Genomic DNA, 534,312 nt, shown 5'->3' on the forward strand with positions numbered 1-534,312 from the left:
ATATGTTTTGTAAATAAAAAGCTTTAAATAAATAAATAAAAAGGGGGAAAAATCAAAATCAAAATAAAAGAGAATGAACTAATCTTGTCTTGATCAGAAGTGACAAAACACCATTCTTAAGATAGAGCTGTCCAGTCTTGGAGGTGACCTTATGAGTTTGAGAGGTTCAGACTTTCAAAATCCTTAGTCTCTGCTGGTTGTACTTAGGAGTCCCTGATAGCTACTCCCCAATCCCTGAGCTAGCTTGTCAGAAAGAATACTTTAGACCATGCAGAGTCAATCAAAATGAAACAAAAAACCTTTTGTGTTTAGCATTTCTACATGTAGAAAAAGTACTTGTCCTATACCTGATTTACATTGTACCTCTAAACCAGCATATTCTCAGGAATTGCTAAAAAAAACCAACAAAACAAAACAAAACAAAAAAACAAAAAAACCCGAGCCCATTCTGTTCCTATTATTAATCATTATCAGGTTGGTTTCCCAACTGTCTTGTTGCCATAGTTGAGACAATCTTTATGGGTTATCCCAGTTAACCCAGACTGTTTCAGCATCTCAATCTACATTCTTGTCATTCCCTAGATCCTGCCTTTGTTTTCCCCTTCTCCCTTTGAACTATAAAAAGTTGTGTTCCCTCAAAAGCAAGTTGCCTTATTTAATCATGGTTAAATTCATGAGCTATTTCACATACATAAATGGCAAATCTTTGTAACCTGTGATGGACGTTGGTCATAGTTGTACCATGTTGCTAAACAGTTTGCTCTCCCAAATCTCTTTCATAAATCTATTTCATATTATCACTTCTGATGCCTTTATTTTCACTTCATTTTAACATTTCTACACCCCCTCCCACTTTGTAAAGATCCTAGAGGTTAGTCCAAACAGTTTTAAGTAAATCTTCCTATAGACTTCATATTGGGATGCAATGAGTCAAAGACTTTGAGAAAAGGAATCTGTCCTTATTTTTTAATTGATCAAACTCCCCTATGACTAAACCAGGTTCCCCTCACACAATTTCCAGGACAAATAATTTTCTCAGTGGAAAAAGAAAGTGTAGTGCAGTAGCCCTGTAGCCTATCAGGTTTAAACTATTATAAAAAATAGACCCAGAAGAGAAAAATAACCATCTCTTCCTAAGCAAGAGAAAGGTCAACACAAAGCCTCTTAAAGCAATGGTATATTATCTGTAAAAGTAATTTTAATCATATCTGCAGAGAGATGTGTGTTCTTATATATTATATTAGACAGAGCTCTCTTAACTTGTTTCCCTATGTCTGGCTTTACCCCTTTTCAATCCATTCTTCATATAGATATTAAACAAAGGTCTCACCATGTCACTTCCCTGCTTAAGCAGGTTTTGCTGTTTCCTATTGCCTTTACTCAAGACAATTAGATGGTACAATGGATAGACTATTGAGCCTGGAAAGAGAAAAATTTAATTTCCTGAGTTCAAATCTGGTCTCAGTTCCTAGTTGTGTGACTCTGAGCAAATCACTTAATCCTGTTTGCTTCAGTTTCTTCATTTGTGAAATGAATTGAAAAAGGAAATGACCAACTGTACCAGTATCTTTGCCAAAAACAAAAACAAAAAACAAAAAACTTAAATGTGATCACAGAGTAATAAATGACCAACATGACTAAACAACAAAAAATTACTGAAGCAATTGGGTTAAGTGACTTGTCCAAGGATCACACAGCTAGGAAGTGTCTGAAACCAAATTTGAACTCAGATGCTCTTGACTTCAGGGCTGGTGCTCTATCTACTGAGCCACCTACCTGCCCCTATTTTATGCATTTTAAAATATTATTCTGCAAAAAGGTCCCATAGGTTTCACCAGAATGCCAAAAAGGTCCATGGTAAAAGAGGAAAGGTTAAAAAGCACTGCTCCCTTTTCTAAAGTGCAAATTTTCAATTTCTTTCCATTATACTATGAGATCATTAAATTCACAACTCTCTTCTCCATGATCTTAGAGAACAACTTGGGATAAGGTAGACAAGTGGCCCTTATAAGTAACTGCTTGTACCAAGTACACTTCATAATAAGTTCAGGGTTTGTTTTTATTCATTTCAAATCTGGTTGATGTCACTGCTCTGACATAAGCAATTAGGTCAAAGCATTATGATATATAAGTGATGGAATAATAACCTTTACAAACTGATCTACCCTTCATCTCCTGATAATAGTTAATAAACCTGTCTTATGGATGTGAACAGATCACACTAAGAAAATGAGGAAAGAGTTAAAACATATTTGAAAATTAATTGACCTGCCAATAGAAGTCTAGAAGGATCCAATCTAATTCCCTATGTGAGTGATACTTCTAGATAGACTAACCTTGGTATGAACCTTTTTTGGGGGGATCATAGATTTAAGACTGGAAGAAAATTTTTTTTGCTTAACTTAGTTCTGATAATTCACAGGCTAATTATTTATTTTCTTAACTTTCATTTCAGATACACAAGAACAAATAGATATAGGGAGAGAAGAAGGAATGAATTCTGTTTGTCAGTTGTTAGCAGATTTAGTAAAAGATTTAATACATGGAAGCTTAAGGCTAAAGGGGGTATTGGGGATCATTTATGGAATTAACTGATTTAAGCTCTTTCTATAGTGTGTGCTATATATAGGATATATATATATATATATATATATGTATATATATATATATATATATATATATATAATTAAGAACTGGTTTATAAAGAGATTTTTTTTCTAAAAGATTAAAGAAGGCATGTGAAAAATTAAATATACTATCTTTCTTTTCTTAAATTTTATGATGCCTTTTGGTCATTTCTGGATATATTGCCCCAGACTTAGAATAATTTGATATTTGTCAAATTTGACAAAGAATGCAGCCTTTGTTCCTCATAGTCCCCTTCCTGTCTGCCAAGAGAAAAAAAAGGTAAGTTTCCTTATCTTTTCCCTAGGCCATGACTGTTAAATTCAACTTTTTCATTTACATGGTTATAATAGTCACTGTATCAGTTAATACAAATCTTTCCATGTTTCTCTGAATTAGTCATATTTACCATTTTTTACTGCATAATATTCCACTTCATTACATATCACATTTTATTTAGTCATTCCTTTAAGTGAAGTCCATGTACTATGTGCCTGTTATAAGTTGGTCTTTCCAATACTTAAAGGTCTTCAACTTGTACTGGTGGCTTCAAAAGTAAAATAGCAATGACTCCACCTCAGAAGTAGAGCTACAAACAAAAGTCTAGAGTAAGGACAATTCAGCTTCTCTCTTTTTAAAATGTAATACTTATAAAATGTCCTAATATTCTTAGAGAAAAGATTGCATACAACCTCTTTCAAAATGTTCTAATATATTATATATATATATATATATATATATATATATATATATATATATATATATATATATATACATGCATATATATATATACATGTATATATATATATGTTCAAAATATTATAGTATTAACAATGACTAGAATTAATATTATTAGATATACAGAGAATTCTCATTACAATATAGACTAAAACTTAAAGCTACCATATGAATGGAGTCTAGATAACACATTTGCTCCTCACAATTTCAAAACACCACCTTTCCACAGAGTGTAAGTTCACTATACCCACAGTGGTCTCAACCTTGAGTTGTATCCTTAATCCAAGCAATATTAGAAATATTACAAAATTCTAATGACATGTGAGGAAGCAAAACTTGAAGATCCTATTCTATACCTTTCTGTGTAAAACATATTACTATATCATGTTTGGTTTGATCAGAAAGAATAATTTTCTTTCTCTTTTTAAAGACCTACCATGAATATCATATATATATATATATATATATATATATATGTATGTATATATATATATATATATATATAACATATATAGTTATATTATATTATATCCAGTGACTCTACTATGAAGCTCTCTACCATGTTTTTCTTCATTTAAAGTAAACAAAAAAAAAAAAAAAAAGACTAAGAAAAGGAAAATTGGAGGAAGGGAAATCTTTGTATTTGTCTTTTAAAAGAAATGGACTAATTAATTTTGTTTTAACTTCAAAAAAGGGAAACAATAACACTCTTGACTCTGTCAAGACAGATATAAATAACTATCATTATATACAGATTTTAAATTATCTCATTTGAACCTCACAACAACGGGTTAAGAGATAGATCCTATTGTTATTCCCATTAACAGATTAGGAAACTGAGGCTTAAAGGTTAAATGATTTGTCCAGTATGAAGAAGAATTTGAACTGAGTTCTAAATTAATTTTTACTTTTCCTAAATTAATTTCTAAACAAAGGAGAGAAGGAAATAAGCACTTAAACTAAAAGCAGAAAACACTACCTATATTAAATGTGAAAAGAAATTATATTTGATATTAAACTAAATACCAAGAAGTTCCTTTGTTCTAAAAATGCACTGTAAATAATGTTATTTTGGCATATTTATGGGAAAATATAAACTGTGATAAAAATATAGATAAACATTATAACAAAAGGTTCCCTTCCACTTGCCTTTTTTTTTTTGGTTTTGCTATGGTAATTGGGGTTAAGTGACTTGCCCCAGGGTCACACAGCTAGGAAGTATTAAGTGTCTGAGATCAGGTTTGAACTCAGGTCCTCCTGACTTCAGGATTGTTGCTCTACTCACTGCACCACCTAGCTGCCCCTCTTCTACTTCCTTTTAACAGTCACTCTCCATATTATAATATCTCATTGTGAGTTATTTATGAAATATCTTTTTTCTTGCCAATTTACTTGGAAAGATAGTTAACAATTCAGCTGTCCTTAATCCCAACGTGACTCCAGAGAAAGCTAACGTCAAAAATGTTTTTTTCCTCCAACACCTCAAACATACCAAATATACTCCACTTAACAGAGATATCCAGTGAATTTTGAAAGGCAGAGGTATATTAAAAGTGGGTTGGACTGAAGAGTGCAGAGATATCTGGTTTATTATATATACCTCCAACCCATTCAAACCCTTAGTAATTCCATGATCAAACATGGCAAATCATCTAACCTCTCTTAAGGTTCAACCTTACAGGATTGTCTTTAGAATGAAAAGGGACAGTGTATATAAATGAACACTATTAAAATGCCAACTACTATTATAGAGAGCTATAGCATCATGTAATAAATAGAACCACTCTGAGTATGGTTCAAGAGTCTCACCTCTTTCATATTGATTGTGTGCACCAGGACAATTTAATCTCCTGACTTTCAAGGACTATAGATTGTAGAGAACATGCTGACTTATATCGAAGAAATTTCTTCACTTGAGAGTTCTCTAAACCAGTGAAATCACAAGCCTAATCCTGATTATTATTATTACCAGAAAAACTCCCCAAATATGAAACAAAACAAGCCCCACACAGAGAAAGGGGTTATGTATATGATAATGTTCATCTTTATCCTATTTATTCTTGAGCATTTATTGCTCTCTGTTATTTGATACTTGATGTAAAGTTACTTATTATTAACTATTTTATCTCCAGCTCCGTTGGGTTAAAAATCCTTGGGATTTCTGGCAATATACAGTCAAATTTCATTCAAAACAAAAATGAAGTGTAAGTCTCTATATTGTTTCTCTTCCTTATACTTTTTTACTATTGCCCAATTTGCCTCCCAGCCCCCAGGGAAAAAAAAAAACAAAAAAGTTTTATGGTAGAGCAAAAGTAAACACCCATTATAAGCATGAGAATACTAAATAATATAGTGAATAGGACACCATATCTGAAGTCAGATCTTTCTGACTGATCCAAATGTATTGGATTTTATAAAGAAATTAGCAGTAACCAAGAAGGAACACTATCCAGGAGGCTCTGTAGAGTTTAGCTTCAATGTAGCTGCCGGATTATATGTACGATTTCTGTGTACTGGAATGATAATCAGATTCAAAATGAAAATTGGCTCCAACAATCATTCATTGGATCAAGGTATATGCATTCTAGAGCAAGTTCAGTTATCTCTCTCATAAAATTTTAACCAGATCCTTTCTAATAAAGGTGTTCTAATTCTCAAATTTTCCTCACTTTGTCTGAATCTATTCTTTCCTATCCTAGATATACTGTAACATATCCTCCTTTAGAATCCCAGAGGACAGAAACTATCATAATTCTCTACCGTATCCATCTCTAATTCCTCAAGCACATTGGGTAATTCCTCTGAAGTTGTATTTATAGAAAAATAGAGAATTTCACAAAACAGAGAAGCATGGATAAGTTGCACTCTGTACCAATAGAAATACATTGATGAGATCATAAATCAACTGAAGTTTAGAGGAAAAAATTCTGGATTCAATTCTCAGGTCTACCACTGTATAATCTTGGACAAGCCCTTTCATCTCTACCGCCTCTGTTTTTATGATCCAATAAGCCCCACTACCTGTAGTAGATGCAGGGTTCACAAAATAGATATTAATATCTTTTGAATTGAATTGCTATACCATTTGTTAAAAGCTGGAATTACCAGCTATGTTTAGCTAGAAGAGTTAATCCTTCAACTAAACAAAATGTCAATAAAGTATTGTTTAATGTTGTTGTCCAATATTTGTCACTATCTTCTTCATCTCATTCCTTTTATATCTTCATATTTTTCTCACTAAAGATTTTATCATGAAGTAATGAAGTCCAAAACATAGTAAGATTATGTGACATACTTTACAACCCTGTGATACGCTTGAGGCTATAGGAGAGGCAAACACTTATAATAGCATATATAGATATCAACATACAAAGGTTTTGATATATAGATATCAACACAACTATTATTATTATTATTGCTTTAGGCCAGACCTAACAGAAGATATAAAAGGTCAACAAATTGGGCATACAACTTAAAAAAACTTGAAATAAAATGCATTTTAATCTCCAATTAAACATCAAAATAAAAATACTGAAATAGTATAGATTTAGAAAAGTTAACAATTCATTCTAATACTACAAAAACTATAGGGAAAAAATAGGGAAAATATGTCCTATAGAAGGAAATAGCAATAATAACTGTGAAGAAAAAAAAAAATTTGAAGCAAGTTTCTCTGACAGAGGCCTTATTTTTCAAATGTAGAGAACTGAGTCAAATTGATAAAAATAAAAGCCATTCTCCCAACTGACAAATGATCAATTGATAAAATGATCAAAAATAAATGCTAAACAGCGTAGATTAAGGCAATTCTAAGCTACTATTGCATACCTATTAATAGAAGAATAATAGAACAAAAAAGGAAAATAATAAATGGTGGAGTGGATATGGGGAAAAAAAGAGACATTAATGCATTGTTGATGAAGTTGTGAACTGATTCAATCATTCTATACAGCAAATTGGAACTATGCCCAAAGGGCTATATAGAGCTATAAAGGGCTATAAAACCATGTATACCTTTTGACCTAGCAATCCCACTACTAAATCTATATTCCAAGACTAATTAATCCAAGAGATTAAAAAACAAAAAGTAAAGGTCCTATAGATACAAAAATACTTATAACAGCTCTTTTCTGGGGGCAAAGAATTATAAATTGAAAGGATATCTATTAATTGGGGAATGATTCAATAAATTGTGGGATGTGATTTTGATGGAATACTATTGTGCTACATGAAATAATGAGCATTATGCTCTCAGAAAAACTTGGAAAGACTTAACATGAACTGATGAAAGTGATATTTACTGTATACAAAGTAATAGCAATTTTGGAAAATGATTAGCTGTGAATGATTAGGCTATTCTCAGCAATACAATGATGCAAGACAACTCTGAAGGACTTATGAAGAAAAATGCTATCCACACCCAGAGAAAGAACTGATGGTATCTAACAGTGGTCCTCAAACTTTTTAAATAGGGGGCTAGTTCACTGTCCCTCAGACTGTTGGAGGGCCAGACTATAGTAAAAAATAAAAACTCACACTCTGTCTCCACCCCTCAGCCCATTTGCCATAACGCTGCAACCGCATAAACGTCCTCAATGGGCCTTATCTGGCCTGTGGGCTGTAGTTTAAGAACCCCTGATACAGACTGAAGCATATTTTTTTAAACTTAATTTTTTTGATCTATGTTTGCTTTCACAACATATTATATATAATCTATATAAAATTGCTTGCCATCTCAGTGGGGAGCAGGAAGGTAGGCAGGAGTAAGGGAATTTAGAACTTCAAAGTTTTAAAAATGAATGCTAAAAATTGTTTTTACATTTAACTGGGAAAAATAAAATACTAAAAAAAAATAAAGGGGAAAAAAAGAAGGGATCCTACTAAATTCCTTCTTTGACACAAATATGGTTCAAATACCTAAACCAGGAATATTCAAAACAGAGGAAGAAAACGATAGATCAATTTCCCTAATAAATGAAAGTTGATATAAAAAAAATTTTTTTTGGAGGCAATTGGGGTTAGGTGCCTTGCCCAGGGTCACACAGCTAGGGAAGTGTTAAGTGTCTGAGACCAGATTTGAACTTGGGTCCTCCTGAATTCAGGGCTGGTGCTCTATCCACTGCGCCACCTAGCTGCCCCTGATATAAAAATTTTAAATATTAAAAAGAAATCCACAATAAAATGCCACAATATTATACACTATAACCAGGCTGGCTTTGTGTCTAGAATCCAAGGCTGATTCAATATTAGAAAAACTAGAATCATAATAGACCATATCAATAAAAAACAAATAAAAATGATATGATTATTTCAATAGATGCTAGTTTTTGACAAAATATAACACCCATTATTATACACCCATAATTTAAAAAAAAAAAAAAAAACACTAGAAGGCATAGAAATAGGTGGAACATTCTTTAAAATAATAAGTAGTACCTATTTAAAACCAAAAGCCAGCATTATCTATTAAAGAGAGGCTAGAGGCTTTTCCAATATGATTGGGGTTAAACAAGGATACTATTCAATGCTAGAAATGCTAGCTATAGCAATAATACAAAAGAAAAAAACATTGAAGGAATAAGCATAGGCAAAGAGGAAATACAAATATCTTTTTTGACCAAAATATGATAATTTAAAGAAAACTAAAGAATTAAATAAAAATTATTGTAAAAACTTTAACAAAGTTTCAGGATAAAAAAAAAAAAAATTTGTTCAATTAATTTTCAATCATGTCTGTCTCTTCATGACCCCCTTTGGAGTTTTCTTGGCAGACACTGGAGTGATTTGCCATTTCCTTCTTGATTTTTACAGATAAGGAACTAAAGCAAAGAGGGTTAAGTGATTTGCCCAGAGTCATACAATTAGCAAGTGTCTGTGTCTTCCTCATTTCAGGCCAGGCATTCTGTCCAGTGCACCACTTAGCTATCAGAATATAAAATAAACCCACACAAATGATCTGCATTTCTGTATATTGCTACAAAATTTCAGCAGGAAGAAATAAAAAGAGAAACTCAAATTAAAATAACTGCAAACAGTACAAAATACTTGGGAATCTATCTGCTAAGAAACTCACAGGAGAACGATATGATCTATGAAACTCTCATTATACAAAGAAAGGCACATTGAAATAGCTAGAGAAATAGTAATTTGTTCATGGGTAGGCCAATCCTACATGATAAAAATAGCAATACTACATTGGAATCCCTTGGCATACTGAAATTGATGATGACTTTTGTTGACTCAAATTTCTCAATTACTTTATTTGGTCCTCTTCTTTGCACTTTTGGATCATATTTGTTTGGTTATGTATCTCATGTTCCTTTTGTTGTCTTATTAAATTGTGAATTCCTTAAAGGGAAAATGTCATTTTTGTAGTATTCTACTAACTGAAGTGAAACAAAATAAGTTGAACTGAACTGCTTAATTTTAAATGAAAAATCATTTTTCTGCTATTGTGATCATTTGTTTTATTTTATTAGGCATCATGAAGAAAACCAATTCTTTATGGAACAGCGAGAGTGGTTCGGTTTCCATAGAAAGAAGCTCCAATAAGGGAAATCTTCAAACTATGTTGGATGAAGGGGAATATGCTCCTTTTACATCTGTTCCTATGTTAGAAAGCAATTTTATTCAGGTAAATCATACTTTAGGTTACAATTTAACTTCAACAACTTTTATAATAAATTTTTAGTCTATTATTCATTTTCTAACATATTTCTAATTTATTTTTTTTTAATATCATTTATAAGTGAGTTCTGTTATTTGTACAGGTGAAGGTGGACAGGAAGTCCCATAAAACCCATTTTCTGATACTACTACTATTACTTTTAAAATCTGGTCCAAAAAATTGAAAGAAAAAAAAAAATCCTACTCAGCATGATCTCCCTAATGACGTCTGGGTATTAAATCTTCCACAATCCTAACACATATACAGAGAGTTTGTTTAACCTGTTCTCCTATTCTGAAGTGCTCATCCTCAGAAAAATGAGTGTTAATTGTCTGAGACCAGATTTGAAATCAGGTCTTCCTGACTTCCAGGCCTCTGCCCTATGCACTGTGCCATCTAGCTGCCCTGACTATAAATTGTTTTGATGTCTTCATTGGAAAATTGCCTGTTCATATCCTTTGACCATTTGTGAAATGGAGAATGACTCGAATTCTTAAAAATTTGACGAAGTTCTTTAAATATTTAAGATATCAGACTTTTACCTGAGAAACTGTCTATTACATTCCTTCTATCCCCAGTTTTCTTCTTTCCTTCTCATCTTGGCTACATTGATTTTATTTGTACAAAATCTTTTTGATTTAATAAGGTTTTCCAAGGGTGAACGCCAAAAACTATCTTATGGATGTATTTTGAAAAATAAAAAGCTATTATTGGAAAAAAAAAAAGGGGGGGGGGCAGCAAGGTGGCGCAGTGGATAGAGCACCAGCCCTGAATTCAGGAGGACCCGATTTCAAATCTGGTCTCAGACACTTAACACTTCCTAGCTGTGTGACCCTGGGCAAGTCACTTAACCCCAGCCTCAGAAAAAAAAAAAAAAAAGGCAGAGCAGCACAAAAATAATAACAAAAACAACACCAGATCTTAAATTATATTACCAAATATAGTCCTAGATATTTTATATAGTGTATAGTTATTTTAAATGGGGTATCTCTTATTATTTCTTTTTGCAGGGTGATAGAATTGCTGATTTTAGGTAGCTTTATTTTATATCCTATTACTTTGTTCAAATTACTAATTGTCTCAACTTTTTAGTTGAATCTCTAGGATCTTCCAAGCATAACACCATATTGTCTACAAAAAGGGATGTTTTTATAATTTCATTGCCCATTCAGATTTCTTCAATTTTGTTTTCTTTGCTTATTGTTCTAATTAATATTTCTAGTACAATATTGAATAATTGGTAATAAAGGGCATCATTGCTTCCTCATCTTATTGAAAAGATGTCTGACTAGCTTATCTCCATTACCAATAATACTTGCAAATGGTTTTAAATAGATGCTTCTTATCATTTTAAAGAAAATTTACATTTATACCTGTCCTTTTAAATGTTTTTCATAGGAATAAATGGTTTTCAGAAGCTTTTTCTTTTTCTAATTTTTTTTAAATGAAATTTTTATTTCTTGTTTTACAAAGCAAGTGGGGATAAGTGAATTGCCCAGGGTCCGACAACTGGTAAATGTTAAGTTTCTGCTGCCCCTGTCAAAAGCTTTTTCTATATCTATTGATATAATCATATGATTTTGATACTTATTTATATAATCAATTATATTAATAGTTTTCCTTCTGTGAAATCATCCTTGCATTTCTGGTCTAAATTCCACTTGGTCACCATATAAATTCTTCTTAATCTGCAATCTATTTTCAAATAATCTTCCTGTCTCTAAATCCTCTCCCATCATGGTGCTTTTCCTTCACCTGGGATACAAAATACTAGAAATCTGGAGACTATAAGATACTTTATGGAACAGAAAGGGAAGGAAATAAATATTTATATAGTCCCTACTAAATGTGAGACAGTTTACAAATATCCCATTTGATCCTCCCAACAGCCCTACAAAGTAGGTGCTGTTATTATCCCTAATTTGCAGTTGAAGAAAATGAAGCAAGCAGAGCTAAATGATTTGCCAGAGTCACAACTGGTTATTGTCTGAATCTTCCTGACTTCAGATCAGGGATACATCTATTGAACCATGTAGCCTGCCTAAAAAGATAATGGAAACACTACTATATCATGATTTTTTTTAAACATTGGATATTCAAGTTTATAGAATTAAATTCCCTGTACCCATTCAATTAAAGCAATTAAGGCTGATCTGAATGCTTTCCAATCTCTTGCTATAACAAACTTTCTTCTTTCCCTTCCCATATTCATAGCTAATCTCCCCTTTCTTTATTTTCACACCTCTGCACACACATATTTTCAATGTTAACTGTAGCTAGTTTTGGAATTATAAGTCAAATTCCCACACATATTTTCTGCATACAGGTCAATAGGAGAGGAGAATCTGTATATCTTCATAACCGAGCCAACTGGGTGACTGTAGGCATCTGTGCTTCCAGCCCCAATCTCAGTTTTCCCAATGTGATGTTACTGGCACATCTTGAATCTAACAGCAAGAAGGAGGATGAGTCAACATTTGATGATTTCTTGAGCCCCACCTCTGAAGTTCAACTGGTGCTCAGCAGGTAAGTTTGCAAAGGAAAAAAAAAAAAAAAATCAAAACACCTCTTCTACATGGAATTAGAGGAACAACTTGTTTAATACACTAGGCATACATTATCTTCTATATAATGAAATTTAAAAAAAAAAAAAAAAGGTTGACATGCCTAAAATAATTATTAAGATGTTAGTTGAAGCCAACTATCAGTAATTCTTATGGAAAATTAACCGACTGTAAAAACACCTCAACAAATCAGTGATTTTTCATTCATTTTTTTTTTACAAATGGGTGGAAATAATCTCTGATTCATTATATAGATTTTTTTTCTCCTCTCAAAGTAATTTCTAGCCCTCTGAGAGGGCTTTGTAAAGGTTGGCTATTACTCCCTTTCACTTCCATCCAAGTAAGCCAAAAGATCCTCTTCCTTCAAGAACAACTCCCTTTGATTATGGTTGTAAATATAATTTTACCACTTCCCCATCTACCATCTTTGAAAAGCAAAGCCTCTCCTGATAATTTCACCCCTTGGGTCCCCTAAATATTTTACGGAAGATATCTGTCTGAATCATCTCATATGAAAGGATTCTTACCAATGGAGGAGAAGTAACTAAACCATTTCTTTAAGTTTTATAAAAACTTCTGAGGGAGCAAAAATCACAGGGTCCAGGGGATTCTGCACAAAAGATGGAATAAGAAAGGGTTAAAGCTGGTCAACTTTTGAGGGTTTTATATACCTCTTGAAAGTTGGACCCAAGAAACAGCTGGGAAATGAAAATCCTCAGGCTCTTCTTGAGATAATATTGAATATAAACATGGTCTTTGGGATGAGAGGAATGATAGGTGGTGGTGGTGATGATGGTGATGATGATGAAAATGATGATGTTCAATGAAGGACAGAACCAGCTACACCCAGAGAAAGAACACTGGGAAATGAGTGTGGACTGCTTGCATTTTTGTTTTTCTTCCCAGGTTATTTTTACCTTTCTGAACCCGATTTTTCTTGTGCAACAAGAGAAATGTATGGTTCTGCACACATATATTGTATCTAAGATATACTTTAACATGTTTAATATGTTTGAGACTGCCTGCCATGTAGGGGAGGGATTGGAGGGAGAGAAGGGAAAAATTGGAACAGAAGTGAGTGCAAGGGACAGTGTTAAAAAATTATCTATGCATATGTTCTATCAATAAAAATCTATTAAAAAAAAGAAAGAAAAAGAAAATGATGATGTTTTAAAAGTTCCAGCACTTGTGTGAAACCAGGTGTCTGGGGATGGTATGGAAGATAGAAAACCTGGTAAAGATGGCAATGGGCCCAATTCAGGACCTTCTTCCAAATAAAATAGGGACCTCTGGTCAAAGGCAATGAATGATTCAATAGCAAAGAAAAATCTGTTTCACCAAGACTTTGATAATGGCTGCCAAAGTAGTAGACTTGCAGTAATAAATTTTGAATAGCTATCAACTGCAATGAGGACAAATTTCTTCCTCTCTTAAAGAGTAGAGCAGATCAAAACCCATTATAGGATCTAACTATGCTGAAACTTCAAAGACATGTTCTAATTGACATGAAAAAAATTATCAGGCAAAGTAGCTGAATCATTCTTGGTTAAGGAATATCCTAAATGAAGATGGACTTGCTCTCTTATTTTTTGGGGAGCATAACCTGATTTGAGTGGAGAGTATATAATGCTTCCAATGTGCACTTGCATGCTCCACAAATAATCTTTAATTATGCATTGTTATTCAGATCACTTACACAAACCCATTGTCACCACTCAAAAATTAGGATGAATTAAAGCTCACTCACAGATCAGCCAGATACCTCATAGCTCAACCCACCGGAAGTTCTAAAAAGACCTTTATCCTTAGGGCATTCCCAGTTACTGGTTAATACCTATCAAAGTCCAACTGTGAAAACCTTTCTTATAATATACAGATATATTAATTAGCAAATCAAGCAACATCACAAGAACTAAGTTCTCATAGTGTTTACTTAACTAGAGAAAGCACTGCACCTGAATTACTAAAAACATCATACTTTGAACAAGTATGTTCAAAGGCCACCAACACATAAGGAATCTGGGCTGGCATGATTTTAGATGTACCATTTTCATTTAACATTTAGGCAATTTTCTTATCCTATATAACATGTATTTTCAATTAAAGATAACTTCAGACAAAGGGTCATACAGGATTTGACCCTGTATATTTGATCCAGTAGCAACCCAAGTCCAATGACATGAGAGTATTTGTTTCCTAAACAATGATATAAATGGCCTTTTCAAATAACCTCTAGTTTAAGAAGTCCAATAAGTATTTGAGCTAGCCAACTTCTTATTATTAAGTTGGTCAGTCATGACTGATTCTTTGTGACCCCTCAGACCATATTAGTGCTGTCCATGGGATTTTCTTGAAATTTCTTATTCAGCTCCATTTAATCTATTGGTAATCACAGTGTAATAACTATCTTCACTGGAACATATGGTCATTATAAGGGAAGTTTGTGTAACTTAAGTACTCTCCAACATTTCCATTCAAGGAGGAAATATCTGTCATTCCCCTGAAATCCAGTATTATTTAAAATCAATGACAGAGAATAGTTCAAGCAATTCTATAAACTTTTATTTAGCTCTGTACACAAAAATCAGCACGGATACTACTGACTTCCAAGAACTCACAACCTCCATGATCACATTATTTCCTTCTGGTCAACAATAATTGAGAGCCATCTCTACAAAAGAAGAGTGATAGACTTTCCCTTAATAGTTTGTGCCCCCAAATTCCCAAAAGAAATTGCAGGTACTCTATGACACCATTGAGGTTCTGTTGATATAATAATAACCTGGTCTCCAGAATCTAGCAGCACCTTATATGCTTGATAGTCTCCCCTTGGAAAGGGGCAATAACTTTTGCATATGCTTTCAGTCCCCTATAGTCTCATAATTAAAATATCCTGAGACTTGGCATATCCTTAGCCCTCACTACAAGGAGATTTAGTCCAATGATTTCTCAAATCTGGTAAATACTTGGGTGACTGAACAACCAGGTGGGACGGAAAAATGACTATATACAATAGGGAATGTTTTGGGGATATTCTAAGTTTTGGTGGGCCACAGGGACACCTATTATACTGATCCCTGATATCTCTCTACAATTATACTAACACCACCATGTATTAACCATCAATCATCTCGTTTTCTACCCCCATGTTTTAAAGACTTAATTAGAAAAAGTATTACTCTGTGCTCAACTAACTTGGCCTCTTTCTGTCGGCCCCAGAGTATTTATTTTTATGGATAACTCTATGTGTCTGAGCAGCAGTTGGACTGCCCCAATTCTTCACTCAAATTGTAATGACTGATTGCACAAGCCTGAGTTGTGGTAAAACAATGAAGTCTTACAGTTAAGTCCTAATGCCATCTAGGTGGGGTGTCATACAAAAAGAAGAATAACTATCTGAAGCAGGTTGGTCATAAATTCATCTGGAAGGGGGCATAAATCCAATTCCAATTTTTAAAACATTTTACTCCCTCTTTTGCTTTTACCAAGCTAAGTATACAGAATTTGCCATTTTATCTGCCTGAAAAGGAAAAGGGGACAATCTGAGATCTCCAATTGATCCAACTGATTTTGCAAGAACAAATCGTTCATAAATTCTCCTAGGTGAGGGAGTGTCCTGCAAAAGACAGTCTTTAAATAGTCTCCTGTAGAACCATAACAGTAGCAATTGTTCTAAAGATTCACCAGCTTGTTTACATTTCTTTTGAAACCACCCAAGTTATTAAATGTTAAAAATTCAACCTCCCTCTGACTCACTCTTATTGCAAGTCACTCTCCTAAGTATGAATATAAAATCTGCTCTAATTCCTACTCAAAAATCACTCCCTTTTCTAAAGGACTCAAGGTATTCAAAGGAAAAACTTCTGGGTCAGAGAATATGCTTTCCACCACTAGTCCATTAGTCACTAACTAAATGCAGAATTCTTTACCAGGGTAATAACATATGTATTAAATGGTTCTCTGCTTCAAAGCAGGGCTTTTAAAAATCAAAAGCTATTTAGATCTTCTAATTACTTAATGTGCAAGGATAATCTAACTTTCTCCTACTTATCAGCACAACTTCCATAGACCTAGATTATATTTGCAAAGTCCTATATTTGCTATAACCTCTCAGGATTAAGAAATTCTTCCTTCCAAAAGGCTTTCCCATTTATTTTTAAATAAGGCTTATGCCTCTAGGAAGAAGAGAGAGGGGGATAGATGGGAAGAAGAGAGTGGGGATAGATGGGAATCTTTTGCTAACCAATCCATTATCCTTTTCTCCTACAATATTCTTTGCCCACTTAAAAAAACTGAATTTAACTATGAGATCCATTGAGGGTGAAAAAGTAAACTCCAAAAACTTCAAGATTTAAAATGCAACAAACACTAATAGAACAAAAAGCAACTCAAGAATTAAACTTAACCAAGCAAAAATTAAAATATCAATGAAAAGAATGCCAGGTATTTAGCTTCTTCAGAATAATCCAGGTTTCATGGAACCAGGAAGCATTTTCCTTTGGGGAGCTAGATAAACTTTTTATACCTGGTGATTGGGGTTGAGGTGAGGGACAAGAAAATAATATGGCCTCCCTGTTGCCTTAAAGGACCAGCCCATCCTACATAAAGCATAAAACCAACCATAATCAGGAAAGGCTTTCAGTAGAAGGTGGTGCTTGAGCTTTTTATAGGAAACTAGTAATTCTAAGAGGTAGAGGTAAGTAGAGATTTTATTCCAGCTATAGAAGTTAACTTATGCAAAAGCATAAGCCAAAAGATGAAGTGTTTTGTGGGAGAAACTGCAAGAAAGTGACTTTGATTCAGTCAGTCAATAAGCATTTATTTAACTCTAGCTGGCAGATCAGGTACTAAGTACTTGGGAATATAAAGCAAGACAAAAGATGTCTCTTACAAAGTTCACAATTTAAGGTAACATGCAAAACAATCCATATACATGAGAAATAATATAGGGCAGGTGCTAGAATTGAGAAGGTAAAGCTTCTAGAAGACTGAATTTTTGCTGGGACTTTAAGTGTGTGGTATGGAAATGGTGAAGGGGTCACCATTTAATAAAAAAGCTGGAGATATCTCTAGAAAAAAGCAAAGTTTATAGTACATTCTCCTGAGAAGCGCCTCCTGTGGGCAGGACAGCACCTTTAATCCCTAATGCATAACACCCCCTCCCACCACTGACTCTCATCCTCATTGGCTGAGAGTCTTACATTCTAAACTCGAGATCTACCCACAAAATTGAACTTGACCAATAAGTACATAGTTGACCATATATGACTGAAATAGGGAGAAAATTGTGTCATGGGAGGATAACAGGAAGGGGACCCGATTATGCCCTTGAATCAATGCTCAAAGTCCTTCAGGCCTACTCAAACCCTGAAGTAGATGAAGCCTTACTCGATTTTCACAACTGTCTGGAAAGATCTCACCTCATCTCATTCAGAAGCAAGGAAAGCCAGAAGGTAGAAAATGAGAAAGGAGAGCACTCCAAGCCTCACTAGTGAGAATGCCCAGAGTAAGAGTAAAGTGTCCTATCCAAGAAATAGCAGAGACCAGTGTCACTGAATCTGAGAATAAGTGGAGAGTTTAAGATGTAAAACCAGAAAGATGGGAAACTAAGTTATATAAAAAGCTTTAAATGCTAGAGGGTTATCCTACAGTTGAGAGGAATCCACTGGAGTTTTTAAGTAGTGGGTGATATGGTTGTGTGTGGTACGGAAATGGCGAGGGGTCACCATTTAATAAAAAAGCTGGAGAGAGCTCTAGAGAAAAGCAAAGTTTATTGTACATTCTCTAGAGAAGGGCATCCCACCCTTCCGAGCAGACAGCCTCCTGTGGGCAGGACAGCACCTTTAATCCCTAATGCAAAACACCCCCTCCCACCACTGACCCTCATCCTCATTGGCTGAGAGTCTTACATTCTACACGGGAGATCTGCCCATGAAATTGAACTTGACATAGTTCCCATATTTGCCTGAAATATTTGCCCATATTTGGCTGAAATAGGGAGGAGATATCATGAGAGGGGAACGCAATTATGCCCTTTACTCCATGTTTAAAGTTCTTCAGGCCTACTCAAACTCTGAAGTAGATGAAGCCTTACTCGATTTTCACAACTGTCTTGAAAGACCTCACCTCATCTCATTCAGTTGGAACTGCATGCATTTCAGGAAAAACACTGGAGTGTGGGGAAGAGACTTATAGGAGGCAGATATACCAGGAGGCATAAGGCAGGAGGGAGAAGATCATAATTTCAATTTTGGACATAGGTTTAAACTGTGTACTGGACATTCAATCTGAGATGTATTTAATAAGCGGTTGGACATATAAAAGTGGAAGTCAGCAGAGAGCTTAGGACTGGAGAAGTAGATTTTAGCACAGAGATAATCAATGAATTCATAGAAATTGTTGAGATCACCAAATGAAATAGTATAGAGCAAGAGGGGAGCCCTGTGCTATGTAACCTGAATGAGGATCCAGCAAAGGAGACTGAGAAAGAGGGATCAGATACATAAGTAGAAGAATAGAAGACCTACAAAAGAGAGTGTAAGAAACAGAACATTTCACCAAGAACTCCACTGACTCACAGATGAATGTAGGAAAGATTTATTTTACATTCTTGCAAGAGTAAGACGCCAAGGTTAGTTGATACACCTTTGAAACTCCAAAGGCAGTATTTTATTTCCTATCCTGAAGACAAGTTTCTCATTAATTGGACAAATATTACACCACATGAATCTCCACCCCTCATTACATAGTCAATCCCTGCCCCAAAGGAGCTTCCTTTCTAGAAGAGGGAAAGTAACAGAGGAAGACTTGAGGCAAAGAACAAGATTGCTTTCAAATCTCAGGCCCCCACCCCTGAACACAAAAGCCAGTCCCTGCCCCCAAAGAGCTTACATTCTTTTGGTAGAAGATAACCTCCACCTTTGATTATTCTTTGAAGATCTTGTGGGTTTTCTCATTTAAGTTTCATATTTTTCCAATTTGTTTTTCATAATTGTGGAAACCAAAATGGCCATCCATTTCTCACAAGAATATTGACAAGAAAGTTTTGATACTTCGACAGTATCAAAGACATGCAGAAAGATTAAGAAGGATTGAGAAAATACCATAGGATTTGGCAACCAACAGATCATTATTAATTTTGGAGAGTATAGTTTCAGTGGAATGAAAAGAATTAAGATAATGAAATGATAGGAAGTAAACATCTTATCAAATTTAGTCATAAAATTATTGATCTAATATTATCATGCCTTTTATGTCACATGACCTTTAGGACAAGCATCTGCATTCATATTAATTATCCTTGGATGATGATAATATGATGTGAAATCCTAGTGGGCTGATGATGCTCCTGTGTGAGATAAGACCACTGGCTCAAATAAATCAAATAAATTAATGAGATTTCTCAAGGCAAAAGCAGAAAGGAATTTTATTACATTCTCTCGAAAAAGGGTGTCCCCCTCCCCACAAGCAGTTTGGCAAGGAAAGTTGAGGCCCAGTTAACAGACCAGGATTATATAGGGATCCTAGGGTAACACTCCCTGTAGGTTGGATCTTTGCCCTGATTAGCCAGGAAAAATGACCTCACATTCTAAGTAATAAATGAGGAAAAATTTTCAACCTAACCACATCTTTAGGATTACTAAGTTATCTTATATGACAGTTTCAGTGCCAAGATAGCCCCAGCTTAGTCTCACAAAGAAAAGGTCCCACTCCTAATAAACCTTGTGATTTCTGGAGAAAGAAACCTGGCCCCAGGGCACAGCCAAATTCACTCAATTTTTACACTGTCTCCATCTTATGACATAGCTTTCACAATTCATTTCATTTACTACTCACCTCTATTAATCAGTATCCAATTAAACAATCATCAGAATGTTAGTGAATTGTTATCAATTAACATTTACAATTTTGTCCATAACATGTGATAAAATAATAGAATATTTAAACTGCCTAACATGTTAGGCATTTGTGGTTCAGAAGAACTTTCAATCCAGAGTATCATTTGGAGTTATCCCAATCTTGCAGAAGGTAGATTTGAGTCTTGTATTTGTGAGAGTTTTATTTATTTTTTTAAATTATAGTTTTTTATTTATAAAACATATGCATGGGTAAGTTTTTAGACACTAACCCTTGCAAAACCTTTAGTTCCAAATTTTCCCCTTCTTTCCCCCTATCTGCCATCTGGCAGGTAATCAAATACATGTTAAATATGTTAAAATATATGTTAAATCCAACATATGTATACATAATTTTACAGTTATCTTGCTGCACAAGAAAAATAGATCTAGAAAGGAAAAAAAAAACTGAGAAGGAAAACAAAAATGCAAGCAAACAATAATAGAAAGAGTGAAAATGCTATGTTATAGTCCACACTTGTTTCCTATAGACCTAGCCTCTCATAGTGGCTCTCTTCATTACTGAACAATTGGAACTGGTTTGAATCATCTCATTGTTGAAGAGAACCACGTCCATCAGAATTGATCATCATATAATCTTGTTGTTGCCGTGTATAATCATCCCCTGGTTCTGCTCATTTCACTCAGCTTCAGTTCATGTATGTCTCTCCAAGCCTCTCTGTATTCCTCCTGCTGGTCATTTCTTACAGAACAATAATATTCCATAACCTTCATATACCACAATTTACTCAGCCATTCTGCAATTGATGGGCATCCATTCAATTTCTAGTTTCTAGTCACTACAAAAAGGGCTGCCACAAACATTTTTGCTCATGTGGGTCCCTTTCCCTCCTTTAAGATCTCTTTGGGATCTAGGCCCAGTAGAAACACTGCTGGATCAAAGGGTATACACAGTTTGTTAAGTTTTTGAGCATAGTTGCAAATTGCTCTCTAGAATGGTTGGATTCGTTCACAGTTCCACCAACAATGTATCAGTGTCCCAATTTTCCCACATCCCCTCCACCATTCTTCATTATCTTCTCCTGTCATTTTAACCAATCTGACAAGTATGTAGTGGTATCTCAGAATTGTCTTAATTTGCATTTCTCTGATCAATAGTGATTTGGAGCACCTTTTTAGATGACAAAGAAATAGTTTCAATTTCTTCATCTGAAAATTGTTCATATCCTTTGACCATTTATCGATTGGAGAATGGCTTGATTTCTTATACATTTGAGTCAATTCTCTATATATTTTGGAAATGAGGCCTTTATCAGAACATTTGAATGTAAAAATGTTTTCCCAGTTTATTGCTTCCCTCTAATCTTGTTTGCATTAGTTTTGTTTGTACAAAAGCTTTTTAACTTTATATAATCAAAATTATCTATTTTCTGATCAGTAATGATCTCTAGTTCTAGATCTCTAGAAGCTGAATGAAATGAGCAGAACCAGGAGATGATTATACACGGCAACAACAAGATTATATGCTGATCAATTCTGATGGATGTGTCTCTCTTCAACAATGAGATGATTCAAACCAGTTCCAATTGTTCAGTAATGAAGAGAGCCACTATGAGAGGCTAGGTCTATAGGAAACAAGTGTGGACTATAACATAGCATTTTCACTCTTTGGTCACAAATTCCTTCCTCTTCCACAAATCTCAGAGGTTAACTATCCTATGTTCTTCTAATTTATTTATAATATTGTTATTTTTGTCTAGATCATGAATCCATTTTGACCTTACCTTGGTATACAAAGTTAGGTCAATGCCTAGTTTCTGCCATACTAGTTTCCAATTTTCCCAGCAGTTTTCATCAAATATTGAATTCTTATGCCAAAAGCTGGGACCTTTAGGTTTGTTAAACATTAGATTGCTGTAGTTAATTGATTATTTTGTCCTATGAACTTAATCTATTGCACTGATCAACTACTCTGTTTCTTAGTACAAAATGGATTTGATGATCATTGCTTTATAATATAGTTTTAGATCTGGTACAGGTAGGCCATCTTCATTTGCTTTTTTTTTTTTTTTCATTAATTCCCTTGAAATTCCTGACCTTTTGTTCTTCCAGATGAATTTTGTTATTTTTTTCTAGTTAGTAAAATAGTTTATTGGGAGTTTGATTGGTAGAGCACTAAATAAATAGATTAGTTTAGGGATGGTATTGTTACCTTTATTATATTTGCTCAATCTATCCAGGAGCACTTGATATTTTTCCAATTGTTAGATCTAACTTTATTTGTGTGGAAAGTGTTTTGTAGTTTTCTTCATATAGTTCCTGACTTTCCCTTGGCAGATAGATTCCCAAATATTTTATACTATCGACAATTATTTTAAATGGAATTTTTCTTTGTATCTTTTGCTGTTGGATTTTGTTAGTGATATATAAAAATGTTGATAATTTATGTGGATTTATTTTTTATCCTGCAAATTTGCTCAAGTTGTGGATTATTTCTAATAGTTTTTTAGTTGATTTTCTAGGGTTCTCTACATATGCCATCATATCCTCTGCAAAGAGTGATAATTCATTACTTTAATTCCTTTTTTTTTCTTCTCTTATTGCCAAAGCTAACATTTCTAATACAATATTGAATAGTAATGGTGATAATGGGTAATCTTATTTCAGCCCTGATCTTATTGGGAATGGTTCCAGTTACATATGGTTCCTTACATATGATGCTTACTGATGGTTTTAAATAGATGCTACTTTTTAAAGCAAAAGTCCATTTATTCCTATAATCTCTAGTGTTTTTAGTAGGAATGGGTGTTGGATTTTATCAAATGCTTTTTCTGCATCTATTGAGATCATATGGTTTTTTTAATTTGGATATTGATATAGTCAATTATGCCCTGCATTGCTGGTATAAATCCTACTTGGTCATGGTATATTATCTGGGGGAGAGAGTTCTTAAAAAGATACCTACATACAGTCTGCAAGACATAGACTAAGAGGAAGGAGTAAAGATTTCAAAAGTAGAGGAAAAAGAGCATCTCTTGCCCTTCCCAGAACTTAATGATCTGAGCCAGAATCTGTGATAAAAGGATAATGGACAAATGGAAAAACCAAAGGGAGAAGGTGAAAGGAGGGCTGAGCTATGGTTGAAAAGGGAGAAATTAAAGTGGGCTTTCCCATACTAAATGGCATTTCAGCAAAAGACAGGGACCAAAGCTACAGCTTGTATTCAACTCTTCAAAGATTGAGGAAAAGTCTTTTTTTTTTTTTTTCCCCCAAGTGTATGAACAGTAACACACTGTAATTTATTCTGCTCATTTCTTTTTTACCTAAACATTTCTAACTAGGGATAAACATAAATTTAAACTAGGGCAGAAAGCTAAATCTCATCATAAATGTTAGGACTTATTGGGAAGAGTAGGGTTCTTGTGATTGTTTTCTTGTGTAGTTTTTCATCTGATATAAACTACCTAAAACAGCGGAGAAGAAGATTCCATGAATCTAAAGGTCATCAGTTTGCCTGTAAGCTATAAAAAAGTGAGTTAATTGTCCACAACTGGATGTGGTTGAATAAATCTCCAGATAAAAATGGGGTACAGAGAGGGTGATAATTGAAAACAATGATAACAATAAATAATTGATAGCACCCTAAAACCTTAAACTGGACATGTTCAAAACAAAATTCATTATCTTTTCCCCTAAAATTTTATACTCTTCTATCTTCCCTATTTCTGTAGAGGGCAACAACATCCTTCCATCTCTCAAACTTCCAACCTGGAAGTCAATGCTCAACGCCTTTCTCTGTCTCCCCTTTGCACCCCTACTCTATTCTAATCAGTATTGATCCATGTGATAGAATTATGACAAAGTTCTGTATATAAGATCCCAGAGCTGTGAGCTGCAGAGTCTCTAAATTCACTTGCTTAATTATAGGAAGTTAGCTAAAGGCCTCCACCCTTATTTTTCCATGTCATATTGACCAAACCCAGGATGGCAGAAGTGACAACTATATTGGAAGTCCCCCAAAAGTCTCTTTGGACCAATCTCTAGTCCAGTAGAAGCAGGTGACCATTTTATGATCATTTAGGTCACTGACTGTGATATCATTTCCCATTTCCTCCTGCCTAACTTAAGAAGCAGCTTTTCATCTTATGTGTAGGTATTTCTTGCTTCACCCAACTTGTGATCCTGATGACATAATGTTTTGCTTATTTTAGCTTATGCATTGTATGTAAATCTATGAAGTTATTCTCTATTTGGTATAGCTATTTTTAAATATTTGGACATCTAGCCTTACAAAATATGGGCCTGGAAGGAGGAGGCATCTCATATTGGGAGAAACATATGGAGTCCACTTTATTAGAAGAAACCATGGACCCTTTAAGAAAGTGCCATTGGCTCAGTCTCATTTAATGTAAGCAGGCTAGTTTTAATTCCCACAGAGTAAAAAACAAAATAAATCTAAAGGAACAAAAAAATCAAGAATGTCAAGAGAACAAATGAAAACAGCAACAAAAAGAAGAGGCCTTAGTAGTACCATATCTCAAAATATACTACAATTTGGTGCTGGATAAGAAATAGATTGATCATTGGAATAGGTTAGATATGCAATATGCAGAATCAAATAGAACACAGTGTTTTATTGTTTGCTAAATCCAAAGATCCTAACTATTGTGGCATCTGACAAAAACTGCTGGGAAAACTGGAAAGGCAGAAAGTACATATCGATTGATATATCTCACACCATATATAAAAATAAGCTCCAAATGTATACATGATTAAGACATAACAAGTGATATAAACAAATTAATGGAATGTGGAAGAAATACCCTATGAAATTTGTGGAGAGGGCTGAAATTCATGGTCAAACAGGAGATAAAGTTATAAGAGGTGAAATGTATAATTATTATCATTAAATAAAATAAAAGGATTTGGTACAAACAAAACCAATGTAGCTAACATTAGAAGAGAAGCAGGAAATTGAGGGGAAATCTTTGCAGCAAGTTTCTTTGAAAAAGATCTCATTTCCAACATGTATAGGGAAATAAGTCAAATTTGTAAGACTAAGGGCCATTTCTAAATTGACAAATAGTTAAAAGATATGAATAGGTATTTTTTTAGAGAAAGAAATTTAAATAAAATGAAAAAATTATCTAAATCATTATTAGAGAAATACAAATTAAGACAATTTTGAGCTACTAACATACTCATTGACTAAGTTCAAAAAAAGGAAAATTGACAAATGCTGTGAGAAAATATGTACTTTAATGTACTTTTAGTGGAGTGCTGAATTGGTCTAACTATTCTGGAAAGCAATTCTGGAACTATGCCAGATAAGCTATTAAACTATGCATTTCCTTTGACCATTACCATAACCATATCATATCTCCAGAGAGATAAAAGGAAAAGGAAAAGGAGGACCCACATGTATGAAGAAATATTTATTGTAGTTCTTTGTGATGGCAAAAAATTGGAAAATATATCAATTGTGGAGAATAGATGAACAAGTCATACTTATATGCACAAGTTTTGATATGTGATAGAATGCTAAGAAATGAAGAAGAAAAAACTGAATAGACAAAGACTCCAACTTCTGGAATAAGAACTTACTATTTGACAAAAACTGCTGAGAAAGTTGGAAACTAGTATGGCAGAAACTAGGCATTGACCAACACCTAAATAGCCTATACCAAGATAAGATCAAAATAGGTTCATGATTTAGACATAAAGGATGACACTATAAGAAAATTAGGAGAACAAGGGATAGTCTAAAGGAATTTATTGCCAAAAAAGAACTACAAAACACTATGAAATGCAAAATGGATACTTTGGATTATGTTAGGTTTAAAAGGCTTTGTACAAACAAAATCAATGTAGCCAAAATTATAAGGGAACTAGAAAACCAGGGAAAACATTTTACATCCAAGGTTTCTGATAAAGGCCTCATTTCTAAAATATATAAAGAATTGACTCAAATTTATGAGTATACAAACCATTCTCCAATTTTTGAATAAACAATTTTCAGATGAAGAAATTAAAGCCATTTCTAGTCATATGAAAAAATGCTCTAAATCACCAATATTGGTCAGAGAAATGCAAATTAGGACAATTCTGAGACACCACCACACACCATTACATGCCTCTCAGATTGGCTAAGATAACAGGAAAAGATAATGAGGAATAGTGGAGGGGATGTGGGAAAACTGGTACACATACATTATTAGTGAAAATGTGAACAAATCCAACCATTCTGGAGAGCAATTTAGAACTGTGCTCAAAAAGTTATCAAACTGTGCATACCCTTTGATCCAGCAGTGTTTCTACTGAGCTTACATCCCAAAGAGATCTTAAAGGAAGGAAAGGGACCCACATGTGCAAAAATATTTGTGGCAGCCCTTTTTGTAGCGTCAAGAAACTGGAAACTGAGTGGATGCCCATCAGTTGGAGAATGACGGAATAAGTTACAGTTTATGAATGTTATGGAATATTATTATCCCGTAAGAAATGACCAACAAGGTGATTTCAGTGAGGCCTAGAGAGATTTACATGAAGTAATGCTAAATGAAATAAGCAGAACCAGGAGACCATTGTACACGGCACTAACAATATTATAAGAAGATCAAGTCTGATGGACATAAATGTTTCCAACAATGAGATTACTGATGCCATTTTCAATGATCTTGTGACAAAGAGAGCGATCTACACTCAGAAAGAGGACTATGGGAAATGAATGTGGATCACAACATAACATTCTCACTCTTTTTGTTGTTTGTTTTCATTTTATTTCTTTACTCATTTACTTTTTTTTTTGACATGATTTTTTCTTATTTAGCAAGAGAATTATATAAATATGTTTATACATATTGGATGCAACATATTTTAACATGTTTAACATATATTGGATTGCTTGCCATCTAGGGAAAGAGAAAATCTAAAACACAAGGTTATGCAAGGGTTAATGTTGTTAAATTATCTGTGCATATGTTTTGAAAATTAAAAAAGAGAGAAATGCAAATTAAGACAACTCTAAGGTACGACTACACACCTCTCAGATTGGCTAAAATAACAAGAAAAGATAATGACAATGTTGGGAGGGGATGTGGGAAAACTGGGACATTAACATATTGCTGGTGAAATTGTGAAATAATCCAACCATTCTGGAGAGCAATTTGGAACTGTGCCCAAAGAATTATCAAACTGTGCATACCCTTTGATTCAGCAGCATCTCTACTGAGCCTGCAAGAGACCATAAAAAAGGGAAAAGGGTCTATATGTGCAAAAATGTTTGTAGCAGTCCTTTTTATAGTGCCAAGGAACTATAAACTGAATGGATGCCCATCAGCTGGAGAATGGGTGAATAAGTTATGATATGTGAATATTATGGAATATTATTGTTCTGTAGGAAATGATCAAGAGGATGATTTTAGAGAGACTTGGAGAGACTGACATGAATTGATACTAAGTGAAGTGAGTAGAACTAAAAGAACATTGTACATAGCAACAACAAGATTATGTGATGATCAGTTCTGATGGATGTGGTTCTTTTCAACAATGAGGTGATTCAGACCAATTTCGATAGATCTGTGATGGAGAGACACCCATCTGTATCCAGAGAGAGGACTATTGGGACTGAATATGGATCAAAATGTAGCATTTTTACCATTTTTGTTGATTTTTGCTTGCTTGTTTTTTTCTTTCTCATTTTTCCCCCTTTTGAACTGGTTTTTCTTTTTTATTTTATTTTATTTAGATTTTTTTTTCCACAGTATATATGCATGAGTAATTTTTTAAAAATAATATTATCCCTTGTATTCATTTTTCCATATTATCCCTCCACACCCTCCCCCCGATGACAGGCAATCCCATATATTTTACATATGTTACAATATAACCCAGATACAATATATGTGTGTAAATACCATTTTCTTATTGCACATTATTAGATTCCGAAGGTATAAGTAACCTGGGTAGATAGACAGTAGTGCTAACAATTTACATTCACTTCCCAGTGTTCCTTCTCTGGGTGTAGTTATTTCTGTCCATCATTGATCAACTGGAAGTGAGTTGGATCTTCTTTATGTTGAAGATATCCACTTCCATCAGAATATATCCTCATACAGTATTATTGTTGAAGTGTACAGTGATCTTCTGGTTCTATTCATTTCACTCAGCATCACTTGATGTAAGTCTCTCCAGGCCTCTCTGTATTCCTCCTGCTGGTCATTTCTTACAGAGCAATAATATTCCATAACCTTCATATACCATAATTTACCCAACCATTCTCCAATTGATGGACATCCATTCATCTTCCAGTTTCTAGCTACTACAAAAAGAGCTGCCACAAACATTTTGGCACATACAGGTCCCTTTCCGCTCTTTAGTATTTCTTTGGGATATAAGCCCAATAACAGCAATGCTGGGTCAAAGGGTATGCACAGTTTGATAACTTTTGGGGCATCATTCCAGATTGCTCTCCAGAATGGCTGGATTCTTTCACAACTCCACCAACAATGCATCAGTGTCCCAGTTTTCCCACATCCCCTCCAACAGTCATCATTATTTGTTCCTGTCATCTTAACCAATCTGACAGGTGTATAGTGGTATTTAAGAGTTGTCTTAATTTGCATTTCTCTGATCAGTAGTGATTTGGAACACTTTTTCATATGAGTGGATATAGTTTCAATTTCATCATCTGAGAATTGTCTATTCATATCCTTTGACCATTTATCAATTGGAGAATGGTTTGATTTCTTATAAATTAGGGTCATGAACTGATTTTTCTTGTGAAGCATGATAAAAATGGAAATATTTAGAAGAATTGCACATATTTTACCTATATTGGATTATTTGCTGTCTAGAGGAAGCTGAAGTCTTTGTCTACCCAGTTTTTTCTAAGACTATTCTCTTCTTCATTTCTTAGACCACAATAATAATCCATCACATACCATAACTTGTGCATATAGTATGATTTGTTCATCTATTCCCCTCAATTGATAGATATCTCTTCAGTTTCTAATTCTTTACCACCATAAAAAGAGCTGCAATAAATATTTTTGTACATGTGGGAATTCCTTTTCCTCTTTCTTTGATCTTTCTGGAGACCAAATTTGGAAAACAAGGTTTTACAAAGGTGAATGTTGAAAATTATCTTTACATGTATTATTAAAAATAAAAAGCTGTTATAAAAAAACAGCTATGAAAAAGGGGGAAAAGAGAAAAAGAAAAACCTGGGTAGATTTATAATGAATTTTTTTTGGTATTCCTAATTAATTGGGGAAAGAAGAGGTGGGGAGAGGGAAAATTTTGAAACCTAAAACTGAATTTTAAAAAAATGAGAAAAGTTATTCACATCTATCCATCTCCTGAGAACTCTGTAAATTTTGAAATAACTTCACATTGTTTGTACTTTTTGCTTCAAAGTCTCTTTAATCTTCATATTCATAAGTGAAATAATTCAATCATTTAGCAATGGTTGCAAAAATATTTCACTTTCAATAATAGGTTTCCACCTTTTTTGAAGGGAGTGTTTATACTTCATTGAGATATGACCTACATACTTAACAGAGGCTTTACAAAACTGGTACTTGGCAGTGGAAAGCTTTAGACCAGTTTTTTCTGGTTGATTCAACACTTTCATCAGTCCTTCCTCATATCCTCCCATGGTCTTCCCAAAGAAAATAATTTACTCTTTAAACTAAAAGAAACAAACAAAAAAAAAAAAACCCAAAAAATCTAATCAGCTCACCAAGATACAAAGTTTCTTCAAAACTGATCTCCTCTGATTTTCCTTCTTAAAACAGATGTGGCTGCAAAAAGCAACAGGCATAATGATAAGAGAGGTAATTTCCAACTACTTGTTTTTTAATCAGTCATTAGAAAAAGCAGATACCTCCATGATGTCTTACAGCAATCGCTGAAACTGGGAAAATCCAGCTGAGCAGCCAAAAGTATCTTTTCCTTTTCTTCAACACTGGAATCAAGGGAGAGCATCCACTTACATAAGTATAATACTTAGGCCTCTTGAGGGGTTAACTTTATTCCAGGAAACACTGAAATCCTGGTATAGTATACTGGTCCACTTTGGTTCTTTCATTCAGAATGTAGTATTCTATATACATTGATACATTCTTTTTTAGGATTGTTGCTACAGACAATCAGGCTGTAGGATCATGATTTTTTCCTGAGATTTCTTGTTACAGATAAACATTTCCTAATTATTTTGACCCTGCTCTAAGTTACTCGATTTTGATGTGGTAGTAGTTATTTTGCATTCTCCCAAGTCTTGTGAAGTTGGTTGACATTATATTCATTTATACTTGTGTAATAGCAATGGCATGGTCACTACTTTCACAATATGAGACAGTAACATGGGGTGGTTCAGGTGTGGCCTTTTTACAGACCCTAACAATATCCATCCTCCATCTCATGAGGTATGTGAACATCTTTTTCTCTCTCTTTTTCTTTCTTTTTTTTTTTTATTTTCAAGATATATGCATGGATAATTTTTCAATATTGACTCTTATAAAACCTTATGTTCTAAATTTTCCCCCACTCTCTCCCTTAGATGACAAATAATCCAATATATGTTAAACATGGTAAAAATATATGTTGAATCCAATATATGTATATATTTTTATACAATTATCATGTTGCACAAGAAAAATCCAACCAAAAAGGAAAAAAAAATGAGAAAGAAAACAAAATGCAAGTAAGCAACAACAAAAAAAGTGAAAATACTATATTGTGATCCACACTCAGTTCCCACGGTCCTCTCTCTGGGTGTAGATGGCTCTCATCATCACAAGATCATTGGAACTGGCTCTTTGAAAAGAGCCACATTCATCTGAATTGATCATCGTATAATCTTGTTGTTGCAGTGTATAATGATGTCCTGGTTCTGCTCACTTCACTTAGCATCAATTCATGCAAATCTCCCCAGGCCTCTCTGAAATAATCCTGTTGGTTGTTTCTTATAGAACAATACTATTCCATAGTATTCATATGCCATAACTTATTCAGCTATTCTCCAAATGATGGGTAAACATTCAGTTTCCAGTTTCTAGCCACTATGAAAAGGGCTGGCACATGTGAGTCCCTTTCCCTCCTTTACGATCTCTTTGGGATACAAAGCCTTCTCTCTCTCTTTCTCTCTCTCTCTCTCAATTGGTTCATTCACTCTAACTTGATATGGCTGATCTAGGTAGAAACAAATCATTGCTACATAGTAACATTCAAATTTTCTTGGTCTCAAGGGTTAACCCTACTGTGATTATTCACTCTTCTTGCCTTCTTACTCAACAATCTAGCTCTTCAGCACCCACCATTAAATTTCTATTTACATTTCCAGCTACTTATAATTATCATACAACTTTTGCTCTTAAAATATGCATTTATTTAGGAATAAGGGTTTTTTTTTAACAAGAAAAACAAAATGCTTTTATTCTAGGTTTCCTTTCAGTCTTCCCCACAGTTCTATAGGTATTTGCCTGTTTTATTTCTTCCTTTTCTTTTTTTTTTTTTATTTAGAATTTTTTCCCCACAGTATATATGCATGAGTAATTCCTTCTTTATAATATTATCCCTTGTATTCATTCCTCCAAACTATCCCCCCCTCCCTCCACACCCCCCCCCCACCAATGACCGGCAATCCCATACACCCCACATATGTTACAATACAACCCAGACACAATATATGTGTGTAAATACCATTTTCTTGTTGCACATCAAATATTAGATTCCGAAGGTACAAGCAACCTGCTGGTCATTTCTTACAGAGCAATAATATTCCATAACCTTCATATACCATAATTTACCCAACCATTCTCCAATTGATGGACATCCATTCATCTTCCAGTTTCTAGCCTCTACGAAAAGAGCTGCTACAAACATTTTGGCACATACAGGTCCCTAAAAGAGATTAGTGTAAGCCTCTCTAATGGTGGGATGTGCGGATACTACCTCTAACTTCACTTCAGCTGTCCCCTGTGACCTGCAGTCTGGGAGGTGAAAGTTTCTGTGTGGTTCCTGCTGAGGATCCAGCCAAATCTTGCTATAGCCCCAGGGTCCCTACTTGGTGTTTCTAGATTGCTAATCCAGAGGTGTTTACACTGTACTGGGGCTCATCCTCAGTCTGGGGTCTTTCTTCAGATCTTAGGTTTGTACAGGGAGGACCTGTTTGGCCCCAAGTCTTCTTGATTTTCCCCAGTCTATGTTCACCTTGAGGTACAAATTTGTTCTGTTTATGGGGGAATTATGGGGGAAATCTGGAGAGCTTGAAATTTACTGACCTACTCCACCATCTTCCCATAAACTTCCAATTAAATATTTCTTAAATTATCCCTTCTTAAACTATTCTCAATATAATTTTTTTATATCAAATATCTTACACTTCTATTTTTCCTATTCACCTTTCTTGCCTCTCAGAATAGTGTAAGGGACCTTATAATCCTTGAGCCTGGGTTTGTTTTTGTTTTTTTTTGGTTTAAGTATTATGATACTACACAGGTAAACTCAATGCTGGTTATTATCTGCTTCTACTTCCTGAGATTTTCAAGCCCACCCCACCTGGCTTTCTGATTTAATTTTGGTCAAACTTTTCAATCTTGTTAACCACTGGACATATAATGCCTTGAAGGCTACATATATTCTATCTCTGGTTATTCTGAGTTTTACTTTGCTGGAGAAGACAAAAATTGTTTACAGGTAAATTCATGACACCTACAGACTTTCTACTATCTTAGAGCTTAGATAACAAACTCTGTTGATCAGCAAAAATAAGGAGGCTACAGAAACACAAAAGGCATATCAGGATATGGGACGTCACTGTAGGTTGCTCACTTATTTTCTTGATCATTATTTGGCCCAATTTGAACTTCAGGGTTTTGTTCCAATAGTAGTTTTGGTTTGTTTGTTTGTTTGTTTTAATATACCTAAGTTTTGCCTCAGACACTTCTAGCTATATGACCTTGAGCAAATCATTTAACCTTCAGTTCCCTCATTTAACCTTCAGTTCCCTCAACTGTAAATTGAGAGTAATTATAACATCTACTTCATAAAGTGGTTGGGAATGATGTAAATTTGACACAGAATCTAGCAAATAGTAGGTGTTATATAAATGCTAGCTATTGTTTTGTTATCTTCAAACATTTCTATGATTTTTCTTCCCCTTCCAGACTGAAGGCAAATAAAGCTATCTTTGCCACTATTCTTATCTAGTCTTTCATTACTTAATGAGCATTTCATCACACAAACTGAGATGTGAGAAAGACCTTACTTTAAAAAAGGCCAAGGTTCCCACTATGTCTGAAGCTATGGACTTGGATGACTCAACTTAGTGCTATTTTATTTAAATCTAATTCACCTGCAAGTCAATATATCACTCTTCTGATGTCATTGGCCCCCTCTTTCCAGAATGACAAATAACAACTATACAATAACAATAAAAGTTCTCCATGAATGTTGAAATCTCACTTAAACTAGTAAAATTTCTGAGGACAAGATGAAATCCATATTCTTTTTTCCTTCTTTTCTCCCCGTATCTTGCCATTGGACACAGATGGCTCAGGAGGGAAAAGTGAGCCTGGTGATTTTGCACAGCCTCTCTCACTTAAATCCAATTCACTTAGGTGTCATGGAATCACCTCCCTGATGTCATGGTTCTTTGTGAACAAAGGACAAACAACAATCACTAAGTCATTTATTTATTTATATCACTGAGTCATTTATTTGTTTATTTTTCAAATTAATTAATTAATTGAATTAATTTTTACAACAATTTTATGCATAGGTAATTTTCCAGCATTGACAATTGCAAAACCTTTTGTTTCAACTTTTCCCCTCCTTCCCCCCACCCCTTCCCCCAGATGGCAGGTTGACCAATACATGTTAAATATGTTAAAGTATAAGTTAAATACACTATATGTATATATGTCCAAACAGTTATTTTGCTATACAAAGAGAATCTGACTTTGAAATAGTGTACAATTAGCCTGTGAAGGAAATCAAAAATGTAGGCGGACAAAAATATAGGGATTGGGAATTCTATGTAGTGGTTCATAGTCAACTCCCAGGGTTCTTTTGCTGGGTGTAGCTGGTTCAGTTCACTACTGCTCTAATGGAATTGATTTGGTTCATCTCATTGTTGGAGAGGGCCATGTCCATCAGAATTGATCATCACATATTATTGTTGTTGAAGTATATAATGATCTCCTGGTTCTGCTCATTTCACTCAGCATCAGTTCATATAGGTCTCTCCAGGCCTTTCTGAAATCATCCTGTTGGTCATTTCTTACAGAACAATAATATTCCATAACATTCATATACCACACTTTATTCAGCCAATCCCCAATTGATGGGCATCCATGTAGTTTCCAGTTTCTGGCCACCACAAAGAGGGCTGGCACAAACATTCTTGCACATACAGGTCCCTTTCCCTTTAAGATCTCTTTGGGATATAAGCCCAGCAGTAACACTGCTGGGTCAAAGGGCATGCATAGTTTGATAACTCTTTGAGCATAGTTCCAAATCATTCTCCAGAATGGCTGGATAGGTTCACAATTCCACCAACAATGTATTAGTGTCCTAGTTTTCCCACATCCTCTCCAATATTCTGCATTATCTTTCCCTGTCATTCTATCCAATCTGACAGGTGTGTAGTGGTATCTCAGAGTTGTCTTAATTTTCATTTCTCTGATTAATAATGTAAGTCATTTATTTAGCATCTACTATGTGGATATTGAGCTATTAGAAATACAAACACAATAAAATTAGTCCCTGCCCTCATGGAACTTTCATTCTAACAGTAGAAATATTATATGTATTTGGATACACACACACACATATATATACTTTTGTATGTTTAAATAAGACATACAAAGTAGATCCCAAGATAATTTTGGATGGGAAGGCAGAAGTGATGGGAAAGTTTTTGGTGGAAGTAGCAATTAAGCAGATCCTTAAAGAAAACCAAGAATTCCAAGAACCAGAGATACAGAGGGAGGGGATTGAAAAGCCAGTGCAAAAGCAAAGAGACAAGAGAATTTAGCAATTAGTAGACATTTAGATTTAGTTAAATGTTGAGGATCCAAAATAAAAATATATACACATTTTAATATACAATATTTCCTCCAGTAGGCAAGCAAAGTCTATGCACAAAATCTAGTGGAAAAAAGAGCAGAAAAAGTAGAAAAATGCTACTTTTACTGGATCAATAATATGTGACCTTAGTCAATTTCAATATGCTTTCATTTTCTCACTTATTACAATGGGATAATAATATCATCAGTTCTACTTTCCTCAAAGGATTGTAATAGAGATAAAATAAGATCCTAAAACATGAAAGCACTTTATAAAGAGTCAAGTCCCAGAGAAAAGTTGTGAGAAAATGTACTTCTTTCCCCTCTTTGCAGAGATATGGGGTATTATGTGAGTTATATATACTATTAGCCATTATTGATATGTTGTTAATTGGTTTGGCTGAATGTTTTTTTTCCTAATCTTTGTTATTAGGCTTAGCTCTTTGGCTATGGGACAGAGAAGGACATATCCTGGATTTAAAGTGATGTAGAAAAAAAATCAACAAAAAAAATTTTGAAAATAAAAAGTATAAAAGATTATACAAATGTAAAGTATTATTTGCTTTCCAGATTATGTCACTTTTGAGTTTGTTTACAGGGTTCTCCCCTTGCAGTTTGTGACAATTTCTGTTCATGATGCTCCGAAAATGTGCCTCAAAGTAAAGTTGGTGAGTGGACGAGCCTACTATCTTCAGCTCTGCGCCCCCTCACATAAACAAGATGTTCTATTCCAACAATGGATTGAGCTCATCTCTCTCTTAAAGTCTACTATAAAATCACAGAAGGCCACTGCTTTTACAGTAGACCGAAAAGTTTCAAAAGTCCATGAGAACATTGACAAAATGACCAATGCTGAGGATGATATTCAAGTAAGTCATTAAATATTTAATATCAAAGATTAATATGCAACTAATACTATGCATTCTAGTTTAATTTAAAGTAGTTTGATAGGAATTATTATCAACAAGCTAAGAATATGTTCTTGGTAATTCAATTTTAATATTGTTTATGACTGTGGAACAAAATGGTTGGCAAGAAACTCATAACAATCCTAGAGATGGCTGATCATTTACTGAAATCAAATAACCTTCACTATCATCTAACATGTACTGATACCCATAAAGTATATAGTATTATAGTAGTTTCTAAATAAGAGGTTTAAGATGAAAGGATATTTGTGAATTCATGGAGCATTTCAAAGGACAAACTTGTCGGTGATGGCAAGACCCTAGAAATTATATCTGTGTCCAGGTGTGGGGGAGTAGAAGAGGAAGTCATGAGAAATCAGTAAGTGAGGAACCTGGAGATTAAACTTTCAATACTTATGTTGAAACCTCTTGGGTAGGAGTTGTGGAAGAGAGATAGGTACTGAACACATTGAGGAAGGAAGAATATCTTGGAAGTCTTTAAATAACTGTTACTATCAACAGAAATAGAAAAGTTAGAGGAAGGGGGGAAGTTTTCAAGGAAAAACCAAGAGTTAAATGTTATATGTATTGCGTTTTAAGTATTAGTACTATACTGAAGTGGAGGTATTTAATAGAAAATCAGACATACCTAATGTGAGGTTGGGGGATAGAATTCTAGACTTTTATTTACATAAAGACATTAAAGGGTTTACAGCAAGATTTCAGAAAAAGCCTAAAAAGACTTATATAAACTGATAGTGAATGAAGTAAGAACCAGAACATTGTACATAGTAATGGCAAGATTATGTGATGACCAATCATGATAAACTGAGCTCTCTTCTCAGCAATACAATGATCCAAGACAATTTCAGTAAACTTGGGAATAGAAAATGTCATTTTGTGAATTGAAGCATACTATTTTCACCTTTTTTCCCCCTCATGGTTTTTCCCTTTTGTTTTGATTTTTCTTCCACAACATGACTAATATGGAAATATGTTTGAGATTGTACATATATATAACATGTAACAGATTGCTTGCTGTGTTGGGGAGAGGAGAACTAAGGGAGTGAAGGGAGAAAGAAAATTTGGAACTCAAAATCTTATAAAAATGAATGTTGAAAACTATCCTTACGTGTAATTGAAAAAATAAAATACTATTGAAAATTAAAAAAAAAAAAAAGTTAACAGCAAGAGAGGAGAGAAACTGTATGATCCATGAACACACACATACAAAAACCTACTCCTTTGCTTGACATTTACACTCCAAGGTTGGATTTCCAGAATACAGCTGCTGTCTTGGATTAGAGGAATGTCTATGAGGATCTATTTCTAACACTTAAATTCCTAAACTCCCAAAGGTGTTCTTCCCATGGATCATCTAGTAGACTAAATTATTTTTTATCAAAGGCATTTGCATGAATACATAGCAAGAATGAAATTCTTGAAATTTGGAAAATAATTGAAAAATATTTTCCCCTCATATAGAGTATATTTTCCCACAAATACATAATACATCTGTGGGAAGAGTGAGCACAAACCTAAAGTGCAATTGTGGTAAAGTATACATACAGGGAATACATGTGGTGAAAGGGTAACTAACAAGTCCTGATACTAGAAAACTCTCTTTAATCTACAGCCTGAAGGGTCAAATACCTCGAAGTTGCCTCTTTTGACTGATTAACTCTATCTACCCTCAGTATGTGTCTATGCTCCTCTTGGTCTAATGTCTAGGATTACATGATCAAATCAATGGTGGGAAGGAGAGAACAATATCCTTATATCCAGCTAGAGAACCCCTTAATTTTTTTTTAAAAATGTATTTCTTTAAATATTTTCCAATTACATTTTTAAACATTTATTTTAAAAAATTTTTGAGTTCCCACTTCCAGTTGATCAATGATGGACAGAAACAACTACACCCAGAGAAGGAACACTGGGAAGTGAATGTAAATTGTTAGCACTACTGTCTATCTACCCAGGTTACTTATACTTTCTGAATCTAAATCTAATACTTAACGTGCAACAAGAAAATTGGATTTACACACATATATTATATCTAGGTTATATTGTAACACATGTAAAATGTATGGGATTGCCTGTCATCTAGGGGAGGGAATAGAGGGAAGGAGGGGATAATTTGGAAAAATGATTACAAGGGATAGGGATAATTTGGAAAAATGATTACAAATGATTATTTTAAAAAATTACTCATGCATATATACTGTCAAAAAATTTTTATAATAAAGTGACTTTTTTTTAAAACAAAGTAAATCAGAAAGCAATGATTAATTACAAAATTACTTTACACTCCAGCAAATAAATAAATAACAATGAGAAAGAAAAAAAATAAACTTTTGACTTCCAAATCCTCTCCCTCTTTCCTATTATTCCTATTCTCTTTTGAGAGGGCAAGCAATATAATATTACTTATACATATGAGGTTATGCAAAACATATTTCTATATTAAGTCATGTTACAAAAGAAAACACATACACACAAGAAAAAATAAAGTGAAAAAAGTATGCTTCAATCAGTTCTCTCTGCATATGGATGGCATTTTTTTTTTAAATCATGGATCCTTTGAAATTGAAGTGACTCTCTTTTGAAGACTTGGTTCTCCCACTTCTGTTTAATTCTCAAAATGGTGTACTATTGAACAAAAAAATTGTTTAAATTACTCTAGCTAATTTAAGTCCACAGAAGTGTGATTGATTTGTTTAGTAAGTCAGACATGACTATTCCTTTCTTGATCCATTTGTCAGTGAAGTTCATACTTCATAAAGGGATCACACTTGTAGTATGACATGGCACACTTCTTGCCTGTGACTACCTTTACATTAAACACTTTGTGATTACAGTCTGAGCCTGCATTGTTACATTAATTGAAGAGGGAAGTAAAAAATCCTTCTCTTATATTCTGCTCCCAATTAAATGTTTGTTATTTACAGCAAATCAACCAATGTGTTTTCAACAATATCCTTAATACCAAACTTTAGATAGTACTTGGAACTTCCTAGTTCTTTCCACATCCCATAATAATAAAAGAAAACTCTGAAAATAGTCTATATAATAATTTAGTATCAGGAAATTAACATTACTTCCAAATGTATGGTGCTTCAATTTAACAGGATTTGTTGCTTGATAAATTCTCATAGATTCCCTCCTAATAAAGCCTTCCCTACTCAAAAACAATAAGCAAAAGGAAAAGATAATCAAGTTTCCCATCTCAGAGGGAAAACTTAGTCCCTAAAAGACATAAATTAAGGACCTCTGGGATCAAATGGAAATCTCCTCATTCTTCAGGTGAGCTTACACTGGCTTGGTGCTGACTCATCAACATCCATTAGGTACAAGGCTCTCTCAAGAGTCTTTTCCCTCCTCATCTCCAACGAAGGGCCTTTGAGTTCAGTCAGGTACCAAGGAATATGATAAACTAGTGCTGCATCCAGGGAGGCTGAGGAGCTCACTCTTTTCTAAGGGTCTCTTCTATTAGACTCCATATACAATCAAGTTTAATCCTAGAAAATTTCTCCTGCATTCCAGCAACATATGGATTCTTGAAATAAATAGAAAAATCCAACTATGAGTCCAAACAAAATATTTCTATCAAGCTCAAGGTGTGTTCCCTAAAATGTCTCTAGGAATCCTTTCACCTCCTGTAGTTTTAGTCCAAAGTAAATGTTCTCTAGGTCCTTACATTATAATATCCCAATTTTCTCCAGGTTTTCCTAAAATATATAGAGAATACAACTACAAAAATTCAGACTCACCCCTCAAGACAAATAGATTAATTTCAAAAGAAAACAAACTCAGAAATTCCCCCAAAGAGGAGTGAGGATCCTTCAAATGAATTGAGCTCTTGGAGCTGTTTAATCGGGAGTTTGTAGAACAGCAAACAAACATTATTCTATGGACCTGCAGTACATGATGATCTCAGAAATTCTGTCTTATCATAATAAAGTGAATAATCTAGATCGGAGGTATTAAATGTGAAACCCACAATACTCGGAATGTGATCTGAACTAGATTAACATGTAATTGGAAAATACATAACAAAATAAATAGAAACATAATAAAACATATATAATGTTAATATGTGGTTTTCTAAGTCAATATATGGCCCAGAGGCATCCTTTTTTGATCCAATTGTCAGTGAAGTTCATATAGTTTAGTAATTCATATTCTAGTGTTAAGTTTTCTTAAAAAAGAAAAAAATGGATAACCTCCCATAATATTTTCTAGGTGAATTTCTAGCCACCTGTACTTTAAGGATGCTATCAATACTGTTGATATTAACTACAATATTCATAAAAAATACAATGATAAAACAAATAGTACTTAAGCATTAAAACAAACAAAAGTTAACTCAAAGTTATCAAATTGTAATTTTTGAAGGAGACATGTTAGAAAATAGAATGACCAATTATAGGCTAAAACTAAAAAAAAAAAAAAAAAAGAGAGAGAAAAAATGGTCATTTTTTTTTCAATAGATCCTGAAAAATAGAGTATCCAAGAAAGAAAATCTCAGATGAGGAATGTCTCTAGGGGTGTCTGAGCATAATACTCCCTCTGGAATACTCTTCCCAACTTGCACTCACAGTCAAAGAGTTGGATCCTTATAGGATGACAACTACAATAACTACTACTTCTATTACTACTCTACCAAGATCACCATCTGTTAATGAGTTGATTGAGTTCTACCATCTACTACTGTTACCATTACTATTACTACTATTACCACCACTACCACTACCATTGCTATCACTATTCTAGGGATTACTGGATGGGGTTATATTTCTAATCCTGTAGCTCCTGCGCCTTCACCATTAACAATCAAACAGTAGATTCAATGGGGCAGCTAAGTGGCATGGTAGATAAGAGTACCGGACCTGAAATTAAGAATTATCTTCCTGAGTTCAAATCTAGCCTCAGACACTTAATAACTGTGTGGCCCTGGGCCAGTTACTTAACCCTGTTTGCCTCAGTTTCCTTATTTGTAAAATGAGCTGGAGAGGCAATGGCAAACTACTGCAGTGTCTTTGCCAAGAAAACCCCAAATGGGCTCAGGAAAAGTCTGACTTTCTTGAAATGACTGAACAACAAAAAAATAAGTACACTCAAATAGCTCTTAGCAAAGATATTTGCTCAAATGATGCAGAAAAAATAGATTTTTTTAAAATCCCTCATAAAATAGAGTACACTTTACACAAGCACAATTCTTACAGGCCTGATTCTTCTATTTTTGATTCCAACTTTTTAACTGGTGAATTTGTAAACAAGCAAATTGGTAAAAATTCTTCTAGCTATTTAATATTCCCAGAGGCATGATTGACTAATCACACTGTTTGTTTCTTGAATCAAAGGAGTTGCATACTTTATAAAGGGATCACAGACCATTCATGACTATCCTGTACTTAATGTTTTATGATGACATTCAGGGCTTTTTGCATTATATTAACTGAGATGCATATGGGAAGGTGAAACCTGTAAAAACTTTCCCTTTCTCTTTTTTTCATATCATAAATATTTAATCATTTTAATTGCTTTTACTTTTCTAGTTTATATTTGATTCATTCATAACACAAATACTTACTGAGAGATTGATTATTATGTGCAAATATAATGTAGTGGTATGAAGATCACAAAGATCAATAATACATAGTCTTTGTCCTAAAGGAATTTACAATCTTATTTTACATCTTGAGTACATGAGCAGCATGCTTCATCATCTGAAACATGATTGCTCATTGCATTTATCTGAGTTCCCATGTCTTTCAAAGTTGTCTTTTTTTAAAGTGATAATCTTGAATTATTCTCAAGGTTCCACACACTTCATTCTGAATTAGTTTAGACAAGTCTTCTTATATTTTCCTGAAATTATCATTTCTTCTTTCTTAATGGCACAGTAACATTAGATCGTATTCATCTGCCCTAATTTGTTTAACCATTGCCCAGTAAATATATCTTCACTTAGTTTCCAATTTTTTGCACTACCAAAAAAGTTACTATAAATATTTTTTTGTAAATATGTGTAATAGAGATATATGGCAGGAGCAATATCCTAAGGCCCTGTGCTATATATGTTAAGCTAGTTTTTATTTTAAAAGATTGATATTGTACCAGAGGTTAATTGACTCAGGGGACTGAGGGTTAGGCCATTGATATGCCTTCCTCAGTATCTGAGTATAAAAGAAAAAAAGAAAAGGAAGAGATTCAGTTGTTCCAATATTTGACTAGCAGGCTTCTATGAACAAAACTTAAAACTGCACTAAGACTTTTAGGACATTCTATATGTATATATATATATATATATATATAATAAAATGTATATGCATATGTATACATTTGTATAAAGGAATGTATGGGAGATAGATACACACACACATAGAGAGAGACAAAGACAGGAGAAATAAAGATGTATATATGCATATGTTTATGTATGTATGTGTGTGTGTAAGTATATACACAAAAGAAATAAGGATACAAGTACATAAAATTTTTTGTTTCTTCTATTTGAATATAAGGTCCTTGAGAGTTGGGATTGTTTAATTTTTTGCATTTGTATCCCCAATACTTAGCACAGTGCTTAGTCCATAATAGACACTTCATAAATACTTGTTGGTTAGTTGATTGATTTTGAAAAGCAAGCAAATATCCAAGTAATGTAATGTACTATAAATTCTTAGTGGATGAAATAAGTCTGAGTTCCTGCCATTCTTTTGTCATTGAGCAGTCTAAAAATAGAAATGCAAAAACCCAATGCCAACTTTGCCCAAAGATGAAAACTAGCAAGTCAGGAAAACTAGAAAGTCAGGAGAAAAGAGATTCTATAGTCATGGTTAAACACTAAAGTGACACTCCCAGGATCCAGCTATGGTATGGAGGTAAGTGAAACTAATGTGGGAAAGAAAACAGAATAGAGAAAGGTCAAAGGGACTGGTAGTTAAAATGAGGGTGAATAATAGGATAAGTATAAATGAAAATATCTATTTAGTATCAGTACAGGAATTAGAGAAATAAAAAAAAAAATGAGGAGTTGTGACTGAAGAGTGAAATTTCAATGTTTACCACCTTGAAAGTAGAAAATATGGAAAGATAGTGAGGACTAATGTATAGTTATCCTGATAGGTGACTTGAAGTAAAATGAAAAAGACAATTATTGGAGTTGAACTTGTTAAGGAATTATATAGTCAAAAAGTTAGAGGAATATAAATACTGAAGTTCCCAATACTCTTAACAGGAGATGACAGGGAGAGAAAAACTGAGTGACTTGAGATCACTAGATGACTGATAATAAGAATAGAAGAAGGATGGTATAAATGGATTTTTAGTCAGTGATTAAAAGGCCCCATGTAGGCTCTACCAGTGTTCTTTCCCAACCTTTTATGTCCACTCTGAATAGGAATTCATTTTCCTAACTAAGTCCTTTTTCTTTATCTAAGAGAACCTCTAAACCATGTGGGTACTCAATAAATGATAAAACTATCCATGCAGTCAAGAAGACTTGACTTTCAAACTCTAAATCAGATACATACTCAAGTCATTTAACCAAACAATTCTGTAATATAGAGAAATTTGGCAATCTGCCTCAATAAAAGAAGCTTCCAAGCTAGAAATTCCTTCTTCAAAAAAAAAATCACAGGTTTCGACTTCCTTCCTCCCCCAAAAAAATTATCATTAAATGTTCTTACTATGTCTTTTTTCTATTTATTATTTTTCCAAAGATAAATAATGAAATAAGTGAGCAGCTTGTGTATTTACAAGATCCAGAAAATGATACTGTCCTTGAGAATAAGCCATCTAATAATATCACAATCTCTGAAGTAGCTTTTGAAGAATGTGAGAGTAAATCAGAAGTGAATAATCAAACCAACTTGAAAGAAAGTGAAACTATTATACAAAAAGAGATAAATGATCCTAACCACGATGAAAAGAAGATTGTAGTTTCAGAGCCAGCTACTAAAGCAGAAGGGTTCAGGTGAGTACATGATTCTTGGTAATAAGGAACGATATCTGTTTATTCACATACATGCAAATGTGCACACACACTTTTAAAGTTCCAGCATTGGTTCAAACATTGGTCAATGAAGGTTTATCAGAGATACATAACTTTATAAATGAAGGCTAGTCAACTCTCAATCAAATTTGTTTTATAATAATACCTTACAATTCTATAGATTCTAACACTCAGTGACTATGGGGTAATTCTTTCATTATGCTATTAGAATGTTATATCTCATCTCCATTGTGTTTTAATTTGGAATTTGACTCTAAAGAGTTAAGAATGATAACAGTTACTTATTAAGAATTAGAATGGATCCAACGAGGGGCAAGTTTTAAAAGTTCAGATAAGAGGTTAAGTAGTGACAATTAATTGCCTTAATTTACATCAGTATTTTTATGAGGAAGATGCCAATGCTTGTTGTTAAAACATGGATTAAACAAAAGAGATTTTAGTTAAACATTTGAGTACAGTGCCAGTAATAATAGATGCTTAATAAATAATGCTAATTGATTGATCCAGGATAATAGAAAACTGAAATGGATTAATAGATGTTATATGGAGGTCCTGACCCTAAAATTATTTTTTAAAAGAAATTAGATAACCTTATGTCTTAGATTTTTAAGGCATACTTTTGCTTAAAGAAAATTCTCAGGATCTTTTCCTTGTCTATAATTTTACAATGAGAAAGGTACATTATTTGAAGAATTAGATAATATCAACCCCAAATATGTTTTTTAATTTTAAAAATTATCCAATTTTTGAATTAACTGTGACTTATTTTTCTCATTTTTATTAATGTATATAATAGAATATTGATTATGTAGAAAGAAAAGTCAATACAGTGGAGTCTCAGTTTGAATGAAGAATGAAAAATCTAAGATGCTACTCAATATTTCAAAATCTTGGTTAACCAATATTTGATGCAAATCTGGCTTTCTTCTTTAGCTACTTTCACAGCTAAATAGACATAAGCTGTATAAATGCAAACAGTTCTAGAGCTTTGCAAAGAAACCCTGAAGGTTTCAAACCACATTCAAACTATAAAGGTTATGATCAGCTCCAAGAAAGGCTATGTGCTCAAAGCTAGGTATAACCCAGCTTCCAAGGAATTTTTCTTTAGAACTGAATTCCCTTGAATAAGAATTACAAATGGAAATTGAAGTTACTTCCCATAGAAATTTTCCTGCTCCCAATAGAGATAAAAAATATAGAAGTAACAAGAATAGGAAAATTTCTCCATTAATTTTGATTTAGTTCTCTTCAGAGAAAGATTCAGCAACATCTTAAGTAAAGGGTAAGGCTAAATAATGCCCATGGTTGCAACTGATTAGAGGTAATTTGTATAATGGATAAAGTAGTAGACAATATGATTAAAATTATTAAGCATTTGATCTTGAGCAACCTGCCTCAGTTTCCTTCTCATCTACAGAAAGAGGTAATAACTTAATATAGTACTATTTTCATAAGGTTTTTGTGATACTCAAACGAAAATATATTAGTAAAGTACCTTGTAAACTATAAATCAATATGCCAATAATCAATGATTATTACTAGTCAAAGGTACATGAGGAAGAGATGTAAGATCAGGATAACCATGGCTTGAATCCTATGTAAATCCTACTGGATGTGTGACCTGGGGCTAACCATATAAGCTTTCAGTGCCCCCAAACAACTCTCTAAGACAGTTACTTGCAAAACAGGTGCTGATCTATATTGATGGGAGGGAGTTTTCTCATGTGGGAGTTCTATAAGCCATTTACTGACCAACACAAGTAAGGACAAAAAAAAAAAAAAAAAAAAAAAAAAAAATCCTGACATAGGAGAGAAGAAAAAAAGGGGTAAAGAAAGCAAGAGGAGGGAAATAGCTAACATTTATATATTCAAAAGATTCATTCATGTTCTTTCCATTTGCCTTTCTCCTTCTCATATTCTGGATAGCTGAGCTGGATTGTACAGCTATTCCTGGTTATCTTCCAGGTGCCTTTAGGGCCTCTGAGCTCCTGACATCACAAAAAGGAAAGGGGACAACCTATATATTTTATCTTTATATATAAATATATATTATATTATTATATAATTTCTAAATTGCAAGCTTAAGAGAATATATAGATATACATATACATATATGTAAATATACAGTTATGTATTTTCACTTATTTTATTTATATTCACATTTCAGAAGTAAGATCTTAAGCCAGATAAATGTTTCAGTTACTATCACAAAGCATTTAGAGAATGACTGATTACATACTGTCTAATAATACTTTTGCAAATGTTTGTGGTTGAATTGGCAAAGTTTTGATCTGAAATATTTGTTTTACAGGGATTCCAGAAATGATTTACTCATTTCAGGTATGAAATAAATTCTTTTACATGCTTCATTGTGATCCCTGGTATCCAGGATCATCCACTCACTTATAATAGAGTAGAAATAACCAACATATTTAACAAATGGCCTCCTTTGCATGCCATCCTCTTTAAGCATCACTTCTTTTTTTTTTTCTACCTGAATTGGCAGATCTCCTGTGTTCCTTAGACTAATTAATATAATATAAATAATAAATAAATATAAATAAAAATAATATAAACTACAGAGTACCAAGACAATTTCTGTAGGCAGAACCCATAGCAATTGATTCAACAGAGGCACTCTCCCTGGTTAAGACAGAAGGGGCAGAGCTCATATTCAAGTTCTCAGTAAATTTTCCATGGTCAATTTTTTCCCCCCTTGTCTCCTGTTTTGGTTTCTGTACCACTATTAAGTGGCAACACTTGGTGTCAGCAGTTATTTGTTTCTTAAATTGTACACTGAACTGTACACACTGTACACAGTGTACATATATATGTATATACAGCTATATATAGCTGACTTTTGCTACTAAAGTTTTGTAGTGGTGGAGGTATTGATATGTTTGTCTTTATAAGCCCCATGGCTGAATTCCCTAATCAATTTTTCTTTTCTTTTTTTTTTTTTTCCTTTTTAATTGGATCTAATATCATTTAGTTCATAGACATACAAGTAAATGAGAATTATGGAAGGGATTTATGTAAGATTGCTTCTGCAAAACTTTATAACTTATATCACTTTCTTGTTTTTTAATAAAGAGGACAATGCAATCTGGGGCTCAGAGAAAATAAAAAACATTTTGCAGAATAAGAGATAAGATAATTTCCTAAAACTTACATGTGAACTTATATCACTTTCTTGTTTTTTAATAAAGAGGACAATGCAATCTGGGGCTCAGAGAAAATAAAAAACATTTTGCAGAATAAGAGATAAGATAATTTCCTAAAACTTACATGTGTTAAGGCATTTAAAATACATTCACTACAGCCCTACCATATAAGAATTCATCAGAACAAAGAATTTGGTATCATTTGGGTCTGCTGCTATATTTTTCAAGGAGGAATTGATTGTAAGAATTAAGGATTTGATTATAACATATTTATCTGTAGTGTGGGCTTCAACATCAAACTTGAAAATAACATCATAAAGGAGGTACCATTGAAATTCATGTAACAATTTAAAATTCCTAAACCTGATCTTATTAAGTGCCAGAAGCCACCAATTCACTGAATTTTTCCTCACTTAAAGTTGTAAATCTAACATCAATATTAATAGTAATAATACCATGTATTTAGTATTCAAATAGTGCCCTCTTCCAAGGAATTCAAAACTTTTCCACCAAAGAAAACTAAAATTAAAACAATTAACTAAGAACTTTTTATAGCTAACTGATATAAGAATCTCTGCCTTCCCAAATAAACACTAAGAATTTCATTCCTAGAACTCTTAAGACAATACTAATATATTATATATAGCCTAACAATTTGATTTTTGGTTTTTCATAAAGTAATAATTGCTTCCCTTGTTTGTTTTCTTTTATTCATTTTCTAACTCTTCCTATATTTCTTTCCTATATGTTTATTTTACTTCAGGCTTGTATAGCTTTTCAATTTTCCCTCTGATTAGCCTTTCTTTTCCCTTTTCTACATTTCTCTAAATCATTTCATGTGCTTCTACATTTTCTCATATTCATACTGTATTACTCCTGCACTCCAACAAAAGATAACAGTGAGTAAAATGAATTTTTAACCTCTCATTCTATCAAATTCAGATTTATTTTAGCCTAAAATATGAATAATCTTTTGATGCTCATAAAGAAGAATCCAAAGTATTAGCTGCTTTCCACTATTAGCAAAGAACACAACTATCACTACTAGTTCATATCTGATACATATTAGTTATATCCACCAGGAAAGTCTTTAGCTGGCTCATCTCACATCTTTCAGTTATTTAATGAGTTAATTTTCACTCAGGAGAGGACTGAAAAGCTATTTATAATACAAGTGGTACTTTACATACTCTGTTTTTATGAGGAAGAAATTAGGCATAGTCCAGTATGATTATCTTCCTAAATCTCTCATTCTTACTCTTCTGATTTCCTAGTCTTCTCTTCTTTATTTTCCTTTATTTATTCACAGTGGAATGTAAAGGGCAAAATTATCAGGTGTAATTGATATTTCTCAACAAGACGGATTGAAATGGAGCCGGCAACCAGAGACAATTAGAAGAGGGAGGAAATGACTTAAAAATTCTGGCAGTGTACCCATTCTCTCTTCCCTCTTCACTTTTCTTAAATATTAAAAAATTTAAAAACTTGAAATTCTGAGAAGCAATGTCTATTTTCTGAAAATGAAATGAGTTTTAAAGAAGAAATGAAGAGGCCATTTTTCAGAATTAAAAATATTTTAGAGTACTTTTAAAAATTTCCCTTCTTTTTCTCCATTTCTCTTTCCCTTTCTTTTGCCTTTACTTTGTCACATTTTCCTTGACTTTTCTTTTGTTTTTTTAATCCTTTTACAACAACACTTAAAGATCTTTCGTTCCTCCTTTTCTCTGGAGAAATGAAAGTAGAAAAAAAAAAAGTAATGCAGGAGAAAAAATGGTGAATATGTACTCAGAGGACCAGAGTCTAAATAATAGCTGTCCTTATTACCTGTATGACCTTGGTTAAATGACTTAAGCTCTGAACCTCAATTTCTACATCTATAAAGTAAACAGATTGAATTCATGGTGAGCTCTAATTCTCTTCCAACTCTAAATCCTATGCTACTGGGAAACTAATTCTTCACTGTAGCCATCATTTGATTTGATCAGAGTCTCTTTCAAATGTTTGAAGACTATTATGTTGATTCTAAATCTCTTTAAGATAAGCATTCCTAGTGATTCCATTTCCTCCAGTGTTATAGTGGCAAAAGAAACTACACTACAGTTATAGAAAAGAGTGTCAATAAGAAAGGATTCATGTTATAGCCATTTGTTTGTAAAAAGTGGTTTTTAAGTCAGGGGTTTGTAGCTCAGAGACTACCTATACTAAGATTTTCGTTACAGAAAATTTTTGTATTAATGGAACTATCCAGTAAAGGTAAAAAGTTGGAACAGGATCTACTATGCTTCAGGTGAAATAAAAAAGCAGGGGGTAGTCATCCTCATCTCAGATCAAGCAAAAGCAAAAATTGATCTAATTGAAAGGAAGGGCACTATATCTTGCTAAAGGGTAGCAGAGATAATGAAGCAATATCAATATTAAACATATATGTACCAAGTGGTATAGCATTTAAATTCTTAAAAGAGAAATCAAGAGAGCTGCAAGAAGAAATAGACAGCAAAACTATAATAGTGGGAGATCTCAACCTTACACTTACATTTACTTACTAGATAAATCAAACCACAAAATAAATAAGAAAAGTCAAAGAGGTAAATGGAATACTAGAAAAGTTAGATATGATAGATCTGTGGAGAAAACTAAATGGAGACAGAAAAGAATACACTTTCTTCTCAGCGGTTCATGGAACCTATACAAAAATTGACCATATATTAGGAAACAAAAACCTCAAACTCAAATGCAGTAAAGCAGAAATAGTAAATGCATCCTTTTCAGACCACTATGAAATGAAAATTGCATTCAATAAAAAGCCAGGGGAAAATAGAACAAAAAATAATTGGACTAAATAATCTCATACTAAAGAAAGATTAGGTAAAACAGCAAATCATAGAAATAATAACTTCACCCAAGAAACTGACAATAATGAGATGTCATATCAAAATATGTGGGATGCAGCCAAAGTGGCAATAAGGAGAAATTTCATATCTCTAGAGGCCTATTTGCATAAAATAGAGAAAGAGAAGGTCAATGAATTGGGCTTTCAACTGAAAATGCTAGAAAAAGAACAAATTTTAAAAACCCAGTCAAACTCTAAATTTGAAATTCTAAAAATAAAAGGAGAGATCAATAAAATTGAAAGTAAAAAAAAAAAAAACTATTGAATTAATAAAACTAAGAGTTGGTTCTATGAAAAAGCCAACAAAATAGACAAACCCTTAGTAAATCTGATTAAAAAAAGGAAAGAGGAAAATCAAATTATTAGTCTTAAAAATGAAAAGGGAGAACTCACCACTAATGAAGAAGAAATTAGAGCAATAATTAGGAGTTACTTTGCCCAACTTTATGCCAATAAATTCAATAACTTAAATGAAATGGAAGAATACTTTCAAAAATATAGCTTGCCCAGATTAACAGAGGAAGAAATAAGTAGCCTAAATAGTCCCATTTTAGAAAAAGAAATAAGAACAAGCTATTAACCAACTCCCTAAGAAAAAATGCTCAGGACCAGATGGATTTACAAGTGAATTCTATCAAACATTTAAAAAACAATTAAGTCCAATGCTATATAAACTATTTGAAAAAAATAGGGATTGAAAGAGTCCACCAAATTCCTTTTATGACACAGACATGGTACTGATACCTAGATCAGGTAGGCTGAAAACAGAGAAAGAAAATTATAAACCAATCTCCTAATGAATATTGATGCTAAAATCTTAAATAAAATATTAGCAAAAAGATTACAGAAAATCATCCCCAGGATAATACACCATGACCAAGTAGGATTTATACCAGGAATGCAGAACTGGTTCAGGATTTGGAAACCTATTAGCATAATTGACTATATCAATAATCAAATTAATAAAAAAAACTCAATAGATGCAGAAAAAGCATTTGATAAAATCCAACATCCATTCCTAATAAAAACACTTGAGAGAATAGGAATAAATGGACTTTTCCTTAAAATAGTTAGGAGCATATATTTAAAACTGTCAATAAGCATCATATGTAATGGGGGAAAACCGGAACTTTCCCAGTAAGATCAGGAGTGAAACAAGGTTGCCTACTATCATCATTATTATTCAATATTGTATTACAAATGCTAGCCTCGGCAATAAGAATCAAGAAAGAGATTAAAGGAATTAGAGAGGCTAATGAGGAAACCAAACTCTCACTCTCTGCAGATGATATGATGATATACTTAGAGAACTCCAGAGATTCTACTAAAAAGCTATTAGAAATAATTCAGAACTGTTGCAAAATACAAAATAAATCCACATAAATCCTCAGCATTTTTATACATTACCAACACAATCCAACAGCAAGAAATACAGAGAGAAGTTCCATTCAAAATAACTGTTGATAGCATAAAATATTTGGGAATCTATCTACCAAAGGAAAGTCAGGAACTATATGAGCAAAATTATAACACACTTTCCACACAAATAGATTTAAATAACTGGAAAAATAATAAGTGTTCTTGGATAGGCCAAGCAAATATAATAAAGATGACAATTCTCCCTGAACTAATCTATTTATTTAGTGCTACACCAACTAGACTCCCAAGAAACTATTTTAATGACCTAGAAAAAATAACAAAATTCATATGGAAGAACAAAAAGTCGAGAATTTCAAGGGAATTAATGAAAAAAAAAATCAAATAAAGGTGGCCTAGCTGTACCTGATCTAAAACTATATTATAAAGTAGCAGTCACCAAAACCATTTGGTATTGGCTAAAAAATAGATTAGTTGATCAGTGGAATAGGTTAGGTTCACAAGACTAAATAATCAATAACTATAGCAATCTAGTGTTTGACAAACCCAAAGATCCCAACTTTGGGGATAAGAATTCATTATTTGACAAAAACTGCTGGGAAAACTGGAAATTAATATGACAGAAATTAGGCATGCACCCACACTTAACACCATATACCAAGATAAGCTCAAAATGGGTCCATGAGTTAGGCATAAAGAATGAGATCATAAATAGATTAGAGGAACATAGGATAGTTTACCTCTCAGACTTGTGGAAGAGGAAGGAATTTGTGACCAAAGAAGAATTAGAAATCATTATTGATCACAAAATAGAAAATTTTGGTTACATCAAATTAAAAAGCCTTTGTTACAAGCAAAACTAATGCAAACAAAATTAGAAGGGAAGCAACAGGCTGGGAAAACATTTTTACAGTTAAAGGTTCTGATAAAGGCCTCATTTCCAAAATATATAGAGAATTGACTCAAATTTATAAGAAATCAAGCCATTCTCCAGTTGATAAATGGTCAAAGGATATGAACAATTTTCAGATGATGAAATTGAAACTATTTCCACTTATATGAAAAAGTGTTCCAACTATTGATCAGAGAAATGCAAATTAAGACAACTCTGAGATACCACTACATGCCTGTCAGATTGGCTAAGATGACAGGAAAAAATAATGATGAATGTTGGAGGGGATGTGGGAAAAGTTGGACACTAATACATTGTTGATGGAGTTTAAACAAATTCAATCATTCTAGAGAGCAATCTGGAATTATGCCCCAAAACATCAAATTGCATACCCTTTGATCCAGCAGTGTCACTACTAGGCTTAAATCCCAAAGAGATACTAAAGAAGGGAAAGGAACCTGTATGGGCCAAAATGTTTGTGGCAGCCCTTTTTATAGTGGCTAGAAACTGGAAAATGAATCAATTCCCATCAATTGGAGAATAGTTGGGTAAATTGTGGTATATGAATGTTATGGAATAATATTGTTCTGTAAGAAATGACCAACAGGAGGAATACAGAGAGGCTTGGAGAGACTTACATGAACTGATGCTAAGTGAAATGAGCAGAACCAGGAGATCATTATACACTTCAACAACGATACTGTAGGAGGATGTATTCTGATGGAAGTGGATATCTTCTAATTCAGTTCCAACTGATCAATGATGGACAGAATCAGCTACACCCAGAGAAGGAACATTGGGAAATGAGTGTAAACTGTTTGCATTTCTGTTTTTCTTCCCGGTTATTTTTACCTTCTGAATCCAATTCCCCCTATGCAACAAGAGAAATGTTTGGTTCTGCATACATATATTGTATCTAGGATATACTATAACATGTTTAACACATGTAAGACTGATTGCCATCTGGGGAGGGGTGGAGGGAGGGAAGGGAAAAGTCAGAACAGAAGTGAGTGCAAGGGGATAATGTTGTAAAAAATTATTCAGGCATATGTTAATAAAAAGTTATTTTTTAAAAAAAGGGAACTATCCAAGAAAAAAAAATTCATCTAGGTATTAGTATTATGTGACAAGATTTCCCCAAATATAGTAAAGAAACTTCTGGGAGAATACCATAAACATGAGTAAATTCTGCATAAAGCTGAAATTTGAACTGGGCTTGAAAAAAATTCTGAGTGTTTTTAAACTTACTGAGATCTTTTTCCAAAACAGTTATCACTAAGTAAAGTTCTCAGATATCAGAAAGTGGAGCCATTTCATTTTTCCCAATATTTAATACTCCAGTAGCTATTGGAAACCATTTGTCTCTACTTAAGCTTCTTCAATCTAAATGCAATGAACATTTGTTAAGCAAGGAACTTGGATCATTAAACCAGTTCATCTTTATATATTTATATTTTATTTACATACAAATGATTATTATATGTTTATATATATAATCATTTATATATCATTGTGTTGAACATGATTCACTAACTAAATATATCAATCCCTTAGAAAATAGTACTTTACCTGCCATCCAGAAGTGCAGAAATTCTTTGTTACAATTCAATTTGCTGAATTTAAAAATTTTGTAGATAAAATTATTCCACATATGGGTTGGACAGATGGATATAGCATATATAGAAATTGAATTCTAGATAATGGTTAAATTAACTTTCAAAATTAGATGGAAGTATGGGAAATACCAATTAGCTGAAGGAAATTCAAATGCAAGTGAACACAAACATTGTCTTTTAAGTTAAAGCCCTTCTTAATGCTTCCAGAGAACTTTAGTCTCTTTTTTTTTTTTTCCCTCTTTGAAATATAGGGTGATTGGTCTCACAGATTCACTTTTGTTCCCTAGCTCTTTCCTTTCACTTTCTTACCGACTCCTGGATAGCAAACACTGAGCAAACAAGCTTTTAAAAAAACAACAAAAAACAAGCAAAACATGAAACTCCAAAAGGGAAAAAGAATGCCGGTTCAACCCAGCAGGAGGCAGGACAATAAGACAGGAAGAGAAGGCAGGAGACATAGTCAACCTCCTAACTTCATAGATGAGGGGAAAATATTGGAAAATTATTAAATTCACCAGATCCTATGGGAGGGGAAGGTACATTAAAGCAACTTCTGAACAAGTACATGGCTCCTCAAAAGTGGATCAATAAACCAGACAGAAGCTCCACTGTTCAAGATTACATGTAATTTTATCATCCATTACGATAGCAATTCCCTTCCTTGTGAAATTAGTTCCAACATCAAAGGGTCCTAGACCTGTTTGTAGAGTTCTAAAATTCTCTAGCTTTATTGTGCTACCTATAGTTTTCACACCTCAACATTTTTCAGTCTCTCCATCCAGTTAGAAAAGATTATACTTACCAGTAGCTTCTGTTGCTGACACTGGCTATACAGTAAAGACGTATACATTTTTTAAAAAATTAGTAGCTGACTTCATGTAATCAATTTATATGACTTGCTCCAACATCTGAATACAGGGAGTCTTCCAAATATTAATACCCAACTTACAAATGTTTTAACACTTAGGAGGAATCCCAACTCCCACTGCAGCTACTGCCACAAAGCTACATTGTATGATCCCCTTCCTCTACTCTCGTTCAGTCTTCAAACCAGAATACCTACCAAGAATACCTACTATAGACTTGCTGTCACGGGAAATTAGATGGGAATACAGCATTCATGAGGGTGGAAAAGGATGTTCAGGAAAGTAAGTAGTATTTGAGTTGAGCTTTGAAGAAAATGCTCTTTCTCACCCCAGCGAGAGTCCAGGAAAAACTGAAGGTCAGCCCAGGCTAAAAGACAAGGAATGTAAAGGGGAAAGCACCCAAATTCAAAATAGACGTTCTTTACCTTAAAAAGGGTGGGAGCTTTGGATATGATAGGTAGAGTGCAATAGCAGCAAGACAAAGAACTAGTCTCCAGGGAACACACTACTTTAATAATTTCAACCTAAGCCACTATTTGTCCTCATCAACAAAGGAATAAGCTGTAAAATAAATTGAAATTAATTATCTTAAGATAACTATGTAGTGGCTTACTGAGGGAAGGGGCAATATATAGGCAAGGCAAACCCATTCTCTGGGAGTAAAGATTGGAAAGCATTTAAAGGAAAAAGCTGCTGGTGGTCTGGCTGAAAAAACATGGTTGATAAACATTTATTAAGCACCTATTATGTGTTACTGTGCTAAATATTGGAGATATAAAGGGAAAAAAGTCTGTACCCCGTCAAGAAGCTCCTAATTTATTGGGGGAAGACAATAGGGAAAAGAGGACAACCCTGGATGGAACATAAGAAAATCCAAAGGAACATAGGTGGGAAATAAAAAGATGGCTATTCTGGATGCCATCTTTAAATGGATGATCTGAGAGGAGCTCTCCACTGTCTCACCTCCATGTTCTCCAGCCTACAGAGAAGAATGCTAGATGATGAGATTCCTTACAGGTATGCTGAGGTTCAAAGAAGTTGTCCAGTGGGAAATGAAGAAATGGCTGGTCTGGGCACCATGGAAGATCTAAGCAGAGTTCTTCCATGTATGTGAATACTCCAACTTCAGAGAGCTCAGTATTACCCAATCAATTAAACAAAACATTAAGTATCTACTATGTGCCAGACTTAAGTGCTGAGGACACAAAAAGAGGCAAAAGACAGTCCCATCCTTAAAAGAGTGTGAGATAATACTATGTGAGATAATACTAGTGTGAGATAATACGCACACACACATTTATAAATACCTATATAACTATATATAAAACATGCTATATACAAAGATAACTGAAAAGAAGTATTAGAATTAGGAGGAGTTTAGAGAAGGATTCTAGTAAAAAACATGGAGTTTTAGTTGGGACTTAAAGGGATATCCAGAGTGAAGAAGGGAGAAAGTGCCAGGCATGGGGGACAACCAGAGAAAATATCCAGAGCCAAGAGATGAAGTGTGTCTAGTACATGGAACAGGTCAGTGTCATTGGAATGAAGATCATATGTGGGAAATTGATAGGTAAGAATACCAGGAAGGTAGGAGGGGGGGACTAGGTTATGAAGAGGGCAGGTAGGTGACATAGTGACTAGAGATCAAACCTGGAGTCAGGAAGGCCTGAGTTTAAATCTGTCCTTATACACTTACTAGCTTTGTGACCCTAAGTGAATTAAAACCCTGTTTGCTTCCATTTTTTTATCTGTAAAATGAACTGGAAAAGGAAAAAGCAAACTGAAAACATACCCCTATCTTTGTCAAGAAAATCCCAAATGGTATCATAAAGAATCAGAAATTACTAAAAAACAAATGTTATGAAGGGCTTTGAATGTCAAAACATTTTGGTTTTGATTCTGGAAGCAACAGGGAACCACTGAAGTTTTATTGAGTAAAGACAGAGGTGTGCTTTAGGAAAACCACTGTAATGGCTGAAGGGAGACTAGATTAAAGTAAGGAGAAATGAGAGAAGGCAGACTGATCTACAATGTAAGGTGATGAGGGCCTGTACTAGAGTGGTAGCAATATCAGAAGAGAAGAGGATCTATTCAAAAGTGAAAATTGGCAGACCTGAGTAACAGATTGGATATGTGTTAGGGGTTGAGGAGAGACTGTGAGAGGTTGAGAATGACTCCTAAATTGTAAGCCTGAGGAACTGGAAGTGTGGTGTTGCCTTCTATAAGAAAGATAGGAGGGGAGAAATTGGGTTTTTGGGGAAAGATAGTTTCATTTTGGATATATTGAGTTTAAGATGTCTGAAAGGCAACTGAAGGTTTGAAATTGAGAGTTGGAAACAGAATAGATAAGTTTCAGAATTATCAGCATAGAAATTATAATTAAATCCATGGGAGCTAACTGGATTGCCAAATAAAGTAGTATAGAAAAAGAACAGTACCCAGGATATAATCCAGTAGGACATCTATGGTTTGTGTGATCTGGAAGAAGATCCAATAAAGGATACAGAGAAGAAAGAGAAAAAGAGTAGCATTCTGAAAATTTAGAAGAGTGTCAAGGAGAAGAAAGGTGAAAGACTGTGAAGAGATTAAGGAGAATGAGAAAAGACCATTGGATTTGGCCACTAAGAAATCATTTTTTGCTGAGATAATTAGGGTTTTGTGACTTGCCCAGGATCACACAGCTAGGAAGTAGGCCAAATTTGAACTCAAGTCCTCCTGACTTCAGGGCTGGTTCTCTATCCACTGCACCACCTAGCTACATCTGAAAGAAGTTTATTTGTGAGTGATGGTAAGATCAAGAGTATGATCATCTTTGTGTGTAGATGAAGTAGGATTTAGTCTTCCATGGGTTGCCATACCAGAATAAGGTAGGCTAAATTTTGAGGACACAAAAAGAGGCAAAGGCAGTCCCAGCCCTAAAGGAGTTTACAATATAGTAATAGGTTCTAGAAAACTTTTATGAAGTTTATGAAAACAATTCAAGCCATCCTGGGTTGATAAGAGAGAACATTCCTGCAGATAAAACAAACAAATCTAGATGGCTGTAGCATAGGAAGTGGAAAATAAGGAATAGATTGAGTTCTTTGAATAAAGGAATTAGCAGTCATTGCTGTAGCAAAAGTTCAAAATAGTTTTGAGTTAAGAAACTCAAAAGGAGGATTCAAGGTTCTAGTCACTGCTTGCTCAGTAATAGGTAGAATAGAAACCATTTATGAAGGATATGATTTTTTTGTTTTAGATGTTCAAAAATATTTTTATTATAGCTTTTTATTGACAAAACATATGCATGGGTAATTTTTCAACATTGACCCTTGCAAAAACTTTTGTTCCAACTTTTGCCCTCCTTTCCTCCACCCCCTCCCCTAGATGGCAGGTAGTCCCATACATGTTAAATATGCTAAAGTATATGTTTAATACAATATATGTATACCTATTTATACAGTTGTCTTGTTATACAAGAAAAATCGGATTTAGAAAGAAGGTAAAAAAATAACCTGGGAAGAAAAACAAAAATGCAAGCAAATAACAGAAAGAGTGTAAATGTTATGTTGTGGTCCACACTCATCACCCAGTGTTCTTTCCCTGGGTGTATCTGGTTCTGTTCATTACTGATCAATTGGAACTGATTTGGATCCTCTCATTTTTGAAGAGAGCCACGTCCATCAGAATTGATCCTCATACAGTATTGTTGTTGAAGTATATAATGATCTCCTGGTTCTGCTCATTTCACTCAGCATCAGTTGATGTAAGTCTCTCCAAGCCTCTCTGTATTCCTCCTGTTGGTCATTTCTTACAGAACAATAATATTCCATAACATTCATATACCACAATTTACTCAGCCACTCTGCAATTGATGGACATCCATTCAATTTCCAGTTTCTAGTATGTGGCTCAAATTGGTGAGTGGTCACCATTTAATAAAAAAGCTGGAGAGATCTTTAGGAGCAAAGCAAAATTTTATTGTATGTTCTCTCAAGAATTGGGCATCCCATCCACCCAGCAGGCAATCAAAAGGAGGAAGCACCTTCTGGGACAGGTTTTACACTTTAAATAATCCCTAACACAAACACCCCTCCTACCTCTGATCATCATCCTCCTTGGCTGAGGGTCTTACATTCTAAACTAGGGAACTACCCAAGAAATTGAACTTGGCCAATAGATACATAGTTGCCCATAGTTGATTGAAGTAGGGAGAAAACGATGTCATGGGAGGATAGCAGGAAGGGGACATAGGTATGCCCTTGAGTCAATATGCTCAAGGACCTTCAGGCCTACTCAAACACTGAATGATGAAGCTTTACTTGATTTTCACAACTGTCTTGAAAGATCTCACCTCATCTCATTCAGTCCCTCTTATTTGTACACTGAGATCTTTTCAAATTTTTATAACATAATTTCACATTCCCTATCTAATTCCTCATCCCCTTCTGGCTCCTGTCAGTCTTCTTGGGGCACTGGCTCCCACCATTTTAACACCATCAATCTAACAGACCCTTCAACTTTCCCTTCCAACCTAATCATTCTGATTAAGGAGTTTTGGACTATTCTACTTATCAATCAGATCTAGTGCCTTAGCTGTCTGATTGGTGATAATCTCTACAACTGCTTGAAGTCTAATTATCCTGTTCAACATATATATTGGGATTCTAGATTCTATATCCCCAATTTCCATCTTGAGCCCAGGTGACTGGCCCATACTCTTTAACTATTCTTTCTGGGGGCCAGGTGTCACCCCAACCATTTGCATCTCCAGTTTAGGTAATGGAGATATCTAAACTCCGCATCCCTCTTCCCAAATCATCAAACTGAATCCCTAAAGATTTGTCTGCCTGTTCAGGAAGCAAGAAAAAAAAAATTGACCTTATTAATCCAATATAACAGATTCCTGGACAGTTAAGGCGTAGGTGAGTACACTGTGAGGTCAAGGTGAAATTCTTAAGGGAAAAGATATCAACTCCCAAATAGGTAAAGAGGCCCAAAATAATAAGAGTGATACATAAACAATTACAATGCACTGGGTTCAGAGATTGTGTTCCCATTCAGTGGAGCCCTCCACAAATGTAATTTAAAGTGTCCCATATCTTCAACTATCCACTCCGATAAAGGTGGCCCCTCAGGTCCTTTTGTTCTGGTGTGGTGTGTCCAGCCTCATTCCTGGGTGCGTCCCAGCACAGAGTCAGCTTCTCATCTTTCCAGGAACGGATCAAAACCCAATTCCAATCTGAATTCTATGAACAGGGAAACCTAGAGGAGGAGTCTGAGCTATTAACTCTTTTGTTGTAGTTCTTGTAAATGTTGTATCAATGATTTAATATATTTCTTAATACATCCTTTGTCCCTAAAATAGGGTCCCAGTTTCCAATATAAGCCTGGAAAAGATGACCGTACAATAATTCACAAGGTGAAATATCTCTACATGGCTTGGTTCTGATTCTGACCAGAGCGAGAGGAAGGCAATTAGTCCAAGGTAGTTGGGTCTCTAAAGATAATTTAGTCAGCTGCCGTTTTATTTCTTGGTTCATCCTTTCTACTTTCCCAGAAAAGGGAGGATGCCAAGAGCTATGGAGATCCCAAGTGATTTCTACAGCCCTAATCAGATTCTGCAATACTTGAGCAAAAAAATGTGTTCCCTGATCCAAGTCTATCCTCTCCACTACTCCATGTCTGGGAATAATTTGTTCTAATAAGACCTTCCTTATTGTCGAGTCAGTTGCTCAAGCTGAGAGGAATGCCTCCACTCATGAGGTCAGAAGATTCACTATGACAGCAAGTATTTGAGGCAACCCCCTGGTGGCAGCTTATTGAGGTCCACCTGGATGCTTTGGACTGGTCTGATTTTCTGGAGCTCGTCCCCTTTTTGGGACATTGAGCAACCTAGTTAGTCCTTTGACAAAGGAGGCAGCTGTCCACCAGTTGTTGGGCCATAGTATATAGGCTGGGGGAAGCATGCCTTGTCAGCACAGCATCACCCAGGTTTTGGACAAGCCAGGGACTGCCCTGGTGAAGTTGCTGAAGGATCTGCCTCATACTTGCTTTGGTCAGTACCTCTCTGCCATCAGGTAAGAGCCATCGTCCTTCCAAGTTCTCAGCTGCTCCCAGAATTGAGGCCTTCTCTTTTTCCTTCTGGATAAAACTGGGAGAGGGCAGATAAGGGGGAAGTACGGTATCAAGACCATTATAGGAGTAATTTCCTGGTCTTCAGCTCCCTTGGCCTCCTCATCTGCTAATTGGTTTCCCCTTGCCTCAAAACAATTTCCCATCTGATGTCCCTTTACATGTATTAGTGCTACATTCCTAGGAGCCAGAATACTTTCAAGTACCTCTCTGGTGTATGGAGAACCAGTTCTTTACCCTTACTATTTACAAACCCTCTTTCTTCCCAGATTTTCCAAATACATATACCACACCCCAGGCATATTTCAAATTCGTGTATATAGTCCCATCTTGGTCCCTCAATAACTTCAACTCTTGATTTAAGGCATACAATTCACAAGTTTGAGTTGTCCAATGGGCAAATAGACTGCCCTTGGTAACAGTAGAAGTTTCATCTCCATCCACAATAGCAAATCCATTTTTCCTTTTCCCATCTACCATGCTAGAAGAGCAATTTATAAACCAATTTACACCCCCAAGTACTGGGGATTCTCTTAAATCCTCACTTTTGTTTGAAAATCAATTAACTCTAAGCAATTGTAAGGATTCTTTAAATGGGCTGCCATAGTGCAACAGGAGTTTTGAGGGCCTGGAAGTAATTTTCTGTGGCTAGGGACTGCCCCATGGGTGGGATCCTGGCCATATCAAGATAGCTTCTTAACAGGAGAAGCTCCTTCATTGATTGGCTGTGTGTGTGTGACCTCACAGACCCTTTTAAAGCCTACTGCAAACAGCAGGTCGCTCTCTTTATCCTGGGGTAGCTGAGCCGAGAGGATGGATAGCCAAGAGAGGTTAGAAGCTTGATAGTAAACACATGGGTCTTCAGACCAAGTGTTTACTAGGGAGTTAACAAATCAGGGCATTATGTGAGCAAGTAATAAGTTTGCATATGGCTGTTCTTGAGCGCATTATCGGTTATTAAACTAATGATTCAAGAAATCATAGCCAGAAATCTCTGAAGGCCTCAGAAGAGGCGAGCTGGGTAGAATTAGTTGACACTTCAAAGGTCAGTAGCCAGAGATACCCTGATGCCCTGGGAATTAGGAGAGACTGGTGGCAATGTGAAATATTGGGTAAGTAATAAAATGATACTTTACAAGCAACAATGTTCCTCTCTGGGGGATGGTTCTGTTCCAGGGGACAAAAAGGAGGCAGGATTAAGATTAAAGGTCTTCTCTGCCTCCCTCTTATTTGAGCAAGAACTCCCTGAGCCACCCCTCTCTCAACATTGACAAATAGGTGGAAAGGTTTTTCCAAGGGGGGGAAAGCCAATACGGTTGGTAAAATTAACAAACGCCTTAAGTCCTTAAACTTCTGATCACTCTCCAGATCCCAATTTGGGCTTTCCTCCAGCAGGTGCTTATACAAAACTTTAGTGATAGCAGCAAAAGAATCTATCCATGCCCAACAATATCCTACTAACCCCAGAAATTTGTAGCTCTTTCTTTGTCTTAGGTTTGGGTATATTCCCTCAGTTCTGGCAGGGTCCAATCTCTTATTGCCTTCACTAATCAAACGCCCTAAATATTTCACCTCCCTCTCCACAAACTGCAATTTCTCTTTTGATAGTCTTAAATCCCACTCCTAGGAAATTTAATAGATCAATGGTACAACTATTGGTGTGTTACCTTGTATCCTCCACTACTAAGTAGATTATCTACATACTTTAACACCCAATTTTCCATTACAGGTTGGAAATCTCCCATGCAATTTTCAAGGATTCAACCAAACAAATTCGGGGACTCAGTATAGCCTTGAGGCAAAAGGCACCACTTCATTTGCTGCTTCCTTCCAGTCTCTGGATCTTCCCATTAGAAGCAAATAAGTTCTACTACTCTCCTCTAAAGGGCAGCTTCAGAATGCATCCTTCAGATCCAATACATTGAACCATTCTGCAGAATTAGGAATCCAACCCAGAATGGTGTTTGGGTCTGGAACCAGAGAGTGGGAAGCTAACACAATTTTGTTAATCTCCTTTAGATCCTAAACGAACCTGTATTTCCCCAATTCCCATCCTCCTTGAATGGAAGTATGGGTGTGTTGAAGGGTGATATGCAGGGTTCTATTAGTCCATTTCTCAACATGCCTTGTATCACAGGCTGCAAACCTCTCCTTCCTTCTAGTGAAATTGGGTATTGTTTGACTCTTACCACCTTCCTAGGATCTTTCAATGTGATTTTTATCTGGACGATGTCTGCTCTGCCTGAATTGTCAGGTCCTGTCCAAACCTCAGAGTTTATCCTAGTCTGCTCTTCTTCATTAGTGCCATTCTATTGGGGTATATGTTGGGTCCATGTGGAATCAACACAATTTCTAGTTTAGTAATTAAATCTCTCCCCAGAAAGTTTACTCCTGCTTCTGAGATGAGCAGAAATCTGACCAATGTTTCCCTTTTTCCCATATGTAAGAAAATTTTCTCCTTTAATCCCAGAAATCACCGGGGTCTCCTTAGATAATTTAACCCCCTCAGGCAAACAGGTCACTGAAGATCTCAATGCTCTGGTGTCTAAGAGCACAAGAATCTCCTGGTGGGGTCCACCTTAAATTTACCAAGGGTTCCAGGTGGGAGCCTTACAAGAACCTCTGACTCCTCTAATCTTCATCAAGCTTAACAAGGGAACATATCTGCTATTCTATCCTCTGCTGGGGGCAGTCTTTTTGTATATGCCCTACTTTTTGACATCCCCAACATCTCAAAGGCTTTCTACTGCTATCTGGCAATGCATTGGTCATAACGTGCAATTTCAGGGTATAGTCTACTATTGGGTCATTAGGATCAAATCCAGAGTACCTCCTCATGCTAACTGTAGTCTACTCAGATATTCAGCTGATGACTCATCCTTCCCCTTTGAGGTGCCAAAGGCCTTTTTTATGTTTTGTTATGCCACAGTTCTCTTTTATTGTCCTGACTCAGTTTCCCTAATTGTCCTTGAAGAAGGGACCCTGAAACTCTAAAAATCCTTGAAGGAGAAAATCTCTTTCAACTTTGCTTCAGTGAGGGACCCTGCTGGAGGGAAAGCAAACAAGACAGTTTCATTCTGTTATCTAGTAAAAGCAATTCTACTGAATTGAAGAAACTCATTGAATTCCAGGTCAAGCTGAAACCCAGCCAGTAGATGAGCCAACTTGGGACTCTACCCATGAGTTCCCTTCAGCTTGTAGCCAAAGCTCCTATTATAAAAGACCCAAACTAAAATCCTCTCTTTGAGAGGCTCCAAAGATGCCATGCTATGCCAAAGAGCCTTTGCCTGCTGGAATAATATTCTTTTCCAGTGTTATCCTCTCTTTATCCTCACCTATTTCCCTAATGAGAATTTATGCCTCTCTGTCAGGATTTCTAGCCTTACTTCCCAATCCCTATAATAAACCTCTTTTATCAATGTAGGTTTTCAGGTCTATAAATTCCTTCACAGAGAATTTCTGTGCCGCCAGAAGGGAGTTCCCCAAAATTCTCTACCCTTGTGCCAAATCCCAAGGGGGTGCAGGGGAGCCAAACCTCTACATTTGGTTCCCTGAAATCTGAACCTGCCACTAGAGCTTATCATTTAACTCCCTGACCACCAGAAACCCTAATCTCATTTTGGTTCCTTAAATCTAGACCTTATCAATTTGGTTCCCTACTAAAGGGAACCCCAAAACCTAAACCTCATCATCCTGACTCAGTCTTCCTAAATTGTCCTACCTCAGTTTCTAATTGTTTTATTCAATCCTGCAAACCACTCCTCCCTCTTAATCATTAGAATATTTGATGAGGATAAACAATCTTATATTTTAGAATATCAAATACCATCTTATCAAGATGCCTCTCCCCATCTCCAGGGTGCCTCCCCCTATTATGTCATATCCATTTCTAGTGGCTCACCCAACCCTGTCAGAGTCCTGTTCTGCTCTCAGAACCCTGACTCTTCCCCTGCCTCAGTCTACTCCCTGTGTCTGTGCCATGTGTATATATGTCATTGAGAACTCACACTGTTTGCTGGATTCCTGGAGAGGATAGCCTCATTCAGCCCTGGGATCAAACCATGGACCCATTTGGTCCCAGTAAGTCTCTTCCTTTTAAATAAAATATTAAATACTCTCTAATCTCTATCTTGCCTCAGTTTCTCTGGCATTACAGTTCTGTGCATTTGGCACTGCATTTTGAATTCCCGTAATTATCAGTTCTCTAAGATCCCTCATACTTCCCTGATATATGGAGTTATTGTGATCCCAATTCAGATCTACTAAAGGGTATTTCTGGTCATCTGGGAGGACTACTGCTGCTGGAGGGTGTCTCCTGTTCTACTCTTTCATAGCTGCTCCTCTAAATTAATCCCCTCTCCTCTTGTTGAGAAGAGAGAATTCAAAATAAATTCTCCCCAAGTAAAAAGATTAGGACCCAGGAATTGATCAAATTGTTCTGCTAGCCCGATGGGATCTTCTATTAAGGGCCTCATTTCCTTCTTAAAAGTCCTGACTTCTGATTGGCTAGAATGACAGGGAAAGATAATGCAGAATGTTGGAGGGGATGTGGGAAAACAAGGGACACTGATAGTGACAATTGGTAGAGTTGTGAATACATCCAGCCATTCTGGAGAGCAATTTGGAACTATGCTCAAAAAGTTATCAAACTGTGCATACCCTTTGACCCAGTAGTGTTACTACTGGGCTTATATCTTAAAGATATAAGAGATCTTAAAGAAGGGAAAGGGACCTGTATGTGCAAGAACGTTTGTGCCAGCCCTCTTTGTGGTGGCCAGAAACTGGAAACTACGTGGATGCCCATCAGTTGGAGATTGGCTGAATAAATTGTGGTATATGAATATTATGGAATATTATTGTTCTGTAAGAAATGACCAACAGGATGATTTCAGAAAGGCCTGGAGAGATCTGATGCTGAGTGAAATGAGCAGGACCAGGAGATCATTATATACCTCAACAACAGTACTATATGATGATCAATTCTAATGGATGTGGCCATTTTCAACAATGAGATGAACCAAATCAGTTCCAATAGAGCAGTAATGAACTGAACCAGCTACACCCAGCGAAAGAACTCTAGGAGATGACTATGAACCACTACATTGAATTTCCAATCCCTCTAATTTTGTCTGCCCTGCATTTTGGATTTCCTTCACAGGCTAATTGTACACTATTTCAAAGTCAGATTCTTTTTGTACAGCAAAACAACTATTTGGACATGTATACATACAGTGTGTTTAATTTATACTTTAACATATTTAACATGTATTGGTCAACCTGCCATCTGGGGGGGGAAGGAGGGGAAAAATTAGAACAAAAGGTTTGGCAATTGTCAATGTTGTAAAATTACCCATGCATATATCTGGTAAATAAAAACTATTAAAAAAAAAAAAAAAAAAGTCCTGACTTCTGTGGTGCTCAGGGGAGCATTCACATATCCTATATCTCCCTGAGCCAAGGGAACTTCTCTTAAGGAATCCAATTTAGGGCTTGGGGTTTGGGGCTCTGAAAGAGGGTAATTTTGGATATCCCTTGGAATTTGCTCTAATTCCTTCCTTAGTAAAGCAAATGGCCCTTGGAGGGGCCTGGGTGGAGTTAATTTCAGATCTGGAGGCCATGGCTTCCTAAGGTGGGGCTAAGTATAGAGGAGGGAGAGATAACAATGGGTCCCTTTGTTGTGTCTTTAAAGTCTCCTCCTTTAAGCCCTTTTCACTTTGATTCTTACTCAACATTATTGAGGCCCCAGAAAGCCAGTCCAGCCTATACAGCCTCTTCTGGATTAATAGATTCTTTACTATTAACATACAAATTTAGTTTTTGGCACACCCAGCCTTCAAGGGAGCCATACTTAGGCCAAATGGTGCCTCCACTAATATCTTGTTACCTCAGACAAAACAACAATACCTTATCATCTTTTTTTTTTCTTTTTTCTTTTATATTTTGGCAGTTTGTTCCAATTACTTAATTTATTTCCCAAGGGACTATCTACATGTATTCTGATCTTTTTTTTTTTTTTTTTTTCTCTTTTCTCTCCACTAGAGATGGCTGGGACTGGGCCACATCCATTGAATTTGGATGAAATCTAAATTCCAAGACGCTCAAACACCTCAATTGTCCCCAGTTGACCTCAGTTTATGGGGGTTGAGGTCCCTTTAAGAACCCCCCCCACCATGGCTGACCTTTGATTTACAAATCCTGGTCATTGGACCCCCACCGGACCTGAGCCAACTTGGGACACCTCCCACAAGCCTCTTTATGTATAAAAGAGCCAAACTGGAGTTCTCTCTTTGCAGGAGCCCTTCCCCCCAAACATGGTATCCTTCTGGCCATGGAAGGGTTCCTGTCCACCCAGAGACCACCTCTGGTCTTGGCGTCTTTCTACCTTTGCCCTTCTAAACCCCTACAATAAACTTTTTTATCAATTTAGGTTTTCGGGCCTGTAAGTGAATTTACAGGGGACTCTGTGCCATCATGGGACTATCCTTGCGCCGATCCAGAAGGGGTTCCCCTTCCCTAACTCTCATCATAGTCACCAAAGAAGGCCTGTCTTATCCCAATCAGAGCATCCTTCCAGAATCTGTAACTTGACTCAAGGGGCTCATAGGGGGCTTACCTCTGGGTTGCTGCACAGCAAATTGCTTGACTGATCTGTCCTCACAATAAGCTGGTCAGAATTTTTACCACGGAGTTTCTCCCTTTTGTTTTGCCCTGAGTTTCTCCACTTCAGGCCCACTTTGCCTTGGGGAGCAAGGAGAAGACCCTGGATGCTGGCAGGCTGCTAAATCAGGGCAGGGCACCTCTACCACCCAAGAGTTCACCTACTCACCAAGTCATGTGATCTGGATTAGCCCCCAAAACTGTTTGGATCAAATTGGTGAGTGGTTATCATTTAATAAAAAGCTGGAGAGATCTTTAAGAGCAAAGCAAAAGTTTATTGTATATTCTCCCAAGAATTGAGCATCCCATCCACCCAGCAGGCAATCAAAAAGAGGAAGCACCTTCTGGGACAGGTTTTACACTTTAAATAATCCCTAACACAAACACCCCTCCTACCTCTGATCATCATCCTTATTGGCTGAGGGTCTTACATTCTTTTTTTTTTTTTTTTTTTTAATAATTTTTTATTATATATATATTTTTTATAATATTATCCCTTGTATTCATTTTTCCAAATTATCCCCCCCTCCCTCTATTCCCTCCCCCCGATGACAGGCAATCCCATACATTTTACATGTGTTACAATATAGTCTAGATACAATACATGTGTGTGAATATCATTTTCTTGTTGCACAATAAACATTAGATTCCGAAGGTACATGCAACCTGGGCAGACAGATATTAGTGCTAACAATTTACATTCACTTCCCAGTGTTTCTTCTCTGGGTGTAGCTACCTCTGTCCATCATTGATCAACTGGAAGTGAGTTGGATCTTCTTTATGTTGAAGATTTCCACTTCCATCAGAATACATCCTCATACAGTATTGTTGTTGAAGTATACAGTGATCTTCTGGTTCTGCTCATTTCACTCAGCATCAGTTGATTTAAGTCTCTCCAGGCCTCTCTGTATTCCTCCTGCTGGTCATTTCTTACAGAGCAATAATATTCCATAACCTTCATATACCATAATTTACCCAACCATTCTCCAACTGATGGACATCCATTCATCTTCCAGTTTCTAGCTACTACAAAAAGAGCTGCCACAAACATTTTGGCACATATATGTCTCTTTCCGCTCTTTAGTATTTCTTTGGGATATAAGCCCAGTAGTAGCGCTGCTGGGTCAAAGGGTATGCACAGTTTGATAACTTTTTGGACAAAATTCCAGATTGTTCTCCAGAATGGTGGGATCTGTTCACAACTCCACCAACAATGTATCAGTATCCCAGTTTCCCCACATCCCCTCCAACATTTGTCACTATCTTTTTCTATCATTTTAGCCAATCTGAGAGGTGTGTAGTGGTATTTCAGAGCTGTCTTAATTTGCATTTCTCTGATCAATAATGATTTGGAATACTTTTTCATATAGGTAGAAATAGTTTCAATTTCATCATCTGAAAATTCTGTTCATATCCTTTGACCATTTATCAGTTGGAGAATGGCTTGATTTCTTTTAATTTGATTCAATTCTCTATATATTTTGGAAATGAGGCCTTTATCAGAGCTTAATTGGGTGTTTTCCCAGTTTATTGCTTCCTCAAGAGTATGATTTTTATGAAAATAGACTGTTTACTCATCCCGTCTCATACAATTGTCCGCTCTTTGGTGCAGTCCTGTAGTTCTTTAGAGCTCTCTCTTTTTAGGAATACTGGAATAAATGGGGCATCAGAGCAGCTTCTAGTGGATCTGCTTCTCCAGTTCAGGTCACTTGCAGAGATTCCCTTCCCTGTTAAAAATCTGTAACAAAATAGATCTTACTGCTTTTCTTGTTCTGTTCCAGTCGGTATCAATTCATATTAGTTTTTCTGTGTATCTCTGAATTCATCACAATCATCATGTTACAAATTAGTAATAATCATCCTATCTTGTAATCTTATTGCTTGGGACAAAAAATCCTACCCAAATTACTACAGAGATCACTCATAGAAAGCAGAATTATTTATTAGAATCTCAAGAAGCAGACCCCATCCTGGTTTGTGAGCCAAATTCACAGCAAGAGAGAGCCACTCCCTTGAAAATGTTCACAGCTTTTATACATTTCAGACAAAGAACCTCCAAAATCCCGCCCTCTATATGTAGTGATTGGTCATATAAGTCTGTATTTCCCTACCTGGTCAATGGAATGTAGTAGACAAGGTGATATACAGCTTTTTCGGCCTCATATATATTTTTAATCCATTCTTTGGACAATGGAATTTAGTCCAGGTCTTATCTAAAATCACATGACTCTGGAGAAGCTGAAACCAAGGCCTATAAGCTTGATTTACTTTAGCTAACGGTCTCTGATCAATATGTGCTTAATCTGTAAGTTCTTCACCTTTCCACATATTATCAATTATCTTATCATGTAAAGAAAATCAATAAAACATTTTATAATAAACTTAGAAATTCTGTTTGTAGAAAAAACTATACTATACTATACTAGCATATAAAACTTAGTCAATATTTACCAACAGAGTTCATCTTCTTTTATACTTGCCTTTATCAATGGAATTTTCTCTGAGGAAAAATGCACGGACATGGTACCATTACTTTTGTTTGATTTCATATATGAGTCATAGACAGACAATTATATGACAGGATATCATAGCTAATCTCAGAATTAACTAGATGGGAAGATGTCTTATTTGCTTACTTAGGGAGGTCAAGGGAATCCTATCTTCACCTTTTCAAGGTTATTCTCTCAACTTTCCCAGAGATAGATATCTATCTGTAGCAATCCATAAACTGCAAGGTCATATGACATTTCACTTAAATGATGAATAAGCAGCTTTATGAAGGGTCAGACACATATCTGTATTTAAGACTTAAAATAGCAACAAGCTAAAGTTCCCAGAAACTCTTCCTCAAACAACAAAATTTCACTAATAATAGCTTAGAGCTAGATAATTATTATTTTTTTATGTATTAGCTTCACATTTTCATTTATTCATAAATTCCATATATTTACAACCATCATTCACAATTTTATCTATTCAACAATAATCATTCTCCTGCTTGGGAAAACACTAGGCCATTTCTACAATACAATCAGATGAGAAGAAGATAAGATAAGATCCTTCAGTAGAGTCCAAGTAAGCAAGTGGGTCATATCTGGGCACAATTTCCTTGGTGAAAAGTATGGTGTCAGAGATATTAGAGGGAGTCAGGGCTTTAAAACCTCGGTCAAAGACTGAGTTGGGTACAATAATAATCTTTTCCTAAAGTATTCAAAGAATATGCAGGCTATCAGTTGGTCAATGTGACTTGAAATGCAAACTGATTAAAAGCTATACAAGTGGAATAAATGATTGTTATGCTGTTGCTATTGGAGTGGTATCTAGAGTAATTCACCCTTGCTTGATCAAATTGATTATCCTTTGTGTTCCTCAGAGATACCATTCCTCCACCCTCTTTATGATCTGAAAAAGTCTGTCTGGAGCAGATTGTATTACCTTCCTTAGTTCTGATTAGGATTGCATTGTTGTTTCCACTTCTTGACCACAAGTTTATATACAATGAATACTTGGTTCAACATCATAGCATTAAAAGATAAAATATCCAAATGCTCTAAAAGACACCCACTTATTATTAAAAGTTTCATTTTATTTGAATATGGAAGGAAAGTATTAAAAGTGAGATCTTGATCATGGCTTTGGTAATGTTGCATCCATGGAGTGTTAGAAAACTCTTACTATGTTGGGTAGAGCCTCTATGAACAATTTGGGGAGTGTGTTAGTACACAGGATATGAAAATACCAGTAGATTACAATCTGTCCTGGGAAAAGAAATAAAACATTGATGAAATTGCAGATTCGTCAAAGTACTAAATAATCAAAAATTCACTCTTTCAAGTTTAAATTATTATATTCTTCCAGTTTCTTTTTAGCATTGAGAGAAATCAAGAGCAGCAGAACTTAGTAAAAAAAAAAAAAAAAAAAAAAAGCTCTGCAATTGGAATCAGGAGGGTTCCAAATTTGAATCTTACTCTGACATACATTGGGTAAAGACAAGCAAATCATATAATATTTCTGAGCTTGCTACCCAAGTCACAGGGTTGTTATATGGATCAAATGATTTGCAGAGCACTTTGAGAATTTTAAAGCCCTAATATGAATGCTACACGCTATTACTAGTTGTGAAACCTTAAAGTCTTTATGGAGTGTTTTTTATACAACATCTGTCCCCATTAGGAACTAAGAAAATTTAGCAGAGAAGACATATCATACACTATATAAAAAATATAATACAAAAAATATGATAAATGTACAATAAAGTCATAAAGTTTAAAGTCATAAGTTTGGAGTAGCTAAGTGGCTCAGCAAATATAGAGCACCAGGTCTGGAGTCAAGGAAGACTTATATTGAAATACAGCCTCTGACACTAGCTATATTACCTTAGGCAAATCACTTGTCCCTGTTTGTCTCAGCTTCCTCATCTTTAAAATGACCTGGAAAAGGAAATAGCAAACCATTCCAGTATCTTTGCCAAGAAAACTCGAAATGGAGTCACAGAAGGTTGGACACAACTGAAATGACTCAACAACTACATTATAGAAGTTTAGAAAGATTTTTACAGTAGTGGAGGTAGCTTTGAATTACTATTTTTGAACCTGATATCAAGATGAACATATTGTCTTATCACTTTTTCCTTTTTAAAAAATCATTGCTAGGTCTTTAGGATTATATTTAAGCAAGGGAATTTGACATTTTGAGGCAGATCCTGGCCCTAGTCTAAGCTAACCAGCCACTCAGACTAAAAGCCTTCAGGCTCCTTTGTCTCTGGGAAACATTTCAAACAAGCAGGGAAGCAGAACAACAAAAATCAAAAGATTCTCCTAAACTTTGGATGACTGGAGACTGGAGAACCATTTGGCAAAAGGACAAAAGATGCATGAATGCCTTTTGGTTGCTGCTGTTGTAAAGTTGAAGAATAAATGCCAGAGACCAATACAACCACAAAGTATGAAAAGAATTAACTGATTGAAAACTGAGGAGGAAAAAATGGGGCTATTTTTGGTCATTATGGAAATAAATACTAGCATATTTTAAAGAAAATAGACTTGATGGTCAATAATAATAATACTTAATATTTATATTTGCCTACTATGAGCCAGGCACCTTACAAATATTTCATTTGATTTTCCCAACAACCTTAGGAAGTAGATTCTATTGTTATCTCTTTTTTATAGATAAAGAAACTGTGGTTAAGTGATTTTTCAGGGATCACACAGACAGTAGAATTATCTGAGGCCAGATTTGAAGTGTTTTCTTCCTGACTCCAAGGCCAGAGATTTATCCACTACACCCCCTAGCTGGCTCCCTATCAGACTTCATTTCTATAATTCTCTCCAGCTTCCTAACTTATATGAAGTATAACCAGGAAAACCACAAGGTTCTATAAAAATATTAAGATGAAAACAAATTTTTGCTAATTCTAATATATAACATTACTTCTCCCAACTCCAAGTCTGGAATACCTTCCCTTCTCATTTCCAGGTTTGAGAATCTCCAACTTCTTTCAAAAGTGAGCTCAAACACATCATCCAGCAGGAGGCCTTTCCTTATCCTCTCTAGCTGCTAGTGCCAAATATTTGTACGCATTTGGCCTATAGTTACCTAATTTATATGTTTTGTACATGTACATTTTTATCTCTGGATCCAGACCTCTGATCATGGTTCAAACCTGACTTCTGACATACTGGTCATATAACCCTAAGCAATCACTTAAGTCCCAGTGCCACAAACAATTCTGTAAGGCTTTTGTCAATTTGGTCTATAGAAGTTTGGCAAATGGAGGTCTCTACACTGGTAAAATCAGAAGGTTGGTAAAAAAATAACTTCCTTACTTTGTATGTACTTTTATGTGTACATATTTTCCTCCCAGAGAATATAAGCTACTTAAGGTAGAGACTATTTCATTTTTTGTCCTTATATATACACCCAGGGATTGTAAAATTGAGTTGATCTCTATTAGCACTTGCCTCTGGGGATATTAAAATCTCATCTGTCCTTTAGACTTTCTCTGCCAATTCTACCTAGTTACTTGGGATCTCATCAATAGGATCTTTTGAGCTTTGAAGGGTGGGAAAAGATTGTGGATTGCTCATCTTCCTTAAGAAGTTTGAGTCTTTCATTGGAATATATCAGCCACTGGTGGCATCCTCTGTATATGAAGCCAAGAACAGAATGGATACAAAAGGGAATGGCAGATTTGAGAAGCCCAACAAAAGCTATATTCTACATAAGATGAACTTCATGAGTACTACACAAAGGGACTTGTGATACTTTAACAATGTGCTCTAATCTTGTGTCCACTTTCCTTTGGATTCTGTATGCAGTTGGGCAACTATGTTACAGACTGATAGGGCTTGAGGTTAGGGAAGATGTTTTGTACCAAATCCATCAACTATGCTGCTAGATATTGGTTCTCAGCAGCTAATTAAGTCTGGCTAGTTAATAGATATTAACTGATAATCATGGTAATAACACTGAAAGGTCACTGAGAGCTAAGATATTAGAAAAAACGTACTTTAACCCTCAGAACTTCTCTGGGGAGAGGAGGGGGATGTAACAGTGCTCCCAGGGTTAAGATGTATCTGTGCTAGTAAGGGTGGGAAAGTAGCTCTTGAGCTAAATGAAGAGATGAAGAGAGCTGAGGACTGTTTAGATAGGAAGCAGAATTAGGAAAAATGATAGAGAAGGAGTGGCTTTATTATTCTATATATTATACTATAATATGTGAAATTGTCATTAATGTAATTGATTAAAATAAATAAATATATACTATATAATAAAAAAGCTAATAACTTTTGAAGCATAATTCTATTATTTGCTAGCAGAATAGGTTTTTCATAAATTTTTTTGTTCTAAATAGTTTAACTTTTGCTTTTAAATATAAACGTGATGACCCTAATTTACATTCTCTGTATGTCTGGATTACACTAGTTTTGAAGTAGCCAGGCTGCCCAATCACAATGAACTCAACAGGCCCTTGGCCACACCAGAAAAAACTGAAAGCAAAGGAATATGTCAATATTTTTAGACTTATAACGGTTAAGGCAGGAATAATCAACCACAAAACACTAATAAGGAATACAAAAGATGTTATATGTGGAATAGATAAGTAGAGTACCAAAAAAAAAAAAAAAATGAGCTGCTTAAAATTATTTTTTGGAAGATATGCATACAGTGAGATCAATAGTACTTGGCCAAATCAGTTTACATTTTACCTGGCAAATTGTATGAAATTTGAGTCCACAAAAATATTTCAATCTTGGTGGCTATGAGAAATTTATTGAATAAGGTTTTTTTTGGTCATGAACAGTTTGTAATGTTTTCACTGGGTCTTTTACAGGGATTATAAAGTGAAATCTAAGCAGTAATTTGTTAGAAGTCCTATGCCCTTGATCCACCTTGACATTGGACAAATTCCTTATGCTTTTGACGTAAATGCCCTTTTGGTATTTACTTTTTTGAAAGATGATTAAATGTCAGTGAAATGTTTTTAGAAAGGTTCTAAGGCATTGGAAAGTTGGAAAGTCTGTGTTCAAAGTGCTGCCTCTGGCACAAAGGGACGATGTGAGCCAAAGTTGGTTGTTTCCCCAGGCAATTCTTTTTTTTTTTTTTTTCCTGAGGCTGGGGTTAAGTGACTTGCCCAGGGTCACACAGCTAGGAAGTGTTAAGTGTCTGAGACCAGATTTGAACTGGGGTCCTCCTGAATTTAGGGCTGGTGCTCTATCCACTGCGCCACCTAGCTGCCCCACCAGGCAATTCTCGAAGACAGTAGCCGGTTCGTTTTGGTAGACATTTTTCTCACAGAAAATTTTCCACAGCAGTGTAAGCAACTCTGGACCAAAAAACAAAATACATTTTAAGAAAGGATCGTGGCAAGTTAAAAACTTAGCACATGTAGTATTTATGTATGTTGTTTCAAATGTCTTTGTGCAATCTTAATCCTTTAATACTGCACTAAGACTTAGGACGCCCGGTGTATGTATAAAATCGATGAAAAAATACATATATGCCATAAATGATATACATCTACAGCATCTATATTATATGTATATTAGTAACATATATAAAAACGTAGGTATAGACTATAACCGTATCCATCGATGGTTACCAATGACCACTCAGTACTGATGCAGACGCTCTTGCTTCGTTGATTTGCTTGATGATTTTAACCACGGAGCTGTAACTTATATCAATGAAAGATGGGTTTGATTTCAGAGGAGAAATAAATAATGAATCCTGCTTCATTAGAAGCTCTCTGACCCTCGCCAGCCAGTTAACTTGTTTTAGCCTCAGTTTCCTGTAAATGAGGATAATAAGGACTACTTTCCAATGTGTGAATCTGATGAGATAAGTCGTAAACAGCTTTTCAAAATCTTAAAATGTTAGCGGCTCTTATTGTCATTATCAGGGCAAGATCGGTCCCTCTCAGAAAAATGTTAAGATTTGGTGTCAAGAAACAGCCAATAAGCGTTTTAAACATTAGCCTATTAAATCTCGCCCCGGAAACTGAACAGCTGCGCTTAACCTCTCTTTTTTGTTCCGTCACCTGTAAAATGGAGATAATAACAGCACCGAGATTGCTGGGAGGATTAGATAATATTTGCAAAGCGCTCTATAAATATCTTGATTATTAAAAACAAAATGGCAGAGAATGAATGATAAAGAAAAACGGGAAAGCTAATACCAGTAGTTTTGGCATTCGATTAAAGGGAAGTCCCCGGAACGTGGGCGGCCCCGGAGCTGCCTTCCCGGGTTCGTCTCCACGGAGTGCAGAGCACCTCGGCCTCAGCATTCAGGGGCTCCCGGGCTGCGGCCCTAACGGGCGGGAATGCTGATGAAGGAGGAATTCCAGTGAAGGAGAGGAAGAAAGGGTACCCTCCAGCAGTCCCGCACTTCTTTATTTTGTTTCTCCACTGTTCCCGGAGGAGCACAATCATTGGGTAGAAGGTGGTCTTTGACGCATTTCCAGCGCCTCCAATCACATGTGGCAGTTTCCGGACAGAATAAGAAGAGAGGGAGCGCTACCTGTTCACTCCCTCCCCGCCCCTCCTAATTAAAAAACGGGCCAATAGCGGGCACTACTTCTTGCAGTCCATGGGAGTCCTATCAGGAGCCAAGATTCCTCAACTTCCCCCACCCCCGTCCCGCTCCTCCCACCGCCGCCCCCTAGCGACATCGCCGCTACGCAGCCGCATCCCGGAGAGTTAGCGCGAGCTCCTAGGAAAGGGCTGGGGAACTGAGGAATGTGCGCTCGCGCTCCGCCCGGGCTCTGGTGGCGCGCGTGCGTGCGCGCGCCCTGCAGGACGTCGGGAGGCGGGCGTGGAGGGGGGGGTTGGTCTCGCGCGGTCTTAGGGTGGAGTTCCTGGCGGCTGCGACGGCGAGCGACGGGAGTAGGCTGGCGTTCTTCGGTCAGCGCCGGCGGAGGAGGCGGAGACGCGGTGAAGGGGTCGGTAGTTTCTAGTTCTGAATTCGGTATCTTAAGGGTCGCCCAAACTTGCGCCGTGTCGGAGTCGGCGGCCTTTGGGGGGAGGTGGCGGGAGGTAAGAGGCGGGGCCGGGGGGGTGTGTGTCTTTAGGAGAGCTCCCTCAACAGGTTACCGGAGGGCGGGTGCGCGAGGCGCGATCCGGCGGCCCGCGGGGGTGGGTGGGTTAAGGGGGTCCCGACTCTTTCCCTCTCTCCAGGCCCCTGTCTCCTCCTTGACCCTGCTGTTATCCGGGCCGGACCTAGCAGCATCAGGAAAAACCCAGCGCTCGGGGCTTCCAGCCTTTGTCCCTCTGGGCGATTGTTCCCAAGCTGCAAGTTGTCCCTCCGCTGGGATCTATTTAGGCAGGGGACTACCTCTTCCTGCCCCCACTGCCCCCAGCTCGGGTCTCGGTGACTCCCCCGCCTGCCCCTGCCACTCCTCGGTCCTACCGGAGGAAAAGTGGGAACCCGCTCCCAATGTCCTCTCCTCTGAGAAAGTTAATTTGAGGGGTACTTCGCCTGTAAAAGTCGGGGGTGAGCCCCTCCTTCACCTGACCGTAGTCTTTGCTTCTGCTTGGCTTTTGGACACTTGGGTTTTATTTACCTCCATTGCTTTAGAAGTCTTAGCTCAATCAGGGATTGCAGGATGGACTTTGAATTCTACAAGTTTTCTTGTGCCTAATCCTGATCTAAAAGAATAATGATTGTGGGGGAAGGAAGAAAAAGTCCTCCTTAATACTCTTATCAGCCTTAACATTTAAGAGAACTAAGTTGGTGGTGCTTGGTCGTCACCAAGTGTAGTAGTATGTGGAAGTGTGGGTTGAGTGGAGACTTTAGGCTTTGTATTTCTGGCTCCTAGCAACAGTACCTTGAACGTAGTAGGTCTAGTCTGATATTTAGTGAATGAAATTTGCTTTTCAGGCAGCCATGAAGGTGATTGATAACTGAACAGTAGTACCATTTGTGTGTATATGCACGTGTACATCTTTTCTATGTGTTCTGGGATGATGTATGCCCCCTTGATGTTTTGATTTTGAAAGGTTACTGTAGAAAAACAAGTAGTATGATGTACATTGTAGGTGTACCTATTCCAGGGTTTAATAATATTCTCCTTTTGAATAATGTTAATTGTACATGTAATTATTCCAAAATTTATTAACCTATTAAATTTTGCCTCCGAAGCAAACGACAGGTTTGGGTATTGGTGTCTTTGAACTATACTGATGTCAATGAAACTTTATTAAGCAAGCTTTCTTAGGTTATAAACTATGTGAAATGTTTATTAGGTCTTAGGCTGCAAAGTGAAATGGACCTGTGACCTCAGTCCCACTCTTCTCCTCTATAAAATGGAAATATTTTCACAGCTTCTAGAATTCTTAATGCTTTTTATGCAAATCTAAATTATTATTGCTAATTTAATTTGTTTCAAGCAAAGCCAGCAGTGAGATGTTAGAAGTGCTTCAACCTATTAAAAGGTTTCAACCTATTAACTTTGCTGGAGCTTTGACCCTTACTGGGCCACTAGTTAATCAAGTGGATAGTTCCCCAGACATGGAGTCAGAAAGGTCCAAATTCACTTGTGGCTTACGACACTGTGACTGGCAAATCACTTTTCTGTGCCTCAGTTTCCTTATCTGTAAAATGGGACTAATAATAGTGTCTGCTTTCTGGGGTGGTGAGAGTAAAATGAACTGATACTGCTAAAGTACTTTACCAATCTTAAATAAAGTGCTATATAAATTCCAATTTAGGAGAGGTCTTTGATTAGAAGAGTTTAAGTTTTTTCTATTTCTAATATGTTAAAGGGCTGCTTCATTTACTAACAATAGAAATCAGTTAATTATAAGTTCTTTTAAAAGGAAAGAAATAGGCAAGGCATAGAATTTTTAAAAATGAATCTTATATTCCATTCCCTTTGCTGTTGAGTAGTTTGTCCAATATTCTAGGGTCTTACTGTGGTTTGTATAGAATTTCAACTTTGAAATTGAGTTCAAAACATGGCTGTGTGTGAGTGTGGAACATTGATGGTTTGACTTTAGTTATAAAAATGCAAGTATGCTGTCATAAATAAATCCTTAAGTATTTTTAAGTACCTACTTTGTGTCTGGGAGTTGTATTGAGATACAACGTAAACGGAAACACATCTCTTCTTCCCCAATATATGTTCCATTAGGAGATGTAACTTGTTTACAGATGAGTAAACATAGGATACAAAGAAAATCTAATGGAATGGGGTTTCTGTTCTGTTCCGATGCTGTTTCTGGAAAACAGCAAATGCGGCTGGGTGATGGAGCAGGGGAGAGTAATGTAAAATCAGGCTGGAAAAGTAGCCTGAAGTTATTGTGAAAATCTGTGGTATTTATATTTTGTGCTATATTCTGTGGGATGGTCACTTTGAGTGGGAGAATTAACTATCAGATTTGCCCTTTAGGAATATAAATTTGAAACCTGTGTGGAGGATTGATTAGAGTGGACAGAATGGGTGCAGGATATCCATCAGGAGGCTCTTGTAATAATTTAGGACTGTGAGAGATGTTGAAAGCCTAAAATGAGGGTCCTTATGGTTGGTTGTAAGTAGAGAGAAGTCAGATTCCGGAGATAGACATTTCATAAGCTGGAGGACATCTTAAGGAGATAATGAATCTTCAGAAATGGATGTAAATGAGGAATTAATGATCTAGAACTAGATAAAATACCTTTTCCAGTACTTAAAATAAATTTTATCAATCTCCGCAAGATACTTTGCAGGTCTTGGAGTGAGGAAAACCTAAGTTCAAATCAGACTCTAGGTGTTTGACCTTGAGTAAATTACTTTTTTGGAGGGTGGGGTGGGGAAGGCACTTAGGGTTGAGGGTTAAGCCCAGGATCACATAGCTAATAAGTGTGTAAAGCAAGATTTGAGCTCAGGTTCTCTTCACTCCAGAGCTCTGGTGCTCTATCTACCTAATCATCTAGCTGCCCCCATATTACTCTTCAGTCATTTAAACTTACATTTATGACTACTGAAGGTCAAATGGACTAATAACTATAAAGTGCTTAGCATAATGCCTTGTACATGCCGTAGGCCATATATAGATGTGTGTGTGCATATATATATGCACACACACATTTTAGCTATTTATATTACTAGCTGCTAAAATTATGTGGACTGGGCTGGATGGTCTCTGTTAGTGTTACATATGAAATCTCGTTTGATTCTCACAGCAACTTTGTGAGATAAGGGCTATTTTATCTCTATTTTACAGATGAGGAAACTGAGGCTGAAATAGGATATGGATGCAGGTCCTCTTGGCCTGTGTGACATGATTTGACTTTGAGTTGTGCTTGTAATAGTAATGCTATTGTAATAATGATAATAAATGGGATAATGCATATGAAAGACATTAGATCATAAAATTATATTAGCAGTCATTCTGTGTTCCTCATCAGAAGTATATATATCTCAGTCTTTCCATTAACTTTGGTTGTTTTGTCTGTCCATACGGTTTTGAAGGCCTGGAAAGAAAAATAGCATATGCTGTTAATTACATACTGCATTTTTAAAGAGATCAAGCAGTCAACCATTAAAAACCATAAATGTGCAGTTGTTCGTTACTGTAAAGTTGCTTGATTTCTTGTCAGTCACTATAGCACATTCCTGTTCTCTCTCTCAATCCAAGTAAAGTCACTTGCTAGGATCAAACAGCTAATAATAAGTGTCTAAAACACAGCACCAGGGAAGCTCTATCCTCTTAGTTGTCTCATACCGAACATTAATATACCAAGCACTGTGGTAAATACTAGGGTTACAAAAAGAGACAAAACACAATTTCTGCCTTCAGTTAAATGTTAATTTCAAATAGAAAATGTTCTGGATTTAATTCTTTTATGCATTGTGTTAAAAAGATAGGTAAACAACTTCAATGACTCTTGATTGAGCCTGAAAAAGTTTGTATAACTTTATATAAACATTTTATAAAAGCTATGACAATGTTTACTATATTTAGCTAGGACTTTGAGATGATAAAAAGGTTTATGTTAAGATAAGAAAACTATTTTATTTGGACATCTTACATGGAAAAAAAATGGAAATAACTTTTACTTACCTAAATAACCTTCTAGATCCTTAATTTAATTAGTAAAGTGTTAATTTAATGTATTTGTAATGTAATGTTGTTCAGTGAATGCAATTTTTTCTAAAGTCACTTTTTTTATTTTTGTAAATATGTTGCTGAGTTCTTTTGATTCAACTTTTTAATCTTTTCATTTAGTCATTTCAAAGGTTCCACCAGATATAATCCAATATCGGTTGCTTTCTTTTATACATTCAAAGATCGTTTTCAGCATTTACCCTTGCAAAACCTTGTGTTTATATTTTTCTCCCTCCCTCTCTACTGCCCCCCCTCCTCTAGACAGCAAGTAATCCAATATAAGTTAAATATATGCAATTCTTCTAAATATATTTCCACATTTATTATGCAGTACAAGAAAAATCAGATTTAAAAAAAAAGAGAAAAAACAAACAAGCAAACAACAAAAGTGAAAATACTTTGTTGTGATCCACATTCCTGTATAAGTCCTTTATAAGATGTAGATGGCTCTTTTCCATCATAAGTCTATTGGAATTGGTCCAAATCAACTTATTGTTGAAAAGAACCAAGTCCATCACAGTTGATCATCACATAATCTTATTGCAGTGTACAATGTTCTTATAGTTCTGCTCACTTCATTTAGCATCAGTTCATTTGAGTCTCTTTGAGGAATCAACCAGATTCAATTTTGGAAATCATCCTGTTGATCCTTTCTTATAGAGCAATAATATTCTATTACATTCATATACCATAACTTATTCAACCATTCCCTATTGGTTGGGCATCCACTTAGTTTCCATTCAGTGAATGCAATTTAAAAATAAGTGCTGAAGTAAAGAAGTACACCTTTAAAAAAAGGTTACACAATCATAGTCTGTCATCTAAGTCAGAATTTCTTGAAAAAATGCTGGTATTCATAAAAAGCACTTAACTTCATTGTTTTGCTTCTAAATTGTGAGGAGATAATTTTTCTAATATGTACTGTAAGAAATCAAGCCATGAAAAACACTTAGCTATTTAGTACTAGTGACTAATAATCCTTTTATTCCTAATCAAATAGTTCATTTTGTTATCATTTAGACTTAATTTTTCTTATATGTTGAATGAGCTTACTGTAGTAAGTCTAGGTAGTGGGAATAGCCAGCTAGAAAAATTAGAATTTGAGTTTTTTTAAAACAATATTTTTGTTGCTTGTTTCAAAATTTCACAGGTCATTAGATAATTTAGTGATGTGAGGTATAAAAATGGAATACTTAAATTTTAAAGTATATTTAGTGCAATTTAGCACATTTCTTAATCTTAAATAATACAGGTCATTTTCAAAAATAAAAAGATGTTAGTCTGTCTTTACTACTCTCAATGAAAATAGAATACTTAAGTCTTTTATATGGACAATACAAGTGTAAGTCACTCCTAAGAATGAGTTGATGATTTAGGTTTCAGGTAGGATTTTTTTTGTATTTTTAGCTATAAGTTTACCATGTAATTTGATTGGTATTTACTTCATGAACTACTGATAAAGTTGTTTTTAAATATTTTTCACTGGTGGCCAGTCTTATTGGAGATTCTAAGTATGCTTAACTATGGTTTAAGAATATGTGCATGTTTTCTGCATCACAAAACACAGGTACTTACCCAATTGCTGAAAAACAACCAGATCATTCAAAACAATTTACTCAAAATGGTAGAATCACAAAAAGGAGACCTGAAACAAAATGGAATCAGTTATGCTAAGTTGACAAATTTAACTCCTTTTATCTCATTGATGTGTTAAAACTTATTCTCTCTGCAGATGATTACTAAATTCTTGCTGATTAAAACATTTAAAATATGTTTTAGTTCTACATTTTTTAAGGGAGAAGCCTATACTTTTCTAGGGGCAAATTAAAATGGTAACTTTTGAGATCTTAAAACAATAGAAAGCTAAAAGCTAAGAATTTGTATATTATAATCTTCTGAGAATGTTATGAAAATTTGATATGAATTATTTTGTTTTATCACATTTTTAAAAACTTTGCATATTTAGATACACTTTCAGCTTTTACATTTAGATGTTTTTCTTTTTCAGAAATGCCTATTAAGATTTCATTTAAACAATGCCGATTTGAAGCTGTTAATTTTATGTTGAAGAAATACAAATGCAGCCTGATGATCTTCCCTTTGCACTTATCTTTTACTGATTTTTTTTTTTTTTTAGTCAGTTTCAATTCAGCAAACATTTATTTAGCACATAGTTCAAGGAATAGACTAATCCCTACCCTCAAAGAGCTCAAATTTTACTGTTCAAATCATTTTACTGTATAAGTAAATACTAATTAATTTCAAGAAGAAAAGGAGAGAGGGGCTAGTCTTTGGTGGTGGTGGCAGGGATGGGGTTGTGAACAATATATGCAGTCAGAGAAGTGGGAAAGAGGTAGGAATTAATTTTGACTGGAATAGGGTATGTGTGTTTGGACATAATATGAAATAAAGTTAGCAAGTTAAATGGAAGCCAGGTTGTGGGGTACATTATATATCAGTCTGAGGAGATAGAGTGAGCTATATCAAGTGGAGTGGGCGATTTTTAGACAAAAGATGAGTGACTACTTGACTAGTGGGAATTCCTTGTTATGTAGAGGATGTAGATGGATCACCTGAAGTCTCTTCCAGCTCTCAAATTGTATATTTATGTATTTATCCTTAGATGCAGTATATGGAACAAAGACTTTTGGAGAATAGAGTGTGGTCAGAAAAGATCTCAATCAGTTTGGCAAGTGTATGAAGGATAGTTTGGAAAGGGGAGAGACAGAAGGCAAGGGAGGCCAACTAGGACCTTATCATCCAGTCTAAAAATGATTAAGACTCCTACAATTGGAAGGAAAACATTGAATGGTAAAGATGTTTTGGACATAAGTTTGTTAGGCCTTGGTTACTTAAAGGGGATTTGAAACAAGACCCCTGTTTTGGACAAGGCATTCATATAGAATGTGATTCTTTTTCAAAGGGCAGTGATTATTTAGGCTATATTCCACTTTATAAATATTTATGTTCTTTAAATGTTTTGAAAGTGCTATAATATTTTTTATCTTCATAAAAAACAATTTTTAAGATTAGAGTTTTTTTTAAACAAAAATGCTATAGATTACAAAATGAAAAAGTGACATACTATTATTTGAAATAACCTCCTTTGCATAACTTTTTTTATGGAAAGGTACTATTTTGAGGAATGATAATTGGGAAATAAGATGTCAATTGAATGTATCAATAAAAAGTATCTTGTTTTATCAAAAGCGAAAATGGAGGCACAAAAAACTTGATTTGTCTTAGGTAACAGAGTTGGTTAATGGTGAAACTAGGGTTAAAATCCAAATATTTTATTCAGTCTAGTATTGTGACTTAATTTAAACTAGGCAAAGGATGAAAACAGAAAAGAACTTCCTTTCATGAATACTTTTATCAGTCCACAACAATTATTTATTAAAAGTCGTATGCTATGGAGATTGATCTCTCTCTCTCTCTCTCTCTCTCTCTCTCTCTCTCTCTCTCTCTCTTTCCTTATATGTATGTATATGTACATGTGTGGTTTATTCCCCCCTCTCCCTATCTAGTTTAGTATAGCTAATAAAAACTTGTTATTTGATTGCCAAAGACAGAAAAGAAACAAAAATAGTCCCAACTCTTAAAGAGCTGCACAAAAATAAATGTATGCAAAATAAATACAAGGTAGTTAGTATGTGAAGGCACTAACAGTTGTAGTCTTTTAGAAGTTGGTAATAATAGAAATTTTTTTTTCTATGTCATGGGTAATTTTAACGTGTTGTAGATGTGATGGGATGACAGGGATTGAGTTCCAATGTAAGGCTCGGGTTCTGGTTCTCTCAGAGGGAAGAGGAAGCAGAGCATATACTGGAATATACTGGAAGAGGCAACTAGTTGTATTTACAATCTTTCCTTTCAAGTCCATTTTAACAAATTTTCCTATTCTTAATTGACTCCTGAGTAGTTCATAACAGTTTTTACCCCACACATTTTTTAAAGCCCAACTTTTTGGAGTTAACATTTTGTTAACTCCCTCCAGGAAATTCCCCTTCTTGTTCTGTGCTTCTTTAATGCACTTGGTTTGTTCTTATAGTTGCTACTAGACAATATACTTCCTGAAAGTAGAGGTCTTAAATTATGTATGCTTGTACTTAACAAACAAGTGCTTAACAAAGTTCTCTCTCTCTTAAGAGTAACTACTTAATAAAATGTTTATTGAATTAATTTCCACTTGTAAATTTCTTTAGTGATTTTAATATCTGATTCTATGTCCTTTTAATTCCAGTCTTTTGTAGTCATACTTGGGGATGTTAGTTGGGAATGGGGCTGGAAAGAGTAATAATGTAAATCAGGCTGGAGAGAGAGGCTGAAATCTTTGTGAAAGGCTGTCTGTATTTTGTTCTTTATTCTGTGAGGGTGTGAGGGAGCCACTGAAACTTCTTTAGTGAGAAAATTAGCAATCAGGTTTGCCCTTTAGGAATATAAATTTGGAACCTGTGTGGAAGATTGATTGGAGTGGATAGAGAAATTTATTGTAAACACCTCCTTTTCCGTTGATTTTTTTTTTTTTTTTTCCCCTCACACCAATAATATAGCTTTCGCCATCTCAATTCTACTAGCTCCATGATTTTAAACATCAAAATTCTTCTTGGTTATAATATTCTATTCATAGACTTGTCACACTAAACTTATCTTTTTCTTTTAACCTGGCATCCCTTAAATCCCTTTCCATTCTCTCAAGTATATCTCCCTTACTTTGTTTTTATTTGTTTCCATATCTAATCTTGATTCTGTGATTTGTCATTTTCACTAACCACTATACCAGAATCTCACATCGTATTAGTCTTTCTTCATTTCTGATTTAATAATCCTTAACTTTAGATAATTCTTGGACGGAAAAAAAAAAAGTCATAAAAACAAGTTAATTCCACATGTTAAAAAGTTAAAATAGATAAATAAAGTAGTCTTCTCACTACCACTCTGTACCCCCTCTCTATTCATATTGACTACATGTCTTATAAGCCACACTTTTCAAGACATCTGTGTTTAAGCTATAGTCCCGAGATCACATACATGATTTGGTCTCCCACTTTTCTAAAAACATTTAGACCACCTCCCCTCTAGTTTCATAACTGTATTGCCAACTTTATCTTTTTTCCCCTTGATATAGAAAAGAGGCACATTTACTTGAGCAACATAAATATTAAAGGATTCTTGGACAGGGTCAAACTTTTTTTTTTTTTTTTTTTTTTAAGGTGCTTAGGTTTTATTGATTTTTATCCTGCTTTCATTTTTTTTTCTTAAATGTTAGCTTTTTATTTTCCAAATACCTGCTAAGATAGTTTTCAACATTTCACCCTTGCAAAACTTTGTGTTCCAAATTTTTCTACCTTCCCTGCATCCCTCCTCCCCTAGACAGCAAGTAATCCAATTTAGGTTAAACAAGTACAGTTCTTCTAAACATATTCCCGCATTTATCATGCTGCATAAAAAAAATCAGATCAAAAAAGAAAGAAAATGAGAAAGAAAAAAAGCAAACAACAATAAAAAAGTTAAATACTATGTCAAGATCCGTATTCAGTCAGGGTAAAACCTTTTGAGGGGCAAAGAGGAGGTATAAGGGAAAGGATGCTGAATATACAATAGGAGGACTTGGATTCCTATCTTAGTGCTAGTACTAATTGTTCTCTGAATCTATTTCCTCATCAGTAAAATGGAAAGAATATTTGCACCTTATAAGATGATTGTGAGGAAAGTATTTTTAAAATACAAAATAAATGCTAGATTTGCTTTGTTATTGTGTTGTCTGTAATTGGATTCTCAGAAATCTTAATTGTTTGTGCCAAGTGCTTCTCATAACTTCTTCCTATTTTCCATATGAGGTCTTGCGGCTGAGTCTAATCATTGTATGATGACTAGTCTCATCTGCTGAAAAGCACTGTTGAAAAATATAACTGCATACATTACAAGTTGCTCTTTGCTGCTAAACCTGAGAGATTTCACAAACCAAGTAACTTATAGAAAATGGCCAGATACATATTATAAACACTGCTTTTACATTATTGTTTAGATTTATGTGTGGTATTCAAGAATCTAGTCGATGTGGCACTATCCTGCTACTTTATGCATTCTATTCTCTAGCAAAACTGACCTTTGTTTCCTGGAAATACTTTATACTTTAACTTTTTTTGATTATGTTAGCATAATTAATCCTGTTCCTCTTCTATTCTTCTCTGCCTGCTGAATCCCAGTTCTTTTAATGCCAATTGTTTGAAGAATCTCAGAATTGGAAGTAAAGTAAGAGGCATCTGAACAAAAAATTCTGCTCCATAACATACATATATCTCTCCAACCTTGCTAATTGAGGCTGCCCATTCCACTTTTGGATAACAAAGGCAGCCATGTTATAGTGCATAGAATGCTATCAGAATCTGGAAGATCTGGGTCCAGCTGGCTCTTTTGCCTTGGACAAGTTACTTACTCACTCAGTGCCCCTAGGCAATTCTCTAAAACCAAGTTGCCAATTTTTTAGCCAAACTGGTTTGTTGTTTGTCATAGTGACACCTCATCTCCTATCCCAGTACTGTTGCACAGGCTATATTCTACATGCTGTGATGCATTGTTTCCTCCTTTAGGACTCATCTGGACCACTACCTTTTGTATGAGCTCTTTCCTGATCCTTACAGCTGCTTGGGTTTCTCTTTACTCCATAACTTTCTGTATATGTGTGTTGCCCTCCCTTGTTATAAAAAACTTCTTTTTAAAATGATTTAATTTTTGAAATTTAATTTTTAGCTAACAAAAATTTATTTATTTATTTATTTTTATTTTTACCTTCCTCCATCCTCCTTCTGTCAAGGGGAAAAAAACAAAAACATTCCCACATTGGCCATATCCAAAACAATATTTCTCATTTTGCATCTTGAGTCCATCTGTTGTCAGTGGACGGATAGTATACTTAGCTGTTTTCTGGAACCTAAGTTGGTCATTACATTGATCAGTGTTTTAAAGTTGTCTTTACGATATTGTTATTGTATAAATTGTGTATTGTTTTGGTTTTATTCATTTTATTCTTTATTGTGTCTTGTAAATCTCGGGTTTCTCTGAAACTACTTTTTTCATCTTCCAGTATATTTTTATATTACAGTTTGCTCAGCTGTTCCTCAGTTGATGTAAATGTAGACTTTAGGACCAGCAGTTTTACTTTTGTGCTTGTATCATATTGTAGTATATAGGACTTCATAAATCCCTTTTTGTCTTTTTTTGGTGGGGGCAGAGGTGTTAGGAATTTTTTTGTTATTGGTTTCCCCCCCCCCCCACTAGAATTTCCCTTCACTGATTAAATTATAGATGTGGGCCAAAGGGAAAAAAAAAGTTAAGAAATTTCTTAAATCAAGCCTGTGAAACTTCTGTACGTTGTTTCTGTCTGTCTTCTAAAGTCAGCCAGAGTGTGACATCTCTTCAGAGTTTTGAGGAAAAATTTGTTCACTTAAATGTTCCTCTTCTGTTAATCCTGTTGTGTCTTGATCTTGAAGTTTTTCACTATGCTGGTTGCCTTCCTCTGTTTGCTTCTTAATTATCTTTTTAAAAATACAGTTCTTTAGATGTGGTCTGATGAGTGCAGAGTACTGTAAGCTTATCAGTCTCCTTTTACTTTACTACGCATCTTAATTAGGCAACACAATATGTAGATCACTGACCCTGGCTTCAGAGAATCTTAAGTTCAAATCCTGTACCCTGTTTGCCTCAGTTTATAGTCTGTAAAATGAACTGGAGAATAAAATGACAAACCACTCTTAATTCCTTTGCCAAGAACTCTCCTTCCCCAAAAAGGGTCACAAAGAGTTGGACATAACTGAAGAAATAGTGATATGATTTTCAGAGTACCATTGAGCTTATAGTTCACTTTCCCCTCTCCCTTGGCACTTTGCCCTATCCTTTTCTTTCCTTTTCTTTTCTTTTCTTTTCTTTTCTTTTCTTTTCTTTTCTTTTCTTTTCTTTTCTTTTCTTTTCTTTTCTTTTCTTTTCTTTTCTTTTCTTTTCCTTTCTTTTCCTTTCTTTTCCTTTCTTTCCCTTTCTTTCCCTTCCTTCCTTCCTTCCTTCCTTCCTTCCTTCCTTCCTTCCTTCCTTCCTTCCTTCCTTCCTTCCTTCCTTCCTTCCTTCCTTCCTTCCTTCCTTCCTTCCTCCCTCCCTTCCTCCCTTCCTCCCTTCCTCCCTTCCTCCCTTCCTCCCTTCCTCCCTTCCTCCCTTCCTCCCTTCCTCCCTTCCTCCCTTCCTCCCTTCCTCCCTTCCTCCCTTCCTCCCTTCCTCCCTTCCTCCCTTCCTCCCTCCCTCCCTCCCTCCCTCCCTCCCTCCCTCTTTCTTTCACAATTGGGATTAAGTGACTTGCCTAGGGTCACAGAGCTAGGAAGTGTTAAGTGTCTGAGGTCACTTTTGAACTCAAGTTCTCCTGACTTCATGGAGTCTATCCATGAAGTCTATCCACATGCTCTATCCACTGTGTCACCTAGTTGCCCCACCAATTTTTTTTTTTCTAGATATCCCCTCTCCTTTTTATATTTATGAAGTCTTTTGAATCCAAATATAAAATCTGACTTTATTGTCATTTTTATGGTAAACCACTCTGGTGTCTTTTTCAGGAAGACCTTAAATGAGATCAGGAAGGTCAGATACAACTGAAATAACTGAACAACAAAATAAAATGTAATATTTTTCAATTAAATAATTTATTAAATGCTTACTATGTACTAGTGCTAAGCTCTAGAGAGTTAAACGCAAATAAGCAAAACATGTCCTGCCCAAAAGTTTTCCTTTTAAGAGGAAAAAAACACATGAAAGGAAATTAAGATGTTGGAATTTGGGGTTGGGGTGGGGTTTTCTTCTTGGTTTGGAAATGGTCTGGAAGTGATGTGATTCCAGGTAAGATGAGCCCTAAGCTTAGCTGCAAGAATTGAACCCATAGTTTTGATAAGAGAGGAATGAGGTGAGAAGAATGCATGATATAGAAATGGCTTGAAGTTTTTTACTACTGATTTTTGTCTTATAAAATTTAACCCAATATTCTAGGTTGGGAGTTGACAAACCATAGCCTTCATTTTGGCCCATAATACGTTTTTGCCATCTAGGAGATTTTTTTTTTTCTTAAGTAAAAAGTTTTATTTAAAAAGAGAAAAACCATTCTTAGTTGTGGGGCCATACAGAAACAGACGGAGGGCAAGGCATAGTTTGCCAACTCCTATTCTAGATTATCAAGGAATTTCTGGAAACTATTGTTATTAGTATTACTACTAATTAATAAACTTTTTTTCTTGTTTTGGTTGATGTTGGAACAACCTTCAGATATGTGTCCACTGTCTCCTAGGAGCTGTGTATACACTTCTTTAAGTCATAACTCAGTTATACCATCTCTATGAGATTTTATGTAGATTATTTTTCAAAATACATGCAAAGATAGTTTTTAGCATTTACCCCTGCAAAACTGTTACAAATTTTTTTCCTTCCCCCTTCCCTTAGATAGCAAGTAATCCAATATAAGTTAAATATCAACATTCATTTTTGAAAGATTTTGATTTCCAAATTGTTTTCTCTTTTCCTCCTCATTCCCTAAGACAGCAAAACAATCTGATACAGGTTATATATGTACAGTTATTTCAAATGTATTTCCACATTAGTTATGTTGTGAAAGAAAAATCAGAATAAAATTTTTGAAAAAAACATGAGAAAAAAAGGAGAAAATATTAGGCTCTTTATGTGGGTGACTTTTTTTTTTTTTTTAATCCCAGGTCTATTGGAATTGTCTCAGATTACTGTATTGCTGAAAAAAACTAAGTCTATCATAGTTGATCATCACATAATGCAGGAGATTCTTTAGAGGATAAATTGAGGAGGGATTGCATTCCAGGCATGGGAGAAACTGTGTAGAAACAGATGTGTGTAGAACTAGCAAGAAGGCCGGATGACAGTGTCCACATAGAGTGACAAATTCATATTTCTGAAGCACAATTTAAACCATTTTATCTCCCAGTTTTCATCTTGCCTCCAATCTAAAGGACAGAGTAGTGTTTAAAACTGGTCATAATCTGGATATAGCCTACTTTTTCAATATAATTTATATCTCATTTCCATTGTTCATTTTGTGGCCCAGTCAAACTAGCCTGCTTTGTTCTTTCCCCAAACAGTATGACATTCCATTTTCTCCATAAACTTTTGCACAGGCTGTAATGGCTCATGGCACAGGTTTTTGGCAGTAATACATTGTGTCATCACTTCTGACTTTTTATCTCTTGACTTCCCTTAGAGCTTTGCCACAGGATGCCTATCCTCATTCCCTCCCAGTTGCTAGTGTCCTTCCCTTTCATGTGTTTGTATTGCTAGAATCTAGGTGTTATGTTTGTTGAATTGAAATAGATGGAATCTATATCCATTTATTTTCTCTCCTAAAATTGTCAATATAATAGGAATGAAGAGTAGATTTTGTTTGCTGCATGCCCATTTATAGGATCTTCTAATAGTGTATTTTCTTGTGGAACATTCATGTTTAGTTTCATTTATGTATCACATTAGCTATTTTTCAGTTACTAGACATACAGGTTGCTGTTACAAACAGATTTTTTACAGATTTTTTTTTTTTGTTTCTTTGGATTCTGTCAAGAGCATTTTCAGGCAAGATTGCTAGTGTGGGATCATTGGATCAAAGGGTGTGAAGTTTTATAGTTCTTATCTTATAATTCCATATAGCTTTCCAAAAAGACTGAACCAATTCACAGCTGTGCTGGCAATGTAATAATAGCATATCTGTTTTCCCAGAATAGTATTGTACCAGCACTGAATTTTATTGCCCTTTACTATTTTTATCTCATAGTTTCATGTTTAATTTATTTTTTTGGAAAATTTTAAATTTTATTTTAAACTTAAATACAAAATGAGAAAAAAAAAACATTGCCATTTACTCAGCAGAACATGAGGATTCAACATAAATACAAATCTCCATTTCAAGAACACTTAATAATATAATAAATACTACATATTGTTTTCAAAGCCACCCAGCTTTTTTTTTTTTTTTTTGCTTTCTTATAAGTTTTTTTTGGTTATCTTCTGTACATTTTTTACTTTATTTTTTTTTTCCTTTCCTTTCTCTCTCCCTAAAGAAGGCCGCTATTAAGTGCAGATATATTATGTGTATACATAGATATGTACAACCATGTTATGCTTATTTCCCCTTGTCATCTGTTTCTCTAATGGTATCTAGCATCTTTTTTTTCATAAGTCTTAAGTCTTTCCATGTTTTCTAAACCAACTGGCTCATTATTCTGGCTCATTATTTTCTATGCCACACATCCAATCATAGAATCCTATTTTATTGTCCATAAATGTTTTCTTCCAATTTTTTTGCATTCCTCCTTTTCTTAGCTATATAGGATTTACTTATACAAGAATATTTTAATTTAAAATAATCAAAATTGTCCATTTTATACTTGAACTTTGCTCTCACTTTATAACATAGTAATAAGTTTGATACAGGTGAATCTGTTTTCTTTACATCTTTTTTCCCCTGGTTTCTTTGAAGTTTCTGACCTTTGTTCTTCCAGATGAACTTTGTTATTATTTAACTCCAATAATCTTTATTATTTGTTATTATATATTATGTTACATATAATACATATTTACATATGTTATATATATTTATGTTATTTAACTCATAATTTTTCAGTAATTTAATTGGAATGGCGTTGAATATTGCTTAGATAAGTTTGTCATTTTTTTATTATATTGGTTTTACTCATCCATAAACAATAATTACTACTAACTTATTTTGATGAGATTTTATTTGTGTAAACATTTTTTGTTCATATAGTTCCTGTGTCTTGACAGGAATATTTTCAGGTATTTTATACTATCTAGTTATTTTAAATGGTCTAAAACAATATAGAATAATAATAGCTGATACATAGTATTTTTTCCCAGATTTTCTCTTTTTAATTAAAACTTTTAGCTTTAACTTTGAGACTGATTACTATCCCTGTTATTTTTACATAATAAATTCTACTTCTGCTCTTTATCTTTGTGTATAGCTTATTTTTATAGTGTTTCTGAAAGCAACATATTGTCGAGTTCAAATTTTTAATCTGCTATCAGTTTCTATTTTATGGATAAATTCATTGCCTTCATATTCTAAGCCATTATAATTACCAGTGTTTTTTCCTCCTTCCTACTTATCCTCACCATCCTTTTCACTCTGTTTACCTTGTCTTCACTCCTTGCCCTGTTATTCTTTAACCATTCCTTTAAGAGTCCTTTCTTTCTTTCTTTTTTTTTTTTAATGAAGCTACTAATTTATTTTATTTTGTTTTAATTTATTTATTTTATTATAGCTTATATATTATTTGCAAAACATATGCATGGGTAATTTTTCAACACTGATCCTTGCAAAACCTTCTGTTCCAAATTTTCCCCTCCTTCCCTCCAGTCCCTCCCCTAGATGGCAGATATTCCAAAACATGTTAAAATATATGTTAAATCCAATATATGTATACATATTCATATAGTTACCTTGCTGTACAAGAAAAATCGGATCTTAAAAAAAACAAACAAAAAAAAACCTGAAAAGGGGAAAAAAAAATGCAAGTAAACAGCAGAAAGAGTGAAAATGCTATGTTGTGGTCCATACACAGTTCCCACAGTCCTCTCTCTTGGTATAGATGGCTCTCTTCATTACTGAACAATTGGAACTGGTCTGAATCAATTAAGGGTCCTTTTCTTTTATCATCTCTTCCACTCTTATACTCTTGCCCTCATTTCTTTTTGAATTTAGAAGATTTTTATGCCCATTTGGATATGTGTTATTCCCATTTTTCCTCTTTTTACTTTGCCTTCTAAAACTTTAGGCAATTTTTCTTGATAACTTCCTTGAAAATATTAATCAAAATTTTTTAAAATTGTAATTTCTTGGTAGTCTAGCTGATCTTAGAAGATTTATGTTTAATTTCTAATGATTATGGTATCTGAACACTTATTGTCTTTATTTGTATTTCTTTTGAGAGGTTAATATCTTTTAGTCACTTATTTATTGGAAAATAACTGATATTAGATTTGTAGTGTTATATATTTGGATGATGCAGGTTTTTATTTTTGACTAAAGTTAAGTTTAGTTTAAAATAATAAATTTAAATTATTTGTATCTTATACCAATTATATTTCCCAATGTCCTTGCCACTATCAAGTCCTCTTTTATAATCAACAAGTTAAGCAAAACTGAACCTATTAGCAAATATTTATTAAATACCAATATGTGTCAGATGTTCTGCTATGTTATTATATCACATGACAAAATTAAAAAAAATTTTAGATCTTTTCAGCATATTCACAGAGTAGTACATACAGAACAAGTACAAAATAAATATGTGGTGATGGGAGAAGGCAAATATATGTATGGTGTGGTAAGGAATGTCAGTTGGGGATTGAAACAAAAAATTTAGAGCAATCAGGAAAGGCTTTTTTTTTTTTTTTTTTTTTTTTTTTTTTTTTTGCATTTTGAGGGGAAGCAATGGGATTAAGTGATTTGCACCAGGATCACACAGCTAGTTAGATAATTTGAGGCCAGATTTGAATTTAGGTCCTCCTGATTTAAGGGCTGGTGCTCTATCCACTTTGCCACCTAATTGCTCCATGGAAAGGCCTTTTGAAGAAGATACTTGATCTAAGTCCTAAAGGGGAAGGATTCTAAGAAGCAGAGGTAAGGAAGAACATTCCAGGAATAAGGCTAAGCTAGGAGATGGAATTTTATATTTGGAGATGACAGATCAGTTACGATGGACTGTGCATCAGCTGTGCCTCAGTTGATGGGCTTCCACTCAATTTCCATTTCCTTGCCACTACAAAAAGAGGTACTACAAACATTTTGCCCTTGTGGGTCCTTTTCTCTTTTTTATTATGTATGCTGGATCAGAATGTATGCACAATTTATAGCCCTTTGGGCATGGCTCCAAATTGTTCTCCAGAATAGCTGGATCAGTTCACAGTGTATTATTAGTGTCACAGTTTCCCTGCATCCTCTCCTAAGTTTATTATCTTTTCCTGTCATCTTAGCCTATCTGATAGGTGTGAGGTGGTATGAAAGAGTTGCTTTTATTTGCATTTCTCTAATCAATAGTATTTTAATGTTTTTTAAAAAATATGATTATAGATGGCTTTAATTTTTTCACCTGAAAATTGTCTGTACATAACCTATTCCACTGATGTAGCACTTTATTTCTTAGTCTGTATCAAATGGTTTTGATGGCTGTCACTTTATAATATATAGTTTTAGGTCTGGTATAGCTAGGCCACCTTCCTTTGCATTAAAAAAAAAAATTTCTTTGATATTCTTGACCTTTTGCTCTTCCATACTAATTTTATTATTTCTTCTAGCTCTATAAAACAATTTTTTGGCAGTGTGATTGATATGACACTGAATAAGTATATTAATTTAGGTAGAATTATCATCTTTATCAATATTAGTTTGTCCTACCCATGAGCAATTGATGTTCTTCCAATTGTTGAGATATGACTTTGTGTGAAGTGTTTTGTAATTGTATTCATGTAAGTCCTGGGTTTGTCTTGGCAGGTAGACTCTCAAATATTTTATATTGTCTATAATTCTTTTAAATGGGACTTCCCATTTTACTTTTTGCTTCTGTAATGTGACAGTCCTGATTTTTTGCCCATAATAAAAGAATATTAAGATAATATTGATGGAATATTAAAGTTGAGAGGGAAAATTATTTAAATAATCAGAGTGCTAGAGTTAATCATTAAGACTCAGATTTAAATTCTCCTCTGACATTATATGACCCTAAAAAAATTACTTTACCTCTTTATATATATCTCAGAAAACTTCCTAAGATTTATCTTAGTCTTATATCTACTGTAAGGTGCTTTGGTGGAAGGAATTCCTGTACCTGAAGTTCCAGGAAACCCTCTCCCACCACCACCATCATATTAGTTTCTTATTTTTTTGTGAATTTGAACTCAAATTGAGTCAAATGCACATTTTGAAGTTACCTACTATGGATAAGACAGTGCACTGGGCATTAGGATATGAAAATTTCTGATTCACTAGCTAGAAATGCTGCAAAAAATAGTCCTTTTTAAAGTTTTTTTTACTTGGTTAAATATTTTGCAATTAAGGAGTTGGAAATTGAGTAGATGCCCATATTTGGAGAATGGCCAAATAAGTTTATGGTATATAACAATAGTATACATTCATATAAGAAATGACAAGCAAGCTGATTTCAGAGAAGCAGGAAAGACATGAATTAATGTTGAATAAAGTGAGTAGAATTCAGAAAACATTGTATATAGTAACAGCAAGATTATATGATGATCATCTATGATCATCTCAGTAATACATTGATCCAAGACAACTTTAATAAATTTGGGATGGAAAATGTCATTCACATCCAGAAAGAATCATGAAAAATGTATGTCAATTGCAGCATACTATTTTCACTTGTTTGTTTTTCCTTTCTTGGGTTTTTTTTTTCCTTTTGTTCTGAATTTTCTTTTTTCTTTTTCTTTTTTTATACGTTACATTTTTTTTTTATTATAGCTTTTTATATACAAAATATATACATGGGTAGTTTTTCACCATTGACACTTGCAAAAACATTTTTTCAACATTTCCCCTCATTTCCTTCACCCCTTCCCCTAGATGGCAGGTAGTCCCATACATGTTAAATATGTTAAAGTATATATTAAATACATTTTTTGTATACATATTTATGCAGTTATCTTGCTGCGCAAGAAAAATCAGATTTAGAAAGAAGGTAAAAATAACCTGAGAAGAAAAAACAAAAATGCAAACAAAAAAGAGTAGAAATGCTATGTTGTGGTCCATACTCATTTCCCAGTGTTCTTTCTCTGGGTGTAGCTGGTTCTGTTCTGAGTTTTCTTTTACAATATATCTAATATAGAAATATGTTTAAACATAAGATTGCTTGGTAGGGAAAGAAGGAGAAAAACACTTTGGAACTCAAAAGCTTACAAAAATAAATGTTAAAAACTATCTTTATATGTAATTGAAAAAATAAAATAATATTGTACATATTTTGCAATTACATGAAAAAAAATTTAACCGTTTTTAAAACTTTGAATTTTAAAGGCAAGCACTATTGTACATGTACAAAACATTAGCTATGTTGTTTAAAAAAAAAAAAAAAAAGGAAAATATAGAATGGGGGGGGGAGCATGCTTCAATTTGTATCCAGAATTCATCAGTTCTCTCTATGGAGGGAAAAATGGCATGGTGTCATTTTTTATCATGGATCTTTTGGAATTGGCTTATTATTAAATCTTTGTCTTGATCAGACTAGCCAAGTCTTTCTAAGTTGATCATCTTTATCAAATTATTATCACTGTGTAGAATGTTCTCTTGGTTTTGCTTACTTCACTTTTCATGAAATTAGAAATCTTCCCAGATTTTTCTAAAACCATCCTGTTTATCATTTTTTTTAATTGCATAGTAATATTCCATTAGTCATATAACACAGCTTATTTAGAGATTCCTCGATTGATGGGCATCCCCTCAATTTCCAATCATTTGCCAACTCAAGAAGAGCTGCTAAAAATAGTTTTGTACACATAAGTCATCTTCTCCTTTAATCTCTTTGGGATACAGACAGTGGTATTGGTAGACAAAATGAAGGCACAATTTTATAGTCTTTTGGACTTAGGGCCAAATTGCTCTTTAGAATGGCTGGATTAGTTCACAGTGTTAGAATTTTCCCACATCCCCTCTCACATTTTTCTTTTCTGTCATCTGTCACAATCTAACAAGGTACGATGTTATTTTAATTTGCATTTTTCGAATTATTAGTGATTTGGGGCATTGTTGAATGTGATTATTGATACCTTTTATTTCTTCATCTGAAAATTGCCTATTCATACCCATTTATCAAATGAGGACTGGCTCTTGTCAACTTAGTTTAGTTTTCAATACATTTGAGAAATGAAGTCTTTATCAGAAAACTTGCTGTAAAAAGTTTTCCTGCCATTTCCTGTTTTCCTTCTTATTTTGTTTGCATTAGTTTTATTTGTGCACAAACTTTTTAATTTCATGTAACAAAAACTATTTTTACTTTCTATGATTTTTTTTTCTTTTTCTTGTTATAAAATCTCCTATGCATAGATCTGACAGGTACATATCCCAGGGTCCCCATTTTATTTAGGATATCACTCATGTCAGAATCATTTATTCATTTTTGACCTTCTCTTGGCATATGGTGTGAAATGTTGGTCTGAGTCTAATTTCTGACAAACTGCTTTCCATTTTTCCCAGCAATTTTTATCAAATGGTGAGTTTTTACCCCTAAAGCTTGCATCTTTGGGTTTATCTAACACTAAATTGTTATGATCATTTACTACCATGTGTTATGTGCCTGATTTATTCTATTAATCCACCACTCTTTTTCTTAGCCAGTGGCAGTTTGTTAAGTGATTTGCCCATGGTCACACAGCTAATAAATAACTGAGACTGAGTTTGAAAATCGGAGAGATGAATCTTCCTAACTCCAGGCCCTGCACTATATATTTATATCTATAGCTGCATGCGCACGCACGCGCGCACACACACACATATTTATATATATATATATATAATCCCCAGCTGTGCCATTAAGCTGTTTTTGACAAATTCATCTTGGGGAAGGGGGAAAGGGAGAGGGAACTTTGCTTGTAGCTGTTTTTGATTTCATTATCTTCAGAGTTTCTTGATCTTCTTTGTCACTATAATATCTATGGTTAGATTCTATTGTTGTTTCCCCATTTTTCCACCATATTTATTAATTTGGAACTTTATGTCAGTACTGTGCTCTGTTCTTGCTAGGAGGCTGGGGCTGGGTGACTGTCTAATGTTTCAGACTTTTTTTTTTGCTGTGTTGTTTTTAGAGTTAGTTCTGGGGTTTGGAAGATATTTGGTGTTTCCAAAAAAAAAAAAAAAAAATTGGTTACTGTTCTCCTGGTTTTTACTTTGGACCTTAGGCCCGATATTTTCTTCTGATACCTTTCTTCCTTGACACTGGAATTGATGCCATTCTCCAGATTATTTGATCTCTTGGTACTAGAAGTGATACTGCCTCTCAGGGTTTCTGCTCCCTACTAATTGAAAGTGTTCTTTTCCTCCCTTCAACTATAGCTCAAAAGTGGGTATAGGAAATTGTAATGACCACATTAGTACCCTGGATATCTTAGAATCAGCAGGAGTCAGGATTAGCAAGGTCTTTTGGGTCCTTGTCAGGGGATTAGATATAGGAATCTCCACACCTCCTTTCTCTCCACCGCCAAAGAATGATCCCCCTAGTCCTACTCCACCCTCTCAACTCTCTCATACTTCTCTGTCTACACCCATAGATCAAATCTGCACAGAATAATTGGGCAGGGTCATCCTCCAAGCATATGTTTATAATAGAGTATTGTCCAATTGGTAATTAGCCTCAAGTGCTTGGACTCAGATTTTCAGCCCTTTACAGGAAATGAGTTGCCAAATTATATCTGTTCCTGTGTGCAGTGCTAGTACATAGGATCTTGTAATCTCTGACCACCTACCCCTTCATTGTCTTGAACATTCTACATGTGGGTGCTTCATCCATGTGAACACTATGTCAAGGTCTTTATTTCTAGCCTTAGTTATCTTGGGCAGGAAGGGTGTCTTATTCTGACATTTTGTTGGGCTCTGCCAATCCAGAATTCAATTTGAGGTTTTATTTTAAAATTGTTTGGAAGTAAATGCAGTAGGGAGACCTCAATTGAGTACTGTCTCTATTCTGCTATCTTGGCTTTGTCCCTAGACAATTTTTTTTTGATTAAATTTATTAATGGTCATGAGAAAATCGGAAACATTTTATTTTCGTTTTACACTTTTTACACTCACATTTTAGGGTAGTATATTTTCTTCTGCCTGGTAAGTTGCAAAAGAAGTGGAACTTGATAATGTGCTTATTATATGCCTACTTTTTTGTTTATTATAAAAACTTATAATTATCCCTTTCGTATTATGGACAATCTGGAAGATCCACATAAATTTTTTTTGTCCCTCTCTTACCAGAGAAGAAGTCTGAATTATTGCATTAAAAGAGAAAATTTATGTTGAGCTGAACTATAATATATACATATTTTATACATTTCTGAGTTTCTAAACTTTTTTTGTGTCATCTGCTGGCCTTTGAGAGTTCTTTGTGACTACTGCAAAACTCCATAAAGTCCCATTTAATTTCTTTGACTGGTCCATGATATATTGAAACCAAGATAGGGAAAGTCACAGTGTGTAAGAGGGATAACTGAATGTAGTCCTAGTAGTATCCACGCTCAGGTGTGCAGTGAATATTTCCTTAGGCTTTTGACCAGTTGAGTGAGGATAAGGAACCATATGAAAATGTCCAAGTTAGACAAGTTGCAGATGAGAGATACCTATCCCTAAAATGCCTGAGATGTCAACATCCATCACAGTACATCCTCATACAGTATTGTTGTTGAAGTGTATATATATTGTATCTGGGTTATATTGTAACACATGTAAAATGTATGAGATTGCCTGTCATGGGGGGAGGGAGTGAAGGGAGGGGAGGATAATTTGGAAAACTGAATAAAGGGATAATATAAAAAAATTACTCATGCATATATACTGTGGGGAAAAATATTCTAAATTAAAAAAAAAAAAAAGAAAATTGCCTGTTCATATCCTTTGACCATTTATCATTTGGAGAATGGCTTGATTTATAAATGAGAGTCAATTCTCTATACATTTTGGAGATGAGGCCTTTATCAGAACCTTTAACTGTGAAAATGTTTTCCCAATTTATTACTTCTCTTCTAATCTTGTTTGCATTAGTTTTGTTTGTACAAAAGCTTTTTAATTTGATGTAATCAAATTTTTCTATTTTGTGTTCAATAATGATCTCTAGTTCTCCTTTAGTCACAAATTCCTTCCTCCTCCACAAGTCTGAGAGGTAAACTATGTTCTTCTAATTTATTTATGATCTCGTTCTTTATGGCTAATTCATGGACCCATTTTGATCTTATCTTAGTATGTGGTGTTAAGTGTGGGTCCATGCCTAGTTTCTGCTATACTAATTTCCAGTTTTCCCAGCAGTTTTTGTCAAATAATGAATTCTTATCCCAAAAGTTGGGATCTTTGGGTTTGTCAAACACTAGATTGCTATTTTTATTCACTATCTTGTCCTTTGAATCTAACCTATTCCACTGATCAACTAATCTATTTCTTAGCCAATACCAAATGGTTTTGGTGACTGTTGCTTTGTAATATAGTTTTAGATCAGGTACAGCTAGGCCACCTTCATTTGATTTTTTTTTTTTTTTTCATTAATTCCCTTGAAATTCTCAACCTTTTGTTCTTCCATATGAATTTTTTTTTTCTAGGTCTTTCAGAGCTAAAAATGTTACTATAATATATAACATTGTATATGTGCATGTGTAGTATATTTACAATGTATAACATGATATATATGAAAGAATGGAATTAAGTGTCTTGACAGGCTAAAAACTCTGGTCTGAAATTAAGAAAATTAATTTTAATATAGATAAATGAAAGACAACTGATTTTAAAAGAATCAATTTCACAATGGAAGTTGACTAGTTACTGCTTTATCTGGAAAAGATCTGGAAGTTATAGTGGACTGCACTGTTATTGAGTCAGTAGTATAGTATGAGAGCCATGAAAAGTAATGTAAAATTTGGCATAGTGGAAAGCATAGTATACAGGACTGCAGAAGTGATTGTTTTGTTATATCCTGCTCTGGTCAGAGTACCCACATTTTAGAAAGGATATTGATGAGCTGCATAGAATTTAGAGAGAGCAAAGAAAAAAGGATGACAAGCCTCAAGATCAGTTCTGCTTGGCCTCAGAAGTTCAATTCTAAGCTAAAGATCAAAGCTATAGTGAAGCAAATTTAAACTAAACTTTCAAATGATTAGAATTATCCAAAACAGAAATGGGTTGTCTGGGCAATTGGTGAGTTCCATGTCATTGAACATTTTAAAAGCAAAAATTGAACATAATCTTCTATATGCTAACTTGATCTGTTATAATTGTCTATGATATAATTTCTTTATGGACTACATTACTGTATAGCATTTCTTTTAATCATCCCCTTTGACTCTTTTCAAACCTTTTTTCTCCATTCCTTTTCTACCAATCCCTATCAGCAAAAAAATTTCATCTTGTATTTTACCTGTATATATGTAGGTATGAAGAATTTGAAATGTCAAAGGACTTTATATTTGATATTGGAGATAAGAGAGAGCCAAAAAAAGGTGATCCATGCTTTAGGAAAATCATTTTGTGTTGTGGAGAGAATGAAAGTTGAGGCTAGGGAACCATTTAGAGTGCTAATATAATTATTTAGGCAATGAGAGCCTGAACTAGTTTAGTATCTTGTGTGACTAGAGAAAAGGGGAGAATATATGTGAGAGACATTGAACCAGATATATTCACTTAACCCTATTTGTCTGTTTCCTCATCAAAATGAGCTGGAAAAGAAAATGACACACTCCAGTGTCTACCAAGAAAACTTTACAGGGGTCACAAAAGAATCAGACATGATTGAACAACAAAAATCTCTTGGTTTTTTCCCTGTTGTGAAAGCATGTTAAAAATCTTTCAGTTTTTCTAGAAATTGAGTAACACTAGTGAATGATAGCCAATAATAGTAGAAGTTCAGAAGAGGATTTTGGGGAAAAGATGAATTCTGTTTTGGACATTTTGAGATGTATGTAGGACATCCAGTTTGAAATGTCCAGTAGGGACTTGATGTTTTATTGGGTCTTAGAAGAGAGACTGAATTGGGATAAGTAGATCTGTATCTCCTTTGAGAGGATAATTGAACCTATGGAAGCTGATGAGCTTTGATGAGCTGATGAGCAGAGTGAGAGTATATAAGTAGAGGAGAGCTAAGAATAAAACCTGAAAACAGTTTTTAATGGTCATGTCCAAAAAATGATGTGAAATTTAGTTATGTTAAACTTTGTGTAATTTTTCCATAGCAGTGAATCAAAGTCATTTATGCTCCAAGAATTAAAAACTAAGGAAGTCTAAAACTAATTACACTCTTTTTAGGTAAACAATCTTCTATTTCAGATTTTTTTTTTTTTAATTAGTGGTTTTCTTTTTATGTGTTTGGAATCTTTCTTTTTGTTGATAATACTCTTGGTTTATGTGCCTAGTCATGAAGTTTCTGGGTAAGAACATTTTAGTCAATTATTTGTATAATTCCAAGTTCTTCCTAGAGTGATTACACCATATAGTTCTACCAAAAGTGCATTACTATGTTTCTCTCTTTCCATAGTACCTTCAGTATTTCATTATTGTCTTTACTATTTTGCTAGATGTGAGATGAAACCTCAGGGTTGTTTGGACAGGGTGTTTTTTGTGAATTGGGTTTTTTCTTTTTCTTTTTTTTTTTTTTTTTTGTTTAGGAATTTGGATCATTTTTTTTATAGTTTGTAATGTTTCTCCTGAGAACTGTTCATTTATATGCATTGACCACTTTACTCTAGGATAACTTTTAGTCATCTTTATAGTCTTAGATTTCTTCTAGTTACCAATATTTTCATCGATATACAATATAAATTTTTTTCAATTAACCAATTTCCTTGTCCCAACGTGTTAATTTTGTTTGTGCAAAAGCCTTTCAATTTAATGTAATCAATATGATCAATTTCATTTTTATAATGCCTTCTATAACTTAACTGGTTAAGAAATCACCCCTTGATAAATCAGTTGTGAATGACTTCTCAGCAATATAATGATCTAAGACTGCCCTGAAAGACTTATGATGAAAAATGCTATCCATATGCAGAGAAAGCACTGATTGTTTCTGAATATGTATTAGAGCATACTTTAAAACCCCCACTATTTTTCTTGAGTTTTTTTTTGGGGGGGGGGATAGAGGTGATGTTGATCTGTTTTTTCTCGAATCATGACTTATGAAAATGTTTTGCACGACTTCACATGTGCCTTAAAGGGGGAGAAAAGAGAGAATCTGGAACTCAAAAGTTAAAAGTTTAAAAACATGTTTAAAATTATTTTATATGTAACTAGGGAAAAATAAAACATTAAATTTAAAATTTTTGAAAATTCACCCCCTACTCCTAACTCTGGATTATATATGATGAAAGAATGAATAAAAATGCCATGTTTAGCATTGGGAATGCAGATATAAAAACAAGATCATCTCTACTCTAAAAGGAATTCCCATTGGAGTGGGGGAAGATAACAATCAGGATGTCTCAGCTGCATATCAGATGGAAAGATCCCAGTGGACCTTAGGGTTTAGTGACAAAAATATCATTTCTCTTGATAAAATTTTATTTGTTTCTTATGTTGAACTATTTGACAGTGCCAAGGATTTTGGAGTCATGATTACTTTTTTCTGTCTTCAATAATTGTGGCTCCTGAGGAACCAGTAGAGGTAATGACTAGTTTGCCTCTCTTCAAAGGTTGAATTTTACTGATGGCTATGTGGGTGGTCTGGAGAAGTACTTTTTGTTATTTCTGGGGAACTTGGACCTTTACCTCCCCTGCAACTAGAGCTGAAGGGCATTCATGTTGAAGATAGGCACATGTTGGCATATGCTGTTTTCTGTCTTTTCTTCAGGATACTTTCTTTAGCCAGACTTTCTGGCTTGTTTTGTTGGTGACATTCTAGTCTGCTCTTGGTGCAAGGGTGGAGGGGAGATAATAGTCCTTTTTTCACATAGTTTGTTTCCTTGGATGATGGCTATAGAAATTGGGAGCCAGGTTTGAAGCAGAATTAGTGGCAGTTGAAGGGAAGGAAAAAGCTCTTAGATTCCAGGTCACAAGATGTTTTTCACAGAGATCCAAAGGAAGATGTTGGACATGCACATGTGGTTTGATATATGTGCCATATATGCTGCTTCTTACCTCTTTCATGAAGATTAGCTTCTAGTTTTGCGGCTTTTAAAAAAATATCTGTAATATTCAGGTCACATATCCATATTGAATTTAAGTTGTTGACTTAAATTGGATTATTACCAATATGTTTTCCACTTCATCCAGTAGTTCTTTTAAAGTATTCTGCCAAAAAAAAAAAAAAAAAATCTTCATTTTGGAATAGAGATAGTAGTAGTAGTCTTAGGTTTTTGAGGGCCATACTAGTTGGGTGAAAGCACTAGAAGATTTAGTCAGATCCTGCAAGTATTCTATCTGATCCCCCCCTTTTTTATTATAGCTTTTTATTTACAAGATATATACATGGATAATTTTTCAACATTGAAGATTGCAAAACCTTTTGTTCCAATTTTTCCCCTCCCTCCCCCAGATGGCAGGTAGACCAATACATGTTAAATATGTTAAAGTATATGTTAAATACAATATATGTATACATGTCCATACAGTTATTTTGCTGCACAAGAAGAATCAGACTTTGAAATAGTGTACAATTGATCTGTGAAGGAAATAAAAAATATAGCCAGATTAGAAAATTGGGAATTTTATGTAATGGTTCACCCTCATTTCCCAGAGTTTTTTCACTGAGTATAGCTGGTTTAATTCATTACTGCTCTATTGGAGCTGATTTGGTTCATCTCATTGTTGAAAATGGCCACATCCATCTGAATTGATCATCATATAGTATTGTTGTTGAAGTATATAATGATCTCCTGGTCCTGCTCATTTCACTCAGCATCTATTCATGTAAGTCTCTCCAGGCCTTTCTGAAATCATCCTGCTGTCATTTCTTACAGAACAATAATATTCCATAACATTCATATACCACAATTTATTCAGCCATTCTGCAATTGATGGGCATCCACTCAGTTTCCAGTATCTGGCCACTATAAAAAGGTGATGCCCCCTTTTCAGTTACAAAGCTGTCCTCTCTAAAACTACCTTTCATTTCCTTTGTATGTATCTTTTTATATCCTGATTTAGCATTTATATTTTTTCCCTCATTAGAATGAAAAGTTCTTGGCCAGAGATTGTAATTGTTTTTTAATTATTTGTACTTTTTTTTTTTTTTTCTTAATAGCTTTGGCAAGGTGATATGTATGCTGTACACTGTACAGATTTGCCACAGCTTTTCTTCCAAGGAGTCAACATGTTATAATTTCGTGGCTGCAGTTGCCATCCACTATAATCTTTGAGCCCAAGAATATAAAATCTGATACTTCTTCCATTTCTTCTCCTTTTTGCCAGGAAGTGATGGGAGCAGATTTTTTTTTTTTTTTTAATGTTAAGCCTGAAGCCAGCTTTTATATCTTCCTCTTTCTCCTTCATCAAGAAACTTACATTTTCTACACTTTTTTCCATCTTAGTGGCATCATTTAGCATATCTGAGATTGTTATGTTTTCTCCAACAATCTTAATTCTAACTTTTGATTCATCTAGCCTGGCATTTTACAGAATATGTTCTTCATATTAGTTAAGTAAAGAAGGTGAGAATATACAAACTTGTGTACATCTTTCTCAGTTTGAACCTGGTCAGTTGTTTGGTTATCTATCTGTTGCTTTTTGACCTGCATACAAGTACCTCACAAGATTAAAATGATCTAATAGTCTCATCTCTTTGAGGATTTGCCATAATTTCTTGTGATCCACATAAAGATCAGAATACTCAAAGTGTAATCTCCCCCCCTCCCTCCCAAATTCTCTTGCTTTTTCATAATCCAATAAATTGTTGGCAACATTAAAGCCCACTTGACTTCATTCTCCCCCGGATGTCTGGCTTTAGATCAGTAACTACACCATGGTTATCAATGATGTCAAACTTTTTTTTATAGTTCTTCTGTCTATGCTTACCACTTCTTTTTAGTCTCATCTGCTTCTGTTGAACCGGTGATAATAGTGGAATAAATTGGCACTAGATAGAGATAAACATAACCTAGTCCAAAGTGTTCAGTAAGACCAAAGAGCCTTACTCAGTATTTGACCAAAATTATTGGGAAAATGAACAGTGGCCTATTAGAAATTTTTCGAATTCAAAAAATTCAGTAGAATTTCTGCTAATTGAAAAAACCACATTCTTTTGCCAATTTCTGTTCTTTGTGAAAGAGTTTGTTATTAAAGATTAAATAAAGGGGAACATTAAAGATACAGCTATAGAGCAATAAACCTCCAAAGAAAATACAACTCTTTGTCTTTAATGATCTTATCTTCTGTTAAGAACATTCCCTATTACTGTCTCATTAATGGCCACTAACCCACTGGGCTTGGAGTGTAGACTACAGACCCATTATATTCTGTCACCTTTCTCTGAAATTAGGGCTGATATACCATTTGACTTTAATTTTTGTGTTTTGAGACTATTCCCAGGAAAATCACAGCTCAGTACTCCTGTGTATCTTATCTGTTGTTCTGTATGAGTTTTGAGGAGGAGGTGGTGTTGGAAATCAGTCATGCTGCACCTGTCCAAACTTCAGATATATCAATAGATCAGCTTTGCCACTTGGAGGGACCTGATAGAGGTTATATTCTACCACAAATTGAGATTGCTTCCATCCCTTTATGAAACACAGTGGAAGCACTCCTTATCTTTTTTCAGTAGATTCATATTCATTTTCTGCTTTAGAAACTGACATTCTTTCTCTTCTCCTTTCCTTCTTCAAGGGAAAATGATTTGTTAACAGGCAATCAGTAACACAATTGGGGAGAATACAGGCCTTTTAAACCTGAGATAGGCAGGAGGGTAGGCCTTTTTTTTTTTTTTTTTTTTTTAATTTGGAGAACAGTAATCCTTATTTGCTGCTTTCTTCTATAGCTTGAAAATAATTTTCTATCCTCCCTTCCATTTCACAAACTCCTGATCTATTGTGATCATCTAATGTGAGCTTTTCAGCACTTAACATCTAATTCTCTCCAACATTAATATCTAACCGTTTAATATGAGCTCTCCAGCACATTTTTTTTTTTAAATAAAAACATGTTAACATATTCTTAGGTTATGTAAATAGTGACTTGTTTTTTCAGTAGCCTATTTTAGCCCAAATAAAATCTGGGGTTTCTTGGAGGTGATATTCATTCTTTTTCCCTCATGTTTCTCTAAATCTTAAGGTTCTGATTAGTGTTCAATTATTTTAGTAAATAAAGGATCATTAAATTTAAACTTGAAAAGATCTTAGAGGCTATCTAATATAAACCTAGGGCAGCTAGGTAGCCCAGTAGATAGGACATGGAAACAGGAGACAGGAAACCCTGAGTTCAAATTTGGGCTCACATGCCTATTGTGTGACCTTTGTGTGACTTTGTGTGAGCAAATCATTTAACCCTGTTTGCCTTTTTTTTTTTTTTTTTTTTAATCTGTAAAATGAGTAGGAAAAGGAAATGGTAAACTACTATCTTTGCTACAAAAACCCTAAATGGGATCATAAAGAGTCAACACGACTGAGAAATAGCAAATTCAAATCCCTTTATTCTACACATGAGGAAACTGAGGCCCAGAGCATTTTAAGTGACTTGGCTGGGTGATAATGCTATGCTATGACTTGGTCTTCATAGGTACTTTGAAGAGGAAGGGACTTTAGAGGCCAATATCTACTTTCAGGGTTTAGTGAGTCAAATATCATGACTATTCTTGGATTGTTAGATTTATAATTGGTTATAAACATAACTGTCCATCAAAAATTTTGGTATATGCATTTTGTACCAAGTTAAATATAGAATAGTAAGGGAAGAGTATAGTTTCAGTTTTGTTAGGCAGCAGAATGATATCTTTCTTACATGCAAAAAAAAATAGAACAATTAACATTTACTAGAAGCCAGCTGTAACAATAGGTATCCACTGGTTGGGGGCTTCCTTTTTTTTTTTTTTTTTTTTTCTCCTCTTATTATTATTATTATAGCTTTTTATTTACAAGATATATGCATAGATAATTTTTCAGCATATTGCAAAACCTTTTATTCCAACTTTTCCCCTTCTTCCCCCCACCCCTTCCCCCAGATGGCAGGTTGACCAATACATGTTAAATATGTTAAAGTGTAAGTTAAATACAATATATGTATACATGTCCAAACTGTTATTTTGCTGTACAAAAAGAATCAGACTTTGAAATAGTGTACAATTAGCCTGTGAAGGAAATAAAAAATGCAGGCGGACAAAAATAGAGGGATTGGGAATTCCATGTAGTGGTTCATAGTCATCTCCCAGAGTTCTTTCACTGGGTGTAATTGGTTCAGTTTGAAGAGGAAACCCCAAAACTCTGAAAAATCCTTTAAGGAGAAAACCTCCTTCTGCCTCAGGGAGGGGACTCTACCCCAAGCACAAACAGTTTCATCTTTGTTATCTAGGTGAGGTCGGCTCAGCCCCAAAACCATTCAATTCAATTCAAATTCTAACCCTGGCAGAAACCCAGCCTAGAACCAATATGGGACTCCACCCACAAGTCCCCTATTATAAAAGAACCAGACTGGAGCCCTCTCTTTGCAGAGGTCCCAAACATGGCAGCCTTACACCGGGCACCAAAGATCTCTTCCCACTGGAACACTGGTTCCAGTACCCTCTTATTTCTACCTTCAACATTACTTCCAAACCCCATAATAAACCTCTTTTATCAATCTAGGTTTTTGGGTCTGTAAATTCCTTTACAGGGGACTCTTGCGCAGTCACTAGATTTCATTTAACTCTGTATTTTTGCACTGATTCCTAAGGGGTTGCAGGGGAATTCCATGACTCCCTGTACCCCAAACCTGTCACTAGACCTCAATTAAACCCTAATTTAATTTAGGTATCCCAATTCTCGACCTTATCAAGTTCATTACTACTCTATAGGAACTGATTTGGTTCATCTCATTGTTGAAAATGGCCACATCCATCAGAATTGATCATCATATAGTATTGCTGTTGAAGTATATAATGATCTTCTGATCCTGCTCATTTCACTCAGCATCAGTTCATGTAAGTCGATAGGGGGCTTTCTTGAGATGAGAGAGTAACATTACTTGATTTTTTTTTTTTTTTTTTTTTTTTTAGTTAATATATTTTCTTTACTCATATTTTGCTATGTGTTGTGTGCTGTGTTAGGGAAAAGAGCCTGGTGTTAATTCAAATGAAATTAATACTTATACCTGAAGCATGTATTTGTTGCAAATTGCAATGATTTAATTCTCCATGTACCATGAAATGTACCACAATCAACTTGGGGAGCACATGACCTTACTCATGAGACAGATTCTCTGTGATGAAAAATACTGTAATGATATGTGAATTTTATTCCTCCTACATAATAAAGATCTAATTCTAGCCAGTTCTAATGCTCACTTCTCTTAGCAAAGACCTCAATGGTACCTTTTAATCTTTTATAACTAAGGGAGTTGAAGGTGATAATGGGACAGTTCAAGTAACCTTCAAACATTTGATCTCTTTGATACTTTTCTTCTCTGGCTCTTAACCAGTTACTATCTTGGAGTCCTGTTCTTTTGTATATCTAAAGGCCTTTACCTATTTAACCTTGGGCAACTAGAGGGGTTTTTCCCCCTATTTTTTTTTTTTTAATGTTATTTACTATAGTAAGTATTAAATAGACTGTTTAGCTGAGCTATTTCCTTCTCCAACTCATTTCATAGATGAGGAAACTGAGGCAAATGGGGTTGTGATTTTCCCAGGATTACATAACTAGTAAGCATCTGACCCTACATCTGAATTCACATCTTGATTGTAGACTTAGTGCTCTGAGAACTATATCACTTAGTTGCTCAGTTGTACTATGTGGAATACTCAATTCTTTGACTTCTGAAAAAGGATTCAAATTTCTTATTACTTTACCTTGTAATTTCTCTAACATTTTATTCCTTCTCAGTTCTTCCTTTACTGCACATTAACAAGTCTCTGGTTAAATACTGAGAATATAACAAAGGATAGAAACATAGTTCTCTCCTAGGAGCTCAAAATCTAATGGGGGAGGGGAGGATAGTGTGTGGAGAAAAATGCAGAAAATTGTACAAACAAAATATATAGTGTAAATAAATGGCAGGTAATCTGGGGGGGCATCTAAATGTGATTCACTGAAAATTTTATGGTAAGAGCATTTGAAAGTATGTTCCTAGTCTTCTAAAATTATATTTACTGGCCTTCTTTAATCTAAATCCAAATTATCTGCCATGTGGTTCCAGACTTAAAAGAGCAGTGAGTGTGGCATTAGTCAGTCTAACAAACCTGACTGTAGCTGAGCTCAACATAATATCTGAGTTAGGGTAGAAGGAAATCTTAGGAATGCACCTTCCTAAACTCTAAATAAAGCATAAGTAGAGCTATGTGAGTACAGCTTTAGATGCTGGTTTGCTGTATCTAGCTGTCCTTTACAATTTGACTTTTACCAAATTTGGTTTTACCAAACCAAATACAAATATAGTGGCAGAATGCAAAGCAAAATGGGATTATCATTGTTCATTCCTTTCTGTCTTGTCCTACTGTTTATGATCCTCTTAGGGTTTGTTTGTTTTTTGACAAAGCTATTACAGTTGTTTGCCATTTCCTTTTCTAGCTCATCTAGATGAGGAAAACTGAGTAAGTCACTTGCCTGCATCACTTAATTAAGTAGTGTTTGAGGCTGGATTTTAATTCAAATCTTCTTGACTCAAGTCATGGCACTGCATCACTTGACTGGTGGCAAAAGAGGATAGGTGTGACTAAACAAAATGGAAAAATAATTTGTAATTTTTATTGAACTGCAAGTGCAAAAGTGAATCAAATGTATGACATAGACAAAAAGAAATTTAGTCTCAACCTGCATTGAGAGGTTTGATGTCTAGAATACTTGAAATGATAGTTGCTGTGTATTTTGCCCAGGCCAGACTATGTCTAGAGTATTGTAGAGTAGGATGGTGAAAGACTTAAACTGTGTCATGATATTGAGGAAATAACTGACTTGAGTTGGCAAGATAGCTATCTTTTATGGTTTTGAAGGACTCTCATGGGAAGAAGGGTCTCATTTGTCTTCAGAAAGCAAAATAAAACCATGAAAGTTGCAAAGTCAAATTTTGATTGACAACATCAAATCCATAAAAAAGATTTGCTAATTTCTTACTGTTTGTCTTGTAATTTAGGCAATGAAACCACAGTAGTTCTTGCCTTCCAAGAATGTTGCTCACTCGGGAGTGCGCTTAATAAATGTTCCATTTTCACACACCCACACATATACATATGTAGATACAAATCATATAAAAGCTAATTTGGGGAGGCAGGAAAAGGGATTGAAGACTTTTTGTTTCAGCTAAGCTTTAGTAAGGCTCAGAATTATTTATTATTATTATTATTATTTTTTTTTTTTGCTAAGGCAATTGGGGTTAAGCAACTTGTCCAGGGTCACACAGCTAGGAAGTGTTAAGTATCTGAGGCCAAATTAGAACTGAGGTCCTCTTGACTTCAGAGCTGATCCTCTATCCACTGTGCCACCTAGCTGCCCCCAAGGCTCAGAATTTTATTTTTTTTTTATTTTTTATTTTCTTTTGAGGCTGGGGTTAAGTGACTTGCCCAGGGTCACACAGCTAGGAAGTGTTAAGAGACCAGATTTGAACTGGTCCTCCTGAATTCAAGGCTGGTGCTCTATCCACTGCACCACCTAGTTGCCCCAAGGCTCAGAATTTTAAAAGCAAAAGAAAGGAATGATTAGCTCTCAAAGGGAATTTAAGTTTCCTTTAGAGGTTATGACATTCTCCTTCACTGGAGGGGTGCTGCATAATAAATTGGGGCATCACAGTAGAGATTTCTCTATGGAATTAAGACTGAGAGTTCTTAAACTATGTACTGTGAACTTAAAGTATTTTTAAAAATTTGATAGCTAGATGTCATTATTATTGATTTCCTTTGTAAATTTTGTTTTATTTTGGCTATTTAAAAGTATTCTGAGAAGTTTTCACTAGGTTGTTAAAGAGATTTATGACACACAAAAATTAGAAACCCCTGCACTAGATAGCCCCTGAGGTCCTTGCCAAATTGTGATCATAGAGGGCAGTGGTAAGGTACATCATGCTAGTTGTGAACAGTCTGTATCATGTAATAAATAAACCAGAAACTATGAAGAACAGAAGTAATCATGGAAATAGTTCATTGGAAAAATTTTGATTTGCTATATATATGGCAAGAATTTGAGAGAACTGGTAGACCTCTTCAGTATTCTTTTGATATCCTTGTGATTTCAAAAGAAATAAGGAAGGCAACTAGAATGTCAGGTAGAATTCCCAGAATGAAGTTACAGATCCAGGTGGCTCGATTGACTTAAGAGCAGAGATTTTTTACCATTTTTGTGGCATGCTCCCTTTGGCAATCTGGTGAAGCTTTCATTTTTTACTTCAGAATGTTTTTAAATGAATAAAATAAAATATATATAGAGTTACAAAGGAAGCCACTTATTGGAATACAATTAAAATTTTTTTTTAGATGTCCACAAACTTTTAAATTTTACTCCCTTCTCTGGATGGTTACACACACACACTCTCTCTCTCTCTCTCTCTCTCTCTCTCTCTCTCTCTCTCTCTCTCTCTCTCTCTCTCTCTTTCTCTCTTTCTCTCTCTCTCTCTCTCTCTCTCTCCCTCCCTCCCTCCCTCCCTCTCTCCCTCCCTCGTGTTGAAAGTTCCCTGAAGTCTCCAGCTTATTTTACCAGCCTTCTTTTAATATTATGCCACTTCACATACACTCCATTCCCGCAAAATTGGCCTCTTAAGCTCTTTGAATTCCCCTGACTCTGTGCCATCCTTTATCAGCAGTACACTCACTTCTCATTTCTACCTTTCACATTTCTTATCTTACTTCAAGGTTTAACTTAGGTACCATCTTCTTTATGATGTTTTCCCTGGAACTCTCCAACTTTTACCCCTCAAGATAACCTTACAAATAACATTTGTACATGCTATTTCCCTCCAGTACATTATAAGTTTTTTTTGTGGTATAGAACTCTGGGTACTTAATAAATTGCTGCATTGAATCAAAAATGAAGCTTCATCTTTCACACATATCTTGCCAGAAATGATAAACTTATAGACATTGATACTGATGAAGCCCTTACCTAGAGACAAATGGTAAAATCAGTTGATCTCAGTAATTCAGTAACAGCTTTCAAATCTGATTCCATGTAGGTAGCAAGTCATAGAAAAGTGAGAAAGGGAAAAATTGGATTTTTCTTTTCGTTTTCCTAACATTTTCTTAGGGTTTTTTTGTTTGCTTGTTTTTAAAGAAATCTTTTGTTGTAGAGGTTCCTATTATTTACTCTGCCACAGGTATTTTTGATAAATTCTTGATTATCATATAGCCTCAGTTTTAGGCATATAAGCTTATGTTGAATTATGGAAGAACCAAAGTGGTAAGAAGACCAGCTGTTCTATTAATCTAAACATTGAAATAACCTAGACCCAATTATTTTCCTTATTCTGTCAGTTTGATGAATTTCTGGTATGATTTTAGCTGTGTGCCATGGGCATTTCTTTGAACCTTAATTTCCTTTTCAGAGTCAAATAAGATTCAGTGCCTGTTACATATAGAACACTGAGCTTGTCACTTGAGCTAAAAGGAAAATAAAACATATTCCTTGTCCTTAGAAAGCTTACAACCTATTGGGGTTTGACATACATTATAACTATAAAACTTTGGAAAGGTATAGAACATGAGCTTTTTAAGGGCAGTACTGGGATCTTTATTGACTAGAGGGATCTGGAACTGCTTCATGGAGGAGGTAGCATTTGAACTAGGTTTAAAGGTAGGATTTCAACAGATGGAAATGGAGGATGGGAGTAAAATGAGATAGGAATAGATAATCTCTAAAGTCCTATCTAGTTCTAATACACAGCAACTCAATATGGAGACATTTGCTATCTTGAGTGATATCTGTAAATTACCTTTTGCCTGATAAGTTAAAGAGTATTTTTCTCTACTGCCTAGGAACAGACTCTTTAAATATTGTTAGGACAGGTAACAAGTTTAATAAGATCACTCTATTTGTAATTTTGTAGTAACAGTAGGATTTAAAGAAAACTTAGAGCAGATGTAAAAAATATGCTGGTCCTTCACAAAAATGACCCCTAAATCATTTGATAAGTTACTACTCTCTTCTCAACTATCTCTTCATTTTTTCTTTTTAAAAAATTTACATTGATACTATTATATTATTTGATCCTTTTTTACATCCCTGATAACTCCTTTTCTATCTCTTTTGCCATTTCTTTCTTTGCCTGTCCCCTAATTGTACTTCAAGGTTCAGTAATTGGCCTACCACCTAGCTATCTTAAGTGGGTAATGACCCACATGGGGTTGCATAACTGAATGTGGGGGTCGCAAAATTATGATTTCTTTCAGTAAATGATTGATTTGCATACATTTATATATTGTATATATAAATATGTATATATTTATATATACCTAGACTTCCTTAAAAACTTGTTGGGCAAAAAAGGGGCCACAAATGGAAAAAGTTTAAGAAGTCCTTATCTACTAGTCTTCCTTATAGGTTTTCCTTTGGAGAGCTCATTCACTTTCACATTTCTAGTTATATATCCAAAGTAGGCTATTATATCTTCAGACTATTCATTTGATTGATTTCATAAATGGGCTGACTCCTTTATACAATGGATTGTGTTATATGGCTCTAGGGATACAAAAAGTCTTTGCCTTAAAGGATTTTATGATCTAATCTCCAATGAAACTGACATCTTCTGATCCACTGATCTCTATTGAGCATTCTTCCCTTTCTTCTTTTATGACAAAAAAAAATTAAATAAAAAGATAACAATGAGTTTTTGCTCGTTTTTTTAGGCATTGTGATACATTGGAGAGAACACTGAACTTGGATTCAGAAGACCTGAATTTGAATCCCAGTTTTAGGTGCCTTTGGACAAGTCTCATGGTTTTTTGGGGTCTTGATTTGATGGCTAATAAGCAGTGGCCTCTAAAATAGGGTGCACAAGGTTACCCATCGTACTGCCAGAAGAAACTATTAGAAATTCTATTTATATTTTTTCTGGGGAAAAGCTGTATTAATATACATACTAATATTGGTACCCTCATTTGTTCTGTATGTGCTATATGATAAATATCACCTTCTATATGATATATCTTAAAAGAATGAGAGTTCCACAATATGGAAATGTTGCCGGTGTTTTTCTCTCTCCCGCCTCCCTCTCTTCCCCCCCATTCTTTTCATTTAAGTGTTTTGATATGTTGAAATTTGTTTATTAATCAATAAACTTTTAAGTACTTACTATGTCCCAGACATTATATTAGATGCTGAGGTTACAAATATAATCAAAGGAAACCATCCCTATCTTTATGGGAATTTATACATTATAAAACCATATAGAATAAGTTCATATATATATATATATATATATGTATATATACACAATAAATACAAAAGTAATATATAAGGTAATACAAATGAATATTAGTAGTCAACAGGGGTCAAGGATTGTATAGATTAAGAAAGTAGAAGGTAGTTTTTGAGCTATGCATTGAAAAAAGAGAGGAATTCTATAAGATGAAAATGAGAAGAGGAAAGGAATGTTTGCCAGGCATGGTGAACAGCCAGTAAAAAGTTGGATACTTGAGAAATAGATCAGTTTGGCTGTATCTCAAGAGTGCAAAAATAAAGGGAGTAATGGATAATGAGACTAGAGTTGGGGCCAGTGAAAGACTTTAAAAACTAATATTTTATCCTGGAAGCAGTAGGTAGCTACTGCGTTTTGATAGATCTATGCTTAATGAAAATCTCTTTAGTAGCTCTGCAGGTGAACTGCAGTGAGGAAGAGATAGGAAGTTAGGCAAGGAGAAGTGAAGTTAAGATGGCAGACTAGCTGGAAGAAATTACAGCAAACTATCCCTCGCCACAATTCCAAACATCTAGAAAGTGCACTGAATCAAATCCTGGTAGGGAAATCCAAGGGGGGGAAAAAAATACAAAAAGTAATTTTTCCAGTCCAGGTCAACAAAGGAAGATAAGAAGATACTTGGGACAAGATTGTCTAGGGAGGGAGCATTTCAAACTTCGGGAATATCTGTACACCAAATCAATAAGAAAGAGGTACCAGAAGTATCATAGAAGGGGCTTAGGAACAGTTGACAACTGGCAGCTTTTTAAAAATAGCTTTTTATTTACAAAGCATGCATGGGTAATTTTTTCAACATTGACCCTTGCAAAACCTTCTGATTCATATTTTCCCCTTCTTACCCCCACCCCCTTCCCTAGATGGCAGGTAGTCTAATACATGTTAAATATGTTAAAATATATGTTAAATCCATTGTATACATATTTATACAGTTCTCTTGCTGCATAAGAAAAATCGGATCTAGAAAGAAAAGAAAAAAAAACCTGAGAAGGAAAAAAAAATGCAAGCAAACAACAGAAAGAGTGAAAATGCTATGTCCTCTCTGGGTGTAGGTGGCTCTTTTCATTATTGAAGAATTGGAATTGGTTTGAATCATCTCATTGTTGAAGAGAGCCATGTCCATCAGAATTGATCATCATAGATATAGTCTTCTTGTTGTCTTGTATAATGATCTCCTGGTTCTGCTCATTTCCTTAGCCTCAGTTCATGTAAGTCTCTCCAGGCTTCTCTGAAATCACCCTCCTGGTCATTTCTTATAGAACAATAATATTCCATAACATTCATATACCATAATTTATTCAGCCATTGTCCAATTTATGGGCATCCATTCAGTTTCCAGTTTCTAGCCACTACAAAAAGGGCTGCCGCAGACATTTTTGCACATCTGGGTCACTTGCCTTCCTTTAAGATTACTTTGGGATATAAGCCTAGTAGTAACATTGCTGGGTCAAAGGGTATGCACAGTTTGATAACTTTTTGAGCATAGTTTCAAATTGCTTTCCAGGATGGTTGGATTTGTTCACAGTTCCACCAGTAATCACAACATAGTTTCTTGATATATATCCTTTACAAAGGTTATCTCAGCCTTTCAGAATGTATAATCCAACTCATTCTTGAGTAGGAATCCTGTGGATTGAGCAAAGAAAATCAGAAACAAGCAGCAGTTATATGGCTTAACAGAAATGGAATGAGTTCTCAATTTCAGCTTGCTGACTGAAGTCTACATTAGAATATTCAAGGCTTGAATATTGTGGGAAACTTGTGATACAAATTATATTCCAATCATCTAACTGAATTGAGGCATGCTTACATATAATGAGGCACATCATAGTTTTCTGGAAGATGAAGAACTGTTTGTTCACGCCTCATAATTGAAGGGGATGCTTCTGGGATGTGAAGAATCCTTATTTTTTTGTGGAGGACACCAGCATCCTTCCAGTATAACCAAAGTTTGGAATTTCAATTATCCTTGCCTTTTCTCTCTCTCTCCCCTTCCCTCCCATTTATGCTTAATCACTCAAGTTTTTAAATTGTATGGCTACCACATCTGTCATTTGATATTATCATTTCTTGCAAGGTTACTAGTGATTATTATAATTCTCTCCTGGCTTACTTCTCTCGCCTCTCCAATCTGTGGCCCACAGAGTTGCCAAAAGTGATATTTCTAGAGTACAAATGGATTTTTCTTTAATATTTTTCTTTAAAATTTTGAGTTCCAAATTCTCTCCCTTCCTTATCACTCTCCTCAAGATAGTACGCAATCAGATACAGTTGTTACATGAACAATTATTTAAAACATTTCCATATTTATCATTTTGTACATTTCCTTCAAATAAAAGGAAAAAATAAGAGAAAGAAAGTGAGAAATAGTATGCTTCAGTTTGTATTCGGTTGATACCAGTTCTTAGGAGATGGATAGAATGCTTCACCATTAGTCCTTTGGAATTATTTTGGATCATTGTATTGCTGAGATTAGCTAAACAATTTACTGTTCTTAATTGAACAATACTGCTGTTACTGTATATATCCTTCTGGTTCTGTTCCCTTCACTATGCATTAAAGGCGCAAATCTGCTTGAGAAGAGCTCCACTAGCTACCCACTATTTCTAGTTTAAGCTAATCTCCCTTGAATATTTTTTATAGCAGAAGTGTCAAATGTGCTCTTTGTGAGTCTAAACCAGATTAAAATTTAACAAAATAAAAACATAATAAGATATTTTAAAACTAAATCATTATGTGATCCTCAGAGATTCTGATGTACAACTTAGGGGTCCATTTCTATTTCATACTATTGCTTAGCAGAGCTGATCCAGGCAGCCTTTCCTCTACTAAGTGTGCATTTCTCCTATCATGGATTCTTGTGTTCTGACCAATTTTAACTCTCCTTAAGAACCTTTGTATAAGCTGCTTTTCTCCATGCTGAGAATGAACTCTCTTCAATATTCAGATTAAATGCTACCTACCTTCCGCCTTGATACTCACTCTTAGTGCTATATTCCCATTGAAAGTACACCTAAGGGGCAGCTAGGTGGCACAGTGGATAAAGCATCAGCCCTGAACTCAGCAAGACCTGAGTTCAAATTTGGCCTCAGACACTTAATAGTTCCCAGAAGAGTCACTTAACCCCAGTTGCCTCAGCTTGGGGGAGGGGGGGAGAAAAGAAAAGAAAGTATACCTAATTTGTATGTTTTGTACTTATCTATGTTATCCAAAAACTACAATGCTCAGTACATACTTGTTGGATGAATATATAAAAGATTACATGGAGAATTGGGGGTGGGTAAGGAATAGGAAAGAAGCCTGCAGACCATTGGTGTCTCCAAGAGAACATTGGACTGAGCCCCAGGAGAGATTTAAGTTCCAGTAGTGGCTCAAATACTAACTACTTCACTACTTTGAACTTCATTTTCCTCTTTGTAAACAAAGAGTTTTGATTTCTCAGGTCACTTCCAAATCAAAAAATTTGATTGTAATATCCAGGATTGTTTGTGATCTATGTGTTACCACAAACTTAAAAATTCTGCTACTGACTGGTAGAAGAGCAGTTCCTTTTGTGTACCCCTTGAGGGAGTAGTAGCTTAACCCACCCACATTTTATAGGAACAGGAAAATCTTATTTCTCTATTTCAGGCAAAAGGTAGAGTGCCAGTAATTCCATATGATATAGTTTAGTGGTAAAGCAAAATTATTTTTACCAAATGACCTTCCTCAAATTTAACAATTTTAGAATATCCTTCTGGTGTACTAATAAGTATTATTAGAATATGGATTAAAGGTAAGAGAAAATTTGCATAGATAGCTTTTTGGTCCTAGATATGTTTGTTTTTTTAATTTGTCACAAGAATCACTAGGTTTGGAGAAGAGAGATTTATATTTGGAAATCAGAGTGTTATAATAAGACCTTCCTAATACACCTAGAAAAGATTTCCTCTTTTTTTTTTTTTTTTTTTTTTGTCCATTTTTATTTAATAGATGTCCTCAAACTTAAAACAGATGGCAGCAAAGACTTGCTTGAATTATCAATAACTATATTTAGAACTTTATTTAGAGAGTTATACTAAATCTCAGATCTTAGTAAGAACATTTCTTTTTTAGGCTGCTTATCAGAGTGTCATTATTCTCTTATTGTCACCTAGTCACCTAGTCATAGTCACCAAAAGATGGATTTTTATCTTTCCCCAACCATTTATTAACTTTAAAATGATCAATAAAAATGAACATTTAGTATACGAGATACAAAAAAGATTGTATATGGAACCATGAATTCCTGTTATTCCCAATTTTTTTTCTGACTCCTTGGACTTCTTTTCAGTGGCTCAACAAAAGTAACAACTAATAATACGTTTTAGACTGAAAAATATCTATAGCCTGACCTTTGATAGTTTATAAGAGTAAAATATACTCTTAATCTTTTTTTTTTTTTTTTTTTTTTTTTTTTTGAGGCAATTGGGGTAAAGTGACTTGCCAAGGGTCACACACTAGGAAGTGTTAAGTGTCAGAGAATAGATTTGAACTCAGGTCCTTCTGGCTTCAGGGCTGGTATGTTATTCACTGTGCTACCTAGCTGTCCTCTCTCAATCTTAATATAGGTGTGCTGTGTGGTCAGTAGCATATTGGTGGTAATGACAATTTGTATTTAAAATTGCAGAGAGCTTTAAAATAACAGTATCTTAAACCAAGATCTAGCAGTGTCGTGTGGAATGTAGACATCTTATGGAGTACAAATTTGGTCTCATACACTTATTAGCTCTGGGCAAGTCACTTAATCCTGTTTGCCTCATTTTTCATCTATAAAATAAGCTAGAGAAAGAAATAGCAAGTGACTCCAGTGTCTTTGCCAAGAGAGCTCCAAATAGCATCGTGAAGACTTGGATATGGCTGAAATGACTGAACAACAAAATCATTTGCTGTGTAGAAATTGTAGATGCCATTCCATCAGAAGTAAAGAAAGTATGTACATTATTACCATTATAATATGATTACAATTCTGTAAATACTATTTATAACAATAAAATAAATAAACAGAAATTGAGGTAGAAAATGAATACAATTCTAAAATCAGATAGGAAGTAAATTTTAATCTGATTTAGGCTGTCATTTGGGAATATCTTACTAGCAGTGTTGGATACCTCTATTCTAGAAGTTCAGCTAAAAAATCCAAAGAAAAATTGTTTCAATAAAGTAACAGGACCAGTAAAATCTTCAGCTTTTCTATTACTTACAAAATTCAGGGGAAAATATAAATATATGCAAATATATAAGAAAATGTACATGTAAGATATTAAAATTTTTTCCTTTTCAAATAATTGCAGAATGTATAAAACAGTACAGCAACAAAAGCACAGAAATCATGATCAGTACAAAGCTCTATAGAAAAACAGAAGACAAACAATTAGAGTGACTAATTGTTCTTATCTGGGATGTGCTTATGTAAACATGCCAGTAGTTCCTAAGCTAATTAAATTTAAGGTCATTCTTAAATAACAAAATTCTTCAGGAAGCGCAAAAATTAAGTCTCAAAGAAAATAATGAAAAAAGGTTGGGAGGGGATAGCACTGTGCTAAAACTTAATAATCATAACTATTAAAACATAATAAATGTATAAATATATAAATTAACATATCTATTAAAATACAAAAATAGTTCTTTTGAATAGATTAGGAATATAATTCAGACATAGTAGCATAATGCTTGATAAATATAATTACAATTAATTGGTTAAGAACTCAGAGTTTGGCCAAAATTGATAGAAAAAAATGGAAAGAAGACTGGTATGAATTGGTTCCAGGTGACTACGTTATTTAAGTTTACAAGGACATGGAAATTAGAGTAGGAATATATTTTTAGTTAGGTAGAAATAAAGATCTTTATCTTTAACATGATGGACAGAAAATTTTTGATCAAACAATGGTCATTCATAATAAAAGAGAAAAGGGACAGTTTTGAATTTACATAAAATTGAACAAGGTTTCACAGAATCATTGCAGTTAGAAATAGAAAGGAATAAATCTTTACAATTAATTTCCCTAATTAAATCTGATATTCAAGATAAAAGAAGATTAAATGATCAAAGTGTGTGAATGATTGAAAAATTGTTTATTAGGTTACCATATACTATACATGCTAAGTTCTAGGGACAAAAAGATAAAAAAGCAAGAAGGATGTGTATGTGTGAGAATTTACAAGTATTTTCTTTCTTGCTCACCTCTCCTTTCTCACTGAGAAATAACAATAGCAAAAGAAAATCTTTTAAACAAATATGGGTAGTCAAAACAAAACACATAGTTACACCAACTGTATCCAGAAATACATGTATCATTCTGCATCCTCATTCCCCCATTCATATTATGTTCAGGCAGTAAGTAGCATTCTTCATTATCAGTTCCCTGGAGTGTTGATTGGACATTATATTGATCTGTTTTCTTAAGTCTTAAAAAGTTTGTTTGCAGTGCCTCAGTTTATACCTATCTTCCCAATGTTTCTCTGAAACCCAACTTTTTTGTCATTTCTTACAACACAGCATTCCATTACAATCAATCACCATAATTTGTTTAGCTGTTCTCCAACTTTATAGGCATCTCCTTAGTTTCTAATTCTTTGACACCACCATAGTACAAGCCACTATAGCTTTAAAAACAAAACACACACACACACACACACACACACACACGGATCTGTTTCTTTGATTCTCTTTGCATGTACATTTTAACATTAGTATGACTTAGTCATTGGGCATACACAATTTAGTAACTTTTAGAACGTTTTTTTCAACTCCTCTGTTTTTAAAATCTAGTTTTGTTTCATTTTCATGTCCCCTGTTCCAATGAGAAAGCAAAAAAAAAACCAAACATTTGAACCTATGGTCAAGCAAAGCAAATTTTCATGTTGAGCATAATGAAAATAAAATAAAATTTCCATTTGCATTTTAAGTTACTCAACTTCTCTAATCAGAGGTAAGTAGCACATTTCATCGTGAGTCCTGGAATTGTGGTTGGTCATTGTATGATGAGAGTTTCTAACTTTTTTGAAGTTATTGGCCTCAATAATATTTTTGTTATAAATTGTTCTTGGTACTTTTCATTTCACTTTGCATCATTTATATAACTATTCCCAGGTTTCTCTAAATTCACTTCCTTTTTCATTTTTAAAAAGTTGTTGACTCTCTCCTTAAATCTTTATTTTAAGCATTCTTTTTTTTTTTTAGATTTTAGGTCTCAAATTCTTATCCTCCCAACCCTTCCTTCATACAGAATATATTTTCATATTGTATGTATTGAAAAAAAGTGAAAAAATTATATTTCAGTTTACAGAGTTTATCAATTCTCTTTTGTGTAGGTAGATATCATTTTTTTTTTTCATTATGAGTTCTCTGGAATTGCTTTGAATCATTGTATAGTCAAGTCTTTCACAGTTAATCATCATTACAACATTGGTTTTTCTATACACAATGATATCCCAGATTTTCTCACTTCACTTTATATCAGTTCATAAAAGTCTTGCCATGTTTTTCTGGAGACTTATCTTCAATTTCTGGCAGCACAGTGGCACCTCAAATCACAGTCATGATGCAGTTTGTTCAGGTATTTTGAGTAGCACCTCAATTTCCAGTTCTTTACCATAATTAATAAAAGCTGCTAAACATATAAATCCTTTTTCTTTTTCTTACTGCTGTTGTACAGACCGACTGCTCAGTTGGACAGAGTTTCAAATATTCCTCCCAAATGGTTGGATTAGTTCAAAATTCCAACAGTTTATTAGTGTACCTATTTTCCCTCATCACCTTCAGCATTTATTATTTCTGATAAGTGGGAGGTGGTAATTCAGAGTTCTTTTAATTGGCATTTCTCTAATCACTAATGACTTAGAAAATAGCTAGTGCCAGTTATACCTAATGCCAGAAAAGAGTTTGCTATAATCTCTTTCTGACCTCTGTTTAATTCTCTTAACATCTCTAGTCTGAGCATTCTGAATAATTGCTGTTGGTGCCACATCTTTCTCCTAAGCCCAGTGCTTCTTCTGCTGACTTTGTGCTTTTTCCATACCCTTGGTATCATAGTTTACTCCTATGTATCTCCTGTTGTTCTCTGTGTTGATTTGGCTACTCCAAATTTTATTTAGGAGTTATTTTAAAGTTTGGAAAGGAATGTTGGAAGAGTTCAGCTGGGTTACTGCTTGTACACTGCCATATTGGCTTTACCTCTGGCATAAAGAAATGCCAATCTCATTTTCTTTCCTGATAGCCAGTCCACATCACTAGTTTCCTGTGGGATATTTCTAACTGGATGTTCCATTAATATATTAAACTCAATTATGCCCAAACAACTCCTTATTCTCTTCCCTACCCATCCACCCTTATCCAAACCATCTTTCTTCTGTTTTAATATTTGTTTCCTTGTTTCCTGAACAGTATCTTTCTGGACTCTCAGGTTTGCAGCTTTTATCCTAGACTCTCCTCTCCTTTACTAAGTACTAAAATGAATATGAATTTTTTCATTGACATCAAATGACTACAATAAATAGTTTTAATCAACATAGAACTTGAGTTAGAGGGAATTGTAAAGGTCTTTTTTTAACCCTCCCTTTTACAGTTAAGGAAAGTGCCATCCATAGAGGTTGCCCAAAGCTTGCAGGTAATAGATAGTAGAGATCTTCTGACTCCAAATTCAGTAGAGATTTTCTTGGTTTCATTATATTGTTCTAGTAGACAGTTATGGTCTGCCAATTGAACTGTGCAAACTTTTAAATACTTTTTTCCATTTACTGTTTTACACTTGAACAGTCATCTGAGTTTGCAATTTTAAAAATTTAGAGGATTTAGCTAAATATTGTAGGAAAACTAGAGATTGATAAACAACATAGAAAGGACTTTTCTGATTTGTGTAAAGTAAGTTCTTTTCGCCATTCTTTTTCTGAGTTAGTTAACAAAGCTGTTGCTGACCACAAATTATCTTGCTTCACAGAATACCAGTAGAACCTTATTAATAAATGAAAATTCTTCACCTTTGCCTAATGCTGGGGGGAAAGGATTTTAAATATTTGAATATTTTGGGCAGCCAACTCAATCATATTTGTATATATGTGTAGGTGTATATTTATATAGATGAGTTATGTATTAGTTTTGTGTTTCTTTGATTTTTAATGTACCCAATACTCAGGGCATGTACTGTAAGCGAAATTTCGTACATATAGCATTCTTACACTTTTACAGCTTTTCCTATACTAGTGTTTCAATGATTAGTTTTCAGGGAATTTGGCATTCTTATGCTTCTGTAGCAGCTTATGAGATATTTCAGACAATCTGGTTTATTCTTTTTTTTTTTTTTTTAAACATATATGTAAACGATTAGTTTAAATGCCTTGTTCAACAAGTATTGTTAGTGACTGGTCCTTGTTTTGGAATCCTGGTATTCTGCTTCCAAATCAGATTTTCTTTCTGTTCTACCCTGGTTTAAAAATGTCCACTTCCATCTGATTCCAAACCTGTTCTCTTTGTTATAGGGAAATAATTTTGAAAACTCATTTTGGGTCCTCTTTCTATTTCTTGCCTTGGATCATTTCTGGGAGAAGGAATGCTATAGGGATTTCCTGTTTTGTTTCTAAAGAACTTTGATGACTAAATTAAACACGGAGGATTTACAAAGCTGAATTACACTTTGTTTTTTTACCTGCATTATGAGCTGCTTGCTTTAATTTTCATTCCTATTCTTTTCTTTCACTCTAGCTTGATATACTTCTTCTCTTTGCTCTCCTAATTTAACATTTTCTAGTATATGGGTATCTTTTCTTGCTTTTTTCTTTGATTTCTTCATTTTTCTTCCTAAATTTTTATTGTACTTCCTGTTGTCCTTAGAAATACTGATTCTGATAACTTTAGCAAATTTTTCTAGCTCAATGCAATTTTATACATTTGCGAGTCATAGAAATCTGGGATCCACCAACACCTAATTACATAGTAGTGATAATGATTTCTGAATTTACATCTATTGCAAATCCATGGTGTCTCTTGGGGTTCCATGCTGGCCTTAGCTGGCCATGTCTATAGGGTTTTTCCAGAGCCTTTCGTCTATCCTGACTTCCACTATAGTGTTAGCTTCCTTTTTTCTCTTTTAAGTTAGTATTGAAGAAGTCTTTCTATGACTCCCAATTTCTTAATATCTAAATATTTCAAAATTTGGTTGTTTTCCCTATGGAACTGATAGCTGATTTTATATCTCATGTCATAATTGTTTGTTATATTGACATTTAATAGTTCAGTAGCACTATAGATTTGAAGCTAGAAGTGGCCTAGTGATTTAGAGCTAGGTCAGCTAGTTCAACCCATTTATACAAATAAAGCATCTAAGACCCAGAAATGGTAAATACCTTATCTTAAGCTCCCAGAAATAGCAAAGTGGCAAATTTTCCCTTAACTCCAAATGCAGAATATTTCCAAACATTTAAAATGTCTAATTTTAAAGGCAAAAGCTTAGTTTTATATCTTAAAAATCATCTAGTCCTGCTTCTTCCTGTGAATTTCCAGTTCAAAATCACTTGCAGATGACTGGACTAATCCACTCAAATCAAAATATTCTAGTTGACCAGAACCTCTAGATTTCTCTTGTTAGACAATTTAATGGTTAAGAGTCTCTTCCTTATTGTGAATTTGTTTGTTTCTTGTAACCACACAAATTCATTCTTTTTTAAAATAGTTTTTATTTACCAGATATATGCATGGGTAATTTTACAACATTGACAATTGCCATACCTTTTGTTCTAATTTTTCCCCTCCTTTCCCCCCAGATGGCAGGTTGACCAATACATGTTAAATATGTTAAAGACAAATTTATTCCTTAGAAAACAATGTTTTACTGTTTGCATTATTGACTTTCTACCCATGTTACTTATACCTTTGGAATCCAATTCTTATCATGCAACAAGAAATTTGGTTTTACACAAATATATTGTATCTAGGATATCCTGATATGTATGGGATTGCCTGTCGAGGGAGGGGAAAATTTGGAAAAGTGAATATAAGGGGTAATGTTAAAAAAAAAAATTAACCATGCATATGTACTGTCAAAAAAATTATAATTATAAAATTAATTTAAAAAACCCCAATGTTTTAAATGTCAGGTGGGCTTTCAAGGTTGCCCACAAAAGCCTGTTTTAACTCTTGTGGAAAGGTTTAACTTGACCATGGATATATTCTTACCTCTTACAAGCAGCAGCAGTGGGAATGATTAAATAAGGAAGGTGAAGTAGATGATATGGAGCTTATAATAATCAAGAGGTACTTCTCTTGAGAAGAGGACGGAGTAATACTTTAATTTAAATAGATTGTGTCATTTGTCCTCATTTTTTGGATAAGATGAGGGAGGGGAGAACAAAGGAGAGCTGGGTGATCTGGATTTAAATTTATTTTAAATAGTAGATGGGTTGTTTTCAAGTCAAGTATACTTGATCTGGTAATTTTAAAAGAATTTTAGGGTAATCCTAAAACTATTGAATATAACATTTCTTAGGTATTTAAGGAAATATTTCTGCATTTCTTAAGTATACATCTTATTATGAATATTTACTTATGAGATTCTAGATAAATAATAGCTTTAGTTAAATTTGCAATATTTAACCTGCTTTTATTATAGTAGAAGCTCAAACCAATATGAGATTGGGACTGAATTTGCTTTATGTTTCCTACATTTTAGGTTTTGCCTTATTTAAAATAAGTTTAAATTTGATTTTTGAGAATTCTAGGAAAGTGTCAAAACAACAAAATATCCTTGGTCTGTGTTGCAGAAACAAATTTAGAAGTTGACAGTAATTTTCTAGGTGTATATATGTCATGCATTCCCTTGATTTCTTCCCCAGACTTCAGCATAAAACTCAAACCTGAATTACTAGAACTCCTACACAAATTTGTGCTGACTTGGGAGTTGTAGTTATTTAAGTGCTGGTTTTTGCTTAGTAATATATAAAGCTCCAAGATCCTCTTTCCATAAATCTGATAGCAGTTTATTTGAAAGAAAATGAAACAAAACACTATCTTAGGATTTATATAAATAGTTTTATTGGAGTTCTATTACTGAAACGTATAGCTAAATTTGTATAGAAATTGAATGAACTAGAATATATTATTACTTGACATCAAGCAGTACTTCTGAATTGTTTTGTCCAGTAGTTGGGATGAATTATGTTAAGCCTATGTTCTTTAGCTCAGTTCCTATTGTGACTAAACACATACATTTTTTACAGGATGCTGATTAGAATTAGGAATAGTGTAACACCTTGCTTTCCTGGGAATAATTCTGTTTTAATTTTTAGTTTTGCTTCATTAGTGCAATTTTATTCAGATGTCAGTATGCATCTGCTAAGATGATGTCTAAAATTTAAAAAGTTTGTGGCTTAGTAGATTTTTCCTCAACAGCTATGAAAGAATGGTCTATTTAAGCCTACCATTGAAAAAATGCTTATTTTATACAATATCATGTATAATATCTAAGGTATCTTCAGGTTTTTTCAGAGAAGACTTTCTCCTTGATTAAAAAAAAAGACTTAAAATATAATTTATATTAGGGATATTTATATTAAAACATTTGTCTCAAATGAATTTAGTTTTTTCCTCAGTATTGGAGAAGAAAACATTTAAGGGCTTTTTATTTTTTCTTTGGGCTTCTAAAACTTTTTTTGAGGCACCTCAATATCACAACGAATAGTGTTTGGCTGAAGTCAGGAAGAACTGACTTCAAATGTTCCTAAGACATTTACTATCTCTATGGATGTGGACAGGTAAGGTTCTGACAGGGTTACCTCTGGCAGATTAAGCTCTGTCATCCTAAATTTGTTAATAATAGCACCTGCCTCACTAAGTTATTGAAGATCAAATGCAACGATAAAGTGCTTTGCAAATCTTTAAATGTTACTTTATTATTGTGTTCTTTCCCTTCTTTCCAATTGTTTCTAGCCTAGCAATATCTGTATGGACATCTTTGGATGCTCCTTCTAATTAGTACCTAAATATACTGCATTCGGTATATTAGGGCACTCAATTTTACTAGTACTCAGGTGAGATTTTTTTCCCAAACAAGCTTCCAAGTGTTTCAAAGGGTCAAGCCTTGCCTTCTCTCTTATGTCCCTTGAATCAAGATTCTTCTTCTTTTTGGTAATGCCACATATCCTAAGTGATTGGAATAGTTTTCATAGATCCAATTAAATGGTATAGTTTATGGATCAGCAAACTGCTAAGAGCCAGCAAACTTGGACTGCTATTTGCTGTATTACTAGTAAAGATCGTTTTATATCTTTAAACACAATACTTAATTTTTTAAAATATCAAAAACCATTTCTGGATTTGGAGAGCAATGGAGGGGGAATTCTTAATTTGGCTTTTTAAGCTTTAGTTTCCCCACCCCTAATATAATGATTGTCTTGATAAAAACAAGGGTTAAAGAAATGTATTTGAATTTTAAGGATTTAGTGACCAAAAGACAGGCAAGTTTCAATTGAGTGCCACAACTTCCCCTTATCCATGCCGAAAAGCTCAAATAATAACTTTAGGTTTGGTGGGGGTGAAGGGAGAGGTGCATTTTATGTGATAATGAGGATTCCCTGCCTACCTTACCTAAGGAAAGCTAGTCTCTTATTATACATGAAACAAAGAAATCTCTATTTTCTACCTGCCTTCTGTTATAGGGTACACTGCAGCAGTATACCAAGTTCATATTTGGGTTGAATTTCTAGTTGTACCACAGCCCAGGGACTTCATTCCATTTCCGAAGTTCCTTTTCATCATAGGGACTTTTCCCTTCTATCTGATGCCTGCTTTACATATAGGTGTGGCCCAGCTCAGGAAGAAATGATGAATTTGTGGAATTCAAAGAACTATAAGAGCCTTTTAAAATGAATTGAAGCAAAATAAAGTAAGCATATTGATCAAAATATAAATACAATGACAATTGTAACAAATGGGGGAGGGAAATGAATGCATTGATTGTATATTGCTAATGACATTCCAGACCCTAGAGAAGAGTTGAGAGTGTACTGCCTTCTTCTTGAAAGAGGATAGATCGGGGAGTCTCTCTTTGTATATGAAATAATGGCATATTGTTGGAGGCCCATGTTTTAATTGGTGTTTTTTTAATTGTTTTTTTGAAATCTTTGTAGGGAAGTTTTGATAGTTGAGGAATGAGGACGGGAGTATATTTGTTTCTGAATGTTAAAAGAATGTTTTATAAAATTAATAATATAGGTGAATTTTAAAAATCTTCATATACTTAGTTTCTGTAAGATGAATTTTACATTGTAGATCCCATGACATAGTAATACTTATATTTTTAAGGTAAATAATTTCAGTCTCTGTCTCTTTCTCTGTCTCTGTCTCTCTCTCTCACACACAGACACACACAAACTTCCCCTTTTTTACTCTTCACTTGGTGATGGGTCAGATTTTTTTTGGGTTATTTTAAACTCTTGAAAAAGACTATCTTAATTAGAATAGGTTTTACATATCATAATTTGTAAATCTGAAGTAAATTTTTTTTGCTTTTAAAATAGATTTGTATTTTATTTGTACTCCATCTCTCCATCTCCATATTTGAGAATAATTTGATTCTTTGCCCTTTTTTGCTCCTGAGACAATTGGGGTTAAGTGATTTGCCTAGGGTCACACAGCTAGGAAGTGTTAAGTGTCTGAGGTCAAATTTGAACCCAGATCCTTCTGACTACAGGGCCTAGTGTTTTGTCCACTGTGCCACCTAGCTGCCCCTTGAGAATAATTTTGAAAAAAAATTCACGCTGCAGTACTGTGTAAAACACAATATTGTATATTATATGGTGTGTGCATGTATGTGTGATATTGGTAAATGGAATTTTAAATGATCAAACTAGATATACCTTATAGAAGCCCAGGCCTTTTGCATTGATTTCAAAGAATCATAGATTCAAGGCTAGATTGAAGGATAGAGAGAATATACAGGGTCATGTATCCTGCTTCCCAATGACCTGAATTACACAAATTGTAACCTCTCCATGACAGCAACTGCTCATCTTCCCCTCTTTTCTAGTTCTTCAAATTTGAGATTAGCCTAAGACTGGAGATACTAAGTCAAGTTCTTTCTTGATTTTAGAAATGTGGGCTGATTGGTATTTAGAGAAAAGTAATTAACTTCTTGTTTAAAATAACTGCTTTTGAATACATATAATTTTATAGTGAACTGTTTTTGATTGTCACAATTGTTCCATTCCAGATGAAAAAAGTAGACAAAAGTTGATAAAGTATGATTGAATTGTCTTCCTAGAGCTGGCAACTTAAAGATGTTACCATGCTCAAAAAGAGAAGGCTGCAATGAAATATACTTTGAGTCACAAATGATTCAACTATAACAATCAAATTCAGTTTTTTTTTTTTTTTTTTTTTAAATTTTCATTGGTGGAAGTAGACTTTAATAATAGTAAGGAAAAAATCATTTTCAATTAAGGGCTGTATATTTAGCCACAGAAAAAAGTCATTTAAAATATTTACTATTTGATGGTGATTTCCCAAATGAGATAAATGCAGTTGAACAGGTATCGGTGCCCATTGCCTTAGCATGATATTTAATTTCTGAAGGAAAAGATTCTGGGCAATTGTAAATTACTGTGAAGACTGGTAGATTCAACAATATATAAAATTTACTTTTGTATTGCAATTCTAATTCATAGTTTTTCTCTTTTCTTAGATTTCCTTCATGGAGAGAGTATCATAATATGATCATGAAGTTTCTGTTTCAAGAAGTTTCTTCCGGAATTAAAATGTATTTCAGATGGCAGAATCAAGATAATTGGTTTGGTATATAAAAAAAAAAAAAGTGGTGCTTATTTTTAGTAAATAACCATGACAACTTCCCATATGAATGGGCATGTTACAGATGAATCAGACATTGAAGTAAAGAATGTTGATCTGACACCTCAAGAAGAACCTCAGAAGCATCGAGAGATGGCGGTTGATTGTCCTGGAGATTTGGGAACAAGAATGATGCCAGTACGACGAAGTACACAGCTTGAGCGAATTCGTCAACAACAGGAGGACATGAGACGTAGGAGAGAGGAAGAAGGAAAAAAACAGGAACTAGACCTTAATTCTTCCATGAGACTTAAGAAACTAGCACAAATTCCTCCTAAAATTGGAATAGATAATCCTATATTTGATACTGAGGAAGGAGTTGTCTTAGAGAGTCCTCATTATGCTGTGAAAGTACTAGGTAAGTAGAAAATATAAAGTAATAAAATGTTTTAATATACATGTTATTGGTCTACCTGCCATCTAGGGGAGGGGGTGGGGGGGAAGGAGGGGAAAAGTTGGAACAGAAGGTTTTACAAGGCTCAATGCTGAAAAATTACCCATGCATATATTTTGTAAATAAAAAGCTATAATAAATAAATAATAATAAGAAGCTATAATTATATATACATATACACTAAAAAGCTATAATAAGAAATTAAATTAAAATATATATACACACGTAATTTTATATCATACAATTTCAAAGGTTAGGAGATTTGTAAAAAAAGGAGTAAAATGCTTAATCTTGTTAGAATTTTATAGAAACTCTAGTTTTAAAAAAAAAACCTCTGAAATCATATAGGTATTTAGGTTTGTGAACCTTCTACCTAAAGAAGAATCCTTTCCAAAGTATACCCCAGTAAATGGGTAAGTTTTTTCTTTAAAATCTTATATAGAAGTGAGTGGGAATGCTATCTTTTTTTTTTTTTTTTTTTTTTTTTTTTTTTTTTTTTTTTTTAACCAGAACAAAATAATGTTCATGATTACTATTTTGAAACTCAGTACCACTGGACACAGTTATGCGTGTCTCCCCCTCTCCTCCATCCCTCCATAATTTCCCTTGAGATTACTGAACTTTTGTTCTTCCAGATCAGTATATTTATATAAAGAAATTCTTAGGTAGTTGACCATTTATAGATTAAATCTACAAATTTTGGTGGTATTGTCACCTTTCAAACAGTGAGCAGTTTTTTACTTCTTTATTTAGTGCTGTAGTTGTTGCTGTATATGTCTTTTTTTTTTTTTTCCCTGAGGCAATTCTGGTTAAGTGACTTGCCCAGGGTTACACAGCTAGGAAGTGTTAAGTGTCTGAAGTCAAATTTGAATTCAGATCCTCCTGACTTCAAGGTTGGTACTCTATTCAGTGCGCCACCTAGCAGCCCCTGTATATATCTTAATAGGTGGACTCCCAGATATTTTATATATTTTGTAATTATTTAGAATGAACTTTTTTTCCATCTCCTAGTACTGGATTACTTGGATTCTCCAAGAAAATAATCATGGCATCTGAAGAAAGTAATGATTATTTTTGTTCTTTGGTTGTGTTTTCCCCCTGAATTTCTATTTCTTTTATGATTTCACATGGGAAAAGCAGATGGATTGAGGTTATGAGCGCTTGAGGAGTAGAAGTGAAACTGGAATAGAAAACTTTTTTAAAGAGTTTGATTGAGAATGTGAGGAAGAATACAGTGTGGTAATTATCTGGGATAATGGAATCTAGGGAGTCTTTTCTTATGTTAATAGGTAGCAAGTAAATAGAAAACAATAGGGAAAGATTGATTGTTGGAATAAAAGACAGGGAATGGGACCAAGGGTAAAAAACTAGAAGGATGGTGATTTTGGTGAGGAAGACTTGAGAATTAGAGGACAGTGATGGAGATAAGTCAAGATGCTATGAGAAGAGGAAAGAGGGAATTGGCAAATAAGAGGTAACTCCCAGCAAATAATATTTAAATTTTGGGAGTGTGTGAGGAGGAGTGGCAGAGAAAATACTGAAGGAAGGTTTGAGGAGAAAAGAGATTGGCAATAATTGATCTATATGGAGTGGAGCTGATTCATTAATTAGAGAGAAGGCTTCTCTTGTTTGTCGTAGGAACTCAGTTAAGATGGTCACTATTTCAGAAAATTCTTCGTCTCTATTAATCTGCATATGAACATTAGGGAAGGAAGCAGGTGGTGTGGAGTAGTCCAAGGTGTGAGCAGTGCTAAAGCCAAGATGCTAGGGAATAAGATTTAGGTGGTTCACCTGGGTTCAGAGATTAGGATAGAAGGAAGTTCTGATAAAAACTGATAATAGCTTAAAACATTTTGGGGATAAGAGATTGTGAGTGTGGAGGAGAAGGAAAATAATTTTGAGAGGAGTATTTCATAAGGAGAGATGATGAAATGATGGAATATCAATGTTGATTATTCAAATGGACCCCTCCTCTACTTTGTGAATAGGTAGTTATTTAATTTTTTGTGTCCCTCAAAGTAGTTAGGCCCTCTTCTTTCTGTATTTTTGCAAATAGTTTCTGTAATATTGGAATTAATTGTTCTTTAAATTTTACTTAGATTCATATAGAATTTACTTGTAAAACTGATGAAATGCAAGAATTGGGGTAAGAGATTCCCCTCTGGTCAAAGTCACAGTGAAAGAATACCAGAAGTCTGTGTGGCAAAAAGGAATTTTTTTCACTAAGAAGAAAGCTTTCTTAGTAGGCAAAATTCCTGATTAGGAATTTGGCAAAAGTGGGTTAACAGATCCTTGATTATATAGGGTAAATCTTGTCCTGGGGGTTGAGGAGCAGTTTGAGCCACTCTCTAGAGGACTATTGATTGTGCCTCAGGCCAAGATCTCCAATTGAATGAGACCACTTAACTTGGGAAGAGCATTGTCAGGGAAAGGTGTGCTTTTCCCAGGATTTGAATGTCTCCCCAAAAGGAACACAGTTTATATCCGCTCCTCTACTCCTCCAAAAAAAAGGTTCAAGGGGACACAATTTACATCATTTTTCTCCAAAAAGATCTAAGTTTATATCAAAACTATATGAACTGAAGTTTTCCCCCCCCAGTGGGGGAGAGTATTTTCGTTAATACAATTTCTTTTTCTGAAATTGGGTTATTGGTGTTTTATATTTTTGTAATTATAATAGTAATAATAATAGATGGTGGTGTAAAGTTTAGAAAGAGCTTTACAAATATAATCTAATTTTTAAATCACAACAACACATGAACTTAGGTACTATTTATTATCCTCATTTTAGAAATGAAGAAACAGAGCTACATAGAGGATAAATACCTTCTCCAAGAACATAGAACTAATAAGTGGCTGTTCTATGTTTTGTTAGCATATAATTGGACAATATGATTTCTCATGTTTTCTTTCCCAGTCCTTTTATCTTCTGGCTCTTTGACCATCCTTTCCAGTACTAGTTTTCACTGTTAACTCATTTCTTTACTTTTCCTCCTTACCTCCATCATTCAGTAATTTCTTTTACTTTTGTAGTTGCAGATATGCAACATACATCTGCTGCCCACTCAGAATTCTGTAATTTTATTCTGAATTCCAGTTTTACTTCCCTTCTTTCCTCAATGAGTTTAATGCTTGCTTCTTCAATTTGTCTCTCAGTCCTTTCCTACCCTCACTCTCAGGGACTTTGGCTGATTATTGTTTCTTGAAATTTAGTATCCATATTTTTTTCCCTAGTTATTTATTTTAATTCTTGTCTTTTTCCTCTTAATATTTCTTGTTTTATAGAATTGAGTTCTGATTGCTCCAATCTTTTCCAGGAAGATGTACTTTTTGGATAAAGCATTTCAATATTCTAAACTATTCTTTCAATTTTTTTCTCACTAACTTTTATCTTAATTTATTTCTAATTTTGTTATTTTAATCTCTTTTCTTCCAGACACTCTTGTAGTTCTTATGGATAAACTTTTTTTTTTTTCCCCCTGGGACTCTGCTTGTAGGTATGGCACTACATTCTTCTTATTTGGAGTGTTTTCTGTGCTCAGATCTCCTGATAGACCCTTATGGAATATTAGAAATCACTTTGTCCTTGGCCCCAGGGCACCTGCATAATGACCTCCTCCTTACTGAATTGTTCCTATCTCCTACTACAATTCTGGATATATCTTTTCTCACCTTACCTGGCTTCATGGTGTTTCATTGGTATAGCTTCTTTAACAACTTCTCACCATTTTTAAAAAAAATAAGTTGTTATTGCTATTTTCTGGTTGTTAAATCATTGTAGTTATTTATCCCAAGTATTCCCTCCCCTCTCAGAGAGTGAACCCATATAACATAATATTTTTAAAGAGGGGGGCAGGGAATCATCACTACCGAAATTTTAAAAGTCTGAAAATATGCAGTGTGTAACATTAGTGGACCTCCTAGTTCCATGAAGGAATAGGTTGGGTTGGGGTGATAGCTGCTCTAGTTCTTCATATAAATCCATACTGATCTTGATAATTTTTTACATATTTTTTGTTGTTGTTGTTGTCTAGTGGTTCATTCCATTTACATTGTTGTAGTTACTATCTTCATCCTACTTTAAGCTCTTCTTTTTCTGAGAGTACAAGACTCACTTTCCTTTCATTAGTAGGACCTTCATTTGCTCTTCCAGATTATATTTCTCTGTCTTCCCTATCTCTTCCCTCCTCCACTTATTTTATATATCCTCTCATGTTATAATATTATCCAACACTTAAAAAAATTCATCCTCAAGCAAGTTCTATCCATGATGTCCCATATTCACCTCTTACTGTTTCCCCTTTGTGTGCATTTAGAAAAAATTCTCTTATTGTTCTCTGTCACTGTTCCATTTTTTCCCCTTAAATGATGAGTATGTTTATTCACTCATGCATTTCTACTATTCAGAGTGTTCAAGAATAAATCTCTTCATTTCTAGTTTCTTTCTAAAATTGTTTCAATCTCTAGAATTGAAGACACATCTCTTTTCACAAGAAGTTAAGCTCAGTTTTTCAGGGTAGGGCACACTGGCCTGCATTCTGAACTCCTTTGCTCTTCAGAACAACAGTATTCCATTCCCTCTTGTGTTTTCTAATGGGTGCAGAATAGTCCTGTATTATTTGAATGTTCTTTCATTTGCCTTTATTTCTGATCACTTGTCCAAAAAGTCCCTGAATTCTGTCCCTGATTCTCCGTCCCTGGATTTCCTGTCTCTGATAAATAAGAAGATTCACCTTATTTTGCTCTAACCAGGCTAATGTACCATTCCTAAATTATTGCCATATTTTATATATTGTTTATGCATTTATTATGCATTTATATTATTATGTATTGTTTTCCCCCATTAGGACACACCTTCTTTGAAGTACAGAGACTATCTTGTATTTATATCCCCAGAATTTAGTAGTGTCTGGCACAGAAAATGTTCCTAATAGTTTCCTTTATTCCTTATTCAACTTATGTGTGTGTGTGTGTGTGTGTGTTCCTTCAAAATGCCACAATAAAGAAAAAGTTCTAATGAGTTATGAGTATCATTCTATGTAAGAATGTAAACAGGTAAACTTTATTAGGTCCCTTATGGTATCACTTTCCTGATTACTCCTTATACTTCTACTGAGTCCTGTATTTAAAAATAAAATTTTCCATTTAGCTCTGGTCTTTTCATCCTGAATGTATGAAAATCCTTTTTTTTTTTTAATTTTAGTTTTTTGAATGTCTACCTTTTTCTCTGAAGGATTATTCACTGTTTTGCTGGGAGGTGTTCTTGGTTATAATCATAACTTCATTATTCTCTGGAATATCATATTCCAAGCCCTCCAGTCCTTTAACATAGATGCTGCTAAATCTTGTGTTATCCTAACTATTAAATGAAGTGAACTCTGAAAGCTATCTCACAAAATGGAGGCAATGTTCTAAAAATTGAGTGAAGGAGAAAGTAACAGAAAGTTACTAGGTTGACAAGAAACACACTCAGAAGAATATAACAAAGTCAAGGTTCCTACATCCAAAGCCTCCAAGAAAAATAAGAATTGGGCTTAGACGATTTATTTAAAGGAATTTTGAGCAGTTTGGGGAAGAGGTTGGATGTATTTACTACCATCTTGGCTGTGCCTCCTGACATTCTTAATATACAAGGTTTTTTAAATTAAAGAAAAAAATTCCACACTTAACATTAAACAAAATATCTTTTTTTTTTTTTTTTTTTTGTCAACTACTCTCATTACTTTTTTGATCTTCAATAACTATCAGCTTCTTTGGAGGCTTCTCTTGCATCTTCCAGAAGAGTCCCATTGTAAATTCTTCTTATCCTGGCCCCTTCTATCTTTTGAGTCACCAAGTCTAGAAGATCTGAAAGAAGGAAGCAGTGTCCTTTTATTTTAAATGATTTATTGACTTATTTTTTTAAAACATTCTCACTAGTCCTCTTCAACCCTAAATCCCCACTTTTCCACTTTATTAAAAAATGAAATGAGACTTTTGAAATATGCCCATAGTTTTCTAAAAATTTGTTTTCTGCTTTTGAGTCCCATTTCTGCTGTCAGGATGAAGCATCCTGACATTCAATGATGCTTCATCATTGCTTGATCAGAGTTCTTAAGATTTTTCTAATTAAAATTATTTTTCTTTAAAATGTATACATTTGTTTGCTTACTTGTTTCATTCTGCATCAGAAACTTCATTTTCACTATTTCTTTTTGTCTGATTTGTGAGATATGATAGAGGTATTTAATTTGAAATAGAGAGGATATGATTGGATCTCTGCTTTCCAAATCTAAGCTATGTTGTAACTTGGTCCAAGTCAGATTCCAAGGTTTTCCCAGCTTGACTTTATCTACTGAGAAGCTTCCTTTGAGCTCTCCTCCTGGGTGAGGCTTCCTTCCCTTGTTGGGGGGGAATATAGTATAGAACTATTCTCTTGGTATTATCTTGAATTGCCACTATTGTGCATGCCAAAAGATTTCTGGAAGCCTGATTCCCTGAAAGGGCGTTTCTGACTCAATCCTTGAGGCTTCTGTATATCTTTTTGTGTGCTTCTTTTTTCCTTCTTCATATCAGAAATTTAGGGATAATTATTACTGCCCTGCTGGTCTGCTCCTGCTCATTCACTTTTTCTAGTTTAGTTTCATGCCTTATTTCCTTTAAAAATTGCTAATAAGAAAAAAATAATGCCATGTATGCCACTGTTTGGGTAGTATTAAAATTTTCACCCATTTAAAAATATTTGCATATTCTAAGAGTAAATAGTCCTAATGGTTTAAATGCCTTTGGTTAAAGGAGGAAATTATTAGGAATTTATTTGAATATTCTTTGTGTAAAGAAAAGAGTTGGAAAAAATTATCTCTGAGGTTTGTTATAAGTTTATGATTACACATTATTCAACTCAAAATAAGTTGACCTGGAAATTAGTTCTCTCAGTTGCCCTCTTAAGGATATATATCATTTTCTTATAAATTGCTTTGTGGTTATGGTAAATGGATTCACTTAACCTTTATCAAACTTAAATGTTCTCTTCTATGCTGTCAGTCAGTAAACAATTAAGTGCTTACTTTGTACTGGGAATAAAAAGAAAGGCATAATATAGTCTCTAACCACAAGGAGCTCACAGTCTATTGGGGGAAGACAACACATAAAAAGTTGAAAAGTGGAATGGAACTTCATTTCACTGAGCACTGGGGCATGATGATAAAGTATCCCTTATCTTAAAAGGAAGATCTGGGGGGAACTCTGAGTTAGGGGGTCCAGAGGGAGACAGTACTGATGAATCTACAAATTATGTAGAGTTGATATGATTTTGCAAGAATATGAATTCTGGAGAAAATTATGAAATCCCTGAAAGCAATCAGGTGGGAAATCACTGCTCTGTGCTCCTTAAAGAGATATATTTGTCTCCTTAAGTACAAACATGTGAAGCTTTAAATAAAGAGAAGTATAATGTTTAGTCAAATCTATCTAATGAAGTATGAGATGATTTCTCCTAAGTACAGAAAAATAGAATTCAATGTTATTAAATATTTTATCTTATTTCTAACTTGCTGTGTTTGTATTAGACTTGAATGAAATCCTAAGGATCATTCTTCTATGGGAACAAAACATTAAATTCTCCCATACTTCCCATCATTTTACTTTGTCTTTACCTATCTATAATCTTGTTTTAATTCCTGTGCTATATTAAAAAAAAACAAAAAAAAAACTCTTTAGAGTGACCTTTGAAGGAATTAGGAATGTTTTTCTTACATTGTTTGAGCAGTTTAAATTTAGTTTAAAAAACTATTTATTTTGAAGTGGCAGATAAGGAATTTTTCGAACCTATTCAATACAGTGAATCTTACAGTGAAGATAAGTTTCTGAAATTTGTTGTTGTCATTTGTATTTCCTCTAATTTTGATGTATACTGTTTTATGTTCTTATAGAAAAATGAAGTGTTACAGCTTTTTCCTTAAATTATTCTTCTTTCCCCCTCTTCACAATTTGCTACTACATTAAATTATATCAGCGACACTCCTCTGCAATCTAGTGTAGGTTGATTAAATTACCCATTGCATTCCTGGTAGTGCTTAGAAGTGAAACAGCCAAAGTCTTATAAATGAGGGCAGGATGGAGGGAACTATTTGATTGGGAAGGAGCTTTCCGTTTCCATGAGACAAAACTTCCAACCTGTTGTAAGTAGACATGTAATTTTTTTTTTATTTTTGTTATGTTAACTGAGTGAGTAGTGGTTAAGAAAATCTTTTATGAATTTTCAATATAAGGAAAATAACTATTAATAGAATATTTTAAAGGTATAATGAACTGAATTTTCTATTTAGAATGTCAGGATTTTATAAATAAATATTAGTATGAGGAAAATTGGGCTTCGTTTATTTGTGTATATATAATTCCAAAATTTTATTAAATGAACATTTTGAGAGCTATTTCATTGATATGTCATCAATGTTATTTAAAATATAAGTTAGAAGTGAGAATTATGCTATTCTTTACAACCTCAGATGACTACAGAAATTATTTGGGAGTTAATGGTATAGAATGAGCTATGGAAACAAGCAACTAATGAAAAAAGCAGGATAGATGACTGATTTGACATTCAAGCCTATAAAGTAATATTTAAAATAAATCCTTTATATCATGGGTTAATCACTTTGTGCACATACCTTTTTGGGATAATATAAGACATGATTTTACTTCAATTGATTTTGGAAGATTAAGAAAGTCTTCTTCTCTTACTTTGTTTATAGAGTCTAGAATCTAAGGAGTGCATAAAAGAATATCCCCAGGAAAGCAATAGGCAAAAAAAGCACATCAAGAAGAAGGGCAAAAAAGGAACTTTAAAAATAAAAGTACAGGGTATATTTTAAATGAACTTAATTCTTGTGTATGGTCTACATGTTAAATTGAAATAAATATTCCTCCATGTAACTAAATTTTTTTCTTAGCATTTGGTTTATATTATTGCATAGTAATGTAGTGCTATTCAGTGAACATTTCTATAAATTTATCTGGCACCCATAGATTTGCTTTTAAATGTTTTAAAAGACAATTATTATTTTTCCTGTTTTTTAAAAAAATTATTTTGTTGATTATTTCCCAGTTACATATAAAAATATTATTGAGTTCTAAATTCTCATGCCTCTCTTTGAGAAGGCAAACAATTTGATAAAAAAAAAAGTTCTATGTGAAGTTATGCAGAAGATATTACCATATTAATCACATTACAAAAGAAAATTAAATAGTTTTGCTTTTTTTAAAAGGAGAGACTTCTCTCTGCTTTCATAGCTTATCAGTTCTCTCTCTGCAGATGGATAGCATTTTTCATCATGGTTTAGAATTGTCTTGGATCAATGTCCTGATCTAAGCTAAGTCTTTCACAATTTCACAGTGATCATTGCTGTTACTGTGGACAGTGTTCTCTTGATTCTGCTTATTTTACTTTGCACAAAATAAATTATATAAGTCTCAGGTTTTTCTGAAACCATCCTGCTCAACAGTATTCCATCACAATCATATACTTCAACTTATTCAGCCATTCCCCAGTTGATGGGCGTCCCTTCGATTTCCAATTCTTTGCCGCCACCCCCCCCCCCCAAAAAAAAACCCCTGCTATTTTTCTCCTCTTTTTGATTTCTTTGGAATATGAACCTAGTAGTGGTATTTGAGTCAAAAGAATATGTGCAGTTTTATTGTCATTTGGGAGTAGTTCCAATTTGTTCTTCAGAAGAGTTGGACTATTTTACAGCTTCACCAACAGTGCATTAGTACACAGTTTTCCCACATACCCTCCAGCATTCATCATTTTCCTTTTCTGTCATCTGTCATTTCCACTTCTTTTTAAAAATATTATTTTTCCTACAATTATATGTAAAGACAATTTTTAGCATTCATTTTTGTGAAATTTTGAGTTCCTGATTTTTTTCCTCTTTCCCCCTTTTAAAATAGTAGGCAATTTGATACAGATTATGTATATACAATTATGCAAAACATTTCTATATTAGTTGCAGTTTTGAAAGAAGAAACATAAAAAAGAAAAAACCATGGAAAAATTATACTTTGATCTGCATTCAGTCAGTTCTTTATCTAGTTATCTAGTATTTTTCATCATAAGTTCTTTGTACTTATCTAGGATCTTTATGTTGCTTAGAGGAGCAAAGTCATTCATAGTTGATCATTGTACAGTGTTGCTGATACTGTACAGTGGTTTCCTGTTAATGTTCATTTCACTTTTTTTTTTTTTTGAAATCTGTAACATAAGTTAGGAGATTAAATTATTCTAACATAATCTGTGTTATTCATTAATATGACTTATGAATCTTTCATTGCTACTACCTATTATTTCAGCCTGAATTTTTTATTTAGAAGGCACATCAATATTTGGACAATATTGTCAAAATTAATATGGATCATTTTGGAATTTTGAAGACTTAAATGAACTATTAATTTAGCCTATTGGTCCAGTAAATGCAAAATCTTAGCACAAGAGGAAGTGAGGCTTCTTAGAGTTAGGAAACTTTTCTTATGAGGTACACCAGTATGGGAGATCATCTGTCTCCAAATGAATCATTGGTGTATCCTATCTGAATTCTTTCTGGGTTGTTGCTGTTTTGTTAATTTCTCATTTTGTTCAAATCTTGAACCTGAAATACAGGAGCAGCCTGGAACTCATATATTATTTAAATTGTAAGTATTTTTATGCATTTGTTTATCTATTCTCATAGAAGGCACCTAGCCTAGTGTTTAATAAGTGTTTTAAGAGATTGTGACTGATAATTCCCTCTGAAGCATATTATTTAATACTAATGTTTATATCCTAGCTCTAACAACTTTCATACCTTCAAGATTAAAAAAAAAATCAATACCCCAATTAGATCCTTTAAAAAATATCTAATCTAAATTTAGCATTGCTCAAAATTGTTTTTTTCCTTTTCAAGCAATCATGAATGTGTTTTTCAGACTAGATGTTCTTTTTTTTTTTTTTTTTTTTTTTTAAATCTCTTTTCATTGATGTAGGAAAAAAATTTTAATTCCTCAATAGAGGGTAGAAACACTGCCTGTTAATACAGAATTTGCATTTGCTCTATAAGTAAAGAGCATTAAAGAGTTCTCTGGAGCAGGTTAAGTGACTTGCCTAGGATCATTCAAACAGTTTGGTTCAGATGTGAATTTTGAATGATGATATGCCTGACTAATCATTATGCTATACTTACATTTTCATTTATTATGTTATAATTCAGAATTTTTGAAAAGAGCAATTAAGAGAAGGTTATTATTGATACTTTATTTATAGTGGAGACTGTGGTTCAGAAAAAAGTCCTTTGAATTTGGAGTTGGAGGATTTGTTCAGGTTTTGCCTCTGTTTCTGAATGATTTTACCTCTAAAGTTGTAAAATGAGGGGATTAGATAAGATTGCTTTTACAACCTTTATCCACTTACAATCCATCATACATTTATAATAATCTCCAAAATTGATACTTTCTCTGCATCTCCCCCTCCCTTTTTAATCACGGAAAGGGAAGCTAATGTCCAAGAGCACATGGACAGTAATTAAACAGGATAAAAGTGTATGGATATGGTCTGTCTATATGGTTAGAAGTATTCACATAAATGAAATTACAGGTCTCTCTAAGCAGAATTTTATGTGTACTTGTCTCTTGCACTAGAATATCAGCTTCTTGGCAAATAGGAATTGTTTATTCTTTGAATCTTTATCTTTGTTTTAATAGAACACTTGTTTCCTTTCTCTAGGAAATGGTATATGAAATGGGGGTGGGGAATAACAAATGAATGAAAATACTACCTGTGGTATAGAGAATGGATTGTCGTGTTGTTTGACAGAAGTCACTTATTAACTATAATAATAAAAAAGTTTTTGTTTCACATAAATTGTATAAGGATACAGAACTGCATACAAAACAAAAAACTCTGAATGAATTACAGGACCTGGGTTCAAATTTTGCCGAACATTACCACTTGGAACCTTGACAATTTTCTTAAAATCCGTAGAACCCCATCTTCCTAATCTGTAAAATAAATTCGTTGGTTGGTGTTTTCTGGGGTCTCTTCCAACTTAGATCTATGTTACTATGAGCTAAAACTCAATGAATGACCTTAAAATAAGTTAAATTTTTCAAAATCATAAGCTACATATAATTAGCCTGAGGATTAAATTTGTAAATTTAGTATTGAGTCCTTTCAGATTTTATTCTGTAACAAATGAATCAGATAAGTAGTTTTTTTTTTGTTTGTTTGTTTGTTTTGTTTTGTTTTTTAACTTGGAGGGCTTTTGAGAAAGCTATGACATTAACTTGATAAAAATATACAGAAATTAGATCCAAAATTTTGATTTGTGGCTTGATCTTAGTCTGGATAAGATATTTTTAAAAAGAAAATATTTTGGTTCTGAGACTAAAATCATTTTTCATCCATAATATAGATGTCAATAAATAAAAATTAAGGCTAGAATTCAAAATAACCATTAAAAAGTATCAAAATAAGGTACTTTTAAAGTAAGCTGTATAGTAAGAACATTTGGTTTGGGATGAAAGATATAGCTCTAGCAAAATTAACTTTGAAATCCTAAAAAGTTATCTTGGAGTCACTGAACTGGATCATCAAAATGGATGTTTTATTTTCATTCTTTAGACAAGGTTAATGTTGACATTTATGGATTGATTTGAGTTTCACAAGCAAAAAGATATTAACATAATGATGTAACTTGTTGAGTATTGTTAAGATCCTTACTAGAGTACTGAGGTTTCTGAAAAGTCACATAGATTAGAAAGGAAAATAGGATCTCTGAGGAAAAGCTAAAAGAATTATTTTATTTGGTCTACATAATCAGTCTTTGTACTGAGAAAGACGTAAGGTCCATCTACTCTTAAGTAGGTCAAGTAAAAATAATGATAAATAAGTAAACAAAATTAATTCAAGGCAGTTTGTGTAAAGATCTTATAAAGATAAGAAATTCTAAAGACTTCATTAATAGCTTATTTCTGTGCTGACATACTGCACTCTCTTGATGTAGGCTAAAATTTAGAGAAGATTTAGGGAGGAGAACAACATATTTAGCTCTATCAACTAACACTGTTTTGCTGTATATGTTAGAGCTTCTCTGTAGTTATATCTATTTTCTTGCCACGCCAAATCTCAGACTGCCAATTATTAAATATGCTTTTAACTCAAAGTCAAATGTAAATTGTATTCTTAGTTTATATGTCTAGTCCCCTGCCTTTCTATAAATTCAAAATTTATAGGAATAATTTTATACAGAATGATAATTAACTTTTTGTTATCAGTATTAAGAATAGAGTTAAGAAGAAATATGATAAACTGTAGAATTGAGGATTTCTGTTGGATATAAAATTTTTCAGAGGATGAAATTGTTTTAGCATTTGGTAGTTTTGCTAGCAGAAAACTTTATTTTTTTTATTTTTATTTTTTTTGAAATTAAAAATGCCAAACAGACTTAAAATTGTCTGCCCTTGAATTACTGGTCCCCTAATCCTACCTCTCACAAGGTCATACCTTGCCAGATCTCAGTCCTGAATTAAGTCCTATCTGTTTGCTTCATTCATATTAGGCATAGAGGATAAAATGCTGAATCTGAAGTCAGAAAGACTGTTTAGATTTTGCCTCAAATGCTTAGTAATTAGTAATGACACAATGACTGTCTGCCAGAGTTTCTTCATTGCTGAAATGGGAATAATAATAGATTATTGTGAGGATCAAATGAAACACTTAGCACAATGCCTAGCACATGGTAGGTGCTTAATAAATTATAAATGTTTATGCCTTTTCTCTTACCTATACCTGCTGGATAGAGTTGGAATGAATAAAAATCAAGGTGATTGAGTAATCTATATGTTTATGTAAACTCTTTTCAACCTACACTCACTGCATTCTTCATAGCACTTCCAAACTTTCTTCTTTCTCCTTATCAAGGCGATCAGAGCAGTAAGTCAGTTATGATTCCAGAAGACTGTTGATGAATCATGTTCTTCTCTCCCCGCTCTTTCCTCTTCCATGTTCATCTACTTCTTTTGTTTTCATCTCTTTCTCTCCCTTTCCCTCTTCATATATAACTGATCTGTTTTATTGCTCTGTTTTGCTATTTTTTAATGTATTTTGAGGATTGCTGTTTTGTAGTGTAGTTTTGACTGATAAAATTTCTTGTCCTTCCCTGAGATTTTTTTCATCTTCAATATGGTAGTTTTTATTTTTATCTATACCATGATCATTCTGTGGTTAACTATATCAGAATTTGTTCCATCAGACATTCTGTATATAATCAAATCATACAGTGTGGGGTGGGTGTTTTTTTTGACTAACCCCAGATTGACTAATCAGAGAAATCTTCAGATACAAAGAAAAAGCATTTATTTAGTCCCTGCAGGGAGAGGCCCAAGCAAGCCCAGGAGATAGAGACCTCTAGGCCTGGAGATCATGTGACTTCCTGTAACTTGGGCTCAGGGCCCATTCTTCAGGCTCTTCAGACCTCTAGGAATAGGTGTAATGTTCTCTTCTTTAAATTATAATCATTCTCTTGGAGCAGGTTCCTTGGGGAGCTTCTGGAGGCAGCCTTAGTTTCAGTTCAGTTCAGTAAACCTAAATGCAGCCAGGAGTTAAAGTCCAGATCCTTTATTGTGTCTTTCAAAGTCCTGAATCTTTTCCTGGTCCCGGTTAGCTTTAATAGAGGGCTATCTCTCTCCTTGGTTCCAAGAGCTCTCCAAATCTCTCCAGCCAGCTTGAGCCTCATGTCCTCCTAATGTCTCCAGCCAGCACAAAGGTGGAAGTTGGAAGGAATCTTGACTCTGAATCTCCCGAACTCCTCCTTGGCTCTGAGAGCTTCTTTGCTTATATGCTGCCCAATGAGTACACACCAATCATTTCATCACTAGGAAACCATTATTTGTTGTAGGATTAAATCAATGCTAAATTAGATTTAACCATCATCTCCTCAATTCCACTCAGTACCTTGTTTCAAGTTCTGGCCCATAACATCTCCTTGTAGGATCAGATCAACCATGCTAAATTAGATAATTATTGTCTCTATCCATTCCAGTGACTTAGCACCTTGTAAGAATCCTAACAAATAGGAATCACTAATTTAGGCCTAGTCTGACCTACTCTATCTCATAAATTTTTTGAGAACACTTCACCTGGTCTCACTCAATACTTTCAAAGTTTGTCAAACTACTAAGTACTCAAAGCATAAGATACTTGAATTGGTGTATTATTCGGATTTGGTGAGGGAGGAGGAAGAGGGAAGCATAGCATCTGCCTCAGAGTAAAGAATGTTTTCCAATTTCTTTTCCTGAAGCCTCCAAATTGTATATAAGCCCTGATATAATACTTGGATATTAGATAGATCTTTATAAGTTAGATAAAATGAATTTTTAAAAATATTCTTTTTAAAATTATAAACAAACAAAATAATATAAACAAATTGCATTTGAAACTTATTTATCCTTATTTTTAAGGTATGTGTTCTTTTTAATATGATATTAATAACAATAATGATGGTAGTAATGTTATCACAAGTAATAATCTTCATATTATTTGATTCCCCAACAACTTTGTAGAGAGAGATATTATTATTAACTCTATTTTAGGTGGGGAAACTGAAGTTATAGGAGATTTGAAACTGAGACTTATTTTCCTTTTAGGTTCATGAATTTCAATCAATGCTGGTAGCTCTTGTTTACAATACCCAAGTCACTCTCCTTCATTTAAATATGGCATGAACATATGAATCTCAATTTTTCTTTTCTTCCTCTCTTCTTCCCTCATTTTAGATTTCAACATATAGACTCTTTGAAGTACTCATACTACTCAGTTTCTCACCCTATTAAAACTACTTTTACTTCACCTCAGCCACACACAAAAAGTCATGCTCCTGATCATGACTCCACCCAAAAATATAATAATAATAATAATAATTCTTCAAGAGTTCCAAAGTCCACTTCTCTGAAGATAATCTATTCACTTTCCCCCTCACTGTGATCTGCAATCCCATGACCTTTCAATACTCTCCCAGGCAATCTTCCCTTCATTAGCCATTCTCTCCTTTCTGAATCTTGACCTCTTGTTAAACTAATTTTATTATTCGCTGCCCTCCTCTCTTGAATTTATACCATTCTTAATCAAATTGCTGATTAAATGCTGCAAAACCTCAACCTTGGGTCTTTCCTTCCATTTTCCATCTTTGCGTCTATTAACATAGTATTGAGCAAACTCGAGGGGAAAAGTCAGCATTAATTCTGACCAGTTCCACTACACGATAATACACAACCTTAATTGGGTCTTAATTGCTGTTATGCAATCTCCTGTTCTTCCCTTTTCAACTCACAGCAATTTTTCAAACCTATTCGTCCCTCTTCAAATCTCTCATACATTCGGGTTCCTCTCACTCACTCATCTAAGATCTTTAGATTATACTTTACTGGAAAAAGAATTTAGGCCATTTGCTGAGAGCTCCTTCTCCTTTTTCTTCTATCACATAGCTGTCTTATGACTCTTATCTTCTCCCCCTTGTAAAATGAAGTGACTTCTTCCCCCAAAAAGCTGCTTTTTAAATTGTTCCATTCTATTCCATTCCATCTCCCACCCTTTGTCCCCTTTCTCATCCCCATCCTATCACTTACTTTTAATCTCTCCCTCTCTGCTGACTCATTCCCCAAAGTCCAGGAAGAAACCCTTTCTAGAGCCTCTATTGTCCCCATATCTTTTGTGCCTATTGAGGCCTATTGATAAACTCCCTGAGAAGGCCATCTACAATATGTGCTTCCACCTTCTTTTCCTCCCATTTTTTTTCTTTAAAACTACCCTCTCCAAATGTTCTCTAGTCCTCGTTCTCCTTGACCTTTCTGTAGCCTTTCACACTATTCTCTCTTCCTTGACACTCTCTTTCTAAATATTCAGGACAAGAATTTCTCCTGGTTCTACTGCTTATCTGTCTCTGTCTTCTTTGCTGAATCATCTTCTATAAATGTCCTACTAGATTCTGTCCTTGACCTTCTCCTGATTCTGTTTTACTTGGCTATTTAATCAACTCCCATGAATTTAATTACCATCCTGCCCTACCTAATCTCTTTGCTGACCTCCTGTCTTCCATTCACATCTGCTTTTATGATCTCTAATTGGATGATGAGTCTTAAGCTTAGTATTTTCAAAACAAAATGGCACTTAATAAAAATTGATAGCTTCAAGTTAAATAATTTGCTCCTGGTCCCATAGTTATTAGTCTTCCAGATGCCAGGTCTAGCACTCTATTCACTTTGCCACCTATTTCTAATATGATAATGATTCTGAACTTCACAAGTCAGTTAAGAACTACTCAACCAGTTTCTGTTTCTTATTTGACATAAGCCTGTAGCTCAATTCCTTTGGTAGAGAGATGACTGATTTACTTGGAAATAAATATGCTTTCCCCTGACTATTACTAGCCTTTCTTATTTCTCTAGATTTTCTTTAATGACATTCATCTAAACTAAGGAAAAGGCAGAAATCTTTTTTCAGTCTTAAAATTGCCTAAGTAGACATGAAAACTACAGTCTTTATTCAACTGAAATTTATCTTTATGTAATATTTTCCTCAGTAGATGACAGTTTTTAGAGTGAGGATGAAAGAAAAACTAAAAAGTAACATAATTAGGTCAGCTAAGTAGCACAATATAGAGCACTGGTCCTGGATTCAGAAGGAATTAAATTTAGATTCAGCTACACATTTTCTAGCTTTCTATCCTGGGCAAATCACTTAGTCCTGCTTGCCTCCTTTACCTCCCCCCCCCCCCTTTTTTTTTTTTTCTCCCCCTGAGACTGAGGTTAAGTGACTTGCCCAGGGTCACACAGCTAGGAAGTGTTAAGTGTCTGAAACCAGATTTGAACTCGGGTCCTCCTGAATTCAGGACTAGTGCTCTATCCACTGCGCCACCTAGCTGCCCCCTACCTCCACATCCCAAAATTCTACTAGCACAATCCCATGAAAACAAACTCATATAGAGGGACTTTGTTTAGTGGATGATCTCTTGAGGAACACCTCATTATGTCTCAGTAACATTTGAATGCATCAATTGTGCTATAACACAGTTCAGTATTTAATATTTATAATTATAACCCTAAACAGTCAAGATTTGAAAATGTTTTATGTATTATATTCAAGAAAGCATGGACGTTTTAGTTTAAATCTCTTCATTTAATAATCAAAGATGACCAATAATAATTCAAATCAACAGTTATGGCAACTAAAAACGTAAACATCTATTAACTGGAAAATTTATTTTTCTAGAAGCTTTCTTTTTTCCAGAATAATGAAAAAATTTAGAATGCTGTTAGTAATCCCAATATTTTGCCTGCTGAAGTAGAATATTTTAGAACATATTTTGCAAATATAAGCTAAATGATTAATATTGAACAACTTTCTCTCCCCCCCTCCCCCCCCACACAGAAGTGGAAGATCTGTTCTCTTCACTCAAGCATATTCAACATACTTTGGTTGATTCCCAAAGCCAGGATGACATTGCTCTGCTTTTACAACTTGTTCAAAATACTGATTTCCAGAATGCATTTAAGATACACAATGCTGTCACAGTGCATATGAATAAAGCCAGCCCTCCATTTCCTCTTATTTCCAATGCACAAGACCTTGCACAGGAGGTATGTATTCTGTGTGTGTTTTTGACATTCTTACTACCTTATTTTCCTTCTGGGGCCAGCATTTTTAGGTGTATAAGATTAAATCCGATCATATGTTAATACAATAAAGTCTCTCTTTAGATAAAGTTGAATATAGTTATTTTCTATGCTGTGTTATATGAGAAATTTCATTGCCATTTGTTTAATCATCAGTAGACCTATCTTATTAGGTTGTAATAATCTTATTAATAATAATATTGTGTATAAGAAAGATAAAATACAAAGGAAAAAAGTCAATTTTCTCATATTCACTCCTATAACATCTTTATTTACTTCTATTTATCCTAAGTTCACTGTAAATAGCCTTGAAGTTCCTTGAATAGTTCCTTGAAGGAACCTTAGAGAGACATCAAGAGAAAGATCCAACCTTCTTGTTTTATAGATGAAGAAAAAGGCACAAAGAAGATTTTGTTATATAGGAAAGCTAGATTCAAACTTGAATCTTTTGAATTAATTTCTAGCCCTCTTGGCCCTCTACCACATTAGTTAGGTGGCATGTTTAGAACTGTAGCATTTTAAATCTAGAAAGCTTCTTGAAATAGTCTCATTTCAACCCCATGATGTTACAGATGCAAAAAATAAGAAGTATCCCATATCCAGCCATCTTAGTAATCAGAGCTTACATTGGAAAGATTTCATTCAAGAATGATCTTTTGTGGTCTGTTTTATAAGGAATATTGCTGTTAAACTAGCACAGATTTTGCCTCAATTATGAGCCTTGTTTTTGCTTCCTTCCTATCTTGATCTTCGATTACGTTCTAGTACACATAGTGATAGTACTAGTGATAGCAGTAGTAGTATTTGGGGTTTTTTACATTTACTATCTTCTGTCACTAGCCTTCTTAAGTATTACTTAATATGTATTAAAATTTTTCTTTTTCCTTGTAGGTACAAGCTGTTTTGAGACCAAGCCATCAGAAGGAAGGACAGGAGTTAAATGCTTTGCTAAATGCTCCTCATATTCAGGTAGAAACTAGACAGATTGACAGTGTACTGGTGAATCAAATATATTTTATTATATATGTAGCTTTTACTATATGCTTTTCTTAATGTATTTTTGAAGTGAAAACTACCCAATTACTTTTTTCTTTTTCTCTACTATATGCACTTTTTTTAAAACTTGTTTTAAGCCAATATACATTCAGAGTTCATCATCTCATCCACACACGGGAACTACCTACTTAACTATACCTCACCTTCACCAATCCAATTTTTAAAACTTGAATCCAATACCAAAAAGAAAACAGTCTGCCAAACTCATCTTATTTGGGGGGGAGTTAACACATCATACCCTTTGACAAAAACAAGTTATCAATAACAACAACAATTATTTTAGGAGTATTTGCTATGCACATATTGCTGTGCACCATATAGAAGAATCCGTATTGCTGATATCTTCCAGTCCAGACAGAATACTTGAGCTTAATTGGGGCAGTTCTTTTGATTTTCTTTGTGCTGATGCTATAATACTTTTATGTATTCTGTCATCTGTGTCTTAGTTATATGGTGGTACCTCAAAGCATGCTTATGCAATGCAATATTGCTTTATTTTCTCCCTAAACAATACCCTTTATTGTGGTGGTGGGGCCTGGGATAAAGCTTCAAGGAAGGAGGAGTCACGGTCTTCTGGAAAGTTTGTAGTGTTATAGTGATTGTTCAGTGACATCCCTGCTAGAAAAATTCTCATTCTATATAGTCTTTGGCCATGGAGCTAGAAAGCCAATCCATCTTGTGTCAGGAACTCCATAGTGAGTGTGGCAGAGTCCAACTCTAGCCCTGGAGGCAACTGTAGATCATTTTCTCATCCTTGATAACCGAGTTTCACAGCTTTCTCTGACTGGCATGGTAATTTTCCACATGGACATAGATCTCCATGTGCCAGCATAGGTAGGCCTATTAGAGACATCATACTTCATGATTGGGTTGCAGCTAATATCATATATTTATATACAGGATTCCATGCCTAAAAATAATTTTTGGAAGAGGGTTTCTTATTGCCAATTTTGGTGATAACCTTAGGGAGCTGACATCTTTTTTTCCAGACGAGAGCTAGATATAGCTAGATGCAGTTTATTTTCTAGAGGCAGCACAACATAGCTTCTCATTGATGTCACACACAATTTCCTTCTAAGCTGAGATAGTGAGAGTAGGTAGCTGAGATATTAGCTTCTGCTGTTCATGATTTTCATGAAGTAGTTTGTTAGGTCATAGCCAGCCAGATCTTGATAGAGGGTAATATGAAGGATCTTCATCATCATCAGAAATAATGACACAAGCATAAAGAGACAACACAGCATAGATGGCAGTATACATGGCTGTTATCTTGAATGTTTTAAACATGATTTGGGATACCACGTCTCATTTGCCCTTGGGATCCAGAGAACTTTCTGTAAATAGCACAGTGTGTTCTTTAGAAGCTATATGGAGCGCATTGTAGAAAATGTTTCTAGATTTCTTACTTATTGGTGACAGTATCTTGTCACTTGAGGTACTTAATGTTTAGAACATCTCTTTCTCTGAACCTCACTTCCACTAGGGTAGGGGAAGGTTATTGATTTTCCCAAACATTTTCTCTTTTAAAAAGGAAATTTCAAATTCTTTTAGTTTAATTTTTCATTTTCTATGAGTTTTTTATTATTCATAGGGTTAAGAGTTAAACCTTTTTTAATTGAACTTTAAGAAAATATAGTGGACACTTGAGATTTCAGTATGCTAGGATGTAATGTTCTCTTTGGGTTTTCTTGGGGTCTCTGGGAGCAGTCTTCCTTTCAGAGTAATCACCACACTTACAATCAGGTGTTAAAGTCCAAATCCTTTACTATCTCTATCTAGGTCGTCTCCTTTCCTGGGGCCCGATTAGCTTTCTTAGAGGCCTCTCTCTCCTTAATTCCGAGAGCTTGAGCTCTTGCCTGTCTTCTTTGCTCTCTATGAGCTTATATGCTCCACACTGAGTATAAACCAATCATTCATATCACTGGAAACCATTATTTGTTAATAGGATTAAATCAATCATAGTGAACCATGCTAAATTAGATAACCATTGTCTCTATCAATTCCACTGACTTAGTACCTTGTAAGAATCCTTTGTTTCAAATTCAGAGTTCTGGCTCATAACACCATTAGTTCTGACATATTTGACATCATGACATATAACACAAATATATGATTGCAGGCATTTAAGTTTAAGGATTGTATATGAATTTATGTAGAAAGATTTGGAGAAAAAAGTCAGAACCTATTGATCCTCTATTGACAGTGTTACATCACTGTAACAGTTATGATTAGTTTGGCATTATGTGTAGTAATCAGTTAGAAAAATATTGTGTAGAAGTAAATTTTTTTCTCAAAACCCTACAGGCACTGTTATTGGCTCATGATAAGGTTGCTGAGCAGGAAATGCAGCCAGAGTCCATCACAGATGAGAGAGTTTATGAGAGCATTGGCCATTATGGAGGGGAAACTGTAAAAATAGTTCGTATTGAAAAGGCTCGAGATATTCCATTGGTAAGTATACCCTTCTTGTTTCACTACATATTTGGGTTTAATTTCAAGAATAGTTCATTGGGAAAAGGTGTGGCCTGAGTTTTATAGTTCTGACCCTGTTAGATAATTTTTCGATCATCCGAGATTCATATCTGGCCTACTTGACAAATTGGAGGTCACTGTTTTTTCCCCTACAAAATAAGTAGAATAGATTAGATGGCTTTTAAGGTTCCTTTTTGCAGTAAATTTATGATCCTATGATGACTGGTAGAGGTCTTTGACTTACAATGTTTTCTTCTATCTTATTTCAGTTGTATTACCATAATATTGTGCTGTTTATTTTCTATTTTCCCATTATATTTTGATCATAGTGTTTTCTAAGTGTTTTTTGGTGCATACACATGCATGCATGAACTCCTTCATAAAATAAAAAATACAACTAAAAATATAGTGTCTGATATTACTTCATAATATGATAGATGAATAAGGAAAGGAATTAGGTAGTTTTAAGCATTTTTCCTAGCTAAAATAACTCTTTAAAATAGCAAGTTTTTATTATTTTTCAGAGAAATTTAACAAACTTAATAAAGTAATCATTTCTGTGTTTGAAATTTTCTCTGAAAGCCATGTTCTCAATGCAATATGGAACATTTTGTGTTTTTTTATTATATTTCTATGTTTGCCCCAAATGAAGCTAATCTTAGTTCATCATCTTTTGTTTTTCTGTCTACATAAATGAAACTGGAAAAGATTTTCATTGTTTTGAAATGAAAAATTTTGGTGGTGGAAGAAATAATTTGAAAACTTTTTGGCTTGATTTATGTAATATAATTATCTTTTTTCTGTTTAGAGCAGAAAAATATCTAGAAATTAAATATTTTATACAGTATTTTAATTGCCTTTATTTCCTATGATCATTTTTAAACCAACATCAGATATAATAGATGACTGCCAATATTTTTGTCTTTAAGTATGTAGCTACTTATTATATTATGTATCCTGTACATATACGTTGAAAATTCAGAAGTGATTTTGTTTTTCCCTTCTCAAGTCATTAATTCTCCTAGAATTTAGATTTAGCTGTGAAAATACAAATTACATTATAGAATCAGTTCAAAACAATTCTTTTGATCTTCTTTCATTTTTACATGTATTTTATTTTTCCAAACTTAATCCACTTAACAATCAAAATTCTTTTAAATGAATATATTGATAGCTGACAGTATATTCTGTTTATGAAATCTCTCAGCTGTTTTAAGTCCTTTTAATAGCTTTTCTCAAGTAAAGTTTTCTTTAATCTGATTTCTATTTTTGTTAATTACTTATTCTACTGGAGTTAACAGATTCATAGAATTACAGAATTGTAGAGAAGAAAAAATAATTGAAAACTGAAGGCATATTTGACAGATTACTGGATTCATACAAATTATATTTTGGGATTATTTAGGGCGCTACAGTTCGTAATGAAATGGATTCTGTCATCATTAGTCGGATTGTAAAAGGAGGAGCTGCAGAAAAAAGTGGACTATTGCATGAAGGAGATGAAGTTTTGGAGATTAATGGCATTGAAATTAGGGGGAAGGATGTCAATGAGGTTTTTGACTTACTGGTAAGTTTACTCATCTAAAGGATGTTTACTTATTTTTGTATTTGTTAGGGTAATCCAAAATAAAATGAATAATTTTGATGTCATCATAAAGAATACTAAGCACTCCTAAACTTTATATTGTAAATATGATTTTATTGTTGGAGGCAGGTAGCCAATACTGCTTTACTTTAGGGAGGAATATTTTTAAAAATCTTTTGCTTATGAGGAAAGGTGTATAGAAAGCTATCCTTCAAGCCAAGAAAATCTAGGTTGAAGTCTGGCTGGCCTCCAACATTATGTCAGGCTTTATTAACATGAAGCAAATCATTCAAGTTTTCAATGCTTTAAGCTAGAGATTTGCTGATTTGGTATAAGAAATTTCTTCATCTGGGAGTTCTCTACCAATGAAATTTAAGTGTCAGTTATCAGCATCATTCTTTCTTAGCTATTTTCATTTGTATCTGAAAACAGCAAGAGTGCTGTTCCTCATTAATTAATTGTTACAGTATCAGTTCTGAATACTATTACATTATCATATGAGAACAGTGATGAGGATAATTCAGAATAGCCTATCATTAAATTCAACTTTAGACTTCTATATAGATTTAGGAAGGGATGAAATTGGATCGGTATTTCTGTGAAATTTGTCATCATTCATATATTTGACTTAAGTTAATGTAGTAGGAGTCCATCTCTTTATCCTTTAAACTCTTGTTTATCTTGATAAGGGTTATTAAGGTTTTTCAGTTCTGCCACTTTTGCTACTATAACTTCCTAAAGTACAATCCTACTTATTACTTTGACCTTTGTTAAATTCCTTATTTGGGGTTTTATTGGTCTTCTCTTCTAGCCTGTGTACTCTAAATGACTCAGGTAATAACAGTAATTATTTGGGCTGAAAATAACATAGTGATCAATGTGTGTGAAATGACTAGTAAACCCAGGAGGATGGAAGTTTATGGCTGGAGAAATAGATTCCCTCCACTCTCTTTTTAAAAAAATATTTTATTTTTCCAAATATATACAATAGTTTTTTTCAAGATTCACCTTTGCAAAAATCTTATGTTCCAAAGTTTTCTAACTCTTCTTCCCCTTCCACAAGACAACAAGCAATTTTATACAGGTTAAATATGAGCAGTTGTTTTGAACATATTTTCATATTTATCATGCTGTGCAAAAAAAAAAAAAAAATCAGATCAAAAGGGGAAAGCAATGCAAAGAGAAATCAAACACCAAATAGGTGAAAATACTATCCTTCGATCAACATTCAGTCTTCACAGTTCTTTCTCTGGATGTGGATGGCACTTTCCATCATAAGTTTATTGAAATTGCCTTGTTTCACCTCATTGTTGAAAAGAGCTGAGTTGGAAATAGATTTTCACATTAAGCTTCTTATGCCAAGCTGTGTATTAAAATCTAATGTATTAAAATTAATTTGAGTCCTTCAATCACATAAGCTCTGAATAGGAGTTGTTTGAGAAATATGTCAGTTATGTAGCTCTTCTGTGTCTATCCGGTATGACAAATCAAACCTGTTACATTGAGCCAAGAGGATTGAACTAATTCATAATTTACCCATTGAACAAGGCACAAAAAACTCGCTTCATTGTAGCTATGATCATTTGAGGGTTTTTTGGTGGTTCAGTTATTTTTAGTCATATGACTCTTTGTGGAACCCAATTTGGGGTTTTCTTGGTAAAGATACTATAGTGGTTTGCTATTTTCCTCTCTGGAAAAGAAAACTGAGGTAAATTAGGGTTAAATGACTTGCCCAGAATCAAAGCTAATAATCATCTGAGGCTCCATTTGAATTCAGCTGCCTGCAATTGAGGTGGGTAGTAGTAGTTTGTTATGTAATGTTATGTAATTTATGTTATGTTTATTGAGCAGATAAAATTCACTTCTTTTAATTGAAAACTGAAGGCAGGGATCCTTTCTCACTCTTTATAGAATTTGGCATAGTATATGAGTAATGCACTCTCAAAATAAGCTTTTAGGTGATGATGTGGTTATTGAGTAGGTTTCATATGAAAACTTGGTATGCCTTGATATCTAAACTTCATTTTTGTTTCTTTATAGTCTGATATGCATGGCACACTCACATTTGTGCTGATTCCTAACCAGCAGAACAAGCCCCCTCCTGCCAAAGAAACAGTAGTAAGTGATTTATATATTTATTAAATTTTAAATTGTTGTTCCCCTGCCATTATTTACCTAGAAATATTATATATATCTTAACATTTCTTGCTCTGAAATAAAATGTTTTAAAAAACTAAAAATTTTGACTTTTAAAAAAAGAATTGCTGGAAATTATTTCTCTAATTTTACCTGTACTCAAAAACAATATGCTCTAAAGCTTCTAATTCAGTGTTAGAGCTATTTTGAAGGCAAATTGTTTACCTGTGTTAAGAATTAATATATTTTCCCCATCAGTTAGTAATTATTTTTGAAGAGCAAACTAAGGACAACACTTAAACATCCTTATACATAAACTGAAAATGAAAAATCCAAACTATATTTTTCTTTTTCCAGTACTTAAAAGTTTGATGTAATTTTAGCATAGAAAGTAACTAAACATTAGCTTTCTTTTTCTTTTTAAAAAATGTGAAAATTCCTGTTAGTACAATTCCTTTTTTTTTAAAATAATAATAGATTTTTATTTTTCAAAATATATGCAAAGATAGTTTTCAACATTGCAAAATCTTTTATTCCAAAATTTTCTCCCTGTCCTATACAGCAGGTGATTCGGTATAAGTTAAAGATGTACAAATCTTCTAAATATATTTCCACATTTATCATGCTGCATAAGAAAAATCAGATCAAAAAGGAGGGAAAAAAAAACGGGGGTGGGGGGAACCAAGCAAATAACAACAAAAAAAGTGAAAATACTATGTTATAATCCACATTCATTCCCCATTGTCCTCTCTGGATACAGATGGCTCTCTCCATCACAAATCTTTTGGAATTGGTCGAAATTACCTCACAATTCCTTTTTTTAATATTTCGGTCAAGCACTCAAGCTGGGCAAAATGTATTGTTAGTTCACTTGTATTCTAACCCTAGGAAAAAATGACATTAGAGAGACATTAGAGAGTAAATAAAGAAATTTAAGTGCAAGAATGGTATTTAGGTTTCTATCTTAATGAAATTATTTTGGGAATTCTGTAAAAAGTTGGGAGGAAGAATGACTTAAAGCAGCTTCTTAAAGAGAAGTGAAGAAAGGAATTGGATTTCATCATAACCTCAAAAGTTACAATAAAGGGGCAGCTAGGTGGCACAGTGGATAGAGCACCAGCCTTGAATTCAGGAGGACCTGAGTTCAAATCTGGTCTCGACACTTAACATTTCCTAGCTGTGTGACCCTGGGCAAGTCACTTAACCCCAGCCTCAGAAAGGGGGGGGGGATTACAATAAAAATTATTTCCTCAGACATTTTTGGCCATCTTGGTAAGATCACCATGAAAACCTTATGCAGTCACATTTAATTTATCATAAACAATTAGAAAATATTAATGAGAAAAGTATGGTACACAATATTTACCCTGAATTAAACAATTGGACAAAATGGGAAATGCACCACAGAAATTGCAACAATTTCTTCTAGATGTTAAATCAGTATTAATTTATTACATCGAGGAGATTAAAATAATCCAGAAAGTATCTATTCAGCAAGTATTTGCTTATTTGACAATGAATCAATCAATGAATGTTTTATAAAAATCTTATGAAGAATGTTGATGAAATTGATTAAAAGTGATTTCATAAAGCAGAGAAAAAGTGGAAATTTAAAAAGGTTTAAAGAAAACTTGGCAAGATATATGGCATGGCATGGCCATTCAAGTATTTTTTGAAAAGGAAAAATGTGAACAATAGAGAGTTGCCAAAATTATGTCACACTTTTTTTTTCCCCATCAAACTACCAAAGTACTTACATAGAGGATATAAAATGACATTACAGGAAACAAATATGAAAAAGGTAGCTAAGTTAAATCAAATACTTCTAGAGATTAGGGCTGTAGGTCATGGACTTTTAAGGCCTGGAGAGACTAAATTCATTCATTTATTTATTTATTTTAAATTTTATTTGTAATTTTTTTTTTTGACAGTATATATGCATGAGTAATTTTTTTTTTTATAACATTATCCCTTGTAATCATTTTTCCACATCATCCCTTCCCTCCCTCTATCCCTCCCCTTGATGACAGATGACAGGCAATCCCATACATTTTACATGTGTTACAATATAACCTAGATACAATATATGTGTGTAAATACCATTTTCTTGTTGCACATTAAGTATTAGATTCCAAAGGGTAGATAGACCGTAGTGCTAACAATTTACATTCACTTCCCAGTGTTCCTTCTCTGGGTGTAGTTGTTTCTGTCCATCATTGATCAACTGGAAGTGAGTTGGATCTTCTTTATGTTGAAGATATTCAATTCCATCAGAATACATCTTCATATAACATTGAAGTATACAGTGATCTTCTGGTTCTATTCATTTCACTCAGCATCAGTTCATGCAAGTCTCTCCAAGCCTCTCTGTATTCCTCCTGCTGGTCATTTCTTACAGAGCAATAATATTCCATAACCTTCATATACCATAATTTACCCAACCATTCTCCAATTGATGGACATCCATTCATCTTCCAGTTTCTAGCCACTACGAAAAGAGCTGCCACAAACATTTTGGCACATACAGCTCCCTTTCTCCTCCTCAGTATTTCTTTGGGATATTAGCCCAATAGCAGCAATGCTGGATCAAAGGGTATGCACAGTTTGATAACTTTTTGGGCATAGTTCCAAATTGGAGAGACTAAATTTATAAGATAATCTGAAAAACAAGATAAAAAATATTGGAAAAAAAACTTAGAACTTATGAATTTCCAAAAAATTGACTGGAAAAAAAATGGTCCGTAAACACCAGTTTATGTGCCTTCTCTCCCATCTATATGAAATCTTCATCCATACTTAAGTTATAGATATCTTTGATCAGGGAACTGTCAAGCTTCCCCAAATGATAATCCAAAAAAGCATCTTTACCAAATTACTGAAAGATATAGATCATTAAAGATACCAGGTTACTTACCATATGTTGTAAAAAAGCACGGTATTTTTGAAACAAAGTTTCCATATCATCTATATATCAAAATCATTTAAGATTTTCTGGAAAACATTTTGAAAGAAATGACCCATTTCATTCAGCTTCTTATAATAAGCATCAAGCATAACACACAAGATGGAACAAAAAGATATGTTTCCCAAAAGCCATGAAGTATGAGATACAGCATAGAATCTAGATTGAGAAGGGAATTCCATGTGGTGTGTGAAGTTCCCCCACATATTCTGGTTCAAGAGTAACAAGTGTTTGTTGTTTAATCCCTTGTGTGCAGAATCTCTTGAATGAGGTCTAGAATCATTCAGAGAAGTTTAGCTTGTCCATATATAGAAAAAGGAAAAAGCAAATGAATAAAGAATGTCTGTTATTCATATTTCAAATATTGTAAAGTCTGTCTAACACAACAGTATGTATATTTAGGACAGAAAATTACATAGGAGCTGAGTGAGGAAGTCAAGGAGGGGAAGAGAAGGCTGAATTCCTTTAAGGAAATTGCATAACTGATCCCCAAGCTTCTTTCAACAAGAGTGGTCCATCTTTTCAATCCAAACACTTCACCAGTGTTTCTGTATAGCAGTAAGACTTCAAATGATACTTCCATCAAAGAACTGAAGGTGAGCATTTACTATGGGTTAATTATGAGTAGAAAGCAACTTAGAACCAGTGAGAAACTGAAGATAAAGGAGGGAGCAAATTAGGATGTCACCAAAAAAAAAAAGTTTAACAGAGAAGATTATCTGGCCATGTGATGAGAGGTGACAGGTGTACTATCGGAATTTCCATTCCATTCTTTTTACCTCTTTTTTGTCTTCTAGATCCATGTTAAAGCTCATTTTGACTATGATCCTTCTGATGACCCTTACGTTCCTTGCCGAGAATTAGGTCTGTCTTTTCAAAAAGGAGATATACTTCATATCATCAGTCAAGAAGATCCTAACTGGTGGCAGGCCTATCGAGAAGGAGATGAAGATAATCAACCTCTGGCAGGACTCGTTCCAGGTAAGAGATGTAGTGAAGGAGACATTTAAAAAATGTCTAGTTTAATCTCCTAAACTACTCCTAGAGTCATATTTTCATGCTGTTAAGTCCATTTACTTGGCATGTTATTCTTGAGCTTTGAGGATACTGAAAAAAAAATGGTATGATTTTAGTCATTTTACTCTAGAGGCATAATTATGAGTGACATTCAGTTCTGTTTAGCTTATGCTGTCAGAGAACCATTAATCATTGTATGATTACAACAAAGTATTTAAATCTCTCACTGATCTCAGATCAGATCTGTGTTGGGCAATTTTTAAAAATAGAGTAAAATGTATTTTTAATAGTCTTTAGCTAAGGTATTTTTGAAAAAAAATTAATAGGCCAAATATGATTGAATTTTCATCCTTGACACACATACTAGGATCAAAATGTAGGACTTAAAATGTACTTTTCTTTAAATGGAGGTGATTTTGATTTCTCAGACTATTATTAACATTTCAATTAAGAATTGGAATTTGAGAATACCTTGTCATTTGATGCAATGTATAAAAGTCTATTATAAAATTAGAGAATAAGATGTATTGACTAAATTATTTCATTATTTCTGTTCTTGAGGAAAAAAAAAACAGGGATTACCATAGAGCCAGGGAGTAGACACAAGAATAAGATAAATTATTAAAATGTGATAGTGTTTAGAGATGCTTCTATAAATTTAATCCTCTGAAGCTTTTGTGCAGATTCTTCCTCAGCTTTTTTTAGTTGCATCCTTCTTAGTTCTTCTGTGATCTCAAGTGGACAAAGACAAGATTCATGAATAGGTATATAGAAAAAATGTTTTACAACCTCCCATTCCCTAAACTCTTAATAGTGATTTGTATTTTTCTTTACAGTTAACACGTGCTATTTTGTATTGTAATTTGTAATTTATATATATGAAATCTATATATTCTGTCATATGCATCCACCTCAATTCCTGCCATTCCTGGAAGTCTTATTCCAGATCTGTCTCCCACATGTATTTTGCCTTGTTCAGTTGTTAAGTCATGTACAACTCTTCATGACCCCATAAACTAAAGCAAGTAGAACTTTATATCCTTCACTATCTTCTAAAGTCTGTCCAAATTCATGTTTATTGCCTCTATGCCATCTTTGCATATGCAAAATATACATATGCATTATACAGTCTTTCCCAGTATTAGGGCTTTTTCCAATGACTTTTGTCTTTTCATTATGTGGGCAAAGTATTTAAACATCAACTTCAGTATTTGTTCTTCCAGTGAATAATCAGAATTAACTTCTTTTAAGTATTGATTGATTTGATCTACTTGTTCCAAGGGATTTTCAAAAATCTTCTTCAGCACACCTCAATTCAAATGTGCTCAAATTTTCTTACAGTCTTATTCTCATAGCCATACATTACCATTGAAAAAAAACATAGCTTTGACTATTTATAGACTATTGTTGGCAAGAGGATATCTTTGCTTTTTAGTATGTTGTTTTTAATTTCATGGCTGCAATTGCCATCTGCAATGATCTTTGAGGCAAGAATATGAAATCTGACTTCCATTTCTTCTCCCTCCATTTACCAGGAAGAAATGGGATCAGTTGCCATGATTAGTTGTTATTTTACATGTCAAGCTTCAAACCATCTTTTACATTCTCTTTCTTTCACCCTCATCAAAGTTATTAATTCTTAACTTTCTGCCATCAAAGTGGCATCATCTGCATATTTCAGATTGTTGATATTTGTCATGACAATCTTGATTTCAGCTTTTTATTTGTCTAGTCGGGCATTTCACGTGATATACTTTGCATATAAATTAAATAAATAAGGTGACAGTATACAGCCTTGTCTTGAACCAGTCATTTCAATGTTTCATTCTAATTGTTGTTTTGGGAGGAGGAAAGCTAGGCAGTCAAGGTTAAGTGATTTGCCTAGGGTTACACAGTTACACAGACACTTGTCTGTGGTCGGATTTGAACTGAGGTCCTCCTGACTTTAGGGCCAATATTCTATGCATTGCACCATCTAGCTGTCCCTAATTGTTGCTTCTTGACGTGCATACAGGTACATTAGGAAACTATTAAGATCTGATATTCCTATCTCTTTGAGGACTTAGTTAAGGCTTGCTACTTACTACTACGCAAAGGCTTTTAGTATAATTAATGAAGCAGAAATAGATGTTTTTTCTGGAATTCCATTGTTTTCCCCATAATCCAGCAACTATGACAATTTGGTCTCTTGTTCTTCTGCTACTTCGAAAACCAGCCCACACTTCTGGTAATTTTATGTTCACCTATTGCTGAAACCTAGCTTTCAGAATCTTAAGCATAATCTTGTTGGTGTACAAATGATCACAGTTTGATAGTTTGAGCATTCTTTAGCATTGGAACATAATCTGATCTCTTTTTCCATCCAGTAGCCACTGTTGAGGTTTCCAAATTGGGTGGCATATTGAGTGCAACCCTTAAGCTGGAATTCCCTCACTTCCACTAGCCTTATTATTCACAATGCTTCCTAAGGCCCACTTGATGAACCATTCCATCATTCTTATCAGTGATGTTACTATCTTCTTTTTGTTTTCTTGTCTCTTTTTCTATCTTTTATTTAAATCCTACCCTCTCTGTATTGTATTATGTCCATTTTTTCTTCAAATTTGAACTTTCCTTGGTATCACAAATTTTCCTGAAGGAGGCCTTTTATTTTTACCATTCTACTGTTTTTCTTCTAATTTTTTTGCCGCTTATTTAAGAAAAACTTATCTTTCCTTGGTATTCTCTAGAATTTTGCATTCATTTAGATATATCTTTCCCTTTTTTTGCTTCTCACTTTTTTTCCTCCCCTATTTGTTTTCTTACTCTTCTTATTCTCTGGAATATTTTTTTTAATGGGCTTTTTAAAAAAAATCATGATACATTTGCACACTTTACTGCTAATCAAAGTGAAAGGCATTTCTTTTACTGAAAACTCACTTTTTAAAACTGCTCTGTACCTTTTGATTGAGAAAGAGCCTATATGAATTCAGGAGGACCCAAGTTCACATCTGGTCTCAGCCACTTAACACTTCCTAGCTGTGTGACCCTGGGCAAATAACTTAACCCCCGCCTCAAAAAAAAAAAAAAAGAGAGAGAGAGAGAGAGAGAAAGACACCACAGATAACCTTTGACTTTTTTCTTTTTCTTTTCCCCAACTACATATAAAACAACATTTTGGGGGGGAGGGTTTAATACATGTACATTTATGTGTTTCCATATAAACATATTGGAAGAAAAAAAAAATCAGAATATAGGGGGGAAAGTGAACACAGCATGTATTGATTTACCTAGATGCAGATGGTGTTTTCCATCCAAAGTTTTTACTTGCATGTACCATAATTTATTCAGCCATTTTCCAATTCTCTGCCACCACAAAAAGAACTGCTGCAAATATTTTGCATTTGAGTCTTTTTCCCCTCTTTCATCATTTCTTTGGGTTACAGACCCAGTAGAAACTCGGCTGGATTAAAGGGTATGAAAAATTTTATAGTCCTTTGGCCATAATTCCAAATTGGTCTACAGAATGGTTGGATCATTTCACAGCTTCACCAGCAGTTCATTAGTGTCTTAGTTTTCCCACATCCCCTCCAAAAAATCATTATCTTTTCCTATCATCTTAGCCAATCTGAGAGATGTAAGGTAGTACCTCAAAATTGTATTATCATTTCTCTGATCACTTGTAACTTAGAGCATTTTTCATATGATTATAGATGGCTTTAATTTCGATCATCTGAAAATGTTTATATCTTATATTTTTTGACGATTTATTAATTGGGTAATGATAAAGCTCTTTATATTTTAGAAATGAGACCCTTATCAGAAACACTGGCTGTAAAAAATTTTTCCCAGCTTTGTACTTTCCTTTTCCTTAAATTAAAAACACAAACAAGATGTTTTTAATGTTGTTTATGCAAAAACTTTTAAATTTAATATGATTAAAATTGTCCATTTTGCATTTCGTAATATTCTCTAGTTCTTTGGTAATAAATTTCTTCACTTCTCCAAAGATCTGATTGATAATCTATCTTGTTCTTCTAATTTGTTTATGGTTCATTCTTTACACCCAAATTGCGTACCCATTTTACAATTTGTGAGATGTAGATCTCTACCAAGTTTCTGACATATTTTACAATTTTCCTGACAATTTTTGTCAAATAGTGAGTTCTTATCAAACAAGCTAGAGTGTTTGAGTTTGTCAAACAATAGATTACTTAGTCATTGATTATTGTGTCATGTGTATTTAGTTTATTCTACTGATCCACCCATTGTTTCTTAGCTAGTACCAATACCAGATGGTTTTGATGATTGTTACTTTATAACAGAGTTTTAGAACTGGTAGTTCACTATCCTTTGCATTTTTTTCCCTTTAATTCCCTGGATATTTTTGATTTTTTTTTTTTCTTTTTTCAGATGAATATTTTATTTTTTATTTTTTATTTATTTATTTATTTATTTATTTTTGCCAATTTGATTTGTATGGCATTTAACAAGTAGACTAATTCAGGTAGAATTGCCATTTTTATTATATTAGCTCAACCTGGCCATGAACAATTGATATTTTTGTAGTTGTTTAGGTCTGACTTCATTTCTGTGAGAAGTGTTTTGTAATTGTGTTCATATCGACATATTATCTCTGGACCCCTTCCCTGTAGTTGCTTCCTATTACTCATTATAAATTGGTCCTTTTCTACTTTTCTATGTTTGTTGCAAATCCTTCTCTCCCTAGTTCCTGCCCTGGCAATTATCCAGCCATATTTCTTGTTCCTAATATATAACATTTCATCTCCCATCTCCATGCCTTTGAATTGATTGCCTTATAGATGTCTACAGTATTGCCTTTCCAAGAGGGCTTGTTTGCTTGTATTTCAGTCAGAGTCTCTGTTTTATGTAAGATATAAATTCCTTTTCTTAGGCACCAATTCCTTTCCCCCCCAGGTTGTCTTGTTGCTTTATGTTTTATACATGTGTTTGTGTTTGTCTCCCCCTGTAAGAATATTAATTTTTGAAGGGGCAGGGACTTAATACTTTGTATACTTATATCCTCAGTGCCTGGCATAATAGGTACTTAATAAAAGTTTGTCATTTGTTTGGGTTATGAAGTCATTTAATCAGTTTCTAGGTAATGTTTAGGTCCCCATCACCCAGTTCTATCATTCTATGAAACCCTGTGTGTCTAAAAGTTTTACCTTACGCTAGTGGTTTTCAGTTAGGCATGATGAAAAAGACCAGAGGTGATTAGGTTTTTTGCCTGCTTCAGAATTTTCTATAGAATCTTTTAACAAAAATAATATCAACAATAATGATGAAAGAAATTTACTTGTGATGTTATTGATTAAAGGGAATTCCCAGGTGATGAAATTTCAGTTATGTATACAAAAAGAAAACTAATAAATTAAGTACTGAAAGGTTAACTCTCAAATCCCATAGCTGGTATGTGTCCAAGATGGTGCTAGAACTTGGGCCCTTCTGCCTTTGAGACCAGCTTTCTATCATTTATATTGCACTACTTTCCAATAATAAAAATAATAGTTAACAGCTGTTTTAAGGGATGAAGTATAGTTTATAAATATTTCATTTCATTCTTCAATAAGCCATTAGATTATAGGTAACTGTCTACACTTAGTCCCTAATATCTACCCAACAGTATATTAGCTTTCCAGACTTTCTAGAAATCTGGCATCTTTACCAATTTTTTTTTTTTTTTTTTTTTTTTTTTGGTAAAAGCAAAAGGTAGGGAAAGCAGCTAATTAATTTGATTTGATTTAATTACTAGATTTGAATTTATCATTGTAGAGCATATTTCTATCAAGGCAACTTTTGAGCTTTTAAATTACCTTAGTTTTAGTTGTTTACTTAAATCTCAGAATCTTTTTATTTGCTTAGTGCAAAATTTTATTTTTTTTTAGTGCAAAATATTGAAATGTCCGTACATTCCTTTAATAGCACACTGTTTTTTTCCTGTTTTATACTAGTATATATACCCATTTGCTTTTAGATTTTAAGTACACTCTAGTAGTCTACCTTGGATTTTACACTACTTTTAATATCTCTTTGTGAAAGATATAATTAATATTGCTGCACATTTTTTTGTAATGGCATTCTTATGAAATAGGACAAGTATAAGTGACTCAGAACTCAGTATATATTACAGTTATTTTAATATTTTAAACAAAATTTCAGAATTCATTGAAGTTGATTAGATGTGTGAATGGCTGAAAGGATAAAACTTCAAAAATTTCTAATAATTTTTAAAAATATTTTAATGTAAACTTAATTTTCTGAGGAATACAGTAATGGATCAGATACTTTGAATGACTCTGATATTGGTTCAGCCTTTATTCAAATACTGCATAGGACATGCAAATGTAATTGCCAGACAAACTCAGGAATTTGTTTTAGACAAAAAGACGAGTTTTAGAGTATTTGCCATTTTTGTGAAATTTGGGAAATACAGTTTTTTTTTCTGACATAATAAAAAAAGTTAACCTCTTCAAATTGGAAAGCTCCATGTGCCACTGAAATAATTGGCAAAATGTTACTTATATTTCAGTATTATCTATATATACACTCAGTTAAAAATCAACCATGAAATATATATGTCTGAAACTGAGATAGAATAGACATACTCAAATAATTGATGTTCATGATAGTAGAGGGCTTTTTCTTTCAATAGGATATAGTTTGGAAAAGTTATTTGAATCTTCCATTTTCATTTTATCCATTTTGTTTTACTTCTTCTTCTCTCTCCTCTCTTCTCTCCCCCCCACCCCCCTTTTTTTTTTATTTTGGTGATTAAGGGAAAAGCTTTCAGCAGCAAAGAGAAGCCATGAAGCAAACCATAGAAGAAGACAAGGAACCAGAAAAATCAGGTAGAAAACCTAAATTTGATACCAGTGGAAGAGAGCAATCTATAGTTAAAATTCCATGAAAGTATATTTCTTAATATGTGGCCCTATATGAACTTGTATTGTTAATGTTGTCTAGAAAGGTTATCTATAAAAAGGAAACAAGATTTGCAATGCCTTTATCCAACTTAAGAAACATGAATATAAGAGATAAAGCTCTGAATTGTCTTTTAAAAAGCTATAAGGTAGAACAGCCAGATTGTACTTGAATTCAAATTTGACCTCAGACACTTAACATTTACTAGTTTTGTGACTCCAGGCAAATCCCTGGAGCGCCCTGCACAGGTGCATGTATGTGTGCGTGCACACACACACACTCACTCACACAAAAAAAGAGAAAGAATCTACAATATTAAAATATCCCTCCTTGGAATGTGTAAATCCAAGTTTGTCAGAAGACTTAAAACTTCTCTGAAAATTGTTTTTTCCATAAAATAATTCAACAAATGCAAAAAACTTGAAATAAAAATCATCTCAGTTGACTTTTGGTTGATGTTGCTACTGTTTGTGATATTTTTCTTTGTTCTTCAATAGGAAAACTATGGTGTGCTAAGAAGAATAAGAAGAAAAGAAAAAAAGTTTTGTATAATGCCAATAAAAATGATGGTAAGTCTTTACCCTATACTGTAGCTCGAGTTTTGTTGTCTGAAAGGGGCCTGCAATTTTTTCTAGAATGAACATTTAAATGTGACATTAGAGAGCTAGCCTGTGAGCCACAGGATCCTTTATTTAAATCATTAAGAAGAAGAATGTCTAATAATTTTTGGAGGATAACAGTATATCATTGATAGACAAAATTGAATTTGAAAAAATTTGACTATCTTATAGCATATAGCATAGGTGAAGATCTCTTTATAAATCTAAAAATCCAACGCTAGTTGACTTAAGATGCTTCTACTTCATTTCTGGGAAATGTGGGCAGAATCCTTTTCCTATTCCTTTAAGATAGTGTTTTGATAATTTGTTCGAATGAAGAACAACAATCAGCTACTCCTTAGCTCTCTGCCTTTGTTGCTATTTCCTGAAGGCTTGGGTCTATTTTGGAATATAGTCTTTGTAATATTCCATTTGTTGTCTTATATCATCAGCAGTAATAACATGCTTTGATTAGTCATAGTAAATGCTTAGATACTAACAACTAGAAGGAATCTTTTTTTTTTTTTTTTTTTTTTTTTTTTTTTTTCTTTTTCCTGAGGGTGGGGTTAAGTGACTTGCCCAGGGGCATACAGCTAGGAAATATAAACTGTCTGAGACCAGATTTGAACTCAGGTCCTCCTGAATTCAAGGATGGTGCTCTATCCACTGAGCCACCTAACTGCCCCCTGGAAGGAACCTTAACAGTCATTTACACCATGCATGAGTGCTTAACTTGAGATACATGAATTTGTTATTTTAAAAAAATATTTTGTTAACTATATTTCAAAATAATCTGCATGCTTTAAAAAAAAATTCCTGTTTTTAACATGCATTTAAAACTATCAAAATGATCTGTTATGCAAAAAAGGTTAAGAATACCTGGTAGAGCAGCCCATATCTGAAGTGTTCATTTCTTCTATTCTTCCGCTTCTGTGACATGTAGTCATCTAGACCAGAAACATCAAATACCAGGCAGGCAGTCCTCAGGGTCCAGTAGAATGATCAAATTCAGCCAGAGCCCAGATTGAAATATTTAGGAAAAGAAATGAAAAGACAATATAATATAGACAATATTAATTTGCAGTTTTTTTTAAGTCAATATGTGGGGTCCATTTGTATTTGATGTCACTAACCTACACTCTAGTAGAAAGCTCTTAGTAGGAATAATGCAACTATAATCTGTATACAAATTTATAAAGAATTATAAACTGTAATCCACTTAGGAGACAGTTACTTTTTCCTTCGGCCTGTTCACTTATATCTATCTAGCCCTTGAGTTTTCTGTGCTAATCTTCATTCTAAGATTACTTTTTTCTTTATCTTCTTTTCTTAGTCTGATTTAAGCTCATTCTTTCTTTGTCAGCACAAAAAAAAAGGACTTTTTTCCCCCAAAGTTTTTATTAGAAGGAAAAACTTTCATTAGTGATTCTCCTTGTTCTCTATCCAATACTAATTTCTTCTATTTAATTCTTTGTTTTTCCTGGATGAAGAAAAAGATTGTGTATCCTGTTATAGTAGATAGAAATGATATAAAATTGTAATCAAGAAGATTTTGGTTCATATTTCACTTTTGGTATTTTGGTACTTTTCTACCTCAAGGCTCTTATTAAGCTCCCTTTAGATAAAAAGCACATAGCAAAACTAAGTAATCCTTAAATGTGAAACATAAACTTTGGACCAAGATCTTGTCCCCTGTTGCCCTTAATCTTCTAGGTGTTAAATCCTTCAGTCCTTGATTATGGGTTTAGAGCTGGAAGGAACTTTAGAGAAAATTTAGTCAAATCCCTTCATTTTACAGATGAGGAAATTTAAGGCTATGGAAGTTGTGATTTACTCTAAGCTGAAGAGGTGGGGTTTGACTTAAAGGTCCTCTGACTCTAGAGATAATCTATGAGGACCTTGATGTGGTTATGCAGAAGATAGTCCTTTTTTTTTTTTTTTTTTTTTGAAAATGCATTTTTAAATGTATACCTGTGCAGATTTTTGAGAATGAAGGAAGCTAAGGAAATAGAAAATTTTCATAAAAAAAAAATCAAAATATTGCTACACAATACCAGTGAGACTAACATATTCTTGTTGGTTTTCTGTATCCTTATAACATAATGTAGGTGAAAAGTTCTTCCAATTCTTTAATGGAGGCACACACAATATAATGGCTACATAGAAGATTTGTAATCAGATAGTTGGTTTTAATCTCAATTCTACTAGTCACCACCTATGTTATCTAAAAAAGCTTTAAAACTTGAAGGAGTTTTAATAGATAATCTTAAAAGTTCCTCTCAGTTCTAAATCCTGTGAACTTAAGAAGATCAACTTTATGAATATGAGTTTTTTACCCCTCACACAATCCAATGATAGTAATAAAATGAAGAGAAAAAGAAAGTATGCTTCTTTTAGAGTTCTTGCCCATTTATAGATGTGTATTATCTTTATCTTCCCAAAGATTATGACAATGAGGAGATACTAACTTATGAGGAAATGTCACTCTATCACCAGCCAGCAAATAGGAAAAGGCCTATTATCTTGATTGGCCCACAGAATTGTGGCCAGAATGAACTTCGTCAGAGGCTTATGAATAATGAAGCAGATAGATTTGCAGCTGCAGTTCCTCGTAAGTTTCACATTTTTCTTTATTTTGTAATTTTGTCCCATGATCTATTTATTGTTTTCACCAAGAATGGAAGTGCTCTATTTAAAGGTGTTTCAGGAGTAATGTTAACTAACCAAGTCAGTTGAAAAATGTTGCTCCAAGAGGTAATGGAATGTGCTTTGGTGTATTCTAGTTATTGAATTCCATGTTTTGCATCCTTAAATTTTCTCCTTAGTGTAAGCTATATGTCCCATGTAAAGTCTTTTAAAAGTTTTGATAATTGTTCCATTTTAAAAAACTGCTTTTGGTTTCTTAGGATTGGGCCAATAAATTCTGTTCAAAATACAGGTTAAAATGTCATTTCTGTCCATGTAAGTTTAGGGTGGGGCAACAAATAAACTCAAGAAAAGAGGCTTTAGGGAAAGACAATGACTATTTTAAAGGAAAATATTAGGAAAGTATAAAATAACTCAGTTTTATGTATGAAATGAATTTAATAAGAATTTTATTACCTTATTCTTCTCAAAATATTAACAATTTATGTTAAGATTTGAGTGTTTACATATTAACTTTTTATTCCTATATTAATTTTTTTTTTTTTTTTAATGTTACTAACATTGATTTTATTACTTAGATACAACTCGGAGTAGAAGAGACAATGAAGTAGCTGGCAGAGATTACCACTTTGTTTCACGACAAGCTTTTGAGGCAGATGTAGCTACTGGAAAGTTTATCGAACATGGTGAATTTGAGAAAAATTTATATGGTACCAGTATAGATTCTGTGAGACAAGTAATCAATTCAGGAAAGATATGCCTTTTAAATCTTCGTACACAGGTAAAATTAAATTTTTAACCTTTCCCTGTGCTGACATGTTAATTTTTTTCTCCCTCAAGTTCATAGGGTGTCTTTTATTAGACAAAAAAATTTAATTAGAACTCCAATAGTCACCTTATATAGGAAGCCTTTCTTTATACACCTCTCCACAACTGCCAGTGCCTTTTCTCCCTAACTACCTATGTTTGTTTTTTCTCTATATATATATTGTGAGTCTATTTGTGTAAGCTTCTTAAGGCCTGTCACAGTGCTGATTTAGTTCATGCTTGCTGGTTACTAAGAAAAGGTAACAGGATAACAAGTTTACTGAAAGGTCATGGTCTCCATAATGTTTCTCAGGTCATATCCCCAGCCAAAATTTATAATAAATTTCTAGGTGATAACAAATTACAGTTGTATCAAGCTTTAATGAGAAAACTGAGAATCAGAGCAATTAATTGCCTTGTCTATATACACAGTGAAATATAAAACTAGGTTATCTTCATTTTCAACACTGTATTGCTTTAAGATTCTTCACAAAAATCCACTCAAGTCCTATTTTCAAGCAGTTTTGTGGAAATGGTGTCTTGGAGTCAGAAAGACCTAGGTTCAGCTGTCACTTCAGACCCTTTTTATGTGTTCCTGGGTAAGTCCACACTTTCTGTACCTTAGTCTCCTCATCGTAAAAGGAAAGGGTTAGACTTGATAGCCTCCATTTAAGTGAAAGTGTGTGTGTGTGTGTGTGTGTGTGTGTGTGTACATATATCTATAGATTTATAGATAGACAATATATATCTCTATACCTATATCTATAAATATATGTACATACCTTCACTAATGGATTTGATATCATAAAAAACATGTCACTCATCATGATGCTATATCATATTTTTAATGCTTGACAGTCAGTTTTCAGATGATGAAATTTAAAAATATATATATATATATAATAGTTGACACTAGGTAAACACTTTAAGATTTACAGAACATAAGTCAGCTCATTTATTCTGTATGACACGCCTATAAAATAGGTCATTTATTATTCATTTTATAGATGAGGAAACTCAGTCTGCATGACTTGCCCAAGGTCAAAAGGAAGTAAGCCTCAAAAATGGGATTTAAACCCAAATCTATACTGACTCCAAATTAAGTGAATTTCCCCAAGGGAAATTTAGCTAAAATGGAACTATTGGCTTTTTTTCTTTACTGCTATTTGTAAAGCATTGGCTTATATAATAAGACTTATTAAGCTACATTTGTGTTATTGATGCTAATTCCAAAATATTAAACTTCCAGATTTCTGACACATTGTGCACTTAAAGATTTTAAAACTGTCTCCTCTCAAGATGGAATCTTTTTAATGTTTCAGTGATTCTCTTCCTGCCGCCCTTTAAAGATAAAGATCATTTCCAATAACTTTTTTAATAGTGCTTTGCCCCACTCCAACATTCTGACAGTAACATATGCACTCAAATCGGGAAAAGTATGCTACTTCTATTTATATATTCTTTCACCAAGATTGACCAGTCATTGCAATTAATCTGAATTTGATTGCTTTTCAGTGTTTTCATTTACATTTTTGTAGTTGAATTTATTTGTTCTTTATTCATTCTATTGAGTTATGCAAGTCTTGTGTTTCTTTGAATTAATTTCTTATTATATAGTAGTTTTTTTCCAAATCATGCATACCCTTCCTTCTTCCCTCCCTCCCCATTGAAGAGCTGATAAGAATGTGTCTATATTACATATATGTGTGTCTGTATGTACACATGTGTAACTTTATGGGATCTTTCTTTGGCCTTCTGACTATATCTATTCAAAATATTGAATCATTGAATCAAAGACAAGGGTCACATTTTTTTTATCTCTGCTTAAACATTTTGCCTTTGATTGAGAGAACTCAAAATGTCTTATTGTGTTTCCAGTATCCTTATAATAACCTTTTGGAGTAAGAAAAGCCACATGTTGTTTTCATTGTCGGGGAAAAACACATTTAAATTAACTTTGTATAATTATTGACAAAACTAGAATTAAGAACTAAATCTCTTAATTAACAATACATTATATTTTTTGTTAAAGTTGATTAGTTTCTACTTTCCTCTGTCTTCCTTTTAGAATGTAGTTTTAGTTTTCTTTTAGTTACTCAGTATGTCCAGTATATGAAGATTAGTAAGCCAATTTTTTGATGTACAGAAGCTAACAAAAAATGGATTTTAATTATAGTTAAATGATGTATATGTTGTAATTACAAAAATATCAGCATCTTGCCCAGATTTTGTCAACTATTGTCATTGACTTAGTTCATTTCAATAAAATAGTAACCTCACCTAACAAGTGGATATTTTTAGCATTCTCCCCCATCCTGTCTGCTGATTTCTATGATTTCTAACATTGAATCTTAAGAATTTTTAGTGTAGGGAAAACCCTCCACTTTAAAGGTGGTTGGAGAAGAAAAAAAAATTTTGAAAAATGTATTTGAAGAAGACAACTGGGTAAACAGTAAAAAATGAGCTAAAAAATGTTTTGTATGCAATTATAGTAAATATATAAACGTATGTGTGCATATATATATATATATATATATATATATATATATATATATATGCTATTTTACTTTTATAGTCATTGAAGAGCCTTCGGAATTCAGACTTGAAGCCATATATCATCTTCATTGCACCTCCTTCGCAAGAAAGACTTCGTGCATTATTGGCCAAAGAGGGAAAAAATCCAAAGGTATGTTGTTATTGTGTATCTCTTCCAAGTAGGAAATAAAGTTTAGGGTTACTTCCAGTTGTATGTATTTAAACAAACTAAAAAAACTGACAATTCATTTGCCATAGTACAACCCTGAATTTCTAGGCTGTAATATACTAAGTACTTTCTCTTTTAATGCAATTGTTCTTTTTCTTTTTACCCCAAATTAATAAACATTAATTATTTTTTGACTCTTACCTCCTATAAATACCCTTTTCCCTCATTGAGAAAATAAAAGAATAAATCAACATTGAAAAAAAGTGCACAAACAAGTTTTAATTATTTGTATTTAAACAAAATAAAATTCCTTACTAGTCAAATTTTTTAAAAAATTCATTCTTTATCTTGATTCTTTCGCTTCTTTTTCATTAGGCTTCATCATATCCCTTTTGGAATCATGTTACTTTATTATTTTTTGACTTTTTTTTATTTTTATTGATCAGTGTTCTTATTCACAGTACTTTTTGTTTACAGTATTAATCTATAAATTGTCCTCTAGTTGCTACTTGCTTCACTGCACAAATTGTACAAGATTATGTAGGCTTCTTTGAAATTATTCCTTTCAATTACATTCCTAGTACATAATTTTTACATTTTAAAAAAGGTATTTTTTTTCCTTTTTTTTTTTTTTTTTTTTTTTTTTTGGCTGAGGCAATTGGGGTTAAGTGACTTGCCCAGGGTCACCCAGCTAGGAAGTATTAAGTTTCTGAGACCAGATTATTTTATTTGGGGAAAAAAAAAATGATTAAGAAAAGGAAATGACAAAGGAAAAAGCTATGGGAAAATGAAAATATGACAGCTGTTGATGGTACTGATAAGAAGACCGGAAAGGTAGGAAGTGGCTAGGTTATGAAGAGCTCTGAATGCCAGATAGCATTTTGTATTTGATCCTTCAGGCAGTAGATTGACACTAAGGTAAATGCATTGAGTACAAATATGATGTACTTGAACCTGAGCTTTAAAAAATCATTTTGTTGCCTTAATGGAGGCTGAATTGGAGTGGGGAATTGGGAAAGACTTGAGGTAGGCATCCTCAATAACCAATTTTTTAATAGTCTAGTTATGAGTTGTGGAGTATCTGTACTAGATTTGTTTGAGGAGAGAAAGTAGCATATTTGAGAGATGTTATGAAGGTGAAATCAACAGGCTTTGATAAGATTTGGGGGAATGACTCCAGATAATTCCTAGGTTATTGAGCCTGAGGGACTGGGAAGATGGTCTAGCCCTCTATAAATAAGAGGTAATAGGAGCAGGGAGATCCATTTTGGACATACTGAGCTTATAATAACTGCTGGACATACAGATTGAGATGTCTAAAGGCAATTGGAGACAGGATATTGGAAATCAGCAAACAGTTAAGGGAAAATATGCAAATAGGCAGATTTGCAAATCATCTGGATAAAGTTATAATTAAATCCTTGGAGCTGATAAGATCAAGTGAAATATTATAATGGGAGGAGAGAAAAAGGCCCAGGAAAGAACCTTGTCTCAAAGTATCCTGCAGTTTTGTCCTACTTAATTTTTGATAGTGCTAAATGATGTTTTTTAAGCCATCTCAAGACATTAGACAACATACTACACTTGTGTTTCTAAATCACAGGAAATTTTGTGATTACAATAGAGAGAACACAGGATTTTTAGAAAGAGAAAAGACCTGGGTTTAAATCCTCTCCCCTTCCACTTTCCTGGTTACTTTTGAGCCTTAGACATATCACTTAACCTCTCTGCTTATTTTTCTCTATATATACAATTTTGCACTTTTAACTTTGAGTTCTAATTTAATCTCTACATTTCTATGTGTAATATTGAATAGATATTTTTACAAGTAAGTCAATTTATTAAACATATCTTACATGGACTTAGGTGATAGTCTTTATGACTACATTGCCCAACATTCTATTCACTACTCTATGCTGCTTCTTCAGATAGCTCAGATGCTGGAAGATCCTTGTCTAAAATTGTTCAAGCCTAGATATAGGACTTAACTGCAAGAGAATTTTTTTTTCCCCTTTATTTTGGATGATTTTAGAAACTTAAGTTGGTCTATGAATAAACTTCTTGGAACTCTTCTTTGTATATGTTTTATTAAATTTTAATCCCACTGTTGAAGTACTCATAATTCAAGTGATTAAGAGAAATGGCAGGGTGGAAAAAATAGAGATTACAAATGCAATTCCCACTAAGAAGGAATGAAAGTAAAATCCTTGATCCTTTTACTTTTCTTTTTCATTCAGCTGCTTTGATGCTGCTTCAAGGTACATTAATATTTAACCTTTTTTTTATATTTTGACTTGCTTTTCTTATTACTTTTCTTAAATTACCAATTGAATCTGTTCTGAGTCATAATTTCTAAATTACATGGTTAACATGACAATAGAAACACTAAATATTGCAAGATAAGATGATTTTAAAGTAGTCAACAGGATGGCTGCTGCTATCCAAATCCCTGTACTTATTATGTTGATCCTGAGCACAAAGAAGCCTTGAGTTATGTCAGTTTGCTTCACTATTCACTTTAATGTGTATAATAAGCAGGTCATTCTTTGAAGATTCATATACATTTGTAAGGTTAAGATGAGTCATTTAAGAACAAAGTGCTGGATGACTTTAAAATGTGTTCTTCCTTTCGAAAGATATAAATGTTCCTATATGGATGGACCAGAGATTTATTGATCTGCTTATGGGGACTATGTTAATATTTGCTTCTTTAAGACTGTCAACCATTAACAATCTTGCATAAATATAAAAGATTTTTCCAAAAAATGAAAATGAGATATCATTATCTTCCTTTGCATAAGTTTCTTTATAGCCAGCTACGACTATTGAGTCTTATCATTGTTTGTAAAAATACAGTATATTTTGAATCCCGAGCACCTACTTTATTAAGCATTTAATTGCTTGGTTTTTTTTGTGTGTTTTTTTTTTTTTTTTTTTTTTAATCTTGTGGCGTATCTCCCATTGGAGATTAGATACATAGAACATAGCTTTCTTAGTTGAAAGGGGAAGCAATTCTGAAACTCATAGGACGTGAAATATCATGTACTCAGTTCTTTATGAAGATGTCATTTGGTAGTCATGAAATCACCACAGTAATGCTCATCCAGTTTTTTAGAGTTTGCAAGTAAAAGCACAACATTCTAATCATAAAATTTTCATTTTACTTATGTAGCATTACTAGTATATTTTCTTAACAGTTATTCTTGGATTATTCATGAGAATTTCATTAAGACATTAAATAAACCAAATTATTTTTCTGTTAACTATTTTATAGTATATGTTAAACAAGTAAAAAAATCAGAAAAGCATAAAATTTAGAAATGTAAATTAAGGGTTTTTATTTTGCTGCTGTCTATTATTCTGACTTAAAATCAACTGATTCATTCTTATGTCATTTTTACTTGCGTATTTAGTCTTAGATTGTCTAAATAAAATGAGTGTGGTAAGAATAATAAAAGCAAAACAACAGGGAATTTTTTAATGGAATGAAAAGTTTCTACCCTTCAGAGTAAATTAACTAGATTTAAAGTTTTTATTACAATAACTTACTAAGTACAGTTATAAAGATGTACATATTGAGATTGCTTATTCCATAGTTACATATGATATGATATGTAATAAGTATAGGACATCTGTCCTATGTATGAGTCCAGTAATAACCACATCTCTGACTAATCACTCACCCCTCTCCCCCATAAGTCTTGTGTAATCACAACTGTACCAAAATTACTATGCTTCCATAGAAAGTTTTATTATCTCCATATTGGTTATGTTACGATAACAGATCACTTTTTATATTTGCTTACTTTTAAATATTAAAAAGTACAAAAGCCATATTAAAATTCAGATTGAAGTAATTTAAACCTGGGGCAGTTAGGTGGCACACAGTGGATAGAGCACCAGCCCTGAAGTCAGGGGGACCTGAGTTTAAATGTGGTCTCAGACACTTAACACTCCTACCTGTGTGATCCTGGGCAAGTCACTTATTATCCTCAATTGCCTCAGCCAAAAAAAAAAAAAAAAATTAGTAGTATTAACGTAAACCTGTCCTAAGTCAAAAATTATTTGTGGGACTTCAAACAGTCTGTTTACATTTTAGAATAATGTAGACAAAGTTGGTCTACTTTTTAATTCTCGCATTCTGCTTCAGCTTCATCTATTTAGATGCCTAACAGCCTCAATTTCAAGTTGTCCATTGGTCTTTTTAAGTTTAATCTTTGTAAAAGTGCTCTGCAAAGGAAAATTTTTTCTAGAGAATTCTGGTTCACATAACGGAATACAAAGTTCAAGACCAGACTTAATCTTTATAGGATGTGGTTTTTGCCATCCCCTTTACTGATTTCAGATACTTCTTGACATGCTTGCTGTGAGTGATCCACAGTGATTCATTTCTTATCAGCAACAGGAACTTCAGCCAAATAATAGTGGTACTTTCTTTTAATTTTGAAATAGAAAATTTTGCTTTCTGTTTATGAAGTATTAGGAATCAACCTTTCCAACAAAGATAGTTTGCAAATATTGCAGTTTTCTCTGAGCTTGGTCTCAATTTTCTCATATTCTTAGATCAATTGTTATTTTTTTCTTAGTGCCTTCTGTTTTTTGCTCAGTGCTTGAATTGATCCATTAGTTAGACCTTTGGACTTGTATCACCTATTTTGAAAGAAGTAGAAAAAAGATTCCATTCCTCATAGAGTAATTCAGCTCCTTGCAGTCAAAAAAGCTGTCAGTAAGCAAATTTATTAAATACTACATGTGATAAGTAAAGTGCTCAGTGCCGGGAATGCTAATATAAATTAAGAAAAAGATTGTCTTTACCATTCAGGACCTTACATGCTAAAGAGAGAATACAGTAAACAAATTAATGAAAAGGAAAGAGAAAGAGAGAGAGAGAGAGAGACAGAGACAGAGAGAGACAGAAGTACCATGCATAGAATTGTGATAGAGAAAGTCTGGAATACAATCTTTAGAAAAAATAGACATGGCTGGCCTGACACTCCACTTTAAATGGGTGTTTTGAGCAATGTCATCTAATCAAAGCAAGAGTTCTCAAGATGAGAGGATACTCAGTAAAAATTCTAGGCTTAGAATAACTGGGGCATGGTAGAAGAAGTCTGAACTGTATTGTTTAATTAAGCATGTTTATGTAGGCTGCTATGTCATATCTCTCAGCCTGCTCAACTGCTTTGTCCTTCTTTCACCAGCTCATTTTTACCCACAACTGAGTTTTCTGATCTTGGTATAAGTTGTTGTTATTAATAAGTGTGCTGAGGCTAAGACAGTAAAAGTGTAGTTGAGACTGTCCCTATGTCTCACAGAATCAAGCCCCCATCCCCATCTTAACAGACTGACAGCAGGACTTCTCTAACTCACTGAGGAAGTGAAAAGCCCACCTAGTTCCAGGATCATCATGGAACATCTAACTGGCAACATTGACCCAAAGAATCTTGATTTCTCATAACCATATAAACCTGACCAGGGAGAGCCTTGAAAGAACTTTTAAAAATGTGTCTATAAGCTAAACTTGAGTTCAACTGTATGATAACTTGGAAGGTAATAGGATCTCATTCATTGGATTTCTCACTGTAAAAATTCTATCATTCTGTCATTTACAACATACTTGAGGGTTTCTAGAGACAGAGCCAAAATGATAAGAGTTAGAAAAACATTTAGATAACTTCTCCCAACATCCTCCTGTGGACAACTTTAAAAGAATGCCTTAAATCAAAATTTGCAATGACAGTCAATAAACGTTTGAGAAATTCTTTCAGCCCAAAATAACTAAGGAAGTTGAAAAGAGTTTTCTGTGGTAGAATGGCTCTAAGTCTTCATGGATTAAACACCAGGGATAGTATTGGGTAATAACAGAAGTAGCAGTAATTTTGAAAATTTTCAAGGCAGAGACAATATGGGAAAATGGTAGCTGGTCAAAGAGAAATTAGAGAGGATCCCTGTGCCAGCACTGGACATAGGACGAAACATTACTTGTCAAATCTATTGCCAATACCCACTTACAATTCAGAGGCAGAATAGGTTAGGTTCACAGGGCAAGATAGTGAATAAAAATAGCAATCTAATCTTTGACAAACCCAAAGATCCCAAATTTTGGGATAAGAATTCATTATTTGACAAAAACTGCTGGGAAAACTGGAAATTAGTATGGCAGAAACTAGGCATGGACCCACATTTAACACCACATACTAAGATTAGATCAAAATGGGTCCAAGATTTAGGCATAAAGAACGAAATCATAAATAAATTGGAGGAACAGGGGATGGTTTACCTCTCAGACTTGTGGAGGAGGAAGGAGTTTGTGTCCAAGGGAGAACTAGAGACCATTATTGATCACAAAATAGAACATTTTGATTACACCAAATTAAAAAGTTTCTGCACAAACAAAACTAATGCAAACAAGATTAGAAGGGAAGTAACCAATTGGGAAAACATTTTCACAGTTAAAGGTTCTGATAAAGGCCTCATCTCCAAAATATACAGAGAATTGACTTTAATTTATAAGAAATCAAGCCATTCTCCAATTGATAAATGGTCAAAGGATATGAACAGACAATTTTCAGATGATGAAATTAAAACTATTTCCACTCATATGAAAGAGTGTTCCAAATCACTATTGATCAGAGAAATGCAAATTAAGACAACTCTGAGGTATCATTACACACCTGTCAGATTGGCTAAGATGACAGGAACAAATAACGATGAATGTTGGAGGGGCTGTGGGAAAAGTGGGACACTGATGCATTGTTGGTGGAGTTGTGAAAGAATCCAACCACTCTGGAGAGCAATCTGGAATCATGCCCAAAAAGTTATCAAAATGTGCATACCCTTTGACCCAGCCATACTACTACTGGGCTTATACCCCAAGGAACTACTAGAGAAGGGAAAGGGTCCTGTATGTGCCAAAATGTTTGTGGCAGCCCTTTTCATAGTGGCTAGAAGCTGGAAGATGAATGGATGTCCATCAATTGGAGAATGGTTGGGTAAACTATGGTATATGAATGTTATGGAATATTATTGTTCTATAAGAAATGACCAACAGGAGAAATACAGAGAGGCTTGGAGAGACTTACATCAACTGATGCTGAGTGAAACGAGCAGAACCAGAAGATCATTATACACTTCAACAATGATACTGTACGAGGATGTATGCTGATGGAAGTGGATTTCTTCAACATAGAGAAGAGCTAATCCAATTCCAATTGATTAATGATGGACAGAACCAGCTACATCCAGAAAAGGAACACTGGGAAATGAATGTAAACTGTTATTTTTACCTTCTGAATCCAATTCTTCCTGTGCAACAAAAAATTCAGTTCTACACACATATATTGTATCTAAATTATACTGTAATATATTTAACATATATAAGACTGCTTGCCATCTGGGGGAGGGGATTGGGGGAGGAAGGGAAAAAATCTGAATAGAAGTAAGTGCAAGGGATAATGTTGTAAAAAAAAATTAAAAAAAAAAATAAAATAAATAAAATAAAATTTAAAGAAAAAAAAAAAAACAATTCAGAGGCAGAAAGGAGGAGCCCTTTTACCTAACAAGGAACAGATAAAGAATCAAGGACTAAAGAAACCCTGAGGAACAGTATTGTTTCTAGGTTTGGGATCCTTTCTGATAAAGACTACAGTGTAGACCAGGAGAGCAGGGATCACATTAGAAGTACCCAAAACTTTAAAACCTAAGATTTAATTCTGAAAATATCAGTGAAAAATTCTGAAGTTTGAAACAGCTTTAGCTGACATTTTCCAGTTTTCCCAGCAATTTTTGTGAAATAATGCTTATCCCAGAAGCTAGTTTTAAGATTTATTAAATAGTAATTGATTCATATCACTCTATTTCTTAGCCAGGACCAGATGGTTTTGATGATTGCTTGTTTTAGTTCAGTTTCTGGTACTGCTAGCCCATCATCTTTAATATTTTTATTATTAACTCCTGTGATATTATTGCTCTTCCAGATGAATTGGTTTTTTTTTTTTTTTTGGCAGTTTGATTGGTATGACACTGAACAAGTAGATCAATTTAAGTAGAATTGTCATTTTTGTTATATTAATTCAACCTACCCACGAGTAATTTATATTTTGCTAGTTGTTTAGATCTGACTTTGTGTAAGAAGTGTTTTATAATTGTGTTTATATAGTTCTAATGGAATTTTTCTATCTCTTGGCGCTGGGCTTTATTAATAATATAAAGAAATGCCTATGATTTATGTGGGTTTATTTTCTATATCCTGCAACTTTGCTAAGCTGTTGTTTCAAGTAGGTTTTTGGATGCTTCTCTAGGACTCTCTAAGCATACTGTCATACCATCTGCAAAGTGACAGTTTTATCTCTTTATTCTAATTCCTTTCTTTGTCTAAAAAATGTCTTCATATCCTTAGACTACTTATCAATTGAGTGATGACTTGTATTCTTATAAATTTGACTCATTTTTCTGTACATTTAGAAATGAGGCCTTTATCAGAAACACTAGCTTTAAAAATTGTTTACCAGCTTTATGCTGCTTTTATAACCTTGGCTGCCTTAGTTTTGTTTATGCAAAACTCCTTTGATTTAATGTAATCAGAATTATCCATTTCATAATGATCTCTAATATATGTATTTGGTCATAAATTCCTCCTCCTAAGATTTGATAAACTATCTCTTGATTTCCTAATTTGCTTATAGTATCATTCTTTACATCTAAATCATGGGCCCATTTTGACCTTATCTTTGTGTATAGAGTCACAGGCATATCTTAAAAGAATATGTGGTATTCAAAGAGAGTGAATTGGGGTGAGCAGACTAAACGGGAAATCCTGAATAAAGATGGTAGCAGTGAAAGTGAAAAGTGGCATAGATTTTTTTTTTTATTTTGTAATTATACATTTTTTGACAGTACATATGCATGAGTAATTTTTTTTATAACATTATCCCTTGTATTCATTTTTCTAGATTTTTCCCCTCCCTCCCTCTACTCGCTCCCCTAGAAGATAGGCAATCTCATACATTTTACATGTGTTACAGTATAATCTAGATATAATATATGTGTGTAAACCCAATTTTCTTGTTGCACATTAAGTATTAGATTCCGAAGGCATAAGTAACCTGGGTAGATAGACAGTAGTGCTAATATTTTACATTCACTTCCCAGTGTTCCTTCTCTGGGTGTAGTTGTTTCTGTCCATCATTGATCAGCTGGAAGTGAGTTGGATCTTCTTTATGTTGAAGATATCCACTTCCATCAGAATACATCTTCATACAGTATTGTTGTTGAAGTGTACAGTGTTCTCCTGGTTCTGCTCATTTCACTCAGCATCAGTTCATGCAAGTCTCTCCAAGCCTTTCTGAATTCATCCTGCTGGTCATTTCTTACAGAGCAATAATATTCCATAGCTTTTATATACCATAATTTACCCTACCATCCTCCAATTGATGGACATCCATCTTCCAGTTTCTAGGAAAAGTGGCATAGATTTCTGAGATACTAGAAAGGCATATGTAAGATTGAAGAGGAGGAATCAAGGATGATTCTGAGATTGACTGAGAAAAAACCATGTATGCTAATCACAGAAAGTTTTAAGTTACTCTGGAATATTCTTTTATAGGAGACAGGGACATACAGATTAATTTTTGCTTATGCTGTTTGTAAGTGGTTATAACCAGGACAGCTTATAGTCAGTCACTCAACTGTGAGAGAAGTAGATTTGGAAATTTGGTGTTTAAATGTTATGTGGAAGTTATGAAAGTAAATGATTTTTCTGAGGGGAAATAATGTACATTCAAAGCCACAAAGAGCTCACTTGGCCCTAGGAAGTGGAAGCATTCAGACTCTGAACTCTGGTGGCTGAAGCTAATCCCTGTCTTATCCAAAAGTTATCAGCCCAGACCTTTGTCTGCAGGACAAATATGTTTACCACTTGCCCTGCTGCTGGCCCCTCCAATTTCATGGGCATTAGATTCTACACTTCTGCCCAATACCTCATAACCACTGATATTTTTTATCTAACCACCTCTGTACACCTTAGTGTGGGTCATCAGGTCCTTCTACCAAGTCCTTCACTTGAACTCTCCTGTTTTCTTCAGTTGAACACTCATGAGCTTTTTTAACTGTCTCATTTTTCTCTTTATTTCCAGACCTTAACACAGTGTTTGGCAGGTAATAATGCATTTAATAAATGCTTTTCCACAAAAATTGACAACTGAACTTTGGGGGAATATTTGTTAGTAATAGTTGGGGTGAGGGAAAAAAAGAATATGAACAGAGAGTATGAGATAAAGGACAAAAAGGGCTTGAGAAAATAATTTAAATGTATTAAGAGGTTGTCATAGGCATTTTTTAACATTGCTCCTGTGCTTAGGTAGAATAACATCTTTTACTGTAATATGCATTCCATTTTTTAGAATTTTAATGGATAAAATCTCAATATTTTTATTTTCCCCTTTCAGCCAGAAGAATTGAGAGACATCATTGAGAAGACTAGAGAGATGGAGCAGAACAATGGTCACTACTTTGACACTGCAATTGTGAATTCAGATCTTGATAAGGCTTATCAGGAATTGCTTAGATTAATTAACAAACTTGATACAGAACCTCAGTGGGTACCATCCACCTGGCTAAGATGAAAAAAAAAAAATCATTCCATAGCATGATTGTACTTTTCTTTGGCAAACTGCCAACAAGGAAAATCGCCTCCATACTTCAATGAGACTTGAGTATTAGGTGGCCAACAGTATCTTTATACCTCTGTTTTTATATCACTTATATTAATATGATTGGGAGGTGTTCTGGCTGTTTGTAAACAGCTATATTGTTCTAAGGATTCCTTAATCAGTTTTGGATTATAAACATTAAGCATCAAACAAAGCATCCCATTTTAATCACAAATCTTTGAATCCTGTTTTTACTGAACAACTAATTTTCTATCCAGTCACATTTCCATAAAATTTAATACATGTGCATATATGTGTGTGTGTATATTAGATACCATCCATATCACAGAGTTAGAAATATTGATGTTATTTAACACTTAAGAACTTGCCTTATGGAATCTTTGGTCTTTTCAGAATATGCCTCTTAACTACAGAGCAGGACATCATTTGTGCACCCTCTCCCCGCCAAAATTCGTCTTAATCTTCAAAAGTGTTATCTTTTTAAAATATATATATACATATATATATATATATATATATATATATATATATATATATATATATATATATATATATATATACATACACACACACACACACACACACACACACACATATATATATATATACACACACAGACTTAATTTTATTTTTTTAAATAAAAAGATATGCTACTTTGGTCTGGTTCAACCTTGTTAGGCTTGAATTCATTCTTAAGCGTATTATATTTTATAATAAACTAAATTCCAATTGGACAGCACTGTAATTTGGCTAATATTTATAATGTAAATATTTCAAATTTCCATCTTTTTAGAACAAACTTTATACATTAAACTTCACATTCAACAACCTTGGGTCCAGTGAAAGACACCATGTGGTTGGTCTTTTTAAGTATAAATATTTTATGTACCTCTCTTTAACCTTAAAATTATATACCAATTGATTTGAGAACTTCCTTTCTCTGATCTATAGTACAACAGAAAAAAATAAGTTACATTATTATGGAAGATGTTCAAATGAAATGTGATTTTAAAAAATTAACAAAATGGGTCTCTTCCTCATAATGCAAGTAACTTTTTTAAAAACTGAGTACTAGATGATGTTTTATATTTTAATATATGAGCATAGCATTTCTTGTGACTGTAATGGGTAATAAACTGGAATTCTGATTGCTGAATATAGCTGCTATAAGTTAATATTTAATAGATCAATGATTTTCATTCACTTTATTGGAGTAAAATTAGATAAATCCTGGTGAAATACTGTAAAATTGACTTTGAGATCAGAAGGAATGGAAGACCTGAAAGTCATTTGATAGCACTTTAGGAAAATGGCATTGGAATAGTTACTACATGTATAGAAATATGAATTGTTTCCTAGCAGGGTCTGCTTCTTAAGACCAAAATGCTACATCTGGAGTTGGTATGATTTAGATTTGCTCTGTAGCTGTCCATCTTTACAACACAGAAAGGTAGTTTTTAGTCTCTTTATCCTTTAGGAGGTAATATATCATTCAAGTGAAGTAGTAAAGGAGAGAGGGGACAAAACAAAATGTGAATGTTAATTTACTTTTTTAGTAACTTTAATTGCAATATTTCCTCATTCGTTCCCCAAACTGAACACTGGAATGAAGTTGACTTAATTTAACATAAGCTGTTAAGATTTTAATGTATTGTCACATTGTCTTCTGTATACACTATGTTTTTCTATTGCTATACATTATCTGTAATAGAAAACGCTAGGTAGTCTACATTGCTTTATTTTGTTGTTGTTGTTGTTCAAATTTGAAGAGGCCCTAAGTTGATATAGTGCATGAAAATAATTTCTAAGATTTTTTCCTTGGTATGAAATTAACATTTCTTTAATGGGAAAGGGAAGTGATAATGTATTATCTCATCTAGTCTGAGACACTCCATAGGAGACACATCTTGCCTATGGAGTCGGAATGACAAAGGAAGCAACAATGAATTTGAGGGTACATATTAAGAATTTTTTACTTTGCAGTTAGCTTTCCAAGTCCCTACAATTTTTAACTTGTTCTCAGGAATAAAAGGTAGAGATTATGTGGTCTGCTTTAATATGACAACTCTTTGTTAAGCCTGCATTATAACTGAATTCATACCATGCATTCAAGTTAGATTTTGGTGCTGTGCAGCTTCATTCATATATGTAGAGGAAACCTCTGTATTGCAGCTGTACTGCAGCTGAATGAAAAAATCTTTGCATAAGGCTACCCCTGCCTTCTACCTTTCCTAGGGATTCCTAATCCATTTTTGGATTACAAATGTTAAGCATTAAACAAAGCAGTCCCGTTTTAGAAATACCTAATAACACATTTCTGTCTCACTAAAGTCCTCATCTTTCCATATTCCATCAATTTGTTTTCAGGACACAAAGGACACATTGTTGGTAAAACATTTGTTCTTGATTTTCTCATTCTTAGGCAATTGATGAGAGAGAATTCACACTACACATCAGAATAAAATGCACATTTGATTATGCATTTACCTGTCCAAATTTCATTTCCAGTCTTCTTTATGTTGTATTCTGATTTGAATTCCCATATCTGGGAGTTGAAAACCCCCTATTTTTTAAAGAGAAAAATGGATCCCAGTTATATACATTATTGTAAGAAATGTTTCCTATACAGAATTTTTAATAGGTAATAATAACTAATCTCAAACTGAAGTAGGAGGGAAACTTGATATTTTTATCAATCCAGGTTTGCTTTCCATGAAAATTTAATACCTGGATTTCTTCCCTCCCTAATGATAGCATTAACAAGTATTAATATGAATGTAACTGTTTTTAAAATATGAACCCCAGGGAATTAACCTTAACAAAGGTAATTTTCTGGAGACCTATGGTTAACCCCCACTTTCTATTTTCTACCTTGTACCTGCACTGTGTATTTTATGAAATGTCATAAATTGCACAACACTATTATGTAAAAAAAATGTAAAATTATATTTCTAGATTTCAAATTAAAAAAAATCACTGTATAATAATGTTCTCAAGTTTTTGATTTTGTGTCCTTTGTTTAAATTCACTCATTAGTTCTAAATGGTACACACTTCTGAAGGCTACCTAACTTTATATATTCGTTCATATTTCCATGAGAGGCCAGGAATTGGACAATTAATTAAAGGCTTATTTATTCTTAGGAATAAAATTGTTTTTTCTCCTCCAAATTGAAGGTAACATCCTTTGTTTTAACCCTACTTCAAAAAGCTCATCCTTCCTTCTGTAATGCTTTTCAGTGTAATACCTCTTCTCAGGAAAAAGTTTAAGACTATTTCCCCAAATCAGGTTTTCAGCTATGCTGTGTTTCCCATAATTAAGGATCATAGCAACATATAAAATACATCATAAATTCAGCAATTGTGTTAAGGATCTCGTGTACTACAAAAGCTACTTCAGCGACTTCAATCAGTGATATATGAATTTGCAATCTAACAAGTAGTAATAAACAAAATCAAGCTACATTTGAGAATATGGAAAGTCTAGGTACTATTCAAAACCTTTATATAGCAGGGCTATTTTTAGACAAAGTTGGGTTGCAGGTAGTATTCTAGAGATGAAGACTTTATGTCCAATAGCTACTCCTAAATATTAAGAAACAACTCTGGAGTTAGTTAGGAAGACCCTAGTTAAGTTAATGTCTGTGTGACTGGGCAAGTCTGTTTGTTTGCCTAATACACTTAAGAGAGTAAATGGCAAATCATTCCAGTATCTTTACAAAGAGTCTTTGCCCTCAAGGAATTTCATACTAAAGGTATTTCATACTAAAGGTAAACTTTAAGCAGAGAAAAAAATTAAATTTTGAGGAAAAGATGACATGTAAGAGTAGAGTAAACTTTAAGAAAACTGAAGTTTCAAATAGGCAGGATGCATTTTAAAAATGTGTAAAGAAGCTAGGATTGATTGATTGATAGACCAGAGCTAGAGCATGAAGACTTTTAAATGCTTCACAGGTAATGGATTATTATAGAAAGGGAGAAACTGACATTGGGAGTTCAGTGAGGAAGTTGTTGAGATCCCAAAAAGGACACCCAAAATACTGTGAATGTGTAAATAAAAACATGGCAACTGATTTGGTGGGGAAAGGTAGAAAGAGAACTTGGGTGACTGGAAGGAGAAATTTAGAGGAGGGTCAAAGAAAATGACATAGTCCTTTTAGACACATTGAATCTAAGACATTATTCGGAGATATACAATAGCAGTTGGTGATGTGAAACTAGAATTCAGAATATCAGTATATATTTTGCACAATATTTTTATAGAAAGAAATTAACTCAGGGGAACAATCCCAAACTGCCAAGAAAGAACACATAGAACCAAAAGCTTAGAACTTAGAACACAGTTGGTTATCTAACAAATAAAAAAGCATGATGAGCAGTAACTGGAGAATCTTGAGAGATTATAAGTCTAGGAAAATTTGAAAGAACCTACAAATTGTAATCATGGAGTCCATATACCTAGAAATTTATGGCTAACAAAACAGTGGCAGATACTAGAAATATCAAGGATGAAAACTGAAAAACACCGACTGCCTTGGAGGATATAAGTAAATAAGAAATAGGGTGGAGGATTCTGGGAAGATAGTGGAGTAAATATCAAGCTCTCCTGATTTCCACAAATAATAGAAAAAAATTGTGGTTCAGGTCGAACAGAGACTGATGAAAAATCTTAGAGCAGAACAGAGCTCTTCCTGATACAACCCAAGAGCTGAAATAAGATCCTGGACTAGGGATTCACCTGTCTGAAGTGCAAACAAAAACACTTTAGGGTTAGCTCAGCAGAAACATCAAGTGGGGACCTTTGAGCTAATTGCATGTGGCTGGAGCCCAGATGGTTTGTGAATTGGGGTCTGAGTATGTGAGGATTCACTAACAGTGAATCTTGACTGATTAGGAATACCAAGCCCTGCTGTGCTGCAGAGATGTGGCCCTGAGTGAGGAGCCAGCATCTGATGAGTGAATATAGGAAAAGTAAGGCAGGGACACTGCTGCTGTCTGCAGGCAGTTGCTGGAGTGGGGAGCATTGGTTTGGGGTGCTATGGGAACTGGGAACAGGGAAGACGGGTTCATCTTAAGAGGAGGACACACTTTTACCCCAGAGCATAAAATGAAATGGCTCCCTGCCCAAAGAGAATGAAGAGAATTCAAAAAATAATTTAAAAATCAAACGAGACACCAAGGAGAAATTAAAAAAAAAAAAATCGTCCAAAAAAAGATCATGAAAAAAAGTTAACTCAAAAAGGAGATAGACTTTTGAAAAAGAGAATTGAGCTAGTGAAACTATGAGACCAAGAAATAACAAAACAGATGATAAAGAATGAGAAAATAGAACAGAATGTGAAACAAGAAAAATGACAGATCTGGAGACCTGATTAAAAAGAGAAAATATAAGAATAATTGGACTGCCTGAAAAATTGTGACCAAAAAGAAAACCTTGACAAAATAATACAGGCAATAATAAGAAAATTGTCCTGGAGTAATAGAACATGAGAAAACAGAAATTGAAAAAATCCACTGATCACTACCTCAAAGAGATCCATTGAGGAAAACAGGAATATTATTGCCAAATTTTGAAATCACAACCCTCCCCCCCTTCCCCAGATCAAAGAGAAAAATTTGCAAGAAACAAGAAAAAAAAACAATTCAAATATGCTGGAGCTATAATTTGAATTGTAAAAGACCTATCAATAACTACAATAAAAGACTGCAGGTCCTGGAATCATATCTACCAACAATTCTAGGCCTGCAGCCAAAAATCCAACAAAATTATTTCTGAATGAGCATTAAATGGACATTCAACAAACTTGCAGATTTTCAGAACTTCTATCAACAAAACCAGAATTTAATAGAGAGTTTAACATAAAAGAGCCAATATGAGGCATTAGAAGAATTATAAGGAGGGCTTATAGTTCTGAAAACCTACACACATCTGGAATGGGTTCACAATAGGCAACATTCACTTTTATACCATGAAGGGTACAGCACCCTCAAAAAAGAAATAATGGAGAGGAGGTTTGGATGGAGAGAGAAGCTTAGAGTGGGAGAAAAAGGAGTCATTCTTGGGTGGGGAGAGGTAAGTTATGGAGCAGAATTTAAAGAGGAAAGACATGTATATGTGGGGGGGATATGTATGCATGTGTGTGTATATGTAGATATCTTAACTAGCTTGCTTGGGGATGGTGGAGGGGATGAAAGGGGGTAAAAAGGATAAAATAAATAAGGTGCAGCAGACAACCCAAGAACAATTTTTAAAGAAGTAAAGAAAAAATGGATACTAATGAATATAATTTCTTCTACTAATATATATATATATATATATGTATATATATATATATATACTTTCTTGACCTGGTAAATTTGTTACATATTTTGAATCCTCTATGATGTTCTGCTAGGCACCTGTTAATGTTCTCTTTTGTTTTGTATTTCTTCTGTTTTTATTTTTTTTTCCTCAAATAAAATACACTTAATTTCTACTTAAAATTTTGTTATTTCAAATCCTAGTTGTAGAATATCTTTTATTCAAAAAACATTTTAACTATGAGTCCATTTTGAAAACTTATGTTTGATAGTCTCAGTTTATCACTGTCATCTCATCAAATCTAAAATGACTTTCCAATTAACCTAAAGTGAATGTTTTCTCACTGGACTTAGTAATGACAATTCAAAAAAGTGAAGGTAAGGATAAACTAATAATCTATTCTCTGTAAAAAGCTTATCTTTCTAGTTCATTCCCCCAATTCTCTTTAAGGTTATGCCCATTTTTCCCTAGTAAATTTCAACTTAGACATTACCAGGAAATACTCACTTTGGCTCTATAGATGTCTTTTTTTAAAATACTCTTTCCAAAAAAATGCAAAAAATAAAAATTACTATCCTGTTTCATTGAAAAAGTAAATTATCATTTACAATTGCAATATTGAGCTTAAAAGTGGTTGCTAAATTCCACATTCTGCCAATAAGATTGATAAAAATTAATCTGATAAAGGTAGGAGCCTGCCACATTCCAGAATAAGCTACAGATTCAGGGCATAGTTGTAGTTATCATACCACCTAGAAAGCCACAAGAAAGTGCTTGCTACAATCCAATGGGACTATGGTAAATACAGCTAGAAGGGGAAAGTGTCAAGACCAGGCTTTGTGGCAAGCAAAGTGGTACAATCCTAAATAGGGCAAGACAAATTTGTTGGTTTTTCTAGTTTTTAGGTACATGACCAGTTTACTGTTCTTGCCTTTTTATGTTAGTGAAAAAGTTTAGACATTTAGATTTTCCCTTCAGTTCTGCTTTGACTGCATTCTCAAAGTTTTGGTATATTTTTTTCCATGACAATGATTTCTGTTCCATATCCCCAAAATTCCTGGGATTAAATTATTTAGAATCAATTAATTTTTAATCTTCAAAAACCCTTTTTGATTAATCATGTTTAATGTTTTTCTAAATTTATTTTATGCCATAGTCCCTTATCCTTTTATAATTTTCTCATTCTTTACAATCTGATGTTGAGGGAAGCATGCTCTAAATATAAACATATAAATACATGATATAATGTAGTCTGTTCCCACCACTCTTCCTTTATCCAGTCTATGTTCAGAGCCTGACACTGCTTTTATATACAACTGTTTTCAATTCTTTTTGACCAATTCTGATAGGTGAGATTCATATGTAATCCACTTCCCCTTCCATTCCTTACCCATATTACTAAATTCTAACTTCTTCCACTTTCCTTTTTACTTATTTCCTTTTTTTATTTTATTCCTTTGGACCACCTAAATATATTGCACCCATGCTTATAGCCTTATTTGCATCTTGTTACCTATGAAGATATTTCCCTTTATTATATTTCATATAATCCCTTCCAATTCCATTTATCTTTCATCTTTTGGAATACCAAGTTCCAAGTTCTCCTGTCCTTTACAGTGGAACTCTTGAATTCGATCCTGTGGTTTTTGGATATCTGAACTAATTTTTTTTCTGGCTTCTTGTAGTTCAGTACTAGATCTGGAACAAGGAAGAGTTCAAATTTGCTCTTTACTAGTTGCTCTGGGCAAGTTGCTTAACTTCTATTTGCCTCCATTTCTTAATCTACAGAATGGTAAGTAGCAGGAGTTGTAAGGAGAAATAGGAGATTTGTAAAATCAAAGAATTTCAAAAGTAAAGTTGTTTTGCAAATTTTAAAAGTACTTCACCAACTTTTTACCTGGAAGCTCTTGATTTCAGAGAATTGGGAATTTTCATTTTAAGATTTCTTGCAGGTGGTAAACTGTGGATACTTTCTATTTTTTTTTTTATCCATGATTTCTTAAAATATAGTACCTAGACTTTTAATCATTAAAATTTATAGTCTGATGATTCTTTACCACCTGTTTTTAGTCAGCTATTTTTGGCAAGAGATACCTTACATTTCTGAAATTTCCCCCCCTCTGTCTTTTAATTGTTCTTGTATTTCTTGTCATCTCTTAGAATCATTTCTCTTTATTTCAATCTAATTTTCAAGGACTCTGTTGCAACTTCTGTCCTAAACTTTTTTTCAATTACTTTTCTCTAAGATGCTAAATGTATATTATCACTTAAAAATTCTCCCAGAATTCCAGTAGTGCCTTTGGAAGTCTATGATTTTCTTTAAGGCTTTACTTACAGATGATGAAAATTCTTTTCTTTCTGGTTTTGTCTTAAGTGTCTTTGTCTATTTCTTATGCTTATTCATTTTTCCAAGCTGAGAAATCTTTATTGGGAGTAGTTTTAAGATGGCTAGATATTCTGCTTCCATTCATTCTGCCATCTTGAATATCTAGCCATCTTAAAACTACTCAGTCAAATATTTCTTACAAATACTGAGACATTATCTTTAATTCTCCAAAGAAAGGAATGTCACTTTCAATAAATTAGGAAAGGAGGATGAAATTATTTTGAAACTCTTATAATTTGCTGTTTAGTATTCAAGGAAAGACAAATTACACACACGCCTTGCTAAGGTGAAGAACTGAAGAGCACCTATACCTTCTACTTTAAACAGGTACTCTCATAAATAAGAAATATAAAATACAACACATTAGAGTTTTCAACTCCCCTTTCTTTTCAAAATGGAAATCGTTAAAGTTACCTTTTGTGTAAACCTAGGAAGGTCACTTAACCTAAGTGTCCTTAGGTCCTTTTCAATCTCCAACTGCAGTTCTGTACCATTAAAGGAATTTTCTATATCCTGGAGTTTCCTTTGACCCATGAAATCATGGGTCTTTGATCCACGCAAAAAAAAAAAAAAAAAAGGGTGGGGGGGGGGGTATATAAATGTAACAGAATATCACATAGGACAGTGGGAAAAGAGTTTAGCTTAGAGTCACAGGACCTGTGTTCAAACGTTAGCTCCACTACTTACCAGTCTCTCATATATAAAAGAAGAGAATTGAACTAGATAGCCTCTTAGGTCCCTTCCAACTCTATGATTCTAAGAAATGGCATACAAGACAAATTCTGAAGAATATGACAACTTAAATTACGTGATGCAGAAGTTTTTAAAACAAAACAACAATCATAACAATGAAAAGGCAGATGACCTAAATCAACTGTAATGACCAATTTTTGCCCCATATAACAAACAGATCCTTAAATGATGAAATACTTTCCTCTTAGAGGTAGAGAAGACTATTGCTTCATACTGGGCCATACACTATCAGAAAGAGATACTGTATTAGTTAATTATTTTTGTAATAATGGAAGATTTAAAGGGAAATCAAGGATTATGTACATATCAAAAAACAATTGGCATAAAAACATCAATAAAACACTTTTTAAGAGGTAGGCTTTGGTTAATATTATTATGCCATAGTCCAAGTGGAACAAAGCATCAGAATAACAGCAAATAAAACAAGTCATTTTAAATTTTTTTTTTACTCTGCTTATACTATAGTTACACAGGAATTGGCAGAATTTCTTCCATAATGGAGGGGAAAGTCTTCTTCCATAGGACTGAGACTAGCCATGCAAGGAAAAATATGTGATGCTATTCACATGATACTAAATTGAAGCACCATGGTGACAAAAGCAGAGGTTGAAAGATCAAAACAATGGCTGTGTATGGAGGAGTCAGGCTACATATCAGCATGAATCACTTCTATTTTTAAAGGAATGTTTTTCAAATATGATTAGAGCATTAAACACCACAACTCTGATTACATATACAGACCAAAAAGGGGAAAAATATCAATAGGTCATAGTTCTACAGGTTCCTGGGCCAGTCAATTACCACTAAAGTAGTGATATGTCCTACAAATGACTGATATAATCATGATCTCTCCAAATAATCCCAATAACTTAATATCAACTAGTGGAACTCTTGGGCTAAAACAAATAGCCCCATTACAAAAAGAACCTGGATGCCATGTATTATAAGAAAACTACAAGACCAAGGTCTCAAAGAAGACTATAGAATCACAAAGGACTATTCAAACAGAAGATCTTCATCTTTCTCTTCAGCCAACAAATTAGCAGGCTCCAACACTTCTCCAGCTGCTTTCCGTAACTCCAATTCTTTTTCTGTTTTCTCTTTAAGAACCTTCTTTTTCTCCTGTATTTTCTTTAACCTGGAGAGGAAGAAGAATTTTTCTAGAAGCTACTCAACACCAAACATTATTTCTGCCAACAACCTGCCTTCTACTACTCCCTTCCCCTCATTTTCTAACAAGAATGATAAACACATACTGAAATAATTCTAGAATACTCTTTTAATTCTGTAAAAAGTAATTTCAGCAGAAGTTGAAGCTTCTAACATTCACATATGAAATTATATCTTAAACATATTAACTAGAGATCTCTTGTAAGTCATCTAAATTTAAATTTAAAATTTCAGATCACATGAGTCTAAATATTCTTTTTGTGTGTGTGTTAAAACCCTTTTAGCAACATGGAGAAACCAATAGACTCCTCCTCTTCATAAAATTTTAAAATAAACACAACAAAGCAAATTTAGTAAATACACTGAAGTAAAAATGTATTTCTTCCATCTAAGTTCATGGTTAAGAATATTCTCCCTAAATATTATAGTTCTAAAAGCATCCAATAATGGCAACGATCCACTACAAATACATCTACATTGTCAAAGAAAAACTCAGTATTCTCAAAGCCCCTCCTCCATCAACAAGGCTTCCTTGAGTACTCCAGCACTCCCTGTCTTCTCCTCAAATGTCCTATAGAACCGACATCTCATTATATATACTATACTGTTCAAGAATTGCTTTAGGTATCTTATCTTCCTTCTCTGTTCCCAGTAACACATAGAACTTTCCCCAGGATCCAGATGATGATAACATGCCCTTCATTTCAGTGATTTAAAGTGACAGGTACTTGTGAGAAAGCATTTTCAACTTCTTACCAATGACAAAACCATAGGTTAAAGCTGTAAGGGCCTCCAGAGGTCTTTTTTTTTTTTTTCCCCAACTACCTAATTTTCCAATTGGGCTAAGAGAAGTTCAATGACTAGCTCAAGGCCATATATACAACAAATGCAAAAACCAGGATATGAAGATGGAGCTGCAGTTCCAAATCTATACCTACCTCTCCCACTCAGGTTACAAGAAGAGACTATGTCTAAGGAAGCATATCAACCTTCAAAGTAAAAGTTCTTGTTTTTCAACAGTACCCTTATGCTTCCTATTTAGAAAATCAAAAACTGAACTGAAAGGGCTAAAAGGCAGCAAATGTATCTTGTTAATAGTAGTTATGTCCCCAATTCATTGAGTGCCAAGCCCAACAAACCTATAAAACTCTTCACGTTCTCTTTCGTCCAGTTCTGTGATGATGTAAGTAAGTGTACGTTCAATCCGGGGAATGATCACTAGAGTAATAAAAGACATAACAAGACATAAAAAGGCATAATCTCCACATGTTCTCTCAATAAAATGTTGGTGTTATAATAATTCATATAAAAAAAGTTTAAAAATATAAAATCCATTACAACACTAAGGTTCATGGAAATCACTTTTCTTTTGAGGGTATCAGTTCACTCATTTGAAGATATGAATATTTGCTCTTTCCCTACCTAGAAAAGACCTAGTAAAATTTGAGAAAAATTAAAGCTTTGAATTCCTTAAACAAAAGGCCATGTAAAGACCAAGCAATCAAACAAGAAAAGTTGAAATTTAATTCTAGAAAACAAAATGACTTCAGTGTCCATATCCATTGATTCCATGGCACACACCTTAAAGTCAATGACAAAAAATTTTTTCCCCAAAAATACTTACAGCAGCACAAGTAGATGCTTATTGACTGAAAATAGTTTTTAAAAAGGGAATATTACTGTGATATAAATGAGTATCATGAAAATAAATATCACACACACAGAATAATATGTGAAGAGTGATATGAAGAATCAGGATATGTATATTGTAAAGAATTAAAGAAACACAGAACACCTTAGAAACTCTTCCTGCATATAGAATGGGTTCCAATACTGTTTCTTTTCCAATACTACTTTTTCTATAGCTGCTCATACTCACCATGTTCAATGGCATTCACCCGTCTGTTTGTTATTTTAATGGCCTCATCCAGTGTAACAAATGATGTCTAAGACAAGGAAACAAATTAAAAATAGGTAAATTTTTTCTCATAACCAGTATAATCAATTCATCTGGCTCAATCTCCAAATGCTGGAACAAATTTTTTGAAAACAAATCTTTTTCTTGAGATGTTCTTAAAGTGTGAATTTCTAATAGAAATTGGGATTCTATTGAATTAACATTATTCCACTTTTACTTTGAATAATTTACCTCTAAAATTAGATCATTTCAAGTAGGTCAATTAAGCATGTTAAGAAAAGATACAGACAACTAAGAGGAATAATGGTAAAGGGATATGTACACATATTAGTTAAAAAAAAAAAAAAAAAAAGTCTTTTTGGAATTAAAAAAAATTATTGTGGTCTTTTAGATGCCACTTTCCTATGTTTAACATGAAGCCTTATCAATTATATCAGTAAAATACCTTTATAATAAAAAATATTAGAGAGTTCAGCTGACAAGTCATTTCATCTTAAATTAGCAAATCTTAAGATTTGTTTCCTATTTACTCAGGTTCTCAAAACGTTAAAGTACCATATCTTTGATGGTATTTTGGTTCAAGATTCAACAACTAGAAACTGAACTTGTCTTCCTAACACTTATACTGACCTGCAGGGATGCTAGTTCCACCAGCAGCTCCACTGCTTTAGCATAATTTCTCTTCAGTTTGGCCAGCTGTTCCCCACCTCTGGCCAAACCAGTCAATTCATAACCTGAAATAATGAGTGAAAAAGCATTACTATAAAAATGTAAAATCAATACTTTTCTTCTTATTTCTGTCCTAAGAACAGTAAATATCATAACTATCAAGAGGCTGAAACAGCATTCAACCATTTAGCAAACTACAATGTGACCAAATCAAAAAGCATGTACTGAAGAGAGAAATGGGGTTTTCTTTCAATTCCAAGAAATGTAACAGAATTAAGAGGGCTGATGTCTTAGCTTTTTGTAAATTACCTTGTCCATGTTTTACATAATAGGTACTTATAATTTGATGAAGTACACATTTAAGTTTTCTCTCCCCCTAATGTATACAACACAAAGTGATGGCTCAATAACACTTAAAATTTTCTGTGTCAGGAACCATTATAAAAATAAAGATAGAATGGTTATCTCCAAGGAGTTCCATCCTACAATTTGCTCGTTAACTACATTTATTTTGGAAGAATCAGAATTATCCAACTGTACAGTATACAGGCAACAAAAGACAAATAATTTACTACTTACTGTCAGCCCCTTCTTGATAATGTTCAAATACTGGCAAGGTGACACCTATAAATATAAGTTTGTTAACATTTGTAAAAATAATATAGGAAAAAATAATGTAATTATCTTCACTTGGAATCTTTTTCATTTTTGCCAAATTCTCAAAAATCACATAAGTGGGTTTTTGAACTAGCCAGCTACTGAAGTTTTCCCCTTTCATAAATATTCATAGGACTTTCACCTTCCAAACTCTTCTGGTTCCTAATTGAATGGCCATATCAGTTAAAGTAGACAAGGCATTGTCTTTTACTTTATTGAATGCTGGTGGAAATTAATCTAATTCTGAGTAAAACTGAAGTCTGGTTGGCAAACAGTTCAATTGAGTAATTTTTATCATGTCTTTAGAGATTTCTAAGAAGTCTTACCTGCTACATTATCTTTCTTTGCTCTAATCTTCACTTGGGCTTTGTTCACATTCTGAATAACAGTGGTACTACAGAACGACAACAAAAAGATATTAAATGAAAAAAAATTTTTTTGCTATGTTTTAATGAGAAAATTAACCTAAAGGAACCCATTAGTTCTAATTCTTACACTATATGAAACTATGAATGAGAGAAGGAAGAGTACAGATTGGGGCTTAACATTAATTACTGAATAACAATAGTCAGAAGAATGAGGCCAAATTTCTCCTTCTGCCAGGGGATAGCTTCCAAGAATAGATAATGAACATTATTATTTTTTAATAAAAAACAACCCTCCCCCAAAACCCCCAAAACTAAAACAAATAGTAATTTTGGAAATAAAATGAATATTATGTCTATAATTATGTACAGAACTTAAAAATTTTCTCACAAGATTTGGTCATTAACAAACCAATTAAAAAATGCCTTACAGTTCTATCCTGAATCTTATCTAAATGAAATGCTATAAATTTTGTTAAGACAGGAAAATAGCAATTAGTAAAATTCCCAAATTTCCTTATAAAATATATAAATTGTTATAATAAACCCTTATCCCTTTACCATTCTATACTTCTATTCAATCTTATTTATTCAATTCTCAGGATACCATCTGTTCTAAAGGTCAGTTATTGGGTAGCTATCCTGTTAGAATTATTCACTAAATTAAAAAATATAAATAATAGTTTACTAAAGGCTTTTAAGATTACACGTGACTGTTCTTGAGCGAGCTATATCACTTATTAAACTATAGATTCAAGAAATCGTGGCCAGAGACCTTTGAAGGCCTCAGAGGAGGTGAGCCAGGTAGAGTTGACACTGCAAAGGTCAGTGGTCAAAGGTACTCTGTTGGGCCTAGGACAGACTGGTAATAGTAACTGCAAGGAGGGTATGTAACTATTTAATGAATTACAAAAATTAAATTACAGAGTATTATTTGGCATGATAGTTTGTGAACACCAAAAGAAATTTAGTTATTTTTTAGGCCAAAGTGCCTAGATGAGAAAACAGGCTTGTCACCAGTCAATTAAAGGCAAAGCCAGGTTGCAAACATAAGCCTCTGTCTTAATAGAGTCTCATAGTTCTACCTTTAGAATACCAGTCTATTCACAAAATCCAGGTTTATTCCAAATTACTATCAGACGGTGGTTCCAGAGAACCTCACACTACTTATGTTTAACTTAATATCTTCTGTAGATTTTCTCACCTAAAGTCACCAGCAGTGAATTTGGCTTCAGCAAGTGAGAAAGCAGCTTCTCGCATCACTTCACCCATCAGCATTTTGGTCTGTCAAAAATACAAATCAAACATGGATAAAAATAAGTTGCTTATAGGAAAGATTTAGTCTGTGATAAAATCAGAGCAAAAAGGGACTTTAAGGGTCCTTTAGTTCAGATTGAGGCCAGGAGCTGGTAATTTGTTTAGGTACCGCACTGGTAGTGATCAAAGTGACACAGTAAAGAATTTAACCAAAGTCTGCCTGAACACTGAGTCACTGGTTTTTTTTTACACTGTACCATGCTACCAGCTTGGTTCTCTATAATGCTATGCATTCTGTGTCATATAATAACATCAGGGCCAAAATATTTATTCTCATTTTAGTTTCAAGTGCTTGATTTATAAAAAATAGAAATAAAAATATCAGCAAAAAATAAAAAAATGTAAAAATTGTTTTACTGTTGCATTTTTATATCATAGTAATTTCCTATTAAAGCTCTCCATGTTAAAAGCAATTATCATGCCAGCTAACACAGAATTATATTTGATACTGTATACTAAATTCTATATCCACAGTCCCTATTGCTTTACTGCAACAAGGTAGAAGCATAAATTTTATGAAGAACCAATTTTCAAATTTAACCATATGCATGGAAAATGGGAATACATAATGATAAATAATTTCCACAGATGCTTTTGAAATTTGACATTTCAATACTCCTTTCTCAAACCATTCCCCAATAAATAAAAAGCAAAAATTCATCTTTCATGTTCTTTCCCTTTACTCTTATGAAAAGTAAGATGTTCAAGTCACGAAATAATATTAAAGATAAATTAAAGTATACTGAATCTTCATAATCTTCTAAAAACAAACTCCTGATCAAAAACAAAACCCATCCTACCTCAATGATCTTCCTTAAGATCTGCCTAAATCGAAGAGTCAAAGCATCAGATTTTTTCTTTAGGAGGTTTCGTCCTGTTTGTGCTCCTTTTAATCGAGCTTTCATAATGGTCTGTGCCCTAATTTCAGTAGAAAGTAAATTAAAGAACATTTTTAATATTATTTAAGAGAACAAGATCAGGCACAAATATTTCTCATATAAACTGGCAAAATTACATTCTAGTCCACTTTGATGCTATGGTATCTATTTTTTTTTTTTTTTAAATAACATTATCCCTTGTATTCATTTTTCCAAATTATCCCCTCCCTCCCTCTACTCCCTCCCCTCGATGACAGGCAATCCCATACATTTTATATGTGTTACAATATAACCTAGATACAATATATGTGTGTAAATACCATTTTCTTGTTGCACATTAAGTATTAGATTCCGAAGGTATAAGTAACCTGGGTAGATAGACAGTAGTGCTAACAATTTACATTCACTTCCCAGTGTTCCTTCTCTGAGTGTAGCTGTTTCTGTCCATCATTGATCAACTGGAAGTGAGTTGGATCTTCTTTATGTTGAAGATGTCCACTTCCATCAGAATACATCTTCATACAACAATGAAGTATACAGCGATCTTCTGGTTCTATTCATTTCACTCAGCATCAGTTGATGTAAGTCTCTCCAAGCCTCTCTGTATTCCTCCTGCTGGTCATTTCTTACAGAGCAATAATATTCCATAACCTTCATATACCATAATTTACCCAACCATTCTCCAATTGATGGACATCCATTCATCTTCCAGTTTCTAGCTACTATAAAAAGAGCTGCCACAAACATTTTGGCACATACAGCTAAGCTCCCTTTCCCCTCCTCAGTATTTCTTTGGGATATAAGCCCAATGATGCTATGATATCTAAATAAAGTTGCTTGTGTGTGCAAGTTTAATTGACTTTTCTAATTCTGTAAGTCCATATTTCTTATAAGATGCTAAGAATGCTATGCAGCCAGCCTGTAAACATGCCATATTTAAAATGGGAAAAAGACTAAATTTGAATTGAAAATACTTGAGCTCTTGCATCTGCAATTAGTTCTGCATAGCTGTGATAGAATGTAAATAAGAGTCTTGTTTTTTAATGCCAGCCTAGTTTAAACGAAATCATTCTGTTTAATAAATTATGTTTTCTGTGCAAAAATTTTCAACTGCAAAAGGGTATTTTTAAAATCACTATAGAATGCTTGAAGATTTTTGGTTAGGACTCTGAATATCAAACATAATATATTTAATTTTTAAGATTCTAAAGAAACGTATTGTAAGTACTAATAGATGTTTAATATGAAGATGTCTAATTAAAAAGTTAAAATTATATGGCATTTTCCATCCCATTCTTCTCAAAACTAAATATTAATTTAAAAGAAAATAATACTAAAAATTATTTTAATTCTATCATTTGAATGAGAAATTTTTATTATTAAAATCATTAACATGCAAGATCAGTAATCAATTATACAACCTAAGGACTCAAATTGTTTCATGTGAGAAATTATACATGTTTAGCAAGTCATTTCCCTTCTCCAGCCTCAGTTTCCTCATCTGTAAAGTTAGGGCACTGTATAAGATGACCTCATTTATAAAGTAAGGGAGTTGGATTAGATGACCTTTAAGGTCCCTTCTAGCTTTAAATGAATGATCCTAAGCTGTCGCATGTGACATAAATATTGAAATCCAAAATATCTTAGTTTTTTTCTTCTACTGCTTTTCAAAAAACAAACAGAAATACTATTGGAATCATTATTAGCTTTAATGAGAACAGTAACCAGTATAACCAGTGATACTAAAAGGAAAATGTCATAGACTAAGTTCTTGAATAAATAAGAAAAATGTGAATCTTATAAACAGAGGTGAGAAGCACCCAGGAGATTGACTTCTTTATATCATAAAGAGAATAATTCAAGGTGTCTTTAAAGTTTGTTTCTTTTAACGGAATTAATTATCATTTCCAACTTTATAAAATGGACTAGCTCAACACTAGGTCCTGCCAGCCAGGACTGGTTCAGTTTCTTGCCAGAGCAGGAGTTAATCATCTGTGTGTGTACAATTCACTAACCACCCTGTTTATATTCACAATCAAAACTATTCCAAACATGATTTCACCTTTTGATACAAGAAACTACAAAGCTGCCTTATAATCTTTGTTGAAAGAAACATCTTAACATAGATAGTCTAGCAAAATTCTTTTTTCTCCAAACTCTAAAGTAGTTTGTTTACTGGAGGCTTACCCAGATAGACAAGAAATTCAAGGAGAAATTAGTCAGATGTCATAAAGGGCAAAGATAAAGAAAAGCAATTTTAAGCACTACAAGAGACAAAAATCTGACTTCAGGGGAATTATGAGGTAATGGAAGAAGGAAGAGTTTGTAATTTAAAGGAAAGAGAGAAATGAAAGTGAGATAGCACTAGAAAACTTTTTTTGCTTTCCAAAGTCCCAAATTCTAGGAATTTCTCTAGTCAACATTTTAAAAGTACAAAACATAAGATTGTTGTAGTTGTATACTGAATCAATATATAGCTATCCAGTTATCAAGAGAAGTGGAGATACTCAGAAGAAACTTCTATTAAAACTTCTTAAAAGCAAAAGGTAGTTTTGCCAAAAGCCTAAAAAAAATTTCAAAACACATAAGTTTTTACTATTTCTCTTCAAACAAACTCTTTAAGCACAGGACCTTACTTTGAACTGAATTCCTTCTTTACTGGTGTGTACAGTTATTTTCACTAGTGAAAATAACACAAGATCTGAGTTTCTGGGTTGAACTCTAGACTTTACCAATAAATGGCTGAGTATGTAGTCTTAGGAAAGTCATTAAACTCTTTAAGGGGATAATATTAAATATCAACTTCCCAGGATTGTTGTGAAGATCAAATGTGTTGATATTTGTTAAAAATAATTTTTAAAAACACAACACTCCACACAATACCTGAACACATAACTGGCACTAATAAATGCTAGTTATGATTATTTTTATCTGCAAAATGGATGGACCTAACGTCCACTCTAACTCTTAAATATCATTCATAGATGCTTTACTTAAAATAAAATACTAAGACTATCACAAAACTTTAACATTTTAACAGATTATTTTTATTTTTCTGTCAAGAGTGGGTGAAGGTACTAACAGCAGCATTTCACAACACAATGCAATGATTAAGAATAGCTAATATCTATTTATATGTAATCTCATAAGAAATCTGTGAAGAAGGTATCAGAGGTATTCCCTAAGTTGCAGATGGAGAAATTGAGGCTCAGAAAAATATGACCTTATCCATTTTATCTACTAATTTAAGTGGAATTTGAATTCAGATCTCTATGGACTGTAACTTCAGCAACTTTCCCATTACTTTCAGTTACAAATGTGTATATTGTTCTTTATTTTGAGCAGCTCGGATTTTCAAAATGAAATCTCTCAATTTCACAGCAATTTACACCCACTTTTAACTGTGGCCTTCAGCTCATATAATGATGGCTTTATTTCCAGTTGAATCAAAGACATCTGACTCTGACAAAATGTCTGCTGCTAGTCCATGGAAAAATTAATGTGCTAATAGATTACTGTGTTTTTCTCATCAGCAATTCCATATGCATACCCATCATGCAGAAATGTCCACAACCACACCACTAGCTAGTCTAAAACTGAAGAAGCCTACTTTCATGCCACAACCCCCCCTCTTTTCCTTAATAGTATTTTATTTTTCCAAATATAACATTCATTTTTGTAAGACTTTGTGTTCCCAATTTTTCTCCTTCCTTCCCTTCCTTATGCCCTTCCCAGGATAGCCAGTAATCTGATATAGGTTAAACATGTGCAATTCTTTTAAACATATTTTCATATTTGTCATGTTGTACAAGAAAAATCAGATCAAGAAAAAAGCAAACAAACGAAAAAAAGTGAAAATACTTATGCTTTGACCCACATTCAGTCTCTGTATTTCTTTTTCTGGACATGGATAGCATTTTCTATCCCACATTTATTGGAACTGTCTTGAATCATCATATTTCATGCTACTAATTTAAAAAATGTAGATACCTTGGAAACTAAAGAAGAAACAACTACAATTCAATCTAGTTCTAACTACAAAGAGAAGGGTGATCAAAGGTATAATTTTCTCTAACAAAAAACTGCACATTTAAAAAGTGCAGTGTATTATTCTGGCCTTTTAGGGGACTTCATTTTCTGACTTTTAAAACTTGCTTAAGAAGAACTTTCTAAAATTACTATTTTTCTTTTTTTCATATACACTTAAGTATTGATCAAACGTCATCTTACCCCCCCAAAAAAAGGCAGAAAATTATATTACAGTTGTAAGATCACTTGTCTCCGAATGAAAAATCCTGTTTACCTTAGAATACATGATATTGAGTAAGTCACTACTCTGATCTTTCATCTTCTAATCTATAAAATGAACTTGACTATTAATACTTTCCAGTATTAATATTCTGTGAAATTAAGCAAATACTTCACCATGGTATAGAAAGGGATAAGTAGGATACTCACCAGAAAATACTAGTAATAATAAATGATAATGATAAGAGCTAACATCTACATAATGCTTATGATATGCCAGGCACCATGCTAGAGGCTTTACAATTATTATTTCATGTGAGCCTCACAACATATCCCGTTGAGACACCTGCTGTTATTTTAAAGTTGAAGAAACTGAGGTAAACAGAGATAAAGTGAGTCCAAAATTTGAGCTCAAGTCTTCCTGACACCAAGCTTAGTGTTCTAGTTGTCCCAAATTCTAGCTTGGATTCTCTGCAGTAGAGGCCAATATCATAGAGGTGGAAGACCTAGTAGGTTTTATGAATAAGTTAACTCTCATAGTTCCAAAACAAACTTAAAGCCATTTACAAATTGACTTCAACCTGTTCCCTAGTAAGCACTCTAAAATGGCCTCACACAAAACATTCTTCTGTTCATGCTAATTTCCCATGCCTAGAACACATTCCCTGATTATCTCAGGCACTTAAAAATCTTAGAAGAAAAAGTTTTTCCTAATTCTCCCTGAAGTAGCCTGTATTTATTTTTCTTATATCCAAAGAAGGACAGCTAAGCATTTTGGATATATTGTGAATTAACCTCAAATAATAACAATAACAACTAACATTTATACAGTATCTATTTATGTGCCGAAAATAGTGATAAACCCTTAACAAATATTATCTCATACTGATCCTCACTACAATCTTGGAAAATGTTCCCACTTAAGAGATAAGGAAACTGAAGCAAACTAAACTTAAATATAGGGTCATAAAGCTAAGTGAGTGTCTAAGACTAGATTTGTACTCAATACTTTTTGGGGGGAGGGGATAAGAAGGGGAGATGTCCCAGCTAGTAGTCATCTATCCTCTTGGCCCCGATAAATCTTAACAGCTTAGCAGTAATTCAATGAGTGAAATGAAGTCTTGTATGAAACACTAACTGTGTGGACCTGGAAAAGTGTGTAGGTACTCAGATACCTTCTGGTACTCACTCCAAACAGCAATCTGTGACTGTAAATTGTACTTTAAGTCAGTCCAAACTTCCCACTATCAATAAAATAATTTACACTTTCTCCGTCTGTTTCATGTTGTTCTATGTTTAATGCATATTTATGCACTTGCAGTTATTCCCCAATAGAATACAAGCCCCATCCCACATTTTTTTTTTGATTGGCCTATAATTTTATCGGAATAGAAACTTCTAACGAAGAAACTCAGAAAAAATAGCAGAAACTCTTCAAGTTAATAATCTTAATGCCTTCCCCACATATAGTAAAAACTTAATATAAGTAGATTGAGGCTCAGAGAGGTAAGTGACCTATGCAAGACCACAAAATTAGTAAGCAGCTGAATTAGGGTTTGAACTCCAAATCCCGAACTCTTTCCACTACACCACTCTATACTTTTCCTTTTTTTTTCCTTGACCCTTTGTAAGAACCAGAAAGGGGCGGAAAAAATTACCTTATCCTTATGGCCTGCCAAGTTAATGGCAAGTTAATGAAAATAAAGTTTAAGTGATTTATAGAATGACCCATTGTTCCTCCCGCTGATTTACAAGACTTCGAGAGGTCGGCCTCGGGATTGGCACAGATGGGGGGAACTGTGGTTTCGAAAACAAGCCTTCTGTCCCACAAAGTACGTAGGGGGCCCAGAACTGGGGCGTCTTTCTCCCTCCCTCGATCACATAAGGGGAATGGTATAAAGAGAATCAATGCATCTTGATCCTAGGTTTCAAGGAGAGGACCTTGAGAGCGCCCTGAGAAATAAGTAATCAGGCACTGAGATGAGGAGGTGCTGCTGAGGTATTGGGGAAAGCAGTCTATGAGGGAAACAGGCGGGGGAGGGGGGGAGGAAGGGGGGGAGGAGGGCACGAGGACGCTCAGAACGAGAAGCCCCTTAGCTCATCAATGTCACTCACATTCGCGAAGGGAAGATATCGATGCGGTCTTTGCCAGACATCTTGACAATCGTTGTCCGGTGGCGGGAGCTCGGTCCTTAGGCCTATCACTTCAAAGCCGCCAGGCGCTACAGCTAGCCTCCACCACCTTCTTTCTACTCCTCATACAGTCAGCTGGAAAAGGTCACCTGATCACCTTCCCCCCCCCCCGCCCCCTCAGGCTAAGCGGAAGCAGCCTCGGGTAACTCCTTTCCGGTTCCGTCCGCTACTGCCAGGGAGAGGGGGGAAAGGGGAAAAAGGAGAAAAGGGGGAAGAGAGAATATTCCCGGATGTTAGTTATCAGTTCGGACACCTCAAAAACAAGAAACTTCAAACGCCTTTGACCCCTCCCTTCTAATTCTCCCCCTCCTCCCGCGGCGAGTGTACTAGGGACAACCTGTGTGATGAAAAGGCGGGACCAAGAGAGAAAAAAAAAAGATAACATCTGCTTCCGCTCCGACTTTCCCCACAGCGCTACCTTACAGTCGGGAAGATTTTGGTAGCAGTTTATTAATACAAGAAAGGGAGTCGGGTTTTGACACCCGTTCTGAGCGATTTCCTTGGTAAAAAATAAGAAGGAGCGAGGAAATGTGTATTTTCCCCTTTCCTCATGGTCAGCACTCTAACCACTTCCCCAGCGCCCCCTCCTTCCCGGGAAGACTAAGACTCTATGGTTAAATAAAGGGGAAAAAAAAAAAAAAGGGTCTCGCCGACGTCCACGCCTGCGTAAAGGGTGAGGGGTGACCGCGCAGGCGCAGAAGGCCCGGCGTCAACGCACGCTGAGGGGAAGCGGCGGCGGCGGCAGGTTCTGGTGCGGCCCGACTTCTGGGCATCTCCTGGAGTGTAGAGATCGGCGCGGGGACCTGTTTCGGGACCCTCACACATATATTTCAGGTAACTCCTTCCTCTCTTTATTTCCTTCCCATTCACTTGGGCGAGGAGAGGCAAGAGAGTGGAAGCCCCGGGACGGCCACCCCCAGCCATCCTCTCTGGTTGGGCCCTTGCTCGCGCGGGAAGCAGTCGCCCCGTCCCGCCCGGCACCAGCAGTCGCGTTGGCCTCGTGGCGTGGCAAAGGCTGCTGCGTGGGGAGGGGAGAGGCGCTCACGTTGAGGTGGGTCTGGGAGGGAGACGGTTCGGCTGCGGCCGCCCGGGCCTCGTGGGCTCCAGGGAAGGGCCCCGCGGGGGGTGTGGTCGCTGCGTCTGGGGAGCTCTGTGACACCCCCCACTCCCTCCACACGGAGGCCTCTCGGAATGATGACCCAGCACCCGGGTCTGCTGGGCCGGCCGGCTTCCGGGCTTTGTGTGCCAGGGCCATCCTCTCTTACTTTTCCCGGGTTCTTCCTTTTTCCGCCCGCCCTGAAGACCACGCCAAACCATGGGCGGTGCATCGAGGCCGCTATCCCATGCTGCTGCAACCATCGAGGACTGAGCAGTCCCACATCTGAAAGTACGGAGGGGCTGGGAGAAAAGCACTTTCAGATCTAGAGAGAGACGTTCATTGACCAGGTTTCCGGTGTCTGGAAATGCCATAAAGCAAATTTGTTTTATTTTAAAGCACACTTAATTTGTAGAGTTAAGGAGAAATATGGGAAGGAATAAGTTACCCTTTTTCATTAGAATCAGAAATCTCATGGGAAAAATACCTCAGGGATTTTGTTCATCTAATTTTACAAATGAAAAACAGGCTCCAGGAGGTGATCAAGTTGATCTAAAGTTGATTGTGCTTTGATTTTTGAATTCTAGAATTTTACATTTTCAGTTTTGTATTTAAACACAACATAGGGTTTCCAATATGCGATCGCTTAAAAATTTTTTCCAGAGAAAATCTTCCTTCAAAATGGGCTGGGAATTACTTGAAATTTATTTTGTCTTATGTGTAGTACAATGGGTAGAAAATTGGCCTTTGATCCAAGGAACCTGGATTCAAGTGTCACCTTTTTGCTCATACTGGCTGTGACTGAGCAAGCCACTTAAATTCTTTGTGTTCTGAGCAACTCTCAAACTCAATTGCAGACAAAGTTCAGGATTTCATATCAGTAAAATCATGAGTCCAGTCCCTAACTCTGATATATTTTGCACATAGACCCACATTCTCTCTCCCTTACTTTTCCTTTGGTAGGACATACATAGTCTCCTTTGGGATGGAACTTTTCCTTTTTACAAATTTTTTCATATATCAGACCTTAATGTTGAGTGAGGTTTTGTAGTGTAAGAAATAGTTTCATTTTTAAGTTTGATGGAATGTCTAATATGATTTTTTCTCCCTTGAAACTTTTTGAAGTTTCACAAATGGAACTATCTTAATTTCAACCATTTGAGAATTGTTTTTTCTTAATCTATTTTAAAGTGGGTTAATTCATTGTATAGGGGACATAACTTTAAAAAGTCTACTCCAAGCAATATAGCAAATACATAGGTAATTTGTGTGCAAGGTACAGTGTGATTGGGACAGAGGAAAGATCCAACAGAATACTCAGAAAATTTGAGGGAGAAAACATTTCAAGTTGGGAAGAAAAGGATTTTAACAGAGATGAAGAGGAAGTGGATTCTAGGTGTGGTTTACATGAATTCTTCAGGGATACCTGGTAATCTAGTTTGTCCAGGGCTCAGAAATGAATAAAAAATAAGATTTGAAAGTAGTGTGAAGTCAAATTTTGAAGGTCTAACAGCCAATATATTGTAGAGATAATAGAGATCCATTTAAAATTTTTGAATGAGAAAGTACATATATAAATGTTAAGAAAACTGGGATTATTTGTGAAAAATGATTAGACACACTTAGGTTATGAAGGCCTATCACCATTGAAATAGCACAAAAGATTCAGTATTCCCTCTAATGTCCCCAAGTAATCCTAATGATGGAGTAATGTGGGAAATATGACCAGGAAAGTAATGGTTCTAGAGATACTCAACTATTTCAGATGTATTGCAGTAAGAACCAAAGGATATTCAGAAAGGGAAATTGGCTAATTCTTGGGAGCAAGAAGCAAGATGGAAAAATAAAAAGCCATAAAAATTGGGAAAATATTATTACAAATGTCAGAATGAACAGATACAAGAAAACAGGTAGCCAAAGAAGATTTTGTAAATAATATGGAAGGGACTTTCACTGTATTGAGTGGAATGTGTTGTTTGGTTAGGTGATTTTAGTCCCAACTCTTGCCAGCTGAACAAAGATTAGCATGTGATTTAGTTCTTATCTTCCTCAAGTTCACCCAAGAGAAGTAGCCTGAATAAAACAGTATCTTAATTTTATTCAATAAAGCTGTTTACAAAACTGGATTAGTTATGTTGGGAGGGTAGGAAGGGGTGGATCACAGATAGTTGTGTTTACAATTGAGGGGTAATGAGAAAAGTGGAAGTCAAGGTGGTATTCAAAATTTAAAAATTGAGAGAATAGGCTTGAATCTGTGGTATTGAGTATAGAAAAATTACAGGAGGCTATAGGATCACAATATGGATGCATAAGCAAATTCAAGTGGCAAAATAGAACTTAATAGAAAAAATAACAATCATTCAAGGGATTTGGGGGTTTTTGGGGGGGTGGTACTTAATTTAACTAGCTCTTTTATATGTCTAAAATTTTCATTACTTCTTATAATGTTAACACAGCTTTCTTCCCCTCCTCTTAATACACATAGTTACACTTGTTTTCAGAAAAAAATAAGCCTCAAGTGAGGGAGTTTTCTTTGGTTAAATTTTAAAAATATATATCCTTTAAAAAAAAAAAAAAGGAAATATGAGTTTTGTTTGTATCTCTGAAGGAAGAGTACTTCTAGTTTTACTGACTTGAAAGATGGGAGAATATTTATAACAACGATGCTGCCCTACCCATCGTTTGATATTGTTTAAAGTGGAGTATTATTATAGTACTTTACTCCTGTCTAGTACCTTTCATCCTTAGTTCTCAGTGTTTTACAGATACTAATTATTTTTTACAATATTTCCTTGAAACTACTGGTAAAGACACACCCATGCTCCACAAAAATCTTTAGCAAAACTAGAAGTGAAATTTGTTCTTGACAGTGCTACTCAAAATGGTTAAAATTGAAAGTAAAAAAGGAAACACATTTTTCTTTTCAGTGGCAAGATAAAATCATTTCACCATCTTTTCTTAAATTTCTAAAATTTATGTTGGCTTCCATTTTAGCACTAAGTTGATTCTTTTGTTCAAATTGCAGAATGCCAGGACTAAGTTGTAGATTCTACCAGCACAAATTTCCTGAAGTAGAAGATGTGGTAATGGTCAATGTGCGGTCCATTGCTGAAATGGGAGCTTATGTCAGCCTATTGGAATACAACAATATTGAGGGCATGATTCTTCTTAGTGAGCTGTCTAGAAGACGTATCCGCTCCATTAATAAACTCATCAGAATTGGCAGAAATGAATGTGTGGTTGTTATTAGAGTAGACAAAGAAAAAGGTAAGTTAAAAATAAACTTGTGGGAAATTGTTCTTGTTTCGCAGTTGTGGGTTTTTTAATAGTCTTAATAATTCCCTTCCATTAAGGAGATTCTAATTAAAGAATAGCCATCCTGAATGATAGATTCTATTATCACAACTTGCCTTCTAACTCATTTCTTTATGCCTGCTTTTTCACCCTTCCCTGCCATTTTTGCTCTTTAAAAAAAAAAAAAAAAAAAAATCTCATCTTTCCTCAAGGCCCATATTAGTTGGCATTAAATCCATGATGTTTTCCATAATTACTTCAACTAAAAAATTATTTCTCTGTACTCATATTTTTTTAGAAAACTATCTGCATCTTTTCTCTGCAGTCATCACAAGTCCATCTTTATACTTACACAGGTCTTACACAGATTTCATACAGTTCCCAAGCCCTTGTATGAAACTATATCTTGATTTTTCACTTGTGTATTCCTATTATCTTGCAGCTGGTACATAATTGGTAAATATTGGTTCGGTGGGACATTTATTAAGCATATGCTTATATTCTAAGCAAGAGGATATAAGCTGTACACGTCACTATAAAATATAATAAAACAGTGATTTGGGGGGAAAGTGCTAATATGCATATATAGGGAGATGAAGACTTTATGTAGAAAAGAATGCTTTAATGAGAGAAGTAAGGAGTGAGAGCATTCAACTTCTCAACAGGCATAAAGCCCAGGAACTGTGGAAATGGAGCACCATAAATGAGAAATCACTTGTGTGTGTAAGGAAATAATGTCTAATCAGACCAAAAGATTAGGATGGGAGCCAGTTTGTGAAGGTGGTCGGGAGGCGAATTTAATGTTAGAGTCGGTGTGACAAGTTTCTGTTTTGTCCAATAAGTAATAAGGAACCACTGAAGTTTTTTTTGAGTAGAAAAGTAACAGGATGAAAACTGCTTTAGGAAAATCATTTTGACATCTCTGTAGAAGATGGTTTGGAAAAGAGAAAAACGAGGCTAGGAGACCAATTTGGAGGCTATTGCAATAAGTGAGATAAGGGCCTGAGCTATGTGGTGTTCAGTTTGTGTCCAACTCCTTGTGACCTCATTTGAGATTTTCTTGGCAAAAATCCCAGATTGGTTTGTCGCTTCCTTCTCTAGATCATTTTACAGATGAGGAACCTGAAGCAAACTGAGTGAACTGACTTGCCTAGCATCACACAGCTAGTAAGTGTTTGAGATTGGATTTTAATTCAGGGCTTTATCACTCTAGGGCCAGCATTTTATCCACTGCACCACCCAGTTGCCTCACTGTGTGATGTGAAGAGAAAGGAGGAGACTGGTACAAGAAATGTAGAAGTAGAAACAGCACAATTTAGCAACTTATTTAGCAAGTATGTGAGGGGAAAAGGAAGTAGAAAGTTGCCATCTTCTACTTGATTGGATAAATGGAAGAATACTGGTGTTCTGCATAGAAGTAGGAAAATCCAAAAGAAGTCTGGGTTTGAGAATAAATTCATTTTTAAATGTGTTATTTAAGTTGACAAGCCTTCTAGTTCAAGATGTCAAGTAGATATGGAATAGTGAAGTCAGTCCTGGAACCTAGTAAAGAAATGGAATACATACAATTCTGAGAGTTGTCTGCATAGCAGTGATAATTAACCGAGGGAAATCTGATCACCTAGTATAAGACAACAGAAAAATGGGAGAATAGGGCCCAAGACAAAGCTTTGGAATTTATCAACAGTTAGGGGTTATGAAATTAGCCAGTAAAGGAGACGAGTAAGTGTTCATAATAAAGAATCTAGGCAGAAAGCATTGTTATTAGCACTTATAAAACACTGCAGAGGGAGCAAGGAAAATGAAGATTTGGACAGGACCATTAGATTTGGCTATCATTGGTGACTTTGTAATCTGTTATAAGATTGAAAGTCTGATTGTAGAGGGTTGAGCTAGATAACTTATAAAAAGTACTTTCTGAGAGGGAATGTTAGATGAGTTTTTTGCAGGGTGGGAGAGACTTTGACATGTTTGTAAGTATAAGTTATAGATTGAGAAGGGAAAATATATGATCAAGGATTTACAGATAGAAAGCTTGGTCTTGAATAAGTAGAAAGGTTGTTTATGCCAGAAGCTGGAGTAAAAGAAAAGAAGTCATGTTTAAAGGGTTATATGATAAACAAGTAAGTGTGAAGCAGTCTCTCTTTTCAGGAAAGTGTGAGACTTAATCTTTTTTTCCTCAGCAAATTAAAAAAAAAAATCAACAAACATACATTTCCATATGCAAAGAAAATGGAGATTGTATATAAAACCATAGATTGACTATATCTGGCTTATTCTTATTAACATACATTAAATCCAGCAGTAGGAGCCAGATAATGGGAGTATTCCAGAGTTAGAGGTTGGCACAGAGTGAGTGATGATTAGAAATAAGTGATTTGACCTTAGAAAGTAGTTTAGAGTTGAATTAGCTAAATAAGAAATTAAGAGAGGAGAGAACCAATACAGAATTGAAAGCTTGTTGAATTTATTCTGTTTCACATGTTTAACTTCAACTGAGATTATAAGCTTCTTTAGAATAGGGACTCAATCTTAAATTTCTCTTTCTCCTTTATGGAACTTCCCATAATGCTGGCTACCTACCTAGGTAATCAATAATTAGTGATTGCTTGATACTATAAAATAAGCCTCTGTCTTTTCCTTTTTCAATTTAAAAATCTAGATGATAATTTATATTACATCCTTTGAGGAAAGAATGCAGGCTTGCACTTTTTATTCCTTGTATTATACACTTCCTAATGTTTAAAAGGATAGGTTGGTCACTATTTCGTTGATCTTTTTTTCTCACTAAGGCAAAAACTAACAACAGAATATAGCTTTTTCTTTGTAACTCCTCTTATGTGACTACCACTGTCTTTGATTACTTGGACAGCTTTTTATTTTTATTACTTTCATATGTGTATACTGGATGACAAATCAGGGTAAGCATTTCCATTTACCAATTCTGCATTGTTGACCTAGTCACTAACACAGCCTCAGCTTCTTCAGATGTCTCAATTTTCAGAAGAGCAGATAAATTTTAAAAATTACAAATCAGCTTGATATATACATCTGAATAAAATGAAGTGGATTATGTTATTACATAACACTTTAAATGGGTAGTTTTTTTGTTTTGTTTTTAGCACTTAGAAAGGAAAGCAGTAATCACTGAATTAATATTGGTTCACTGAGAAAAAATTATGCAATATCAATACTACTTCCTTTGAGTTCAATCCACCAAAAATCTAAGTGCCTATTTTATGCAGAACACTAAGCAACAGAGGAACATAAGACGTTTCTGATCTAAAAAATTGGGAATTGGGTATATACATAAATAATACAAGAAAAAGCTCATTACTAACACAGAAGGCTTTCTGTAGAAGGTGGTACTTTCATTGGCTTTAAAGGATAAATAGAAATTTAAAATTAATTCGAGGGAAGAGGACATTCTAACTTGAGTAAAGGTAAAAGTACAAGAACAAAGTTTAGAACATACTGGAAGCATAATGGCTTGGCTAGATTATAAATAATACACAGGTAGGCAATAATGAGAGAGTGCTTAAGGACCTTGAACTCCTAACAAATTATAGTTCTGCCATAGCATTTGTTTCAAAAAGGTGAATTTGTTCTAATGTGAGTGACATATTGAAATATTTTTAGTTAAAACACAAATTTTGAGCTTGCTTTTATACCTCTACATGCAAACTTCAGGTGTTTGTCAAAGTAAAGGACCGTATTTATTGTATATCTTCTGGTGGTAGTAGAAACTGAGTGGAAAAGAATTGAGACTGGTGCACATCAATTCCATCCCCTTCTCTTGTGGTACAGACTAAGCAGCAGTTTGGGGCATTTATTTTATTTAGGTATTTATTAACTACTGAAATATAATGTGTCACTGACAAGTTTTGGAATGTTATTCTCTATAACCATTTTTCTTTAAGATTTCTTATTACATAATTTTGCACAGCATATATTGAGCTGTAGCAGAATTACCTATAATTTGACCATTACTCTGTAAACAGGTAACCACTGGTAATTTTTTGATAAATCATAATAAAAAACAACTTAGAAGATGGAGAAAATATGAGAGGGATAAATAGATTTATAGGGTCAACAACTATTCCTCTAGATTGTTAATTAATGTATGGCCTACATATCTTTTTTGTTGTTACTGTTCTGATCTTTTCTTCATCCTTCTCAACATTTTTTCTCCAGTGATTTACATGAATACATGTATATCAAGCTTTCAGATAGGCCCAAAACAAGGAGTGATCAGTGTGAATCTAGTTTATGACAAAGTATTCAAGATACAGCAAAGCTTCACCCAGTAATTAATACTGCTCTGAAGCTAACAAGCTGAAATATGCATGGGAGGAGTAAATAAAGTATCAATTTCAATTTGAGTTGAGGCAGACTTGGATTAACAATATATTCATAGGTTTATAGGTTTTAGAGTATCCAAAAAAACTTTAAACTTAGATATTTTTTTAATCTGTTTCAGAAGCAAGTAGAAGACCTAGGAATTGAACTAAAAAGTCCTCAGACTCCAAATTCTAAATATTTATCTTGAGAGTGAAAGTTAATAATTCCATTGTTTGGAAATCCTAATTTTTTTTTAATTTCCTCATATCAGGGTATATCGATTTGTCAAAAAGAAGAGTTTCTCCAGAAGAAGCAATCAAATGTGAAGACAAATTCACCAAATCTAAAACTGTAAGTTTAGTATTAGGAGACAAATATTTAAATTGTGTGCTGTGCAACCAAATTGCCTTCTCATAGTTCAAGGGAACATACTTGATTGATGGCATGTTTTATTTTAAAATAATATGAATTCAAGACTAATTTCAAGAAAATATTCATTGCTTAGATTGAGGACAGACTAGTGGCTCTAATAGATATCCCTAGGTTTGCTGTTGACTTAAAAATTATCAAAGTATCCTCTTGGAGCAATAGAGGATTTACGCTATGAGACTCTTAGAGATTATGTACTCTTTAACAATTTTATATCCAGCATAAGGAAGTGTAATAACTCCCAAATGTTAGTGTTGAAAGTTATTCTAAAATAGTTTTTAGCCAATTTGACTACAAGTAATTTCTAATTTTGTTAATTAGGTAGCCTTTTTCTCTGTAAGTTATAGAATTTTAGATGTGTTTATGTTCTTTTTAGCTCTTTTTTTGGGGGGGGGATAAGGATCATAGATACATCCTTGCTTTTTGTTTTAAGGAGGAGTAGGACTTGGGTAACAGCTTACAAGATCTCTGAGCTTGGAAGGACAGCAATGGATCTGTAGACTGGTTTGTTGTAATTGCTGTTTTGCTTTTCTGGTTTTTTTTTTGTTTTTTTTTTTTTCCCCTTCCCTTTAATCTTTTCTGGAAGTGTCCCTGCATATTAGTCATGGGCCTTGAGGTAGATTAAAAGCACTGACTTTGGAGTCAGAAAACCTGAGATTGGTTCCTGGCTCTACTACATTGTATGTAAGTGCTTTGTCAACTATGCAGTGCTATATAAATGCCAATTATTACTATTCATTTCACTAAAATTCTAATTCAGAGGCCTCAGTATGGTATGTAGGTTACTCTGGGTTCATTAGAGCAACTCATAAAACCGTCTACTAAAAAGTAGAGATGTAATGCCATCTGTTTTGAGGAATACTCACGTGGATTTTTGAAGTCTTATTCTCTTACATTGATGCATGCTTCATCATTTCCATATTTTAGTTTTAACATTTGCCAACTGCAATCCAAATTTCTCTACCCATGTTTGTACTATTTGTTCTATCCCCCTGCCATTTTCCTAGGATCTTTCTTTATCTTTTGTACTTGCTAATTGGTTTTTTTTGTTTGTTTGTTTGTTTGTTTTTGTTATTCTCATTTCAGAGGTAAATTCCTCCTTTGTCCCATGCCCTCTCTAAAATAATGTTAAAATCCTAATAAATTAGTGGTGAAAAAATTTCTAGTTTATTACATAATACTGCTTTTGTGATACTGGGCAAGTGATTGAATTTCATTGAGCTTCTTTATTTATTAAACTAAAGATATACTAGATAGTTTATAAAATCCTTTCCATCCCTAAATCCTATTAGTCTCAATGTGAAGAATTAATCTCTCTTACAGTAACAATAACCATTGGAGCTTATTTTCTTTCTCATGAAGAAAATGAATGTTCCAAATAATACTCCTTTTGATATCAACCTTTTAGTACGGGCAGAGATAGACTTAATACATGGACTTAAATTGCTATGTAATCAAATGAAAACAAAATATTGAGTTGTGCATTTAAAAAGTCAAAAATTATATTCATAGGATATTTTTCTTCAGTAGGCTACACCAGAGTTTTCTGGCAAAAACTGCCTCCAAGATCCTTTTTTGTTCGTCTTGTTTTTTGAGTTTGACACTATTCTACACTAATGAAATCACAGGTCTAGAATCTTTTTTTCCCCCTTGCCTAAAAACAAAACAAAAAAGTTTTACTTGGTTTTTCTTTATTTTTTCTGGGGGAGAGTGGAGATTAAGGGGAAGAGAAACAGGAATTGTAGTGATATGCTAGTTGATATATACATATTCTATTTATACATATTTTCACTCTCTCTCTTTCTCAGTTTTAATTGAATTTCATTTATAAATTAAACAAGGCAAGGGAGTGAAGAATGTGGAGCAATATCACCAGGAAATTAACAGTCTAAAAAACAAAGTAATAGTAATACAGATAAGCATTTTTCAAATTGTTAAACCTATCTTTTTGATTCCAGGTTTATAGCATCCTTCGCCATGTTGCTGAGGTATTAGAGTACAGTAAGGATGAGCAGCTGGAGAGCCTATTCCAGAGAACTGCCTGGGTCTTTGATGACAAGTACAAGAGACCAGGATATGGTGCCTATGATGCATTTAAGCATGCAGTCTCGTAAGAATCTTTTTTAAGAAATTGCATTTCTACTTTAGTTAGAAGGGGGATGTGCAGTGTCTTAATGCACCTGTTAACCAACATTCAATAGTTTTAAAATATAGTAAAATCTTGTTCTTTCCATTGATGCAAATCAACAAGTATTTTATAATTTATAATCTTAGGCAGTTGTATACAGCATTAAGAAGTTAAGTGATGGGGGCAGCTAGGTGGCGCAGTGGATAGAGCACCAGCCCTCAATTCAGGAGGACTCTGAGTTCAAATTTGACATCAGACACTTAACACTTCCTAGCTGTGTGACCCTGGACAAGTCACTTAACCCAAGCTCAGGGGGGGGGGAAGTTAAGTGATTTCATCACATTATTATTTACTCAAGTAAGAACTTGAATCCCAGGGCTTCCTTATTTCAAGGCTAATAATCCTTTTATGTTCTATGTCTCACTATATGTGACCACATAAATAGTGCTTATTACATATCACATATTGCTGAGAGAGATTGCCTTTGTCTTTAAAGCACAAACAACATACATAAATAATAGACACAATGGGGCGGAGAGGAGCACTTTTAGCAGCTGGAGTGAGCAAGAAAAGGACTACTGCAAAAAGAGATACATGTAGAAGAAGATTGATAAGATAGAAAAGGCGTAGGAAGGGGAAAGGATTCTAAGTATCAAGTAGAGAAGTTTTAACCTGATCCTAGAGGCGGTAGAGGCCACTAAAGTTTGTTGAGTTGGGGAGCTAATGTGATCATTTAAGTCCAAGTCACTATGCTTGGACTAATTGTTCTATACAACAATTAGAAAATTCCTAATGAAATTAACCCAATTTCCTCAGACCCCTAGAAATTTTGTTTCTAATAGTTTGTATGTAATAACACAAATTAATATTGGCGCATTCTATTTTTAAAATTTACTTCAGAGACCCTTCAATCCTGGATGGACTGGATTTGAATGAAGATGAAAGACGAGTACTGATTGATAACATAAATAGGCGCTTGACACCACAAGCTGTCAAAATTCGAGCTGGTAAATAATAAGGTTTTTTTTGTTTTGTTTTGTTTTTTTTGTTTTGTTTTTTTTTAAGATTTTGCATTTAGTAAGAAAGCTGTTATTCATCATTATGAATTTTATAGAACTTTGTGCCAGGCATTGTTGGAACCATGGAATTACTATTTTATTTGATCCTAACCACTTTGCAAGATAGGTACTAATGTAAGGAAATTGAGGCAAAGTATTTGAGTGATTTCTCTAGAGTCACACAGTTATTAAGAGTCTGAGGCTAGGTTTGAACTCTTGTCTTTCTGGCTCCAGAATCAATGCTCTATTGTGCCACTTAACTGCCTCATATAATAATGTATAGTGAAAAAGTATTTGCAAACATACCAGTCTTTTGATCATTTCCAGGAAAGAATACTTAGAATATACTATTTTTTCTGATATTGAATTTTCACAAAGTTATTTTATACCGAAGTTATATTATACCAATTAAGTCTATTATGAGTATTAATTCAGCAAACTCAAAGTGGTATCTTAAATTTACATTTTTAGTAGTTTAATTATTGGAAGAATTTGTGCGAGAAGAATAATAGAGATTACAAAACAGTGTAGCTTCCATTTTGTTGTATAGTTGAAGTAAATGAGGTATGATGAAGGTTCACACACAGAAAATCCGTTAGGTCAGATTTTAAAAATCTTACAGTGAACATTCTGTTCATGTTCTGTTATCTGTTTCTTAGATATTGAAGTAGCTTGTTATGGTTATGAAGGTATTGATGCTGTAAAAGAAGCTCTGAGAGCAGGTTTGAATTGTTCCACAGAAAACATGCCTATCAAGGTGAGTAACACCCAACCCATATATAAAGTCTGATCTTATCCTTCTTTTCTCTTTATAAGAAAGCAGTTTCTTTGCTTTATGTATATTTCTTATAGTAGATTAGTTTGTGATTGACTGTCGCAATTTTTTTTTTTCCTTTGTTTAGAGGTAAGATTGGGTGAAAAGAGATGTTCATCATGTAGGTTCTAATGTTTCTAAACAAACTGTATTTTAAAATAAAAATCTAGAACTAATAATCTACTTAATATAATTATGCTATGAAGAGTTTTGCTTTCATTGTATTCAGCATTTAGTAAAATTATTGCTTCCATTCTCTTGTAGATTAATCTGATAGCACCTCCTCGGTATGTAATGACCACTACAACCCTAGAGAGAACAGAGGGCCTTTCTGTTCTCAATCAGGCTATGGCTGTCATCAAAGAAAAGATTGAGGAGAAGAGGGGTGTCTTCAATGTTCAAATGGAGGTAAGAGAAGTGTTATGCATAAGGCTCTTAATTAGTACCTTAGTTTATTTATATGTCATTATGCTTTTAATTTTTTTGGTGGTAAATTAAGCATTTTGGCTATTCTTATTAATAAAATTAACTTATACCTGACTTAGCAAAATTAAAAAAATTAAAATCAAATGCTACAAGTATTTGGACTTTGGATTAAGAAAAATTACCTTTAGAGCACCTCTTAATTAGTATGTTTTGTTTTTGACAGAGAAATAGCCCTTTAGGAGGGAAAATGATAACTATTGCCAGAGTTTGTTATTAAGTGATGGATTTTTTTTTTCTTTAATTTGAAAAATATTCAAGAATTTCTTGTATTTGTAACATTAGCATTGATTTTGAAATTGTCAAGTACTTTGTAAGGCAATTATTATGACAGTTTCCATTTTGAAGAATTTGGTACTAGACATTAACTTGAATCTTAAATTTTGTGTAATATATTGATCCTCCTTCCACAGCCCAAAGTGGTCACAGACACAGATGAAACTGAGCTTGCAAGACAACTGGAGAGGCTTGAAAGGGAAAATGCTGAGGTGGATGGAGATGATGATGCTGAAGAAATGGAAGCCAAAGCTGAAGATTAACTTTTTGGGAAAAGGTGTCCTACTGGAGGAACACAGACCAGCCCTTCCTGGCCTTAGACACCCTAGACTTCAGAGTTTTCCAGTATTGAAAACTTCAAAGCTGAATATTTTGTATTTCAAAGTATTTAAATGTTTCAACAGACCAGCATGTGAAATGCCCTCCCAAATGCTGGCTACCTTCACACATTGAGCTCTTTTGAAGGGAGTGGCCTAATTTCACTAGAGACTAAAACCTCACAAACTGAGATCCACATAATTGGGCCTGAGGTTTTCCATTTCTACTTCTGATTGGCAGCCCCTCCCATTTAGTGCCTCTTTGAAATTTACCAGGAGCACCAAAAGCAAACAATTCCAATCTTTCTACATTCATTGTATTCAAACGAACATTCAATAAATTTCTGGGATATTTAATTAGGCTTCTTCCTTCTTCACTCCAGTTGAAAACATTCCTTTTGAAAATATAATGGGAATAGGAAGTTAATAATCTAGTTAAGATCTGGGTAGGTGAGCAACTGGCTTTTTCATAGACTGCTGTAGTTTGTATACCAGGCTTGAAAAGGTTTAGGCATTTGAGACCCTTTAGGATGATGGTTCTTAAAATGCAAATAAGTGATTGTACTGTACCTTTTGACTGCCTAAAAATAATGATCGTAAAGTGGTGTGATTTATCATCATCTACATTTTGTATTTTTACTTGATATTAGCCTGTAAGTTTTAGCTAGTAGAATGTGAGCTGTTCCTTTAAAATATTTTTGATTGGAACTTCAAATGAATGTTGAATTCAACCTTTACAATATTTAAAATTGGGATGACTTTTTAATGGGGAAAAATAATTAGAGATGCGTCATAAAGGGATGCAACTCCCCAAAAAGGAATAATTTGTATATTACAAATTTTGATGACGATATATTTGTTTTTTTTTTCCCCCTTTGAGGTCAAGCTAATTGAAATTAATAGAATTTGGACTATTGTATTGCATTTTGCCTACTTTTAAAGGTACTTAGGAAAAAAGTGGCATTGTCACTTGGATATTTTTGTATGATCTCTTTGATCATAGATTCAGTCTCTGTTATCAGACTATTGGAGCATGTAGACCTTTTAGAAGGTAACTGTTGAAGCACATGCATAAAATTCATTCAAGTCAATCTATTTGTATTTCAATTAAATAAATATGTACTGAGTGCCTAATAAAAGGCACTTTTCTGGTGCTGTTTCAAGGTCAGATTTATTTCAGTTTGGGGGGCTGGAATCACTATAGCTAATGAGAATATGGAATAAAAGTGAGGAAGACTATTTGAGAGAGAAGATAACTACCGCTCTATTCTGTAATCACCTTAAAAAAAAAGAACCCTTATAATTGTTTAGGATATTCTAAAAGGAGCAGGAGATGGTATTTTCTTCCCTCTCTGATATCTATAAGCTGTTTCTCTACCTTAGGTCTGTAAAAATTACCCCTTCGATAATCTTTCCTTTACTTTGCTTCTGAAAACAAGTATTCCTCAAAAAAAAATCAAAAATTAATTAGGGTAGGGTACTCCCAAATATACCTTGGAATGGAAAATTGAAATGTAATCAAATTTTCTGTAGATTTTTTTTTAAGAGTTTGAAAGTCTAGAGTGGGGTAATGCAAGGAGTACACAGAAGATGATAAACATTGAATTTTCCACTGTGAACTCCAGTGGAATTTATACAATTGAGACTATTGTCCTCTCCTAAGTGAATATGGAATGTTTTAGTTCCAACATTCAAGGAATAGATCTATACAGATAATGTAAACATGATGGAAAAAAATAAACATGCTAGACCTTAGGGTATGTTCTGGTAAGTGGCTTAATGTGGCATCTTTACGTATGATATGCAAAATTTGTATGTGTGTAACTCAAAGGAAATGAGTTGGCACTTCAGAAAGCTACCATGGGTTTCACCTATGGACTAAAATGTTTTTGGAAATGATGCTAACAAGATTAACTAGCAGGTGTCACAGTGGACTTGGTTGGGGTTCATTTAGGGAGGTCAGGGTTCAGATCCTGCTTAACATTTGTGACAAGCTTTGGGCAACTCAACAGCTGCCTCAGTTTCCTCACCTGAAAAATAAGGAAAATAATACCAATCTCCCAGGATGGTTTCAAGATCAAATGAGATAACATAAAGTACTTGGTAAACATTAAGGCCTGCATAAATTGCTAGCTACCATCTGTATGTTTTTATGTATGGAGTTTCTAAATGTAAAGACCAGTGTTTTCATCAGTTAAGGGAGTTCCCCACTCAGGAAATGCTGTATACCAGGGCACATAAGTACCTATTATGCAATTTAACTGTTTTAGGGATTTGGTCAGGGCACTAAAAAGTAATTTGCATTGGCCTCCTATCCTGGGCCAGTATGTCTGAGGCAGAGCCTGATCTCTGATTATGCAGACTCTAAAAATCAGCTCTATCCATTGTAACATGTTGCTGTTTAAAAAAAAAAAAAAATATATATATATATATATATATATATGAAAACAAATGCAGGAAGAAAATGAAGTTATGTTTTCATTTTTTGTTTTGGCCAACTGGTCAGGTAGGAAAAAAAGGCCAATATAACAAATTACCTATTAAGTTTCATTATAAACATAAAACTTTTTTTTACTATATTTCCAATTTTTCTAGGTTTCAGCCTATGCAATTAGGATTGCATGTGGCTTTTTTTTTTTCTACTTGTTGCCACTAGATTCCTAGTCTTTACATTTAGTCCCATAAAATTTTCTTAAAGATTAAACTTTGGGGACATGGGCAAAAGTGAAACCATTGCTTCAGAGCTATTAGGAGATGTAAATATTTAAGCTTAAAATCGAATAAGATAATTTTGAGATGATGGGGTATCAGCAGCAGACAGATCAAGAAATGCCTCTTCTAGAAAGGTACCTAAAGAAAAGCATTTTGAGAGGTGTAGAGAGGTAAGGATAGAAAGCAATGCAGGCTTAGAATGTGTTTTTTTCCATGGCCAATGTAAAGGCACAGAGATTAGGGGGAGGGAGTGTCGTGTAAGGGAGGACCAATTTGACAGCAACTTGAATGCAGAAGTGATGATGTAGAAAGCTGGAAATAGGTCACAATTGTACTGCCTTCGTCAGACCAAATGGTGTCAAATGAATTTGTGTTGAGTATTTTTAAAAGATTTCATCATACTTCTTCTGTTTTTGAGAAGCCACAAACTATATCCTAATTCAATTGAAATTTAGATTTTATTCTGAAGAAAAAGTAAGATTCAGTTTGGGTTTCCTGATTATTCAGGACAAGCTATAATAGAATTTAAAAGAGAGTAAATTATATTCAACCCTTTGGATATATCTATTGGCAAATTACACCATATTTTATTTATTCAAGTAACTATTAGAACTTAAGTTTCATAAAACCAGATACTTTTATTAGCTTATTCAAGTCGAAGTAACAGGTAACTTAATAGATGCCAAGAATTGTAACTAATTTAAATTAATTCTTAACAAAAATTCAAGACATTTATCTGATTCTTTTTGTCCTTCAGATTTTTTCCTCATTGTATTTTAATCTAATTTTAGCAACTTATCTAGCCATACTGACAGACCACTTCCCATTGTGCTGCATCTCACTGCACAGCCATTCTTAGAATCTGAGTACTTCAAGTCCACCAGTCTGACTTGACTTACTGCTTGTTTCTACAAAACTACAGTCTTTCATCACCCAAGATTTAGGGGAAAAGTCAAAATAGTATTCAACTTAAGATGTATGTCACCATTCTTCTAGGATGGGGTACATTTAGTTAATAATTGAGGTTACTTCCAACCTACGAGTCAAAAGTACTTTCATATAGTCAGTCTCATTTCATCTTAATTGTGATCCTATGAGATCAGGGGTTCTTCATTCATTCATGAGTCTAGGACTCCGAAGTGATCAACATCAAGTTAAATGCTGAAGGCAGACTGAGTCCCAGCTCAGGGTTCTTCTCCATTAAACCACTGTTTTTGTTGATAGGCACTTTGAGAGCTGTCTCATTTATTCAACAAATATTTATTAAGCACCTGTGTCTAAAATACTTATAAAACATCAGGAATTCACAATGCTAAAAATAGGCTGCCATTTCCATTTGTAATCAGAAGGTCTTTTCTCAGTATCTGTGAAGATTGGTGTGAGGAAGAATGATCTTTTAAGTCTCCATAAAAAAACAGCTCCTGGTCTGGGACCAAAATGAAGACGCTAGAATAGTGACCATCAATGAGACTGATTTGTCTCTAACTAGGATGTTCCTAGGAAGTCTTCAGCTCTAGTCTCACGTCAAAAGCAGTACCAGATGTATATTAAAAGTCATCAAAATGTTCAAGACCTTGACAAAAGTCCTGATTCTCCCTTTTACATAGAAGTCCTGAAGATGCCGTTAGAGTTAAATATGAGCCCGGTGACTGCTCATGTTAATCGCTTGATAGCTTCAATCCACTCAGCTCTCTCTGCTTTGCTGCTGGCCTGGATGTAGTAGTGGATGTCATCCTTAGTGATCACTTTGAAGAGGTTTCCCTGCACATTGCCTTTAACACCTAAAGGGAAAAGCCACCTACTGAAATGAGTTGCTTTTAAAACTGAAGCTTTGAGCTTCCATGTAACAAACTTGCTCTTGCCCACCAGGTAAGAAAGTTTTAATAAGCTACATACAGCAAGCCTTGTCCTATTGAAGCTTGGCCTGTTAAGAAAATACACTTGTACTTGTGATGCTTAACAAAGCAGTGCCAAACAATGCTAGGTGAGGTTGGAGAGAGAAGTAGTTAGAAGCCAGCAGAAGCTTGCCAAAGTTAATGGAAATGGAGAAATGCCCTCACAATGCATATTGTTTGTTTTATCGTGCATATGAATTAAAGGGTCCTTCACAGTATTTATTAAAATTAAGTGCCTCTAGACAGTTCTCAAAAGAGTAATCATAAGTGGCAAATCTAGATTGGGAAGAACTGAAATACTGCAAGTTCCATTGCCAATGGAATCACAGGTCTGAGCTAAATAAAATAAAATGACTCTCAGTAAGTCAGAGATAGGGAAGGCATCTATGTAATGCAGTTCATCTTAATGTGGGTTAAGATTCTGATTCCCAACCCCCCATGAATTCCAATGGGAGATATCAGGGTTCTCCCAGCCCCCCCCCCCCATCTGAGCCAACTTGGGCTGTCCCAGTCCCCACTGTAATGATCTGCTCAGGTTTCCCTACCCCCACCTCAAGCACAAACAGTTCCTTATCTAAATACCCATTGAATTTTATTCAAATTCTAACCCTGGCTGAAACCCAGCCAGGAGCCAACCTGGGACTCCACCCATGAGCCCCTTCAAAATTACCAATAGCCCCCATTATAAAAGGGGGAAACTGGAGTCCACTCTTTGCAGAAGTCCCAAACATGGCATCCTTGAGCCGGCCATGTCGGGTTTCTGCCCACCGGTGCCAGCCCTGGTCCTGGCGTCTTTACCTTTCAACCTTACTTCCAAACCCCATAATAAAGCTCTTTCATCAATCTAGGTTTTCGGGTCTGTAAATTCCCTTACAGAGGATTCTTGCGCAGCTACTAGACCTCATTTAACTCTGTAATCTTGAGCTGAATCCAAAGAGGTTACAGGGGAGCTCTATTTGACTCCCTGTACCCTGAACCTGCTACTAGACCTCAATTAACCCTAATTTCATTTAGGTACCCCTTATCTAATTCTCATCAATTTCACTGTTTTTCTTTATCTCCTAACTGTGCTTTGGACTTGACCAGTGGAACACACAAACATTGTGCAGTCTAACATTATCCCAGTGGTACCTTATCCCTGTGCCAGAGGCACAAAAATTTCATTTTCTGGGGTCAGAATAAAACATGATTATTTAGAAAAATATTGAAATCAAAGATGGATTGCCACATTACTCCTCAACTACCTGTCATTTTTTTCTACCAGTTCTGAAAGTGACAAGATCTTTTCTATTGCATTTCCAAGAGACTATTTTTTTCTTATATCAAACCTATGCAATCTCCCTTTTTTTTCCCATCAGTGCAGTGTTCTTGAGACACTGAATGAATGAATGCTTATCACCCCTGCTGCGGTTGGTATGCAGAAGCTGCCTCTTACCAGTGGGAACTCCATTATCCTCCAAAGCTGAAACAAGGGAACCACGGAGAGAAAATCCACCAACTGGCCTGTTTTCTTCCTGTAGACATAGAAAAGAAACCCAAATGAGAATCATGATTGCACTAATGCAAAAAGAAGTAAGTTCCCTTCATCTATAGAAATAACATTTTCTTGGTCTTGGACAAATTATTGGCAACAGAAGCTGCAGCTAGTATAAACAATCACATGGTCCTGTGCACAAGTATCTGGGATACTTACAGAATCATCCAAGGAAACTTGGACTTTTCCAGTCAGTATCAATTCTGTAATGTTGGCTTTAACTCATTCTTGCTGATTTAGGATGTCTACTAGCTACATTTTCATGAATAAAGCCTGTAATTACTTCTGGCCTGACTCTTTTTCCTTGACAAAAAAACAAAACAAAACAGTTCTACACAATTAAAATTTTCTTAAAGCGGAATTTCTATCAAAATGACATCTAACCTATCCTGTTCATTCAAAACCACTTTTTTCTCTATTTCTAACAATTTTATACAAATTGGCATATTAATCAAGGATATCCAAAGAAGTACATCATCCATTGCTAAATTAATGTCACGTGGTAAATATGAATTAGGAAGAAAAAGATGACTATAGGCTTTATGTCTCCAAGGGCTTCATGGAAGATATTCATAGATATTGCTTTAGCTGGGCCTTAAATGATAAGTAGTATTTGAATAGGTACAGAAGAAGGAGTGAATATCATTAACAAAAACAGGACAGGGCAAGAAAATATTTTCAAGAAATCTGTTTGGCTGAGTCAGAGGGTTAGTGTCGAAAAATGAAAAATAAGACTAGAAAGGTAGGATTGAGGTTCGATTATGGAAGATTGGAATATAAGGGGGAGACTGAAATGTTATTGCCACAGGTGAGGCCTTCCAACAAGTAATCACAAGGAATAATCTTGAAGAAAGATCTATGGAGAAGCATAATGAAAATGATCTTTAAGAAAAACCTGGTATACTTTGGAAGGGGAGGAAACTGAAAGCAAGAAACAGAAAATTCTGTGAGGAGGGTTCTGCTGTGGTAATCAGAGAGAAAAAGTCAAAACTGGTATCACTACAGTTCACTGAAACAGAAATAAAGTACAATAATAAATCTATTTAGGATATATGGGAAAAGAAATGAGAAAGAAGGTGTCTGGGAAGGGTAATAAACATCACACCTCACATTTCATCATGAGGTTTTCCCTGAAATCAATACTTTAGAGCAGGTATGGCTAGCAGTTATTAACCTTCACTCCCCCAGGGCTGATGGTGAAGTGGGCTATTGCTCACCTTGGAGGGGTTGTAATAGTGTAGGAAAGCAGGGTCACTCCTCAGAACAAAGCGCCTCACCTTCCAGTTTTTTCTCTTGTGTCCCTAGAACAGAGACAACTCATTATTCCTCACAATCCTTGCACATCTTTAAACAGGTTTGAGCAGAACCTGCAAACCAAAATGCTGCCACACTGTTCTAGGGCCTTCCCTGAAGTCAGCCTCTGATCACTTGAATCTTCTGAGAAAAGGAGTTCCATTATATAGAATGGATAGGACCAAGAATGGAGTGTTTTGTCCTAATCCACACAAAATTTAGGGGGGAGGAAGAGAAGCTGGGAAGCAAGTTAGGCAAAGGGAGTTTGCTTTTTGAGCAAACTTCACATTGATATTTTTTATGTTCATCTCATCATTTCTGATTCTTCGTGACTCCATTTGGGGTTTTCTTGGCAAAGACCCTGGCCATTTCTCTAACTCATTGGAAACTGAGGTAAACAGGGCTAGTACTCACCCAAGATCACACAGTTAAGGAGTATCTGAGACCAGAGTTAAATTCAGGAAGATGAGTCTTCCTAACTTCAGACCCAGCACTCTATCCATTGCCCCACCTAGCTACCCTTCACAATGATTACAGATCTCTCTCTCTCTCTCTCTCTCCTCTCTCTCTCCTCTCTCTCTCTCCTCTCTCTCTCTCTCTCTCTCTCTCTCTCTCTCTCTCTCTCTCTCTCTCTCTCTCTCTGTATATATATATATATATATATATATATATATATATATAATTTTTTTTCTATATATATATATAGCCATATAGCCTTGGCTCTGGCAAATGCTGATGGTGTGGCTTCAATGTCCCAGACAACTATAAGACTATGTCACAGATCCAAATGGGTGGAAGAGAGAATTTCCATAAATCAATAACATTCTACATCCAGATCTCCCCCCAATAATAACAAATAAGTGCAAATATATTTTTGAACTTGCTTCCTGTTGCTAATCTTTGTGCAATCCAAATTACACCACAGGATTCTTATAGATGTCTTGCCTCTATTTTCTGTTGTTTCCTTACTTCCTGCTACTTTACTATATTCTTCTGCCCAGTTGCAATGCTCACTTAGCTATTACCTGTTTGGCTAAATATCCTTGTTTAATCACTGTGCCACTCAGTTCAGCAGCGCTAAAGTTGAATTCTTCTTTTGAATTTGTCTTCTTCTTACAGCTTTCATTCTATAAAAGATAAAAGAGCAATAATTGGACTTCTAAGAAAATTAAATTCCTTGATTCATCAATTCCTTGGTCCAGATCAGAACTACTTAATTCCACCTCTTCCCTAGTTGTGTAGCACATACTGCACAATTATTTCTAACCTCCTCTATGCAGGTTTCTCTCCAGCAGCAGGCAGTGGAAAGGAAGGAGCTATAAATGGATGTCCTGCTACCACTTACAAAAATGTAGAGAGCTGTGGAATCATCTAGGAATTGCTCTGCTAAATCCCCAGAGCGAATGGCCTCAGTGCTCCGGTTTCCAATGGGCTTAAGGAAGTTCTCCTCCATCAGCATGGAAGCAAGAGTGACAGCTTCAATCCGACTAGCAGCAAAGTGATTGGAGATCAGCCAGTCCACCAGAGAAGAACCTGGGGAAAGGAGAGGACAGGTCACATCTCACTAGGGCTTAAGGTACTGCCTCCTTCACAACTACATTGGCCCCGTGAAATAGCCAGCCTCATCCCAAAGGAAAACAGACTGCACAACCTCAGAGCAGGCTGAAAGACTGCCAGTGTGCCCCACTATAATGGCAAAGAACACTGATGGCACTTCTCACTGCCCAGCAGCTTGCCAGCAAATTCTATAGTAGAAAGCCCCAGGGACAACAAGGCTCTGAGCTCAACTCAGGCAAGTCCAGGCACATTATCTCTATAATCCCTAAAGCAAAATTCCACATTCCCATCTACCAGTGTATTTTCCATCGTGGAGTCCAATGCACCCCCCCCCTGCCAGCCTACAAGTGGCTGGCTTCTTGGACATACCTATGAAGGTCTTTTTATAGGTGCTTCCCTGTTTCATGTTAGGAGATGGGCGAATTCCACAGCTACTGTCATGCATCTTGTAAATTATATCACTATGTAATGCAAGAGAAAGAATTAGTATCTTATTCAATGTTTTTCCAAACGTACAATTCAGCCAAGGTATGTGAGGACCCCCTTGGCTGAAGGGGGTCTGCAGTAGGAAGTAGACTACTAATATATAGATTAGCAGCAATGCATCAGGATGGCTTGGAGGACTAGGTGGTAGATCTCAATCTAACAATGGACAAGGACTAGCAGAATTTGAGATCAAATATAACATCCTTCCTAATCTGGCCTACCCCTAATTTTCCAGCCTTCTGTCTTACTCCTCCCAATGCACTTTACCATAGCAATGATACTGGCATCCTTGTTCCTTACAAAAAATACAATCTCCCAATTCCAGACACTTTCTCCCTCGGAATTCTCTCCTTCCTCATCTCCATATCCTGACCTCTATGGATTTTTTCAAATTCCAGCTAATCCCTCTCTATTGGGTTTGTATGTTGTCTCTCTGATTGAAAGCAGGGATTGGAACACAGTATGTACTTAATAAATGCTTCTTGATTGACTGAGATACTTCAAAGAACCATTTGTAGGTTGAAACAAACAAACAAAAAAAAAAGAGATGGAAAGGTTAGTAGGAATGATAGATTAAGTGTGTGACATTACTGGGTGGGGAACACTGGATAGGGCATTGGACTTGGAGTCAGAAAGATCTGAGTTCAAACACCAACCTGAAATACTAGCTGTGTGACTCTGGATGAGTCAATTCACTCTATTTGCCTCAGTTTCCTCATCTGGCGCCACAAAATGACCAAAATGTGTTATTCTTAATCACTGGCCCTTAAAAGCTCTGAAGATGGTGATAAACTCAGGACAGGACATGCAAAAAGACAGTCACACTCACTGAAGGCTGATGTGAGAGGGAAGCTGGAAGGAGTTTTTCATGAGATGGAGCTGCTGGACTTTTCCAGGTTGTCCAGCATGAATCGCACCCGTTATCTCAAAGGCCCAAGCATCCCGATCTTCTCTGGAACAGGCCTCCAAGAAGTAGTCTGTGGATGTTCTGGTCCTTAGCTTAATGAGGAGCTGTGGCAGGAAACAGAGTCGGTCAAACCCAGTGGAACCTGCAAGGAACATGCAGAGCGGCGGAAGGGTTGGGACGCCCTCTGGGACCCACTCAGGATGGCCCAAAGGATCCCATGTAGCCAAAAAGCCTCATGGACCAAAGAGACTGAGTCCTAGACACTTAACATAGCTTGGCATCTCAGGTCCTATGGGAGCATGACTTTCTAAAAATCTAAAATACTCATTATCCATCAATTGTCACCCTGTTTCCCAAGCTTGCTTAGCCTTTGAACAGTACACATAGACAGACTCATGACTTCAAATGAAATGTTTAGAGGAGCTGTGGAGAAAATGGAGTAAAATGGCAAGAGGACCCTTTGTCACCCATTGCCTATGGAACTTTGAATAGGACATTGAACTTCTGTTTCTATCAGAAAAAACAAGGAGGTTGGATTGGATGGTCTCTCTGGTTCCTTCTGGCCCTAAATCTGTGCTGATGACCTTGTCCCTTCTCTTGCTCATCAACTTTGGGTGCTAATAGCAAAAGGCTTCTTCCAGGTAAGACAATCTGACAACATTTAGAGGATGTATTGAGGTCAGTGAAAAATAAGCTTCTGCTGTATTCAGAGACCCCTCCCTTAATGAGAGCATATCGGCAAGGTCAAGTCTCATCCTTTTACCCTTGATCCAAATTTTATCACCTGTCAGTCTCCCAAATTTTACTCTCCAGGGCAGATTCCACTGCCACTCTCTACTCCCCAGTTCCCTCCTGTGCTTCCATTTGTCTGTTTTAACATTTTAGTTTCATATTAACTTTATAGCCTATAACTATAAAGGACAGCTTTATAATTAGGTACAGTAAATAAATGCTACATGTGGAGTCAGGAAGGACCTAGTTCAAAATCGGTCTCAGAAGTGACTGTGACTCTAGGAAAGTCACTGAATCTAACCTTTACCTGTCTTGGTTTTCTCAACTTTAAAAGGGGGAAACATAATAACACTTACCTCCCAGGGTTGTTGTGAAGATAATATATTTACAAAGTGCTTAAGCACAGTAACTGGCTTTTTTTTTATTAAGCAGATTTAATTTATTATACAATTTATTAAGTACACACTTAGAAATGCTTTTTTCCCTTCCTTCTATAAAAGGAAAGAGTATGTCATACTTGATAGCCCTAGTACTTAGTATATTCCATTATATAACGATTAAATATTAATTGATTTATTGATTCAATTGCTTTATTTGACACATATACTTTTAAAATCTTTTTAAATTATATTTTAACCTTAAATATAAAATGGGAAAAGTAATTTTTAAAAACATTGCCATGTGCACACAGAATATAAGAGAGGATTCAAAATATAAAGTAATACATTTCCATTTCAAGAAAAAAAAAAAAAAGGAAGAAAGCCTATATAACAGTTCTGAACATTGTGTTCAGAAGTATTCATCTTCTCTTTGCTTCCTTGTAGGTTTTCTTTTGTTCTTTGCCATATACTTTGTACTTTATTCTTTTTTTTTTCTCCCTCTTCTCCCATTTCCCAAAAGACTACAATTAAGTGAGGGTTTTTAAAAATATATTTTTAATATATTTTATTTAAATAAATATATATGCACACATATGTATACACATGCATTTACAGATACATATATACATAGATGTCTATAATCATATATACACCCATATACCCATATACATTCACATCTATCCATATAAAACTGTACTACTATGCTTTGTCCTATTTTTCTGAAGGTAACAGTAACATCTTCATAAGTTCAAGTCTTTGCATACTTTTCTAATTCTACCAATTCATCATTTCCTATACCACAGCAATATTCCAATCTTATTGTCTAGTTATGTTAGCCTAAAACAATATTGACACACAGTATCCTTATTTCTCTCTTTTTATTAAATCAACTTTTTTTTTCAACTTTTTCTGAAATCATGATTACTACCTCTACTTTTTTTACATAATAGATTCTACTCTTGGTCTTTATATTTGTGTGTATGTTTTACTTCCTATCCCTCCTGATCCCTCTACCTTACTCTACTATTACTTACTTGAAGGATCCTTAACTTATCTTCTTCCCTGATCCTTATGCTCTCTTGTTTTTAACTGAATTTGGAAGACTTTTTGTAGCCTTTCAAATGTTATTCTCTCTCTATCCCAATCCCCTCAATCTGCACACTTTATCCTATTACTCTTAACCTATGTAGTCTTCTATACTCTCTCATCCTGTTCCCTCACTCTCTTATTTGTTATAAATTTAAAGGACTTTTGTTCTCTAATTCAGATTTGATATAGAGTGTTCCCTCTACAAAATCTCTCTTATCTTCCCCCTCCCCATCCCCTTACCCTCTCCCATTCCCAATGAGAGAATAGTTCTAGAAATATCACCCCCCCCCCGTTTAATTCCTCTGCTTCATTTCTTCTCACATTTCATTTTTACAAGATAATTACTTTTTATCTTTTCCTTTATCTTCTTAGAATCAAATCATACTCAGCTCTACCTCAATCTTTCTTTCAAACTACCCAATTACGAATGATCATCTTAATTTTTAAAAATTTTATTTAAAGCTTTTTATTTTCAAAACACGAATGCACAAATAATTTTTCAACATTGACATAGCCTTGTGTTTTAGATTTTCCCCTCCTTCCCCCCACCCCATTCCCCAGATGGCAAGCAATCCAATACATGTTATACATGTTAAAATATATGTTAAATCCAATTATGTGTAAACATTTATACAATTCACTTGCTGCACAAGAAAAATCAGATCAAAAAGGAAAGTAAATGAGTAAGAAAACAAAATGCAAGTGAACAACAACAAAAAGAGTGAGAATGTTATGATCCACATTCAGCTAATGATAATCTTAAATATGAGGTTTTCATTTATAAAAAATAAAGTTTGTCCATATTGACAGCCTTTTTGATATATGCCTTATATTTCTCTTCAATCTTGTATGTCAAATTTTCTATTAAGTTCAAGTATTTTTGCAACAAAATCCTGAAAGTCTGGCAATTATTGAATATCTTTTTTTTTTTCATTCAGTGCTTAACTTTGTTGGATATATTTTTGGCTATTATTCCAGTTTTTTTGCTCTTTGATATATAATGTTTCAAGACCTGCAGTCTTTTAATATAGTTGCTACTAGGGCTTCTGTGATTCTAATAGTGGTACTTCCCTGTTTAAAAATCTTTTTCTTGCTGCATTTAATCTTTTCTCCTTGATCTGAGGGTTTTGGAATTTGGCTATGATATTCCTATAGGTTTTCCTCATAAGATCTCTTTTAGGTGATAGTTAGTGGATTTTTTTTCTATTTCTACTTTCCCCTCTTGTTGTAATATGTCAGGCAATTTTCTTTAATTATTTCATTTATTATTGTATCAAGATTCTTTTATAATTTTTTAATATTTTATAATTATGTATTTATATAATTTTATATTTTTTACATTTTATTATTATTATTATAATATAATCATTATAACTTTGTTAACTGTCCCTTGCCCAATCCCAATTTTCAACGAATCATTTTTTTTCCTTAAGATTCTGGATTCCTTCTTCCAGTTGGTTGATTTTCTTTTAGTAATCTCACTTTTCTTGGATTTAAATTTTTTTTCCCTCAATCTCTCTTATTTGATTTTTAAAGTCTTTTTTTGAGTTCTTCCATGAATTTTTTTTTTCAGCAGGTAACCATTTGAGTTCTTTGGCATAGGAAAAAAAAAAGGCTTTTTTGCTTCAGTATTCTCCTCTGAAGATGAACCCAATCATCTCTATTCCCATAGTAATGGGAGTAATGGTTGGGTTCTTTCTTCTTTGCCTGCCCTTTTTTTTTTTTTTTTTTTTTTTAATTGATAGCAGCTTGCTCTTGTAATAATCTCCAGTCCTGGAGTGTGGGGATGGTGCCTCTGGCTCCAGGACCTCCTTCAGTTCTCCCCTCTGGCCTGAAACAGAAAGCCCTGGCTTCCAATATGGTAAGTGCCCATAGCCAGAGCATCCCTGTCCCACTGCTTCTGCACTGCAGGTAAGTCCTGGTTCCTTCTTGCCACAGCTGGACCTGGTATTCCCTCAATCTTCTTTGCCTACGACCCTTGACTCCCCACATTGCCTGAGAGGCAAAAATTCTAGGGCTGGGGCTGAGGCTACCTCTCAACCCAGCTAGCCCCAAGCTTGCTGTTTCTGGGAAGCTAGCCTGGAGGTGTTTCCACTCCACAAGGGTCAAATCTCCATCCTGTTGTCCGTCTTTAGATTTTTATTAAGTGTCCCAGGAGCATCAATGTTCTGCTCCAACTCTAGTTTATTTTTACCCTTCTATGTTAGTTCTGAGGTGCTATTTTGTCTTGTTTGTGGAGAAAATCAGAAAACCTCAGAAATTTCAGAGCTGCTCTGCCTTCTTCCGAAAATCCTCTCGATTCACTTGCATTATAAGTATGAGGTAGGCTTGCCTCTAATTTTAAGAGGAACAAATCTTAGCACAAATCAAGGGCCAATCACCAAACTAGTAGAAGACAATGAGGTTAGAGAGCTCAACTTACAATCCTGAATATCGGATTTTAATTGTGTAATGATCATGAGTACCACTTCTCAGTGCCTGACTTCCTCATCTACAATGGGAATAATAGCAATTGTGTTACTTACCTCAAAAGGTTTTTGTGAGGAAAGTATTCTAGAAACAAAGCATTACATAAATGTGAATTATCATCATCATTATTATTCCTAAAACTATAATATAAGGTAGTAAAAACATTCCATAACAGAAACAAACCAAAGTGGACAAATGATGGTCTGGGGATGAGTAGAGAAGAGAAAGAGCTAAAAGGAAGGGCCTTTCATCCCTCTATTTTTCTTTTCTTTCCTTTTTTCAAATAAAAAAAAAAGAACTTTTTTCACATACCGGTCTAGTCTCATACTCCAGGCAAGGGCAGGTGATGGTACAACCATCCAGGAGAATTTGGCCTTTAGGAGAGGTACCTTTCCTGCCTCCCTCAAGCTTGTAATACAGCAGTGTGTTCTGTCTCAATACAAACCATCTCACCTTCCAGTTGTGGACAATGTGGCCCTGTAGGCAAATGGAAATTCCACATCAAAACCCATGCATGCAGTGCACCAGCCTGGAAAGGCACCCATCCTTCCCCCTCAAGTATCAGCCAAGCTGAGTTCAGTCAGATGTGGTCCATGGCCCAGTAGTAACTGGCATGGACCTCTCCTAAATAAAAAGGGCTGTGTTGTAGTCCTAAATTCTTATTCCAACATGAATACAACAGTTTGCTGGATCACTCTTTCTGTTGTACATGTGACAGCAACTCAGTTAGCTTAGGTCTCATTTTCCTCATCTGTCAAATGAAGGTTTGGAACTAAATACTTTCCACGGTCCCTTCCAGCTCTAAGTCCTCTTATCCTATAATTCCTGCCTTGACATCAAGTCCTTGGTCTTGAGGTTTTTGACTCCCTCCTATCTGTGTCTTTGAAAAGACCATTCTCCATTCCTGGACTTTCCTCTTCAAATCTCTACTTTCCTACAAGGCTCCTCTCATTCTATAGGAAGATGTTCCTGATACCATTAGTAATCAGTGCTTTGAATCTCCTCAAACCAAAATCTTGAACATTTTTAAATTCTGAGTTTCTTAAAAGACAAACCTAGCAAAATGTGTACATCTTAATCTCTGACCAGTCTTCCTTTATTTTGTGAGTAGAGCCAGTAGAAGAAGGCATGCAAGCCAAATATCCAAATATTCAAACTTGCACTAAACAAAGAAAAGGGGGAGTTCTTGGCTTGAAATAGGCCAATGGAAAGAGGGAGTGTCTTTTCAAAGGAAAAAAAAAAAAAAAAAGCATTTGGTTTTCAGCCAACCCGCAAGGTATATCAGAAAGCAAGGTCTGGGCTTGTTTCCCACAACCTTTTGGTTAGATTCCAGTTTGGGGAAGGCCTGTTCCTGTTGGAGTCAAAGGCCCCATGGGCACTCACAAACTCATTCTTTCACTCATTCATTCAATAAGCATTCATTTGTGCAGAGAGCAAAAGCTTTGAGCTTAAGCACTCTATTAAATTATTGAGGGATACAAAAGAAATAGGAGATACGGTCCCTGCCAAAGCTATTTTAATTATGAGTAGAAGATCATATTGCATAACAAGTTTTGAAGGCCAAGAATACAGTCACAGAAGTGAATGTTGCTATCAAATAAAACTTCCAACAAAGTTCATCTAAAACATAATGGAATACATAAGAAAAATAACACTGCAAGGTGATCAGACCAAATGGTAAGTAGTTAATTTAAATCTCTATAAAGAATTGTGTGTATATGTGTCTATGCTTTTTTGCTTATGTTTCCTTTCTTATAAGTTCTCAAGTCTATTGGAATTGCCTTGAATCTATCATAGTTATCATATAATCTTCTTGTTACTGTGACAATATTCTCTTGGTTCTGCTCACTTCACTCAGCTTCAGTTCATGTCAGTCTCTCCAGGATTTTCTGAAATCATCCAGTTGTGGACAAAAAAATAGAAAAGGAAGGAGAGAATGCAGCGAAAAGAGGCCCTTCTTGAAACCTTCAGATCTGGTCATCTTGGGAGGAAGAGACAGGGACAAATAGATTTTGGGGAATATCAGATTGTGTTAATTATATTTTGAGATGATGAGGAAAATTTGTATTGACTGTTCTTTTTCTCCCCTCCCCAATTTGAGTGGAAGATCTAGTGATTATGGGTGAAGGCCCCCGATTGACTCAGAAGTGTGCCTGAAATTTTAGAATTAGTGAATGAGTTGAGGGAGGCAAATCCCAAAGCCTGGAGGGTACTGTTCTTTTTGTAGGTTATAAGAGGACCTGGTCCAGAGAATTTATGCCCTAGAAAGGAGGAGGCAGCTACCATATATAGAATTAAAAGATCTGTGTTTGAATCCTGCCTCTGAATATGACTGATCTTGGGCATATTATTTAATCTCTTTAAACCTCTGAAAAATGCCTGGGTTGGAATAGATAAGTAGCCAAACACCATAAATGGTTTTGAAAAGAAGAATTGCAAATTATTAACAATTACATAAGAATTTTCTCAATCATTAAATTAAAAAAAATTAAATTTCTCTTATTAAAAGAAAACTCTGAAAACCCTGGTCAAATCACTTAACCCTGTTTGCCTTATTTTCTCATCTATAAAATGAGCTGAAGAAGGAAATAGAGTGATGAGGAGTCAGCTACAAGGAAACAACAATATGTATGTATACACACATAAACATGCCCATAATGCACACATGTACATACATATTAGTAACCTAAAAATATTAGTGCAGCTTCAAGTTATTAAAGCTTAAAACTGTACCAAGAGGTTTGGGACATCCTGCATGTACCACGTATACTTTACCTTGGCCAAGTATTTTAAATGTGTACTTCATTTTCTCATAAATGCAAGAAAGTGCATTTTTATGGGCTGAAATGTACAGGCATCGGAAGAAGGAAAGGGACAGATGGCAGATGAAGAATCCAAAGGAGGAATAGGAAATCCAAAAGGAAAATCCAAAAGAGGATAGGAAATGTAAATTAGGAACACAATTGTCCTTTTACTCCAGGGATCCAAGCAGGCTCAGGTCAAAAAGCCCAACATTTAAGACTAGAGTTTACCAATCAAGAGACATGTTAAAAAAAAAAAAAAAAATGAAAGCTTGGAGTTTTCTGTGCAAACCCCATTTGAATCTTAAAACAAAGTGAATGATTCATTCCCAAATATCTACTGAATGAATTTGATAGGGGTTGAGGTCCCTTTAATAATTGTCCATCCCAGGCTGACCTTGATTCACAAATCCTGGTCAAAGGCACCCTTTGAATATCTGGGCCCAGCCCCACTCTCAGCTCAGCTTCCCCCAACCCTCACCTGATCTGAGCTAACTGAAAAGCCTGCCCAGAACTTAGGGGAACCGCCCATCTCCTCTTAGGTATAAAAAGGGCCACACCAGAGCGTTCACTTTGCAGTAGCCCTCCCGCCAACACATGGTATCCTTCCAGCCATGTAAGGGTCCCTGCCCGCCCAGCGGCCACCTCTGGCCCTGGGGTCTTTCTACTGAGCTTTACTTCCAAATTCCTACAATAAACCTTTTATTTATTAATCTAGGTTTTCGGGCTTGTAAATTCATTTACAGGGGACACTGCACCTCATGGGATTATCTATGCGCCGACAAACGGGGTTCCCCCTTTCCTTTCCCTCATTAAATTTATTCATTCAACAAACATAAGACTAGCTTACTTTCTTTTCAGTACACTGCTCCCCCACTCCACCCCATCCCCCTTCTCCATTAGGATCATTTTATGGGGGGACATAGGTAAAGGTGCTAGAGGGGATTTCCGGGAGCCCCTTCAGCCACAGCAGACAACTTTATCTACAGTCACCGGGCTGATAGCAAGAAGCCAATTTTTAATGCTGGGTTTAAGGGTCATGACATTTTTAGTGCCAGACGGAGCAGTATAATTCTTTCATTTTGTGGATAAGAAAACTAAGTCCCACAGCTATGGATCCAAAAACGATTTACCAGGATCACAAGAGTCAGCCAGGTCCAGAACTCGGGTTTTCTGAATTCTCTTTCCAGAACACAGATGCTTTCGTTTTCAAATCTTATCTACCACAGGTCCTTACCCATTCAGTCCTGGCAAAAATCACTGGTGAGGAGGCCCAGCTTTATAGCCTACAGCAGTGATTACTAGTCTGTTCTGGGTTGGGCTGACTTCTCATGCCCCAGCCTGTTTTCATTCTTTCCTCCTCGCCTCTGGCACAGATGGCTCTGCTTTGGCTACTGCAACTCCCAGGTAGGGAGCAAACCTTTGGAATGTCCTTCTTGAAGATGCCAAGGTCAGAATCACAATAAGCTTTGTCAAAGGACTTCAGCAGACTGCTCTTCCCAGTTTGAGGAGAAAGGGAGGTGGGGGAGGGAAGAGAAAGAAAAGAGAAGGAGAGAGAGAAAGGAGAGAAAGTGTGTGTGTGTGTGTGTGTGTGTGTGTGTGTAGAAAGCAAGCAAAATAGGTCACCTTTACTTTGCCCAGTGGCACCCTACCTAGGGCATGCTTCCCTGGAAGTTTCGCTCTACAGCACAAGTGGGGAACATTAGGCTTTGGGCTATATAAGGCCCACAAAATTATTTGCTAAGGCAACCACAGGTTCAGCTTTGAGCTGAAAGCTAAGTACAACAATCTCCCACTTTTTGACTTCAGTTGATAATTTTGTATAGCCCGTGAATGAATGATGCTATAAATATCCAAATGGCCCTTGGCAGGAAAAAGGTTCCCCACAAGACATTACCCAAGGCCACCTCTCCCTTCTTCTCAACAAATTTCCAGCAGAACTTTAATTAGAAGCCTATTTCAAGAGTTCAGAGGTAGTCCCACTTTGACTTCAAACTAGCTCCTAAAACATTTCCTAACGGACTCATTCAACAAGCCCGTCTCGGTTGCCTGCCGTGTGCCAGTAAACATGCTAGATTTGGGGATGAGCAAAGAAAAATAATCCCTGACTTACCTGCTAGCAGAAGGGAAAACACGTTCAAAGAAAAAAAGATACAAAAGATGAATGGGGATTTTTGAGGTGGGGGGAAGGTCCTAACAATTAGAATGGGGTGGAGATGCGGGGAGGTTGAGTGTTCATGGAAACTAGGGAACCTAGGAAAGTCAAGGAGGAAAGGAGCTGCCTGATCAAAAGGTGCTGCCTAATCAAGGAATGGATGTCCCCTGGGAGGAACAGCAGGTTTTAGAATTCAAGCAGAAGAATGGATATTTTATGTTAAAGGAAAAAGGAAAAGGAAGCTTCTTGCTCCAATGATCTTGCATGATCTCTATTCAAAGTAACTTGAAGTGAAAGAACTTTTTGTTGTTATTTCAGTGCCGGACTTTCTATAATCCTATTTCTATAACCCTATTTCTTGACAGAGATACTGGAATGGTTTGCCATTTTCTTCTCCAGCTCATTTTACTGATGAGGAAAGTGAGGCAAACAGGGTTAAATGACTTGCTCAAGGTTACACAACTAGTAAGTGTCTGAGGTTAAATTTGGCTTTGGCTCCAGTGCCATCTGGCCACCTGCCGAGTTTGTCTTCCCTGTAAATGTCATTCCCCTAGTAGAACTTCTTCCAGAGCCCCCTAATCCTAACACTCTTGGCCAGTCCCTAGTCCATCAGAAATCTCTCAGAATTTCATCTACAAGAAATAGGAAAACTAGAGAAATTAACCCCTAGATATTTCCCTGAATTGCAATTGAGCTTTGGCAAATTCTAAAGAAACCAATTCATCTTTGTCATACTAATTCAATGAAACAAAAGTAGCCACATTTCTGTCTAAAACTTGGCTCTAGCATGAGACTCCTTTAATTCCTTCTACTTAAGCAAATAGTAATACCTTCCCATATAATAAACACTACATAACACAGACACGTTTGTTTGTATACAATAATATCTAATCATGTCTCAAATAGGAGTTGGTGATCGTGGGTAAGTCACAACATGTATGTCTCAGTTTCCTCTTCTAGTAATTACAGTAACATTTATATAGCATTTTACAAATGTCTCATTTTATCCTCACAATATTCCTTGATGTGAGTGTGTTATCACCATTTTACAGATAAGAAACTGAATTAGACATTAAGTGATCACTAGTTTCTCGTTTTCAGTCCGGTCTGATCCTAACGAATCGGGAAGCCTGAAGAAATTCCCTCAAGAAGAAAACCACCTTGAACTTCATCTTCCCATCTCACCAGGATTCCTAGCCCCGTCCTGTTATCCCGAGAGACCAGCCCCCATAGATGATATCTACTACTATAGACTTTCTATAGTCTATAGAGAAACCTATTCAATTCCAAAATTCCCTATTGTTTCAAATTGTTTCAATAGTCCCAAGCTCAGGGATCTATCCATAAAACTAAGTACCACCAACAAACCTCTTTACAAAATCTCCTAATTGTACCAGGGGCTTTTTTCCACTAAGAGATTCTCTTTCTTAGTGATATTCAGAAATAAACTTTCCCATTCTTTGCCATTGAGTGAATTCTTTCACAAGAACTCTCGCCTTGCCTCTCTTACCACGGCGCATATCCCGTCACCATTTGTGATTTTCTTGGCAAAGATACTGGAATAGTTTGCTATTTCCTTCTCTAGCATATTTTACATATGGGGAAATTGAGGTCAATCTAAGGGTCACATAGCTAGGAAGTTTTTAAGGGAGGGTCTTCTTGACTCCAGATCCAGCATTCTATCCACTGAATCATCAAATGTGGATAAACCAACCTTCCAGGGCTGTAGTAAAATATGAGAAAAGGAATGTAAAGTATTTTGCAAGCCTTAAAGTGCTATATAAATATTAGTTGCTTTTTAAAAAATTATTAATCATTACCATTATAAATTGTGGCAATGAATGACTTCAAATCTCACCTCTGATGCTGGCTACCCGCCCAATGGCAAGTTTGGTCTCTCCAAGTTATAGAAAGGTTTCCTTATTTACTCATGGGGTTGTAGTGGGGATCCAATGAGCTAATACATGCAAAACTCTTTGTAAACTTTAAAGCCTTTTTATTAGCAACATTAACATCAGATTTTACTGTTGTGGACACCTAGAATTAGATGTACTCTGACGTCCTTCGTTCTAATACTGCATTAATGTGTCTCTCTCTCTTTCAGACTCGTGGCTTACAGGGAGCTGTCATTTTCCTTCTGGACAATCTGAGTTGTTCTCAGCCCACTCCCACCCTCCTCCTCCCCATAGGCCACAGGTCACAAATGGATAAGTTATTTCGAGCTTTACACCATTTTCCACACACCACACTTTTAGTACTTCAGGGGAGGTCCAATTGAATTGTTCTCTTGAATTCAGTAAATTGGAAAAACACTTATCACGTATCTTGTTCCAGCCTTCTAATCAAGATAGGAAGGTGTAGGTCAGGACCAAATTAGTGTACTCGGAGATCTAAAGATTGGGGAGGCATCGGGGTAGGGAAGAGGAGGTGGAACTCTGGGGCTGGAGCCCAGCCCAACACTCAGTAAAAGAATTTGAAGAGATCTCAGGGGCTGGACAGGGGAGTTCACAGTCTGGCCCTCCATCAATTTCTAAAGTCCTCCCTAAAAGAAAAAACAATCCAGGTTAGTTAACCTGCAGGTGGACATTCACTTACCCTTTTCACGAGGAAGCCTTCCTTTAGCACTCCACCTTCTAGCTCCATCCTGGAAGAGAGAAGAGCTAGTGTTTGTACTTGCCGGGAGGAGAAGCCTGCAGTTAAAAGGGCTCCACCCTCTCCAACTCAAAGACCTCACCTCCTCAGCCAGACTTCCTTCTCCTCCCCCTCCGGCTCTCCTCGTGCCTCCTCCTGCAGCCTCCCTGATCTCCATCTACCTTGTCTCCTCCTTTTCCTCCGCTCTTCCAGTTCTCCTTCTTCTTGCCCTTTTCCTTTTGTGAAGTGGGCTCTGGACCAGCAAGTAGGTGATCTGGTCACTAACGATTTTTTAGCTGCTTCTGAGGAACTCCCATTTGAGACTTTCTCTGAAAAATTGCCTTCCTGGCTAGTGCCCAACTCTGGCCAGGGCCAGGCCCTGACTCACCAAGGGCAGGAATCTTTGGACTTTGGTATCAGCTACACATAATTTAGTTGCCTAAGTTAAGCCATTCCAAGGAGACAGAGATTCGAGATGTGATCTGGGGGCTGGGGGAGGGAGCTTGCCAGACCTGAAATAGTTTTCTTGCAAATGCAGTTGATGTGGCTGATGTAGACACCAGGTGACGGAAGGCACCAGGTTGTGACTTTAGGAAATGCACCAAAAGTTGGGGTTCGGTCATGTGAAGAATTCACAATGGCTCTTCTTTTTGGCAAGAGGTAGAATTATTTAGGGAAGAGGTTATAGACAAAATAAAAGGGTACAATAGACACCAGGAATGGTAAATAGGAAATAGAGTTGTGAGAGCACAGAAAGGGGTCTTAAGAATTAATGATGGAAAGGCACGTTCCTTAGTGGAACTCCCAATTATCTAGGGGAAGGGACACTCCATGAGGTTGAGGTGTGCCCTTAGCAGGCAGGCTAACTCCTGAAAGGGAGAGAGGAGTCAGAGAGGAAAGACACCCCATGGCATGGGGAAGGAGGCAGTGTTGTGGCAGACTGACCCAAAGGGCAGTAAACTTGGCATGGGCTATAGGTAAATTTATGGGGAAAATTTAGCCTCAGGGACTTGACTTGGATTTCTGACTAGAGTATCTCCAAAGGGGGTGGAACCGAAGAACTAAACTGATCTTGATTCGCGAAACTTTCTTCCTGCCTACCCCAGGGAGAAATTTTATCCATGCTTTGGTTTCTCTTTGCCCACCACACCCATCATTCAGGATCTCATCCCCGTGCTTTTGCAGTGGATTGTGCTGCAGAATAAATGGGAAACTATGGTACAAAATATTGCATATACTTCTTAGAGATCCATTCTCTGAACTGCTTCCCATCCCAACCCTCTTTCTTTTTCATTCTTTGTTCCAAGAGATGTCTTGCTAGGCAGGGAAGTGGAAGGGACCTAGCTTGGTTTTGTGGTTTAATAAAAAGCAAAATCCTTGTAGTCATAATTCCGGTTTCAAATTTTGCTTATGTTGATTTATACTTATTTGACTACTTGCTGGGGATAAGCAGAGATTGTTAGATCTGCCTAGTGGCTGTACATAGTATTAATTACTTTCCAAGATTTAGAGCTAGGAGTCAGAGAGTCTAGCCCCCTTACTTTATAGGTAGAGAAACAGTCTCCGAGTGAAATACCAGAAGTCCCAAAGGTAATAAATAAATAGCAATAATTACCCAACTAATATTTATTATGCGCAAAATAAAGCGTTCCTGCCCCCAAGGAATGTATATTTAATTTTTGAAATGAGTCAGGACAGGACCTGTGATTATTTTGCTAAGGGAATTCAAAGAGATATAATTCCCTTGGGATACTGAGAGGTAGGTAAGATGATTAGCCAAGGTCTGATAGGTAGTAAGTGTCAGAGGAAGGATTTTGCTCACATTATCTTTTTTGATCCTCAGAACAATCCTGTGAGGTTATCCCCATTTTACAGATAAGGAAATTGGGTGCCAGAGACTTTCTTTTCTATGCATTCCTAGCCGGAGCTAATTAGCCGGACCTAAGGAGGTCCTCCTCCTCTTCTATTCTCCTCCTCCTCTCCCATTCTCCTCCTCCTCTCCCATTCTCCTCCTCCTCTCCCCTTCTCCTCCTCCTCTCCCATTCTCCTCCTCCTTTTTCTCCTCCTCCTTTTTCTCCTCCTCTTCCATTCTCCTCCTCCTTTTTCTCCTCCTCTTCCATTCTCCTCCTCCTTTTTCTCCTCCTCCTTTTTCTCCTCCTCCTCCTCCTTCTTCTCCTCTTCTCCTCCTCCTTCCTCTTTCTCCTCCTCCTCCTCTTCCTTACCGGTTCAAACTGGTTCCAGTATATACCTGCATACACTCCCCATTCACTTCAGACTCAATCAGGACCTATTAATCTTACTTTTTATCTCAGTAAGATGGAACAGAGAATGTTTTAGTGGCTTCCAAAGAATGGGAATGGGCAAGATAATGTCAGGATTGTGTTCTCTATTCAAAGCAAAATGACTCTCAAGATAGCAAAAGGGACACTTTGCTGGTCTTAATGATACTTCTTATTCTTAGCTCCTATCTTCTTGCAACAGGGAGAGAAAAGAATTTCTTTATCTCAGTCAGCCACAAATGGAACATTCCTTTCATGCCAGGGAACGTTCTTTGCCTAGGGAAGTGGATGAGTTCATTCAGATGATTATGGCTTGGTTCAGCTCTCATCACCTGTACTAAATTGGCTTCTCTCTTTTTCAATCCAGCTTCTATACTGCTGCCCAAGTGTTTTTCCTCACTTCAAACTTGGCTAAACCCCATGATTTCCTGGACTACTCTACCTTCACCTTCTTCTGTAGGCATCCTTCTCCAATTAGTTAATCCCTTCCATTAGAGGAAATATGCAAGCAAATCATGCTCATTCTACATGACTGCTCTTGATGACTTCACCTTTTCTCCCATTTCTATATTTTTCAGCTCCTTTTAAAGTGTCATTTTCCCCATTAGAATTGTAAAACTCATTTTGGGCAGGAATTGTCCTTCTATCTCAGTGCCTAGAACAATATCTTGCACGTAGTATGCATTCAATAAATTCTTTCTCTGAATGTCTCTATCTATTTTTCTGTCTCCTGCCAGTCTTCACAAATTTATATCTGACTGTGTCATTCCCTTGATCAAAAATTGCTTTCCCAATGCTTGTTGGATCAAATATCATGAGATCTTTCCTGATTCCTGCCCCTTTCCCCTACCCCCAACTTTTTTAGTCCACCTCCAAAACTGCTTTTGACTTAATTTTTATATTTTTTTATTTTCCTTCATGCGTACATGTTACTTCTCCCCTAAATATAAGTTCCATGAGGAGGAGACTTCTTTCTTTCATTTTTATATCCTCAGCATCTAGCACAGTGTTTGGTAGATGTTTAATAAATGGTGATTGTTGTTGCTCATCTTTCTTTCTTGAAGAAGACCACTTGAGTGATTCACTAGACATGAAACATGAGTCACCTTTCCTTCTTCTTCTTCATTTATGGCTCTGTGGCTGAAAATACCTCCCTGTAGGGATCTGTCCCAACATGAGTTAAGAATAACTAACCACAGGGAGAGAAAAAACAAAGGAAGCAGACAGACAACAAAAAACCAAGATTTCTGTTTGTGTCTGGAGTGAGAGGTGGTGGGGAGGAGTGGTCCAGTTATGAGAGAAGTATCTGTCTTGCTTTCATGGGGCAGTCATCCATCCCTATTTTCTCACAGCGGTCTTTCTCTTCTTGGTACTAGATGGAGATTGGGAGATTATATCCCTATTCCGTGCAAACATGGAAGAATTTGGGAGATGATAGATGGAAAGATGGATAAATAGATAAATCAATTGATCGATCACAGACACACACAGAGACAATCTTGCAATGATTTGCTGGAGGGTCTGCCTGCCTTAGCTACCTTCCCAATGGAATTAAGAGAGGTTAGAAAAGCATTAGATTAAGATTTTAGTTGGAATTTAGAGGAAGTCAAGGGGTTAAAAATCAGAGCAGAGGAGAGAGAGTGTTACTGGCATAGGAGACAGCCAGAGGATTTTTGTAGAGCCAAGAGATAGTGTTTGTGGAACGACCAGGAGGACAGTGTCACTGGATGAAAGGGGGAACAAAGTGTAAGAAGATTGGAAAGGGGGTAGCACAGTGGAGAGCAGTCAGAAGGTTCTGGGTTCAAACCCAGCCCCAGGCATTTAGCAGCTGTAAAAACCTAGACAAATTATTTAACCCCAATTGGCCCCCCCAAAAAAGGGGAGTTCGATGAAGAAGACTGGAAGGGTAGGAGAGAGAAAGAATGGAAAGCTTTGAACATGGAGTTGTGTGAGTTGGTGGAGGGGTCAAGAGGATCAGACTATTAGCATAAGTGATCATGTCAATAACAAAAACAATAAAAATCATTTCTATCTCAATAGATGGATAAAAAAAGTTTAACAAAATACAACACTCATTCCTATTAAAAACAGTAAGAAGCATAGGAATCCAATGCTAAGAAAGCTATGAAGCCTTTTTTAAAATGATAAATAATATCAATCTAAAATCAATATTAAGCATAATCTATAATGAGGACAAACTTGAAGCCTTCCCATCAGGAGTGAAGCACTAAAGTGAAGTATAGCAATAAGACAAGAAAAAGAAATTGAATGAGTTGGTAATGAAGAAACAAAAGCTATCACTCTTTGCAAATGATATAATATGTTTAGAGAACCCTAGAAAATCAACTAAAAAATTACTTGAAACAATTAACTTCAGCAAAGTTGCAAATTATAAAATAAACCCATTCACACCGTCAGTATTTCTGTATACTACCAAACAAAATTCAGCAGCAAGAAAGAGAAACTAATTTAAAATAATTGCAGACAATATAAAATATTTGGAAGTTCATCTGCCAAGGCAAATTTAAAGATTGTATGTACATAATTTCAAAATATGTTTCTCAGAAGTAAAGTCAGATCTAAATAACTGTAGAAATATTAATTGCTCATAGGTAGGTTGAGCCAGTATAATAAAAATTACATTCTACCTAAATTTTGCCTATTCAGTGACATAACAATCAACCAACCAAAGAATTTTATAGAGCTAGAAAAATTAGTGACAAAATTCATTTGGAAGAACAAAAGTCAAGAATATCAAAGGAATCAATGAAAAAAAAGTTAAGGAAGGCAACATACCAATGTCAGATCTCAAACTGTAATGGTAATCATGAAAACAATCCAGTACTGATTAAGAAATAGAGTAGTGGATCAGTAGAATAGATTAGGTATACAATATTTCATATATATAATCTGAATCAATTGCTTACTTCTCAATGAGGATTGAGAAGTGGGAGGGAGGGAGAGAATTTTGAACTCAAAAATTTTTAAAATAACTTAAAATATTTTATAAACAGTTGGGAAATATTTAACAACAAAAATCACCTCCATAAATAAATGGCTGTATAGACCCAGGTGCATTAATTAGCAAGGAAGATTAAGCTTCTAGGGTGCCATATGGGAGGAGAGAAGATCAATGACTAATTTAGCTGTGCCTTTTTTTTTTTTTTCACCTCTCTTTCTCTAGGGTAGAGAAATCTTCCTTTCTGAATAATGACTGAGGGTTTGAAAATGAAAGTGAGTTTGCTCACCTGTTCCTCTTATTCTGGTGCAGGAATGAGGAATGTCTGGCCAGCAGACCTTATCAGGCTCATGAAATCATTTGGTCTGGTCCAGCCAAAGCAACCACAGGTGATGATGAGCTGAAAGCTAAGTGCAAAACCTCTTACAATTTGAGTTTTTTAATTGATAATTTTGTAGGGTCTGTGAATGATGGCCATTAGCAGAAAAAAAGTTCCTCATCTCCTTTTGTACATTGTTATTTTTATATCATTTCCCTCTTTAGATTGTAAGCTCTTTGAGGGCAGGGACCACCTTTGGCCTTTTCTTGTATCCCCAGTACTTAACCCAATTTTTGGTATGCAAAAGATGTTTAATGTTCAATGACTGACTGTCACATCCCTGTAGTCTGTTATTGGCTTGTGATTTCCAAGAGTAGCTAAATCCTGAATTTGTATGTCAATTTTCTGTAGTAAAATTTTTTCCTTCTTTGTCCTAATATCTCCAAGCCCATGGATCAATTCCCACTGACAATCCTTTATCTTCTTAGAGAAGCATTTCCCCTACTTTTTGGTCTCAAAAAGGTCCCCTTTCTATGCTTAAAAATGATTGAACCATCCCTTCCAAACCCCAAACTTTTGTTTTTGTTTATGTGTATTTTATCTGTTGATGTTTATTGTATTAAAAACTAAAATAACTCATATATTATAAAAATAGTTTTAACTTCATAGACCTCTTGACTAGGGGCTCCCTGGTAGGAGTATGTGGCAGCCATCTCTACTGACTTATTGTTAAATTTTCTTCATATTTACACTTGGGAAATCCAAGAAGAATACAAATCAGGATTTAATGTATTGTTTTGTTGGTTATCTAGACTTAAGAAAATTATAGAAAAATGCTAAGAATGCAAACTAAACTTAAAAATATAGCATACCTTATTTTTTATATTTTTTTGGAGGACTGGTTGTTAAATATTTATCAGCACATACTTGTTCCTACCCGTGGCTAGATTTAGGCTTTAAGAACTTATGCTCTAGCATAAGTAATGTGCTTATACTCTTTCTATAAGTAAGCTTTAGATACCATATGACATAGTTTAGCATTTCTGCTGGCCTGTGAAGATTTATAATAGTTGAATGAGAGTGAAAATAACAAATAACCAACAAACACTAACATACTTGACTAACTAGAATAAGGAAAAGGTAGCTTTGCTGGAAAGTAGAAGGGATGCCTAATGGATCTGGCCCCTAAAAGGGAATACAAATGAATGATGTTTGGCCCTATTACATCTTGGCTGGAGGAAGGAAGGTCTGCAGGGAATGAGAAACAGACTCTCCACTCTGCCTCATCATTTTTGGCTGACTGCTCACACCCCATTCTTCAGACACCTGGCTCTTCCATTCTGCCATATGCTTTTTAGTCTGAGAATCAAGATCACACTAACTTCTCAATACCTCTCCCCCTTTTTCCTGCCTTTAGTCTCCCAACTTCCTAGCTTTGTCATCCTGCACTCATCAATCCACACCTCCCTTTCCCCTTCCTTCTTCTCCATTCTCAAAACATGACAAACCCAAATGTCCCTTTTTAGAAATAAATCAATCCCTTGAATTATGGCCCTTAACTTCACTCCCCTTTTTTCTCCTACTCCCACCCCAATCTTTGGCACTCCCGATGGGGCCCACTGCTGATCCTTCACTGAAAGGGTGGCCAGCTGCCGTGTTCCCTAATTAGATCTCTGGCTGTCCACAGGGGAAGCAAGGCATGTTACTGTAAAGAGACATTTCAACTGTTCTTCATCAACAATCTCCTATGCAGATAGCCATTAGGCAGCAGCTGAGCCATCCTGATCATCCTTCTCATGTGAGGCAGGGCTTGGCTGCTGGGACTAACTCTGCTGGAAAGGAAAAGGTGGCAGGAGGATTGTTTTGTCCTAATTCTCCTGTAGCACACAACTACAGTGAAAAGAAAACTCTGGGCTATCTTTCCACTCAGAGCCCCAGGCCCTTCTGGGCTACCCAGGAAATTTACTCAGACTCCTGGTATCCACATAAGTAATGTCAAAGGTCCCATCCTAGTCCTACTGTCAGAGAGAACCTGACAGGATGGGCCCAGAACCATGGGCCTACTCCAGGGCACTGCCCTGCCACTGAGAGCCATATGTTATATGGCCAAGTTAACCAGGAAGAGGGCATCACCTTGGGCCATCCTATAGCAAGAGCTCCTATAGCTTTTGGCATTTCTATACGAATGCTTCCTAATTAACTTTGCTTGCATAGAACCTTATTTCCAAGACTTCATTTCCTGACTTGGCAGAAGTTGCTTCACATCTGGCTGTGTGTGCGATGTTTAAAGATTCCACCTCAGCTGCTTTGGGCCAGGGTATGGGGGTCGGAGTGGGGAGAAATATGATATGGTGGAAAAAAAGCATTTAATTTGGAGTCAAGGAGACAAATTCATGTCTCAGCTTTGCCAATAATTTGGTATAACCTTGGGCCACTATCTTTTTTTACATGTCCAAACAGTTGTTTTGCTGTACAAAAAGAATCAGACTTTGAAATAGTGTACAATTAGCCTGTGAAGGAAACCCAAAATGCAGGCGGACAAAAATAGAGGGATTGGGAATTCTATGTAGTGGTTCAGTCATCTCCCAGAGTTCTTTCGCTGGGTGTAGCTGGTTCAGTTCTTTACTGCTCTATTGGAACTGATCTGGGGCCACTATCTTAATCCTTCTGAATATCAGTTTTCTTATCTGTTAAAAAAAAGGGTCCAAAAAAAAAAAAATCTAATGATCATCTCTGTAATCCATTCTGGTTTAATCCCCTTGTGAAGCCTATAGAATGGAGAAATTGGGGATAAGAAACGTTAGTTTGGGGGAAGATGGATCAGATCCCAATATAATAGCTGTGGCCAGTTAGTATTGATGTCCAGGTCTCCTTGATCAGTAAATCTATCTCCCTCCCCCACCAGGAGCTATAAATACTTTTTTTCACCTGTAGTTCTGGATTTCAGCAGCAAGTACTTATCTTCTGAAATTTTAACATACTTCATTTAACTGGCAGCTGAAGATTGACATGACTTATGATGGGACCCCATGGTGTACTACTCTTTTAGGAGAAATCAGAGATGGAAAAACTCTTAAGAACAAAATTCTAAAGATAAAAAAGAAATGAACAAGGGACAGGGTAAGCTGTCCAGATCGGTGTTGAGTGAGGTTATATGTGGTTGAGTGAGGAAATCATCAACGAATTTTGATTTTAAAAGATTCTAAGAGAGCATGGAAATAAGAATTGGTAATTAACGCTGAATATGAAAGAGAAGCAGAAGGAGTCCTAAAGCTCAGAATGAGATAAGGCTAGTGATGGGGGACAAGAAAAATAATGATTTTGAATTATACTAGGGAAAAGAGAAAGACAAAGGAGGGGTGGATGGGAAGAAACTCAGGTAGATGGGAAAAGAATTGACAACAGAGGGAATCTAGAGCTACTCGAATCGAATCATTTTGCTTGATTTCTCTGCCAAGAAGAATGACCTTTGGACTAGGACAAATAGAACAAAAATATTTAATATAGAGTTGCAACCCAGATAAGTGAGGAGACAGTAACAGAACTCTTAATTGCCTCCAAATAATATAAACATCCTACAATTTGAGAGTCCCACAATCTCTTCAGTCCCCTCAGTTTATCATCCCAGTTCATCTTTGATATTTCCCTTATCTCACCAGACACATTCTATAATGCTGTCATAGATGTTGGGCTGTAGGTAGAGTGTGGGATTTTGACATTTTGAAGCAGTGGATGCTGCTTCTCTGAATCCCATAGTACCACAATATAATTCTTGTTTAGCTAAGCTCTTAGCAGAAACTACTATTATATCTTTAAGAGGCAAATGGGATGGTTTAGAAAGTGTGATTTTTGAGTTGAAAATGTATTGTTATGAGATATTTCTAGGGAATCAGAGAAAATGTATGAATTAATTTTGATCTTCGAGGATCTTTGAAGTCAATCAGGAAAATTAAGAAAGTGATTTTATGAGAATTCTCAATTGTTATGTTATGAAGAAACATTATGAAGAAAATTCTATAATGAGTCCATTGGGAATTGAATAAATGAATGAATAAAAAAGCATTTATCAGGACTTACCATGTTCATACAAAGATAAGAATTGAGACAGTCCCTGCTCTCAAGAAGTTCAGTCTCTTTTGGGGGAAATAATAGCTTACAATACATTTCTGGAAAAACTGCTTCCTGAGATGGTGAAAGACTGCGAACCTGGATTGTCTACCAGCATCATGCCAGGAAACTGAATCGCTTCCATTTGAATTGTCCTGGCACATTCTGAAGATCACCTGGCAGGAAAAGGTACCAGACACACTGGTCCTTTCTCAAACTAAACCTTCAAGCATCCCAAGTATATTGCGGAGATAACAACTCTGTTGAACTGGCCATATTGTTCCAATGCCAAATGTACAGTTGCCAAAAAGATTATTTTATGGAGAACTCACATAGGGCAAGTGCTCACAAGGTGGTCAGAAAAAGTGATACAAGGACATTCTCAAGGTCTCCCTTAACTTTAGAATTGATTGTATGACATGAAAGACTACCTAGTATGGTGTGCCTTCATCAGAGAAGGTGCCATGCTCTACGAGCAGACTTGAATTAGCTCAGAAGAAAAGTGAGACACATAAAGTTAGAGAGTCCACCCCAAATGTGAATAGGGACAACTTGTCAACTTTTGCCAGACCTATGACAGAGCATTCTGATTAGCCAGGCAGACAGATTTTAATTGTGATATCATTTTGGTCCTCTTTGAGAATGAAGAACAACCACCAATCAACAATGACTACTAGACATAAGACATTGAATAAATGCAGGAAGGAAAAGTGTTTTGTTATGGGCCAGGTGAGGTGAATGTGTGCTGGGCTTGGAGTCAGGAAGACACCTCCTTGAGTTCAAATCCAGCCTCGACCCTTACTGCTGTGTGACCCTGGGCAAGACACTTAAGCCGGTTTGCCTCAGTTCCCTCATTTGTAAGATGAACTGGACAAGAAAATGGCAAACCACTCCAGTATCTCTGCCAAGAAAGCCACAAATAGGGTCATGGAGAATCAGATACAACTGGAACAACTAACCAACAACTCAGACTGATGTGGTAGTTTATTTCTGACATAAGAACAAATGAAACATTCATAGTTTATTCAACTTTTATTAAAAAGGAAATTTACTTCAAGGATATTTTTAAAAGAGGCATCATTTTGGGGCAGCTAGGTGGCCCAGTGGATAGAGCACCAGCCCTGAATTCAGGAACACCCGAGTTCAAATCTGGTCTCAGACACTTAACACTTCCTAGCTGTGTGACCCTGGGCAAGTCACTTAACCCCAGCTTATTAAAAAAAAATTGAAATTCATAAAAGAGGCATCATTTGGCTCTCTTTTTCTTTTACCATTTAAGGCTTTTTCTTATTTAAAAAAGAAAAATTTAGAGTTTTTTTTTTTTAAATTCTGAAGTTAAACACCAAAAAGAGAGAGATGGTGAAAATATTACTCTTCATTAGCTACCACTGACTTAAAAAGTTTTTTTTAAAGAATATAATAAACTCCACATTACTTCTAAAACTGCCCTACTTTGTGCTACCTTTCTGAACTTCATTCTTTTCTGTAAATTAAAAAAAAATTCATTGATCTTTTCTCCTTCTCTTTCTCCTCCTCCTTCTCCTCCTCCTCCTCCTCCTCCTCCTCCTCCTCTTCCTCTTCCTCCTTCTCTTCCTCTTCCTCCTTCTCTTCCTCTTCCTCCTTCTCCTTTTCTTTCTCCTCTGTCTTCTCCTTTTCTCCTCCTCTTCCTTCTTCTTCTTAGCATTTTTACTAACCAATCCTTTCTTTCCTCCAACACCAAACTTTTTATGTATATGTAAAAGTGTGAAGTTCATCTGATGCTCCTTTTAAAAAAATTAAGTTTTTCTAGAAGATGAATGGATGTCCATCAGTTGGAGAATGGTTGGGTAAATTATGGTATATGAAGGTTATGGAATATTATTGCTCTGTAAGAAATGACCAGCAGGAGGAATACAGAGAGGCCTGGAGAGACTTAAATCAACTGATGCTGAGTGAAACGAGCAGAACTAGGAGATCACTATACACTTCAACAACAATACTGAATGAAGATGTATTCTGATGGAAGTGGAAATCTTCAACATAAAGAAGATCCAACTCACTTCCAGTTGATCAATGATGGACAGAGGTATACACCCAGAGAAGAAACACTGGGAAGTGAATGTAAATTGTTAGCACTAATATCTGTCTGCCCAGGTTGCATGTACCTTCGGAATCTAATGTTTATTGTGCAACAAGAAAATGATATTCGCACACATGTATTGTACCTAGACTATATTGTAACACATGTAAAATGTATGGGATTGCCTGTCATCGGGGGGAGGGAATAGAAGGAGGGGGGATAATTTGGAAAAATGAATACAAGGGATAATATTATAAAAATATATATATATAATAAAAAATTATTAAGTTAAAAAAAATTAAGTTTTTTATTTTATTAAAGTTTTTTATTTATCTAATGCTCTTTTGTTTTTTCTTCTCCTCCGATACCCTACTTTGATACCTCTTATGAAGAAAGTTTCACCCTCTTCTCCCTATTTTGTACACTGGGGTATTCTTTTCCTTTTACCTTTCCTTCTCTTTTCTGTCTTAAAGTATCTGAATAAGCTAATCCATCCTCAGACCCTCTGATTTTTATTTAACTCCATTAATGCCCTTTGAAGACATTGACATTCTGAAGGGAATTTTTTCTTTTTCCTAGTAGAATGCTAGTATTGTATCACCATATAACAACCCCTTCCAATTGTTCAAATAAATTTAATTTTTAAGATTTCTCTTGACTTTTGTATTAGTATTTTAAAGGCTCTGACCTTTTCATCAGAAATGCTTGAAAGTCCTTTATCTTATTAAAAATTTCTTTCCCTCCCCCAAAAAGTTAATATTCAACAGTGCAAGATAAATTATTCTTGATTAAAAGCCCTTATTTCTTGCCTTCTGGAATATTATATTCCAAGATTTTTGTTTTTAGCAGATGCTTCCAGGACTGCATTTTCTTTTGAAATCCATGAAGAGCCTTATGGGAAATTACAAGGAGACCAGCAATTGGACTACATCATACCTACAGGAACTTTTTAAACATTCCATGAATAAGAGAAAAGGGCTTTCAGAAATTGGGACCTATGAGTTTGATGCTTTGCCACAAGTACTCTACACCCTTGCCTGAACTCTATGTATTTGTGGGAGAGTCTGTCACAGACAGTGTAGTAGATATAGCTCTAGGCCGGAGTCAGGAAAACCTGAGTTCAAATCCCACCTCAAATACTTGCCAATTGTGTGATCCTGGACATGTGGCTTAACCTCTGTTTACTTCAGATTACTTAGCTGTAAACTCGAGGATCAAATCAGATAATATACGTAAAATACTAGGCATCTGATAAATAGATTCCTTGTAATGTCCCAAGTCTAGTCAGTCCTTGGCCCCAATTAATGCAGACATTGTCACTGGGTGATTTAGGGATGCTGTTTAGGATAGGTAGATGGAAAGTTTGGTGTCCTCCAGAACCTTTGAAATTAGAAGGTCCTTTTCCAGTAGAGGGGAGGGGAAAGTAGACTTTTTCCTTCTATCCCACTAGGTAGTTCTTTTTCAGAGGGTTCAGCTGGAACTCTACTTTCATTATCTTGAATTGCAATTCTTATTCTAGCTCTCTCTGTTTTTATGCAAAACCAGGAGGGAATGATGAAGTCCTCCGGCCAATTGTATACTATTTATTGTCTGGAATTATTTCACTTTATCAAATGGCTTTCAAAAACTTTTGAAATTTAGTCTTATGACTTGTGATTGATTTACCGAGTTCTATTCTCCTTTAGTTGAGGTACCAAGGCTGAAATGGTGGTTTCAGCCCCATTCTTACATACTTGATACTTGAACTCCTTTTGGGGAGCTTGCAATATTTTTTCTTTCATGCTGAAGCTCTAGAATTTTGCTTTGACATTCCTGGCACTTTTTTGGGGGGGTTCTTTCAAGAACTGGATACTGAATTCTTTCTAATTTTGTTATGATTCTAAAAAATGTAGGCAGTTTTCAGTTGTGGTCTCTTGAAATATAGTGTCTAGATTTTTTTAAAAATCATGGTTTTCAGGGAATCCAGTGATTCTTAAACTACCTCTTTTGACCTATTTTCCTATTTTGTATGTCAGGAATATGTTTTCTTCTTTTTCCCCCTTATTTTCCCCCCTATTTAATCTAATATTTCTTGTTATCTACAACTCATTGACTTCTATTTGTTCTACTTTGAGGTTCCAAATTTTGGATCTTCAAGGCCTTTCTAGCATCTCAGACAAAATGCTAGGGACCTCAGAGTGGGATGTCTCAGGCTGAATGTTGCCATACCTGTACCAGTTGCTGCCCTGCCTGGTGGTTTCTAAAGTCTCTTTGAGTTTCCAACTATGCTAGAGTTTTCTTGGGAGAATCATCTGCTCTTACTGCCTCCAGACACAGAGGCTTTGGGGCTAAACATATCTCTGGTTGCCCTGGGAAACTATCAGCTTGTTTACCTGTGCTGGTGTTGGATTTACTGGTGATCACTTTTCCCATTGCCTGTGGACTGCTAGATGACTTTTTGTGTTGTTCTGGAATGTAATCAGTCACTTGCTGGAATTTCTCCATGGATTTCTTAATTATTATTTGGCCTGATGTGATTCTTAGATTTTGTTGGAGCAGGTACAGAGGAGCTGATTGGCGTGCCTCTAGTCAGACAGTCATACTGGCTTGTCACACCAATGATGGATCTTTAGTCCCCACCACATACTACCTCATCAGTACCCCCTGTCACTGACCTCCTGGCTGTTCCATGAATGAGACACTGCGTCTCTAGCTCTGGGCATTTTCTTTGTCTGTCTCCCATGCTGGAATCTTCTCCCACACCAACTGTGCCTAATGACTTCCCTGGCTTCCTTTAAGTTCCAACTAAAATCCCTTCTTTTGCAGGAACACTTTCCCAACCCCTCTTAATTCTAGTGCCTTTACTTTGTTATGTCTTATTTATCCTTTACAAAACTTATTTGTATATATTTGTTTGTTGTCTCTTCCATTGGATTGTGAGCACCTTTAAGGGCAGGTGTCTTTTTTTTTTTTTCATGTTAAATATGTTAAAGTATATGTTAAATACAATAGATGTATCCATATCCATAGTTATTTTGTTCCACAAGAAGAATCGGACTTTGAAATAGTGTACAATTAACCTGTGAAGGAAATCCAAAATGCAGGAGGACAAAAATAGAGGGACTGGGAATTCTATGTGGTGGTTCATAGTCGTCTCCCAGAGTTCTTTCTCTGGGTGTAGCTGGTTCTATTCATTATTGAACAATTGGAACTGCTTTGGTTCATCTCATTGTTGAAGAGGCCATCAGAATACATCCTCATATAGTATTGTTGTTGAAGTGTATAATAATCTCCTGGTCCTGCTCATTTCACTCAGCATCAGTTCATATAGGTCTCTCCAGGCCTCTCTGAAATCATCCTATTGGTCATTTCTTACAAAACAATAATATTCCATAACATTCATATACCACAATTTATTCAGCCAATCTCCAACTTATGGGCATCCACTCAGTTTCCAGTTTCTGGCCACTACAAAAAGGGCTGCCACAAACATCCTTGCACATACAGGTCCCTTTCCCTTATTTAATATCACTTTGGAATATAAGCCCATTAGTAGCACTGCTAGATCAAAGTATATGCACAGTTTGGTGAATTTTTGAGCATAGTTCCAAATCATTCTCCAGAATGGCTGGATGTATTCACAATTCCACCAACTATGTATCAGTGTAAGGGCAGTTATCTTTTGCCTCTTGTATTGCCAGTACTTCATACAGTGCCTGATAGTAGACCAAATCAAATGTTGATTGATTCATAATAGGCATTTAGTAAATATTCATTGGTTGCTTAATTGATTTGATCTATGTTCTTATCACTATAGATATTAGCTCCTTCAAATAATACCAATTACAACATATTTCTGACTTCTTATCATCATTTATCATTATTGTTCAATTATTTCAGTCATGTCTGACTCTGTGATACCAAATAGTATTTTCTTGGATACTGGAGTGGTTTTGCCATTTCTTTCTCCAGTTTATTTTGCAGATGAGGAACTGAGTCAAATGGGATCAAGTGATTTGTCCAGAGTCACAGCTAGTAAGGGTCTAAGGGCAGATTCAAATTCCGGTTTTCCTGATTTCAGGACCAGTGCTCTACCCACTATTCCACCTAGCTAGCAAGATCTTTTCCTTATTTTTTAATGCAGAACTTGGACTTGACTCCTTTCAGATCTAAAATATGATGTTCCTCTGCTGTGTGGAATGGTTCTCCTACCTTTGATTGAGCTGTTCCCTTTCCTTGGGAGTCATAATTTGAATTTCTTTCTGCCAGCACCATCCTTTTATTCATGCAGAATAACAGAAATCCCCACAAAAAGTGTGCCTTTCTTTAGAATTCACAGTAAGTTCTTGTTAGAGATGGGAGTCCAAGTCTCCTGCTTTCTACAGTTCAAATCCCCTGAGAACCAAAGACTTATGGCTTGAAGGAAGAAGGTCGCTGGCTAGACCCCTCATTCCTAAAGGAGAGGACAACAGGCTGTGGAGACTCAGCTTATTGGGCAGGAAGGATTGGTGTTGCAGTAAGTATCTTTCCTATATTCTCCTGCCCTATTTATTACTGAGTTTGTCTCCCTAACCCCCATCCCCACTCAAAAGAGTAAAAAGAAAATACTTGGATTTACAATAATTGCCAATGCAACTTGGAAAGGGAAAAAGATGACTAACGTTCAATAGAGAACTCTCTCTCTTCTCTTAGAAAACCCCTTCCTTGATTTTGTGTCAAATTCACTCAAGGGAAAGGTGCTTTCTTCATTCTAAGGCCACAAACGTCTGTCATGTCTGACATGAATGAATGAAAAAAAATGTTTATTAAGCATTTACTATAAGGAAAGCATTGTGCTCAGTGACAGCATACAAAGAGTAAATGAAGACAGGGAATTTGCTTATTGGGGATACTATATATATATATATATGTATATGTGTGTGTGTGTGTGTATATATATATATATATATATATATATATATATATATATATCCTATATATGAATACCCAATTATATACATAGAAATATCATATTTATATATAAATATCCAATGGTCCTTAATGTACATTAATTAAGGTAATTTCTGATGTTTAATCACTTAACCAAGAACTTTGGTCACAAAAAGTTTTCTTTTTCAGATCTTTGTTATTGGTGTCTCCATGGAAATAGTTGCCATGTTACAACTCCATAGATTTTGCTTCCCAGAAAGAAAACTGGGAATGCTGGCTTGGAAACAGGACAAGTGGTTGAGGATGCTCCCAGGGATTTGCCAGCAGGAGGCAGTTTGTTGTTCAGTTATTTTAGTCCTAGCTTGACTCTTCCTGATCCCGTTTGGGGCTTTTCTTGGCAAAGATACTGGAGTGGTTTGCCAGTTCCTTCTTCAGCTCATTTTGCTGATGAAGAAATTCAGGCAAACGAAGTTAAGTGACCTACCCAGGATTACTTAATTAGTAAGTGTCTATGGTCAGATTTAAATTCAGGAATTCCTGATCCTAGGCCTGCTGCTCTATCCACTGTGTCATCTAGGGGCCCAGGAGGCAAATGGTTAGTAGTTATTATTATAGTGATGAAAGTAATTTCTCTCCTTAATGATCGCTGCATACTTGGGGTGGAAATGAGATCAGTGGTCTTGGGACTGCCCTTATTCCCAAGGCTCTTGGTTTTGGGGTCTTGGGCTATCTTCAGTGGAGTACGAGGAGAAGGCTTGACTCTCCAGGTATAGCCTTCTCCCATCTCTCCTTCGGATGCGTTGCTGCTTCAGCTGGGATGACTGATTTGTTGTGTAGTAGATGTTGTTTGGCAGGTGGTGGGGATGGATAGCTTCTTCTCCATAGGGGCTATTTCTCCAGATGACCCTAGGTGTCTGTGCAATTGGCTCAATGCTGACCTGTGGAGAGGTCAACCTCTAGGTTAGAACTGTTACTAAACTGGTCTACTTTCCTTCATTCCATTTAATTTTTAAATTTTCACTCATATCCCCCGAAACACCAACTCTATTGTGTTCAGTTATGGTTGCCATAGGCCATTAGACAGGACATTAACAAGCTGTGTTACATCTAGAGGTAACTAACTGGTAAGGAGGAAACTTGAAACTACATGGTGCTGTTTAGCCTGGAGAAGAAAAGACTTGGAGAGGAATATGATTACTATCTTCAAATATTTGCAAGACCATAGAGAAGAGAAATTGATTGTTCTTCTCCAGGTGTGTAGAGAACACCTGTGACCCTCCAGGTGTTCCAGAGTAGGAGCAATATTGCAGAGAACCAGATCATATAAGAATATATAAGAAAAAAATTTAAATAGTGATCATTAGAATGAAATCCTGTGGAAGTTAGAAAGTTCCCATCATTAAAGTTCATGAAGCTGAAACTGGGTAATTCTTTATTGGGGATTTAGAGGAAACTTATGTTCTGGTACAGGCTGAATGACCAGATGATCCAGGGTCAAATCTAACTCTTGAGATTCTATTATTTTATCATAGAAGGATTGGAGCCCTTTCCCCTGCATGTGTGCAATTAGGGAGATAAAAGAAAGGATAAAACCAGCCATTAGAATCACGAGCATGGGAATATTGACAAATCCCAAGAGTTACATGGAATGTTCTGCTGGATGGTAAAATTGGGAGGTGGTGGTTTGTAACGTGCTCTCCTGGCAGTTACAATTACTAGTCTGTCCTAGACCCAACAGAGTACCTTTGACCACTGTCCTTTGCAGTGTGAACTCTACCCGGCTCGCCTCCTCTGAGGCCTTCAAAGGTCTCTGGCCACAATCTCTTGAATCTATAGCTTAATAACCGGTAGCGCACTCAAGGACAACCACGTGTAATCTTAAAAGCCTTTATTATACCTACTCACATAATGCCCTAACTGATGCCCTGACTTGTTGGTTCCTGAGTGAACACCTGGTCAGAAGACCCACGTGTTCACTACCAAAACCCTTACCTCTTTTGGCTACCCATCTCGGCTTGGCCACCCAGGCTAGGAAGCCCAGGTGAAGAACGCCAGATTAAAGAGGGCGGTTGCTGCCTGCAGTGGGCTTACATAGGGCCTGTGAGGTCACACACACAGCCAATCAGCGAGAGAGCCACCCATTACGAAGCTATCTCAATATGGCCAGGATCCCGCCCAAGGGCAGTCCTAATATCCACAGAAATTACTTCCGGGCCTCAATCTCCCGATGCGCTGTGTCCGCCCATTTAAAGGGCCCTTACAGTGGTTAAGAATGATTCACCTACAACTCTTTCATGACCACTCTCCTTGCCAGGGAGATTTATTCTTCATAATCAGAGACAGCTAGTTGGCACAGTGGATAGAATGCTGGGCCTGGAGTCAGGAAGATCTCAATTCAAATCCAGCTTTAGATACTTAACTAGCTGTGTGCTCTTGCAGTAAGTCAGCCGGCTTACTTCAGTTTCCTCAACTGTCAAGTGAGAATAACAAAATCACCTGTCTTCCAAGCTGTTAAATGAGTTAATATTTGCAAAATGTTTAACACAGTTTAAGTAGGTGCAATGTAAATGCTAGTTATTATTATTATTATTTCTCCAGATAGGTCACATTTTTTATTCCCTGAATACAATGATTAGTCTGTAGAAAGAAATGCAGTCCACATAAATCCTCGGCATTTTTATATATCACTAACAAAGTGCAACAGCAAGAGGTACAAAGAGAAATTCCATTCCAAACAAATGTTGAGAGTATAAAGTATTTGGGAATCCATCTACCAAAGAATAGTCAGGAATTATATGAGAAAAATTACAAAACACTTGCCACAAAAATAAAGTCAGTTTTAAATAATTGGAAAGACATTCAGTGCTCTTGGGTAGGCCGAGCGAATATAATAAAGATGACAATACTCCCCAAACTAATCTATTTATTTAGTGCTATACCAATCAGACTCCCAAGAAACTATTTCAATGACCTAGAAAAAATAACAACAAAATTCATATGGAAGAATAAAAGGTCGAGAATTGCAAGGGAACTAATGAAAAAAAATCAGAGGAAGGTGGTCTAGCTGTACCTGATCTAAAGCTATATTATATAGCAGCAGTCACCAAAACCATTTGGTATTGGCTAAGAAATAGAACGGTAGATCAGTGGAACAGATTAGATACAAAGGACAAAAAAGGGTACATCAATAGCAATCTAATCTTTGACAAACCCAAAGATACCAACATTAGGGATAAAAATTCATTATTTGGAAAAAACTGTTGGGAAAACTGGAAATTAGTATGGCAGAAATTAGATATGGATCCACACTTAACACCATATACCAAGATAAGATCAAAATGGGTCCATGATTTAGGCATAAAGAGGGAGATAATAAATAGATTAGAGGAACAGAGGATAGTCTACCTCTCAGACCTGTGGAGGAGGAAGGAATTTATGACCAGAGGAGAACTAGAGATCATTATTGATCACAAAATAGAAGATTTTGATTACATCAAACTAAAAAGTTTCTGTACAAACAATACTAATGCAAACAAGATTAGAAGGGAAGTAACAAATTGGGAAAAAATTTTAAAAGCAAAGGTTCTGAGAAAGGTCTCATTTCCAAAATATATAGAGAACTGACCCTAATTTATAGGAAACCAAACCATTCTCCAATTGATAAATGGTCAAAGGATATGAACAGACAATTCTCAGATGAAGAAATTGCAACTATATCCACTCACATGAAAGAGTGTTCCAAATCACTACTGATCAGAGAAATGCAAATTAAGACCACTCTGAGATACCACTACACACCTGTCAGATTGGCTAAGATGACAGGAACAAATAATGACAAATGTTGGAGGGGATGTGGGGAAATTGGGACACTGATACATTGTTGGTGGAGTTGTGAAAGAATCCAGCCATTCTGGAGAGCAATCTGGAATTATGCCCAAAAAGTTATCAAAATGTGCATACCCTTTGACCCAGCAGCGCTACTACTAGGCTTATATCCCAAGGAAATACTAAAGAAGGGAAAGGGACCTGTATGTGCCAAAATGTTTATGGCAGCCCTTTTCATAGTGGCTAGAAATTGGAAGATGAATGGATGTCCATCAATTGGAGAATGGTTGGGTAAATTATGCTATATGAAGGTTATGGAATATTATTGCTCAGTAAGAAATGACCAGCAGGAGGAATTCAGAAAGGCTTGGAGAGACTTACATCAACTGATGCTGTGTGAAATGAGCAGAACCAGAAGATCGCTGTACACTGCAACAACAATACTGTATGAGGATGTATTCTGATGGACGTGGAAATCTTCAACGTAAAGAAGATCCAACTCACTTCCAGTTGATCAATGATGGACAGAGGTAGCTACACCCAGAGAAGAAACACTGGGAAGTGAATGTAAATTGTTAGCACTAATATCTGTCTGCCCAGGTTACATGTACCCTCGGAATCTAATGCTTATTGTGCAACAAGAAAATGGTATTTACACACATGTATTGTATCTAGGTTATATTGTAACACATGTAAAATGTATGGGATTGCCTGTCATCGGGGGGAGGGAGTGGAGGGAGGGGGGGGAATAATTTGGAAAAATGAATACAAGGGATAATATTATAAAAATATATATAATAAAATAAAAAAAAGAAAGAAATGCAGGAATTGGTAAAGTTATCCTGCCCAAGTCAGCTGCTCTTCTTCCCCACTTAGGAGGCATAAATGGTATTAATAGTCTCAGAGTGTGGGATTTTTCAACTTTTTTTTACCATGTCCCATTTTGGCAGCCTGGTGAAGCCCACAGCCCCTTTTAAGGATGCTTTGCATAAAATATTATGAAAGAAAGCTATTTACGCTGAAAAACAACAAAATATTTATAAAAATAAGTTCACAGAACATAAGTTGAGAACATCTGAAGAAAGATTAAATAAGATGAGGACTGGAAAGATACTACTGATATGGTGAGCATTAAAGGAAGTGGTATTATAAGAGAAAAGATTTCTAAATTGGAAATGCTGACTTCAAGCACTTACTAGTGCAGTGATCTTGTATAAGTTATTTTCCCTCTCTTAGCATTAGTTTTCCACTGGATAAAATGAAAGAGTCAGATCAAATTGATAATCTCTATGGCATTGTCTTAGTTGCACATTTTGTTAATTTGGGATGAACTCAGGTTGCAAAATGTTGAAAAAGCCTGAGATGTTACTGCATTACTAATAAAACATTACATTTTGGGATAGCTAGATGGCACAATGGATAATAACTGGCCCTGGAATCAGAAGGACCTGAGTTCAAATTAGGATTCAGACATAATACTTCTTAGCTGTGTGATCCTGAGCAAGTCACTTAACACCAATTGCCTCACCAAAAACCAACCAAACAAAAAACTACAATTAATAAATTACTGTATTTTGGCTAAAAATGTCAGTTATTATTAGTAGCAGCAGCATTGTTGTCATCAAATATTACTAAAAGTCAGAAAGTGTTCTGTGGAGCAGAGTAGCTCTTTACAACTTATTTTGTAAGTCTCAGTGGAGAACTGAAGGAATGTCTCTAGTGCTACTTATAGTCAGACATTGCCTTCTCTCTGTCTTGATTCCTGTAGGAATTATTATGAGGTGTGTTGGTCAAGGGTCTCTGGCTCTGGGAAGAACTGGTAGCTGGAATAGATGGTGAGATCAGAATAAACAGTGTTAACCACCGAACTATGGATTTCTTCTGCCCCTATCAAAGTGTCGATTGCTGGCCTGGGAAAGCACAAATAGATGATAGACATTAGACACTCAGTTCATTAAGGGAGTCACAAGGGAGGTTTAGAAATAAAGAACCAAGAAGTAAAAAATGTTGAAACCATTTGACTTCTGAAGCATCTTCCAAGAGGGAAAGGGAAAGGGAGAGAGAGAAGAAGAAAGGCAGGTGAGAAAGAGAGAGGCAGGGGGGAAAGAAAAAGAGAGAGAGAGAGAGAGAGAAAGAGAGAGAGAGAGAGAGAGAGAGAGAGAGAGAGAGAGAGAGAGAGAGAGAGAGAGAGAGAGAGAGAGAGAGAGAGAGAGAGGAGAAAGAGGAAATTTGAACCATAGATTTACAACTGGAAGTGATAGAATTTAAAATCACCTAGTTCTAATTTTATAACTGAGGAAACTGAGGGCGTAAAGAAATTAAGTGATCTGTTCTAGGTTAGTGAGTAATAAGTAGCATACCAGGATCTCAGATTCTCTTATTCTAGATTCCAGGATCTTTTCCATGAGATTTCATTCTTTCTCAACAGCAATATCACAATGCTCTAACATATTATACTCTGTCTAACATTTCCTAGACTTTGGGCATTTGGATTATTTCCAGGTTTTATCTATAGCAGTGTTATAAACATAGTTGTGCAAATAAAGGTTCCTCCCAACTTTTGCCTCATTTCCTTGGAATATATTCCCATTTGTTGAATTACAAAGTCAAAGGCTTTGATCACTTTTGTAACTCTTGTAACAATACTAAAAAAAGATCCAAAAGATCTCAAAAGTTCTATCTATTTTCCTTTGTAGTCCATACCTAACTTTCCACCATTCAGCCATTTTATGATGATATAGGGAAAAGAACATGGGATTTAGAACTAGAGGACCTGGATTTGAATCCTGCATAGTTCATCCACAAATAAACTATTTTGTTCAAATCACTTAACCCTTCTAGGCCACAGTTAAATTCTATGGTTACATGAGCCTGTAATGCTCACCTTTTGCAATTTATGTTATGGATGACAAATATGTTTGGAAACATTACATGGTACAATTGTCAGGTAGCATTTGTTTTGGTATTGTATTGTAAAAATTCACAATTTACCAACCATAAGTATGTTTTAAATTTATTCTTCCATTTCTTTTTCATGGTCAAATAAAGTCAAGATTTGCCGTCTTCATCCACTCTATGTCTTTCTCTATGACTAATAAAGACTAATAAAGTAGCAGGACTCCTCTCCTAGTCAGTAGCCAGCTCTGACTGATGGATCCAGGACTTCCAAGGTCAACTCCAAGCTTGGCCCTATCTATTTGAGCTTGATGTTCCAGTCATCTGGGATCAGGCCATGAAACACAGACACAGAAGCAGCCCCGCAGCAGGTTCTAGCTCGCCTCAGCAGGATGTGCTTTAATTTCCATGTTCTTTGCAAGTTAGATGGCCATTTATTCTGGACTGGGAAGAAGCCCCCATCCCTACTCCTCTTGAGACACCTATCTGATATAAGGAAGTCCAAGGAAGAAGAAATCTATGGAGAGTCATTTCCTGTTTAAAAATTCAATGAATCATTGGTTCTTCCTGTTCAGGCACCAATAAAGTGATGTCCTTGTCACCCCTAAAACACCTTTCAGCACTGAGTCATCAGAAGCACTCGATGCTTCATCATCGCCAAAGCACTTTGGCACTGGGAGTCAGGAAGGGCAGCTTTGCTCATACCCCATTTAATCCCTGGTTATACTTTGTCAAGAGATGGGCAGACTGGTGATTTCAGTGACCCAGGAGTTCACCGAGCTCAGGAAAATCCCTCCACACAATAGTCATAACTCATAACCATATCATGCTTTTTTTTTTGGTAGGCATTTTTGATTTTATCTTTTGTCTCTTTCCTTTATTCATTGCCATACATGGCAATGTATGATGTTACTAGTGGTTTGTGTTACTACTAGTTTGTACTGTCTCTAGAGGGCTGATAAATTCTCAGCTTGAAAATCAGCAGTTGCTACAAACCAAGATTTAATTTAGTTTTTTGTTAATTGTCTAGATTTAAGAAAGTAATGGGGAAAATGTTAATGATGCAGATTGAATTAGACTGTGTTGTGAACACATTCCCCTCCTACAGTGTCAGTTGTTAAATATTTACTAGCATAATCCTATTATCTCACTGTTTCATTACTGTAGGAAATCCTGGTCACATCAGGAAGAAGTCTTTGATTAATTCAATTACAGAGGTATCTGTTGGGTTCACCTTTGTCTAGGCTGAAAGAAGAATTCCTAGAGAAAGTGGTTAGAATGGAATTGAATAATTTCAGGAAAATAATTTTCCAGGGTATGCCAAAAGGTATCTGCTTTTTTTTTTTTTTTTTTTTTGATGGATTGCAACTATTAATTGATCTTTCACTTAAGCTCTGTAAATATGCTTTATCTTATTGTAGAATTTTGTCTTTAGGGACATTGGTAAATTGTAAATGGAAATGAGTTATGTGTAAGATTTTCAAGAGTAGGATGGATTTTCTTTACCTTTTTTCCCTTCTCTAACTAAAGATGCCTAGAATTAGAATTTATTTTATTAAATTTCAATTTAACTTAATTTATTAATTAGTCTTTTCAGGCTTGTGCCCCAAAGGCAGAGTACATTTTATTTTTCTTTCCTATAAATATTAATTTCCTTACTTTATAGATGAGGAAGCCAAAACTTAGTGAAGTTAACTGACTTGGCCAAGGTCATATCATTTATTAAGCAGCAAAGTCAAGATACAAATCAAGGTCTTCTAACTTCAAATCCATTGTTTTTTTTTTCTACTGTAAATACTTTCTTCTTTCATAATTAATTCCATGGAGGAGATCCCAAGGAGAAGGGGTTGAATGCCCTCCTAGGATTGCCAGTTCAAACCACTGGAAAATGTCTGTAAGACTTCTTCTGTTGATTTTCTCTAATTTATCCTGTTTATATATACAAACACCCAAAACACATATTTGTATGTGTCGCTATATGTAAACATATCTAGAAATATGTGTATATGTGAATACACACACACACACACACACACAACTCCTTAAACTCCTTCTGATTTCCTTGACAGCAGGTACTATTTTTCATTTTTCTTTGTATCCCGCCACCAGGATTAATCACCATAGTTCCTGGCACATTAATAAATTGACCAGACTTGACCGCTCTTGTCTAGTCTACTTTAGTGGTATTCTTCTTAGCATGGGCTATCACTTTGTGCATAGCAGGCATTTAATAAATGTTTATTGAATTGAATTAGCCAGAGGAAATAAGCCCTGGGTACCGCCCAGAAGAAGGGCAAGTGAGAAGATCCAGAAATAAAGTTCTTATACTTTGAATTTTTGCCCAGATTTGTCTCTGGGGTGTTAGTTTACTTTTCATTGGGAAGTCAAAGCTTACCTACCTATCCTAGGTGTTTCATCAATAAAAGAAAAGAAAACACAAGAGAATTTAATAAAGCCACAATAATAGGTGCTAGGGATAAAATGACAAAAAAAAATCTTTGTCCTCAAGGATCTTAAGAGCTGCTCCTTGCTTATATTGCCTACTTGGTCAAGTGGTTTTTCAAATTGATTAAGGAATTTGGTGAATGGAAGATTGAGCAAAATCAGAAAAAATCTCCAGAGAAACTTTTTTATAATAGCCCCTGAAAATATACACAACTATATTTTACCAACACACAGGAGGAAGACCAGTCAGTCCTTGGTCTGGGAAGAGAATAATTTTTAATCCATCTTTCTATGGTTCTTTATTTAATATAATTTTTATTGTACCATAATCTGAAAAGGATATTTTCAATATTTCTGCTTTTCTGCATTTGATTGTGAGGTTTTTATGTCCTAATAAATGGTCAATTTTTGTGTAGGTGTCTTCTGCCACTGAGAAAAAGATATATTCCTTTCTATCCCCATCAACTGGAAAGAGATTAGAAACCTGCTCCCAGGAGCAAGTAAGGTAGGCGGCAACATAGGCACAGTTTATATATGTGGGTAAAATAAGTGATACATATATCTTTTTATAAATATATGCATTTAATGCCAAAAAATTCCAGTTCTTTGGGCACAGAGAGCCACATGTTAATGGCTATTTCGTGGCAGCAAGATGTCATGGCAGATAATTGGTAGTGCACTGAACTTATATTCAAGAAGACCTGAATTCAAATTTGACCTCAAAGACATATTAATTGTATAACCCAGTCAAGTCACTTCACCTCAGTTTTCTCATTTATAAAATGGGGACAATACTAGTACCTCTCAAGAAGATTGTGAGGATAAAAATGAGATAGTATTTGTGAAGAACTTGACAAAATTTAAAGCCCTATATAAATGCTAGCTATCATCATCACTATTATTATAACTTTTTGACTGTATTGTTTTATTAATTTATTTTAAACTTAAATCCAAACTAGGTAAAGAAAAAAAATTTCCATGTGCACAGCAGAACATGAGAAGATTCAAAATATAAAGCAATAAATTTCCATTTCAAGAAAGATTATATAATAAATATTACACATTGTATTTAGAGTTGTCCATCTTTTCTTGCTTTCTTGTAGATTTTCTTTTGTTTTCTGCTCTGCACTTTGTATTTTATTCTTTTTTCTTCCCTTTCTTTCCCCATCCCCCAAGAAGGCTATAATTAACATATATGGATATACATAGAGGGTCCACATATATATCTATGCACATAATCACATATATACATACATATACACATATACTTATACATATATATTTATAGTCATAAACATATATACATATATATTCCTATGCATTTGTGTAATGCTGTACTACGCTTGTTTGCTCTCTACTTCTCTGAAGGTGGATAACATCTTCCTTTATAAGTTCGAGTCTTTCCATACTTTTCTAACTCCACCAACTCATCATTTCCTACACCATAGCAATATTCCTTATTATCCAATATTATGATCTAATTGTTTAAAATAGTCTAAAACAATATTGATATATAGGATAGTTTCCCTCTTCTCTTTTGATCAAATCGATTTTAGCTTTAATTTTGAGATCATGATTACTACACTTTTTTTTTATACAAAATAAATTCTACTCTTCTGTTTGTATCTCTTATTTCCTATGCCTCTTGACTCCTTTTCCTTACTTCTACCTGCTAACTTTCCTTCCTATTACTTAACCTGCCTCCCCTCCAAGAATTCCTCCCATTGCCCTTTTGTTTCTATTTGAACTTAGAAGACTTTTATAGCTTTCCATATATTTGTATGTTGTTCCCTCTTTATCTCATTCCCATTAGTCTATACCCCCCTTATCCTATTCCCTCATCTTCTAATTTCTTTATAAATTTAGAAGACTTTTATTTCTTTCTAAATGTATATATTATATATACACACATATATAATATATACATATATATAATACATACATATATATAATATAATATGATATGATATGATATAATATAATATAATATAATATAATATAATATAATATAATATAATATAATATAATATAATATAATATAATATAATATAATATAATATAATATAATATGTTCTCTCTTTAATCCAGATCTGATGTGAGTAGGGTTCTCTCTAAAACTCCCTCCTTTATCCTCTTCCTTCTTCTTATCCCCTTTCTGAATTTAGAAGATTTATGTGTGTGTGTGTGTGTGTGTGTGTGTGTGTGTGTGTGTTTGTGTGTATGTGTGTGTGTGTATTTATTTTCCTCTTTAACTCCTGGATGAGCGTAGGGTTCCAGAACTACTAGCTCTACTCCTCCATTTAATTCTTCTTGTGTCAGTTCTTCTCATTAGTCAGTCATTTGTACAAGATAATCACTTTTTTTCCCCCTTTCCCTTTCCCTTTTTACTTTATAGATTCACATCATATTCAGCTCTATCTCAATCTTTCTTTCAAGTTACTAATGACAATCAGACATCAGGTTTATATTTCCATGTATAAAAAATAAGGAGTTTGTCCATATTGAGTCCCTTGAAATTCATCTTTGGTATCTATCTTATATTTTTCTTGGATCTTATAAAGTCAAATTTTCTACTAAGTTCAGTTCTTTTTGCAACAAAATCTTGAAAGTATGGCAATTCATTGAATATCCTTTGGGGGGGGGGTTTAGAATTATGCTTAACTTTGTTGGGTATGATAACTCCACCTCTTTTGTTCTTTGATATATAGTGTTCCAAGACCTGTGGTCTCTTAATAGAGACACTTTTAGAGCTTGTGTGATTCTAATTGTGGCTCTGCCATATTGAAATTGTTTTTTTCTTATTGCTTTAATCTTTTCTCCTTGACCTGAGGGTTTTGAAATTTGGCTATGATGGGTCTGTAGGCTTTCTTCATAGGATCTCTCTCAAGTGGTGATCAATGGATTTTTTTCTATTTCTACTTTCCCCTTTTGTTCTAACAATTACAATTTTATTTCTTATATTATTGTATCAAGATTTTTTTTTTTTTTGATTGTAGCTTTCTGGTAGTCTAATTACTTTAATGTTTTCTCTTCTTGATTAATTGTTTTTCCTTTCAAGCAATTCTCCAATTGATAAATGGTCAAAGGATATGAACAGACAATTTTCAGATGAAATTGAAACTATTTCCACTCATATGAAAATGTGCTCCAAATCACTATTGATCAGAGAAATGCAAATTAAGACAACTCTGAGATCCCGCTAGACACCTCTCAGATTGCCTAAGATGACAGGAAAAAATAATGATGAATGTTGGAGGGGATGTGGGAAAACTGGGACACTGATGCATTGTTGGTAGGACTGTGAACAGATCTAACCATTCTGAAGAGCAATCTGGAACTATGCCCCCCAAAATTATCAAAATGTGCATACCCTTTGACCCAGCAGTGTCTTATATCCCAAAGAGATCATAAAGAAGGGAAAAGCACCCACATGGGCAAAAAGTGTTTGGGGCAGCCCTTTTTGTAGTGGCTAGAAACTGGAAACTGAGTGGATGCCCATCAATTGGAGACTGGCTGAATAAATTGTGGTATATGAATATTATGGAATATAGATGGTTCTGTAAGAAATGACCAACAGGATGATTTCAGAAAGGCCTGGAGAGATTTACATGAACTGATGCTGAGTGAAATGAGCAGGACTAGGAGATCATCATACATGACAACAGTAAGATTATACGATGATCAATTCTGATGAATGTGACTCTTTCCAACTATGAGATAATTGAGGCCAATTCCAATAATCTTGTGATGAGCGCCATCTACACACAGAGAGGAGTATGGGAACTGAGTGTAGTTCATAACAGCATTTTCACTCTTTTTTGTTGTTTATTTGTATTTTATTTTCTTACTCATTTTCATTTCTTTTTGATCTGATTTTTTTTTGTGCAACAAGATAATTGTATAAATGTGTTTACATATATTGGATTTAACATATGTTTTAACATGTATAACATATATTGGATTGGTTGCCATTTAGGGAAGGGGGTTGAGGAAAGGAGGGGAAAATTTGGAACACAAGGCTATCCAAAGGTCAATGTTGAAAAATTATATGTACATATGTTTTGAAAATAAAAAGCTTTAATTAAAAAATAGTTTTTCTTATGAGGTGTTTCAATTCTCTTTTATTTTTCATCCTTCATATTTTATTTTATTATTTCTTGGTTTCATAATTTTGTTGGCTTCCCCTTGTTCAGTTAGAAATTTCAGAGTCCTCTCCTTAAAATTCTGGATCTTCTCCAACTCACTTCCAGCTGATCAATGATGGACAGAAACAATTACACCCAGAGAAGGAACACTGGGAAGTGAATGTAAATTGTTAGCACTACTGTCTATCTACCCAGGTTACTTATACCTTCGGAATCTAATACTTAATGTGCAACAAGAAAATGGTATTTACACACATATATTGTATCTAGGTTATATTGTAACATATGTAAAATGTATGGGATTGCCTGTCATGGGGGGGAGGGAGTGGAGGGAGGGAGGGGATAATTTGGAAAAATGAATACAAGGGATAATGTTATAAAAAAAATTACTCATGCATATATACTGTCAAAAAATTTTTTTTATAATTTTATAATTATAAAATTAATTTAAAAAATAGAAATACCTGTTAAAAATAAAATAAAATTCTGGATTTTCTTTTCCATTTGGTTAACTTTTTTTTTTTCATAATCTTATTTTTCTTGGATTGTTGTATTTAAAAAAATATCCAATCTTTCCCATTCAATGTTTAAAGTCTTTTTTTTTTTTTTTTTTTTTTTTTTTTGAGTTCTGTGAATTCTTTTTGGGCAGATGACCATTTGATGTTACTCTTTGGGGTAGGAGAGATTTTTTGCTTCAGTATTCACCTTCTGAAGATGATCCCAGTCCTCTCTATTTCTACAGTAACTTTATAATGGTTGTGTTCTTTCTTCTTTACCTATTACCTTCCTCCCTATTTTTTTTTCTTCCCCCCTGAGGCTGGGGTTAAGTGACTTGCCCAGGGTCACACAGCTAGAAGTGTTAAGTGTCTGAGATCAAATTTGAACTCGGGTCCTCCTGACTTCAAGGCTGGTGCTCTACCCACTGCGCCACCTAGCTGCCCCTCCTATTTTTTTTTTTTAAATAGCAGCTTGTCCTGGAGTGTGGGGATGGTGCCTGTGGCTCCAGGACCTAGTTCTCCCCTCTGGCCTGAAACAGAAAGCCTGCCTTCCGGTAAGTGCCCACAGCCAGAGCATCCCTGCCCCACTGCTTCTGCACTGTAGGTGAGTCTTGGCTCCTTCTTGCCCCGGGCAGCACAGCTGCGCCCTTATCAGCTAAGGTGGCCTCAATCTTCCCCTGCTCAGACACCTGACTCCCTACCCAGTTCAGGAGATGAAAATTGCAGGTCTGGGGCCAAGATTACCTCCCAACCCAGCTAGTCCCAGGTCTCGTTGTTTGCTGTTTTACTGGAACTATTCTGAAGTTATTCACAAGGACCGAACCTCCATCCTGAAATCTTTCTTTAGATCTCTGGTTGTCCCAGGAGAATCACTGTTCTGCTCCAACTCTTGTGCTATTTTGTCATTTTTGTGGGGGAAATCAACAGAGTCTTGTGTGGTACAGACAGGGTGAGGGGTCACCATTGAATAAAAAAATTTGGAGAAAGCTCTAGAGAAAAGCAAAGTTTATTATACATTCTCGAGAGAAAGGCGTCCCACCCCTCCAGCAGACAATGGAAGAGAGGAAGCGCCTCCTGTCGGCAGGACTGCACCTTTAATCCCTAATGCAAACACCCCTCCCACCACTGGCCATTATCCCCATTGGTTTGAGAGTCTTACATTCTAAACTCGAGATCTACCCACGAAATTGAACTTGACCAATAAGTACATAGTTGCCCATATTTGACTGAAATAGGGAGGAGATTGTGTCTTGGGAGGGTAGCAGGAAGGGGACCGGATTACACCCTTGAATCAATGCTCAAAGTCCTTCGGGCCTACTCAAACTCTGAAGCAGATGAAGCCTTACTCAATTTTCACAACTGTCTTGAAAGATCTCACTTCATCTCATTCAGTTTGGAATTTTCTGAACTGCTCCACCATCTTCCCAGAATCTTCTCCTAAAACCATCATTATTAATGCTATGGGTGACATCAATCCTAGACTTGGAAACATGGGTTAAAATCCGGAGCCCTCGTTTTTTGTTGTTGTTGTCTGTTTTGTTTTCATTTGTAAGATGGGGATAACATAGCATCTATTGCACAGGCTTGTGAGGATTAAATGAGATAATATATCTTAATTATTTTGTAAACAGTCTCAACCTCATTTTGGAGTTGCAGGACCTAGGTTCAAATCTCGGCTCTGGTACTATCTGGGTGATCATAGCCAAGGTACTGAAATTCTCTGAGCCTTTTTTCTTCTGAAAAATGAGGGAGGATATAGAGACCATATAAGTTTCTTTCAGGCCTTAAATCTATGATCAACCTAATTTTGATGAAAACAACTTAATTCTGGTTACATTTAAATTAATATTGGTTAAAACAACTTAATTTTGATTACACTTAATTTTGATTAAAACAACTTAATTTTGCTGTAGTAATTTGAAGGACAGCTAGGTGACTCAGTGGCCAGGCTTGGAGTTGAAGATTAATTTTCCTGAGTTCTAATCTGGCTTTAGACCCTTAGTAGCTATGTGAACCTAGACAAGTTACTTAGCCATGTTTGCTTCAGGTTCCTCATCTATGAAATGAGCTAGAGAGGGGAATGGCAAACCACTCTAGAATCTTTGCCAAGAAAACCCCAAATGGGATCATGAAAAATTGGATTTGGCTGAACAAAAATAATGACCCTTGTGGACAATTTTGATTATGAGAAACCTGTTTTTCTTTGAAGCTTTGCTTGTAGGTGTTTTTAAAGGTATTTTCTTTTTCTGAGTTTCTGGATTGGGCATTTCTGTACTCATAATAACTCTTTATCTTTTTGTTCCTTTGTTTAATCATTCTTCTAGAGATTGCAGATATAGCTAGGAATTTTTTTTCTTTGGGTGGGGGGAGATATATGATCATAGTCCCTCTGGAGATTCTCCTATATGACTTTGCTGGTTATAAGACTAAATCCAAAATCTGTTCTTGGGGTTCAGGCCTGTGTGGAGTAAGGTATGGTGAAGAACTTACAGATTAAGCATATGTTGATCAGAGACTGCTAGCTAACGTAAAATCAGGCCTATAGGCCCCAGTCACGTGAAGGCCTAGGCTGCATTCCTTTGCCCAAATAGGGATTAATCTATACATGGCCGAAGGAGCTACAAATCACATTGCCAGCTGCATTCCACTGACCAAATATGACCCATCACAACCTATGGAGGGTGGGATTTTGAAGGTTCTTTGTCTGAAATGTATAAAAGTCGTGAGCATCTTCAAGGGAGTGGCTCTCTCCTGCTGTGAATCTGGCTCACAGACCAGGATGGGGTCCGATTCTGGAGATTCTAATAAATAATTCTGCTTTTCTATGAGTGATCTCTGAGTAGTCATTTTTGGATAGGATTTTCTATCCCTCACAGGCCTGATTGATTTCAAAATCTGAGAACTCAGTTCAGCATCCTGGCTCCTTTGGGAGACTCCCTATCCATCTGTGTCTAGGACTGAGTGATCTATTCTGGACTGGTCTAGCTGAGAGCTCTGACTGCTCCTATGAGTAAGCCCTTGTTGCTGGTTTGAGGCCCTGGAGCTGATGAGCTCTGAGCTTCCTCACGCTATAGAGCACTGAGTTTATAAACCAGGCTTCCACAGTTTCTGACCTGGTCATCTCCTGTAGGTGGAATCTGTGGCCTTGGCCTAGAAAGATGGTGTACATAGTTTCTATTTTGATTTCCCAACCACTATTTGGCCCAATATTTTTCTTCTCTTTTTTTTTTTTTTTTTTTTGGTAAATAATATTTATCTTTTCTAATGATATATAAATATAGTTTTCAATATTCTTTTTTTTTATAACATTTTTCTTTTTCCCTCTCCTTCCGCCTCCCCAAGACAGCAAAAAATTTTATATAGGCTAAACATGTGCAATTATATTAGACATATTTCCACATTAGTCATGTTGTGAAAGAAGAATCAGGACAAAAGGGAAAAAACATGAAAACAAAAAACAAACAAAAAAAGTGAAAATAGTATGTTTTCATATATTTACACTCTACAGTTTTTTTTTTTGTTTGTTTGTTTGTTTTTTGTTTTTTTCCTGGATGTGGACAGCACTTTCTATTATGAGTCTTTTTTTTTTTTTTTTCTTTTTTGTTTTTCTCCTGAGGCAACTGGGCTTAAGTGACTTGCCCAGGGTCACACAGCTAGGAAGTGTTAAGTGTCTGAGATCAAATTTGAACTCAGGTCCTCCTGAATTCACGGCTGGTGCTCTATCCACTACGCCACCTAGCTACCCCTATTATGAATCTTTTAGAATTGTCTAGGATCATTGTACTGCTGAGAAGAGCTAAATCTATCTAGTTGATCATCTCATAATGTTGCTATCACTCGGTATAGTATGCTCCTGGTTCTGCTCGCTTCACTCAGCATAAATTCATTTGTCTTTCCAGGTTTTTCTGAAATCTGCCTGCTCATCATTTCTTACAGTACAAGGGTATTCCATCATATTCATATACTACAACTTGTTCAGGCATTGCCCAACCAATGGGCATTCGCTGAATTTCAAATTCTTATTGGCCCAGTATTTTTCTTGCATGGTTGGAGTGGTTGTAGAGGAAGCTTGATTTTTTCTGCTTCCTTTTACTTTCTCATTTTAATTGATTTCATTTTGTTTTTCTTAATGTGTACTTATGAGTTTTTTATGTTTTAATTATTTCTTTGGAAGGAAATAAGTATCTGTCCTATAGTGATTTCTATTTAATACATTGAATATTTTTCTCCAGAGGGCACCCTATGACTTCCTCTTAAAGGAGACAGTTTTGATATGAGCTATATCTATGTTTTAGATATTTTCTAAAATTGTGGGAGCATTATAATGCAGAGAGATGGAGTCTCACCTTTCCTACCTTTGAGATCAAGTCCACTTCAAGCTGAACTTAATCTGTATGATTCTAGAGCCCCTTTTTTGGAAGGACCCTTCTTTGGGCCAAGGGTGATATAGCTTGTATTTATATCATGTTTAAAGGTTTGGAAAATGTTTTGTAGATATTTTCTCATTTGATTCTCCTAAAAGTCTTATGAGGCAATGGCTGGTCATAGAAATTGACTCAGGTTAAGTTAAGAGATTGTTCAAGGTTGAAATAACTAATATTTGAAGCAGGATATAAACCTAGTCTTCCTGAAGACTGGCCTACATAGTCACCCTGGGATAAGGGATCTTCATCTTTTGTGTGTCATAGATCCTCTGACATCCTGGTCCAACCTATAGACACTTTCTCAGAATAATATATTTTAAATAATTGAAAGGAATGCTAAATTTCAATTAGAGATAATTGAAAATTAAGATGATTTTTTTTTTCCTATTCAAGTTCACAGACCTCTGAAATCTAACTATAGACCCCTGGATTAAGAACTCCTGCCCTAGGGGTTCGGGAAATAATAGGAAATATTTCATTTGGCTTTATCTTGTTTTAACTGAGAAAAGTTGGTTATAAAATGAATGCATTTGGAAAGTACTGCACTATGCCACACTTTCTCAGAAATCTCTGGTTCCCTATTGTCTCTAGGATAAATTGCAAATCTTGCAAATTTAAGGCTCCACATTCTGACTCCCCCATATCTTTTTGGTCATTCCATATAATTGTATTCTTTTTCACATACTCCCTGTTCCAATGAAGCTGGGTTGCAGCATTACTTTTCATTTCTTGCATTTGTGTCTTTATAAGAGTGTTCATATAAGGTGTCATATCCTATAGGACACTTATTAAGAAGTTTGTCTCCAATTATTTTATTTTTTAAACAAAGGTTTTGTTGCCTTTTGCTTTTAAATCACAGTCATTTTAATTCTCCTTCCTCTCCTCCTCATTAAGCCTTCCTTCATGATAAAGAAAGACCATTGAGTAAAATTATCTGGGACATTCATCGATTTTTCAGTTTTCAGGATTTGATTTCATTTTAATGATTTCCTCATTCTTAGTTGCAGTCATTGAGTTTGATAACAGATAGTATTTAAAGCTGTGCAACTCTGGACAAAGCACTTAATCAAAACCTCAAGATTTTTGATTCCTCAACTATTAACGTCCATTATTACTCTAAGATTGGATGTTCAAAATACGCTCAAGGAAAATCAATTCATTACATAGGAGCAGCTTTGGGACAGATAGACATTACCACTAGGGGGCAGCCAAAGCCCACACTCTTAAAATGGCATCTCTGGGTTTGGCTGGAATAGGGACAAAAGTTTGAGTGAAGGAGTGCTGACTGGATGCTTGGGGTCCAGGGACAGTTTTTCTTCTACATAATTAGAGAAATAGAAATTCAGTTGCAGATATGTAAGATGTTTGAGCAAAAGACAAAAAAATTCAGCAAGCTATCATTTCACCAGAAATGAGTATATTTTGTTTATCTAGGGAGCAATAAAGGAAATGTTCCCAAAGGATTCTGGGATCACAAAAATGTGGACCCTTCTCCCCTTTTTGGTTGTATTTTTTAACTCTATCATCATATCACTTACATTATTAGCAGTGACCTTGAAGCTATTGCTACATCATCATGGGGGTTAAGGGGCTACTGCTTCCACTTTTTGTTCTATACCAAAGGATGACTGAATTTGGAGAGTCCTGGAGGAAACTGCTTTGAATGATTTTTTTTTTGTAACCTCAAGATTTACCACAATGCTTAGCATGTAATAGGTAGCTAATGTTTATTGACTGACTGAGAGGGCCTCCCCTTATTAGTAAAAATTGGCTTTCACCTCGGTTTCCTCAGAAAGAAGTTAAAAAAAAAAAGGTGGATATGCACACTATGAATTAAATATAAGCCCAATAATTTATTCCTAAAGCAAAAGGAACACTAAACATGGGACACATGCACACATTTGACAAAGATAAACTTAAAACAGGATTTACTCAGAAAACAACAGTAGCAACTTGGAGCTTGGCCTATAGAATATCCCCTCACAATACAGGAAAAGTAAAGTCTAAAGATGAGGAGCCAAAAGAAACTTAATTATATTAATAGTAGTATTTATATAGCTACATATGCTATATAAATAGCATCTTCTATGTTTTAGGTTCTATGCTAAGTATTTTCCCTGTGTGACTACAGATAAGTAGCATCACCTTTGGGTCTCATCTCTACCTCTTGGCTTCCTTCAAATTCTAGCTAAGATTCTACCTTCTTCTTTCTTTCTTTGTTTAATAATAGTTTTTTAAATTTTCAAAACACATGCAAAGATAATTTTCAACATTCATCCCTGCAAAACTCCATGCTCCAAATTTTCCCACTCCCTTCTCTCACTTGCCTCCCCAAGAGAGCAAGTAATCCAATATAGGTTAAACACGTTCAATTCTTCTAAACATAATTCCACCTTTATTATAGTGCACAAAAAAAAAACATCAAAAAGAGAAAGAAATGAGAAAGAAAAACAAAAGCAAGCAAACAACAAAAAAGGTGACAATACTATGCTTTGATCCATATTTAGTCTCCATAGTCTTCTCTCTGCATGGCTCTCTCCATCACAAGTCTATTGGAATTGGCCTGAATCATTTCATTGTTGAAGAGAACCATGTCCATTAGAATTGATCATCATATAATCTTGTGGTTGCTCTGTACAATGTTTTTCTGGTTCTACTCACTTCACTCAGCATCAGTTCATTCAAGTGTCTCCAGACCTCTCTAAAATCATCTTGCTGATCATTTTTATAGAACAACAATATTCCATAACATTCATATACCATAATTTATTCAATCATTCCCCAGCTGATTGGCATCCACTCAGTTTCCAGTTTCTAGCCACTAGGCTGCCACAAACATTCTTGCACCTGTGGGTCCTTTTCCCTTTTTTATGGTCTCTTCAGGATATAAGCCCAGTAGTGACACTACTGAATCAAAGGGTATGCACAGTTTCATAGTTCCAAATTGCTCTCCAGAATGGTTGTAAGATTTCACCTTCTACAGGAAATCTTTCCTGATCCCTTTTAATTCTAGTGCCTTTTCTCTGTTGATGACTTCCTATTTCTCCTGTACATAGCCTAATTGTTCATAGACTGTGAGCTTATTGGGAGCAGAGACTGTTTTTTTTTTCCTTTCTTTGTAACCCTAACACTTAACACAGTGTTAGCTATTGTAGGTGATTAATGTTTATTGACTATTTTTCATCCTCAAAGAAAGAAGTACTAAATGGTTCTGAGGACCCTTCCAGATCCAAGTCCTAGGGTTGTGTTCTGCTTTCTAGAACCCTCACACCCGGGTGATTTAAATATCCTGCTTTCTAGAGCCCCCAAGTTGGGGTGACAAAATGTACCGTTGCTTTCTAGAGCCCCCACACCAGGGTGATTAAAATATACTTCCTAGAGGAAAAGTGATGAAGTGATGAGGGGGGACTCCTGAGGATGGTGGAAAAATGGACTTTATTTCAAGGGCTTTCTCCTTTTTATAATGTAACAAAAACAACACTACACAAGGGGGACCACATAACTTGCTATTGTATGTAGTTTGCCACCTGGTATCACTTTTCCACCAGCTATCACTCGGCTTCAATCACAACACAAATTGTCACCACCCCCTGACTTCTCAGGAAGGCCGAGAGCCCTTAGGGGAGATGGGGAGCTGAACCAGACATTGTTAGCAGGTTTCCTCTGGGCTGAACAGTCTTATACCTTGTCCAGAATTTCCCCACTGTGACCCTGTACATCCTGGGATTGTATGAAAACATTGTTTGAATCAGTGGAAGAGTACTAAATAGACTGGAGATCCTCTCATCTCCCTTTCCCCTCTCTCCTTTCTATCCAGATCATAAATAACATTTTTAGAAAATTCTGAATCTTCTGATCATTCATTATCCACTCCTCAGGAGATAATTCACATTTATTGCAACTCACTTAAGTCATACAGCAATATATACTGGGTGACTAGAGGAAACAAGTGCCTAACTTTGAGTGCCTTTTAATTGATTAAATGAATCCTTAGCATTTATTAGTTGTTTATTATAGACCAGCACTGTGCTAAGCACTGGTGATACAAAACCAAAAATAAAAAAGTCTAGTTATAATCTTTTGAAGAAACATGTAAATAAATACAAAATATATAGAAAAGAATTTGGGGTTGGGGAAGGACCTTAGCAACTGGGGATCAAGAAAGGTTTCTTATAGGAGGTGGCATTTGAACTGAGCTTTGAAGAAAATAAAGGGTTCTAAAATGCAGAGATGAAGAGGAAATGCATTCCAAGTTTATGGCCTCATTTGTGCAAAAGTGAAGAAATGGGAAATTGACTTACATGAGGGACTGAAATTTAGGAAAGAGATTGTGTAGATTTCTAGATCTGGGAATCAGTGTGTATAGAGATGATAACTGAACACATGGGAGCTGATGAGGTCATTGAAAGAAGAGATCCTTCTTTTAGAAGGAAGGAGTGTGGGTAGGTGGCTGAAAATTGTATTTATTTGCCAGGCTGCCCGAATAAACACTCAAAAAGTGGATGATGAGTCCTGCCAGGAAAAATCCCTGGAATCTTGGCTGAAGCCAAAACTGCCTCCACAGTACTTCGTCCTTTCCAATCCAATTACCTCCAGTCCCCAGCACTGAGCTAATAAGCCTTTCTCTGTTTTGGATTTCATACAGCATATGTTTCTGTGATCTGTGCCTTTTACACAGGCTGACTCCTATTCCTGGAATGCTCTCCTTCTTGTCTTTGTCTTTGGGAACCTTTTTGTCACTGTTCGGTTGTTTCAATCATTTCATCTCTATGATCCCACCAAAGTTATTGGAGTGGTTTGCCATTTCCTTCTCCAGCTCATTTTATAGATGACTAAAACAAACTTAGACTAAATGATTTGCCCATGGTCATTTAGCTAGTATGTGTCTAAGGACAAATTTGAATTCAGTATTCTCCTGATTCTATTTTTTTCCTTTTTTTTTTTTTTTTTGAAAAGCAATTGGGGTAAAATGACTTGACCAGGAGCATACACAGCTATTAAGTGTTAAGTGTCTGGAGCCACATTTAAATTCCTGACTCCAGGACTGGTGCTCCATCCATTGTCACTTAGCTACCTTAGCTCTTCCTGATTCTAGCCCTGGAGCTCCATCCTCTGTGTCACCTAGCTGCCCTGGGAACCCCTAGCTCCTTTCAGTTCTCATCTCAATGGCCTTCCCTGATTCCCCAGTTAGGACTGCCCCCTTTCTCCAAAAAACATGCACTTTGGATTTATTTTTTATTTACTCAATCATCTATATGCTATTTCCTCTCTGTAGAATACAAACTCTCTGAGGGCAGGGACTATATCTGCTTTTATGCTTGTATCTCAGTATCTAGAACACTGGCTGGCACATAGTGGGTTCTTAATAAATTGAACCAACTCATCTTCTTGTCAACTCCGAGCTCTGCCCAAATCAATGGATCATTCTGCTGATCTGTTGTGAATTGCACCGTGCTCCTATCATCTGTCCCTTCATATGAACACAGCTTTTGTACCAAATAAGGAAACAGGAAAGCTTCAGCACTGGCTTCATATTTCCTTTTCAGGATTTGTTTAGTATTTTCCCCACTGCTGGAATGAAGATGAGACTGATCAAGCACATAGACAGCTTAATCTGTTAATTTGTCTGGAACCCAGGAAAATTATGTGGAATCAGCTCTTCCCTTCAAAACAAACAGAAATGTTCCTTCCCCCAGGATTTTGCTTCCCACAGAACCTTTCCTCCCATTCCCAAGGGGCTTGCTTCTTAGCTTCTGAATTGGAACCTTGGGGTTCTTTGCACTCTCTGGGGATGTTTTTGTTTTGTTCTGATCTGTGATTTCATTGGTGTATGGAACTGGGTAAGGAAGCTTTGTCTACCAAAGCTAATCAGTGACTGTTCTGTAGCTAATAATGTTAGAGAGCTCTCTGAGAGAACTTGGAGAAATTAAACAACTTGCTTTGGGTCAAATGGCCAGTGTGAGGGAAAACTTAAACTCAGGTCTTTCTGACATCAGTGCTAGTCCTTTATCTGCATATTTGGAGGTAGCATAAGATTGTACTTATCAGGGTTGGCCAATCAATACTGAAAACAACTGGAAAAATGTGTGAGGTCAGATTACTAGGTATCTGGAGACAGTGGGAAAGGACTTAGAGATCCCAGTGAGATTCTTCCAATATCCGTGTCTGACCCAAAGAATTAATAAAACCAGATAATCAGTTTTTAAAAGCTTCTTTGGACTCCCAGAGCTCCATGTTCAAAGGACACTAGCTCTGGCTCTACAGATTTCCCAACATATGACCTGAACTTCCTCTCCATTTGTACAGATTCCAGTAGGAATCCTAATGGAGGCCATCCTCTTTCCAGTCAATTAAACTAGAGCCCATTCTTCTCTAACTGATGATGCCCCATTTCTGTGTTTTAAAGGTCCTAACTGAGGGAAAAGGTTACACAGAATACTTAGTAAGACTGCTAGTGAAATGGGAAGGGTCCCACCGTCTTAGAAGTGTGCTAGAGCCACCTCAGACCAGCTTGTAGAAAGTCCATTATTAAATTTTCAGAGTGAATATTTATACCTCAGAAATTATCCTTGTTCTATTCCATTCTTCCTCCTTCCATCTCATCAACTCAGGCTCTTCCTCACTGTGACCGTTATTCCTTCTCTTTTCTGGGATCCTTTGTACAAGGATATGCTTGGAAATAGTGGGTCACCCACTAATCAACATGGGAGTAGAATGGAATACAAAAGAGAGGAAAGCAGCTAGGTATCACAAGTGCTGAGCCCAAATAAAGAAAAATCTCAGTTCAAATCCTGCCTCAGATATTTACTTCCTTCAACCTTAGTTTCCTCATCTATAAAATGAAGATAACACTTCTTCAAAGATTTCAAACACTTCTTGTTTTGAGATTATGTGATGATCAACTATGATTCAGCTCTTCTCAACTTGGGATGAAAAGCATACTATTGCTTTTTGTTTGTTCAAAATTATTGTATATGTATAACCTATATCAGATTGCTTGCTGTCTTGGGGAAGGGGGAGATAAGGGAGGGAGGGAGAAAAAAACTGGAACTCAAAATCTTACGAAAATGAATGTTGAAAACTATCATTACATGTAATTGGAAAAGTAAAATACTATTAAAAAACCTCAACTGAGAAAACATGTGTAAAGTGCTTTGCTTAAAGCATTATATAAATGTTAACTATTACTATTATAATGTCCTTGGAAACTATTATACTGGCATGGCAGGTATGTAGATTTAGCCAATTTAAAAAAAAATTACTTACCTTCATAATTATCAAAACCATATTGTGATGTGAAAATTGAGGCTGAAAAGGAGAGTAGCTTGCTTTAACTCAAGTAAAGGTGAAAAAGCTAAATCAGTAATCTCGTTTGCCTTTTTGCCCAAGCAAGGCCCAAGGCCCTGGTTTTGCTTGGACATTGGAGCAAAAAATCCTCCCACACAGAGAAGACTCTCAAGGCAATGACCAAGCCTTTCTTCACCAAAAGCTCAGAAGTGATATCTATTAAGATATTTAATAGCAGTGGTATATTGTAGTTGACTGACATTCTTTTGGCTTAAAGTTATACTGAAAATTTAACTGAGAGAAGATGGATAGGAAGGAAGAGGCTTAACTAAAATTTCTAATAAAGCAGACCAGACATAATTTACCAAGAAAAACTGCTGAATATCAGAGGCATTCCTTCAGAAGAATCACACCAAAAAATTATGCTGCTTGTGATTACAGAGCCCAGCCTCCCCCCATTCCTCACACAGAGTTCTTTATGTACTTTTTACACTGTGTGTGTGCCATCTAATCTCTTCCTAGATATCACTCCTGAAGACACTTCAGGGCCATCCCCTAAAAGTTGCTCTCAGTTTAGACTGGTCTTAACTCTCCATGAACTTTTCCTTTCTATCCACAAAAAATGTTAGTCCTTCTCCTTCTCCTTCTCCTTCTCCTTCTCCTTCTCCTTCTCCTTCTCCTTCTCCTCCTTTTCCTTCTCCTTCTCCTTCTCCTTCTCCTTCTCCTTCTCCTTCTCCTTCTCCTTCTTCTTCTTCTTCTTCTCTTCCTTCTTATTCATCTACTCATTGTTGCTGCTTTTCTCCTTCTTCATTGGTACTAATAACAAATAATGGTTAAAAAGTTTACTTAAATAAGAACAGAACTAGTACAAAATCTCTCCTTCTGGAAACAATCCACATGATTCTATTTTCCTCTTAAAGGGGCAGATCCAGGTATATGGTTGGGTCCAGATGATGGTTTTGGTGCCTGGGAATTATTAGATTTGTCTCACGATTTTTAGGAATGCAGGGAAAATTATTTCTCTTCTCTGTGAATCCTTTCTCCTCATTTGAAAAAGTAGTGCATCATCTCAGGATGGTGAGAACAGAAAACCTATATAGTACTCTGGGACTTTGGGGAAACAAGAAGCCAAGCAAATAAGCAATAAATAACACTATCACTGGAGGCAGTGCCCTAACTTATCACTCATACTTGTGTTATTTCAGAAGGTGGCTACTACCACCCTAAGGTTTCCCAGGGTAACACTCAGGTCCCATACTTTTGACACTATCACTCATAAGCCCCCAACAGTGTGCTTCCTATTAACAATCAGCCAATAGACTTAATTAGCTTTTAGAAAAGGTATTTACTAATAAAAAATAGTAAGAATAATTCATCTAAAATATTTACCCCAAACATCTGGGTCACATTGTCCTACAACATAAATGGAAATGGGCTTAAGCTTAGAGTAGAGTGGTATACACATACAATAAATATTGTGACAAAGAGTTGAGTCCTTTTGGTATATCCTTTCTTCTTTTGGGGAATCTTTATATAGTATTCTTGGAAATAGCTCTTTACTGAGCTCTCAGGTTTTGTGTTCTTTTAGGGTTTATAGTTATTATTCCTCTTGGCTAAAGTTTTCCTCACAACTTTTGATACTAAAATTCTTCTTTTTTTTTAATTTTCCCCAGTTATACACAAAAATTCCATTTTTTGTGGTTATATATGTACACTCATTTTTTAAAAAACATATTTTCTTATGAATCATGTAGGGAGAGAAAGATCAGACCCAAAGGGAAAAACTATAAGAGAAAAAAAAAACAGAAGAAAAAATGAACAAAGCATGTGTTGATTTATATTCAGTCTCCATAGTTCTCTTTCTGGATGAAGACAGCATTTTCCATTCAAAGTTTATTGGTTTTGCTTTAGTTCACTGAATTGTTGAGAACTGAGTCTGTCATAGTTGATCATTGCACAATCTTGCTATTATTGTATACAATGTTTTCCTGGTTCTGCTTGTTTTGCTCAGCTGATGCTAAAATTCTTGTCTCCCTTCATTAGAGTTCTCACAAAGCTTTCTTTGGACAACTTTCTGTCCATATTTGTTTGTCTCAGAATCTCTTTATGATCTTGCCTGAGACAATTTTCCTAGTTGTTCATTCTTTCTGCCTCTGTCTTTCTCAGAAAGATTTAGGCAGTAAGATGGAGAAAAACAGATACTCTTTCCAATCTCCACACCATCACCCCCTCATTCTGCTGGTCTGACTTGCTATTTTTATACATAGGGCCAGGGCATGACTGGTTCTTTTGGTTGATCATAAGATATTTCCTATTTGGTATCATCTGGTTCATACAATGGCTAAAGCCCTGATATCCTCCCAAATTAATCAATAAACAATTCACAAATTTGTAGGGAAATTAATGTCTACTTCTGTTGATTACTTGATTGGTTCTATGATTCAAAGAGGCATTGCCTTAGCTATACATATCAGAGTATAGGAATATCTTAAGACATTAAAAACTAATCATGTCCATGAGTCATGTGGCTAATTAATTGAAATAGAGGGTGGAGATATCCTTCCCTTACAGAGCAATGACCCTTGTGCTCTGTGCCTAAAAGAAATGGTGGACCAAATCAGATTGTCAGTGGGCCTGAATTAAACTCAAAATCCTTTTTCTTTTACTTCAGCTAAGAAGAATGATTTCCTTTTGTGATTCATTTTTATGAGTATTTTTCTCTGAGGAATGGTCTCTATTTGCATTATTGTTTCCTTGCATGGAAAAGAATGTAGAGATGGCTAAGAGGGAATAGTATAGGCAGGCTAACCATCCAGACCACATTTTGTTTTAAAAGGAACTGAGAGATTAAATAAACATTCCAATTACTTTGTTTATTACCAAAGTCTCATCTTATCTTCACTATATGTTTCAAAGGCTGTTCCTGGACTTTCTCAGACCAAATCAAGTCCATGTCTCCATCAAACATCAAGCCCATCCAGTTCTCTCTTGCTCAATGTCACTCTCATCTAGTTATCTTGTTTCTACTTCTCAGGCTATTCCCAGACTGTCTCTGGAAAATCTGCACTATTGGCACCTTCCTTCATAGGTAGGGTGCTAGGGTAACACCTCAGATCAACAATCAGAAAAAACAATGCTACTTCTTCTCTTCCTAGTCTCATATTTTATTATTTGCTTTAATTCGTGGCTTCCATCAATTTTTTGTGGATAACTGATACAGCTGAATCCACTGTTATACCACCACCACTCGACTAGTTCTCTAAGGATATTTTGTTCTCTATATCCATCTTGGATTTATAGACAAATCCATTTACCTCTTAATTTAGACAAAACAAGGTGGGAATTTTCTAGGAGGGTTTTTTTTTAATAGGAATTCATAGGCAAAGCAAAACCAATATGAATGTGTAAAAATGAAGAGATTACATAGTACAGTTTTTTCTCCTAAAGTAGGAGTTCTCAACCTGAGGACTATACATTCTCAAGGGTTCAGTCTATAGATAGATTTCAGGAGGTCTGTGAATTTATTTTTTTTAAATGTTTTGATAACTGTATTGTCACATAATTTATTTTCTTTGTAACCTTCTGTATTTTATTTATTCATTTATAAAATATTATTTTAATTAATTTTTAAATTTAGTTTTCCGCAGTTATATGTAAAACAAATTTTAACATTTGTTTTTAAAAACCTATATTCCATTGCACATGTTTAATAGATATTGTATTGCTTGCATCTGGGGGAGAGGTAGGTGGAAGGGAGGAAAAAAATTTGCAAAGGTAAATATTGAAAATTATCTATGCATATGTTTTGAAAATAAAAAGTTTTAATAAAAAAAAACCCTTCTATTCTAAATTCTTTGCCTTTTTCTCTCTCCTCAGGGAAAAGGCACATGTGAAGTTATACAAAACATTTCAATAAAAGTCATGTTGTGAAAAATATATATATTCTCCCTCCCAAAAAAAGAAAATCTCAGGAAAAATAAAATTTAAAAAAGTATACTTCAATCTATATTCAGACACAATCAGTACCTTTTCAGGGTATGGATAACATTTTTTCATCATAAATCTTTCAGAGTTGTCTTGGATCATTGTATTGCTGAAAATAGCAAATCATTCATAAGTGATCATATATTATTGCTGTTACTTTGTTACATAGTACATTTTATTTTGCATGAGCTCATAGAAGTCTTTCCATGTTTTTTTGAGAGCATGCTGTTCATCACTTCTTTAGAGCAAAAATATTCCATCATAATCATGTACCACAATTTTTTTAGCCATTCCCCAATTAAAGGGCTTCCCTTAATTTCCAATTCTTAGCCCTGAGAAAACAGCAACTATCAACTTTTTTGTAGAAATTGGTCCTTTTCCTTTCCTTTTTTTTTTTTTAATCTCTTTCATGATACAGACATAATAGTGGTTTTGCCAGGTCAAATAGTATGATTTTACAGTCTTTTAGGCATAGTTCCAAATTGCTCTACAGAATGGTTGAATCAGTTCACAATTCTGCCAACAATGCATTAATGTTTCATTTTTCCCATATTTGTCATTTTCCTTTTCTGGTCCATAAGCCAATCTAATAGTTATGAGGTAGTATTTCAGAATTGTTTTTATTTGCATTCCTCCAGTCAATAGTGAGAGTATTTTTTAAAATATGACTATAAATAGCTTGATTAATGAATCTGAAAACTTCATTTTTTTTTTATTTTTGTCAATTGGGGAATAGCTTTTATTTGTTTGTTTGTTTGTTTGTTTATTTATTTATTTTTACAAATCTGACTCAGTTCCCTATTTTGTTTGAGAAACGATACCTTTATTAAAGAAACTTGCCTCAAAATTCTTTTCACAATGACTATTTTTAACTGTTATTTCCTTCCATTTATTCTATTCTTTCTCTCCTTTCACCCTATCCTTCCTCAAAAGTATTTTGCTTCTGATTACCCCTCTCCCAAAAATGCTCTCCCTTCCATCCCTCATCTCCTTTCTCATATCCCCTTTCCATCTTACTTTCTTGTAGGACAAGATAGAGTTCTATATCTAACTGAGTGTGTATGTTATTCCCTTTTTGAGTCAATTCTGATGAGAGTAAAGTTCACTCACTTACTGTCTTCTATATCATTCCATTTCTCCCTAAAAGATTATTTTTTTCTGTAAATCAAGGTGATTGACTTTATTTAATTTTAATTTTAAAAGTATATTATTCTTCCAATTACATGTAAAGATGGTTTTCAACATTCTTTTCTTTTCTTTTCTTTTCTTTTTTAATAGTTTTTATTTACCAGATATATGCATGGGTAACTTTACAACATTGATAATTGCCAAATCTTTTGTTCTAATTTCCCCCCCCCACTAGATGGCAGATTGACCAATACATGTTAAATATGTTAAAGTATAAATTAAATACAATATATGTATACATGTCCAAACAGTTATTTTGCTATAGAAAAAGAATCGGACTTTGAAATAGTGTACAATTAGCCTGTGAAGGAAATAAAAAATGAAGACGGACAAAAATAAAAGGATTGGGAATTCTATGTAGTGGTTCATAGTCATCCCTTAGAGTTCTTTTGCTGGGTGTAGCTGGTTCAGTTCATTACTGCTCTATTGGAACTGATTTGCTTCATCTCATTGTTGAAAATGGCCTCATCCATCAGAACTGATCATCATATAGTATTGTTGTTGAAGTATACAACGATCTCCTGGTCCTGCTCATTTCACTCAGCATCAGTTCATGTCAGTCTCTTTAGGCCTTTCTGAAATCATCCTGTTGGTCATTTCTTACAAAACAATAATATTCCATAATATTCATATACCACAATTTATTCAGCCATTCTCCAATTGATGGGCATCCACTCAGTTTCCAGTTTCTGGCCATCACAAAGAGGGCTGCCACAAACATTCTTGCACATGTGAGTCCTTTTCCCTTCTTTAAGATCTCTTTGGAATATAAGCCCAGTAATAACACTGCTGGATCAAAGAGTATGCACAGTTTGATAACTCTTTGAGCATAGTTCCAAATTGCTCTCCAGAATGGTTGGATGTATTCACAATTCCACCAACAATGTATCAGTATCCCTGTTTTCCCACATCTCCTCCAACATTCCACATTGTCTTTCCCTGTCATTCTAGCCAATCTGACAGGTATGTAGTGGTATCTCAGATTTGTCTTAATTTGCATTTCTTTGATTAATAATGATTTGGAGCATCTTTTTCAACATTCTTTTCAAAAGATTTTGAGTTTCAAATTTTTTGTCTTCCTCCTTACATTACTGCCCCCCTCCACAAACTAGCAAAGCAATCTGATACAGGTTATAAGTGTAATTCATTTTTAATATATTTCCATGTAAGTCATGTTGATAAAGAAAAATCAGAATAAAAGCAAAAAACCATGAAAAAGAAAAAAAAAACAACAAAAGTGAAAATAATATGCTTCAATCCACCTTCCTCCATAGTTTTCTCTCTAGATGCAGATGGTATTTTTCATCCAAAGTTTATTGTAATTGCTTTGGATCACTGAACTTCTGAGAAGAACTAAATTGATCATCATACAATTTTGCTTTTGCTATATACAATGTTTCCCTGGTTCTGCTCACTTCCTTCAGCATAAAAAGATTATTTTTTCTTAGCAGTATTTTATTTTTCAAATACATGTAAAGATAGTTTTCAACATTCATTTTTTGCAAAATTTTGCATTCCAATTTTTTTCTCCCTTCCTTTCCTACTTCACCCTTCTCCAAGACAGCAAGAAATCTGATATAGGTTAAACATGTAAAATCCTTTAAAACACATTTCCATATTTGTCATGTTATCATGCCAAGAGGGGGAAAAATGAGAAAGAAAAAAACAAACAAAAAAGTGAAAATACTATGCTTTGATTCACGTTCAGTTTCCATCTTTGGGTGCAGATAGCATCTCCCCTCCCAAGTCTATTGGAATTGTCTTAAATCATCAAATTGCTGAGAAGAGCTAAATCTATCATAGTTCATCATAAGATAATCTTTTTTTAAAATTAATTTTTATAATTATAACATTTTCTTTGACAGTACATATGCATAGGTAATTTTTTTTAACAACATTATCCCTTGTACTCACTTCTGTTCCGAGTTTTTCCCCTCCTTCCCTCCACTCCTTCCCTTAGATGGCAGGCATTCCCATACATATTAAATATCTTATAGTATATCCTAGGTACAATATATATGTGCAGAACAGAATTTTGTTGTTGTTGTTGTTGCAAAGGAAGGATTGTATTCTCAAGGTAAAAATAATCTGGGAAGAGAAACAAAACAAAACAAAACAAAAAACAATGCTCAGTTTGCACTCATTTCCCAGTGTTCCTTTTCTGGATGTAGCTGATTCTGTCCATCATTGATCAACTGGAATTGGATTAGCTCTTCTCTATGTTGAAGATATCCACTTCCATCAGAATACATCCTCATACAGTATCATTGTTGAAGTGTATAATGATCCCCTAGTTCTGCTCATTTCACTCAGCATCAGTTAATGTAGGTCTCTCCAAGCCTCTCTGTATTCCTCCTGTTGGTCATTTCTTACAGAACAATAATATTCCATAACATTCATATACCATAATTTACCCAACCATTCTCCAATTGATGGACATCCATTCATTTTCCAGTTTCTAGCCACTACAAAAAGGGCTGCCACAAACATTTTGGCACATACAGGTCCCTTTCCCTTCTTTAGTAGTTCCTTGGGATATAAGCCTAGTAGTAGTACAGCTGGGTCAAAGGGTATGCACATTTTGATAACTTTTTGGGCATAATTCCAGATTGCTCTCCGGAATGGTTGGATTCTTTCACAACTCCACCAACAATGCATCAGTGTCCCAGTTTTCCCACATCCCCTCCAACATTCATCATTATCTTTTCCTGTCATCTTAGCCAATCTGACAGGTGTGTAATGATATCTCAGAGTTGTCTTAATTTTCATTTCTCTGATCAATAGTGATTTGGAACATTCTTTCATATGAGTGGAAATAGTTTTAATTTCATCATCTGAAAATTGTCTGTTCATATCTTTTGACCATTTATCAATTGGAGAATGGCTTGATTTCTTATAAATTAAAGTCAATTCTCTGTATGTTTTGGAGATGAGGCCTTTATCAGAACCTTTAACTGTAAAAACGTTTTCCCAATTTGTTACTTCCCTTCTAATCTTGTTTGCATTAGTTTTGTTTGTGCAGAAACTTTTTAATTTGGTGTAATCAAAATGTTCTATTTTGTGATCAATAATGGTCTCTAGTTCTCCCTTGGACACAAACTCCTTCCTCCTCCACAAGTCCGAGAGGTAAACCATCCCATGTTCCTCCAATTTATTTATGATTTCGTTCTTTATGCCTAAATCTTGGACCCATTTTGATCTTATCTTAGTATGTGGTGTTAAATGTGGGTCCATACCTAGTTTCTGCCATATCATCAGATAATCTTGATGTTACTATATACAATGTTCTCCTGATCCTGCTCACTTCACTCAGCATCAGTTCATGTAAGTCTTTTCAGACTTTTTAAAAGATTAGCCCACTCATCATTTCTTATAGGACAATAATATTCCATTATGTTCACATACATAACTTCAGCCATTCTCCAATTGGTGAACATCCACTCAATTTCCAATATCTCGACACTAAAAAAAGAACTATTTCAAACATTTTGTACATATAGGCCCTTTCCTCTCTTTTATGACTGTAACACTGCTGGATCAAAGGGAATGCACAGTTTCAAATTGCTCTCCAGAATGGTTGAGTCCTTTCACAACTCTACCAATGATGCTTTAGTGTCCCAGTTTTCTCACATCCCTCCAAGATTTATCAGTATCTTTTTGTGTTATCTAGATTATTTTAAAAAGGGATCTGTCGCTTCATCAGACTGCCAAAGGGGTCCATGATTCACAAATAAAGATAAAGAGCCCTGTTCTAAAGGTATGAAACTTTGATCATAGTATATAGCTTGACTGGAATAGCATATGGGACACTCTTTATCTCTTCTTTTCATCCTCATCTAAAAAAGTCTCTAACCTTGAGCTCAAATTCTTCACTTTTTTTTTTATCTTTCTCATTCTAATTTTCCTAGTGTGGCTATGAGTCTCTGTGGTCCTCATAGTCTTCAGAGTCAGTTAACTTTACCATAGTTCTTGTCGTCTGCATGCCTAATACTACTATCAGATTGCAAAAATCACAGGCTCTCTTAAACCTTTCCGTAAGTACTAGTTGGTTTCTGAGGGACATGAGTATTTCAACAATCAGAAAAGCTGAGCAATTGAGTTATGGAGTAGGGTGGTGGGAGTATGGTCCTAAGACCTTAATATAGGCCAGTTCAAAAATAGATAGTTTTCCCTTTAATTGAAATTTTCCTTGAGATTTAATGGAGTCAGAGAACTAAGACTTCAGCCACTGAATATCTTCTTTATCATCTGAGTACCAAAAACCAGCTGGAGCATAAGGACCTGGAGGTCTACCCTCAGGCTTCAAAATGTATTCTACCAGCAGAGAAAAGCTAAAATCTGTTGAAGCTGAAGCTTCACTAAATAGCCTGTCCCACCTCTGAATGTCTTTTTCCTGACATGAGTAAGTAAACCTCCTTTTATTAACTTAGATGAGCTATAAATGTCTCACTTCATCCCAGGCTCAGACCTGAATCACTAGACTGACTTTGTCAGCTCTGCCCTAGAAGAGCTGTTGACAATGACTCTTGATCAAGGTACCCAATTCTCTCCCATGCTGGAGATTATAGGATTCTAAAAGCCAGAGGAATCTGGTAGCTTTTAGTTCTAAGCTTGTTTGTGGCATTGAGATAAACATAATATTTACATGTGCTCTATATATGGATATACTTTTATTATTTAATTAAAATACATACATATATAGATGTACACACATAGGTATACATATGTCTATATAAGGCTTCATATACCATGTGTTATGTAGGTAATAAAGTAGTTATACATGTATATAATATGTATGTAAATATATATACGTGTGCATATAGAACCACATATATGCGTGTATATTTATTTTTTTAATCTTCACAATAACCCTGTGAAATAGGTGCTATTATTATTCCCATTTTTACAGATGGGGAAAGTAAAACAGAAAGAGAGGGCAGAATTTGAAGTCAGGTCTTAGGATTCATCAAGAAAATTGTTCTTGATGGGAAGAATTTTGATATGAAATTTGAAAATTCTCTTCAGAATAGCTCCCATATCTCTGTCACTAGCACTGTGTTTTCAGCACTTCAGACATATTTTCATCTCTAGGATATCCCTACTTGTAGAACGAGATGGGAAGGTTCTCAAAACTATTTCAGACTTGAAATCTTCCCTCTGTTTCCATTCCAAATTGGAGCCCTTTTCTAGCTTCTTTCAGTGATAGCATGGTTTCTCGGGCTAGAATTATATAGTTAATCTTTGACTTGCCACCCATTCCATTCCGTCTCCTTCCTCTCAACATCCTATGATAGGAGAGGGTGGATGGTGGACATTAGAGAACTCTTTTCATTTAAGGAGCAGGTCCAGGTCCATCTCATCATTTCCCAACTAGCTACAAGACTTCATCCTGTGCCTTACCTTCCTTTCCTCTCCCCCTGGCTTTCAGCTCCTTTTTTCCTGTGTTGTCTTCATTAAATTAGATTATAAGTTTTTTCAAGCAGAACTAGAGGATCATTATACACTTCAATAATGATACTGTATGAGGTTGTATTCTGATGGAAGTGGATATCTTCAACATAGGGAAGAGCTAATTCAATTCCAATTGATCAATGATGGACTGAATCAGCTACATCCAGAAAAGAAACACTGGGAAATGAGTGTAAACTGTGAGCATTGTTTTGTTTTGTTTTGTTTTGTTTTGTTTCTCTTCCCAGATTATTTTTACCTTGCGAATACAATCCTTCCTTTGCAACAACAACAACAACAAAATTCGGTTCTGCACATATATATTGTACCTAGGATATACTATAAGATATTTAATATGTATGGGAATGCCTGCCATCTAGGGGAGGGGGTGGAGGGAAGGAGGGGAAAAACTCGGAACAGAAGTGAGTACAAGGGATAATGTTGTGGAAAAAAAATTTACCTATGCATATGTACTGTCAAAGAAAATGTTATAATTATAAAAATTAATAAAAAACAAAATTTCTAAAAAATCTTAAAGTATTATATAAAAAAAAGATTATAAGTTTTTTGATTATGAGTTTTCAGGGAACAGCTTTTATTTGTATTCCGAGAGCTTAGCACAATGTCCGGCATGTGGTAGGTACTTAATAAATCTCTATTGACTATTGATCCCAAAGCCAGCACTGTATCTACTGTGCCACATAGTTGTCTCTAATAAATAATAATAATAATAATATGTTTGTATTTTATGAATCTGGCAATAGGTTGTATGTCTATAAACATTAAGAAATTTGATAATTTTTTGAATGTCTGGTTAGAAATCATTGATTTTTAACTCCAAGAAAATGTTTGTTCCTGTAAAGATTATATGTTCCAAGGATAGATGTAAAGTGATATGGAACACGTCTCAAGTCTAGGCAGCTGTCCTAAGATAAATAGTTTTCAGCCACATAGTAAGAGACTCCAACAGTGGCAGAATAGTGCCTGCTCAAGCTTCACCTGCCAACCCTAGGCTCTGCCTACATGCTATAATGCTGTTGATTATCAGGTCAGATCAAAGCCATGTCTGCTCTGGCGTAGGCAGCCGCACTATATTAGGTTATCCTTAGCAAAGCAGCTAGGTGCCACAGTACTTTCTCCCAGCAGTTTGGCTTTTGGCTCCTCTTGCCCATGTATGTCCATGGGTCTTGTTGGAGCAGGCTGTGAGGTCTGGGCAAGGCTGGAGTATCAGCTTTCCTTGGAGGAGCAGAGTGCTCTCATGGTTTTTGTTTGGGGCTTTCTGTACTAGAAGGGCAGGTGAGGAGATCTATTTGGAACAGTAGCAAAATAACTCAAAGAACATTACCAAGGATGAGAGAGGCAAATCCACTAAAGAAGGAAGAGAGGAGCAAAGAAAAGGGAAGGAGAGGAGAGGAGGGAAGGAATACATTTTCTAAAAGCAACAATGAATCTCCAGGAAATCTGTTTCTTGTGTCTATGTTTATGTGACCTTGTAGTGTGTGTGTGTGTGTGTGTGTGTGTGTGTGTGTGTGTGTGTGGCAGAGAAAGGGAGAGAGAGACAGAGAGAAACAGACAGAGAGAGAGACAGAGACAGAGAGACAGAGAGAAAAAGGAAAGGCAGAGAGAAAGAGAGAAGAGAGAGCAATACACAGAAACAGAGAGAAGGAGAGAGAAAAACGAGAGACAGAGAGAGAAAGGGAAGGAGGGGAGAGAGAGGGAGGGAAGGAGACACAGAGAGAGAGACAGACACAGAGACACAGAGAGACAGAGACACAAAAAGAGACATAGAGAGACAGAGACAGAGTGACAGAGAGAAGGAGAGGAGAGAAAAAGGAGAGACAGAGGAAGAGAGAAACATACACACAGACAGAAGGGAAGGAGAGAGAAAAAGAGAGAAAGGGAAGGAGGGAGAAAGAGGAAGGGAAGGAGACTCAGAGAGAGACAGAGACAGAGACACAGAAAGAGACAGACAGAGACATAGAAAGAGACAGAGACACAGAAAGAGACATAGAGAGACAGAGACAGAGAGAGACATAGATAGAGGCATAGAGAGATAGAGACACAGAGAAATAGAGATGGAGACAGAGAAAGAGACAGAGACAGAAACACAGAGAGAATGTATTATGTATGTATATGTTGATAGAAAAGTTTGATTTTGGGCTATGCTTCTGAAGTGCCTAAGGTCCTAGATATAGTGAAACTCAAGTGCCTAATGGTAATAAATGTATTTCACAATTTTTCCTGAGGTTTGTTTTTAGAATCTTTTTTTTTTTTGGCTTTTGTTCTACTCACACCTCTGGCACCCTACTTAAGCAAGTAGTTGGTGCATTTTCTCTGTGCTTTCCTTTTTCATCTCTCAAAAATTATGGAATTATGTATGAGAGGAATAATTTCTTCTGATTTTCTTTGGATGGCAGTCTTTATAGTGGAAAGAGCATTAAGCAAGAAGTCAGAGAATATGAGTTTTAGTCTTAATTCTGTTAATAATTGGTGTGTGATCTTAGAAGTTAAATTTTCTGAATCAATTCATTCATCTATAAAATGGGGACAATAATACCTGTCTAGCTTACCTAGTAAATGATGCTTATTATTATTCAGTCATTTCAGTTGTGTCTGACTCTTTGTTGGCAAAGAGAGTGAAGTTATTTGCTATTTTCTTCCTTAGCTCATTTTTTTAGATGAGAAACTGAGGCAAACTGAGTTAAGTAATTTAAATAATTACATTTCAGCATATGTCAGAGGTCAGATTTGAATTCAGGAAGATGACTTCAAGACTCCAGGCCTGGCAATTTTATTCAGTAAACCACATAGCTGCCCCCAATAAATGATGTAGTAAGGGGAAATCAATTAGTATTAGTTGCCTATTAATATTAGGCATTATGCTAGGCACTAGATAGGAAGCATTTCTTGAACACAAGAAAAAACATGTCAGAAGAAGTTGATATGTAGAGAAGCAGATACCTGATTCCACAACTCTATCCTAAACTTACTACATTAGAGACTTTGGGGTATTCCACCTTTGGTAAGATCTAAGACTTTCTCTTGGACAAGTGAAGGTATTTCCACTTGAAAAGTTCATTTACTCTGCATATTGTCTGGGATATTCTCATCTGCAGATACTTTCTCTGCTTTTTTTTGGTTGCATTTATTCAAGAGATTTATTCAAAAAACCTGTGGTTTTTTTGTGTAATTGGCAACACATCATCATGTTAGCTTTTTTTCCATTCAGGGATCTGAAAAAAATCTTCACCCATTTGTCTTCCTTCTAGAAGCCAGAAACTGAAAGATAAAGATCTCTGTTCTTGGGGCAGCTAGGTGGCGCAGTGGATAGAGCACCAGCCTTGAATGCAGGAGGACCTGAGTTTGGATCTGGTCTCAGACACTTAACACTTCCTAGCTGTGCGATCCTGGGCAAGTCACTTAACCCCCGCCTCAGGGGGAAAAAAATCTCTGTTCTTCCCAAGATTTTGCCAACTCTGCCCTTCACACAAGCATGGAACATTGAATAAGCAATATCCACTGATGACCAAAGACAATGGATTTTGAACCAAGGGTTACTGACACATTTTTGCATAAAGAAATTTACCATAGTTAAAATTAGAAAAGAAACAAGTAACTGGGAAAATTTTCAATGGTAAATTTCTCTGATTAACAAATATATAAATACTTGATTCAAATTTGTCATGTATACTAAGAATGGAAAAATGATTTAACCTAAGGAAAATTGTTAACATAATTATGTCAATAACAAAAATAAGAAAAGCCAAATGATTACATCAATAGGTGCAGAAACAAAGTTTGACAAAATACAACACTTATTACTATTAAAAACACTTGAAAGCAAAGGTAAGAATGGATTTTTTTCTCTTAAAATAAGAAGCATCTACTTAAAACCATCAGCAAGCATTATTTGCTTGCTTTTCCAATAAAATCATGAGTGAAACAAGAATGCTTGTTTCCACCAATATTATTCGGTACTGTATTAGAAATGCTAGCAATAATAGCAATAAAGGAAGAAAAAGAAATTGAAGAAATGAAAATAGACAATGAGGTAGTAAAACTATCTCTTTTTACAGATGATGTTATTATATACTTGGAAAATCCTACAGATTCAACTAAAAAGTAAGTTGAAACAAAAATTTTGTAAGAAAAACAATATATAAAATAAACCTACATATATTATCAGCATTTCTATATCTCATCAACAAAATCCTGAAAGAAAAGAAACTAAAAGATACTCCATTTAAAATAACGATAGACTGTATAAAACACCTGAGAGTATACCTGTCAAGACAAATCCAGCAACTACAAGAACATAATTAAAGAATACTTTTCATACAAATAAAGTCAGATTTTAAGTAATTGAAGAAAATATTAATTGTTCATGTGTGGATAGAACCAGTATACTAAAAATGACAATTTTATCTAAAGTAATCTACTTGTTCAATGCCATCTCAATCAAATTACCAAAAATTATTTTATTGAGCTAGAAAAAATAATAAGATTCATTTGGAAGAACAAAATATCAAGAATATCAAAGGAATTAATGGGGGAAAAGGAAAGGAAAGAAGTTTAGCAGTACCAGATCTTAAATTATATTACAGAGAAATAATAAATAAAACTGTTTCTGGCTAAGGAGCAGAAAGGCAGATCAGTCAAAAGTAGACACAGTACACAATGCAATCCACACTAGTAAATGATTATAGTAACCTAGTGTTTGGTAATTGTAAAGTTATAAGCTTTGGGGATAAAAATACATTTTTTTGGTAAAAATTATTGGGAAAAATGGGAAATAGTCTGGCAGAAATTGGATATAAAGCAAAATCTTACACCATTTATTAAGATAAGGTGAAAAATGTATAGATGACCTAGTTCTATTTATTTATTTACTTATTTTTGTAACAGTTTTTTATTTTCAAAATATATGCAAAGATATTTTCAATATTACCTTGCTTGTGTTCTAAATTTTACTCCCTCTTTTCTCTCCATCCCCTCCCTTAGACTGCAAGTAATCTAATATATGCTAAACATGTGTATTTCTTCTATTAAAATTTCCACAATTATCATGCTGCACAAGAAAAATCAGATCAAAAGAGAAAAAAATGGGAAAGAAGAAAAATCAAATAACAACACTATGTTGTGATTCACATTCAGTCCCCATAGTTCTCTCTCTAGATATGGATGGTTCTCTCCATCATAAGTCTGTTGGAATTGGCCTGAATAACCTCATTGTTGAAAAGAGCTGATCATCTCATTGTTGTTGCTGTGTACAATGCTCTCTTGGTCCTATTCACTTCACTTTACATCAGCTCATGTAAATCTCTTCAGGCCTTTCTGAAATCATCCTGTTGATCATTTCTTATAAAACAATAATATTCCATAACATTCGTATACCATAACATGTTCAGCTATTCTCCAACTAATGAGCATCCACTCAGTTTCCAGTTCCTTGCCAATACAAAAAAGGGCTGCTACAAACATTTTTGCACATGTGAATCCTTTCCCCTCTTTTATTATTTCTTTGGAATACAGACCCAGTAGAGACATTGTTGGATCAAAGGGTAAGCACAGTTTGATAGCCCTTTGGGCATAAGTCCAAATTGTTCTCCAAAATGGTTAGATCAGTTCACATCTCCACCAACAATGTATTAGTATCCCAGTTTTCCCATATCTCCTCCAACATTATCTTTTCCTGTCATCTTAGCCAATCTGAGAGGTGTAATGATCTATTTATAAAGAGAGATAATCATAAGAAATTTAGAATATGAAACATATTCCCTATCAGACTTATAGAAAGGAGAATTTATGAGTAAACAAGAAATAGAAAGCATTGTGAGATGTTGGATAATTTTAATTCCCTAATCAAAAAGATTTTGTAGCCAATGTAGCCAAAATTAGAAGGAAAGCAGAGGGGGGAATTTATAGACAGTTTCTCAGATAAATGTCTTATATCCCAAATATATAGAGAATGTTCTATATTTTGCTCTATATCATTATGGATTACAAATGAAAATTAAAATAAGTTGAAGTATCATCTCATACTTATCAGGTTGGCTAAAATGATAGAAAGGGAAAATGACAAATGTTAGAGTGAATGTGGAAAACTTGTGGAATTGTGAACTGATCTAATTATTATAGAAAATAATCCAAGTTATAAAGAGTTATAAAACTATTATTCCCTTTGACCCAACAATCCTATTATTAGATCTATTTCCCAAGGTGATGAGGAAAAGAGAAAAAGAACCTACACTGTTCTAAAATATTTATAGCAGTTGTTTTTGTGGTGGCAAAGAACTGAAAATTAATGTGATGTCCATCTATTGAGGAATGGCTCAACAAGTTGTATATAATTATGATGGAATATTATTGTAAGAAATGCTGATCTGGTTGATTTTAGAAAGATTTGCATAGAAAAATGAAAAGTGAAATGAACAGAGCCAAATAACAGTGTTTGAATAATAATTGTGAACAACCAAATTATTCTGGTCATTATAAATACTCAAATCAACTACAAAGGAAGAAGAAAGATGTCATCCATCTCCAGAGGAAAAACTGTTAAGAAAAAGTATGTATTATATGGTTTTACATATATTTATAAATACATATATATGTATATACATACATATATATATATATATATATATATATATAATGATGGAAAGGGAAGGAGGGATATAATTCAGAACTAAAATGTAATAAAAATTAAATTAATTTTAAAAAAGTTATAATATAATATTCAACAATAAAGGAGGAACACAAGAAACAAGAATGTTTTGTTGAACTAATTCAGAATGAAATAAGCAGGACCAAAATAAAAACATGCACGATGAAAATAAATGTAAGATTACTTAAAGAAAATGAACACTGAATAATTGAAAAAAAACCAAAAATTCCCCCAGAACTTCTCAGTAGAGAAATAGAGAATTATGAGGTCAAACTGTTCCATATGTGGTCAGACGTGATCACTATATTAGCACAATTTGTTTAGCCATTCTCCAATAGGATTTAAATATGTAGTTCTCAAGGAAATTACTAAACTGTTCTAAGTTATCAATGTCCATGTGAAAAACTGCTCAAAAATCATTAAAATAGCAATCATATCCACCCTATATGCTATGTATATTCTGACCTCATAATTCCCTATTTCTCTCCTGAGAAAAGAGAGACATATTTCATTGCCTGTTATTGGGGCCATTGCTGTTTTTTTTCAATTACTCGATATAACTTCTTTTGAGTAACATCTCATTTACATTATTGCATTCATTGTGCATGCTATTCTTTTGGTTTTGTTTAATTTATTCTGAATCAGTTCACACAAAACTTCCCATGTTTCTTATATTTTTTTCCTTGTTGAACTTTTACATTCATAGATCAGAATTTATTCTGCCATTTCCCATCAATGGGTACCTGTTTGTTTCCAGTTCTTCGTGAACACTAAAAGTGCAACTGTGAATATTTTTATATTTTTAATAAAGACTTAAATGTCAATATGCACAGTTCCTGTAAGGATTTTCTTTATATGTACCATGTGTTAAGTGAATCTGTTGATAGACACGGAGATGCCCCACATCATGTCTCTGAAAAGACTTGATTTCCACTTTGTGGATAGATGGAGGATGCCATGATTAAATAATGATCATTCCTTCATTCTCCCATTTTCAAGAAGGGTATTGTGCTCAGAATGCTATTATAATTAGATCTTAGAAGACTAGGGGTTGGATTCTTTTATTTTTCAGGATAGAAGCTACTTTCCCTATTCTAAGTTACTCCTTTCTCAATCCATCCCTATCTACCAATAGTTTCCAAAACAATTTCCTAGTCTTGGAAGTTAACAATTTAAGCTCAGTTTGGCTATTCCTTCTTTTATGGGCCAGATAGGTGGCAAAGTGGTTAGAGTGTGGGTCCAGAGTATGAAAGACTCATCTTCCTAAGTTCAAATCTGGCCTCAGACACTTACTAGCAATGTGACTCTGAGCAAATCTTTTAACCTTATTTGCTTCATTTTCTGATCTGTAAAATGAGTTGGAGAAGGAAATGGCAAATCACCCCAGTATCTTTGCCAAGAAAACCCCAAATGTGATCATGAAAGTCAGATTGACCAATAGCCCATAATATGGTTATTATATAAAACAGTGTCATGGAGAACTGGCAAACATATCCATCTAAGTTAGCAAGTAAAATAACAATCAGGAAAGCCATACAATATGATACTTTAGAATTAGGGAGTTCTGCAACCCTAGTGAAATGAAATATCAGCTCCAACAGGACTGGCAATTAGGAGTTTGTAGGGTTTGTAGGCATAAGAAACGAAGGCTTTCCCAAACATGTCTATGTCCCCAGGTAGGCTCCTTTTTACTATTAAAAATCTATGCTTTGTCTCTTTTTGCCCTAGTTTTCTCTCTTTCTCTCCAGAAGTTTCTCATCTAATCAGGAGTCTCTCTACTAGTACACAGCATCATAGAGTTGTTCCTTTAGGACAGATACATTAAATATTCAGCCTACAGTCCACATGTGGCCACAATATTCCTCAGTGCAATCGGAACAAGATTAAAATATATTTAAATCTATGACATAATAAATAAAAACAAAATAAACATAGTATTACATTTAAAAATTAAGTTAACATATGGCTCACAGGGATTTTTATGTAAATTTTAGTAGTCCCTTTTTCTATTTGAATTTGACATTACTTCTTTTAAGAGCACTATCTAGGCTATGCAGTGGTCCTCAAACTTTTAAAATAGGGGGCCAGTTCACTGTCCCTCAGTCTGTTGGAGGGCCAGGCTATAGTAAAAACAAAAACTCACACTGTCTCTGCTCCTTAGTCCATTTGCCAAAACCCATTGGGCTGCATAACTGTCCTCAGCGGCAACATCTGGCCCTGGGGCCATAGTTTGAGAACCCCTGAAGAGGATAAGGTCACATATATTTTAGAACTTTGATTCTGCTTTTGACCTCCTTTTCACTGAGATTTCTCTTTTTTTACTATAGCTTTTTATTTACAAAACATATTCATGGGTAATTTTTCAACATTGATCCTTGCAAAACCTTCTGTTCCAACTTTTCCCCTCCTTTCCTTCACCCCCTCCCCTAGATGACAGGGAGTCCCATAATGTTAAATATGCTAAAGTATATGTTAAATACAACATATGTATACATATTTGTACAGTTGTCTTGCTGCAGAAGAAAAATGGGATCTAGAAAGAAAGAAAAGATCTGAGAAGGAAAACAAAAATAAAAGCAAACAATAACAGAAAGAGTGAAAATGCTATGCTGTGCTCCCCACTCAGTTCCCACAGTCCTCTCTCTGGATATAGATGGCTCTCTTCATTACTGGACAATTGGAACTGGTTTGAATCATCTCATTGTTGAAGAGAGCCACATCCATCAGAATTGGTCATTGTATACTGTTATTGCTGGGTATAATGATCTCCTGGTCCTACTCATTTCACTCTGCATCATTTCATGTAGGTCTCTCTAGGCCTCTCTGAAATCATCCTGCTCGTCATTTCTTACAGAACAATAATATTCCATAACATTCACATACCACAATTTATTCAGCCATTCTCCAACTGATGGGCATCCACTCAGTTTCCAGTTTCCGGCCACTACAAAAAGGGCTGCCACAAACATTCTTTTACATACACATCCCTTTCTCTCCTTTAAGATCTCTTTGGGATACAAGCCCAGTAGTAACACTGCTGGATCAAAGTGTATGCACAGTTTGATGGCTTTTTGAGCATAATTCCAAATCACTCTCCAGAATGGCTGGATCTGTTCACAACTCCACCACCAATGTATCAGTGTCCCAGTTTTCCCAAAATCCCTTCAATATTCGTCATTATCTTTTCCTGTCATTTTAGCCAATCTGAGCGGTGTGTAGTGGTATCTTCACTGAGATTTCTCAAGTGTTAAAGTGGAAGAGCTTGATATGAGGATCTTTTTCATTCAACAAAAATAGTTACATCACACCAAATCTTTGCTACTTAAACTACTCTGCGCCATATCAGTACAAACTTTTATTAAGCATAAACACATTTTGGAGCTTTGTAGTTCTGTATCTAAGTGGGAAAAACAAATAAGGAATGACTGGGATGAGTATTTTTTCATCACTGTGATTTGGAAACCAAAAGTGCCTATGCTGAGAATTTATAGGTTTATTCTAGGGCACTTTTTATAAGGCAGAGGATGACACACAACCTATATCTTATCAGAGATTCAATCATTTGATGAATCAGTTACAGAGAATAGTAATTAACCATTGATTCACATCATTGACTCATGATAAAAGTAAGTATAGTAACTATTATTATTCTCATTTCCCAGATGAGGAAACTAAAACTTGGGTAAAGTGGCTTGCCCGAGGCCACAAAACTAATAAATGGATCATCTGGATTGTGGATCTAGGTAATAAATGAAGTGTTCTTTTAACTATCTCATAGTACCTTTCAACAAGCAATCTTTTGACATTTACAGATGACACAGAGCTTGGAAAGATAGAATCAGGATCCAAAAAGATCTCAACAGCTTCAATATAACATGAAATATAATAGGGATAAATATAAAGTCTTATACTTAGGTTCAAAATATCTTGTGCACAGGGAGGGATGAGATAGGGAAAATATAGAATCATTCCCCTGACTCTTGTCCTCAATTAAAAAACTGCAAGAAAATCTGAATAAAGCTTAGATGTTGCTTGTGTCTGTGTTTCCCCATGGGTAGTAAGGTGATGCAGTGGACAAGGTTACAAAGCTGGACTCAGGAAGACCTGAGTTCAAATCTTTTTCGACAATTACTAATTGTGTGCTCCTGGGCAAGTCACTTAACCTGTTTGCCTCAGTTTGTCATCTATAAAATGATCTAAAGAAGAAAATGACAAAACAATTACAGTATGTTTGCCCAAATGGAGTCAGCAAGAGTAAGACATGATTGAAGAACAACAAATGTTTCCCCACAAAATGGCCAGTAGGAGCCCTAAATTCTGCATAGGCACTATGCAGTATAAGATAGCCCTGAGGTTAAGAGACAGATTTTATTTTAGCCACCACAGGAAACTTATGACATACCACTAAGCATCCAAATAGGTCACTACTTTCATTAGAACACCTCCAAAAGATAAAACATATTTTAAAGAATTCCTAGACAAAAAACTCCCTATTCACTGTGGACCATCTGAGCAACTCATACCAATAGCAAGGCTATTAGATAGAACATGAGGTCTTAGGAGTCCTGAATGAGGAGGATCTGAGTTAAAATCTCATCTCAGGCACTTACTAGTCACTTAACTTTCCTCAGTCTTGACTTTCTCATCTGTAAAATGGAGATAATAGGGGGCAACTAGGTGGCACAGTAGATAAAGCACCAGCTCTGAAGTCAGGAGGACCTGAGTTCAAATGTGGGCTCAAACACTTTAACACTTGCTAGCTGACTCTGGGCAAGTCACTTAACCCCAGTTGTCTCAGAAAAAAAAATTTTTTTAAATAGGCATAACAATAGTGCCTATTTCTGTGAGGATCAAATGAAGAAATACATGCACAATGCTTTAAAATCTAAAAATGATTTATCAATGCCAGCTATTATTATAATTAGATCTCTTGCCTCTTCTCATCCCCAATCTCCATGATTTTAATCCTACAGGTACAGAGTGAAGATAATCTGCTTTCTCCAGGAAGGATGCTGTTGTATCTTTTTGGAGAATGGTACCCGACTCTTGAACACTAGAATTCTAGTTCTCTTGGGAACTCAGTTTTTTAGGAACTCTCAGATTGATAAAACTCAAGATTTCAACATTACCCATGGGCTAACTCCCAAGACAAAGAACATCCTGAAATGCGTGCCCAGAAATGGAAACAAAGGTAAGAAGGAGGCTGGAACGCCAGATCTCACAGGCCACCTGGACAAGCATAGGCAGCTGGCCTTTGTCATGCATGTCTGCCAGTTGCAATTTTCTGCTTCCAGGGCAGAAGCAGAAGGGAGAAACCTCTTTTCCTTCCTCCTTGTACTCACTATGGAAGCCCAAGGGGAAAAAATAGGAAAAGAAAAGGGTTAAAACATTTCTCAGCTTACTTTTATAGGCTATATGAAAAGGGTAGCTTTTCTGAAAGCAGAGTATTTCTTCAACTCTTAATATATAGTATCCAGGCTTTGAAAAAAATCATAGTTTTCAGAGAATCCAGTGATTCTTAAATGATCTTTCACCCAAACAGCTAAAATCCTCAAGGGCTTTGAGGTCCCTAACATTCTGTCTTTCAATAATTCCAGGAAAAGGAGGTTGACTCATAAACTTAGATCCCCAGGGTGTGATTAAGACCAAACAGGGTTAATTTCCTCACCCTTACTAGCCCTAGTATGAAACTATAATTCAGGAGTTAAAGCTGTATTGATAAGTAATGTAAATAAAACATACATATGTTTATATATGCGTGTGCAAGTAGATACATATATAATATAAACCTATAAAATTATTATAGATATAAAGAGCTCCATAAAGGATACATTAACTCTGAAATAATTTTTACCAATGACTCAAAGGGGGAAAAAAAGAGTTTTTCCCATACTTATTCCTAAGTATGAATACTTAAAATAAATTAAGTAAAGATTTTAAAATAGAATAAAACCTACTAAGGAAAGAATTATAAGGAGAGCAGCTTAGAAGAGAAAGTCACAAATTTTACCCAAAAATGGATTTCCTGAAAGTTAGGATAGACATACAGAATTCAATGACTATAAGATAGTAAGAAACATTGGAACAAAATCAAAAGTTTGAAAAAAATAGAAGAAATTGTAAGATATCTGGTATTGCTCCATCTAGCATGTACTGTTCTCCTAGATTTCAACTTCATGGAAGAAGACACAAGTCCACCCACTTTGTTCCTGCCTCCTTTTGTGGGCTGAATACTCCAGTCTTCCCACACCTCCATCAGATTGTAAACTCCCTGAGGGATGTGTCTCAATGCCCAGGAATCTTACAATCCAAATCCTAACATGAGACAAAGGGCATGAACAACACTTGGGAAGCAAACCACCTGAGGTTTTACAGGAGTTATAGAATAATCAAAGTCTAAAACCTAAGTCAAACTATTAGGAGACTGAGATCAAAGCTAGGAATTCCAAACTTAGTCAACATACTGAGAACCAAGCAGGACCTATTCATACCATGGAATAGAAAGAGTATGACCTAAAAGGGCAAAGTGAAAATAAAAATCATTTTCTAGTCACCTGAAATAAACCCCAAAATGAAAACTCCAAGGAATTCAGAGTCAAAATCTAGAGTTTCTAGGTCAAAGAAAAAAAAATGTAGCAAGCAATTAAAAAGTGAGCTCAAGTACCAAAAAGACAGAATGAGAATAATACAAGACCTGATATCTGCTACTATAGAGAAAAAATTATGGAATATAATATTAAAAAAGCAAAAGATAAAAGCTTATAACCAATAATATCTTATTCAACAAACATTATTCCTCCAGGGGAAATTTTTCCTTTAATGAAAAACATGATCTTGACTTTTATCAAAAAAAGTATTTTTGATTATTACTAATAATAATAGCTAACACATATTTACTATGTATGTGCCAGGCACTTGATCAGCATATGATGGTAGCTGATCAATTTTCTCCATTATCTCCATCTTACAAATTCATTTTAATTAACATTTATTAAGTATGTTCTATATTTTAGGCATTATGCTAAGTACTGAGGATATACAAGAAGCAAAAGATGATCTCTGCTCTCAAGAAGCTTACAAGGCAAACAACATTCAAGTGCCTTGGCAGTGAGGTCACATAATTAGCATTTGAAGTCACATTTGAATTTAAATTCCTGATTCTGAGTACTTGGTGGTTAGAATGCTGGGCTTAGAGTCAGGAAGACATCTTTCTCTGTTCAAATCTGGCTTTAGACACTTAGAACTAACTATGTAACTCTAAATAAGTCACTTAAGCCTATTTGTCTCAGTTTCCTCATCTGTAAAATTGTTGGGGTTCAAAGGGGATCCCAAAAGGTTGGGGTTCCAGACCAGTATCATGAGTGTCTCAAAAGAATTTGCAGGCTCAGACCCATCTCCAAGTCAAGGGGCTAAGTTTAATATAATTGTAACACCAATTAAAACAGGTTAAGTTCAAAAAGAAGTTGGCAAAGAGCCAGAAGTAAGAATATACATTTATAGGAAAAAGAGAAACCAGGTGCTTTATATCACTAATATGCTAACTTTGTGGCTTAAACGTGGAGTTGAGGAGTGGTGTGGTTCTGATTTTGTGTAGAGGTGTAACATCCATAATTCTCTGGGCAGAGCCCAAGGGGAATACCTTCTGGAGGTGTGTTTTTAGGCCTGAAACTGTCACTAGGTCAAGAGGCAGACACCCAACTTTATTCTGCACTTCATTATTATTGCTCATTAGTCTCAGAAACTCTTATCACTGATCATCAGGCTGTAATCTGGCAGCCAACCAGTATGTGTAGTCATATCATCCTAGTTATACAGAATAAACTGAGGCATGAATAAAATGAGACCCAGGGGAAGAAATGCATCATTTCCAATTACATCACTCCCAAGACAAGGTGACCTAGGGATTATGCTACATCTCCCCTAGAAGCTGTACCACATCAAAATCACCTGGAGAAAGAATGGGCAAACCACTCAGCAGTCCTGCCAAGAAAACTCTAAATGGAATCAAGAAGAGTCCTGTAACTGAAAAAATGACTGAACAGCAACAACAACTTCCTTCTCCAAGCCTGACATTCTATCCACTTATATCACCTCTGTCCCTAGTTAGATTAAAAGTTTAAAAATAAGTAGAGTACAAATGCAGGAGTCAAGAGATAGAGAGAGAAATACATTTGACCAAATAGAAGCAATTGGCAAATTTGTTTATTTGTGCCTCCAATTGTCTTTTTTTTTGGATTTTTTTTATGGTTGTAATTTTTCTTAATCTTCAGGGAAGGAATACCTATTTGAGATGGAAAAGTCTGTAATTGAAAACAAGTCTGTGACTTCAAAAGGTCTAGAGGTCCTAGGAGTCATGAGGTTGGAGACTAACAATGACAAGAGTGGTTTCTAAATCAGAGAGGACAGCCATGAACAAAAGGATTACCTAAGCCTGGCTATTTGACCATTAGATACAGAGTAAGACAATATTGACCTAATGTGAAATGTGAAAAAGCTAATTAGCATTTTCTGTGTTTTGATGAAGTCTTATTATCAGCTTTTCACAATTGTAAGTTTAATTATTGAATTCTGTTATAATCATTCTTTTTTTAATTAAAGCTTTTTTATTTTCAAAACATATGCATGAATAATTTTTCAACATTAACTCTTGCAAAATCTTGTGTTCCAATTCCCCCCCTGCCCTAGATAGCAAATAATCCAATATATGTTGAACGTAGTAGAAATATATGTTAAATACAATATATGCATATATATTTATATAATTATCTTGATGCATAAGAAAAATCAGATCAAACAGGAAAAAAAATGAGAAAGAAAATAAAATGCAAGCAAACAACAACAAAAAAAGTGAAAATACTATGTTGTGATCCGCACTCAATTCCCACAGTCCTCTCTCTGAGTATAGATGGCTTTCTTCATCACAAGATCATTGGAACTGGTCTGAATCATCAAACTGGTAAAAAGAGTCATGTCCATCAGAACTGATCTTTGTATAATCCTATTGTTGCCTTGTACAATGATCTCTTGGTTCTGCTCATTTCAATTTGCATCAGTTCGTGTAAATATCTCCAGGCCTCTCTGAATTGATCCTGCTGATCATTTCTTATGGAACAATATTATTCCATCTGTACTATCATTCTGTTAATGTGCACTGTGATACTTAGCATTCCTTTGTGCACAGGAATAACTTACTTGATTCATATTCCTATTATGAATACCTTTTTGACTCCCTCACTTCAGGGATAATTAGACATGAGTTAAGTCTAAAACACTGCATGATTGGGAAACCTGTAGGAACAAGTGTCAGAGTTAGGGATTTAATGAGCCAAAGAGTACATGATAGGAAAGCCTAATCCCCTTAATTACAAGTGGGCTCCCTCTAAGACTGACCCTTTTCCATATCATATACCTGGCTACAGAATAGGAAGCAGAACAATACTCCAGTCTCTAGGATTCAATGCTAGAGAAGGGGGGAAGGGAGGAAGAGACCCTTAAACGAATGAATAAGTCTTCTGAAAATCTCCAAAATGGTAAACAAGATGTTAATAATGCAAATTAAACTTAAAAGTGTGTCTTTAGTACTTTTGGAAGGTGGGGATGGGAGGAAGAAAAGAAGGAAGAGATGGTTGTTAAATATTTACCAGAACACTCCTGCTTAGAACTGTTCAAAAATGGAAAGTAGGGATTCCTCTTCACTAGACATGCTCAAGCAAGGGCCACTTTGCTGTTAAAGGTCATGTAGAGGGAATTCTTATTCAGGTATGAGTTGAATTGGCTTCCAACATGGACAATCTGTGATTTTGTGTCTCTATGCCTAAGTGGTAAAGAAATTAAATAGGGACATGGTAGATGAGTGAATGGAATTGGGAAACATGGATACTCATCAGAGTCACAGGAAGGAAAACTTGGACAATCACTCATTGTTTAAGGAGGTGACTAGATTTGCTAAATTGAACAAGGATCTCATGGTTTCTCAGGAGTGTTGTTTAAGTTTTAAAAAATGAGAGACTCACAAAATGGTGGCCAGCCCTTCACATATGAGAGAAACATAATGAGTGTAAATTAGCAATATTTGAGGTGTCTTTTATTTCTATTTTGAAAGATAACAGAAGAAGAAGGATGTTGTCACTAGGAAATTTTATTCAGTGTTTTGCCCCCCTTCTTTGTGGCCTTCTGCTCTTATGCCACAGGACAAAATCTCTCTAAGAGATATGTTCCCACCAGCAGAAAAGGATCTGACTCTGAAATAGTGCCATGAAAAGAAAAACTTCCTCTACTTAACAAAGGAGCACAGATTCCTTGACCTTAAAAGGATTCTGATTGGTAGAGAAAATCTCTTCAAAAGGAGTTACTTTTTCACTTTGAATTCACTTCCATTCTGGAAAGCAACATGGAACTATATTTTAATAATGATGAAAATGCCCCTTCTTTTTGACCTAGACATCTATCTCAAAGAGGTCAAAGATTCCACACACACCAAAATATTTATAGCTACATTTTTGTGTGTGTTAGCAAATAACCAGAAGCAAAGTAGGTGCCTTCTGATTAGGGAATGGCTAAAATGTGATACATGAATGAAATGGTATGTTACTGTACAATAAGAAACTGAATTTGAAAAATTCAGAGAAACACAAGATGGAATGATAGAATGATGTAGAGTGAAATTAGGAAAATTATAACATGACTCCATCAATGTAAACAGAACAAAATATCAAAACTAACTGTGTCGTTTTAATGACCTAGAAGTTTTACCCTAGAGAAGAATGGCGACATTACCACTTTCTCCCTTTGTTACAGAAGTGGAAGACTGTGCACATGGGATATTCCATAAGTTGCAGCCTCAACTTATGTTTTTTTTTTTCCCTGACTGTCATTTTTCTCTATTTTAAATATTTTTTTTGGTCACTGTTAAAAGAAATGTCTTGAAGTATAGATGGTAAACAAAGGATGAATAGCAAAAGATGAGGGAAGAATATATTCAGAAATGAAAGTGATTTGAAAATACTTTTTTCAGTTATTATTTTTTAAAAATATCCACTGTAGTTGGCTCTGGCCTCTGGCAATCAAATTAACAATGATAATATCACTAACAAAAACAAGAATAATATGTGGCAGGAAGAGTGAAAAGCTACCTAAATATTACCTGGAAGGTAAGTGAAGGCATCTGCTAGCACAAGCAGGTTTGAAGAAACTCCTTCAGGTCTGGGTACCACTTTGTGGATTAATAGTGAGGAGTTTAAGATTTGAATAGGCTTGCTACCTGCTACATTGAGGCTATGACATCTTTGCCTGAGGAATAAAGCAAATGGGACCACACAAGAATTCAGAAATGTTATCCATCAAGACCAAGGAGAAGCTGACCTGAAATCCCTAAGCCACCTACAAAAGTGACCATCTGGGAAGTTCCAACTGTGCAAAAAGTCTCAGGGCAAATCCCAGGAAAGAATAAGTCACAGTGAACCCAAGGGAATTCAGAAATGAAACTAAGTTTATAGCTGCCCACAGGTTTTTCCAGTGGCTTATAGATTATAGCCAGAATTTTGTGTCATGTGTCATAGCCAACAGAACTGAGCCGCAGGACTTCCACACCTGCTTCCATCCACACCTCCACCAAAATTATCCTTACAACAGATATGACCTGAGTAATGAATCTCCTGCCTGAGAGAAAACATCTTGCAGATGTTCAGCTCTACTATACAGCCAACTGGCCATGATGAGTGAATGAGAACAGAGGCCCAATGCCAATGGGCCTCCTGCCATGGCAGCAATTAGCACACATTCCCTGCCTGAGAGGTTTGCAATTCCTTCACTAAGTATACCCAGCTATGAATTATTGTGGGGATCAAATGAGATAACATATATGAAGTGTTTTGCAAACCTATGTTAACTATTATTTATATACATCCTCCAATAAGCCTATCACCCTATCAGTACCACCAGCTCCAAGCCTGAACAACCCATTGTACACCTGGGCAGGTAGGAAGCTCCAGTAGCTATAAAATTCCAAAAGACACATGTTTATTGGCAAGAGAAAATGGTAGTGAAAGATTTACAAGACAAAGAAACAAAAAGCAATAGCTAAATCCTCAATCCTTATCCAGTCCTGTAGTTCATGTGTATTACTCATTTATTGACTGAAGGTGGTACTACACCAATAGTTAGGTAAGACTAATCAATAATCAGTCAACAAACATTGATTGAGCTCATGCTTTGTACCAGGTATCTGTTAGGTTCCCAAAAGAAAAAGAAAAAAGTGAAACAGTCTGTTTTTAAGGAATTTATATTCTATCTTACTAATAAGAGATAACATTTTCACAGTTAATTAAATACAAAAAATTATATATAATAAAATAGATTGTGTATAATTATAACAAAATTACATACATATATGTATATATACACTATATAACATTATAGAAGTATATACATACACATAGCACATAAGAGGAAGTTCTTGACTTAATCACACACACACACACGCACACACACGTGTATATATATATATATATGTATACATACAGATAATACATGTGTGTATGTATATACCTATGAATAGAAATTATATATTTATATATATAATAAATATATATTATATAAAAACCTATATATGTACAACTATATACATGTGTGCATAAATTTTATGTATATATAATATATAAATTATATGTAAATAATTTCTATATATACGCACACACATATATATATTCTATACATAAATGTACATACATGCTTATAAATGAGACTAGAATTGTGATTTCATCAATGTAGGGAGCTCCTGGTAAAAAAAATTCTCTATAATGCCTTCTCTGAACCTTATATTAGAGAGTTGTCTTTATTTGTCTTCCTGACTCTGAAACCAGCTCTCTGTTCACTCTGCCATGCTGTCTTCTTATCAGATACACACATACACATACAAACACAAACATGGTGGCCTGGTGGCATTAACAATTGGGTATGAAGTTGTACTTGAGCTGAATCTTCAGAAGCAAATGTGCATTTCAGGCATGGGACACAGCCTATGCTAAGGCAGGGAGGCTAGAGATGAAATTTTATATATGGGAAACAACAAATAGGAGGAAAAGGTACATACATGATGTGCATGGAGTCATGGGATTATAGATTTAAAGATGGAAAGACCTTAAAGTCCATGAAGTCCAACCCTCTCATTTTATAGATCAGAGAACTGAGGGCCAGGAAATTTAAGGGACTTATTTGAATTCACAAAGCTATCAGGTAGCAGAATCAGAATTTGAACCTATAAACTGTGGCTAGAAATCCAGTATACTTTGCACACTGGTGGCAGCTACATAGCACAGTGAATACAGTATTAAGCTTGGAGCCAAGAAGACCTCAGTTTGAAAGCTGCCTCAAATACTTACTTACTAATGATGTGGCCCTTGGAAACTTAACCTCTGCCTACCTCAGTTTCCTCATCTGTAAAATGCAGATAATAATAGCATCTATTTCAAAAGATTTTTGTGAGAATCAAATGACATGTAAAGTCCTTTGTTTGCCTAAAGGCATTATATAAATATGTATTATTATTTTTATTATTTTCTATGTATTGTGCATAATTAGCCTGGAAAGATAATGGGGAGTCAGGACCCTAATCTTATATTATTTTGTGGTGATTTTAGAGATGCTGAAATCACTACAAGGACCTGGGGTTAGACTAGACTCTTTTCAATATAAAACATAAAAGAACTATGGGAAAAATCTAATACTATAAGAAAGATGGCAGGAAAATGAAAAGTACCTGATAAATTTGTAATAATTATTTTTGGAATCATACTTTCATGAATCTTCTATTTTGTACTTTTCTCCATCAGCACTGTATTGGGCTGCCCTGACTGATTGGGTATTGTCTCAGTTAGACTGAGACCTATTAACAACCTTAACCTAAAAAGCTAAGGACTCCAGTCATCCTAAACTATGTCTCACCACTGAACTCAGATGGTTTAGAAAAGTGAGGTTGGCATCTTATTTAAGCAGAAAAGCAAAAGGCAGACATATCTGGGAATTCCCGATGTCATCACACATCCTTCATATTGAATAGCCACTCTTTCCTGGAAGCATCAGCCTTGTCATTGAACAAATAAGATTTCTAGTATTTTATTTTTCCAAACACATGCAAAGATAGTTTTAAACATTCACCTTTGCAAAATTTTGTGTTCCAAATTTTTTTCCCTCTCTCCTTCCAGCCCCACTCCCCAAAACAACAAGTAATCTGATATAGGCTAAACGTGCAATTCTAAATATTTCTATATTCATCATGCTGCACAAGAAAAATCAGATAAAAAATGAACCAAAAAAAACATGAAAAAAACCCCAAACAAACAAACAGCAACAACAACAAAAAGTGAAAGTACTATGTTTTGATCCATATTCAGTGTCCATAATTCTCTCTCTGGATACAGATGACCCTTTTAAGTCATTCTTGACCTTTTCTTTCCTCATTTAATCTCTCTCTCTCTCTCTCTCTCTCTCTCTCTCTCTAATATTACATATTGTAATTGATGATGATGATATTTTTTGAATTGCCTAAGACCAAAGTTACACTACTTTTCCAAAGTAGGATGAGCAGACTCTCATGCCAGGTCACAAAGTAGAGATTATTTTTAGTTTTTAAGTGGAAGAAGTTCAGGGCTTTCTCTAAATCACTGGAAAAATAAGGGCCCATGAACAAATTCCAAGGCTGGCTCCTGTTTGATGCAGCCTAGAATGATGTTCCTTCTTCATCCTTGAATGACCTCTCTTTCCACTTCAGTAAAGCAGAGCAAGGAACTAGGGTTCCCTCAACACTAGCAGTGGCTCCAAAAGGTATTTTTTGTGAGGCAGGGCTATGTTTGGTGTGAGAAGTGTGTAAAAACAATCTTATTGCCACAACATTATCTAGTACTTTCAACTACTGTTCCTTCCATAGTGCCTTCCATAAAGGCCCTTGAAACATGAATGGTTTGGGAAGACATTTGCCTACCACTAAGTACCTAAAAAGGGCCAATCATTTGCTACTAGAATCAATAAAAAGTCCTTTGCTGGATTTGTAGCCTTTCTCTGTCCTAGCACAGATCTTTGGAAGTACCATCCCAAATGTCTGGTTTTCTATTTCAGTAGAACATTGGGAAGGGCAACACTGTGTGAAACTGGAGTAGTAGCTACCCACTAGTTGACCTCAGCAGGACTGAGATTGTTGTTGGATTGCATTCTTTAACTTCCCACATTCCCAAGTCACTTGGCTTTAAGAACACAACACCAATAGTACCTAGCTCTTCCTACTCAAAGAATCTATCTAGTATCAAAGTCCATACTTGCTACACCCTTCACTTAATCCTACTCCCCATTCTTATTCAGCAGGTTTCTTTTCTTTAAAAAATAAATTATTATTGATATTTTTTGTCTTTATGTCACATAGATTTCTCCCTACATCCCTTCCCCTATAAGAGATTCACCATCCCTTAAAACCAATAATTTTTTAAAAACAGAAAAATAAGGAAGAACAATAACAACAACAATCAGCATAACCAATCAGCATATTCAAACAGTATTACATATGCAATGTTTCCTACCTATTGATTCCCCTCTGCACAAGAGGGTAGGAAGGTCCAGCTATATCTCTTTTTGGGGGCCAGGATTATTCTTTTTTTTTTTTTTTTTTTTTTGCAATATTCACATTTTGTGATCGTTGTTCTTACATTGCTGTAGTCATTGTGTATGTTGTTTTCCTGGCTCTCCTGATTTCAATCTGCATCAATTCATTTGTTTGAATATGTTTCTCTATATTCATTATTTATCATTTCTTATATCACAGTAACATTCTACTACATTCCAATTCACAATTTATTTAGCCATTCCCCAACTGATGGGTTTCTACTTTGTATATAGCTCTTTTGCAGCTACATGGTGCAGTGAATAGAGCTCCAGGCTTGGAATCAGGAGGACCTGAATTTAAATCTGACCTCACACATGTATATGAGCTGTGTGTTCCTGGGCAAATCTGCCTCATCTGTAGAATGAGCTAGAGAAAGAAATGGGAAACCACTCTAGTATCTGTGCCAAGAAAACTCCAAATGGTCAGGAAGAGTCAGACATGACTGGAAAATGTCTATACTGTTAACAATTACTTGGCTACCACAAAATGTGGCAACCAAACTATTGCACCTGAGTCCCCATCGATTGGGTAGCTCAAACGGCTAGAAGAACTAAGTTCACAGATTATCTGACAGTTCTTAGGGAGATAAATAGTATTGGGGAAATAGCCTAGAATTTAAAGAGAGACCTCTGTTTGAAATTTACTACTGACATTCACTGACTAAGACAAGTCAGGTCATCTCTTTTAAGCCTCAGTTTTCTCATCTGTAAAATGAACATGGTAACAACTTATAGTGCCCATCTCATAAAATTATTGTGAAAATCAAGGGAAATGGCCATATAAAGTACTTTTTAAAATATTATAATAGGATTTTTATATAAAAATATAAAGATTTTAAAAAGTAAGTCTTATAAAATAATAATATATCAGCTATTATTATCAGTGCCAGTAAACCTGAAACTTTCCTCAGATCCTGGGGCTCCCTAACCTTGGAATATCTTACTCTTCAGAGGCCTAATCACCTCAGAATATCCCTCTGTAAGGATTGCCCCACTTTTTCCATTGACAAGTTTCTCCAGGAACCTCCATTTTGTGAAGCTGGCCATCATTCATCTCCTGGACTATTCCTGACTTTCTCTGGACTTCAAAATCATAACCCTACTTTAATCCTCCCCCGCCTTTTCAGCTCATTTTTATGTACTGCCTTCCCGCATTAGAATGTAAGTTGTTTGAGGGAAGGGACTATTAGGCAGTGCTATTAGGCAATACCTAGCATATATTAAATACTTAATAAAATCTTATTTTCTTCCTTTCCTTCTTCCCTTCCTCCCTTCAATCTTTCTTTCCTTTCTTCCTCCTTCCTTCCCTTTCTCTTTCCTTTTTTCCTTCCTCCCTCTCTCCCTCCTTCCCTTCCTTTCTTCTCTCCTTCCTTCATTTCTTCCTTCTTCATTCCTTACCTCCCTCTTTCTTTCTGTCCCTTCTTCTTTCCCTTCTTCCCTCCTTCCTTCCTTTCTTCCCTCTATTCCTTCTTCCTTCCCTCCCTTATTCTTGTTTTTCATCCCTCCTTCCCCTCTCCCTTCCTTTCTCCCTTCCTTTTTTTCCTTCTTCCCTCCCTTTTCCCCTTCTTTCTTTCTTTCTTAACTTCTAGTTATCACTGCCATCATTTTTTAAAATATATCAGTGTTATATATATATATATATATATATATATATATATATATATATAGAGAGAGAGAGAGAGAGAGAGAGAGAGAGAGAGAGAGAGAGAGAGGTCACCCCTGCAGTTATTGCTAAAATCCTTTTTTTTCTAGAAGGCTAGCTTCTGAGAATGCATTAAATAGGAAACCCAGAGGGAAGGAATTCACAAACTCTTACCTTTTCAATACCTGATTCTCATTTCTGGGTTATTGCTTCCATCAATGGCTTTTTTTTGGAAAGCATATATTCTCTGTCATTGCCTCTTCAGTGATAGATTTTATTTTACTTCTATCTTGGTTGCAGTCATCACTTAAGCACAGAGGTTGCCATTGCTGGATCAGTTCCTAGGGAACTATGGAATTATATAGGCACCTGCCTGAAGATCAAAGTCCATTCACAGGTTTATGGTTTCTGACATGTCTTGGGAAATGAGGAAAAAACATAAAGGGCTAAATCACTTTTTTAGAGGCTAGAATAAAGTCATAGCTTTTCTCCACAATGAGCCAAGGAATCACATCACGCCTGGAGCACAGGAAATGTTCTAAATCTTATTCTGTTTCACCCAGCCCACTACATGGAGAGATATTATCAGTTCTAACTATGTCCTCCACCCTGTAAGCCAGCCAGGCTTGTCAGGGAACTCCCTAGATTAGTCCCTTACACTCCTATTTGTCATATTTTAGAGGAATTCTAAGACTGGGAAGTAAGACCATTCTATCCTTATCTTTTTTTCTGAGTTATTTTCAGTCAGTCAATGAATACTAACTATTGGCTAAACACTGTGCTAAGTGCTGAAGAAAGGCAAAGAAATCCTCTAAAACCCAGTTCTTGCCCTTAAAGTTTATTCTTTTGTAATGGGGAAATAATATACAAATAATTAGGCATAGAGAAGATTTATATACAGAATAGATAAAGATAATGTCTGAAGGCTGTAGCTGTAGCAACTGGGATAAGAAAAATTCCCTTAGGAGAAGGCAGGATTTGAGATGATTCTTGAAGAAAGCCCGGGAAACTAAGATATAAAGGTGACAGGAAAGAGCTTTTCTAGACAAGGGCTTTCTAGACAACTCAGCACTAAGGTATAGAGATAGGGTCTTGTTCACAAGGAAACCAGGGACATTGGATTGTAAGGTAGATGGAAGAGAATAAAGTTTAATAAACCTGGAAAAGTAGTAAGGAGTCAGGTTATAAAAAGTTTTGAATACCAAATTATTTATATTTGATCTTGGAGGTAATAGGGAGCCACTGGAGCTCCCTGAGCAGGGGCATGACAGTCAAACCTACATTTAGAAAAATCATGTTGGTAACAAAGTGGAGGATGAAATCTAAGAGAAGGAGGAAGGGAGAACAATTAGGAGGCTATTACTACAATAGTCAAAGCAAAGGATGATAAGGAATTATTCTAGGTAGGGTCTATATGAGTGGAGAAAAGGGTACATATATGACAGATATTATGAAAGTAGAAATGGCAGGATTTGTCAGTAGATCAGATATGTGGGGTGAGGTAAGAAGGCAAGGATGACACCAATATAGCTGGCTTGGGTGAACTAGAATGACGGTGCTATTTTTTAACAGTGATAAGGAAGTGGGGAACATTTTGGGCTTTTGGAGTTGTATGACTAGCTCAGAAGATATATAGATCGGGAAGTACACTGCATAGAAAATGATCATTGAACCCATGGAAGTTGAAAAGAGCATTAATTGAAATGATGTGGGGCAAAAAGAGAAGGACAGAGTTTTGGGGGTCCTTCATAGTGAGGGGCTTTTAAATGCATGGAAAACAACAAGGAGACTGAGAAGGGGACAGGGAAGGATCCTGTAGAGTTGCGTTAATTCATCAAGGGATAGGGAATGGGAAAGAATTGAAGAGGGAATTTGAATCATAATGAGGATAAAAAACAGAGTTAGGAATTTAAGGCATAGGGAAAGATGGAATGACCAAATTTTTCAATCAAATAATGGAATTTTGATGTTGATATGGAAGTGGTACCCTAGTAGATGATAGCAAGATGAATGGTATGTATAAACATCAGTGTGTAACTGAGGCAGAGTAAAATAGGTTGTGGGAATTACATAGAACTAGGAAAATTAGGGTATTTGAGGGAGTATGAATATGTATGTTGAAGTACCTCAAAATGAAAGCAGGAAAAGACCAGTTAATGATTTTGTGCCAGGCACTAAACCCATTGGCAAGAGTAAAATTGAAGAGGAAGGTAGAGCAGCCAAGATAAGTATTAGGAATGGGATTTGTATATCCACATTCAGGAGTTCAGATTACTGGGATTAGGGGATGGCAGTAAACTAACAATTGAGCAGAGTCCAGGTAAAAAAGTATCAGTGGTTGGTTCTCTGAGTGTACATGTACTAGGAGCTTAGTATAGAGTCAATATGTTAGCAAATGTTGATTGACTGAGTCGTTTTGTGTACAACTACCAAGGGATCCAAATAACCTATAAGTGGCACAAGCATGGAACTTCCCCATTAAGAACTTGCTCCATTCCATCCTATCCTGAAAAAAACCAAAAAAAAAAAAAAAAAAAAAAAAAAAAAAAAAAAACCCAAACCCAAAACAATATCCTTTGTGCTAGCCCTTCAAGCTTTCATACCATCTCTTTGACCTACTACTTTTAATGCCAGCTTCTATAAACAAGTCATTTATGTTGGCTACTTCTGCTTCTTTACTCCCTCCTAGGGCTCCAACCCCATGGGCTCTGTCTTTTAACCTTGATGCTTTACTAAAATCTCTCTGTGTTAAGTCATTAATGGCCTTCTGGATAGATCATTTCTTTTTGATTCCCTCTTTTTTCTTGGCTTTCATGATGCTACATGCTTATAGTACTCCTCCTACCTTTCCAACTATTCATTTTCTGTGTCTTTTTCTGATTTATCATCCTCCTTCCACTTCTTAAATGCAAAGGTATTATTCTAAAACTTTTCCCACCTTTCTCCCTTAGCAATCTTGTCTACTCCCCTGTATTCAATTATCTCTTCTATGCAGCTGATGCCCAAATATTTGCTTTTAATCCTAACAGAGCTACATTTTCCAACTGCTCATCATATATATCAACCATTATGTTATGTGGCATATCAAATATTACATTTCTTAAACTGACCTCATCATTTTCCTCTTTAAACCTCTTTCCATCTTAGCTTCTCTATTTATAGGAATAGCACCTTCATCTTGCCAGTCTCTCAGCTTCAAATTTTGGAATCACCTTTAACTCTACCCTGTCTTTCTCATCCCACATATGTAATCCATTGCCATTTCAGGAGGAAGCAGAGTCATAACTAGCAATTTTTACACCTAAAGCAAGTGACGGCATGAGGGAGGGATGCTTTAGCTGGAATGCAGCCGGGGAAGAAATACATCCTGTCTGACTGCAGAATACCACAAACTTTCCAGAATGATGCAGGAAATGCTTTTGGATAAGGGCTGCCACCATTGTTGCTGCCACAAGGGAATTGTAGTCAGAGGAAGAAGTATTTTGGGGCAATAATGTCACACTATGTATCTTTTCTATTTTGGGGACAAAATCCCAATAGTCTTATCTTAGTTACAAATTTGGGAAGAAGTGATTTTCCATACATGTCTTTGTCAACAACCTCAATCAGGTTCTTTGATTTCTGTGTGTTGAGCAGAGAAATCTAAGGATAACTTTGGAATCCTTTCTAGACTTTCAGAAAACACTTTGCAAGGGTCTTAGGACATAGAATTTTAGAACTGGAATGTTAGATTAGGAAATATGACTATAGGAAAAACTGGAGAAAGAAATGAGACTGCCTAAGAAATGAGGTAAGCTCTTCAGAAGCTCTTAAGCAGAAATCAACTAAAATCTTAGGGTTATGTTGTCTGAAGCCTGATAATTTCAGTCTGAATTTTCTTACAGCTCAAAGACAAAATCCTTATGACCTAAATGGACGGAATTCAAAGATGCTAATAGGGGATAAAGGGAAGAATCCAACACCCTCCAGGCTCTTATTAAGTTACTGTGTAATCTTAGCCTTGGTCCTTTTTTGTTTACTATCAGGATTTTAGAAATAGAAAAGGCCTTAGAGATCATATAGTCCAATAGTTCTCAAATTTTTTGGTGTCAGGACCTTTGAAGCTTTTAAATAATTATCAGGGACCCCCAAGAACTTTCATTTATATCTCTTGATATATGCCACATCAGAAATTAATAATTGAGAAATTGAGACAATTTTAAAATATTTATTTATTAATTCATTTTAAAATCACAAGAATAAACCTATTACATATTAACTAAATAACATTTTAATGAAAAATAAGTATCTTCCAAAATGAAAATTTGTTGAGAGTGACATCGTTTTACATATTTTGTAAATTCTTTGATATTTAACTTAATAGAGAAAACAGTTGGAATCTACTACCTGCTTCTGCCTCCAATTTGTTATGATATATTGGTTTAGTTGAAATATGTGAAGAAAACCCAGCCTTATACACATATGTAATTAGAAAAGGGAGGTCTATTTTAATAGGCAAATAATCTTAGTATTATTATTAAAATAGTTTTGACCTCTTATATGCTCTTAAAGGGTCTCAAGTACCCCCAGAAGTACTAGGATCATTTTGAAGAATTCAATTTCCATTTTTGTTGTTGTTTCTCTATTTTCATTATTGTAATTATTATCATAGTTTATTATAGCATAGAATACAGTGGTCTTTTTTTAGTTTTGCTTACTTTGCTTTGTTTTAATTCATATATCTTCTTGTGTGTCTGTGTTCATAGTTTCTTACAGTCTAGAGATGGTCCATTACATTCATTTTTCACAACTTGTTTAGCCATTCTCTCAGTGAATGATAATAGACTTAACACTAAATGATACTTTAAAGATCATCTAATCCAATCCCTATCATAAATATCATCAATAACATTCTCTACAAGGAAAACCCAGCATTCTTTTTGAAGATCTCTAGTGATAGAGTTCACTACTTCATCAAGCAAATTTTTCTATTTATAGGCCAATATTTTTTTTTAATTAATTAATTTATTTATTTTTTGCTGAGGCTATTGGGGTGAAGTGATAATTAGGAAGTGTTACGTGTCTGAGGTCATATTTGAACTCAGGTTCTCCTGACTTCAGGGCTGGTGCTCTATATATATACTGCCCCACCTAGTTGCCCCCAGGTAAACAATTGTTAACATGAATTACCTTATATAGAATTAAAACCTGCCTGTAGCTTTTCATTTTCATAGAAGCAAGACTAACTTGAACAGAATAAGTATAATTCTTCTTTTACAAGATAGCCCTTTGTGGAGGATAGATTTTATTATTGTTGTAAATCAAAATTGATTTACAACATTCCCATTTCTTGCAATATTTCCCTAGAACATGGTTTCTAGTCTCCACCTTCCAAATATATCCTAATTTATCAATATACCCCCAAAAGTTTGGTATCCAAATTTGAACAAAATTTTACAAATAGAGTCAGATTACAATAGCAGATAGTGGGATCAGTTTGTTTCTGGTTCTGGACTATGCATTAGTTCTTTGGGCTGGCCCAACCAGCAGTTGACTCATATTGTTTTTAAAATCCCTAAACCCCCCAGGGCTTTTTCACATGAACTGTTGCCTAGCCAGTTCTTTCCCATCCTGAACTTGTGCAGCTGATGTTTTGAACTTAAGTGCAGGGTTTTCCTCGGGAACAAACCCAATAAAGAATGGCAATGCAAAACTAGAATGTTGAGATGGGCCTTCCCTCTTCATTTGGGGTTGATGTTATGGACAATTAGGGCATTCTGCAGCACATCCTTGATGCCTTTGTTTTTCCCCAATTTTTATAATTTGCATCTGGAGTGCAAAGGGATTTCATCTGATTCAACTCCTTGATTTAATCGTTGAGGAAACTGGGGCCCATTGCAGTTAGATAACTTTTCCAAAGTCACATAGGAAGTAAGCATCAGGCCCTCCAGGTGACTCCACAGCCCCGCCACTGACTCTTTCTCTGTCTTTTTTTTTTTTTTTTTTTTATTATGAACTTGACAAGCACCAACAAAACATGAACATTTCCACACACAGAAAACAGAAAAAGAAAATTGCATATGAAACTTTAAATCTCTATCATATATAATTTCTCTTTTTTTAAACATGTTAAACTCAACGCAATAGTACCAGTACTGCCCTGCTTATCTGTTTCCTTCTGAACATCCCAGTTTTCTTCTGTATATTTAAAAATATCTCGTTGATATTCTTTTCTTCTTCTTTTTTATATCTCAGTGACAACCTTTCTACCCCCCAACTCTCTTCACTAATTAAAAATCCCCCTCTGTAACAAATAAATAAGCAAATTCACACATTTAAAACATGTTTGAAAGTATGACTCATTTAGCATCTAACGTACATCAACTTTCCATCAAGGACGTAGTAAGGACATCAGTTTTGTGGAATTGTGATTAGTCAGTGAAACTGATCAGAGCTCTTAAGTGTCTCAAAATTGTTTCTCTCTATAACATTACAATCATTAAATACATTGTTCTCCTTGTTCTGAACATTTCATTCTATCAGTTCATATAAATCTCCTTTGAATCTATTTCTTTTGCTATTTCTTACAGTGTAATAACATTTCATTACATTCATATGTCATAATTTGCCATTCCCTAGTTGTGGGATGCTCACTTTGTTTCCAGTTCTTGCTACAACCAAAAAAATGCTGCTATACTTTTGTATGGATAGCTTCTTTCCCTTAGTTTTATTATCTCTTTAGGGATATTGTAGGGTCAAAGTTTAGTGAGTTTGGGGATATTTTTTTTTCAAATTACTTCCAAAATGGTTGGACCACCTCACAAACAATATACTAATATGTATATTCTCCCATACCAAAAAATTGTCATTTTATGTTTTTGTCATCCTTGCTAATCTGGTGTGTGTGTAATATGGAACTTCAGAACTATTTTAATTCACACTTCTTTTATTTTTAGGATCTGGAACAACTATCATGGTTATTGTTTAGATTTTTATTTAAATTTTTTTTTATTATTTAGATTTTTAAAAGAAAATCTCTGCTTACTATTGTTTTCTAATTATAACATCAATAATTTTAATTTTATATAATCAAAATTGTCTGTTAAATTTTGTGATGATCTATATTTCCTTTTTATCTCCATGTATCTATTTGGAATTTATTGTAGTTTATGAGTTTGAACTATTGATCCAAAGCTAATATCTACTAGATATCTGCTTTCTAGTTCTCCTCAAAATGTTTAATGAGTAGTAGTAATTCCTTTCCCCTAAAGTTTGTGTCCTTGGACTTTTGGAATGATCTGTTATGTTGAATTGTTTCTGAGACTTGTCCTAATTTGTCCCACTGATCAACTTTTCTATTTTTTTAAATCAATACTGAACAGTTTTTTTTTTTTTTTTTTAATGACTCCTGCTTTGTAGTAAAGTTTAGGATCCATTCTCATTTTTAAAATAAATTATTTTAAGATTTTTTTTTTGTTTTTCCAGATGTATTTTGTTATTATTTTGTCTAGTTATATAAAGTAGTTTAATTGGTATGGTACTGAATAAGTAAATGGATTTATGTAGCATCGTCATTTTGATTATATTAGAATGGCCTAACCATAAGAAATTAATATCTTTCCAATTACTTAAGTATTTTATTTTTCAAAAGTGTTTTGTAGTTGCATTCACATAATTCCCAGCTATATCTGTTGGTAGTTGATATTTTTATATATTCTGGAGCTATTTTGAATGAAAGTTCCTTTTTAAAAAAATCTCTTCCTGCTTGATTTTGTTGGTAGTATATAGGAAGGTTAATGATTTGAATGGGTTTATTTTATATCCTAAGAATTTATTTAAATTATTATTTTAATTTTTTTAGTATCTTTAGAGTTCTGCAATTAAATCATGTCATTTGTGAAAAGTGATAATTTTGTTTCCTCTTTGCCTATGCTTATTCCCTCAACTTTATTATATTGTCTTATTGCTATAACTAGCATTTATAGAATTATATCAAATAATAGTGGTAATAATAGTTCTGTTGCTTTATCTCAACCTAATTAGGATGGCCTCTGGTGTTTCTCCTCCATTGCAATTAATGCTAGTTCCTGATTTTAGATGGATACTATTTAACATATTAAAGAACAGTCCATTTTTGCTATTCTTTTAAAAAAATATAAATGGGTGCCATGTTTTATCAAAAGTCTCTTCTGAATCTATTGATATAATCATATAATTTCTTTTTTTTTCCAATATGGATTGTTATGTTTACAGTTTTTCTAATAGTGAACCAACCTTGCACTCCTGGTATAAATTCAACCTGAATATATTGTATAACCTTGTAACTTTCATTGCTATTTTTAATTCTACCATCTTTATGATTCACCCTCTGAAGTTGAAGTTGGTTGTAATTATTTCTTCTCAAATATATGTTTCCTCTTGATCCCTTTCCTCTCTCCTTGACCTCCTAAGATTTGCTGTCAAATTTAATTAATGTCTATCCTGAAATCGGGTGTATTCAATCCTCTTGTTACCCCAATTATGAAAAATGGTGAGTTCTTCCTCAGTCATCCTCATTTCTTCACAAAGGTGTTCCCCTTTCTCTCCCTTTTCTTTTTTCTTTAAAAACCAACAAAATAGAATAAAACCACACCAAATAAGTGTGTTTTCTTAGTCTTTAGCATTATATGAGTTCCAATTACCATCGCCTTGCTTTTGACTCAGGACAACTCACCTTCTTTTCAAAGATCTCTGATTATATCCTTTTCACTGTGGTAGAAGGATCTCTTTAAAAATTCCTTTCTAACCCTCCTCTCCCAACATATACTACTGTTCAAATCCCATTTATACTTTAACAACTGATCCAAGCGTCAGGCTTCTCTGAGCTCCCATTTCCTTTTTCCAATATCAGGAATAGATAGGACCTTAAAGATCACCTAGCTCAACTTCTTCATTATAAGAAAATGAAAATATAACGAAATACACGGAAGTTGGCCACACATTAGCTTGATAATGGCCAAACTTAGAACCCTGACTATATCACATTGCCTTCCTACCTGTTTCAAGTGAATAAATGCCCAAGGATAAAAATACATGACAGAAGTAGGACAGCCTTTTTGATACATGGATTCCATGGAAAGGGCTTCAATATAATAAAATCATCCCTATTAGTGGCCATTCAGCAAGAGTAGGGGATCCATGTGAGCAAAATCATGAAGGTAGAAGTTGGTGGAATCCTCAAGGAATCCCTAAAAGAAAAATCAACATTTTGGGTGATGTCATAAGGGATAAAAAACTGAATTTAGATTCAGGGAACACCTGAGTTCAAATCTTGCCCTTGTTATATAGTACTTCTGTGATACTGGGTAAGTTACAACCTCTCAGTAGCCCCAGTAATTCTCCAACACTTATATAAAAGTTGCAGAAAAGGTACCCACTGAATCAGCAGAAAAAGTAGAGCAGGGAGCTCTCGCCATTGAAATAATCGGTTGGGGGTAGGAGGTGGGAATAAGGGAAGATTACTAGATTTAGAAGGCTTGGGATTTAGTGCCAGCTCTGTGCTAAGCACTGATCACCATATCACTTTCCCTCTATCAGACTTAGTTTCTTCATTTGTAAAATGAATAGGTTGGCTTAGGTTATCCCTGAGGTCCCTTCCAGTCTTAACATTCTACAAATCTATCAGAAGGTAGGCCCAGGTGCCTTGAACTCATTAAGACATCTGATGATGTTAATCATCAACTTCTGAGATCACTCCAGTTATTAATTCATGAGTCATTAGCCTCCAGAGGGGTACTAGACAGAGATTAGAGAGCCCAGGGCCCTTAGCTTTGGGAATACAAGGGGAATTCCACTAATGCCATCTTGACCATTTCATTTGAGTAAGATTGGGGGAATGGGGAGAAGTAAGCAAAAGAGCTCACTGTGGAGGACTAGTCTCAGGCAAGTGGTGAAATCTCAGAAATTTGTCTTAGGTGTTTTTATATTCCCCTCTCTGTGTCCTTTTTAATCCTCCTTAAACTACTTGTCCTCTATCTGCTTTTTCTTATCAAAATCTGCTTTTCAGAAATGGTTATCTATTGCCAAAAAGCTTCGTCTGTATTTTTGCTGTTGCTTCTGCAGCTTTATTTCACATACTCTATCCCATGAACTGGCCGATCTGCAATCTTGTCTTGCCACTTTGTGCACATAGTAGGGCTTAATAGCTGTTTGTTGAATTACTAAATACATACTGAAGTGTGAATGATCTGATGAAGCTTAATAAGGGAACCTCTTGAGGTATTTACATTTTGACAACATATATAGTTTTTGGATCCCCTTTAATTAGTGGCATTTCCCACATTTGCGAGCCAATGGGAGTGTCTTAAAATGGAAGGAGTCATCTACTCAGAAAATTCATGGTATAGGTTGGTTGATACCAGGCCCTAGCTAACTAGCGAGCCCAAGTCCTACTTGGATCACAACCAAAAAGTTTTCTAGTGTGGCCTTAACTTCTGAGTCTCAGTTTCTTCATTTATGAGATGGGGATAATATTTATGCCCATCAGCCTTTTAGGATTGTTGTGAAGATAAAATGAAATTGTGTGTGCGTGTGTGTATACATATATACACATATATATGAGGATATATTATATATGAGCTTTGCAAACTTTAAAGCTCTAGATAAATATTAGTTATTATTTTTATCATTATCTTGGACTTCATTGTGGAAAGAGCGTGCTGGTATACCATCATTCAGCTTGGAGGCTGGTGGTGGGCTGGGCAAGGGGCAAGGAGATGAGCTAGGTCAGAGAAGGGCCATTTTCTTAAGTTAACTGGCAAGGGTAAGGAGAGCATCTTTTCTGGTTTAAAAATCTTTTAGGACTATTCAACTGAGGTGGGAAAGGGGGGAGGAAAAGAAAACTTCTTATCATTCTCTTCCCGTCTGTCCCAGGTCACCATTCTTGAGAAGTAACAGGGCTCATAAAACAGAGAGCTCACAAAGCCACTCTTCCTCCATAGCAGAAAGCATTATAGCTCAATTAAGCTCATCCAAGGAGCTTCTTGGAATCTTCTCCCTCATATAATTTAAGTAAGACTGCTCAGGCTCCCAGCTCCATCATGGTGGGTGGTGTAAATGACATCCAAATCAGTTTATACTTACCTAACTGAGATGGACACTAGACAACGTTAAGCAAAGATACTATAGTAGAACGTCAGAAAATTCCAAAGAAAAAGTTCCCTAAGAAAAGCCAGGAGGCAGTCCCAAGAACTACTTTGAGATGAGGATAGTCCCATGCAGTGGGTGGGTTGGAAAAGGTCCCTGTCTATTAGCACCTTTGTCAGAAATGGGCTTTGTTTAATGAAATATGAAGTGTGGCCTTAATGGAACTTGACTGAAACAGGCCTCCACAAATCTTACATAGACAGGAACAAAAATAGCCCTAGAATACACATTTCAGTTTAATTTGTGTTTTATAAAGGAAAGGCAGTGTGGTGGAGGCAGAAGACTGGAATTGTGACCCGACTCAAACTAATGATGTGATACTGGACCATTCACTTAACATCTGAAGTCCCAGGTGTTTCTCTTTGAAACTATGAGTTATAAATGGGCTATCTGCATTCTTCTAGGATGGAGGGAAAAAATCATATCAATGTAATCATCAGTGCTAACTTATTGATGTATGTGTAAAAGAGGAAGAGAGAATAGAGGCTATGGAGGAGTGTGGGATGAGGACATGGAAGTCTAATGGGCCCCTATATTTAGTTCTAGAGCTGTATTCAGCTGTACTAAATTCCTTTCAAAGGACTCCCTAGCCAGGAGCCTTTAGCCTAGATATAGAATTCTGGGAGGAATGGAAGGCATTGGCCAAACATAAATAACCTCCCAATCTAGCTCTGGGGCCGTCTTCTCAGGCATGGAGGACAATCATTATTGCTACAAATAAGCCTAGGCCATAGTGAGTCATTAGCATCAAACGGAGAGTGGAGTGAGAGAATAGGAAGTGGCTCACCCAAACTGAAGAGTGACTCACTCTCCAGCTCACCTCGGGGAGGGAAGAAGGGAGGGCATGAAAACCAGAAGCAGCTTTTCCTCTAGAGAAATCTGGGGATTTCCAACAAGAATACTAGGGCCAACTATCTGTAATGCAGCACAGGGTTCTTGGAGTAAGCAGATGGGGCTTCCCTTTCTAGGTTTCCAGGCAAGCAAATATGAGTAAGGAAAGAGATCAAATGGAAGGAAAAAAGGGGAGTTGTTTGATGATAGAAGTGGGTTATGTGGCAAACTAAGGAAAGTTTGGAATCCGAAGACACGGGTTCAAATTTTAGTCACTTAAAATGAGCTGTTGGACAAGATGACCAAAGATCCCTTTCAACTCTAAATCCAGTCGTAAAGGTTGTTGATCAAAGGAGTCCCTGATCGTTTTGATAGGTAGCCCAATCAAACTGATGAAATTACAGGATCTGTATCAGAAGAGCACCTCCTATAGTGGTAGATGTGTGTTCTAGCCCCTTACTGGTCTCAGGGACTACAGCTGTCTCTAAGATGCCTGGTGCCTGACAGTCTCTTGCCAGAAAAATCCCCTCTTCTTCATAGTGTTTCATGATGAGCTCAGATGTCAATTTGGCTTTTTGGGAAGTATTCGTTTGGATTTCCGGACTAAAATGCCAACCGATAGGGAAAGGTGGGAAAAGAGATTTCCACCCTCCTTACTTCCTATAAGCAGAATGTATTAATTGCAGCAGAAGCACGTGGCAACCAATTTCTGTTCACCCTGCCTCCTGTTTTTTTTTTTTTTTTTTTTTTTTTTTTTTTTCCCTGAGCTCAGGTCAGGGACTAGTGATCTTGAGAATGGATATTTCCAGTCTTGGGGGTTATTACCTTGAGGGTAATCCTGAGTTAGAGAGTTTTCCAAATTCTAGAGTTCCTGAGTTTTATAGATTTTCTCAGTGTATGCAATTTGAAGAGGATAGTCCTAAATTGGAAGACTAAAGCCATATTACATGGGCTGAGAGATCTGGACATTGTCAATACTATTGCTACGAGTTGCCTGATTTGTGATAGAAGGTAAATGGGGAGCGTTTATTAAGCAGTCTCAAAATGCCTTTTCCTTTAGGGAGTTAGGACATTATATGAGGGCTTTATCTGTATCTGTACTTGGGCTCTGGTGATACCCTCTATAATTCATTTTTATTAAAATATCCAAATGCTTTTTTTTTTTTTTGTAGTAGAGGAAATATAGTCTCATACCTATACTGGATACAGAATACCTGTGCAGAAGTGGAGAAGCTTATTACCCACATATGGGAACACTTAAGACACAAGCCATACCTAAGCTTTATTCAGGATATCTATCTCAGAGTTGGGTTAGGAGCCAAAGAATGATAATGACCCCTTTGGGGTCAGCCCCCAGGATGAAGCCTGGTTTCTGAGAATCCAGAGTCTCTGAAGAGAGACCTGGGGCACAGGGAACACTATGATTCCTACAGTGGTATTAGCAGTGACTCGGTCCAGACTATAACTATATGAAGATTGGGTGGTTGGTGGTAGGTGGGTAGCAATCATGAAGTTTATAGTTAAAGGAACTACTTGCTTTCCTCTCTAGTCACTAGAGTCAGTCTGATATAAGGACATCAGGGAAACCTAGATTAAAGTCTTTTTTTCTGACACATACTAGACAAATCACTTAATTTCTCAGTGCCATAGGAAGTTTTCTAAGACTCTTAAGTTATAGATGAGTTGCATCAGATTTCAACATTGGCAGTTTCCAATGTTGATGAAATCACAGGTCCAATTTCCCCCCTCAACCACCAATTCTCAAAACTAATTGATAGAAAGCAATTTATACCCAGATAGCCCACTTTCACCCAGGAAGAAATAAGTATTGTGTGTACTTGTGGGAGGGGAGAACAATCTTCAAATAGGATTAATCCCTATTTTTGGAGAACTTTTCCAGGAAGGAAAACCCCAGAACTTCTTATCTCATTGCTCTAAGCCTAGGACAACAGCAAACAACATTTGTACGCTAAATTAATCCCTCCAAGCTATTTTTTTCTACTCCCCTCCATATTCCCCACCCCCAACCTCCAAACTTTGGTCCCAGCTGTGAGCAATGCTGTCTATACAGACTGGATAGGACAGTAAGGAAGAGGAGTTTCTCTCTACAGTTGGTAGTCTTGGCATTTTTAATGATTTATAAAAAGGGATGATGCTAATTTCTACCTAAGTGTCCTGGAATCAGGAAACACTGTACCACAGGGCATAGTAGGGTTAATTAACTCCTTTGTGCTGGTTGGGTGAGCTGGAAGTGAGCTAGGGTGAACACCTATCCACTGCCAGCAATGGACACGTCCCAGGAGTGGAAGGGCTTTGGGGGGTGGGGGACTAAAACCATGCCTCCATAGAGTGCAGTTAATACTGAATAAGGAGTGAGTTCACAGAGAGCCCTGTTTATGGGGACAAAGGGCTAGAAGTGGCAGCCCTGAGAAGGCAACATGGAATTGGGGTCTGTGATATAATGAAAACCAGCACCAAGTTCTGAGCCTATTCTCATCTGAATATTCCAAAACATCACCTAAGCCTAAAATATTATCTCTCTCCTTTGGGCCCCTCTCTCAAATTTTGATTTCCTAAAATAGAATCAATCTCTCTCAATCAATCTCTCTCTCAATCTCTCTCCAATTCAATCATGGCACAGATATTCTACAAGCATCCTTCATCTTTTAGATCCCATCCTCAATCTCTGCCCCTTTCTCCCTTCTCCTTACAATCTTTATTTGGAAAACGTCTCAAAAATTCTTCCAGGACACAAGATACTATCTCCTCAGGCCCTACTGGACCTAATTCTTACATGGATTCAACGGGTTGTGAACCTCCAGCAAGGCTGTTAGAGAGTGGCTATGAGAAGGGAGAAGGGGGCCAGCACCAGGGGACACCGTCACAAGCCCAGTGCCCATGATGCCAGATGCTTTCACAGTAGATAGTTTGGGAGGGAAGATGCTGCCTGTGTAGTCTCCCTAGAACATATGGCAAATAAGCAAAAAATAAAGATGGGTAGGGGTAGAAGCAGGTGGAGAAAAGATTTCTCAGGTTTCTATCTCTGGGAATTTTTCTGTTGGCTTGTAAGGGGAGGAGACAAGAAAGGCAGGCCACCCTTAGTTCAAAAATAAAAAGGGAGAAGAGGGACAAAAGGGAAAATTCCATGGAGCACTTGAAGATTAAGTCCTTCAAAAGTCCAAGTTTGGTGGGGATCCAGCACCAGAGTGCCCCAGAAAACACCAAGAAAGCAGCTTTGGGGCTACAGGAAAGGGGGCAGCAGGGAGGGCCTCTGCCTCCATCTCCTGTGCATGCAGAGCATGGCTGCCACGCTGTCTCTTAGCCATGGCCAAGCTCCTTCTAATCCTTCAGCTCCTCGGCACCCCATGGGAGGTATTGGTTGCAAGCAAGCACCTGAATATTGCCTAATAGAACAAGCCAACTGCTAATTTCACCCAGACCAAAGGGCAGTGGTGGGTGTGGGGGGAGGGAGCCCAGGAAGGGGTGTGTGGGAGGTCTCCTGGGTGACCTCCGGAAATCACCTGTCACCCAGTTTTTAAAGTCCATGGTCAGTGGATCAGGGTGCTATTTTTCCAAGTCCCAGGATTCTGCTCTTCCCTTCTGCACTAGGGAGCTATGCATGTACACCCCCTGTGTTATACCCTGCACACACACACAAACACACACACACATACACACAGAGCTCTGGTGAGGGGTATGGGTGCAGACTGTGTGTGTCTGTGTGTGTGTGCAGGGCAGGGAGAAGCTGTGGGTGAGGAAGAGCAGCTCCTCCCGCTTGGTTTTGTTCACAGGTTGATCAAGCAGGCCCTGGGGCCACTGTCCCGGCCGGGGGGCCCCCCCTCAGTCCGTCTTGACGTGGCCATTGGCCAGCGCCAGCGGAGCGGTGGGCCCGCTGGGCTCGGCGTGCTGTTCGAAGCGCAGGCGCAGGGTGTTGCGGATGATAAACTGCTCCATGATGAGGGCTCCACAGAACCAGGGCACGGCGTACTCCAGGGTGATGAGACCCATGAAGTCAAAGTCAAACTGGGAGTAGTCCCAGGGGCAGGCATTAAACTGGCGAAGGATGTAGCCCGTGGTGAACTCCCATAGGTAAGTCCAGAGGGTGTAGATGAGGCAACGGACCAGGATGTGGCAACGGCCCCGCAGGCGCAGGTACATCTTCTCCACGATCAAGATGGAGGTGCCATAGATGAAGAGGGCCCAGACACTGGTGACCCCCGGAAACTTCCAATTAAAGTTCACCACAAACTCCCAGGCAGCCGTGAACATCACCTCGCAGAAGTAGCCATGGATGGCGTAGAGGTACCAGCGTGACAGTGCCGTCAGGGGCTCCGCAGAGGCCATGTTGCCTCCTCACAGTCCCCCGCCCAAATGCTAAGGGTACAACAAAGGAGACAAATCAGGGGGGTAGAAACAGCCAATCAGCCTTCCCTCCCCCTTACATAGCCAGCTCTCAAGGCACTAGCTTATCATGTAATATGGCAGTGATCTGAGTTCTTTTCTCCTTCTGCTCCCAGTGGCCACCTCAGAGTCACAGAATCAGAACTTTAGGGTTGGGAGGGACCTTACAGACCATACTATATCTCTAAGAGACCCTCTTATTTATTTTAATTTCAGTTTAATTTTAAAGAATTCTTTAATTTTTAATTGAGAATGCTTTGTTTTTATATCACCTACATTTCCAAATATATCCCTTCCCCATCCCAGAAAATTTTTCCTTATAACAAATAACAAATTCCAATATTCCTTATTCTAATGTCATAAAGAAAGAGGAGAAAAAGAATTCTGATAAAACTAAACAGCATCTCAACCTTGTCTGGTAAATATCTGCAGCTCTCCAAATCTATAGTCCCTCATCTCTACAAAGAAGTGAGAGAATATATTCTGCCTTCTCTTTTTCAGGCCAAATTGTATCCTTAAAATTATGCAACCCAACCACTTATTTTAAAGATGAAGAAATGAAAATTCAGAGTGAAAGGGACTTACCCAAAGTCACACAGCTGATTAATGGCAGAGCCAGGAGAACCCAGGTCCCCAGATCTTTTGACTCCCAGTCCAGGGCTTTTTCCGCTGAGCTATGATGCTTGTTTCAGGAGATGTCTGGTGCCATTTTGGGGGAATATTTTATCACTCATTAGCAAGGGCAGATATGGATAATATATTTGAAAGTGCTTTGAAAACTGTCAAGTGCTATTACAAATGGTAAGAAATGAGTATTACAGAAGGACAGGAAAGGAAGAAATCAAATGATAATGCTGTAGGGATTCTTAGAGATGAAAGACAAGGGAGTCTGTATGGACCTTTCCCTTCAAATGGTCTTCAAATGAAGGCTGGATGACTAATTTGTGAGGGTTATAGTCTGGGGCGTTTCCATGCGGATAGGAGATGGTTTCCGAGGTCTCTTCTAACTCTAAGGAGATGGTTTCCGAGGTCTCTTCTAACTCTAAGGAGATGGTTTCCGAGGTCTCTTCTAACTCTAAAATTCTTGTGTAGATGCAAACTTTGTTATTTCATGCTGCCCTTAGCATCTAATTTTTTTCAAAAGCAATCCCTTGCCAGTTTCATTAGGTTGAAAACTTTAAAGTATCTCATGGTGCCCCTGTAAGTTTGCTACTGCATTCTCACATGTTGAGGCACATGGTTTGGGGACCATGGATGTAATGGAAGGAACAATGAATTGTAATGCAGGAGCTCTAAATCCACTGACTAATTCAAATCTTACTGACTGTATAATCATGAACAAGTAACTTTCCTTCTCTGGATCTCAGTTTCCTTATTTGTAAAATGAGGACAATGTCCTAGGGTCAGAGATTCTTAACTTGGAGCCTGTGAACTAGTTTAGATAGATAGCTAGATGGATGGATGCATGGACAGATGGATCTATATCTATATAGATTAATAGACGGATTGATAAATAGACAAATAATTGTATTTCAATATATTCCTTTGTAATTCAATTCTATATATTTTATTTTAGGTATCTTAAGTCACTAACCTAAAAATAAGGCTATCAACTTCACTAGATTGCCAAAGAAGTCCATTACACATAAAAAAGTTAAGAATCCCTGGTCTAGATAATTCTTTTCCAACTCTAATGTTTGTGAGTATATTTTTTAAAAGGGGAAATTCTCCAACAGCTCATCTGTTTCTTATAAACTTTGATAACTCACTACTTGGAGTTAAGTTTAAAGCTACTAGCTAATTTTTGCTTTCTATGTTCCTACTTTAGTATCAATAAGGCAGCCAGATAGAGCAGCGTTGGAGTAAGGAAGACCTGAGTTTATCCAGCCTTAGATACTAGCATGCGACTCTGGATGTATCATTTAACCTTTGTCTATCTTCCTTTCCTCAAATGTAAAATGGGCATGGTAACAGCACCCATCTCCTAGAGATGTTCTGAGGATCAAATGAGATACTTGTAAAGCACTTAGCAGAGTGCCTGGCACAGAGTAAGCATTTAATAAATGCTCATTCTCTTTCCACTATATGGCTAGTAAGTGACAAGCCATGAACAAGTTGACTGAATAGATTATATTACATGCTACTGAACTTCGGTGTTCCCTCACTCTTCATGCCCCATGGTCACTCTCCAACTTTATTTTAACCTGGGGTCATCATGACTCCTTCAAGTATTTCTGTATCAATTTCTGATTTCGGAATGCTTTACAATCAACTTTTCCTTTACATTGTCTCTAATAGCTGAATCACACAGATATTAGATACCTAGTTTGAAGATAGCCTGAGTTTTAATTGGTTGAAAGCTTATTGGACATAGTAGGTATAAAAAATTAAGAGACTGAAAATAAGACTTACTTTTGTTTTTTTCTTTCTCATCTCTAATTACCTCCCTTCTCTAGTCTAGTTATCTTTTTTTTTTTTTTTTTTTAATATAGGAGCCATAATAGAGGATTCATCAGAGTCAGGAAGACCTGAGTTCAAATACAGGCCGATACACTTACTAGCTATATGACACTGGGCAAGTCACTTCACCCTGTTTGCCTCAGTTTCCTCATCTATAAAATGGGCTGGAGGAAAGAATGGCAAACCATAACAGCATCTTTGCCAAGAAAACCCCAAATGGGAACAAATGAAATGAACGAACAACAACAGTCTAAAACCATAAGTTATAGATGAGTTGCTTCAACAGTGGAGGAATTTTCTATGATGGAAATTCCAAATATTGATGAAATCCAGGTCTAGGCCAAAAAAAAATGTTGTCATCTGTGTAGCTATAGTTGTGTCCCCATCCTATCAATCTCCTAGTTCAAGCCCCATTATCACCCTGAAAATCTTCCTATTCTTGCCTATAACATTTGCTTCCTCTGAGCATAACTCAATTAAAGCACAGCTAATAAATAGCTAATATATGCAGAATTCAGTATCCCAAGAAGATACTGTAATACTTGGAATATTTCATCAATATGGGAGAGTTCCCAGTGTGAGAATACTCTTTACCAATACAGATCACAGACTGACAATCCATCTATAACTTAGTGAATTTCAGGGACTTGCCTGAGGCCCAAACAGGTTATATATCTGGCCCAGGATCAAAAAGTTAGCAAATGTCAGAGGCTGGATTATAACCAGTTTTTTTCTGATTATAAGCTCATTTTTAAAATCCAATTTTTAATGTAAAAAAACCAACCCAAATCAATTATATTTGTAATTTGTTCTGGTTGGGAGTAATCAAATATTTTTATTTAAAATTGTCTAGCAAATAAGTAGCATGGCCTCAGAATCAGGAAAATCTGGTTCTAGTTCTCACTCCGATAGACACTGGGTATGTGACTCTGGGCCTGGTCTGGGTACACTATGGCCCAAGGGTCAAATCTAACCCTTCACCTATTTTTTGTATGCCAGAATTAAGAATGGTTTTCTTTCTCTTGTTCATTTTTAAACATATTTAAGTGTGATGAAGCTTTATTTAAAAATACAAAAGCCATTTTTAGTTCTTTGACCTTACAAAATTTGACCCCCTCTGTCTGTTGTATGCCAACTCTTTTTGCTGTTCAGTCAAACCCTACTCTTCACGACTGCATTTGGAGTTTTTTTGGCAAAGACACTAGTGTAGTTTGCCATTTCCTTTTCTGGCTCATTTTACAGGTGAGAAAACTGAGTCAAATAAGGTTACAGAGCTATTAAGTGTCTGAGACCATATCTGAACTCTGGAAGATAAGATCTTCCTTACTTTCAGGCCCGGTTCTCTTATCAACAACTGTCCAGACTCTGCTCTAGGAAAATTACTTAACCACTTAGTATTCCAGCCAGCTCTCTAAGAATAGAGAAGTTGAAGGTCTACAGTCCTCATTGAGGATTTCCTGGTTCCAGCCAATTCCCTCCCCAACACACTGCAGCTGCTTTGGATGTACTTCATTATAGCAGTTTGTATGTCGTCTCCCGGTTAGAATGTAAGCTCCCTGAGGGCAGGAATTGTTTTACTTTTGTAGTCTTTATCTTGAGCACCGGGCTTGACACACTGAAGGAACTTAAAGAATGTTTGTTGGTCCATACCACCAAAATCACAGGTCTGGTTCAAAAATAATCCAAAAATAATGATAATGATTACCTCATACTTTGTATAGTGCTTTGTGATAATACAATCCCTTGTCTTTTACAACCATCTTGTAAGGAAGGTATCACTATGCCCCTTCTTTTTAAATGCTGGACATGGGAGAAAAAAACCAAAACAACCTTGGAGATCAAGACCTTAATCCTCTCAATTTACAAAGGAGGTCAATCCGAGAGCCAGGCCTAGATCTCAGGTGTCTTAAGTGACTCCTAGTTATTCTCTTAGCAAGGTGGCAGAGGGATTAGGGCACTAATTCTAGTCAGGAAAACCCGAGTTCAAATCCAGCCCTGGACACTTTCTAGTGGTGTGTCCCTGTGCAAAGCCTTTTCATCTGTCTGCTTCAATTTCTTCATCTGTGAAATTGGGATAAGAATAACACATAAAGAGCAGGTTTGACCATGTCTCCCTGTCTCTCTTTGTCTGTGTGTGTGTGTCTTTGTCCCTGATTATGTCTCTGTCTCTCTCTCTTTCACACACACACACACACACACACACACACACACACACACACACACACACACACACACGAGTCAATAAACTCTACTGGCTGTTTATCAACTGTAGGATCAAATATAGAATCCTGTGGGGCTTTCGGATCCCTTCACAAACCGCCCTTCCCTGCCCTACCTCCAACATCCCTGATCTTGCCAGACTTCTTACATCCTACCCCCTCCCAATCCAGTGACACTGACCTCCTTTTGGTTCCCCAAATAAGACTGTCTCCTGAAGCTGACGTCTTTACTGACAGTTGCTCATGGCCTAGAATGTTCTCCTTCCTCATCTCCACTTCCTGGCTTCCTTCGAGTTCCTAAGATTCCACCTTTTACAGGAAATCTTTCTTTTGTTCTAGCGCCTTCCCTTTTTTGATTGTACTATCCCCTACATGGCTTGTGTGTATGCTGTTGCTCACATGTTTGTCACTGGACTGTGAGCTCCTTGAGGACAGGCTCTGTTGTTTGTTTGTTTTAATATTCCCAATATTTAACATAGTCCCTGGCACGTAACAGGCACTTAATAATAGTGTTTACTGATTGACTTATCTTCCTTGAGGTTAAAATGAGATATTTGTAAACCACTTTGAAAACCTTAATGTACTAATATTATTAATTATATTTTTATGAAATATATAATTATAATATCAAGAATAATAATAACCATACATTTAATATGATAAAATTTAAAATTATTATTAATAATTATTATTATAGCAAAGCTGTTCCTCTCCTCAGCTAAAGTTGGCTAAGATTCATCTAGGAAACACTAGAAACTAGCAGACTAATGTAGTCTTCCATCTTTGGAGTCAAATGCATTAAGGCGGTACTTGGGTCGCTGATTTTATCAGCTGATATGGACCTAGCCTTCCCCAGTAAGTCTCCAGTTCAGCTAATTCGCCCTTCAAGGTCACCTTCCGTTTGAAGTCTAGTCTCCCACATATCTGAGTCAAACAACAATGATAGCTATGCTAGCCTCTTCCATTAGATTATAAACTTGTTCTGTCTTTTGTGTTGCTACCCCCAAAGGCCTAGACATATTGTAAGCACTTAATAAATGCTTGTCCATTGAATAAAGAAAACAATCCCATTATCTATGCAGGAGGGGAAAAATACTTTAGATGAGAATAAATATGATTTTCTAGCACCTGAGTGACAGGTGGGGAAAGGCTTCATTAAATAGGGCAATTGGGAGAGAGATTGGACTCTTGAGCTGTCTTGGAAAGAAATGAGGATCCTGTAATTTGATCATTATAGTCTTGGTACTGAATAAACTAACAAGGAGAAAGGAATTAACAAGAGGCATCTGCCTCCAACTTGGTGTATAAAAAAGAATAGAAACAGATAGAATTAAGGTCAAAATATGCTAAAATGATTTCCTCAGACCAGAGAAGTGACTTCTTAGTGCAGGAAGAATGAGGAATTCGGACCCAAGACTATGCAAAAAAATGGAGCAGCTCTAGGGAACAGACTCTTAAAGATATTTGAAAGTGGGAGGAATGATCCTAGAGGCTAGATTACTGAAGAAAGGTTAAGAAAATGGCGGGGAGAGGAGTGTGGGAAATAGAAGAGATTTTTATTTCCTCTCCTAAGTAGGCAACTCCCAGACAAAGTTCCCACTGAGCTTCAGCCGCATCTATATTCATCTATGACCTTATACTTTTTAACTGTCCCACCCAAAAAGGGTTTGGGCCAGGACCCTCAAGATGAAAATGGATTTTTATTCTCATTATAAGAGAACTGACATATTTGGTACCTTGAACATGGAGGACTTGGCCTAGGAACTCTTACTGGACTGAATGCCAGCTGCTAAATTCTATATGATGACTTCCTTCTTCATTCAGCTAAAAACTCTACCTTTATTTGATCTATGGGGGAAAAATTCTCTGAGCAATCAAGAATTTCTGCTTATCCCCACTCTGTTCCCCAACTTCTTGAGGTCTGCCAAGAGCAAATGAGATATAGGAATATCAACCTTTAAAGCCTTCAATGGTTTCCTTCCAAGATCAGATGAGTTAGACTAGGGCAAGAAATCTCTAATGGAGTAAAGAAATACAAAGGAAAGGAAAATAAGTAGAAAAGAAAAAGAAAAGGTGGGGAAAATGAGATGAAAAGCTTGGTTTCAGTTTCTTAGCAGTAAGAAAGAAGAGGATGGGAGAGAATGGTTTGTTATTGTCATGTCTGACTCTTTATGACCCTATTTGAGGGTTTTTTTCCCTTTTTTTTTTTTTTTTTTTAGCAAGGATGCTTAAGTTGTTTGCCATTTCCTCTTCAATGCATTTTACATTTGAAGAACTGAGGCAAAGAAAGTTAAATGACTTGCTTGGAGTCACACAGCTAGTAAGATTTGAACTTCTGACTCCAGGCCCAGTGCTCTATGCCTGGAGAATGGCTTACGCAAGGGAGACTAGACTAATTCAGTAACTACAACCCTATCTCAGGGGGTGATCACCTGGGAGTGGGAGGTAAGAAAGATTTAAAAACCAGATTGAGGTCAGAGGAGTGAAAGTCAGAGAGAAAGTCACTGTTATTTGGGACAGACTGTTTAGAGTGGGGGGGTTGGGGTGAGGGGAGGGCAGACTTGTCCAAGTTTTTAGAACTCAACTTTCCCAAGACCCTGCTAATTATCATAACGACTATACTTGAATCCTAAACTATTGGGAGCCCATTTATCCCCTGTATCAGGGTTTATCATGCCCAAATTCCTGCCCCTGGCTCTCCACCCAGACGGACCCCAACTGAGTTGATTCTTCCAAGATATAGAAATGCTTATTTTGAGAACTCAGTAGCATCTGGGCTCCGTGCAGGATGACAAATACAGAATGGGGGTGGGGAGGAGAAGGATGGGAGTATAAGAAGAAAAGCAGGATGCTGTGGGTATGGGGTGCTTGCTTCAGGGAGCAGCACTCTCAAATTCAAGGATCTCCTCCAGAAGGGGAACAGAAACAAAAGTTCTGAGGAAGGGTGTGGAATCCAAAGTGCCATTGTAAGGGCATGTGAATTATTATAGCCTCTTAAGCACAGGAAATCAAAGGTGAAGGGAGAAGAGTGTTTATACTTGAGGTTCCTGTCCTTATGGTCCTTGAATTCTCTCACCTGATGCCTTTTTTTGGGGGGGGAATTTGGCTCTTAAGTCACCCTGGGGATGAGGTATTGTTTGGACCCCTTCTAGTTAGTGGTTAGTGAAGCTGAGACAGAGTGGTGATTGAAAGAGAACAGAAGGCCACAGGAATGGATGTGAGGCTGAAACCAGACAGAAATATCTTTCCTTTCTTTCATCAAAAGCTCTCAATTCATGGCAGATTTGGTTGTCTCTCCCTCTCCCTAAAAGGAAAGGGCATCACTATCAGATCACTCAGGAGGAATTTCTCCCACCAAATAAGTCTATTAAAAAGAGTATTTCTTCCATCTCTACCCCCTTTCAGCTCAGAACCTCCTCAAGGAACTCTTATTTGTTTCAGCTCTTACCATCCTTATCTTGAGGCACCAAAATCACTTCAGTTCCATGCATTATGTATGAGAGCTGCTTTCCAGATGGAGATCATAAGAGAAGAGAGAGATCCAGAAACATGGGATGGAGTTTTTCTACATGTAGCCTTGGACTATTAGTAGAATGGGGTGAGAAGCTAGAACAAGACTTGAGGTTTCTCCATCTGAGAAGCCAGAACTTAACTGAATTTCTCCTATAGTTTCTGAGACTTGACCAAGTTCAGGGAGAGTATCTGGCCATTTAGGCTAGATGAGAAGAAAACACACATGGTCATCTTAGACACAGAAGATGGATAGGTGAAGGAAAACCATCAGAACTTGAGTTAGATGGGACTTCATTCTCTATCTAATCCAACTCATATAACCTACCTAGAAAGTGGCCATCCAGTCTAAAACCTTCCAGTGAAGTGAGAATGCTCTACCTCCTAATGCAGCTCACCTGTGACTTTGGGATGTCCAGGTGTTGAGTCGAGCAGCCCTCCAATGTGGCTACCATTCTCAAGCTTTATAGGAAAATCCCCCACAAGCAGCACTCTCTGTTTTACTGTTAGGTTCCTCCCCCCAGTTCAGTGAATCAGGACCATGGAGTATCTTTCATTCCCAAGAAATTAGGATTGGGAAGTGGGGAGAGAGTACATCAGGAAGCAAGAGACACGGACCTCAGTTTCTATGATATGTCTCTGTTTCTCCTGGAGGCTGAATTTTCATGTTTCAGATGAGGTCCTTTCAGGGAACAAAGTTTATTACACGCAGGATTATGTGTGCTAAATATACACGGGTCTATGTGAGTTAAATACACCCTGCCTTTTCCTCCTCCTTGGGAAACACACACACACAAACAGGTGGCCATGAGCCCACACACCAGGACACACCTCTAACATACTCATAGAATATTTCAGGAAAGCTCTGATGTTTTGCATCAAGCCTCAGATGATGCTGTCCCAGAGAAGACAGGGTGGGCTGCCTTTTGGGTTGTCAAGGGGCAGACAGGGTGGTAAGCTGCTTAGGAACATTCTAAATTTGGCAGCAGAGTGGGAAGGGAGATTATTCAGGGGAATCATGGACTAAGCAGAGCCAACTGCCGAACAAAGGGTATATTTGGTTTTGGTGGAGCTAGAGCCACCTAGAGCTGGAGGGTTGGAGTCATCCCTAAAATAACCCACTCACCTGTTCCCTCCCCACTTTGAGATACAAAAGTTCTAGCCATACCATGCTTTATGGAATGAGATATTTTTATCAGCACCTAGAAGGTACAAGAAGGCACCTCAGGCAACAACTAAGGTACCACCCCAGACAGCCTGTCCTCTAAGGAGAAAACTATCACAGACATCCTGTTGGTTAGCTGTGTCTCAGGGATGGAATGCCTACAAGATACTAAGTGCAATCTTGTGGCCCCTTTTCAGTCACCCAGATAAAACAAACCATTTTGTGACATCCCAAGCTCAGAAAACACTAGAGAGACCTTATAGGGATAGATTATAGTAACCTAGGTGAAAAGGTAACTAAGATTCAGACACTTGGCTTTAAACTCTCATCTAAAGTTCTCAATACATGACAGATCTGGTTGTCTCTCCCTCTCTCTAAAAGGAAATCACCCAGGAGGAATTTCTGCCACCAAATAGGATTATATTGCTTTAAAAAGACCCTCTGGGTCTGCTTGAGGCTGCTTGAGGTGTCTGACTTGAGATCCCCAAAGCCACTAATTTCTAAACTTAAAACATTCCTATATTTGCCCCGGATTTGAGCTGTTTCCCAGTCTGAGGTGGGAGGGATACAAGAACCCCTCACTCATCATACAGTGGTCTGTGGATGGCAGAATCAGACAGAACTAGAACTCAGAACATCCAACTCCTGTGGCTGGTTCAGACTAGAGGGCCCAAGTAGCAATGTCTCACAGAATTAGGGACAAGCAGCAGGGACTGTAACATACTCACTTATCACACTCTTGAACGCTCTGCACAGCAGAGACATCAGGATCACTGTCCAGGAGTATCTTGAGTCAGGCTTCTTCCTAGTGGGAAACAGGGACGTGGTGCCATCCTCAAAACGGGCAAGCATCAGCCCCAGGGTTGGGAAGCTCCTTGGTTACTGCAGGGGAGTGGGCTCCATGTGTCTCTGGGGACAAAAGCAGAGATCCCTGTTTATCTATTACATTGTCTTTACCCCTTTGCTCTCCAGAGTAAGATGATTCCCAGTTCCAGACTGCCAGACCAAGTGGAAGAACCAGGACACAAACTTGCACTATATTCCAGACTGCCCAGCTTCCCTGTCCTTAGCAAGGCCTCTTCCCCAGAACTCCGCAGCCCTGTTTCTCCCACCCTGCTCTGTTGTCCAGTTGCCAGTGAGGTCAGAGGGTTAGGGCAGGATTTTTCTAAGTATTCCACAGACAGAGCGTTAATATTCCACAGAAACATGCCCTTGGTATTTCCCAAGCAGAGCTAGTCCTTACCCGATTTTGCACAATTATTTTAAATTTGAATGAGGAGATTATTTCTAAATATAGCTCCTTTCTCTTCAGGTCTCTGTTCGTGTCCCTATTTCATCTTGCCTCCTAGACCATAAGCTTCTAGAGCAAGGTTTGTGTGTCCTGGACCCCACTGGCAGTCTGGTGAAACCTAGAGACTCCTCAGAATAATGTTTTAGATGCTTGCACTAAAATGCATAAGATCACAAAGGAAACCAATTATGTTAAAACACAATTATGACATTTTTTTACACATTCATAGACTCCTAGGTTAAGAACCCCTCCCTCCTGATCTTCATTATATAAAGAACAGGTATATTATATTAAGCAACTATGTTGCAAATGGGTCCAGCACTGAAGTCAAGAAGTCCTGAATTCAAATCCAAACTTACTATTTAATGTTTAATTTAAGTCACTTAATTTCTGTCTGCCTCTGTTTTGTCAACTGCTAAATGGAGATAAGAGCACCCATCTCTTAGGATTGCTGAGAGAATTCAATGAAATAAAATTTATAAGACATTTTGCAAATCTTAAAATGCTATATAAATGCTAACCACTATTTTAGGGCCATAAGATATAAAATAACATAATATTATAATATAACATGATATAGTATATAGTATGATATAGTATAACAACATAATATATAAAATAGTATTTAATAGACTATTTTTTCAGACCCACCTTCCTTAATATGAGCTATTATTAGCTACAAATAGGCACATATATATGTATTCGTGTGTGTGTGTACTTCATTATTAATTGTCTTACAAGAAGCAGCCTGACATAGTACTTACAGGACCTTAGCTTTGGGAAGACCTGCATTCAGGTACTAATTCTCACACATGAGCAGGAGGAAAGACACTTAATACCCCTGTACCCCTAGATAGGAGTTGCCAATCTACATCCATAGAGGGAATTTCAGGAGAAGGGGACAAGCATTTATTAAGTGCCTACTATGTGACAGGCATTCTGTCTAGGTACTTTACAACTATTATTTCATATGAATTTCCCACATTAGTGAAATTATAGGTTGGACCCTCACTCCTTTATACCCCAATACTTCATTTATTTTTTTTCCAACACTTCATTTATATTTATACTTTGCAACTTGATTAAGTTACTATAATTTTTAAGTCATATAAAATTTCTGTGACTTCTCCCTTTTCCTCTTTCCCCTTTGAGATTATCTCCAAATTATCCAGTATATGTCTTTTGTTCATAGTTGTTTATATTCTATAAACTCCTTGAGGGCAAGGACAATTTTTGCCTTTTAAAAAAATATCCTCTGCATTTAGCACAGTGCTTAGCACACGATAGGTGCTTGTTGAGTTGAATCTCTGAGCTTCAGAACTGCACTAATGAGACCAAAATTGCAGCTTCCATCTCCATATAGACCAATAAAAAGCCTTACATACCAGGTGCTTCCCTAAAGCCTGGCCTTTGCAGAGTTGGCCCTATTCCCAATGGATAGACATGTTTTGTAGATATGGGAAGCAGGGTGGTCTGTAGAAGGGCTTCTTGCACTTTCTGTCCTTATTTTCCTGGCTTCAACTTGGAAGGATGGCGGTTAAAAAAAAAAAAAATTCACCACCATATCTGATCTCTAGCCTTGGCAAAATGAAGGACTTGTCGAGTTCCCCGAGAGGAGTTTCTTTGCCATTTCCAGCAGAAGCACTTTCCAGACACGCCTCAGGTCCTTCTTCATCTATTAAAATGAGGGACATTAGAATAGGTAATCTCTACCATTTTATGACTACCAACTGCCTCCTAGAGTGACCTCTTTCAGAGAACCCAGAAGAAGGAAGAAGGGAGTGGGGAGAGATCACAGAAGAGAAGAGGGAAAGAAATCAAAAAGTAAAGACAGAGAAATTGGGATGAAGGGATCCAGGTCTCCAGGTGGAGTGGAGTTCCCAAGCCCCTTTCACTTCATTAATGAATAGCCCTAGGGCTATAGCCTTGGAGCTGTTTTCCTTTACAGAAGGAACACTCTATTCTTCATCTGCCACCCAGTTTGGTATCCTAAAGTTTGCTCTGGGTAGCCTTAGGACTGTCCAAGGGGATAAAACAATCACAAAAACTCGCCCATCATGAGCTATCATGGGCACTAGGGAGTGTAGCAAAGGAACTGCTCTGCACTCTTGTGCTTTCATCATAAAATAATTTCTCCTCCCTTGCCTCCTCCATAATCAGGAGCCCTTCCCCACCCACTTTGGACAGCAACTCTCTGCCACCCTTGACCCATCTGCAGACATACCTCCAGCTTGGTTCTGAGAGCAGATTTTGCTTTATGAACAAAGAGAAGTAGGAGGTCTTGCTGGGCACACTCCTGTCCCCTGGAAGGGGGAAGGGGCATTACCTAGATATATCCCACACATCCCCTCTCTGCTGCATCTTTAGAGTCTAGTTTTGCCCACTGGCACTGACTCCATTTCTTGATGCCTAAGAATATCACATCTGCTGCAAGAGCCAGTAACCACCAACAAGATGCAGAAACCTGGGGGCCACATCCTGTGAGTGAAGCCCTCTGGGATCTGTAGTCAGGCCCATAGCAACAGTAGGGTACTAGGAAGCTCCCACTGAGAATCAATGCAACAAACATTTATTGGGTAATTTTTATGTTTAAGATTGTGTTAAAATGTGGTAGGTGGGATGCTTGGTGTGGGCTGGTGGACAGAGTACCAGATGGGGGTTCAAAATCCTGCCTCTGTCACTTACAAGCTAGGTGACCCTAGAATTTCACTCAATCTTTCTGAATTTCAGATTTAAAAAATACTATCTGTTAAGTTAAAGACAAACTTTATGTCAAATGACTTGATGGAGGGAGTTCCCTCACTGATAAAATCAGTTTTTTGACTAGTGCAGTCAGCACAAGGCACTGTATAGGCACTAGGGACCAACAGCTCAAAAAGGCCATAGCTCTACTTAAGGAAATCTTAATCTGGGGAGGTAAGAAGAAGGAAAGAAGAAAGAGAAATGGAGAAAGGGAAGGTGGGATGGAGGGAGAAGAGAAGGAAGGGAGTGAGGGAGGAAAGGAAGAAAGGAAGGGAGAAAAGAGGGAGGAAGGGGAAGAAAAGAGAAAAAAGAACAGGGAGGAAAGAAGAAAGAAAAGGTGAAATGGAAGGAAGGAAGGAAAGAAGCATTTATTAAATACCAACTGTGTGCCAGGTACTGAATCAACAAACAGTCCCTAGAGAAATAAACAAGAAATTTAATCTCAGGAACTTTCACCTCACAAATCTTTATCTGAAGAATAGCAGATGCTGAGTGAAGAAAGATTGATCCCCCTGCTGTTTCTGCAAATCAAGTGTATCATCCTGGCTGTGACTGTGGGACCACAGGAACAAGAATATTTTCAGAACAGCGTGGCTAGAGCTGACAGGAGGAAGAGAGGAGTCTCTGAAGCTGAGGCCCCAGACAGAATTCAGAAAACAACAGTAAACAGGATTTGAGGCCTGGGGCAACATTACCCACAATTTGGAATTAAAACTTGATAATAATATTATTAAGCTGATAAAAATAAAAGAAGCCAAATCAAAAATAAAAATGAGTAAACAAAGTGAAAATAATTTGACCATTGATAGCTATTTTGGTGTAAAAAAAGATCTGGGTTTATATTCAGAGAAAAATAGTGAGGTTAAAAAAAAAGCCACTTTTACCCTAAAGAATAATATCAAATGGTCACAAACCAAAAGAAAATTTTGGAAGAACTTAAGAAAGGAATTCAAAAACTATATAATAGAGAATGAGAAAAAATTAGGAAAAAAAGTAAGAGAACTCAAATAAAAATTAGGGGGGGAAAGCAATCCAAGAAAACTATGAAAAGATAATTAACCAGTTGGAAAAGGAAATACAAAATATTAAGGTAGAAAATAATTCCTCAAAAACTAGAATCAGGAAAGTGGAATCAAATGGCATTTTAAGATACCAAGATATAATAAAACTAGAAAAAGAGAATAAAATATTTTATTAGAAAAACAACTGACTTGGAGATTAGATATTAGACTACCAAAAAGTTATGATTTTTAAAAATCCTGGATACAAAATTATAAAAAATTATTAAAGGAAATTGCCCTAAAGTTCTAGAACAATGAGGTAAAATAGAAATAGAATACATCAATCATCAGTTAAAAGAGATCATAGGGGGAAAAAAACTTACAGAAATGTCATAGTCAAGTTTCAAAACTCCCTGGTTAAAGAAAAAATACTATAAAAGATCTAGAAAAAATATAAGGAAGTCATTAAAAACTAATTATAAATTACTGATAAAGATTAAACTTTACTTATACTACATGAAAATGTTATCATTACTAAAGTAGTTTGAAAGAAAGGTTGTGATTGAGTTGTGTATGATGGAGTGATTCTAAAAAGCAAAATTGAATGGGGAAAGGTAAAAAAAAGGAGCCATTATAAACATAAAACAACGGAAAAGGAAGAACTAATAGAAGAAACAAGTAGGGGTAGAGGGTTTGGAACCTTCTCTCCCCGGGTTGGGAGAGGAAACACAATGCCCATCTGAAAAGGTTTAGAAATCTTTCAAACTTTTAGAAAGGAGAACTGGATGGGAGAGGGGCTTTTAAAGAATACCCAGAATAAGATTAAGAGGACCTCTAGGGAGAAGTAAAACAGGATATGCAGTTTGGGGTTTTATTTGCATAAATATGGTTGTTGTTCATTTGGGTCTGATTCTTCCTGATACCATATTGTTCGTGAGATTTTCTTGACATAAATACCAGAATGTTTTACATGACTACATATATTTAACCTATATCTAACTGCTTGCTTTCTCAATGAGGGGGTTGGAAAGGAAGGCAAGAATTTGGAATTTAAAGCCTTATAAATAAATAAATGAAAAAAATTTTTTTATGTATAACTAAGAAAAATAAAATATTAAATATATATTTTTTTCTATATAAGACATAAGATATTGCAGTGGTTTTGCCATTTTCTTCTCCTATGGATTAAGGCAAATAGACTTGCCTAGGGTCACACAGCTACTAGCAAGTATCTGAGACCACATTTTAACTCAGTTCTTCTTGATTCTGGATCTAACACTCTATCCACTGAACCATCTAGCTGCATGTATAAAGGTCATAACTGAAGTCATAAGCATAAGAGCTCACTAAAGGAGCAAGAATATTGAGAGAAATGAGGGTAAGGATGGAGCCTCCAAAGGCATCCACACTTGGGGAGAAGGAAAAAAAAGATGAATCAGAGAAGAACATGAAGAAACAGTGATCAGATAAGTAGAAAGAAGGAAAGTAGGCACCAAAGACAAAGTTTCAGAAAATAGCAAAAGATGAGGGGAGTCAATAGTAACCAATGCAATGTGGATGTCAGCTGAAAGAAGACCATCGGATTAAGAATTCCAGAGATCTCTAATGATTCTGCAGACATGGAAAATCTACTAGGGAAAAGAGGGCAAAAGAGGGAAAATGTCAAGAGGCTTTGACTTACCAACTAGTATACCTGGCTCCAGCAACAAAGGGTGGAGAAGGTGATGCTTCTTAATGAGGACGTTGTCATTAATCTGACTCAATCTTTAATACTTCTGGGGGAAGGGGGGGGAATGATTTTATTTTAAAAAAAATCTCTGTGTATGTCTCTGACTTTTCTATTATCTGCTTGGTTTTTAAAAAAATTTTATTTCTATAACATTAACTAAAAATAAAATTCTTTACAAATTTAATTTTATTCTTTTAAAAAATGTTGAGTTTCAAATTTTCTTCCTTCCTCCATCCCCTCCCCCACCCACTGTAAAGGCAAGAAATATACCTCTTGTGCAAGGGAAGTCAACCACAGTAACATATGAGTTTGTTATTTTTACTTACACTCCTAGCTCTCCATCCCACTTGGCCATTTTTGTGTCCAATTTAAATTTCAATTCTACTTACAGGTGCAGAGCTAGCTAGCCTTTTTCAGGGACAGGGAGCAGAACTCAGAAATGAAGGTCAGATTAACATCTATAAAGTCCCATCTCTCATCTCAGATCTCCTCATATAGATCTATTCTTTCTCAGCTCCCAAACATTACGGATGTGATGGAGCACACAAGCCACCCAGGAAAAGCCCAGATGCTGACCCAGGTTCCTGACTGCCTTCTTCAGAAACAGAAACAAAGTAGCCAGAAGTCACATACCACACCAAAGAACCTGGAAAGGAAGCAGGGTGAGTGACCGACCACAGCTGAGTAGCTGCAAGTTCCTTACCTGCGTTCTGCTTCCTTATTCTGATATGATACACATGACAGTTGCTGCCCAGGCTTGGCTGGCTCTGACTAGGGTAATACTAACACAAGGCAGATTTAAATACCTGTTCCAGCCCTGCCGGGAGTGGGTGGAGCTCCAAAGCCCACTTCTGGGGCCCGGCTCCCCTTGCCCCTTTGCTTGCCAATAACTTGTACTTCACATTCAATACTTGCCATTCATGTCATCTATTTAAACTATCTATACCAAATATTTGTATTAGTTCTTTTACCTTATCTCTCCAATAGATTATAAAATCATTGAAATATCTTTTGGAGGACTTAATGGAAACAGATAAATAAAAGGAAACACAAGTATTTCTAAAAATTATAATATTGTCAGAAAGTATGTATTTAGCACCTATCAAAAAGCAGGTACACTGCTAAGCACTTTACACATACTATTTCATTGATTCTCACAACAACAAACCTTCCAAGGCAGGTGCTAATATTATTCCCATTTTACAGTTGAGGAAACTGAGACAAAACCAGAAAATATCTGAAATTGGATTCAAACTTTGTTTTCCTGACTCCAGACCCAGTGCTCTACTCATTGTACCACATCACTGACTTGGAATTAAGAAGAACTGGGTCTGAATTCCACCTCTTACACTGCATAATCCCAGGCAAATTACTTTACTTCTGGTCCTCAGTTTCTCCATTTGTAAAGATGAGAATAATAATACTTCAATATTATTATATATGATATATACAACACATATGACATACATACATTTATCACATATTATATATAATAACTATTATTAATATTGATATGATAATGACAATGACAGCTATCTCATAGGGCTATTTTGAATCTTAAATAAGATCATGTATATAAAGTACTTTGCAAAACCTGAAGGGCTCTAAAAATGCCAGTTATTATTCTGTTCTGTAGAATTCGTTACTTTCCAGTGCAAACAAACATGCTAGAGATGGTTTTAAATTTCTGGATGATAGCTCCATCATCTGAGTATTAAGAAAAAATTAGAAATATTCAGGGCCCCTCCCTGAAGGAATATTCATCCAGAAGTTGTTTAGAAAAAAAAAAAAAGCCTGGCTAAGGAAGGGATTGGCTTTAGGAATACAAATTAGGAATTATGAGCAAAGAAGAGAGGAGGAAATTTGGGGAATTGTGGGTACAGAAAGGTACATATAGCCCCAGCTATGATAACAGTGTTGTCTGTTTGGTTTAATTCTATTTTTCTTACAAAGTAGGGGTGGGATATTCAGAAATTATTGTAAAAAAGCATCAATAAAATATTAATTTTAAAACTATCTAGGGAAGAGATAATGTGGGGTTGAAAGAGAAAAATGGCCATGTGAACAGAAAGAAGAAAGCTTGTGCAAGAGTTATGGCTGTAGCCGATTTGACAGGACCTGCCAACTAACTGGATGTGCAGGGACTGGGGAAAGATGACTTGATGTTTGAGGGCTAGGTTACTGAGAAGTTGGCACTGCCATCAATAGAAGTGGAGAAATTGAAAGGAAAGACAGGTTTTTATGGGGAGGAAAGATGAGTTCACTTTTGGACATGTTGAATTTCACATGATATTAGGGGGAGATAAACATTTATAAGGCAATTAAAAACAAACTCAAGAAGAAAGAACATAGAATATATGGATTGAGAATGTGATAAAAGAAAAATGACCAGAATCTCCCACAAAATGCATTTCTCAGAGATAGAGACACAGAGAGAAAAAACAGAGACAGGGAGGGAGAGAAGGAGGGAAGTATTTCTTGAACTTTTAACTGTAAGAAAAAGTGAAAAAAGGGAGAGCAAGGTCAAGAGGCGAGGTCAAAGCAAATACAGGAAGATTTGTTTTCTCATAGTTTCTTTGGGCATAAAGATTTCCTGGCATCCCAACACATCCCAAGAGCTCAAGCTCTTGCCTGGGTGAAGTGCTGACCTCAGGTCTAGGTTAAGGAAATAATAAATGATCACTCTCCTAATTATTACCACATGCTTACATGTTGAGTAAATATCTAATTATCACACATGACAAAATCATTTTCCTAAGAGATTTAATCAGCAACTGCTGGTGGAAAATTGTTTCTGTCTCTAATCATGTAGTAAAAGCATCTGATTCAGGAGTCAGAGCACCTGAGTTCAAATCCTTACGTCATGTCAGGCAAATCACTTTACTTAGCTGGGACTCAGTTTCCCCATCTGTAAAATGGATTAGATCATCTCTGAAATCTCTTCCAGCTTTAGATATAAGATCCTATGATCTTTCTCTTCTACTTAGAACTAGCTATGTAAGCTAAGGTATGTAATTGATTCTTTCTTATCTAAACTATTACTAAAAAGAAACAAATAAAAAAAATTCTAAGCTGAGAAAGCTCAGGCATTGTTAGGAAGACTTTTGGAAATAAACTTAAATTGTCCCTCCTCTCTCTTAACCTCCCCCAATTCCTTTTCTTCTTTCCCAAAACAAAGATTAGGCAGCCACAGAATAAAAGATCACAGATAATAAGTATATAATGGAGAAGATTTTGGTTTATTTAGACCAATACCCTCTTTTTAGAGATTAAGAGAATGAGTCCCAGTAAATGAAATTATTTTGCCCAAGGTCACACAGGTAGTAAATAAACAGAACCAAAATTTGAAACCAGATTTTCTGACTTAAGATTCAGCCATATCATCTAAATAAACAAAAAACTAATGTTGCACAAACAAATTTCATAACTAACAAAAGCTAGGAATAGATGAAGTTCTGTTAAAAACTTTTTTTTTTAATGAAAATAGCTGGCATTTATTATTTAACTTAAGTTATTTGGTTTGATCCTCACAACAACCCTGGGAGGCAGGTGATATTACTAACTCCATTGTAAAAAAAAAAGGAAACTAAGTTAAATGACCTGCCCAGAATCACATACCCTGTATCTGAGGTTAGATTTGAACTCAGGACTTTTTGACTCCAGGCCCAATACCACTGTATTACCTAATTGGTAATATTAGCACCTACCAAATTGCCTCAGTTCTTTCCATTAAAGTACATATCTTCTTTAGGCTCTCTAAGAGAGCCTCAAATTGTAAAAATTATTCTACAAAATCCCTCCATAGCCGTCTCCACAATGCCCAGGGCAATTACTTCTATTTGGTTTTCAGTAAGGCTGGTCCTAAATACAAACAATTTTTAAAAAGATGTCTTTGATTTTTATGTGTCATTTCTAGATCTTTGCTTCTACCTCCTCCTAAGAATTGTGTCCTCTCTTTTAACATGAACAGTTAAAACAAAAACTAACTATACAGCAAATATTTGAAATGTATGCAAATTCTTTCTTTATATTCCTCCCCCTCCCCCTGCTGAAAAGAGAGCTATATTTCATCTCTTCTTTAGAACCAAAGCCAGTCATTACAATTAATTATTCAGTTTGGCTTCATTCACATTATTGTGAATAATGTGAATACTGGATCTGCTCATTTCACTCTACATCAGTTCATAAAAATCTTCCCTAATTCCTTATATTTATCTACATTTCTAACTGCATACTATTATTCCATTACATTTACTCAGCTATTCCCTAATAGATGAAAATTTACATTGTTTTCAGTTCTCTATGAACAAAAAAAAAATTGGTGCACATGTTTCATAACTAAAAAAGCTAAGATTGGATGGGTCCAGCTAAAAATACATTTTTCACTAGGGGCATATTGCCCCTATTCCTCTTAGTCCCTTCTAATGGGAGGATAAAAAGGAATACAAATGAATGATGTTTGGCCCTATTACATCTTGGCTGGAGGAAGGAAGGTCTGCAGGGAATGAGAAACAGACTCTCCACTCTGCCTCATCATTTTTGGCTGACTGCTCACACCCCATTCTTCAGACACCTGGCTCTTCCATTCTGCCATATGCTTTTTAGTCTGAGAATCAAGATCACACTAACTTCTCAATACCTCTCCCCCTTTTTCCTGCCTTTAGTCTCCCAACTTCCTAGCTTTGTCATCCTGCACTCATCAATCCACACCTCCCTTTCCCCTTCCTTCTTCTCCATTCTCAAAACATGACAAACCCAAATGTCCCTTTTTAGAAATAAATCAATCCCTTGAATTATGGCCCTTAACTTCACTCCCCTTTTTTCTCCTACTCCCACCCCAATCTTTGGCACTCCCGATGGGGCCCACTGCTGATCCTTCACTGAAAGGGTGGACAGCTGCCGTGTTCCCTAATTAGATCTCTGGCTGTCCACAGGGGAAGCAAGGCATGTTACTGTAAAGAGACATTTCAACTGTTCTTCATCAACAATCTCCTATGCAGATAGCCATTAGGCAACAGCTGAGCCATCCTGATCATCCTTCTCATGTGAGGCAGGGCTTGGCTGCTGGGACTAACTCTGCTGGAAAGGAAAAGGTGGCAGGAGGATTGTTTTGTCCTAATTCTCCTGTAGCACACAACTACAGTGAAAAGAAAACTCTGGGCTATCTTTCCACTCAGAGCCCCAGGCCCTTCTGGGCTACCCAGGAAATTTACTCAGACTCCTGGTATCCACATAAGTAATGTCAAAGGTCCCATCCTAGTCCTACTGTCAGAGAGAACCTGACAGGATGGGCCCAGAACCATGGGCCTACTCCAGGGCACTGCCCTGCCATTGAGAGCCATATGTTATATGGCCAAGTTAACCAGGAAGAGGGCATCACCTTGGGCCATCCTATAGCAAGAGCTCCTATAGCTTTTGGCATTTCTATACGAATGCTTCCTAATTAACTTTGCTTGCATAGAACCTTATTTCCAAGACTTCATTTCCTGACTTGGCAGAAGCTGCTTCACATCTGGCTATGTGTGTGATGTTTAAAGATTCCACCTCAGTTGCTTTGGGCCAGGGTATGGGGGTCGGAGTGGGGAGAAATATGATATGGTGAAAAAAAAAGCATTTAATTTGGAGTCAAGGAGATAAATTCACGTCTCAGCTTTGCCAAAAATTTGGTATAACCTTGGGCCACTATCTTAAACCCTCTGAATATCAGTTTTCTTATCTGTTAAAAAAAAGGGGGGTCTAAAAAAGATCTAATGATCATCTCTGTAATCAATTCTGGTTTATCCCCTTGTGAAGCCTATAGAATGGAGGAATTGGGGATAAGAAATGTTAGTTTGGGGGAAGATGGATCAGATCCCAATATAATAGCTGTGGCCAGTTACTATTGATGTCCAGGTCTCCTTGATCAATAAATCTACCTCCCTCCCCCACCAGGAGCTATAAATGCTTTTTTTCACCTGTAGTTCCGGATTTCAGCAGCAAGTACTTATCTTCTGAAATTTTAACATACTTCATTTAACTGGCAGCTGAAGATTGACATGACTTATGATGGGACCCCATGGTGTACTACTCTTTTAGGAGAAATGAGAGAGATGGAAAAACTCTTAAGAACAAAATTCTAAAGATAAAAATAAAGAAATGAACAAGGGACAGGGTAAGCTGTCCAGATCGGTGTTGAGTGAGGTTATATGTGGTTGAGTGAGGAAATCATCAACGAATTTTGATTTTTAAAAGATACTAAGAGAGCATGGAAATAAGAATCAGTAATTAACGCTGAATATGAAAGAGTAGCAGAAGGAGTCCTAAAGCTCAGAATGAGATAAGGATAGTGATGGGGGACAAGAAAAATAATGATTTTGAATTATACTAGGGAAAAGAGAAAGACAAAGGAGGGGTGGATGGGAAGAAACTCAGGTAGATGGGAAAAGAATTGACAACAGAGGGAATCTAGAGCTACTCGAATCATTTTGCTTGATTTCTCTGCCAAGAAGAATGACCTTTGGACTGGGACGAATAGAACAAAAATATTTAATATAGAGTTGCAACTCAGATAAGTGAGGAGACAGTAACAGAACCCTTAATTGCCTCCAAATAGTACAAACATCCTACAACTTGAGAGTCCCACAATCTCTTCAGTCCCCCCAGATTTATCATCCCAGTTCATCTCTGATACTTCCCTTATCTCACCAGACACATTCTATAATGCTGTCATAGATGTTGGGCTGTAGATAGAGTGTGGGATTTGGAGTCAGGAAGACTTCATCTTCCTGAGTTCCAATCTGCCCCCAGACACTTCCTAGCAGTGTGACCCTGGGTGAGTCACTTAACCTGGTTTGCCTCATTTTTCTCACCTGTAAAATGAGCTGGAGAAGGAAATGGCAAACCATTCCAGTATCTCTGCCAAGAAAATCTCAAGAGGGATCACAAAAAGCTGAACATGACAGAAAAAACTAAACAAGAAGAACTTGTTAGATAGGTTTTCCTTGAAAATCCCACTCATGAAATGAGCAGAACCAGAAGATCATTATACACTTCAACAATGATACTGTACGAGGATGTATGCTGATGGAAGTGGATTTCTTCAACATAGAGAAGAGCTAATCCAATTCCAATTGATTAATGATGGACAGAACCAGCTACATCCAGAAAAGGAACACTGGGAAATGAATGTAAACTGTCATTTTTACCTTCTGAATCCAATTCTTCCTGTGCAACAAAAAATTCGGTTCTACACACATATATTGTATCTAGAATATATTGTAATATATTTAACATATATAAGACTGCTTGCCATCTAGGGGAGGGGGTTGGGGGAGGAAGCGAAAAAATCTGAATAGAAGTAAGTGCAAGAGATAATGTTGTAAAAAATTACCCATGCATATGTACTGCCAAAAAAAGTTATAATTATAAAATAAAATAAAAATTAAAAAAAAGAGAGAGAAGAGGGTGGGGGAATTGCCAACACACACACACAAAAAAAAATCCCACTCATTATTCCTAGTTCTGTCCTCTGTTGCCAAACGGAATTAGGCCTCCTCACTGAGAGAAAGGTCTATCTCTGAATCAGCAAAACCTAGCATAGTCCCTGTACATAGCATCCTTAACAGTGTGCTGAATTGAAGTAATAAGACCCAGAATAAAGATGTCCTGGGATATGCAAACAGCTGACATATGAGAGTTGAGCTTCCATCAGTCATTTCTAAAAGGCTCCTGTAGAATGGGGCACCAACAAATTTTGCTTGGATTTCAAAAATGGGCAAGAAGGTAGAATTAGCAAATTGCAGGCTGTTGAGCTTGACCTCAATCCTTAGTAAAAATTCTAGAACACATTGCTAAATATTAAATGAGATGATTCGTGAACATTTCAGAAAAGAAAAGCAACAATCACTAAGAGTTGGCAGGACTTTATTAGAGAACAGGGTGTGCTAAACTCATCTTGCTTCCTTTTTGACAAGATTCCTGGGTTTATAGCAAAGGGAGGGGGTGCTCTAAGTCTAGCTTACCTAAATTTCAACAAATCATTTCACGAAGGCACCCATATATTCTTTTGGATAGGATATAGACTATATATTAAATGCATTCAGAGGTAATTGATTGGCCAGATTCTAAGAGTAGTCATTAACAAGCTGATGTTAATTTATAGGATAGTTAATATTAATGGTATATGTCCATTTGGAATACCTCAGTTATACATCTCTACTTGGTCCTGAACTATTTCATATTTCTATTGAGGCCTATATTAGGGGCCTCTGCAGCAATCTGGTGAAACGTATGGACTTATTCTCAAAATAATATTTTTAAATGCATCTAATAAAATCCACAAAAGATTGCAAAGAAACCAATTTTCTTTCTTTCTTTTTTGCTGAGGCAACTGGGGTTAAGTGACTTGCCCAGGGTCACCCAGCTAGGAAGTGTTAAGTGTCTGAGACCAGATTTGAACTCGGGTACCCCTGCTCCATCCACTGCACCACCTAGCTGCCCCAGAAACCAGCTTTCTTAAATTTTAAAATAAAACAAACAAGGTCACAGAGTAAGGTTAAGAAGTCTTGACTCAGACCAATAGCCAAATGATATACTTATTAAATTTTGCAGATGACAAATTTGGAAGGGATCACTAGCAAATTACATGACAAGTCGAGATCTGGAAAGGGTGAAGAGTAAGATGACCAGGGTTCTAGACACTTTAAGGTATGAGAGTCAAATGGAAGAACTAGAAGTATTTATCCTGAAGATGAGATGGGAAAGAAGATAGGCATCTTCAAAAGTGAAGGGCTGTCATGTTGGGAGGGAAATTTGTGTTCCTCTTGGCCCCAGAGGGCAGGACTCAGAATAGAAGATGCAAAGATACCAATTTGAGTAAAGGAAACACTTCATGGTAATTTTGTTGTTGTGCTGTCCAGTCAAGTATGATTCTTCATGACCCCATTTGGCTTTTCTTGACAAGATACTGGTGTGGTTGGCCATTTCCTTCTCCAGCTTATTTTACAGATGAGGAAACTGAGACAACAGGGTTAAGTTAATTACACAGCTAGGTAGGGTTTGAGGATTTGAATGCAGGTCTCCTTGACTCCAAGCATTCTATCCACTGAACCACCTAGCACCCTTCATGACAATTACAGGTGTCCAAAAGTGAAATGGGCTTCTTCAGGAGACAATAGGTTCTTGCTCACTAGAAGTCTTCTAGCAAACTAATTTGTGTCCTGCTGTGATGAGCCCTCCCACCTTGACAATTCTCTGATTATTGCTGACATCCAAACACTACAAACCTTCTCAAAAATGTACCAAGCAACTGGAGGCCACTAAAAGAATCAAAAGTAACATGATATGCATGCAAATGGTAAAAAATTGGATGACATTTATATACTGCTTTGAGATTTTTAAAGTGCTTTATTAATGCTCATTATTTTATTTCATCCTCACAAATGTCTAAGGTAGGTGCTGTTATCAGCTCATATTACAGATGATGGAAATTGAGGCTGTAAAGCGATTTGTTCAAGGTTACACACCTTCCGTGCATCAGAAAAGTCAAGTATTTCCTGGAAGGTTCCAATCAAACTTATCACCCAAACACTGTCCTTGGAAACTGAGCCCAAAACCTCTTTAAAGATACTTCTGCTCTTCCAATTTTCTGCCTTGAGACTTAGACAATTCAGAGTGTGCTACAGGCAAAATAGCAAAACTAGTACTATTGAGGTATAAGTGTAACTTTCAGGCACAGAAACCGTACACAGCTTATATGAAGAAAGGCATCAGAAAGGCCAGAAGAGGAAATGGGGTTCTCAGTAGATCTTGGCTACTAGTTGCTGATATCAGTCCCTAAGTCCTGCTCCTGTGTACACCATGGGAGTCAAGAAAGGGGTGGACAGGAATTTATTGCCTTATGGTAGGAATGGAAGAGATTTTTTAAAGCTCAACTGTATATTTGACCACAGTTCAGACAGTAACAAATATATGTGAATAAGTGTAAACAGAAGAAGAAATGAATCTATCAGCAACAAACATTTAATAAATGCCTATGATGTTTCAGGTACTCTGCTAGGTCTCAGAAACACAAAGACAAAAATGAAACCATTCTTTATCCTCATTTGGAAAGTCAGCATCTAGAATCAGAAGGATTTGGGTTTGTTCTGGCTTTGCTACCTGTGTATCCTTAACAAATTACTTACCCTGTGTGGGTCTCAAAGAGAGGGGCCACTAATAGATGCCTTTTAAGATCCTTTCAATAATTCTATATCTACCAATAGCTGAAGTCCACCCCAGTCTTCCTAACTTAGCATCTAAGTTTCCAAAGACTCCCCATAGCTGAAGCTGAGGAAAGTTTCAATCACTACCATTAGCTCATGAAGGAGTTTCTGGGAGGAGGATCTTGACTTAAGTGTCCATTCCCCAAAGATTAAAGGGTAAAAGGCATTTTTGCAAAGAAAGAAATGCAAATATGACTTGAAAAAAAAGTGTTCAAACTTTTAAGAAATTAAAATTAAAATAACTAGTGGAATGTTACTTTCATTTATCAAATTGAGAAAAAATAGAAAATAAAAGGTAAAACCCAATGCCAATGGGGCTTTAGGGAAAGAGGCACACTATATTTAGTATGGCAGCACTATGAACTGATGTCTTCATTTTTAAAAGCAATCTAAATTACCAAACTGATCATTCCTTTTGACCCAGTGATCCCATTACTAGGGCTACAGCCTTAAGATGTTATTAAAAAAAAAAAAAAAAAAGGAACCAGGTTCTCTCTGTCCAAAAATACTTGTAATTGCAGTACTTGCAATAACGGAAAAACTAACAATTGACAGTTGAGTGATGACTGAATAAGCAATGGTATATTAGTGAAATGGAATGTTATTAAGCCATAAGAAATAACAAATACAAAGAATATAAATAAAATAAAAGCACTTACAAAGTAATGCCAAGCAAAAGAAATAAAATTGTAACACCACACACACACATAACATACACCCCACAACACTACACACATTGAGTGTGACTACATTTAAAAAAAAAAAACCCAATAAAATTTGATACACAAAAGAAAAAGATTGGGAAGGGTATACAAAAGTGAATGATATATTATTATTTTGTTCAAGTTGATCTACTTTAACAAAACAGAAACAACTTATTTATAATATTGTTTAATTTTTTATTTATTTGAACAATTAATGAGGAAGCAGTATGATGTTAACAGATAGAGTACAGCACTTGGGATCAGGAAGATCTGACTTCATACAAGTCTCAGATAGCAGCGTGGTACTCTCAATAAATCACTTAATCTCTATATGCCCATATAGAGGGGGGGTTAAATACTAAGTCATGGAGGAGTTCCTCAAAGGTTTACATTTAATTTTTTTTTTAAAGAAAAAAAGGAACACATAATATCAAGATACAAATATTAGAATGAAGATCAATGGCCAAAGTACCTTTGAATAAGGGGAAAGGAATAGAAAATGAATCGAGAAAGAGTTGGGGCTGAAGGGCTTTAGGCCTAGCCTTTCTTGCTATCTGCTTGGATTTAATTCTGTTGATTATCTTTGACTTTCAAGGATGGTATGACTGTATGTCAAAAATCAGAAAAAAGGTAGGTGCAAGCTTGACCCAGGACAGCTCTCAGTAACCATGCAGTTCTGGCCCCTAGCCTAGTCTCTCATTAGGGAGCCTCATCCACAGGGCACGCACCTGGTCTCAATGACATGCTCAAAATATGGCTAGAGACAGCACTTAGGCAAGAGTAATTAAAGGGGATGTTATCTAAGTACAGCCTCTTATTACTGAGTAATTAGACTGCAGGAAATAATTAACATTCCTTTTGACAAAGAAAACAAAGGGCCCATTACATGCATTAGGACAGCACTAACCATAGAAGGAAGAACCGAAGGAGGGTGAATTCACCCCTCAGGCTCTACACACACCCAGGAAGGTATCTTGGTGATTCAAACCAACCTGGGCTTTGAGCCTGGCCTCAGGACAATTCAATGGGCTTAAACCTCCAGGTGAATGTGGTCCAAAATGACTGTCAGGTGGGATGAACAAAATAAAGGATAGTAGAGATACCACAACTGTAATAAAACTTGACATTTATTGTACACCAACATTGCAGAATCACTGGGAGAGATATAATATTTAAATAAAATAGGGTTGCCCTCAAAAAGCCTATAATCTCGAAGGCTAATATCAACACATTGTTAAAATAGACAATATTACATGGTGCATTAAAAACACAGAAATCAAAATTTTATATGACATCTAAGGGGCCAATCCTATTACTGTGAGAGATAAATAATGTCTTTTCCTTCAGATTGTGAGCTCCTTGAGGGCAGGAACTATCTTCTGCCTCAATTTGTACACCTACCACAGTGCCTGGTACATACTTTATAAATGTTTATTGACTGATTGCCTGTAGTAGCAAAAAGAGCACTGGACCTGGAGAAAGAAAAAACCAGGTTCAGATCAAATCTTATACAAGACAGACTATTGTATCTAGCCTCACAGAGTTGGATGAGGATTAAGGAAACTAATTATATAATGCTTTGCAAACCTGAAAGGATCAGATTCATGTCAACTATTTTACCAAAAAAAATTGGTTAAAAACTATTCAACTATATTTTCTTCTTTTGTACGAATCCACCCCAACCTACTTAATTGTACCCCAAGTCATTCATGATATCTTAAGCATGGCAGGCTCATTTCTGCCTCTACATCTTAGTTTGCCATGGTTCCTTCTATCTAGAATGCCTTCTTCCCAACTGCTTCCAAGTCTTACTCATTTTTCATTAATTCTTTGCTGAATCTACTGCAAATCCAATAACTTTCCGTCTTCTGAGTTCCTTTGGCCCTCCCCATCCAAATTAGCCATTGAGATTCAACTACATGTTGTCTCATGATACTTCTTGAAGAATTGTTTTATATTACTTACACTTGTTTCACCAACTAAACTGGAAATGCAAATCAGTCTCATGTAGTATCTGCAGAATATTGGGAGGGCAAAGGGAAAGGAATAGACATTTATTAAGCATCTACTTACTATGTGCCAGACACTTAGTGCTTTACAAATATTGTCTCATTTAATCTTCACATCAACCTTGGGAGGTATGTGTTAGGATGATAATAAATCCCCCTTTTATAATGAGCAACTTGAGGTAGACAGGTAAAGTGACTTGTACAGTGTCACAAAAGTTAATAAGTGTCTGAGATTTGAACTCAGCTCTTATTGGTATTAAGATAGTCTTTTATTTCAGAGGAAATTCAGGTTTGTTAAAAGTACTATATAATCTCAAATGCAATTCACCTCTTTTAATTCAATTCCAGATCCAGCTCATTTTTTATATGCAGTATTTGTTCAGCTCTATGGGCAATTCACCCAACATAGTATGACCATCAGGACAACAGAGCTACTTCATCCATGTGATTTTTCCTGTATAAATAGTTAGACCAACTTTTAAAAACTGATCATAATCTCATAAAAGAGACCTTGCAGTATTCTGAGGTATGATGTAAATAATAAAATCCAAACACTAGCATCTGGAGGACCTTCCTCTGAACTGAGCCAGACAATCCATCTTCCACGGCAGTGGCAAATATTTTTGGTGAGCATGTGCGTCCCTGTTTTATGCCTCACTTGATAGCTGACAGTTTTCCAACAAAGTTATCTCTGTGTTGCATCTTTTCAGAAATTTTAAGTATTCTGTGTTGGATATGCTTTGCTAAAAGATAATTTTTAAAAATTGGATTTCTGTTGAGAAGTAAGAGAGAAATATGATCAGTTTAATTCAAACAAACATTTCCTAAGCATCTACACTGTGCTAGGCACTGGGGGAAAGATACAAAGTTCAGTTAAGACACTTATAAATTCAATTTAGTAAGTATTCTTACTAGACCTTAGCTTAAGGGTAAGATGTCAACCTTGCCCTCACAGAGCTTACAGTCTAGCAAGTAAAGCCCTTAGACTGAGCTGTAGCGTAGAAAATCTTTCCTCAGAGGGATTATCTATCAATCAGGCAAATGAATCAAGCCAGCTCAAGGTGGACTGAGAAGATCAGTGTGCTCTGTCCCCCACCTCTTGTGCAGGAATCTAGTCATACCTCAAAAAACTACACTAATCCAACTACTGTCTCTGTCTTTCTCTGTCTCTTCTACAACTGTTTTGTATTGGGTTATATGATTTGATACATGGAAAAATAATTTTAAAGCTACAGTTTTCATACTCTCTATTTCACCTTGCAAAGCAGTTTCAAGTCATCAACCAGAATTTATTAAGTACTTACTAAGTGCCAGACACAATTCTGGAGTCTGGGAGTACAAATACAAAGGGAAGAAAATCAATGCTTTGAAGATGATGGGGTGGGGTGGGGGGACAGAGAAAAGAAAAACTGCTCTGGTGGCGTCAGAATCTGGGTTCAAACCCTTCCTGTGAGCTTGGACAAGGCATTTAACTTATTCTTCAGTTTCCTCAATTGTAAACTAATTTCCTTTGACTTCTTCATGGAGTCTATATTCCCCTGGAAGATGATCCTCTGCTTCTCCTAATTGTCTTCAGGTTATGATCTGCTCCCACCCACCACCAACAGACTTTAATAGCCCAAATGATCATTCTAGTATTTATTGCATACCTATTATGTGCCACAATAATAAAAGTTATATGACTAATATAAAATAGGGTATAATATAACATAGGGCAGTTGGGTGGTATAATGGATATAGTGTTGAACCTGAAGGCAAGAAGACATCTTTCTGAGTTAAAATCTGGCTTCATCCACTTACTATATGTGTGATCCTGGGCAAGTCACTTAACTCTGCCTTGCAACCAAGAAAAAATGCCTTAGTTTCCTCATCTGTAAAATGAGCTGGAGAAGAAAATGGCAAACTATTCCAAGATCTTTGCCAAGAAAACCTTAAATGGGGTCATGAAGAGTTGGACATGACTGAAAAAATGACTGAACAACACTACTCCACTTTGTTAGGTGCCAGGATACAAATACAAGTAATGAAACAGTTCTTGTTTACAGGGAGTCAAGAACGTTTACAGAGTGTCCCAAAAGTCTGTGTGATTTTAAGTTATTAAAGCTTACAGTGCATACAGAATAAATATAAAGAGAATAAACAGCTTAATAGATATAAGTTTATATTGACTATACAGAATCTGAAGATAACAAATACAAACAGAAAGTAGTTAAATACAAGAAAATATAAGTACCTTGAGTATAAATATAAAGAGAATAAATACAAAGAAGTAGAAAGTTCTTAAATAAAAGGAAATTTAAGAGGAATGGAGCTAACTATTGAGATAATACTTTCTTCCTTCACTCTATATTTTTGGAAGAAGTCAATAGCCTTCATGATCTTATGTTACTGTATTCAAAATCTAGTCACTTTAACGTACAAACAAATATAAAACAAAACAAAATGTTTGAAAGGGTAGTCCTGCTAAGGAGAAAAAGGAAATTAAAATAAATAGTACTATATAAATTCATTCAGGCAAAGATCAAGTACCTATCATATTTTGCAAAGTACTATGCTAGGTTGCTAGGTCATCAATGGAGACTGTTAGCAGAACAGAACAGTGGAGCTGAAAGAAAACAAAGGAAAAAGTAATTTTCAAAACTGTGAAAATATAGTAAGACCTTTTTCTAGGGGAGAGTGAAATACATTATATTTGTATTTTCAAACTATACCCAGGCACATTATCTCCTTTCATACTAACAATCCTGAGAGGTAGAACAGGTATCCCCATTTTAGAGAAGAAGAAACTATGACGCAGATGGTTTGAATAAACTGACATAACTATTGTTGGAGCCAGACTTAACTCCTTTCCTTGTGTCTTTTCCTCTTATTCTAGAATTCTTTTACAACATGGACCACTTTAGCAATCTGGGGAAACTTGTGGATGGTACCCTTCTGAGAATAGTTTTTTTTTTTTAATGTGTGGAATAAAATAAGATTACATAGGAAAATGATTATATTAAAAAGTTATCAAAATAATTTTAAATATACACAGACTCCATGAAATCTGTTCATGAATCACTTAGGGATGCCCTTAATTCCAGGTTAAGAATTCCTCTACTGGTTCATTAGGTTGTCTCTAGTAAAGAAGGGAAAAATCTGGAAGTAAAAACAATATTCAGAACTAAGACATTTTCAATAATTCAAGTCCCCAAACACACAGTAAACTAAGGGACCTTTTCCTGATGTTACTTTGAAGACATTAAGCTAGAGGAAGGACAGTTTAACTATGGTAGTTTAAAAGACAACCCACACGTAGTCATCTTGGGACATATTGCCTCTTACGATTAATTCAATGGTCATCTTAGCATCACATTGGGAAGTACAAAAAGGTAGGAGACCACAAGTCAGACATGGGGCCAGCAAATAATGGATGGCTAGGTGCCTTGGAAGCAAAGGCATGTTTAATGGGAAATCAAATATATCAATTAGTGCTAGGTTTGGTCTGGGTGGGGCAAGTGTTTTCCTTAAATGCCTGGAAGACCTATGTAAGAGAATACTATAGGACATTTGTGTGTGCTACAGCACCTAGAAGAATTATAAACAGCAAAAGGAATCAATAAATTTTCCCAAGGAATCTCTAAAAATTAGCAAGACAAGGCTGGAATTATTAAGTAAGGTACAAGTTGTAATCATATTAGGGGAGAAGGAAAAAATAATAATTAAGAGAAATTTGAAAAAACAATCCCAACCAAAAAAGAGGGGAAGGTGAGAATAGACAGATGATTGGATCCCACTTAGCTAAGAAATCCATGGGTCTTACAGAGATATTGTGGAGGGGCAGGAAGGTAAGTGAAGGTATAATTCCAATAGAAGGCAGAAAAACACCAGAAAGGTGTTTAAACCCTGGACCATCCATTATCTGGTGCTGTGACCTTGAATAAGCTATTTTCTCTTCTCAGTTTCTTTATTCTAGAAGAAGACAGATGTGGGGATTACAGATTCAGAAAATGTCAGAGCCAGAAAAAACATCAGAGATTTTACAGATGAAGAAGGAAAAATTTGAAGAAGTTAAGTAGTTTCACAGAATTTGAGAAATGAGAGGATCTTTGGTACCCACTGAATCATGCCCATACACAAAGGAATACCCATTAGATCAAGCCTGACAAGGTTAGTCTGACTTCTGCTTTAAAGATCCCCCAAAGAGGAAACTCACTGCCTTTTGAGACAGCTAATTTCACTTTTGGATAGTTCAAATTGTCAAGATGTTTGTGTTCTTTTTCCCAGATATCAAACCTAAATTATCTCATTTCTTCTGATTCTGTGATTTGGAGTCAAAAAGAACAAGTTTAATCTGCCCAGCACATAAAATACTTTCAAAAGACTAAATACAGCTAACCTGTCCCTAGTGTCCGCAACCAACCCTCATATGATATGGACTCAAAGTCCTTCACCATCCTGATTGCTCTCCTCTGGTCACTTTGCAGGTATCGATGACCTTCCTAAACCATGGCAGCCAGAACTAAACACAATAGTCCAGATGAGGTCAAGATAAGGACAGAATACAGAAGATCATCTCTCTATTTCTGGAAACCGTACTTCTTTTAATGCAACCCAGAAACACATTAGCTTTCTGGTTGCAATGTCATATGGCTACTTCATATTAAGTTTGTAATCAATTGAACTCTACTAGCTCTTTTCCAAGACTACTGCTTAACCAACCCTCCCCATCTTATTCTGCTGAAGTTGATTTTTTTCGTTCCCAAGTGTGCAACTTTACATTTATCCCTACTGGATTTCACCTTATTAGATTTAACCCAATGACTCACACTTTCAAAAGCTTTGGGGATCCTGGTGGCTACCTAGTATATTAATTCTTCCTCTCACCTGAGCCATCTGCAAATTTGATGAGTATGCCATCTATGCCTATATCTACATCATTGATAAAAAAATATTACACAGTCTAGAACCAAGCACAGATCCTGCCACACTGTTATCTAAAATAGTAACTTTTTGAATCTTGCCATCAAAAAGTTCTAAATCTGAAATAACTAAAGATCTCTGAGTTGCCAAATCTAGTGGCCATTTCTCAGTGCTCATTCTTCTTCACCTTTCTGCAGCCTTTGATATTGCTGACCACCCTCTTCTCCTTGATATTCTATTCTTTCCAGTTTTTGTGACCTTGTTATTTCCTGGTTCTCTTTTCTACCTCTTATTACTCTGTCTCCTGACTCCAAAAATGAATTTTCCTGGCTGTCTACAATCCCTCTCTCCTTCCTTATTTCTTATTCCTAGATATCCTGGATGCTTTCAAATCTCAGCTAAAGTTCCAGCTTTTGAAATAATTTCTTCCTTATTCCTTAATCCTAATGCCTTCCATCTGAAATAATCCCCAATTTATCCTACATATACTTTTTCTTGGTATATCACTGTTTGCATGTGGTCTCCTCCATTAGACTGAGTTATGTGAGTGAGAGTAGGTCCAGTTTTTTTGCCTTTCTTTGGATCCCCAGTACTTAGTACATTGCCTGACCCCTAGCAGGCTCTTAATAAATGCTAGCACACTGATTACATCTGATTGAATTATTGTCTGATACATATCTCTCCATCTTCTCCAAAAAATAGCATGAAATACTTTATCAAAAGCCTTACTAAAATCTAGATAAACTATATCCAAATATGACCTTCACCTGTTACTTTAGTAGTCCTGTCAAAAAAGGAAACAGGGTTAATCTGACATGACCTATCCTTGATAAAGCCATGATGCTGACCCTTTGTAACCATTATTTGTCTCTCCAGGTGTTTACCAATCATCTCTTAGATGATTTATTCTAAAATTTCCCCAGGAATCAAAAAATCCAAGGGAATCTTACCAGTTCATAACTTGCAGACTGTTCTCTTCCTCCTTCCCCCTCCTTTTTTTTTTAAGTTAGGGCATTTATTCCTCTCTAATCTAGTGTTCTTCTTCTTGTTTTCTGTAAGTATTTAAACACTGCTACATAGTTTGACCTGCTCACATCTGCCATTTCTCATCAGGACCCAAAAGTGTTGCTCATCTGGGTCAGATTTCAAGAATTCATCAAGAACATCTAGAGGTTATCTCTTAAGGTTATCTCTTACTATCTTCTTAATATCTTGGGCATAAACAACCTGTTGGTCATTTTTGTTTAGTCATTTCTAGTGCAAAGATCATTTTCCTTGGCAGAGAAAATAGAAGAAAGATAGGAAGCAGATCTGCCTTTTGTCTGTTGTTCATTCTTATCATTCCATCCACATCAAGCAATCATTTTATCCTTTTTCTTCCAATATAGCTTAAAAATAAATCCAAAACCTTTTTGCTGCTTTTCATTTTCCTTATCAGTGTCAGTTCATTCTGAGATTTAGCATCCCTATCACTTATTTTTATAGAACCATGTCATATTCATATTTTTCTGTTAGGGAACTTGCTTCTATCTTCTGTACATTTCTTTTTAAAGTATATGTAAGCTGGAGAGTTTCCTGTCAAGACACATTGGTCTCCTCAGACAAATCTCTTTTGCCCTCCATAGTAAAATTGTTTCTCTTCATATCTTCAGAATTTCACTCTTGAATATCTCCCATCCCTTCCTTCTGGGATGACTTCCCTGGAAGCATTTTACTCCATGGGATCTTACCATCTTTTTCTCTAAACTCTTTAAAGTCTGCTTTCCCAAACATAGGGGAAATGCAGACCAGTGGATGTCAAACTTAAATAAAAAGAAGGGCCACTAAATTGTACCTAAAGATCCCTGTGGGCTGTGGGGTTTTTTTTGTTTGTTTGTTTGTTTTTTGTTTTGGGTTACAAGGTAATTGGAGTAAAATGACTTGCACAGGATCACACAGCTATGCCTGAGACCATATTTGAACTCAGGTCCTTCTGACTGTCTGGTGCTCTATCCACTGTGCCTATGGGTTATATCTTGACTTAGAAAACCACATAGTAACATTATCTATGTTCTACTGGATTCTTATTTATTTTATAAAATATTTCCTATTAACATTTTAGGCTATCTTGGTGAGAATTGCAAGCTGCATGCATAGACTATGTCCCAATTCAAACCCTAGGAAGATGGTCACTTCCCCTCAAGGTTTCCATTATTACACATCAACAAGTAGTTCCTCATTAATGAGAACCACATCCAGAATAAACTTTTTTCTGGGTTCCTCTACTTTTTGAATGATCCAATAATCACTAAAAAAAAGTCAAATCTATTCTGTTTTTAGCAGAGAATAAGTTCTAACGGATTTTTCGATAGTTAAAATACCATGCTTCTGTGCCAAGCTATTTCCCAAACACTTTATCTATTTCTTTTTCTAATCAGATGGTCTATAATCTACTCCAGTGACAAAATCTCTTCTATTTCTCCTCCCACTGGTCTCTACTCAAATGCTTCCTTATTGTGCTTCCCCCCTATGGCTCCTAGATTTCCTCACAGAAGTATAACTTCTTAAAATACTCTGTTATCCTCCTCCCCACCTCTTTAATCTGTGACATTGTAGTTTTCTAAGTTTCATTCCATCAAATATCAAAAATATATGTGAGGTCAAATTTGTCTTATGACTTTTCGTTTGTTGTCTAAACTTTGTATATGGATAGTTAAGGTCATGGGCTTTACTACCCAGATTCTTTCTTAGATGTTCTGGGTCTCTCAACTGTCATTCTTCTTTCTTTGTAGTGACTCTATAGACATCTTGCCTGCCCAAAAGACACAAAGAGTTTGTGGAAGGGGAGGATTAGAATTTCAATCTCTTGACTTCTTGTTTAGTTTTTTCTATTATAGTATATCATCCCCCTCTTGTAAATTCCTGTCTCTTTCCTACTACACTCCAAGCCCCACTCTCCATTAACAAACTGGCCATTAATAAAAAACAAAAAACAAAACAAAACAACAACAACAAAAAAACCGAGCTTATTCTTATAGTAGACATGGAGAGATGAACTAGAGGGATCCCTCCGACACTGAGAAACTCTGGACACAGGAACAGCTGCCAGAATCAAGTCTGTGAACTTCTTTCTGTCTTGACTGGCTTCCAACAATACCAGCTTGGAAATGTTGATCTCAATAAGCTATGTACAGACATGCACCACGTATGTCTATGCTGTAAACAACAGCAATTCAGCCAAGGAGAATGACAGTATGAGGAATAAAAGCCTCATTGGCATTCAATTCAAATACAGTAGGAAAACAAGTGGGACAGACTTCTATGATGCTTGAGCACATATCAGTCTGCAAAGATTTCAAAATACTGCCATTTCTTCTTGCCACATAAAAATGCCAATGGTATTAGTGACCCCACAAGTACCAGTCTAACATTCAGTTCCTTCTTAGGATCCCAGAGTCAAAATTGCCAAAAGGTGGTGCAGCTAAGTGAATAGAGCACCAGCCCGGAAGTCAGGAGGACCTGAGTTCAAATTTGTCCTCAGACACTTCCCAGGTGTGTTATCCTGGGCAAGTCCTTTAACCCCAGTTGCCTTACAAAACAAAACTGCCAAAGAGGAAAGGTCTTCAAAGAAAGAATAATGACAATAGGGTTCATCCAAGTAAAATTTTACAATTTATAAAACAATTTTCTCATTTAAGTCTCATAGCAATGCTATTAGGTAAGCAATAGTTTGTGTACTGTTACTATCTTTCCTTTCTTTCAGCTGGGGAAACAGAGGACTAGACAGCACAGAAAGTTTAGGCAGAACTAGAATTAACATCCAGGTCTCCTGAGTCCCCGCAGTGTTCTGTCCAGATATAATCTCTTTCACAATTGCTTTGTGGGAGTCATTTTGAATCCCAATTGAATGATATGGATAGTAACTCCTATAGGAGGAGTGGGGGAGGATGTGGGCTGAAGGGGTGGTCAAGGAAAGCTGCACAGAGGAGATGAGAGGTAATAAATTGAGCATTGGAATATGGGCAGGACTCAGGTAGGCAGAGTGGAATAAGAGAATTATTTCCAGTAAAAGGAATATCCTGAGCACGGTAGAAAGGAGGAGCTAGCTGGGAAAAACTGTGGGCAGCTTTAAATGAAAACTTAGGAATTGTATGATAGTCCATATGTGGACTTTATTGTTTGTTTTTAGCCAAGGGATAACATAATCAGAAGTGAGTTTTCATTAGATTAATCTGGCTTCTTTGGGCATGATGGATTTGGAAGTTGTAAAAATCTAGGTAGAAGGTGATGAGGTTTGAACTAAGGGGATGTCATTGAGAATGAAAAGGAGAGGAGAATAGACCCATTTCCCAAACAGATAAATGGCCAAAGGATATCAGCAATTTTCCAATGCAGATGATCAACAACCACATGAAAAACATGTTCCAAATCACTATTAAGAAAAAATGAAAATTAAAATTACCCCGTTATTACCTTATACCTACCAAAGTAATAAAGATGTAACTAGTCAATGTAGAAAAGACTGTAAGAATATGTGCACATCAAAATGCATTCAGTAGAATTATGAACTGATACAATTATCCTGGGAAATAATTTTGGATCATGTGAGAAAAGTTTATACCCTTTGATCCAGCAATCCCTGTAAGAGACATACATTCTGAAGAGGGAGATGACAGAAAGATAAGTTCCAAATATGCTAAAATATTCACAGTAGCACTTTTTGTAGAAGCAAAATGCTAGAAAGACATTAGGTGTTCATTAACTGGAGAATGACTGAACAAACTGGTATTTGAAAGTAATGGAATATTGTTGAACAATAAGAAGCAGCAGTTAGGTAAAATTCAGAGAAATATGAAAATCTGTATGAATTGATGCAGAGTAAAGAAAACCAAAGCTGGAAAACAATACATACCATGACTATAATAATATAAATGAGGAAAAAATACTAAAATACACTAAAATTAAAAGAAATACAAGTTACAAAGATTCTGAGTTATTACTTCAGACTGTTATCAAAGTAGCAAAGATAATAAAAGAAGGAAAGACCAATTCCATCTTTGGCCATCATAAGCAATGGCCATATTAGTTCCAGAGGACTGATAATGAAGCACATATCCTTTCCCTTTGTAAAAAAAATGAGGACTGCACATACCAAATGAAGCATCCTCTGTTAGCTATGGTAATGTTTGGGTTAATTTAACTGGTTAAATTAGTTTTCTCTTGTATATGGGAAGGTTCTATGGAAAAGAGTTTATTGAGAAATGACTAGGATATTGGGAGCAATTAAATGGTATCATAGATTGAATGCTGGGTCTGAAATTAGGAAGACTCATCTTTCTGAATTTAAATCTGACTTCAGGTCCTTACTAGCTGTGTGGACAAGTCATTTAATTCTGCCTTAGTTCCAAATGAGTTGGCGATTGAAGTGCCAAACCATCCCATTATCTTTTCCAATTAAACCCCAAATGGGGTCACGACATTTCTGAACAATAACAATAGGCAATGATGCAAAATACCAAAGTTCCCAATAAAGTATTTTTTTAAAAGGAGAAAATGGACATGAGAAATCTTGTTTCATCCTACAATTTGGGACTTCATAATGTCAAACTCAAATAGAAACAAATCCCTGAATACTAACTTAGAAACCACAAATTAACATTATTATGTTTTATTTATTTTGTTAAACATTTCCCAATTACAGTTTAAACTGGTTGCAGCCACACAGTAATTTTGTGGCCCTGAATTCGATATCTGTAAACTATGTCAACTAGGTCAGTCTCAATCTCCTATGGAGGATTTAGTTACTTTTCAGCAAGTCTTATAGATCCTGCAAAATCACAGACCAAAGTAGGCTTTGAAGCCATGAGAAAGAATGACCCAAGCCATGTAAGGTGGTTTAGAATTCCTGGGATCAGGCTCCGTAGGAGAACTCTAAGACATCTGAGTCACAAGGACTTTAGTCATCACTGTGCCATCCTTATCAATGCAGTGATATTACATTCCATATCATGCCAGTTCTAGGACTCAAACTTAAAGGCCCTAAAATAAACCAACCCCCAAATAGCTTCTTTATGAGCACAGAACATAAGCCACATCCCCGCCATGAGCAGGTATGAAACAGCCATTCAATGGGTAAGATACAGAAAATTACTAAAGCTGTGGAAAATGGCAAATCTCCTACTAAACAGGTGGAAATACATTAGACACTTCACAGTTCAAGAGAAGGGGAAGGAGATGGATTTCAAAGAATGTGGTTATCCACATTTAAAAAAACTTATAATTGTATAAATATGTGTACATATATTAGATTTAGCATATATATATATTATATATATGTTGGGTTTTTTTTTTAACCACATTTAACATATATTGGATTACTTGCCATCTAGGGGAGGAGGTTGGGGAAGGAGAAGAAATTGGAACACAAGGTTTTGCAAGGGTTAATATTGAAAAATTATCCATGCATATGTTTTGAAAATAAAAAGCTTTAGTTTAAAAAAATAAAAATAAATCTTAAAAGGTGGGCTTTCTTTACCCCTTCCCAAAATGCCTTCCTGGATTGTACCCTAGCTCAGAAGAGTAAATCTTCTTTGACTTATAATAATAATAGCTAGCTAGGACTTATATAATATTTAAGGCTTGCAAAGCATCATATATATAAATAAAATCTCATCTGATCTTTATATCAACCCCATGAGGTATATGAGGTAGCTACATTATATTATTTATATATTAATTATATCATATATAAATATATATTATATGATATATACAAATATATTATTTTTTTATCCCTGTTTTGTAGATGGGGAAACAGAGATCCAGAGTATTTGAGGCAGCATTTGAACTTTGTTTTTCTGACTCCAAGAAGAGTGCTCTATCCACTGTGCTACCTAGCTTATCTCACTCATCTTCTTCCAGTTTGACATCCTTCCCCATTCTTGATACCATCTTACCAGTTCCACCATCTGTAACTCTGGAGAGGCTAGGTTATTTCCAGAGAAAAACCAAAAGTCACAAGACTATCAGAATTTTAGAGTTCTTTGTCTCTTAGCTATCATTTACCTGATAAATCAACTCATTTCAGATGGAGAAATTGAGGTTCAAGTAGATTAAACCATTTTCTCAAAATCTGATAGCTATTTGACCCAGCTAAGACTTGAATGTTCTTATTGCTTCAGTCCAATGCACTTCAAGTATACCACAATACTTTTAAAGTGAAATTTCAGTGTCTTCAAATCACTTTTCCTCCCAAAAAACTTACCACCCTAATTTCTGTTATTCCTTCCTCCATGCCTCAACTCTAGTCGGCTATGAGCTCTTGAAGAGAAGGGATTGACTGTTTTACTTTTTTTTTTTTAATATCTCCAAGCATTTAGCACAGTGTCAGGCACATTTAATAAGATGCTTATTGATTGACCATAAGTGTCCTCCAATTGATGGAAGTGGTTTGCATCCAAAACTGGACCCCCCCTCCAAAAAAAAGGAGGGAAGTGGGAGATTAAAAAACAAGATAATACCAGTTTTTGTTCAATTGTGTCTAACTTTTTGTGACCCCATTTGGGGATTTCTTGGCAAAGACATTGGAGTAGTTTGACATTTCCTTCTTCAGCTTATTTTATAGATGACAAATTGAGGCAAACATGGTTAAGTGACTTGCTTAGGATCACATAGTTAAATGTCTGATGTCAGATTTGAAGGTGAATGGATATAAAAGTTAAATGGGATCTGTAAAGCACATCCCCACTGGCAAAGGAATTCCTTGGAAGAAAGAAGGCTGGCTCCCCCAGCAGTAACTCCCAGGCCATTAGTCTACTTTTTGATTTCTGTGTCCTACCTTTTTGAGCATTCTTTAAAGCATGGCAATTTGCAAATATGAATTTGCATGCATAGCACCTTTCAAAGGCATATCATATGTCATGTTATCCACAACAATTCCCCTCTTCTCACTAATCTTAATATCCTCAACTCCATGAATCTAAGATCACTTAAGCCTCATTTAGTAAACAAGGTTAATACCTCAGAGGTCTGAGTTCCCCAAGGTTGGGTAATAGAGGGAGAAAGATCAGGATTTCTTAATCCCTTTGCCAATCAACAGCTCTCACACCTTTTACACACACACACACACACACACACACATTACTCTCAGTGACCTAGAAACACATATGTCTTATCATATCTAGTGTCAAAGCAGATTGTTTATCATTGACTGAGTAATAGAAACTGTATAGGGCACAATGAGCAAGATTCTAGTAGTTTTTAAATTGCTAAAGGAAGATCATCTTAACACTGCAGGTGTTATACTCAGAGAGTAAGTATTTCTTTTGCACATTTGTAATTTAAAATTTTTATTGTTATCTTTTATTTTCACAACATCAATATTTCCTAATGGATCAATATTCCTTTACTCAACCTTTTTTCTTTTCTCTCATCCTTTCTCCCTCCTTTCCTTCTTCCTTCTTCCTCCCTTCTTCCCCATCCCATTCTTCCATCCATCCTTCCTTCTTCCCTCCCTTTCTTCCTTCCTCCTTTCTTCTCTTTTTTTTAATCTTATACTTTGAGCTAGTTGGGAAAACACATATTAGAGAGACCAAGCCTTCCTCTTCCAGAAAGTTAATAAGTGTCTTCCTTAAAATTAAAAATTAAAGAGGGAAAAAAATTAGCCAAGAGTGATCAAATCCAACTATATATATATATGTGTGTGTGTGTGTATGTATATATGTGTGTGTGTGTACATATGTATATATATACACACACATATATATATGTATATGTATATATGCTGTTCATTCACATATGTTTTAAAGAATGAGACAGGAGAAATTCTAACTCATCCATTATTAGGAGCCTGCCTCATCACTTCCTAATACTGGCATTTCTTTCTGGCAAGAAGAGAAGACAGGGATAAGGCATGAAAGTTGACCAGGGACAGCTGTGAGAACGGAGACAAGAGTTGTTAGCAATCTAAAAACAAACCAAAAACAGTTGTATATTTTCCAAGAGCTGATGTCTATTATTTCTGAGGTGGGTTCCTGGCTGCTACAAAGCCTAGTCTCCATCAAATACACAAGTTACATATCCAAAATGATTGAATCTTAGGAAGCATAGTTTCTCTTGAAGAATGAATCACTGCTTAGAAAGCTGAGTGAAGAATCCCCTCGCTGCTGGCCTGTAAACTTTTTTGGCTGCCAACCTTAGATCCTTAGGCTTGGGCTTCCAAGGCCTTACTGAAACTCAGGTCAACTGACCTTTCTGACTAGAAACTGTCCATTTTAGAAACTCATGTGATTCTTGGGTCATTCATACATAAATGGAAAACAATAAATGAATGAATGAACCTGCTAGAAAGTATTCAAGGCCAAATGTAAATAGTTAAACAGTTTATCTCCATATAAACTAGTAAGTTTGAGAAAAAAGGAGAGAGCAGGATGTGCTCTCTCTGATTAATCCCCTGGTATCTCTTCAGATCATCTACATTAAATTCATGATTGAAAGCTCAGGGAGTGTGTGTGTGTGTGTGTGTGTGTGTGTGTGTGTGTGTGTGTGCGAGCACCCGTGCATGTGTGTGCACATGCACCAATCTTTTCCTTTCTTTTTTCCTCCCTTTCTCTTCCTCTTTGTTTCTTTTTCTTCCTTCCTTCCTCTGTCCTTTCCTCCTCCCTTCCTTGTTTCATTTCCTTCTTTTTCTTTCCTTTCTTTTTCTTTGTTTCTTTTTCTTACTTCCCTTTTCCCTCCTTTCCTTTTCTTTCTTTCACTTTGTTTCTTTTCCTTCTTTCCTATTTTCCTTCTTGCTCTTCTTTTCCTTTTCTTCTTCCCTTTCTTTGTGTTTCTTTTCCTTCCTTCCTTCCTCCCTCCCTTCCTTTCCTCTCTTTCTTCCTTCATCCTTCCCTTCCTTTCTTCCTTCCTTCTCTTTCTTCTTTCCTTCCCTCTCCTTTTCTTCCTTCCTTCCCCCACCTTTTCTTCCTTCCTTCCTTCCCTCCCTCTCTCCCTTCTTCCCTCCCTCCCTCCTTCCTTCCTTCCTTCCTTCCTTCCTTCCTTCCTTCCTTCCTTCCTTCCTTCCTTCCTTCCTTCCTTCCTTCCTTCCTTCCTTCCTTCCTTCCTTCCCTTTCCTTTCTTTTCCTTTCTCTTTCAGCTGGTTGGGAAGAAATAGATACTTAGTGAGGCAAATCCTCCTCTTCCAGATGGTTAATCTCAGAGACGTTGCCCCTTCTGCAATACTAGAAAAGCTGAGAGATAGCAGTCCTAAAATGGTAACAAAATCACCATTGAGAAAACAAAAGGGAAGATATATTCGCCTGTGGTCTTAGTGGAGGAGGGAAGAGAATGCTGAAAAATGAGAACTGATGAGGAGGGTTAGTCTGAGCCTTAGTTTTTTGTGGGTAAAGAGCTATCCCTGGAATCACAGGATACACTTGATAGTTTTCCCTAAAGAGAATTCAGGTCCTGGAGCAAACTACACTGAGTGAGCTTCTATAACATTTTTGTTGTGGTGATTGAGTCATTTTTCAGTTATGTTCAACTCTTTGTGACCTCATTTGGGGTTTTCTTGGCAAAGAGTGGTTTACCATTTCCTTCTCTAGCTCATTTTACGGATGAGTAAACTGAGGCAAAAAGGGTCACACAGTTAGGAAGTATCTGAGGTCAAATTTGAACTCAGGTGTTCTTGCCTCCAGTCCTAGAGCTCCTTCCACTGTGCCACCTATTTTTAGACATTTTTAGACAGATGAAGTTGAATGTGCTCCCCTTGAGGTCAAAGCATGGTACAAAAGGTCATATGCAAATCTATACGGAAGGCAAGAAGGTTCCATCTATTCTGGAGAGGTGACATATGTGTAGATAAATCTCAGGTATTTCTCAGCACCAAATGGCAGTGCTACCTCTTTCTGCATCTAATACCATCTCCCTGAATCATTGATCAACAAGCAACAGATAGAATGCTAGGCTTGGAGTCAGAAAAACTCATCTTTACATAGAACAGGAATTCTTAACCTTGAGAGGCTCTGGGGAACTAGAATAGGGGAAAATACCATCTTTATTACAATAATAATACTAATTAATATTCATATATAGCTTCAAAGTTTGCAAAGTTCTTTACATCTATTTGCTTCTCACAATGCTTTGAGATAGGTGCTATTATTATTATCCCTACTTTACAGATGGGGAAACTTAAAAACCAGATTAAATGACTTGCCTCATATGTGTCTGAGGAAGGTCTCCTGAATTCCAAGCCCAGTGCTATCAGACTGTGTGACCTAGCTGATCCGATAGGACTTGTTTCTTTTGTAATCCTACGTATTTTATTTTATGCATTATTCTGAGAAGGCTTCATAAGGCTGCCAAAGGAAGTTATTGTACAATGTTAAGAACCCCTAATGTAGAGGATGGTGTCTTGAACCACATCTGGAAGAAGCTTTCTAAAGTTCAGGACCTAGAAAAATTGGCCATTCCCACGGGCTATCTCCCTCCTTCCTTCAGATCCCTCCCTACTGCTAAGTGGCTTATCAGTTACTAATGTATGTAAAATATTCATTCATTCCACAAGCATTTAAGTGACTACTATGTTCCAGGCACTGTGTTAATCCCTGAGGATTTTTTTTTTTTTTTTTTTTTTTTTTTTACACCAGCCCTGTGCTTTCATTGGTATAAGAAGCTTCCCATGGGGAAACTCCCTCAATCAATTTAGTTCACTTTCTGCTCTGCAACAGTCTTAGAAAGTTCTCTGGGGCCCTGAGAGGTTGTTACTTGATCAGACTCAAAGAGCCAGTATTTGTTAGAGGCAGAACTTGTAACAGGTCATCCTGACTCCAACACAGTTAATGAGTTACTGGATGCTGAAGTGGTTTGCCATTTCCTTCTCCAGCTCATTTTACAGCTGAGGAAACTGAGGCAAGCAGGGTTAAGTGACATGCCAGGGATCACAGAGCTAGTAAGCATCTGACGCCATATTTGAAATGAGGAAGATGAATCTTCCTGACTCCAGGCCCTATCTATTGTGCAACCCAGCTGCTCCTAGACTCTATGACATACTCTATACAAAACGGCCTCTTTTGCATTGTGCCAGACAATGAAGAGACAAGAGGAAACAAATAATATTAAAATTGTCCCTTGCTTAAAGGGTTTATATTGTAATCTGGTATAGAGCCTGGAATCAGGAAGACCTGATTTTGAATCTCGCCTCTGACACTGACAGCTAGTGATGGGCGAGTCATTTAATCCTGTTTACCTCTATTTCCTTATCTATAAAATGGGGATAATAATAGCACCCAATTCCCAGAGTTGTTGTGAGGATAAAATGAAATAATAATCATAAAGTACTTAGCATAGTGCTTGGAACACAGAAAGCCCAATGTAAATATTAGCTATTATTACTATCATTATTGTTATTAAGTAGTATATAAATTTTACTGCTATTATTATTGTTATTATTAATAGAATGTTTCAATTTAGAGATCAGAACAATGGATTTCCTATAATCCCTGACTCTCTTTTATCTCTATTGAGTTCTAGAAAAATCATCTCCTCCAAATATATATTCATAGATAAAAGATTTCAGTAAGGATAGTAGCAGAAAACTGGGATTGACAACTGAAAGGAGGACCATGGTGAAGACAAAAATACAATGTATCATAGTGGAGAGAACACAAAGGTAGGCATCAAATAATCCTACTTTGACCTAGTTTAGCTCCTTGTTGCTTGTGTGATCTTACACCAGTCACTTCTTTCTCTTGACCTTCATTATCTATTTGTAAAGAAAGGAGATTATACTAGATTTTTTGTGTCATGGATCCTCTAGTCTATCTGATGATACTTTTTTTTTTAATATGCAAAATAAAACACAGAATTACAAAGGTAAACTAAGTATATTGAAACACAGTTATCAAAATATTTTTAAAAACAAACTCGTGGACCCCAGGTTAAGAACTTTTATAAGGAAAGGAGGAAGGAAGCTTTTATATAATGCTTACAATGTGTCAGGCAGCGTATTAAGTGTTTTATAAATATTATTTCATTTGATCTACACAACACCTCTGTTGAGGTAGATGCTATTATTATTTCCATTTTACAGATGAAAATGAGTCAGACAGAAATGATTTTCCTAAGTTCACACAACTAGTAAATATATGAGGCTACATCTGAACTCCTGGCTCCCTAATACCTGGCCCAGTGCTCTATAGCATCACCTAGCTGTCTTTGGACTAAATAATTTCTCCTCTCTCTAAATCCTATAATCCTCTTTGATTTCTCCCCTCTTTTTAGCTATGGCTAAATCTCTAATCCTTGATCTGATTCCATTTCCTGCCAGAGGAAAATAATAACTAAAAGCCCAAACATAGCAAAACCAAGATGGTCAAAATAATCACAAGAACAAACAACAATAATGATAGCTGGCACTTAGATAATGCTTTTGTTTGGTTTTTCATAGTGTTTTAAGGTTTGCAAAGCTCTTTCCATACATTATCTTATTTGATTCTCACAACAGTCTTGGAAAGTAGGTGTGATTATTATTCCATTTCACAGATGAGGAAACTGAAGCAGAGAGAAGTGATTCTCATTGTCACACAGCCAATACATACCTGAAGCAGGTCTGAGTTGAAATCCTCAGTTCAACTCTAAGGCACTGAATCACTAACTAGCCTTAATGATTTTAAATCTTATTCAATATTCTTTTTATTCCTAAATCGGTGGAGTGGTTTGCTAGAGACCTAATTTCTTTTTGCTCAGAAGAGTGACAAGATCTTTCTCTGCAAGGTATTCCTTGAACCCAGATGATGTCACAAAGGGTAGTGTATCAAGTGCTTGTTGGTGTACTTTGGTCATAATTTTTTTAAATGCACCTACAGCATAAAATAAACTAAAAATCAAATGTCTATGTACAACAGACAGAAAGGAAAATACAGTGGGATCAGAGGAAGAGAAGAAGGCATATTGAAAAAAATTACAAATATGAAAACAGTTGGGGGAAGGGTTAGATTTCCACCTCCATCCCCTTTTTCTCTCTCTCAAGGACATCAAGATCTGACAGGTTGTGCAGATAAGACTCAAGCTGCTTTGCTTGCTGTCCTTATCCACCTGGCTAAGAAAGCAGGAGCCCAAGATGAGATATTTCTGCTGATGACATCTGACTGTTACAGGTACAAAGCTTAGAGGACAATTTTGTCACTGATGCATGAGGCACAGCAGAACCCATAGTTCTCAGGGTTCTGGCAGAACTGCAAACCAGGGCTGCCAATAAAAATCAGGAGGACTGGGTCCAAAAAGGAGCTGAGAAGCAGAGGCAAAGGGGGCATTTTTATGCTGCAGTTAGGATTTTTCTGACAGTAACAGCACTTTTAAAGCCAGCACTGAAGTTTCTCTAATGCAAAGGCTTTAATTTAGTCCTTTCTGGCAAAATAAAACCTTACTTAGCATTTAGAACAAGATTTCTTAACCTTTTTGATGTCATGGACCTATTTGGCAGCATGGTAAAATCTAAGGACCCCTTCTCAGAATAATGTATTTTTTATTTTAACAGCATAATTTTAAAATATAGCGCTAGAAAATACCAAAATTCAGTTAGAGGTTAATTTTAAAAGCTATTTTCCCCACCTAAGTTCAGGTTCCTTGAAATCTACAGACCCCTTAAGGATCCAAGGACCTCAGGTTAAGAATCCCTGCTGTGGAAGAAATATATTTTAAAAATGCTATTTTAAAAAAATTATAAATCTCAAACTTACTTAACATTCTTCATTCAAGGCCTTCAAATCACTAGATACTTAAAAATCCACATTTCAACTATACAAGAGAAGATGAAAGAGTATCATCTCTCCCAATTTTACAGGTGTTGAAACTGGAGCACAGGAAAACTCAGTGAAAAAAGCATTTGATTTCAGCAATACCGGTTAGTCTCTCCCACTAAAGGATTCAGAATCCTAACCCAAGACTCTGAGAAAACAGTCTGGGCTTTCAGATATAACCAACACCCAACCTTAATCAGGGATTGAGTACTGGCTAATCCTGGCTCTTTCCCAAAGAACGGGTCACTAACAGTGTTAATGTAGATGTTCTCTAGACTAGCACCTCTCTCCAGCTACAAGTTAAAATTCTTCATGAGTTAGTTCCTCTGACTACAAGCCCACCAAATTTTTATTAGCATTTTGTTGCTTTTTCCTCAAATTCTGCTTGTCCAGGAGCCCCACCCTCACCACTTCTACCTGAAGTAACAAAGACCAGCTCTGTAAATCAATCCATCACTCAACCACTAGGGACCAGAAAAAACAACTGATCCAATCACAAACATTACTACTTAAACACCCTCACTGGTCCATGGAACCTACCACTAGCCCAAATGGATCCATTTTCTTCTCTTCCCTGGTCACTAAAGAGATGGAGTTGTTGGCTGACTTGGCATGTCAGTGTAGCAAGCCAGTCCTCCGTCCCATAAACTTGAGGAATTTAATTTACTTTGCTGCATTCATGTAAAGGCTGAGGTCCACTCAGCTCAGTTACCCCTGAAACCTCACCTGTCCCCAGTTCCCTTCTATAAGCACACAGCTAATCCTGCTTTTCATTCAGAAGATAACTTGAGTTCTAAAAAGGCTCTTCTTCCTAGAAGGTGAATGGGAAATCAGGACAGCCCTGTCACAAGATCAGAATCAGCAGCCATGAAATCTACAAATTTTCCTGGAGAAGAAACCTTTCCACTAAAGACAGGGGGTTTGGTTCTAGTATTGCAGGCAAAATGAATGTACCTCTCCGCTAAGAGACATCCCACACTCCACCCCAGGACTGGCCTTCTCCTCCCTCTTGTGGGAAGAGAGAAGGAAAGAATGAGACCTCCCAGTGACTCTGCTCTGAATAGTAAAGGCAGGCAATTTGTAACTAAAGCACAAAGAACTCAGGAGAACTAGGTGTACCACAGAGTCCAAGGTTACACAGTGGGAATAGGCTTTCTGACTCCTCTCCCTAAGAGATAGACTGAAGCGCAGCAGGGGAAAACACAGCGAGGAAAAACACCTGATGTTGGAGGGGGTGGTCTGGAGAAGGAGAATGGGGTGAAAGCAGACAGTCCTGCAGGAAACTGGGCTCGGGAGAAGAGGGAAGGACAAGAGAAAGAGGGAAAGGGAAAGATGGAAAGAGATGCTAGTGTCTGAGTGTCCTTGCCACAGAAAGGTCTGTGCAGTCCCAGGCCTCTCTTATCCCCACCCCCAAATCTCCCCGCTCGGTAACCATGCCCTCAAATTAGGATGAAGAGGATCGTGTCTAGATGGAAAAGGGGTCTGGGAGCAGGCTGCAGTGCAGGCACTCCCTTGGCAGATGGAGGTGTCTATGTGCAGACCTCCTTCCCCAGCCCCCCCCCCCAACACCTGCCTTTCCTTGTACAGGAATGATGATTCTGGAAGGCCCCCTCTCCTTTCCCCCCAAATCCCGCGTTTTCTCCAGTGCTGGGGCCGCAAAGACCCATCGGGGAAGGGGGGCGGTTAGCACAGCTTTTCCATGGTCTCCTCCCCCTCCTCAATCTCCGAGTCCTTAGCTGTCTGGACTCGAACCTTTCAAACCCTGGCACGCCCCCCAGTCTGTCTCCTCGCTCTCCCCCGTTACGATCCGAGCGCCCTCCCTCCCGCCGGTTCCACCTGGGCCGCTCCCCCGCGCCCAGGAGGGTTGGCGAGGACCGCAGGCCATCCCTCGCGACGGTCCCGCTACCCCCGGGGATGTTCGCCTTCTACGACCTACTACAACAGACGGTGGAGAACGTCGAGCTCGGGCTCCTCTCCTCCCCTTTCCCCGACGCCCCTTTGTTCCAGGCGGGGGAAAGTTGCCAGTTTGCACCTCTCCCTCCCTCCGCAACCCCCGCAGGAAAACCAACCCTAAACTCGCAATCTACTCGGGAGTCAGACTCGAAAACGAAAGCAACGGAGGACCAGGGATGGAACACCCTACAGCGTGCGCGCGCACGCACGGCACACATCCACACACTCACAGACCCCAATAGATGCACACACACGTCACCCTTCCGATGCCCACCAGCCGCCTCGCCCTCCCCTTCTCTCCCCCTCCCTGCCCGGCACCGGCCACCTCCCCACCGCAGGAGGCCGCTCCAAAGGCACCGGGAGCACCTACCGGTGCGGGAGCGGAGGCTGAGATCCCTGGCGCGGGGCGACGGGGCCCGCCGGGCCAGCCGTCCGCTGCAGGTGCTGCCGGAGCGAGCTCTCCGCCCCTCTGGGTGTCCTCCGCCGGGCTGGAGCGCTCGCCTCCTCCGCCTCCTCCCCACCCCCACGGCAGCTCCCGGGCGCGCACTGGCTCGCTCCGGCCGGCTCCGCGCTGCGCCTCCCGTTCCGCCACTCAGACCCGCATCGTCTTCTCCCGCCTAGTTCGATGCCCGGGGAGCCGGAGGACTACTGCGGCCGTGGCTGAAGATTTCAGTGTACAGCGGCACTCACCCATAGTATGGATGCGGTGGCAGACTGCACATGCTCTCTTCTGCCGGTCGGCCTTCCCCCAATCCTGTCTTAACTCCTTCGCTGCTTGCCCTGGCTAGCGCCTGGCAGGGTCTGCCGCCTCGTCTTCCTCCGCCCCGGTGAGGTTCTCGGGGGGCGAGGAGAGGAGGCAGATGTGTCCCCTGTTGTGAGATACACGTGTCTGTCCCCTAGCCTCGAGTCCCTGCTTGTTCGTCCCGGCTCCTCGCCGCCAGCCCTCCGGGACCCCCCGGAGCACACTTCTCCTTCCCCTGTATGTGCTTCCCGGTTCGTAGTAGTAGTAGCCACTGTGCTTTTTTATCCCAAATGTCTCAGCCCTGGGTTTCTCTGCAGGCTGGGGCTACCTAAAGTACATGCCATCTAGCTGCCGAGGGAAAAGGCTTGCGCTTTCTGGGCATGATCTGGGTACAGCTGAAAGTCCGAGCTGCCGTACAAGAGCTCAATTTGCCGAAAAACCTGGAAGGCTGTACCTCTTGTGGCCTTTATTTTTCCTTTGCTGGGTGAGAAAAAAATCTTTACATAGCTCTGCTCCAGTGCCTAGGGATGAGGCAGATGTGACCTCTGACTGACTGCCAAAAGTTGTGTCAAGTCCCAAGAGTAACAGGTGTTCATGGCGTGTTCTTTTTAATGATTCTGTTATTTATGGTTTTTTGTTTTGTTTTCGTTTTTTGTTTTTTGCCTTAGGTTGTTGATAATTTGAAGGCAGGAGTGGCGGTGTTGCTAAAGATCTCTGAGCCCCCCCGCCCCCCCGCCCCCGCCCACTGGGACTGCACCAAAAGCATGCTCCTAGTAGAATGAAGCTCTTTGAATGGAAGAGTGAAAGGAAATCTCCCTTACACATTCCCTTGCTGGCTCACTCCTTCCATTCAGGACAGGGAGCAAACAGAAATATTACAGGCTCTAACTTTGGGCTTTCAAAAACTTCCAGCTGATGGCATCTGTGGCTTGCTGCTGCATTTTGTCCCTGGAGTTGCAATGGAAAAAAAGTGAGACCGTACTGAGACCCAGAACAGGGACCCCAATGAGGAGCAACTGAGGTGCAGAGAATAGTCAATCAGGGACCAGCATGGAGAAGTAAGTGGACCAGGTCGCAGACACAAAGAGCTTCCAAAAACTTGAGTGCCTGAGAAGGCTAGGAGACCAAACACCTCCTGCACTGCTCCAAGTTTTAATGATCTAATCTAGGATAGAGAGCTGAGCCTTGAACTACAGCCCCAATCTCTTTATGCCTTTTCCATTATTTGCAGGGATGGGAGGAAGACATAGTTGGGCATGAAACTTGTGTAGCAATATTGAATTGAAATATTATGTTTATTCTGTACTAAATACACTATTTGGCTACTGAGTATTTTTTGCTTGTGTAATAAGCTAGTAAATTTATCCAATAAGAATGGTGCTCCAGGGCTTTATATTTTGTCATTTTAATAATTTCAAACAATATTCCTATATAAGAATTCAAAACCCACTCAGTGACAATCGCTTGACTTTTTATTGCGTGGTCGATTGGGAGGTCTCCATAGATGTTGTAGAAAAGATTTTGCTATTTCTTACAGTTTTTCCCTTGTGTTTATTGCCTTAATAAATGAGTCTTTGTGGACTGCTCGTACTATTGCAGTGCCCCAAGTGTCATATGGAAGATCCATAAAGTACCCACAGCATACAAGCCCTTTCAAAGAACCTCTAATAGGTCTTGTCCTACAAAACTGAAAAACAAAACAAAACAAAACAAACCAGTATATCTGGTATCTGAGACCCAGTTTAATTAAGTTGGGGGAGACATAGCAGAAGGCTGGCTGTTTTTTTGGTTATTGTTCAATCATGTCCAATTCTTCATGACCCCATTTGGGATTTTCTTAGCAAAGATACTGGAGTAGTTTACTATTTCCTTCTCCAGCTCATTTCATAGATGAGGAAACTGAGGCAAACAGGGGTAAGTGACTTGCCCAGGGACAAGGTTAATAAGTGTATGAGATCAAACTTGAAGTTATAAAAATGAATCTTCCTGATTTTAAACCTGGCACTCTATCCACTATACCACCTAGCTTCCCTTGCCTGTGATAAATTTGTTGTCTGCGATCTCAATGCCTTTTCTGATAAAATTGCAGATCTTTACAAATTTTCAAGCAAATGGAGGATGATATCAAATGTGACCTTCCAGATTTTTCCAGATTTTCCAGTACTTGGAAATATTTGAAGTACTGTTGTTTTAGGAATGAAATTTATTGGCCACATTGGGTTCCAGGGACCTACTGGCCTGAGTGGTCTGAGACCTTGTCTCAGTGTTGCTGTGTTCATTTAGAGGAAGACAGAGAGAGAAGGCTCCATCCTCTCTCTACTCCTTTTAGAATATGACAAAAACAATTAACCTTCACAGACTGCAGGGGAAGGGACTCTACTGGGAAGTTGAAGTTCACCTAGTTAGGGCCTATCTTTCTATGGTCAGGAAGCCTGACAACTTCCCTCCACTTTTTATGAATCCATTTGTTCTCTTTCAACTACTTGATTTGATGATTCTCCCTCAGTCCCCCTCAGTTCACTAATTTCTTCTTACCTTAAATATAAATTGCAGAGGTGCATATTTGTTTGAGGATGGGTGGGAGGCCCCAAACAGAAAATTCTCATCCCATTTCCATGTGCAGTGCATCTCTGGAAAACTAAACCCTTGTGGTCTCAGCAAAAACTGAAGCAAGGTCAAGAAAAAAAAGACAAATTGCATGAGATTCCTAAGACCTAGCTGTGAAGCTGACTTGGGTGTTGCTTTTTCTGGCTTCTTGACTAAATTTCAAATTTCCTTACAAATTAAAAGATGGATATAAGAGATAAAGGGTTTCCTAACTTGAGAGAGAGGATACTCTCACAGCACAGTCCTGGTAGAAAAATCTTTGTGAGTCATCAGGTACATTGCTCTCATTCTTGCTGATTCAGGGTGACAAATATCAAGATGGGAACTCTTCTTTTTCTAAATCACCTTTAGGAGCCCCCAGTTAGACCCAGTTCTCCCTGGGTCCATGGCACATGCAGCCAGACAACCTAGGTTTAGGGGTTGACCCTTCCAATAACTAGTTATGAGACTTTACACTATTGATTTAGTCCCTCTAAACCTTAGTTTCATCTTCTATGAAGCAGGAATGATAATATTTGCCATTCCTAGGCGTCAGTGGGCTGGGAAGATCAAAAAAAGATGTTTTTTAAGCCTTTAAGGCAGTATTTAGCTCTATCAAATTAAATGCTTTTTTATAATCAAGAAACAATAACCACAATGAAATAGTATATTCTCTTTGTCTTTTGTTCAACTGTTAAATAGTGGAGATGTTATCTGTTGTTTGCATTGCTTGCAAAAACTTACTTGTTCCCTATTTACTCATGTGATGAAAGAGAAATATAAAATGCCAACATTTTGCAAGTGTTACTGTATTGTAACAAGACTTGGATCATGAAAGTCTACAAGAAAATTAAAAATGGAGATCTCATAAAGGACAATAGACAGGTATATAGTGGGGCTGAACAGGTTGAAACATGTAACCAATGAGAAACTTGAAAGAAAAAAAAGAACAGGAATAAATGTACTCATCAAGGAAATTGTAACATATAGTAATAATAAGGGGGGATGTGGACAGTAAGGGTGCTCCACTGTGGCAAACTCATGGGTACATTAAAAAAAAAAAAGATTTACATAGAACAGACAAACATGCACTCAATAGAGTAATCTGTATCATTGGAAAGAAATCGCAAATCAATGAGGTCTCAAATACATATGAGTATATAAATGCCAATAGTTATCGTTAACAATCATAATAATTGTAATTAATCAACAAGCACTTATTAAATTCTTGATATGTGCTAGGTACTGTGCAGTAGGGATACAGATATAAAATTATCTATTACATTTGCAAACCAAATTTAAATATTTCTTATAAAGTAGCTATACGGACAGAAAAGAGGGATAGTTTAATAGACATCTTTATAGAGTCTTTGGAGACAAGGAAAGAGGAGCAACAGAATTTTATTCACTCATTGGACAAGACACCTGTCATGACAAGAGGAACCCGTATGAGATACTTGGAAGATAAGTGACTGACTCCCATTCCCATTCAGAAGGAAAACTGGGGATTTTAACTGTTGTTCTCAAGAGAACTCAACTATTCTGTGTCATTCAAGGAGCTGAGTTGATTCCCTCCTGAAAAGAACTATAGTTAAACTGCAGGTCTGCAGTTTGGGAGGAGATTGATGAGGAGTAAATTTAGGCACTAAGCTGAGATGGATCAGCTCTTCTCCTCCTGGGTCTGATTAACCTCTGTCTTTCCCCAAAGTACCCAAGGGCCAGTTCGGTAGTAAATGAATTCGTTACTCAATGCTGTATCAAAACAAAATCTTTATTGATAGTAAAGGGATAGACAGACATTTGGCCTCCAGAAAGACCAAAATGCCTGGCAAGGGGACACCAGTTGGCGGGCACAAGGCTGGTATGAACCAAGTGTGAGGATTCCATTTTTTAGACCTTCCTTTTATACATAACTAGGGTCATAAAAACAACATTTGCACAGAGAAGTTATCCAAGAAGTTCCGGAGATATTTGTAAATAAGACAGGAATTTCTCTTAATCATTTGTATCTAAAATTATCTCCTTTAACCCCTCCTCAGGCAAGAATTTCCTGTTATTTTTATCTTGAACTATCTCTTTTTTGACCTTATCAGAGATGATGCATGATGATTGGTCAAAGGAATTCTAGTCAATACCTTCCCCCCCCACCCCATTTTCTTAAAGCACAAAGGTGGCTCTAGATATAATATAATCTCTTACTAAGCTGAACTATTGTTTAAATGTTCTACATTTGGTATTATTTGTTAAATGTTAATAATTTATATACAAGCCTATGAGTTTGGGATTTGAGAGTAAGAGAAGAAAAATTACCTATAAGAAAAGACATTTCCCTAGTTTTTCTGGGTGTATGCTTATGTTAAGTCATTAATCGACTAATTAATGAGAGGTATTTGGCATTTTTAAATATTGCCAAGGCAACTTTATATTTACTATATTTCCTTTGAACTTGGTGAGAAAAGTATAATTAATAGGTAATATGTTATAAAATTATTATATATAACAATACATTGATAATTATATCATGTTACTATATAATTATGTATTAATTACATATTACATATAGTAATTAATAATTATTTCATAAATTCATAAAATTTAGCAGCAGTTTGAGAGTTGGGAATTTGGTATATTTATCCTTAAGAGCACTTGAGAGGATTTTCTCACATCCTACTTTGCAGATCCATACCTTCCAGTGGAGTTGTTACATGTGAGTTATCAAAAACCTGTTACAAAAATAATTAACATAGTATATAGATAGAGATAGGGAAATGGATGAATAAATGAATAGATAGGCAGATGAAGCATTAATTATGTGCTTACTATTTGCCAGGTAGGGCTAAACACAAGATTTAACCTCAAGGAGCTTACATGCTAATAAAAAAAAGACAATACATAAAAAGGAAAAGAGAAGATTGGGGGGGGGGGTGGATCAAGGCTGCAGTCAGGGAAGAAGGAGGAATATAGTAGGGAGGGAAGTAAATATGGCCTGAGACCCTCATGAACTAGGGATCCAGAACAGAGACAGAATAATTAGAAGAGAGGGCCTTGACTCCTGTTGAGGAACATTATACTGATTACATCAGAATCTTCTTTATGAAATCCAGAGCTACTCAAAATTACCCCCACAGGGGGAAAAATCAACCAAATTAACAAACCTACAACAAGTGGATTAAGAATGCCCATTTTGCTCAATTTCTTAAGGAAGAAGTTGAATAATAGAAATGAAACAAAGAGAGTACTGTATAGTATGTGCCAAATACTTTTTCAATTCAATTTAAACAGAATTTATGGAGCATCTACTCAGTGTAAGATCTTGTGTTAGATGCTAGGAATACAAAAATGAAGATGAAACAATCCTTACCTTCAATGGGTTTACATTCTTTTAGAGGGAAAATGACACAATATACACAAATAGATATGATAAACAAGATGCAATGTGATAAAGATAAAAGAGGGATCTTGACAAAATCCTTTAAGAAACTACTATGTGACCCTGATTAAAGTGCTTATTATATGCAAATCACTATGCTAGATGCTAGAGATACAAATAGAAAAATAAAACCATCCCTGTTCTCATAAAGTTCACATTCTAATGGTGAAGATAATCTGCAAGTTAAGTGGAAGTCCCAGGGTTTTTAGATTTCAGTGACAAAGCAAATATTACGTGATTTCTGATATCCAAGTTGGGCCTATAGAGACCAAATAGAGTCATTTCTCGGTTGGGAATTGCATAAAGAGAAGAAAGAGTTTGGCTGTTGTGTCATCAGGAGTCAGAGGCAGAATCAAGGATCATAGCAGAGTGTGGGACCTAGTTTTAGTTTGCCTCATCTAAACCTGAAGCAATAGTGATTTATTCATCCTCTCCCTTATTAAAGCAAGTGATCAAGATGCCCAATCAATTCATTCATAGGTCTTAAATTAAGAGAGAAAATGCCTTTAAATTGGAATGACTTTACTCAGGTATCTAATTCAGATAGGTTGAAGAACACCATGCATCAAGGATCATCTATAAATTAAGAAGTGAGCTGATGAAGGATTCTTTCTAGAAACTGAAGCAAACAAAGCATTCTAACATACCCCTCAGTCTATGTCTTCTCCAAAATGCCTTCCTACCCTTCTTGATATTCTCATTCCCTACCATCTCTCAAATCACTTCTTAATTTATAGATAGTCCTTGTTACAAACATCTGCAGTAAAACTGAATTTAGCCTCAATCACAAAGACCAGAGCTAATTAGAAAATAGATATAAATGTAAAGTTAGGCAGGAAATGGAACTTCTGACTAAATTTTATAAATTAAAAAAATTAGTAACAGAATATTAATGACGAGGGAGCCCCCAAACTCTCTAAAACTCCTTCAAAGAGAAGTCTCCTTGAATCCAGCCTCTGTAGGGGACCCTAGCCCAAGAGAAACATCCTAACAGCTTCATTCTGTTTTCCTGAGAAAGGGGCACCACCCCCATTGATAACACTCACTACAGATTAAGCTTCTCATTGAATTAAAGATCAAAATGATGAACAGAAACAACTACACTCAGAGAAGGAACACTGGGAAGTGAATATAAACTGTTAGCACTACTGTCTATCTACCCAGGTTACTTATACTTTCGGAATCCAATACTTAACATGCAACAAGAAAATTGGATTTACACATATATTGTATCCAAGTTATACTGTAACACATGTAAAATGTATGGGATTGCCTGTCATCTAGGGGAGGGAGTAAAGGGAGGGAGGGGAAAATTTGGAAAAATGAATACAAGTGATAATGTTATAAATAAATTAATTAATTAATTAAAAAAAGAAAGATCAAGCCTAGATCAACCCTCATTCAATTCTATTCAAATTCCAGCTCAAGCTGACCAGCTCCCTTGGGCTTATAGCTAAGGCTTCTATTCTAAAAAGAGCTAATTTTAAACTCACTCCTTGAAGAGGACCTAATATTACCATTCCTGGCATAGCAGCAGCCTCTTCCTGCTGAAATGATATTCTCTTTCAGCGTTACTCTCTCTTTATCCTCACCTATTTCCCTAATGAGACTTTATACCTTTCTGGAGGGATTTCTCTACTAGAAACTTCACTTCTCTGCCCGGATCTTGCCACTAAGGAATTCTGTCTTTCTATTCATGCATAGCAAAGATTGACTTCCCAATGCCAATAATAAACTTCTTTTTATCAGTCTAGCTTTTCAGGTTTGTAAATTCCTTTACAAAGGAACTTTGTGCCACCCGAAGGGGGGTTCCCACAACTCCCTATCCTGCACCAATCCTAAAGGAGATTTAGGGGAGCCAAACCTCTTCATTTGGTCCCCTGAACCCTGAACCTGCCACTAATCTCATCATTTAACTACCTGATCATCAGGAACTCTAATCTCATCACTTTGGGTCACTGAATCTAACCTCATCATTAAGATCAAAATATTAGAATCAAAAATTAGGATCAAACAGTTCCAGTTCAAGAACTGAAGAAAAAACAGTTTTAAAAAAAGAAACTAAATATAATGAAGAAATATTATGGATTAAGAGAAGCTTAAGAGAGAAACCAAGAAGAAAGTATTTCACAATAAGTACAAGTAGAACCTCAGAGTAAAGAATGATTGGACCATAAGAACTCTTAAGAGTGACTAGAAGAAAATGAACCAACAGAAAAAATGATGTTAGGACTTTTATGGGGAAAAAAAAGATTGAAAGGTAAATAAATAGCTGGAGCTGGACAATATTTTAATAAATCATAAATGAAAATTGCTCAAATATAATTGGAAACAAATGACAAAGTAAAAATGAAAATATATGCACCAATCACTTCCTGAAAGAAATCCCAAATTGAAAATCCCCATTGTCTAGTTAAAGTCTAGTCAAAGATAAATACCACAAAGAGCCAGAAAGAAAGAATTCAAACACTAAGGAACCTCAGTCAAAATCATGCAAAATTATGCTGCAATTACTATAAAGAAGAGGAAGTGTTAGTGAATCAAATTGTAGTGAAGATATACTTGTAGCAATTGTCTGAGTCCTACCTACATTGTACTTATAGATCATCCAATTTCCACTTATCACTTGAATCATTGCTATTATTCTTTCCCCCATCCTCAATCCTTACCCCACCACCTCCACCCCAAAAAACAACAGATGAACTATTCCAACTTGAGAAGCCTTTCTGGGTTTGTTTGTTTGTTTTTTTAAATATTGAGATTTTTCTGGCTCATTGGGCTAGAACAGGGTCTAAGTGAAGGAATATGAGTCATTTCTGATCTCGCCAAAGTACAAAGGCCAAGTCTAGCTGTGAATTATTGGTCTTGAGTTCCTCTCTCATCTTGCTCTAGTCTGGAAACTGAGCCATACCCGAATACCAAGATAGCTCTCCTTCGCTTTAGCCTTGGGGTTCAGATTTTCAATAGCAGTCTCTGACAACTGTGAAAACTTCTTTCCTACTCCCGCCCCTGTCACCTACTCACATCTGTCTCTAATGCAATAGAGTATCCTATAGTAATCTAGGGCGATAATCAAATGATTTATATTTTATTAGTAAACTTGTTATCATTATTTTAATTAATAGCACATAAACTATTTATTAAATACTAATTATTTAATAATGGAGAAATCACCTTTCCCATGAACAATTACTCTGACACCTATAATTAAATATCAAAATTATTGATTAGCTATATTAACAAATAAAAGCAATTAATAAACATAAAACATATATAACCTACTTATGATGTTTTGATTGTGATTAATGTTATTACATGTGATTTCAAACTCAGTATAATAGTATTTAACTCTTTCTTCCTATCTGGAAACAGCCTTACACTCTTTAGTTCTCTCCCAGTAATGAGAGAATCCTTTTAAGAATCTTTTTTTTTTTTTTTTTTTTTTTTTTTCCATATGGAAAGCTAAATTGGCAGTAGGGCTGAAAGTGGGAGGAAATTATGGATACAACATTTGGGGGAAGAGACACTATGTTCAAAAAGAAATCAACATCTTCAGGGGCATCCAGGTCCTAGTTGTAGTGTCCTGTTGTAATTCTAACACTGGTATTCCACAATTGTCCTTGGATCACCATGAATCATCTGGTGGGTTTCCCAGGATAACCACCCTAATCCTGGAATGAGTCATAGTTGCCATGACCAGTACCATATGGGACCACCATATGGGGCCTCCATAGGGACTATGGGACAGACCACTACAGCTCTATAGCCAAAGAGAGGTGGCCAAGAATGATCAAGGCATCAGTCCCTGGGGCATCTGATGTAAGTAGGGGAGTCCTGTCAGTCCTGAGGTAAGTAGTAGAGCAGGACCAAGGGGTTGAGCTGGCTTGACTTAAGGCAGGGCTGGCTAGCATCAGTAAGGAAGTTGTTGAAAAAGGACACCTTCTTTACTTCCTCAATTTTTTTCAGCATGCTTGTTGAAGATGTGCTTCCAAATAAACTCAAGGCTCTTGAACTTTTTACCCCTGAGGGATCATAGCCACTAAGTGTTGGAAGTGAAAAAAATTTCCACCTCTTGCTCAGGGGTTTTTCAAGCATCTTTTTAATACTTCTTCTCAGGATTAGTTCCTTCTCTTTGTCTTCTCTTGAGTAACTACAGGACACAAGTTTTTTTTTTTTTAACCTTTTCTCATGTTCTCTATAGTATTCTTTTTTCTAGTAAATTTATTTATTTTAAATACATATTGCTTTATGAATCATATTGGGAGAGAAAAGCCAGAGCAAAAGGGAAAACCATGGGAGAGATTTTTTTTAAAAGCCCTTTTCTGGGGAAGCAGAAGTGAACATAGCATGGATTTCCATTCAGTCTCCTTAGTTCTTTTTCTGGATGCAGATGGCATTTTCTGTCCAAAATCTATTAAGATTGCTATGGATCACTGAACTACTGAGAAGAACCAAGTCTTTCAAAATTTATCATCTTAAATTCTTGCTTAGTATTCTTTTTTTATAAATTTATCCTTCTCTTGTAAAAGAAAATGTTAGTGCTCACCTTTTTCTTTTTCTTCTTCATAGACTCTTATGAAAATCTTTGAATCACATGGACCACAGATAATACACATATCTCCATCATCTCTTGAAATCTGTCCAAGCTCATTACTTCTATGAAGACAAAAGAAAAAGTCTTACAACCAAGAATAAATTACCTTGGAAAATGGAATGCAATATGCAGTAAACAAAAAAAGGACACTTTTTAGATAGAGAACTTTCAAATATTTCCAATAAAAAGATCAGAGATGAATAGAATCTTTGAAGTGAAAGTACAGCAGGCAAGAGAAACCCAAAAGGTACATGTGAGCCACTGAATGACGAGGAAGTACTTATATTCTAATTAAGGGAAAAGAAAGAAGTGTCCCTTCAGAACCAGAATGTCTTTTAAAGTCACAGATGGAGTTAATAAGACAGACACAGAACTGGGTGGTGAGTTGGAGTATTTTAAGAAAGAAAAGGGATGAAGAAAAGTAAAATTTTGAGGAAGAAATGAAAAAGGGGAGGAACTTAATATTTTGTATAATTAATGTGTGTGAGATACAGGTGTGCATACAAACATGGAAGAAAGGAAAGCAAGTATCACTTGAATCTCATTTTATCTGTACCATAGAAAAAGATTGAACACACACACACACATACACACACACACACACACACACACACAAGCTTATACAAATAAAAAGCTTGGTATACACATATATTAAATTCAACAGGGAACTAGTCAAGAAAAGAAAAAAAAAGTGAAAGATTGAAGAGGAAGAGTAGAGTTAAGAAAATAATCAAAACAAATATCAGATTTCAAGAATAGATCATAAAAGAGAAATTAAAAGGAAAGTAAAAAAATTTAAGAACCATGCATTAGAATCTAGGAGAAAAAAAATCAAGATGGGCAATGGGGCAGAAGCAGATAACCTCAAATATAGTTCACTATATTCATAGTCATTATATGAATTTGTTTTGCTTGATTATACAAATTTGTTACAAAGTAGAACTTTCTTGAGGAGTGGAGTGAAAATTATCTGAAGGGTGGAATGGATGGGTAATGTTTGTAGCAGAGATTGTTATGACTTCCAAAGGAGAATCTCCAAACAAAGCCAGTGGAGCCTCAAATAGCAACTTGCATGACCCAGACCATTAGTGAATCTACTCAGAAGCGGCTTTCCAATGTGCCTTATCCAGTAGTTATGCATGCACAAAACCTGGTACAGAGAATTTTAATAGGGTAGTGGCTAAAAGGCTGAGCTTGGAGTCAAAAAGAGTCATCTTGAGTTCAAAAATGGCCTCAAACACTTACTAGCTGTGGAACCCTATGCAAGCCACTTTACCTATTTGTCTCAGTTTCCTCACCTAAAAAAATTAGCTGGAGAAGGAAATGGCAAACTACTCTAGTATCTCTGTCAAGAAAACCATAGATGGGGTCATGAAGACTGGAGCATGACTGAAATGACCAAACAACAACACTTTAAAGGCAAGTTCACTCTCTCCAGCGATTGAAATGATAGAAGCAGTCAGGAGGGATGTTTTTATATAGACTGTTATTTCCATATATACTCAATAAACTTCCCTTTACTAAGTCTTATTAATTGCTTAGTAATGATACCAAAGGAATATTAACTGATTAAATGATGCTGAAAAGATACTAATTAAATGGCAAATGGTGAAATTAAATAATTAAATTGTAATTAATGGTAAATAATATTGGGACAGTCATCAGTAGTGACTAGTTTTGCAGGCAACACATTGGAATAGGGGCTCAATGCATTAGAAGAACTTCACTGAGTTCTGAGGGAATGTAGTCTGGGGATCCAAATCTACTAGTTTTCATATGGTTTAGGAACAGTGCTGTGTTGGTAAATGTTTAACAATTGGCTCCACAAAAGCAAAACAAAAAAGATTTATACAGTATACTTTTAAGTTAAACTGCACTTTCTGTACTATCACTTTTTAAAGTCTAAATTGTAAATTAATCCTTGATTTGAAATCTTTTATGATTTCCAAGGTGTAAATGCTTACACTAAAAAGAAAGTAATACGATAAAATATATGAAATTAAATAATAGTAATAATAATAATGACAATTAAGATGATCCAGTGGAATACAAAGTCATTAATGTCATGAACTATTTTTTTGAGGTCTTTATGTTTCTAGCACATTGTTTAAGACAGAGTAGGCTGTTACTAAAAGCTTGTTGGATAACATAGGACTTGCAAGTTTTCTTCTGGTCATGCAGAAAGAAATTAACTCTATAAAGAATATAAGATGTTTGAAAATGAAAAAAGTTGTTTCTCTTATAAGGAGCATTAATCCATAAAACATATCCATAGGCAGTATGGTCGATTAGTTCAGGCTCAGAAGCCTTAAAATATGAAAAAAATAAGGTCAACCTAAAAATAAAAAAATTAAAAATCAAAGAAAACATTTCAGCCAAAATACAAAACCACAACCCTCTCCATCTCCATCTCATCTCTCTGTTCCTCCAACTATTTTTCATTTGGATTGATCACTGGAATCATCAAAATGTGGGGACAGTTTAGGAAGTGTAAATCATTTTTGCAGAAAGAGAGATATATAACTTAATGAGACTGTAATAAGGAGGAGGACCCCCTTTTATGAAAGATAGTAAAGAAGGGAAAGGGACCCTTAGTTGGGAAACTAAGTTTCCACCCACGAGTCAGCTCAGGTGCTGAGCAAGCCTCGGCCCTAGAGATTAGAAATCAAATACCATTCTCTTCCTCCCCCTCCCTCCACTCTTTGTAAGTATACACAGAGTAGAGAGTTTAGCTGTCTGGGAAGAGACAAAGAAGTATTGTAAAAGGAAGGCTGGTTATGAGGTTTCTTAGCTAAGTACTTGCATGCTGATAGCTAAGCAATTCCGCAGCTGTAATCTTCCTATGAATTGCATCAGTTCATAGATGCAAACAGGAAGGTTCAGATACACCTAATGATTTCTGAAGCATCCATTCAGCAATCCAGACAGTTGACATCCCAATTATAATTTTCCATCCCTCACATCCTACTTTCCACTGGATGTTGAATGTGTAGATTGATGGTAGAAAGTGAAAACATCTTTTCCTGGAAGCAATAATCTCAGTTTTGTAATTTTAGCCACATTGAGTTAAAGGATTCCAGCTCAGAGGTGATGCAGACCAGTTCCTATGGTGTTGTGATGGAGAGAACCATCTTTACCCAGAAAAAATTGTAGAGATTGAGTGTGGATCACATTGAGTGAGTATTTTCATCTTTTTTTTAATTGTTGTTTGCTTGCATTTTGTTTTCTTTCTCATTTTTTTTTCCTTTTTGATCTGATTTTTCTTGTGCAACATGATAATTGTGGAAATATGTATAGAAGAACTGCCGTCTAACGGAGGGAGTGGAGGGAAGGGAAGGAAAAAAATTTGAAACAAAGTTTTGCAAAGGTAAATATTGAAAATTATCTATACATATGTTTTGAAAATAAGCTCTAATCAAAAAAAAATTTTTAAAGGATTCGCTCACAGAAATGTGAGCACAGGAAGGCATTGGAGATTAGTATCTGCAAACATATGTAGAGTTTCCAGTGATCATCTTATGTAGGCCTCCAGGAGCTTTGGGATTCTTGTATGTACATCTTAAAAAACAAGCATTCCTTCTTTTTGTCCTAAAAGCAGAAAAGCCAAAATCTTATAGGAGGACATTGAGGAAGGACCTTCGCTCCTTTATCCCAATGCATTTGGAGATGACTGCTTGAGGGGGGAATGAAAAAGGGACCCCGAAACTCTAAAACTCCTTGAAGAAGAAAATCTCCTTCAACTCTGCTTCAGTGAGGGACCCTGCCCAAGGGAAACAAGATAAACAGTTTCATTCTGCTATCTAGGTGGGGTTGGTTCAGTCCTGAGCAAAAGAATTTCAACCCCATTTAATTAAAAAAACTCGTTCAATTCTATTCAAATTCCAGTTCTAGCTGAAACCCAGTTTGTAGATGAGCCAACTTGGGCTGTCCCAGCCCTCACTAAGACCCAATATAATGGCTTCCTTCAATGAAGGTCTTTTGCAGATGGACCTCAGCTATCAGGACCCTTCTGTCAACTGAGAACTCATTCTCAGTACAAAACTCCATTTTCCAATAGATCTGTCACTATAGAAGTCAGTCTCTGGGTAAGATGATTTTTATCTAACAATAAACTTTCATTTTGCAACTAATATTTCGAGAGTGAGTGAATTCTTTCACTCTTAAAACCTGCTGCCAATTTAAAGGGGATTCTTAGCAACTCTCATAGTCACTAATCTAGACCACTCAAATAGCATCAACATGAACAGCAAATTTGGGGGAGGTGGTAATGAGAGACAAACAAACAGACAGATAAAGAGAGATACCGACAGATATACAGAGAAAGAGACACAGAGAGGCAGAAACAGAGAGAAACAAGACAGAAGCAGAGACCAAGCATGAGCAACAAAGAAAGACAGACAGAAAAAACAGCAGAACCTTCTACCTCACAGAGCAATGTGCTACTGTGTCACCACTGCTACTGGGGCTGCTGGTATAAGCATTTAACTTGGAAGAGGGAAAGGTAGAATAAGGGGATATCTGCTCCTTGTCTGTTACTAACCATGATGGTGAAAAATCTACCCGTCTGTCTCCTACTTCCTTTTCCTTGTCCCCTTTTAACAATCTGTGTTCACTTTCTGTATTGACCAAATGTTCTCAAAAAGAAACCAGTTTCTCTCAGATAACATTCTTTGTGTGTGGGTGTGTCTCTGTGGGTATTAAAGGAAGCAGTATCATGAAGGGCCATGGTTGCCTAAAGCATACAGGTACAAAAAATATTGCCAGTGTTCTATATGGGGACTCAAAACAAACTCAAGAGATGTCACTGATAAGAAGTATTAAAAAAGTAAGGAAAGGGGGACAAAAGCAGCTAAAGTCTGGGCTTCATACATTTTCCTAGACAGAATTGAGTTAAACAGTGGTATAAGAGAAAAGACCTTTCTTAAATAAGGAGCAAGAGTTACTTTCCTCAGTCATACTTGTCAAAGATCCTTCACTTTTCACCCACCTCCACCTCTTCCCCTCATCCTACCCACACAAACAAGAGCAAAGTGGAGGGAGGGAAAGGTCAGGCTTGTGAGGATACTCAGGAAGGAGACACCATTTATCTTCAACATAAAGAAGATCCAACTCACTTCCAGTTGATCAATGATGGACAGAAACAACTACACCCAGAGAAGGAACACTGGGAAGTGAATGTAAATTGTTACCACTACAGTCTATCTACCCAGGTTACTTATACCTTCTGAATCCAATTCTTAACGTGCAACAAGAAAATTGGATTTACACACATATATTATATCTAGGTTATACTGTAACACATGTAAAATGTATGAGATTGCCTGTCATCTAGGGGAGGGAGTAGAGGGAGAGAGGAGAAAATTTGGAAAAATGAATACAAGGGATAATGTTATAAAAAAATTACTCACGCATATATACTGTCAAAAATTATAATTATAAAATACCAATAACCTATAAAATGTTCATATAAATGATATGTTAATAAAAATAATTATATTTTCAAAAAAAAAAAAAAAAAAGGATGGAGACACCATCCACATTATCTCTCTGTGGGCCACAGAGAGATAGTTGCTGATTTTCTTCTAGCCATTCTAGAAAGAAGGAAAGGAAGGAGGGAGGAAAAAGGAAGGAAGAGAGGAACAGAGAGAGGGATGAATAGAAATAATTTTTTATTAATTTCAAATTTTCAAAACACATGCATACATCACCCTTGCAAAATCTTGTGTTCCAATTTTTTTCTTCCCTCCCTTACCCTCCACCCCTCTCCTAGATGACAAGTATTCCAATATATGTTAAACATGTGCAATTCTTCTATACATATTTCCACAATTATCATGCTACACAAAACAAATCAGATCAAAAAGGGAAAGAAATGAGAAAGAAAACAAAAAGCAAACAACAATAAAAAAAAAAAAAGTGACCACAGTTCTTTCTCTGGGTGCAGATGGCTCTCTTCATCATAAAGTCATTGGAACTGACCTGAATCACCTTACTGTTGAAAAGAGCCACATCCATCAGAATTGATCATTATATAATCTCACTGTTGCTGTGTACAATGTTCTCTTGGTTCTACTCACCTCACTTAGAATCAGTTCATGTAAGTCTCTCCAGGCCTCTTTGCAATTGTCCTGCTGATCATTTCATATAGAACAATAATATTTCATTATAGTCATATACCATAACTTATTCAACCATTTCCCAACTAATAGTATCCATTCAGTTTCCAGTTCCTTGTCACTCACTACAAAAGGGCTGCCACAAATATTTTTGCACATGTGAGTCATTTTCCCTTTTTTATGATCTCTTTGGGACACAAGGCCCAGTAGAGACACTGCTAGATTAAAGAGTATGCATAGTTTGAAGAAAAAACAATTTTAAAGCTCCTACTATGTTCCAAGCACTGTGCTAGATGCTTTACAAATATTAGCTCAATCTATCCTCACAATCTCCATGAAACATAAATGTAACCCCATTTTACAGTTAAGGAAACTGGGGTAGCCAGTAGTTAAGTACTAAAAATCTGGATTTGTACTATTTTGTTGGTTGTCTAAACTTAAGAAAATGATGAAGAAAATATTACTGATGCAAATTAAACTGAAAAATGTGTTCTACATATAGTTTTTCACCTGGAGAACCAGTTGTTAAATGTCTACTAGTGATGGGGGTTGAGATCCCTTTAAGAAACCCCCCTCCCCCACAGCTGACCTTTGATTTACAAATCCTGGTTAGTGGGTTTTCCCTATCCCCCACTGGATCTGAACTAACTTGAGTTTCCCAACCCCCACAGTTAAAACCCATCGAATTCTATTCAACACTGACCCTGGAGCTTGGGGCACCACCCACAAGCCCTGTTAGGTATAAAAGAGCCAAACTGGAGCTCTCTCTTTTCAGGAGCCCTTCCCCCCCCAAACATGGTATCCTTCCAGCCATGTAAGGGTTCCTGACCGCCCAGCAACCACCTCTAGCCCTGTCCCTGGTCTTTCTACCTTTAACTTTACTTCCAAATCCCTACAATAAACCTTTTTATCAATCTAGGTTTTCGGGCTTGTAAATTCCTTTTACAAGGGACTCTGTGCCATCACGAGACTATCTTTGTGCTGACCCAAAAGGGGTTCCCCCTTCCCTTTCATCACTAGTATACCCTGGTTTTCCTTCACTTGAACCACATGGCCAGCCCACTTCCTTTCCCATATAATATCCTTTTCATCATTTCTTAAAGTGAAAATATATTGCAGTTTACCCACATCCTCCATGTGTTTCTCAACTCTCTGGGTCACCCACAATGTTAATTCCTTAACGATTTTGGTACTCCAAGATTGACAACCATACAATATATTGTGAGAATGTTTGCACTGAAAATATGGGTCTTTATACTGGGAAGCGGCTTTGAATGATCTAAAGTGCTGTACACTTTACAATCTATCTTACTATCTGTCCTCTTTTTAATGGTAGATCAATAATCATAGTATCAGAAGACCATAAAATCATGGAATTAGATTTGGAAAAAACCTTAGAGACCATCAGTTCTAATATGTAAAACAAGAAACCTAAAGCACAGAAAAGATTTTTTAAAAAAAAATTTGGGTGGGATTTGGTACGTATTTTTCTTCAATTTTTTTCTAATTACATGTAAAGACAGTTTTCAACATTCATTTTTATAAGATTTTGTATTCCAAATTTTTCTCCTTTTCTCTTGTCTTTCCCCAGCAAGCAATCTGATATAGGTCATACATGTCCCATCATGTTAGAAATATTTCTACATTAGTCATAATGACATAAACTGTGTCCCCCCCTTGATCTTTGGGGGGATGGACCTGCATTAGAGAACCCCTAAAATCTCAACCCCTCCAACCTTTGGGAGAGGCCCCACCCTCCTGTTCATAGGGAAGACTCCCATAATCATCACCCTTAATTGATCTGAAAATTAGTCCAACAAACTCATCTGGAGATTGCTGCCTATCTCCAGGCCACAAAAACCCAATATAATCAAAATCAAAGACTGAAACCCCAAATTTTTGCTAATTTGCTAATCATCAAAGCCTGATGAGAAGTTATTTCTTAGTGTAAACCCATCTTTGCTAAAAACAAATCTTTACTAAAAATCCTAACAGGATTTAGCCCACTGAGAAGTTGATTCTTCTGAGTATTAATAAACTCTTTTTTTTTTTTTTTTTTTTTGCCACAAACTTCACCTTTTGGGATTGCAAATTCTTTCAGAAAGCCTGCGATACCAGCCAGGGGAACCAATTGCTGTCAGGAGATTTCTCAACTCTCATTTCTCACACCTCAACAATATTATGAAAGAAGAATCAGGATAAAAGGGAAAATCCATGAAAAGAGAGAAACAAAAAATAAAAGGGAAACTAGTATACTTTAATCTAGATTCAGATTTCATAGTTCTTTCTCTGGATGTGGATAGCATTTTTCATTGAGTTTTTTGGAACTGTCTTGGATCATTACATTGCTGAGAAGAGCTAAGACAATCATAACTGATCATCACACAATGTTGCTGTTACTGAATACAATGTTATTATCCTGGTTCTGCTTGAAGAGGGGAGCCTGAAACTCTAAAAATCCTTGAAGGACCTTCCTTTGCATTTTAAGGCACTCCTAAAGCCCTGCCCTTAGGCAGGAACTCTGAGACGGGAGAGAAAGTGTCTCCTTTACACACACATACCCAGACCAAGGAGACACATGGCCTTTCAGGGGACCCCTCCCGGGGTTCTAAGGCCAGCACTCTCTTTGATCTGTTCTGGGGAGATAAATGGAGAAACTTAAGATGCTTGAGTCCTTCTCCCACTCCACTGTTGCATACACTGGGGTCTCTAATGGTCCGGTTGTAGCCAGAAAGAGACAGGTCACTGAATTGGGAGAGCTTGGAGATATGTCTCTACCTATGGCTGCTATTCCCTGGATAGAGATAAGCAGTTTCTCCTTTGGGTCTTGCTCTCCCAGAAAGATTATTGGTGATTTTGTGGAGAGATTGAGGAACCAACTCTATTAAAAAAAAAGAAAAAAACCTATGGACATCAGTGGCTTATTAAACCTAATAGGTATCAAGGCCTCCTGCCTAGCCTAAATTCATACCCTTAATCCCTGCCATCCTGCCAACCCCAGGAAAAATTAGCTTTCCTGAAAGAGACCTGAAGCATTTCCTGCTAAAGGCCCCGTTCCCAAATGTCGCCATCTCTACCTTTGATGACACCCCACTTTTAATCTGCTCCTGAGATCTGTTTTCCCTAGGCTTCAAACTTTGGATTCTCAAATCGGCCCTTTAGCCGAGAGAACATAGGATGACTGACTGGGGACGACTGACTGGGACAAACACCCCTTAGATGCCCTGCTCTCATTTTTTTAGACCCCACACTCCATGCCTCATTTCCTGGAATGAACTTCCTAAAATCTCTATGACCCTTGCCAGCTCGAAGCAGTTACATGAAGAAGAGATCTTTGCCCCTTTATCCCAAATGCATTTGGAGGTGACTGCTTGAGGGGGGAAAACTCTAAAAATCCTTGAAAGAGAAAAATCTCCTTCAACCCTGCCTCTGTGAGAGACCGCCCCAGGGAATCAGATAAAGTGGTTTACTCAGGTGGGGCTGGTTGAGTCCCGAGCTAGAGAATTCCAACCCTCTTCAGATGAAGATCTTCCATTCAATTCAACTCAAGCTGTACTCTGCCCCATCCAGAGCAACACCCCCCCTCATAGCCAACTTGAGCTGTCTCAGCCCCCACTAAGACATTCAATATAAAAGAGCCAAACTAAAACCCTCTCTTTGCAGAGGTTACAAACATGCCAGCTATACCATGCTTAGGAGGCCAAGGAGCCTCTTCCACTAGAATATTATTTCCAGTGCCATCTTCTCTCTATCCTTACCTATTTCCTAACCAGACTTTATGCTTCTCTGTCAGGATTTCTAACCTTACTTTCAATCCCCATAATAAGTCCTTTTTATCAATCTAGGTTTTCGGGTCTGTAAATTCTTTTACAGAGAACTTCTGCACCACCAGAAGGAAGTCCCCAGAACTCCCTATCCTTGCGCCGAATCCCAAGGGGTTACAGGGGAGCCAAACCTCTCCATTTGGCTCCCTGAACTTCGAACCTGCCACTAAACCTTATTATTTAACTCCTTGACCACCAGAAATCCTAATCTCATTTTGGTTTCCTAAATCTAAACCTTATCATGCTCACTTCACTCAGCATCAGTTCATGGAAATCTTTCCAGGTTTTTCTGAAATCTGCCAACTCATCATTTCTTATAATTCAATAGTATTCATATACCACAACTTGTTCAGCCATTCCCCAATTGATGGGTCTTCCTCAATTTTAAAATTTTTACCAGTATAAAAAGAGCTATTATAAATATTTTTGTACATATAGAATAATTTGCATTTGTTATCTATTTAGTGTTTTCTTTATGGAATATAATATAATTTATGGAATTTTATGGAATATAATATAATTTTAATAACCTCACATCTTACTGATGAAACCCATAAATGTTGTAGAACTTGATAGAATCTACATTATATCATCTTAAAAAAACAAGTATCTGAAGCATCTCACTATCTATAGAAAATTCCTTCTCTGGTCAGATCTTGTGCAGAATATCTTATATGATGTTTACAAACATTTTGGATAAGTTTTCTGCTTGTTTTGTGCCTCTGCTATGGACAGTAATTGGAGAACCATTGAACAAATATTATCTGTGATTGTCTTTGTCAAGAAATCTTGTATAATCTTCATATTTGCATGAGGCATTTTTTTGTTTGAGGTGATCAGTCCCTTTAATTTGTTTATCAATACCTATGTTTGGGACAAGAGAGCTAAACACTAATTGAAAGTCAGAAAGACTGGAGGTCTTGTAGAGGGCCAGTAGAGTCTTGTCCAGGTGTTAATAACTGTAAAGACATAATTGGTAAAATTAGGACAATCTTGATGGAGAATACATGCAACAGCAACAAGGCATTTTAACTATACTATTTACCTCTCAACAATGAATTAAAGACATACTTGAAGTAAATATTACTATGATAATTTCTGCTATTTACTACTCTATTTTTTTTTTTTTAGTAATAGTTTTTATTTACCAGATATATGCATGGATAATTTTACAACATTGACAATTGCCAAACCTTTTGTTCTAATTTTTCCCCTCTTTCCTCCCCCAGATGGCAGGTTGACCAATGCATGTTAAATATGTTAGAGTAGAAATTAAATACAATATATGTATACACAACCAAACAGTTGTTTTGCTGAACAAAAAGAATCGGACTTTGAAATAGTGTACATTTAGCCTGTGAAGGAAATCCAAAATGCAGGCAGACAAAAATAGAGGGATTGAGAACTCTATGTAGTGGTTCATAGTCATCTCCCAGAATTCTTTCACTGGGTGTAGCTGGTTCAGTTCATTACTGCTCTATTGGAACTGATTTGGTTCATCTCATTGTTGAAGATGGCCACATCCATCAGAATTGATCATCATACAGTATTGTTGTTGAAGTATACAATGATCTCCTGGTCCTGCTCATTTCACTCAGCATCAGTTCATGTAAGTCTCTCCAGACCTTTCTGAAATCATCCTGTTGGTCATTTCTTACAGAACAATAATATTCCATAATATTCATATACCACAATTTATTCAGCCATTCTCCAATTGATGGGCATCCACTCAGTTTCCAGTTTCTTTCCACTACAAACATTCTTGCACATACAGGTCCCTTTCCCTTCTTTAAGATCTGTTTGTAACACTACTGGATCAAAGGGTATGCACAGTTTGATAACTTTTTGAGCATAGTTCCAAATTGCTCTCCAGAATGGCTGGATGTATTCACAATTCCACCAACAATGTATCAGTGTCCCTGTTTTCCCACATCCCCTCCAACATTGTGCATTATCTTTCCCTGTCATTCTAGCCAATCTGACAGGTATATAGTGGTATCTCAGAGTTGTCTTAATTTGCATTTCTCTGATTAATAATGACTTGGAGCATCTTTTCATGTGGCTAGAAATAGTTTCAATTTCTTCATCTGAGAATTGTCTGTTCATATCCTTTGACCATTTATCAATTGGAGATTGGCTTATTTCTTATTAATTTCTTATTAATTAGAGTCAGTTCTCTATATATTTTGGAAATGAGGTCTTTATCAGAACCATTGACTGTAAAAATGTTTTCCCAGTTTATTGTTTTCCTTCTACTCTTATCTGCATTAGTTTTGTTTGTTTACTACTCTATTTTGACTAGTACTTTGATATTGATAAAACATCACAAACTATTTACAATTCTGTTGATATTGATGAGCATCACAACTAAGCTATTTATAATTCTGTGTTGATAAATATCTTGGCATTGATAGGTAAGGTGGAGACAAATGTCAAAAAAATGTCAAATGTCAAACGGAATGTACATTAACCATGGAGGAATATGATGTCAACTGAAGGTAACTAGTAATAATGTAACACTAGCCTAAAAGATATATAAACCGTGCCACTCAGATTAATAAATGGAGATTGCAAAGCATATCTTTTGCCTGGCCTTGGGTATTCATTTCAGATTCACACTCTTGGTTTTCATTGGAGCTGGGCTCCAACACTGTCTCAGGCACTTGATAGCTGTGTGATCCTAATTCTCTTAAAATTTTTTTGTGCCTCAGTTTTCTTAGCAGGATCTTGTCTTTTCTGTATCCTTTTAATTGCATGAATATTTTTGCTATAGGAACACTTACTTTCTATTTTCTTCTAATATTTTCAGCAAGGACATTTAGCATATATGTGCTGATCACTATCATAAATATTTATAAAGACATAAAGTAGATTTAGTAGTTATTGATATGCTCTTCATATGAATTCAATAGTTATTAATAGTCTCTCAATTACTTTTTCTGGGTATTAATATTGTGATCTTTCCCATTCTTTTGCTATAATTTCTTCCCTGGGCTATTTTGTAAGGTAATCCTTTTTTTTAAAGAGATACATATCAACTGATCCTGTGGAGCAATTTGGAACTATGCCCAAAGAGCCATTAAATTGGCCTTTGATCCTGTAATACCGAAGAGATCATAAAAAGGAAAAAAGACCCATATACAAAAAATATTATAGCAAGTAGATTTGAATGATTTAGGGTCAGGAAACTTCAAAAGAGCAGATTTTGTCACCATCCCAATTTACTTTCCCACTTTCTTGACCTTTGTGCCCTAGTATAACCTGTGTAAGCATCTTAGACTGAAACAACTAAAACTGGTCAGGTTGCCAAAAAAGCCTCTATCTACTTCCTTGTCTCCTGAGGTTTGGATAAATTCCCTGGGCCACAAGTACACATAAACACTTCTGTCAGCTATTTGTACTGACCTATTGGAAAAGAAAGAAGGGGAAGGAAGAGAAGAAGCATTTGTTAAAGATCTAATATATACCAGGAACTGTCATAAGTGCTTTACACATATCTTATTATTTATAATAGGTAATGTTCAGGCTAGCTTTCTGGAGGTCCTTCCGATCAGCCCAAGTCCTTGGTCTTACTGGAGAAGTGATGAAGGAAGGAGAGCCACCACAAGGCTGGTCAAAGATGGAATGTCTCATTTCCAATCCTTCTCAGCCCTTATATATCATTACAGCATACTATGTATGTGTGAACTAGAGAACCATCATCTCATCAATTCCATTGAGTTAACACCTTATTTCAGGTATACTTCTCCAGAGTTCCAGCCCTGTACAATAATATATCCTGCATATTATACAATTTGTGTGTATATATTATAATATATTAGTATGTACCTTGCATATACTTTAAATATTATTATTATATGTAATATACATACAGTATGTAGAATATATTATTATAGGACATAATTATATGTCAATAGTAACATATACTATCATATTATCATATACTGCATATATTATAATATAGCATAGCTAATATAGCATAGCATAGTACTCTGTGATGAGGTAACAGTAGCAATTCCTAGTTTTAAATAAACATGTGGCAAATTCACATCCTCTTTGCCAAAAATTAGATTTATTAAGGAACAGAGATTACAAACAAAATAAAGAGGTAAAATAGGCACCAGGAATGATAAATATGAAGTAGAGTTGGGAGAACAATAGGATTATCATTATCAAAGAAAGGAGTTTGGAAGAATCCATTAAGGGAATATGCCATGAGGAGGGAATATGCCATTGACTGGCAGATTAGCTCCATAGAGCATTAAAAGGAAGGCATTATGAGGAGGGAGAGAAAAAGTACATCATAGCAGGTTTAGTCCTGAAAAAGACTCAGCAAAGATCTTCATTATGAACAGATTTTTTTATAAGGGAAATATAACCTTGGGGTTTTTTCTTTTTTTATTAATTTTATAATTATAACATTTTTTTGACAGAGCATATGCATGGGTAATTTTTTTTTTTACAATATTACAACATTATCCCTTGCACTCCCTTCTGTTCCGAATTTTCCCCTCCTTCCCTCCACCCCCTCCCCTAGGTGGCAGGCATTCACTTTGGGGTTTTTTGTTGTTGTTTGCTTGCTTTTTTTTTTCTTTCTCATTTTTTGATCTGATTTTTCTTGAGCAGCATGACATATGTGGAAACATGTTTAGAAAAACTGCACATGTTTAACATATATTGGATTACTTACTATCTGGGGTAGGAAATGGGGAAAGGGAGGGAGAAAAATTTAGAATACAAGGTTTTGCAAGGGTGAATGCTGAAAACTATTTTTGCATGTATTTTGAAAATAAGAAGCTATTTTTTTTTAAAAGAGTTCTATACTAATAAATCATTCTATACAAACAAGATAGTCTGGGACTTCATTATTCCCAATAGCCAGATGAGCTTCCTGACAAAAGAAGAGAATAATCTCAAAGTCTACCTCATTTTCCACTCTTTAATTTATTAAAAACGTTTTTTTTTCAAAAAGTGTGTGTGTGTGTGTGTGTGTGTGTGTGTGTGTGTGTGTGTGGCTGCGAAGGGGGAGGCGGGGGGGGGGGGGGTGTCATCACGGGATTTTGAAGACAATTATGAAGTTTTTGAGGTCATTTTGAAAACCAAATCCAGACACTTGTTATACTTAACAAGTATAGAAGTTGTCCCGAAGCTGGGTCAGTTTGCTTCTTACTGAGAGCCCCCAAACAAATGGGGCCCAAAGTGCTTTCAGGTATGGAGTGATGATCTCATCTTCTGAAACTACTTCCTACTGAGAATGGGCACAGAGCTGAGTCATCCTGAAAGGTTCTAATTTGGAGAGGTGCTGAGCTTAAAGGCTTCAGATCCCTAAAAGTGATTTTCAGAAAGGGGGATCCCAACAGACTAATGTATTCATAAAATCCTTCCTTAACAGGTTTCTCAATTCCTGTCAAAAGCAGGACTTTGTGATAGAGAGATTAGCCCAAACTTCTACATGAAGTATCTGTGTGAAGTCTCTCTGCCAATTTTTTTCCTAAACACATATCACTCCTCTGAACAGGTTTTAGAAGAGAGGAGTTTAATGGCACTTTCAGGAACTACTTGGGCACAAAATATCAGACCTGGGCATGTTTGATAATCCTGCTTTAATTTTATTTCACAAGAGACTGAGGGTAATTCTTTTTAGCCTAGTATAGGCCTAATATAGCCAGGCCACTGGCTTGTCTCTAAGATTAGAAGCTGATCTGAGGGCCATCCAGTGGGGAAAGAATATATCCCTTCTCTTTTTCAAGGGCCTGTTATAGGATAGAATATAAGAATTAGAGAATTGGGGGAATAAGAAGGCCAATAGATTGTGAATGCACCAACAAATCAGTTTCCTATGGCTTGGTCTTATTGTATATCTATATTACATAGGAATATATCCATGTTTTATGTATACTATTTATGCATGCCTCTATATATACACATATACACACATGCCAAGCTGATTTATTATGCAATTGGCACTCATTAACAAATTTATATTCTCAGAAGCTCAAAGCTTTGTTTCCTCAGTTATTTCAGATTTAATCATCCATGGCTGGCTCTGGCAGATTACTCTGCTACACAGGGCTGGGAAAGCCATTCTGGTGGACCTGGGTACTCAATTGATAGTAAAGTATCTCTGCTAGACAGGTCAACCTACTGACTTCTTGAACTTGCTTTTTGACAAGTCACTTCAATATTTCATCCCTTTCACTGGCTAGTACTGTATTCTCTCTTTCTGAAGACTGGCAGAAGTCTTTCCTGTTTAATTTCCTCAAGATTTTGACTCTGAGTTTTTTCACAAAGCAAATGATGAGATGAGGTCTCAGGGTCACACAATTAGTAAGTGCCTGAGCCTGTGTCCAGGTCCAATGTTTTTATCAACTGAACTACTTAGCTGCTTCAATGAAATCTTAGGTTATATTAAAAACAATATTGTATACAAGACTAGGGAGGTGATAATAAAATAAAATGTTCTGCTCTGATCAGAGCATTTAGGAAGAACATTTCTAAGCTGAAAAACATCCAGAAGAAGAAAGCCTTAAGGTCATGCCATATGAGGATTAGTTAAAAGAAATGAACATGGGTACCCTAAAGAAGAAAAGATTTAGGAAGGACATATTAAGGACATGTTGTCTTTAAGTATCTCTAAAGTGAGGAATTAAGCTTGTTGAGCTTAGCTTTAGAAGACTGAATTAGAATTAATGGTTAGAAGGTAAAAAGATAACATTTTAGATTTAACTTTGACACTTGAAAACATTTCCCAACAAGCCAAAAATGTAATGAACTGTCTCAAGAGATAATAGAACCCACATCCTTGAAGGTCTTGCAATAACTGGATGCTCATTTGTTAGTTACATTGTAGAGGATTTTTTGTTCATGTCTATACATGATTAAATGAATTTTGAAGTTTCTTCAAACTTGGAATTTCTGTGATTGTATAAAGGTGGCCCTCACTTCACAATCACACTTTGCATATTGCTACAAACATCTTGAAAAACCCCTATCCTATTCTGATATATTTCTAAAATATATGGAGAACTAGCTCAAATTTATCAGAATTCTAGCCATTCTCCAATTGATAAATGGTCAAAGAATATGAACAGGAAATTTTCAGATAATGAAATTAAAACTTTCTAGTCATATGAAAAGGTGCTCCAAATCACTATTGATCCGAGAAATGCAAATTAAGACAATTCTGAAATACTATTACACACCTCCCAGATTGGCTAAGATAACAGGAAAATATAATGATAAATGTTGGAGGGGATGTGGGAAAACTTGGGTACTAATACATTGTTGGTGGAGTTGTGAACGAATTCAACCATTCTGGAGAGCAATTTGGAACTATGCTCAAAGGGCTATCAAACTGTGCATACTCTTTGTTCCAGCAGTGTTTCTACTGGGCTTATATCCCAAAGAGATCATAAAAAAGGGAAAGGCATCCACATGTGCAAAAATGTCTGCGGCAGCCCTTTTTGTAGTGGAAAGAAACTGGAAACTGAATGGATGCCCATCAGTTGGAGAATAGATAAATAAATTATGATATATTAATGTAATGAAATATTATTGTTCTATAAGAAATGATCAGCAGGATGGTTTCAGGGAGACCTGAAGAGACCTACATGAACTAATGCTAGGTGAAATGAGCATATATACATGTCAATAACAAGATTATACAATGATCAATTCTGATGAACATGGCCCTCGTTAACAATGAAATGATTCAGGGCAGTTCCAATGGTCTTGTGATGAAGAAAGCCATGTACACTCAGAGAGAGAACAGTGGGAACTTAATGTTGGCCACAACATAATATTTCCATTCTTTTTGTTGTTATTTGCTTGCATTTTGTTTTCTTTCTCATTTTTTTCTTTTCTAATCTGATTTTTTTTGTGCAGCATGATATTTGTGGAAATGTGTATAGAAGAATTGTACATGTTTAACATATATTGGATCACTTGCCATCTAGGGATAAAGATGGGAGGAAGGGAGGGAAAAATTAGAAAACAAAGTTTTGTAAGGGTGAATCTTGAAAATTATCCATATATATATATATATATATATATTGAAAATAAAAAGCTTTAATTAAAAAAATTATATTTCACATTTCCTACAAGATCATATAGGTTGAAGTAACTCTCTCTAGGAAAAAGAAAAAAAATCTAACTCGGTAGAATTCAGGTTCCTTGAGAATCAGAATAGTCTCTTGGTATTCCTGCACAATTCCTTACATGTAGTTTAGGTACTTAATAAAAATGACTTCAAATTAGTTCAGTGTTTTGTTCCTCACCCTACTTCCAACTTCCTTTCTTGCATTTTGTCAAAGAGAATTACAACTAAACACGAAAAATATTCATAAAAATATGAATATGCAGTTCTCAAAAGAAGAAAAACAAGCAATCAACATACATGAAAAAATATTGCAATTCATTAATAATAAAATGGAAATGAAATTAAAATTAAAGCAGCTCAGATATTCTGTTTTACTCATCAGATTGGCAAAGATGGAAAAATGGCAATTGTTTTAGAAATTGTAGGGAGACAGATACTGACACGCTGTTGGTGGAGCTATGAAGTGGTCTAACCATTCCAGAAAGTTATTTGAAATTGTATCCCGTGTTGTATGCACGGCTCTAATGCCAGTAAGTTCTTAGTTCAGGTTCAATGTTGGGATGAAATGTGGCACTCTCAAATCACTGAATATTTAACGAAGGAGGAGTTCTACTTTCCTCTACACAAGATCATACAACAAAAAGGATAAAGTGGTATTTAGCTTTTCGGATGATAACCCATCCCCTATGCTTCTCATCTCTATCTGGTAATGAATCTTGTCAGTAAATCATCAGGTTTTGGTGACTCACATTTACTTATGTGGTTTTGAGCACCTATCACAAATGCCATCAAGACTTTGAATGCCCCTGCAGGAGGTGGAAGCCGCAATTTGTTCTCACGAGTAATTTTCTCTTATCACATCCCCAAAGTCAATAAACTATGCAAACACATTGAATCAGAGATACCATTATTAGGCAGTATTCCCCAAAGAGGTCAACCAGAGGGAAATGATCCATATATACAAATACACTTACATCATCTCTTTTTGTTATAGCAAAGAACTTAAAACAAAAGTGTCCATCAGTTGGAGAACAGGTGGATGAATTATGTCACATTGATTTAGAACTAATGACCAATTGAGGAAGTTCTCTCAATGTATGTCAGTTGCCCAGGGCACTGAGCCCTTTAAATGTATTAGCCAGGATCACAAAGCCAGTATTTATCAAAGACAAAACCCAGGTTTTCCTGGCTTTGAGGGCAACTTTCTTCCCCCTCTACTGTCCTGTTTATATTAATGTAATGGAGTTTTATTGCACCAGAAGGAATGATGCATATGAGGGATTCAAGGTAACCAGAAGAAACTTGTAGAGAGACTGATGCAAAAAAGAAATAGCAGAACCAGGAGAATAATTTACAGAGTGACTACAACTGTTTTCTCATTAGTTGGAGAATAGTTGAACAAATAAGGGGAAAACAATTCTGAAAAGCTTCAGAACTCTGAACAATGTGGTGATTAGTAATGAAGGCTAATGATTAAGCATGTTTTCCATCTTATCAGATATGAAAGAACTAAGGGTAAAAAATGATCCATGCATTTTCAGATTTGACCAAGGGGTTGACTGTTTTGCTTCACTATATTTATTTGAAAGGGGGAGCTGATGGGTATTGATAGCATGCAAGAAAAAAAGAATAAAAGAAAACTACATCAATAAAAACATTTGAAAAATACAAAGAAGAGAATAGAAAGAAGTTCAGAAAAAGGACAAAAAGAAATAGGAAAGTTTTGGAATTATTATACTAAATATGGACTTTAAAAAGAAAACTATTCAATAGAAGTTTCACTTACAATTCACTTTACTATTTTTCAAATAGTAAAATGTTTCTGTATATTTAAAAGGAACTATATCTCCTTCCCCAAAGTTTACATTCATTTCCACTTTCTCTTATAACCCGTGGCCAAAATGTCCCTTTTGTTTTTTGGGGGGATATAGGTTCTCAAATTGGTGGAAATTCTTGATACAAAAGGTAAGGAGGTAAGAACTTTCCATTAACAGTCAGCTAGATAGGAAAGTGGTGAACTGGGAGTCAGGAAGACTAGAACCTTGCCTCTATACTTACTATATTACATGTATTACCTTGAGCAAACCACTTAACCTCACCATGTTTTAATTTTCTCTTCTATAAAATGAGGGGATGGTTTGGATGGTCCCCAAGCTCCCTTCTATCAGTAAATCTTTGATCCTATGAACTAAATAATTGAATTTTCCAGGGAGAATTTTTAAAAGGTCATCAGGGAAAAAAAGATGCATCTGTTACTCTAAGACTTGTTGCTTATTTTCATTCCTTTTTGAATGCCTAAAACATCTTTATTTGAGTTTCAGGATTTAAGCTTATTCACAAAAACTGTTTATGTAATTAATTTGTTCAGTTATTTTTTTAGGTAAATTAATATGTAAATGTTTTTCTTTTCAAGAGATTTCACTTTCAGAGTAAATTTATATTTTGTACTGGTCCATATTCAGAAAATTTAGATATTATTGAATTTAATATATTTTAAAGTCATAATTTTGGCTTAAATGAAACTTTTTGGTAGACATTAACCTCAGTGAGTTCAGTTGTCCTCTTGTTACATGAGTTAAAAGCCATTTATAAAATGATTTCTACAAGTCTCTCCACTTAAAGGAAACAAATTAAAGACTTGTCTATTTTGAAGTTGGAGGGGCATTCCAGTTCAGTAAAATAAAAAGGGTTCTGGGAACTCAGGAGCCTCATCTTGTTTTTGCAATTGTTTGTGGACAAACCACTTAACTGTTCTATATTTGAGTTTCCAGCTCTGCAGAATGGAATGTTAATACTGCTTACCTCCTTGAGGTTCTGTTCTGGATTGGAACCAAGTCCCTAATCCCTGCCTTAGTTACTGCTCTGTCACTAGGATAAAATTGTGTTGGTTGTTTCCCCGAAGCTCTAGGTAGGTTTTCAGATCATATAACCAAAGACATTGCAGAATAGAGATAAGTAGGGAATGCTAGGTTGAGGATGGTGGAGTAGGAAAAGAAGGAAATTAAGATTTCTTCATGACACTGTGAGTTTGAATATACCACATAATTTCTTCTGCCTCTTTACTTTTGCCAGGCAAGCTAACTCAGTTGCCTAAATAAAAAATTTGTCCCAAGTCTACCCAATCTTCTCAAGAATCCCAGGGTCTCATTGATAAACCGTGTTCTTTGAACTACCACCCAACCCATTTCATACTTCTTTTTAGGCCCTTACAAGAGTTTTTGACTGAATAGGTCATTTCCTTTTGGAACTTGGTCTAGGATTTAGGCCAGCTTAATTCTCTTTGTCCTTTGTCTGGCTCCCTAAAGACCTGGGCTGCTTCCAGTGACTCCAAGGACATGCTGAATAAGAATTCAGTAATGATCTTGTGGTAGTCACTTCATTGTTTTTTCATAAGGTAATGGGTAAACAAGGACCATCTGAGATCTCTCCTTGGACTTGCTGCCTCTATAGGTTTTTTTGTCTGGACAGCAGTCTCCAGATTGCCCATCATTCCAGTTACCTCATATTTGTCTTCACTGTGATTCAAAAGGATCAGTGTTAAAGGAAGGAGACTTTATGTTTGACTCATTAACCAAATGTGATTATATAAATTGTTTTGCTTCACTGTTCTACCCATTTTAAATATACATGACACATATACAAATATGTAAATACATGTTTCATACACACACACACACACACACACACACATATAGATATATATAGTATATGTATCTTTGTGGACAAAGGTGATTTTCCATTTTGTTTTTGTATCCTCAGAGCTTTGAATATACTATATTTAGAATATATTAAAACAGAACTTGGATATCATCAATTTGACTCAAATTAAAACTCATCTTCCCCTGCCTATACTGAGAGACTCCTATCCATGTCCTCCCATAATGGAGTCTACTCAGCACATGGGAGACTTTCCTCATTTTTTCCTAATATCATGATGCTCCTAGAGAAGAAGTATTCAGATTTTTCTCTCATTTCTTGTCCTCACTGTATGACCATCTCACCTTCTCCTTCCTAGTATAAACTTTTCTGATGATATCTTTTACTTTTGTTCTTTGAAATTTCTTATCAAATACATGTTTCACCTAGCTCAAACATACCTACTGTGTGCATTTCCGTTGTCTTCTGAGTGATAATGGTTCTCATTTTTTCAGAAACTATAAAATTGGATGTCTAGTTGCCAAACAGGAGAAACATACTGCTTTTCAGTAACAGTAACAAAATATTGATATTAAAAAGATGGACCTTGTTTCTGGGAGAAGCTTGGGGTCATTAAAGGAAGTTTGCATTTTCTTCTCCTCTTCAACTTTGGGCCATACTCAATAACTATCTGTACTATCTGTCCTAGATAGATATAGACATGGACAAATTCTGTAAGTTGTCCAAATTTGTGTCATAATCTGAGCAACAGAAAATTTTCATCTACTTGGTTTTCATATGTGAATGATCAAAACATTTACTTTGCACATTATAGGTATTTGATAAATGTTTATTGGGTCAATATTGGACTATGTTTCAGTTTTATTGTCATAGCAAGGAGGCAGTATTTCATAACTTTTTATTTTTCTTCTTACATATTGTTATGAAGAATAGTGAAAAAAATTTTTTTAAACTAGGTTTTATATAGTGATCACTACCTGAACTTCAATTGCTATAAACCCTAGAATATACCCATATTTGTTCAGAGGTCAGAACTAGATTTAAACAAAGTTGGTAGCTATTTAAGGTAACTCACACTTGCTATGTGGAAAGTGGAAGCAATAATTTTTTTAACAGATCAGTTTTTAACAAACAGTTTTAAACTTTAACTAATGCAAATGCATAAATATACTATCAGAGACAGCTTGGACACATATGCACTATGTGATTTTTGGCAAGTCACTTTTTAAAAATAATTTTATATAACTGTAGATTGCAAAGTGGCTAGTAATCTGCTAGCAGATGTAATTACTCCCCAGGAATTCTCTGCATCAATGGAATCATGAATTCATTTTTTTAAGTGCAGAGACTTTTTTGTTCTTTTTTTTTCAGTTCCAATTTCTTTCCTTCCAGCTTTCCCCTTCTCCACCCATTAAGAAAGCAAGAAAAGTGAAACTCTCACATATACATCTATTTAACCAATGCAAACAAATTCTTTAACTACCAAGTTTCAATTTTTAAAAAAACACAAGAAAAGGAAAGAGAAATAATGTGCTTCAATCTCTACTCTTGAGTTCATCACTTCTCTATCTAGAGACATTTTTCATTATGAGCTCTTTGAAACTATGGTGAGTAATTGTGCTGATCAGAGTTACTAAGTTTTTCAAAGTTTGTTATCATTAGAATATTGCTATTACTGTATAGATTGTTCTCTTGATTCTGCTCACTTCACTCTGCATCAGTTCAAACAAGACTATGTGAGGTGTAAAATCTGAAGTAACTGAGAAAAAAGATTCAAGTTTCTAAGTATATCAGTTTATTAAATAATTAATGTCAATTGCATAACAAATCAGGATTACACTTCTTTAACTTGGCACTGAACCCAGAAATACAGGGAGAGACAGATTTTTATGCATTAAAAGAAAACAATTAACAGGATCTAAATTAAAGGAACCATAACTACAAGACTAGGTAGGTAATCTGATTTCCAATTGGAAGAAAGATTAGGAAATTTCTAAATTGGGAGGGGAGGTGAGCAAACAGTATAATTCCCTGATATTCCTAAACCTTTTTTTCCCTTGATATCCTTGGCCTTTTGTTCCTCTAGATGAATTTTATATGATTATTCCTAGTTTTATTAAGTACTTTTTTAGTAGACTGATTGGTTTGGCACTGAGTAAATTAATTTAGGTTGTATTGTTATTTTTATTATATTGGTTTGACTAATCCTTGAACAGTTAGTATTTCTCCAATTATTTAGATTTATATTTCTATAAAGAATGTTTTATAATTATGTTCATACAGTCCCCTGTCCATGTCTTGGCAGATATTTTCTCAAGTATTTTAAAACTGTTTGTGGTTATTTTAAACAGAATTTTTTTTTCAATCTCCTCCTGCTGGATTTTATTGGTAATATATAGTGCTGATGACTTATGTGGGTTTATTTTATATCCTGCAACTTTATGAAGTTATTAATTGTTTTGATCAGTTTTTTAGTTGAATCTTTAGGGTACTCTAGATTATCATATCATCTTCAAAATGTGATAGTTTTCTTTCCTCATTGCCTATGCTTACTTCTTTAATTTCTTTTTCTTGCCTTATTGTGATAATTAGAATATCTAATACAATATTGAATAGTAGGTGATACTACTAGTAAAGTGATAATGCACAATATTGCTTCACCTCTTATCAGAAAGGCTTCCAGCTTGTTTACATTACAGATATTAGCATTTAGTTTTATATCGATTCTACTTATTTTAAGGAAAGCTCCATTTATTCATTTATTCATATTATTTTGTGTGTGTGCGTTTAAACAGAAATAGGTGTTGATTGTGCCAAAAACTTATTTCCACATCTAATGAAATAAAGAATTTTTGTTGTTTTTATTATTTATATGGTCAATTATGTTCACAGTTTTCCTAATTTTGAACCAATCCTTATTCCTACCATAAACCTAACCTGGTTATAGTGTATGATCTTTGTGATATATTGTTGTAATCACTTGTTTAATAGTTTATTTAAATTTTTTGAATCAATATTCATTAGGGAAATTGGTTTGTAGTTTTCTTGCTCTGTTTTGATTCTCTGATTCAGGTATCTTGAAAAAAGAATCTTTTTTTTTTTTTTTTCAAACTGTTTATACAATATTGGAATTAGTTGTGCTGTAAAGATTTGGTGGGATTTGCTTGTAAATCCACCTGGTCCTAGTGTTTTTTCTCTTAGGGAGCTCATTTATAGTTTGTTCAACTTCTTTTTATAAGATATGGTTATAGGGGGCAGCTAGGTGGCAGCTAGGTGGCGCAGTGGATAGAGCACCAGCCCTGAATTCAGGAGGACCGGAGTTCAAATCTGTCTCAGACACTTAATACTTCCTAGCTGTGTGACCCTGGGCAAGTCACTCAACCCTAGCCTCAGGGGGAAAAAAATAAAAAAAGATATGGTTATTTAGGGTTTTTTGTCTCTTGTTCTTCAATTTGGGAAATTTGTATTTGTAAAAAAGTTTTCATCCATTTCATTTAGATTGTCAGTTTTATTAGCATGTGATTGGGCAAAAGAGGTCTTAATGATTGCTTTTATTTCCTTTTCATTTGTTGTAAGTTCACCTTTTTAATTTTTGATGTTAGTAATTTGATTATTGCTTAAGCCAATCAGACAATAGTTATTTTATTTTATTTTATTATTATTTTTTTAAAACAGGTTTTGGTTTTATTTCCTATTTCAATGGTTAGGTTTTTTGCTGTTGTCATTTTTTTGCTTTTGATTTTGCTAATCTTTCTTTTGATTTTCAAGCACTCTATTTTTGGTATTTAATTGAGGGTTTTAAAGTTGTTGTTTCAGGCTTAATTTGTTGTTTTTAGTTGCATGACAATTAATTGATCTATTCTTTCTCTCTTTTATTCATGAACACTTTAAAGACAGATTTTCCCCTAAGTACTGCTTTGGCTGCATCTCACAAATTTTGGTATGCTGTCTCATATTGTCATTATCTTCAATAAAATTATTGACTTATCCATTCTTTAGTATTAGATTAGTTAGTTTTCAATTGTTTTTTAATATATGCTTCAAAATCTATTAAATGTAATTCCTGAGAGTTTTCATTTGGGGAGTTTTTCTCAGGAAGTAATTAGTAAATTCTTTCCATTTTTATTTTGCCTTTTAGTTCTAAGATAACTGGACAATTGTCCTTTATAATTTCTTAAAATGTGATGTTTAGGTTCCTTTTTGTTCATGACTTTCAGGCAGTCTAATAATTCTTAAATGATCTCTCCTTGATCTATTTTTCAAGTTGTTTTTCCTATGAGATATTTCACATTTTCTTCTATTTTTTCATTCTTTTGACTTAGTTTTCTTATTTCTTGATATTTCATGGAATCATTAGCTTCCATTTGGCTAATTCTACTTTTGAAGGTTATTTTTCTCTAGTGTTTTAAAAAACTATTAATTCTCTTTTATGATTTTCTTGCATAGTCCCCATTTTTCTCTATAGCTCTCATTTGGTTATTAAAATCTTTTTTTTTGGCATATGTGTGTTTTTGATTTTTAAAAAAACTTCTAAGAATTCTTGTTAAGCTTGTGTTCAACCTAGTTTTTTTTGCTTCCTAAATCTTCTTCTAAATCAGTTTATGTGAGAGACTAAAGATTAAAACTGTATCTCCCCACACACACTCCTCTACTCTTAGGCTCAGAATCACATGGCTAATTTCTTAAAACTCATTCCTTGTTCCATACACAGTTAGAACTTTTGTTCACAACCACTCCTCTCCACCCTAAAACTGTGACCTGGAACTAGGTAATGGGTGACAGAATTGCAAGATGTCACCCATTTTTACTCTCAGCCCTAATTCAGGGGTCTCTTTTTACTCTAGTGTTTTTAGCCTCAACTCCTCAGCACTAGAATGCTCTCTACTGTTGCCTTTTCTGCTGTTGCTGCTACTGTTCCCTGGGCTAAGTTCCTGGCCAACTCCAATACCTGTGAATGCAGCCCTCTGTATCTGTATTCCAAAAAGTGACTTGTGATTTTTTTCTTGGTTTTCTTAATCAGAATTTGGTCTGATGTTTTCTAGATTGTTGTGGAAGAATTGCATTGGAGGAACTGAATTTAAAAAATGCTGACTCTTACTCTGACATCATCACTTTCTTGGGGTGTAAAACTGTGTTCCTTTTAATCTGTAAAATTAAACTCTAAAATTGTGTACCCTTTGATCTGTAAAGAAGGGAGATTCTAGTCTCAGGCCCTCCTGGGAAGCATATCTCCCAGTGTATGGGAACATATTCTTCTGGCTGGCCATTTCTAAGGCAAATCACCTCCATTGACAACTGGATGCCCATCCAAATTCAGGCTGAAAAAGCCTTCAAAGCAATTTTATTTGGGAGATCCTAGTCTGATCAGCTCAAACTGCCCCAGCCCCTCACCAAGTTTCTGTTTACTCATTTCTTTGCAGAAGGTCCAAAGTAACATGCTTTGCCTCTTTGGCATTCTCTTCTCAGTGTCAGCCTCCATTTTCCTAATAGGACTTTGCCATTAAAGAAGTCAATTTTTCTAGCAAAGCTGACTTCTCATCCAACAATAAACTTCTATTTTTGCCACCTAAAACCCTTTGGGTTTGTTAATTCTTTCACGAAGAACCTACACAACTTTACCTGAGTTCCTTTAAAAAAATAAAAAAAGGGAATGTAGATAATTTTCATGAGAAAAAGGAAATAAATATTTAAATACCTGTGACAAGCCAAGCCTCATACTAAGAGCTTGACTAATATCTCATTTGATCAGAATCACAACAAACCTGTGAAACAGGTGCTATTATGATTCCCATTTTATAGTTGAGGAAACTAAAGCATCTAGAGGCAAAGTAATTTGCTCAAGAGACAAAGCTAGTAAATATCTGAGACTGGATTTGAATTCAGATTTTCCTGAGCCTAGACCCAATTTTCTATCCACTTAGGCCAGAGCTTCTTAAATTTTTTTCTATTCTTTCATCCAAGACAATTTTATGCAACCCCATCTTGAATCTGAGCTGAGGTGTTTCTGGCAGTGTTCATGTATACACAGTGCAAAGTATATGTTGTGTGTTCAGAACCAAGCCTGCAGGGGAGTCTTGTGATACAAGAAGTGCCAGATTTTGGATTAATTGTTGGCCATTGGCTACAGAAACCTATTAGGATTGCCAGATTTTTTTACTCCCTCACATTCAGTTATGCAATTCCATATTGGGTCATGCAGGAAATAAAGCTTTAATGAGCTTTGACCTAGGTGTCTAAATGCCAAAAAGAAGTCCTTTTTTCCATGTCTCAAAGATAATTAAAAGTCAAATCACGTGAGTTATAGTGAAGGCACAAAGCTTTTCCAGCAGATTGGAAATATCATTTTAATCTTTTCCCTTTCCTGGTTTTCCCTCTCCTAGTATCAGAATTAGTCAATGAACATTCATTAAACACCTGTTATTAGCCAGGCACTAGGCTAATTACTGGAAATACAAAGAAAGACATAAAACAGAGCCTGTCCCGAAGGAGTTCACAATCCAATGGGGAAAGGCAACACTTAAAAAGAAGTGGGGGAAGAGTATCTCCTTCTGGGGCATGATGAAATCTTGGAGCCAGGTGGTTAATGATCTTAGAGGTTACTGAGTTGATTCCCTTTTACAGAATGTTGAGTTTCTGGAAAACATGAAATTCAGGAGAACTTTTCTGGTGGTAAAGGATAAGGTGAATATCCTGAATGCCCTCCTCAAACAGGATCTTTCAGAAGACCCCAGTTGTTCTGCCCCCAGAACTAGTGAACTAGAATTAGTGAAAAGATCTAAGCATATTTCTTTCTTTCTTTTTTTTCCCCCCCCTGCGGCTGGGGTTAAATGACTTGCCCAGGGTCACACAGCTAGGAAGTGTTAAGTGTCTGAGACCAGATTTGAACTCTGGTCCTCCTGAGTTCAGGGCTGGTGTTCTATCCACTGCGCCACCTCGCTGCCCCCTAAGCATATTTCTGATTCCAAATAAATGTACATGTATTTGTTTATTAACTGGACTTTATTTCCTATAAAGAGATTTAGTTTATTCTATGACATATTTTATTATATTGATTATTATATTTAGAAATAAATAATAAAATATAATGGTATTTTACTTTATTATAATATAATAAAAATATCATATATTTTATTATATTTAAAATTATCATTTTATGTGGAATCAGTGATCCCACATAAGGATGATTTCCTTTCCTCAACTGACAGTTTCTATTGCCAGGACCAGGCTACCCCAGAAAGGTAATCTAGTATGCAGTCAGTGGGAGAGCATGTACTTCTCAGAAGATGATATCTTCACTTGAAAACTTCAAAAGGGGAAGAAGCAATTAAATCCTGAGTCAAATTATTTTCATTTTTGAACAGCTTGATTTTTGTTTTGTTTTTATATAGGTGGAATAATGGAAAAAACACTGAACTTCAAACCAGGAAGACCTGAGTTCAAATTCTGATTAAAATACTAGCTATATGACCCTGAAGTCATTTAACATCTGTTTTGTTTAACATCTGTTTTGTTTCCTCTGTAAAAAAAAAAAAAAAAGTCTAATCCTTGAATTGGGTGATAGCCCTTCATATAGCTAGTGCATTTCCCTTGAATTCTCTTCTCCAGTCTAAACTTGCCCAGTCCTGAAACCAATCCTTGTAACAAGATCTCAGATTCTTCATGATTCTGGTTGGCCTTCATGGGAAATCATTCATCTACTCAACCGTTTCAAATATTTGCTAAGGGCCTTTCATTTGTCATGGGGATACAAAACCAAAATATACATATCCTAGTTCTCTTACTAGCTATATGAACTTGAAAAAGAAATATTTCTCTGGTCCTCAGTTTCCCATCTGCCAAATCGCAGAGTGATACTAGATCAGAGATAAGCAAGAGCTATCATGGGGGCTCTCTGTTAAAAATGAGCATTTACATCTCAGAAATAAGCAAATACTACAAATCAAGGCTTGAGTTAATTGTTTTGTACCCTAGACCTGAGAAAGTGATGAAGAAAATGCATAATGCAGATTAAATTTAAATGAGTTCTGTATAATTTCCTACAACTCCCCTCTTAGAAAGTTGATTGTTAAACATTTATCAGAATGTCCCTGGATTGAATTCATATAATCAAAAAATCTTCAGTGTCCTCAGTAATATTTAACGTGTATAGGGGACCTGAGGTGAAAAAGTTTGAGAACTGCTCATCTAGGAAAAATGTTTTCATTTTTCAGATGAAGAAACTAAGATTTTGAATCTTGCATCCAAAATGTTTATTTTATATCTGTTAACACACAAATAGTCACAACTCCTAAGTGAAAAATAAAGCACAGAGTAATTAGGCCATATTCACACATATGGAAGCGAAAGCAAGGGCAAGGAACTTGGTGAATTAAGGACAAAGTGAAAAGAATCCTGTTCTGTTTGTCCCAGACGAGTCTTCAATGACAAATCTGACTTGGTACCAGTTATTTCATCCACTAGATGGTGCCAAGAGACAATCTCTGCCCATTCCAGGCTGCCCGGGTCAGTTTTTGAACATAACAGGACAACCAGATAGAATCAAAATATCTGCCTCTGAGCCCTATCCAAAACAGAAAAAAAAAAAAATAACAACACACATAAACAGCCTTAGACACATTCTCAAGAACCTTTCATTAATCTGTCTCTGTCTCTGTCTGTCTATCCCTATCTCTCTGGCATTCCCTGTCTCTCTAAACCTGTTTCTCTCCGTGTGTGTCTCTGCTCTGAATCTCTGTGTGAGATTCACACTCTGTGTGAAATTGTTTCTCTGAACATCTATAAAGACAAAATACAAAAGCTGTGAAATCACAGGATTGCTAAGACCATCCAAAAATCCAAACAAGAGTTCATTCCTTTACTTCCAGGGGAAAAAAATGACCTTTCCTTCCAGCTACTAGTGGTAAGCTTATATTTATTTTGTATGTACTTATATGTTGCTGTCATGGATAAAGTGTCAGGTCTAGAGTAAGGAAGACTCATCTTCCTGAATTCAAATATGGCCTCAACTAGCTGTGTGACTATGGGCAAGTCACTTAACTCCATTTGCCTCAGTTTTCTCATCTGTAAAATAAGCTGGAGAAGGAAATAAGAAATCATTCTAATATCTTTGCCAAGAAATCCCAAATACAGTCATTAAGAGAACAACAATAATATATATGTATATGTATGTGTATACATACCTGTTGTCTCTTATGATAGAACACAAATTCCTTAAGAGAAAGGTATGTTTCATTTTTTAAATCCCCTGTACCTACCACTGTATACAGTGGGCATTTAATAAATGTTTGTTGATTGATCTTTCATGTTCCCTGCCTCAACCCTCTCTCATTCATTCTCTCGCTGTCACTCTTACTCTCACTCTCTCTATATAACACATTTTTTCTTTCCCTTTTTGCTTTCTTTTGTGTTGACAAAAAGAGGGAAAAGACCATTTTTATCTTCCTTTATTAATGACTATTTTTAATCTAAATTTTGGAAACAATTTTTTCTTAATAGTATTTAATTTTTTCCTAAATATGTATAAAGACAGTTTTCAGCATTCACTTTTGTAAGACTTTGTTTCACTTTTGACTAGGGCTAGGGTCAGAATCATACTCTCCTGGATTGCTCTAGACTGGCTGGCTGGCTCCTCTATTTGTGTTATTAGTGAAAGCTTTGGCCCAGTGGTTCTAATGCCAGAAATGTTGTGATTTGGGTAGCCTGTGTAAATCTAAAGTGTCTTCTTCCCAGCTCCCATTCTAACTGACCAGTTGCCAGATTGAGACTGGCTACATCTTTCCCACAGTATTCTAGGGGTACTCTCTGGGGTCAGGGTTAGTTATTTCTTTTCCATTGAATCAAGTTCTCATCAGTGATAATCCCAAATTATTATATATGTTGTTATAGAGTTATATATAATAATATTAATACAATTATATTATTATAATAAACATAATATAAAAGATCCCAAAAGTATCAGTTGAGAAGCCAGCTTTTAAAAAGAATTTAGAAAGGATATTTATTAAGGTGGTACAATAATACAAACCCACCCCCTAAAATATGTGTACTGTTGTACATACTAATCCAAGGGAGTGTGAATCTAAACTTAGAAAGCACAGGTGGCTGAGGGAGTAACTAATAGTCTGTGGTTACTAGAAGTTCTTTTCTCCCATTTTAGGATACTCATGAAGTTCCCTTTGGGCATGAAACAGTCTCTTTGTTGGGTTCCGTATAGAGCTGTGAACTCTGTCTTTGATTCCCAATAATTTAGATATTTCCACCAGCTAGATACCATTTAAGACACAAATGAAAGGTGCTGCTTCTTGGGGATACAGTGTTATTATGCTAATAGAAAGATAAGGAGGTCTGACGTACTTCAGACCCTTCAAAGCTAGCCTGTTCCTTCTGTGGTCAAAAACTGGAGAGAAGGAGACAAGGAGAATCTGTCCTTCCCTTCCCAAGTAGTTCCTTCTCAAGGGGTATTCTAAAAAACCATAAGCTCCAATTTCTGGAAAAACTTCCATTTCAGTTATCTTAATACTTTTATAAAGGATCCAGGAAATAGAAAAAAGATCCCACAGTCAAATGGAACAGACCACTTGAGTGATATCATTTCATTTTATCAAATGATTCTCAGACTTTTCACAATTAGTCTAATTTCTTTTAATTTATTGATTGTGCTCTCATTCAGGTAATGTATTAAGCTAAAATGGGGGTGGATTTCAACCCCACTCATATAAATTATAGTAACCTTCTGATTGCAAGATTAAAAATTCTTATTTCCAAGTTACCATCCATTTAACAGATCTACAAAGTCATAAGGAAGGGTGAGAGTAGGAGTTTCTCGAGGTCACATAAAAAGTCAGTGTTAGCTCATAGACTCGTATTCAAGCTTGTGACTCAAGAATTCCTAGAGCAGTATGACTTTGAGCTATTTCTACTGCAAGGCAAAGTGTCCTTTCAGTAGGGGAGACTTGGGAGGCAGTCAGCATTCTACTTCTCTCTGGATGCATGACTAAGGCAAGGCACAGAGTTAGTGGGATTGCCCTGTACAGGCTACATTTGCTGTATTCATTTGTATTCTGTATTTATTTGCTCCTTCTCTTAGAGTCAGGAGTTCCTCTCTTCTTGCATTCAAATATGACCTCAGATACTTATTGGCTGTATGACAAGTCACTGACAAGTGGACAAATCACTTAACCCTGTTTGCTTCCAATTTTTCTTCATTTGTAAAATGAGCTAGAGGAGGAAATGGCAAATCACTCAGCATTTTTCCCCAGGAAATCCCCAAAGGGATCACAAAGAGTTAGACACAACTAAAAAACCAACATAGATGAGACTTTCTGACTTGGCACTCTATCCATTATGTCAATTTGTAAATTTGCTATCTTTATTTGGGAAGGAAAGAGGAGTGTTTTAAATATTCTGGTATGAAGGAAGATAGTGATAGTAATGAAAAAAATTAAAATTAAAATAAAAAAAGGAAAGTATAATAAGGGAGTTGAGAATTGCCTGACATCTTGGGATTTGTGAGAAGAACAAAAATTCTATTTCAGCTCTGAGAACAATTTGAGACTGTAATAATTTTTTAACTGAAATTCAAATTTGAGTCATGCATGGGAATTCTTAAAAGGACATGCCCAGATGTGGTGATAATGGCAATGGAAAGTTAGGACATCTTCCCAGGAGGGCTAGAGTCAGAAACTGATATACTCTCCTCAGCAGAAGGCTATAGCAATTATCCTAATAGTGAGATGGTTTGGGCAGCATGTTAAATTTTATCACAATTCAATTTCTTTACTTAACACCAAATTCCCAAGACTCACTGAAGTGTAGGTGACCAGATTTATTCAGCATTTCAGGAGGACTCTGGAAAGTTCAATATAAATGTTTTTGGACCCAAAAGAGTTCAAATCAGAACCAACTAAAGAACCATGAAGGCCATTATGCATAATGTTAATTGGTATTATAGATTTCAACCACAGTACTCTATTACAGGTAGACTATTCCAGGATACTATGAGAAAAAGATTATATTTGCCACAGTTTTTTGCCTTGAAATTAGTAATTAGGAAAGAGCTTTTTGCAGCACTGTCCAGTAGATTGCAATTAGCAGAAAATGATAGCAACATGTCTATGTAAAAATCAAAGGAGCTACTGCCTTTTAGGATACCTGAGCTAAAAACCAAGGGTGTTTGTGCTCCTGGTTTGGTCTGTGTAGTTCCCCTTATTGGCCAGTGTGGAGTATTATGCAAACTGTTCTCAGAGTTATAGCTGACAAAAAGGCAGGAACTCAGAGGAACTTTTTTCATTTTTGTCAAGGAGTAATTAGTAAATTAAAAAATTTTGTTTTGAATCTATGATCGGTATAAATAATTTATATCTTTAAAATATGTAATATGATATTTTAAATAAAATATTAACATAAAGATATTATTAAATATATTACATGGAATTGATTATGTATAATCTGTTTCATATATATATATATGTATATACACACACACACACACACACACACACACACACACACACACATATATATATATATATATATATATAATATATATCAGCCTAGAGCAGAAAAACCTGAATTCAAATTTGACCTCAGATAATACTAACTTGTCCAGACCCTGGGCAAGTAACAATGTTTGCCTCAGTTTCCTCAACTGTAAAATAGGGATTATAAGAGCATCTATCTTGCAGATTGTGAGGATCAAATGGAAAACTATTTGCACAGTATCTAGCAGATAGTATATACAATGCAAGTGCTTATTCCATTCTCTTCTGTTCTTCCCTATAGACTAAACGGAAGGAGTGAGGACTTCTAGAGCTGAATAGAAGCAATAGAGAAACTATACTGAACTAGAAAAACTTAGTGGAATTCCTTCCAAAATGTGAAAAGATGTAAAAGCAGAAATTCAAAAGGGTCAGCTTATAGAACAGAAGGAAAGAATAGAGGCAGGCTATTAGATCTCAGAACAGAACAGTTGGGCTAAGGCTTATGATTGTACTACTGGGAGGAAATCTTAAAAAAAATAAAAAACTCACAAATCTTTTAGCTTCAACAATTGTCATTTTCCTTTGTTGTTAGCTGATAATCTGATGGCTAAGAAGAACCTCAGAGTTGTTTTAATTTGCTTTTCTCTTACTATGAGTGATGTGGAACATTGTCTTACATGATTATTGATAGTCTGATTTTCTTTTCAAAAATAGGTCTTATTCATTTATAATTGTAGCAATTCCCTAGATCTCTTGAATATCTGACCACTATCACTAAAATTTGCTGCAAAGCTATTTTTCTCCAGTTGACTATTTCTTTTACAATGATTTTTCTATAAAAACTTTTCAATTTTATGTAATAAAAATGTCCATTTTATCACCATGATAATCCTTTCCTTTCCTTCTTTGGTGATGAATCCTTCCCTTATATATACTTTTATATGCTTTTTTCCCACTCTTCTGATTTGTCTATAATATGATGTTTTACACTTATATCATGTGTCCACTTGGAACTTACCTTGATATACAATATGAGATGTTGGTCTACAACTAATTTCTGCCACACTGTATTCCCTATTCTCCAGCATTTTTTTTTACCAAAAAGAGAAGCCTTACAGCAGTGGTTAGAGTTTTTGAATTTTCTTTGGAAATATAATTGATATGGCATTACATATAAAAATTAATGAAGTAATATTGGCAAAACTCTACTAGCAATTAATATCTAATTAAGTCCTTTCCTTTATCTGCAACATGTTATAATTTTGTTTCCTTTTTATCTATGTTTATTCCCTTATTTTTTCCTATCAAATTACCATATTTAGCATTTCTAGAAATATGTCAAACAATAGTGGTGACAATGAGTATCTTTGCTTTATCCCTAATCTTTTCAGGAAAATACTCTAGTGTTCTCCATTGCAGATAATGTTAACTCTTGGTTTAAAATGAATATTATTTACTACATTGAAAATTGTTAACTTATTCTTTTAGTTTTTTATTTAATATAAAGGGGCATTGCATTTTATCCAAAAGTTATTCCTTATTTGTTGATACAATCACATTATTTTTGTCATTTTCATTATTCAATATGGTCATTAAGTTTATAATTTCCCTAATATTGAACCAAATCTAAATTTCTAGTCTTAATTCAACTTGGTCATAATGGGTAACTCTTAAATAAATTGTAGCTTTTTTGAAAATATTTTCTTTAATATTTGAATATTGGTTGATTTAATATCTGATCAATTATGCTTCACTTTGTACTTAAAGTCTGTCAAGTTCCTGCCAGGAGAGAACAGTTCTTTCTCACCAAAAATCCTCTGAAGTGAAGATTTTTCATACCATTGATCAGAGTGCTGGTGTCTTTCAATGTTCTTTTCTTTTACATTATTGTATTCATTGTAGGAAATGTTCAATTTCCCATGCATTCTATTCAGTTTCTTTAGTGGCTAAATCACATTCTATGACATCCATATACCATTTGATAACTGGTGGGTACTAACTTTATTTCCATTTGTTTTACTACTACAAAAAATGTAGTTATAAATATTTTGGTATACATAAGATCTTTTCCTCTGTCAGTGACACTTGACCTAGTAGTAATATTACTTGCTCACAGTGTGCACAGTTAGTGATTTTTCTAGCATATTATCATTCATAGTTGTTTTTGAGAACAACTAAAATAATTTCCAGCCCCCACAACCTCTCCAACATTTATCATTTTGTGCCCCAGACTCTTTGTACAGAATAGCCACATGGTCAGTTGAAGACCTACTATAAATGTACCTTAAATGACCTAACACTAAGAATTAGATGGAGTCACAAGCTGAAGTGAGCTGTACCACGTGAGAACCTGAATCCCAACTGTAGCCCCTTTCTTGTCAGAACAGAGACAAGATATGGGGTCTTAGATCACCACACAGGGAGACAGGGTCCATTGGGAGCCACGGCAATTAAATGCCATTTGACTGGACACCAAGAGTGGGCCTGAGACAGCATGAGCTCCAGAATCCCAGTGGGGCCAGGTGCAGGTTCACAGTCCTCTGGTCCTACCTTGAAATTTTCTCCTAAAAGTGCTACTCAGTGGGAATATACCTATTAATTGTGGACCTTTAGTTCATTTTACCCTCTCTTTGGTCTCTCCTAATGCCTTGAAATGGACTGGGGAGTTCCAGTTCAGTGATTTATTAGACCAACTCCTAGTTCTTCATTTTCAATCATTCCCTCCCACCCCTATGCTCTACACAAATGCACCCTTCTCCTTGTCCCACTAAGCTCCTCCTCTACTTGACCTCTTGTCTCTGACCCAACACCAGCTGTGTCGGACAGATGCGTTTGTTGTGATATGTATGTATGTGTGTGTGTGTGTGTGTGTGTGTACATATATATAATTACAATTATATTAGTTCTTCTATGGAGCTGTTGCTATCTAAAACAGCCCTGTGGTATGTGAGAAAATGATAGATAGCATACCAATTGATACTCCCTCTTCCCTGTAGCCTCCTTTCCCAAACACTCTTCTGTTTTCCCATTCTGCTTTTCCCTTCCTCCAGAAAAGTTTTGTGACTAAACTCCCACCTTGTCTCATTCCCCTCCCTCCTTCTTCTATTAACTCCCATTTTATACTTTGGTTTCAAATCTCTCCTCATTTTAGCCCTCAATCCCATACAACTCTCGCTTTCTCTCTGGGTCATAATAATGACAAAAGCAATAATTGTTAACAATTATAAAAATATATTTTAATAGTATTTAATTTTCCAAATATACATATCATTTTCAACATTCATTTTTGTAAAACTTTGTGCTCTAAATTTTTTTCTCTCTCTCTTTCCTTTACCTCCCTTTGCCCCAAGATAGCAAGCAATTCAATATAGTTTTAAAATTAATAATCCTTTTAAATACATTTCCATATCTGTTATATTGTGCAAGAAAAAGAAGACCAAAAGGTAAAAAGCCACAAGAAAGAACAAACAAACAAAATACTATGCTTCAATCCACATTCAGTCTCCATAGTTCTTTCTCTAGATGTGATTGGCATTTTCCATCCCAAGTCTATTGGAATTGCCTTGAATCACTGCAACAATTATAAAAATATAACAATAGTTAGCATAATAACTAGCATTTGAAAGTGTTTTAAGGTTTGCAAAGCACTTTACACACGTTGACTCATTTGATCTGCATAACAACCCTGTGGAATATCTCCATTCTACACATATGGAAACTTATGCATATAGAATGTAAGTGATTTTCACAGGGTTAAACAACTATTAAAAAAGAAAGCAGGATTCTAACTCAGGTATTCCTGACTCCAAGTTTCACATTCTATCCAATGTACTACGTAGCTGCCATAATAATAATAACAAATTGAAAATAATGTTAATGGCATCTATCCTTGTTAAAACTCTGTTTGCCTCAATTTGGAACTATGTCCAAAGGGCTATCAAACTGTGCACACCCTTTGATTCAGCAGTGTTTCTATTGGGCCTATATCCTAAAGAGATCATAAAGGAGGAAAAGGCACCCACATGTGCAAATATGTTTGTGGCAGCCCTTTTTGTAGTGTGTAGAAACTGGTAACTGAGTGATGCCCATCAATTGGAGAATGGCTAAATAAGTTATGCTATATAAATGGTATGGAATATTGTTGTTCTAATAGAAATGATCAGCAGGATGATTTCAGAGAGGCCTAGTGAGACTTACATGAACTGATGCTGAGTGAAATGAGCAGAACCGGGAGATCGTTGTACAGCAAGATTATATGATGATCAATTCTGATCTTTTCAACAATGAGATGATTCGGGCCAGTTCTGATGATCATCAGATGCAGAACCATCTACACCCAGAGAGAGGACTGTGGAAACTGAATGTGGATCATAACATAGCATTTTCACTCTTTCTGTTGTTGTTTGCTGGCATTTTATTTTCTTTCTGATTTTTTCCTTTTTGATCTGATTTTTCTTCTGCAGCAAAATATTTGTATAAATATGTATGTATATATTGAATTTAACATATATTTTACCATGTTTAACATATATTGGATTACTTGCTTTCTAGGGAAAGAGTGGGGAGAAGCGGAAGGGAAGTTGGAACACAAGGTTTTGAAAGGGTTAATGATGAAAAATTATTCATGCATGTTTTGAAAATAAGAAACTTTAATAAAATATATAAAAAAGGAAAAAAATTCTGTTTGCCTTCCTCAACTGCAAAATAAATGGGAGAATAAAATAGCAAACCATTTCAGTATTTTTGCCAAGAAAATCCCAAATGGGATCACAGAGAGTCAGACATGACTGAGAAACAATTCAACAAATATAGTTCTTTAAGGTTTAAAAAGCACTTTAATGCATGTTATTACCCATTTTATAAACTTTAAATCACTACCCAGGTGGACGATGTTATTCTTTAGCTGTTTTCCAATGGGACTGGGGTCTCATTCATCTTTGTGTATCTCATAGCTCTTTAAGCACATGGGAGTTATTTAGTAAATAATAATCACATGAGTAAACAAATGCATGCTTGCACAAGTGAATAAGCCAAACATGAGGATGTTTGAGAGCTAGACAGATCCAACTGTTCAGTCAAATCATAGGGTAGCATGCCCACCCAGGAACAGTACCATGTCTGCCTTTAGAAGCTTCTGTATATTTTTTTCACTGAATGACAACAGCAACTAACATTTACAAAGCTCTTTAAGATTTTTTGAAATGTTTTCCTTGTGTTACCTCATTTGATCCTCACATCAACCCTGCAAGGCAGGTGTTAGTAATATCCTTATTTTACAGATAAAGAAACTGAGACAGGCTAAGTGACTTGCCTACCGTCACACAAATAGTAAGTGTCTAAAGTAAGATTTGAACTCCATTTTTCCCAAATCCTGGTCCAGCTGTTTAAGAGTAAGTTTTTCTAAAAGTAAAGTCTGGGTATTGAAGTTTTTGAAGTATAAACTTCAAGATTATATATCATTCATTTTCCTGCACCTTTTCCACTTATAACCTTTCAAATATCATGAAGCAATTTATAAGGAATATATATGATTGATTTAAGTTCACTTCAACTCAGTAAGCATTCAGATTAATTTGGGAAGAGGTAATAGCTAGAACAGGCAGTTAGATGGAGCAGCGGTCAGAGCCCCCACCTGGAATCAGGAAGACTTTAGTTCAAATGTAGTCTCAGGCATTTACTAGCTTTCTGATTCTGGGCAATTCACTTAACCCTGTTTGCCTCCGTCACCTCATCTGTAAAATGAGCTAGAAAAAGAAATGGCAAATAACTCCAGGATCTTTGCCAAGAAAACTACAAATGGGGTCACCAAGTGTCAGACACAATTGAACAACAACAAGGATCTCCTTTGAGCATAGAAAGAAGATAAGGATTTGGGGAAGTGTAAATGAAGAAGGCATGCATTCTAGGCATAAAGGATGCTTTTTTGAATGCAGGGAAGCAGTATTACATTACCTAGGTTGGTTATATAGCAAAGGTGAGGAGTAAGGGATGGATGCTGGATCACACCATTCCTCCCCAAGAAATGTTAGGAGAACTAGAAGACCCAGAAGAAGGCTTTTAACTCATCTCACAGATTCTCCAGGAAGGATTTATGGGAAGACATAGATAAATATCTCACATGATGAGATGGGGCATAAATGGGCTACAATTTGCACCAATGGAAGGAGTATATTTATTGGTGACCTACTGAATTATAAAATGTATTAAGGCAGTGTGGCATCTTGGAGGCTTAGGGAAATAGAGAACCAATCCCATAGTTAGGAAGACCTGGGGTCAAAGACTTTAAGCTTAGTGAAATGAGTAGAACCAAGAGAATACTATACACAGCAACAGAAAGATTATACAACGATCATTTCTGAAGGACGTGACTCTTTTCAACAACAAAGATTCAGGACAATTCTAATAGACTTGTGATGCAGAGAGCCATCTGTACCCAGAGAGAGAAAAGGGGAATTGAATGTGGATCAAAATATAGTATTTTTACTTATTTATTGCTTTTGCATGCATTTTGTTTTCTTTCTTGTTTTTTTCTTTTTTGATTTGATTTTTCTTGTGCAACATGATAATTATGGAAATATGTGTAAAAGAATCACACACGTTTAAGTTATATTGGATTACTTGTTGCCTAGAAGAGAAGGTGATAAGAAGGAAGGGAAAAGATTTTGGAACACAAGGTTTTGCAAAGGTGAATGTTGAAAATTATCTATACATATTTTTTAAAATAAAAAACTTTAATTAAAAAATAAAGACTTTAACCTACAGGGAAGAGTTCAATCTGCATGAGTACTCTCCAGAAGCTTCTTATACCAAAGAAATCACAAGTCTAGAAAACAAAAACTAACCATCAGGTTTTGGAATTATAAAAAACACAATTTCAATAAAATGCAAAATTTTTCTCAAGTTCTCTTGAATAAATGAATAAATAACAAGTGAAAGAATGATAAATAATTTATTAAGTGCTTCCTATATTAAACACTTGTGATACAAATATAAAAGCAAACTAAGTACCTGCCTTCAAGAAGTTTACATGGCACACAGAGGGCGTAGTGATCAAAGAAGCACTTTGGTCCAGAAAGTTGTAGGGATGGCAAATGGAGTTTTAGGGAATTAGAATGATATACCCAAAACAGTAACAATGGTTTTGTTAATTTGATCATTATTACAGAACTGGAACAACATGGTTCATTCCAGAACATGGCTCCAGAGCTTAGGTAGGCGAAGGGAAGGGAATAGAAGCAAGTCTTAGCATAACTTGGCAGTGCTTTGAAGGAATTGATGAAATGAAATATGGTGGCGGCTTTTTCTAAAGTAGCATTCTTGAGTGGTCTTTTCTGCTCCAATTCTAACCCAACATCTAAGTTGTAAAGTTTCTCTTTGCTTCTCATTCTGCTTCCCCATAATTCATATCACCTCTCTATTCTCACTCCCTAGTAACTACCCAGACTGCCAATATGGCCCCAAAGCAGAAATCAATAAGATAGTTTTGACAGGACAAATTGAGGCGATATAGCAAGGGATTAGTTTATCCAAGGTCACCCAAAGGATCCAAGGCTAGGCCATTTTAAGGGCTTCTTCACAGACTGGATTTCATCTATCCCCATCATCACAGCATACAATGACTCCTCCTGACATCCTAAAACCTGATGGTTAGTTGTTGTTTTACCTAGATCTGTGATTTTAGAAGAAATTTCTAATGTGGATACTCTCTCTGCTCACACAGAAAAACATCTGCTTATAATCTTTCCAAGACTCTAAGATATTATACCTAGAATCATGCACCTTATAGATGAATTAAAGGTGCTCTAAATAAAGAAAGAAGTCATGAAAATAATGTGTTATGGAGAAAGAAATCCCAGCATCAGAAGGGTTAAACCATCAGTGACTAGAGCTCAGAAGTGCACAGGGTTTCCTTCTGGGCTTTATGGAAAGTTCAGTGGCTGAGGAATGTCCCTGGAGTCATGCTTCATGGGAGCAGAGCAACTCTGAAAGAATGGGGGAGGAGAGGTGGGATCTGAAAGGTGAAAACAGATAGAGAACCAGATAAGGGATAGGGATCTTAGAAAGGCTGCCCAGGGTTGAGTAGCAGAAGTAGAGCAGAAGGGTCAGACATCAGCCTAGAAGAATAGCTGGAATAACCCCAACACAAAATGGGATGGCTGTGCTCTCTACATTCCCACTCCTGACCCACTCTTCAAGTTTCATATGGTTAGGTTATTAATTACCCCAGCCACTGGAAAGAATGATTAACACTAACCTGTCAGTAAACTGCCAGGGTTCGAGTCTCTAAGGGTCACTCCCTCTACTCTGGAGAAGGGAGAGAGGAAATAACCCATTGTCTTAGTTTCTGCAATCAAAACTCGTCTGCAAAGCACGTTCCTTTAAAAGATATCGTAGGAAAGGAAGAGTTGTAAGTGGATTGTTTCAGTAAGGTGAACAATGTTTGGGGGAGCTGTACTCTGATAAAAAGCATGAGTTTTTACAGAGAGGTAAGAATGCCCTAGGCATGAAAAATAGCTGGCAAAAGTGATACTCATCTATCCTTGCTCCTCTGCCTCTCAATTATATTGGAGTTCCCTCTCTTTTGCACAATACAGAAAATCTTCAAAATGAAAAAAACTTCAGCAGTCATATGATCTAAATGTTATTAATATTGCCTACAATATCCCTGATAAGCATCTATTTGAAGACCTCGAAGACAAGGAATTCACTACTCTACAAAAACCCCTTTCCTAGCAATGTGTGTATCCCTCTCCCTGCCCACTGCTGATCAAATTGCTTTATTTCTCTGAATTTCAGTTTCTTCAACTGTAAAAGGAGAATAATTTACTAAAGAGATGGTGTTATAGGGTGAAAACACTGTACTCAAAATAAGAAATCCACAGGAATCTCTGTTCTGTCACCATAATAGCTTCTCTTAAGGTCTTTTTGAGAGCTGACATTTTGATTCTACTTTTTTGACATCTCCAAATGTTTTTAGGTTTTTCCTTCCACTGAGCCAAAATCTGTCTCCCCATAACTCTTTTCATTCAGAATATTTTGATACAAATTAAAATACAAATTAAAACTTTGGTTTAAATTAATTAATTAATTAAATCTTTCTTTTGCTTCTTTAGAATATATGTCCAATAGTGGAATCATTGGGACCCTAAGTTCTTGAAAAATAGCCTAGTGGAACACAGGCTCTGGAAAATTCTATCAAGATGAAAAATTTTAAAGTATGGAGGCTGACAATGGACTTGGTTGACTTTGGACTAGTAGCTAAATTCAGAGTAAGCTCTTTACCAGGTTATGTACTTAGATTGAATACAATGAGAGAAACTAGATGGCTCAGTGGATAAAAAGCTGGGAATTCAAAACTGGCCTTAGATGCCAATTAGCTGTAAAGACCTGGCAAGTCACTTAGCCCTGTTTGCCTCAGCCATCTCCTCTGTAAAATGAAACGGAGAATGACATGGCAAACCACTCCGGTACCCTTGCCAAAAATATATATAAATAAATAAAATCACAAAGAGTCAGACAAGACTGAAATGACTGAAGAACAAATATTGAGTGATAAATATAGGGCTAGAAGAAATCATGGAGATAATTAAGTCCAATTTCCTTTACTTCACATATATGTTAAAACTATGCTCAGGGAACAAAAGGACCCATAATTATCTGAGCCATATATGCTGTCTAGTGCATCTCGAATTCGGGCATTTAATAAAATCAATAGAGTCTACAAAGAAAATGGTTAAAAACTCTCCTTGCCTTTAAGGAGTTTATATGTTTCTCAGGGCTATAAAGGAGTAAATCTAGAATTTGAAGTTCAGGGGAGCTTAACAACTAGGGAGACTGAGAAAGCCTTTCTTTGCTCATGAATGAATGACTCTCTGGGCCTTCTTTAAGTTTTATTGTGAGGTTGTGGGAGTTGAAGAATGAACTGTGGATCTGGAGACAGAAGACCATAATGGGGAACAAGACACTTAAGTTTTCCTCAACTGTAAAAATGAAGAAACTGAGAGATATTCTGACTTTTCTTCCAACCTCAAGGTTATTATCTCATAACCGCTACAAAGTTGGCTAGGAAACCAAAGCATACTGGATGTAGAGTCAGGAGATGTAAGTTTTAATCGTGGTTCTGTGCAACCTTGAAAAATTATTTCACTTTTATGAATGCTACTCTCCCCATTTGTATGTTTAAAAAGAAAAAGCAACTTGCTATTGGCCCTAGGAGCCAGGGAGTTATACCTTCTCCCCCTTCCATAATGAGGCAGCTAGGTGGGACAGTGGATAGAACACTAAGTCTGGAATCAGGGAGAACTGAGTTCAAATCCAGTTTCAACTGTATGATACTGGAAAGTGACTCTATTTGCCTAGGGTTCCTCATCTTTAAAAGGAGATAATAATAGTTCCTACCTACATTCAAGAATTATTGTGAAGAACAAATGAAATAATATTTTTAAAGCACTCCACTGTGTGAAACCTTGTAAGTGCTATGCAAATACTAGCTATTATTATTAGTGAACCTCTCATCTCTGAACATATGCATTTATTTTAGTAAATAGGTGAGCCTGGCCTGTCTTGAAAGGGGTTAGGTTACTTTTCCCAGACTCTTTGGCTATACCCTGAAGCCACATGAAAAATACTTAAAACTTAGGTTTGGCTCATCTATAAAATATAAAATAAAAATAATACAAATACAATAATATAAACATAATTACAATAACATGAAAAATTATAATATACATATTTTATAATACAAATATAATTATGTTATATGAGATAATATATAATACATATTATAAATATAATAATATAAAGAACCAAGGAACATAAAACATGAAATCAGGTATGTGTCAACTATTTATTTCTTCTACATAAAAGAAATAGTAAATAAAAAGATTTCCAAGTGTACATCAACAGAGACTTATAGGTTACATTAACTTATAGCTACTATTATATACTATTGAAACTTAAACAATGGAATATGAAGCAGTTTGCAGAAATACTGAATGGGTATTTTACAGTTCTCTCAGTTTTGTACTTTCTAAACAATTCCCTCCAGTCATCAAACCCCTCCTCCTCCCTTTTGGAGGTCATCTCCCTACTTCCCCTTGCCACAGTTCAGCCCCAAACAAGTAATCCCATTTTTCATTAATTTTATTAGCTTCTTTTCTTGTCCTTCATAATCTTCATGATCTGATCCAGGATCTTTAACCTCTCAAACTCATAAGTTTGTTTCCATGATTAGAACTATCCAACCAAGTATCTGTTTGGTCACATGTTGAGAAAAGAAATTTTCAAAAAGAAGCAGCTGGAGACCTAAGGTCCAAATTCCTCTAAACTCATCTGTGTCGTGCTCAAAATTCACTATTTCTCTTAAGATAGGGGGAAGGCACCAGCTCTCTTCACTCTTGCCCCCCAAAACTCCCCCACACTCCCAAGGACAGGCTTGAAGAGGCTTGATATGATCTGCACATGGGGAGAGAAGAGTCTACTGACTCAGCAGCATTTCCTACTCAGTGACCACTAAGGGGTTACTTCATTATCTCAATGTATAAGCCCTTCACATAGTTCAGTGGAGTCCCCAGAAGTTTCCAGGGAACTCATGACTCTGATCATGATGAAATCCCAATAGATAAAATTTTCACATTTGTTGTTCTCTGACCTTATATGTGATTCTAAAAAAAAAAAACAAAAACAAATCTTAACCTATGATTTCTTTGGTTTAGCAGCTGTTCTACAACGCTGGGCGACTTGCCCACCATAGAAAAGCCAGAATGTGTCAAGGGTATGAACTTGATTAAAAGCAGGTAAGCTAGCCTATTAAAGGAATTAAAGCCTTTTAAACAAAGCTTCCAGCAACATCAAGAAGGGCTGGCTGAAGGAAAGGAGATGGTTTATTTCTTCAAAGAAGTTCCACTTACTAAAAAAACATGAATACTAACACAAAGGTTATTGTTATTTCAAGAAATGGAAAATGATCACATTGGTCAGAAGACTGAAAAAAGGCATCTTACATAAGAGTCTGAACTTGAAATGAAGTATTTCTGAATTTGAGGCAAGATCTCTATTCACTGGGTCCTTAAAATATTATCATAATAATGATAATTATTAAGGTTATTTTGTTAAATGAGTTATTTAATTGTTAGTGCATGATCATTATAAAATATAATAACTGAATTACATTATCTTTAAGGTTTAAATTCTATATTTTTCTGGAAGGCAGTCTAGAAGGCTGGGTTTCCAGATTCACCAGGATACTACTATTCCCCCTTTCCCCGAGCCCCTCCCCCAAAAAGTGACCACCCTACAAATAGAATATCGGATAAATGTTAAGGTGCTTCCCAAAGTAGGTTAGCCCAGCCTCATCCTTTTTGCTTTCAGAGGTGGGCTAGCCTTGCCTCTCATCCTCCCCTAAGAGTTCCTGGAGCTCCTCGGGATGCTATAAGGTTTGGGCTATATGGTTTATCAGGAGTCCGTGAGTTCCAACCAGGGAGTCATCCCCCCACTCTCCCGTTCCCCTTTGTTGTGCTCCCACCTAGTGCCCCATCGCAGTCCCCCACATGCCTAGTGGTACAAAGAGTTAAAAGGCTGGTGTTTGCTGAGATCACTTCCTGTGCTTCTTTGGGAGGGCTGGCCAAGCGCTCTCCCTTGAAGGAATGGGAGGGGGAGAAAAAGGGAGAAGGAGCCAGAGAAGGGGGAGGAGACGGAATAGCAAAGTGTTGAATGGAGGGAAAAAAAGACACTTTTTGCCATTGTGAGTCTAGCTCCCGGGGTAACGCTCTCCCCGACACTTCATTCCCGCTTGGGGGTCCCCGCCCCACCACTGGCAGAAGTAGGGAAGGTGCGTGCAGTTCAGGAGCGCCACGAGCCCGGCACAAGGTCAGCGGCAGCCTGGCTCCAAGGTTGATTTTCTGCTCTTTGTGCCTCTCTTAAGCCGGTAAACTTCCTGAAGCTGGAGAGCGGGTAAGCTCGCCCATCCACCTTCTTCATTTCAGGGACAAGGGAGAGAGCCGAGGGTGGGCACAGTGCGCCAGCGGCCCTTAAGCGGGAGGGATGGGCGCCGCTTTAGCGACGCAGGTGATGTGATAGCCGAGCAGGTGTCTTCCACCTGAACCTGGCTCCTCCCTCTTTGGGAGTATCTTTAGGAGCTTCACTGGGTGAAGGTGAATAGATTTTTTTTTTTTTTTTAATAGTTTGGGATAGGAGGAAAGTGCATGTTCAAGTCATTCGAGGAAGAAACTTGACTTTGGAATTCACTCTGTCCAACTTCTCGGAGGAAAGAGCGCTTTGGGCATGCAGACTTCTACGATTTAGCCCTTGTTTTCTTCCTCCCCAGCGCGTTTACCTTTCCCCCAATCCCACTCATGCACTCTCTCCCGGTTACCATCCGCCCACTCCCCCAACCCACCATCCTAGATTGTAAACCGGTTACTTGTGTTTCTCCCAAGAAATCCAGAACCAATCGAGAGGTGATTTGTTAGCAAAGCATATAGAAAACCAGGTTGGACAATAGGGTGATTCTGGTACCTGATAGGTGGGGAGATTCAGCTTCGATTCTTTTTAGACCCAGTAAAGAGCAGTAAGGGAGCATTTCGGGGACTAGAGCTCCAGCGGAATGGACCCCTCCCCTCCTCGCCAGTTACTTCGATTTTTAGGTGGGCATAAAATTCTCATACCCTGCAAATGGGTTTCATGAGAGAATCAAAGGCAGCTTCTGGCAGTTTTCCTCTGATCAGATGAATGTGTCACGCTCCTTTAAAATTTCAGAGTAAAACCGTATGCAAGATAGATTCATGTTTCTAACCTGCTCTTCTAGGCTTGATTTGGAGACCTTCTGGTGACTTCTCTCCAGTGGGAGAGTTAGAAGGATGTCTGCTTTGGTGGGCAATTTGGTTCTATTTTTCTCAGTGAGAATTCTGACCCAGTTAAATTATGGTTTAAAAAAAAAAAAGACTTACTAATTAATTAATAAATAATGATCCGCTCTGTGTCAACTACTGAGTTAACTGCTGGGGATATAAAAAGGAGCAAAAGCTAGCTCTTGCCCTCAAGGAGCTTGCAATCCGATGGGGTAGACAACATGTAGACAAATGTATACATAGCAAAGTACAGTATAACCAGAAAGTAATTAAGAGGGAAGGCACTAAAATTAAGATGAACACCTGCTGCCCAATTTTCTTCTGGATGAGGAAGAATAGTCCTATGGAAGCATGCTGCTGGATTTGGAATGAAAGGCTTTGAGTTTAAATTCAGCCTCTGCCCCTCATTGTCTGTGTGATTGGGACAAATCGAATTCTTTAAGCCTAAATTTTCTCATCTACTAAAAAAAAAAAAAAAAGTTCCTTTTCTCTTAGCTACTAAATTGTACAATATATTAAGCAGAGAGAGGAAGTCAGTAAGAACCGGAGCTCAAAATCTGTCAGAAACTGTCAGAAAAATAAGCTGATTAACCATTCCCTGCCTCGGTTTCCTTTTCTGTTAAATGGAGATATTAGCACTTCTCATGGCTTTGTGAGCATCAAATGAGTTAGTATCTATAATGTGCCTTACTAACCTTAAAGTGCTATGTAAATGCTAGCTATTATTTTACTATCATTCCAACCCTATATCTATTATTCTGTGATTGTGGCAGAGATTTTAATCCTTCTTCTTCCCCTCCAAGAATCATCAATGTCAGACACAGCCTTAACTCCTTTGTAGAAACAGGACGCCTACCTTCCACACTGAAATCCCATAGCATTTCCCCTAAGAACATATTTCTCTTACCTCTGTTTATCTTGTGGACTCTGCTACTGTGTGTTTGTTTTTATGGTAAATTATCTATCAGCTTCTTGAGACCTGAAGAGAATAATAAAAACAAATAGATAACATTTATATAGCACTTACTATGTATCAGGTACTGTAGTAAGCAATTTACAATTATAATCTCATTTGATCCTTATAAAGCTGGGAAGTGGGTACTATTATTATCCCCATTTTACAGATGAGGAAATTGAGGCAAAGTGAAGCGACTTATCTAGAGTCACATGGCTACAAAGTGGCTGAAGTCAGAATCAAATTTTAAACTGTTCATAGGATCACTGGTCCTTTTTGTTGGTTGCTGTTCAGTTGGGAAGGCATTATGTGCGTTCACTAATTGATCATAGAATCATAGATTTAGAACTGGAAGGGAATTTTTTTTCTTTTTAAAATTTTTTTTATTATTTTTATAATTTTTTAACATTTTTGACAGTACATATGCATAGATAATTTTTTTTAAACAACATTATCCCTTGTACTCCCTTCTGTTCCAAATTTCCCCCCTCCTTCCCTCCACCCCCTCCCCTAGATGGCAGGCATGCCCATACATATTAAATATCTTATAGTATATGCTTGATACAATATATATGTGCAGAACCAAATTTTGTTGTTGTTGTTGTTGCAAAGGAAAAAATGTATTTGGAAGGTAAAAATAATCTGGGCAGAAAAGCAAACAAAAAAATAATGTTCACATTTTACACTTATTTCCCAGTGTTCCTTTTCTGGATGCAGCTGATTCTGTCCATCATTGATCAATTGGAATTGGATTAGCTCTTCTCTATGTTGAAGATTTCCACTTCCATCAGAATACATCCTCATACAGTATCTTTGTTGAAGTGTATAATGATCTCCTAGTTCTGCACGTTTCACTCAGCATCAGTTGATGTAAATCTCTCCAGGCCTCTCTGTATTCCTCCTCTTGGTCATTTCTTACAGAACAATAATATTCCATAACCTTCATATACCATAATTTACCCAACCATTCTCCAATTGATGGGCATCCATTCATTTGGAAGGGAATTTTTAAGCCATCTAGGATGGGGAAAGAGAGGAGAGTGTTAAGGCCTTAATCAGGATCACACAGTTAGTGTCTGAGACAGGATTTGAACCCATATTTTCCCATGCTTTGTCCACCGAATCACCTAGATGGATCTAGTTCTAGGCTTTCCTTTTCTACAGATGAAGAAACTGAGGCTGTAAATCCATCATTCTATCCACTGTTGGGATTTAGGTTCAGTGTCAACATAGTTCCAAGTTCCCCCAGAAGTCCTTCCCAATTTATCTAGTTATGGCCCTTTTATTTACTCTTTCACCTCCTCAGCATTTAACCAGGTGGAGAACACTAACTAATTTGCAGTGTGTTTAAATCATTTTTTTGTCCATCACTTGTTTTTATTTCATGTGTCCAGACTTGGAAGCAAGATTGACAGATTCAAATCCTAGCACAGTCACTATTCATTTCATAAAGTGAATGGTTCAATTTCTAGGATCCTAGACTCAGAACCCGCCTAGTTCAGCCCCCTGATTTTATAGATAAGAAAACTGACAGTCAGGTTGAATGGTGTCATAATTTAAGAAACAGAGACATAAGTAGCCCTTGGAGTCAGAGGATAAGCAGACAGTGAAAATGGAAGATTTTTTGAGGGAAATTCAACCTAAAAACTGTCCATAATGGGATCCATTGTTATGACTCTCTTACGTCCCCTGAGTTCATAAATTGATGAGATGGGTGGAAAGTACCTTATATTTAGAGATAGAAGAACTAGATTAAAATTCTGATTCTGATTTATGCCTTTGTAACTTCACCTATTTGAGACTTAGTTTCCCTTCTTATAAAAGGAGGTGGTTGAATTAAATAGTATTGAAATGTTTATGTTTCTGGAAGCTAGTTTAAGAATTTATAGTTGCCAGAGGTTACTTATAGTTGTTCCTAGTTTTCTTAGGGAGTATTAATTGTTCTCTTGCTGATGGGGGGGAGAGGGAGAAGGGAGACTTGCAGCTTATGGATTCCCAAAAGTTTGTAGGAAGCAGCTAGGTGATGAAGCACCAGCCCTGAACTCAGGAGGACCAGAGTTCAAATCTGCTCTCAGACACTTAACACTTCCTAGCTGTGTGACCCTGGGCAAGTCACTTAACCCCAGCCTCAGGGGGGAAAAAAAAGTTTGCAATCTTGATTTGGTGTTTATTCTCTATCCTACCTGAAATAGATCCAAGGACCTCAGGTTTTTGAGATAATCTCCTTTTCCCTCACTCCCTATTCGGGATTAGCCCCTAGAATTGTGCTAAGAGGCCTAGTCATTTTCTCTGGCTTTTATTTATATATTATCACCATGAGAGGATTGTACTGAGAATGGGAAAAACTGGCTTCTCCCCTGCCCTGCAGCCACAAGCTCAGCTTTCTTTGCTATGCTCCATTTTTTCATCTATAAAACCAGAACTTTCTTTGTCCCTTACTAGCATCATAAGGATGATTTATACCAAAATGAGAGAGCCAAAAAGGTGCTTTGAGTCCCTTGATAGAAAAGACTTACAAATATCATTTGTAATGATATTACAAATATCACTCAGCATTTGCAAAGATGAATGTTAAAGTTGTTTTTACATGTAATTGGGGGAAAATGCAATACTAAATTTTTAAAAAAGAAATCAATATTTTTGGTTTTAGTACCATATACCGTAAAGGAATCACCCAATCAGTAGCCTTCAAATATTGCAGGATAGCTCTCCATTGTGGATCAGGAAAGTACTTTAATTTGAAGATCAAAATGTAGGGGTCATCTAAAGACCTTGATATTAAAAACCCCAGCTCTTTTATTGCCTGGCAGTGTGACTTACGGCAGACCACCTATTCTTTCTGTTCCTTAGTCAACTCATCTGGAAAATAACACTACCTGCTTTGCCTGCATCACAGAGGTGGATTAGACTAAATGACTGGATTTGGAGAAAAAAAGGACTTTAAGCATTTCTCAGCATAACCTCTCCATTTTATAGGTGTAAACATATCAGTAGAGCTAATAACATCATAAAAATGAAAAGCATTGCTCGTCGACTGATTCCTGCAAATAAGCCTCTGCCCTGATGTCAATGGAAAAGTGGTAGTGCACAGTGAACTTTATAGTGTGTTCCTAGACTCCTTGCTTCATAAAGCTGTTATTCAACCATCCCACCTGCTTCTGTGGAAGAGCCTCAGGGATCAGTGGCTGGCAGCTCACTCACTCCTAATCTGTTTCAAAAAACTTTTAATTCACCCCACATGCCTCAGCAAGCCTTGGCCCCCTCAGGAAAGGTCTCTAGTGTTCCTCTAAGCTGAAGAAGGATTAACGGGCTACCGGAGCTGGGGCAGAACAAAGATGTCTTGAAGATATTGGGTGGAGAGAAGCACCCCATGATGTCTGGGTGTATGTCCAGCCAGCTTGCTTAATCAGAAAAAGAATGCTAGGGAATTTGGTTCCAAGAGATACCAAATATTTTGATGGTTTTGTGTCTTCATTAATCTCTTGAAATTTAGAAAGTAAAACTGACAAGTGATACAGGGATTCATGCTGGCCAAACACTCACTTAGGCTCTCTCTTCTGTCCTCCCCCCTCTCCTTCCCTCCTTCCCTCCCCTTTTCTTCCTCCCTCCTTCCCTCTCTCCCATTCTTTCTCTTTCTCCCTCCCCTTCTCTCTGTCTCCATCTCTCTATCTCTTTCTCTGTCTCTGTTTCTCTGTCTCTGTCTCTTTCTGTCTCTGTCCCTGTCTCTCTTTGTCTCTTCCCCCTCCTCTTTATGTCTCTCTTTTTCTCTTTCCCCTCTCCTCTGTCTCATTGTGTGTCTCTCTCTCCCTCCTTCTCTCTCTCTCACTTTCTCTCTCTCTCTCCCTCCCCCATCTCTCTGTCTCCCTCTCTCTCTTTTTCCAGCTTTATCTCCCCCCCTCTCTCTCTCCCTCCCCCATCTCTCTGTCTCCCTCTCTCTCTTTTTCCAGCTTTATCTCCCCCCTTCTCTCTCTCCCTCAAAAAAAATGACTCTTCTTTGGGGCTGCTACTTTTAGAGGTCATTTTTAGCACTGTGTGCTACAGTTGGGAAAATAACAACCCTGAGTTAAAAGTCAAGAATTCAGAAATCTATGTCCTTTTCCTCACACTCACTAGCTGTGTAATTTCAGGTAAGTCACTACAACTCTTTGGGCTTCAAAAAAAAGTTTGGAGTTTTGAAATAAATGACCTTTGAGATTCTATTACTATGTCTGTATGCAAGGAAAACTAAGTGAACCAAAGGGGAAGAAAAAAATCAATGAAGTTTTATAGCTAGACTAGATTTCCTGAGAGATTCTTTTTTGTCTCCTCAGCTCTGATTCCAGTTCAGAGAAAGTGATGTTTTGTTTGTGTCTCTTGTCATCCTGCCCATCTCAGTTGGTCCTAGTCAGTCCCAGTTCTTCAAGGTAGAGATTGCTATGAAGTCACAATGTTGAGATTGTTTGAGAGTGATGCAAGTGGCTTTACTAGGCTGTGATCATTCCTCTAGTATTCTCTGGGAGTCTTGAGCCTAAAGGATCAGTTGGCAGATGTGAGAAGTTTAATAATTATAATAACAATTGTGAAAGACTGCCTAGGATGACTGATAGCTGCCCACTCCCACCCCCTTTCCCTAGTTGGGAAGACTGGGTTCAAATCTCCTCTGACACATAGGAATCTATGAGATGCTGAGCTTTGATGTCCCAGGCAACTCTCAAGGAAGGAAAATCAGAAAAAAAAGATTTTGTAAGACACTGGGCCAAAAGATTCAGTTCCCAGACAACTCTGAGAAAAAAAGTCACAAAACTGATACTGATCTGCATTAGTAAAAGGAATTTCAACACCAGTTCTTTATACTATAAGTCCCAAAGGAAAAACAAAACAAAACCCAACAAACCTAAGCCATTTATTCTTGGGGTCAGTTTAATGCAGTGGAAGGATCCCTAAATTTCAAGTCATAGGCTCCATCTATCACCAGATGGATCTAGGTAACTTCTTGGTTCCAAATTTGTTATTAGAAATTCACTGACCCATCACGTCATCACCTGAGCAACAGGACAAATGAGAGCTAGCTTTCTCGAAGCCAAGTGGCTATTGATGAAAGGAAGAGAGATCCTTAAGTCCAGGTGATGGATAGAACCTCCAGTGCTCATTTATCCTCCAACCCCCTTGCATCCTTCTTTACTTCTTAAGGCTCCTCTCATGTACCCTGATCCTCTTCCCCATTTTCTCTCCTCAACCCAGTCTTTTCTGAGATGGATGAACCCCCCCAAGACTTGGAGTCAAGAAGATGTGAGTTCAAATTCTGTCGTGACCACAAGCAAATCATTTACCTTCAAATTTCCTCAACAGTAATATAGGGATGATTCATACCTATCTTAGGGCAGCTAGGTGGTCACCAGCCTAGAGCACCAGCCCTAAAGTCAGGAGGACCTGAGATTTGAACTCAGACACTTAACACTTCCTATCTATGTGATCCTGGGCAATTGCCTCAACAATAACAAAAAATACCTATCTCCCAAGGTTGCTGTATCACATAAATTAGCATATATATATATAAATCTATCATTATTATTGTTGTTATTGATATAACTTGTTTATGGCCAAGAGAAATTTGAATATATTCCAGAAATAAGAAAAAGTGCTTTATGAATCTTAAAACATTATAGAAATATGAGCTTTTAACAGACTTGGAGCTCATGGATTTGTTAACAGTGCTACTCTCGGCAGACTATGCATAAGAATATCTCGCACCTCTTTGGCCTGTTTCCTTGCCTAGTCAAGAAGAGCAGAATCTGTTTTTGGAACTAGGATGATGACAACTGACAGCCCATGGGAATAAATAAGAATCCTTCACAGAGGAAAGAGGCCACATCTTTCTATCATCTGACTTTCCCTCTGAAATCTTATCATTTGGCTAAAATTTAGTCATATTTAACTTTTAATTCTTTTTTTCCCAAGTTTTACTCATTTTTAAAATACCACAGTTCCTTCCCAGTGGCTTTCTATCCCACCTCCCATAATTAAACCCTCTCTTGTACCAAATTAATACAATTAAAGTAAAACAAATCAAAACATTGACTATACCTCAAAATATATACCTCACTCAGTAGCTATAGCCTACTACTTTTCTATTGAAAAGCATCCTTCATTAATCACTGTGTTGATCAGAATTCTGGAATTATTCAAGTCTTTAGCTGTTTTAATTTTTCTGAAGGAGGCTTTCATCTTATTCCCCCTTTCATTCTTCCCCCTTAACTCCAGTTCATTCCTTTTGAGATTACTTTTCATATGCACTGCCTTATAGTTATTTGCATGTTGTCTTCCCCTTTAGAGTTAGCTTCTTGAGAGTAGGGACCAGGACTTTTTTTCATTTTATCCCCAGTACTTAGCACACAATAGGTGCTTACTAAATGCTTGTTGACTGAGTTGTGATTTCTTGGGTCGTGAGTGAGCTATTATAATGGGACCTGGGGCTGAGAATAATTTATAAGCCTGATAGCCTTTTCTTCAGTCCTTTCCTTACCTTTCCTTTGTCTAGGTCTCTCCCAGATTTCCCATTCTTACTTTCTTCTTTGTGTCCTGTTTCCAGGGTTCCTTGAGACCTCCTCCCATTGTGTATCATTCATCATGTCGGAGACTGAGGTAGAGAATGGCACGTGTGTGAACTGGCAGAAACGCTGCCTTACCTTGGAGACCCAGCTCTTTCAGTTCCGTCTTCAGGCCAGCAAGATTCGGAAGCTACTGGCTGACAAGGTGAGTCACGGAGGGCCACTACTTGACCAATCAGAGCAACAGATTGTTTACTAGGGGATCCCTGTAGCTGAGAGAAAAATGAATCTAGTTCCCCACTATGAAGGGGACAGACTGGAAGGGGATTGGAGAGGGAAAGTTGAGGAAGAGAGGAATTTATTTTTTGAGGTATAATTTTGCTTTATGGAATCAAATGCTCTTTTTATAGTAACAAACATAATAAAATCAGGTATTCTTTGGACTTCTAAGTCAATTGGAAAGCCTATTTATGACTTTCTTACATCTTCAATACATATAGCTGCCTCAATACATATATACATTTATATATATGCATATGTACATACATATAAGTTTCATTAAGATAGAAAATCAAGTATAGGAGTTGGTAATTATTCTGTGTTTTTGATTGTCCTTGTAATAATGTCTATGATTATTTTCTAAATATCTAGTGTCTTCCCCTCATTTGGCCTCTTAGAATCCTCCAAATTGTGTCCCTTCCACAGACAGCATCTCCAGGTATATTCAGTATAGTCTATCTGTACTTTCTGTTCCCACCTAGAAAAGAGAAATTTCATAAGACTTTTTTCTGACTATGGAGAGCCAAACAAACAAGGATTATGAATAAAAAGTATGAAACATCAGGGCAATTCTCTGCATTATCCGTCCTGCTTCCTTAACTGGCCTTAATGTATTTGTGCATTTCATCTCTAGTTCTCCTTCTCTTGACTGTCTCCTTGTTGTAGGCACAGACTTCTCAAGAATCTGAGTCAGAAGGGATCTATCTCAGCAGGGATCAATTCCAACTCATAGTAAAGAATTTCAGACTGTGGTTAAAGGTACCCAGTGAAGGGGAACCCACTACCTCAGTGTGGGGAGGAGTGGCTTTCCCTCTAGTATGGAATGGAAAGGAGTGGGGAGACAGTCTTCAGACCCATTTTCTGTCATTCTAGGTACCTGCCTCCAAATGTCTGCTCTATACTCCCAAGAGATCATACATGGTAGAAGCAGCTGGTGACACAGTACATCGAGTCCTGGGCCTGGAATTAAGACGACTTGTTCTCAGACATTACAAGCTCTGTGACCCTGGGCAAGTCACTTAATTTCTGACTGCCCCAGTTTCCTCAACTATAAAATGGGGATAATAACAGTACCTACGTCAAAGGTTATTATCAGATCACATGAGATCAAATGAGATAATATTTGTTTGGAGGGAGGAAAAGCACTTAGCCCAATGTCTGGCACATAATAGGTGCTATTTCATTCCCTTCCCATATGCAAAAGTTTTGCAAACTTATAGCACTGTATTAATGCTAGCTACTGTTTAAAAAGTGATAAGTAGACATATTTTTCAGGTCTGAACCCTCCATCCACATACATACAAGCAAAAAATAAAATAAAATAAATCAAAACCTTCCAGGGGTTGGGGATAAAAGAGAGTGAGATAAAGATAAATAAAGGATTCAAGCAAATTTGACAATTGGACAAATTTGAGAAAGGAATGATTCCTCTCACGGGGCAGAGTCAGGAAAGGCTTTGTGGGGAAATTGATATCTAAGGTGGGCTTTGAGTTAAGAGAAGAAGATCTAATCTAAAATTGGTACTATCTAGTGCCCATTCCAGGAAGAGGTGATTAAGTAAGGAAAGTCATGAAATGGAGATCTTCCAGTGTAGCTGGGGTCTGTGACATTTCTAGATGATCACTGCCTCATTCCCATATTTAAGCCTAACAATCTGAGGTTTGGGATATTCCAGGGAGTATGTTTAAAATTTCTTCATTAATTAGTTTGCAGTCATCACCCCAGTTTAGTATTTATTTATAATTACTTGTTTATAGATGATTAAAATAAATGATTTGTATAATAACATCGTTTTATTTATAAACTGAAGAAATCACTTTTCCCATAAACATTTGCTCACATTTTTTAGTTTTTCAAAACTCCCAATCTTTTAGGACTAACTTAATATTAATGGGTATATAATTTATTAACAATGTAATCAATAACAAAACAAAGACAAAACTAATTACTAAAAATATTTTAATCTTAAGAAGAAAGGTTGCTGAGCTATATCATTTTCTTACCTGAGAGTTCCCTATGCCAGTAAAACCACAGATCTAATCTCATTTCTATCCCAACAATATTTTAGCCATGAGATAGGTCACAGCCAGGGTCACCAATAGTCATCATTATAACTTCTTCTGGAAACCCAGTTCAGTTCATGCAAGATATTCCTCTCCACAAAGTATCTCCTGAAAGATTCCCTTCTATCCAGAAAGTTCCATCTTCTTTCTCATTACCTTCTCTAGCTTTTCTCCAATCTTGATAGGAAAACAGCCTCTTCACTTCTCTAAGATCATCTCTCAAATCAGCTCTTCACATTCATTCATTTTTAAATTATCTTTATACTTCTTCATAAAAATAAATTAAAATAGTTCACTCAAGAATGAAATTTTTATTTGCTGTGGCTTCTCTATAGTTTCCCTTTTAAAATCTCACTCAATCTCCTTTCTCAGTTTCTAAAAAACTTCCAGCTAGCCCAACTGAGAAGTCCTAAAATTCCAAAGGTATTAAGCTATAGTAACGGTAATTATAGCCTCTATAAGAAAAGCTTTTGAAATTGAGGGTTACAAGTGGAATAAATATGTGAAGGAGATTAATATAATAATGCTGGAAAGGCATGGAGGAGGAAAATTGTAGAAGGCCTTGAGTCCCAACCAGGAGTTTGTAGGTAATGAGAAGCCAATTAGAATATAAGTATATAAAGAGCATGTCTGCTGCATAAATTCCCCAGACTGATTATTACAATGTTAGGCACATAGAAGGGGCTAAACAACCATTTGCTTCGCTGGTCTCTTGAAGATACAGACTTGCTCCTGCTTTCCCTCCTGATTTTTATTGGTTATTGGTGGTTAAGATTTAACTAGTTGAGGACCTCCAAACACAGGCTTATGCAGCAGACATAATCAATGAGGTCCCCTCAGCTCTAAATCTTTGATCCTATCATCCTTTCTGCTGAAGGTCAAGGCTGCTTCTAAAGTAGAAATCTAATAATTAGGTTCTAATAATAAAGTAGGTCAGTTAATAGGGAAGGGAGAGGCCGTTAGAGAAAAAAATAAAGAAAGAGGGAATTAAATATCTTCTAATCCAATAGACCCTCTAGTAGTCCAATGAAGCCTGTGAACCCCTTCTCAGAAATGTTTTTAAATGTATAAAATCAAATACATAGGATTACAAATGAATGCTTTGTTCAAGCTCACCGAAGGGAGCATATAAATCTTCAGAATTAAAATTACTTTTCACTTACAAATCACAGTAGGAATAAAAGAACAAACAAAATCTTTGTGGAAAAAGGGGAAGTTAACTAACTTCTAATTTTCTCTATGAAACAGCAAATATCTTTGTATTTATTAGATCAGACATTGGCTGTTATGTTCTGCATCAGAAGTTCTTAAACTGAGATTGAAATAAGTTTCAAGGGGTCTGTGAATGGAGATGAAAAAAAACCCCCAACAACTCTACATTTTATTTTAAATTATAATTATAAATGAGCCCCTGCTCTAAATGAAGCCAGAACTACAGATATCTCCAAACTTAAAAATCCTAGCCCAATATTTTATGGGTCACACAAACAAATGGCTGCCCTAGGTGAGATATCCTGTAAATTTTTTTGGAAAAAAAAAAAAAAGGATGAAAGAGGAAGGCAGCTCATGAGAGGGAAATAGTGTCCAACCTTAGATTAGGACCTAAATTAAAGTCACCTGGGTCCACCAAAGATTTTTTTTTTTTTACAGTCCTGTTTCATATTGTGTCATTCGACCAGTTCCTCAGACTTAATGTTTCAGACCCACCCTAGCCCAAACTAATACCTAATTAAAAAAGATTGTCTAGAGAGTTAATGTAAGGTTCCCTATTGATCTTTGAAAACACTCAGACCTCTTTCTGAGCCTTAGGGATTAGCCTCTGCTTTTCCTTTCAAGACTGATCAATCATTATCAATATAAATCTGTTTTGAAACTTTTACTCTTCTTCTCAACAATTCCTTTTTGACCATTTCTAAAAGAGGCTCCACCTAAACCTTCAATCCCCACCCCCAGCATTCTTATTCTCTAGATGCTGAGGGGAAAGGGGAAACAAGAGGAAGGATTGTGTTACTATGGTAACAGAAGGCCCTATCATTCACCCCATGGCTTTTCTGGCTGACAAACCTGCTGGAGTTTAAAAAAGAATTCTTATTGGTTCCCATGAAACCATCTCAAGCTGTGATCTGATACCTCTCAGGAACCTCTAAAAACTTTGAAGGAACTGGCCAAGTTAGAAACAGATAGCTCCGCTCCAGTTCCCAAAGCCCTGTTTACAGAGGCACAAGGGTACAATTGTAAAAGTGGTAGTGGATTTGGGGGTGGGGTCCTGGGTTCCAATCTTGGGTTCACCTCTCTGGATCTCAAGTTCCTCATTTGTAAAATGTGATGGTTGGACGGCATGATGTTCCAAGTGTTTTCAAGTTCTAAATCTATAGTAAAATAAAGGCAGTGATATATGTTATGTTGATATAATTATTGTAAAAAAAAAAAGATGGCTATCACATATCCTCTTCCAATGGCAACTTGTGTGTTTTAATAATGTTGAGATATTAAGGATTAAGAGCATCAATATGAGAGATAGTGAAGGGGATCCTGTAGTGGAAAACCTGACTTATTGTTGTTATTCTTGCTATTGTTGCATTTTTTTTGTTAAGTGGATCTGTATAAGGAGAACTATTCAACTTCCCAAGATCTTCAGTCTCTGTAGCTGTAGATTCCCTTTCTGCTGCCACCTAAATTAGTGATAATATCTCCATAGCGCCAGAAGGGACATTAGAGACCATTTAGTCCACCACCAACCCACTTTACAATTTAGGAAATTGAATCCTCAGAGATATTATATATTTTATCCAAGTCTTCCCCCTCCAAATACAGTACTCTCTCAATTATATTCCATTGTTTCTTGTTACCCCTAGTCCTTTCCTTCTGTAAACCAAGCTATACTGGCAGATAGGACTACCCCTCCTCCCTCCAGGATCTCAAAAAATATGTCCATAGTTGCTGTTGTTCAGTCATGTCTTGGTGATCACATTTGGAGTTTCCTTGGCAAAGATACGATAGTAATTTGCCATTTCCCCAGCTCATTTTACAAACAAGGAAACTGAGGAAAATGGTAATAAATGTCATTGATTTGGATTCATGGTTCTTTTCAGCAAAAGCGACAATTTTTCTGGCTCTTTCTGAAGGGCCTAATATAAGCTTTGCCACTAGTACATCTTGTCTGTGTATCTGAGGGGTCGGGCAATTATCTATTGAAAGTCCTGAATTCTGTATTTGTCTCAATTTTCACCTGCTATGAGAATTTAGGCCATTCAGATACCCTCTCTGTTTTTCTAAATGGAAACCAAGGTTTGCATTATTTGCTTTCTACAACCTATATATCATCATATATGTACATATATACATATGAATATGGAATATTATATATAGTATAACTAAAGCTTACATTTATATGACAGTTTGCTATTTACAAACCTGCCTCATTGAGTTACTGTGATACAGTTACAGTAACTCAATGAGGCAGGTTATACAAATTTCACAAAGGAGCAGCTTAAAAAGGCTTAAAAAGTGGTAAATAACTTTCCCAAAGTCTCATAGTTGGCCAAGAGACAGAGAAAGATTTTGTACTTAGATCTCCTTATTCCAAATCCAGTGATAAACTCCCTCAGCAATATTATTTTTTTCCACATTGACAATTGAATGACACTTGTTGGTTGCCATGTTGTAGATGGGATTCTTTAGGGAGCATTGATTAGACTGGATGGACTCTGAGAATTTCCAGCCTTGAAACTCTGTGATTCTAGAGTCTAGTTCATATTTCTAGAAGAGAAAACAGTGCTATATAAGGTAAAGAGAACACTGGAGCTGCAGTGAATTCCAAATCTGCTACTTATACCATGTGGCCATGTCTCATTTCTCTCAAGAATCTCCTAATGAGGGAGTTGAACTAGATGATTACTAAGACCCTGTCTAGCTCTAAAATTTGTCACCCTGCTAGAATTTACATACATAGTTTTAAGACAAATTTGGGAATGAGTAATAAAAAATTAAAAACAACTGAACAGAACACAAATCTTCTCAATTAGGACATTTTATATCTGAGCCATTTTAAATTAAGTCCTTCTTTAATGGCCATGTGCCAACTCCTTTCACAATATTGATTCTTCGAAACTTTTTTAGTAAGGCAATTGGGGTTAAATTTCTTGCCAAGAGTCATACAGCTAGCAGGTATTAAGTGTCTAAAGCTAGATTTTTAGCTTTAAAAAAAAAACAAAACTAATCACTTATCGTCAATAGCCAGTTTGTCTTGGTTGATGATAACTAAAGAGACCAAGATTGAACAATCAAGCCATTCAGTTTTGCTTTGTCACATAACACCAGCTTATATCTCTAACTCCAGCCAACTATCCTACGAAGGTATGCTCTGGACCACAAGGGAGATAAGGCAAAAGAATATGGCCGAATTAGTAAAAAGTTATGGAGAAACAAGGGTTTTTACTGCTGGGTTGTTGCTGCCATTTTTGTACATATAGATTAGTATCTGTACCTGTAAAATTCCATATGTTATTACTGCAAAGTAATAGCCAGTCATAGGAGGGCCATACAGGATTAAGTTCAAATAATGCAACAAAGTCCTTTCACAATGACTAAAGTTGAATAAAGTTTTTTTCCACTGGACAGAAATTAGACTAGATCCATAATTGAATAGAAAGGGATCTGAACTAGATTCAGAATTGAGTTACAAGATGAAGGCCGTGAGGTTCACTCAGTTCCCACTACTACTTGTTCTGATCCCCTCAATCCCCTCACCATTCTGACCTTTTTAGAAGGGCTTTCATGGCCCTCCTATGATTGGCTATTACTTTGCAGTGTCATTTGATACAGTGCTGAGGCTTTCTTTTTGGAATTAAGCCTTGGGATATAAGTGCCAGGTTGCTGCACTTCACGTCAGCATAACCAGCTGTTGGGCTGGGAGCTTGCTTATTGATTCATAAGTGAGGTTCCCAGCAGATGAAAGCACATCCTTCTCTGCTGTCCTTAATGTAATTGCACTTTGGCCAGTATCCCCCTAACCCACAGCAGTCTAGGCTAAAAGGACAACCAAGAACACTTTCCCCAGGAACCCTTATGTAGGGGTAAGAAAGACCAGATCAGGGATGGCCTGCATCTGTTCCTTAAGGGCTTCGTTATGCTTGATGTAAAAAGTAATAAATTACTTGATTATTAAATTACTTGATATAAAAAGTAATAAAATTTCTTTTGAAGCTTTAAGATTACATAGGAAAAAATGTGATATGGTAGAAAAAAATTATATGGTTATCAGAAAGCCTGATATTTTAGTCCTGGTCTACCACTAGCTTGCTGAATGATCTTAGTCAAGTCCATTTGTTTTTCTAGGTCTGTTTCCATATCTGTAAAATGAGGAGGTTAAACTCATTTTTATTTCAAAAATCCCTACAAGCCTAAAATCCTATGATGCTAAATAGTGCTAACTTTGTCTCAACTTAGTTAGACCAAAATACCAAGAACATATTCCACCTGTTGGCCTCCTCTTGATGTCTAATTTTTCACTGGATCTAAATGGAAAGAAAATACTAAGCTGTGCCCCTCGGCTTTTGGTCCTTCTCTGTGTCTTGGTTTCTCTCCCTTTACAATAGAAGGAATCATTCATTCCACCATCCTTGCTCATAGGTAGCTATCTAGTGTTCTTGGAGGTACACTAAAGTATAGGGATTTTAGGGATGGGCAGATTCCCTTCCAAGTGAATATCCCAATGCTACTTCAACTCAGGAGCTTGTGGGAAATTTGCAGAAACTTCAAGGTCTCTCCTGATTATTTTTTATATTATTAATCTTAAAAATGCTCATAGTCATAATATCAGCTTGTAATGTTATCTCCTGATAGTTGCATAGCAACCGCCTGAAGGTCAAGATCTCAACAGAAGAGGATAACAACTTTACCAGATGCCAGAGAAAAAAAGGAGCGGCAGACAGGAGGTGGTGGGAGTCAGTACTGTGTGTTCCATCCTCAGCCACATAAGTGGCTAAATTCTCTTGTCAAGAGGACAAGAAAACTGTTGTCTAAGCCTCAAAACCCTGAGAAAATACGTATTGGCTGAGCTATGAAGAGAGATGGAACGGAACACATAGTTGACCATGCATTGCTTTAAGGGTATAAAATGGTTATAAAGAGTCTGGTTTAGAAACTCACTTGTGTCTGCTGTTGTTCAATTATTTTTCAATCATATCCTTTTCAATCGTTGTGACTCCATGTGGGGTTTACTTGGTAAAGATACTAGAGTAACTTGCCATCTCCTTTTCCAGTTATAGATGAGGAAACTGAGGAAACAGGATTAAGTGACATGCCCAGGGTCACACTGTGTCTGAAGCTGGATTTGAACTCAGAAAAATGAGTTCTCGGGTCTTAGGTGCAGCACTCCATACACTGTGCCACCCAGCTATTCCATCTCTATCTTGTTTTTGTCCCATCATAGCAAATGGGACACTAGTTGGCTATAGTAAGTGACCATGTTTCTAATACCGGTGCAAATAGCAGATGACTGCAAGCTTCTTAGCCAACTCTCATTCTGCATATCTTTTAAGAATATCATGTGAAGCAAGTGAAGTGAGCCTGAAAAGGAATTTTATTGATGCTGTGATTGAGAAATCCAACAGTTTTTAATACATAAGAAGCTATGTGATGTGATGAAAAGAACCCTGGGTCAGAAATCTAAAACCAGAAAACCCTAGATCTCTCCAAAGGCCACTTTAAAATGTGACCCAGTCTTTTCAGTGTGGACTTGAACCAGGAATGGATTGAGGATCTCAGTCCTATGTCATTTTTGATTCTGATGGTATTCTATTCCACAATAGATTCAAGGATATGCTTCAGTCTAGAAAGATACTTTGAGCTTATCCTAATTTCTGAATTAGTCCCAGAATAAACTCAGTTTATTAGGCTTAAAAAAAGGAGAAATATCCAACAGGACAGAGTAGAAATAATGGTGGATTTGAAACCAAAAGAGCTCAGTTCTGGTCCTTACCTTGGAGGAGTCATTTTATCTTTCTGGTTTTCTTATCCCTACATCTCCAGCTCTACAGTCCTGAGATTCTTTTGTAACTTTTGTGGGATGACTGTGCTGTGCTATGTTGACAACCTTCATCCCTCTCTACTTGATATTGACTTATTTTCTTATTAATTTTCAAAATAGGTTCTAAGGCAAAGAGTTTTAAAAATATTTCTTCATAAATTAAAATTTAAAATATTTCTTCATAAATTAAAATTAAAAATATTTCTTCATAAATTAACAGAAATTTCTCACTAATTAACTCTGAAGGTTGACCATAGTTAATAAAAACCAAAGATAACCTCTTTTCCCATAAACCTTCATTCTTCTTTCAGTATCAAATTCTAGTTGTATAGCATTAAACAGACATCAACACTATTAACAGTGTAACAAATAATTCAGAGACTTATTTAACTATTTCAACAACGTATCAGCTGTGAGAAAATGTCACCCCTTTCTAACTGTAAGCTACACAATCTGACTCCTAACAAACACTAGTACTTGACTGTCAGAATTATTTTTTCTTTCAAATGTCTTCTCTGCAGAATGAATTAAACTTGGAGTTGTCTCAAAATGTTTCTTCACATTCTTTCTAGTTGACAAGCTAACTTGGTCTCATATAGTTTAAAAAAAAAACAGTTCTCTGCTCACACCAGCCATGGCATTTTAACTCTTTTCAGACAATACTTAGATGGACATTCTTTAAGTGTCAAGATTCTACATCCTTTCTCTTTTTGAAGAGCTATTAAAACTGGGGTAACACTGTGAAAAGAACCAAAATTAGAAGAAAGGAAGAAAGAAATGGGGCTATTTCAAATGACAGGCACAATAACCCCAGCTCCCAGAATGGGTGAGGGCATTTTGGTGAATTTTGAGAAATATAGATGTTCAAAGTTGATATGTTGAATTGGTTTTTTTAATTGCTTGCCTTCTCAATGGGAGGGAGTGGTAAAATGGAGATTTAAAAATTCAAATTTTTAAAAAGTCAATGTTAAAAATTTTTTTCATGTAATTGGGAAAATATTTAATGAAATAATATATTTTTAAAATAATTGTTATAGACAAGAGCAATATTTTCAGGAAGAAGCTACACCCAGAGAAGGAACACTGGGAAATGAGTGTAAACTGTTTGCATTTTTGTTTTTCTTCCCAGGTTATTTTTACCTTCCGAATCCAATTCTTCCTTTACAGCAAGAAATTCGGTTCTGTACACATATATTGTATCTAGGATATACTATAACATATTTAATATGTATGGGAATGCCTGCCATCTAGGGGGTGGAGGGAAGGAGGGAAAATTCAGAACAGAAGGCGCACATAATGTTGTAAAAAATTACCCATGCATATGTAATGTCAAAAAATGTTAAAATTATAAAATTAATTAAAAAAAACTCAGGGTATTTCCTTCCCAGTGGTTGTTGAGGGTTCTTACCCTATCTGTAGCTTTTCTCTAAAAGGGAAATATTAAATTTCTCATTATATCATAGTAAAAGAGGAACTGTTCAGGAAGAGAGGAATCTTAATACTTGTCCAATTCCAGGATATCAGCATAAACTTTCCTGCTTTGTCACTATTCTCACAAAGAAAATGAGATTTATATTGAAAGGTGTCAGAAGGTAGAGGAACTAGGAACTGCAAAATGGCTAAACAGCTCACTGATTCAAGCCGGGGGCCCAGGGTAGGGGGAAGAACACACTTGGCTGAGTCACCATAGAAAAAGTTAGATCTCCAAAGATGATGGAGCTAAGATTGAGGAAATGAGACATGAGCACTGAACCAGACAGCACAGCATTGCCCAATGGACAAATGCTTCAGTCTTTAAAACTTATTTACAAATCCAATATTCTCACTTATGGCTCTAAGACTGTAGCATGCACAGCAGCCATTCCCTGCAAAACTGACTTGGCAGATGAGATGAGCCAGGCTGAGGGTAACTGAGAGGGCTCCAGCCTCAGTGGGTTAGGGGTGACTGCCCCAAGCCTGTGAAGACTTCTGGGGTAGGGGCGGCTAGGTGGCGCAGTGGGTAGAGCACTAGCCTTGAATTCAGGAGGACCCGAGTACAAATCTGTCTTAGACACTTAACACTTCCTAGCTGGGCAAGTCACTTAACCCTAGGGGGGGGGGAGAGACTTCTTGGGTAGAATGGGCAGATGAGAACAATTTGTTCCCAAGGTCATGAAAGCAGCTGAAATAGATGCTGTGGAGCACTTGGAGCTTGGTCAGACATCCAGGATGCCCATCATCTCCATTGACCTTGACTTTTGTCCTTCCATTCAACTCCAATGATACTGAAAGAGAAAGTGACAACTTTGCACAGTTCTACCTCACTTAAAACCAATTCACAGAAAGTCAAGCCATCAGCCACGATAACCATTGTTCTCCTTTGAAAACAAAAAATGAACAAGAACAGCTTGAAGGATTTTTATCAGGGTGGGTTCTTCCCTTCTTGCATCAAATGATGAAGAGTGCAGTCCTTCCTTCCACACTATGTCCCTACCATAACCAAGAATATTCATCACCTGGTGGCCAAACCTTTGGGGATATGCCTTTCTGTATTTAGCTCAACTAGACTTCAGTCAGTGGTCCTCAAACTTTTTAAATAGGGGCCAGTTCACTGTCCTCAGACTGCAGGAGGGCCGGATATAGTCTGTCTCCGCCCCTCAGCCCATTTGCCATAACCCGGCAGGCCACATAAACGTCCTCAGTGGGCTGCATCTGACCCGAGGGCTGTAGTTTGAGAATCCCTGCCTCAGATGAAGGCAGAATTGTCTGTTGTGGAAGTTTGCATCTAAAGCCTTTTCAACTCAGTACATCTTGAAAGAGTTTGCACTTGGCTTTTGAGAATTCAAGGTCATTTCCAGCTAAGTCAGGAAGAGTTCAAATCCTAACTCAGGCAATTTACTTAACTTCAGTTTGCCTCAAATTTCCTCATCTGTAAAACAGAAATAGTAACAGCATCTTCCTCCCATAGTTGTGAGAATAAAAATGAAATAATAATTGTAAAGCACTTAGCATAGGGCCTAGTACATAGTAAGTGCTGGGTAAGTGTTAGTATTAGTATTATTTCAACTTTTTGGAAGGAGGGGAAAGGCAGCTAGATAATTCAGTGGATATAGTGCTGAGCTCGGAGTCAGGAAGATTTGGGTTCAAATCACTTAGTAGCTATGTGACCTTAAGCAAGTCATTTAACAGTGGATAGAGCACTAGGAGGTGCAGTGGATAAAGCACCAGCCTTGAATTCAGGAGGACCCGAGTTCAAATTTGAACTCAGACATTTAACACTTCCTAGCTGTGTGACCCTGGGCAAGTCACTTAACCCCAATTGCTGGAAGGAAGGAAGGAAGGAAGGAAGGAAGGAAGGAAGAAAACCCATGGGTAATATGGCCTGCAAATGATGAAGAGTCAGATATGACTGAGTTATTACTATTATTACTATTCACAGGATAAAGACCTTAATGGAAAAATAAAAATAGCTCAATTATATAAAGATTTTTTTGTTATATTTGTTCAGTCTGTCATGTCTGACTCTTTGACTCTTTATGACTCCATGGACCACACATAGCACACCAGGCCTTTCTCTCCTTCAATGTCTCCCAAAATTTTTCCAAATTCATGTTTATTGTTTCCATGATACTATATCCATCTTATCCTCTGCTTTCCCCCTTTCTTTTTGCCTTTAGTATTTCCCAAAATTAGGTAGGAATAAAATAAAGATTTAGGGTTTATTTAACACCTTCCTTGAGACAGTCTTGTGGGATAGCTAATATCAACATCAGAGAAAGTTAGACAACTTACTCAAACTCACAGAGTTAATAAATAAGGGAATCAGGGTTCAAAACTTGGTGTTTTTTTATTTTTTATTCCAAACCCAGTGTTCCATTGCACCATGACAGCTCATCCCATAGGGCCATTTCCTACATTTGAGAGGTTCCTTGAATCACCCGCCCCCTTCCTTTTCCTTTTGGTTATACAGATGCAGGAACTGGAGCAAAGACTCTTGGAAGCAGAGCACAGAGCAGAAAATGCAGAAACACAGGTAAGGGCTGGGAAGCAATGGAGGGCTTTGATCTCTGCCCTTCCCTGGTGCTGCTTGAGGAACTCACTCAGGTAGATGTGAAATAGTAAGAAATCTCCTTAGAGGCATAGGATAATCTCAGACCCTCAAAGGCTCATGGCTAAGAGTGACTAGCCCGGGAGAAAAGAAATATATGCTTGGAGAATACCTTCTGTGGGCAGGGTTTTGTGGGGCTGGTGGAAGAAAGGGAGAGCAGAGAGGATGTCTCCCCACAAACTATAGCCACTGGCACATCATTCCCCATAGTACCCCCGCCCACCCAAATGGCTAGTTAAAATAATGTATATTTCATTTGTAACCTCCTTCAAGGGGCATATCTGTTTAACCAGATTTCTTCAGCGCCTAGATAGATAGTAATTAATCAGTTGATTACCTTAAGCAGAAGCTACCCCTAGGTCCCCAGATGGGGAGCTCTGTACCTGTTAAGTTGAGATCCCATTCCACTCTACTTGTCCCTCCCTCATCTTGTCTCCCATGTTCTTTATCTCACCTTTTTTTAGGTGTGTACAATGGAGGAGAAGATCAAACTGGTCAATGTGAAGAGCATCGAGCCTGAAGGCAAATTTCACCACAAGTACCAGGAGCTGCTGGAGACCATTCGAAGCAAAGAGGAGATAATCAGCCAGCTGCAGGCACAGGTGGAGAAGCAGGTAAAAGGACTTGCAGAGGACCTTTAGTCTAGAATTGTGCACAAAATGTTGCCATGAGAGGAAGAAACCCAGCTGGTTTCCTAGGCAAGATTATCAGGGAGCCTTGATGAATGGAAGCAAGGTAAGTCACCAAAAGTTAACCTGGGTTCCATAAATTTGTGAGTTTTTTAAAAATGATAACTATATTTCAAAATGATTGACTTCCTTTGTAATCCTATGCATTTATTTATACAGCTTAAATCATTCTGAGAAGGATCCAGATTGCTTAAGTAGTCTCCCACACAAAAAGGTTAAGAACCTTTGAGGAGAGGTTCCCCCAGGGCCAAGCCTCTTAATAATGTGGCGGGAATCAAGGAGAGTCTAAGGTGATTGCCCAGGACTTTGAACCACACCTGTTTGTATCAGCATCATGGCACCCTACACCTGAGGACGTCAGCTAGAGTAATGGATCTGGACTCAGTGCTTGAATTTGAATTCTGCATTAGCTGTGTGATTCTGGGCAAGCCATCTAACCCTTCCTTCTCCTTGCTGAGGCAACCTTCTATTATACAAATGACCCCCTTCCATCCCATCTTCTCCTGAAGATTGTCCCTCTATCTCCTTTACTCCCTCACTAATCTTCCATCTCTCCCCATAATTCCTTCCTTGCTGATTATAAACATGCCCATGTCTCCTCCTCTCTCAAAAGCCCTCATTGGATCCATCTAAGAAGGCTGTCTGCACTCACTGCCTCCACTTCCTTTCTCTCATTTTCTTAACTCTACTTTCTGGTTTCTGACTTCATTGTTCCATTGAAACTGCTCTCTGAAGTTACCAGTGATCTTAAGTTCCAAATCTTTAGAGATTTTTCTTCATCCTCTTCTTTCTTGACTCTCTGGAGTCAAGACATTTAATGAATTCTCTTTTCAAAGCTTTCTTCTCTATTGCTTCCATGACACTGTTCTTTCCTAGTTCTCCTTCTACCTAACAATTTCTTTTTTTTATTAAAGCTTTTTATTTTTCAAAACATATGCATGGATAATTCTGCAACACTAGCCCTTGCAAAACATAGTGTCTTAGTTTTTCCCCCTCTTCTCCCACTCCCCTTCCCTAGATAGCAAGTAGTCCAATACATGTTAAACATGGTAGAAATATATGTTAAATCCAATGTGTGCATACATATTTATACAATTATCTTGCTGTACAAGAAAAATAAAATCAGAAAATGATGAAAAAAAATGTAAGCAAATAACAATAAAAGAGTGAGAATGCTATGTTGTGAACCACACTCAATTCCCAGTCCTCTCTCTGGGTATAGATGGCTCTTCTGATCACAAAACCATTGGAACTGATCTGAATCATCTCATTAACAATTCATTTTTTAGTCTCTTTTGCTGGACCTTCATCCGGGTGTGGCCCAAGACTTTTTTCTCTCTAAAGTATTTCACTTGGTGAAAACATCAGCTCCCATGGAGTCAACTATCATTGCTATGAAGATGCTTCTCATAGATTCCTTTGTTTACCCTTAACTTCTCTCCTGTCTTGTATCTCTGACCACCTATTGGACATCTCAAGCCAAATGTCTTGTATACACCCTAACCTCAACAATTCCAATGAACTCATTATCTTTCTCTCCATATCTTCCCTTCTTCCTAACTTTCCCATTACTGTTGAGAGTCCCACCATCCTCCCAGGCGTCCCAGACTCATTGCCTTCCATTCCTGACTTTGCCTCACCTCTCATAACCAGTCAATCGCCAATTCTAATTGATTTTTCCTTCATGGTATCTTTCTTTGTTATGGTATATTATTTTTCTAAATAAATGCAAAAATAGTTTTCAACATTCACCTTCACAAAACCTTATATTCCATGTTTTTCTCCCTCTCCTTTCCCTTTCTTCCTCTCCAAGATAGCAAGCAATCCAACATAGGTTAAATATGTGCAATTCTTCTAAATATATTTCTATATTCATCATGCTGAGCAAAAGAAAAAAAAAAGTCAGATCAAAAGGGGAAAAACACAAGGAAAAAAACAAGCAAACAACAAACTGTGAAAATACTATGCTTTGAAACTACATTCAATCTTCATAATTCTCTCTCTAGATGTGGATAACACTTTCTATAGCAAGTCTTTGGGAATTGAAAGTTATCTTTCATATATATCCCCTTATTTCCTCTGACACTGTCGCCATCCTGGTGCAGGGTCTCATGACCTCACACATGCTCTGTGTGACTGACTCTGGTTCATCCTGCACCCAGTTACCAAAGTGATCTTTCCAAAGAGTAGGTCTAGGGCAGGTAAGTGTCACTGTGGACAGAACATTGGCCTTAGACTCAAGAGGATCTTATTTCATATCTGGTCTCAAACACAAATTATGTGTCCCTGGATACATTAGTTAATCCTAAAAGAAAAAAAAACCAGATCTGACCTTATCAGCCTTCTACACAGTAAACTCCAGTGATTCCCAGTTACCAAAGGATCAAATTTAAAATCTTTTGTTTGAGGATAACCCAGGATCTAGCAGCGTCCACATTAAAAGAACGAAGGGCCTGGAACATGATATTCCAAAAGGCTAAGGAACTTGGTATGCAGCCAAGAATAACTTACCCAGCAAAAATGAGCATTGTTTTCCAGGGAAGAAGATGGACATTTAACAAAATAAATGAATTCCATCTATTTTTGATGAAAAAACCAGACCTACATAAAATGTTTGATTTTCAAATACAGAACTCAAGAGATTTCTAAAAAGGTAAAAAGAAATCTTGAGAACTATACTTCTGTTATAAAAATATGTAAAGAACATATGTACAATTTGTCTTAGAAACTAAAGGTGGAAAGGAAATTATATCATAAAAAAGTGTAAAGTGGTGATACTAAATCTCATGAAGAGGCAAAGGTAACCTATTATATCTGAGAGAAAGAAAGGAGGGAGAGGAACATAGTGTGTATCAATAGACATATTCAATTTATGGTGAAACTTCTTCCACTTCATTGAAAAGTGAGAGGGAAGGAGTAAGCTAAGGGGAAGGGAACACAGAAATTGTGAGGAAAAGGGGTAAAATAAGGGAAGTAACTTTAAGGTGGGGAGGGATACTAAAAAGGGAGGGCTGTGAAAAGCAAGTGGTGTTCACCAGTTTAATACTGGGTAAAGGGGTAAGAGGGAAGGAAAGGAGAAAAGCATAAGCAGGGGTTAATAGGATGGCAAGCAATATAGAATTAGTCATTCTAACCATAAATGTAAATGGGGTAAACTCCCTCATAAAGAGGAAGCAGTTAGCAGATTGGATCATAAGTCAGAATCCTACTATATGTTGTTTACAGGAAACACACCTGAAACAGGAAGATATATTCAAACTAAAAGTAAAAGGGTGGAGCAGAATCTACTCTGCTTCAGGTAAAGCCAAAAAAGCAGGGGTAGCCATCCTCATCTCAGATCAAGCAAAAACAAAAATTGATCTAATTAAAAGAGATAAGGAAGGGCATTATATCCTGCTAAAGGTCAGCATCAATAATGAAGCAGTATCAATATTAAACATATACGCACCAAGTGGTGCAGCATCTAAATTCTTAAAAGAGAAATTAAGAGAGCTGCAAGAAGAAATAGACAGCAAAACTATAATAGTGGGAGATCTCAACCTTGCACTCTCAGAATTAGATAAATCAAACCACAAAATAAATAAGAAAGAAGTCAAAGAGGTAAATAGAATACTAGAAAAGTTTGATATGATAGATCTTTGGCGAAAGCTAAATGGAGACAGAAAGGAGTATACTTTCTTCTCAGCAGTTCATGGAACGTATACAAAAATTGACCATATACTAGGACATAAAAACCTCAAAATTAAATGCAGTAAGGCAGAAATAGTAAATGCATCCTTTTCAGACCACAATGCAATTAAAATTACATTTAATAAAAAGCCAGGTGAAAATAGACCAAAAAATAATTGGAAACTAAAATCCTTTGTTTGGCTTTTACAGGTCTTCATAATCTTTAAAGTCCCTTCTTCCCTTTCCAGTTTTCTTATACTTTAACCCTGTTCAGTACAGGTAATCCTGGTGGTCTTGCTGTTTCTTGCAAAAGACCTTCCACCTCCAGACTCCAGGGATTTTCACTGGCTGGTTCTCATTTCTAGAATAATTTTCATCCTCATCTCTGCCTCCTGATTTTTCTGACTTCCTTCAAATTTCAGATCAAATGCTACCTGCCTCAAATCCTACCTAATGCCTTTCCCAGTCCCACTTAAAGCTAGTGTCTTCCTTGATAATATATCTAATTTATCACATATCATTTATACATAGTTGTTTGCATGTTGTTGCCTTGTAAACTTTAAGGTCCTCAATGGCAAGCATTGTTTTTGCCTTTGTGTCTTTGTATCTCTCAGAACTGAGCACAGAGAATGGCACATGTACTTAATAAATGCTTGTTGATTTGATTTGACTTGAGGAACGTTTAGGTATGTGACTCCTAAGAAAATTTTTGAAGATAAAAATGAAGGTGAAACAATTATATCTTATACTTTACTGAAAAAAATTAATGTCTTTCTCTATGACCTCCCTTTTCTACTTATCTCCTGAGTTCCAGTCTACAATCACCAATTACCTTCTTAAGGTACATAGTAGATTCCTATATACATCTCAAATTCAACATGTCCATAATGGAGCCCATTATCTCTTTCTCCAAACTTTAATCCTCTTCTGAACATCCCTATTTCTGTTCTGAAAATCTCTCCTTCCTTGATTTTCATGATGCCAGTCTGGTTCTTCTCATCTCTCTCTGATGCATATTTTTTTCATCTTTATCTTATTCTTTTTAAATGTAAGCATTCAGCAAAGAACTGCCTTTTCTATTATTTCTATACAGAACAATTTCATTTACTCCCATAGCTCAGCAATTACTTTTAATATATTAAAGGCTGTTAAACCTGAATCTCTCCGGATTTTCATTTCCAATTTCCAGCTGACCACCTCCACCTGGATATCTCATCCCATCTCGAGCTCAATGTGTTCAAAGCCACATTGCTCATTTCTATCCCCACCCTAGCCAAAATACAAAAATAAAAAATTCCTCTCTTCCTGTATTCTCTAGTTTTATTAATGATACACCATTTTTTCAGTCATCCAAGCTGAAAATCTGAGATGAATTCTTTTCACCTGGAATTCCAGTTTCCTTAGAAGCAGCTAAGTGATGAAATAGGCAGAGCTCTGGCCTGGAATCATGAATGAATTCAAATCACTAGCAGTGTGATCCTGAGTTTCCTCATTATAAAATAGGGATAATAACCTACCTTGTTGTTTCAAATAAGATAATACTTGTAAAGCCTTTAGCACAGTGTGCCTTTGCATATAGTAGATGTTTAGTCAATGCTTCTTCCCTCCCTCATCCTTTAACCACACAGGCCTTTAACATTCAAATAAGAATCAAACCCAAAGATTATATCTCTTCATTGCCTCTAGAATCCACACTTTCCTTCCAAACCCCTGTACCTTTACCCCATTTTCAACCACTGTTACCTGATACATGGCTTACTGCTATAGCCTTGTGACCAATTCCCTCTTTCTCTCTTTTTAACTTATAATCCATTCTCTACTCTAGTGACCCAGTGCTCCTGATAATTGCTAGAATGACCTTTCCCATATCCACATGACAAAATTCTATCCCATCTTCAAAGGCCCAACTCGAATACCTCTTCTTCCATGAAGCATTCTGTGATCTCCCCAGTGGGAAATGATGCTCCCCTTCTCTGAAATTCTACAGCACTTTTATTATAATTTTCTTGGGATAGTTATTGTGTACAGCTGTTCATGTATTTATCTCTCTTAAATAATTCTGGCTCACACTTTCATAGCATTTTAGTGTTTCCTTCATAAGAAAGTCTTTGAGATGGCTGGTAGAAGTACCATCACCCTCATTTTATAGAGAAGGGAACAGAGACCCTAGATAAATTAATTCTTATTATTATTATTATTTAGTGACTTACTCAAATTCACACACATAGTACCAGAGCCAGAACTCAAATCCAGGTTTTCTCAACTCAACTTTTCTACCATACTATTCTCTCCTACAATGTTAATTGATTGAATAGAAAAAGTTACATGTTCCTGGGGGAGGGGGAAGGGAGAGAGGAGTGAATAAAATGACCTTTTTCATCCGAAATTCCAGTTTCCTTTTTTTTTTTTTTTTTCAGATATCTGAACTTAATTTCTAATTGATCTTCCATAGTTAATGATTCCTAAAAGGTTAATTTTAAATTTCTCCCTTACCTTTCTGATTATGTAACTTAATAAACTATATGATGATACTTAAATTCAAAGGGAATTACAATCTAAATAGAATCTTGTGAATCCTACTATTAAAGTTTAGTGTTCTCCAGTACAAATCATCATGATTCAAGAGGAGAAATTCTGAAATAGGATGCAAGAAACCTAAGGTCTAATTGGGACTGTGCCAGGTACTGATTGTATGACATGGGGCAAGTTGCATCATTTCTCTAATTCTCTTCAAATTTTGTTGTATATTTTCTTTTTATCTCTTCTGTACTTTATTTTTAATAGTATTTTATCTTTTCCCGATTACATATAAAGATAATTTTCAACATTCATTTTTATAAGATTTAGAATTTCAATTTTTTTTCCCTTTCTCCCACTCACCATTCCTAAGACTGCAAGCAATCTGATATAGGTTATACATGTGCAATCATGTAAATATATTTCCACATTAATCATGTTGTGAAAGAAAAACAGAACAAAAGGAAAAAGCCACAAAAAAAACACAACAAAGAAAAAGGTAAAATAGTGTGCTTTGATCTGCATTCGAACTTCATGGTTCTTTCTCTGGATGTGGATAGTATTTTTCCATCATGAGTCTTTTTGAATTGTCTTGGATCATTGTGTTGTTGAGAAGAATCCATCACAGTTGAGCATCACAGAATCTTGCTGTTACTGTGTACAAAGTTCTCTTGTTCCTGCTCACTTCATTCAATATCACTTCATGGAAGTCTTTCCAGGTTTTTCTGAAATCCCTCTTCTGTTCATCATTTCTTACGGCACAACAGTATTCCATTACATTCACATTCTCCAACTTGTTCAGCTATTCCCCAATTGATGGGCATTCCCTCAATTTCCAATTCTTTGCCACCATGAAAATGGCTGCTGTAAATATTTTTGTACCTGTAGATTTTTTTTCCTTTTTTGTATACGAATACAGATCTACTAGTGGTATTACTGGATCAAAGGATATACACAGTTTGATAGCCCTTTGGGCATAGTTCCAAATTGCTCTCCAGAACAGTTGAATCACTTCATAATTCCACCACCAACTTTCTACATCTTCACCGACATTTATCATTTTCTTTTTCTATCAGCCAATCTGATAGGTGTGAGATAGTACCTCAGAGTTGTTTAATTTGCATTTCTCTAATCAATAGTGATTTAGAACATTTTCTCATATCACTATAGAAAGCTTTAATTTTTTCATCTGAAAATTGCCTATTGATCACTTATTCATTGAGGGATGACTTGTATTCTTAGAAATTTGACTCAGCCCTCCAAAGATTTGAGAAATGTGCCTCTTCATTTTTAAAATGAAAGTGTTTGACTAAATGATCCAATTTTCCAACATCAAGTCCAATTTTCAAAATTCATGATCTTATGAACCTTTTAGTTCCACAAAAATCCCTCTAACACCCAATTAAAATATTTTTACTGATTTTAAAAATCCATGTGTATGGGATAGAGAGGAAAGGGAACAAGGACCTATGAAGTACCTGCTGTGTGCCAGACATACTCAACTCTTTATAAGTATTATTTCATTTGGTCCTCACAAAAACCTAGGTAGATAGATGCTATTATTATGCTATTTTATAGTTGAGGAAATCAGAGGATATAGAGATTAAAACTTGCCTGGGATCACGCAGCTAGTGAATGCTGAAACCAAGATCTTCCAACTCTATGTCCAATATTGCTGTGCTACTCAGCTGCTTAGTACTTATATAAGACAAATAAGTATTTTAGAGCAGTTACAATCTCCCATGGATTAATTTTTTCCAAAAGGTTGTCTGAGAACATCTTCCTTGATTTCTCCTTTCAAGTGTCCAACATGTCCCATTCCTTAATGCTAAAAGTTCTATTAAACTGATAACCAGTTCTGATCAATGGTGATTTCTGTTTCAGAAGCAGCTAAGAGTTCAAGATGCAAAGACTGTTCAAGAGAAAGCCGCAAAGATCAAGGAATGGGTGACCATGAAGTTAGGAGAGGTACAATTATCATCTGGTCCTGGGAAATTCAAAGAGGAAACAGGGAGAGGCTCTGGGGTGGTTAACCATTCACTCAATTCTAATTGTGGAATGCTCTCTTTTTCATTTTCTATGAAGTAATTTTTCCCAGATCTCTAAATTGTAGTCTTATGTTCTCTTTAAATAATGTTATTTGGGGGCGGGGGGAAGGAAGGCAAGAAAGAGAGTGTCTAGGGACAAATCTCTGACTATTGGTAAAACTTGGCCACTTTTTAATAGAAAGAATACTGAATTTTGAGAAATTGGAATTTAAATCTGGCTTCAGGTTCTTCCTTCAGTACTTTCTAACTAGGGGATCTTGGGTAAATCACCTAAATTCTCTAAGCCATAGTCACTTCATATGAAAAAATAGGAATAATAATACCTAAATAATATTAATATAATGTTAAATTAATGTTTATTATAATATGAAATTAATGATAGTGTCTATTAATATTAACAATTGATCATATTTATTATCATATAATAACATTGTTATTATGTAGTCTATAATAAAATAGTATTATCTACTAAATAGGGTTGTCTTGAGAAGTGTATTTTGTAAACTTCAAAGTTTTATACTCCAATAAATCTGTGATCTTATCAATGTGGGTAATCCCTACAAAATGCAGGTCACAGCCCCACCAAACCCACCCGTCATGTGCTTGCTACTGCCATCTGTGTCCTACTATATGGCCTTATAGAAATAATAATTATTAATATTAGATCTGAGTTGTGAGCTCTCTGAGAGCAGAGTCCTACTTTTGGATTTCTTTGAGTTCCTAATGCTTAGCATAGTACCTGGCACATAGTTGGTGCTTAAATATACCTATGACTATTGACTGGTCTCTGTGATTTCACTGGCTAAAAGAACTCAACCATATGGAGATTCTGACTACCAGTGTTGGTGAACAGCTGCTCTGAAGCTTGGTTTTACAGAATCTGAGGGGTAAGGAAATGAGAGAGAAAGTGATTTAGCCAAAATCTCATGCCTAATTTGTGTCAGAGACTAGATTCTCAGAATTCTCTGATTCTTGGATATCATTTATTTTTAAGGTTATTATAAGGATAAAATAAGATGATGTTAATAAAATATTTTATAAACTGTTAAAGTGTTATTATCAATATTCTCAGGATTTCAATTAAAGTATTGAGTGCTTAAGAACTAGAAAAAGGTTCAGCACAGTTCAATCAGTGTAATTAATATGTTCTTATCAGAATTTTTCTAATAATTAATGTAGGGTAAGGCAAGAACGCTAAATTAGAGGTTAGGAAACCTGAGTTCTATTCTCAAATGGGCCACTAATTAACTAGTTGTAAGGCTTTCAGCAAGTCATTTCACCTGGGTTTCAGATTCCTTATCCAATAACAAAAATAATAATAATAAAAATAAAGCAATTAACATAGTGTTTTAAGTTCTGTAAAGCACAATGTATAGAAATCTATTAATTCATTTGATCCTGTGAGGATCCAGATCTCTTTTCTTGCCTTCAGAATGGGGACTGAACTCTTATACTTGCCCTGTAGAGTCCAAGTAGCTCCCCATGGGTCACCATGGAGAAACCTAGAAATGAGGAGGATATTGATGGTGTAAAAGGCAATGGCATCTTGGAGTTTCTCAGGAAACTGCTCCCAGAGAAGAGCTTCTGCAAACAACTGTTGTTTGTGTATAAATGAGGAATCTGAGACAGAGAGTGACTTGCAAAGTGAAGGAGTCATTTGAATTGGTCTCTCTCAGGTCATTTCTAGCATTAATAGTCCTATCAGTGACCATTTCATAAAACTTTACTAAAGCAGGAAATTTGACTCCCCCAAACTTGGCGGGCTGGAATGGCAAAAGAATCTAAATTGAGATGTTTTAAACAAGATCAAAAGAGAAAATAATAAAAATAAAAAAGAGAAAATAATAAAAAGATAGTCCTGGGAAGAGAGCAAAGGCCAAATAGTAGTTTTCATTTTTAGTTTAATCTACAGCTGAAACCAAAGTTTATGTATAAATGTTTTTCTTTTTGCACAGCTCGAGATGGAGAATCAGCACCTGAAAAGCTACAATCAGCGCCTAGTAGAGCAAGTGAGGGCACTTCAAGAAGCCTTGGGAGGTAGGCAGCAGTGTCTCCTCTGGGGACAGCTTTCTGGGAAACTCCAAGATGCCATTGTCATGGATACCTGTCTGTTTCCTCCCTATCTCCAGATCTCTCCATGGTGCTACCCGGGGAGTTACTGTGGTCCTTCCAGGGAAAGTCGAAGCATAATTCTGTGGTTTCAGAGATAGGTATCCATCAGGAAGGCCAGAGAGGAATTATGGAAGGCAGCATAACTTCCCAGGCTCAGACAGCAGCTGTTTCCTTACCTTCTTCAGTAACCCAGCAGGACAAAGACCTCATTCCTAAAGTAAGCAACACATTGAAAGGTTCTGGGAGAATCATTTGTGGAGAAATCCCAGAGACCAAGACTCCCCAACTTTCTCCCAGAGATACTGTGGGGTTACAGAAATCAGCTTACTTGGATGAAATCCTAGGTGGTTTCCAGAGAGGGATGCCCATTAAGCTGAGGTTCCCAGCCAAGGAAGGAGTCCTTGGTAGCAGCATGACCCTGCCAAAGGTTCGTGCTTTCCGGAACCCCCGGGACAGCATCCAACTTGCCAAGCGGCGCTATAGCCAGCCCCAGATGAGAACTGAATGCTTCAACCACATGGTGAGCATTGAAATTAGTACTCTCCAGACCTCCCAAATCCATACCCTTCCCATGAAAGAAACAGACATTGACCAGAAGAAAAGGAAAGAATCTGAGAAGATGGACACAGAAGAGCCCTCTTCTGATAAGAAAGAAGTCAAAGCCAGCGGGTCAACCTCTAAATTAGAAGATGAGCTGGAGAAATCTAGTACCAGGGAGATGGAGATGGGGAACAAGCCTCCTACACCCCCTCTACACCAGTTCCCATCCTGGGTAAGAATTTTCAGTTCATTTCTCTGTGGAGAGTGAATAACCCTAATAATAGGAGCTAGTATTTTTGGTATTTGAAGGTTTACAAAATGGCTTACATGTTTTCTTTATCAACAACTCCACGAGGCAGGTGTTATTCTTTTTTTATATAATTTTTTTTTCAACTACATATAGAGATAATTTTCAACATTCATTTTTGTAAGATTTTGTGTTCCAAATTTTTCTCCCTCTCTCCTTCCCTTACATCCCCTCTCCCCAAGACTGCAAGAAATCTGATATAGGTTAAATATGTACAATTCTTTTAATAGTATTTCCAAACTTGTCATCTTGTGTAAGAAAAATGAGATCAAAAGAGAAAAAACTATGAGAAAGAAAAAAAACCAAGCAAACAAACACAATATGAAAAAAAATGGTGAAAATACTATTCTGTGATCCATATTAAGTCTCCATAGTTCTCTCTCTGGATGCAGAAGGCATTTTCCATCCCAAATCTATTGGAATTTGCCAGACTCACCTCATTGTTGAGAAGAGCCAAGTCCATTACAATTGATCATCTTATAATCTTCTTATTACCGTATACAATGTTCTCTTGGTTCTGCTCACTTCACTCAGCATCAGTTCCTATAAATCTTTCCAGGGTTTTCTGAATTCAGGGCAAGTATTATTTTTACCCCATTTTACATGTGAAGAAACGGAGGCTGACATCAGTAAAGTGACTTGGCCAAGGTCACATAGGATTTTAAGTGGAGTCTTTTTCCTTTTTGGACCAGCCCTCAATCCACTATGCCACAATGAACATTGTGTATATGAGCTAAGCAGTCAGATGGAGGAGGGCTACAACTTCAGTCAGGAACTAGCAACCATTGATAGGCTAGTAAGATTTAGAGTCAGGAAATCTGTTTGAAATCGTCTAGCAAAAACTTTTAATCTTAGAGGTCAGAAAACTGAATTACTATTAAGATGCTTACTTAGGCTTTGAACCCAGGCCTTCTGGACTCCAAATCTTGCTATGCTGATATAGTATAGCATGGTCCCTCTTTTCTCACCTAACTAACTGAATTTTCATCAGATCTTGTCCTAGGGACAGAGCAAATGAACTACTAGAAATAGGAGAAAGGTGATACCTCTATATCATGGGTATACCTTCTCTTTGCAAGCCCAGCCAGTGCCCAGAGTCTACTCCCCAGTGACAAAGCATTGTGTAGATAGCCTTCTCTCAAAATTTCTGTTCCACAGGTTTTTCCTCTAATTATCTTAATGTATAGTTATTCAGCATGCGACCTCTGAGGTCCAGGATATGATCCATGAGTAAATATATGGTAGAGGTATGACTTACCTGACATTTTAGTATTCCCTGAAAAAAAAGCTTCCCCTAATTAGTTTTTATTAGGCCATTATAGCCTAATAATCTGATGACTGCTATTTTGTATAATTAACAACTACCAGGTCCACTAGGAATCACTGGAGATCAATTGTACAAATTTCATGCAATCCACACGTATAAGGATTTTTGCATGTGTAATTCAATATTAGAGCGAGAGTAAAGTTGGAAACCCTCTTTTTAAAGAATACTCTTTAAAAATGCAAATACCTGGAGGCAGCTTGATGGGGCAAAGGATAGAGCACCAGACCTGGAGTCAAGAAGTCCTGAATTCAAAACTGTCCTCAGACACTTAATACTTCCCAGTGTGACCCTGGCCAAGTCACTTAATCCCAATTGCCTTGTAAAATAAACAAACAAATGCAAATACATACTGGGGAGAGTCATATTATAAGTTAGGGGTTCTTATCTATATGTCAGATCTTTTTAGTTGTCTGAGGAAAATGTATAAAAATGTATAAAATAAAATGTGCACAATTACAAAGGAAACCAACTATTAGTGAAATCAAAAATATAATTTCAGGGGGCTCATGGACACCCTGAAATCTGTCCATGATCTCTTTGGGGATCCATAGAGTCTAGGTTTGGAACCCCTGCCTTATTCTATTATAGTAATTATCTTTATAGTGATTGCTAGCTAAGAGCAAGAATGAGATAAATATAAATGTGCATGTATATATATACATATGTGTGTATGCATGTGTGCATATACTATATACATAAGAGCAAGAAGAATGAGATAAATATAAATATGTATATATACATATGTGTGTATGCATGTGTACATATACTATATACATAAGAGCAAGAATGAGATAAATATAAATATGTATATATACATATGTGTGTATGCATGTGTACATATATTGTATTGATATATATGCATATCTACATATACTATATATATGGAAAAGGGAAATAGAGTCCTTAAACAGAGATAATAGTCTAAAGCAGTGGTCCTCAAACTTTTTAAAGAGGGGCCAGTTCACTGTGCCTCAGACTGCAGGAGGGCCGGACTATATAAAAAACAAAAAAAAACACACACTCTGTCTCTGCCTCTCAGCCCATTTGCCATAACCCAGCGGCCACATAAACGTCCTCACCTCGCCGCATCTGGCCCGTGGGCCGTAGTTTGAGAACCCCTGCTCTAAATGAAAGCGCACTAGCTACAAAATTAAGGAAATGGGGTTCAAATCCCACCTCTGACATTTACTACTTGGTGATCTTGGACTGGTTACCTGAGCTTCCTCATCTATAACTAGTTCTAAAAACCATGATCCTATGAAACAAAGGGGGTATGGTACCAAAGGTGTGCTAGTGAATGTTTATCTCTGCCTTAAAGAATGTGGCAGCTTTGTGGAACTTTCTCAGGGAAGGGAAAGGTAGAACAGAATAAAATGGAGGGGGAGGGTATTCCACTGGGCTGGACATTGATAGACATATCTCTGATAAATCAAAAATAAGATAATGGCTTTTTAAATAGAAATTTCCCAAAAAACATAGGCTTGGAAAGGAAGGGAAGACTGGAGCAGGAGAAGTAGCTAGAAGCATAAATGTGTCAGTAAAGTAAAAACAAGTCTAATTTCACCATTCACCCAAATTCGTATTGTACAGGAATGGATGACAGCTGCTCCTATGTCCTATCTTCATTGGTTTAATTGATAGGTTTGTACCTGTATGAATGCAAGGCATGCTCTTGACAGCCCATGCTGGGCAGCAATTAATTGACTGTGGAGAAAAAGTGCTGATAATAAGAGATAAAGGTTTCCATCACACCCTCCATACTTTCACCTGGGACTCTCAGTCCCATGGAATCAGCAAGGACTGGAGTGAGATTTATTGTGTGTTATCTTCTCAGCGTGTGCACAATTCCCAGCCATCCCTACACATTCAAGCCTTCATAATTTCCTTTCCCCAGAGAAAACCCAGTGTAAAGTCTAAACATTGCTGAGAACATTAGTACCCCTGCCAATTGTTAATTATTACAGAATTGCACTTTCAGAGCTTGAGAAGGGACATCTCAAGGTCAGGAGAATTTATTCCCCACCCCTCACTTGACTTTCAGGCAGGACTACATTTAAATTCTTGTAGGAAGACAACTGAGAATCAAAAGGAGGGCATTCTGATATAAGGAAGTGCTTCCTTATGTCTAATTTAAATTTCACAAACTACAACCATTCCCCTAACTCAGTCCTTGGTAGTGATAAGGCAGAGCTGGGTATTATCCGAGGTATAAGAAAAAATCTTTTCTACACTCAATGATGCCTTTTAAGTAGCTCCTCAGAGTCTTTTTCCAAATAGCTAAATGACTCAGAGAGAATAGTCACTTTGTTCTTCCTCTTACCTAATCACATTACAGTATTCTGAGGGAGATCTTGAGTTCCCCATTATCACCAGTCTCAGTTTTCACTCTCCCCTTGTTCAGCTTTACATGCCCATAGGAGAAAGTTTTGTTTAGTCCTATTCTCCAGCCCACCCCCATCCAGCCATAACTGGGGCAGGAGCAGTCCAAGCTTTTTAGCATTTCCTCGGGCACCATATTCAGAGAGAATCCGCTTTCTCCTGGGAGCGGGGATGCTGCTCCTTCATCCCTACTCTGGTCACTGACATTTCTGCTGACCCCATTTCTCCACAGGGTTGAGGGAAAGCAGCCTGTCACAAAATAAGGGGGTGATTTTAATGGCAATGGAGGTTGGGAGAGGAGGAAAGAGGAAATGAGCAACTCTTCTTCCTCCACTAGTATATTGGCATTCATTCCTATCTACTTTGGTGGGTAAGATGTCTGGAGGGACATGGTCACTGGCAGTGGATGTCAAGGAGGCTTGAGAGAGCTTGAACAGCTGCACTTGGATAGGTCCATCTTTCCTGGGCTCCCTTCCCTTTCCATCCTGTTTCTAAACCCGATTTTCTCTCCTTACCTAGTTCTAGCTAATTCCGTTCTATCTCTCTGTCTCTGTCTCACTCTGTCTCTGTTTCTCTCTGTGTCTCTCTGTCTCTGTCTTTCTCTGTTTCTATCTCTCTCTCTCTGTCTCTCTGTCTCTCTCTCTCTCTGTTTCTCTGTCTCTGTCTCACTCTGTCTCTGTCTCTCTGTGTCTCTCTCTGTCTCTGTCTTTCTCTGTGTGTGTCTTTGTTTCTGTCTCTTTCTCTCTTCCTCCATTATTAACAAACTACCCTTTATCTAGATTGCTTCCTCTTACTTTCCTTCCCCCTGTTGTTCACTGAAACCTACCTTTCTCCTGAAAATACTATAGCTCTTGGACACTCCAAGGCTGGCTGCTCCCCATCCCTCCCCATCTGCCCTCTGTACCCAACACCAAATAGAAAAGAAGCAGGTCCACTCCTTGCCTTCTGCTGCCACCTACAGACTTCCCTCTGTCACCATCCCTCAGCAACTTTCCCATTTTTAAGTCCCACTGTATCCTTGCCCAGATCTTCCAGGAGACACCTCAGACAGCTGCATGCCAGATAATATCTATCTGTCATCTATGGGTCTTCTGGTCACTCTCCCTCTTCCCCAACAAATTCAGTACCTGGCTCTGTCTTCTCTAACCTCAGCCCTGTCCCTTCAGGTACCCTTACCTTCATCCTTCCACTGCTCAACCTAATTTAACCCTCAGCTGCCAGAATGCCAGAATTCCTAATAATGATTCTAAATATATCAAGGATTTAGAAATAAATGCTTCTAGCTTTTTGTAGCTTAACAAAAACAAAAAACAACAGTTAAAAAAAGAAAACCCTTCCCATCAAAGAGCTGCATAAGGTTCAGCCCAAAGTATTCAGAGAATCACAGAATTTCAAAATTGACAGAATGCTGTTCCAAACTTGTACCTAAACAAAGAATTCTTACTACAACATACAAGTGGTCATCTAGCTTTATCCTAAATTCCTCCATTGCTTCCAAAATAAATTCATTCCACTTTGTGGTAGGTCCAATTGTTAGAAAGTTATGGGTTTTTTTCCCTTTGGGGCCCTGAGGGCCAATCCTAATTAGGAACTGTCATTTCAGGAGAGTCGGATTTATGCTGTGGCCTTATCTGGCATGCAGCTGACTGAGATGTCTCCTGGAAATGAGGCTTCTACCTGTGGTAAGTCCTCAAATTACCTAGAGAGCAAGGGAGCATTGGGATGGGTGGGAATAGGAAAGATGCTGCTATCTCTGGGAGAAAGAGAAAGGAGATTTTAGGAAAGAGTACTCTTTTTAGGGTACTTTAGGACCAGGAAATATTAAAGTAAAACAGCAACCTACTCCCCAACCCTAATATTTTAATGCAGAGGAAAGCAAGCTGTGAAAATGATTATTAATAGCAACTTTGAAAATGAAAAAGAGGTACAAAAAAGTGATCTGAGGATGTGAGAAAGGGAAGGGAAGAGACAGTGGATCAGCCTAGCCCTTTTGTTTTAATAATTGAGGAAGGGAAATAGAGGTACTACCAATAATTTAGAGAATGGCTAGGAATTAGACCTGTGATTTCACCTGTATAAAGAATAACCTAAAATTAGAATCAAGAATACCTGAGTTCAAATGCTAGCTGGGTAGCCATGGGCAAGTCATTTAAACTCTGCCTCAGTTTCCTTATCTGTAAAATAGAAATAATAATAGCACCTATCACCTATAATATCAACCTATCAGGTTGTTGTAAACATGAAATAAGATAGAATGTGTAAAGAACATTGCAAATCTTAAAAGTGACATATACATATGTGTATATGTGTGTGTACATTGCTAGTGTTTCTTGTTATTATTCTCTACAATTTTTATAGTTTAGAGAATTGCCTACGGCACTGACTTCTTGCCCAGATTTAAATAGCCAGTTATATGTTAAAAGCAGGACCTGGGGTTCCTAACTCCAAGACTAGTTCTCTTCATTACACCATGCTACGTATCATTAATACTTTACCATTTACATGACACTTTCACATGGATTTGAGCCTGTGAAGTAAAGCACTATTCTCTTTATTTTACAGATAAGGTGGTTGAAGAATTTGCCTAAAATCAAGGCAACATTAGAGTCTGGCTCTTATAGCTTCTAATACAGGCACTTTATAAGACAATACAACAGTTGATGATGTATGTTAAATATTAATCTTAGAATGGGTTTTTCCCAACAACACTGAACAGCAGCCCCTCTAATTCCACTTCTGGTTTCTGAAGCAATTTAGGAAACTCCCAAAGAGCCATCACCCTGATTTTTCTATACCTTGGAGATGATTCTGGTGGAGGAATCTCTTTAAGAGTTTGGTTTTCTAACAATGAGAGTTATTAAGATAAGAATGGAAGGGAGACACCTCAGGTGTGAGTTCCCTGTTGCTGAAGAACTATAAGCAGAAGCTGGGTAATTACTTATTAGCAATGTCATAGAAAAATTTGAGCTCATGTATGGATTGGGTTGAGTAATAATTGAGGTTCCTTCCCACTCTGACATTCTGTGGTTTGAAGAGAACTGGAAAAGAGAGTAGGATAAAGTAAAAGCTTCTCAGTCAGTCAATAATTTATTTAAAACTGACATGCTGCTTCCCTGGGTATAAAAAGACAAAGAAGACCACTGATTTTCTGCTAATATTGAAATCTCCTATTTCTCCCATATACTGCAATGCAGTTCATGGCCTAGAAAAAAAAGGCAAGGGCATTATTTCCCCCAAGTCTTCCTAGTCTGGGCCCTAAAAATAAGTCAAATGTCTCTCTAAACCAGCCTTCTAAAGTCATGTCCCATTTTTCCCTTTGTGTTGTTGTTCAGTTGTTTCAGTCATTCTTCATGACCCCATTTCTTAACAAAGATATTGGAGTGGTTTGTCATTTCCCTCTCCAAATCTTTTTACAGTTGAGGAAACTGAGGCAAATGGGGTTAAATGATTTGCCCAGGTTCACACACTTAATATCTGAAGCCAAATTTGAACTCTTTGAGATGAATCTTCCTGGTTGCAAGCTGAGTGCTCTGCACTACCACTACCCTTTCTGAGTTATGTCTCTTCCCATCTCCAGCCTCAGGTTCTATGTCCTTCACCTCCCCTGGGTCCTTCTCCAAGCTTGTCAACCAGAACTTCCATGTGCCTGTCTACACCACACTGAAGGGGGTAAGGAAACAAGAATTGGTGATGATTACACCCTTTTAGAGAAGACCTCTGAATCTTGGATTGGTAAGACTGGCATGAATATCTAAGGTCAGGATTTCATGCCTGTGTATCTCTAAGCAGGACTATAACATTTCCTCAGTACTGGGTACCATTTCCCATAGTCCTCATAGAGAATTAGTCCTTGGTAGGGACCCCACTTAGCATACCCCTAATACGTTCACTTGTCTTTGGGAGCCAGACCAGGTGTGTCCATTTCAGGAGTAAGTTTTAAAAATTTCTTTGAGAAAAAAACCGAAAAATGGAGTGAAAAGAAAACAAAAAACTGGGTCGAGGAAATCAGGATTGTAAATAATTAGTAGTCCCTCTTAATCTCTGTCTCTGTCTGTTGAATCCTAAACCCATTCATTAAATCCCAATTCAACTGCTCCCTCTTCCGTGAAATGTTCCCTGATACATATCCTCAAGTACATAAAATGATCACTATTCACATATTTAATTTTTGTGACTTCATGAATTTACATGACTTTATTAATAACCTCATTTTCACTTTCATATTGGCAATGGCACACATTTGCAAACTACATGCAGTAGAGAAAAAAACAAGAGGCAAGTCTGTAGAGTAGCTGGTATCCCACCAAGCATTTCATTGATCTTGTTCATCTATTATTGAAAAGAGCTACCCATGCATTTAGAGTGACAGAGGTGATGTCAAGAATTCATCAGTTCCAGCATCTTCCAACAGCAGTGACTAAAGTCCCAGCAACATCTCCCTTGGTTTTCAGAAGGTGACCAAGGTTTACATCGGTGTAGTGTTGTCTGAAATGATTTATTAATTGAGATATTAGCACAAAAGGTCATAGAATTCTAGGGAATTACCAGCAAGAAAAAAATGTCTTTCATGTTAGCAATTTTATTTTGTGTACTGCATTTTATGGACTATTTCATGGTTATTATTAGGAAAAGTACATATTATTAGAATTGACATTTTGTTTTAAAATATATATATATATATATATATATATATATATATATATATATATATATATATATATATATATATATATATATATATATATATATATATATATATATATAATATATTTTCAGCAATCTCTAATGAAAAATTTTAGTTTTGGATAGTTATGGGAATCTAACCTCCTATTTCCTATAGGTTCTACATATTAACATTTATATTTGTTTTTTATTTTCATGCCAATTTCCAGGATCATTATCCCTGTGAAATCTGAGGACTGATTGAAAACATGCAGCCATGTATACCATCAATGATAGCCTCCCCTCAAACGTTAGATAGCATTTTTGGTATCTCTAATGTAATTTTGTACATTATAGTTCTCTGTATTCATGAGAGAAAAACTTTCTCCTCCAAAACTTAAAACATAGTAGGCACCTAATAAATGTTTGCTATAAAATGCAGTTCCTTCTCCAAGAATTTTCCCAACTCTCCTCATTCCTTAGGCGCTTTGATTGGACTTTACTTCAGAGTGGAGGGGGGTAAGATAAACAAGAGATGATGCCCTTGTTCTCTTCTGCGCAGTCACACATTTCTCCTGGGGGTGGGGGGAAATTGGCTTTCCAGAGAGCGACTCAGATCAGCACCATGCCCTTCCTGGATGAGTCCTCTGGCTCTGATGATGACTGCAGCTCCCAGACTAGTTTCCAAACTTCTATCACCTGCATCGAGTCCAGGAAAGCCAGTGTACCAGGCAGCCCGCGGGCTATCAAAAGAGGTACTGGGAGCCTGAGGCATGAATAAGGCTGCAATAATCTTGAGCAGCAGGCAGTATTCCCATTCTCTTCAAAGGGCAATGAGCTGTGGAGGTAACCCTTCTGGGCTGTGGGACACTACCATTGCTTTCCAACGAGTTCATATTGGACCTTTTGAATTTAAACGTCATTAAATCCCTGGGAAAGAAAGAGAAAAGATGTTAGGATGGGAGTCCCATTTTAGAAATGGTCAGAAGTAATAGAAAAACAATCTGACTGATTCACAAAGAGAAACACCACTTCCTATTAAGGCTCTTTCTTCCACTGTTTGAGATAACTAAGAAGTGTGATCACCCCATCACCCAAGCAATTTGCCCCTCACCATATATCTTTGGCCTATTCTTGGAAGAAGAGGATATCTTTGGGCCCATTAGACATTCATTACTTTCTCAGGAGGTTGGACAGCTTTGCCTGACATGGGCAGGGTAGGTGCTTGGAAAAAGACATGGAAACATATGTCTTTCGACAATCTCCACACACTGAACCCATTTCTCCATGGCCAGGTGTCTCCATATCCTCCCTGAGTTCAGAGAGTGACTATGCTATTCCTCCTGATGCCTATTCCCTGGATAGTGACTATTCAGAGCCTGAATATAAAGTTCAACGGACCTCAATCTATTCCATCGATGGACTTGGATCCCATGGGGTAAGTGAAATCTTGGAAGCATGGCCCCAGTGGCTGAAAAGGGCTGAAGACATAGCTGAAGCTTTACCACATGCTTTTAATTTTAAACTACAAAGAAAAATTGACACATCTTGTATCAAGTGCATTAGGATTACCCGTGTCTTTTTTTCAAAAAATATTTTGAGCAATATTTGGTATTTGGTAATTATTTTGTTTGATACAACTGATACTTACCAACAAATACCCAAATAACCCCCCAAAAGTGCATTTCCTGAAGACATTTAAGAAAATGTGTCTAAAACAACATGATTGCAACTTTTATATAATTTAAAGTATTGACTAAAAAGCAAGATCTAATAGTATTTGTGATGGAGAAAGACCAGAAACTTTTCCAAGTAAGATAAAGATTGAATCAAAGTTATGTAACTACAGTTGATATACAGTTAGAAAAAGAAAAAAAAAGATCTAAGAACAGGCCACTGCTTTTTAAGGGTTCACTGAGTTATTGATTTTTCCTGCTAAGTGGCTGGTAATGAATCTGCTTTATCATCTCAAAGCACCACATATGGCTAAGCCTGAAGCAGGCAGTGAACTCTGCACATGCTATCCAATTCAACCCCTTGTACAAGGTGATGGAGAGAAACTGAACTCACACTGGATTGGTCCTCAGTCATCTTGCCAGAATTCTCTAACCCTATAATCTTTGTGTGAGAAATGAGGTCCCTAAGGGGATGGCAGGAGAAAGGTGGGTGCTGACCACATTACAAAGGGACAACAGACATGATTGGTACTCAATATTTATTGAACTGAATTGAAGAGCAACTTGTTTTGAAGGGGGTAGTTATAGGGACAGGCTCAAATAGTAAAAAACAAAGGAAAGCTTCCTCAAGATCTGAATAAGACCTGCCTTTCTAGCCTTATCTCCCTCTTTTCCCTTATAGAAACTCTCTATTCTAGACAAATTGGTCTACTCGTTATTTCCCACATACTTGTTTATCTGTCCTTGCTCTTACCTGGAATACCCTCCCTTCTGTCTCTTAAGCAATTTAAGTTCTTTCACTAACCAAATGAAGTTCCATCTTCTTCATGAAAACTTCTTGGACCGTCTCAAGATCAGCCCAAGGGATCATTTTACTGAACTACCATTCATTTGGCAGTTATCATATTTTATCTTACATTGCTTTAATTTCTGCATCTATTTTATATAAGCCTTTCAATGTTAGAAACTGAGTTTTATATCTCTTTATATGCTAAGAGTATGCTACATGAGTCATCATTGAGAGTCTAGACTCTCAATAAATATATGTTAATGGTGATTCGATAATTAAGGCAGCTTAGGTGGTACAATGGACAGAAAACTGGACCTGGAATCAGGAAGATCTGAGTTAGGGGAAGATATTTCACTTATGCTTGCCTCAGTTTCCTCATCTGTAAAACGAGGATAATAATATCACCTACCTTTCAGAGTTGTGAGAATCAAATGAGATAATATTTATAAAGTACTTTACAAACTTTAAAGTGAAAATATACGTGCTATCAATTACTATTATTACTATCAATAAAATTGAATAATTGGTTTCATATGAATAACTGTGGCCTACAGTGTATCAAGTTGCCCTGACCAGATTCGTTGTTGTTTTTTTCCTTTCCACCTCAACTTACATTTCCTCCCATGTCTGTACTGTAGGAATCTTTAGAGAAATCAGGCTACCTACTGAAAATGGATAGTCGGGTGAAGACATGGAAAAGACGCTGGTTTGTTCTAAGGCACCGACAAATCATGTACTACAAGTCCCCGGTATGTGGGTACTTTCCACAGGCAGTAGCCCACCTGCAGGAGGTGCCAAAGGGTGGGCAGCATGGGCTAGGATAGTGCAAGGCACATGGGGTGAGGGGAAGGAAAAGAAGTAAAAGGTCATCCCTCAGCCTGAACTTCAGCAAGCACCAAACCAGAGCCATGGAAGACAGCATTGAGAGGGAATATAACCCTGGGAGAAACCGGCATATTCACATTACAACCAGGAGACTCAGAATAGGATGCTGGGTCTGAGGGCCGTAAACCATGGCTTTTCCCAAGCTCCCTTTGGAACATTAGTCAGAGGATTCCTACTCCTTATTGTAGAAAGCCTAGCCTAGGCATGGGGTCCCCAGCACCGTACCTGTTCTCCTCACCCGAGACACTGACACCAGGAAAGTCTGTGTGACGTGTATATGTCAGAAGGTTACGAGTGGATGAAAAATGAGCTCTAGGTGGTTCAGGCAGCCGCGTCGCTACACCCTGCTCCTCTGCCATCCCATCCTACAGAGTGACGTGATCCAGAAGCCGCAAGGTCAAGTGGAACTGAACTCCCACTGCCACATTGTCCGGGGCGAGGGCGCGCAGACATTTCAGGTGAGTCTCGCTTATGTATAAACTTCTTCTGAAACAGGGCCCAGATGCTGAGGATAGGATGAAAAAGTGAGCCAAGAAGTAAGTGTGTCCATGTTAAGTAATCAAAGGATGTAGAGGAGATGCTAAGTTCGTATTTGACCAGAATTCCCATAACTCCTGGCTGTGAGAAGGCAGGAAAGAGAGAAAGAAACATGGAAAGGGAGAGGATGATGGTAAAAAATGGAAAAAGGATGGAGGAAGAGAGGGAGAGCATATAGAGAAAAGAGAAGGCTGAGAAGATGGGATGATAATAATAATAATAGTAATAAACACTGGGATCTGCAGATGCTTTTCCTCCATTATCCCACATCTTTCCCTTACAGCTCATCTCTGAGAAGAAAACTTATTACCTGACTGCAGATTCCCCCAATTTGCTGGAGGAGTGGATCCGGGTACTCCAAAGCTTGCTGAAGGTGCACGCCATTGGATCCCCAGGCCTGCCCCAGAGTGGGGCTAAACCCGTTGTGAGAGGCTGGCTGACCAAGGTATGAGTAGCGTTCATATTGTGAGCCTTCTGAAAGGACAGTGGAGATAGGATGGAAAGAGGCCAAAAAGAGTTATGGAATCCTGCCTCATATCCTATCCTAAAACAGTGAATAGAACACTGGACTGGAAATCAAGATAGCCTGAATTCAAAATTAGCCTCAAGATTCTGCTAACAAAAATGGTAATAATTACCCTACTTCCCTGGGTTATTGTGAAGAGAGAATGAGATATTTATAAAATGTTTTATAATTCTTAAAGTTCTGTATAAGTACTATTGTTATTCTATATGTCACCTTTTAATCAGAATCTCCATGTGCATTCTAGACCAATAATCGCAATGGTCAAGGTCATGGCACTGACCCCACAGAGAGCGTATGATCAGCCAGCTAGAAGGCTAAAAGATGGTTTGCATCTCAATCTCCCTACTCAAAGGGTTTGTCTCTAGTAGAACCACACCACCTCTTCATCCATTATTTTCAATATTATTTTCCCACACTACAGCCTCCCACTACTGGCTTTCTGCTGTTGTGTAAGCTCCCAGTCTCTTCACTTTCTCCTTGGCATTGGCTCTTCAGGGTATTTACAACCTGACACTTAGGCACTTGCACTAGCATGTGTAGGCAAAATGCTTGCTCCCAGCATACCCACACCCTGTCTGCAGATCACTTCCTAGCTGTCTGTGGCAAGTACCCCGGGGGGAAGGAACAGAAGGGACTCAATTGTTGCAATTCATTTTTGTGCAATAGAGTAAGTCACACAAGATGAGAAGGCATGAATGGATTTTTGATCATCACTCAGATTTCACTTGATGATCTTTCTACCTCAAACCTACACCTTTTCTAAATTTCCCTATTTGTGTTAAAGGTGCCACCATCCTTCCAGTCACCCAGGTTTGAAACTTTGGTAGCATCCTCCCTTCCTCATTCCCATTTATACAGGGTATCCAGTCACCATGTGTACCAATCAGATGCCACACCTTGCTGTTTCTACTTCCAATCTCTCCAAATAAATCTCTCAAATTCAAGCCCTTTTCTTCAAACACAGACACCACAACTAATTCAGATCATCTTCACCTCTTGTCTAAGCTACTGAAATAGCCTCCTCATCCGTTTTCCTTACTTAGGTCTCATTCCACTCCACTCCATCCTCTACACAGTTGTCCAAGTGACTTTTCCCAAAGTCCAAGTCCAAGCACATACAGTCCTTACTCAGTAAGTTCCAGTGGTTCCCTGTGAGTTCTGGAAATAGCCCTTGTTGAAGTGGGAAACTTTCGGGCCTTTTTAAATTAAGGTCTTTAACAGGTTTCAGTTTGCCTGAGGCAATGACCTTTCAGAGGTTAAGGCAAAGAATAAGGTAAGAACAGAGGCAAAGAATGGCCTCTTTTACCTAGTCAAAAAAAAAAAAAAAAATCCCATCTGGAAGGGGAAATCTCACAGTTTCTGGCCAAAACAAACATTTGCTGTTTACATTCACACTGAGTCAGTCAATCCCTAAATAATGACCAGGTTGAGACTTGATCTGGGATCTTTGCTGAGCAATCTCTGAGAGCCAAAGTAATGGGTTTAAGGATTGGTCCTTAAGAAAGAAATCAAGCTGAGAAACCCCAAGATATTTTGGGAAGTTTCAGTGATACAAAAAAAAAAATTACATTGCTTTGGGCAGAGCACCTACAGGAAAAAATAAGATACACTCGATGTGTTAGAGAGAGAGAGACAGAGAGAGAAGAAAGGAGGGAGAGAAGGAGGAAAACAGAGGAAGGGAAGAATAAAGAGGAGAAGCAGGCCCTCATCTCCCTGCCTGTTAATCCCAGGGCACAGAACAGAAGGAAGAAGAGCTATGTTGCCCAACTGATTAGTTCAGTTGAGTCACCAGTGAGCCAGTTCTACTCACATAAGTTGTTGTTTGTACTTTGTTCAACAAAAATATACACAGGATAAAATCGAGGGCAGCCTTGGGCATTATAATTAAGGAAGGAGCAGAGGAAAGGGCTTCTTGCAGAATGTGGAACTGTAGCTGAGACTTGAAGGAAATCAGAGACTGGGGAGCTGAGGAAGGAGAGAATTCGGGACATGGGGAATAGATAAGTGAAGTGGCTTGTGAGGGGAACAGCAAAGAGAATAGTGTCACTGGCTCACAGTGTATATAGAAGGGAGTAAGATGTTAAAGGACTGGATAGGTGGGAGGGAATCATCATAAAGGACTTTTAAAACCAAGCAAAGCATTTTGATCCTGGAAGTGATATTGCGTTTATTGAGTAAGGGGGCAACACACAGCTGAACAGAGAAAGACTTGAGTCTCTTGAAGAGAGCAAAGACACAAGATAAGGAAACCAACCAGTAGCGAACCAGTTCTAGCCATGGTAGTTATAGATCTCAAAAATTAGGATTCTGATGCTGAGCAAAACAAGCAGAATCAGGAATACATCATACACAATATCAGCAAGAATGTGCCAAGATCAGTGATTCAGTGATCCAAGGCAACCCCGATAGACTTTGGACAGAAAATGCCATCTGCATCCAGAAAAAGAACTAAGGAGACTGGATGTAAATTAACACATGTTATGTTCACTTCTTTTTTCTGGTTTTTTTTTTTTAATCTCTCCCACATTTTTTCACTTTATGCTCTGATTTTTCTCTCCCAACATGATTCATAAAGCAATGTGCATTAAAAATACCCGTTTCCTAGAAATTTACTAGAAAGAAAAAAAAAAAAGAATTAGGATTGCTTTCTGAAACCCCTTTTGTAGGCAACAACTGATTTTCAAGTAAAGGAACAGAAAGGAATTTCTTATATTTTTCCCTTAGATTACTAAGGATTGAGCTCTTCCCATGCAACTTTCTAGATCAATTAAAATAGAAAGCAAGATACGAGGACCACAAGCAAGCAACTTGTTCTATTTGTGTGTCTTCTTTTGTACCTCACCAGGTAAAACACGGTCATTCCAAACTGGTCTGGTGTTCTTTGATTGGAAGAACTTTCTACTACTATCGAAGCCATGAGGACAAGGTATTTTACTCAATACAATAATAGTTTGCTATATATTTTTCTTTCCCCCTCACTTTGGGGACCAGCATCCATTCCTCTGTTTCTTCAAAAATAAAAATGAGACTCCTGAATTTCTTTGGATCCATAGCTTTCTGGTAGTCCCTGATAAATCTGATCTGTCCTTTCAGACAAATTGGCTCAATCCACCAATGATTTCTGCCTATGCAGCTTTGTATTTTCCCACTTGAACATCAGTCTGCCTTCCGCACTCTTGAGCCAGACATTCCCATCTTCGTTTTCCTGGCCCTCATTTCCCTCCCTGTTAATCCCAGGACATAGGAAGGGGAATGGCTCCAACTCCCTCTTTCATTAATGGTGTCTGTCCCTAGTATCCTCTGGGCTGCTTGCCTATTCGGGGAGCACTTATAGAAGAGGTGGATCGTTCCTGTGATTCAGATGAAGACTATGAGGGCACTGGAGGAATGAGAAGGCTTCTCTCTTCCCACTGCACCCTGGTGATCCACCCACCAGAACACAGTCCTACCTATCTCCTCATTGGTTCCAAGCATGAAAAGGTAGGGCAGGGAGTGGGATGAAGGAGGGCCACCAAAAAAAAAGAACTAAGACTGGTGATTTCACTCTTCTCTTTTCCCTCAACCTGAAATTTAGGAAGTTTGGCTTTGTTTCTTTCCCCTTTGCCTCTGCACCTAAACTTTGGTGACTGATAGATATAGAATTCCTCTTAGAAGCCCTTGAAATAGCACCCTCAAAGAAGGATGACCCTATTCATTTGGGGGCATGAAAAGGAGCCACGTGTTTGAAAAATCTAAGTTTTTCCTTCTCTATTTGGTTGTTATTTATTGCCAAGTGTCCTTATGCCTTTAGTGGACTTGAGCAAGAACCTGAATTGGGCTTTTGTTTTGTTTTGTTTCAGCCTTTTTTTTTTATCCATAACATTTAACACAGTGTCTGGCATCCTATGATTGCTAAATATATGCTTTTTGGAAGCATCAGCTAACTCTTCTTCACTTCTAGGACACGTGGCTTTACCACCTCACAGTGGTTGCAGGCAGTAATAGTGCCAAGGTAGGCACTGCCTATGAGCAGCTCATTGGAAAACTGATGGATGAAGAGGGGGACCCAGGTAAGCAGCATCCCACAGGCTAGGAGTGGGTGGATGACTTTGTGAGATTGGTTAGGCAGCAATAATGTGAGTCATTCCTTTGCCTGGTCATTAAGGAAAATATATCCTTAACTCCAGAGCGCCCACCTCTTAGCCCTGGGTCAGAACTGGGATGACCTGCTCTTTGACTCCTGGAGAGTTTCTCAGAATAAGATGTTTTTCATTTACGTGATGGAAGGTTTACTCTGTTTAGCCTTCAGCTTTACAGGCAGGATAAAGGGTTGATGAATGATGAAAGTGACCAGTTAATCTGTAGCTAAATAAAATCCAAGATGGAAGCAGGGTTGACCTGAGGTTCATATATGAGGTTCATTAATATGATTACTGCTTTGTGTTCTTTCTTTCTCCTTTTTTTCTCTCTCTCTATTTCCCTCCCTTTCTCTTTCTCTCTGTCTCTCTCCTCTCTTTCTCTTTATCTCTTTTCTCTCCTTTCTCTCTCTCATCTTTTTCTTCACTTCCCCTTTCTCCCCTCCTCTTTCTCTCCTGTCTCTGTCTCCCTTCCTCCCTCTTCTCTTCTTCTTCTCTCTCTCCCTGTCTCCTTCTTTCCTCTCTCTTTCCTTCCTTCCTTCCTCATTTTCTCTATCACTCTCTTCCTTTCTTTCCCACTCTTTCCTCTCTGTCTTTCTCTCTCTCTCCTTCTCTTTCTGTATCTCCTTCCCTCCCTCTCTTCTCGCCCTCTTTTGTTTCCTTTTTTCCTTCTCTCTACCATACAATCCAGAGCATGACATCTGTGTGTGCAGTAATTGGGAATTGAGATTGCTTTATCTTTGGAGTTGTATCCCCAGTATTCATACGTGTATAAAGATTTATAAAAATGATTATATATTATATACACATCCTTCATAAGCCATAATGATGAATTCAGTGCCATTTGTGTGTCCCAGGACAATTCCTACCCTTGTTCTCCCTTCAAGGGAGATGAAGGCTCCAGGATGTTGGATAAGGTTTCTCCTGCCTCTGGTGGTAACTGACACTACCTCTGATGCTGTGCTCCTATCAGGTTCCCCTTTGTGGAGACACCCCATGCTGTGCTACAGTAAAGATGGGCTTTGTACCTCCCTCACCACCCTGCCCTCAGAAGCCCTGCAGACGGAGGCCCTCAAGCTCTTTAAGGTAATTAATCAAGCAGCTTGTGCCATCACCCCTGATCTTTATCTTGCACAAGGTGTCCTGAACAGTAGTAAAAGGCAGTCCTCTCAAGCTATAACTATATGTAGCCAGGACACTGGTGTTCTTGTGAAACTAGCACACAGGTTGGAAGAGCCTGGAGAAATGGAGGCTTTATAGTCTTACCCTCCTCTTTGAGGATAGAAGCCCCATTTTCACTACTGAGAAAGGATCTTTATTAAAGGAGGAAACAGCGGAAATATTATTAATGAGGCCCTAGAAAAACACAAAGCCTTTTTAACAATGAAACATAAATGGTTCCCTGCTAAAATGCAACTTTGCCTTCCCTTTTCTGTTGTGACATATAAGTCCCATTCTATTGATTCTTAGTTCTTTTACAATTATAGAACCAGTCAAATTAAAACTGTGAGAATATGAAGTGGAGAATCTCTCCTTTTTACAAAGCTTCCAGTGGAAGTTAACTGAATTCCGGTGCAATGGGCCATTGTTGTTCATTTGTTTTTCAGTCATGTCCTAATCTTTATGACCTTATTTGGGGTTTTCTTGGCAAAGGTCCTGAAGGGGTTTGCCTTCTCCAGCTCATTTTACAGATGAGGAAACTAAAACAACAGGACTAAGTGATTTACCCAAGGTTATACAACTATTAAGTGTCTGGGGTTGGACTTGAACCCAGGAACACTTGGTTCTGATGCCAGACTTGGCATTCTAACCACCGTGCCACCCAGGGGTCAAGTAAGTGCTGAGCCTGGAGTCAGGAAGTTCAAATTTCAGAGCTATGTGAAGCTGGGCGAACCACCAATTCTGTTTAACTTTTCCCATTGGGGGATAATAGTAGCACTGTCCCAGGGTGGCTATGAGGATCAAATGAGCTATTATTTGTAAATCATACACCACAGTGAGAGCACATAGGAGACACTTTGGAAACATTTTCTTCCTTCCTTCCTTTTTTTATCTTCTCTTCATCAATTTCCTTTCTTCCTTTTCTCTTTTCTTTTTTTCTTCCTTCTGTCCTCATAAAAACCCTCTCTTCTTTCAAGATATAGCTCTGGCATTATCTTAGCCCTTCCTGATTTTCTCAGTGGCTAATGTCCTCCCTTGAATGCTACCTTGGGTCTGTATTCTCTTTATATTTATTGTTTACATACATGTACATGGCATTATTGCCTTCCCCATTATAATGTAAGCTGCTTTCAAGTAGGGATTGTTCAGTTTAATGTATTTGTATCCCTAGCACCTAGAATAGCGACTGCTACATATTAGGTGCTTAATAAGTTTGTTGGTTGATTGAAAGAGGAAGAAACCAGTCCAAAACGCCCTAGACCTTTCCTGGAGAGTCTCACCCAGCACGTTCCCTTAGTAAAAGTGAGCCCATCCTAGACCATTTCTGCTAAAATACTCCAAGTAGTACTATGCCTTGTTGGCCCCTGTTTGCTTCCTTGGTGAAAAGTGTTATTTTTTTTTTTTTCCATTTGAAAGGCAGAGGACCTGAGACACATAAAGAATATTACTTGTTCAGCAATAGCACAGAGGAAGCTAAAAGAGATACCAGAAATAACTTTTTTTTTTTTTTTTTTTGTCTCTGGCCAATAGTGGGAAGGCCGCTTCTTGCACTGCCCCTAAATCCCTTCTATCCTTCCCCTTCTCCTTTGTCTCAGCCTTTAACAATGAACCACCATTCCTCCTTTGGGAAAGAACTATAAGCGTGTACTTGATTCTTGATTCTCCTATTCAGTCTCAAGACTTGTGGGGAAGTGCAGCCCACCTTACTTATTCCTCCCAGAGGAATCAGAGAGATTGTTTCTGCTGCCTCAAACTTCAGAGGTGGAACCTATCCCCATGAGCCTCAGTCACTTAGCAGCCTGGCCACCAGGGCTTTGGATGCCAAGAAGGATCAAAAGGGGGAGAGGCAGCTAGGTGGCGCAGTGGATAAAGCACCAGCCCTGAACTCAGGAGGACCAGAGTTCAAATCTGGTCTCAGACACTCAACACTTCCTAGCGGTGTGACCCTGGGCAAGTCACTTAACCCTAGCCTCAGGGGAAAAAAAAGGCATGGGGGATTTGCTTCTCATTCTCAGTTAATAAGCATTTATTAAGCACATTATGTACCAGACTATATGCTAACTACTGTGGACCCAAAGAAAGGCAAAAAAAAATTCCCCCAAAACCTAAATCCACCCCAAAAACAGCCCCTGCCCTCAAAGAGCATTCATTGAGGAGGAGAAAACACGAATAATTAAGTATATAATACAGAGAGAGAATAGATGTTTATTTGCTTCCAACTTTTCTTTCACAGTCCTGCCAACTGTTCATCAATGTACCTGTAGAGGCTGCCTCTGTGGACTACCACGTGTCACTGGCCCAAACAGCTCTGCAGGTGTGCCTGGTTCACCCAGAGCTGCAGAGTGAGCTCTACTGCCAGCTCATCAAGCAGACCAGCTGCCACCCCCCACAGAGACATTCATTCTTGCAGGTGAGTGTATGTGGCGTGGGGGAGCTACAGCCTCACGAGAGCACTGGATGGGCTCCCCAACCCCCACCAAGCCAACTCTTCCCAGTGGTGAGGCGTGCCCGTGGGAAGGTAGGAGAGATGAAGAAGGGAGGACAGGAGCAGGAGATCCTTTCAGCTACACCAACCAATGGGGGTTACCCAAACTGATGATCACCTCTCTGAGTCACATCTTCCAGGGCGGGGGTAGGGTCCCATCTTCGTCCTTAATTCCCTCTGAAGGCTCTAGATTGTTAGTTAGACCCCAGCAAGGCAAAGGACAGTTAGACCCTGCACTCACTTCTCGGTGCCTGGTTTCCCTTGGCAGTGCTGGCAACTCCTGGCTCTGTGTGCTCCCCTTTTTCTGCCTCAACATCACTTCCTCTGGTACTTCAAACAGCAGCTCCAGCGCCATGCAGACCCCAGGTGAATAGATAGCATTTCCCTTACCCTTGGTCTCTCTCCCTTCCTCCCTCTAGCTCTAACACAGAATACAGTGGATTTAAGAGGGAAGGAGGGAATACTATGGAAAAAAATTTCCCTACCCTCTGATTTATTGAAAGATTTGTACATGTGGATCAGTGGTACCAAATTCAAATAGGAATGGATCCCTGCTGGGCAGCATTTTAACTTAGAAAACCACAATTTCGCCTAAATTATCTATATTGTATTTTTATTTCTTCATTTCAATTTCTTCATCTGAAAATTGTCTGTTCATGTCCTTTGACCATTTATCCTGATCACATTTTAATCTAGTTCCAGCATACTGGGGGTGGTGGTGTTGTAGGCTGTAAATTTGACACTCTGACACAAACTCCACATAAAGAGCTAGATGTACCTTAATTTCTTTATACACCTATTGCAAGCACATCTATATCCACAAACATTCATTTGAGGGACTTACCCATAATTATAAAGTCTTTCTAAAGACACCAAAAGCTTTTATTTTTTAAAAATTAGTCCCATTCTGGAAAGACTCAGCTACAAATCAGATCTTAGCTCTTCTTTAATCAAGTTGGGCACCAAAATATAATGTTCTTTTGGTTTGGTTTTCTTGGGGTCTCTGGAGCAGCCTTCTTTTCAGTTCAATAATCACCAGAAGAGTAGCCAGGGGCTAAAGTCCAAATCCCTTATTAACTCCTTGCCTGATGCTGGGCAGCTTTCTGGACAGCCTCTTAGTCTGGCCTTGGTCTTAGTGGGGGAAGTGCAGGAGGCCAGGCCAGCCACCAGGAAGATTGAATTGAATTTCTCCCCTTGATTCTGAGAGCTTCAGCTCCTACCTCCAGTCCTTTGTCTTCTCTGCCTCTCCGAATCTCTGAATCCACCTGGCTGAGGCTCCTAGTTTATATGCTCTACACTGAGTATAAACTAATCATTATATCACTAGGAAACCATTATTGTTGTAAGATTAAATCAATCATACTGAACCATGCTAAACTAGATAACTATTGTCTCATCAATTCCTCTTAGTACCTTGTTTCACCTTCTGGCCCATAACAATACTAAATGAGTCCCAAACAATTTTTCTGAGCTTCCTGAATTTAGATTGGGTTGTCCTTACTTTTCCTCTTTTCCTACTGACTCTTCTGGCTGGGTGGCTGCCAGTGGATCGGGAGATTATCTGTGCTATAAACATAGCGTGTGTATTCTGAGTGATAGCTGGAAGACAGAGAGGAGTTAGGTTCTCCTGGGAATTTCAGCTCATGGACCAGTGCTGAAGGTTGATAGGGCCTAAGTGTGGTGGGTCCTTAGTAGTAGTTCCATCCTAAGGTGAATTAAACCTTGTGGCTCCCCTGAGCATCCAGATGTTGAAGAATCCAGAGCAATTCTCTTAAGGTCCTTAAAATTAATTGATAAACATTTATTAAGTTCTTACTATATGCCAGGCAATGTCCTAAGCCCTTGAGACACAACAAAGGCAAAAACAGTCCATTTTCAAGGAGCTCACAGTTTAACAAGAGAAACCCGCAAATAGCTATGTACAAATAAGATACGTACAGGATAAACTGGAAATAATCAACAGAGGGAAGGCACCAGAATTAAGGGGATCAGGAAAGGTTTTCTATATAGAAGGTAGAATTTTATCTGGGACTTAAAAGACAGACTGGAGTGAAGAGACACTTTTGGCAGGGAATGAAAGGAGTTCTACCTCTCAAGGACAGTACAACTTTGCAGGCCTGCAGGCAACATACCGTGATGCAGTATCATTCAAACTCCAACATGACAGGGATGTGTGTGAGCTCCAGTGGTCTCTCTCTTTTCTGTTTAGAAGTGAAACTGGCCAATATGCCACTTACTGCCAGCGAGCTGTGCAGCGGACCCTGGAGGCCGGGGAGCGGGAAGCCAAGCCATCTCGCCTGGAAGTCGTGTCCATCCTGCTGCGCAACCCCTACCACCACTCCCTGCCCTTCAGCATCCCCGTGCACTTTGTCAATGGAACCTACCAGGTGAGACAAGCACTCCAAGTCTTCCAACCTTGTCCTCTGGACCTATTTTGTTGTTGTTCAGTCATGTCACACTCTTCGTGACCCGGTGGACCATAACATCCAAGTGGTTTCCTTGGCAAAAAATATTGAGTGATTTGCCATCAATGGATTAAGTGATTTAATTATCACTTGGTTAAGTTATCAGGTAGTTAAGTGATTTGCCCAGGATCATATAGCTAGTTAATGTCTGAGGCTAGATTTGACCTCAGGTTTTCCTGACTCCAAATCCAGTGCTCCTTAATATTCTTAATAACTTACTACTCCATGGGAAACTGTTTCTGGCCTGAGCAGATGTTTATTCAGCCTCCTGGGAAAGCATACCCCTTTATTTGACTGGTTTGGAAAAGACAAATTCACAACTAAAATTAGCTTGGCATGGGGGTGGAGGTGGGGGGAGAGAGGGAAAGAATGGAACCAATTTTTTTCTAAATCCTTTTACGTATATGAAGGTAGAGGTTATCTTCTTGACACTTTTGTACAAAGGGGGAAACCAAGGAACAAGGAAAGCATTGCTCAAGGTCATATAGCAAAGAAATATAATAGAATGGTGCATAGAGAGTTAGCCTGAGAGACAGGAAGAATTGGATTTAAGCTCTGTTTCAGAATATCGTTGGCTGTCTAGCCCTCTCAGATTTTCCCTCCTGCACCCCCAGGGTCACAGAGAAGAAACTGATTTGTATTGATGAGGGGAGTTCTCCACTAAGAGATCCCTATATTGATGACATCACAGGTCCACTCAACTCCCATCCCTAGGGAAAAAAGTCACAAAGCAGATACATGCTAGTGATGTGGCAAATGATGGGGTTGTTGTAAGCATCAAATGATGTTATTTAAAAGAGCACAAATATTGGGGTTCGGTCATGTGAAAAAGTCCCAATGGCCATTCTCTTTGGCAAAAGATAGGTTTATTTAGGAGAAGAGATTATAGACGAAATGAAGAGATACAACAAACACCAGGAATGGCAAATGAGAAATAGAGTGAAAGAGCATAAAGTTAGCAAGAAAGGGGTTTTTAACAATTAATGATGGAAAGAGCAAGTTCCCTACTGGAACCCTCAATTAGCCAGGAGAAAGAAAATACCCACATGAGGCTGGGGCAAGCCCTTAGCTGGCAGAATAAACCCTAAAAGGGATTTAGGCACCCCAAAAGAGTTAGTTAGCTATAAGGAGAAATACCATAGTAGGGGGATGAGAAAGACACTACGTAACTGAGTGTTGTGGTACACTGATCCAAAGGGGTTTCAACAAAAATGGCATGGGCCATAAGCAGATTTATAGGGAAAATTTAATATGAGACATGACTGGGATTTCTGACAGGACATGGCTGGGCTGCCCACAACTTCCACAGAGGGAGTAAACTGGTTAAGCTACACTCATCTTTCTCAGAGCCTTTTCCCTACCTGCTCCAGGGAACAATTCTACCAATGCTCCAGTTTCTCTCTGCCAACTGCACCCAGCTACCGAGAACTTCATCACTAGAATTTTATGTTTTATCAGTAGAATAAAGCTGACTATACCTAGGCATTCTTCTCTCTGTACAAAAACAAACAAACCAATTTTTCTCTGGCCCTTCAACAAATCTTCTCATGTCTTACCTTAGACCTCTTCCATTGCTTTCCGTTATACTGAGAAATATTTGTCCTCTCAGGTGATAGGTTTTGATGGCTCCTCCACGGTGGATGAGTTCCTCCATCAGCTGAACCAAGAAATGGGAATGAGAAAGGTATCCCACTCTGGCTTTTCACTCTTCACAGATGATCCTTCTGGCAAGGACTTGGAACACTACTTACAAGGAAGCATTAAGGTGATTTCATGCCTCCACATAAAGCCATTGACAGAACTCCCTGTGCATAGTCACTTCATTAAAGATATTGATTATGCAAGGAGAATTATTTCACTGGCCATAAAATCAAGTTATGTCAACAAGCATCTATTAAGCACTTTCTCTATACCAGGCATTGAGCCACAGCACTGGGAATTACAAATTACAATTGCCATCAAGGAGCTTACATTCTAACAGGGGAAGACAATACATAAAAGGAATCTAAAAGGGAAAGGGAAGGCATAAAAGATATTGGAGGAGGGGGAAGAATGTAGGGAAAGTCCAAAAAGAAAGTGAAGAGAACATATCCTAAAGAAGAATGGAGATTTGGTTAGTTTGGTTTTTGTTGTACAGTTGTTTCAGTCCTGAATGAAATTTTCTGATCGCATTTGGGGTCTTCTTGGCAAAGAGACTAAAGTAGTTTGCCATTTCCCTCTCTAGCTCATTTTACAGATGAGGTGATAGTACTTTACATATTACAGAGCACTCTACAGAGCATTGTGACAATTTGATCCACACAGTTGTGCTGTGAGATGCCTGGCACAAATAATGTCACTTACATTTTACAGATAAGTAAACTAAGATTTAAGAAGGTTAAGGTTACTTGCCCAAGGTCTCAGTGACAGTGTCAGAGTTGGACACATCTGATTCCATGTCCAGTCCTCTCTTTTTTCCACACCATGACAATGACATTGCCTCATTGCATATGCAGCACCCACAATCCCTAAAGTTCCCTTATTAAATATTGAGGTTCCTTTTGAAACCAAATGTCTTTGGATGGGATCCAAGAAGCACCTGCTTCGGATTATATGACAATAGTTGATAAGGCAAGTCTCATGAATTTGTTTCTTTGACTAGGTCCTTTAAGGTACATAAAAGGCTGAACACTGGTTTTCTATATTCTTTAAGACAATTTTTTGTTGCCCACTTCTGAAAATGATTTCCTGCCTTCATTGTAACCTTTTCCTATCCACATAGTAAATATAGAATGCAATCAATTAATTCTTTAACAATCCTTTGTTAAGTATTGACTAAGTGCTAGGCACACAGCATAGCAAAGACATAAAATGAAAAAGTCCCAAATCTCAATAAGCTTATATTCTATCCGAAAAAACATATACATTACACTTACAAGGAATTCCAACTCCAGGTAATAGGAAGAACAATCACTAGCAGTTGGGGGAATTAAGCAAGACTTTGAACAGAATTGGTGCTTGAGCTGAGTCTTGAAGGAAGTGAAACATTCTATGAGACAAAAATGAAGATAGAGTCTTCCAGATGTAGAGACATGGAGGTGGGAGACGTTGAGTATGAGGTACAAAGAGAAGACCAATTCATATGGATAGTGATGTAGAGAAAAGGATGTAATATGCCAGAAAAACTGAAATGAAATTGGGGCTGAATTATGTATGAAGGACTTTAAAGCCAAACAAAGGAGTTTATATTTCATCCCAGAGACAAATGTGTGTCATTGGAGTTTGTTGAGTAGGGGAGAGATATAAATCTGTGCTTTTAGAACATCATTGGGACAACATAGTGGAATGGTGAAAACTTAAAGAAACCAAACAGACCATTACAATAGTTGAAGCAAAAAGTGATGGGGGCCTAAGCTAAGATGGTAGATGTATTAGGAAAAAGGATCCATTGTGAAAAACATGGAGGCAGGAAACACCAAGATTTGGCAACTAATACTATCTATGTAGTAAGGAAAAGTGAGAAATTAGGGCTAATGTTGAGACTGCAAACATAGGAGACTTGAAGAATGGTGGTGCCCTTGACAAATAAAGAAATTTGGTAAAAACAGTGGGCAGCTAGTAACCTATTTATTGAACAACCAGAAAGAAAGTAATTAGGTGGGACTTTGGAATCTGCACTACTGTACCTGGAAAACTCAGTATTGTTCTAAGGCTATAAAATGAGGAGATATATACACACATATATGTATGTATATATATGGATAATATAAATATGAGGACATTTTCTGACTGAAATCTACACCATCAGATACTCTTCTCTTTTCTATATCAATCCAATCAACATTCATGGCTCCCTTCTAGAGATTTCCAGCAGATAAAATCCTTCAGGGCTTTGAGGAATAGCAGCTGATACTCCAGGGTTAGCACACAATTTATTTTACAGTTCTGCTCATCCTTCTGAGCTCTAGTTCTTGGCTCAGGCTAGGGCTAATCACATAGGAGATACCCAGTAAGCCTTTGGTAATGGGTAAGGTAGTACTTAATTGAAAGGAAATGGCCATTTAGAATATCTTCAGGGGTCTTTCTGAGTTCCCCTTCACAAAATCACCTTTCTCTATTATTCTTCCTCAAGATCTGTGATGCCATTTCCAAGTGGGAACAATCTCTGAGAGAGCTTCATCCTAGGAAGTCTGAGGGCAGCAACCGGATTGTGAAGCTGATTTACAAGAACAGGTCCTGAACACTGATGATGGGATGGGACATAAATATTACACAAGGGACTCAACTGTACAGCCTTTCATTGCCATCATGAGCTTGTTCCCTCTCTAACTGATCAAAATGTTTTCTATTCTACAAAGTGGGGAAAGGGCCCAAGCTCTACGCATTGCTTAACCTTCAGCTTTGTCCCAGACTCTCTCTGTGACTTTCCCTCTTTGGTTTTACTTCTTATTTGATCAGGAAAAGAGCAAAAACTAATCTCATTGAAGGAGTTTGTTTTACCATATAAAGGGGAAGCTTTCCATTGGCACTAAGAGTTTAAGACTGTGAATTGAACAAGTAGCTCCTCCATCCAATTCAAGTGACAAGTACAGACATTCTTAGAAGTATATAACTTAACTATACAGCATGGTTAGACAAACAATTCCTTTCCAGGAATCATCTCCCAATAAAATAATAAATTTCCATTGACCTAACATCTCCACTGTGCTTAATTCATCTAACTCACTGATGTTAGGTCATAGTATCTAGTTACTCTAGTAATCTAGTGGGATTAAATCCAAGGAAGTTTTGAGGACCCCAAAGGACCTTCTTTCCATGTGTTACTATTGGTATGAACTCATGTCATGATCCTTTTTTCTATGGCACACTTCATAACAATTTTCTGTGGAAAAGGTCATGATGACAAAAGCCTTCTTCTTCAAAACAACCCTAAGAAAATTAAATCCTTATTGCTCCCTGTTCAGTATCTATATTGATTTCTCTTTATATTGTCCTTGAGTCAAGACTTCCATGTGCTCTCTGCTTCTTGAAGGCTTTATTTCCGGAATCAGGTTAAGGGAGAAACAGAGCAGGAGCGGCTTCTGCTTGCCTTCCAAGTCAGCAATGAGATCACTGCAGGGAGATTCCCGGTTAACAAGGAACTAGCTCTTGAGATGGCTGCCTTGATGGCCCAGGTAAGTGATCTGCCATCAGCTGAGTGACATACCTCTGATACTAGGGTCCAAAAGAGACTGGATGACTTACTATTACTTCTTAACAAACCTTTCCTTCTTCCTACGAACACTCTTGTGGCCCTAATTGAGGCCTAATGCTTGTATACTTTCTACACAGATGGAATATGGGGATTTGGAGAAGTCTAACCTTCCTGGTCCTGTGGGAACAGCTCCGGCCAAGGTTCAACATCTCCTCCAATTGGTCCTAGATAGGTTCTACCCCAAAAGATATAAATGTGGCGCCCCTTCTGAACAGCTGAGGTAGGATGGGCAGTAGCTCAGCATGATATAGGAGGTGGTATAGGGAGGAGATGTTCTGGTGGTAGCAAAGGCTGCCCCATAAATCTTGCATCTGGCTCCTTCATTGAGGAGTTTTCTTCCCCTCCCTTTCCATAGGTACTTGGCAGAGACACTAGCTTCAAAATGGACAACACTGCAAGGCTGTTCTTCCGCTGAGTGCATCCGTATCTACTTAACTGTGGCTCGGAAGTGGTCCCTGTTTGGTGCTAAACTCTTTGCTGCTCAGGTGTGTGTCAGTGATTCCTAAAAAACATATGTAATACCACAATAGATGGGGAACCTCCAAGACCCTCCTAGAGCTTCCTTCTTTTTCAGCTGCTTAGATTTGACCTGGTTTAGCTTCATCCCTGATCCCACTACTAGAACTGGTATCAGTGGAACCTGAATTGGAATTCTGGACTTTGTACCTACTCTTAGAAGGGTGCCTGCCCCCTCTTCTTTCCAAGTTTCAGTTTCTTTATAAAATGAGCATGTTGGACTAGATTGAAGATCACAAGGTCATGATGGTAATTTGATATTGGGGAATGTAACCCACAGTGATGCTTCTCCACTAGAAGTCACTAGTGCACCATCTCATTTCTAATGAGACCCTTTTTTGCTGTGGCCCATTTCTCTGCCTTTCTTTCCCTTCCCTCACTGCTCTGATCATTCCTGACTAGATTAAAGTTAAGTAATAAACTCATTCACAGTAAAATGCTAGTGACCTCTTACACCCCATGGAATATTTTTAAAATGCAATCTAGAGAGATTATGAATCTTTAACAAGCCTTGCACATGAAGGAGTTTGTTTGCCCTCTTGGACAAGTTCCTTAAGGAACTATTTACTTCAGTTTCATCTAAAAAAAGTCCAGTTTCATCATGTGGCATAGCTTGAATCTATTATCACAGACTTAATAGCATCTTATTCTTGTGAGTCAAGAAGATAATCTTGAATACTAGAAACTCTTCCCATCCCTCCTCCCTAAGAATTCGATAGGACACAGAGCTCATAGAATTTCAGGGTTTTTTTCCCCCATTTCACTCCCTACCCCTCTTCCTGTATTTCCATCAACACCCCTAAGACAAGTTGATGAAAGTCAAATATCTGCATCTTCTTGATAGGGCTAACTCTGGGACTAACAAAAATTCTGTTACCACAAGAAGAGAAACTGATCCAATAACAACATTCATTGATACATCCATATATGAAGTACTCAGCTCTTCAAAAAGACCCAATATATTGATCAGGATACCCAAGCTACTGACCAAATTGTTTCTTATATCTCTAGACCACTCAACTTTCTACCAAGGGGAACATTCTGGTGTGGATTGCTGTGAATGAAGATGGTGTCAGTATCCTAGACCACAACACAATGGTATTGAGAAAAACAGATTTGCCCCCCAATTCCCTATACCCTTAGATACTACCTTTTTGTTTTCACCTCAGGCCTGAGTTTTGTCACTACAAATTCTTATGCTTCCATATGTAAATGCTTCCCTTATATGTGAAGTACAGGTTTTTAAAGTATAAATTTCCAGACTGTGATGAAATGATCCATAGTTAGCTGAGACCACTAGTGTCTAAAAAATATTTAGCATGTCACTGATTTCTAGATTGAAAGATGAGAAAAGGTCCCCACTGAATCTCTCATTCCCACCTACAACTGACTTCTTTCTATAGCAAATTCAAGCCACTTATCCCTATTCCTTGGTGATGACGTTTGGTGGATACCAGGATGATTTTATGATTGTGATCAGATCTGTTCCAGATAAGAGTTCTGGTAAAGGCAGCATTGAGAAGTTGATCTTCCAGATGGCACTTCATAAGGTAGGTATGAGCAGCTGCCAGTGCAATTTACTCTGAAGCTTTGTAAGTTCCATGAAGGAAAGGCTACAGCTTCATATTTTAGGGTAAATAAAATAGCTGGCATTTTGTGGCACTTTAGGGTTTATAAAATACTTAACACATATCATATAATTTGATTTTTACTATAGCCCAATGAAGTCATGAAAGTATGTTCATCCTTATTTTGCAGAACAGATGAAGATTAGCATGTCAGGACTTGACCAAAGTCACACACAGTTAATAAGTGGCAGAGCTAGAATTTTAACCCAGATCCCAATAAATTGTGCTACCATCCCTTCAAACTTTAAAACTTAGAAGAGAGACCAAGTTGCATTGGGTCAAAAGATGTCTCTATCTCCATCTAAATTTTATGGCTTCAGTGCAGGCAGTAATTCAGAATGTCCAAGTAGACTTGAACCTCTCCAGATTTTAGTTATTTTCCTTTCTGTTACATACATTAGCACATGCAGATAGTATATTTACTTGGAAATGTACGGTGTATAAAGTAACAGTAATATTGTAAGGTGATCAGTTGAGAATGACTTAGTTATTCTCAGTAATACGATGATCCAAGACAACTCTGAAGGACTTACGATGAAAAATTCTATCCATAGCCAGAGAAAGAACTAATGGTGTCTGAATATAGACTGAAGCATATTTTGCTTCTTTCTTCTTCCCAGATTGCAGAGTTGACATTTATGATGGCCAGCTATATGAACCACAGTTCCACAATCTCAGCTTCATCTCCAAATACACCTCCTATTCGACACCTCCAAGGAAAGGATGGAAAACAGTTCCTTGCCTCTGCCTCACAAAACACTAAAGGGCCAACGCTTCTATGAGCATCTTTCCTCCCCCTTTCTCCCCTCATTTTGTGCCTTTGGACTTGGTGACATCTTGGTGGGTCCCTGCTTCTACTATGTGCTAACTCCCATTCCATCCCTTATGCCTATTTCAAATTTTCACCAATTCTACAGGCACATGACAATATCTATGCAATCTATTGTATTCTGTTTCCCAAATCTAAACCCAAATGACAGAGGCCAAATACTAAGAGGGAACTCTTTTCACAAAATGGCCAGCCTCTGAATACAATTCTACCACACTTCCAAGAGAGGTCAGGATTCTGTGCAGATATCATCCAGAATCCAGGACACTGCCTTTGAAAAGAAAAATATCTCCTAAATCATACATATTCTCTGCATTCAGGGTTTTTTAATAGCAGCCAATTTTCCCCCACATTCAATTCATATCTGATGATACAAACTAACCTTTCCAGAGCTTATGGTGGAGGCCTAAAGCCTACCACCAAGAGGCTTTATTTCCATACTTATGAGGTAACAGGAGATGGGAAGAAAGAATGGCTTTCTTTCCTGTTTCTGGCAAGGAACACTACTCATTATCTCCCAACACTATCCAGACGAAGGAGACGAGGAACTGCAGAGAAGGACGATGGGTACACTCTTGCCCCAATGATAGGGAAAAGAAACTCAATCCCTTAAGTAGGAGTGAATACTTGCAGTGACTTGTGTGATAGTATATTGTTTCATGATGACGTCCTAACCTTGGTAGGGACTGAGGCTAATGAGCTGTACTCTAGACTATGGGCAAACTTCACTGTCCTACACTGTCTCCTCTGGTCTTGGTTTAATCAGTGGACCAAATGCTTTAAAAATAAGCAATCATTACTGTGCACAAAGAACTAACTGCACTGATTTCTTCCTGGTCTTTGAAGGTCCAAATAAATACACTATCTGCTTTTTTTGCAGCTTTGTTGAACTACTAAAGCTTGTGATCCTGATTGTATCCCTAAAGCCAAGTTCTGCTTTCTGTAGGCAGTCAGTTTAAGAGAAATATTAAGAATGCAGAATTAGCCAAGCTCACTGGAACATCTAAGTATATTTCATCTTAAAAAAAAAAAACAACTGTGAAAGAAAACAAAAGCTTCGTTCTTTTTTGTTTCCTATAACCAAATTCTCTTCACTGAGAACAAGGCAGATGATTGTTATTGGTTTCTATATTCCATCCAAAGCCAACAAGATAAAAATACCATCTTTCCAACATTTTGTAAGACTACAACTTCATTTCCTAACACCCAAGTAGACTTAACACTTATGAGGAAGAGAGCAGAGATAGCTGCATGGAAAAACAAATCTACCTAAATGTTTTGAACCCTGACATTGAAATACCAATCTCCTTCACGATGGATGGAGTTGGACCTAGTTTCTCTGAGAAGTTCTGGCTCTATAAAATCCCCCCCTATGAACTCTTAAGCTGGAAAGAACAAGATAATAAGCACTTTTTATTGTGTATTCAAATACAATATATAACTTCACTGTTCTTGTTCCTACCTCTTCCCTTCAATTAGGAAATGAAGATTCATCTGACATACCTTATTATAATCATCCTTCCAGGGCAGGTGTGGAAGGCTGAGCATATGTCCAATCTTAATTCATAATATCCTGAGCCCCTGCAAACAGGAATAATCTCGTCTGCAACAATAAGTAAAAAGTTGGTATTTCCAACAACCAAAAAAGGAATTATTTACGCTAGATTTTATGGATCTTTTCCCCATTTTTTTTTCCCTCCCTTGGAGTTTGTCAATACTCTGTTGTTTAGTCATTTTTCAGTTGTGTCTGACTCTTTGTGAATCCTTTTAGAGTTTTCTTGGAAAAGATACTAAAGTGGCTTGTCATTTCCTTCTCCACAATGCCATGCAAAATGAACCAATGCATATATTATTAATCTTACTATATAAAGTACTGGAAACACAAATGGAAAAGCAAAATAGTCCCCATTTTTAGGGTGCTCATATTCTAATGTGGGAAACAACACACATGGGAGATTTCTGCCACAAGTCAAATGGAAAGGCTCAGGGTATTCAGGATACAGTAGGTAAGCAGATAGCAATACATCTTTTAAAGTGTCATTTCTACCAATAAAACCTTGTATCTGATGTTAAACCATTTGACAATTCCAAGGACTTTAATGGCAAGTGTTCAGTAGTTGTGGTTACTGAAAAGATCAGAGCTGCATATTTGCAAAGATTGCTACCTTGAACAATGGTTGTGGGAGCTATGAATGAAGAAGGGTCAATGGTCAAGAGAGGTCCAGAGAATGGGGGAGGGGATGCTACTATTCTTTAAGTTTACCTTTCCACTAGAGGTAGTTGGCATTTTGTGTTGGTAATGATGGGGAATATAGCAGGTCATCTCCATAATGATTGCTGGAGCAATTTATTCAGTTCCTAACTTCCTTTGACTATAATTACATCCCCAGGGCCATGAGGACTCAAAAGAGAAAAATCTCCCTTAGAACCAATGTCTTTGATACTTCTGTTATTTGTATCTAATATCAGAACACCATACTTCACCTAGAAACAAGTCATTTCTCTGGAGCTCCCTGCATTACTTCTGGCAGTAGTAACGTAAATCACCGAAGAGTATATCGATCTACCAGAAAGACCACAAAGACAGTTGAAGCAGCTGTCTGTGAGGGAGCCAACTGATACAATATCTTGACAGGCACCATCATAAATTAATCTCACACAGATCATAGAAATTGTCAGAACCCATGGAGGTTCATGTCATTAAGTGACAATTCTTTCTTTTCTAGCCAAAACCTAAATGATTCTCCATTTTCCCCCTCAAATTCTTCTGTTGCTGACAGTTTTCTTAGTAGAGCTTATAAATCATTAGTCATAAGGTAAGCAGCATATGTACCAAGGAATCCTTGACGATATTGGGATAGACATCTTCCAAAAGGCAGTATGACTGACCCTCAATTTTAAGATGGGGAAACAAGATTGCACAGTGACTTGGCAGAACATGACTGTTGACTTCAAATATTATATGACAGGCTATTCTATAGAAGAGGGATTAGCCATGCTCTACTTGACAATGCAGAAGAAAGTTGGAGAAGCAGATTTTTAGCTCAATAAGGAAAGCTTTCTTAATATTTACAACTACATGAAACTGCAATGACCTGTTCTAAGAAGTAATGTTCCTTATCACTGAGTCTTCTGTGGACGACAACCTGAAGGGATTATTGCCTGGAATATAGTAAGCACTTATTAAGTGTTTTATTTGTTCATTTGGGTGAAGAGGGGGAAATTTCTTTTTCTTACATTTTTTTTAATTAAAGCTTTTCATTTACAAAGCATATGCATGGGTAATTTTTCCAACATTGACCCTTGCATAACTTTTTGTTCCAAATTTTCCCCTCCTTCCCCCCATCCCCTCCCCTAGCTGGCAGGTAGTCCCATACATGTTAAATATGTTGAAATATATGTTAGATCCTATATATATATATATATATATATATATATATATATATATATATATACACACACACATATTTATATATTTATCTTGTTGCACAAGAAAAATCAGAACAAGAAGAAAAAGAAAAAACTGAGAAAACAAAATGTAAGCAAATAACAACAGAGAGTGAGAATGCAATGTTGTGTTACACTCTGTTCCCATGGTTCTCTCTCTGGGTGTAAATGGCTCTCATCACTGAACAATTGAAACTGGTTTGAATCATCTCATTGTTGAAGTCTATCAGAACTGATCATCGTATAGTTGTCTTATTGCTATGTATAGTTATCTCCTTGTTTTGCTCATTTCACTTAGTATCAGTTCATGTAAGTCTCTCTAAGCCTGTCTGAAATCATCCTGCTGGACATTTCTTACAGAATAATAGTTTTCCACAGCATTCATATACCATATCTTGTTCAGCCATTCTCCAACTGATGGACATCCACTCAGTTTCTAGTTTCTTGCCACTACAAAAAAGGCTTCCACATTTTGCACATGTGGGTCCCTTTCCCTCCTTTAAGATTTCTCTGGGATATAAGCCCAGTAGAAACACAGCTGGATTAAAGAGTATGCACAGTTTGATAACTTTTTAAGCATAGTTCCAAATTGCTCTCCAGAATGGTTGGATCCATTCATAGTTTCACCAACAATGTATCAGCGCTGGGGGGGAATTTCTTTTGAGCTTCTGAAGTCCCTTCCAATTCTATGATTCTGTTGGAGGGGATGTGGGAAAACTGGGACACTAATACATTGTTGGTGGAGTTGTGAAAGAATCCAACCATTCTGGAGAGCAATTTGGAACTATGCCCAAAAAGTTATCAAACTGTGCATACCCTTTGATCCAGCATTGCTGCTATTGGGCTTATATCCCAAAGAAATACTGAGGAGGGGAAAGGGGCCTGTATGTGCCAAAATGTTTGTGGCAGCTCTTTTCGTATTGTGGTATATGAAGGTTATTGGAATGATTATTGCTCTGTAAGAAATGACCAGCAGGAGGAATACAGAGAGGCTTGGAGAGACTTACATCAACTGATGCCGAGTGAAATGAATAGAACCAGAAGATCGCTGTACACTTCAATGCTGTATGAGGATGTATTCTGATGGAAGTGAATATCTTCAACATAAATAAGATCCAATTCACTTCCAGTTGATCAATGATGGACAGAAACAACTACACCCAGAGAAGGAACACTGGAAAGTAAATGTAAATTGTTAGCACTACTGTCTATCTACCCAGGTTACTTATACCTTCGGAATCCAATACTTAATGTGCAACAAGAAAATGGTATTTACACACATATATTGTATCTAGGTTATATCGTAACACATGTAAAATGTATGGGATTGCCTGTCATCAAGAGGAGGGAGTAGAGGGAGGGAGGGGATAATTTGGAAAAATGAATCCAAGGGATAATGTTAAAAAAAAAAAAAATTTACTCATGCATATATAATGTCAAAAAAATTTATAAATAAAATTAAAAAAAAAAAACAACAATTCTATGATTCTGAGTTGTTTAGTCTCTCAAACATTATAGGAGAGGTTATAGTTATTAAAAAACCTAAGAATTTGATTCCTTAGGGCACACTACTTAGGGAAGAATAAACCTCTAGAATTCTAAAAAAATGTGGTTTGCACCAACTTATTTGATCTGCCAAACTCTACTGCCTAGGATTATCTGAAATGGAACTCACATTCTAGAGTTGGGTCAAGTGTGATATTGAAAGAGCCTGAAGACCAGAGACTTTCTGATTATTTTTGCAAATAGACCATCAATTTTTGGCTTATCACTCATTCCCTCTAATCATGAGCTATGAAAAAGGAATCGTTCTAGTTTCTTCGAGTAGATTAAAAGATTCTGCTCTCAGAATTCCTCCATAAGGTATTTCTGAACCACTACAAAGAGAAAGCAAAACACATAAATTTTCCCAGTTCTGTTTTATTTACAATCACTTTCATAATACCCCCTTGTTTCGATCCAACTCCTTTCCTCCAAAGGACTTCCTCATTCTTGTCTCCTTCATATTTTACCTTTCCCCACATAATGAAAAGGAATATAATTATGTCCATTTCACATTCGTTCATTCCTTTCAACAGTTTTAAGGTGCAGAAGGCAGTGTAAAACTATGACACTGTTCCTGCTATATGTAAAGGAAAACTAACAAAAATGACCTGTCTACTCCACATAATGTGTCTGTGGTAAAGATAGGATATCATCTGGACAGTCTGTCACTTATTCTAGTCCTCTACACTCCCCGACTTCCATGTGGGTCATCATGGCTAGGTTTTGCTAATGACCTGGCACTTGTCATTTTGGACTATGGCCGTGATTCTGCTGATAAAGGGTTCTCCCTCTCCCAAGGCAGGCAGCTGCCCTACCTGAGGCCCTCCAAGGTCTGGCACTTCCCTGGGCTCACAGGCTAGAAGGAGAACTCAAGCACAAGTGTTCTTGAGTCCAAGGCCAGCACGTTCTCCACTACACCATGCTGCCATGGGGTACACAACTGGCCCAAACAAATGAATAGCTGTAGCTCCAGATTCTGGGATTATCTTGACAGGAAGCAGGATGGAAGTCTGCTAGATGGAACTCATGAGCTTGCTGACATGACTTCCTGATGTGCTAAAATCTCTTGACAGCTCCTGTATACTTCAATCAAGCAGTCCAGTCGGGGTTTGGCACTCTAAAGTCCAGAGAGGAGAAATATAGAATCAGAACTAATGATTTTGGGAGGTTATTAGTACCCTGAAAGACAAAACAACTCAATCTACCATTTTCACAAAAAGCTCTATCTTTATATGTAAACTCTATAAACTTCATCTATTTGTTAATTAAAATATTTATTAATTAGCTATTTTATACCAAGTACTGTGGATTTTCAAAGGTATTTAAATCACCACCTAGTCCCTCAAAGAATTTATCACCTGATCTGAATCCAGAGAGGCAAGGCATCTGGGCTCACCTGGAAGACAGGCACTACTTGTGACACCCCCTGTGGTTCTACTGGGTCCTTCAGTAAAATGCACAGGTAGTAGATCACCTTTTGCTGTAAGAGAATAAAACAAATGGTATAAGCACAAATATAGCATGTTGCTTTTTGGTGAGAGTCATCTTCAAAGGACTACCTTCCCAATAGGTAATAAATATGTTTAAAATGTACATGACAGTAACAAGATGGGGGAAAAGTGGTAACATTTTCTTGACTGGCAACACAGCAAGACTGCACAGAACCCAGGCTAGAAGATGTCTGAAGTAATTCCCCCATTACTCATCTACAATAAAGGCAATAATGGATTTCCTAAGCCCCAGAATTGTCATGAGAGTTTTATAAACCATAGAATAACACATAAGTATGATTCTGTAATAACAAGATCATACATTTTAAAATGCATACTGCAAAACCAGTGTGTTGCCTACTTCATGAAGACGATGGGCAAGTCATTCCACTTCTCTTGTCTTTGTTTGCAAAATAAGTTCAGATCTGATGATTCCCCAAGCTCCCTTCCAGCTATGATATTCTACATGCAATAAGAATTTGATTTTTCTCTTTGGAACTGGTCCTCAAAGTAAGCACAAAATAAAGCCTTCACTGTGAAAATGTGCACGAGTATTTTCTGGCCATTAAATGAAGGCTAAATCTACCTGATACAATCAAATACAACTCTATGTTGTCAAAAACTCTATATGTCTGGATTTTAAGGAACACTCAGGGTTCTAGGAACATTCCAGAGGTGTCAGAAAAGTAGTTACCATATAAATGGCTTCATTGATGACAACATCCTTCACTTTGCCCATCTCAATGAAAGTTGTACTCTCTTTTCCTGAGGCATAGGATGAGGTCATTTGGATGCCAAGAGAGCCAATGATCAGTAGGGTTTCTTGATCAATCTTCACAAAATGGAGGTAACCAAGCAAGCCTAGGAGAGTGATGAAGATAGCAGCAGAGAGGACCATGCTGTTCTGAGGAAAAAAGAGAAAAGGAGCCAATGAGAAAACTACACCAGATTTTATGTCTTCATCATCCTAGCCATGACCAAACTGGCATAACACCACAAGATAATACATAGGTCCAGTAGCGGGAAGTTAAGAATCCCTTTCTAGCAATATAAAGGAGATAAAGGAAATGAGAGGAACAGGAGGAAAGAGATGCCACAAAGACTGTAAAATGTAGCCTTTGTACCATTATCAGTCTCAGAAATTTTTCCTCCAAAGAGTTAAATATTGGAACTTCAGTCTTTCAGTGTTGCCTGAGCACAACTGGTTCATTCATTCAGTTAGAATATAGGACTGCCTATACTATTGTAGGATACAGAAAGGAAAATTAGAGATCCACAATCATATTACTTATACTACTCAACTGTAGTTTTATTAATTGGATGATTAGTAGTTGTTTCCTGCTAAAACAGGTACTCACAGCTACAGTCCCAAACCTTGGATTACTCGGTCTTTCAGTTGCTGGTACCCAGATATGCATCCAAACAACTCTTTATATAACCACCTAGCCCCTGAATTTCAATTCATCCAGCATTTATTAAGTAACTGAGCTAACATGCAATTACTTAAGTATGAAAATCAGAAAAAGAGCAGGAATGATAAAGGGACAATCTACTAGAGAAAATGGAATGGAATGAGGGCTACGTGCCTAATTCAGAACGTAGTGGCCCCTGGTAAGAAGGCTCTCTCATCATGCAGAGTTGAAGAAGAGAGGAGAAGAGAAGAGGGAGTTCTAGGTAAATGGATTCAATTTTTTTCAGGGAAATATGAGGGGGAAGGATAACTATGGGAAGTCTGAGGGATGAAAAGGTTTAGAAAAGCTGCTGTGGTATGAATCAATTAGGTAGTATAAAAAAGATTGCTTTGCTATAGTGAAAGTCCAGTTATGTCACAAATTTATAGTGAACCCAATTAGTACAGTTCTCTGCTCTTTTCCAGCTTCATTCAGCAACCCCTGCAAAGTAGTGAAGACAGCAGAGTGGGAGTAACCCAAGACGAGGCCTACCATAGAAAGATTGTTGAATGCAAACAGAATATGGGGAGATGGGGGGCCTAAAGCAATAAGTGAGAGAAAATCTCTCAAGTGGAGGATTCATAGAATATTAATTTGGAGGATTAAAGTAGGATCAGACTTTGAAAGGCCTTAAATTTTGGACTAAGAGGATGGTAATTTTCAGGAGCACAGAAGTTATCAAGTGGAGACAAGGAAGTTAGGTGCCAGAGAAGACAATGCTAGACTTGGAGTTAGGAAGACCTACGTTTTAATCTTGCTTGTGAAACAAGCAAAACCAGGAATACATTGTACACAATAACAGCAAGAAATATGCCATAATCAACTATGAAAGACTTGGTTCTTCTCAGTGGTTCAGTGATCCAAAGCAGTCCCAATAGACTTTGGACAGAAAATGCCATCTGCATCCAGGAAAAGAACTAAGGAGACTGGGTATAAACCAACATACGCTATGTTCACTATTTTTGTTGTTGTTTTTTTATCTCTCCCATGGTTTTTCCCTTTTCCTCTGAGTTTTTTTCCCAACATAATTCATAAAGCAATGTATATTAGAAATAAGTAAATTACTAGGAAAAAAAATCTTGCCTGTGATTGGTTAGGTTATTAGCTCTGTGTCAGTGGACAAGAAGTCCCTTAGCCTCTCCCAGCCTTATGGATCATCTACCTCACAGGGTCATTCTGAGGTACAAATGAGATAAAAAATATAAAAATGTCTGGCAAATCTTAAAGGAATACGGAATGTTAGACATTATCAGAGGAGGCCAAAGGAGGGCTGCGCTTGAAATTAAGAATACTTAGGCACCAACATCACTCTAATACTTTTTAGTATATAATACAAGATGTTATTTAATCTCTCTATGAGCCTCAACAAATAAATCAGTCCTAAGGAGTTGTCTGAGTCGTCTAAATCAGATAGTCTCTCTCTGAGACGTGGAAAGCAGGAGGGAGAAGAGAGAGCAGCATATAGACAGGTCAGAAACCCTATCACAGAAGAAGGGGCTGTTTTAGCCTGGAAAAGAAAAAAAGAGGGAGGGACAGGCATTATAAAGACTGTCCAGAGAAGAGGCTGTAGCCTTGTTCTATGTTGTACCAGAAGGCTAAACTAGAAGCTGTGGTAAATCAATCAACAAGTACTTAGTAAGATCCGCTGTATTAGATGTTGGGAATACAATGAAAAAGATAAAACAATCCCTATCCTCAAGGGGTTTGCCTAGATTTTGTAAGGGAACATATGTGGGCACGTAAGGAGATACATTATGTATACCAAATAGATGAGCTAATTTGGATGGAAACAAGGAAAGGTCTGCTACACAAGGCAGAACCTGATCTAAGATTTTGTAAGAATTCTAAGACAAGGCCTTGAGAAGGCACGGGTTTCAGGCGCACAGAACAGCTTGTGCAAAGGAATGGAGAGAAGACATGAGACATCTAGTGTGAGGAATAGCAAATAGGATCCATATATAAAGGACTTAAAATGTCAAGTAGAAGCTTATATTTTATTTAAAAGACAATGGAGGACGGGAAAGCCCCCCAGCACTCCTCAACTGTCTCTTCTATGAAATCTGTTATGACCGCTTCACTGAAGCCAACATCCAGGTGACCCCAAGCTCTGACAGGGTCAGAAATGCTGACATGGGTAACAAAGATTTTAAGCTTGATGGACTAGAAGCAGCATGTTTAGATATACTTCTGACATGTGACAGCTCCTACAGCCCAAGTGGGAACATTGGATAGTCAATGGAGGCTTGTAAAGGACAAAAAAAACTTTCCCAGCAACATGCACTGGATAGAATGCACACTGGTTTTATACACAATTTGAGATGCCAATTCCCTGCTAATGTTTCCCTGAACAGAACAGACTGAAGCAGGTATAATTATTTTTATAAATATAAGCTAATTATGAAATTAACATGGTCAATTAAAAAGGGGAGAGAAAAAAAATAAACAAAGGCAGTGGAAAGCTTTCTGAGGGGATGTTAAATAGATAGACTGTTACGAGTGCAACCTGCTGCTAGCAGCTGCTGGGGCTCTCATTCTGACCAGTGAAACAGGTCCCTTCATGTGAGAGGTGACGACAATGATACAAGGAGACGGAGAGGCAGTTGCATTCTCTGACCTCCCTCCTCTTCCCTCTGCCTCTAATTTATTTCATTCCCAAACCACAAGCAGCACCTGTGTCAGTAAAGGCTGCTTTGCAGTTCCTTCAAGTGGGTTATGATTCCCAGCTGCCAGGGCTCCCACACAGGAGCACACTTTCCTGATTACCTCAGAGGACCTATTTCAGACTTAGAAGCGTAGTCCTCCCGGACTCTCCATGCTTCTATCGTCTGCACCGGGCCTTTCTCGCCCCTCCCCAGGGCCTTCCCTGTGAGAGGAACTCCCGCTTACGCTACTTATCTACCTTGCACGTACTTTTCATTTTATTCCGGCACGCCGTCTCCCGCGCTGGGATGCAGCTCCCCACAGGCGGGGAGGGTCTCTCAGCGTTTAGCTCCGAGTCTCTCACACCCGCTGGGTGTCTGAGTAAATGACCGCTGGCTACGCTGCAGTTTCAGGAACATGTTTCTATTAACTATCTGCCCAACAGCCCTCACTGACAGACAGCTCCCCCCCAAACGGATCAGACAATAACTAATATTACACGGACTGGGCCAGACACCCACTAAGCCCTTACAATTATTATCCTATCTCTGACCCTCACAGCACTGAAAAGTCGGTGCTATTACCACTGCCCCCATTTCACAGAAATGGAAACCGAGGCAAGCGGAGGTGTCCGGACTCAGTCCCCGAGCGGGCAGGCCCCGAGGCCCGGCCAGGGGAAGGAGGGATCCAGCAGGAGGGGCGGCGCAGCCGCAGGCTCCGTACCTGGCAGAGAGTGAAGAGCCCGTAGGCCACGAGCCATACGGTACAGGTGGTGGCGGTGAGCGAGCGCAGCGAGAGCCGCGGGCAGCTGAGGCAGAACTCGCGGCAGGAGGGGGAGTAGCAGCGGCGCTGGAGAGCCAGGTGACCGCCGTCTATGTCCGAGAAGTTGCACCGCTCCTCCATAGCCCCGACCTCTCTCTATCCTCGCGACTAAGCCACGCCCTCTTGTCACTTACGCACTTCCGAAAAGAAGCCGAGTTCGGCCCCGCCTCCGCCCGGGTCTCGCGATTCTTCGTAGAACTTGTGCTCGGGAGGTGGCAAAAGGTCTCTGCAGGTGGGACGCCACAGACGCTTTGAGAAAGGCTCCCGCTTCTGTTTTCCGTAGGTAATCGAGCCGCGGAGCAAAAGTAGTGGCCCCTCGCATGCTCCCATGCTGTAAGCTCAGCCTGTGGAAACCACTAGACCTTAAAACTACAGCCCGGCCCAAGTAGAGTCCTGAAGGCAGGAAGGGGCGAGCCGCGCAGTCTCCTACCTAGTCCGCCTCTCTGAGGGGGGGCGACAACAGTGCGGGCTGCTTAATGGAAAGATAATCCTGCAACAGCCGCAGAGCCTACGGTCATTTACTCTCTGAAACCTTGAGTGAGGAAAAAGCTCCGCCCTTTGCATACGGGCATGTGAGAGTGACGGGGCTACTGGGCATTAGGGGGCCACGTGTTGGCCACGCTCCTCAGAGGTCACGCTCCTCAGTAGTTGCTGCCGCCCCGATGTAAGAACGGCGAGTGGAGCCACAGGGCCCACCTTGGCAAGGCCGATCCCAGCGTGCCTCTTACAGCAAATGCTGCACCGACGCAAAGTGCCTTTTTTTTTTTTTTAATCCAAATCTATAATTGAACAAAAATAAAAATGGAATGGAAGACTATCGCTACTGAACAAATAAACAAGAATAGATTAGACACACAATGACGACTACTGGAATCTAGTATTTGGTGAATCCCCACATTCCAGCGTCTGGGATAAGAACCCACTTTCACAAAAATTGCTGGAAAAACTGGAAAATGTCAGACACTCAACTTTGAGCCACACGTCTCACACCCCATGTCAAAATAAGGTCAAAATGGGTCCGTGATTTGGGTGTAAGCAAATTAGGAAGGAATGTGGAGCTATGCCCAAAGGGTTATAAAACTGAATACCCTTTGACCCAGCGGTGCCACTCCTGGATCTGTATCCCAAGGAAATCACAAAAGAGAGAAAAGGGCACACATGGGCAGTAATGTTTGCTGCGGCTCTTCTTGTGGTGGCAAAGAAGTACACATGAGTAGATGATCATCAGTTGAGGAATGGCTGGATAAGTTAGGATATATGAAAGTAATAGAATATTGTTGTTCTATAAAAATGCGGACCAAACTGATTTTAGAAAGGCCTGAAAAGATTTACATGAACTTATGCTGAATGAAACAAGCAGAGCCAGGAATAAACTATACCCAAGAACAGCAAGTAACAAAGATGATCAACTATTATTACACATATATAACCAGAAACAAATGAAATAGTTAAAAAAAAAAAAAAAAAACCCAATAAGCTGGACTGAAGTTCTCTCTGTTAGAGTTGGAAGTTTACAGATAAGTATCAGTGATCCATTTAAATAACAGGCTATATTTCAGAATATGCCACTATTTTGTGGGAAGTTATTTGTGGAATAGTGGAAATAACACTGGTTTCTAGTTCTAGTTGTTCTACCACTTAAGTACTAGGTGACCTTGAGCAATATTTTTTTAAAGTCCTCAGATTTCTCATCTATAAAATGAGAGGGTTGGTACAAAGGGTGTTTCAGATTCTCTCAAGCTCGAATGTTATGTTTGATTTCTAATTGATAGTCCTCCATAATCTTATTTCCTGGTTGGTTGTGTGGCTTTTAAGAAGCTATGTGTATTTCTGTACACTACTAGGAAAACATTTTTACAATCAAAGGTTCTGATAAATAAGAAATCAAGCCAATCTCCAATCGATAAATGGTCAAAGGATGTGAACAGACAATTTTCAGACGAAGAAATTGAAACTATTTCTAGCCATATGAAAAGATTCTCCAAGTCATTATTAATCAGAGAAATGCAAATTAAGACAACTCTGAAATACCACTACACACCTGTCAGATTGGCTAGAAGGACAGGGAAAGATAATGCAGAATGTTGAAGGGGATGTGGAAAAACAGGGACATTGATGCATTGTTGGTGGAATTGTGAATACATCCAGCCATTCTGGAGAGCAATTTGGAACTATGCTCAAAAAGTTATCAAACTGTGCATACCCTTTGACCCAGCAGTGTTTCTACTGGGCTTATATTCCAAAGAGATCTTAAAGAGGGAAAGGGACCTGTATGTGCAAGAATGTTTGTGGCAGCCCTCTTTGTAGTGGTCAGAAACTGAAAATTGAATTGGATGGTGCCCATCTGTTGGAGAATGGCTGAATAAACTGTGGTATATGAATGTTATGGAATATTATTGTTCTGTAAGAAATGACCAACAGGATGATTTCAGAAAGGCCTGGAGAGACTTACATGAACTGATTCTGAGTGAAATGAGCAGGACCAGGAGATCATTATGTACTTCAACAACAATACTGTATGATGATCAATTCTGATGGACGTGGCCATCTTCAACAATGACATGAACCAAATCAGTTCCAAAGAGCAGTAATGAACTGAACCAGCTACACCCAGCAAAAGAACTCTGGGAGATGAGTGTGAACCACTACATAGAATTCCCAATCCCTCTATTTTTGTCTGCCTGGGATTTTTGATTTCCTTCACAGGTTAATTGTACATTATTTCAAAGTCCGATTCTTCTTGTGCAGCAAAATAACTGTATGGACATGTATACATATATTGTATTTAACATATACTTTAACATATTTAACATGTATTGGTCTGCCTGCCATCTGGGGGAGGAGGTACAGGGAAAGAGGGGGAAAATTGGAATAGAAGGTTTTGCAATTGTCAGTGCTGAAAAATTACCTGTATATATCTTGTAAATAAAGAGCTATAATAAAGGGAAAAATAGTCTTACTAGTGAAAGTACTTTTTAAAAAATTAATATTTCATTCTCAAGTATAAATAAATTCTGGGAAAAGCTTCAAAACCTTTTCTGCTAGTTAAATTTCTGCATTTCAAGTTCTTTTACAAAATCTAGTTCTTCATTAAAATTCATTTACTTGTCACTTCCTTGAGCCCCATATAAAGTATAAAAGAAGTTACAAGACCTATCTAAATAGGGAACAATCTTAAAATCTTAAAATCTTAAAGAGATCTCTTAAAAACTTAGAACAGACATTAAAGTTTTCTTGGAGGGTACAAGAGGGCAACTTACAACAACAATAAGAGATTGGCATTTTGTCAGATCTTTGTAGTAAACAGATTTTTCTAAGGAGTCCAAAAGTCTTATGTAAAGAACAACCAAGGGACATGTCCAACTCCTTACTCAGCTGGGTTTAATAGTAATCAACAATAAACATTTATTGAGGCCTACTATGTGAACTGCCTGAGGACAGGTGTTAAAGGAGATATAAAGATAAAAATAGAGAAATAGCATGAAAAACAAACATTAAGAAGAAAGCTTAATTTTTTTTTTTAATTCTTTGCCTCTTAAGCTTTCTCTTCTCTTTAGGCCTGAAAGCAGTGTTTCAGCCAGGGAAATGGTGTTTCTCCTGCTTGACCAAGCCTGATCCGGTCCTGTTCATGGGATGTCCCCATTTCATATCTCTAACCAAATCATCAGATTGGAACCTCCATGATGACAGAGCTCTTCTTTTGAAAACAACATTGGCTGGTGTGCTTCTGGGTACTGGTAGAAGAGGAGAAGGATTTTCAAATACAGCCTGGCCTGGTCACTATTGGTTTTCCCTGGTATACCTGAGTCATGTTTCTCTCCCAGGGAGAATTAGGGATTTTCTTAGAAATGAGTCATGAAAAATTTGCTACCTTCAATTGTTATGCCTTACCATAAGTGGGAGAAGGGTTGTGAAGGGACCTTTTGGCTTAAGGTTGATTTGCAGGTTTATTTAATGATTATCAACACTACTAAATAAAGGAAGTTTAGGGAACCAATGTTGTTTCCAGAGGAAGAGCCCTGTCATCATAGAGGTTCCAGTCTAGCTGATGAATTAAAACTATTTATATTGTAATGCCAGAGAAATTGAGGCGAGATAGAGGTTATTTAATTATTTAATTTATTGGAGAGGAAGTCAATTGACTGGATCAGACTCTCATCTCCAAGTATCCAGTATCAAATGTGAGGTATAGAGATTGTTTATAGGGAGTCAGAAACAATGACATAATAGAGAGCAAGTGAGGATGACATGATAGGGAGGCACCGGAGATGGGAAGATTATCTGATATTCTGATGGGGAAAGGTATCAGATACCTTTCTAATCTAATAGATTGGGATGGGCAGCAGCATCTGATATTCTAAAATATAAGACCTTTTATCCTTATCAATTATTTTGATGATCTAGAGGGAAGGATGGTATGATAGCCTGAGGTTTGGGGCAGAATGACTGAGATAGGACAGTTCAAGGAGACTGTGGCATTACAATATCAGACATGGCAGCATTCCAACTATAGAGGGGATAGTACCAAACAAGGCCTACGTAACCTATGTAAGAACATCGAAAGGATTGACCCGAGCACAGAAGTCCCAGTCCAAGAACTGAGGACAAAAAACAAATCCAAGAGGGAAAATCAAAAGAGAATAGCTCAATAAGTACAGCAGAACTCAAAGAAAAAACAACTCTTGAGGTTCTACCTCACATTGATTATATTGGTAAAGATGACAAAGGAAAATAACAATTGTGCATATTGATGCACTTCTGGCAAAGTTATAAAGTGTCAAAACCATTTTAGAAGGCAATTTGGGATTGGAGCTGTAACCCAAAATTTATACTGTGAACCACTGATATCATCACTTATATTAAAAACCCCATGTAGATTAAAAAAAAAAAGAGGTAAATGAATCATATATACAAAAATATGTTGTTGCTTCTTATAAAATACTGGCTTAATTTGCCATTTCCTTATCCAGCTCATTTTACAAATCAGGAACTGTGGCAAACTGGATTAAGTGCCTTGCCAGGGATCACACAGCTGTAAGTGTTTGAGGTCAGATTTGAATTTAGGAAGATGACTCTTTCTAACTTCAGCCTTGCCACACCATGAAATTTAGCTGTCCTAAGGGGAAAAAAATTCATTTTTTTGTTATTGCAAGTTATTTGGGAGAAAAGGAAAAGTGGGGAATGATTGAAGAAATCATGGCATAGGGACATAATATTGCTCCTTAAGAAATAACAAAACACTAATTTTTTTAAAATTATATAAACATGTTGAGTAAAATTGAACAGAATCAGGTAAATACTTTTTATAACTATATTATTGTAAAGGAAAATAACATTGAAAGACTTGACTGTAATCAACACTTAATAACAAATCAATTAGGATTCTATTAGACTAATGAAGAAATATACTGTGGTGGACTAAAAAAGCTAAATGAAAGACATTTTCAGACATGGCCAAAGTATGGATTTGTTTTGTGTGACTACTTTTATGAAGGAGTACTTTGGGTGGTGGCAGAAATAGGGCAATGTACAGATAGTAATAGTGATACTAAAATGACGAAAGAAAAGATCAGTGAATCATTAAAAAAAAAAATAAGAGCAGAAAGAGGGCAAAGACAAGTAGGATGGTGCTGGAACTATGTAGAAGCCATATTTTAAAATATGAAATATTGCAAAAAATAAGTTGTACTTCATGGGTATTAATGGGCATGTTTTTATATATAGTTCTTTTATTTCTATGCAAATGCTCATTTTTATTGATGTTTGTAATGTTCATAATAATAAAAAGGACAATTTTTTTTTAAAAAGGGAAAATCTCTACTTCCTTCCTTCATCTCCAGAGGAAAAATAATCCCTGCATCAAGGAAGTACTGCTATAAAGGGGGTTATTTTTAAAATACTGGTTGGACTAGATATCCACCTAAGTTACTTTTTGGCTCTAAAGTTCTGATCCTGTCGTAATAAGCAAAGCTGTTTAATAGAGGAAAAACTCACTTGTAAAAGGAGATATAACACCATTGTTTTGTTTTTTAAACAGTACAATAGCTAGAATATGGTATTTCCTTGCAATTATTAGGTAGCAATTAGTATTACTTTGAGTTAAGTTCAGGAAATTGCCTTTGAAGCAGGAATGAAACTGTTCCCTTTTCCTTTCAAATTATCACTCTGAGATTGTGTCCCCTTTTTTGATCAGGATCTCCCAAGCACCAAGGAGTCTAAAAAGGGCCCATCCTCCCAAGATGAGAGAAGTAATACTATTCAATGGCAAATCAACTCCCATTGATCTTTTTGAAATTCTAAATTCTCATTCAATTGAGAAATCCTGGTCTGATCAGCTCAGACTGTCCCAGCCCTGCACCAAAATATCCATATAACAGGTTCCCTTAAACTCACTACTAGAAGAAGGCTTAAAGTAGCTTGCTCAGCTTCTAGGACTGCGGCTGAGAAAGCATTCTTTCAGCGTAGGATTCCATTTCCCTAATAGGATTCTGCCACTATAGAAGTCAATCTTTTAGCAAACTGGTTTCTATCCAACAATAAACTTTTATTTTGCAATTAATAATTCAGGAATAAGTGTATTCTTTCACTTTAAACCTAAGGCTGATTAAAAGGGGATTTTAACAACTCTCTTATTACCACTAACCTCATCATCACCGGGAATTGAGGGGATTCAAACCTCATCATTTTTGGTTCCCTAACCAGGAATCGAGGGCAGCTGAACTCATCACCTTCAAAAAACACATGAATTGTCCATTAAAAGGTAAATGGCATCTCTTTAAAAGAAGCTTTATTTAGCACAATTACCTCCTTTTTTAAAGATAGTGACTAGTTTCCAAGATTGCCCCTAGGCCCCCTTAGATTCTCCAACTTTGACCCAGCTCTTAGCTATATGATCTTCCAGCCACCAAGAATTCCATTTTGCCTGCAACTTTCTTTTGACCTACTTGGCTGTAAAGTCCAGACTAGCTTTCTGAAGGACCTCAGGACCAGCCCGAGTCCTTGTTCTTAGTGGAGGAGTGAAGGAGACAGGAGGGCCATGTGGCTTAGTCAAAGATGGAGTCTGGAATCTGGTGTCTTCTCTTGTGTCTGTGGCTGAGAGCTGTTGTTGAGAGCTGTGGCCAAGAGAGTGTTCTGAGTCTGAGACTCCTTTTAAATAGTCCAGTACCATTACAGCACTACTTCACACTGAGCATTCACAACCTCAATAAACATCCACAACTGTAGAACATTACATCACCATATTATCCTAAGTATATGCCAAATAGATTGATTACATCATTACGTTACATTATGTATGTGCTTAGAGAACCATTCTCTCACATTGAATAGGTACTTAACTATAAATACCCTGCTATCCTAGATTTAAGTACACCTTTTCAGAGTTCCTGCCCTCTACACTTGGCTTTCTGTTCTTTTGTGTGCAACATCCATATTATCCAGATCCCTGATACCTTCTCTTACTGACCTTACCTTGGATCTCTCCTAATATCAAACCTCAGCTTATTAGCCAGGTTCAATGCCTATATCTAGAAATCCCTAGACCTCTAAGGCATTCCAACACAACTATTACCTACAGGGTAACACTTTGCTCTTGTTCTATGTGACTCTGTTGTCATGCATAGCAAATCAAATTTTCAGATGCTGTTACTGTGTGAAATGAAGGCATTATGAAATGAAGCAGAACTAATCCTTAAGAATAAAGATAACCTTACACTTATGTAATGCCTCATAGTCGACTTCATTTCTTCAAAACAATTCTCAAATACTCAAAAAATACTTCTGTACTACTCAAGTGAGTGGTTCAAGTATTATTCCAATTTTATAAATGAAGAAATTGAGACTCAGAGTGGTATAATAACTCTTATACACCTAGAATCCAGTCTCCTGAGATCAATTTCTGTGCTTTTCTCACTATTGGTTTGGTTTATTTGGGGGAGATGAGTAGAGGTGTATGTGGAATTTGCTACACATTTACCAGAAAAAAAAATTATAATCAGAAAGTTTACAAATCTTTATAACAAATATACAAGGACAATACTCAGTCTCCAATGGATAAGTGATGAAAACAAATGAAAGGTTCACAAATGAGGGAACACAAATTATAAATAATTCATCCTCAATGACCAACAAAAATGTAAATTAAAATATTTTTAAGGTAATACCTCAGACCCATCAAAATGACAAAGATAAATGAAAAGTACAAAAAACTGTGTTGGTAGAACTATTAATAGTAAGTAAATGCTGACATTACTAAGAGGACTTCCAGATAGATTCCATCTTTTCAAAGTGTAATCTGATAAATTTTGGAAAGGATGTAGGAAAACTGGGACACCTGAATTTTGGTGGAGTTGTGAAATGATACAATCATTCTGAAGAGCAATTTGGAACTATAACCAAAAGAGCTATAAAACTCTGCATATCCTTTGATCCAGAGTGTGTCAACTCTGATTCCACAGAGATCATAAAAGAAGAGAAAAGACCCACATGTGCAAAAATGTTTGTGGCAGCCCTTTTCGTAGTGACTTGAAACTAGAAACTGTGTGGAAGCCTATCAATTGGAGAATGGCTGAGTAAGTTATGGTATTATTGTTCTATA

General features: G+C 36.3%; 8 protein-coding genes across 25 annotated transcripts; 4 read left to right on the forward strand and 4 right to left on the reverse strand.

Annotated features, from left to right (window-relative positions):
- The first annotated feature begins 2,152 nt into the window (after positions 1-2,152).
- GARIN2 (golgi associated RAB2 interactor family member 2) lies at positions 2,153-63,168 on the forward strand. 5 transcript variants are annotated; one of them, XR_012486517.1, is made up of 8 exons: positions 2,153-2,309; positions 9,843-9,997; positions 12,357-12,556; positions 36,117-36,387; positions 44,151-44,404; positions 46,755-46,783; positions 48,371-48,506; positions 48,917-49,098. XR_012486517.1 is itself a non-coding variant. In XM_074290426.1 (7 exons), exons 2-7 carry the CDS (start codon positions 9,848-9,850, stop codon positions 63,151-63,153), a joined length of 966 nt encoding a protein of 321 aa, XP_074146527.1. In that variant the 5' UTR covers positions 2,184-2,309; positions 9,843-9,847; the 3' UTR covers positions 63,154-63,168. The 5 variants fall into 5 exon arrangements, 3 of the variants coding, with proteins under 3 accessions (XP_074146527.1, XP_074146528.1, XP_074146529.1); XR_012486518.1 differs by lacking the exon at positions 46,755-46,783 and having other exon boundaries at positions 2,154-2,309; positions 44,151-44,422; XM_074290426.1 differs by lacking the exons at positions 48,371-48,506; positions 48,917-49,098 and adding an exon at positions 63,092-63,168 and having other exon boundaries at positions 2,184-2,309.
- Positions 63,169-77,318: 14,150 nt separating this feature from the next.
- PALS1 (protein associated with LIN7 1, MAGUK p55 family member) lies at positions 77,319-190,379 on the forward strand. Its single transcript, XM_074290429.1, has 14 exons — positions 77,319-77,461; positions 132,570-133,091; positions 151,561-151,769; positions 152,697-152,774; positions 155,166-155,312; positions 156,739-156,900; positions 158,959-159,036; positions 162,814-162,997; positions 169,813-169,884; positions 170,455-170,526; positions 173,000-173,167; positions 173,781-173,983; positions 176,585-176,695; positions 187,159-190,379. The coding sequence occupies exons 2-14, from the start codon at positions 132,725-132,727 to the stop codon at positions 187,333-187,335; spliced, it is 2,028 nt and encodes a 675-aa protein (XP_074146530.1). The 5' UTR covers positions 77,319-77,461; positions 132,570-132,724; the 3' UTR covers positions 187,336-190,379.
- Positions 190,380-197,249: 6,870 nt separating this feature from the next.
- Positions 197,250-211,350, reverse strand: ATP6V1D (ATPase H+ transporting V1 subunit D). The gene is made up of 10 exons (XM_074290438.1): positions 211,283-211,350; positions 210,160-210,406; positions 203,719-203,836; positions 202,806-202,885; positions 201,563-201,630; positions 201,159-201,203; positions 200,541-200,644; positions 199,872-199,938; positions 199,132-199,210; positions 197,250-197,960 (listed from the first exon to the last, which is right to left on the reverse strand). Exons 2-10 carry the CDS (start codon positions 210,198-210,200, stop codon positions 197,819-197,821), a joined length of 744 nt encoding a protein of 247 aa, XP_074146539.1. The 5' UTR covers positions 210,201-210,406; positions 211,283-211,350; the 3' UTR covers positions 197,250-197,818.
- EIF2S1 (eukaryotic translation initiation factor 2 subunit alpha) lies at positions 210,929-230,902 on the forward strand. Of its 2 annotated transcripts, none has more exons than XM_074290436.1 (9): positions 210,929-211,071; positions 214,359-214,600; positions 219,240-219,319; positions 221,356-221,507; positions 222,426-222,532; positions 223,243-223,340; positions 223,662-223,805; positions 224,294-226,240; positions 230,439-230,902. In XM_074290436.1, exons 2-8 carry the CDS (start codon positions 214,360-214,362, stop codon positions 224,417-224,419), a joined length of 948 nt encoding a protein of 315 aa, XP_074146537.1. In that variant the 5' UTR covers positions 210,929-211,071; position 214,359; the 3' UTR covers positions 224,420-226,240; positions 230,439-230,902. The 2 variants fall into 2 exon arrangements, with proteins under 2 accessions (XP_074146537.1, XP_074146538.1); XM_074290437.1 differs by lacking the exon at positions 210,929-211,071 and adding an exon at positions 211,363-211,624.
- PLEK2 (pleckstrin 2) lies at positions 227,625-350,414 on the reverse strand. Of its 5 annotated transcripts, XM_074290433.1 has the most exons (11): positions 324,012-324,340; positions 252,642-252,759; positions 247,079-247,127; positions 239,840-240,004; positions 234,780-234,961; positions 233,834-233,925; positions 233,253-233,440; positions 232,933-233,034; positions 231,832-231,915; positions 230,516-230,594; positions 227,625-228,966 (listed from the first exon to the last, which is right to left on the reverse strand). In XM_074290433.1, the coding sequence occupies exons 3-11, from the start codon at positions 247,124-247,126 to the stop codon at positions 228,839-228,841; spliced, it is 1,068 nt and encodes a 355-aa protein (XP_074146534.1). In that variant the 5' UTR covers position 247,127; positions 252,642-252,759; positions 324,012-324,340; the 3' UTR covers positions 227,625-228,838. The 5 variants fall into 5 exon arrangements, with proteins under 5 accessions (XP_074146534.1, XP_074146531.1, XP_074146535.1 ...); XM_074290430.1 differs by lacking the exons at positions 252,642-252,759; positions 324,012-324,340 and adding an exon at positions 350,315-350,414; XM_074290434.1 differs by lacking the exon at positions 252,642-252,759.
- Positions 337,938-350,451, reverse strand: TMEM229B (transmembrane protein 229B). 5 transcript variants are annotated; one of them, XM_074290440.1, is made up of 4 exons: positions 345,093-345,563; positions 344,398-344,492; positions 340,818-340,931; positions 337,938-340,205 (listed from the first exon to the last, which is right to left on the reverse strand). In XM_074290440.1, the coding sequence occupies exon 4, from the start codon at positions 340,173-340,175 to the stop codon at positions 339,672-339,674; it is 504 nt and encodes a 167-aa protein (XP_074146541.1). In that variant the 5' UTR covers positions 340,176-340,205; positions 340,818-340,931; positions 344,398-344,492; positions 345,093-345,563; the 3' UTR covers positions 337,938-339,671. The 5 variants fall into 5 exon arrangements, with proteins under 5 accessions (XP_074146541.1, XP_074146540.1, XP_074146542.1 ...); XM_074290439.1 differs by lacking the exons at positions 344,398-344,492; positions 345,093-345,563 and adding an exon at positions 350,315-350,438; XM_074290441.1 differs by lacking the exon at positions 344,398-344,492.
- Positions 350,452-449,089: 98,638 nt separating this feature from the next.
- PLEKHH1 (pleckstrin homology, MyTH4 and FERM domain containing H1) lies at positions 449,090-517,688 on the forward strand. Of its 4 annotated transcripts, none has more exons than XM_074290446.1 (29): positions 449,090-449,388; positions 457,808-457,971; positions 471,088-471,150; positions 471,690-471,839; positions 479,985-480,068; positions 482,104-482,185; positions 482,278-483,032; positions 488,417-488,495; positions 490,391-490,482; positions 492,080-492,230; positions 492,771-492,913; positions 494,580-494,690; positions 495,198-495,284; positions 495,647-495,808; positions 498,735-498,815; positions 499,184-499,369; positions 499,830-499,938; positions 500,978-501,090; positions 503,399-503,575; positions 503,919-504,016; positions 505,860-506,037; positions 507,725-507,880; positions 510,227-510,327; positions 511,127-511,268; positions 511,426-511,568; positions 511,704-511,833; positions 512,876-512,962; positions 513,268-513,414; positions 514,113-517,688. In XM_074290446.1, exons 2-29 carry the CDS (start codon positions 457,846-457,848, stop codon positions 514,272-514,274), a joined length of 4,095 nt encoding a protein of 1,364 aa, XP_074146547.1. In that variant the 5' UTR covers positions 449,090-449,388; positions 457,808-457,845; the 3' UTR covers positions 514,275-517,688. The 4 variants fall into 4 exon arrangements, 3 of the variants coding, with proteins under 3 accessions (XP_074146547.1, XP_074146548.1, XP_074146546.1); XM_074290447.1 differs by having other exon boundaries at positions 449,090-449,304; XR_012486520.1 differs by having other exon boundaries at positions 449,093-449,179; positions 513,345-513,414; positions 514,113-514,250.
- A 1,984-nt stretch (positions 517,689-519,672) lies between these two features.
- Positions 519,673-525,851, reverse strand: PIGH (phosphatidylinositol glycan anchor biosynthesis class H). Of its 2 annotated transcripts, none has more exons than XM_074290448.1 (4): positions 525,618-525,848; positions 521,498-521,707; positions 520,710-520,793; positions 519,673-520,430 (listed from the first exon to the last, which is right to left on the reverse strand). In XM_074290448.1, the coding sequence occupies exons 1-4, from the start codon at positions 525,795-525,797 to the stop codon at positions 520,338-520,340; spliced, it is 567 nt and encodes a 188-aa protein (XP_074146549.1). In that variant the 5' UTR covers positions 525,798-525,848; the 3' UTR covers positions 519,673-520,337. The 2 variants fall into 2 exon arrangements, with proteins under 2 accessions (XP_074146549.1, XP_074146550.1); XM_074290449.1 differs by having other exon boundaries at positions 520,277-520,430; positions 520,672-520,793; positions 525,618-525,851.
- Positions 525,852-534,312: the final 8,461 nt, after the last annotated feature.

Source organism: Sminthopsis crassicaudata, chromosome 2 (assembly GCF_048593235.1).
Source record: "Sminthopsis crassicaudata isolate SCR6 chromosome 2, ASM4859323v1, whole genome shotgun sequence".
Taxonomy (NCBI): Eukaryota; Metazoa; Chordata; class Mammalia; order Dasyuromorphia; family Dasyuridae; genus Sminthopsis; species Sminthopsis crassicaudata.

What these genes read in the sequence shown, in the direction of transcription:
- GARIN2 (XM_074290426.1), top strand. Translation starts at nt 9,848, where the DNA reads ATGAAGAAAACCAATTCTTTATGGAACAGCGAGAGTGGTTCGGTTTCC. An exon ending in TAGAAAGCAATTTTATTCAG is followed by an intron (nt 9,998 to 12,356) that starts GTAAATCATACT and finishes TTCTGCATACAG; the next exon opens with GTCAATAGGAGAGGAGAATC. An exon ending in AAATGATTTACTCATTTCAG is followed by an intron (nt 46,784 to 63,091) that starts GTATGAAATAAA and finishes TTTCCATTACAG; the next exon opens with GTTGGAAATCTCCCATGCAA.
- PALS1 (XM_074290429.1), top strand. Translation starts at nt 132,725, where the DNA reads ATGACAACTTCCCATATGAATGGGCATGTTACAGATGAATCAGACATT. An exon ending in TAAATGCTCCTCATATTCAG is followed by an intron (nt 152,775 to 155,165) that starts GTAGAAACTAGA and finishes AAAACCCTACAG; the next exon opens with GCACTGTTATTGGCTCATGA. An exon ending in TTTTAAATCTTCGTACACAG is followed by an intron (nt 173,984 to 176,584) that starts GTAAAATTAAAT and finishes TTACTTTTATAG; the next exon opens with TCATTGAAGAGCCTTCGGAA.
- ATP6V1D (XM_074290438.1), bottom strand. Translation starts at nt 210,200, where the DNA reads ATGTCTGGCAAAGACCGCATCGATATCTTCCCTTCGCGAAT. An exon ending in TTCACTGCTGGTGACTTTAG is followed by an intron (nt 201,631 to 202,805) that starts GTGAGAAAATCT and finishes GTCGTTCTGTAG; the next exon opens with TACCACTGTTATTCAGAATG. An exon ending in TTATCAAGAAGGGGCTGACA is followed by an intron (nt 200,645 to 201,158) that starts GTAAGTAGTAAA and finishes TCATTATTTCAG; the next exon opens with GTTATGAATTGACTGGTTTG.
- EIF2S1 (XM_074290436.1), top strand. Translation starts at nt 214,360, where the DNA reads ATGCCAGGACTAAGTTGTAGATTCTACCAGCACAAATTTCCTGAAGTA. An exon ending in AATTCACCAAATCTAAAACT is followed by an intron (nt 219,320 to 221,355) that starts GTAAGTTTAGTA and finishes TTTTGATTCCAG; the next exon opens with GTTTATAGCATCCTTCGCCA. An exon ending in GCATTTAAGCATGCAGTCTC is followed by an intron (nt 221,508 to 222,425) that starts GTAAGAATCTTT and finishes AATTTACTTCAG; the next exon opens with AGACCCTTCAATCCTGGATG.
- PLEK2 (XM_074290430.1), bottom strand. Translation starts at nt 247,126, where the DNA reads ATGGAGCTAGAAGGTGGAGTGCTAAAGGAAGGCTTCCTCGTGAAAAGG. An exon ending in AAGGCTTCCTCGTGAAAAGG is followed by an intron (nt 240,005 to 247,078) that starts GTAAGTGAATGT and finishes ATTTGCCTACAG; the next exon opens with GGCCACATTGTCCACAACTG. An exon ending in CCCTCTCACATCAGCCTTCA is followed by an intron (nt 233,926 to 234,779) that starts GTGAGTGTGACT and finishes TGCATTACATAG; the next exon opens with TGATATAATTTACAAGATGC.
- TMEM229B (XM_074290444.1), bottom strand. Translation starts at nt 340,175, where the DNA reads ATGGCCTCTGCGGAGCCCCTGACGGCACTGTCACGCTGGTACCTCTAC.
- PLEKHH1 (XM_074290445.1), top strand. Translation starts at nt 449,149, where the DNA reads ATGGAGGGAAAAAAAGACACTTTTTGCCATT. An exon ending in GGAAGCTACTGGCTGACAAG is followed by an intron (nt 457,972 to 471,087) that starts GTGAGTCACGGA and finishes TTGGTTATACAG; the next exon opens with ATGCAGGAACTGGAGCAAAG. An exon ending in AAGCTGATTTACAAGAACAG is followed by an intron (nt 510,328 to 511,126) that starts GTCCTGAACACT and finishes TGCTTCTTGAAG; the next exon opens with GCTTTATTTCCGGAATCAGG.
- PIGH (XM_074290448.1), bottom strand. Translation starts at nt 525,797, where the DNA reads ATGGAGGAGCGGTGCAACTTCTCGGACATAGACGGCGGTCACCTGGCT. An exon ending in GGCTCTTCACTCTCTGCCAG is followed by an intron (nt 521,708 to 525,617) that starts GTACGGAGCCTG and finishes TTTTTTCCTCAG; the next exon opens with AACAGCATGGTCCTCTCTGC. An exon ending in TCAATGAAGCCATTTATATG is followed by an intron (nt 520,794 to 521,497) that starts GTAACTACTTTT and finishes ATTCTCTTACAG; the next exon opens with CAAAAGGTGATCTACTACCT.